Source organism: Eublepharis macularius, chromosome 1 (genome assembly GCF_028583425.1).
Source record: "Eublepharis macularius isolate TG4126 chromosome 1, MPM_Emac_v1.0, whole genome shotgun sequence".
Classification (NCBI taxonomy): Eukaryota; Metazoa; Chordata; class Lepidosauria; order Squamata; family Eublepharidae; genus Eublepharis; species Eublepharis macularius.
In genome coordinates this window covers 232,049,886-232,606,518 of record NC_072790.1, presented here as the reverse complement: position 1 = coordinate 232,606,518, position 556,633 = coordinate 232,049,886, and the positions used below count along the sequence as shown (strand labels likewise).

At 46.9% G+C, this 556,633-nt stretch overlaps 5 protein-coding genes, 1 long non-coding RNA gene and 3 other non-coding genes across 11 annotated transcripts; 6 read left to right on the top strand and 3 right to left on the bottom strand.

The window, feature by feature from the left end:
- Window positions 1–8,111: 8,111 nt before the first annotated feature.
- On the top strand, window positions 8,112–76,414 carry AHNAK (AHNAK nucleoprotein). Its single transcript, XM_054992575.1, has 5 exons — window positions 8,112–8,254; window positions 54,455–54,548; window positions 54,816–54,972; window positions 56,910–57,097; window positions 57,758–76,414. Exons 3-5 carry the CDS (start codon window positions 54,816–54,818, stop codon window positions 75,185–75,187), a joined length of 17,775 nt encoding a protein of 5,924 aa, XP_054848550.1. The 5' UTR covers window positions 8,112–8,254; window positions 54,455–54,548; the 3' UTR covers window positions 75,188–76,414.
- A 13,506-nt stretch (window positions 76,415–89,920) lies between these two features.
- LOC129345785 (U2 spliceosomal RNA) lies at window positions 89,921–90,111 on the top strand. Its single transcript, XR_008598614.1, has one exon. It is a non-coding gene; the product is annotated as a U2 spliceosomal RNA (small nuclear RNA).
- A 6,723-nt stretch (window positions 90,112–96,834) lies between these two features.
- LOC129334267 (uncharacterized) lies at window positions 96,835–99,330 on the bottom strand. Its single transcript, XR_008597501.1, has 2 exons — window positions 99,282–99,330; window positions 96,835–97,973 (listed from the first exon to the last, which is right to left on the bottom strand). It is a non-coding gene; the product is annotated as an uncharacterized LOC129334267 (long non-coding RNA).
- Window positions 98,140–98,278, bottom strand: LOC129345976 (small nucleolar RNA SNORA57). Its single transcript, XR_008598668.1, has one exon. It is a non-coding gene; the product is annotated as a small nucleolar RNA SNORA57 (small nucleolar RNA).
- A 172-nt stretch (window positions 99,331–99,502) lies between the features above and the next one.
- C1H11orf98 (chromosome 1 C11orf98 homolog) lies at window positions 99,503–106,089 on the top strand. The gene is made up of 4 exons (XM_054982661.1): window positions 99,503–99,612; window positions 100,831–100,955; window positions 102,756–102,853; window positions 105,264–106,089. Exons 1-4 carry the CDS (start codon window positions 99,574–99,576, stop codon window positions 105,386–105,388), a joined length of 387 nt encoding a protein of 128 aa, XP_054838636.1. The 5' UTR covers window positions 99,503–99,573; the 3' UTR covers window positions 105,389–106,089.
- A 9,004-nt stretch (window positions 106,090–115,093) lies between these two features.
- Window positions 115,094–115,284, top strand: LOC129345778 (U2 spliceosomal RNA). Its single transcript, XR_008598612.1, has one exon. It is a non-coding gene; the product is annotated as a U2 spliceosomal RNA (small nuclear RNA).
- A 25,179-nt stretch (window positions 115,285–140,463) lies between these two features.
- Window positions 140,464–508,068, top strand: PC (pyruvate carboxylase). 3 transcript variants are annotated; one of them, XM_054992437.1, is made up of 23 exons: window positions 140,464–140,527; window positions 153,989–154,097; window positions 220,663–220,798; window positions 230,239–230,423; window positions 235,087–235,252; window positions 236,240–236,385; window positions 241,686–241,803; window positions 242,463–242,614; window positions 269,198–269,316; window positions 299,267–299,429; window positions 396,398–396,580; window positions 472,476–472,620; window positions 472,714–472,803; window positions 484,653–484,874; window positions 494,383–494,539; window positions 496,195–496,435; window positions 497,464–497,713; window positions 498,328–498,572; window positions 499,296–499,475; window positions 500,802–501,050; window positions 503,758–503,898; window positions 505,232–505,335; window positions 506,180–506,296. In XM_054992437.1, the coding sequence occupies exons 3-23, from the start codon at window positions 220,663–220,665 to the stop codon at window positions 506,205–506,207; spliced, it is 3,420 nt and encodes a 1,139-aa protein (XP_054848412.1). In that variant the 5' UTR covers window positions 140,464–140,527; window positions 153,989–154,097; the 3' UTR covers window positions 506,208–506,296. The 3 variants fall into 3 exon arrangements, with proteins under 3 accessions (XP_054848412.1, XP_054848394.1, XP_054848404.1); XM_054992419.1 differs by lacking the exon at window positions 505,232–505,335 and having other exon boundaries at window positions 506,180–508,068; XM_054992429.1 differs by lacking the exons at window positions 140,464–140,527; window positions 153,989–154,097; window positions 505,232–505,335 and adding an exon at window positions 200,280–200,360 and having other exon boundaries at window positions 506,180–508,068.
- On the bottom strand, window positions 437,672–456,201 carry LRFN4 (leucine rich repeat and fibronectin type III domain containing 4). Its single transcript, XM_054992450.1, has 3 exons — window positions 456,142–456,201; window positions 448,204–449,599; window positions 437,672–439,120 (listed from the first exon to the last, which is right to left on the bottom strand). The coding sequence occupies exons 2-3, from the start codon at window positions 449,577–449,579 to the stop codon at window positions 438,421–438,423; spliced, it is 2,076 nt and encodes a 691-aa protein (XP_054848425.1). The 5' UTR covers window positions 449,580–449,599; window positions 456,142–456,201; the 3' UTR covers window positions 437,672–438,420.
- Window positions 508,069–522,661: 14,593 nt separating the features above from the next.
- On the top strand, window positions 522,662–552,223 carry LOC129343971 (galectin-12-like). The gene is made up of 9 exons (XM_055000415.1): window positions 522,662–522,969; window positions 532,618–532,706; window positions 533,749–533,959; window positions 536,750–536,869; window positions 540,848–540,886; window positions 542,186–542,212; window positions 542,300–542,388; window positions 543,928–544,081; window positions 549,263–552,223. The coding sequence occupies exons 1-9, from the start codon at window positions 522,892–522,894 to the stop codon at window positions 549,407–549,409; spliced, it is 954 nt and encodes a 317-aa protein (XP_054856390.1). The 5' UTR covers window positions 522,662–522,891; the 3' UTR covers window positions 549,410–552,223.
- Window positions 552,224–556,633: the final 4,410 nt, after the last annotated feature.

Genomic DNA, 556,633 nt, shown 5'->3' with positions numbered 1-556,633 from the left:
GTATTTTGTGTCCCCCTATTTTCATCTGTAAAATCCTGCAGGATACCTCCTGGTCATGCTTGTCTGAATTATCCTATCATGCTATATTACGGAGTGCACAGGATGGGTCTGGTGTCCTTGGGTCTAACAACATATGTGAGTTGTTGTTTCTCTTTAATTTCTGCATGTGCACTGTGCAGTTAGGATCCGGACTGCAGCATACAAAGAAAAGGGGCTCCAGGCTTTCCACCCTGAAGATTTTTCCTCCACCTGACACAATCTGGGGGAACTATTTGGGGAAACTCACTTGTTCCTGGGGATACAAGTGGGTTTCCCCAACTAGCCCAGTAGTCCCTTCTCCCCAAACTTTTTCAAGCTGGGAAAGTGGTCCAAGTGGAGACTGAAGCCATTCCAGTAAACGCTTCATGATCTCGATCCTAATTGGGCACCACACATGCAGGAATTGAGGAGAACCCGCAGCTCGCATGTGATTCTGTTCGTCTGGGTAATGTGTGAAGACCGACTGTGAAACAGCTTGCACCTATGGACACATCATGCTCCAAGGTTTTGGGGCACCCATTTCAAAAGTGAACTCACTACCATAAGCAGCAAGGTGTAGGATAGCCTTTGGCCACGTCTCCATAGAAAGCTGGATCCTTCCAAACAAGTAAATAAATAAAAGCTCTAATCGTGATTTTCAGGCACTATGTCCCAAGGCTTCTTAGCCTCCTTGCAGTCTTCAAGGGGCTTTACCGATGATGTCAGCCTCCTGCAAACCAGGTAATAATTAGAAGAGCCAGCTCCACTTTCTGGCGCCTCTCTTCCGGGGTTCCTGAAGTGCTTTGTAAACACTAATTAATTGCGCCATACACCCTCCTGTGGGTTAGACCATTAGCAGGGGTTGCCCAGGAAATTGCTTAAAAGGGAAGGCTTGGGGGAGGTTAAAGGATCAGGGAAGGTGTGGCTCATTGGGAGAGTGTAAGCCTTCCATGCAGAAGGTCCCAGGTTTGATCCTTAATAGCCACCATTAAGAAGAGTACAGGGGCTTAAATGCCAGGCCCTTTCTGCCTGGAGAGTTGCTGCCAGTCAGAGGAGATACTTCTGAGACATGCCAAGGAGCCAGTATATAGTTGCTTCATACCTTCCTGTGACTAGTAACCAGCTGTGATCTTGAAACTGGGTGGTGTTGAGAGGGGAATGCCTGCACGAAATGGCAAACGCCAGCTTTCAATAATCCTGTCCCACATACACACACAGTATTATGAGGTTCTATAGAATGACACCAGAGAATAAGCAAGCAACATATTTTCCTCCAAGGGTTGCACTGTATACCAATTCATTTCAGCTCCAGAAAACTTCCTGATGAATTTCATCTCCATGTTAATTAGTAGGAGAACGGATGCTATTTAGGTTTTCCGTCTTCGATCAGTCCAGCCCTGGATAATTGAGGACGGGAGAGGTGTGGTTTTGCTCTTTTGAGTGCATGGCTGATTTGTGTGTAGCACGCTTTCTCCATTGCACCAAATGATCTCCGAGCAAAGCTTTTTTCTTGGAAGTTCTTGAGAAAATGGATTCAATTTGATTTTTTAAGAAAGAAACACTGGCAGAGGGCAGAGTGGCATTAGGGGTGGAGCCAAGTTGGAATCGACAGCTTGAGGAAGGTGCCAGTTTAATGCTACTAGGAAGCCCACAAGCAAGGAAGAGGCAACTGCTTTCCCCTTGCTGTTTGTCTTCATTACTTGGTATTCAGGAGACTGCTTCTGCCCATGGAAGTTTCATTCAGCTAACACAGCAAATAGCCCCTGATACGCCCATCCTCTTCCATCAACTTGTCTAATCCTCTTTTTAAAAAGTTACCAAAGGCCATCGCCACATATTGTGATATTCCATAGGTTAATTGTACGGCCATTGCCATATATTGCGACAGTGAGTTCCATAGGTTAATTGTGCCTCATGTAAAGATTTTTTTTTGCAGTTGCCTCTGCTGCTTCTTTGTTACCTCAGCTATCCAGAATCTCTGGCGCTGACTGAAGAACCAGCTCATCTGACGGATTTTGGTTTGTATGTTTGTTTGTGCTTATGAAAGTAATCCTTTTCGTCCAAACATGATGATTAACATCTTCTTGCTATTCCCCCCCCCCCGCCCCCCATCAAGTCATAGTCTGTCTACTTTGAGCTATGTGTGAGGCGATGTCTGTTCAGGTTTCCCACTCGGCAAAGGCCCGGACTTCAATCCGTCTTTCTGTTATGGCTACAGAGTGAGGACCCAGTTGTAATTAAAGGCTCCATGATTGATGTGGGCTTCACTTATGTAGCTCAAGCTGCTCAGAAACAGAATTGTGATTATGGGTTGCAAAATGTTGGGGGGGGGGGTGAGGTACAATTGCCAACCTCCAAGTGGGGCCTGGGCGGGGGGTTCTCCTGGAATTATAATTGATCTCCAGGCTACAGAGATCAGTTCTCTTGGAGAAATGGCTATTTTGGAGGGTGAACTCTATGTAGGGTTGCCAACTCCAGCTTGGGAAATTCCTCGAAACTTGGGAGTAGAGCCTGGGGACGATGGAGTGCAGGGAGTGGGGAGACTTTAGTGGGGTATAATGCCATAGAGTCCACATTTCAAAGCAGCCAATTTCTCCAAGGGAACTGATCTCTGTAGCCTGGAGATCAGTTGTAACTTTGGGAGAGCTCCCAGTTCCACCTGGAGATTGGCAACCATACCTCTATGGCATTATACCTGGCTGAGGTCCCTCCCTTCCCCAAATCCTGCCCTTCTCAGGCTCCACCCCGAAATCTCCAGGAATTTCCCAACCCGCAGCTGGCAGCCCTAGTGGGAAGGAATTTTCCCTTTTTTCATCAAACTAGGTTTGTGGGTGAGAGACAGGTAGAGAGTGAAGCTGACTGAAGGCAGCTTCACACACAGTTAGCTTGTGGAACTTAACGCCACAAGGTGTAGTTATCAGGCTCATGGCTTAGATTTCTTTTTTAAAGGACTGGGCGATGGTGTAGAAGAGACAAAGCCACAGAAATGCGGAATTTAAAAATCCCTAGCTTGCAAGAGTGAGAGGCAATCACTTCTAAACAAAGGGATGGCAGCAGGGCTAGGTTTGAGGTATTTTGGCACTCCAAGCATGGTACACCCATCCCCTCCTGGGCCCACACTACTGTTGTCCATGCCCAAACCAAGCCTCTGCATCAGTGCCCAGAGAGAAGTGGCACAGGTACAAGAGGGAATGCCAGTCACCTCCCACGCAGCTGATGGCCAAGAGTGAACTGAATGCCCATGGTGCAGTGGCACCCAAAGCAGCACTTAGGTGGCTTGGCTGGAGAATCGGCCCTGGGCAACTGGATGGGCAGCACCTGAGCAACAGCCGAGGGGTCTGCATCGTTGAACAGGAGCAGTTTTTGTGATATTTATAACATATAAACAAGTTGGGTATTTATAGCAAGTAAACATAGCAGGTGTTTGGGAGGGAGGTGTTATTGCCGTGGCCCACAGAAGGTGGTGAGTTTTCGTAGTACATGGGCAACCCACAGGAAGTTAATGGCCCTCCCTTCCCCAGCCTCTACACTTCCGACTGTTACACTCCATCCCCCATTGCTAACCCTGCAGACGCTTCTCATCAAGGGATCGGAGTTCCACTCAAGAATCGGAGGTGAGAGAAATCATTTGAATTTCACAAGAATTTTCTGTCTGCAGCCTTGCTGCTCCCCTGCCTCAATTATTATTTTTTTTAAATGTAAAATCATCTGAACCTTGTGGCTGCATCTTGTGGCAGTGAGTTCCTTGAGAAAATTTTGCATTGAGTGAAGAAGTATCTATATAGTTATGAATAGAAAGAATCTCCTATCCTTTCTCGTATAAGAACTTAGGATCACTAGTAAAAATTGATTTATAGTGGAGCTCAAGATAGATAAAAGAACAACCACTTATAAATTACCTTTCTACTATAGAATCACAAAATACATTAACGACGTATCAAAAATTTCTGAAATTAGAACTTTGAAAAATTAAAAAAACTATATCAAAGAAACATAAAGCCTCATTCAGACTTAAACTACTCTTGACTTATAATGTTTAAAACATATATATATATATATATATATATATATATATATATATATATATATATATATATATATATATATATATATATATATATATATATATATATATATATATATATATATATATATATATATGAAAAAATGAATGATATAAGAATGTACAATACATAATGAAAACTGATTATTGTGAGTTGAATAAGGTGTAATTGTGTTTCATGGCTGATGTTGTATTTAATTGATTGTTCGTTAATGTTCTATTTTTTCATGATTTACAATAAAACTTGATTATTAAAAAAAAAGATAGACAAAAGAAAATAGGATTTAAGTCCAGTGGCACCTTAGAGCCCAACAAGATTTTCAGAGTATAAGTTTTGGAGAGTCAGGGTTCCCTTCTTCAGATACAAAGCTCCCTTCTTCAGATTCCTGTATCTGAAAAAGGGAGCTCTGACTCTCAAAAGCTTATACCCTGAAAATCTTGATGGCTTTAAGGTGCCCCTGAATGCAAATTCTATTGTTCTATTGCAGACCAACATGGCTACCCACCTAAAACAAAAGAAAGTACTTCATTGGGGTCATAATTAGCTTAGAAAATTCTCTGCCTTGAGATGTAGTAAGCTGCTTGTTTACAGAGCTTTTAAAAAATCAGATTAGATGAATTCACAAAAGAAGATAGGACGGTGCATAGCTATGATAGTTAATGGAACCTCCCCGCTCAAAGGCAGTCTACTTCAGAATACCAGATGCAGATAATAACAAGAGATGCCCATTCCCTGCAGGTGAACTTCTGAGAGGCATCTAGCTGGTTGTTGTTGGGAATGGGGTGCTGGATTAGATAGGTCTTGCAGGGCTATGCTTATATTCTTATGTCATTTGAGAGATCTTTGCAGGAGCAGTGCTGGATTTGATCTGACCCAGGCAGGGCTCTTCTTATGCCTGCTCTCATATTGCTCTGTAAAGCTTCCAATATTCCCCTGGCTACAAAATATGGTTATTTCCAATACTCAGGAAATGCAATGCTTCCCACAGGCGATGCACAACAAAGGACAGGGGTGGGGCCACAACTGGGTGGCACATCATACGCTTTGCATGTAGAAGGTCCTGGGGTTCAGCCCTTATTTCCAGGTAAAAGAGTACAGGTAGCAGTTGTTAGGAAACACCTTTGGCAGCCTCAGATGCCGCCAATCAGCAACACTGAGCCAGACAGACCAATGGTCTGACTTGGTATAAGGCAGCTTTGTACGCCCATATATGACAACCTGGCACACGAATGTGATATTGGAGTGGGGCAAGGCCCAGAGACTGTTGAGTCATTTCCATTCCTCTTCAGTTATCATGAATTTCTGAAGCACCATCGAGTTTTACAGAACGGCAGTAGGGGGAAAAAAAGACCACTGCCATGACATGAGGAATGTACAAGTCAACCTGTTAATAGTGTAGCATAAGCTTTCAAGAACCACAGCTCTCTTTGTCAGATGCATGCATCTGACGAAGACAGCTGTGGTTCTCGAAAGCTTATGCTACAATCAAGTCGGTCAGTCTTAAAGGTGCTACTGGACTCTTTGCTATTTTGCAACTACAGACTAACACGGCTGACTCCTCTGGATCTATGCTGATAGTGTGGATATGAAAAAGGCGGAGTGGAAAGATGAGACCGAACTGTGCCTTTCAAACCTGAGATTCCTCAGAAGCTTATAGCGAGTTGCATAATGGTGTGCAAGCTTCCCCAGAAGAGAATACTACTGACTTAATCTTCCAATGTGCAGCCTGTCACTGGTGATTGGTCTGTTATAGGGTGCACATTTAACACAGAGTAAGGCCTTATAAAGCAGCATGTTAGGCTGCTCCCACACAGCAATGATTCTCCAATGTTATTGGGGCAAAAGCTTTCAGGAACCACAGCTCTCTTCGTCAGATGAAGAGAACTGTGGTTCTCGAAAGCTTATGCCCCAATAAAGTTGGTTAGTCTTAAAGGTGCTACTGGACTTTTTTACTATTTTGCAACTACAGACTAACACGGCTAACTCCTCTGGATCTATGATTCTCCAAGTATCTCATGTTTTCACTACACATGCAGAGGCATTCTTAGTGGCCGCGGACCGTCCAAACGGCAGTTTCCCCTGCATTTTCCTTACTTGCATAGAAATGTAGAAACATAAAAACACAACGCTAGAAGATGTCCGAAGGGTCATCTAGTCCAACCCCCTGCACAATACAGGAAATTCGCAGTCCCCCCCCCCCACTTACCTTCCCCAGTTACCTCCGCTCAATGCCCAAAGAAAGGGGGAAAACCTCCAGGATCCCCATCCTGACCCAAAGTGGAGATCGGCAGTATCCTGGGTATGTAAGAAAGGGTCATTAGAGCCTACCACCAGCTCATCCCTTTATACCCTCCCTCTCCCTAGCCTTGTTGTAATGTTATAGAAATGTAGCAATTACCAATTATTTGGGAAAGCCTGAAAAAGATCTCTTGGTGGTGTGACGGCGGGGAGGGGGATATGGCAGTTGCAGGGTCCTGACACAAGGGAAAAGGTGCTGGTGTGGACACGGCATTATAAAATTGCTACCCATATGGCACGCCCTGACCCAGATAGCCCAGGTGAGCCTGATTTCGTCAGATCTCAGAAGCAAAGCAAGGTTGGCTTTGGTTAGTAATTGGATGGATGGGAGCAGGGGTCATTTCGTAGAAAAAGAGCTGGAGGAACTCGTTAGCATAACTCATTAGCACAACTTATTAGCATATGCCATGCCCCTTGACAGCACCAGAAACATGTCATTAGCACAACTGATTGGCATATGCCACACCTCCTGACATCACCTATCCTGGCTGTTTCGGACCCAATCCTGGCCACTCAGAGCCAAAACTGGGCCCAAAATGTCAAAAATGGGGCTGAAAATGGCCAAAAAGGGGCCCAAAATGGTCAGGATCGGGCCGCTGCTGAGCGGGAGAGTGATCCAGCACCCATCAGAGGCCCAATCTGGGCTGTTTCGGCCCCAATCCAGGCCAAAACAGGCCCAAAATGGCCGAGAGTCCAGTGGGCGGGGCCACCTGACATGTGACCTCTTTGGGGAACTGCTGGAACTGCGTTCCTGCACGTCCCCCCTCGAAATGAGCCCTGGATCGGAGACCTCCAACAAAGACCAGGGCTGCAGAGGCAGGCAATGGCAAACCGCCATTAGTTAGTCTCTTGCCATGTTAGTCTCTTGCCATGAGAACCCCACCAGGGGTTGCTATAAGTCAGCTATGGCTTGAGGGCACTCTCCACCACCACCCACATGGCATGCAAAGACACCTGGACGGCAATCTTTTCACAAGGATAGTATCAAACCTGGTTTGGCAAAGATCACAGCAAAGCAGGGGGAAGTCAGGAAGTGCGAGAATGGATAACATCATCATGTGGATGCTCCCCAAAAAGACCGCTGCCGTTTGGGAACCAAGGTGGTGCTAAACAGCCGTGTGCAAGCAAACTGAGTGGCCCAGCCTTGTCCCCTAGCATGCTTCCAGAATCCTCCACAGTTCACAGATCTTTCCTGGCAAGCTTGGTGTGGTTTAGGCCTTGCCCTTGCCCTGGACGGACCGAGAGTGTGCCCTGAACATCAACCACAGTCCCTTCCAGATATGCATCACAGAGGAATGTATCTCACGATGGACAAGCTGGTTTCATCAGCAAAGCCCATTCTCCACAACTTCTGGTTCCCGATAAGCATCCAAAGAACCCCGACATCCTCTGGAATCCCTGTTCTAGGGTATCTTTCCAAGGGGCTCCTTGACAAACGTTGAGTAGAATGTTCTCTGTTGTGAGAAACTTTAACCACCAGCAGGCTAGAGAGAGTGTGAAGGGGTAGCCCGTGTGCAGCCAGGGCCCTCTTCCCCGGCATTGGCCAGCTAGAGATAGAGGCATGCGGGAGCTCGCTGGAGAAGCTGGGTGTTCGCTCAGGGCTGGCTCTCTGTCTGCTTCGCTTGGTCCCTCCCTCCTTGGCTCTGGGAAGGGGAGAGAGTCACACCCATCCCAGGCAGAGTTACAAGAGCCCAACCCAGTGCTGCGAGCTGCCCACTCTGTGCGCTCGCTCCTGCAGCAGGGATACCACAGGAGCCTGCTTGCCAGGGCTCAGCTACCGCCTCCAGGAATCTAGGACCAGATCGGGGTCTGGGCAGCACCGGGACATCGTCTAGCATGGCAGTGCCGGGCAGCTGAAGGCCTCTGACCCACAGGTACCAGCTTATGGGCAAGGGAGGGAGGTTGGCAGCCTGGCAGAAGAAATGTGATCAGTGCCACACATTGGGTGGACAAAGGATCTGTCATGGGGAGGGGGGATCCTTCTTTTTTAGAGGAAACGGATAGCAGGACAGTTTTACGAAGGCTGGGTGGGAGGGAAACTCTACTTAAGCCCCCCTCTGTCCAAAATCTTATGCTGTAAATATGTACGCTTCTCTTATGCTTTTTGCAAGGGGTCTGCCAAATCATCCAGTCTCCAAGTGCTATATATTTATATTAAAAGCTTTCCTTTGCACGATGGGGTTGCTCTGCGCCCTCTATTTGCTGAGCCCCCTTGGCATCTGTGGACAACGCCCTTGGCACACGAGGCGGGGCGCTGGTGGGGTTGACAGAACTTCTGCAGTCTCGAGACTTTTTCTGCAGCGTTGATGGAAAGTTTGGGAGCTGGGTGGCCGGCGGGCCGGCTGGGTGTCAGAGCTAGGGGGCGTTGGCAAAAGGCTGTGGCCCCCCTCCTCACATTTTTCAGAGGCTGTTCCCTAGATGCGTTATGAAAGAGGTTGCTTTAAATGCCACTCACTGATTGTGAGTTTTCTCTAGGGCAAGAGCTGGGTGTGACCCCACACGCACACTTCTTAAGGCTGGCATTAGGACAGTGGGGTGCACACAGTGTGTGGAAGGGGGAGATAACTCCTGGTAGAGTGGTACCCTTGGCATAGTGGAGATCTGCCTGCAGGTCAGCGCCTGTATTTGGAGTGCATGCATGGGCACCAGGGGCATGTATATATGTTAGGGGAGTTGTCTATTTTGGAGGGCTGTGGATGTGACGGTGTGTGTCTGCGTGGTGGGCACTCACATGTCACTGTGCAGATGTGCGCTAGGCACTGGCTTATTCCGAAGTGACTCCCTTTCAGAAAACCGGAATGGTAACAAGTTTGCAAAGCCCAGAAAGCATGAATTGAGAAAAGACCAGAGCTGATGTTTGTGTGGACTTCGCGGTGCTGTGGACCCCTCCCCATCTCTTCTGTGTGGTTTTTGTTGTGGTGGTGGTGGTATTACTCTGGGGCAAAAGGCAGCTAGGTTTTCAGCCTGCGAGGAAATGTGGTGAGCGTCTAGGTGGCTGGCGCTTCCCAAGACCCTCCCCTTGCTTTTCGGTTCGGTTACTTCGGAGCGACTCCTTAGAAGGAGCCTGGACGTTTTGCAGCCGAGGGGAGAAATTGTGCGTGTACGGCCGGGAGGCGGGTAGGGCAGACAGGCATTCGCCTCCCCCCCCCCCGCCTTTTCTTTAATTCGGATTCAGGCAGAAATAGATCAAGATGGGTCACCGTGTTAGTCTGTCCTTAGCAGCAGAAAAGCGCAAGAGTCCAGTAGCACCTCTAAGACTGACACAGTTTGTGGTAGGGTATGAACTTACACGAAAGAGCAGAAATAGGAGTGGCATCTTTTCGCTCTTCTTCCTTTGCTTAAACTTTGTACTCCTTTTTTTTCTTCTTTCCTTTGCCCAGCTTGGGCTGGAAGTCTCCGAAGCCGACTTGCTGTGGGCCCGGCCCTCTGGGTGGGGAAGCTCCACCCCCTCCCCGACTCCCCCCCTCCCCAGTTGGCCCCCTTCCAGCTGCCTCTGGAATGCGGTGGTTGGAAAGACTGACTAATACGAAGCAGACTTTTTCGCTGGCAAATGGCAGCCGCGCTGGGCGGGCGGCCTGGCCGGCAGGGAGGAGCGCGGGAGGGCCTGAGCCTGCTCCAAATGTGGATCGGCTTGGGGAGAAATAACGCCCACCGCAACGGCATGCCTTGCAGGAGGGGAGTGCTAGAACTGCACAGGCTCTCTAGGGAGCAGGAAAGAGCAAGAGTCCAGTGGCACCTATAAAACTAACCAAACTTGTGGTAGGGTGTGAGTTTTCGTGAGCCACAGCTCACTTCTTCAAAAGGGGAGTGGGCCCAGGTGCCTGTTGGGAAAGCCCTATGGCGTAGTGTAGCTCTTTGGACCTGTGGGAACGTGTGGGGCAGACTAGGAGGTAGAGGGATTTGTGCAACTATGTGGTGCCTCTGCTCCTGGCCATCGGAGGGTAGAGGAGATCTAGCAATGCGTGCTTTTATGGACTTTAGGGGGCTTTGAGACGGTGGGGTGTGCCACAGGGAGAGATTTAGTTGCGTTTTCCGCCCTCCTCTGAAGCAAGGTGGCCAATGTTTTCTCTGCAAACAAAGATTTATGGAGTCTTGAAGAGGGTCTGGTCCAGGATATGTGAAGAACTTGGAAAAGTTATGAATGTCTGTAAAGCTCCGGAGAAACCTGTTCCATGAGAATGTGGCACTTTCTTAGGGCTGGCAGCCTTCAGGTGTGGCTGGAGATCTCCTGGAATTACATTGATCTCCAGGCCACAGAGATCGGTTCCCCTGGAGAAAATGGCTGTTTTGGACCATTTTACACCACTGAGGTCCCTCGCTTCCCCAAACTCCAGTGTCCCCCAGAGTGCAGCCCTAAGAGATCTCCAGGAATTTCACAACCTGGAGCTGGCAATCCTATGCTTTCTAGGTTTGCTTTTTCTAAAAGCAAGATGGGCGTGCATTTCTCTGTGTTTGTTTCTGGGCCTGGGGTACCATGTGAGCCTCATTCAATTTCCTCTGTTGTATGGTGCTTCAGTGCCTTGAAATGAGACCCTCTCAGCCAGGTGGGCTCTGCATCTCTCTATGACCCTCAGTGGATGAGGCTCCTCAGCGTAAATGCCTGATTGAGAATGGGATTGGGACAGAACCCTTCTCTGGAAGTCTCCTATCTTGGGGGAGAAAGCCCGCTAAGAGATTAATTCCACCCTATTTGTTGGGAGCCCTTCCAACAAGATGCTCTCCGGGGCCACTGAGGAGATCTCAATCGCTTTTCTTCCCCAAATGCTTCTAATTCCCATCCATTTGCTGGGAAAGAAAGGAATTCAGTACAGAGGAGAGAGGGTGGTGGCCTCTTTCAGGTAGGGCAGGCCAGAGCATACTGGTTTTGTAGCTTTCAGGAGTTGATTCCACCCTTGCTTGGTTGCAGTTCCTCTTGCGGTCATGGGGGTTTTTTGGGTGTGGCACCTCCGTCTCTCTTCGGGAAGCAGCAAGAGGACTTAGCCTGGCGAGGCACCGGCTCCCGTTTGCTTTCTGAAGCCCTCACCCTCTTTCTTAGGCAAGGGAACTCGTTCAGGGCTCTGAGGACAGCCACAAAAGTTTATTTGAATTTAGTTGACACCGAACATCAACTCCCTCCCCTGTTTTTTGGCTGTGGCAGGCGGCCCAGGCTGGCCGGCACATAAGTTGCTGGGCTTTTTGCTGAAGTCGCCTTTGGAATTGATGGAGTTGAAAGGGGGATTTGGAAGGCTGTGGAAACACTTCTTTTCAAAATAGTTGCTTTGCGCTTGAGGTGGCTGGCCCGTTGGCTTGGAGGAGACCCGCAGACCAACAAACTGAGTTGTCGGGGGTTGCAAAAGAACATTGAACAAAGCAGCAAAGAGTGACAAAAGGAGAGAGAAGTTTGTGTCCTCTGTTTTAAGATGGCCGGCCTGGTGGTTGGCGCCAGGTGGTCGGCCACATGGGCCTGGACTCAGAGACCATGGGGACCGAGAGGCTCATGTAGACTAGCAAAAGGAGGGGTGTTTAACTTTGCAGACATAGAACCCTTTCCTTGCACACGTTTTTAAGTTGGCAGATTTAGTTTTCACAAACGGTGCACCCATTTTCAGACCACATTCGGCGGGGGGGGAGGGCCTTGTATGATTGCATGCTCCTCTGTATAAAAGATTCCCTACCTAACCTACCTCTTTTCTTAGAAGTGCATTTTCTGCATGTGAGGTTTTTTTTAAATGGAAATTTATTCCATTATTTTGTGCCTTACACATTTGACATGGGTACAGCCTAGAGATAGTTTCATCCACTCAATGAGAACTAGGCCCTTGAAGCAGAACTTGAGAGGGAGGAGGCAATCAGAAGGACAAAACTGGAGGCCTCCAAACGATCATTTACCACAAAAGCCTGAAGTTGGGCCTGGCTGAGCCCTCATCCATGCCGTTTCCCTCCATGACGTCCCCTGCCCCACCTGAAAGAAGGCAATTTTCTCCTTTCCCTCTCTTGCCTGTGTCACCTTGGCCTGCAGGGCTCCTGTTGAGTTGCTTGAAGTGTGTTCTTTCAGATCGGCCTGTCCCAGGTCTGTTCTCCAAAGCACATTGTGTTAATTTGCCTTTCAGCTGTTTCCCCCTTAGCTGCCTGTCCCTTTGCAATGAGAGTTTGTTGAGGACAAAAATGAAGTGACAGGGAGAGGTTTGTGGTCAAATAAGAAGGCCTTTTCCTCAAGTGTTTCCAGGAACCTGAGGTGAAATGATTTCAGAACCAGTGTACATTTTGGGAATGTGTATGTCCGGTTCCGAGACTTCTTGTTCAGAACTCTGGGCTTCCATTTTTTTGGGAAGTGTGTTGGCAGATAAAACCCTGAATGTCACAATTTGGAGATTTTCTCTGTATCTTCTGGAGGTCTTTGGATTGCTGTTGATGAAAACCTGCAGGTTGAGGTCCTTTGATTCGACTGATGCCTGCGCTCTATTCTGAAAGGAAAGCACGAGGTTGGCACACGTGAGACGGGAGTTGCTTTGCGTTCTTGAAGGAAATGTGCTTCAGAAAACATTGAAGAGCCTTAATTCTTCCAGAGGAGTTAGCCGTGTTAGTCTGTAGTAGCAAAATAAAAAAGAGTCCAGTAGCACCTTTAAGACTAACCAATTTTATTGTAGCATAAGCTTTCGAGAATCACGTTCTGTTTGTCAGATGCATGGACCAGTTTCCTTCCGCCCTCCATGCATCTGACGAAGAGAACGTGATTCTCGAAAGCTTATGCTACAATAAAATTGGTTAGTCTTAAAGGTGCTACAGAACTCTTTTTTATTTTAATTCTTCCAGGCTTTCTGGTCCAGAATTCCTCTGGTTGCTGTTTTGGAGAGGGTTTCATTGCTTGCCACATTGCATTATGGTTGAAAATAAATGGGGATAGTTTTGAATGAGAGCAGAGGGTGCTGAAGATACTTCTGTAGGAGAGAACTATCCGATAGATGGTTGAAAGACGGGAGGGGAACTTAAGGAGAAGGCCAGAACTTGGGAGAGCCAATGTGGTGAGCACTCACTGCTAAACAAATTAAAAATCTGCGCCATGGAAAGTGGAATTCTGTGACTTGTATTAACTATGCAAATCTGCTCAATTTGCAGACATTCTCATTTGCATACTTCTACCTTTTCTTCTCTTGCTTTTATCATTCTGGTTTTGCTGGTTGTGAGTGGACAGGGAGTGTAAGAACGCTGAACCCTCACAGGAAATCCTATTTAGCAACCCCTCAGGCTTCTGAGTTTTTATGGGTGAACCAGTTTCACACCTATCTACAGCCATAAGAACTAGGAACTTGATTTTGGTTAAACTTTGGAAGCAGAGTCTCTCTGGACGCTGAATTCTGTGGTCACAACCATGCCCTGTGCAAAATTGCAGCATACATCCAACTTGGCCTCCTCTCAAGTCTATGCTGCGCGCATTTCAGCCTCCCCCCCTTCACCTCCATAATTAGAGGTGGCAGCCTTCTCTTTGTGGATCTGTAACAGCTTGTGTATTTGTTAAGGGTGTGAAGAGACCTGTGAACCTCACATTCTGTGCCTGTATGTGTACATGCACCAAGGTGACAAAGAAGTAGCTTAATAGAATTCATAATCTTTCTGTAAGCAGACTTTTCTGTGTCTCATTTGCAGGCTAACAGCCCTAACATTTTTGCCATTCTTAGGGAAAGGGGCTGTGGCTCAGTGGGAAAGCATCTGCTTGGCATGTAGATGGTCCCTGGTTCAATCCCCAGCATCTCTGGTTAACAGGAAGTGATAGGAAAGATCTCCACCTGAGAACCTGGGGAGCTGGTGCCAAACTAGACAATACTGACCATGATAGATCAATGGTCTGACCAGGGCTTTTTTTCAGGGGGAGCGCGGGCATTTTCTCTGAGGGCAACCCACTGAGTTCCACCACCCTCTTTTCTTCATGTGTTCGCATGTTCCTTGCCAGTGTGGTAAGTTGGTAGGAAAAGCAAGCTTTCTCAGTTTTTTCGTCTATCTGGATCTTGGCTGTACCATTTCAGACTGCAGGTGTAGTCATCATATGATGAAATACTCCTCCACACCCTGCACATAGAAAGCTAGCATGTCAGGGACAAGAGTTCTAGCCAGGTTTTTTTTTCTGGGAAAAGAGGTGGCGGAACTCTCAAGAGGAAAATGAGGAAGAAACACATGGGATTCTTTGAAATCATATTATTTTCAAGCGCTATTGCCGAGTTTTTTCAAGAGATGTCGGAACTCCGTTCCCCCTGAAAAAAAGCCCTCGTTGTCGCCAAGTTTTGCTCTGCATGGTGCTTTGTAGAGTACGAGAAGATTGATTCCTGCCCCAAGGAGCATACAATCTACAACACTGTACAGAGGGAAGGGAGGATGGAGGTGAGAGAAGATAGGGAAAGAACATGTGTTCAGTTTACTTACATAAACTTAAAGTAAGAAGATTAGGGCATCAAGGCCAAGGCTTTAAAATTCATCATAGGAGCACCCCGCATTACAGCTCAGGAACAAGCTTATCACCTCAGTGAGAACTAAACCTGACACCAAATTTGGTTGTGTGCATGGCTTCTGCCTTGTCTATAAGTCTTGTAGGAATTGCAAAAGCATCATCGGACCTCTGCAAACTTTGGGCGTCTGTGTGGAAAGGCATAGGATGCTGAATTAAGTTACTGGGAAATCTCAGCTTTCAATTATTTTTTAAAAGAAGGTTTCTAGTCCTCGTGGTTGCAAATATGTGTTTGAAAGTGTTGAGGCAATACCATTTGAAACAAAGCTCAGAGGGGTTCCTGAATAGGATGACCATGGTTGGGGCATGGGTGCCCTTCCCTGTAACAAAGCAGAATTATGAGAGAATACACAAAATCTGCACAATTGATGCAAGATGCAGAATACACGAGTCTCTCCCCCCCACCCCTGACTGGAGTTTTAATTCAGATGCAGAGTATACACAGCCCTGAGGGTCCTTGGCTGAGTGGTAGAGAGCTCGCTATGCATGCCGAAGGTCCCGGATCTGATCCCTGAGATTTTAGGATTGGGAAAGACTCTTCCTCGCTTGCAATCCTGGGGAGCTGCTAGCAGCCAGTAATAAACCGTACTGAGCAAGATAAATGGACCAACAGCCTGAAATTGGGTATCCAGCTGCTTCGTATAGTTGGTGTATAAGGACTGAACCTGCAGCCTCCAGCTGGCCTTGCTTCCTGTACCAAGTACAATAGTTATATTCATTAAAGCTGCCTTATTCTAAATCAGACCATTAGTCCATCAAGGTCAGACTTGTCTACTCAGAGTGACAGTGGCTCTCCAGAGTCTCAAGTGGAGATCTTTCACATTACCTACTATGTGTTTCTTTTAACTGGGTATAGTGGGGATTGAACCTGGAACCTTCTGCATGCCAAACAGATGCTCTGCTACTGAGCCACAGCCTGACTGTTTGCAACCCCCCCCCCCACTTCTTTCATCAGGTTTTTCTGCCTCTCTCTTGCATCCCTGCTCTTTAAAATTTTAAATTTGGCATGTGAAAACATTGCACTGTTGATGCAAAAGAAGTTGGTTGTGGGCACACTGATCAGATGTCCCAGTAAAATCTTGTGCTTTCATTTAACAAGTTTCTAGTTCTTATGAATTTGGAGAGGGAGGATATTCCAAAAGCTTCAGAGCTCTGCCTGATTCCACCCTTCTCTTCATTACTAGTAGGCTCTGAATAAATAAGGTAATATCAGAACAGTATTTGCTTAATTTAGGCAGGAGTTTGCAAAGAGCAAAGTTTAGATACATGCAGCTGTGCGTCTGGAAAGAGACCTTGGTGCTACTGCATTATGAACACTGCTTAGCACATTAGGATTAAGTAGATGCTCAGGGCTCTCACTGTATCAGTGTGTTGCAGACTTCTAGCAGCCAAGGCAAGCTTTTTCAATTATTTCCCCCCTGACTTAAATTTGAAGACACATTCCACTCTTTTACAGCGGGGAAAGGTATACTTTCAGAGTGTGTAAGAGAATACCCATGCCAAAAGGAGAACCCACCATCTGTGCTTCCACATATTTTGAGTGTGCTTCCCGATTGCAAGAATGCAAGCCTAGCACAGTGACACATTCAGAGTTGCAATGGGCAAATTCCTCTGAGGGTGGGCAATCTTGTTGAATTTTTGTATCAAGAGCAATCACGTGACCCACTCATACTTGGAAGAGAAATACAGGTAGAGGGTGATGGGAAGGAGATAAGGCCAGAATTGCAAATCACGCAGATATGCAGCAGGCACCCTCCTCTGTGGGTAGGCCTGCATGATTCTGTCATTATTAATCCTATTTCTCAGTGCAGACTAGATATCCTCTCATGGCACATGCTTAGAGGGCTTGCTGCTTTGTAATTTCCATATCTTTGGGTTCCTGCCCTGCGGATAGGGGAGGTTTGTTCCCATGTGACAGAGCAGGGACTCCCATCTCCCTGGCTGTTTCTCTGGCCTTGTTCCATTCCTCTCTGCCCCTTGCACTCTGTTTTGGGGCACTGTTGCCATTGTGTGAGATGGTTTATCACAGAACGCTGATGATGGCGGATCTCCTCCCAGCACTGAAGACACAGTGGTGCCATAGCTCTTCGTTTTTGCAGGTGAAATAGCAAAATTCTCTCCTTTTGCGATAAAGAAGAGACTTCCCCTCTGTTGAGCCAGACTGACAACTCTCCAGTTCTGAAAAAGGATCAGCTTTTGCACTGTGGGAGCCTTGTGGGTGTGTTTCTAGAGGAATTCTGCAGTTTGACACGTTGCAAGCTGTGTGGGTAGAATTTGCTGGCATTTCATTTCACGCGTTGAGCTTGACTGCTGCATGAGGAACCCCTTGAAGACTGCCTGACAGCTGAAGCTTGAGCCAAACAATCGGTCCTTAATGAATTAATTCCCCCCCCCTTGGATTATTGTTGGTGTTCCTGAAATCCAAATTTCGACAATGACAACAGAGGGAGGGAGGTCTCCTCCAGAGGGAAAGGGCATAGCAGAAAAAAGCTTAGCAAGGGACAGGTCCAAGGCCAGCTCAATGCAAAGCACAGAGAATGGGACAAGACACTGTGTTGGCTGTGAGTGAAAGTGATATGAGGAGAGGGGACCCAGAGAATCCTGGTGAAGGAACACAGCAGGGTTGGGCTCCGCCGGGATGTTGAATCATCAACATCCAGGTGCTCTAACAGCAGTAGGTGCTGTCTTCCCTGGCTGGTATCCTTTTTTTGAATTGCCCTGATCTCCTTGGCTCTTCTTCAGGCCTGCCTCAGCGCTGTGGATGTGAAGAGCTGGAGGGAGGTGCCAAACCTTCCCCCCTCCACTTCCATGCCCCGCTCTTGAGGTGGTTCTACTGGCTCATTCACCCAGCACCTGCAAGCAGACAAAGGGAGATCAGTAAAGGGCCTGTTCCTGCCCTGGAGAGCTCTCAGCAGCCTCGGTAGGAAACAAGCTGGGACAAGTGATTCACTTCTAACAAAGACGCTGGGGATTTGGCTGGCTGGGCTCTTGTGTAGGCAGCTATCATAAAGGGTGCCTGCATACACACTGTGAGTGTGTGCTCCTCTTGTGTCTGTGGATCAAACAGGATGTGTGATGTGTGGGTGCATGAAATGATGTTATATGTGTGTGTATTCTATAAGGCTGGGGTGGGCTGACTTCAGTCTATGTACTGTGCTAACATCCCTCATTTTGCTTTATAAATTTGATTGTATACCTAGGCTCTCTTAATAGTTAAAGGGAAACTGATAGGTCTTAAGTGATCCTCTTCCTCTACACTGAACCATTGCACCTCCCCATAAATGGAGCAGATTCCTATTTCATAGTCCTTTGCAAAAGCCTTAGTGTGAGACATCTGACACATGAAGAACATGTATTGGGAGATGCAATGGTAGCTGGGAAGGGTAGTTTAAAAAGACAGAGCCAGCAGCAGGGCGGAGGCTTTGTTATACACTGGAGCTGTGTAAAGGGGCTGTGAAATGCCAAAAGGGAAACTTCAGCTCATTATAACCACTCCAGGTCCAAGCCTGGCTCTGGAAGGCAGCTCCAGCCCATTTCCATTCCTCGCTGCCCTCTTGTTGCAATCCCACACAGCTTTAGACTGGAGAGGTGAGATTGACAGAGCCTTGGGGAGGCGAAGATGAAATTAACAAACCCTCTGAGGAGCGATCTCCACCTTTGTCTTTTTAAACTATGTTTCTTAACTAACATTGCTTATCTCTACACCTGACGAACACACGCCGAAGTGTCTTGTGTCAAGAGACACTAAGTCATGAGTATGTAAGTAGCAGTCATTAGGGCAGTTTACCAGAATTTACTCAGCGGTAGACCACAAATCTACTGTTTTCCTGCTCTTGTTCTTGACCAAGGGTAGGTTGAATTCAATCTTGCTTGGTCCCTTTTTTCTCCTGGAATCCAACCTGTTGTTTTTTCAAAACTTCTTTTATTTAGAACATTTGTACAACACAGTCAGGAGCCAAGGCTAATAGCAACAATAAATAAAGTGCAAAAGTATTTTATCCCATTAATTAAAACACATAATTAAAAGCATGTAATTTTAATACATAATTAATACAGTTGAGCCAGAGCCCATTCAGGCTGCCCCATAAGCTCTTTTGAACAATTCTGTCTTACAAGCCTTGCCGGAAGGCCCAAATGGTCTCACTCCATCCAGGAGGCTGTTCCATAACGGGGGCAGTAACAGAAAAGACTCAAACCCAGGCCATCACAGACTGCATCTTCAAGACCCTGTTGCAAGAGTGCATATTTGGCATCTCTTAAAGCATAATTTATCTGTTACCCTCCTGCACATAGGAAATGCCTGCCTGGGCCAGACCAAAGTTCACCTGCTCCAGAGCATTAGTTGCAATCAGCAGGTGCCGCAGTGATAGGGGGAAAAGTTTAGTCACGCACAGCTGGAATTTCATGCCTTTAAAGTGGCAGCTGCCACTGGACATCTGTGGGGAGCGATTGGCATTGCTTTGGCATCTCTGCAGTGAGAGCCCTTTTATACTTTCCGTTGCAAACTGAAGCAGCAAACCAATTCAGTTGAATGTTGGAACTACTGAGTGCATTTTTTTATTCCTTCCCTCCGGGGGAGGGAATATGCTTGGAAATAGGGGAGGGAATATGCTCAGGATAGCATATTTCCTTCCCTATTTTATCCTCACAACAACCCTGTGGAGCAAACAAAGTTAAGGGAGAATGACCTTTCCCAGGTCATCCAGTGAGTTTTCATGGCAGTTTTGAATCCAAGGCTCTTAGATCATGTTCTGACACTGTAGCCGCTAAGACTAAGGCTATCATACTTTGGTCACATCATGAGAAGACAAGAGTCTCTGGAAAAGTCAATAATGCTAGGAAAAGTGGAAGGCAGCAGGAAAAGAGGAAGACCTAAAACAAGATGGCTTGACTCAATCAAAGAAGCCACGTCCTCCAGTTTGCAGGATCTGAGCAAGTCTGTTAAAGATAGGATGTTTGGGAGGTCTTTCATTCATAGGATCAGCACAGGTTGGAGGGGACTTGCCAGCACATAACACACACACAGCCACTTTACTCTGGCTCTATGGTGGGGCTGTATCCTCTTGGGCGAGCCCTCAGCGATTCATGCATAATTGGTCAATAGTCCGCCAGTGGTGAGTGGACAAGCTTCTACCCCCGCATGGTGTAGGAAGAGGTAGAATCCAGACAGGGGCATGATTCCTGGCTTCAAGGGGACAAGATTTCAGTGTTAAGGCAGAGAAGGTTGACAGCTGTCTTGTTGCACAGAATTTTGTGCAACAGACACACTCAGGTTTCAACTGTAAAAAGCTGCCCTCCCCTAGGTACTTAGTAAGCAATTTGAACTGGAGTTGACTGAGGATGAAATGGATTTGACTGAGGTTTTGCTTTCCGCTGCCTATGCGCGCACACAGATTTTGCCACACTGTAGTCTCTGGCCAAACAGGTTTTACAGGGAACAGTATGAAAACTCGCAAGACCCACAAATGTCACTTGTGCATTTAAAACACTATTTTTTCCTTAGCAGAAATGCATGGAATTGGTGTCCAGTCATTTCAAAGTTGATGTTTCTGCGCAGTTTTGTCAAGGAAAAGTTATAGATCCCCTTCTTGTGATCCTGCATTTCCTCCCCCCCGCCCCCCCCCCCCCGCCCCGTGATGTGGTGGTTGATGTGTTGGGCTATGATCTGGAAGACACAGGTTCATATCCTCATTCTGCCATGAAGTTCACTGGGTGACTCTAGGCCAATCCTGTTCTCCACCTAGCCTCCCTTACAGGATTGTTATACAGATAAAATGGAGGAGGGGAGAATAAATGTGTGCCGCCCTGGGCTCCTTGGAGGAAAGGTGGAATAAAAATGTACTAAATAAATAGTCTGCCTCTTGCCACATACTCAGCTGAAAAGAAGCTAAAGTACACATAGCTGTATTTGCTTGTATTAATCCCTTGCTATGCTGCCCTACCCTAAGCATTATCTCTCTATTTATTACTTCTCTTTTTCCGTTTTCCCACAGATTATAAAGAGAAGATAGTGTTTGTGGGGTCCCCCTCACAGTACAATGAGGGAAGTTTGAAAGGCAGTCTCTGTTGGTGGTGTGCATACTCAGCTCATTTTTTCTTTTGGTCAACAGGTTTGGCAGGTTTTGTCTCAAAAACCTACTACATGTGTTTGACAACAGTGGGATGAAAGAGAAAAGCGTGTACATAGCCGGTGGGAAGAGAAGCCTCTTTTCATCCACTTCTAACTCTCTTTAAAATGGTGGTCTGTTAGATGATAATCTTCGTAGGGCCAGGCCTCTTTTTTTTTGTTTTGCTTATAAAGTGCTTTGTGGCGACTTAAAGTACTTGGGAATCTGTACACTGAAGTACAAAAAAGGTTATTGTAATCCTCAGTCCTTAAGATGTCTGCGGCAGTTGGGGAATGATTCACACCCACTCTGAGGGGATTGTTTATTCTTTTTGACTGGATTGTGTTTTCATTTGCTTACTACTCAGTGATGTAGCGTGCTTGACTTTTGGATTGCTATGCTAAGCCTTTTGGCCTCACTTTGGAATAACATTCTCCCACCGCACACATACTCGTGTGGAGTCTCTGGCTCATGAAAGCATCTACTGCAAGAATTGTGTTAGACAGGAAGGTGCCGCAAGTCCCTTATGTTGGTTTGGCTGCAACAAACTGACAGGGCTCCTCCTGGAGCGCTAAGATGGCGGCCAGATGCAACACACACAAACACACATATGTTGTCACAGAATCATTCTTCCTATCTGGGCCCCCTTGTGCCCTGAACATTCAACCACATTCCTTCTGTTGTTTCTTCTTCTTTCTGGTTGGCTTGTGACCCCAAAGCCAACGCGCTTGGCAAGATCTTGGGTCCCTGTAATTGCATTTTCAAAGACTCTCATATGACTTTATGGCTTGCTGTTGTTCGGCTTTGCCAGGAGAACAAAGATACAGTTTTTTTGCTGTACAATCCACCCCTTTCAATTCTTGCCCTGCTGGGAGAAATGCGGCTTGTCATACGGGAGAAAGAAACAGGGTGTTGCTTGTTGAAGGAGGTCGGCCCGAATACGGAACACTGGCCTGGCTTCAGAAGCGGCCCTCCTGGCCTGCATTTTTCTCAGCCATGGGCCTTATTGGACAACCCAAGGCGGATGTGTGAAAAATTTAAGGACGCAAGACCTTCTTGAGAGCTTGCTGGTAAACAGAGAATCTCTGGTGTGATTTAGATTTCTGGAATCTAGAGAATCTTATTTTCTTTTAAAAATTACAATATATGCTTGTTTTTCCTCTGGCTTTGAAGAGAAAGGAATGAAGTTTCATGGGGCATGCCGCTCGGGTGGTCTTTCAGTGAAGTCCAACCATACTTAGTAGCTCATCAAAAGAGGTTAGTAGTCCAAACTGCCCCCTATAGGTTGGGAAGAAGGCAGTGGCTCAGTGGAAAAGCATTTGCTTTGCATGCAGAAGGTTTTAAGTTCAAGTCTTCATGAGCTGGAGGCCTTTTCTGTTCTTAAAGAGCATAAGGAACCAGATGAATCAATAATTGGCTTTGGTATCAGGCAGTTTCTAATCACCTATGTCACATTGACAGGTACAAGTAGAGAAAGGGTTGGGGGGAGAATCTGTTCTCATCTGGTTTACAAAAATGTCTCCTATCTTTTTGGCTTTGACCGTAGATGACTCGTTATTTTAATACGTTTATGATAGGAACTGTGAAACCAAGAGGCAGGGCTTGGGGCTTTATCATCCCTCAGACCCAACCTGTTGGCCTGAGTTCCCTAAACAACTGCTTGTGGACAATATCTCTTATTTCCCCCTCCCCTTTCTCCTCTCTCCCATCTCAAAACTGGATACCCAATTGCAACTTAGAAGTTGCCTCTAATTTTTTTGTCCTGAGTTTACACATTTTCTTCAAATGGCTTTTTATGTGGTTCTTGGGCATTTGCTCAAATGTAGAGTGTGTGTGGGAGGCCCCCCCCCCCAATTTTCTACAGTTTATCTACAAAGAAATGTTTTGTGGCCCAAATCTCTTAAAACTGCACCAAGTCAATGGCAGTTAGAGCTATTTGGGTATGAAGGAGAAACACACCAGGATTGTATAATGTGTGAATGCTGCATAAGGAAGTCGTTAAATGCCGGTTAGTTTATATTCCAAGACTTACTACATAAACAAGCAGTGTTGTGAGAGCAACAATATTTCTAGAAGTACCAGCAACAATCTAGAGCTTTCTGCCACTGGGTGTGATCAGAGAGGTAGAGCCCAAAGAATCCCTTGCACAGTTGCAAAAATTTTTGGGACCCAATTCTCATACTGAGTTCAGCTGCAGAGGATCTGAGATCTGAAACCCAGGATCTTCTGCAACATACAAGGGATCTACTATGCATCTGGAAACAAAATGTGATATCCAAGCACGTTCTCAAGTTACAGAGTGAACCTTGATCTTAACTCAGCAGTTTCTGCTCCAATATTCAGGCTCTGGACTTTCAATGAGTCCGTGACAATATCAAAGAAATGCAGTTGTTTTGTATCTGGAGCAGCAATCTGTTTAAACCTGGGCCTGCCCCAATCATATACATTGTCTGCCCGATATTTAAGAGCTACTTGCGAGCCAGCATGGTGTAGTGGTTAGAATGCTAGAGTAGCCCAGTCACACACGCTCAGCCTAACCTGTCTTACAAAGTAGTGGTAAAATGGAGGGAGAAAGGAATGCAAGGGAGATGAGGAGGGTAACTTCCCTCACCCATAGACTTTTGCTCTTAATATCACTTCATATGTGAACCGACCAGGCACCATAGTGGCAATTTAAATATTGCTGCTTTCGTCTTATTAAGAAACTAAGTTTCTAGTTCTTGTGGCTTTTTAAAATCACGCTGGAATCACATAGGGTTACCAGGTCTGGGTTTGGAAATTCCTGGAGATTTGGGGGGTGGATCCTGGAAAGGGCGGGGTTTTGGGAGGGGAGGGCCTCAGAATGGTATAATGTCCACCCTCCAAAGAAGCCATTTTCTCCAGGGGAACTGATCTCTGCCACCAGGAGATCAATTGTAATTCCGGGAGATCTCCAGCCACCACCTGGAGACTGGCAAACCTACGCTGGAGTGATGTTTTGGGAACCAGAGCATGGCTATGTGGGGAAGGTAATAAAATGTGTATGTGAATCTTCCTAGTTCTTTCTTTACAGCTGGCAGAAATAGAAGTATGTAAAGTGATAATCATGTATATGCATGCTTGTTGCTGCATAATTCTATTGATGGGATGTGACTAATACAGAACTGAAATTTCTCTGTGTTCAGGCATTTTGTGCACAGAGAGCATGGAACCCTACCTCTTCTGACAATATTTGGCTTAGATTCTTTGAGACTCTGCAGTTAAGGTAGCACCTTGTCATTTCTCCCCACCTCACCCTGATCTGCTTGAATTTCTTCACTGGAGAAGCTAGGCTTTGAATTCTCCATCACGGTTGGATGGAGAGAAAATTTAGTTGGAGATCAGGGTTAAAGCAAAAAAGACTGAACTGACTGAAATCAGTATGGATTTCAGTATGGACTGAAATCCATACTGAGATTTCAGTATGGACTGAAATCTCCATAACTCAGAAATTCCCAGAATTCTGCAATCTGGGGCCCTAACTTGAAGTTCTGAAACTGTCGAAAATGGACTCTCAACAGCAAAATTCAGGGCTTTGCAACCATTTGGAGCTATTTCTGACTTGGGTGGTAGTGGTAGCAAGAAACTAATGAATGTATGAAAGAGTAGGGAGAAAAGACAGGCAAGGGAGAAGAGGAAAAGGGAACTGTGTAGGATGTTAACATGACACCTCTTTTTTTCTGCTGAAAAGTTCCACATTGACAGCCTCCCATTTCACTTGAGCAGGTTCTTCCTGTGGGCTTGGTGTATTTAAAGTCATGAGACTAGAAACTTGGCTTATTAAAAGCAGTAATAAAAATGCAGGGGTCATCTCTGCATTCCCACCGGCTCCTGCAATGGATAAGTCTTAGCTGTGCAACGCACGAGTCTTGCTCTTCTAAAATTTCAGGCTTCCTTCTAACTACAGCATGCAAGTTCAAAATGGATTGTTAACTTGGCAAACAGCCTTAACAAGGAACATGTGAAGCCAATAAAAACCGGTATATTGCACAACAAATGACCATCAGCAATAAATAATAACAGTCAAGAAGGTCTGAAAAAACAGTTTCACAGGTGAGATCTTCAGACATATTTATACCTTCTAACATTCCACAGGCAGAAAAACAGAGATCTATCTGTGTTTTTGTTATCATCCTCAACACAACATCTTCCCTCTGTAGTTCTTTTGGTTAAAGATACATTTTTTAAAAAATCATAGCTTCCCCCTAATATTGTTAGGCTTTCCCCAGAGCCTGGAGCAATGAGAAGGCAGCATGAGAAAGATTAATTAGTTGGAGGAAGCACCTTGAAGACTGATGACGTCTCCATAATATTTGTTTTATTTACATATATACAAGCGAAGCATATTGGAAGCAACAGGCACATATAAGCAGAGAACACACCCATAACCCTGCATCGAAAACAGCAGCTGTAGCCCAAAGGTGCTTTACTTTTTAGCCAGCTTGCACCTCCAAATTTTCTCTCTACCATATTCAAATTGTAAAATCTGATTTCAGATTGTTTCTCTGCTCGCCCACTTAAATCCAAGGGATATCATCTGCCCAAAATTCTTGAGAGGTATTACATTCCAGACGCTTGAAGGAGATTCCCAGCGATCAAAGAACATTTAACATCTTTTGTTAAATCCCTGAATCCTACCCCTCATCAGTCAATGCTTGAGGCAAAGCCATAGTGGACACTTTCATAGTAATTGAGATTATGTTCTCAGTTGCTGGGTGTGGAATGGCAGGCTGCTCGCTGCATGGTACCTTCATGTGCGTGCATTCTCATGCATGTGCACGGACAAGATGTATCTAGTCCCCCACAGACATCCCCAGGAGAGAGCTGAACTCTGAAGGATGTCAACACTAGCAATTCACACTAACAAAATTTGAACAAGGCATTCCCCCAAGACAGAATAGAAGCTGATAGAAGAAGGTGACTTACCATGGGCAGGGACCGGAGAACAGAGACTGCTCCTGATAAATGGGTACTATTGGATCACCTGTGTATCATTTTGTTCTGACATCAGAAGTTGTTATTGGAAGCCAAAACTTTCTCTACTTTTTAAAGCTTGGACTCCTTCCCTTCCCCCGTTCCTGGCATCTTTTCAGTAGGACACACATTTGCTCTCTCCAAGTCTGTTTAGCCACTACCAGAGGCCCTGCCACTGAAGGTTCACAGCCAAAGGGGTCTGTATCTTTGGTGAGCACTGAGGTCCAAAGCAGGAATTTCTGCCTAAATGCATGATATCCATGTGGAAATATTTACTATGTTACTGGCTTAGTTACTGGCTGCCCCCATTATTTGGCTGTATAGATCGTGCCTGCCAGCCAGTGAGTTCTCCATCTCTCTATTCAGTCACACACAGTGGAGTGAGTGGGACGCTGCCAAGTATCTGCTTCATATTCCACGAACAGAGAAATTTTTCTCTTGCGGCGGAACACTGGCCTGTGTTTACTGCCACATACAATTATTCTGACGGAAAACAGAACAGCCTCCAGTGTGCCATAAGGTCGGAGCAGAGTGTGCTCTTAAGACCTGCTGTGCGCAGGAAGGAACAGACTGTCCTTGCATTCCCAAGCTTTTTAAACTGCAGTCCTGAGGGCTAGAAGCTTGTTTGTGTGTTTCATTTGGAAATCTGCGAATCTCTGCTGTCTTTTCATAGAGGCATTCATGTGGTGGTGTGGTCAGTTTCCACACAAAGAGCAGTCATGACTGGAAGCCATACTTTCAGAGTTGGGAATCTTGGCCCCTAAATCCATGAGCTAAATTTGCCAGCTTGGCCTGGAAATCTCCTGGAATTACCACTGATTAAATACAAGACTAAAGAGACAAATTCCCCTGGAGAAAATGGCTCCCCTGGAGAAAACTAACCCCACTGAGGTTTCTACCCCCAACTTCCAGAGATTTCCCAACCCAGAGTTGGCAACACTAGCCCAGGAGGGTCTGTATTAACTCCAGGAAGAGGGAGAATTGCATTCCCTGCATGCCCAGATGCAATACATTACCACTTAATATATTCTAGGGCTGAGACCTAAAATTGGGCAAGTGAGTATAGGGTTAACCTCACAGAGTTCTGCGGCTAAGGCCTAAAATTGGGCAAACAAGTGTAGGACTAACCCCAAAAGGTTCTGTGGCTCGGGCCTGGCCTCCTTAATTGAGTGGTGCAGCCAGGATTGCAATATGTATGCGCTCATATTTACTGTCTGTGCCTGTTTGGTGTTGCTTTGATGAAGGGAAGGTCCACGGTATAACAGGCCCGGAAAATCTGAACTCTTATCTCCTCATCTCCTAGTCTTGCCAGGGTGTAAGGAGTTTGGGGCGGAGGAGGAATCTGCCTCAGCAGGTTCCACAGACAAACTGGAGCACTCTGAAAACTTTGCTTGTGCCTCAGCTGAGTCCCTCTGACTGTGACGTGGTAAAACTGTGTGTGCGGCCCTTGGCAGGGATTCCTGGGAGGACACCAGGGGCTGTGGGATTCTGTGGCAGAGTGTTTGGTGGTTCCTGGTTGGCCCAAGGGTATCTTTATACCATAATTCAGGGATGGGGCCCTGTCGGGGAGAACCAGCTAGTGGGGTGTGGGTGTAAGGATACCAATTGCTCTTTTTTCCCTTGCTGCACTCTTGAGTTGTGTAACAAGGCTAAATGCTTGGGGGATGGCAGGGAAGCAGGCATCTGGGATGTTCTGTATTGCAAGTTCTCTTCCTAGCACCTCAGAGAGCCAAAAGACCTCTCCAATCAGGTATACTGTAGGTCCATATATAAACACAAGAGTTCTGTTGAATCATATGTCTGAAAGGTCCCGCACCACCTGGCAAAGATTCTTAGATTTTCCTATCTCAGAATATTGGAGGAAACCTTTGCAAATTTTGTGAGTCCTAACTTTCCCCTGCCTTTTCGTTCCTGCTCCCTGGCCCACACCTCCCTCCCTTTCTTCTACCAAGGCTAGCCATGGCTAAAATCTGTTAAACCAAACAGGTTGCAATCAAAATAAATGCCAAGTATTCATTTCTTGCGTTTATTCCATGTGCAGATCTTAACAGTGCACTTATGTCAGGATATGAAACTCTAGCTGTAACTATGGGCCAAGCTACAAGTGACAAATGACACAGGTTGGACACTTGTCTGCTTCCCTCAAGTTTTGATGGGAAATGTTGGCAGCTTGGCGGAATGTTGGACAAGTGACAGTTGAAAAATCCATTGGACAGCCGTCGGAGAGCCAAGCTGCAAGACCAGGATGCCTACATGTCCCATCAAAACTTGAGGGAAGCTGACAAGTGTCCAACCAGTGTCATTTGTCACTTGTAGCTTGGCCCTATGCTACAACTACAAGTATATTATGGAAAAGGTTTTCAAGTTCTCTTTGAGGGAACAGAAATATGATTAGTTAAGGGGTTGACATTCTTGGAGGGTAAGTCAAGGAAACACTCAGTCATGGGTGTATTACACAAGTGCCAAGAGGCAACTGTATTTTCATGGGAGCGTGGCCATTGTCTTTCATCCATAGGGCTGAATCCTTTCTAGTCAAGTGGCTCAGAAGCTGGAATGAACACACAGACATGCGTGCACATGTACGCGCAAGTCTGCACTCATTGTTCAGCCCCTTAGAAGCTATGTGGCATCTCTCTTAGCATAAAAGGGGAGGCAGAGGAGAGACACCACACTGTGTTGCCATGGGAACATATGTTGCTTCCAGGCTAACATGGCTGACAGGCCCAGCCTAGGTGAAAGCCCATCCTGGTAATCATATGGTTGGCCTGAAGGCTATGAGGTCTATTACTTTTCATTTCTAGGGGTGTTTTTTCAGCATTCCCAATTTCTTTTACCCTTTAAAACTACCTGTATGGTCAGATACACCATTTCTATCTGTTCTTTCTGGCATATCTTTATCTTGCCCTTGCTTCTTCCTCATTTTATCCTTACAACAACCCTGTGAGGTGAGTTAGGCTGAGAGAGAGTGATGGACCCAAGGTCCCCTATAGAGATTCAAGGTCAAGTGGGGATTTGAGCCCAGGGTCCTAGTCTAGCACACTAACCACTATGCAACACTTCACCATCTCTGGAGTGAGCAGGAGGAAGGGTGTGTAAACATAGCATCGGCCTTGTAAATAAGCACTCGTTTGGTCACTTGTCATGTCTCCTGTTGACCAGGGAAGCTTTTCCTCAGAGAAGCAAAAAGTCTTTAATGTGTAGGTATTGTGGACTTTTTGGAACTGCTGGCCAACTCAGGTTTTCCCCAAAGAGGCATATACCTCGAGCTCGATCCTTGTACTTTTGAGTGTGTCCCTTGTCACAGCTGGCATAGTAGGGAGGGGATTAGGTGACCCAACAGCCTTTGCTTTGCTCAACAGATTTTTTATCTTCTGTCCTTTCTAGAGCAATTGCATTAGTCTGTCACTCCTGTGTATGCAGCAGCCATTTTAAAAGTCTGACTGGGATGAAGGGATTACCTCTGCTGTTCAACAGGGTGCCCAGGGCTTGTGGTGCACACTCAGACATACCACCAGATTAGAGGCTCTTTATCAGCTCACAGGGACTGGAGTTTTGCACGAATCACAAAACTCTATTGAGAAACAGTGCAATCCTAAAAGGAGTTACTCCAGTCTAAGACAATTGATTTCAATGGGCTTAGACTGGCATAACTCCTCTTAGGATTGCACTGTTTATAACTTCAGATTGAAACAGACCGCCTGATTTAGCGTTTTGCACTGTTGCATTGACATAATAACCCCCCCCCCCCGCGCGCGTGTAGCCTTAACATCCACATTTCTTTCTGTGCTTCTGGGTCTGAGCCTGGATGAAATTAAGTCCTGTGTGTGATATTTAAGGATACAATTTATGGATCTGTATGCACATAGGAACAGCCCTGCTGGATTATATCAAATATTCATCTAGGTCAGCATCCGTTTTCCAATAGTAGGTAGCCAGGTGCTTCCAGCACACTCTCAAGCAGGGGCTGAAAGGTAACTGCTCCTTCCTGTTGTTTGTCCCTAGAGTCTGGTGTTCTGGCTATTTATATACTATTATTTGGATTTACCTTCCATGAATTTGATGGAATCATTTTTAAAGCCATCATTACCTCCTGTGGCAGTGAGTTCCACCGGTCAATTATCTGTTGTGTGAAGAATTTTGTGTGTTTTTTTCCTGTCCTAAAACCACTGCCTATCAGTATCCTTTGGTGATGCCGTCCTATTATGGGACAGGGAGAGAAGATTCTTCTATCTGTGGTCTTCACGCTATTGACAGTTCTGTAAATCCCTATTGTATTTCCCCCTAGTTAGCTGTCTGTTTTTTCTAAACTAAAAAGCTTCAGATACTTTGGACTCTCCTTGTAGGGAAGCTGCTACTCCACGGGATGATTTGGGCTATCCCTTTTACGCTCCTTTTCCAGCTCTCTGATGCCCTTTTTGAGATACAGCGACCAGGAGTGTGCGCTGTGTCTCAAGTGGTCGCACTATTCATTTGTATGAGAAGGTAACTCGACACGGGCTGTTTTTAATTTCTTTCCTAATAATCCATAATGTAGAATTTGAGTATAATAGACAGACGCCTGTCCCCAGGAGGATGTTGGTGAAGGAAGATAGCAGGTGGTTTCCATCCCTGTTTTGTTTGTTTTAGCAGTCAGCAAGAAAACCCTGAAGGGGAGATTAGCAGTTGTGGTACCAGGCATTTTGCAAATATAACATCCGAGCCATGTAGTTAGATTGCCTCCTGATTGGTTGGAACAGGGGACTGTCAATCATCTAAGGTTTGGAACCACTAATATTGTACAGAGTGTTGTGTGTGGAAAAGAAAACAGAGATCCCATCTCCCAAAATGTTCAAGTTTTGCAACAACAAGAGCAAGAGCCGGGTCTAATAGCACCTTCGGAAATCTAGTTGGTCTTTAAGGTGCTATAGGACCTGGATCTTGCTGTTCTACTGCAGACCAGTGCAGCTACCCACCTGAAACTTGCAACAAGAAGAAAACCAGAACAGGCAGGTGTAAAATCCAGCCAAAACAATGAAGTTTCTTATGTCCCTGAAAAACTCCCAGATTTACTGGAGCTTTTAGAGTCTGTGAAAGAATTTTTTTTACTGCAATAAGTCAGTCTGTCTTTCAAGTGCCAAGACTGTTTTGCAAGCAGAGGTCTAGCGTTTACAGATCCGTTCCTTTAATGGTGGCGCCTTCCCTGACACAAAAGTCGCCTTTGCACTGGGGAAAGTTACCACCATTACCAGACTGGAATTAGAAATCAGAACAGAAATGCCTACTCGTGTATTCCAAAGTAGTCTTTCTGCGTTCATGCAAAGGTAGTTTCTTTCCCAGTGGAGACCATTCTGTCTTTCAAATACCTCTGCATCACCCACCTACCACCTTTTCTGTGAAGCCTTTGACTTAACCCCTCTGTCCTCATCCCCTGCCGAAATTAAGCCTCTAAGGACCGGTGCTTGCATTTGCTCCCAGGCAGCCTTTGGAAACCGCTTCTTTCCCACATGCTGTCAAAATTAAGAGTCCAGGTACCTGAGCTGCCAGAGACACATAACTGGGTTTCCTGCTATAAGGTTTAAAAGACAGCTGCATGGGAGAAGGAGGGGATTTAACGCTTTCCCCGTGAAGGTTTCCCAACAGAAATCCCTCCAAGCTGTTGTTAGCCCCAGAAGGAGCGAAGGAAAATGAGGACTAGCCCCTATTCCCCAATAACAACTTTAGGGAGAGGCTCAGTTTTTACTTGGAAAAGTGGCATGGCAGGAAGGATTAAACCTTCCTCCCTGCTGCAGCCCCCAAACCCCTCCCTCCCTGGCTGCTTTTTATTTGGGGGTGGACCCGGGAGAGGGCAGGGTTTGGGGAAGAAGCTTAGCAGGGAAGAAATTCCGTAAAGTCTACCCTCCAAAACAGCCATTTTCTCCAGGGAAATTGATCTCTGCAGACTGGGGATCAGTTGTAATTCGTGGAGCTCTCTAGGCCCCATGGGGAGGTTGGCAACCCTATGTGGTCAGTGATCTACCTTTTTACTTCTCAACCTCTTTAAAGCACCCTGTTGATACATCATTCTGTTAATTTTCTGCTGGTCAGAAATGGGCAGGGAGCAAGAAGCTTGAAAGGAAGCCAAGAGGAACTGGCGGAGAGGTGGATTTCAAACAAAGGTAGGCAAATTATAGTGTAGAGGCCACCACCTCTGGCCTGCAGGAGTTTTTAATCCTGCCTCCGAACTGTTTCAACAATTTGTCGGGATTATTGGCCCACTGGACTGCAACAGCAGCTAGCTGGATACACATGAAAAATTGTTAAAGCAGCTCAAGGGTTGTTAAGAGCCATTAAGAGCTTTTTCATAGTAGGCAAGAAAGACTCATCTGGGTCACTGCCGGGTTTTGAGTGGCGCTGGAAGCAGGAAGAGCCGGCAGTGTCCAACTCAAGAGTCCTAAAAAAATGTGTGGATATTCAGATGAGGCCCTCGGGGCAAAAATTTCCCCACCCACGATTTCGAAGATGCTGCTGACTCCGTTCAAGCTGCCGGGCTCCGGGTAATGAATGATTCTTTTAGGAAAAGAATCTCGTCCTCTGACATAAGGCTGTGGAAATCAGTATATTTGTTTAACGTTTAATGGACAAGAGGTTCAGTGAACCACGAGCCAAATGCTTGAGCCTCCTCCTAGGACGAGAGACATGCTTTGGCAAAGAAATGGCTCAACTGTTAACTTCAATGCAGGCATTTTTGCATGTAAAATACATTTTTACTCTTATTTTTCAAAGAAAAAAATTACTGTTGCTAAACATCTAGAGGCTAACCAGAGCCAGCTTTTAGCTTGACCTTGAGAATAGTTTTTAAAGTAATTTACAAGAGAGGCTTTTTTTCTGCTTTTCAGGTCTAAAATTTCTCATAGTGGTTTATGATAAAGAACATTATAATCACTATCAAAACAATAAAAAATTATAAAACTCGATTACAGTTATATGACTGGGAATTCATCAGATAAAAGTCATAGATTTGTTGTGAATAACTCATTTGGGTTTAGGTTAGACATTTTAAAATGATAACAAAATATATTTTTTTAAAATTATAAAACCAGTTCCTAAAAAAAAGTGCAAAGGACTTGCTTCCTGGGTGGTCTCTCTCTGGACTTATTGTGGAAATCAAGCCCTTCCCCCCAACCCTAGGCTCCATCCTAGCACATGTGATCTGATAATACAGAATTGTTCCTTCTTTGAACATGTGCAGAGTGCTTTCTGCTTAGGAGAACTCTTCTGTCAGGTATCTTGGATTAGGTGGATGCGCTACTACGTCATGGGGCATGATTTCCCAGCTTGACTTCAGAAAAATTGGCCCAAGACACCCTCCTCACTTATTAATGTGGCCACAAAATTATTAGTTTGCCTTAGGCAGGCCACTTTGTCTCAGCCTGAGCCTTGTCCTGTGGGCTGGGCTGGCTCAGATTGAGAGGCTCAGGAAGTGGAGCCTGGGAAGGAAAGGATGGTGTGGGGCAGGTCTGGGTTGGAGCTTTGTAGGATGGGGGCAGAACCTGTTTGTGCCTGGCCAATTGGGGAAGAGCCTCGCTGTGCCTTGGGTCACAGGGTTGGCCTCTGATGAGCATATAGGCAGAGCTATTAGCAAATGGTCTTAAGCAGTACATAAGCCTAAGGTTCTACCCCCTCACCTTGAGACCTGGAGATCCTGAGAAGATCCTATATATAAGTCCTATTGCACCTCAAGTGGATTGTATCCCACTGCTAAGATCAGCCCATTACCTGCTCTGCCACCTTTCTCGGTGCCCCAAGTCCACTGCCCAGGACAAGCAGTTCCCATTTTTTCCTCGCAGAGCCTGTGTCCCTGCCCCCTTTGACTCTTGAAACGAAGCACTGTTTTGGACACTCCATACCTCCAGCCGTACACAGCTGGCGAACTTCTGTCTTCCTTGACATCGAGGGAACGTTATGCTGTGTTTTGCCATCTCTTGCTGCTGCCCCTTTTCCAGTAATAACCTGGATATCCCAAGAAAGCCTAAACAGCTCGTAGCATGCGAGGCAAAGCAGATGATTCTAAAAATACAGAGAATGCAAACACGAGGCTGGCCTGAGAATAGAAGCAAGTGGCGTGGGCCATCGTGGTTGGCATATTCCCTCCGATAGCTGGTTTCCTCTTTCAAAGCTGGGGACAGACAGGCATTCACTGGGATCCTTCCTCACATTCGATGGCCTTGCCTTCTGCCAAGGCCTTGGAGCAGCTGACACTAAGCTCAGGGTCTCCGAGTGAGGAGGAAGGCAGGCACCTGGACAGAGGCAGTTAGGAGCGTTATGTGACTAGAAGTCCCTTGCTGAAGGTATAGGGCCGCTGGCGTATGTTTGACATGTGTTCAAAGCCTTGAGTTGGCTTTGCACATTGCTGTTCACAGGCGTGCGCGGATGACTCTTGATGAGGCTCTCCAAAAGATCCTACACTCTGAAATGCCTGCTATCAGCCATGCGTTTTGGGGAGGTTCGTGCAGAAGAGAACTGGAATCGGCTAAGGTTCCTTTCTGCATTTACACACAATAGTAAACAGGCATGTTAAACTCGTGGAAATCTGTAGCAGAGCCTCAGCAGAAGAATCCAGTTTCTCAGGGACAAGCTAGAAGTGACAAATTACCGCACAGTGAACAGGGAGGAATACAAGGGTAATTCGGCACTTCTAGTTTGGCCCTTAGATCTGCAGTGTGTGGACGTTCCAAGAATTGTTGGTTTGAGAGAAGGACCGTATTATCCAAAGTCATGTCTAGGCAAGTTAAATCTACAGTGGTCATCACTCATTCATTCATCCATCCATCCATTTGTCACTCATTGCCTGTCACTGGTGAGGGTTATGTTACTTGCTTATATAAGGTGCGGTTTGTTGACCATAGGCTGGGTGTTTGGCGGGTGGGTGGCTGAAAGCTCATTCCTGCTGTTCAGATTTTTAGTTGCTATCCAATGACTGCGTTTGTCAGATCAAGTTCTGTTGGCATCTAGGAGCATGCAGGTTTCTGAGTTAACATAGAACTCTTCATTCTGCAAACTGTTCAGCTTAAACCATCTCAGGCATTCCCAGTCTAAGTGCCAGGGAAGTGCTGGGAGAGAGCGGCTGTTGGGCAACGAGACACAAAGTACCATCCCTCCCCATGTGTCTCCCTGCACCAGCTGTGGTCTTCAGCTTGCTAGTTTCTGGGTTCTCCCTTGCAACCGCTGGCATTTCTGGTATTGATGAGGACCTGTGCTTTCTTGGTGCTGGCTTTGTGGAACAGAGGTGACAGGGACTCTGTGCAAAAGTTGAAACATTTTAGGAAGCACAATGAGGGTATTTTGGGCAGTTGGGTGGCATAGTACAGCTCGATCTTGTCGGAAGCTTAGCAAGATTAGTACTTGGATGAGAGACCTCCATGGAAGACCCTGCAGCAGAAGGCAATGGCAAACAACCTCTGCTTCTCACTTGCCTTGAAATTCCCTTGCTGTGCTTGCCATAAGTCAGTTGTGGCTTGACGGCACACACAAATATAAGGGTGTTTTATTCACCGGAGCTCTTAATGGGGTGTAAATTACAGGCATTTTAAGGGAGCAGGGGAAATTGGGCTTTTAATTGAATTATGTATTGTAAGCTACTTTAAGCAATCAGAAAAGGCAGGATATGTTTTAATAACTAAAATAATAAATACATAAAGTCGACAACATAAGGTTTCTTTGAAGCACGGAATGCTCATCCACGGAGGAAGATGCCTGCCGTATCCCTGCATTCTCTAGCTCTCTCTCCTTCCAAACAGCCTCTGCTTACTGCTGTCTCTCTGTCTCAGGTTTGACTGAGTTAGTCTGCATCACCTCCACTGCAGAGATTAACTGCTCTTAGCAGAGGCTGACCACTGCATCTCTGCAAGAGTCTGTGCTCCTGAAGCAGAGCAATGACATGCAGAAACATAAGAGTGCAAGCGTGAAGCATGCTTCCAGACACTCAGTGGCTCTATGAGGCTGTCTCATACCAACTCTACTTCAGGCCTTTCTTAATACCAGCTCCTTGAAATCTCCCTTTAACTGAAGATGTGTGGGACCTTCTGCATGCTCTATAAAGCTACTTGTGAAGCGGCTTCATACCGCATCAAACTATTGGGCCACCTAGGTTTGCATTGTCTACTTCTGGCACCACCTTTCAGATACTCCAGCAGAGAATCTTTTAACTGGAGATGCCAGGGACGGAATCTGAGACCCCCTGTATGCAAAGCAGGTGGTCTGCCATAGAGTTTGGACCCTTCTAAAATGTCCTTGCTGGTCAGACATTTATTTGGCCCTCACTGCTTTTTACCTGGAATTCTTAGTGCCGATCCTGTCTCCTTCGACCTAGTTGTCTCGGGTTCCATTTCTGATCATCCCATTCCCTTGCAAAGGGCCTGTTGTCTGCTTCCTTACTTTGTGGTTGCTAAAATGTCGGTGCAAGTTGGCTGCTGCAAGACTCTGCAAAGCTGCACAGCCTCTCCCTTTATTCAGATCCAGTCTCTGTGTGTATGTGTATTGTGAGTCATCCTTTTCGGCAATCACGCCCAGCCCGCAGGCTCCTGTCCAGAGGAACAAACCAGGGTGTGGTTCCTTTGTCTCCCTTTTTCCCAAGCAAGCAGAACAGTCCTAGCTTGTGGGTCCTGTCTGTACTGAGAAGTAGGGTGTTGTATCAGTTTTTGGGGGGGGGCGGGGAAGGGAGATGTGGATTGGGGGTGGAAAATAAGAGGTGGGGTAAAATCTCTTGGTTCACTTGCTGCCATACCATGAAGTCTTCCTGCTGCATAACAAATATACGTCTTTGCCAGTTTCAGATGGCAGAGGATGGGGGGCCTGAGGCGGTGAGGGGCTGTGGCTCTGTGGCAAAGTTCCTGCTTTGCATACAGAAAGTTGCAGGTTCAATCCCTGGATCCTGAGTCTTGGATCTTTTGGGGAGAGCTCCTGCCAGTCAGAACGAACAATACTGAGCAAGATGTAAGACAGCTTTAGTCTGGGCATTTGTGGGATGAAGGGTAAATTGGTTTTCTTTTTCTGGCTTAATGCTGTGTCATGATGGATTGGCTGAGTGAGGCAGATACCATAAACTTTGGGAAGGGGTGCGTAGCTCGGGGTTGCCAACTTTGGGTTGGGAAATTCCTGGAGATTTGGGGGTGGAGCCTGTGGAGGGTGGAGTTTGAGGAGGGGAATGGCCACAGCGGGGTATCATGCCTTACCCCACCCCCATCCCAGGCCACCATTTTCTTCAGGGGAACTGATCTCTGCCATCTGGAGATCAATTGCAATTCCAGGAGATCCAGTTCCAAGGATTAGATAGCTGGTGATGTGGAAGAACTCTGCTTGAGACCCTGGAGAGCTGGTGCAGGCCAGAGGAGACGAGATTTATCCTGATAGACCCATGAGCTTGAATCAGGACAAGACACATTGTGTTTGTTAGCCAAGAATACAAGCATATGTTTTGGAGGGCCGAGCCTGTGTTTTGCATGTCGAAGCTCGCTGTGTGTCATCCCTTACAACATCGAGTCTTTCTGTTGTCTTCTCCAGAGCTAGTATTTTTTGTTTGCAAGCCCCCAAGAGCTTTCTTTGGGTAAGGCCGATCGCAACCTTGGGCTCAGGTAGCAATTTTCCCGGGCCTGTTGTCTAGGGATCCTGATGGAGTTTTGCCATCTTCTGGGCATGGAGTAAGGGTCACTGTGTGTATGGGGGGGAGCGAGGTATTTGGGAATTTCCTACATTGTGCAGGGGGTTGGACTAGATGACCCTAGAGGTCCCTTCCAACACTGTGATTCTATGATTATTCTGCTTATGCAGCCATGTAAAAGGCACCACAGGCTGTACTAAGCATTTAGTGATGCTAGTAAAAAGTCTCAAGTTCAGTCCTGGCATCTCCCCTTCAAAAGTTCTTGGGTAGCTTGAAAATCTCTGCCTGAGGCCTTGGAGGGGCTGTAGGTCAGTGGCAGAGTACACTGAAGGTTCATTCATTCTCCAGCATTCCCTGCTGAAAAGAATGGGCTCCGGTACCAGCCGAGGGCCCCTGTCTGAGGATCTGGAGAACTGTTGCTCCTGTAGAGACCACCGGGTGGGAGGGACTGACACCCATAACAGGACAAGGCAGCCTCACTTGGATTCTGAAACTTTGGGAGTGGCTGTAGTGCAGTAGCTAAGCACATACTTTTAACACAGGAAGCCACAGTGAAAGAATTGCAGGGTAAAAAGAGATGCCTGCTTAAAGGTTCTAGAGAATCCCACATGAGTAGGGTTGCCAACACCCAGGCAGGGCCTGGAGTTCTGCCAGAATTACAGTTGGTCTCCAGACTAGACCTTCAAATCAGTTCCTCTAGAGAAAAGGGTTGCTTTGGAGAGGGTGGACTCGATGGTTTCACATCCCAGCTGAAGCCCCCCCCCCCACACACACACACCCTGCCCTTCCCAGACTCCACTCTTAAATCTCCAGGAATTTCCCAACCTGGACTTAGCAACCCTACTTGTAAATTCGGGACCAAATTAAAGACTACTTCTCTTTTTTTTTGCAAAAAGGATGTGTTGAATTTTCCCCAGCGTGACTCCTATTTGACTCATTCGGATGGCAGCTGCTGGGTGCTGAGCACTGAGTTTTCAAGCACGGCAGAGGCCTGATTCAGATCAGGACCACAGTGCAGGGGGAGGAAGTTCTTCAGCTTTCCCCCTCCACTGTTTTCCTGAACCGAAACAGCTCTGGCATGGGGCATTCTTTACCCCGTTGGTGGAGGCTGCTTGTGCACTGAATATGGCACCAGTATTCACACAATAAGCAGACTTTTTACGTGCCATAAAGTCGCCGATTCAATTCCCAGCAGCTCCAAGTTAGCCCCATGCACCTCGATGGATGACTTTGGTGTAAGGCAGCCTCTCTTGATGCTGAGAAGATGGTACAGAAGTGCATCTCAAATGTTTTGAGCCTGCCCACCCGTTAACTTGCTTTACTTTCTGCCTCCCTCGCCTCTCAATTCAGCACCAGCCACCTGCTGAGCAAAAGAGCACAGAACGATCTTTGCTTGCAGGGTGTGTGTTTGCATCCTGCTGCCTTGCATACATATCTGTGGATCACTCTGTGATCGAGTGGAGTGCAAGTGGAGCGCAAGTGAACAGGGAGGAATACATGTGAGTCTGTTCACTTGCCATTTAAGTGTAATTCATCACTACTAGCTTGGCCCTGAGATACACGTCCAACCTTAGGAAGAGGAAGAGAGCAGCACACACCTGGGAACATCTCTCTTAAACAAATACAGCCCATCTTGCCAAATCAGATTAGGATGCTGGGCAGTCCACCCCCCACCCTGCATTCATTGTGAATCTATGAAGATGCTTTGCTAGAGGATCTTGAATATTTCAGCTGCCACACAGCACAACCCTAGGTATGTCTAGTCAGACATAAGCTCCACTTTATTTGGTGGGCCTTATTTCCAAGTAAGCATGCATAGGTAGGCTGCTATTCAACCCTCGAGCTTTGCCCCTGCTGTTCATGTGTGCCAGTCCTCCCAAGAACACACGTGATCCTACAGAAGCAGAAACTGAATAAGGCAAGTGGATCAGGATCAGAGAGGATCAGAGGGCCGTGGCTCAGTGGTAGAGCATCTACTTGGCATGCAGAAAGTCGCAGGTTCTGTCTCTAGCATCGCCAGTTAAAAAGATCAGGTGCAGCTGGACAGAGTAGACGCTAAACTGACCTTGAAAGACCAACGCTCTGACTCGGTATAAGGCAGCCTCATGTATTCCTGTATGTCTCTGTGTTAAGGGGTCTCCAAGCATGGAGAGAGAGCAGGAATTTCCTGTGATGGACTGTACTTGAAAGCAGGTTTTCTAAGTGCAGCGATCAGAGAGCTGGGAAGGAAAGAGTTAACCTGCTTTCGAGTGCAGTCCCTCACACTCCCATATGGGGAATTGGGAGCCATGGGGCATTGTTGGGAAGGAAGGGCCGAGCATCTTTAGCTCCCCATTTATCTTGCTCATACATAAAGAAATGAATGACACAAATGACTCAGCCACAGGGAAGTTCCGCAGAAACAAGTTCCCCCTCCCAGTGAGGAAATTTTGCCATCATTGGAAATTTCTCAAATGTTTTCTCAAAGTAATGCTTATGTATATATACATATATAATTTGGAGCAGAACTCTTGCAGTAGCCAAATAGGGGGTTTCTTCTTTCCAGATGTAAAAACATAATTGATGTGTGATGTGTGACATTTTGCAGCCCTTCTTAAAGAGAGAGAGAGAGAGAGAGAGAGAGAGCCTTCTTCCCTTGTGCATTTTCTGCTGTTTGGAGAATTGGGTTACATTTTAAAATGGCACATTTGTGGAATTAACATTCCCTGTAAAATTCACCTATAGGATTAACATCCTTAACATCCTTCTGCCAGCCGATGTAGTGATGGCCAGGAGTATAGAGGTCTTTAAGAGGGAATTGGACAGATTTGTGGAAAAGCGGTCCATTAATGGCTGCTAGCCGTGAGGACCAAAGGGAACCTCCATGGTCAGAAGCAGCAGACCTGCCTACCAAGGCTTGGAGGCAACCTTAGGGGAAAGCCTTGGCTTGTATGCCCTGTTCGTTGGCCCTCCAGGGCAACCAGTTTGGCCACTGTATGATGCAGGATGTTGGACTGGATGGACCGCTGGTCTGACCCAGCAGGCTTCTTCGTACTCTCTTTTGTAACATCCCTGCTTGCAAAGAGGTGGTAATTCAGGGCGAATCGTCCTATAAAGCGGTAGTCCAGTGGCGCCTTAAAGACTAACCGCATTTATTTCAATATGAGCGTTGGTGAGTCACTGCTCACTTTTTGAGGGCAGGTTATGCGGGAGGGAAGCTAAGGCAGAGGGTTACCTTCAAGTGTAGATTCACTATGCTGGTGGGGTAGAGAGTATATCAAAGGTATATTCGCCTCAAGAGTTAAATGGAACTTCCATATTCAGAAGCAGTATACCTCTGAATACTAGTCCTTGGAGACATACACTGAGGGGTGGTTATCATCACCTTCAAGATCTGGCTGGTCAGTCAGTGCTGGAAACAAGATGTTGGATTAGATTATTTATTTATTTTATGTCATTTGTAGTCCATTCTCACTGAGACTCAAGGCAGATTACATAAAGTGAGGTTAGCACAGTCAATATCAAGGACATTCCAATAAACAGACTGTCCAGAGTTACCAGCCTCCTGGTAGGGCCTGGAGTTCTCATAGAGTTAAAACTGACGTCTAGACTACAGGGATCAGTTCCCCTGGAGGAAATGGTAGCTTCTGAAGACAAATCTATGGCACTGAATCTCTGTTGAGCTCCCTCCCCTCCCCTTCTCCAAACTCCACCCTCCTGAAGCACAGCCCCAGGAATTTCCTAAATCAGAATTGGTAAGCCTAGCTCTGTCTGGTCCAGCAGTGTTCTTTTTATTTTGTGTAAATCTAAATGGATTCCAAATGTACTGGAAACGCGCGGTCAAAGAACTGACTAGTAAGTTCAAAAGCAAAGCATTAATATTAGCCCTCCTCCCTGCTTCTCGGCCCTGGTGAGTTCTCTCTGCCTCTCACATTTGGCCTTTGATACCTTCTTTCTCTTGGGGAATCTTCACAGTCCTGAGCCTGTCCCACAAAGCTGGAGCCATCATTCTGACAACTTTATCCTTCCCTCACAGAAGCGGGATTGCAAACTTTCCAACAAGCATTGTCCTTTGAATAACTGGAATGTTAGTGAACATTCCATGTTGTATCCTCTGCCGACTGGAGTCAAGGGCTTCACTGCCACAGAAGTGTGGCATATACAGCTCTGATTGTGCTACAGAAAGTCAGGAATGACTATACAATAATTCTGCAGGGTTGTGTCCTACCTAATGTGGTCATGGGAACAAACTGGCTAGCTGCTATCTTCCGGGATGGAGGTTTGCTGTCAATTGTGAATCAGGAGTTACTCAGTACTTGAGAGGAGAAGGGTGGGGTAGAAGAAAAGGGGAGGGGAGACATTTTAAAAAGATGCAGAGAAGTTAGCCGTGTTAGTCTGTGGTAGCAAAATCAAAAAGAGTCCAGTAGCACCTTTAAGACTAACCAATTTTATTTTAGCATAAGCTTTCGAGAATCAAGTTCTCTTCGTCAGATGCCTGATACAGAGACAGATTTTAAAAAGAGACACTATCAAACCAGCGCTCTCCTCTTGTCTAGACAAGCCTCTAAGCTAACTGGATGCAGCAAAGAACCACCAAGCGGCGGCTTCAACTTTTGGCTCCCCGTTTTACCGTTTGTGGTTCGCTGGGAGGGAGCAGAGCAGGAAGTATTCACTGCAGGGGTCCGGACAATCCGCATTTCTCTGGCTTGGATTTTAGAGAATTTGTGTTTTGAAAGAAGGCACCATTGTGTGTGTGCAGTTCTTCGCCCCTCCCCGCAGCAGTTAGGAAGCTCCAAGGGCAGCTGCCACCACATCTGTTTCCTAGTGAGGGGAGTGCACGGGGTTTGGGTGATTAGGCAGCAGGAGAACCTCTCTGGACGGAGACGGCTGGTCTCTGCGGCATCTGATTCCCTTGGAAAAAACACACGTGCACACATACACCCTCCTCCGCCGCCTCCCCTCAACCAGCTGCAAAGCTTAGACCGACATCTCCTTTGCTGTCCTGCTATAACCCACCCTGGCCCTTCAGCCCCCACGTGATTATGTCTCAGCCCCTAGCCCTCATTGACAAGAGATTTCCTAGCCGTCCAAGCGTCTTCAGCACTGGAATGGAGAATGCTGTCAAGTCATAGCTGACTTATCGCGACCCCTGGTGGGGTTTTCATGGCAAGAGACTTAACAGTTTGCCAATGGTTTGCCATTGCCTGCCTCTGCAACCCTGGTCTTCGTTGGAGATCTCCCATCAGATTACTAACCCAAGCCCCACCCTGCTTAGCTTCCAAGATCTGATGAGATCGGGCTTACGTGGACTATCTTCAGCACTACTTGATAAGTATCCACTGACCCTCAGTGCTCACAGGAACAGTACACAAAATACCATCATCTCTGTCCTGATAACAGCCAAGATCCTGCAGCGAATGTGTGTCAGAATCCTGTTGTGCCATTCTGTGTGCCTTTTGGGTTGCCAGATACCACAAGAGCCACTGCGATGTCGTATAGTCTACAGTCCCTATCCGAAGCCTCCCACTGGTCCGCCTTAGCTTTTCTTAAAAGCACCCGTATTCCTGATCCACTGATGGAGACGTCCCCCAGTCCCAGCACTCGCTGGGAGCGATCCCATACAATGCCAGTGTGAAAGCAGTCTGGAACAGGATGGGCTTGAAGTCGGACTAGCAGATCTCGGGGAGCTGCTGTAAAGGCTGTAAAAGTGATGGGCGCCCAAGCCCAGCTGGTGTGCATGTGGCAAACCCTCACTTAGAGCCAAGCTACAAGTGACACCTGACACAGGTTGGACACTTGTCAGCTTCCCTCAAGTTTTGATGGGAAATGTAGGCATCCTGGTCTTGCAGCTGTAATGGAGAGCCAAGCTGTAAAACCAGGACGCCTACATTTCCCATCAAAACTTGAGGGAAGCTGACAAGTGTCCAACCTATGTAAGGCATCACTTGTAGCTTGGCTCTAAGTGTGGCCTCCCTGGCATAGACCAGAGCCCAGGCCTTCTCCATTGTGGCTCCTACTCTGTGGAATGGGCTACCTGGAAAGGGGAGGGGAGGGCCTGCTTCCATGTTGGAGATCTTTAGGAAGTCCTATGAGGCTCCCTTGCTTGCCAGGGCTTTTGAGGGGTTGTGAATGGCAAGCATCTTTTAAGAGGGGAGGGAAATATTTTTTGGGGGGGAGGTGTTACTTGGTTTTAATCTGGAATGTTTTAACTCTGATTTGTAAACTGCTAAGCCAAGAAGAAAGGCAAGGTATGGATTGCCATGAAAACTTTGAGCTGAATGAATAGATACGACACTGAGGGGGAACAAGAAGTCATTACTAGCACCTCTGGACCTTGTTGCTGGACTTTTTAAATAGATGATGTTGTGATGGAGGGGATTTTTAAAAATCGGATCTTACTGTAGTTGATGCTGGATGTCATAAACCATCCTGCAGGCTTTCAGTTGAAATGTTGTGTATAAATAGCTCGAACAAATAAAAGGTTCTTCCCCTGTAGTAAGGTCAGAATTGACTGTGTTCTGAACAATACTCTTTTTCTTGTGAGCTTTATGAGGGCGTAACTTGAGATTTCACACTTTGGGTGGCGGAGGAAAGTTATTTCTCCTGACAGTGAATTCCCCCACATAAATTCTGAGGGGGGAAAGTCTATCTTGCACTAAAAACAAGATTGTTGAATCTAGCTTTTAGTTTTAGAAGGGTCATGAGATGTGTATATCTCCCAACAACCTTGTGAAAGAGGTTGTAGTGGTTCCACTTTTATTTGTTCCCTTTAGGGTTTGATACAATATCACCTTTTTTGAATTAAAAATCATGGTGCTGTAGACATCAAGGAACCATTGCAGCTGATGTCCAGAAAGAGCTGAGGAGACTCACAGTGGGTTTCTTAATATGTTTACTCGCAAGTAAGACCCATTGAGTTCTATGAATTTTACTTCCTGGTAAGGGAAGCCAAAACATACATTAAGTTTTTTGGTTGATCGAGTGTGGAAGGATATTATTATATTGGGTTATAGAAGTATGTACTTTTCTGGGAACTCCCATAGTGTGGTGATTAGAAGAAGGAGCCAGGATCAGGAAGTCACTGGTTCAAATCCAACCACTGCAACAAACTCACAGAGTAGCACAAGGCAAGCCGCTCTGTCCCTTGGCTCCCCATCTGCTATATGGAAATAATAATAATAGCTTAATTTACAGGCCTGTCTAATGCTTCCAGCAAGATAATAAGTGTCATTATTACTCTTCAACAGGGCTGAGCTCTCTGAAAACCAGTTTTGTCACATGGCAGCGGTAGCAGGATTTGGCACAGCACAGATTGGCTAGCGGCTATAATGTTACAAACCCCTCATATTTTCAACTTGGTATTCTTGTTTAAAAAATAGATAAAGCAACAAATGAAGGATTACAAGAATAAGGTAGATGACACACCTGAAGCATAGGGGAAGAGAAAATAGACAACTCAACCAATGTCCGAACCGCTGGCAGATATGTCTGTCTGACCCGTGTGAATGCTAGGAGAAGCTGGGCTTACACTGTGGTAGGGGGGGAAAACTCAACAAGCTCTGTTTAAACGTATTTTATATATGTCCCAGGGCCTAGTTAACCTGTATTTAGGCTATACCTAAATTCAGACTGAGAGTGAAATGGTATTCTCTACAGTTTGGCACAATGCTCTTCCTTTGTGTGATTCCCTGCCCCTAGAAAACTGACATGTCAAGAGAGGAGAGTTCCAGGCTAGACTTCTCCCTGAAATGCTTGTTTTCTATGTCCAGGGTTTTTTTTTTCATGGAGGAATGTCCAGCCGCTGTCTGAACTGGTACAGTCCGGATACAGGCTGAGAACGAGTCCCTTAGTATATTGCTTGCTTGCCCAAAGATGTCCAAATGGCTCTATTACCAAAGAAACTTCTAATACAGGGATTACCCCAAAGAGTCTTTTGGACTGCCCTGGCTGGTTGTGCTGTCCTAAATGTACTTGCAGGAGAACCTTTCCATCCCTGAATGCGCAGAAGATGGTGCGCTGTATTGCTTGGCAACTGGGCCATCTGTAGAAAATGCTGCAGCCAGGAATTTCATAACTTAGAGGGGAGTTTCCAGAGCTGAAAGGCATGTGTGCTAGGTGCGTTCTTTCAGCCACAGCCACTTCTTGAGGCTTTAGAGACAGCCAACTGGCCTTTTGGCTTTTTAGTGCCAGAAGTGAAATATTTTAAATTGCTTCCCTGCCCCACCCTTCACTGCCTCCTGCAGCTTTGGAGTGGGTGACCTCTTCCCTGATTGTACTGGCTTAAGATCACCCAATTTAAGGTGCTGCAAGCGAAGTCCACTTGGGACGGTGCCATTGCCAGCCAGGTCCCAGTTAAGGAGGTGATACCAGTCCCATCCTGTGCTGCTGACGACTGGAGCCATTTCAGCCCCTGCAGTGTATTGGCACCCTCCTCATTTTGCCGCTCCAAGGAACGCCTTGCCCAGGGGATTTGCCCTGAGATCCCCATAGATTCACCACTTCATTGCAATGAATGAATGAAGAATGAATATCAAGCAAGACAGAGCATAGAGACATAAAGCTGGATTGCACAGCAATGTTTCGGCAGTGTTCCGAACCTCATGTAATACCCATGAATGATTCGGGCAGTTGTGTATAGGAGTCCAGTTTGCCCAACATGCAGCGGTTGGGTGCGTCATAACTTCTGCCCCATGTGCTGAATTGGGTCTACCTGACACAGTCCCCAGATGCATCAGGACTAGCAATGGAACTCCTCCTTACTCTGCATCTTTGCCAGGACTCAGCCCGGGCATTGCAAGTGAGTGGTGGAGCCAGGGTCGCCAGGTTCCCAGAGCTTCAGGCCCCGAGATTCACGGAGAGGAGCCTGGCAGACTGGTAATGGGTGGTGGGCACGGACCAGAAGCTTGGCTGCACCTGACAGGTGACACTTGATGGACACGTGGTTGTAGCCAAATGGCCAAAGCTCTCCTCAAGCTGATCAGAAAACCACCAGCCCCCTTGATTCCGGCCTCTCACTCTGAGATTTCATGGCTTCTCCTGGATATCTCTAGGAGGATGCTGGAGCCCTGTTCACAGCTAGCTTGAATTTAGCCAGAAGAACTTCCAACTCACTTCCCCATATGCACTATTTATTTATTTATACATCACCTTTCTCCCCAGCGGGGACCCAAAGCACCTCACATTGTTCTCTCCTTTTTATCCTTACAACAACCCTGTGAAGTACGCTAGGCCGAGGGTGTATGATTTGCCCAAGGTCACCTAGCATGCTTCCATGGCAGAGTGGGGATTCGAACCTGAGCCTCCCAGATCCCATGGCCAACCCTCTAACCACTAAGCCACGCTGGCTGTCATAGCGAAAACAGCAGCCAGTTGTCCTCTGCAGTGGTTCCTGGTCACGTGTTCACTGGACTTGTTGCTCACTTACTTATGAAATGGCCTTATACTGATATAACATTGATCTATCTAATCTGACTGACGACAATTCTCTGGAGTCCAGGGGGATGTCTTTGAAACTGGAGGCCCTGGGGATTGAACCTGGGACCCATAGGCAAAGCAGAGGCTCTACCCCTGAGTCACTGCTCCTCCTCGCAATGCCATTGGCAGGGCTGGGCTTGCACTGGTAATAAATTCAGGAGTCCTAAGCACGTCATCTGGGATGTGTGACCCATGCAGCATCCTGGGCCATGCCGTTCCTAAAGAATTACTGGTGGAGTTGCCCGGTGACAACCCAGACACCCCCCTTAATAAATCCACTGCTAAATTTAGAAACAAGAAAGCTGAGACTTCTCTCATCCACTCCCCCTCTTGCAGCAGTGAACAAGACTCCAGGTGTGTTGTGGAGCAGAATGGTGCGTGTGTGTATTTGCGCACGTGCATATTGGCAGGAGTCAGCAGTGGGACAAAGTGGTGGAAAGCCAAAGCCACTTCATGTTCCAATTGAGTAGCCAAAGAGCTGCCTTCTGCTCCAGTCCAATGGTGGATTAAACAGTATAAGAGGGAAACCTCGAGGTTTGCAACCATGATTTCTGCTCAAGCATTTGGCTGCTTTTTTCAAGTTATGGGATTTTAAAATTATCGATGCTCAACATTGTGATTGGATGGCTGGTTTTTGTGCAGCACCTTCTCTACTTTAAAAAAAAAACCCATTAACCATTTTATATATACAGAGAGGACTCTAATCCTGCGCACTGAAGTGGCACTTGGGAGGGGAACAAAACCTTTTCATTTGCTGGAAAAGCAAAAATCCTGCAAGGCATCCATCCAAAAATGGCTGGACCTTGCAATGTTTTGCTGTCATGAAGATTTCCCCACAAATTCTTTATTTCATTGCCAATTTAATTGGGGTGGGGGAGGAATCCAGTTTAAATGAGCCACATCCCCACATGCCTGCATCTGCAGATCTTGTTTTCTAGGGTGTAGCTCCTATTCAGCAACCCCCAGATTGTATCAATTTAACTAGACTGCTGGGTGAAGTTTGCAAAAATCTCAGGCTTGACTTAAATGGATCAAAATAACTTCTGATTGATAGTCTTTTCCCTAGGACCAATCCTGCAGTTTCTGTGGCTCTAGGCCTTCTCTTCCCCTTCTCAGTTTTTTAAACAAATATTTCATAGGGGGCGAACAGAGGCTGGCTAAACAACAAGGTAAACTAGGCGGCTTCCTTGCTCCGCCCACATTCAGAGAATATTTCCCCCTTGTGGAATGTAAGGTGTTGCCACGTTCCAAAGGGGTGGAGCATTCCCATGAAACCAGGGGACTAGGAATGCAACGGGGGATACTGCCATGAACAGCTACAGCGGCAGCCTGCAATTCAACAGGCGCAGCTGTCGCTTGGCATGAAAATGCAGTATGGGGGGGAGTGGTCAATCAGTAGAAGCAGAGAACAAGGAGAAGCAGCTAACACAACTGGCATTTTCAAAATACAATATACAGCTAGCTTTAGGTTTTTGCAAAGCACGTTTGCCTTTTAGAAGTCATGAATTTGTATAGTGCGATATATATGGCGCCTAAATAGATTTTTTTGTGTGGGGGGGGGATCTGTTCCATTACATTCCTTCAGTGTTGTGAAATCTAGTTCCCTAAGCCGGTAAAAATACACACAGACAAGTAACCCCTTCGCCTGGAAGCTGCAGTCTCAGACAGGCACTCTTCTTCTGTATGCTTTGATTTTGGCCCTTTTTGCCTTTAAGCAGAGGTGTGGATTTCTTGTCCTGCTCACCAACACGTGAAGGTGAGGGGAAAACAATACAGCTAAAACAGATGAGCTGAAAGCACGTTTGGCACCTTGTCCATGTACTCCATTTGAGCACTCTGACTGCAGAATTCCAGGTGTTTCGAAAAGGGCTGACGGATGGTGTAGAGAGAGGGAGGTGGTGGGTGCAGAAGAGGCCAAGTCTAGAGCCAAAGCCTAAGGTGTCCTCTCGGAGGTATTTTCAGATACTGTTCACAGCCTTACAAAAAATGTGTGTGCAACCATAGGGGCTAGTATCTTGATTTCTTTGTTAACATGAGATTGCCATTTCTGCCCTTGCCGATTATGCTTAGCCCTGAGGTACAAGCAGAGCCCTGCTGGATCAGCCCCAAGGGTTCATTTAGTCTGGAATTCTGCTTCCAACAGTGGCCGGACAGATGTCTCTCAGACAATCTTCTATTTTTCTCACTAGTATTGAGGTAGATTACCTCTGAAATGGAGGTTCCATTTGACATGGCTATCAATAGATTTATCCTCCATGCTTTGAATTCTCCATGAATTAGAGACCCAGTTTTCTAGTCTGTCTTTCCTGTTTCGCCTTTTGGTGAGCTTTTGTGGGAGGCCTTTTGTGAATTGCTGGCATTGAGCAGTCAGTGAGATGCAGCAGCAAAAAAGGCAAACACAGTCTTGGGGTGTATCAACAAAGGCATAACATTCAAATCACAGGATGTCATTGTCCCAGTATATACAGCGTTGGTCAGGCCTCACCAGGAGTATTGTGTGACGGTCTGGAGGACTCATTTCAAAAAGCATGAGGACAAACTGGAACGGGTGCAGAGGAAAGCAACCAGGATGATCAGGGGTCTGGAAAAATTGAGGGAATTGGGAATGTTCAGTCTAGAGAAGAGAAGATTGCTCTCTTTAAGTATTTAAAAAGCTGTCACTTAGAGGAGGGAAGGGAGCTGTTCCTGTTGGCAACAGAGGATAGGAATCAAAACAATGGGTTTAAACTACAGGAGGGAGGGATGTTCACATTAAGGGTAATTCAGCCCTGTCACATATTCTTTAGGCTGTTCCTGCATTGGGCGGGGGATTGGACTAGATGGTCTCTAAGGCCCCTTCCAACTCTGTGATTCTGAGTCATTGTTTCTCCCCTGCATTTCTAAAAGTTATAGGTAGGTGGCTACCTCTTATTTCTAGCACTTGTCTGAGTCGACCTGCACATGGATGCTAAGGTACCATGCAAGGCACAGCCTGCCATTTTACGCCCTGCCTCCATAGAGGCATATTCTGAACTTCTGCCAACATCTTATGATTGTTGGTTCTCCTAACTGAACATTACCAAAATGTGCTTAGTAATGTACACTCGTCTTTTAAAAGTGCAGGCAGGGACACTGCAAAGTAAAATGAATAGGTGGAAAAGAGTCTGCAGCAACACGTGGTGGGGAAGTTTGGCAGTGATTCTTCAGTGTGACACTCTAGTGGTGCTGGAAGCATTTCCTTTAAGGCTAAAACTGGACTGAGGCCATAGTGCTGTGATACATTGGGGGGGGGTCTTTAAATCCTGCCCTGTGCAGCCATTTCCCCCTTTACAGCTTTCTCTGCTCCCTGCTGCAATGGGTTGGGAGATTTCCTTTGGAGAAATGGGGGTTTAAATCCAGCGCACTGTTCCTGTTTTGCCTTTTGGTGAGATTTTGCAGGATTTACTACTAGCAATTCACAGCTAGCATTAATCAGCCTTTTTGTAGTTTATGGACTAACTTTCTCTGGCCTGTATTCTTCCTTTCTTCCTCATATTCTCAGTTACTACTTAAGACTTACAGGTCAGAAGAGCAGAGTAAGAAAGAAAGAAAGAAAATTGCTGGCAGTGTCTCCCCCTCCCCTGCATTCTAGAAGCTGTATGTTCGAGAGGGAACTGCAGCCACGATCCAGTTCACCTCCACCCCTGCCAGTGCTGCTTACAGAAAACATGGGGAGAGATCCGATCACACATCGCCCCTGTAACATGTGGGCTGGGTATCACAAGAGCCCCTCGAGGAAGGATGCTGGGCAGTCGGCAGCCCGCTCCAAGGGGCCCGTCCCTGTTAACGTTCCCAGGGCCAGTGGTTCCCTAAACCGGGCCAGCGGTTGATGTCCGTGGGAGCCCTTTGCTAGCATTCCCTCCTCCCTCCTCCTCAGGGCTCGGGCCTGATCAGGTTTCCTGCATGACCTGAGCGTGCATGTCTGGAGCTGTTTGGAAAATGGAAAACTTTTCTTCGTGCACCGTCCATAGTTGGCACAGCGGGGAGGGCGGGGCGGCAGGCAGCTGGCGGTCCGGTGGGAGAGCCACACTGCCCTCTGGTGGCCGCAGGAAACATGCCTGAAGATGACGCAACTAGCCAGTTTTCCTACCAACCTCGCTTGGGCTGCATCGCGAGGGAATTAACGCCTTCCCTCCCTGGCACCAAGGTTGCCAACCTCTGGGTAGGACCTGGAGATCTCCTGGAATGACAACTGATCTTCATCCTAAAGAGATCAGTTCCTCTGGAGGAAATGGCTGCTTTGCAGGGTGGACTGCGTTATACCCTCATCTCTCTAAACTGCTTTCTTCCGATTCCATCCCCAAATCTCCAGGAATTTCCCAGCCTGAAGTTGGCAACCTTGCCTTGAAGCGAGTGAACAATGCTTCAATCATGAGGTCCATGCATGTAAAAAACTAGCATGTCAGGGAGAAGAGCTTTGCTTTGCAATGGAATATATTGTTGAGAAGTGGCATTCAGTCACCTGTAGTCTGAAGCAATTCAGGCCCAGACGTGGCTTTACCATTTCACTGCAGATTCAGTCAGAAAGAGTCTGTCTATTAGAGTTTCTCTACACAAGCCATCTTCACAGGGACACTCAAGTGAAAGATCTTATACTTGTTCTCAGGGGTCATTTCATAGAAAAAGAGTTGCAGGAACTCATTAGAATAACTAATTAGCACAACTCATTTGCCTATGCCATGCCCCCTTGCCAGCACTGGAAGTGTCATTAGCATAACTGATTTGCATATGCCACACCCCCTGACATTACCTATCCTGGTTGTTTTGGACCCAATCCTGGCCATTCAGGGCTGAAATTGGGCCCAAAATGGCAAAAGGGCTGAAAAGGGGCCCAAAATGGTCAGGATTGGGCCACTGCTGAGCCTGAGAGTGATCCACCTCCTGTCAGAGGCACAATCCTGGCCATTTCGGGACCAATCCGGGGTGTTTTGGGCCTGATCCTGCCCATTTTGGACCCAAATTGGCCAAATTGGGTCCAAAATGGCTGAAAATCAGGTGGGCGGGGGCACCTGATGTGAGCTTTTTGGAGAACTACCAAATGAGCCCCGCTTGTTCTCCCATTGTGGATACACATGCATTGCTAGGGAGACAGAGTACACCTGAATATAAGACCACACAGAAAGCAAGTCACTTGAGCATCCCCGTGTAAGATGTCTTATGGAGAGAGACTGTAAGCCATGCTGTTAATAAGGAATGAATGAGCATCACTCACTACCAGTCGAGGCAGTGATGGCCTCCAGCTGAGATAGCTTTAGAAAGATATGTGGAGGAGAAAGGATCTCTCAAGAGCTAACTAAAAGCCCCTCTCAGCTGCAGTTCTGTTTCCAGCGGTGGCTGACTTAATGCCTTCAGGAAGCCCTAGAACAACCAGGGTGTGACCATGGCCGATTCCAGACGGCTCTCCCCATCGCGAAACGTCGTGCGACGTCGTGCAAAACTCGTGTGAGAAAACGCGATATTTCGCTTTTTCTGTGCGACGACGCGCGACGTTTCGCGATGGGGAGGGCCGTCTGGAATCGGCCCTTGTTTGTGTCCACACAGATAGACTGTGCCTGAATGAGGAGGGTCCATTTTTAGTTCTCCTGGCTAATAGCAAGTAGATGTTTACTTCTCCCTCCACCACCTTTGATAGATAAGACCAGCGTCCGATCCCTCTGGGCTCAGAAGCAGGGTGCGAAGCCAGACTGCCTTCGAAAGTGGAAGTTCTGTTTTTAACGTTTCCCTGCTAGTAGCTGTCACTTAACCCGCCATCTCTGCCTCAGCTGTGTTTTCAGGGAATTATGAACTTAATTGCATTGTTCGGGGAAACCCCAGTGGTGAGGAAAACAGCATTCTGCGTATACTCAGAGGAAATATAATCTCTGCTGTTATTTCATGTATTCTAGTGCTGTGCTTTAGAAACTGGCTTTATGGGATGAGCTCTGGCGGAAGCGTAAACCCTACAGCTAGTTTGACGTTCTGTGTTGTTTTCCTGCATGTCAAGGGATTGTCCCCCCTGGTCATTCCTCATTTTAGAGGACAGGGAGAAGGGAAGTACGTCTTCACATTCCTGCTGGCGTGTGTACCATACTTGGCATGCTCATGCTTTGGGTGCGGCCAGCTGGCATGAGCCGTGCTTGGCCTGTGCAGAAAACAAGAGTGTGTAGGCCAGGGCCAGGGAATGGGGCTGAGTTAATTGCCGTCCGTTCTCTTTCCAACACAATTTGTGCGTGCGTGTGTTTAAGGGGCATCGTCGTTCTAGCCTTGTTTATGCTTGGATTGCCCCATTTCAAAGAAGAACTGGAAAGGGTGCCACTTAAAGGGCCAAGCGGTCTCTATAAGAGGAAGAGAACAAAGTCTGGGGCTTTGTAGTTCAGAAAATGCCCTGACCTGAATGGCCCAGGCTAGCCTTGTCTACATACAATTCAGAAAACAAGATGACTGTGGGATTGAGGGGAGGTGGGTAGAGAGATTATCAAGTTATGAATGGTCAGGAGAAATAAGACAGGACATTTTTTGCCCTCTGTTGTAATACTAAAGCTGCAAATAGAATAAATTGGCTGGAGGTCTGGGACAGATGAAAGAAATTCCTTCTCCACACAATACATCATTGACTAGAATCCTAGAGTTGAAAGTGACCCTCAGGGTCATCTAGTCCAACCCTCGTTGGACTAGTTGAAACGATGTCTTTAAAAACCTAGACAAAATCAAGGTGATATGCTAAATAAAGCCTTCAGGTTCAGCAGTTTATCTTTGAATATTATATACTGGAGACGAACGAAAGGGAGAGCAGGGGCCTTTGTGTTGGCCTGGTGGACTTCCCAGAAGCATCTGGCTAATTTACTGCAGGAAATAGGATGCTGAACTAGATGGACTCTTGGTCTGATTCAGAAAGGCAGTTCTGATTGGGGACAGTCATATGGATATCCCCAGGCTTCCGTATGGAGGAACGTGAGCTCACTTGGAACCTTTCCTGGTATAGGATGGCAAACAGAGCATCATCTTTTATGGAGCCAGCTGGTATCTAGCATAGGAATGTGCAAGCTCTCAAGCCATGCAGAACAAGTTATTAAGCCAAATGATGAGGAAACGACAGGTGTATTCCTAATAAATCTCCTTTTTAAAATGCACCTGATTTTCACAATTCTCCCTAGTTCTGCTCTGGACTTGAGAAATTTCACCCCATGTTGCCGACACACTTGAATGCCTGCCTTGGCATCCCTGAGGGCTAGAAACTTTATTTTTTAAAAAAAGAAAAAAAGGTGAAAATGTACGTTCTCAGGACTATAAATTCTGCAGCCAACAGAATACTGATGGGTCCCCCCCCTCCCCGCTTGTGCTTGTATGATCGCAGAAAACACACACTTGGGACACGATTGGGTACCACAGAAGCCAGTTTACGTTTACCAACCAGTGACAAACTTTTCTCTTCTAGGCTGGGAAGTCGGAACCAAAATTACCAAAGGATTGGCAAGTGACAAGAAGGGAATTCCTGGGGCGGTTCCTACCTGGACCAAAGTCCCAGAAAGGTAGGTGACTGGAAATTGGTTCTACCAGTTCTTGTTTTCGCTTTAATTTGGCAACAAAACCACCTCCCTCTTGTTGATTCATTTATTAGCTGTCGGTCCCGGTTTTCCGCCATGATTTGCAGAGTCCAGCATTTCTGTGCATGGAATACCTGTGACCTCTATGCAGAATGTATGCCCCTCCCCCATTTTAGGGTAAAGTACTCAAAACCCAGTTTTTAAATTATGCTTCCACTTTTCAATTTGCGTGCTTTATCTTTTTTTTAAAAGATGGAGAAGGAGGAAGAAGACACTCGGGAGGTTTTGCTCCCCGACTGGCAAGGCAGCGGCTCCCACGCCCTCACCATCGACCAGACAGAGGAGGGTGTGTTTGTTAAACAGGTGAAGGAGGATTTGCCAGCTGCCAAAGCAGGAGTCGTGAAAGAAGGTCAGTGGAGGGGGGGGGGCTGGGGGGGAGGGGGAGGGAGCTTGCTGTGTCCAGAGCATCGGCTTCAGCCCAGGAGGCCCCTTGAAGACTGGCATTTGTCATTGCATATACAGTCAGCAGAAGTGCCAAGGGGTCATAGCAGTCTGTTTTTTGAACAAAAGTAGAGAAAAGGGCAAGGGGAACCACACCCTGTCCCCTTTACCATAACAACAATAATAATAACATTCGATTTATATACCACCCTTCAGGACAACTTCATGCCTACTCAGAGCAGTTTACAGTGTGTCATTATTATCCTCACGACAATCACCCTGTGAGGTGGGTGGGGCTGAGAGAGCTCTAAGAGAGCTGTGACTGACCCAAGGTCACCCAGCTGGCTTCAAGCGGAGGAGTGGGGGAATCAAACCTGGCTCTCCAGATTAGAGTCCTGCTGCTCTTAACCACTATACTAAAAGTGGAAGGCAGTAGGAAAAGAGGAAGACCTAAAACGAGATGGCTTGACTCAATAAAAGAAGCCACGTCCTCCAGTTTGCAGGATCCGAGCAAGTCTACAGTTGGGTGGCCGCTGATGATACAAGATGCTGAACTAAATGGACTACTTTCTGCTTTCGATAAAATGGAGGAAGGGAGATCTACTGTGCCTGAGCTCTGTAAGGAAGGGCAGGATAAAAAAAAATACGAATAAACGGCCTGTAGGACACTACTTCACACCCAGTTTGGCCCTCAGTTATGCCTGATTAGTTTATGGAATTTGTTGCCGCAAGATACGGCGTTAGAAACCGGCTCCAGTCTACTGAAGCGGATGCAGGAATACAATTTTGTCGGTTTTCATGGTGCCGCTCTGCTCCTGAATATCCCCACGAGTTTAGATGGTTTTAAAAGGGAATTAGGTACTTCCTGGAGGACGGAATCTGTTTTGATAGGGTGTCTTTATCAACCCCGTATCGGAAGTTGCTCTTGCCAAAATTCCCTCTACTGTACAACTGTAGAAGCAGGAGAAAAATGGGCATCGACAATGAAACAAAACAGATTAGGATTAAAAGTGAGCCTTCGATCTGGAAAGGTTAAATACTTACAGTGTGTGCACAGTCCTGCCACAAGAACTGTGCAAGATCAGACTAGAGGACCGTCTAGCACCCAGCAGTAGTCAACCCATGCGTGAGATGCCTTAAAAAAGGGAAAATAGACAAGGAGGCGGGATTGGATTGCGAATTTCTGCAGTTGTGCACTGCAGCCTTGAAATCTCTGAATGCTCACTACTGCCTCCTCCCCTCTTTACTACTCCTCCCAAAAAATCAGGCCAAGGTTGAAAAGCAGAGGACATATCTAAGAAGAATTAGGAACACTGCCTCCTTTGTACTGATCTCTCTCACACACACCCATCTCAGAAGGACGGTGTAGATGTGAGAAAGGTGCAAATAAAAGTGATGAAAATGCTCAAGCGACTGGAGGTTTGTCTCTAGAAGGAAAGGCTGAAGAGCTGGTGGGGGGGGGGTCAGTTTAGGAAACAATGACTTGGGATGGGGAGAACGGCATGATAAAGAGGTTTGTCAAAGCATGCATGGTGGGAATAAAAAAAGAATGTCTCCTACAAGACTAGAACTTGGGAATCCCCCAATGACACTGATGGCTTAAAAAAGGAATTATGCATATTCATGGGAAGAAGGTCCATCAGTGTTACTAGCAGTCATCACGAAGTAGTCCTTCCATGTTCAGAGATTGTGTACCTGAGTGCCAGTAGCTGGAAGCAAACAGCCAGGAATTTTGTCCTTGTGCCTGGTTTGTGGGCTTCTTGGAAGTGGCTGGCTGGCCGCTGTCGGAAACAGAATGTTGAACTAGACGGACCTTTGGTGTATTCTACCTGGGGTCTTCTTATGTCCAGTTCGAAGCACCTGAACATCTTCTCTTTTTGTGTGTGTACTTTTCTTCCCCCCCAGGGGATCAGATAATGAGTGCTACAATCTACTTTGACAACCTGCAGTCTGGAGAAGTCACAGAGATCCTAAAAAACGTGGGCCACCACACCGTAGGCCTTCGGCTGCAAAGGAAAGGAGACCGGTCTCCATTGCCGGGACAGACTTGGTCACACGACGTGTTTACCTCGAGGAGTCCAGAGGTTGTTCTGGTGAGTAAATGGCATAGAGGAGATTAAGGGAGGAAGCACCGGGTGTGTATACTAAAGAACCTTAGGCACTTGAGCCTGGATTGTTCCTTCAATTCTTGGTGTTTTGGATGTTCTGGATATCAGAGTCAGTGAGAATATATCGCTCTTCTTAAGATTTCAATTGGTGGTCCTTATGGTACTTAAGAGGTTTACCTATATGATTTAAATATGTTCTATGTATTCTGTTGATACCTGAAAGACTTTTGCGGTTGGTAGTTATTATTTTTGTGTGCATTTTGGAATAATTAACTATAAATGACAATTCAAAAATGATTGTAATGATTCTTTATTGTTATTATATCACAGTTTAGTCTGTTATTTGAGTAAGTTGATCATGGCACATTTTCCCCTTGGCTATTGCTTTCCATGATTCTCTCTTCTTTGCTTCCACTAGTTGACTCCAAGGCAGCTTCATATGTTCATAAAATAAATATTCATTTTTTGTCACAAGTTATACAGTATAACTATTTTCAAATAGGTATATATATCTAAAGATAGATTTAGAGTTAGAGGTATAGATCCTCTACCATAAGTTTACAATAAGTAAACCTCTACCATGGTATAGATACCATAAGTTTACAATAAGTTTGACATCACCAAATCATTTCCTTTCTTTTCCAGAGCGGGGACGATGAAGAGTACCGACGGATTTACACAACAAAAATTAAGCCACGCCTTAAATCAGAAGATGGTATGGAAGTTGAGCACACGGGAACCCAAAGCAGAACCATCACAGTCACCAAGAGAGTTACCGCATACACCGTTGACGTAACAGGGCGTGAAGGCGCCAAAGACATTGACATCACCAGCCCCGAATTCAAAATTAAGATTCCAAAACATGAACTCACCCACGTATCCAAAGCAGAGATTGAAACAGAGCCTGGAAAAACTGTGATCAAGATCCCACATGGAGATCTGTCAGGGAGAACCGTATTTACGCATTCTGGACCAGCAACAGAATCACCCTCTAGGAAGTTGGACATCGGAGTTCCTGATATCCGCATGGAAAAACCCACAGTGGGGACAACTGATATTCGCATCTCTGGGCCTCATGTCGTAGGGATGGATCTGAGAACCCAGACGGACTTTAGGCCATTAGAAGGCTCGGAAGCTGGTTTTCATATCACAGCCCCTGAAATAAATGGGAAAGGCCCCCGAATTCATGGTGGACTCACAGGCCCAAAAGTTGATATTCCTGTGTCAAGCATTGAAGGCAGCATTACAGCTCCTGATCTCAGTGGTGAGAGCAAAGACAAAATAACATTTCCTGCAATGAAAATGCCTAAATTTGGCATATCATCGCCGGCTTCTTACTTTGAGGCTCCTCAACTTGATGTAACGGCCCCATCAATGACACTCAAAGGCCCAGAGGGTTCTCTGAAAGGGCCCACATGTACAGTGGGAGGACCTGGACTTGTACAGCCAAAGGTGGATGTGGGCCTAAAAGGACCGGACTTGAAGGGTGGAGTGAAAGTTTCCCCTCCATCTTTGGCAGGCCCCAAGGTTGATATCAAAGGGCCCAAGGTGGATCTTGGGGCTCCGGACACCGGACTTGAAGTGGGTGGAGGAAACATTAAAATACCCCACATGAAACTACCTAAATTTTCTTCGTCAGACCCCACAGTGGCTGTGACTGTTCCTAAAGGGGGAATTGATATCTCAGGACCCAAAGTGGATATTCAGTCTCCAAATGTCAGTATTGATGCACACGTGAAAGGACCCAAGTTCGGCAAGCCTGAAATGGTCGGTCAGATACCCAGAATCTCTATGGCCGATGTTGACTTGAACCTCAAGGGCCCCAAAGTGAAAGGAGCCATGGATATTTCAGGGCCAAAATTGGAAGGAGGCTTGAAAGGGCCTGGCATGGATGTTAAGGGTCCCAAGCTAGATATCAAAGTTCCAGATGTTGACCTCGGGGGTAGCTTAAAAGGTCCCAAAGTCTCTATGCCATCCTTGAAAACATCACCAGTAAAAACAGCTTTGCCAGATGTGGACTTGAATTTGAAAGGGTCAAAACTAACTGGAGATGTGGATGTTTCCATGCCAAAGATAAAAGGTGACATCAAGGGGCCCCAGGTTGATATCAAAGGGCCCAAAATGGACATAGATGCTCCTGCCATTGGCATCAAAGGCCCCGGTGGACAACTGAAAGGTCCACACATCAAAATGCCAGAAATGTACGTCAAAACTCCTCAAATATCCATGCCAGACATCGACCTGAACTTGAAAGGTTCTAAAATCAGGGGGGATGTGGAAGGAGAACTGAAAGGCCCAGCTGTCGCTATCAAAGGCCCCAGATTGGACATCGGTGCACCAGATGTTGAACTTCAAGGACCAGAACTCAAAATGCCTAAAATGAAACTGCCTAAATTTGGTGTGAAAGGTGAAGTCCCCACTGTTGATGTCACTCTTCCAAAGGGAAATGTAGGTGTTTCAGACCCTGGAATAAAAATAGAAGCTCCTAGTTTGGACATCAAAGGCCCTGGAGGACAACTGAAAGGTCCCCATGTCAAGATGCCAGAAATGCATGTCAAAACTCCTCAGCTATCTATGCCAGACATCGATTTGAACCTGAAAGCTCCCAAAATCAAAGGGGATGTTGATGTTTCCATTCCAAAAGTGGAAGGAGAATTGAAAGGCCCAGCTGTCAATATCAAAGGGCCCAAACTAGATGCCAGTGCACCAGATGTTGAGCTCCAAGGATCAGAACTCAAAATGCCCAAACTCAAAATGCCCAAATTTGGCATGCCAGGCTTCAAAGCAGAGGCCCCTGATGTAGATGTCAGTCTTCCAAAGAGTGGCCTTGAAATTTCAGGTCCCAAGGTGGGCATAGATGCTCCGAGCTTGGACATTGAAGGACCTGAAGGCAAAATTAAAGGTCCGAAATTCAAGATGCCTGGTCTAAATATTCAGGCACCAGAGATCTCAGTACCAGATGTGGACTTGAATTTGAAAGGGCCCAACGTAAAGGGTGATGTGGAACTTTCCATGCCAAAGATAAAAGGGGACATCAAGGGGCCCCAGGTTGATATCAAAGGGCCCAAAATGGACATAGATGCTCCTGCCATTGGCATCAAAGGCCCCGGTGGACAACTGAAAGGTCCACACATCAAAATGCCAGAAATGCACGTCAAGACCCCTCAGATATCCATCCCAGACATTGACTTGAACTTGAAAGGCTCAAAAATCAAGGGGGGTATGTCCATTCCAACGGTAGAAGGAGAAATGAAAGGCCCAGCTGTTGATATCAAAGGGCCCAAACTGGATGTGGGCATGCCAGTAGTTGAACTTCAGGGACCGGAACTCAAAATGCCTAAAATGAAACTGCCTAAATTTGGTGTGAAAGGTGAAGTCCCCACTGTTGATGTCACTCTTCCAAAGGGAAATGTAGGTGTTTCAGACCCTGGAATACAAATAGAAGCTCCTAGTTTGGACATCAAAGGCCCTGGAGGACAACTGAAAGGTCCCCATGTCAAGATGCCAGAAATGCATGTCAAAACTCCTCAGATATCTATGCCAGACATCAATTTGAACCTGAAAGCCCCCAAAATCAAAGGGGATGTCGATGTTTCCATTCCAAAGGTGGAAGGAGAATTGAAAGGCCCAGCTGTCGATATCAAAGGGCCCAAACTAGATGCCAGTGCACCAGATGTTGAGCTCCAAGGACCAGAACTCAAAATGCCTAAACTCAAAATGCCCAAATTTGGCATGCCAGGCTTCAAAGCAGAGGCCCCTGATTTAGATGTCAGTCTTCCAAAGGGTGGCCTTGAAATTTCAGGTCCCAAGGTGGGCATAGATGCTCCAAGCTTGGACATTGAAGGACCTGAAGGCAAAATTAAAGGTCCCAAACTCAAGATGCCAGAAATGAATATTAAAACTCCTAAGATCTCTATGCCAGACATTGATTTGAACCTGAAAGGGCCAAAAGTGAAAGGGGATCTGGATATCACTATGCCAAAAGTGGAAGGTGAATTGAAAGGTCCTGGAATTGATATCAAGGGGCCCAAAGTTGATGTTGATATGCCAGATGTCGATCTTCAGGGTCCTGAAGGAAAGCTGAAGATGCCTAAGTTGAAAATGCCGAAATTTGGCATGCCTGGCTTCAAAGCAGACCTTCCTGATGTAGATGTCAGTCTTCCAAAGGGTAAAATTGATGTTTCTGGTCCCAGAGTAGACATTGAAGGCCCTGACTTGGATGTTGAAGGCCCAGAAGGGAAAATTAAAGCCCCCAAATTCAAGATGCCAGAAATGAATATCAAAGCTCCTAAAGTATCTGTGCCAGACATTGACCTGAATTTAAAAGGCCCCAAGCTCAAAGGAGATGTAGATATTTCTGTTCCAAAGTTAGAAGGTGACATCAAAGGTCCTGAAATTGACATCAAAGGACCTAAAATGGATATAAATGTCCCAGATGTTGATCTTCATGGGCCTGAAGGGAAGCTGAAAATGCCGAAATTCAAAATGCCAAAATTTGGAATGCCTGGTTTCAAAGCAGAAGGCCCAGATGTAAAACTTCCAAAGGCAGACGTTGGTATTTCTGCACCTAAGCTAGACATCGAAGCTCCTGAGTTAGACATTGAAGGACCTGAAGGGAAAGTTAAAGGTTCCAAGTTTAAGATGCCTGACCTAAATATACATGCACCCAAGCTCTCTATGCCTGATGTAGATTTGAATTTGAAAGGCCCTAAACTGAAAGGGGATATGGATATTTCTGGGCTGAAGATAGAAGGTGAACTGAAAGGGCCTCATGTCGACATTGAGGGTCCTAACGTGGATGTCGACATACCTGATGTGGACCTGGAGTACCCCGAAGGGAAAATCAAAGGTTCCAAATTTAAGATGCCAAAACTAAATATTAAGGCTCCTAAAATCTCTATGCCTGACATAGATCTGAATCTCAAGGCCCCCAAAATGAAAGGTGAAATGGATGTGACTGTTCCAAAGATTGAGGGTGAACTGAAAGGAACCAGCATTGATGTCAAAGGCCCACAGCTGGATGTTGATCTCCCAGACATTGATCTTGAAGGTCCAGAGGCCAAGCTGAAGATGCCAAAGATGAAACTACCCAAATTTGGCATGCCTGGGTGGAAAGGGGAAGGTCCGGATGTTGATGTGAGCCTTCCTAAAGGAGGCTTAGACATTTCGGGACCAAACGTGGAAATTGGTGCTCCTGATGTTGAGATGGAAGGCCCTGAAGGAAAAATAAAAGGACCCAAATTTAAAATGCCTGAAATGCATTTCAAAACACCGAAAATCTCCATGCCAGATATTGACTTGAATTTGAAAGGCCCTAAATTTAAGGGAGACTATGATGTTTCTGTGCCCAAACTGGAAGGAGAACTGAAGGGTCCTGCCCTTGATATCCATGGACCCACAGTTGACATAAGTGGTCCAGATGTTGATCTGCAAAGTGGGGGAAAATTGAAAATGCCAAAATTAAAGATGCCCCATTTTAGCATGTCAGGCCCCAAGCTTGAAGGCCCTGATCTAGATGTGAGTTTGCCGAAAGGAGAAGTCGACATTACAGGTCCGAAAATAGATGTGCAAGCTCCTGAATTAGATATTGAAGGCCCTGAAGGGAAGCTGAAAGGTCCCAAATTTAAGATGCCAAAACTCAATCTCAAAGCGCCTAAAATCTCCATGCCAGATGTAGACTTGAACCTCAAGGCACCAGGAGGAAAAGGGGAGATGGATGTCACTCTTCCAGATATTGAAGGCAATCTGAAAGGACCCCAAGTTGACATCAAGGGTCCCACGCTGGATGTCGAAGCACCTGACTTTGATTTACAGGGCCCTGAAGGAAAACTGAAAGGACCTAAATTTAAGATGCCAGATATGAACATCAAGGCTCCCAAAATCTCTATGCCAGATATTGATTTAAATCTGAAAGGGCCTAAATTCAAGGGTGATGTAGATATTTCAGCACCCAAGCTAGAAGGTGAATTGAAAGGTCCTGCGATTGACATCAAAGCCCCCAAACTGGACATCTACACACCAGATGTTGAGCTACAGGGGCCTGAAGGGAAACTGAAAATGCCCAAATTAAAAATGCCCAAATTTGGAGTTCCTGGTTTCAAAGGCGAAGCCCCAGATGTGGATGTCAGCTTTCCAAAAGCAGATATTGAAATTTCTGGTCCCAAGGTTGACATTGAAGCACCAAGTGTGGACATTGAAGGCCCAGAAGGAAAAGTGAAAGGGCCAAAGTTTAAGATGCCCGAGATGCATTTTAAAGCTCCCAAACTCTCCATGCCAGATGTTGACTGGAATTTGAAAGGTCCTAAATTTAAGGGAGACTATGATGTTTCAGTGCCAAAGCTTGAAGGTGACCTGAAAGGACCAGAAATTGACATCAAGGGTCCCAAGCTGGATATTGAAGCACCAGATGTTGACCTTCATGGGCCTGAAGGGAAATTGAAGATGCCGAAATTTAAAATGCCCAAGTTTGGAATGCCAGGTTTTAAAGCTGAAGGGCCAGATGTGGACGTGAGCCTTCCCAAAGCAGACCTTGATGTTTCTGTTCCTAAAGTTGACATTGAAGCACCAAGCGTGGACATTGAAGGACCAGAAGGAAATCTGAAAGGGCCAAAGTTTAAGATGCCAGGAATGCACATCAAGGCCCCAAAAATCTCTATGCCAGACATTGATTTGAACCTAAAAGGACCTAAAATCAAGGGTGATGTGGATGTTTCAACCCCCAAACTAGAAGGTGATTTGAAGGGACCAGAAATTGACATCAGGGGTCCCAAGCTGGATATCGAAGTACCAGACGTTGACCTTCATGGCCCTGAAGGGAAGCTGAAGATGCCTAAATTCAAAATGCCTAAATTTGGAATGCCTGGATTCAAAGCAGAAGGCCCAGATGTGGACGTAAGCCTTCCCAAAGCTGACCTTGATATTTCTGCACCAAAAGTTGACATTGAAGCACCAAGTTTGGACATTGAAGGCCCAGAAGGAAAAGTGAAAGGGCCAAAGTTTAAGATGCCTGATATGCATTTTAAAGCCCCTAAACTCTCCATGCCGGATGTTGATCTTAATTTGAAAGGCCCCAAGTTGAAAGGAGAATTTGATGTTTCTGCTCCAAAACTGGAAGGTGACTTGAAAGGTCCAGATGTAGATATCAAGGGCCCCAGACTAGACATTGATGCTCCTGACGTTGAGATTGGAGGCCCTGAAGGAAAGTGGAAAACTCCTAAATTCAAGATGCCAGAAATGCACTTCAAGACACCCAAAATCTCCATGCCAGATTTTGATTTGAAAGGTCCTAAAGTGAAAGGAGATGTGGATGTGTCTGTACCAAAGGTGGAAGGAGATCTGAAAGGCCCTGATGTTGATATCAAAGGGCCAAAATTGGACATTGATGCTCCTGACATTAACATTGAAGGGCCAGAAGGAAAATGGAAAAGTCCTAAGTTTAAGATGCCAGAAATGCATATCAAGGCTCCTAAGATTTCTATGCCAGATATTGATTTAAGTCTCCGAGGCCCTAAGGTCAAGGGTGATATGGATGTGTCTGTACCAAAGCTGGAAGGTGAGCTGAAGGCCCCAGAAGTGGATATCAAAGGACCCAGCTTGGGTGTTGATCTTCCTGATGTTGACCTAGAAGGGCCTGAAGGGAAACTGAAAGGTCCAAAATTTAAGATGCCTGAGATGCATTTTAAAGCTCCCAAAATTTCCATGCCAGATTTTGACCTAGGCTTCAAGGGTCCTAAAGTGAAAGGGGATATAGATGTTTCTCTACCAAAGGTAGAAGGGGATCTAAAAGGACCAGAAGTTGATATCAAGGGTCCTAAAGTTGATGTGGATATTCCTGATGTTGACATTGAAGGACCAGAAGGAAAACTGAAAGGTCCCAAATTTAAGATGCCTGAAATGCATTTTAATGTTCCTAAAATTTCCATGCCAGACATTGATTTGAATTGGAGAGGCCCTAAAGTTAAAGGGGAAGCCGATATTTCTGTACCTAAACTTGAGGGTGACTTGAAAGGCCCTGATGTTGATATCAAGGGTCCTAAGCTGGATGTTAATGTTCCTGATGTTGAAATTGAAGGTCCTGAAGGGAAATGGAAAAGCCCCAAATTTAAGATGCCTGAAATGCACATCAAAGCACCCAAAATATCTATGCCAGATTTTGACTTGAACCTCAAGGGCCCCAAACTGAAGGGGGATGCAGATGTTTCTTTGCCAAACTTAGAGGGAGAACTGAAAGGAACAGATGTTGATATCACAGGCCCCAAGTTAGACATTGATGCTCCTGATGTTAATTTAGAAGGTCCAGGGGGAAAGGTTAAAGGCCCCAAATTTAAGATGCCAGAGATGCACATCAAAGCCCCCAAAATTTCAATGCCAGACATCAAAGCCCCCAAACTCTCAATGCCAGATGTTGATTTGAATTTGAAAGGCCCTAAACTGAAGGGAGATGTTGACATTTCAATCCCAAAACTAGAAGGTGATCTGAAAGGCCCAGAAGTGGATGTCAAGGGGCCAAAACTGGACATTGATGCTCCTGGGGTTGAGATTGAAGGCCCTGAAGGAAAATGGAAAGGTCCTAAGTTTAAGATGCCTGAAATGCACATTAAAGCACCCAAAATCTCTATGCCAGATTTTGATCTGAATCTGAAAGGTCCCAAATTGAAAGGTGATGTGGATTTTCCAAAACTAGAAGGTGATCTGAAAGGCCCAGACATTGATATTAAAGGTCCTAAGTTGGATGCAGATGTTCCTAGCATGGACATTGAAGGTCCAGAAGGCAAACTGAAAGGTCCAAAATTCAAGATGCCTGAAATGAATATCAAAGCCCCCAAGATCTCCATGCCAGATATTGATCTGAATTTGAAAGGACCCAAGTGGAAAGGAGATGTGGATGTTTCACTACCAAAGGTGGAAGGTGAATGGAAAGGACCTGACATTGACTTAAAAGGACCCAAGTTGGACATTGATGCACCCGATGTTGACCTTCATGGCCCAGAGGGCAAACTGAAGATGCCAAAGTTCAAAATGCCCAAATTTGGAATGCCCAGTTTCAAAGCGGAAGGTCCTGAAGTTGATCTAAATCTCCCAAAAGGAGACATTGACATATCTGCTCCGAAGGTGGACATAGAAGGCCCTGAATTGGACATTGAAGGTCCGGAAGGCAAAGTTAAAGGCCCTAAATTTAAGATGCCAGAAATGCACATCAAAGCACCCAAAATCTCCATGCCAGATTTTGATCTCAATTTAAAAGGTCCAAAACTCAAGGGGGATGTGGATGTTTCTGTTCCCAAGTTGGAAGGAGACTTAAAATGTCCTGATGTTGACATCAAAGCCCCCAAACTGGACATTGATGCACCAGATGTTGAATTACATGGACCGGAAGGGAAACTGAAGATGCCAAAATTCAAAATGCCCAAATTTGGAATGCCCAGCTTCAAAGGGGAAGGTCCTGAAGTTGATGTAAATCTCCCGAAAGAAGACATTGATATTGCTGCTCCAAAGGTGGACATTGAAGGCCCTGAGTTGGACATTGAAGGTCCAGAAGGCAAAATTAAAGGTCCCAGATTTAAGATGCCAGAAATGCACATCAAGGCACCCAAAATCTCTATGCCAGATGTTGACTTGAATTTGAAGGGGCCAAAATTGAAAGGAGATGTGGATGTTTCACTACCAAAGGTTGAAGGTGAATGGAAAGGACCTGACATTGACATCAAAGGACCCAAGATGGACATTGATGCACCCGATGTTGACCTTCATGGCCCAGAGGGCAAACTGAAGATGCCAAAATTCAAAATGCCCAAATTTGGAATGCCCAGCTTCAAAGGGGAAGGTCCTGAAGTTGATGTAAATCTCCCGAAAGGAGACATTGATATTGCTGCTCCAAAGGTGGACATTGAAGGCCCCGAATTGGACATTGAAGGTCCAGAAGGCAAACTGAAAGGTCCAAAATTCAAGATGCCTGAAATGAATATCAAAGCCCCCAAAATCTCAATGCCAGATATTGATCTGAATTTGAAAGGACCCAAGTTGAAAGGAGATGTGGATGTTTCTCTACCAAAAGCAGAAGGTGAATGGAAAGGACCTGACATAGACATCAAAGGACCCAAGCTGGACATTGATGCACCCGATGTTGACCTTCATGGCCCAGAGGGCAAACTGAAGATGCCAAAGTTCAAAATGCCCAAATTTGGAATGCCCAGCTTCAAAGGGGAAGGTCCTGAAGTTGATGTAAATCTCCCGAAAGGAGACATTGATATTGCTGCTCCAAAGGTGGACATTGAAGGCCCTGAATTGGACATTGAAGGTCCAGAAGGAAAAATTAAAGGTCCCAGATTTAAGATGCCAGAAATGCACATCAAGGCACCCAAAATCTCTATGCCAGATGTTGACTTGAAGGGGCCAAAATTGAAAGGAGATGTGGATGTTTCACTACCAAAGGTTGAAGGTGAATGGAAAGGACCTGACATTGACATCAAAGGACCCAAGTTGGACATTGATGCACCAGATGTTGACCTTCATGGCCCAGAAGGCAAGCTCAAAATGCCCAAATTTAAAATGCCCAAATTTGGAATGCCCAGCTTCAAAGGGGAAGGTCCTGAAGTTGATGTAAATCTCCCGAAAGGAGACATTGATATTGCTGCTCCAAAGGTGGACATAGAAGGCCCCGAATTAGACATTGAAGGCCTGGAAGGCAAAGTTAAAGGCCCCAAATTTAAGATGCCAGAAATGCACATCAAGGCACCCAAAATCTCTATGCCAGATGTTGACTTGAACTTGAAGGGGCCAAAATTGAAAGGAGATGTGGATGTTTCACTACCAAAGGTTGAAGGTGAATGGAGAGGACCTGACATTGATATGAAAGGACCAAAGTTGGACATTGATGCACCTGATGTTGACCTTCAGGGCCCAGAAGCCAAATTGAAAATGCCAAAATTCAAAATGCCTAAATTCAGCATGCCAGGTTTCAAAGGGGAAGGCCCTTCAGTGGATGTGAGTCTTCCCAAAGGGGAATTGGAAGTATCTGGCCCCAAAGTAGACATTGAAACACCTGATTTAGAAATTGAAGGCCCTGAAGGGAAAATCAAGGGTCCAAAGTTTAAGAAACCTGAAATGCACTTTAATGTTCCAAAAATCTCAATGCCAGATATTGACTTGAATTTGAAAGGCCCAAAACTGAAGGGAGATCTAGAAGGTGATATTAAAGGTCCAAGCGTTGAATTGAAAGGGCCTGACATTGACTTGGAGACTCCAAAAATTGAAATTGAAGGAAAGCCAAAGAAATCAAGATTCAAGCTTCCCAAGTTTAGCTTTTCAAGCTCTAAAGGTCACACCCCAGAGGTTGATGTAAAGCTTAAAAAACCAGATGTTGATATATCAGGACCCAAAGTCGATGTTCAAGCTCCAGATGTTGATGTCCATGGGAAAGCAAAAGGTCCTAAATTTAAAATGCCTTCCTTGAACATTTCTTCACCTAAAGTTTCAATGCCTGATGTGGAATTAAATTTAAAAGGGCCTAAATTAAAAGGCGACTTGGATGTTTCTGTACCAAGCCTGGAAGGAGATTTGAAAGGTCCTGATCTTGACATCAAAGGCCCCAAGGTGGACATTGATGCACCAGATGTTGATCTCCATGGACCAGAGGGCAAACTTAAAATGCCCAAATTTAGAATGCCCAAATTTGGTATGCCTGGCTTCAAAGGAGAAGGTCCTGAGGTGGATGTAAATCTTCCCAAAGCAAACATTGATGTTTCTGGTCCCAAACTGGATGTTGAAGCTCCTGACTTAGATATAGAAGGGCCGGAGGGGAAGATCAAAGGCCCCAAATTGAAGATGCCAGAAATGCATTTCAATGTTCCCAAGATTTCTATGCCAGACATAGATTTGAACTTGAAGGGACCCAAGCTGAAAGGAGATATCGATGTTTCAGCACCAAAGTTGGAAGGGGACTTAAAAGGCCCTGATGTTGACATCAAGGGCCCGAAACTGGACATTGACCTACCTGAGGCTGACATTGAAGGCCCAGAAGGAAAACTCAGAGGGCCCAAGTTTAAAATGCCCGACATGCATTTTAAAACACCTAAAATCTCCATGCCAGATTTCGACTTGAATCTGAAAGGCCCCAAAGTAAAGGGAGATGTGAATGTTTCAATTCCAAAACTGGAGGGTGACCTCAAAGGGCCGGAAGTAGATATCAAAGGTCCCAAAATGGATGTTGATGTTCCTGATGTTGATATCGAAGGGCCTGATGGAAAGCTAAAGGGACCCAAATTTAAGATGCCTGATATGCATTTTAAAGCTCCCAAAATCTCCATGCCAGATTTCGATTTGAATCTGAAAGGCCCTAAAGTAAAGGGAGATGTGGACATATCTGTGCCAAAGTTGGAAGGTGATTTGAAAGGCCCTGATGTTGATATCAAAGGACCGAAGTTGGATGTGGAGATGCCTGATGTTGACATCGAAGGTCCAGAAGGAAAATGGAAAAGTCCTAAATTTAAAATGCCAGAAATGAACATAAAAGCCCCTAAAATCTCTATGCCTGATGTGGATTTCAATCTGAAAGGCCCCAAGCTGAAAGGAGACCTAGATGTTTCAGCACCTAAACTGGAAGGGGATTTGAAAGGACCAGAAATCGACATCAAGGGTCCCAAGCTGGATATTGAAGCACCAGACGTTGACCTTCATGGTCCTGAAGGGAAGCTGAAGATGCCGAAATTCAAAATGCCCAAATTCGGAATGCCTGGTTTCAAAGCAGAAGGCCCAGATGTGGACGTGAGCCTTCCCAAAGCAGACCTTGATGTTTCTATTCCTAAAGTTGACATTGAAGCACCGAGTTTGGACATTGAAGGCCCAGAAGGAAAAGTGAAGGGGCCGAAGTTTAAGATGCCTGATATGCATTTTAAAGCCCCCAAATTCTCTATGCCAGACTTTGACTTGAATCTGAAAGGCCCTAAAGTGAAAGGAGATGTGGACGTGTCTGTGCCAACACTGGAAGGTGACCTGAAAGGTCCAGATATAGATATCAAGGGCCCCAAACTAGACTTTGATGCTCCTGATGTTGACATCGAAGGTCCAGAAGGAAAATGGAAAAGTCCTAAATTTAAAATGCCAGAAATGAACATAAAAGCCCCTAAAATCTCTATGCCTGATGTGGATTTCAATCTGAAAGGCCCCAAGCTGAAAGGAGACCTAGATGTTTCAGCGCCTAAACTGGAAGGGGATTTGAAAGGACCAGAAATCGACATCAAGGGTCCCAAGCTGGATATTGAAGCACCAGACGTTGACCTTCATGGCCCTGAGGGAAAATTGAAGATGCCAAAATTCAAAATGCCCAAGTTTGGAATGCCTGGTTTCAAAGCTGAAGGGCCAGATGTGGACGTGAGCCTTCCCAAAGCAGACCTTGATGTTTCTATTCCTAAAGTTGACATTGAAGCACCGAGTTTGGACATTGAAGGCCCAGAAGGAAAAGTGAAAGGGCCGAAGTTTAAGATGCCTGATATGCATTTTAAAGCCCCCAAATTCTCTATGCCAGACTTTGACTTGAATCTGAAAGGCCCCAAAGTGAAGGGAGATGTAGACGTGTCTGTGCCAAAGTTGGAAGGTGACTTGAAAGGCCCTGATGTTGATATCAAGGGACCGAAGCTGGATGTGGAGATGCCCGACGTAGACATTGAAGGTCCAGAAGGAAAATGGAAAAGTCCTAAATTTAAGATGCCAGAAATGAACATTAAAGCACCTAATATCTCCATGCCTGATGTGGATTTCAATCTGAAAGGCCCCAAGCTGAAAGGAGACCTAGATGTTTCAGCGCCTAAACTGGAAGGGGATTTGAAAGGACCAGAAATCGACATCAAGGGTCCCAAGCTGGATATTGAAGCACCAGACGTTGACCTTCATGGCCCTGAGGGAAAATTGAAGATGCCAAAATTCAAAATGCCCAAATTCGGAATGCCTGGTTTCAAAGCAGAAGGCCCAGATGTGGACGTAAGCCTTCCCAAAGCTGACCTTGATGTTTCTATTCCTAAAGTTGACATTGAAGCGCCGTGTTTGGACATTGAAGGCCCAGAAGGAAAAGTGAAGGGGCCGAAGTTTAAGATGCCTGATATGCATTTTAAAGCCCCCAAATTCTCTATGCCAGACTTTGACTTGAATCTGAAAGGCCCTAAAGTGAAAGGAGATGTGGATGTGTCTGTGCCAACACTGGAAGGTGACCTGAAAGGTCCAGATATAGATATCAAGGGCCCCAAACTAGACATTGATGCTCCTGATGTTGACATTGAAGGTCCAGAAGGAAAATGGAAAAGTCCTAAATTTAAAATGCCAGAAATGCACTTTAAGGCACCAAAAATCTCTATGCCAGATATGAACTTAAACCTGAAAGGCCCTAAAGTAAAAGGAGATGTGGATGTTTCTGTCCCAAAGATCGAAGGAGATTTAAAAGGTCCTGAGATTGACATCAAAGGACCTCAGATTGGTGCTCCTGATATTGATATTGAAGGACCAGATGGGAAACTGAAAGGTCCTAAATTTAAAATGCCTGAAATGAATATCAAAGCTCCAAAAATCTCCATGCCGGATGTAGACTTCAACCTGAAAGGCCCAAAATTGAAAGGGGACATGGACTTGGACGTTTCACTCCCAAAGATGGGAGGTGACTTGAAGGGACCGGATGTTGATATAAAAGGGCCAAAATTGGATGTTCAGGTACCTGATGTTGAGCTGGAATGTCCTGAAGGAAAGCTGAAAGGTCCGAAATTTAAGATGCCTGAAATGCATTTTAAAACACCGAAAATCTCCATGCCAGATTTTGACTTGAATTTGAAAGGTCCCAAAATGAAGGGAGACCTAGATGTGTCTGTGCCACAGGTTGAAGGTGGTTTGGAAGGACCAGATGTCAATATTAAAGGGCCAAAACTGGACATTGACACTCCTGATTTTGACCTCAAGGGTCCAGAAGGGAAACTGAAAGGCCCCAAGCTTAAGATGCCTGAAATGCACATTAAAGCTCCCCAGATCTCCATGCCTGATATAGATCTCAACCTGAAAGGACCTCAGATGAAAGGGGATTTAAAAGGTCCAGAAATTGACCTCAAAGGCCCTAAAGTTGACATTGGTACTCCTGATGTTGATATTCATGGCCCAGAAGGAAAAGTAAAGTTTCCCAAAATGAAGCTCCCCAAATTTGGCATGCCTGGGTTCAAAGGAGAAGGACCTGATATGGATGTGAATCTGCCTAAAGGAGAATATGGAATGTCAGGTCCCAAAGTCAACATTGAAGGTCCCAGCTTGGATATTGAAGGACCAGAAGGACAACTCAAAGGCCCCAAATTCAAAATGCCTGAAATGCATTTCAAGACGCCCCAAATCTCTATGCCAGAGATCGACTTAAATCTGAAAGGACACAAGGTGAAAGGTGATATGGATATTCCCAAGATTGAGGGCAATTTAAAAGGTCCGGGGATTGATATTCAAGGCCCAGGAATTGAGGCAAAAGGTCCAGAAATTGACCTGGAGTGTCCTGATGTAAATATTGAAGGGCCAGAAGGAAATGTTAAACTCCCCAAATTTAAAATGCCAAAATTTGGGTTTGGAGCAAAAAGCCCCAAAGCAGACGTAAAATCTCCCACTGTGGACATCTCTCTTCCAGAAGGCGAATTGAATGTTGAGTCTCCTGATATCAACCTATCTGGCAAAGGGAAGAAAAGCAAATTCAAGATGCCCAAAATACATATGAGTGGGCCTAAGATTAAAGGCAAAAAGGCTGGCTTTGATGTGAGTGAAGAGATGAGTGCAGGTGTGAAATCACCCGATTTAGAAGGAAGTCTCTCTGCCCCAGATGCATCACTAAAAGGGGACATTAACATTAAGTCGCCCAAGGGAAAGAAACCTATGTTTGGGAAACTCTCTTTCCCCGATGTCGAATTTGATATAAAGTCACCCATGTTTAAGGCCGATGCTTCTTTGCCAAAGGTGGAAGGAGAAATTGGGACACCAGGAATAGACGTTTCATTACCATCTGTAAAATCACCAGGTCTTGACGTTACTGTTCCAAGCGCAAGTGCCAATCTCCCCGATGTTAATATTGGAGGTCCTGATATCAATCTTAAGAAACCGAAGTTCAAACTCTCAAGTGGGCATGTAGACCTGGCTGGCCCCAAACTGGAAGGAGACATCAGAGTGCCAAGTATCGATGCAAATGTTGCTGCTCCGGACATCAGTCTGAAAGGTCCTTCAGTGAACCTACCGTCCGTGGACATTTCTGCCCCTACTGTCTCAGCTCCTGATCTTGATTTTAATTTGAAAGGACCAAAGCTAAAAGGTGATGTTGAACTCCCCAAAGGAGAACTGCACGGCCCAGAAGGGAAACTGAAGCTCCCCAAGTTTGGTTTGCCAAAGATCGGAAAACCAGGAGTGAAATTAGAAGGGTCGGAGGTGGATCTACAAGGACAACTGCCCTCGGCAAACATTGATGTTTCAGCCCCAAGTATCAAAGATGTGAAAGTTCCTGCAGTTGATGTAAACTTGAAAGGACCAAAATTAGGAGGAGACCTGGGTCTTTCGGGTGATGTGAAAGGCCCAACAATTGGAATTGGGATGCCAGATGCTGACATCGGTGGTTTTGAAGGGAAGTTTAAAATGCCAAAGTCCCAAGGTCTAGATGTCAGCTTGAATGCTCCAGACCTAGATGTGAAAGGACCGTCAATGAAAGTGACTTCTGGAGGCGGCATTTCTGCACCTGATCTTGATGTGAATTTGAAAGGACCAAAGATCAAAGGAGATCTTGGCATTTCTGGTGACATTAAGTCTCCTAAAGTGGCTGTTGAGGTGCCCAGCGTTAACTTGGAAGGGTCTGGCAGTGGAATTAAACTTCCTTCTCTTAAGCTTCCCCAGTTTGGCATCTCCAGCTCTCGTGGTGAAGGTTCAAACCTTGATGTGAATATTGCAGGACCACAAATCAAAGGGCCTGAAGTAGAATTCAAAGGGCCTAACATTTCTGTTCCAGCGGTTTCCACCTCAGACGTTGACTTGAACTTGAAAGGACCAAGCTTCAAAGGCGATGTTAATATTTCTGGTGACATGAAAGGTCCAAAAATTGAAGTACCGGGTGTGAAAGTTTCTGGCATGGACTGGGATGCTGGTATTCCTGATGTCAGTTTGAGAGGACCCTCACTCAATGTGTCAGCTCCCAAAGTTTCCGGACCAGACTTTGACATAAATTTGAAAGGGCCTAAGGTCAAAGGAGATCTTGATGTTTCTAGAGATGTCAAAACTCCAGAGCTAAGTTTCGGCATGCAAGGGGCAGGAGGCTTTCAGGTTTCTGGACCAAAAGGGGGTGGTGATCTGAAAGGTCCCAGATTAGAACTCAAGGGTCCTTCTGTTGGGGTGAAGGTTCCACAAGGCCATTTCGAAAGCCCATCTGGAAAAGTGTCGTTCCCTAAGATGAAAATACCAAAGTTTGTGGTAACAGGGCAGGAGTTGACAGGAAGGGAGGTTGGGGTGGACGTTGATTTCCCACAGGCACCAGAAGCAAGTCTTCCTGCTGGGACAATGAATGTTGAACTAGAAGAGCCTGACATTAAGCTTAAGAAATCCAAAATTAAAATGCCAAAGTTTGCTTTCTCCAAACCGAAGGTCAAAGGCAGCGTTGGGTCCCCAGAAGTCTCTGTTTCAGGGGGTGAGGGAGAGCTAAAGGCTAGTTTGGGTTCTTTGGAGGGTGACTTGGAAGTAGGTGAAGCAACTGCCTCTCCCAAAGGGAAATTCTCCTTTTTTAAGACCAAAAAGTCACGTCACCGGTCATCGTCCTTCAGCGACGAGCATTCCTCACATTCGACGCCAACCGGTACTCTGGAGCACGAGAGCAAGCATGCCAAACTGAAATTTGGTACCTTTGGGGGGATAGGGTCAAAATCTAAAGGTTCTTATGAGGTAACAGGAAGTGACGATGAGGGAAAGACGCAGGGGAGTGGAGTGTCGCTAGCGTCCAAGAAGTCTCGGCTGTCTTCCTCCTCGAGTAACGACAGCGGGACAAAGGCTGGATTTCGAATGCCAGCAGTAGAGTTGACTGTGGCAAAGAAGAAAGAATAAAATCAGGGGCGGGGAATCTCATGTACATATTGTCTGTGTATATATATCTCTTTACCTTCTGTGTGTGTATATAAATTTTACTAGCTTGAAATACTCAGCAATAAAATAGGTGATGCCCAGTGAAATAGTAGGCCTTAACCGAAAAACGACTACTGTTTTACTGTGATCAGGGAGGTCTCCACCAACACGTTTCTATCTTCCATAGATATATATCTGACAGAAACTGGTACAGCTGCTCTTTTGGTTAAGTCCTAAATGGCGGTATGGCAGTTGAAAGCCCAATCAATTTCTAAGAATGCACTACTCCACTTTCCCACAATGCACTGCGCCCACAAGAAAACCGTGCCAAATCAAACAGCAGAAAGACAAAGACTGCTTGGTGAATCAGCTGTAGCTATTTAAATTAATCAGTATAATTTGTGTCAAGGCTAATTCTGAATGACTTACCCATTAAAGAGGAAGGGCCAGGATCTTATATGATATTTAAAGCTGGGCCTTGAGGAAGATGGATGTACAGTTCCTCAGATGTATTTTGGAAGTTTTCTCTTGTGTTCAGAATTAGGGTTTGCGCTTTGTATGCTGAGAGCTTTACGTTTACTTTAGCAAGCTTTTTTAAAAAAATATATTTTTTTCATTTTGGTGAATATCTTCAGTGTTGATCTGCTATGGAAAGATTTCCATTTAATGACGTTGTTGGCTTTCATTTGCGGGGGGGGCTGAAATTTCTATCGTTAAAAATGGATGTAATGAAAGGAAAACACTGTAAAAGTATATAGATGCAACTGAGATGTGTCAAATTTGAATCTCACAAGATTTGTATTGTCTCAAAATGTTTTTATTAGCTGGGAAAGGGGCAGAAAAATGTCAGACACCCATGGTTTAATTTAATTTAAGTTTTGCTGGGTAAAAGAATATTTTGCTAAAATAATTGAAAGCTAACTGTGTACATTCTGACATCATCTTAGTTGTTTCCGTATATTTGACATTCTTTGTATTATAAGGCAGAACTTTCTTTTAGTTGTGGTGCAAAGATTCTATTTGCTACTCTAGTCCCTTCCACCCTACAGATATTTGTCATCTGTTTGTTAACAAATGTATCTCAATTTAAAACACAAAACAAAACAAGAAAAGGAAAGGAAAAATCTTTCAGCACTTTAAGGCAAATTAGTTGAGAATGTAAGGAGACTGGTCTTGTAAAATGCAAATAAACTGTTCATTAACCTTTGACTTCCTGCGGCTTTTCTTTCCCAAGGTTCCAGACCTCTCTGTTCTTAAAAGCAATTTTCATTCCTGGGAAAAAGCTGGGAGAACCTTAATGGAACTCCAGTATTCAAAGGCAGTCTGCTATGTTGGATATACTAGCAATAAGTATCCTGGGACGGCCATCGCCTTCACATCCTGTTTGTAATGTCAGGAACTACAGACTGAATTGTGTTCAGGCTGTCATGCATTGAATGTAACCTAACAAATCACTGGACCCTGGACTAAGCTGCTTCGAGACACTATGTAAAGGGATAAACAGTCAAGACCAATAGGTAAGATGGGTAGCTGTGTTGGTCTGCAGTAGAACAGCAGGATTTGAGTCCAGTGGCACCTTAGAGACCAACAAGATTTTCAGATGGCAAACCAACATTGCTCTACAAGATAAACTTAAATATTAGGAAAATATATTAGGAAAACCTTCAACAATCCACATAAGTTTGGGGTTCCCAGATGGTTTCAACAAAAATACTGGGATGTGAAATTCACCCGAATACTCTACATCTGTGTAGGAACAACTGGAGGACTGCTTTGCAGTTGTCTGATTCTGCGTTGAACATCATGATGACTAACAACTGTTTTTTGGGATTCTTGAGTCTGGTGATAAGAATTCCTGAGCAGCAAGTGGGGCTGCCAACGCTAGCTTGAGAAATTCCTGGAGATTTGGGGGTAGGGCCCAAGGAATTTGGGGAGGGGAAGGAATTCCACATGGAAATGATATTACGTCCTGTGTGAAAAGAGCTCCTCCAACTCCACCCCTTCCTGTACGGTCACTTCCTACCACCAGAATTCAAATTTTTAATTTGATTTCAATTTTCCACCTCGTTCTCAAGGCCTGCCTTAACATTCGTATAATTCCCCTCTGCCTTTTTCTCCCACCTTACATCATTTGTAGGCTTCCATATGCATATTTTGTATGCCGTATATTCTTTTTGATATTCAACATTTGTGCTGGTATAACTGACTGCTATCCACCGTGTTCCGCTCAACTTTAAAAACGGCCAAAAATTCTCTTCAGGTTTTTCTCAGTGCTGAGAAGAAAAATCCACTCAACTCATAGGAAAGTATCAGTCAATAGTTGTTCCGTCCCTCTATCGAACCCCAACTGGCCTCTGTTTTTACAGTCAGAAATTACTAATCAGTTTCTTCTAGTCTTAATGGTATCCCACAGTGTGTGTATACTGTACTTTAGAAGAAGCACAAGTCCTAGAGCGTCCACCCTGGTTGCTTTTTCAGTTTCTCCTAGCTTCTACCCTCCAAATAGCATTACCAGGTCCCTCTGCAACCATGGGGCGGGGGGGGGGGGCAGAGAAGGTGTGGATATTTAGCATACCCAGGGCTTTTTTTCTGGGAAAAGAGGTGGTGGAACTCCGTGGGTTGCTCTTGGAGAAAATAGTCACATGGCCGGTGGCCCCGCCCCCTGATCTCCAGACAGAGGGGAGTTGAGATTGCCCTCCGCGCTACAGCGCGGAGGGCAATCTAAACTCTCCTCTGCCTGGAGATCAGGGGGTGGGGCCACTGGCCATGTGACCATTTTCAAGAGGTTCCGGAACTCTGTTCCACCACATTCCTGCTGAAAAAAAGCCCTGAGCATACCTCTGCTTCTCTCTCACACACTGCGCCCTGTGCGATTGACATTGCTTCTGGTTATGCCAGAAGCGATCTCATCATGTCATGGCTGATTCTTTAAGAATTGGCCCAAAGCATTGCATTTTGGGCTGATTCTTAAAAAATTGGCCCTGGCAGGATGCTGTCGCTATTAGTGTAAATAGAAGTGAGGACATCGAGCAGGCCACAGGAGCGTACATGCCAATGTTGGGCAATCTCCAGGTGGCCTGCCTCCTCCTGCCAATAACCAGCGATTGGCAGGCAATCTCTAGGTAATTTTGTCTGTTGTCCTGTTGCTGCTCCAAGCAGCCGCAAGAGAAAAACCAATAATGTGATTATTCTGGGAAACCTGCATTTCATTTTCTAGACCCACATCTGCTCCTAGTCCTTTGATTTCCCTGACAAAGCCAAAAGCAGGAATAGTTCTCCAGCTCCACAGCTGTGAATCATTTCTCCTAAAGGCTTTACATACAGGTTAAATAACATGGGGGATAAGACTGAGGTTTGTGGAACCCTGCTAGACAATTCCCACAGTGAAGAATGATCGAGATGGGTAGCCATGTTAGTCTGCCTGTAGCAGGAAAGAAGAGCAAGAGTCCAGTAGCATCTACAGGGGTCATTTCGTGGAAAAAGAGCTGGAGGGACTCATTAGCATAACTCATTAGCATATGTCACACCCCCTGACATCACCGGAAGTGTCATTAGCATAACTGATTTGCATATGCCACACCCCCTGACATCACCTATCCTGCCTGTTTTGGACCCAATCCTGGCCATTCAGGGCCGAAATTGGGCCCAAAATGGCAAAAGGGCTGAAAATGGCTGAAGAGGCCCAAAATGGTCAGGATCGGGCCGCTACTGAGTGGGAGAGGGATCTACCACCCATCAGAGGCCCGATCCAGGCCATTTTGGCCCCAATCCAGGCTGAAACGGGCCCAAAATGGCTGACAGTTGGGTGGGTGGGGCCACCTGCCATGTGACCTCTTCGGGGAACTGCCGGAACTGTGTTCCGGCACGTTCCCCCTCGAAATGAGCCTTGAGCATCTATAAGACTAACAAAATTTGTGGTCCAGTATGAGCTTTCGTGACAGTCACAGCTCACTTCAGCGACGTCAACCATGTGAGTCCATTCCATGAGGATAGGGTTGCCAGGTCCAGGTTTGGAAATTCCTGGAGATTTGGGGGGTGGAGAGGGTGGAATTTGGGGAGAGGAGGGCCCTCAAAATGGAATCATGCCATAGAGTTCACCATCCAAAGCAGCCATTTTCTCCAGGGGAACTGATCTCTGTCATGTGGAGATCAGTTGTAATTTTGGGAAATCTCCCCTACATGAAGAACAAGTTAAATCAGCCAAGGCACAACCCCATACCTGGTTCTTCCTCCAAATGCCTTACATGTATTTGATAGAATAAAATAGGGACATACTTTAATACCTAATTCTCATTCCAAAGGCTTAGTTCTATGCATGGAGTTATTCTCTGAGCCAAGCTATAAGTGATGAATTACACTTGCCTGGCAAGTGAACAGACTCACCTGTATTCCTCCCTGTTCACTTGCCATTCACTTGCACTTGATCCAGTGGAGCGCAAGTGAATGGCAAGTGAACAGGGAGGAATACACGGGAGTCTTTTCACTCACCAGGCAAGTGTAATTGGTCACTTGTAGCTTGGCTCTCAGTCTCTCCATTGATTCTTATTCATGTCCATTTACGCCCCGCCTTTCTCCCCAATGGTGACCCCAAAGCAGCGTTCATCATTCTCCTTTCCTTTGTCCTCACAACAATCCTGTGAGGTAGGATAGGCTGTGTGTGTGTGTGTGACAGGCCTAGCAAGCTCCCCTGGTGGTGGTGGTGGGGGATTTGAATCTAGGTCGCCCCGATCGTAGCGTAACACTACACAATACTATCCCAGTGCATTGGACGTGATAATAAAGATGCACTTAGAGATTTAACTTCCAAATGCCCTGCGAAGGAAACTGAGCCCGAGAGTGGCAGCGCTTGCACCAAAAGGCAAAAATGGGGGCAGTTCTTTCAAATAAATATGCGCCACGAAAAAAAAAATCTGTCCTTGATCCACGGAGACAGCGAGATCGCATATATGAGGCCCATAACAATGCTGTAGTGGCAGCTGCAACTGCAGCCTTACAGAGCCCCTCCCCTCCCCTCCCGCCCGGCCGCCAGAGCCCCGTTCGGCCAACCCTTCCCCCGCTCCCACCCACCCGGCAGAAGCACGCACGGAAAGCGGCTCCGCGGCGGCTGCTCCGCCTTATTTATAGCCCAGGCGGCGCCTCTCGGACGCCACCGCGTGGCAATCCCAGGAAGGGAGGAAATAGAACGGGGAACTGCTCAACTCCGCTCCGGCTAGTCCAGAGCCTATCGGCCAATCGGAGAAGAGCAGAGGTATCGTCACCGTAACAGGGGCCGTTCATTGGTAGAAGGTCACAGGGCGCAGCTGCCGTCTGGAAGCTCTGGAGCGAATTTAGAAAAGGATCAGCTGGACGATCTCTGGGACCCCTGGAGGGAAGGTGAACCGCTCGCGGATTGCAGTGCCCCCCCCCCCGGTTCTGAATCCCCTTCTCATTGTCTAGCAATAAGGTTTATTCTTTATGAAGGATTTTCCCCATTACACCATTCCTGTAAGGTAGGCCAGAGTTGGAGCTTCATGTGCAGGCAACGCCTCCCTCGTTGTTTTTCTGGTTTAGAACAACGTGGCCTCCCCTCTTCACCTTCTTTCATGATTTCTTTCCCCTTTTCTGTGCAATGACTGACACTGCAAAGCAGCGTTTAGGTTCAACCAGATGATCCAAATTTAAATACAAAGTATCTTGCAGATGGCGAGAACTTATGGTGCATCTGACCACCCACCTACTGCCAACCCCTTCGGCCACTTTTGCTCGTCCCTCTTTCGTCCGTCCACCACAACGCAGCCAGACCAAGGCTGCCCATGCATGCCCGTGGATGGCTCCTTTCGCTAGCTGATCCACTTCGGTTCTGATTTTTGAATTTCCCGCTTCCTTGTTCCTTCTCCCCGCTCAGAAGCCGCTGCGGATCGTAGTTTCTTTGGAGCACACGGGGAATCGAAGCAGATTTGCACAGGGCGCACATGCGGCTTCTAGACTGCAGGGTCTGGGGTCCTTCCGGTTCTGGGTCCCCCTGCGCCAGGCTCTTCTGGGGGGAGCCGGATCACGCAAGCCTTCCACATTTCACAGAAGACAGTAGGATCTTACTTACAATACAGTAAAAAAAAAGTGTGTGGGGGGGGGGAACCCTGCAAATTTTCGAGTTCAACAGAATTCTTCTTCATACTGAGTTGATCAAAAAGACAGAAAGGAAGCAAGATATTTTTCTCAACTTGATGGAAATCCTTGTCGGAAAGCTGTCCAGGAAGTTCCTCCTCCTCTCTTTGCAGGAGTTCTGGTGAGATGGAAAGATTACATATTATTTTGTGATGGGACAAGGGAGAGAAAAGACAGCTTACTAAGGCTGCAATCCGAATGCACTGATAAGGGAGTCAGTCGACATTCAGCTCAATGGGACTTACTTCTCAGTAAACATTCTTAAGGCTTGTGCTGTGTGTTGGCCCACAAGCTGCCCTTTACCTATCAAAGAGACAAGTGTGGCTCAAAACACAGTTTGACCACCTGGGCACAAAAGCAGTTTGGATTAAGGATTCAGCCACACCGGCTGCATTTTCACTATATCTATTTCCAAAGCATGCCATCCAGGATACGACTGATAGAGCTGCAAAATGGAGCTAGAAAGCTTCAATGGGCCACCTTCTCCTGAAATAGATGGGGGGGGGGTGGAATGTGTGTGCAAGCTGAGAATTTCCTCACGCTGCGTCTGATCTTTCTGCAAAATGGGTTTAGTGGTCTTTGGGGGGCAGCAGGCCCTTTGCCTGCCTTGGAGTCCCGGGGCAGAAAGAGAGAGGGACGATCTGTGCTGACCGACAAACCGGAGCCAGAGAGCAGTAAGCGCCCCACCCCTCCGCAGTAAAAAAGGTAAGCAGAAAACGAGGATATATAATTAAGTGTATCCCTACAGCTGACACTTTAATGGATTGCATTGCACAATATCAAATGCAGTGCAGCAGAACTGAAAGCCAACTGAAAATCATAATCACACACATCATAAAAGTTATAAGGGCGACATCTGCACATTAAGGAAATCTGCCAGGAAAATATGTCCATTGTAACAATACATTCTGCAAATGGTCTGACAACCTAACTGCTTTACACAGCATAACTCGGTGGGAGGCTGGTTCCACTCGCTCATTGCATGGCAACTAATCCTGGGGCGACTGGTTGGGCTTTCTCTACAAACCTGAAAAAAGTCCCGGGGCTGCAGAAAAATCTGAAATCTTAAAAAAACACCAAAACATTGGGGGTAGGGACGCCATCCTCTTGCCAGGGGTGAAGGATCCCCAACTGCTGCCCCCCGGGCTCATCACCTGGCTGGGAGTGAAGGCACCCTGGGGTTGGGGGTGGGGAAGGCACGTACACAGAGCATGTGCGTGCTTTTGCATCATGCCAGGAAATGATGTCATTTTCCAATGCGATGCAGAAGTTATGGTCCTGTCGGAGGTGATTTATTTATTTATAGTCCGCCTTTCTCACTGAGATCTAAGGCTGCTTACACACTGCAAGTGAATAAAACATAATAGCTAATATAGTCAGTGAGCAAAATACGATATGATCAACAGTTAGTACATTTAAATTCAATAGGGTTTGGTTTTGAAAATAAACATAAAGCTGAACACAGATGAAACCTTCTGAAATAAAGGATAATTAATTAACATGACATTTTTAGCAATGCTGAACTACTCGGTAGGAAAGGAGCAAGAGTCCAGTAGCACTTATAAGACTGACAAAATTAGTGGTATGGTATGGACTCTTGCTCTTTTCCGCTCTGCAGACAGACTAACGGTTACCCATCTTGATCTACTCAGTAGGAACTTATCTACATCAGCAGATCGTACCCAGTAGCACAAGCTATACTCCCTGTCCCTTGGTGATGGAGAATGCACTCATGTCAGAGTTGACTTATGGCGACCCCTGGTGGGGTTTTCATGGCAGGAAACAAACAGAGGTGGTTTGCCTTTGCCTGCTTTTGCATCCCTAGTCTTCGTTGGAGGTCTCCCATCCAATTACCAAGCCCAACCCTGATTAGCTTCTGAGATCTGACGAGATCAGGCTCACCTGGGCTATCCAGGTCAGGGCGGTCTTGTTCCATACCAAGGTTTATAAAATCTCACCCCTCCTATGTGTCCTGTAGCTTCGGCATTGCACTGAAAAATGACATTTCCAGTGCGATGGGTAAGCACCAGAGGGATAAGTGTCCACTGCCCCCAACCCCCTTCCCCCAGTTTGGCCCTCGGAGGGCCTGGCACCTCTTAATTGGAGGATTAACATTCCCCAAAATAACAAAAACAATGCCTGTAGTTTTAAGAAAAGAACTCTCAGAGTAAGCTTAGTTGCAAGGCAACCACAATATTCCAGTGCCTTCCAAGCCTTGGTTTCTGTAAATAAAGCTGGGAGGGGGGAGCAGCAATGGTCTGCAAGGCTGAAACAACCTAGAAATCCCCCCCCCCCCACCAGCACTGTGCAATGCAGCTTAACCTGTCCCAGCCCAGCTTTTTTTGTCTTGGGCGTTGCTACCACATACGGAAAAGGGATCCTTTTTAAAATTACATCTCTAGCGCAGTTTGGTGGCCCATTTTAGCCATGCTATCTGGAGTCAAGGGGAGGGAAAGCAGCATGGCATAGCTGATCTTGTCAGATCTCAGAAGCGAAGCAGAGTCGGTACTTGGATGGGGGAATCACCAAGGAAGGCTCTGCAGAGGAGTGCCTTGAAAGCCCCTTGTAAGGGTTGCCATAAGTCGATTGTGACTTGACAGCTCATGCAGATCTAGAGCTGAAGACCATTCATACATGATTTTTAATGCACTGACAATTGATGCCAACATCCTGAATGGAACTGGAAGCAGATGGGTGGGTGATGTAGCTGCCACAACATAGACTGAATATTATCCTGTTTCCCCATGCTGATTAAAATCTGAGCAGCCATATTTTGGCAATGGTTGGATTGTTCAAGGGCATCCCCATAAACAGTGCATTGCAGTAGTCAAGCTTGGAGGTGCCTGATGCCTGGATCAGCATGGCATGTTCAGCTCAAGGGGAAGGAATATGTCTTTTTCTTATTTTGCTTTTTAAAAAATTCTTTCCCCCTCTTCCACTAGTATGGTGTAGTAGCTAGAGTGACGAACTAGGATCTGGGAGACTCAGAGCCAAGCTACAAGTGACGCCTGACACAGGTGGGACACTTCTCAGCTTCCCTCAAGTCTTGATGGGAAATGTAGGTGTCCTGGTCTTGCAGCTGTAATGGGAGAGCCAAGCTGCAAGATCAGGACGCCTACATTTCCCATCAAAACTTGAGGGAAGCTGACAAGTGTCCAACCTGTGTCAGGTGTCACTTGTAGCTTGGCCCTCAGGTTCAACTCCCCACTCTACCACGGAAGCTCACTGGGTGACCTTGGGCTGGTCCCAAACTCTTAGCCTAACCTACCTCACAGGGTTGTTGTGAGGGGGAAATGGAGGAGAGGAGACTGGGGAAAGCTGCTTTGGGTCCCCAATGGGAAGAAATGGGGGGGGGGATGAAGTAAAATAAATAAATATATCTCCACAAGAACAAGCCTCTGAGATGGATTACATTGAGAGAGTGCGATGGGCCCAGGGTTACCCTGAGCTTTGATGGCAGTTAGTGATTTGAATCCAGTTGTCCCAGATCCTAGTCTGATGCTTTAACTACTACACCACGCTGCCTTTCAGCCTGAGGATTACAAAACCCTCTTTATATAAATACATACATACCAGCTGCACCATTTAAAAGATGACCAGTTCTTCCAAAAGTGCTGACTTTCCTACCAGCATCTTCTCTGTCTTGCCTCGATGAAACTGTTCCTAGTCGATTTATCCACATCCTACGAAATCATTTTGCTCATTCTTTGCCATACTTCTTTTTGTGAATGTCTTTCCAAGCCCATTTACTTCTACCCAGGCCAGTCACAGAGCAACTCAAATGTCAAGGCACATGAGGGGGATTTTCCTTAACAGTTTTATTTCGCTTTGTAGGTTTTTAAAAATAAATTGAAAAAGTGATTGAATGATCCTGAATGAAAGCATCCTGGATGAAGGCAGCTTTGACTCTTGAAAGCTCATATGCTGAAAATCCAGTTGGCCTCTGAACTGGGAGGAGCCACTGTTCATGTCTGGCTCCTGGTTTTATTAGTGTTTATGCATTAATTTTAGGTACTTTTCCTGCTCAGTTTCTTTATGACAGTTCGTTGCTGTGTGAGTAATATATTGTGAATGTGTGTGTGTTGACACTGGTTAATACACATTTGGAAGGGCCACAAAGGACGGTTCCTTAGGCTGGAGAAGGGCTTCGAGCATTTCTCAGTGGCCTGGAAGCACACAGGGCAACCGTTCATAATCTGCTACTGGCAGGCTGTGAGTAAGGAGCCAGGCAGTCTTACTTATTTGTCCTTCACAAACAGAGCAAGGGCCACTGGCAAGAGGGCCCTGGCGCCTTTCTGGTTCTTCTGCCCACTGGCCCTGAAATCTTGTTTGCCTTCGATTCTTCCTGTGTCTTTTATGATCTTTGGAGGTGAAGCGTTCTTCTTCGGTGTTGCTGAGTGGGCATCAAGCGGTGATCCATACGCCTTCTCATAGGGGTAGCGGTGCTACTGTGCAATCCCATGCAGAGTTACTCCAGCCTAAGTCCATTTAAACCGGATCATTCAGACTGGAGTGTGAGTCTGCTGCAGCCCAAACAACAGGGAGTCGTCTTGTGGCACCTGAAAGACTGAGGAAGTGGCAGCTTTGTCATATGCAGATTTGACACTGTCAGAATTGGTCTTAAGAGGGACTTGGGGGAGGGTTTGCTCAATACAAAAGGTAATTTTCTTTCCTTTTACGTAGAGTTTAGGTAACTTATTCAGATTCATCCTCCTTCGCCCATTCACCAGCAGCTAGGAACAGCCACACCCTCACTCCAGGTGGATCCATTATTTTTCTGATTGGACCACGTGATAAACTCTTTTTAGCAAATTAAGGGCACAGCTTGTCCTCAGAAATGGGGCCTTCTCCTTCAGTTGAAAGCTGGAAAGCCCGAATGTGGGATCATTTCATCATGCAGAAAATTACTGAACAAATAGCACAGAGGGAAAATCCAAATTACAAATCTTATTTCCTAGAACAGTGGCTTCCACTTTTGGAATACTTGACTAAAGAGGAAAAATGGACAAATAATAAGGTGAAACATGACCTCTACTTTTCTATGGCCTATCTTTAATTGTTATATACTTGTTTCTTAATATGAAGATACCTGGATATCAGAATTGAGAGATGTGACAATTCTGTTTCCCCTTTTGATTTTTGTCTTTTTCGGTTTTTGTTTTACACAGAAAAAGTTCACAAGTTTTATTGAATGTTTGTTGTTGTATTTTATACCCTGTTTGCATAGTTATACTTACAATAAAATATAATTTCAAAAAAAAAAAAAAAGAAAAGAAATGGGGCCTTCTGGGCTGTCTTTGTATCATCCTGGCCCATTTTTTTTTTTTTGTAAGAGGCACTTCAGAACAGGAGGAGCCCTGTAGGGTTGGACCAAAGGGGCATCTGCTCAGTTTCTTCTCCCCAGCAATGCCAGCTTGATCCCTCCCGGACACCCGCAAGCAGGGCATGAAGAAAACAGCCTTCCTGCAACAGGTAGACTGCCTCTGAGCCTGAAGGTGCCATTACTGATGTCTGGCTCCAGCTTTATGAGCTCTGATGCGCTCTTTGTTTTGAGATTTGTTTCCCCCATTAAGTGCTGCTGGGGTTTGGGTGTCCTGCTGGTTTTATTCAGGCTGATGTGCCTTTTTAATGATGATGCTATTGGGCGGGATCCAGATTAAATTTTTGAAAAGCAGAATATGAATGTTTCTGCCTCTCCCCTCCAACTGCACTCCGGGGATCTCCACAAAATATTGATCTTGGGGGGTTCAGGGGACCACGAGGAATAGCATGCAGGATCTAGAGTGGGAAGGGGGAATGAGTGGAAGTTGCCAGTTTAGTCTGGAACCAACCCCTTGTGCGTTGCCTCCCGTGTTTTGTTTTGTTTATGGAGAATGAGGATTATAAAGATACTCAGGGCTGTACTTCACTCTCTGCATACCCCACCGCTCACTGTGGAGATAGGAATACACTCAGGCTGTACTTGTAGACCTCCTTATTTGATTTGGGGTGACTTTGGACTGTGGCCGTCTTGTGCAGTTCCTAACCCTTTCCCTCAGGATAATTTATTTACAAAGAGCTCCTTCCTTGCTGGTCTCTCTTCCTCAGGCTCCTTCCAGAGAACCATGCCCATTCCCTGAGAGTGCAGTTTTTCTGTCAGCTTCACATTCTGCATTTTATTATGGGCAAGAATTCTGTGAGGGCAAAGCTGGGTCCTTCTCACATCACAGGGCCTATCCCAACAGTAGCAGCCCCAGTGGGAAACGTCTAGTCTGGATCCAAGCCAGACCCTGATTTAGAGGCCCTCGTTTCCCAAGGCATTTTCTGGCTCTTGTTACATTGTGCTGTGCTTGAATTTCACTGCTGTTGATCCTCTGCTCTTTGGGCTGCTCTTCAGAAATGGTTTTAAAGGATTGCTTTTCACTTATTTCATATTAATGGTACAAAATGCGATCAGTAATACACTTCTTTCCCTATTTGCTTGGAATTCTCTATACAAACCCAGTCTATGTAATGTTTTTAACCCACTTCTTAGCCAAAACTTAACTGCCCGGGTGAGCTGCTGGCAACCAGGACCCAGCTGAGGCCCAGCAGGGCAGGCAGCTGCTCCTGGGGTTGATTGCCTGGAGCCCAGCCAGCAGCGCTGACCCAGGAGTGTAGGCCTTCCTATTACTGGCCAAATCTGAGAACTGCACATTTTAGGGCTGCCCACTCCGGGTTAGAAAATTCCTGGATATTTGGAGGGAGCCTGGGGAGGGCAGGGTTTGGGGAGGAGAGAGACATCAGTTGGATATAATCCACCCTGCAAAGCAGCCATTTTCTCCAGGGGAACTGACCTCCGTAGCCTGGAGACCATTTCTAATTCCAGGAGATCTCCAGGCTGTGCCTGGCGATTAGAGAAACAACAAACCGGGACTCCACAGTATTATAAGCCAAAATGTAATCTAATTTTCTGTATTATAAAGTGCAAAGGTGCTATAAATATAGACATAAATACAGAACAAGTTGTACAAAATCATCTAGAAGTGCAACAATACAGAGTCCAAACATTTACAAATGTATCACAATACTTTTGCTGTCCGGAATAATCAAAAAAAATTTTCTTTAAAGTGCCAGTTGCCAATATTTTGCATAGAGCCGGTAGGTAGGGAGTTGTGCACAGTTAATGATATTTGCCTGCAAACCCCCGTCGGCGTCCGTTTAACTACATCCAATTTCATGGACTGTGAATAAATAGCACTGTGCACAACTCCCTACCTACCAGCTCTATGCAAAATATTGGCAACTGGCACTTTAAAGAAATTTTTTTTTTATTATTCCGGACAGCAAAAGTATTGTGATACATTTGTAAATGTTTGGACTCTGTATTGTTGCACTTCTAGATGATTTTGTACAACTTGTTCTGTAATTATGTCTATATTTATAGCACCTTTGCACTTTATAATACAGAAAATTAGATTACATTTTGGCTTATAATACTGTGGAGTCTCGGTTTGTTGTTTCTCTAATTTGGTACCGGGGCCGCCCTTTGTTGTTTCCTGTGCCTGGCGATTGGCAACACTACGTAGCCATGTAAGTCAGTTGTAGCAAAATAAAAGTCCGGTGGCACCTTAAAGACAAACAACATTTATTCTGACATGGTGATTTACGAAAGTGCATATCGAAATAAAAGTTCTTAGGTCACTGGGTGGTTGTTTTATTCAGCGCTGAGGGGACATTCGGTCCCACTTCCTCCTGGGCTGTTTAGTAGCCCAGCCCAGCCCTGGCAGCCTCCGGTTCCTCTGGTGGCAGTTGGAAGTTGGACGGGGGTGCTTTCAGCTGGGTCTGGGTCAAGGTACCCTTGCAGGGGCTGATTACGGGCTATCATTTCCTAGGGAACATTGCTGGCAATTTTACTTTACCTCATTGATCTGCTTTTTAAAAAAGGTCTACTTGATTCCTTGTTGGGAAATCTGTGACTGCTCTAGATCAGTTGAGAAGCATCAGATTTTGATTGTGGAAAGCGACGGACGGCCAGTGCAAGAGAAAGCAAGGAGGAAATGAAAGGAAGAGGAGGCAGCTTGATGTGTGTTCGATCACAGAACAGATCTCTTTCTTTAGGAAAGGTATGAATATGGGAACTCGTGATGCTCTTTTCCTTTTGCAGTTTCTCCTTAATCCTTTCCTGATAGTCCGGAATGTTCCTGTCCTTTCAGAAATTGTTTTAGGAGCTGGAAAACAGAGCACAAGAATGCCGGAAGGGAAACGTCTGGACAGCAGGCATGAAGCGAAAGGGTCAACGGAACCACGGGGCATCATGGGAAAGGAGGCGGGAGTATGCAGATCACCAGCCAATGACTATCCCAGCCCTGGTAGTCAGAATCATGAAATTGACAAAGCAAAGGAAATTTACAAATTATGTCATCAAACTATCTGGCTGGAGGCTGATTATCTGAAAGGTAGAAAGAGTAGCAATTTCAGAATGTCATGGGCGGTCTTGTGCCCCCAGGTGTCCTGGCTGAGGGGTTGGGAACCTCTGGCTGTTGCGTTGCTCTCAGAGCCCTTGAAGCAAATTCAGATGGTACGAAATGTTAGTTTCTGGAGCATTTCTTTATCGCTTCTCGGCCTTTTGGCTAAGATCAAGTGTAGTATCTGTTCTTATCAGTTTAATATCTGATACGTCCTCTATCTGAGGACTATATATTAAATGGATTTTTGGAACTGGGAGATGGAATAGGGGCTTGCTCCGTCCACTCCACGCATCGACCTGGTATTGCAGTACCTCCAGGAACGGTGCACCTCCCCCTGGGGAGAATATCACTGGTTGAAAAATAGATTGAAAATAATGATGGTTGTTGGGGGTTTTCCGGGCTGTATTGCCGTGGTCTTGGCATTGTAGTTCCTGACGTTTCGCCAGCAGCTGTGGCTGGCATCTTCAGAGGTGTAGCACCAAAAGACAGAGATCTCTCAGTGTCACAGTGTGGAAAAGATGTAGGTCATTTGTATCTACTCAGGAGGGGTGGGGTTGAGCTGAGTCATTCTGTAAGAGTTTCCCAGGGTGTGGAATGCTAATGGCGGGAGGCTTCACTGAGTCATTCTGTAAGAGTTTCCCAGGGTGTGGAATGCTAATGGCGGGAGGCTTCACTGTATCCTGAGGAGGTTCTTTTGCATATGGATTGGTGCTTGATGTGCTAATCTTCTCTGCAGGGCTATTGTCGGGTGTGGAGTGTTTTGTTGGTCTGGTGTTTTTCAGAACTGGAGCCCATGCTCTGTTCATTCTTAAGGTTTCTTCTTTCCTGTTGAAGTTTTGCTTATGCTTGTGAATTTCAATGGCTTCCCTGTGCAGTCTGACAAAGTAGTTGGAAGTGTTGTCCAGTATTTTGGTGTCCTGGAATAAGATACTGTGCCCTGTTTGAGTTAGGCTATGTTCAGCCACTGCTGATTTTTCAGGCTGTCCAAGTCTGCAGTGTCTTTCATGTTCTTTTATTCTTGTCTGGATGCTACGCTTTGTGGTCCCGATGTAAACTTGTCCACAGCTGCAGGGTATACGGTATACTCCTGCAGAGGTGAGGGGGTCTCTGCTGTCTTTTGCTGATCGTAGCATCTGTTGTATTTTTCGGGTGGGTCTGAATACTGCTTGAAGGTTATGCTTTTTCATAAGCTTTCCCATCTGATCAGTAATTCCTTTGATATATGGCAAAAACACTTTTCCTGTAGGTGACTGTTTTTCCTTGGTTGTTTGATTCATCCTGGGTTTGATTGCTCTTCGGATTTCATTTCTGGAGTAGCCATTTGCCTGAAGTGCGTGGTTTAGATGATTAATTTCCTCATTGAGAAAGCGCGGCTCACATATCCGTCTTGCACGATCCACTAATGTTTTCATTATGCCTCTTTTCTGTCGGGGGTGGTGATTGGAGTTTTTGTGTAAGTACCGATGAGTGTGAGTTGGTTTCCTGTAGACCTTGTGACCTAACTGAGAGTTTGCTTTGCGGATGACCAAGGTATCCAGGAATGAGAGTTTTCCCTCACTTTCTTTCTCCATTGTGAATTGTATGTTCAGGTGGATGTTGTTGAGATGATTCAAAAACTCCATCAATTCTTCCTCCCCATGGCTCCAAATGATGAATGTATCATCCACAAACCGGAACCATACACTGGGTTTGTGGGGTGCTGATTCTAGAGCTGTTTTTTCAAAATGTTCCATGTAGAAGTTTGCTATAACTGGGCTGAGTGGGCTCCCCATGGCCACCCCATCCCCATGGCCACCCCAAACTCCAATCACCACCCCCGACAGAAAAGAGGCATAATGAAAACATTAGTGGATCGTGCAAGACGGATATGTGAGCCGCGCTTTCTCAATGAGAAATTAATCATCTAAACCACGCACTTCAGGCAAATGGCTACTCCAGAAATGAAATCCGAAGAGCAATCAAACCCAGGATGAATCAAACAACCAAGGAAAAACAGTCACCTACAGGAAAAGTGTTTTTGCCATATATCAAAGGAATTACTGATCAGATGGGAAAGCTTATGAAAAAGCATAACCTTCAAGCAGTATTCAGACCCACCCGAAAAATACAACAGATGCTACGATCAGCAAAAGACAGCAGAGACCCCCTCACCTCTGCAGGAGTATACCGTATACCCTGCAGCTGTGGACAAGTTTACATCGGGACCACAAAGCGTAGCATCCAGACAAGAATAAAAGAACATGAAAGACACTGCAGACTTGGACAGCCTGAAAAATCAGCAGTGGCTGAACATAGCCTAACTCAAACAGGGCACAGTATCTTATTCCAGGACACCAAAATACTGGACAACACTTCCAACTACTTTGTCAGACTGCACAGGGAAGCCATTGAAATTCACAAGCATAAGCAAAACTTCAACAGGAAAGAAGAAACCTTAAGAATGAACAGAGCATGGGCTCCAGTTCTGAAAAACACCAGGCCAACAAAACACTCCACACCCGACAATAGCCCTGCAGAGAAGATTAGCACATCAAGCACCAATCCATATGCAAAAGAACCTCCTCAGGATACAGTGAAGCCTCCCGCCATTAGCATTCCACACCCTGGGAAACTCTTACAGAATGACTCAGTGAAGCCTCCCGCCATTAGCATTCCACACCCTGGGAAACTCTTACAGAATGACTCAGCTCAACCCCACCCCTCCTGAGTAGATACAAATGACCTACATCTTTTCCACACTGTGACACTGAGAGATCTCTGTCTTTTGGTGCTACACCTCTGAAGATGCCAGCCACAGCTGCTGGCGAAACGTCAGGAACTACAATGCCAAGACCACGGCAATACAGCCCGGAAAACCCCCAACAACCATCGTTCTCCGGCCGTGAAAGCCTTCGACAATAGATTGAAAATATTTCTTTTCTCTGGTTGCCGATGCCTCGCTAATGGCCCGAAAACGCCTCAGGAGGGACCCCTCCAGGGAGGACATGGCCACCTACCTCAGCGGGTCCCTGGAGGGCTGAACAAACGAATCGGCTCGTAAACCCACCAGAACTGACCCTGATCCCTGCTGGACAATCCTTGGAGCACTTCTTGAAGGACACAATCCATGAGAAATACGAGAGCGACCTCCAAAAGAAGCCAGACCAGGGTAAGGTGTTTGAGGTCACCTCCCAGTGGGACGCCAGCAACCACTTCATGGCCCAGGGAGACCACCCACTTTGCCGGCTGGCGCTTCATCCACCGCGCCAGACAACTCTCTTCCCCTCAACAGAGCTGTAAAGTTCGGGAACAGTGACAAGCGCTGCTGGCGCTGTGGGCACCCCAACGAGACGCTGCCCCACGTGCTCTGTGGCTGCCACCCTCGCTCTACCGCCTGGGAACTTTGCCATGACGCCGTGGTGGAGAGACTGGCCAAGGCCATCCCTCCCTCCAAGGGCACCGTCTCCCTGAACCGAGCGGTGCCAGAAATAGGGAGCCAGCTGAGGCCAGACATCATCACCCGCGATGAGGCGAAGAGAAAGATCACTATGGTCAACATCACCATCCTCTTTGAGAACCAGAATGCGGCCACGGATGAAGCGAGGGAGCGCAAGCACCAGAAATATGCTCCCCTGGCAGACGCCCTGCAACAGAAAGGCTATGAGTCGTCTGTCCACGCCCTCCTGGTTGGGGCCCTAGGCAGCTGGGACCCAAAGAATGAGCCCGTACTGGGAGCCTGTGGCGTTGGAAGCTGATACGCCAAACTGATGTGCAGGCTTATGGTGTCTGACACCATGTGTTGGTCCCGAGATGTCTACATGGAGCACATCTCGGGACACCGCCAGTGTGAGGAACCAGCTTGCCCCTCCAGCGCCTGTGGGTGGGGGGGAGCCACAACCAGACCGCTCTCCTAATCCCAGAGGAGAGGGGCCTACACATGCTGCGTAACCAGTCTTGCCCTCTGACCCCAGCAGCAGGGAGCCCCTGTTGGCCTGTTCCCCTAAGCCCCAGAGGGGAGAGGCCTCCTTCCCAGCTCGTCCTCCAACTCCAGTGGAGGGGAGCCGCCAAAAACACGGGCTCACCCTGCTACGGCCGCAAGGGTTGAGCCCAAGCTGTGCCCCCTCCTGCCCTTGAGGAAGGGACCCAGCCACCTGATCCCCTTCCTCTCGAGGAGGGGGGCCAAGGGTGGCTTTCAGTAGCGGACAAGCCGAGAGAGACGAAAGGCGAGACCGGGCTCCGGCCCGCTCTCCTACTTTGATGCCATGTCATCATCCCTCTTGGCCTCCCTGAACCCAGCTAGAATCTGGCCGGAAGAGCCAACGACCTCACCAGGACCACCCGAGGAGGACCCCCTGAGATCGGAGAAGAGCTCCCCGATGCCAGGACCAGTGCCCGACGGCTGCAAGTAGTGAGGAAGTCTGGCCACCCACCGCCGGCCACCCAAACAGAAGGCCAGGGCTCCACCCTGAGCCCAACCAGTTGGACTATTTCCTTAGAGACTCTCAACAGACTCACCCCAACCGGATTTGGACTGCATGTTGCAATATTTCTCTGCAAAGCTCCCATAAACCCAGTGACTGTTATGCTGTTAATAACAATAACAACAACATTCGATTTATATACCGCCCTTCAGGACAACTTAATGCCCACTCAGACCGTTTTACACACACAACAAAACACCCTGTGAGGTGGGTGGGGCTGAGAGAGCTCCAGAGAGCTGTGACTAGCCCAAGGTCTCCCAGCTGGCTTCAAGTGAAAGAGTGGGGAATCAAACCCGGTTCTCCAGATTAGAGTCCCACGCTCTTAACCACTACACCAAACGGGCTCTCAGTTCCTAGTGCTGGGAATGGCTCTCTCCTCCTTTGTAACCTCTGGCCCTGGACCCAGGGTGTCTTAAGACCCACCTAATCCTGTAGCGGTAAAGAAGAGCAGGAGTCCAGGCCATCTTTAAAAGGGACAAAATTGATTCCAGCATAAACTTTTGAGAATCAGGGCTCCCTTCATCAGGTGCATGAAGTGTACATCCCTTAGGCAAATGTATTCATTCTGAAAGCTACAAACAGCTTTCCGAGTGGGGAAGGCCCATCCCCAACTGTTTACAAAGCAGCAAAGTAGGGTTAACAAAAGCCAGATCTAATCTAGGAAAGTGATAAGGGGATCCAGTTAGAAAAGTATAATGGTATAGCTGAATATGCCTTTGAAGAGTGGGGAAGCGAAGAGTAGCTCCTAGAGGGAGTGAGAAATTGGCTAATTCAGCTTTTGCAGGAGGGATGCTCTCTTGGAGGTTGTACTGTTCCAGCAGCAAGCTGAAGATATTACTCAGTTAATCAATATGTACTGGACTAGAATGCATGCCTATAGTTTTAAGAGAAGTGCATCTTGGGAGTTGTAGTGCCTTACCCTACAGGGTCACTTCCTGGTGCATTCAGAGCCTGCCAGAACTTGTTAGGGCCATTGCCTCCCTTATTCGGCCACACCTCGGCAGGGAGAGGAGCAAGTCATCTATTCTTTTTTTTTTTTAAATTTTAAACTTTATTAACAGTAAGGCATAACAACATCAACTGTAAGAATATATATCATAAAACAATACACAAAACGATTTCCATATTACAACTGGAACATAAGAAGAAGTTTCCAGTACATATACCTTAGGTGGCATACTTTAACTAGTCTGCAAACATACAATAAAAGACATTTGTTGAACTATATTTCACGGGCAAGATAGCATAACTATTCCAGTACCACAATGGCTCCTTGACCATTCACACTTCTTGGTTTATGATCGCTTGAAAGGGCAGCTGAGATGATAAGAACTCATTTTTGGTGAGGTGGTCCAAGAAGGGGAACCACTTGGCAGCAAAGTCAGAGGGTTTCAATGGGTTTGTAGAAAGTCGCAATCTGTCAGATATTTTTTCCATTATAAGGTGGTCCCACACCATCCTATACCACATGTGCAGATTTGGGGGGACTGGTGACTTCCATTTGGTTGCAATCGCATTCTTGGCAGCGATCAGGAGTGTGCGAATTAGGTCCCTCCTTTGGTGAGGTATAGTGGAATCAGTCCAGATATCCAGAAAGATTAACTCAGGGCTAGGAGGGATAACTTGGGAAGTTATGATTTTGATCTCGTTGAGAACCAAGTGCCAAAATCCTTGTATGGATTGGCATCTCCACCATACATGAATAAACGTCCCCTGCTCACCGCACCCTTTCCAGCAAAGAGGGGACCTTTTGGGGTCTATTCTAGCCAACTGATGTGGGGTAAGATACCACCTGTGGAGGATTTTGTAATTTTGCAGTTTGGAATTGATGACCGGGGTGTTTAACAATTTGGAGGACCAAACCCGCTCCCAGTCAGACCGTGAGATATCGACCTCGCAATCTTGTTGCCATTTGTCTTTTAGTGTCATATTCTGTTTAGTATGGGAGTTTATCAGCATGGTGTAGATTTTGGACAAGAGTCCTTTGCGGGAGAGAGAGTCGGATTCAAGAATCCGCTCAAATTCCGTCATAGGTTTTGATAAGACCTAAGTTGTGAAACGGGCACTTCATGATTCTGAAATTGCCAAGAAAATGGCAACTGGATGCACAAAGACGCATCTACGGTTGTTAACAATGTTTTCTGTCCTTTCTCAATAGAGCTGCTTTCAATTGCCATAGATACACCTGCAAGGGGAAATCTCCTCAAGTCCCAATTTTGGAGTCCCTTGCTAACACTATGGCTCTCAAATAATTTAAGGCAAACGACTGGCAATTAAAGGAAGTTTGAGACACACAAAATAAAACTGACACTCTCTGAACAAGGTTGCACGCACAACAAAGTGCTCACGTCTATACATTCCTATAGACATGGTAAAGAAAACAATATTGTTTACAACAGTAGAGTAATTTACAAAGACAAACAATGGACAGCAATGAAATTTTGAAGGTTTATAATCCATTTAGAAGAGCGACAGGCCAATCATGAAAAGTAACAGGTCATATAAACAAAAGACTGAGAACCAACAATTGTTTGGCTCCTCTTGTTATCAACCTGAGGGGTACATTCAAAGCTGAGAGAAGAGACTCAAACACCCCTTCATTTGTCAATGTCCTTTATTTACAAAATGCGATAGAACAACACAGTACAGTATAATAATTGTTTTGAGAATTACGCCAGGCAGGACCAACTTAGAAATTCATGCCTTTATAGAAATTACAAGTATATAGGCAAGACTCTTTTCCTTAAAATCCCTTAACAACATCTAACAAAGGAAACCACTATATCTTGCCTAGAGCTACATATTATTTCACCACTCAAGGACTATATAAAAATACGTTTGAAAATTCACTCTCCCTAAAAAGATCAATTATGTCGTGTGTTGAAACAAAAAAGGACTATCATGACTTAGGTTTCAGCATAGATGCTTCAGTGAATTATGGTACTAACCATTCACTTTTTCAAAAGCTAGCAGAGTAGAAGAATGAACATATCACAGTTCACTTTATTAATTACATTTTGCGCAACTGTGCCAAATAGGATTTGAAAATTCTATCTTTGGCATTATGGAATACTATTTTTGATCAGGAAGAGGAGGCCTAGGTTTGGCTTCTTCAGTTACTTGGCTGTGTGTTCTCCAGTAAGTGTAGTGCTTGCAATCACTGCCGCCTCTGCTATTAGGTTTGCTAGGTTCTTTTAACCTGGCAGGGGGCGGGAGAGACCCAGCACTCACCTCCAGTTTCACACTCCCGGGGGAGTGACATCCTTGTACAGGCTCCTTCCTCCCAGGCTTCCTGCTGGCCGATTTGGGCCCCTAAATGAGTTGAATTGGCCTAATGCAAAGCCTGGGAGCATGCCTAGGGTCTGCAATGATGCAACTCCAGGAAGTGACATCATCACACCACACCAAGAGTGCACCCTGGGAGGTCCATTCCTATGTCTCTTCTGCCCCTGGCCAGGGGATGGAAGCTGTGAGCAGGGGATTCCCTGCCTCGACCAGGGGAACAGCAACCCTATCTGCTATTGATCCTTTCCCTCTCTGCAGACATGACATGGTGTCAGAATTTGGCACACATTTTTAGGTCCTATAGCCACAGCACAGTGAATATTCAACAAAATAAATTCTAAGTGAAAGTCCGGCAGCTTTGCTAGAAAATCGCTTCTTTAGATTTCTGATGGTGCGACATTCCTTGTGACTCGAGAGCCTGTTTCCAGAATCCTGGGCCTGACCAAGAACCTGTGAGGAAAAGAGACTTGTGAGATGCAGGGTATCTCAGGCACTCTCCCCCAAACCCATCAGCTTCATTCTTTTGTGCAGCTCAAGCCGTTCCCCTGCTTGCAAGCAGAGCCTCGTTGCAACTCCAGCTCCTACACCCTCTCCCTACGCAGGGGCCACGCAGCCCTTTTGTGCCAGTGCTTGAGGATAGAACCAGCAGATGGAAACGCCGCTGGCACCGAAGACAGAACACTGAGGGGCTTTCTTTACCTCCGCACATAACAGAACCGGGCACGGAGCCACCCGGGCCTGCCAAGAAAAGGAGGCCCTTCTCACAGGGATTGGGAAGTCATCTTTGCAAGGCTGGGAGTTCAAAAACCCCATAGCTGCTCTCAGACATCACACTGGACAGAAACGGGGCTGCAGGCCAGGCTAAAAGATCTCGGGGCTGCACACAGGATCTAACGGAGTGTGGCCAAAGGCCTATCCAGTCCAGCACCAAAGCAGCAGCAGCTCAGGGAACAGACGCCATAATTCTCAGGTTAATAGTTCTCTAATGCAGGATAATGTACAAGTTAATCACTTTGAATGTTATGGTTGTATGATAGATCTTTTGTTAATATGTATTTCTTTGTTGAAATAAAATTTAAAAATTTAATTTAAAAAATGGCTCCTTTGGAAGCCAGACTCTCTGGCATTATACCCCGCTGAACGACCTTCCCTCCTAAAAATCTCCTCAGGCTCTGCCCCCAAATCGCCAGGAATTTCCCAACCCAGATCCGGCATCCCTGACCAGCATGTTAACACAGAAGTCCGTTTTTTCTGAGCAGAAGACCCACCCCCAAATCTACGTCTTGCGACCCTTACTCCACAAAACACTCCTTGCCTTTTAGGAGATTATTTTGCCAAAGGAAGCACGCTGATTCCCAGCAAGGCCTGCTGCACAACCCCCTCTGCTGCCCAGCGGACTTCCCTTCCAGCCACTTCTCACCCGTATCGCAAGCCTTTGCAGAGTTAAGCGTCCCCCGAACAACTCGAATCAGCATGATTCAGACGTGGTTAAGGAGTCACAGGACGGGGATTGAAAATGCCTCCGCGTGGAGCAGGGCAAGGCAGCGCCTATACGGGCACCCCGGCGGTCCTTCAAAAGTCACCGGGAAGAGAAAAGGCCCTTCCTAAGGCCGCGATGCTCGCACGCGTCTGCAGCCCCAGCCAAGGACGCCGGCTCAGGTCGGCGTCCCGCTAGAGGCAGAGCCCCGCCAAAGCCCCTCCGCGCCCTCCCTCCAGGCCATCAAGGCCCCGCACGGCCAGCCCTTCCCCAGCGCTCACCCGTAGAGCAGAAGCACGAACGGAAAAGGACTGCACAGCGGCCGCTCCGCCTCATTTATAGCCCAGGCGGCGCCTCTTGGGCGCCACCGCGTGGCAATCTCAGGAAGGGAGAATGGGGAGCGGCTCAACTCCGCGCCGAGTGATCCAGAGCCTTTCTGCCAATTGGAGGAAGGCAGTGGTGTCGTCACCGCAAGAGCGACCGTTCATTGGCAGAAGGTCATAGGGCGCAGGTGCCGCCTGGACGTTCTGGAGCAGAGTCCGGAAGTGGGAGCTGCCTCCACGTGGGTGCAGCATGGGGGCTCCTGGAGGGAAGGTCAACCGGCCGCGGACGGTAATCAGGAAGGGGCTTCCTCGTGTTCCTTTTTCGCATTTTCTGTATCCCGCTCCCATTTTCTAATGATAAGTTTTAACATTTGTGCAGGGGTTTTAAAATGGCCGCGGGGCTTTTCCTGCTGTTTTCTGGCAGTTCTTAGGTAAGCCCTGTGAGGTAGGTAGGATTGCCAAGGGGGGGCCTGGAGATCTCCCGGGATCACAACAGATCTCCGGTCGACCCAGATCCGTTTCCCTGGAGGAAAGGGCGGCTTTGGAGGGTGGACGCCTCGGCATTATACCTGGCTGAGGTCCCTCCCTAGGCCCCACCCCCAACGCGCCAGGATTTTCCGGATCCGGAGTTAGCATCCATAAAATTCCTCCTCTAAAGCAGCCATTTAGAATATGTCAGCCCTAGAATTACTTAATGTTCTGTGTCAGCATTTCTTCAACTCTGTATTGGATTCTAATGTAAATTTTTGTAAAAAATTGTGTTCATTTACCCTATGACATTGTTTATGGAGACATTCTTGAAACTGATTGAACTAATTTCACACTGTGTAATCCGCCTGGATTCTCAGTGAGAAAGGCAGACTATAAATGACGTAAACAAATAAAAAAATAGTGGAAATGATCTCTATTGGCTGGAGATTTATTGTAATTATGGGAGATAGCCCATAATTGGGTTGGCAACCCTAGGTATTATGGGGGCTGCTTCTTTAGGACTACTGGACCAAGTGTGTAGGCTGTGGAGCCTGAAGAGCTCCAAAGCTCTTCATTGCTTGAAGAGTTGGCAGTCATACAGTCTATTTAAGCTTTTTTTTCCCACAAAAGAGAATGATGAGAATTTATGGGCAGTAAACTGCAGACAGACAGACACACACACCCAGCACAGTGTGACTTCTTGTACTCATTGTCAAAGGACGTGGAGAAGATCACCTTAAATGGCTTTAGAGCGGGAATCTGAACTTGTTTAATCAATATTTATTAGCCATGATCGTTAAATACTTTCATGTATCCCTAGTGGAAATTCATATTGGATGCAAAATTTGAAGCAGGTATGCATGTGTGCTGCTTTGCATTTTTGCACTCTCAAAGTCACTCTGTGAAGACCCCTAAATCCTGATTTAGGCCCCCTCTTTGCAAGAAGCAGCGATTGTTTTAGAACCCAGCCCACCAGTCCGGCTTTGTGGTACTGCTTGAAAGACACTGTGTGTGATATTGATGTGGTCTGTCATAGGAGCTGCAGAAGAAGCTTTTCAAAAGACGCCGTGTTTTGAGCAAGCAGAAGAGAAGGAAACATCGGATTGTGGGCGCCGTGGTGGACGCGGGGCTCATCACTGTCCACCACTTGAAGAAACGCTCGTGAGTTGTGCCTAGCCCAGTTTCCCGATTCTGTGGAAGTTCACTGCCAGGAAGCTTGGAGATGAGTGATGATCACGTTGCAACAGATAAAAATAAGCAGGGGCCACCCCACCCCTGGGTCTCCAGTCTTCTGACACGTGAAAGAAACTGATTTGAGTTTCCTGGAAATATATCCACCAAACTGAGCAATAGTCTCAGCTGAGTTAGGAGCAGAGAGGCTTGTTTCTGGCCGTGCAAACCTTTAGTTCTTGGAGAGAAAAACAACAGCTCAGCATTTTCCAGAAATTGAGAAAGAAACTTGAAGGACGTAGCATTTATTTGTGGAAATTATATGATGTGGGTTCTGTTGAGGTCAGTGTCACAGTGTAATGTAGTGGTTAGTGTCAGACTAGGGTTCCCTGGGCAACCTTGGGTCAGTCGCACACTTACCTTAGCCTCTCTGGAGGGGAGGAGGCAGTGTAAGCAGCTTTGGATCTCCATTGGGGTGAAAGGCAAAGATATAAATGAAGTCAACAAAATCCAGTGTTTCTCATCATTTCAAGTTTTCTCTCTTGGATGCAGGGAGTGGGGGTGGGGGGACAGCTTTCCCCATGACTTGACCATTTTTGGAAATCTTTAAATCTCTATGATCCCATGCTTGAAGTGGGAGTGGGGGAATCAGTAAATAGGAGGCAGAGTTGGGATTGCGGCCTCAATCCTTAAAAAAGCACCCCCTGAACCTAATGATGATTATGCACGCTTATTGCCCTACTGAAATGTTGCAACCTATTGAGGATCAGTTGAAGGGAAAAATCTAGAGGGAAGGAATATAGAGTAAGTGCAGCATGCTTGTTATGTTTGCTGCTGTAGCACAGGGGTTAAGTGGTTCAGCTGTGAATCAGCACTCTATTGTTTCAAATCCCACTACTGCCATGAGCTCTGCAGCTGGCTAAGCCATTCCTCTCAGCCCCAGCTCCCCAGCTGTTTTCTGGAAATAATAATAACACTAACAATCACCTATCTGAGTGGGGCATTAATCTGTTTAGAAGAGTGGTATATAAGCACAGTTGTTGTTGTTGTTGTTACTATTATTTATGTTGGACTAGGACCAGAGAGATCATGGTTTGAATTCCCATTTTGACCTGAATTCATTGACTGACTTAGGCCAGTCAGTCTCTTGCTTGCTAGGTCTAACCTAGCTCACAGGGTTGTTGGAAACAAAAGGAAGAACCCTCGGGAAGGGAGAAATATCAAATAAGTACAAGTGTCCAGCTGAAGCTCATAATACCTTTGTCTCTCCAGTTCTCCCATCTTGCTTCCTGACCAGGTAGGGAGAGGTAAAATACCCTCCCTCTATTGCCGACTTTAGCTGCCCATCAAGCTCTTGAGTTCAGTGAACTCATTCTCTCGCATGGGTGGCAAGGAGAGTTCTCCATATTTCAGCCTGACCTACCTTATAGGGATGTTGTGAAGCTTCAATGCCTCTCTGAGCTCCATGCCCTGGAAGAAGGAGAGGGGGAGATAGGAACTGAAACAAATGATGATTCTGAGAGTGTCTAGACCTGGGGATTGGCCTTTGAGCCTTGCTGGGTTGTTTCTGGAAGGGGAGGGGGTGGGTTCTGGGTTAGAACAAGGAGAGGCTCTGCTCCTCTCCCCTCCCTCAAGAAGGGAATCCAGTCAGAGCTGTGGGACCAGGCAGGGCGGCCACAGCTTTGACTGTGTGCCTAGCCCTGTCGGTGTTTGGAGCAGGGTGAGGCCTGGGTTTTCGTTGCCTTCTCTTACTGGTTTCCTTGTGGATCGTCTTCCTTGCCTCTCTTTCAGCTCCAGCTCTCGAGCAAATATTACCCTGTCAGGGAAGAAGAGGAGGAAACTGCTGAAGCAAATCCGCCATACCTCTAAGGAGGCGGCTACCATGCAAAGTAAGCGTTACTCTCTGGAGAAGGGCCTGGGAACCCCCCATCCATCCCTTCATTATAGTAATTTTGCTGGTTCTGGGGAGGGAAAGCTTGGGCTGTGAGGTCCAAATTGACTATTAAGGATGGTGAAACTTACACAGGAGGGACCAGTCTGCGCATCCAGCAGATATTTCAAGCTCTAAGCCTTGCTTTGATCTCTGCACTTTCAGCTGTGATGTCCCCCCCACACACACAGAATAGGAAGTTGGCATATCGGGCGAGAGGTTAAGCTGACCTCTGGACATGCTCATTTTCTACATTGAATGTCCCAACTGTTGTTGTTTTTTTACGTAGAAATTTTTATTTTATTAATCGAGTTAAAAGCCCAATAAAAAGGGCAAAGAAATAAAAGGAAGAAATAATGAAAGCATACAAAAAAGAAAAAGACAGAAATTAGAAATAGCAGAAAACAATAGTACGTTTCATTTACCATTTTTCTCTACAACACCTATCATATTTTAACAAACAACATACTTTAAATTTTAATCTCTCCCAAACTTCCTTTTCCAGTACTGCCTCTCTTCTATTTATTTTTTCCCAAATTTATCTTCTCAAAAATCAAAATCATTTTTCCTTGTTTCACGCAGAAAGTTCATAAGGGGTTTCCAGTTAGCCATAAAAATAGACAATGTTTTATCTCTGATCAAAGCTGTAATTTTAGCCACCTCCGCTAACTCCATCATTTTCACGTCACAACTATTGATCGTATTGTATTCGCTTGCAGTATGTAATTCACCTTGGATCTTGGTGAGAAAGGTGGAATATAAATAAACAATAATAATTTGGGAAACTTGTGGGCAGAGAGAGCGATTCAACCTCTGGTTCTTCATCTGTGCCCAGTTGGTGCAATACAGGCTACAAGCGGAGCTTCAACCATGATTCTTCTGAATTGTATACTTTGGATTAGTCAGATTAACCATGAATGCTTGACTCATCCTTATCCCATTGGGCTGCCCTGCCCTTAATATCTACCCTAACTGGCACTGGCTTTCTGGGGACGCAGGAAGAGCAGGGCTTTTTTTCAGCGGGAACGCGGTGGAATGGAGTTCCGGAACCTCTTGAAAATGGTCACAAGGCTGGTGGCCCCACCCCCTGATCTCCAGACAGAGGGGAGTTGAGATTAGAGCGGTGTGGAGGGCAATTTAAACTCTGGAGATCAGGGGGCGGGGCCACCAGCCATGTGACCATTTTCGCTGAGGGTGATTTAAACTTTTAAAAACTCTCCCCCTTGTTCCAGCTTACCCAAAGTGACGTTTATTGGCCACGGGAGCATGCGTGCACTTTGCGCGCGCACATGTGGTACCAGGGGCACCACCTCCCGCCAAGGGTTGCCCCCTGTGCTGGCAACCCGCTGAGTTCCACTGCCTCTTTTCCCAGAAAAAAAGCCCTGAGGAAGAGAAACGAGTTTGCTGGCCAAGCGACCCAGGATCTTTTGGATTGTAGGCGCCAGGGATTTTACTTGGGCCTTTCCGTAGGCAAAGATAAGAAAATAATTTCCTGTGATAAACTAGTCCTTACCTGACTGCATTTTGTAACCTTTGTTTAGCATTTACCTTGTGTTACATGTAAGAACTTGGGCAGGGCTGTTAAGGCAGCAGTGCAAAGAGAGCTAAACTGAGGGTGGGAAGATCGGATAGAGACTCCACATCCTGTTGTGATGGGAAGGGAAGCGGTGTGATGGACTACCAAAACTTGAAGATGGCCACTGGGTCGACTAGGGAAAGTTCCCAAAGCAGCAGGGCTGCCAGTTTCAGAATTTCAAGAAAAATGGAAAGTATTTTTTGATCATATAGTTGAAAATTTAGAATGATTATTAGATACGAAGACAGATGTAAAGATACTTAAATAGCAGTGAAAATTAAGAATGTATATAAGCAAGTTCTATATAGATAAATTATTTAATTTGTTACACTGTTTTACATGATAGTAGTTTATTCATTTTTTTAAAAAAATATATGATGTTGATGATGTATTTAGGTTTTAAATGTATGATTTAGATGATTATTCATGATTATAGTAGTGGATGTTCGTAAAGGTATGAGAAGATTGTAGCTTATGTCCTATACGGCTCAGTTTATTAATTGAAATAATTTTTTTAAAACAAATTTTTAAAAGCAGCAGGGGTGCATTAATTAGCCTTTATTAAGAGCAACAAAATGGCATTAAGTAGCGAGCAAGTTTCCAAGTTCCGCAGAACTCTTCTTTAGAAAGAATTCTGTGGAACTTTGAAGCCTAAAGGATTTTAGCAGAATTGCGCTTCTGCAGTGTGGTGAAATTGAGAGGACGCCTGGTCTGGGCTTGAAGGGGTGGCTCAGCATCGAGAAACAGGGAAGACATGGCCGTTTCTCATTCCTTTTCTCCCTCTTCATTGCAGTCGATGCTTCTCCAGGTTCAAGGAAAACCACCCAGAGCAAGAAGGGGAAGAAAGAGAGGCAGGAAAATCTCTCAGCCCACCCAGATGTGGAGATGGCAGAAATGGAGCCGGGCTCAGAGAGCTGAGATCTCCCTCCGAAGTCTGGCTGTTAGTTTCCATGGATCCCTTCTCGTGGCTGCTGCTGTTGGCAGGAATCTGTGGGGCCCCAGAAACTGCCAACCAGGTGGACATGGATTGTGGCTCAGTTCAGCACCAGAAACTTCAATGTAACCCTGTCCCTTTATGGAGACCAGTTTTCCCATTGGAAAGGCTTGCTGCTCTGTCTGCCTGAGATCATCTGAGAGGAGACGAGGGACGCCTGCCATGCCCGCCGTCAACACCCCCATGGTAACCTCTGTTGATTTGGCGCCCCAAGCGACCCCTCAGGTGGCGCTCTTGTCCTGCTCCCTCCTTCGTGTTGTCTTGGGGAAACGCCTGTGGGTTCCTTGCATTTTGAAGCAGCACATATTGGAATCTTAGGGACCAGCGTAGTCCTTGGTACAGAGAGAGTGCATGAAACTGAATCACTTTGGAAGAATAACCAGCCTTGCCCTGTGCTCAAGAAAGTCTGGTATACAGAGCGTGCAACCCCAGGAACGTTGGTGCCTAAGATCAGGCTGCGGACAGACTGGGGGCGCTTCAAAACCTGACTCAACTGGCAGTGGGACCCATCTTGTCTCTTCACCCAATAAACACCAAGCTTTCCTGTTTTCATACCTCCGCCTGTACATCCTCAAGACCCTGGATGCTATCCCAATAAAATGGGCGGAATCCCTTTGGCTGTTGACTTCTGTTCATCTTTGATAGTAGCAAAGAAAAAGGAGGCTTGGGGTGTTGGGAGGGAGTGGAGAAGGTGGGGCTGGTTTGGAGTTCAAAAGAAAAGGGGGTCTGAAACCAGAAATTCCTGCAAGGGGTGTTGTTAAGAGAAGGGACAGCAGAGTGATTCTTTGAAGTTGGGTTGGGACCTTGGAAACCCAGGTTCATGTTATAGTGAGGGTTGCCAGCTGCCTGGAGGGGAAAAAAATTGTCATGCTCCTTTAATAGAGATGTACTGGGATGTTATTTACTTCCCTGCCATGAGAAACCTCAGGTGCCTATTTCCACACATTATGCCTCTATTAAAGGGGCAGGCAGCTACAGACTAACACGGCTAACTCCTCTGGATCTATGACCTTGTTCATCACTGTAGAGCAAAGTGATATTAAAGGGACAACTCTATGCAAGAGGCTTGTACAGCTTTTCCTTTGGAATAAAAATATTCTGACGGTGGTATGGAGAACTGGCCTGCTGACAGTTCAGGCATGGGTGCAAATGGTTCCCCCCGCCCCCGGCATGTGCAATCTATCCACACAGGGTAGATCTTGGATTGAGGGAGGGCAGAGGGGGAAGTCGTTTGCAGTTCTTTAATTTGGAACTGCAGCCAGAGCCAATGGCTTAGTTGGAGTTGCAGCCTTGGAGAGAGCAGCGTTGCTCTGGGGGAGCTTTATCTGGGGCAGGATTTGTAGATGTGCAGTCTGTTTATGAGAGTATGGCTTCCAGTAGTGCTCTGCTTCTAAATAAGACAAATGTTATAAAGGAAATCAATAATAATAATATATATAATAATAATAAAGCAGGATCAAACTCCTAGAGCAAATTTAGTTTGCAGATATACTGCACTTATATAGATTGAATCGACAGGGGACAAAATAATCTGTTTTGTGGGATCTGTTATCTTTACTATTCTAGCTGCTGCTTAGAGCAAAAATCCAACCTAGTAAGATTCATGTAAGTGACAGCAGCACACAGCTTTGAGACTTCACAGTGCAAGACAGACGGAGGATCTCTCCCATTAGCTTGGCTCCAGCTCATTTGGTAGAGAAAGAGAATCCATATCATCTGCAGGTTCCATTCATGCCTCATATGCCCTCTGATTGCGAAGGACAACAATACTATACCACGGTGCTGCTTCAGGAAGAAAACAAGTTGGGGGACTTACCCTAGCGAATGAAGATTTTAAGCCTGCTAGTGCTGCCCATGGAACTCCTGGCCACATTGAAAAGCCAAAAGCACACGACGTGGGAGGATCCAATGTGCCTTTTTGCTTCTTGTGTATACTTGTGAATAATGCGAATACCACAAAGGCATTGTTAGATCTCTCCCATCCAAGCTAAATCAAGACTCCAATATTTGGTTCTTTACTCAGCCGCATCTGGCCTAGAGACATGTGGGGGACCCTGGGTAGTGACGAAGATGCCAAGGGTTAGTCACAGCCGTGGAGGAATTCTGTCTGCTTTGGAGCGACCTCACCTGATCATCCAGTGCCTCTTGTGTGTGCAAAGGGGGATGGAATACACATGTCCTTCGCAAAGGCAGCAAAAAAAAAAGGCAGCTGCATGACCCAACGGAGCGTCCTGACCGAGTGTCCTGACCGTTCAGCTAAAGACCACTGATGTAAGCCAACAGCTACATTGTGCAATTTAAATTAAGACAACGGTTTGTCAACAGAACGATTGCTACAATAACCTCATGTGCTCACATCCATAACTTAATTACACTTCGTGTGAAGAAGGACTTTGATTTTTTCCCCTCGTCTGAACAGAATCCATTAGGAAAATTCGACTTCGGATGGCACAGTCTCTTCAGATGGCCTTACGGCAGCTGTTTTTGTCTACCCCCAAATCTGAGGATATGAATACTAAGTATTATTATAATTATTCTTCCCTGCTTAATACACAGATGTGCCAAGATATTTTGGTGGCTCTGGCTAAAAATCAAAATGGTGCTGACCCCACCTGTGGTAAAAATAGGGTATAAAACGCAATGATTTAAAGCTTGCCATCCTTGAACGGTAAAACTGGTGGCCTGAGGGAAGCCTCCTCTCCACAGAACTGTAGCTTTCCTTAAGGTGAGTCTCTGTCACTTCGGTTTCCTGGTCTGTAATAGTTGTGTTAACATAGGCAGGGTACATAATTATCACAAGAAGAAACAGGACAATGGATGTAAGAAGCTGGTTTCCTGTCAGGCTAGGAGACCTGGGCCAAATACCAGCTAAACCACGAAGCTGACTTACTGGATGACCCTGGGCCAGTAACCTGTCAGTAACCCGCCTCCCAGGGCTGTTGTGAGGGTAAGAACAAGGACCATTCTTGTTCACTGCCCTGAGCGCTCTGAATGGACAGGATAAAAATACATTTCTTTGTTCCATTAGGACACCAAATAATAAAATTATTCACATTTTCTAGATTATGTAGCTGCTTTGGGATGTCGTGGGTATCTAACCCCGCCACCCATCCAGGAGGAGCTTCTGGGGAAACAGCTGCAGTTCTTAAGACGCAATATTCCCACCCAGGCTAGTCTGAGCCTCAGTGGCAGAGCCTCGATTTGGTGTGCGGAAGGTCCCTGGCATATCCCCTGAAAGGATTCGGCAGCAGGAAAGACCTCTGCATAAGGCCCTGAAGAGCTGTCAGTCTGAGGAGACAATCCTGAGCTTGATGGATCAAGAGCTCAATTTGGTATAAAGCCCCTTCACATGTCCACCAACCTCTTTTTTTGGGTCTAGAAAAATATGGCCTCACCTCATCTCTCTCCTTCACGGTTTCTTTCCCTTTTTCTAAGTAGTCACTAGGGTTGCCAGGTCCAGGTTGGGAAATTCCTGGAGATTTTTGGGATGGAGCCTTAAAAGAGTGGAGTTTGGGAGGGGAGGGGCCTCGGGGGTATAATGCCATAGAGTCCACCTTCCAGAGCAGCCATTTTCTCCAGGGGGACTGAGCTCTCTGGCCTGGAGATCAGTTGTAATTCCGGGAGATCTCCAGCCACCACCTGGAGGCTGGCAACCCTACTAATCACTAACATAGTAAAGCAGTGTTTGAGTTCAACCAGAAGATTTGCATTTAAATAATTTTGCAAAGACCCCTGCATAAGGCCCTAGGGGAGCAGCTGCCAGTCTGAAGTCTGATTTGGTATAAGTCAGCTTCCTATTTTGGAGTCTAGAAGAACGTGGCCTGCTCTCATCCCTTTCTTTCCAGGCACCTTCCTTCTGCTGCTGTAGCATGGTGGTTAAGGGGCTGGGCTCTGAGCCAGCACTCTGCCGGTTTGATTCCCACTACTGCTCTGAACTCTGCAGGTGGCCTTGGGCAAGCCCCTCCTGAGGGGATAACAACACTGTCTTTGTTCACAGCTCTGAGTGGGGCATTAATCTGTCTAGAAGAACAATGTTTTGTTGTTATACTGATGTGTAGGTATTGCCACAGCGAAGCAGCGTTTGAATTCAACCAGGAGACCCATATTTAAATGCAACCTCTTGCAGGCGGCAAGAACTATGGCGCAGCTGAACGCATTCCGGAAGAGGGGCGCCTCGTTCCCGGGACTGCTCTGACTCCCCACCCACCCGGCACTTCTGCCCGTCCCCCCGTCATCGCCGCCTTCTCTCAGCCTGACTGAGGCGGCCCGTGCAAGCCCGTGGGTGGCTCCTTCGCCACCTTCGGATCTGATTTTTGAATTTCCCGCTCCCTCGTTTCCCCGCTCAGAAGCGCTGGGGAATCTCAGTGGGAATCGAGGCGCGCGTAACAGCAGATCGGCGCCCAGGGCGCGCCCGCGTCTTGTGGACTTGGGGGGTGAGTGGGTGGGTCAGTGGGTGAGCGAAGGAGAAGCGGGCCCTGCCGGCTCTGGGTCCCCCTGCGCCAGACTCCTCTGGGGGGAGCCGGATCACGCAAGCCTCTCAGTTTTCATAGATTTGTTCGTCAGGCAGAACGTGAAAGGTAGCAGGATATTGGGTATAGTTAAGCAATGCGGGCGCCCTGGGAAAACCGTAGACAGAATCAAGTAAAAAGGGGATGAAAATACCCTGCAAATTTTCGAGTTCAGTATAACTTTTCTGAATACAGAGCTGTTTCTCGGCGTGATGGAAATTCTTGTTGGAAAGTTCTCCAGAAACTTCTTCCCCTTCTCTTTGCGGGAAGGGGGTTAAAACGTCTTGCCTGAAGAAGAGTTCAGGTGAGCTGGAAAGCTTACACGTTATTTTGTGACGGGACAAGGGAGAGAAAAGGCAGCTACCTAAGGCTGTAATCAGAAGTACACTTACAAGGGAGTAAATTCCATTGAGTTCAATGGGACTTCTCAGTAAACATTCTTAGGGCTTGTGCTGTGCGTTGGCCCACAAGCTGCCTTTTAAGTCAAAGAGACAAGTGTGACTTGACACAGACCATCTGGACGCAAAACATGCTTCCTCCAGCAATTTGGAGTAAGACCACAGCCACACTGGCTGCATTTTCACTGTATAGCAATCTATCACCCCTGACCAGCCCATGCTAGCCTGATCTCAGAAGCTAAGCAGAGTCAGCCTTGGTTAGTAATTGGATGGGAGACCTCTAACGAAGATTAGGGTTGCAGATGCAGGCAATGGCAAGTTACCTCTGTTAGTCTCTTGCCATGAAAAATCTGCCAAGGGTTGCCATAAGTCGGCTGTGACTTGAGGGTACCTCCACCACATCAATATATTTCCATGCCATCCAGGATATGTTTGATAAAGCTGCAAAGTGGAGCTAGAAACAGACAGGAGAGGGTCTCTACAAACTTCAAGAAAGTCCAGGATTGCAGAAAAATCAGAAATCTTTAAAAAATACATTGGGGTAGAGATGCCATTCCCTGGGGGAATCCCCTGCCCTTCTGTTTCCACTCACCTGGCTGGCGGGCGGGTGGGCCGGGGGGGGGGAGGCAACTGGGATGTGCCATTGTTAATGTCTGGCTCCTGGTGTTATTAGTTTTTATACATTATTTATTTTTAGGTACTTTTCCTGCTCTGTTTCTTTAGGGTTTTGTTGCTGTGTGAGTAGTTTATTTTTCCTCTGTGTGTGTGTGCTTGATTCTGGTTAATATTCATTTTTAATGATGTGAGTTGCTGCAAGTGTTTTTTTTAATGTGGAAAGGTGAGGTAAAAATGCATAAATAAACAATGGGAAAATGAGGACTGTAAAGGTTATGAAGATTCTTCAGCCTGTAGTTCGGTGCACGCTTGCCTGAAAGCAAGGCCCGTTGGATACTGTGCCAAGGAAACAGACTCAGCCTGTGTGTCCCTTTTTTGGTTTGTTTGAGGCCAGATATAATTATATACTTTTGTGGGTGTCCTGTGCGACCGTCCTCTTGAAATGACGTATTTGCAAAGGTCACCCTTCCTTTCTCTCAAGTGGGACCCCAAACAGCTTATGTTGTTCTCCCCTCCTCCATTTAATTCTCACAACGCCCCTGTGAGGTAGGTTAGATGGAGAGTGTGAGTGGCCCAAGGTCACCCAGCAAACTTCCATGGCAAAGTAGGGATGCGAACCTGGCTATCCCAGATCCCATGTCCAGCACTCTAACCACTACACAACACTTCCACACAGATTTGTCATCCCAGGGGAACTTTTTAATGCCTTGGTACCCCAATATTTCTATCCCATTCTATTAAACTGAGAATTGCGAGAGCACAACTCTTTTGGTTGTAGCACCCAACCTTGGAGGTCCTGGAAACATTGAGATTATAATCTTCTTGGGGCACGGGTGGTGGTGGAGATTGCCCTCAAGTCATAGCTGATTTATGGTGACCCCTGATGGGGTTTTCATGGCAAGAGAGACTAACAGAGGTGGTTTGCTATTGCCTGCCTCTGCAATCAAGTCTTCATTGGAGGTCACCAAGGCCAACCCTGCTTAGCTTCTGAGATCTGTCAAAATCAGGCTCACCTGGCCTATCCAGGTTAGAGCCATGGAGCAGAGACCTGTCCTTTTTTAAACATTACTTTGAACATCCATGGTACCCTATAGATGCTGGGCAGTGCTGGAGCAATGATGGAAGAGCCACAAAGGAAGTCTCCTTAAGCAATGGGAGCACATAGGCCAACAGTTAATAATAAAGCTACTGACTGGCTGTGAATAGCCAGTATTCCTTCTTTGCAATCAGAGTTGAGCCCACAGGCAACAGGGCCCAGGTGCCTTTCACGTTCTTCTGCCCACCGCCCCTGAAATTTTGTTGGCCTTTGGTTCTTCTTCACCCCTTCTTCTGTGTTCCTGAATGGGCATCAGCGGCGCTCCGGACTCTTGCTCAGAGGGGCTGTGGATGGTGCTCCTGTGCAATCCTAGGCAGAGTCACTCCAGTCTTAGTCCATTCCAACTACTGGGTAGCTCTGCACAGGAATGCAGTGTGAGCCTGCCGAAACAACCAGGAGCCTTGTGGCACCTGAAAGACTAAGGAAGTGGCAGGTGGACATGGATGGATTTGCTCTGAAGAGGGACTTGGGGGAGGGCTTGCTCAATACGAAAAGTAATTGTCCTTCCTTTTATGTAGAGTAGAGGCACCCTATTCATATTCATCCTCGTTTGCCCATTCAGCAGCAGCCAGAGCGGGGCGGATCCTTTACTCTTCTGATTGGATCACGGGATAATCCCTTTCCAGCACAGTCATGACGTCTCCCTTGCACACCTGGCCCTGGGAAAGGATGCCTTCCAGGCGGTCTTAGTAATATCTCCCCTGCCCTTCAAGAGTTCAGGGCCTTCCTCTAATTTGCAGGAGGCACTTCAGGACAGGAGGGGCTCTGCAGGACTGGGCCAAAGGGGCATCTGCCCAGTTTCCTGTTTCCAGCAATGTCAGCTAGACCCCTTCAGGACCCCCACAAACAAGGCATGAAGAAAACAGCCCTCCCGCAACTGGTAGACTGCCTCCGAACTTGAAGGTACCGTTATCCGTGTCTGCCCTGGCTTTATAAGTGTTCAAATGCATTCTTTGTTTTTAGATTTTTCCCCCTGTTCTGTTTCTTTATGACAGAGTGTTGCTGCTTGTTCTCCTGTTTTTATTTAGGCCGATGTGCTTTTTTTTTTTACTCTTGGGCTGTAAGAGACCCTGAGGAATGACATACAGGGTCTGCAGTAAGAAGGGGAAATTGTTGGAAATTGCCCTTGTGAGTTGCCTCCTGTGTTTTGTTTTTTTTAATGGAGAGTTAAGATTATAAAGATACGCAAAGCTGTAATTCACTGTCTGCAGGGCTTTTTTTCAGCTGGAACGCGGTGGAACGGAGTTCCGGAACCTCTTGAAAATGGTCACATGGCTGGTGGCCCCACCCCCTGATCTCCAGACAGAGGGGAGTTTAGATTGCCCTCCGCACCGCCGAGCGCAATCTAACCTCCCCTCTGTCTGGAGATCAGGGGGGCGGGGCCACCAGCCATGTGACCATTTTCTCCGAGGGCAACCCACTGAGTTCCACCACCTCTTTTCCCAGAAAAAAAGCCCTGACTGTATGCGTACCCCACTGCGCAGATATGCATACACTTGTAGACATCTTTATTTGGTTTGGGGTGACTGATTGTGAGCGTCTTGAGGAGTTCCTAAGACTCTTTCATCCAGAATAATTTACTTGAAAAGAGCAACTTCCTAGCTTCCCAGCTCAATTTTTCTATCGGCTTCATAGTCCACATTTTATCATGGGCAGAATTGTGCCAGGGCAATGCTGGGTCCTTCTAACGCCAAAGGACTGATCTCAACACCAGCCCTGGTGGGAATGGTCTAATCTGAATCCAACCCAAATACCAACGTAGAGATCCTTATTTTCTAAGGGGAGGAGAAGGACCTCAGCTGGGTATAGTGCCATAGAGTCCACCCTCTAAAGTAGCCATTTTCTCCAGGGAACTGATCTCTGTGGCCCGGTGATCAGTTGCAATTCGGGAAGATCTCTAGGCTCCACCTGGCATTTGGCAGCTTTAGGTAACTGTGTTGGTTGCTGCAAGATAAAACAAAAGTCTGGTGGCACCTTAAAGACTAACAACATTTCATTTATTTCAACACGGTGATTCTCAAAAGTGCATATTGAAATAGAAGTTGTTAGTCTACTGGTTTGTTTTATTCAGCGCTGAGGGGACATTTGGTCCCATTTCCTCCTGGGCTGTTTTAGCAGCCCAGCCCAGCCCTGGCAGCCTCCGGTTCCTCTGGTGGCAGTTGGAAGGGTTGGGGGCGGGTGTGCTTTCAAAGGAGACTGGATCCAGGTACCCATGAGGGGCTGGTTATGGGCTATCGTTTCCTAGGGAATATTTCTGGCAGTTTTACCTTACCTCATTGCTTTGCCTTTAAAAAAACTGTCAATTTGATTCCTTGTTGGACAGCTGGTGCTAGAGAAAGCAACAAGAAAATAAAAGGAAGAGGTGGAAAATACCTCTGCTTTTAAAAAATGGTCAGTTTGATTCCTTGTTGGACAGCTGGTGCTAGAGAAAGCAACAAGTAAATAAAAGGAAGAGGAGGAAAACAGGAGTCCGGAGGAGGCTTGATACGTGTTCAGCCACAGAACAGATTTCATTCATTACGAAAAGTATGAATACAGTAGCTCATGATGCTCTTTCTCTTTTGCCTTTTCTCTCTAATCCTTCCTGATAGCCTGGAATGTTCCCCTCCTTCCAGAGATTGCTTTAGGGTCTGGAAAACAGGACAGAAGAATGCGGGAAGGGAAACATCTTGGCATCAGCCGTGAAGCTGAAGGGTTAATAGAACCACAAGGCATCATGGGAAAGGAGGAGGGCATATGCAGATCACCGGCCAATGTCTATCTCAGTCCTGGCAGTCAAACTCATAAAATTGACAAAGCGAAGGGAATCTACAAATTATGTCATCAAACTATCTGGCTGGAGGCTGATTATCTGGAAGGAAGAAAGAGTAGCACTTTCAGAATGTCATGGGTGGTCTTATGCCCCCAGGTGTCCTGGCTGTGAGGCTGGGCACCTCAGGCTGTTGCGTTGCTCTCGGAGCCCTTGAAGCAAATTCGGATGGTACGAAATGCTAGTTTCTGGAGCATTTCTTTATCGCTTCTCGGCCTTTTGGCTAAGATCAAGTGTAGTATCTGTTCTTATCAGTTTAATATCTGATACGTCCTCTATCTGAGGACTATATATTAAATGGATTTTTGGAACTGGGAGATGGAATAGGGGCTTGCTCCGTCCACTCCACGCATCGACCTGGTATTGCAGTACCTCCAGGAACGGTGCACCTCCCCTCGGGGAGAATATCACTGGTTGAAAAATAGATTGGAAATTTTCTTTCTCTTTCTTCTCTCATTGCTAGGTTCCTTCCATTATTTCCTTTATCTTACTTTTTTTCTATACTTTTTTTCTCAAATGGGTTTAAGTACTACAAAAACACTTAAGCCCTGAATTTTCAAAAAAGGCACAAAGTGTGGTAAAATGCTGAGAGGTTTCTAGCTGATGCATTACTTTGGGTGGAGTGATATGGAATATTTTTTATTTTTTAACCCTGCACTTTTAACCTTGCAGGGACTTAAGACTGGCATACATAGTGCTATTTCCCCCTTTTATCGTCACAACAACCCTGTGGTTTAGCTAAGATAGAGAGAGTGACTAGTGCTTTTTATATTTGGCAGACTGCTGGTAGTGCAGTTTTTTGTAGACTTAGGGGCCACTTCACGAGATGCATGAAGTGTTATCCTCTATTATTAGATGAATACACACACACAGAGAGAGAGAACAAAATTGTACTCTAGCAGGGCCAAAGAACCATAAAATGTGATGTTTCTTTGCATTTCTATGCACAGCTCCCATAAATGCAGTGACCGTTGTGCTGAGAATGGCTCACTCCTCCTTTGTAACCTATGGCCTTGAACGGCCCTGGACCCGGGATATCTTAAGGCCCACCTGATCCCATAGGAAGTGCCTGGTCTTTGAGGTTTTCATCAGAAGCCCCGCACTGTGAGCCCCTCCCTTCAGAGCAGAGTACTGCTCCAGCTGAGGCACCCGGTTGACTGTGTGCGGTGGCACAGAAAGGAGGGCACGGCAGTACTGCAGGAGCTCGGTTAGCTCCTAGCCAGTTGACATGGCCTCCTGGACCTGCTTGACCACTGGCAGACCTCTCTGGCAATGCCACGGGGGTGTGGCTCAGACCCAGCTGGCTACGATGCAGGAGAAAGTGGCGGGTGGACCTTGGGGCAACTGATGATTTATGTCCTTTATAAGATGGGTAGCTGTGTTTGTCTGTAGAAAAGGGCAAGAGTCCCGTAGCACCTATAAGACTAACAAAATTTGTGATAGGGTGTGACCTTTTGTGAGTTACAGCTCACTTCAGATACAGCTAGAAGCGAGACCATCACATTGGACACATTCTAACTGTGACTCACAAATGCTCACAACCTGCCACAAATCTTGTTAGTCTTCTAGGTGCTACTGCACTCTTTTCTGCTATGTCATTTAGAGTCCACTATATATTCACACTGCAGAGCCTTACCCTTACCATGCGCACGACTGAACATTTGGAACCCTCCATTGGCTTAGCATGCTTGAGGTACTGAGTTCAAGGCCAAATTAGTTACGATCAGCTAATAAGCAGTTGCTGATGGTCTCTGGCCCCAGGGAGGTCCGTCTGGCCTCTACCAGAGCCAGGGCCTTTTTGGTCCTGGCTCCAACCTGGTGGAACTCTCTGTCTGAGGAAACTAGGGCCTGGCGGGATTTGTTATCTTTTTGCCAGGCCTGCAAGATGGAGATGTTCCGCCAGGCATTTGGTGGGGGCTAGGCTGTCCTCTCGCTGGCCATACCACTGAAGACTGTCCACCACCCATGCAGGAGCTCATGAGTGTGGCGCAGGACATGATGTAAGAGCCAAGCCCTGTGCCTAAAATGCTGTTTTTTGATATTTATATCCACCAATTGAGAAATTTTATTGTATATGGAATAGTGATTTAATGTTTATTTATAATATTTTTATTGTTTTTAAACTGTATGTTACAAATTGTATGCTGTTACACTGCCCTGAGCACGTCTGACAGGGAGGGCGGTCTAGAAATGCAATAAATAATAAATACTAGTGAGGCTTTGGAGGAGTCCTGGGCCCATTTGAGATTTGGGGGTGGCCCTTCCCGTGTTGACTTGCAGCTTTTCCTTAGCATCCCCCTCCCCCCTGCTGGATTCAGCTGTCTGTCAAATGGCTTGCCATGGTGCAAGAGCCATACTGGAACGAGAGAGCTGGCAACTCACAGCAGGGCAACTGCTGTTATTCTTCTCTACAATCCTTGTGGTGTGTCTGCACAGCCTTTAGCCTACCTTATTTCCTCTTGGGCCCCCAAGTGGCTTAGAAAAGTAAAAACAGGGAAAGCAAAGAAGATAACATACAAGAAAGGGCTACGTGCTATTCCCAGACAGCCTACCAGATCACCTCACAAATATAATTATGTCCCTTCAAACACCCTTCTAAAAAGTCCAGTTCGGCGCTTCTTCCAAAAACTGGAGAGAGTTAGAACCTTCCTCAGTGATTCTGGCATGGCAGTCCATACCATAGAGGCAGCTACTGAAAAAGCCCATGTTCAGACATGGTCCCTGCCTCCTTGTAGGAAGGGACACACAATGAATCGTATTGCAAAGATTAAAACTCCTCTGATGGGCTCATATAGGGAGAGATTGTTATGTAGACATGAGAGTCCCTGATAATGGAATGAATTAAAGGTCAGAGTGGTCTTTGCCCACAAACGTGGTTGCAGGGTGGATTTGATTTAAATGGAATCGATTTAAATCATGATTTAAATCACTAGTCAGTAAGGCTAGATTTAAATCATGGTTTTCTACGTAAAGACTTTCTTTTCTGCATAAAGACTCCTCACATTTAGCTTCTTGGGCAGATTTATTCTACTCTCAACAATCTTCTGTTCACTGAATTTTTTGAAACTTAGCACTTAAGAGGTAATGGGGTTGGTTCTGTGTACAAAGATTTGCAAAAGAACAATGGGATTAATGTCTTTTCTCAACTGTGTATGTTTATTTTAGAACCTTTTTGCTGTGAAGAAGAGAGATCTCTGCAGACACAAATTCACAGTTTTGAGAACTGTAAAACCAAGCATCTGTGATAATACCTTCTAGATAGAAAAACTGCCCAATAATCTTACAGAAACCTCTGGAAGAGCATGACGTTGTGAATGGATTAATGGAATATGTTTACCAAAAAATTTAAACATTGCATGAATATACAGTCCCGTACTACATAATTAAAAACTAATCCTTATTTCATGATGATAACCTTTGCACTATAATGTATCTTAAATAAAAAACTATCATTAGGTAGATTTTTCTGCAAAAACTATTTAAAAAATCTGATTTAAATTTTTTAAAATCCAATTTAAATTTTTTTAAAAAATAAATCATTGATTTTTATCCGCCCTGCGTGGTTGTGTTCTCGCCCCCCCCCCCCAAACTGTAGGAAGGGTTGCAACAGCATAAAGTCACAATGATGATATGCCAGCATATCTTCCTTTCTGTACCGTGCATGAAGGTTTCAGGGTGGACCCATGTTACCAAAATGACATGTTTGGCTGTTTGTTCTTCTTGGTTGTGTGTGCAGAGTACCTGTTCTCTAGCATACATATGCTGCAGAGGTGCTGTGGCTCAAGAATAGACTTTGCTGATCCTCCATGGACCTTCTTCTTGAGATTGGTAAATATCACCCGATCCCAATTACTCTCTCCCATTTTCCTCGCTGTTTTCTTAGTTAGTTCTGGGTGTATGCTGTATGTGTGCTTGCCTTTTTGTTGTTCTGTTAATAAAGAAACCCTTCCTTTAGAACATCTGCCTGTTTATTTAAGAGTTTCTCTAAGGGAACAATCCTGGTATACGTTGGTGGAGATCCCTAGTTATCCCCTCTTGCTACATTTCCTTGAATGCTAATAATGCTAAACACCAAGATGTTCATCTTTCCTCAGAGGAGAAGGACCCTTCACGGTAAATGTCCAAAGGTCCGTACCCTTAACTGGCAAGGAGACCACCCATTAGGGTAACGTTCCCTGGATTTTATATAGTACTTGGGGAGCTGTGATTGGGTGTGGATTTAGTTGGTATCCTAAATAGTGCCGTGGTTGGGACGAGGTTTGGGAGAGACTGGGTTTTTTACTCCCAATGAGTTCAATGGGTTTGTTTATACTTACGCCACCGTTTTCACTGAACAGAGTCTCGTGCAGATTCCAGCCTGCACATGGGCAAAATCAACAGCAGCCTGTACACGGGCTTTCTCTGTGGTGGCCCCTACCCTGTGGAATGGCCTGCCTGCGGTTGTCAGGAGAGCCCCCACTCTCCTGGCTTTCCACAAACGATGCAAAACCGAATTATTCAAAAAGCCTTTTTTACTCAGATAGAAGGACTGTATTGTAGGGTAGGGAGGGGGTCTCAGATGCTTCGCTAATGAGTTAGGTACCATAGACTTCACTATGTTGCCTTATGTATTTTGTGGCTTTAAATATGTGCTCCTATGTGCTACGTGTGCTTCATGTTGTCTAACATCAGTCCTAGAATTGCTTATGCTCTGTTTCTGCATTTCTTCCGACTCCTTATTGGATTCTTGCTAATGTTATGTCTTTGTAAACTTGCATTTATTTACCCTATGTCGTTGTTTATGGAAATGTCCTTGATATTGACTGTATTAATCTCACATTGTGTAATTTGCCTTGAGTCTCAGTGAGAAAGGCAGGCTATAAATGACATAAATAAAAAATAAAAATAACCTTACACCAGCGTCAGGGGATAGTCAAACCTGAGCTGAGAGGGCTTAAAAAAATAAACTTAGAATTGAAAGAAAGTAGAAAATCAAGGTGATGAATTGTGATAGTATTATTGTACTATAGCGCAATAGCGACTGATTTTTTTATAAAAATTGAAAAAAGCCCTCTGGTGGTGCAGTGAGGAAAACATGCAGGGACTACGGTGGCTGACAGAGGAAAGCCCTCACAAAACGATGGTGTGGATGCTACCAGGGCTGGTGCATCCATTGAGGCGGGTCTTGCAGCTGCCTCGAGCACTGAGGGGGCGCTGGTGGCGAGGTCACGTGCTGTGGAGCTGGTGGCGGCAGCGCTGGTGGCGGCAGCGCTGGTGGCTGAGCGGAAGGGCTGGGAAGCCGCCCGCGCATTGCCCCAGTCTCCTGCTGCGCCTGGCCCACAGCTGCTGCGCCCAGCCGGGAGCACGTGCTGGTGGCAGTCTGAGTGGGCAGCCTCCCAGCCCTTCTGCTCAATTGCCCCGTGCTGCTGCTGCCACCTGCATGCAGTTGCGGGCCAGGCACAGCAGGTGGACAGGGTGGCATGGGGCAACTGAGCAGGAGGGCTGGCTGGCTAGCCGTGCGCCGTCCCAGCTGCAATGGGGTCGGCTCGCAGCGGCATGCTGTGTGATGATGTCACACGCAGTGACATCACGCAGTCCGGGTGTGAGCGTGTATGCGCTTTGTGCACACGCATGGGGGCAGCAACAGCCCTGCAGCTGCCCCCGGCCTCAGGTGCCAGAAACTCTGGCACCGGCCCTGGATGCTACATTGCCAGTCTGAATGCTTCTGTATTCATAAGGCAGCAACAAAACACAATTTCCCGTGCAATAACAATGTCTCCCTATTTTATTTACAGTAATTGCATAATTTAACAGAACTATACCACATGTAACCAGTTCTAGGAAAAATTATTTTGCAGGCGTCATATATGCTCCAAAGTCCATACATAAAGTGTCCAGTGCTTCAAGTGCTCTATTAATATTGCAACAGGTATTAAAGTGCAAATGCTTCCTAGCACCATGTACACATTAATTATTTCATACAAGCTCGCCTTATATTCCAACTGGAGTTGGGTATAGTCCAAGATTTGGTTCCAATAAACTGTGTAGTTCACAGATCACAAGTAGACCTTTGCGTGTATTCTTTAGGTGTACATTGATAATTCTGTGACATCAATTTGCAATCCATTAATGGTGAAAATTGGAAAACTGATGACTAATATGGAGTGGTAGCTGCATGAAACTTTGAGTGAGTACATGTGATATTGATTGTATATGCAATAATTATTGCTGTATTGTAAATGTAAATTATTGTAAGATGGTGTTTAATATGTGTTATTGCATGTTTTTCCAGCAACTGTGTTCTTTGAGAAAGAGTTTGGAAACGGATACAATGGTGATCTGGACCTTCCGTTAGAATAATGATGTCACAGAATTATCAATGTACACCTAAAGAATACACGCAAAGGTCTACTTGTGATCTGTGAACTACACAGTTTATTGGAACCAAATCTTGGACTATACCCAACTCCAGTTGGAATATAAGGCGAGCTTGTATGAAATAATTAATGTGTACATGGTGCTAGGAAGCATTTGCACTTTAATACCTGTTGCAATATTAATAGAGCACTTGAAGCACTGGACACTTTATGTATGGACTTTGGAGCATATATGACGCCTGCAAAATAATTTTTCCTAGAACTGGTTACATGTGGTATAGTTCTGTTAAATTATGCAATTACTGTAAATAAAATAGGGAGACATTGTTATTGCACGGGAAATTGTGTTTTGTTGCTGCCATACTTACCGTGTTGCGCCATATTTTGTGCTAATTCTGTATTCATAAGGGCAGTGACAGTGAAATTGAGAATCCTTGCCACTTGAATGCAGCCTGTAAAAGCTCAGTGAAGGAATCGTGGAAATTCCAGAATAAGCGGTTAGTTGTTTTGTTTTTTTTAAGGGGAAGTGGAAATCATAGTAAAGGTTTTCATGAATGGTAGGTATGGAGTCAGCACAATCCTAAGGAGAGTTACTCCCGTCTAAGCCCATTGATTTCAATGGGCTTAGACTGGAGTAACTCTCCTTAGGATAAAAATAGTAAAGAGTCCAGTAGCACCTTTAAGACTAAGCAGCTTTATTGTAGCATAAGCTTTCGAGAGTCACCGCTCTCTTTGTCAGATGCATGTGGCTGTGGCTCTCGAAAGCTTATGCTACAATAAAGTTGGTTAGTCTTAAAGGTGCTACTGGACTCTTTACTATTTTGCTACTACAGACTAATACGGCTAGCTCCTCTGTATCTATCGCCTTAGGATTGCACTACTTGAGTAAGGCAGACTATAAACGAAGTAGGTAAATAAATACTTTACTCTGCTTAGCAGAGGGATATTAGATACATGTTGGCCCGGTGATACCCAGAGCAGATGATATGCGAATGGTGTAGGAATTCCACGAATATTGGAAAGAAATGGCAGAAGAGTGTTGGGCCTGTAACTCCTTTTAGATATCTCTACCCTGCGGATGATCTAGTGCATAAAGAGCATTGAGAAATGATGACTACCATAATTAAAACACCCTGAATTGAGAGGGAATCCAAACAAAAAATTAGGGCCCACCACGGGGAGATTAAATTCTTACGTTCCACATCCCATCCTCATTTACATCCATCCTAAGTTGGACACACAAAGCAAACCCACACAAGTTATAGACACAAAATGAACCCACAGAAGCCAGGAATGTTTCTCAGGATTAGGGGTCTGGGTTTATTGGCACAACAACACTTCTGGTCACACATCATGTTCATATCCAGATGTGTTTCTTTTCCCCCCTGCAAACCCTTCACTCCCCGAGACGCAAACGTTGTTGCCATCAGCCCTGAGAGTCTACTAATGCAGTGAGCAGAGGACAGGTATGTACATGTCAGGTGAGCCCTTGGCATGGGGAAGGTGAGTTGAAGGAAGGAGGGAACCAATCCATGCCTATCTGACCACACCCATCTACCTGGAGGAAGGGAAACAACAAGGAGGAAGAAGGCTATAAGACATTAGGTCTTTGTTGGGACTTGAGGAAGAAGATCAGGGAATTGCTGCCAGAGTAGAAGCTAGGGCCCACCCTTAGGAGAAAGAACAGCAACTGGTGCCAAGGGAAGAATTCTTTAATTATAAAGTAACCCCTACGCATTTCGCATCAGCTTCGTCAGGGGGATCTTCAAAATTCCTTTTAGTGTCGATCCCATATGTGCACTTATTGCAGAATAGATGCAGAGGAGTTAGCCGTGTTAGCCTGTTGTTGCAAGATAGTAAAGAGTCCAGTAGCACCTTTAAGACTAACCAGCTTTATTGTAGCATAAGCTTTCGAGAACCACAGCTCTCTTCATGCATCCGATGAAGAGAGCTGTGATTCTTGAAAGCTTATGCTACAATAAAGGTGGTTAGACTTAAAGGTGCTACGGGACTCTACCGTTATTGCAGAATGCAGCTGATGTGAAATGTGTAGGGGGTTACTTTATAATTAAAGAAGTCTTCCCTTGGCACCAGTTGCTTCGTTATGCCTTGGCGCGCCCCCCCCCCCTCCTTCACTGATTGCTGCCACCCTTAGGAGGCCACCAGATTCCTCCATCCAGCATCCACAACAGACTCGGCTTATAGACTGTGGGAGTACTCTACTTGCTCCCCCTACCTACTTCCAACTCTCCTCGCCGTAGGAAGAAGCACGGTGGGAGAAGTCTGAAGGAAGCAAGTTGCCAGTTGCCATTGCACTCTTTGTTCCCAAGGTCTGTATGGAGTACGGTGTGGGTTTCACAAAGCCACACAATTTTCAACATAAAGTTTTTTGCCCTGGCTTTCTGGAAGGATCCCCGTTCCCACCTACTCACAGCTGGCCCCACTCTTCCCTCTAGCTGAGAATCACTCCAAGGGCTCCGAAGGAAAATTATTTCCAGGTGTGCCCTGCTTTCATCGAGAGCTCAGAGGTGAAAAGACACTCGGCCCCGGCTCGAGAGCCAGCGCCAGGCATTTGTACACCAGTGGGGGAAAGACCGACGCAGATGCAACAAAGGAGGTCCGAGTGATCGATGTCACAGCACCGTTTGTCAGTTCTGCTTGTGGCAGAGGTGAGTCCAGGTTCACGATTTGTTCTTGGGCTCGTTATTGAGCTCCCGGAGGCTGTGATGAACGTGTGGTGTGGCTGCTTGTTGGGTGGCTCAGCGTTAAGCTGTACAGGTTGTTGACGAAGGTCTCCCAGCCTTCACGAAACGCCCGGTTTACCTGCTGGAGGGCATACAGGACTGATTCAGTGATGGTATGTGCAGGATATAGAATCAAGTTCATCACACAACACGCAGTAAAGCTATGGGATTCCTGCCACAAAATGTGCGCATTGGACACTGGCCTAGAGTTCTTTAATAGGGAATTAGAGGAAGAGACATCTATTAATGGGTCATCACCTGCTGTTATTTAACAGTAAACTGACTGGCTCCTGTGTGGATGATGAAACCAGTAAAACCAGGATGCAAGCAGACAAGTTGGGGGGGGGGGTGTCTCTCTACATATTTGGGGGATTCCCCAGGCATGCAGAAAAATACAGCTTTAAATTTTAAGCAGGGTTTGTGTCTGATGAGGCCTTAATATGCCCTAGAAAGGATGGAATGTTGGGAACTGACGATGAGGAAAAAATGATGAGTTTCAGCCTTGATGAACAGGTGTTAGAAGGAGCAATGCCAAAAAGAGAGCAAAATTTCCTGTATATACGAGACTCGTCTTTTTTTCTAGCAGCATTCCCGCATCTCCTATTTGCTAAGTGACAAAATGTAATAGGAAAATATTTTTCTGTATCTCTTTTTATAAGAGCTTGACCTGCTGAATTTCTGCTTGCGACACTACTGATTAAAGGCACAGGGTTAGTGTTGGGTCTTAATGCATCACTTCATCAGGTGCAAGAAATGGCATCTCCAGTTCATAGGGATGGGGGAAATTACTGGACACATTGGGGCCAAAAACCCTGAAAGGCAAGAAGGTAGCTGTCGGGGTATGACATTTCTGCAAAGAGCTCAAGTGTATTTGAGAAATGTTCCACGTTTGCATAGAAATATCTCAGAACTATTGCTACCCTATGCATTTCGCAACTTTTCAGCACCACCATTTTCCACTTCCTCAATAAACGTTGCACAGTGAGGGTTGCCAACCTCCAGGCAGAGCCTGTGGATTTCCTGGAATTACAGCTGATCTCCAGACTACAAAGATCAGTTCCCTAGGAGAAAATGTCTCGTTTGGAGGGTGAAATCTATGGCATTATACACCACAGAGGTCCCTCCCCTCCTCAAATCTTGCCCTCCCTAGGCATAACCCCTGAATTTTCAGGAATTTCTCACCCCAGTGTTGTCAGCCGTGTTAATGAGAGAAGCAAACAGTTCCGGGGCTAATGAGCACTGTATACTTGTGTTAACTTTGTAATATTAGATTTGGGGTAACTGCGATATTGACTTTATTTACAAGTATATAAATAGAACATAGGCAGAGGAAAAATGCAGACCCAAGAGTCCAGAGAATGGCTGCCCCTTGTGGAACGACCTACCTGAAGATGTCAGGAAAGCACCCCCTCCCCTGGCTTTCCGCAAATGATGCAAAGCTGAATAATTCAAGAGGGCTTTTTTACTCGGATAGGAGGGTTGTTCAGTAAGAAGCAGTTTTGGAGGGATGGATCCGTAAAGGGACAGGAACTGTAGACTTTACTATTGCGTACTACTGTGTGCTATCTGTTGCTTTGGGTATGATCCTACTGGGTAGTTCTTTGCTGTTTAATATATCAGTCTTAGAATTGCTTATGCTCTGTTTCAGTATTTCTTCAGTTCTGTATTATATTTTTGCTGGCTTTAAATCCTTGCAAATTTGCATTCATTGCATTGTTTATTGATATGTCCTTGAAATTGTATTCACTATGTAATCCTCCTTGGGTCTCGGTGAGAAAGGCTGGCTATAAATAAAATAAATAAATACCCCATGTCAGATCTCCAGAAAGCAAGCCAGCGTCTCTCTCTTTCTCTCTCCTTCCCCCCAAATCCCCACACCGCTATTTGTCTCACACCTTGTCTCTGGCCCCACCTCTGCAGTTGAGGCGAGCTGCCCATTCTGGAAATATCCACAGTCATTAAGAACCATTAACTTTGTCTCACTATGAAGTTATCACTTTCAGGCAGGGCCAAAACATATTCTGAGTAACTGCTGTTATCTGAGGAAAGGACAACTGACTGGCTCCCACAGAGGTCTACCTGACAGAATATTTATCAGAGGCCACTCTGATTATTCTTTTATGTGCCACTCTCCTCAGAGGTGAGGTGTGTGTGTGCGCGCCATGGCTACTAAAAGCAGGATTTTAAAAAATTTACGCCTTTAGAATGTCCTTTCCACAGCTCTCTGTCTAGTGCCGAATTTGACAGTCTTTTGATTCCCAGCTAAACCTTTACTTTCCCCCCTGGCATTTGTGAACTGCTGACACCCTTTGTGTGTGTGTGGGGGGGTATGCATGGGCGCATTTATTCTTTTCCTGTCTTTCTCACTGCAGATGTCAATAATTTTTAAGATAATTTTTAAATCAATTATTTCTTCTGCCTTCATATGTTTTAAGCCTGCTTTGGCTCCTGACTGTGAGGGGAAAGGCACCTTATAAAAAATGTAAATAAACGGTAGTTTTATTGAATTTTAATTACTCTGTGTCTGTTTATCTCAGTTATATTGCTGCTGTTTTACTTTGGATGGAAATGGTTTTATTGGACTGTAAGGGCTTTGTTGGGATTTATTGATGGTGGGAACCGTATCAAACTTCTGATGTCGTATAACAATATATTCAACAAATAAAATAATACATCTGATGAAGCCCATGAAAACTAATCTTCCAGTCAATCCGCTGGGTATCTTGAGGCTTTCTGTTGGTGCCTTATCCAGTGGAACAGTAGAAAACGTGAAATGGACTAGCCTGAAGTTAGGCATTCTGGTTAGTATCAAAGAATGGATGCATTGTAAATGCTGTAGCTAAAAATAAAGTTAGCAACCCCAGTGGCGTGGCTAGGGGGACAGTGGCCAGCTTTTGTAGCACCTAAAGTATGTCGAGATACCACTCTAGCACACTCTCTACAATATGCGTGCTGTACCAATAAGGCCACTGATTGCCACCTTCCACCATGCCTTTGGGGGTGTTTTTGCCTCCAGTCCACTGCTGAGCAGGGCTGCAGCACAACACAGGAGAGGGTGGGCAAGAATGGAGACTGAACTCCATGCTGTAGTCAGGATCATGCACAGGGCTTTTTTTCAGCAGGAACGCGGTGGAACGGAGTTCCGGAACCTCTTGAAAATGGTCACATGGCTGGTGGCCCCGCCCCCTGATCTCCAGACAGAGGGGAGTTGAGATTGCCCTCCGCACCGCTGAGCGCAATCTAAACTCCCCTCTGTCTGGAGATCAGGGGGCGGGGCCACCAGCCATGTGACCATTTTCTCCGAGGGCAATCCACTGAGTTCCACCACCTCTTTTCCCAGAAAAAAAGCCCTGATCATGCATAACCTCTCTTTTTTAAAAAACTACTTTATCTTCATTTATTATAACATTAACGTTAACAACAGCATGACCGATAAGAGTTTGACCAAAGTCAACAATTAAGTAATTATAACAGTATTCCGATTTAGAGTCTACAAACAGGATAAAGTGCTGCATCATAAACAAGCTGTACCCTCATGTTTCCTACTGCTTGTGTTAGAGTATGATTTCAGACCATTATGATTGTAAGTCAATCTGTTTCAGAGAATAGCAATAAAGCTGCATTTGAGTGGGTCAGTTATACTGGATTGATCATTGCTGGAAATATATACTATAAAGGGAAAACGTTTCCATAAATGAAGACTGATAATTACAGTTTTCCATATGTTTTAATTGATCTGCTATCTTTTCCATAATATCATACCTCTCTTTCAACATCCCAGTTCCCGTCAAACCAACGTAACACCAATTCCAGCCTCTTCTGCAGAGGCACCTGTACTGTTGCCCAAATTTGGGGTTGGATGGGTTGCCCTTTCCAGGTAGGGAAATTCCTGAAGATTTTGAGGGTGGAGCCTCGGGAGGCTGGGTTTTGGGAAGGGGGCACCTGGATATAATGCCAAAGAGTCCACCTTCTAAGGCAGCCCCTTTCTCCAGGGAAAGTGATCTCTGTCATCTGGAGATCTGTTGTAATTCTGGGAGATCTCCAGCTACCTCTTGGAGGCTGGAAACCCTAGCCTGAAGTATCAGGGTTTTAGCTTCCTTCTCGGCATCTCTGGGAAAGAAAGAAGAGAATCTTGGGATGAGGGGGCAGCTATTTCTTGTTTGGTATGAGAACTTTTTCAAACTGGTTCTACTCATCCTCAACCACCAGTCAAAGCCAGGATCTGTGTCCTGATGCCGCCCTCACTGTGCCATCCCCTGCTGGGCATGGCTGGGACCCACTCCCGGACCCTTTGGGCTATGCACTTACCCCAGCTCTTTTCCATGAGTCTCACAGTTTCAAGAGATCTTCCAGTCCTAGCAGCCAGTATTGGCCACATACATGTATTTTCAAACTACATAAATCATTTTTCTCCCAAGGAGCAATTGTATCTTTAGCCAGCTGAGCTTATTGATTCTCCATGGTGAATGACTATTATGGGTCTACACTCGTAACTGCATACTGAAGGCACAAATTCCCTTTTTAAAAAAAAGGTACGTATACACATATGCAAGAATGACACTTTATCCTAAGTCGATAACATTATTCTGGTTGTTGGGACCCACAAGACTTCCTTGTTTGCCAGGGCTTTTGATGGGATGTGACATCTTTTAAGGGGGGGGTGGGCAGAATCTGGTGTTTTAAATTTTCTTTACTTTTTAAACTTGTAATACTTTAATTAGTTTGTAAGCCACCTTGAGCCTTGCACATGAGCAAACTCAATAGCTGTCCATTCACGTGTGTTCTTTGTGGCGGCCCCCAGTTTATGGAATGGTCTGCCTGAAGAGGTTAGGTAAGCCACCTCTCTCCTGTCTTTCCACAAATGGTGCAAAACTGAACTATTCAAAAGGGCTTTTTACTCAGACAAAAAGGCTGTACTGTAAGGAAGTGTTCTCAAAAGAGATGTGTTAAGTAAGGGATAGGAACTATATATTTAACTACTGTGTACTATATGTTGCTGTAAATACGATCCTACTGGATAATTTCTTTGTTGTTTAATACATAAAGTCCTAGAATCGCTCATGCTCTGTTTTAGCATTTCTTCAACTCTGTATTGGATTCTTGTTAGTTTTAAATCTTTGCACATTTGCATTTCTGTATCCTATTACATTTTTAATTGAAATATGTTTGAAACTGACCGTACTGACTCACACAGTAATAATCTGCCTCGAGTCTCAGTGAGAAAGGCGGCATATAAATAATGTAAATATATAAATAAAACAAATAAATATAAACATAATGCTACAAGCTGTCCTCTTAAAATGGGCTGCTTTCTTATGTTTTAATCTTCTGTGGATTGTAGAGTGGGCCTGTAAACATGGAGGTTTTCCGCACGGGATTTTTCCATTGGTTCTGGCCTTCAATTTATCACCTGATTTCCACACACACTTTTTTGCCTTTATTTTTTGCTTTGGGATTTTTGGTTCCCTCGCAGTTTTTTTCCAGTTCTTTTGAGACCACTTTTACCCTGATCTTTTTCTGGAAGCCAATTTTGAGTCAATTTTTTCCTTGCATGTAATGTTCCTTTTGGTTTTGTTGGTCTCGCCCGCTCCCACCCACCTCCAACTCACATTTTGATGATTCACCATCATCATTGGACCACTCCCCCCCCTTTTCTTGGTTTTCTTTTCTTTTTTAAAAATCATTTTCATAGTGTTATATCAACCTCGCATTGTAACAGTACATGCTGCAGATACTCTGAATTCCCAGCAAAAACGCGCAAGTCTCTAGCCCGCTCCATTGTGGAGATAGACCTTTTTTTCTTATATCTCTGCAATGGAAGGGGATAGAGACTTTTTAAAAATGAACGCTGGGAATTCAGAGAATCTGCTGCATGTATTGTTGCAATGGGAGGTCAATATAACAGTATGAAAATGATGATTAATTTTTTTTTTTTTTTGCAAAAGCCCTAGTGGCCTGGGGGAAAGAGGTGGCCACTTTTGGTGCCAGAAAAAGCAGTGCAGTTTGAAAAGCACATAGCTGCTGCTGCTGCTGCTCCAGGCTCCATCCCAACAGAGATTGGTTTGCCCCGCCAGTCCTGGCCTCCACCTCCTGGTTCTGTGTCAGCCCAGGCAGGGCTCTCCCATTTGGATGGGAGAAGATAGGTATGGGAGGTGCTCCCTTTTTAGGCTTCCCCATGCAAAGATTTCCCCATGTGTTTTTATTTAATCTTTTCTTTAAAATGCAGCCCTTATATGGATATAATGTTATAAGCATGCACAAAAAATAAAAAGGGAGGGGACTGTGACATTGCTGATGATGCCACCGGTCACAATAGCGCCCTTGCTTGAAAATCTTGATTATTTAAGGCATGTGCAGAACAAAATAAACCAACCCCACATCTGTACAAATGCAGGTGTGCAGAAGAACCATACCCAGGCGGACTCCAGAGCTCGGGATCGACTGCGAAGAAAATCAGAAATAAGTAGAATGTGAAAAAGAGCCCTGAGAGTCTTCCTCCCCTCTCATTTCTAAAACTGCACATCTGTGTCCCCTGCCATGCCAGCTTCAGGACAGCTTGGCAGAAGCAAGAACTGGAGTGCTGCTCTTGCTCGCCCCTGAGTCGCTGCCAAGACCTTAATGTGCAGACATCAGCAAGGTGGTAATGGTAATCTCCGTTTGTTGCTTTCTGCAGATAAAGCTGCCGGGGGCAGCAAAAAGCAGGCCACACTGTTTCAGTCCACAACCCCCAAACAAGTCCTAATTTGGGGGGCTGCTCTCCTCTTTATCTTACCTGTTTATATTTCTTCATTTTGCTCCCGGCCTTTCCGTGGGCCTCCCCGATGAGTAGCTGTCCGTCATCGGGGCCCAAAGAGTGGGCCGCCTCTCCCATGGATGTGGCTTCTTCGCCTCTGGCCCTTTGGACCCGCAGACTGGTAGCCCTCCGCCAGTTCCCTTTGCTCTGGGCAGAGAGTTTTTGGGACTCTTCCTTGCCAGGGATCAGGCTGCTTTGCCTGGCAGCTGCACCCCCAGGTCCCTTGGTGAGATCTGCCTCTTCCAGGTGGTCATAAAAGCTTCCCGATGCATAGTCCAAGAGACTGGGGGACTTGGCCACCCGCAGGGAGCAGGACCTCCGGAACCTCCTGCTGTTGGTCATGGCTGTGTCCGCAAGCCTCGGATTTCACAGCGGCTGGGTGCAATCTGGCACAGCTGGTGCTGACAGAGTTCCCGGGGCGTGTGGCTTTTCCTTCCCCTTTTGCAGGGTGATTCACCCTCAGGCGAGGAGGAGGAGTTCTTTGTTAGGGACCTGAACCCATCCCTTTGGACTTTCTGAGCAGCTCTGTTATCTGATTGCTGATCCAACCAGAAAAAAAAAACCCTCCCTCTTCATTTCTGTGCCTGAGCAAAGGTCAGTCTGTGCCTGTGATACATGGCACAGGGCAAAGAGCAAAGGGAAAGTTTGCCAGCATCAACAGCTGAGGGGGGAAAGAGGTCACTTGGAGCCAAGCATTCCCCACCCCCCTGCTGCCCCATCCACCAGCTAAACCTTATCTGCTTTGGCAAGGTCATAGGGCTCTAGCCCCTAGAACAGAAACCAAGGCTGAAGATTAACTGCCTGTATTTGACATACAGTTAATGTTCTAAAAAAGCTCAGGCCTTGAGGTGCAGCAGTATCAGGCTTAAAAGGGAGATGCTGGGGAACTGGTTCCAGAAGGAGGGGGCTCCTAGGAGGAGGGGAAGAGAAGAGGATGTGTATATTCTGAGCTGGTGTGGAAGTGAGGGGAAGGGTCAGCCACAGAATGTTGAGGAAAATCATGATTTTTTTTTCCGACGAAGCATAAGACTTAGGTTGGAAGAGGAAGCATCTGTGCCTCCATTTCAAAATTATCTTTCTTCTTGGTCAGCAACTATTTTTGACGGAGAGGACACTTTGACACAATGGGAGGTACAGGGTCAAGCTCCTGATGGCTCTCTGTTATGCCATCATGAAAGATGCTGTGGTTCTCCACCCCTCTTTTACATCTAGAGTTGACAATTGAGGCAAACAGCTTAGGCCACTCATAAGACCAGATTTGTCTCAGGGGACAGCCAGTTTCTGACTTCTTAACTACAGGAACTTCTTATCTGCACCCCATCTTGCTGCATTTTTTCTCTCTAGTCACATGTTCCAAACACCATATGCCAGTGTAGTATAGTGAATGAGCTGGAAGAGTTCAAATCTCCTCTCAGTGAAAAAACTCACTTGGTGGTGTAACCCTCAGCTAGTTGGTTTAGCCCAATATGGGTGGAGTGCGTGTCTGGAAGGGGCTGGATGCTGGGGAGTTTGATAAAATTATCTGGGCTCTTATCACCTTGTATAAGGTAACTGGAAAAACTGGAGAAACTTTAGCAAAATGGGTGTGTGTTAAATGTAATTTGACTGGTATTATTGGAATCAGTTTGGTGTAGTGGTTAAGAGCGGCAGGACTCTAATCTGGAGAACCGGGTTTGATTCCCCAATCCTCCGCCTGAAGCCAGCTGGGTGGCCCTGGGTCAGTCACAACTTCTCCGAGCTCCCTCAGACCCACCCTCCTCACAGGGTGATTGTTGTGGGGTAATAATAACACATTTTGTAAACCACTCTGAGTGGGTGTTAAGTTGTCCTGAAGGGCTGTATATAAACTGAATGTTGTTGTTGTTGTTGTTTATTACAGGGTTGTGAGATTCAAGTTGAAGACAGAAGGCTGGTTTCCAGTTTGTTCCTTTAGTCATTGAAAGATTCTGGCACTTGGTGGACCGGAAAGGTGGGAGTTTACTCACTCCCAAGTGAGAGACTGAATTCTAAGCCATCCTTTGAATGTTTTTTTTTTTACACTTATGTGTTTCGTTATACAAATCTTTGTTTTGAATATTAGAGGTTTTAACTTCAAAGCGTTTATTAACTGACATTTGTTTTGCAAGTTTGGTTCTGAATTCAGCCCCGTAGAACCCACAGAGAAAGAGGATAATGTGGCATTTGACAGGCTATTCTGTCTCAGCTGCCCCCGCCTGCAATACAGTACTAATAATACTGAGCTCTCTCAGCTCCATGGAGCTCTCTCAGCTCCACCCACCTCACAGGGTGATTGTTGTGGGGGTAATAATAACACTTTGTAAACCACTCTGAGTGGGCATTGTCCTGAAGGGTGGTATATAAATCGAATGTTATTATTATTATTATGTTACTGACCTACCTTACATGGCTGTTGTAAGAATGACTCTCCCATAACACCAGAACTCGGTGGCACCAGTGAAGTTGGTGGGTAATAGGTACAGGACAGGCAAAAAGAGATATTTCTTCACCCAACGAGTAATTAAATTCTGGAATTCACTGCCGGGGATGACTATGAGCATAGATGGCTTTAAAAAGGAGTTAGATTGATTCATGGAGATCCATCAGTGGTTACTATCCATGGTGAGTAAAGGGAATCTCCATCTTTAGAGGCAGTAGGAGGCAACTTCAAGGGAGGGCCTCAGGCTTTATGCCCTAGTGTGTTGGTCCTCCAGACCAGCTGGTTGGCCACTGTCCGAAACAGAACGCTGGCCTAGATGAACCACTGGTCTGATTTAGCAGAGCTCTTCTGATGACTGTGAATGACACAAAGAACTCTGAATATTGAACGTGCTATATAAATGCTAAGTATTTTTGAATAAATTACCTTTCTGTGACCCAAAATATTTTTAAAAAAGGAATCGTGAGAGCAGATGGCAAAAGGGACTAGGCACCACTGCCCTCCTAAAATGGGTTCTCAATAGCCAGTCCACCTCGGTATGAGGGGAGAGGCCTGTCAAGCGATTCATCCCTCACGTTGCTTCTCTTTGCCTCAGCAGGGCCTGCCAGGCACCGGCAGTGGATGAGCTGCCTTGTACTTTCGGCCTAGAGGAAGGAACTGGTTGCGACATAGCCTGAGTCAAAGTCACAAGGAGTTGATATATGGAAGGACTTGTGTGATATGAGGGTCCTTGTGAACAGTGCCGACTGTGGGTCACACACATGCCAGATGACTGGGTCTTCATGGGACACTGGCTCACTTGCAGTCACCAGAATGGTGTTGTCACCAAACCCCTTTCTTTTGGGAAGACAGAGAGCTATTTTGGACATGTTGAGGGAGCACGAGTGTAGCTTGGGGGCTTCCTCTCCTCTTCCCAGGTCTTAGCTGAAGGGTTAGGGGTTAGAGTTGCCAACCTCCAGGTGGGGCCTGAAGATCTCTCAGAATTTCAACTATCTCAAGTAGGCAGAGATCAGTTCCCCTGGAGAAAATGGCTGTTTTGATGGCATTTTATTCTGCTGGTGTCCCAACATAAGACATCCAGTAAAGAATGCAGTCACACTAGGATTACAGAACTGGAAAACGTTGAAGAAAGAAGATTTTCTAAGGCATGATATACCATAATGCAGAAAGTGGATTACAAAAGTGGAAGATAATGCCATCAAAGCAAGGTGATGCATACAGTAAACATTGCAATAGATGACAATCCGGTTCCCTTATAAAAGAAATCCCCTGAGCTGTTCCATTATACTACACTTCTAATTCCTTTATAAAAATGCCTTCCTGGGTATTGCCATTTTACTAGGCTGAAGTTGGTTCCTGGATCCTAGTTCCATATTCACCCCTCAATTGCAAAACCAGGAAGAGAAGTAGTCACACCTCTGGGGCCACCCTGAATCTTTAGCTTCTGTGAATCATACATTGTTCTTTTTTGATATCTCAGCATTTTCTCTGGCCTAAATCGTTGTGAGTCCTGAACCGGATGGTCCAGACAAACCTGGTATCAGATTTCAGAAGCTAAGTAGGGTCGGCCCTGGTTAATTCTTTGTTGGGAGACCACCAAGGAAGACAAGAATTGCTATGCAAAGGCCACCTCTGTTTGACTCTTGCCTTGAAAACCCTATGGGGGTCACTATAAGATGGCTGCGATGTGACAGCACTTAATACACACAAATCTTTGTGATGTTCCAGGCCAACACTTGGAAATAGAGACAGGCACACACCGAAATATGAACCAAAGTTCGCGAACCAGCGGTTTGTCAGAGCCCATTTTTGACGAACCGCCACAAACTTTGTTTTTCAGTTTGTTACTGCAGACAGCCTGGTGCCGATCAATCAGTTTCCTAGGCAATGGTGGGAGAGGGCTTTCTGCAAACCTCCTGCTGACCCAGAAGTGATGTTTTCACAAACTGAACAAACCGGTTCGCGAACCAGGACAAGTTCGTGAAAGTTTGTTGTTCGTGAACCACAGTTCGTTTTCCTCCCAGTTCATCTCTACTTGAGAATGAGGAACGGAAATGTTCGTGTGTGCATTCCAAACTAGCACAAAGATGTTTTGATGGAGACTGCTGCTATTTCTGATGTTTGAAAAGTTCTGCGGAATGGGCATGAATTGACTGCTGGTATTACAAAAGGACTAGAATGACGTACATGCTTTTGCATGTTCCTTTCCCATCTGTATGTTCTGATGAATGTACAGCTTTGTTGCTAGAGACAAATCTTCTGCCAGCTAAGCATAAGAACATAAGCAAAGCCATGTTGGATCAGGCCAGTGGCCCATCCAGTCCAACATTCTGTCACACACAGTGGCTAGAAATCCAGTGCCATCTAAAGGACTGTCAGTGAGGCCAGGACACCAGAAGCCCTCCCACTGCCTTCCTTCCAGCACCAAGACAACAGAGCACCACCTCCCCACAAAGAGAATACCATCTATCTCCTGTGGCTAATAGCCACTGATGGACCTCTGCTCCATATATTTGTCCAGTCCCCTCTTGAAGCTGGCAATGCTTGTAGCTGCCACCACCTCCTGTGGCAACGAATTCCATGTGTTTATCACCTTTTGTGTAAAGTAGTATTTTCTTCTATCTGTTCTAACCCGACTGCTCAATAATTTCATAGAGTGCCCACGAGTTCTTGTATTGTGAGAAAGGGAGAAAAACACATCTTTCTCTACCTTCTCTAACCCGTGCATTATCTTGTAAACCTCTATCATGTCTCCCCTCAGTCGTCTTTTCTCCAGGCTAAAGAGCCCCAAGCGCCTCAATCTTTCCTCATAGGGAAAGTGTTCCAACCCTTTAATCATTTTAGTTGCCCTTCTCTGTACTTTTTCCAGTGCTATGATATCTTTTTTAAGGTGTGGCGACCAGAACTGTACACAGTACTCCAAATGAGGCCTCACCATCGATTTATACAGAGGCATTATGATACCGGCTGATTTGTTTTCAATCCCTTTCCTAATAACCCCTAGCATAGCATTAGCTTTTTTTATGGCAGTCGCACACTGTGCTGACGTTTTTAGTGAGTTATCTATCATGACTCCAAGATCTCTCTCTTAGTCAGTCTCCGCCAGTTCAGACCCCATCAACTTGTATTTATATTTTGGATTTTTGGTTCCAATGTGCATTACTTTGCACTTGGCTACATTGAACCTCATTTGCCACATGGATGCCCACTCTTCTAGCCTCGACAGATCCCTTTGGAGTGCCTCACAATCCTCTCTGGCTTTCACCACCCTGAACAATTTCGTGTCATCTGCAAATTTAGCCACTTCACTGCTTAATCCCAATTCCAAATCATTAATAAACAAGTTAAAAAGCATTGGACCCAATACCGACCCCTGTGGCACCCCACTGCTCACCACCCTCCACTGTGAGAAGTGCCCGTTTATACTCACTCTCTGTTTCCTATTAATTAGCCAGTTTTCGATCCACAAGAGGACTTGGCCCTTTATCCCATAGCTACTGAGCTTACTTAGGAGCCTTTGATGAGGAACTTTGTCAAAAGCTTTCTGGAAGTCAAGATAAACAATATCTATCGGGTCTCCCTTGTCCACTTGTTTGTTCACTCCCTCAAAGAACTCTAACAGATTGGTGAGACAAGATCTTCCCTTACAGAACCCATGCTGAGTTTTCCTCATCAGCTTTTGGTCATCAATGTGCCCACTAATTTTATTTTTGATAATAGTTTCCACCAACTTACCCGGTATTGACGTCAGGCTGACTGGCCTGTAATTTCCCGGATCTCCCCTGGAACCTTTTTTAAAGATGGGGACAACATTAGCTACCTTCCAGTCCTCAGGAACAGATGCAGAGTTTAATGACAGATTACATATTTTTGTGAGGAGATCTACAAGTTCACACTTGAGTTCTTTCAGAACTCTTGGATGTATGCCATCTGGGCCCGGTGATTTATCAGTTTTTAAATTATCTAGCAGTCGCATAACCTCCTCTCTCGTCACCTCAATGTGACTCAGGTCTTTCAAAACCCCTCCCAAAGTCAGTGCTTCCGGAGTGGGCATGCACTTCTTATCTTCCACAGTGAAGACAGAAGCAAAGAACGCATTCAGCTTCTCGGCCATTTCCCTATCACCCTTTAGTAATCCTTTTACGCCTTGGTCATCCAAGGGCCCCACTGCCTCCCTAGCTGGTTTCCTACTTCTAATATATTTAAAGAATTGTTTATTGTTTTTCTTTATGTTCTTTGCAATATGCTCCTCATATTCCCTTTTTGCCTGTCTGATCACAGACTTGCACTTTTTTTGCCACAGCTTATGCTCCTTTTTATCAACCTCACTCCGACTAGTTTTCCACTGCCTAAAAGAATCCTTTTTACCTTTTACAGCTTCTATTACATTGCTTGTTAACCATGCTGGCCTTTTCCTAAACCTATTTGTGCCTTTCCTAACCAGCGGTATATATTTAATTTGAGCTTCCAGGATTGTAGTTTTAAATAGTCTCCAAGATTCCCCAAGTGTTTTGACCTTTTTTACTTTCCCTTTCAGTTTCTTCTTCACGTACCCCCTCATCTCAGAAAAGTTACCCCTTTTGAAGTTAAACATGGCTGTGTTGGTCTTATTTGGCAATTTCCTATTTATACATATGTTGTACTCAATAACATTATGGTCACTGTTCCCAAGTGGTGCAATCACATTTACATCTCTCACCAGGTCTTCAGCATTACTGAGGACCAAATCCAGGATCACCTCTCCCCTAGTAGGTTCTGTAACCATCTGTTCCATAGCACAGTCATTGAGACAGTCTAGAAACTCACTTTCTCTCCCCCGATTCGAACACCCATTGGCCCAGTCAATGTGTGGGTAGTTAAAATCACCCATTACAACACAGTTTTTTTGTTTAGCAGTCATCTTTAATCCTGTCATCATTTTATAATCCTCCTCTATTTTCTGATCTGGAGGGCGATAACAAACTCCCACAGTTAAGTTTCCATTTGGGCCCGTAATTTCAACCCATAGCATTTCCAGAAGCGAATCTAATTCAGTTACCTTCTCAATCTTACTGGAATGTATACCTTCTCTGACATATAGAGCCACCCCACCACCAACCCTTCCCTCCCTATCCTTCCGATATAATTTATATCCAGGAATCACCGTGTCCCACTGATTTTCCTCATCCCACCAAGTTTCTGATATGCCCACAATGTCTATGGATTCGCCCAACACTAAACATTCCAGCTCCCCAATTTTACCTCGGACACTTCTAGCATTTGTATATAAACACCTGTAACTTCCCCGGCACACTTTGCCTCGAGACGTAGTTAGGTCATCTGCACTGTTTGTCTCCATCTCAGTTGACAACTCTAATCTATCTCCCTGTAGAAGTGTTATACCTAGCCCTTCATCTCTCTGAGATGAACCATCCTGAACCAGAGACACTTTATCTCTTGTCGGCTTTCCCCTAGCTGGAATGAAAAAGAAATTAAGCTGCAGCTGCAGAATCATCTCCCTCTCTAGAATTTTGGCCCATGTGGGAAGATTGTCCTAGAGTTTGCAAAGTACTGCTCTAATTACTTCCAAGATTATGGGGAAAGAACGTGCAACGCGTAGCTCTGGCTCCATCCAGTGGTGAATGCTGGGTTTTACTCTGCAGCGGGTTGAAATTCCTGGGAAACTAGCAAAAGGGAACACTGAAGAAAGTGTTGATGCAGAGAACATGGGAGGGTGCACAGCACATGCATGTGTTCCCATGTGCCTACACATACTCCCTCCCCCCAAATGGAAAAGATGCTGGTTGGGAAGGTTGAGGACAGGCTTCCCACTTTCAGTGGAGTTCCGGTGACCCTTACAAGCTTTGCTAAGAGCCTAGGAGTTATACTGGATCCGTCATTATTAGAGAAGTAAGTCAATGCAGCTGCAAAAAGGGCTCTTCCAACTCACTCTTGCCTGGAGGATGGCCCCATACCTTGACATGACTGATCTGGGCACCTGGATCCACGACACACTAACATCGAGGCTAGACTATTGTAATGCACTCAACACAGGTTTTCCCTTGAAGTCAACTTGGAGACTCCGAATGCTGCAGCTCAGATATTGTATTTTACTTTATGCCCTGCCTTTCTTGCCAATAGGAACCCAACACCTCTCACATCATTCTCCTTCTCCATTTTATCTTCACAACAACCCAGTGAGGTAGGTTAGGCTGAGATTATGCAACTGGCCCAAGTTCACCAGCAAGTTTCCATGGTAGAGCAGGGAATCAAACCAGGGTTGCCTAGATCCCAGCCTGTCACTCTAGCCACTACACCACACTGGCTCTCATTATCAGGATCTAGAAAGGGCATGAATGTTACTTTCATTCTACAGTCAATCCTTTAGCTTCCCATCAGTTACCAGTTTCTTTGCCCCTTTTATTGGGGTTTTAATCTTACTAATAAATAATAATAAAATAAAAATTTCTCTCTCAAAAAACAGTTTGTTGCTCAGTAAACCTATTTTTATTTTAAAATACTTTAAAAATATTTTATATTTTATAAAAATATTTTTAATTAGAAAAACACAGTAAGTTTACAGAACCACCAAATTACTCAATTATAACGGTCCAGCTGAATTGGACATTGAGCACTTACGTCGCCCATTTGATGAATGAATCAACTGGGATGGCACGCCCCCTCCCTAAGTAGCACACTGACAGCCAATCAGCGTTAAGAGATTGAGTCAACCTCTGCACATGACAATACATTACTCTCCCTTCCATCCCGCCTTTGTCTTGGAGGGGGTAGAGTAACGCAGCATCGTACCCGTGAGCCAGTTAGGAATGATACGGGGAGCTGGCACAACGAGCAGCCAATCGGAAGCCTCGGACCAACAGGGTGGGCCGGAATCGCGGTGTAGTTGACCGGCGTAGCGAAGACCCAGTTAGGAGCGAGGGAGAGGAGGCAGCAACCAATGGAGAGCGCAAGATAGGCGATGAGGGTGGGCCGTGCTGCAACGAAGACCGGCGTTTCGATCGGCCAGTGGAAGCCGAGCAATAAGAGGCACATTTACCTATGATAAGACGAGAATTACCAGAAGGGGCGGGACGTGAGGCGCGAAGGCGCCAGGCTTGAACTGCGGGTGAGTGACAGGAGGGCGGGCCCAAAATGAGGGCTGAACGGAGGCGTCTCCTGCAGTAACCAATGAAAAGGCGGAGACGGGCTGCGGCGGCCAATCAGAAGCCGCGTGGGCGCGTCCGCGGCCGGCTGGGTGAGGAAGCACCAGGCGGGAGCGGAGGCAGGAGGTACCTGGCAGGCAGCACGGAGCGGAGAGAGCGGCGGCGGTGAGTAGCCTGCGAAGCGGCGCGAGGTAGAACTACGGACATGTGACGTTCGGCAGGGCCACCTTGACGTCAGGACGCCGTGGCGTCACACCTACGCTGTGTCGGCATGGAAACCTTCTTGGTGGGGGGATTCAAACAGGCCGGCCTGAGGCGCCTGTGCGGGAGCCCCCCTCAGTTGTGGCATTGCGACCCTCCTTGCGTCCCGCGCAGTGCAGTCCTAAGAAGAATTGCTCCCGTCTGAGCCCCATTGAAATCAGTGGGGCTTCGACGGGAGCAACTCTTCTTAGGATTGCCCCGAGGGTCGATTTGACGCGCCAGAGGTCCTTCTCGCCTCTTCCTCCTTCCTTGGCTCTTCTGTGGCCAGGAGTCCCCTTCTCAGCCCGCCCCTCGTTTGCAGCTCCGGCCCCTCCTCCTCCTCCATTCCTTCACATGCTCCTTTTGCCTTCCTTCCATTTCTGCTGCCCTCTGCACCCCGCCCCTTCTCTTTCCCCTCAGGCGTTACTCACTCCTCTCTTTTCTCCCTTCCTTGCAAATGCCACCGTATGGACTGCCCTCGCTGGTCATGTTGGTTGCAATCGTTATATTGCCAAATGCTGCCCCTCTCTTCTGTTGGGCCGCATCTCCCCAACCCCGCACTTGGAGGGGCTCAGTGGGAACGCCACATGCGGTGCGTGTAGAAGGCCCGGATTCCGTTTCCAGTGAAAAGACATCTTTGGAAACGAGGCGACGAACCTCTTCTCTGGGCTTGAGCTTCTGGAGAGATGTTAAGGCAGACAGTGTGGTGCTACATAGGCTGATCTGGTGCCAGGCGGCTTCAGCTGTTTGGCTGATATGTTCAAGATTTCTCTTTATCATCCTAGAGCAAGAGCCCTCCTCTTGCCGGTGCCTTTCCCACCCTTCCTGCTTTCTAATGTGTCCTCCCTTCTCTCCTTGTAACAGATCTCCTGCTAACAATAATTTGCATATATAGCATAGCAGTTATAATGCTGGATTAGGATCCACCAGGCACAGGTTCAAATCCTCACTGTGGAAGCTTGCTGGTTGACCTTGGGCCAGTCATACGCTCAGCCCTGACCAACCTCACAGGTTTGTGAGCATAAAATGGAGGAGAAAAGAATCATGTAAGATGCTTTGGACCCCCATTGGGAAGAAAGGCAGGGTATAAATGAAGAGAATAAATCCCTTACTTCATTTATTAACTGTTTGTCTTCCAGTCCTGTTTCTGTATTGGCGTTAGCTGCGGCTTTTTATTTGAACAGTACTTTCAATGTGTGTGCACTTGCAGAGTAACATAAACAACCCTCTGAAACATCCCTGTCAGGCTTCTCGCCCCAGGGAGCATACAGTCCCAAATCTTTATGTGGCCTTAATAGGGTGTCAGAGATCCATCAGTGGCAGTTAGCCCTCAAGGCTAAATTAAACCTCTGTTGTCAGCGGCTGTGTACTTTTGGATATCAATTGTTGGGAGCAACAGTGTACTCTGTATGTAGGCCTTCTGGAGCCTTCATGCGGGCCATTTTTGGACATGGGATGCAGGACTGGATGGCCCATTGGCTTGGTTCAGTTCTTTTTGTCAGATTCTCAGTCCGAGGTCCAGCCTATCCATTATTGCCTTCCCCAGTGGGCTGCGGCTTCGTGGGCCCTGATCGGAGGTTTGTTGTTGACCGGTGTTCAGAGATGCCAGGGCCTGAACCAGGGACATCTTGTGCACAAAGACAGTTCTGTCCTGGAGCCTGTTTGAATGTGACACCAGTAATGAAGCACGTTACCGACAGTGCCACTTAAAAATTCTGTTATGCTTTGCTAATGTGCATTTGCTTGTTTGCTTAGAGTCTTTGTACCTGGCTGCTGTTGCTGTTGGTTGTTTTTTGTACTTTGCACTGCAGCGAGCTTTTGGTGAAGAGTGACTTTTCCAATCCTGGTGAATCTCTGGGAGTGATCGTCCATTGTTTGCACCTTGCTGCTTGGCAGAGGTGTCCATTTTGCATTGGCACTGCTTTCTTGGCTTGAGGCAAGCAAATTCTCTGTTGCCGTGTATTCAATAGGGGCAGAGTGCAACTGATGGCCTACCGGGCCAACTATGTTATGGTTCATGGAGAGCTCTACAAACCTGTGACTTCAGAAGTGGGAGGAAGGTGGGATTGCTAGGCAGTTTGCAGGCCATGGTGGGGTGCTTTAGATTTGGTGAGTTGCATGTCTTCATACTTGGGAGGATGTGAGCTCTCATCCACAAAAACTCTGCTATGAGACTTAAATGTCTACTCTGTTCTTATTTGCTGTGGACAACTCTGTATTTGTGCATAGTTTTGTCCCTGGAAGCAGAAAGCTTTGGTTGCTTTAAATGACTGCATTTGTTTTTTAGCTTGAATCTTCTTATTGTGTTTGGCACAGCTTCAAACTTGCGCATATGCACACACAAACGTGGGATAAAAATGTCTGAAGTAAGTAAATGCCAGTCCCACCATGCAGGAGCTGTAGCTCAGTGGTAGAGTGCATGCTTTGTATATAGAAGATCCCAAGTTTAGTTCCTGGACTCTCCCGTTAAAAAAGATATCCATTCAAAAGCAGTTTTATTTAAAAGGCCTCTTTCTGTGGAAGTCCCTGGAGAGCGAATCTGAGTTGACTATGCTGATTTGGTACATGGTGGGTTTGTGTCTGAGCCTGCATCTCCGGCATAGCATTATCTGGCTTTGTTAAAGCTACTCAATTATTTGTACATGTCCGCTGCTTCATTTTTAGCCCAACCCACTTTAAAGCCACTTCACCTTTTCCTGCTGTTTGCCTGGAACACAGCTAACGTTTTTCAGTCAAGAGCTGGCCCAGGCAGGCTTTCTTCAAGTCAGGGCATGGCCCCAGCAGTAACTGTTTTCAGAGGTTCCTTATTGTCTTGCAGGCCAAAGCTTGTGATGAAATGCTGCCTCTGGGATACATGTTGGAATGTGTGCATGTCATCTCTGATTGCATCTCACCATAAGTGAGAGGAGGCCTCCAGTGTGCATCCCAAACTTGATGCGATGTCTGGAATTCTACTTTTAGAATTCTACTTCTATAGATTTCTAATCTATAGGGTATGTCCAGAAATTCATGGGAAGAGTTTGAAGAAGAAAAGATGATAGTAGTGATGGGGAGAAAAATTTACCAGGACCAGCTTGGAAAGACCAAAGAAATGCTTGAAGAGAGCCTTTCAGAAACCATCTTCAGCTGTCCCATTTCCTTCATGGGCCACATTCCTATTGCCAAACTATCTATTTAGATATTTATACTGTGCTTTCCCACTTCAATAAGGACTCAAAGCTACTTACAATGTTGTTCCCTCCTGCTCCATTTTTATCCTCATAAGAAGGCCATGTGGTAGGTCAGGCCAAGAGTGACTGGCCCAAGGTCACCTAGTGAGCTTCTATGGCAGAGATTGGATTCAAACCTGATGGTCTCAGATCTTGCTGCAAGACTCTTAATTATGATACCATGCTGTTCCTTCTCCCAGTCATACCTGGTAAATTCTCTATCTAGGAGCCCCAAGCCATCCTTAACTATCAAAGGAAACACGCTCTGCTTATTAATACCCATTTGAGAAAACTTCTTTAACTTTAACTAACAGAAGCCTCGAGGAAAGGTTATCTCCTTAGTGCCAAATGCTCGTTTACAAGGCTGCCTGAAGCTCGTTCTCTGTCCTTTCTGAATAGCGTCTTTTGTGCGTGGGGATGGCTCCTTGGCTCCTAATCTCATTGTCTGCATGGCTGGCCATGGAGAGCTGTGAAGGGCCTTTGCCAGAGAGCTGACATAAAGAGATGTTTCCAGTCTATATGTCTGCCCCTGGAGGTTCCATGCCTAGCTGGAAAGCCCAGAGCAATTGGTAGCAGATGGATAATAGCTGTGTGATCATGCCAGGTGATGTGCTCGAGGGGCTTCCTGGAGGTGAGATGATTGCCTTAGTTTAGATGCTGCTTGGCTCGAAAGGCCCCAAGTCTGGGAAAGACCCCAGCTTGTGTATGTGAGAGCGCAGCCACCACCTCGGTACTTCGCTTGCAAGCTCTTCGGAGCGACTGTGTGACATTTGCTGGAAACTGAAAGCAGAGCTAGATAGACCTTTGCTCTAATCCAGCAGGGGAATTTTACACAAGGATTCTAGGCTTGGAGCTTCCTTCTGCTACCCCCTAAGCCTTCACATAGCTCCGCCACCCATCTTTTGCCATGAAACTTCTGGCTTTATTTATGTACCGACTACTTCCTCCAAGGAACTCAGTGCCCCCCCCTCTCACTAACCAAGTTTGAAGGGTTATGGTGAATGAGGACAATTGGCTCCGGGTCACCCAGTAAGCTTCTATGGCAAAAGGGTTTTTTTGAACGTGGGCCTCCCTGTCTAGTCTGACAAACGGCTCAAGCACCCTGGCTTAATTCTCTCCTCAAACAGAAGCTAGGCTGAAACATCCATAATTCCATTTGTGCATATTCTCCCTCTTCTATCGGTCTTTTCCACTACAACCATTAAGATTGTAAGCTTCTTGGGGCAGAGCCCTGCTTGTTTCGCTTATGTACCTTGCCACTGGTTGACACTATAGAAATTGGCACATTTTAAGGCAAGGTCATACATTAGACAAGCAACAACCCTGAGGAATTTAAATCTTCGCTCCGCGACCTTGTTTGGCTTATGTTTTCAAATATTTTGTTTGTAGCTTGCCTCCCCCGCCTACAATCTTGCATGCTTAAAGGGGGAATCCTCTGGGTGTCCCCCATCCATGGCTGCAACAGCCCCCCCCCCCATCACTCAATTGTGCAGTTTTTCTAGAGAGAGGGAGAAATTGTCTCTCGGATCCTGCTGGCTAACGCTTGCCAAGACTGGAATCTCTCCCACTTTGGAAGGAAGCACATGAAAGCAGTTCAACAGCATTGCTTTTTAAATATTGTTTTTGCTGCAAAACCATGCAAGGGGTCAGGCCTGTAGCTCTGGAGAAAGCAGGGGCGGGCAGAGGGAGAGCAGTGTCACAATGTGCCATTGTTGCCAGCCAAGGTTCAGCTCCAGTCGGCTGAGGAATGTTTGGAAAAGGGGTCAGGGTCGGAAGGGTATGTGAAGATAACTTAATCCAACCCCTAAATTAAACATCAAAGAACTAAGTGTACGTTTATTCCGCCTACTCTGTTCCAAGGTGTAAGAAGCCGTGCCCTGATTCTTGGTGTGGATTATTCTTTTGGTGGCCTTGCTGCAAGAATTACTTTGCTGTGTGGGACCAAAGGCGCATATAGGCCAGTTGTTACTTGGAAGCTTTCAAGTTGCATGAAGGCAGCAACTGTCTTTGGTTGCTGGTCTCTGACATATGGTGTTCAGAAGTATACTGCCTCTGGGCACAGAGGTTTTGTTTGAATGGCAGGAAAATATCATCATCATCATCATCATCATCATCATCATCATCATCATCATGCCTTTCTCACTGATACCCTAGGCGGATTACACAGTGCAAGTTAATATGATCAACAGCTAGAACATTCAGTGAACAAATTCAATAGGATATGGGTGACAGAAATTTGAAAACAAGCATAAATCGAGACACACAGATGAAAACGTTGCTGAAACAAAGCATAAGGAATTAAAAGTGACATCTTTAATGACACAGAAACTACCCAGTAGGAGCATAACTACCTCAACAGACAGTACCCAGTAGAACAGACTACAGTCCCTGTCCCTTTACCAAGGCATCTCTCTGAGCCATTTCTTACAGCACAGCCCTAATTACCTGAGTAAAAAAGGTCTCCTGAATAATTCAGTTTTGCAAGCCAAGAGAGTGGGAGCTTTCCTGACCTCCTCAGGCAGGCTATTCTATAAGGTGGGGGCTACCACAGAGAAAGTGCGTGCAAGCAGTTGTTGGTTTAGCCCAACTGCAGGGTGGTATCTGCAGAAGATGATGGATTTTGCCTTAAGTTTTAAAGCTGGTAGCCCACTGCAGCAAATTTTGCAAGTTTAATTAAGCAACGTGTAATGAATGGTTTCCATTTGCCGGTCCGTTTCATCGGCTGTGCTTGTCCCAGAATTCTAATATTATGAGAAAGGCAGAAAAAATTGTCCTCGATTCATAATTTTAGGAATTTCTGTTGTGGTTCCTCTCCCCAATCTATTCCCCCCCCCCACCGCCCCCTGTAAACCGTTGAGTCAGCTCTCTCTTGCTGTCCAACCTGCTTGCTCAGCACCAGGAAATCTGCTCTGAACACGTGCTGATTTTGTTCTCCTGTCCGTCAGGCCTCGTCCCTTGCCTGGAGCGGCCTCCTTTACTCTCAGCAGCACCACTGTGGAGCAGTCTTTCTGGGCTGCCTGTGACCCTGCCTTGATATATCTGCTCATGTCAGTTGGTCCCAATGATGCCAAAAATCTGGAAGGGCCTGTATTGTGGCATCTTTCTAAAGTATTCACTTGTGCATCTTATAAAAGTAACTGCTGGCTATATTTAGAGCCAAGCTACAAGTGACACCTGACACAGGTTGGACACTTGTCAGCTTCCCTCAAGTTTTGATGGGAAATGTAGGCGTCCTGGTCTTGCAGCTTGGCTCTCCATTTAATTGAAGTTTACAGAGCGGCAGTCTAGGGGAGGGAGAACATGTGGTTGGGAGGGGATTGCAGGCATTGAGCTGTCACCGGGCACCCCCCTTCCCCTCCGCTGTGTGTGTGGGTTTCTGTACAATTAAATGGAGAGCCAAGCTATAAGACCAGGATGCCTACATTTCCCATCAAAACTTGAGGGAAGCTGACAAATGTCCCTGTGTCAGGCGTCACTCGTAGCTTGGTTCTCAGTTAGAACCCTTGTTTTTGTCTTTTTTTAAAAAAAAACCCTCTCTTACTTATGGGGGTAACATTAGCAAACTGCTGAAATACTTATGGGGGTAACATTACCAAACTGTAGATTTGTGGCTGACTCTGCTGCTAAAGATAAAGCTTACTAAGAGGTTGGTTGTCACTTGAAAGTCAAGTACTTGGAAGCAATAAGTAACTTTAGCAGTTTTGATACTTGATTAAACATACATAACGTTGGGCTCTGCAGTGGAAGGTGAACTGTGCAAGAGGTTGATTGCTACAAAAGGTTTAGAATCACCAAAAGTGTATGTTATTCCACAGTGATAAAACACTTCATTGTTGCTCCCCCCCCCACACACACACTTACCTTGATGAGGAATGACACAAATTCTAATACTATGAGGCCAAGGCCTTAACATATAATTTCCGTGGTTTTTAAAATGCAGGAGTGGATTTGTAGAAGCCTTAATTCCTCTTTGAAACTGAAGGGGTTTCCATCCTAGAATCAAGTCTGCCACTTGTATATCTACTGGGAATGCTTCCAGCAAGATTCCACGATACCAGGCTGTTGAGCTGTGGTCTCTTCCTGTTGTTCCTCTCGTAGGCTTCCAAAGTAGGCTTCTGGGACGTACAGGCGACTTCTCAATGTGTTCTCCTTGGCTGTGTCTGCCAAGCTGTTTGGCTGAGAGACAAGGCTCGAAATCCTTTGGAAAACAGCACCTATCAGTTCTGGCTGTTCAGTCTGTAAAACAGAAAGGAGCGTGATTCATGCCAGCATTCGGAGACACGTGGGTGACAGACACCAAGCGCACTGCTCATAGCACCAGGCGAGCCGAGCAAAGTAAAAAAAGGATATGCTGCAATCCATGACATGTACTTTACACGTGGAGTTCATTTCTAGCTGAAGGAGCAAAATTCACAAGTTTATTTTTGTCTGTAAGCCGGGATAGCTAAATGGGGCTTCCTTGTTCGGAAGCAGTATACCACTGTATACCAGATGCTGGTGTCAGACAACAGGGAGCCACTGTGCTTGTGCAAAATAGCAAAAAGTCCAGTAGCACCTTTAAGACTAACCAACTTTATTGTAGCATAAGCTTTTGAGAGTCACAGCTCTCTTCGTCAGATGCATCCACTGTGCTTGTGGACGTCCATAAGCATTTTTGGATAGTTGCTGTTGGCAACAGACCTCGTTTCCGAGCTATACAAAGGACTGCTGACAGCTGGGGTTGCTCCATACCAAAACTTTCCTACATGTGGAAAAATTAGCATATTGTAAGCAAGCTCAGCTAAAACTGGGAGCTAGATTGGTGTAGTGGTTAGAGTGTCAAACTAGGATCTGGGAGAACCAGGTTCGAATCCCCACTCTGCCACGGAAGCTTGCTGGTTGGCCTTGGGCCAGTCACATCTGTTCAGCCTAACCTACCTCACAGGGTTGTTGTGAGGATAAAATAGAGGACAATTATGTAAGCTACCTTGGTTCCTCACTGGCAGGAAAGGTGGGGTATAAATGACGTAAATAAATAAAACTCTGTTCCTGATGTGCCAGTTTTCTGTGTACAAGGAAACTATGCAAAAGAAATCCTTTGCAATGGGAAAGGTCGCATGTCAAGAGAGGAGGGTTCCCATCTAGCCCTTTGCTTGATAGGCTAGTTTTCTCATTAGGGTGGGGGGATGTTAAAAAATATGTAGGAGCATCTGCTCATGTGATTCCACCACCTGCACTCTGAAATGATGCAGCGGCTTGACTGCCCAGGTGAGAATGAGGCCAGAGCGCTGTTACTCTGCAGCTAGTAACCTGAACGTAATAAGGGTGGAGAGGCTGTAACAAGACTGAGATGGAAAGGAAAAGCACATTCGCTTGCCTCTCGTGAAGGAAGGGAAGCATGGTGTGTTTTGCATGACTGAGGGGAGGAGGAGAGCTGAGCAAAAGCGAAAGGAGGGACGATTCCACCTGGCCGATGGGTGGTGGAGGAAAGGAAACTGTGGGAAAATTGGCCCGTCAAACAGGAACGAATTTAGAAAAGTGCCATTCAACAATACTTATGGGAACTGGCTTCCAGTTTCTGGCTTCCGTAGACGATCCAGCTTCACTTGTTCCAAAGGCACCCAAATACTGCTTGCTTTGTATTTGATCGCTGAAAGTTTTACGATCTACTTCTTGTTTAGCTGGTTACGTTCCTTTCCATTTCCTCCTGTACAGAAACTTCTGTGATGGTGATTGGTTTGATCCGCTAGGTAAATTATGACTCAGGAGATAATCATGTCTTTTCCTTGTTATTTTTGCTTGTCTCTTCTGTTGGGTCAGCTTTTGCCTTGTGTTTTGTATTGATCTGTTGTTTTAAATGTGTGATAAACAAAGCTCGATTATCATCAAAAGGAGCAGTGAGACCCTGGCTGGCACTGTGCGCTGTAGAGTCAATGCCTCTCCAAGGCTGCCTTTTGGGAGCTGGGGTGTCCATCTTTCTATACCAAAGGCCATTTCTGTACGGCCATTGAAGCTGGCTTCTGAACGAACGTTGCTGTTCCTGGCTGGTGCTGGCTAGCAGGCCCAAGTTGCTCCTTGTCATGCCCTACCTTGTTTTTGGGACCTCAGCAGATTCTTGGTACTGCCAAGGCATTTCCTAAACCATTCTGTGCCGAAAACATGGCAAGGAAAAGTAGTTTTTTTAAAAAAGCTGTGATTGTGTATATGAACCATTTGCTTGGTTGGTTAAGGAACTAGAATGCTGTTTCTTGTATGGGATTTATGCAAATTCTGTATATTATTATTCTGTATAATATGCCTTATTTGCACCCTCAAGTTCTTGCCTTTTTTGCATAGCTTACTGTGCTAGTTGTGGGATGGGACAGCAGGTAAGCAAGGCGGAGAAGCGCCAACATCTGATCACTGGGGGTCCCAAACTCCCAACACAGCAAACTTTCTGGCTTCTGAAACGTCCATAAAGTTAGAAGCCCGGTTTTTCTTTTAAGCCAGAAGCTGATGCCTGCAGAAATATGGTTTCTACACACCATGTGGCATTCTGCAGGAAATAAGAACCCTGTTATATCGCACCCACAACCCATCTCATGCAGCATTGTGCTTCCATGGTGGCCAGCCATGTTCCGCTGGGAGATTCACAACCAGAACACATGAAGCTGCCTGACACCGAGTCAAACCCTTGGCCTATCACGGTCCGTGTTACCTACTCTGAATGACAGTGGGTCTCCAAGGTCTTTCCTATCACCTACTTCCTGAACTTTTCCCGGGAAATGCTGAGGATCAAATCCAGGACTGTCTGCATGCTAAACAGAAGCTTTACCACTGAGCCACTGCCTCCCCCTGTTGTTTGGCCCCTGCATCTGATAGTCAGAGATACTCTGCCTGCAAACATGGAGGTTCCCTTTACTTGTCACAGCTTCCTCATTCTCCTTCATGAATTACTCTAATTCTATTTCAAAGTAATCTAAGCTAGCGGCCACCCTCCTATTTTAAGACAATGGATTCCATAGTGTCTTGAGTCAGCCTCAGCCTTGACTAACCACCTTACCTCTTGCCCCAGAGTCCTTCTCAGAAGACGAGCAGGAAGAGCCAGCAGAGGCTACTCTAGAGCTAGAGCCAGCCATGGAAGAGCCAGCAGGGTCTACTCTGGAGCCAGTGCCAGCTGCTGCTCCAGAGGAAACTCAGCAGGAGCAGCCAGAAACCTCTGCGCAGGCTGGAGGAAACAAAGACTCCCCCAGAGCAAAAGAGAAACCTGAGCCCCCGGGCCAGCAGAGAAGAGGAAGAATAAAGCAAAGGCAGCTCTGTGGGAGCAGAGAAGGAGTGCTCATTTGCAGGCTCAACACCGGCTGGAGCTGTCAGGCAGAGACAACACCTGCTCCTCGTTAGGACAGTATAAGAGAGAGAAAGCCAAGCGTGGAATCAAGTTTGCTCACCACTCCCTACAACCAGAGCCCTGTGCCTGGTAGCTCCTTGGACCTTGCCCTGCTGAATGACTTACCGGACTCTGATCTTGGCCTGCCTCCTAGGCTCTCCCTGCTCCTCTGTCTGACTGACTCCTTGACTCTGACCCCTGGCTTGTTTGTTGGACTCCTGCCTGTCTGCCCCTCTGCTGGACTGACACCTTGGCTCTGACCCCTGGCTTGTCTGTTGGACTCCTGCCTGTCTGCTTCTCTGCTGGACTGACACCTTGGCTCTGACCCTCGGCTTGCTGTGACTACTCGCCTGCCTGTTCCTCAGTTGGACTGCTGCCTCTGGCTAGGTTGCGACACATAGGTTAATTGAGCATTCTTTGTATGTGCATGGAATTGTGGTGTGCACATACAGAGTTTACCATTAGGCAGTGTCTGCACACTGAACTTTGAGGATGAAGCTCTGGACTGGCAACCTAGGAGGCAGGCAGATTTAGAGGTCTTACTGATTTAAAAATGGCACCTTGATGTGTATTGGAGAGTGCCAGCAAGGTGGGCCAAGTTAGCCTAAGCTAAGCAACCTAGCTCCCTGGACAGTGTTGAGTTAACTGGCCCAAGATATCCAGGAGTTGGGCTGAGCATTCCCAGAAGAACAGAGGCCCTGGAAGCTGCTCAGTGGATGGTCTTTCCCTCCCTCTGTATGCCTCTCATGGCTTTGTATGATGGAACCAGTGAAGCTCTGTTTGTATCTACCAAAACATTTCAGCTGGGAGGAGAGAGCATCTCACGGCTCTCAGAATAGGCTTGAGCTGATGTGGAGTTTGATCTGGCTCGTCAGTCTTGGCCCGGTTCCTTCAAGCTCGGAAATCTCCTTTTCTGGGATGACAGCACGTCTTCTCTGGCAGATGCTAACCTCCTCTGGTTCAGTGCCTCGTATCCATCCTGTGCTTACGGAGGGGGAAGAGAGGCTGATGTAGCAGAGCTTGGAAACCTGTCTTTTTGCTGTCCCTGACAGATGGTGGGGAAAATAACAGTCTCGGAACCTGCGTATCCAAGAGTTTAAAAAATGAAACCTTGGTGCGGAGAATTTCTGTATTCTTCTTGGCACCAAGAAGGTTGGTCAGTTGATTCAGGGCTGGCTCCAAGTTTTGTGGAGCTCTGTGCCAGATGTGCTCGAGTGTGTGCACTGCCCCCCTCCCCGTCAACATGCCGCCTGCTCGTGCACTTATCCTTCTGAAGGGGGGAGCAGAGTATGAGTCTTTCACACTCCTTTAAGCCTTGTCAGTAGCGGCAGGGCTAAAAGAGGCGCAGAAGACCCCCTACTTGAAATGAAACGGGAGCCTGTCCCAGAGGCTTCTGTGATGGCACTGTTTGTTGGTGGGAGGGCTGGCATTGGCATACCCTCCACGGGGGCACCTGACCGGACCCAACCCCTACCAGCACACCTCCCTCTGCCGCCGGTCTGCACACCCTTCCTTTGCACACTTGTTTGCGAGTGCTTCGCCTCCTGGGCTGCTCAGTACGACCAGGGACGAGTGTGCAGGTGGTGACGGTCACAGTAGTGGCTCTCCCAGCCACACGCACTGCCCAATGGCATTGAGGAAAGGGAATGCAGGGGCACCTGGGCAGGAGGAGGGGTTGAGAGGGGGCATGGGGAGGGTGCCAGGGAGGTGGGGGCATGTGGGCGGTGACTGGGGTTCCTGGTGTTGGGCAGTGAAGGAGGAGCGCGTTCTGCCCAGGGCCTATCAAAACCTAGAACCAGCCCTGGTTATTAGGTCCTCTGCCAGGCTGTGGGGCTCAAATGCTCCTCTCCATGCCAGCCCTTGACCTTTGCTCCCGAATTGATCACTTGCTTGCTGAAGGAGGGTGTTTGGAGTGTTAATACTACAGAATTCTAAGGCAAAGGTTGTTACAAAACCTGGGCATCTTTGTACGTTGTTTTCCATGGGGTTTACTGTCAAGTAAGAGTGCCTAGAACTGCGGCTTACATGGTGAGGGTTGCTCTCCGGTCCTGTTTTGTGGCCAAGCCGACAACAAATTTGCCAGTATGTAATTGCAAAATTGCCTTTTGCCTTTCCTCGCACATGTCGCAAATATTTCTTGGAGCCTGAGGCATTCTCTCTGCAGGAGAGAGGCTCGTCTGGTTTTAGATGGGATCTGTAAACTTCATTTGGCGTTTGATACAATCTCTGGTCTAAATAATAAACACAATTTATTAGAGCTGTATTAGCGCTAAGGTTGCCCAGAGGCAGCAGCGGAACGTCTAAAGCTTCTTTCTACTGAATCAGCCTCCTGGTCCGCCTATCCCAGTATTCTCTCCTCTGGCGCTTGCTTTTCTCTCTCATGCATTTTTATTTTGCTTCTCCTCTGAGGCACCTCCATATCTTTGCAACAACCTTCAGGCTAGATCCAGTGAACTTCAGGGCAGAGCAGAGATTCAAACCTGGGTCTTTCTAGCCTGATGCTACTGAGACTGTCCTCCGTTCTGTTTCTTGAGATCCTTTTAACCGGAGACTGAAGCCGGGCCCTTGTGCATGCGGAGCAAGTGCTCTGGCTCTGAGTTTAAAGCCCTTGCTTTCGTTATTGGAGGAGGCTGTATTTTTAAAAAGTAGGTTACTGCTACCCTTTGGTGACCTCAAGCCTTGGTCTTGCCAATTTTGTCTGAATGTCTTGCTGGGAGAATTGCAAAGGCCTGAGGGCTCTTACTAAATGCTTCAGGGGAATTTCTGTGCAAGGATTTTTTGTGTGTCTTCGCCAGTTTGCTCAGTGTAACTTGCCTTTCTTTGTCTCTGCAGGATACTCTCTTGGCTCCTTTGGAACTGAAAAGCCTGGCTGGAGGGCGAGGGGCTGCAGGAATCGGACAATTGAGACCAAATGTACTAGTGGAGACCAGTAGCCTTCAAGGTAGACCTTCTGTTCTGCTAAGACTAATAAATAAATGCGAGTGCGTGGCTGTGCTTTTAACCTTACAGACTCTGCCTGAAGCTGTTTTGGTGGTTCCAAACTCTAGTATCCATTTCTTTTCTACTGCTGGAAGGCCTGGAAGCTGGAGAAATAAATTTCCTCCTTGAAGTTATAAATCTGCTTAAGTACAAATAGAATCAGGGCTTTTGCACTTAAAAATATGAATACCTTGATGAAGCTTATATGGATAGGGTTTAAACTATTGTGTGTGCTTGGAATGGAATGGTTGTGTTAACTGCCGTGTGCGCTACGAAGACCTCCCTTTTGTTCAGAAACTGCCTAGTTCAGAATGCCAGGTTAATTAGGGCTTGCTCCTTTGGCCCTAGCACTCCAGTGCATAAAGGTACATTGGCTTGCAAAGGTTATCTTCTAAGCTAGTCCTAAATGGTTGAGGTAAAGGACAGCCCTCTCCTGCGTAAACCTTCCTATTTAGTGAGGACACCTCTGAGCTAAGACTCTTCTGTGGGTGCCCTTCGCCTTTGGCAGATGGGCAGGGACTGCTAGGGGCAGGGCTTTCTCAGTGGTGTCACCAGGATAGAGTATCTTAGAAGAATACACTATCTTATATCTTAACTCTCCTAAACCAGGGTGGTGTAGTGGTTAGAGTGTTGGGTTAGGATCTGGGAGGCCCAGGTTCGAATTCTCACTCTGCCATGGAAACTTGCTGGATGACCTTGGGTCAGTCACATTCTCTCAGTGCAACCTACCTCGCAGAGTTGTTGTGGATGAAAAAATGGAAGAGAGGAGAACGACGTAAGCCAGGCTCAGAATGAGATATATTGATTACATCTTAAAAACCACAGTAAGAAGCTAGACCAGTAGTAAAGACTGCATTTGCTGCCTTTAACCATCCTGACATCCCCTTCAAAACAATGCAGTTTTTACATACTTTCCTGAAGGACATAAGAGTAGATGCTTTCCTCACCTCTTTTGGTGGAGTGTTGTACGACAGTGGAGGTATTAGTCTAAACACCTGCGACCAGGCAGTAGCTCATCTTATATCCCTACAGGAGGGAACAGGGATTGCTGAGGTATTAGAGTGGCTATACAGGTTCCTATGAGGAGGAACAGTCCTTCAAGTTTGTGGGTCCCATGTTACGAAGGTGAGAATAAGCACCTTGAAATGAATCTGGAGACAGAAGGGATTTCAAAATGGGAGCGATATGAACAAAGCTGTGAGTTCCAGATAGTAACTTAGCTGCCAGTTGATATTTCCAAGTTGTCTTCAAGGGCAGTCCCACATTACAGTAGTCTACCTTCACCTTTACAGTAGTGTGAAGGAGTGTGGCTCGGTGAGCTGACTCCACAAGCAGAGGTAATTAATGCACTAAATGCAATTGAGGGCAACAAAACATTTCTAGCCACCATATCAACCTGCATTTCTGACAATAAACTGGGGTCTAACAGCCCTTCCTCCCAAGCTTTTTACAGAGTCTGCCATACTGTCCTTTCTAGCACATCCACCTGGCCAACCAGCAGGGTCTTGTCTGGATTCAAGTTATTGTCTGTACATGTGGATCACAGCATCCAGGCACCATCCAGGTGCCTGGATGCTGGTGCCTTCTGGAGGCCTGTTCAGTCACGAGCACACAGAAGACGCCGGTCAGTCTAATTCCCTGTTCTTGCACAGATTTCTGGGGAACCATGTGTGACAAATCTTAGACTGCCGACTGAGCATTCCCTATCATTCCGTTTGGAGTATGGCCAGACGGATGACATCCTGGTTTCTAACAACACGTCTTAGGGACATTGGGCGGAGTGGAGAGTTATGACTAAAGTATCAGAATTGGACCAGTGAGGCCCGGTTTCAAATCCCTGCTCAGCAACCAAACTCACGGGTGACTCTGTCTAGGCCTAACTTGCCTCACAGGGTCATTGCAAAGGTCGAAGGGAGGCAGGGAAGAGCTGTGCATGTTGCCCTGGGCTCCTTGGAAGAAGAGCAGGCTAAAAATGTGATGGATGAAAAAGATCCATAAAAAGTCTCCTAGGCAGTGCTCCTGATGCCACTCCTGTATAGTTGACTAGCAAGAGTCCTTCTCCGGGGATTTCTTGCTGGTACACCAGGCTCAGCCTACAGTTGCCACTTATTTTTTTAAAAAATCAATTAAAGCAGAAATTTATCAGAATTAAGAGCAGCTGTTGAAAAAAAGTCTCTGGAGATGCCTGAAATTGTCACAGGTGACCACTAGGGGAAGCGTTGCTGTGTTGCTTAGCACTGCCTCCAGCTGCTGCGGGGTTGTGGGGGGGGGGCAGCAGCCCTCATTCCTGGCCTTACTAACACCTGGCCTGATGAACTTGAAAGCTAGCGCATTGTTACAGGTCGGTGAGCTGGCCCTAATAAAAGGTATTACATGGATGATGTCCGTGCTAACGCAGGACACCACCAGGAAAAAAGGCAATGTCAAGTGGCATTCATTGGCCGTGGAATATCCTGCTGTGGTCCAGTGCTATGTAGAATTGACTGTGTCTGATGGGTCAGTTGCCTGCCATGCCCTGGTCTCTGTTCATTGGGGCACCAAATTAAAGCTGTGTTTGTGGGGAAGCTTCCAAAGTCCTGTAGCTCAAGGGGTTTGCCAGGTCGTACGTTGGTTAGCTGTTTGTTTAGGTTATGGCAATGTGACTCTTGTGTTTAATTTTGTTATTAACAATCTGAGTTATGTTTTATATACGCATTAGCGGCCTTGCCTACTCTAGAGGTGGAAGGTAAGGTGCAAATATTGTAAATAAAAATGAGATTAACGGAGGATGCATCCTGGAGTTCAAGAGAGCAGTCTGGAAGATCGCAATGAACTCCAGTTCGAGGAGCTGCCTGATTGCCGCAGGCTTGTGAAAGGCACTCTGACCTGGTGGATTGGGAGTGGCAGGCAGCCGTTATGCAACATCCTTCAACAGTTCAGGTCGCAGACAATGCCAAGCCCTTAGTCTAGACCCAGTGCTGGCATCTGCATGGCTCCTCCATGTGTGTGTGTTATGTGCCGTCAAGTCGTTTTCGACATATGGTGACCCTGTGAATGGAAGACGTCCAAAACGTTCTATCTCTAACAGACCTACTCAGATCCTGCAAACTGGAGGACGTGGCTTCTTTTATTGAGTCAAGCCACCTCGTTTTAGGTCTTCCTCTTTTCCTGCTGCCTTCCAATTTTCCTAGCATTATTGACTTTTCCAAAGAATCTTGTCTTCTCAGGATGTGACCAAAGTACGATAGCTTTAGTCTTGTCATTTTAGCTTCTAAGGAGAATTCTGGCTTGATTTGATCTAGTACCCACTTATTTGTCTTTTTGGCTGTCCATGGTATCTGCAAAACGCTCCTCCAGCACCACATTTCAAATGAATCCATTTTTTTCCTGTCAGCTTTCTTTACCGTCCAACTTTCACATCCATACATGGCAATGGGGAATACCATAGTTTGGATTATCTTGATCTTGGTTCCCAGAGAGACATCCTTATCCTTTAAGGATCTTCTCTAGCTCCCTCACAGCTGCTCTTCCAAGTCTCAATCTTCTTCTGAGTTCTTCATTGCAGTCTCCCTGTTGGTTGATGTTTGAGCCAAGGAATAGAAAATCTTGAACAACTGCAATTTCCTCATTGTCAACTTTAAAATTGTGTAGTTCCTCGGTAGTCATTACTTTTGTCTTCTTGATGTTCAGTTATAATCCTGCTTTGGCACTTTCCCCTTTAACCTTCATCAGTAGTCGTTTCAAGTCTTCACTATTTTCTGCTAGTAATGTGGTGTCATCTGCATATCTCAAATTGTTAATGTTCAAAACAATTGAAGGCTCCTCCATAAATCCAAGCAAATGTAAATCCTCAAGGCCTGTTCATTCCTTGCCAGTTGTGACAGACAGGAGCATGCCTGCTAAAGTGTGCAAGGAGCTGGCATTCCGCCTCCTTCCCAGAAACGGCCTTTCTCATGAGGCAAGGGGCATCGCTGCTTAACCTTGGGCACCGTTAAGGACAGTGGAGGCCTGGCCTACTCAAGCAGTAAAATAAAGTGGCAGGTTCCTGTAAAGAGATAATGGGCTATACAATTGTTGGTCGCTGGGGGGATGCCATTTTTAAAGTTTCCGTACGCGCGCGCACACAAAAAAACCTTACAAATAAGCTAGCACATTAGGGCAGGAGTTTCTACCCCAGCCTGCTTCTTGCGTTGCTAGTTTTCGCTTTAGGCTGTGGGTCCCCAACCATTTTGAACATGTGGGTGCTTTGGAATGTTATCGGGTAGTGGTGAGTGCCATCCCAAAATGTCTTCTGCAGGAGTTTGAGCCAAACACAATACCACCCTCATTTTGCAAAAGATGGCAGAAACAGAATAAAAAGAAATGAAGGAAATCCTGGGGTGAGGGGAGAGATTGGGGAATAAAAAGAAGGAAAGCCTGTGGGGAGGAGAGAGGAGAAAGAAGGGGGGGAGTAAAAAGGAAAAAAAGCTTAAAGACAGAATGGAACCACAAATCCAGGTACTTAAATTCCTCCTTGTCCTCCAGTGGCTGTGACTGCTACTTTCATTTGAATAGAGGCATCCAGTAACAAGCTTTGTCTTACAATGGCCTTGCTCCTTCCTGAAAAGTGCCAGGAGAAGTAGCGGGGTACCATGGCACCCACAGGCATCACGTTGGAAAACCCTGGTTTAAGGAAACTTTCTTTTAAAAAAAAATGCAGGGCAGCATTCAAACAAGTGACTGTCTTCCCCCCTCCCCTCCCCAAGCACACTGAAGTGGTACAGTCCATGTTATTGCGAGGATTATTGTTGTTGTTATTATTATTACTATTATTTACATTTCTAACTCGCCCTTCCCGCAAGTGGGCTCAGGGCAAGGTACAACAGTTATACAAATACAATAAAACATTATACAACAATTCATAAAACAACAGTTCAACTTATAAAATCAACAAACAGGTACCACCTCTACCACCTCATTCTGCGGCATAGGTAGACTAGGCTGGAATGGGAAGTCGTTCTGAGCCTGAAGAAAAGAGCTGATTTCTGTAGCTCTGACAGCTGAATGTCCTTTCTGTCACTTGATGCTCTTGCTAAATGTTCCACCTCTTTGGTAAGCCAATTAATTTTTCAGGCACCTGGGGGGAAAATGCACTCCTGGTGGTGTTCCCTCCCTCTTCCTGCCGTGCGGGTCATGCAGTTCATTCGTGTTTTCTCTCTTCGTGCTGCCCCGTTATCGTTCCCCTGCAGATTACAAACCTGGATCTTAAATATTAGATGGAGGTTGCTGGCATTCAGGTTTGTACAAGATAAGGGGCCTGCTTTGATAAGCCTGCGAGTGCCCTCTTACCAAGCTTGAGGCGCCTTCACTGGCAACGCCTGCCTTGTGACCTTCAAAACAAAAAAGGCATCGGTTTAGAGTGGTCTGGATTTGATGAGATCAGTGGGAGCTGTGGCACTAGGCCAGGGCAATCTGGTTTACCCCTCGGAAAGGATGCTGCCTGTAGAGGGGGCTGTGGGATGCTTGTGCAAATTTGAATACAGAGCTTAAAAGTATAGTTTGAGCTTCCAGACCAGAGCTTAACGTATCACTGCCTGAATCAGCCTGAGCCAGGTCTGTTGAAGCCTGGCTCAGGCTGATCAGAAGGGCCACTTGTCTAGGAGAGTAGCAGTAAAAGGGGGTTAGAGGTCGATTCATGGAGGAGAGGGGCTGTCACAGCCGGCCAGGAACCAGGGAAAGCTCTCTGTAGGCTGCCACCACTCTGGTGCAGGTCTCCTTAGGAGGGCCCAGAGCACCCACCCGACCCCTTTTATTTCCCCAGTATGTTTTACTGTATATGTGACCGAATGAGGCATGAGGACTCAGGCAGAATAACAAACAACTTTATTTAAGTGGGTAAAAAATAACTGGTGTTCAAAATGTTGTTGCTTAAAGAGAACAGTGAAGGTTGGTGAACAAACAAAATAAAACACCCGAATGCGTCCTAGTTGTATCTTGGTGACTGGCTTGAAACTGTCTCAACCCTACTGGGTGAGGGATCCCTCTGTGTGCAGCAGCCTCTCCTCAGCTCTGCTCCCTAGGAGTGAACCCACTCCCACTGTGGGTGAGGCCTTTTATCCTTTCTCTCAGGCACCATTTCCTCTACTTCTCTATTGGTGCAATTTCCCCCTCCAAATCCCCTGTTAACCAATCAGAGGGTCCAAAGGGGACCTGGGAAATGTAGGCTCTGTAGTCATTCTAGTACAGGCTTCCCTGGAGCCACTAGGCCTCACTACAAAAGCCCAGTCTCATAATAGGGGTTATTAATGGCTACTAGTCCTGGTGACTGAAGGGAGCCTCTGTACACAGAGGCAGCAAACCTCCAAATACCAGCACTATGAGGCAGCAGCGGCAGCAGCAGGGGAAGGCCCTGTTACCAGGATTGGTCTCCTTGTGAGTAAGTGGGGGAACTAGTGGCAAGGGAGACAGCTATACGAAAGGCAGTAACAACGAGATCTCCACCAGTAATTTACGGGGTCCGTTCCAAAAGATGCACACGGAGCCAGTGTTCTTAATTAAAGGGTAATTTTATTCAATGGGCAAAACTCATACACACACATACAAGACTGCATACAAACACACAAGAGGCCTAGGAAAAGCAGTGGTGAAGGTGGAATAGATTTGAGGGTTTGCAAGGCGATAATTACCTATCTGGAGAGCAGGGAAGTCTGCTGAGGGAGAGCTTCAAATGCCAGGAGAGCAAGAGGCTCAGGGTAACCTCAAGGGAGCAGCACTTCGGATCCAATAAGTGTGCACGATTTGAATGAGGAAAGGGCACTACTCTTATAGGGTAAAATGTACCCTGAGGTGAGAGAGTCCGCCCAGCCGTTGAAACAAAGACTTCAGCAGTCAGTTGCTGGGAATAACAAAGGTTTGATTACCTTGATTGCTAGCTGCTGAGGTGTGTAAAAGAGAATGCAAAGTCTCTCCTGGACCTGCACAAAAGGGGCAGTTTGTTAATGGAATCCACTGGAGCTAAGTTGATGAATTTAGTTGTGGAATGTACCTTTCCCAGGAATTAATTATAAGAGCTTATGGATGCTAATTGATGTCTCCTCAATCAGGGGCAGGAGATCTCATCATGGAAGGAGGCAAAGGAATGTACTAAGTGGGAAGACACCGCGAGACCTTTGTTGCTCTGGATTCCATTTGGAGCTGAGAGGAATGTAAACTAATCACCGCTGGTCACTCTGCATTTACATGTGGCATTCCATTCATGACTAGGTCTCCCGGACGGGATTCAGCAACTGTTAGCTGGAATTCCTCTGTTTGCAAGCCAAACAACTTTTACTCCAGGGGTCTTGTGATTTTATATCACCAGTAGCTATATTAAATAGCTATTAAAGATGGCGGAGGCTGGGCCAACAGCTTACAACCCCAGCCTCTATGCTGTGTTGGCTGGTCCTGAAGGACAACTGGCTGACTACTGTGTGAATGGTATGCCAGACAAGATGGACCACCAGTCTGATACATAGGCTTACCAGGTGCCTGCCGGTGGCAGACAAACTCCCAAGGATTTGCCCCCTTGTCTGTCTATCACCCAGCGATCGGCGGGAGAGACCTGCTCCCAGAGGTTTCCCGCCACAGGCAGGCATCTCAGGAGCACGAGCTGCGTGCGCACTCCCAACCAGCGTAGCGATGTCACTTCTGGAAGTGATGTCATCACACTGCCCGTGGGAGCATTTCTGCGCTTCATTCAGGGCTAATTTGGGCCTCAAACGGGCCAAATCGGACCCATGCAGAGCGTAGGAGCACTTCTGCTGCCGGCGTGGTGATGTCACTTCCAGAAGTGACATCATCATGCCGGCTCCTGGATGCACACGCATGCAAATGAAGACCTTGTGCTCTGCACGAAGTAAGTGCCAAGTACTCCACCCTCCTGATGGGAGGTGAGAAGTACCTGGCAACCCTACTGATGCAGCAGTCTCTTCTTATCAGAATTAGACTCAGAAGAGAAAGAAATCAGAAGCATTACTGTTCCCTTATTTGAGACATTAACTCAGTTCAGATGTTGCACCCAACTATGGTTTGCCCTGATCATAGCTTGAGCTTCCAGCTGTGCAATGCTCAAGCTGTAGCTTAGAGCGGCTTTTATTTTCCATCCCCTCATACACTGGGTTCCGGAGTTTGTGCCCTTCTCCATGGTGTAGCAAATCCCAGGAGCAGAGCAGTTCTGGTGTGAGCTGGCTACAAGCCATGGTTTGCAAACCCACTTCAAGCCAAGGTTTTTAGAGTCCCCTTTGTTGGCCAATTGTAAACTGTGGTTTGTTAATTCAGATGTTGTCTAAAACGGTAGTTAAATTTGCTTAACTGTAACTGACCAAGAAAGAGCTATTGTGGTGGTAGTTGAAAACAAAACAGCCAGTATCATTATGCCCCGGTATAAATCTGTAGCTTAAAAGGGTTGTGCCAGTGGTTCTTAACTTTTAATCCACTCCCGCCACCAAGTATTCAACGTTATTGTGGAATGCCTCCCGAGTCACAAGTAAAACCTTTTACGACATAAAAACAGCACTCCAAACAAGGCAACTTTATACAGGCATCTTTATGATTTGTGCATACAGTATTCAAATCTCAGGCATGCCTTCAGGGAGACCTTAGTGCTGGGATGGCCACTGGCGAGCTACAGAGTGTTTGATTCCTCTTTGCTGTGTGCTGCTTTGTTAAGGGCCTGGGAGAGTAATCTGGGATTTTATCCTCTCTCTTTCACTGGCCGTCAGAAGCTATGGAAAGCAAGAAGAAGGGGCTACCTAAAATCTCAGGTGTCCTGTCCCAAACTTCCCCAGTCATGTGTGATCTTTAAAAGCTTAGTCAGTTTCATGTGGTAACTATGCCCCATCTAGATTCTCGGGTCCCTCCACTGCCACAGAGAGGAACCCAAATAAATAGGACTGTATCGTGCAGATCTGTTCTCGTAGCAGCGCCTTCTCCTTGCAAATGCATCTTTTCCTATGTGTGAGCAACCCAGCAGCAAAAAAAATTGAAATTCAATAAAGATACTGTGCATTTGACATAGTTTAAATTGTGGCATGTTGTTGATTTTGTTAGAGTACTCTTACTGCATTATTTATATGGTTGTAATCTGCCTGAAGTCTCAATGAGAAATGTGGACTATAAATGATCTAAGTAAATAATAATTTAAAGAATAGTTGTGATTTAGGGATTAGAGTGTCAGAATAAGTCTCTGGAGCCAGGTGCTGAAACCCCTGCTGAGCTGTGAAGCCCACTGGGGGACCACGGGCCAGTTCCTTTCCCAGCCGTACCTAATTCACAGGATCGGGGTAAAATGAAAGAGGGCGGAATAGTGTCTGCCACCTTGAGCTCCTTAGGAATCTTCAGAGATAAAAATATCAGACTTTTTTAAAAAAATGGGTTTTGCGGTTCAACTGGCCAGTTCCAGCTCCATCTCCTCCAGATGAAAACTCCCCCCCCCCCCTTTTGCCTGGCTTATGTTGGAACATCTGTTTTGGAAGCGTGAAATAATGTTGCTTGTGGAGGCGGTGGGAAAAGCAACTTTGATTTTAATCTTCAGATCCATTCCAGGGCATAAGCAGAGAAGCCTTTTTAAATGGGGAGGGGGGGGGGACTTGTTAACGAGCATGGAGTGAAGAGTATTGCTGAGTGGAGCGAAGGCTGCTCTGGGGGACAGGTGGAGATGCCAAGTTGCAGCAAAAGGAACCCCTTTAATAATCACAGAACTCTGTAGAAAGGCCTTGATTTGCTGAGACAGTTGGAAATCGGAGCTGCCAGTTGGCGTCTGTCTCCCCTAGGCTTGACGTTTTTGGGATTCCTCTTGACTATTAAATGGCAGTGTGTGTGTGTGTGTGTGTACATACACGCACACAGTTTTTTCCTAGATGTACAAACTCATGGATGGTCCCGCTGTACAGCTCTCGTCAATGGGTGGTGCTTTTTCTCCCCTCCTGACTGATGCTCTGCTGCCTTGCTAGAACTTGATGCCTTGCCATCTCTGCAGCAGCCAAGTGCGAGACCTGGCTGTTGGCGTGGGTGCGTTGGCTGCTTCTCAGTTTTAATCTAGGAGGGGGGAAAAGGATTCTAGCCCTCATGATTTTGGGGAGTAAATGAGTGTCACTGCAGCTTCACAGTGCTGTGAGCTGTACAGAAGGCTCAAAATTTGCAAGGGGGGGGGGTCCGTCTCCTTTCCACTTGTCATGCTAAGTACAATCACTGTTGTAAAGTATGCAAATTCGCTTAATCCCCTCCCATTGTTACCTTTACCTGTTCAGTTGGTTTGTTCTCAGTTCTTCAAATGCACCTCCCTGGGGAGACTAGGCTTCTCATTGTATTGTACTTGGGGCGAGGACTGGTGGGAACGGGCTTTATTTTTGACCGTAAAATGCTGTGCAGTTGACTGACTGATTCGATTCCTCCTCTGTCTTTCAATCCCCATCGACATGTGAAGCTGCCTTGTACTGAGTTCGAGTCGCAACATCAGTCCCTCTTGTTCAGTACCCTCCGCTCTGACTGGCATTCATTCCCCCCCAGGCTTGAGCCGTGAAGGAGCTGGCACTGCTTGTCGTGGGCTACAGCAGCGACCACGCAGCTTGCCCCCTCTAACGGAGGCAGTGCCCCCTCCCTAAAGAGCGAGCTTGGCCATGCATGCCATCACATTCAGAAGAATCCAAGTTCAGTCCCCGATGTCCTCTGCTCAAAGGTTTTGCCCCCCCCCCCGTTTCTATAGTGGGTGGCAGTGGCTCTTCTTCTTCCCCTTCTCAGGCAGGTAGGAGGAGGGCAGGTGAAGACTGAAGCTGTCTGCTGCTGTTCTGCTTACCATCGATCCGCAGCCCCACCTTGGAACCTTTGATCGCATCAAGCTGCCTTCTGCTGAATCCGCGCTGGGGTCCCCGACGTGGAGCTTGTGGGCACCGTGGCGCTGTAACGGAATGCTTACCCACGTCTCATTAAGGCGTCCAACGGTTCAGATTAAAGATTTTGTCTTATATTCCGAGCAGCGTTCAGACCTTGAAATGAGACCTGAAAATGGCTTTTGCTCCTTTTAGAGAAACTGTTTGTCAGCACAAAATAATTTATAGGGTTCTTCTTGCAGCACTCTTCCTCCAAGACACAAAGATTCCTCTTAAGAGTTTAATGATTTCTTTTATTAAAATATACTCTAGTCCTTTTAATAAAGCAAGATATCAAAATATAAATGCTTATTAAGATAAAACTTAGAAAGGTGGAACAGATAAAGGCGACAAGAATTAAGGCTCCTAACATTTCTCAATTAAATCTAAGTTTAAATCAATCAGATTTGCTATGAAATGCATTGAAGTTCTCATAACCCACATTACAAAAGTAAGTTTCTCACCTAGATCTTCATGAGATTTCTTTCAGACAAAACTTTGATTTGCTATCTGGGCTAGCACTTATATGTTATCTTATGCAGAAATCTTAAGATCTTTTTCATGTGGTAACTTAGGTAAACTATGATTGGTTTGAGATTTCATTAATTATTCATTTTTTTCAATCATGTGACATTCTATCTAGCCAGAAAGTTACATTATGTCCAGCTATGAGATAAGGAATTCTTCTGACTGGCCATTTGCCATTCAGTTGGCTGTTCAGACTTTTTAAAAAGTTGGTTCGGCAGCAACTCAAGAATCTTCACTGTGTGTGTGAAGGTCTCCTGTGGCAGCCATTGCATGGCTGGCTCAGTTTGCTGTGACAACCAGGGCTTTTTTTCAGTGGGAACGCGGTGGAACGGAGTTCCGGCACCTCTTAAAAATGGTCACATGGCTGGTGGCCCCGCCCCCTGATCTCCAGACAGAGGGGAGTTTAGATTGCCCTCCGCACCACTGAGTGGCGCGGAGGGCAATCTAAACTCCCCTCTGTCTGGAGATCAGGGGGTGGGGCCACCGGCCATGTGACCATTTTCGCGAAGGGCAATTTAAACTTTAAAAAACTACCCCCCCTTGTTCCAGCTGACCCAAAGTGATGTCATTGTACAGTCTTGAGTTCCACCACCTCTTTTCCCAGAAAAAAAGCCCTTGTGACAACCATTTTGCGGCAGTGCCTGCCACACTGTATCAGAATTCCAAAGGTGCCCACAGGCTCAAAAAGTTTGGGTGTCCCTGGTAACTAATGCTGCGTGATCTGACGACTGGTAATGCTTCTAAGCTCACGGGCGCCAGTCCACAAAAACTAATGCTAGAATCCAAACTAGTTAGTTAGATGCCAGAAGATTCCTGTTTATTTTTGCAGGACCTGACCTCTGTTGCAATTTTCGTTCTGCTTTGCAATTTGTGGCTCAGTGGCAGAGCCTCTGCTTTGCATGCGGATGGTCCCTGGTTCAATCCCTGGCATCTCCAATTAAAAAAGGACCAGGAAGTAGGCGATGTCAAAGACCTCTGCATGAGACCCTGGAAACTCTGCTGCTGGTCTAAGTAGCCAATACTGACCTTGATGGTCCGATGGTCTGTTTCAGTATAAGGTAACTTCATATGTTCAGGCATATTACAGATATGTCCGTGTGAGTTACCCGCCCAGATAAAACCTGTTTTCAGTAGCCTATTGGCCTGCACGGTTAGCCTTTTTAAAAATGTTGCTCCCTGGCTTGCTGCAGTCTCTTCTGTACTCCCTGTGTGCTGCCAGGCAAGTGACTCTCTGCAAGCTTCTTTGTGTTAGCCAAGAGATATAGCCCCATTTCCCTTCTGTTGTTCCGCTGACTGCAGTAGAGGCCTCCTGGCCTCTTTTGAATTGCTGCCTCCTTCTGTTTTGCTTTCCGCTTGCTCTTCCTTCTCTCCCTCGCTCCTTCTTCCATTCTTCTCAGCCTGCCTTAGCAGCTCCCGATTTGTTTAATCCTCTTTGGCAAAGCGGCAGGTGTGTCGTGTACCTGTGGCGTGTACTATCCCCAGCTTTTGACGGTGGCTTTCTCGCTCACCTCCCCCCCCTTCCCCTCCTCTGATTTCCCCCCCCTTCATTTGGGGTTTGAATGGGCACTGCGGGAATTCCTGTTTGTGCTTGGCAGATCTGAATGTTCTTCTTTCAGATCCTTGGAGATCTTTCTTTTTTTTAAAAAAAAAAATCTTTGGCAATAATAGATCTGGCTTTGTGCTCTGGGTTTTAAGTGCTTGCCCTCTGCTGCGAGAAACATTTTGTACTACCGGCAGGCACAAAAAAAATGCCTTTGCCTCTCTTTGTCTTCTGCTCCTCCCCTGGCTACAACATACCCACAATTAGAACCTGCTTGGAGTGGTGCAGTTACTAAACAGCAGCCCGTCTCCTGTTTGGTAGCATATTCTGTTTCCTGCAAGGGGTTGTGCATGTTCTAAGATTGCACGGTGTCATGGTAGAATCTGGTACTGAGCATCCTGAGAATCTTAGCCTTCAAAAAACAAAACAAAACAAAAAGTTTCTAGCCCTTGTGCTTGTGAAGATAGCCTTGAAAGCTTGTGAGGGTCTGTCGATATTCACTAGCCATGGAACCTGCATATTCAGAGGCAGTGTACCTTAGTAGCTGTTGGGCAAACAGCAGTGGGTTTCCTGGAGGCTATGGGCTGGTCAACAGGGGCAATAGGGTACAGCGAGGGTCCCGGACATGGTGCCCGGGAGTACCATTGGGCCTGCTGGCACCTTTCCTGGTGCCTGCCAAGTCTTTTTAGAAAGTGGGAGGGGCTAGATGGGGCTTTTGCCTAGCAGGACTTCTGTTTGGCTATTGGAGATCTGATTGGCTATGCAGATTTTCAAAAATATGGCTTTGGCAGAAGCTGCTTCCATAACACAAGGATTTTCAATATGTGACTAAACGTAAGATGTTGAAGCCATTTTGTGGCTGCGCCCACCACACTGTGCCAGAATTACAAATGTGCCCACGGGCTCAAAAAGGATGGGGACCTCTTGGGTACAGAATGCTCTGGCGTCACCCTACAAGCATGTTTTTTATGAGGAATGGCTGTTCAGCTCAGAATCCATGAAAATGCTAAATAGTAAAGAGTCCAGTAGCACCTTAAAGACTAACCAACTTTATTGTAGCATAAGCTTTCGAGAACCACAGCTCTCTCCATCAGATGCATCTGACGAAGAGAGCTGTGGTTCTCGAAAGCTTATGCTACAATAAGGCTGGCTGGTCTTAAAGGTGCTACTGGACTCTTTACTATTTTGCAACTACAGATGAACACGGCTAACTCCTCTGCATCTAAATGCTTTTATCCCACTTCCTTGAAGGAGCGCAGGGCAGCGTACCTCTCACTCTACTTCCCTATTTTATCCCCACAATGACCCTGCAAGGTAGGTGAGTGCGTGAGTGAGTGAGTGTCTGGTTCAAGGTCATGCAGTGAACTTCACAGCTGAGCATGGATTCGAACCGGGGTCTCTTCGATCCTCTGCCAACATTTTCCTGATCTAATCTGGTATTCCTGAAACTGCAGTTGACTCATTTGTGTTCTCATCAATTGAGTTAAAGGTTGACAACAGAAATGTTGGGGAGTCCACAGATCCTCCAGGTCTTGTGTGTTTGAGTCCTTATTTGGCTGTTTCTTTGGCTTCACTTCATTGTTCCTGCCAGGCACGGCCCCCCAAGTTTCAAACTCATCTATGCAGCATAAGGCCAAGAGATTTGACTCTCTTCCCCTCAAAAAATCAAGAACACTGAGACTTCTGGGAAACTGAATCCCGTGGCTGATGCCACGTTCTGTGGCTTCTGTGGAATGTTGATGTGAAAAGCTCAGTAGTGCTTTAGCAAACTGTGTGTGTAGATTGTGTGTGTGTGTGTGTGAGGTGGAGGTAACCAGGATGAGCTGAAATCCTGGGTGTGTGGAAACTACACTGGAGGGAGAGAGCTGGGGCCTCACGAATGCTTGTTCCTACCTAGTAGCAAAACAGGTTTCCCTTCCCTTGCAGCCAAATGGAAGGTCCAGCTTATTAACCAAGCGATACCTTCTAGTCTTTCCTCCCCCCGCCGCCCAGGTGCCCCCCTCAGGGCACTCCTGCTTTTAGCCTTCCAGAAGAGCCCTGGAATCTTGGCAGCACTCCACCCGAAGATCGTGTTTTGTGCCGTTGGCATTTTTAAACCAAATAGTGAAAGGTCAACTGCAAACCCCTCTCACTGTGGCAGAGAGGAGGAGGCAGATGAGAGAGAAGCACCCCCTTTCTCTCTCATCTTGAAAGGCAGATATGAGAGACGTGCCCCCACCCCACATGCATTTCTTAGGATTGTCAGTTTCCAGGGGGTGGCTGGAGATCTCCCGGAATTACAACTGATCTCCAAGCCATAGAGATCAGTTCTCCTGGACAGAATAGCTGCTTTGTAGGCTCTGTGGCATTATATCCTGCTAAGGACCCTCCCCTTCGCTCCCCAAACCCCTCTCTCTCCAGGCTTCCACCCCCCCCCCCAAATCTCCAGGAATTTCTCAACCTGCAGTTGGCAACCCTACAGTGTCATGTGGGTGGGTGTTACAAACTCCAAGGAATTTATTTTCGGAGGTGCTGTTCCATCCATATTTGGGAGCAGCAACAGCACAGTCCCCCCTCCCCTCCTAGTCCCCGTAAGTAAGGACCAGACTGGATGTTGGGATTTCAGCCACAGGGTCTCCAGACTGTCTTTTGTTCACTTAAAACAGGTGTGTGCGTGCAGGCAAGGAAAGCACTGTGTTGGATCACAACCACAGAGCCAAGGGAGAGGGTGTCTCAACTCCTCTCTCTCTCTTTGCGGTTTTGTGAATTTAATTCCACCTTCTCTGCCCCGGAAGTTGTTAGACCCATGGAGAAAAAGGGATCTTTCCTCCGGCATAGCCGCTTGGAATACATTCTCTCTTCCTGCCCTGGGGTGGCATCTTTTAATTAAAAAAATAAAAACCGGTCTGCCGCGTAATCTGTCCGTAAGAGAGAAGATTTCCTTCTCTGTCCAGGAGGGTGCAGTTGGTTTCCTAAAGGAGGAGGAGAATCAAGTGTACAAGACTGTGCTCTGAGCTTTGAGCTGCCTTGGGCATATCAAATGGACCCGAAGTTTGGTTTTTAAGCCCATGTAGCTCAACAAGCTGGTGAAAAGGCAGGAAGGGCTTGCACACTGCCCGGCAACTAGGGTGTCAGGCCCCAGCCTGGAGAAAACCTCATTTTGAAACCCCATTGTGAAGTTTTCTGAGTATTATGTTGAGTGATTCATTTGAAATGTAGAGCTGAAGGAGAGTTTTGCAGATACCATGGATGTCCAAAAACACAAATAAGTGTGTGCTATATCAAATCAAATCTGAATTCTCCCTACATACTAAAATGGCAAAACTGAGGCTATTGTACTTTGGTCACATCATGAGAAGACAAGATTCTCTGGAAAAGTCAATAATGCTAGGAAAAGTGGCAGGCAGTCGGAAAAGAGGAAGACCTAAAATGAGATGGCTTGACTGAATAAAAGAAGCCACGTCCTCCAGTTTGTAAGATCTGAGCAAGGCTGTTAATGGTAGAATGTTTTGGAGGTCTTTCATTCATAGATGCACCAAAGGTCGGAGGAGACCTGTTGGCACATAACACACACATGATGATCAGGGTTGTTGGTGACCATAATATGTTTTTGTAAAACATGATACCTTGCCAAAATCCTTCCAATTTCGTTGGCAACCTAATAATAATACTTAAGTGTTTCTGTTGTGCTTTTTAGAAGTGTTCAAAATCGTCCTTAACAATTACCCTGTAAGGTAGACCAATATTATGATGACTCTTACTGTAACTCTTCCCCCTGAATTTGCTCGGTGATCTTATTCCATTATTTCCAGTAAGGCAGGTCTATTATTCCCTCTGCTTTAGCCTCTCCTTTCTATACCATGAAGGCTTCCTAGTGGTCCACTTTACAGGAGTGTTCTAAAGATCTCCAATAAAGCCTGCGAAAATGAGCTTTGAGCTTTGAAAAGCACTCCATGAATGGCAGGTTGTTGCTGCTTAATCCTCAGAAGTGTACTTAATTTTCTGAGTCAGATATCGGGAAAGAGTGCTTGACAAAGGGGGCCCAGTTTCTTGGTGCCAAATCAGACTTCCAGATATCTCCAAGGCGACATCTCAACCAGCAATCCACAGGCTGTATGCTGTGCTAGAGCAGCCCTGAGCAATGCATTAATTAATTATCTGAGAGCTCCTCTGAGTCCAAAGAATCCATCTGCAGAAGAGGGTGCCCACTCTCTGACTGTGTTACTTGTCGTTCTGCTCTCGTCTCTGCTGGTGTATGTGCGGGGAGTGGAGGCAGATAATCTCTCCAAGTCTCTGCCCTGGGAGTGATTGAATGATCTAACCATTCCTGATGCAGAGACACAGATGCTCTGCCCGTGGCTTCTCTGCACGAGTCCCTGTTTTGTGCTGGCTTCTTCCCAAAGACAAGGCATATCCAGATCAGTGGGGGATGTAGAAACTCAAGAGAGGAGGGTTATCGGGAAGCGAGGAAACGCTGGTGGAAGTGGTTATTAAAAAAGGCTAGAAAATCTCCAGGAATTTTTAGGCTCCTAAACCGTGTGGAACCTCTAGAGGGCAGCAGAGAGCCATGCTGAATTTGTTTGTTCAGGGAAAAAAACGGTTTCACAGAACAGGTATGTTGGTTGGAAGGCAAGACTACATTTAAATATACAGAGAGGCAAATGTTGTCATCTGTTCGTTTTCTAGGGGAAAAGATGTCTAGAAAATGGGCGAGGTTTTCTGGATTGGGGCAGCAGAGCCCAGGATTCTCTTTAAGAAACTGAGGAAGGGAAATGTTAGCACACAGCTGTAGATATGCCAACTGCTGGCCAGACACGATTGAAAACAAACTGTGTATTTATCTATGCAGAGGGGAGAGACATGTCTCCACCACTGAGGTTTCCTGCAAGATTCTTTCTCCCATGGTTGTTGTGGGTTTTCCGGACTGTATTGCCGTGGTCTTGGCATTGTAGTTCCTGACGTTTCGTCAGCAGCTGTGGCTGGCATCTTCAGAGGTGTAGCACCAAAAGCTGGTGCTACACCTCTGAAGATGCCAGCCACAGCTGCTGGCGAAACGTCAGGAACTACAATGCCAAGACCACGGCAATACAGCCCGGAAAACCCACAACAACCATCGTTCTCCGGCCGTGAAAGCCTTTGACAATACATTCTTTCCCCCGCTTTCATGTTGCTTCTTCTTGTCTACAGGGGTGTGTGTGTTTCCCTTTCTCCTATAAAATCCATACCAGGGAGTCGTTTCTGAAATGGAAGTAGCCACCAGCTTTGTAAGGAAGGCAGCACCATGAATTGTTGGGGCAGGGGCTAAATACTTGATGGTGTACTACTTATTTTGCATGTGGAAAGTCCCCCCGCTTCTCCTCTTAAAAGGTTTTTTGTTGGGGAAAGACCATTCTCTGCCCAAGGACCCTGGAGAGCAGCCGGCAGTCGCAGTAGAACTAATACTTACAATTGTTTGTTACTTTTCCAGAGATCCTGTAAGATAGGTTACTATTATGTCCATATTGTAGGTGGCAAGGCTGAGACTTAGCCACGGACTTGCTTGAGGCTAACTAGTAGGTTCAGTGATGATACCTGAATCCATAACCTCTGGATTAATAACGGTCTGTACTGCACCAGTTTCCCAGAGAAGAGTGGGCAAGAGCGAATAGCAGTCTCAGCACAAAGCAACTTCATGTGTGGCTGTAACTTGTGGTTTTGCTTGCGTAGGGCTCCAAGCAATGTTCCCAGCATCACCAGTTAAAGGATCTCTGGTAATGGGTGTCAGGAATCTCCCATTACCATTGTCCTTCTCTGTGCTGGTCAGAATAGCAGACAGCACCAAGCTTGTTGGACCCATGCTCTGTCTCGGTATAAGGAAGCTTAATTCATTGCTAAGGAGACTCCACAGCTCAGTGGTTGAATTAATGTGGTTTCTATGGTCAGTCCTCGTTGTGAAAGATCTGCAGTTAGCAGGACTTTTGAATAAAAGGGAGAGTTTGGCATGTCCTTCTTTGTTATATTGGAGCTCTATTGCCAGTCGGAGTAGGTGGTACCAAACTAGGCAGACCAATGGCTGCTTCAGATGTTTTTATTCGTGCCCCTTAAAATAGAGCGTGAGTCTTTTGGGACCCCTGCAGGGGAAGAATGATGACTCCTGGACAGAGAAGGTTGGCAGATTGGAGCGGCTGCACCAAAGATGTTGTTGAATTTTGCAAGCTCAAGTTGCTGGGTACAGCTTCAAGTTCTTGTTGCAATGGTTTGTGTCCCATTTGGCCCAAGAATGCCAGTGCTTCCAGATGGCCCTGAAGCAGCACAGGACCAGTTCCACTGCAGAGAGACTGTGATACTCGAGTGCTAGTTGACCCCAGCTGGGCTCCTTCGGCCTGCTTGCCAGGTTAATCTTGCCGGAGTGTATCTTAAATGGCATGCGCCTGGGAAATGTGAGCAAACCTGTTGTACTCCTTCCATTCCCTTGTGAGGGGATTACCTGGGAGTGGTAAACTGAGAAAGGGGGTGAGGCCTAAGGGGTGCTGGCTGGTTGGTGTCTCTCTGCCGAGAAGGGGTGAGCTTGGCTTGTGAAGTTTCAGCACAGGTATGATGCACCCTTGCTTATTCTGCTGCTGGTGTTCTTGTGGTTTTCATGTCAGTCTCTATCCCTGAGTTTGCTTTGCTGGAGGTCTTGTTAACATTTTGTGGATGTGAGTTGCTAGTTTTGTTAAGGTGTGTAGGAATTGCGTCTCTGAGCAAGTAATAGGTAAATTTTGACTCTTATAGGAGACACACACGTGCGAATGCTGAGGCACAGTGTAATGTGCAGCCTGCCATTTCAGGTGACCGCTTGGAAATCCTTGCTGGATCACATGAGCACAGGAAGGAACGACTTAATCCAGCATCCTGTTTATCGGAATTGTCAGCCAAGACACCTGTAAGAAATCCAAAAGCAGGAGATGAAGAATGTTGCCTTCCCTGCTGTTTTATCTTGGCAACTGGTACACTTCCTCTGAACTTGGAGGTTCCATTTAGATGTCATGGTTAATAGCCACCGATAGATCTGCATTCCATGAATCGGTCTGATTTTTTAAAAATCCCTCTAAGATAGTACGTGCCTTTATATCTTGTGGCATTAAATTCTTTAAGTTAATTGCTTGAAGAACATGCTTTCTTCGGTTTCTGAGGTTTGTTGGATGTTGTTGATCAATCTGTTGTAGGTTATTCCTGTTTTTTGAGTACATCTGTTTTTCAAGTACAGCTTTAACAAAATTGCCCGTGTGGCTTTTAAACCAGAGGAGGACAGGCCATTTGCAGAGTAAATGAAGGGAGCAAGTAGAGAAGATTTTCAGTATTATGGGTGGAAGCCGGCCTCGGGCAGTGATCTCTACTCTGAGAATTGGGGTGTTACCAGTGTTTCTGTATTTTCATTTGAGAAATGTTGGAAGGCGTGGAAATATTTAAAAATATGGAGTCTGAAAGCAATACATCCAGACGTCTTCACCTGGAAAAGCCTTGTGTTGCTTTCTGGCTTTTAACAGCACTGGCTTTAACATGCTGGGATATGCATAAATAGCATAAGACCATAAGAAGAGCCCTACTGGGTCAGATTGTGTTCCATTTAGACCAGTATCCTGTTTCACTCGCAGCCAGCCGGTTGCTCTGGAAGGCCAAGCAACGAGGCCCAGAGGCCGAGGCCTTCCCCAAGCCCCAGTTTGTGAATTGGTTTGCAAAATACCTGGGAACAACAACAACATTCGATTTATATACCGCCCTTCAGGATGACCTAACACCCAGTCAGAGCGGTTTACAAAGTATGTTATTATTATCCCCACAACAAAACACCCTGTGAGGTGGGTGGGACTGAGAGAGCTCTGAGAGAGCTGTGCTTGATCTAGGGTCACCCAGCTGGCTTCACACGGAGGAGTGGGGAATCAAACCCGGCTCTCCAGATTGGAGTCCTGCGCTCTTAACTGCTACACCAAATGGGCTCTCAACACCCACATGAGTACAGATGACTCCATTTTTCTTCTGTAAACATGGAAGTAACAATTGGGAGAGGGGTGGATTGGTCCTTTGTGACTGCGTTCCATGCAAGTTGGGGGTGAACCTGGCTCTGTTGATGCACAATCACAGTCACTGGCGCATAGGGTTGCCAGGTCTCTACCCTGTGGATGGGAGGTGGGAGACCTGGCACGCACCTTTGTGATGTCCTCACGCATGCGCTTCTGCACTACGTGATGAGGTCACTTCCGGAAAGTGATGTCATTGCACAGGCCATGTGCTGCCCCTGGGAGCGCTCCTGTGCTTAGCAGTGGGCCGATTTAGGCCCATTTCGGACCAAATCGGGCCTGTTTTGGACCAAATTGCCCTGCTGTAGAGTGCAGGAGCACTGCTGGGGTGGCACAACGGGCCCTGGAATGCCCCTGCACTTTGCAGCAGGCCAATTTAGACCCCAAACAGGGTTGATTGGGCTGCTTTGGGGCCCAAATCAGCTCACTGCGGTGTGCAGGAGCATGTTGCGTCGCCCGGGAGTGCACCCTGGGAAGTGCGTTCCCCTGCCTTTTCCCCTGCCAGCCGATAAGTGGGGGTGGGGAGTGGAGGGTGGGAGTGGGGGCTGGGCACAGCTGAGATCCTGCAGGGACATGTGGCTTAAGCCTGGGAGGGGGAGACTGCCAGAGTTGAGAGCGCCTCCCCCCCCCCTCCTGATAACCAAGTGGAACTGCTGCCACGTGATTTTTTACCCTCCACGTAGAGAGCAGTGTGCCCCAGAATATAATGGGAAGCTTGTGCCTGCTGGAAGCAGGTCTGAGGAGGCTTTCCCCTTTGAGACGGATCAAAGGATCTGGCAGGAGAGAACCATTCATGTGCCTGCTGGGGAGGGAGCAGAGCTTAGTTCCTCCTGCAAAAGTTGGGAGCCAAACTTCTTGCCCTTGAACAGGCGCTCATCCCCTTTCCTCGATCAGCTGCAGTGTAGCTTTGTGCCATGACTCAGTGTGTGTGTGTAGGGGGGGGGGTTTCCGGGCTGTGGGAAGGCTCTGGTGGTTGCTTGTGGGTGGGCCTGGAGATCTCGCAGAATTACAACTCATCTCTAGGCTACAGAGATCACTTTTCCTGGACGCCGCTTCGGAGAGTGGACTCCACAGCATTAGGCCCTGCTGAGGTCCCTCTGCAAACTCCACCCTCCCCAGGCTCCACCCCCAAATATCCAGGAACTACTCAACCTGGAGTTGGCAACCCTATTAAATTATGGGCTGAACAGACGTACCATAAGTAGAGGAGGAGGGTGGGTTTGGTGGCAATGGCAGCAAGGAGTTACACGGACAAGGTGTGTGGAGGCTTTTCCTACCACTTGCTGCTGCTGCTGCTGCTGCCACAAAGGGGGCACATTTTTGCACTCCTGTGTAAAAGCACCTTCTGGTAGCAAAATGGAGCCTCCATGTTCAGGGGCAGTATGCCTCTGAATAACTGATGCTGGGGAAATAAAGGGCTGGTTGTAACCCATTCTGCTTTGCTTCCCTGGTGGTGTCTGGCTGGCCTCAGAGTTGTCAAATAAACAGTGTTGAAGTCTGGCATCTCTTCTACAGCAAGCGAGCGCTGTTGCTTGCCTCTGTCAGGCTTTTCCCCCTGAATCCGCTCATCTGTTGGCTTCAGTGCTTAATTATCATGTATAAAACACAAGCAGTGATCCTAAGTGCATCAGGTCAGGCGACTGGATTTCAATGACGGTGTCAGTTTTGTAAATATTTGCCTCCCTGTGTGCCAGCCATTGCCAGCCTTGACCCCTCTCTGGGGCACTGGGCTCTCTGCTTAATTTGTAACTGGGCCTTGACTGTGCAAACAGCTCAGTGGATAATTAACCGAAGCTGCCTCAAAAGGGAATCTCCAGGGAGAAAATGTTAAAGTCCAGTTACGGTATTAAAAACTCCCTCGACTTCTGCAAGTAAAATTCTTATTTCAGGGGCCAGTAGAGAACAGCGTGTGCTGGGGGAGCAGAAGGGTGTGCATGCACACATGTATGCAATGCGCATGTGTCCATTTGTGGGGCACTTCCCAGAATTCCCTGTTTTGTCAACCTTCAGAATCCGTTTCCTCCAAGCCCCCTTTCGGTTTAAGAGCAGTCAATTAATATCGTATTGATTTGGTTTTATCCTGTCCATTCTCCAAGAAACTCAGGACACTGTACATAGTCCTTCTCTCCCTCCATTTTATTCTCAGAAACAACTTTGTGAGGTATGGTAGGCTCAGAGAGAGAGAGAATGGCTAAAAGTCACCAAGTAGCCTTCTCATGGAAGAGTGGATATTTGAGCCTTGGTTTTACCCAGTCAAAGTCTGACACTCTTACGTTTCACACTGGCGTATATAACGTGTGTATTGTAGTAGCTGTTGATATGCTGGCTACGTATGGTTACCTACAGGATGTGTCTGAAGTGTTCGTAACGTAGCCCTCTCTGGCTATGCATTTTTCCATTTTTCTGAGCAGTGTGGCTGTTTTCTTTATTTTTAGTCCACCTTTCTTGCTGAGGCTGATGGTAGATGACAGAATATAAAACAATGCAAACAAACTATCTAAAGTAAGGTACACTATGAACCAGGTGTCCCCTGGTTTTTAAGCCTGTGGTCACCTTTGAAATTCTGACATAGATTGGTGGATGGAACTGCAAAATGGATTCTGTGGGTGGCAGAGCCAACTATAAAATGGCTGCTGTGGGACACAGCTATGGGGGTGCACGCGCACGCACGCACGCACGCATGGGCTGGCAGATCCCTACATCCTCCCGGCAGGACGTGGGGGGACCTAGCACTTATCTCATGCCTTCTGCATATTCATTTTCACATGCGCACTTCCAGCGCTTGTATGATAATGTCGCGTCTGAGAAGTGGCATCATCACGCCAGCCACAGGCATGCTCCTGCGCTTTGCACGGGGCTAATTTTGGCCCATTTGGGGCCAAATTGGCCCCAATGAAGTGTGGGAGCATGCCCGTGGCCGGCGTGATGATATCACTTCAGGAAATGACATCGTCGCGCTCCACCAGGAGCGTGCCCGGTGCATGCTTTCCCAGGTTGCCTGTCAATGGCAGGTGATCTCCGGGAGGCTTGCCACCTTTGGCCGGGCAATGGGGCAAATCCTTAGGAGATGGGAAACCTAACATGCACACAGAGGAAGTCCAAGTGCAGGGGAGAAGAGGGGTAATTTTAAAAATACACCTGGGAAAGAGGCGCGAGAGAATAAAACCGATATTGTGGTGACAGCTGCTGTTGAAGCAGTGTTATTTTACTCTGCACAGCCAATCAGAAGCCGTGCTGGGGACCGTCCCACCCACTTTCTGATGCTCATGGGCCCTACTATGCTGAGACCCCTGATACAGAGTGGGAGCTGATGTAGGAGGGGGGATCTCAGCCTTTCCAGGTGGGTTGTGACAGGGAGAAAACCAAAAGCACATAGTCTCAAGATTGGAGGGGCAGCGGCGGAGGCAAGAATCAACCATCAAAATCCTGAGCAAACAAGACCGATTTTGCCTGGTGCCTACAAGATGGCGGCAGGCAGAGAGTTCCATAGAGAGGGTCCAACCCTGGGAGAACTCTCCTTTGTCCTCTGTTGGAGGCAGCCTGAAGTCTCTCTACTCAGGGCTCAGTAAATACAGGATGGCAACGTTTCTGTCTTCCTCCCCTCCCTTCACCAGCTCTGTCTCTTCTACCTTCCAACTGGAAATCCTCTCTGTGAGGCCTCATCTGCCCTTTTAGAAATCTATTCTTTCAGCTCCGGCATTTCAAACTCCATCTTTTGTCATCTTCTAATCTTCCTATTTTATCTGTTTCTTTCTGCAAGGCATGCTCGATATCTCTACTAAGCCACTCTTCCCAGCAGCTGCTCCTCTTATCTAGCCAGGTGATAGAAAGTAAGAGGCACTAGAAGGGTTTGGATTGCTGCCATGCCGATCTTGGGATGCACAAAGAGTGTGTGCGTGTGTGTGGGGGGGGGGGCAAATCGCTGGTGCAGTGGGAGGTTTTCTTGGGAGTCAGAGGCAGGAATCGGCACTGCCCTTATCTGCTTTGGCTAAAATCTATCAACAGATAGATTATTTATAATTGATCGATTCGTTCTGTCTCTCTCCGGCTTTGGGTACATTGATTTTAAATTTAAATACGTTTTCTTCTTGAAAGACATCAGAAAAAAAGGTGACTTTTAAAGGATCTTGGGAGATGGAAGGAACAGTTCCCATTACATGTGAATACAATTAAACCCTGGAATGATCAAAGCACCTTCCCAGTTGGAAAAGGCGAAGGTGGTTTGGATTTTATTCAGTTCAGAGGGAAAAAAAGACAGGTAAGGAGGGAACATCATAAAAGCTTTTAAAAATTATGTACAGTGGGGAGAGATTGGATAGTGGGGAGAGATTGGATAGGCAGGGTTCCCCCCCCCGCCCTCTCCCACAGTACTAGAACTAATGAAGTTGGCTGTAGATTTAGGATTGACCAAAGAAAGACCTCCTTCACACAATGCATAATTAACTTGTGGAATTCACTGCCTCATTTGTGATAGCTGCTCACTTAATGGCCTATCAGTGTTATTGATCATGATAGGTGAATGGAACCTCCATGTACAGAGGCAGTGTACCTCTGAATGTTGGATGCTGGGGACAAGGAATAGGGATAGACTGTTCTTCCATGCCCTTGCTTGTGGGTTTCCTGCTGGCATCTAGCTGCCTGCCGATTTACTCCACAGGGTTGTTTTGGTGTTCTTCTGTTTGGTAGACATAATAACGTATCAACTGAACCTATCTGCAGAGACTTTCTCCGTTACTCTGAAGATTAAAACAAACGGAAAGAGCCAGGATTAGAGTTTCTGATCTGTTCCTGGAGCCTGTGTCATGGAGACCTTGCCCGTTATCTGGCTAGTCCCAGACATCTGGGCATCTCTTAGAGAAGATTTTGGCTGCATTGCTTCTCATCTGCCATAATGGCTGGGACTTGATCTATCACAAGGTGACAGGCAATAGTGGCAAAACTGCTCTGCTCCTCTGTGGAGGAACTGTTTCCCTGGGACTTCTGCCAGAACACTTCTACCTGTCATATATGCCTGTCTGCACATCTGCCATGAGTGTATTCTGTATTATGTACTGGTCCTCTGAGGGCATGAGAAGTTTCTTATTGATGTTAAAGCAGTGGGTTATCTCACAAGTATTTACTTTCTCTTTCCCCGCTGCCTCCAGAAGTGTCCTTGAAAGCTAGCTGCAGCCAGCTCGAAATGTATCTTTCTTGGGAACTGAGATGATTTCATTCTTTGTTCTGTCTAGTCTAAACCTAGCTCTTCCCTGACAACTCCCCTGGCTCTTTTGCGCCCCAAAACTTTAGCAGCCTTTATTCTGATGGTGGGAACGTTCCCTATAACTAACATCACCAACCCCAGTTACGTCGCTTCTGCCAATGTCTGAGCACCTTGAACTTGCTGAATCTCTAATAAAGTTACTTCAACCAATACACCTGTGTGTTTGCTGTGGAGAACTGAGGGATTCTACCTGCCAAGGACTGACACCACCTGTCTCTGCCCTGCTGCCCTCCTTAATGCTCCATCTGAGCATTAATGCCTTCTTCAAAGGCAGCTTCTGAGAGTCCTCCAGATAAGCAGATCAAGAATCAGTGACTTTTTGGGGGTGGGGTGGGGTAATTGTATGTGATGGTGGTGGTATTAGGAATGTGTTCTAGATGGCGGGCCTTTGGAGAAAACGACAGATGTAACAGGAGCAAAGGACCAGCAATAAAGGGGGGGGGGAATACACACTTTTTAAATTGTGCCCCTCTTCCAAGGAGGCCAGGTTTGCCTACATGGTTCTCGCTCTGTTGGAGCCTCACAACAATCCTGTAGGTTAAGGCTGCAAGCCCAAGAGTTGGCCCAAGGACACCGTTCTAACGCGAGGAGGGAATCCCAACCCTTTGTCGTCAAGTGTCAAAGCACACGCACGGGTTACAAACTTAAATGTTTTTTATTCAACTTCTTCATACATTTAAGGACAATCTACTCACAGCTCTTCTAAATAGCGGAAGGAGAGAGTGCATCTTTCATGCATAAAGGCGCATGGTGGAGCTTTGTAGACCCAGCGAATGTGGTGAAAAAAAAGAGATGACTTGCTCCTCTCCGAGCCGAGGTGTGGCCGAATAAGGGAGGAAATGGCCCTAACAAGTTCTGGAGGGCTCTGAATGCCCCAGGAACTGACCCTGTGGGGTAAGGCACTACAACTCCCAAGATGCACTTCTCTTAAAACTATAGGCATGCATTCTAGTCTAGTACATACCGATTAACTGAGTAATATATTCAGCTTGCTGCTGGAACAGCACAGACACCTAGCATCATCCATCAAACCATCTATTTTGCTTTCCTGTCCATTTCCTTTTGGGCATGTGAGATAGCTGTCTCCGAACCCTTCTTGTGAGCTGCCCTGTGTTTGGGCCCTGGCAGCAGCCTTGCAGGAGATCTCTTCATCTATGAATAGGCATCCTTGCTTAATCTGTGTGTCTGGCATGCTGCTCTCCATGGCGTAGAGGAACGGTGGATTTTTGTGTGGGTGTTGGAGAGGCTGTAACTAATTCCAGGGCCTCGGCGTGAACCTTTCTCTCTCTGTCTCAGGGCTTGTTTGTCTCTTCCTAGCCCCTGGAGAGTTTCTGATGAGTTTGTCCTGCTTTTCGTTCGCCATCAATTCCAGCCAAAGCGGCGAGGCTCTGGCAATTGCTTATAATAAAACATGTCTCCAGGCCCGGAATGAGCGATGACGCCCCTGCGTGTGCTGCAGTGCTCCGTGGATGAGGGCTTCTGCAAACATAGCGGGATCTCTGCTCTGCTCCAGCATGGTGGTTATACAACTGTAGTGGGATAGATAAGCCACTGTCTCTGAGACATCTGTGGCTGCGCTGGGCGGGGTTGTGTTGGCCCTTGGGGTTCTTTGGAGCAAGGGGGGTGGTCCAAGAGTGCCCCTTGGGCTAAATCCCTTGCCTCTCCCCCTCCTGGTGGCCCTGCCAAATTTTAATCCAGGCATGAGGGAAAATACGGAGGCCGTAACTTTGCTGGTAAGCAAACACAAGGGTAGAAATGCGTTGGTTTGAAGCGGTTCTGCTTTTATTCTTTTTTACAAAATGTATGCGGTGGCTCATCTTTGCTTGCTCGTCCGAGCTTCATCACACTGACATAAAGTCTGACCGGTCATGAGAGCCAGTGTGGTGTAGTGGTCGGAGTATCAAACTAGGATCTGGGCGACCCAGATTTGATTCCCTGCTCTGGCATGGAAGCTTGCTGGGTGCCCTTGGGCCTAGCCTACCTAACTCATTGTTGTGAGGAAAATGGTGGAGTGGAGAATGATGTAGGCCACTATAGGTCCCCGTTGAGGAGAAAGGCGGGGTATAAATGAAGTAAAAAAATAATAAAACTTGTGTACCTTCCCCCAAGTCTCTGGCAGAAGGTAGCTATGAAAATATCCATCTGGTACATTTTTATCCCATCTTCGAAGGAGCTCCGGGTGATGTACGCTGTTCTCCACTTTATCCCCACAGCAGCAAATACATGAGGTAGGTCTGGCTGAGGAAGTGCCTGGCAATGTGGGGCTTTGAACCTAATAGTGGTTAAGTGGCTGGGCTGCAAATCAGCACTCTGCTAGTTCAACTCCCACTACTGCCATGAGCTCTGCAGGGGACCTTGGGTAAGCCACTCCTCTCAGCCTCAGCTGTATTGTGGGGATAATAACAACACTGACTTTATTCCTTACTCTGATTGGGGCACTAATCTGTCTAGAAGGGTTGTATATAAGCACAGTTGTTGTTTTTCTTGTTGTTATTATTCTCTCAGATCTTAGACTTCAACTATGACACCACACTGTGGCTCAACGTGGATAAACATATCAAGCTCACATTGCTCATCTATGTAGATCTGACCGGTCCCTCAAAGTAGCTGATTTTGGCTCAGGAATAGATATGCTTTATAGCAAAGTATCTAGTGTTGAATTGTCTGCTCTGACTGGCAGTGGTTCTCCAGGGCCTCCAGCAGAGAAAGGCCTTTCCCAGCACCTGCTATTTGAGATCCTGTAATTGGAGATGTCAGGGATTGCATTTGGGACCTTCTGCCTGCCAAACGGGTGCTTCTGCCATCGAGCCGCAACCCTTCACTGCTGCTCTGGAAGGAAAGCTGTCCGTTTATGCTTTGTACATTTCTCTTTTAAATGCTGTTGCTTTGAGATATTGCCGAGTGCCTTGGGCAATTTCTGCCTCTGGTTCTACTCAGTCCCTCCCTTCTTCTGCTGCAGCCCAGAGGAACAATCGCTGAATCTTAGCGTTTTAATTAGATTTCTTTAGCAGCCGCAATACAGAGAAAACAGCCGCTGTCCCCACCCCAAGGGCCCACAATATAGACAGCTAATGAACAAGCAAAGGGCCTAGCTGGGAGTTAGCTTGAGGGTGCTTGCATGGAACAGTAGAGGAGGGAATTTGCTAGAGCAATGCTGTTTCCTTTGTGGGCTGCATGGTCCCAGGGAATGTATGACTCTTTCCACTTGAGATGGTTCTATTTTGTGTCTTCTTTGGGTGAATGACTTCTTGATACAAGCGTGTGTTGTTGGGTTGGCCTGACAGAAATCCTGCTCATCCCCTCCTCTCCTCTTCACTTAGCTTTCTGGCTTCTGACTAGACTAGGCCTGATATCTTCGTGCTCTGTCAAGCATGAGTCGACAGCAATTTTGTTGTGCCTCAGGGCCTTTTCAGAATTTTGTGGAAAAGGAGAAGGCGGCCATTTTGTGGCGGTGCTATGGGGGCCTGTTGCGAAATGCTGGGAAGTCTCAAGCCAAGCATCATTGAATGATTGAGGCATCTGTTTCTGAATAGATGTTCCCTGCAGACTCAAAGGTCCGGCCTTCAGGAATTCTTCTGAAGCACCTCCTGCTCCAGTAAAGTGGCTTTTACAGCCTTGAGGATTAGATGCTTAAAAGAAGAATGAAGGCTGGATGTGCCTGGTTAAAAAACATCATACTCATGGAGTTTATTGTTTAAAATTACAACAATTGCCTTGCCATATTGTGCTGATATCCATCTAGCCCAGTGCTCTCCCTTTAACAGTATCCAGCCAGCTGACATGGAACTGTGAAGGAGGACATGAAGATGATGGATCTCACTTTATTTATTTTTTTTTGGAGTGTGCGGTTTCTGTGTATGGAGGTTCCATTTAACCACTTTGGCCAATAACCATTGAGCAGTTTGGAGGTAAAAGTGGCCTCTTACGTTCTGTGTTTCTCTTTTCAACAGTGTTAGCTGAGATATTGCGTGTGTTTTGGACAGTTTCCCTTCTCTATAAATTTAATTTTTTTTAAAAATCCAAGCAAGTGGCTTTTCTTACATGTTGGCAAACCAGATAGACTTTGGGATGTTCACAAAGGAGGGATGACTATAACAGCTCTTTCCTGTTTCGTTTTCTCTTAGTATCTGGCATTCAAGTTGTCATGATCTGGCTGTGTCAGGAAGGCCTAGCAAGGCCTCAGAAGCCTGTTAGCAGTGGGAGTAGGCCTGCCTACAATTCCTAGGAGCCCCTGGGCCATTTTGGTGCCCTTTTGGGGCCAATCAGAACACAGGGGGCTGGTGCTATATAAGTCTGAGAGGGAAAAAGGCTGTTCTTTCTCCCAGGGAGCAGGCCAGAGGAGGTTTCTGCTAGGGGGAGAGGGCCTCATCCAGGTAGGGTGAGAAGACAGGCCTGGCAGACAGAGGGACAGTGAGTTCAGTCGCGCTAGGGCCTTTTGTTTATTTTGCATTCACCCATCTATTGTTGCTAAAACACTTTGCTTCTTGTTTGTTTGTTTGATTGATATTAACTGACCTCCTTGTAAATAAATCCTTTTGTTTGTTGTTACTCTGCTGGGTCCTCACGCCTATTTATTGGCCAAGCTACGGAGGTCAGAAGGGTTGGGAGGGTACTCTGGGCCTTCCCAAGGGACCCTAAATCCCAGAGTGGTGGCAGCGTAAGGTGGCTCACCCTACCTGAGGCATGACACAAGTATGCTGCCTTTGCACGTGGAGACTTCATTTTGCTGCCATGGGCAGAATTGTCTGTGAGTGCAGAATACCAAAGCCTGTCCTTGTGTGTGATACAGCTGCAGAATGTACTTCTTTTTCTTAAATTTAGATTTTCCTGCTTCTATGTTTGATTTACTGCAACCCAGTGAATTTCCTGTCTTTCCAGCTTTAGCACCCCATTGGCTTTTGAGGGATTTTTTTTCTTGCGCAGCATTGTCCTTCACTGCGCTCTGGGATTGGCTCGATCATGCCACCCCGTCTTGTATCAACTCAGCAGAATAAAGCGCTCTCCCAATTGCTGGTGAGGCCAGGCAGGTCTTCTGCAGCATGTGTTTTTCCACATCTAGTCAATCGCGCATCCCAGCCTTTTTGACAGACAGGACGATTCTATATTCTTTTCTAAATAGCAAGTGAATTTTGGAGTGAGCAAATTATTAAAATATCATAAAGCTGGAGTTTAATTGCCTTGGTTACTGCCTGGCATGCCATCGCTGACTGTGTCATAAAAACGCGGGGGGGGGGGGGGAGGAATTCCCTGTCTCAGAATAGGCTGCAATTTGCTTTCCTAATTGTAGCATCTTTGTGAGCACTAATGAATTGATGGGCACAGCCAGGGCAGGGTTGGAATGGCAGTGTGCTGGTGGGGTGGCCGTGGCAGCTGCTTGTGCTACAGCGTTGGGGCAACGCTGGCCGTAACGAGGGCTGGCTGCTTTGGTCAGTGGTTTCATACATGCAGAGTGGACCCGCCTTTCAACCAAGCCCATTTTGATCAATGAACAAAAGGGTCTGTGAGCCTTTTCCCCAGAGGCAGAGCACGCCGGAGCCACTTAAACTTGGCTCCTTTCCCCATCATCCAGTGGGTTTTATTCCTTGCTGCCGAAACCTGCTCAGCCCCTTTTCTCTTGCCGCCCTGCCTCCCCTGGGTCTGGAACTCCATAAATGGATGTGGTGCCATTTCTCTCTTGGATCCCCCTCTAAAACCCACTCTGTCCATGAAATTGTCATCTTAACCCATACGCTGAACTGAAACTAAACTTAACCACCAATAACTGCATTTGTGCCTCTCTTTCCCCTCTGTTACACCTCCGCGCGCCCCCCCCATTGTCTTTCCTCATTGTGGAAATGAAGACTATGAGCTCCTTGGGGCAGAGTCTTGTCCTTTTCCTGTAAAAAGCACTTGTGTGTTGCTATTGAGAAGCACCTCCATGGCTCCTCTAGGGTGTTGTGGCATAACCCACTTTTCTAGATGCCAGAAGTGCTGCCAGGAAGGGGGTGAGGGCTATTAAAAAAGGCCCAGCCACTCAAGGCAGAGGTCTGTTTCATGCTACATTTACATGACACAGCACAGATAAAAATATGATTTAGTTAAAAGAATCAGTGATCCTATCAGAGTGGATGTGATTCATACTCATCAGTTGATGAATTGGCGCCAGGGGATTATTAGAGGGACAAATGGGTTTCTGTAGTGAACTTGCCACTTCTCGTCCTTATTGAGTCCAAGCTTGATAGCATCAAATATACCTATGAATTCAACTCCCCTGCTGAACTGTGATATGGGGGAAAGGATGGGCTCCTTTCTCTCTCCCATGCTGTTTTCCTAAGCTGAAATTGCGCTGGGAGACATTATTTGCTCCTTCTGGGGGCCACACATGCAACTGTTCAATTTACGTGTTCCCATTTTGAACGTCTGGTTTGTGTCCATTTCATCTCTTGAGTGGAGACAGTCCAGTTTGGCTTGAGTAAATGTCAGAAGGCCTTACCAGCACAAGAGTGTAAAAACTTTCCTCTGATTAATATTACATAACAGTGTATAATTAGAAGATGGGCGGTGAAAAAACCCAACTGGTGATTAAAGTGAGGTACACCTCTAAAGAGAGGCCATTACTTTCTGTAGTGAGCTATCCACTCGTAGTTGCTATTGGGCCCAAGCTTGACAGCATCAAATTTATTTTACATATGAATTCTAGCTCAGCGTCTTTGGCTGCTGAATCCTTTTACGATCTATGTGTTCATCTTTAAGGTGTCTCAAGGCTCTGCTGTTTCGGCTGCAGCAGACTAGCACAGCTTTCCTCTCTGGAATAATATTTTTCTATTGCTTCCTGAACTAGCTGATATCCCTTGGTTTGGCTTCTCTGATAATGCTTGCTGAGTGCCAAGGTGGCGACTTCTGCGTGTTGTTAATGAAAAGCAAACTGATGAGGAAGGTTCCATTTTGGATTTTCTGTCTCGGGGGTCCAAACAAATCTGACAGGCTTATTGCCTGAGGTGAGTGAGAATTGCCTCAAAGTGACAAGGCATGGAAACTTCAAGACACGTAAATAACCTCTGGCAGCGGTGGAGTTAAATTTTTTTGTGAGCTGCACCAAAACAGACCTTGACTGAATAGGAAGTATTTGGGAGATGTCCCTTCTTGGGTTACCTGTTTCTTTTATAGATGCAGACAGAGAATCAGCTTGTGAAGCTTTTCTTCTTGCTGTATGTCCAGGCTGGGAAAAGCATCACCGGTTGATTCTCGGCCTGCTTTGCGACTGAAAAAGGACACTCCAATGAGCTACAAAGGACTTTAGCAAAGAGGCAGAGCTGCTGCTACCCCAAATCCTGCAGCAGAGCAACCTGAATTCTGCTCTCTGAAAAGAAGCCATACGCAACCCAAATAAAGATGGCCCGTGATGCATATCTGCATACCTGCTTTATGAGGCAGAATTGATGGTGCGGACTGCGGAGGCATCCTGAATCCCTTCGCAGGGCTGAAGCTGCCCTACGAAGTTGGGCTGCTGTTTATTGTGAATTGTACCAGAATGCTGTGAAGCATACAGCTTTGAATGAAACGCAGGATTGTCAGAGAGTGAAGGGCATCTTTTTAGGAGCTGGTGTAGCATAGTGGCGAAAACAATGATTCCGAATCTTAGTTTCTGCTGTAAACTTGCTAAGTGGCCATAGGCAAGCTGTACCCTCCAGCTTCTGCAATATGGGGATGATGAAGAAGATGGCAGGTCTCTGAAGTGCTTTGGAATCACTGTCTGAGAATGCAGTACTGTTTAGCCACTGACTGGGATGGAGCAGTAGAAATGTGCTGGGGTAATTCCCATCCCTGCCCCTGAAATTTCCTCCTGTTTGCCAAGAGCAAATAAGCAGAATACATTCTGATCATGGCACAGGAGAACATAAAAGGCTGCTGGCTGCTTATCGGAAGAGCAGTGGAGGAAAACAAAACAAAACAGAAGTTTGAAATCTGAATGCCAAATCCTGCAACCTGGATGGATTTGTGCAAATTCTTTGTGCTTTCTGCTGGCCCATGGGAATGAGAAGGTGCTCCAATGAGCACACTAGAGCATGCTCTTCCACAAATGGTGCTAAGACCCACCCTCCCTCTAGCTAATCCTCCTTCCCAACTTCCTTCCCCAAACCCCTTTAGACCGAACATGGCAAGGTGTGATTACAATGTGTGATTAGAATGTGGCATTCACTGCCACCGACGGTAGCGATGGCCTCAGGCATAGACAGCATTATTTTATATTTTATATTTCAATTTATAATTAAAAGGAGATTAGACAGATTCATGGAGGATAGGTCTATCAGTGGCTACTAGCCACTCCCTCCACATTCAGAAGTAGTAAACCTCTGAATGCTAGTGTCTCTATTCCCTGCTTGTTGGTCCTCCAGAGTAATTGGTTGGCCCCTGTGTGAGACAAGATGCTGGTCTAGATGGACCACTGGTCTGATCCAGCAGGGTTCTTATGTTTGTTTGTTTTATGTTTATGTTTTATTTGATTGATATCCCGCCCTCCCTGTGAATGGGCTCAGGGCGGGTTACAGCAAGCATAAATTACAATTTAAAATCAACATTAAAAACATACAATCATAAAATTACAGAGCGGAGTCGCCGGGGTGGCAGAGAGGAAAGGAGGGGAAATGGATGGAAGGGCAGGCTCAAGTTTGTTTATATAGAGGCCATGATGACATTATGGCCCCCTCTTGACAGTTATGTTGCTCCAGTTCCCAGGTGGGAGTGGAAACAGCTGATGAGGTAGAGGCAGAGAATGCAGCTGTGGAGAGGGGACGGGTGGTTACCTTTCTCTGAAACTCACTGCTTCAGTGGTAGAGCCAGTTTAGTGTAGTAGTTAAGAGCGGCAGGACTCTAATTAGAGCACTGGTTTTGATTCCCCACTCCTTTGCTTGAAGCCAGTTGGCTCAGCCCCACCTACCTCACAGGGTGATGGTTGTGGGGATAATAATAAAACACTTTATAAACCACTCTGAGTGGGCATTAAGTTGTCCTGAAGGGTGGTACATTAATCGAATGTTGTTATTATTATTAGGGCTGATCCTCCCCTCAAGTCCACTCCGTCAAGCCTAGGGGCGCCATTCCCCTGCCCGGGGCGGGAGATCCCCTGCTCCCACCCTCCCCCCGCCCCTACAGCGGCCAAATTTGGGCCCAATTCTGCCCTCAGCAGGTCCAATTCAGGCCAAATCGCGCCCTGCAGTGGGCCAATTCAGCCCCCTGGTAAGCGCGGGCACACTTCCATGTCACCTTTTGACCCATGCGATAATGTCACTTCCCAGAAGTGATGTCATTGTGCAAGCTTGGGAGTGTGTGCGTGAAAACAAAAACAGGGACACTGCTAAGTAGGTGCCAGGCTCCTAATCTCCTGCCGAGGGTGTCAGGGGAACTGGCAACCCTAGTCAAGGCCCATCTTCTGTGTCTTTCAGTTTCCTCAGGAAACCCTCTTTTTTTGGCCTTATTTTATAAGGATTTCTGAGAGAAGTCGTGGCCTTGTTTGATTTATGTTGCTCCGACTTTGAATCTGCTTCTTGGTCACACGAAGGTGTGTTGGAATATTGTGCCCATGTTGATAAGTACTCCTTTGTTGTTTCTTTAGATACCACTTTCCAGCCTCTTTAACGGATGTTAAATTGGCTCACGATCGCAATGAAGCAACAATTAAAAATAATAACAATTAAAGCAGGAATTAATTTAAAATCACAATGAGCAATTACAAAAAAACAAAGCAAAACTGCGAAGGCAACTTTAGCATCGGTTAGAACAGCAATTAATTAAAAAACCTTGGCGAGCAATTAGAAAGAGGAAGCTAAGCAGCTGAGATGGCGCAACCTCTGAGCTACAAAATTGTCAGGTAAAATCAGTTGGAAAAGACACAAGGAGATAAATAGACTCTTCTGAGAGGGCTTGTGTGCCTGCCAGCATATCCTTGGAGGAATGTCTCTGCTTATGCTAACGTTCAGGTGCACTGTAGCATGGCCAGAAGAACAGAGCCCTTGGCCAGGCGATGGGGAAGAGGGGAGGTTATCCAGTGGGAGAAGTCCTGATCCTTAATGGGTGGGGTCATCTGGGGCAGGGAGCCACTTTATCCCCCATCCTGATAATGGCCCTTTGTGGTCTTCACTAAAAAGTAAATTGCTGCTAATTCATTCATGGTGGGAAGATGCAAAACTAAATTATTCAGGAGGGCCTTTTACTCAGGTAATAGGGCTGTGCTGTAAGGAACTGGTGTCTGTTGACGTAGGTAGTTTCCACATTGTTTAATATGTCATGTCAAATTACTGAAGTTTTGTTTCATTAGGGTTTCGCCTCTGTGTTTGAATTTATGCTTCTTCTCAAATTTCGGCAACGCATACCCAGTTTGTTGAATGTCCCCACACTTGATTGTATTGACTTACACTGTGTGTAATACGCCTTGAGTCTCGGCAAGAAAGATGGACAATAAATAAATAAATAAAGTGACCTTTCAGATAGCGAGTGACCCAGCCCACCCTTGCCAGAAGTTGTGTGTGGTGGTGGTGGTGGTAGGGGCTTCTTCTTTGGGTTCTGTGGCTTCAGGCAGTTGGAATGGGATTCAGGCTCTTTACCATGTCCTGTGATTATATACAGCCAAAACGCCAATACATACTACATCTCTTTTTATGGTGATTTGGTTTTTTTTACTTTAAAGAATTGCTTGCTTGTTAGATATTTTTTCAGATCTTGTTTTCGTGTCAAAGTCATTAAAGTGGCCTCGCAGCAGTTTAAAAAACAGTCTTCATTTCTTCCATCAACATTGTCTCCCCCCCCCCCTCCGCCCAACTCCTAATATATTATCCCTCTAATGCTATGCCTCTGGAGTTACTCGGCTGGTAACTTAAGCTGATAAGTTCCACTTTTACACGAGGTTCTGACTAGGAGAGCCAGTGTGGTATAGCAGATAGAGTGATGAACTAGGATCTGGGTAACCCAGTTTCAATTCCCTGCTCTACCGTGGAAGCTTGCTGGATGAACTTGGGCCAGTCACATGCTCTTAGCCTAACCTACCTCACACGGTTGTTCTGGGGATAAAATATGGGAATGGTGTAAGCCATTTTGGGTCTCTGTTGAGAAAGAAAGGTATAAATGAAGTAAAATAAAATGAACAGTTGCCCATGGAGCGTTTTGCTGCAACATCAGGTGCTCCTGGGACTCTTCTTTGTGCCCTCAGTTTCTTTTCAAGTATGGTTTACACAACAGCCTCAATGATATCTCCACACTTCAGTTAACCGGTCTAGTTTGCTGGTGATAGTTTTGCATTTGCTGCCCGTACCTTTTGAAGCTTATCCAACAGCCCTTATAAGAATAGCCCTGCTGGCTCAGACTGTGGGAGCTGGTGCGGTGAATCACAGAGTTGGAAGGGGCCATACCGACCTTCTAGTCCAACCCCCTGCCCAATGCAGGATGAGCCTAAAGCATCCCTGACAAATATTCATCCAGCCTCTTCTTGAAAACTGCCAGTGAAGGGGAGCTCACCACCACCTCCCTAGGCAGCTGAGTCCACCTTTGAACTATTCTGACCGTGAAAAAGTTTTTCCTAATATCCAGCCGGTACCTTTCTGCATGTAATTTAAGCCTGTTGCTTCGAGTTCTATCCTCTGCTGCCAACTGGAACAGCTCCTCGCCCTCCTCCAAATGACAGCCTTTCAAATATTTAAAGAGAGCCATCATGTCCCCCCTCAATCAGTTTAGAGTGTCTAATTACAGACCCTGGTTTAGATCTTCACACTACTGTATAGTCATTGAGTGACCTTGGATTGGGCACTTTGTTTCCAGTGTAGCCTACTTCTCAGGGTTGTTGTGATGATAAAATGCAGGAAGGGAAAACCACGTATGCCACCCTTGAGTTCTTTGAAGGAAGGGTGGGATGAAAATGCAGGGATGAGCTGGTCTCTGGAGAGGTGGCCTGTAAATTTTCTAACTACATAATTTGTAGATTGACCAGTGGTCTGTCTAGTCCAGCATCTATCTACATGTAGTGACCAATCAGCAGGCCTACAAGTATGGAGTCAAGGCCAAAGCTTACCCAATGCACTCTTGTTGCCCTTCAAGAGGGTTACTGCCTCTGAACATGGAGGTTCCATTTAGTTGTCATGGTCAATAACCTGTTGAGGATCAGAAGTCCATCTAATTCTTTTCAAAAGTCAAGTAGACATCCTGTAGTGGTGAATTCCACAAGTTAATTCTTTGAGTGAATACATCCTTTTGTCTGTCCTGACTGTACTGCCCATTGGTTTCATTGGATGTCCCTGAGTGCTAACATTAGGGGTAGGAGAGTTCTTTCTATCCATGCCCTTGATAATTGTGCTGCTCAAATCTGTACTTTTTCCAGAGCTGTGGAACCCCTTTTGAGATATGGCAACCCATGAGGACTGGAAACTGGTCTTTACAGGAAGGAGCTGGAATATCAAGTGCTGTGTCTCTAGAGAAGAGTAAGATGCCCCAGTGAGCAGTGAAGTGCCCCTCACCCCAGGAATTCCTTTTACATAGCCTTTTCTGCAATATGAAATATGACCTCCACTTCCACTATTTTGGCTCTTCTGGTTACATCAGGCAGAGCTAGTGTGTTTTGAAACTTGGGGAGCCATAAGGACTAGAAACTTGTCTAAGCAAACATGAAAGCTGGATACTAAAGATATTGAGTGTGATTTGGATTCAATGCAGAGTAGTGGTTAGAGTGCTAGACTAGGATTTGGGAGACCCAGGTCGAATCCCCGCTCTGCCATGAAAGCTTGTTGGACGATTTGGGGCCAGGCCCATACTCTCAGCCTAATTTACCTCACAGGATTGTTGTGAGGAGAAAATGGAGGAGAAGAGAAAGTAGGGTATAAATGATGTAAAAAGATAAAAATAAAATTCCCCTTGGGTCAATGCATATGAATCTTTTATTCCTCTCCCTCTCTCCCATCCACACTGAAATATCAAACATTTTAAGATGTATATGTATATGTATATGTATATGTATATGTATATGTATATGTATATGTATATGTATATGTATATGTATATGTATATGTATATGTATATGTAATGAAGAAGAGAGGGAGAAGCAAGTTTTTCTTTAAATTTTTAATTATTGCCTTTGTTGGGGCACAGAAGATTTGTAGACAGGTCACAGCTGCAGGTTCTCTTGCTTTTCCCTCCCTCCCCTTTTATCTCCCAGTTTCCCACAACCGTGACCTAGATTTTGTTTTTCTATCAGAAACACCTAGGTGGATCAAAATGAGGCAGGAGGGAAGACGCTGCCAGCATCCCTCTGATCGGATTGTCCCAAAGGGAGCGGAACGTGCAAGGAATGCTTACCCCGGCCTGGTTTAATTACTTCCCCATCTAGTCGTAAGTGGCACAGTAATTAAAGCGCCACTGTAGAGAGCAATGTCCTGGGGACTGTCTAGACAGAAAATCGCAACAGTTTAAAGGTGGGGGGCTGCCTTACTGTGGAAACTTGGCAAGGTACAATCCCCCCCACCCCTCTGCCATGAAACCTATTGAAGTCTAATTTTACCTGGTTAGAAGGAAGAGGGCCCTTTAGGAAGAATTTCCCCCTCCCCAAACTCTCTGTTATGGGCCTGGCCCTACATAGTGAGGCCTAGTGGTGCCAGGGAAGCCTGTACTAGAGTGACTGAAGGGCCTTGTTTTGCCTTAGAGTTGCCAGGGACCTGGAGTCCCTCAGTGGGAGATCCCCAGGTCCCTGGACTCTCCCAGTGGGGAATGGGAGCTGGCACTTACCCTGTGCTTACTTCTTCGTGTGCGCCTGATGACGTCACTTCTGGGAGTGACATCACACGGGGGGGGGGTCAAAGGGTGCCCCCTGGTCAAAGGGGCCCTTGTCCTCGCTGGCGTGGGCTGCTTTCACTGTGGCTGCGGCCTGCTCTCGCCGCCGCTGGTGCGGCCCGCTCTCATTTGGCGCAAACGGGCTGTGGCGGCAGTGAGAGCAGGCGGTGGTGCAGAAGTGGCCTGCTCTTGCCACTGCTGCCACCTGCTCTCGCGGTGCAGGAGCAAGCCCTCACTGGCCAAGTAAGTGGGCGCGGGGAGGGAAAGGGTGGGAACGGGGGATCCCCCGCCCCGGGCAGGGGAATGGGAACCCTATTTTGGCTTTTTCTGTGCTCCCTGCTAAGATGGTATACCAATAGTAAAATGGCAAGGGACCAAGAGCCAGAAGTAACTGGCTGGCTTTAGAAAAGCTGGGACTGTTCACAAGCAATGAAAAACAGTGGAATTTTATATTGGTCTCAAAGCCAGTCTGGTGAAAGCCCCTGCTTTGATTTTTTGAGCACGTTTCTAGTCCTTACAGTTGAGAGAGGCTTGAATTTGTTTGCAGGTGTTGAGAATTGTGTGGTACTGGGTATAGAATTCAGCTTCCTGAGAATCTTGGAGCTCACTTTTCCCCTTGGGATAGCAATGGTAAGTTGAAAGGCTGTGAGCGGTGCCTGCTGAAATCTGCACCAAATTAGTTTTCTGCTGGTCTGGGAACAGGGCTTTAGTGGCCTCCATAGTGCCTCCCTGGGGCTAGTGAAACAAAATTTAATGATCCGAAGTACTAAAAAAAATAGAATAAATTATGATTAATCTCATGACTGTGTTTTTATATTTAGCACATTCAATGTGCTTGATGCTTTGCAGAGCGCAGGAAACAGGATTCTGCCCCAAGGAGCCATAAAGGAGACAGAGATAGGAGGAGAGGGAAGCGCAGGTGGGGAGAAATGAGCAGAGAAGGAAGGACTTCATTTCCGTTATACGTGCCTAGAGAGAGACTTGATTTCAGTGTAAGGCTGGCGAGGAGAAAGGGACCCACCCGTGGGAATTAGGGTGTGCACAGGGCCTTGTTGAAACTGAGTTGCTTCCTGAGCAAAGCAGCAAAAGTGCTTCATTGGGGAGGGCAGAGGATGCAGAATGTGGTGGTGGTGGTGTGTGCGTGTACCAAATGCTTGATGGAGAAGGTGGGTTTTGAGGAAGGGATTGGAGGAAGTTAGAGAGGGGACGCATTACGCAAGAATTTTGGGAAGGAGTTCCAGGCAAAGCGAGGGGTGGGGAGGAAGGTGGAGGGTTTTGGACTGTTGAAGCTGGTACAGCTTGTGGGGGGGGGTAAAGATCAGGAGCCTGTTGAGATATGAGGACCTGGAGGAGGCATGGCAGAGCCCTGGAGAAAATGCCTAGGAGTTTGTGCTAGAGCCAGGAGAAGTCAGGGAGCCACTGCAGGTATATCAGGCGCATGCATATTCTGACAAATTTTCGTAATAATTGTACTCAGCATTTGCTACGCACTGTCAGTGGTTCAAAGTCCTTCGCGTTACTGTGTTGTCATTCATACAGCAACCCCTATAAGGTAGGCCGGTATCGTTATCTTCATCCGTTAGATGAGACAGAGAGAGATGGAGAGACTTGCTTAAGGCTGCAGCAGAGGCTGGATTTTGCTGGAGATTTTCTGGTCTGCAGCTCAGTTGCTGCCCGATACCAATGCTCTGGTGTGCAAATCTACACAGTGTGCCCAATTTATGCCCATTGCAGAATCCAGCTTTTCCTAGTATAGTACATAGAAAACATTAATTTTATTCCTAGCATAGCGTACATATTCCTGAGAGAATATTTGATTGATTAGAAGGCTAAGTAGATGCTCTAGAAGATTTGGCCAGACAGGGTTCTATTCAGGGCTGTGCCATGCCCCGTAGCTTGGCACTGTTGCTTCCCATAGCCATGGTCTTAACAGCTTCTGTGCTTCTCTCTCTGTGCGCATATACCAATTTCCAGCATTCCATCACACCTGAGCGTGACCAACAGATAGTATACCACTGATGGGACTATGGCGATTAAGGCAGGCTTGATTCTGAATGTCTGGCAGTTGCTAGGGAGTAAGGTTAGCCTCTTTCTAAGTGTGAGAGAACCAGTTTGATCCTGAGTTTAGAGTGATCGACTAATACTGGGAAGTTTACCGGGTAACTTCAAGTCAGTCATTTAACTCTTGGCCCAGTTCACCTTACAAAAATGTTGCAAGGGGTAAAGAGGGTTGAGGTTAGCAGCCCTTGGAGGAAGAGTAGGATTTCTTTCTTTATTTAATTGATGCATAAGCTGCCACTCCAGAGTCCGGATTGAGGTGGCTCCCAAAAGTAAAAAATAAAATCATAAAAAGCAGCAACATAAGAATTGACAATAATATAAGCAAGCCATAAAACATCATATGTGTGCTGTCAAGTTGCCACTGACTTATGATGGCCCCAGCTAGGGGCTTTCAAAGCAAGTGAGATGCGGAAGTGGTTTGCCTTTGCCTTCCTCTACAAGATCTTCCTTGGTGGCCCCTCTACCCGAGTACCAACTCTGCTTAGCTCTTGAGATCTGACGAGGTTGGGCTGTACCATACTATTCCACATCCCAAAACATTAACCATCTGAAAATGAAGTTTATAAAACAGCCTCCAGGCTAGAAACAAAAAACCCTAGGGGGGGGGGAAATCCTATCAAAAGCAGCAGCATCCTTCAAGTGCTCTTCCTGAGAGCCAGCTTGATGTAGTGGTTAAGAGCGGCGGGACTTTATTCTGGAGAACCGAGTTTGATTCCCCACTCCTCCACTTGAAGCCAGCTGGGTGACCTTGAGTCAGTCACAGCTTCTCAGAGCTCTCTCAGCCCCACTCACCTCACAGGGTGTTTTGTTGTGGGGATAATAATAACATACTTTGTAAACCGCTCTGAGTGGGTGTTAAGTCATCCTGAAGGGCGGTATATAAATCGAATGTTGTTTTGTTGATGTTGTTGTTACTCCTCTGGGGGAAGATGTTTGGGATGCAGCATTGCTTTGAAGATGAAAGATGCCTTTTCCTTCTGGCGCAGGGAGGCCCCACAGAGAGAGTGTGGGCAGTGTGGACTATGGAGACCTGTTGTGCAGAGATCTTTGTACAGTGCTGAGGCCTGCTGCACTGCCCCACGGAAAGGCCTTTGTGATATGTAAGCCCTTTTTCCGTACCTCTTCCCACTCACCACCTACGATGGACATTGTGCTGGTCAATAAAGCACCGGCTCCTCGTTGTCCCTGCAGTCTCCTCTCCTGTCTCTCCTAACAAGCTGCACGCGCCGGTTGAGCCAGCGAATGTGTTCCGAGGCCAATTGAATTCTGCCGACGCTAATGTGTGTTTAAACCAACCTAACAAGGCAACCGAGCGTGGTTTTTATTGTTGCGTTTTTATAGTGTCTGCAGCCTAGATTACGGTTGCTCTTTCGGGGAAGTTTGCATGCGTAGGGACCCGTGTTCCTGATATATCTGGCTGTGCAATGCAAGGGAATTTTTAAAAATGTGTGTGTGCATGTGTGTTTGGCAAGCTTCTTCTTGTGTGTCGAGCCACCGTTCCTTCCTCCTCACAGCCAATGCGTCCGTTAATGTTGTTCCTTGGGATTTGATCCATAATTCACTCATTAGAGCTTGCTGCTTGCTGCCATGGGCCTCTGTAGGAATGGCACCTCTTAGCACCGAGAGTCATTTTTCTGGGCTGGTGGATTTAATAAATTGCTTGCAAGGGAGATTTGAATATTTCTCTTCCCCCTCTCCTGTCCCCCCTATGTCTTGACAAGTGCTTTGTTATTCCGCTTGGTTTCCACATCTCGCTGTTTAATTTTGCAGGGGTGTGTGGGGGGAGATACAGCGTTTTTCTGGTTTATTTTTCTTCCCTCGGATGCTGACAGCTGTGTTGGAGCCATGGCAGATGGAAAGGAGCCAATGGGATTATTAGAGCTATTTATTTGTATTTCTGTGGCACCCAGCGGAAATCAAAGCCCCCGTCGCTCCCCGAGATGTAGAGGGGAGTGACAGAGGCTGCGCAGCTTCTTTGGTCTGGACTGGAGCCACCAAAATGCCTCTGCTGTGAGATTACCTTGCTGCTTCCTGGCCCGCTGCTGGTTTTTGCAACCTGGAGCACATTTCTGTGTGTTTTGTTTTTGTACATACTCAGTTGGGTGACGGGACCAGGATGTGCAAAACATTTGCCAAGCCCCATTTCCCCCTCCCTGAAGTTGTGAGATTCTGTGAAGTTGCCTGATACAATCTACTCTGATTGACAGCAGCTTGGGTGGGGTGGGTGGTGGGTGGGATGAACTTGGTGGTCCTTTTAACTGGAGTCCTGTGGCCTGAGCATGGGAGCTTGGTGCATGCTAAGTGTCCCCTCCTTTCCCCACAACGGCCAAGAAGAGGCTTCTGAGAATAGTCCTCTATCAAGCTCCTCTACGTGTTTGTCTAGTGCCCCTTTAGGGCCATACAAGGTAGGGAGCTGTTGCTATCCTTTGTGGCAGCAAATTCTGTACCTTTAATGACATGCTGCCGGGCAGAGGGTCCATTGTGCCAAGCACGGGGGAGCAGCCTTGCTGGGGCAGAGAGGGGAAAAGGAGAAAGAATGTTCAGTTTATCATTTGTACCTCCTCCAGATGAATGGGGTTCACGAAGGGGGCCTTAGCCAGGGGCCCACAAAGTCTTTGAACCACCGCTGTCCGTCAATAGCTACCATGCACCAGTGCTGTGTTAAAGCCTTGGGAAAGCAGGCTCCGTTTCAGTTCAGGGCTCAGCTCCTAGACACTATTTCTGTGCCCAAACTCCTCCCTGGATCACACGGGAGCCTAATGGTTGGTAGCAGACGTGTGCAGACTTCTTGCCCCCAATCAGTCACACCCCCTTGCACATCTGGATTGAGGGTAGCCTGCGTCATTGCTTCCAGGCACAGTTGTGTTTCTGCACCCTCTTCCTTAATCTCTGAGCTGATTTTTTTTTTGTGTGTAGCACAAAAAACCTCAAACCCTTTAGATTTACTCTGATACTTTGGCGGTGGTAATTTTTTAAAAAGCTATCAATTGCATTAAATAACAAAACATTCTTGAGGGTGTGATTGAGTTTCAGGTGATAAATGTTGCTTTGCTGTTGAAGCCCCATGGGCAACTTGGATGTTCCTTATCCAAAGCCACCTTGGCAAGCACATTTTGAGTCGAATCCATCCGTAAGGCAGGAAGGGACTGAAACTGGACTAAAGTACCTGAGCTCCTGAAAGTGTGCGCATGCAAATAAGAACTCCACAGGTTTGTCTCTGCCTTAGATTACTAGGGTGTTGTGCTGAAGCCGTCATAAGCTAGCATGTCCTGCTTTTGTGCTTGTTTCTGTGCTCCCATAATGGCAGTTCGATTACCCAATAAACCAGTTGTTACAATGATGTCACAAGCTGTCTGCCCGGCTTTTCTGTTAGAAGAAGAGTTGCTTAAGTTGGAAGAAGCTCCCTTAGGTTTGAGGAAGACTTCAATCTTTGCAGTGATAAGCTACAGGCCCATAAACGGTCCAGTGTTGTCCCATATAAAGACTGTCTTGAATTTCCCAAAGTTTGCAGGTGTGGTTGAAATTGAGATAAAGGTTGCAAGAGCCCCATGCCGCAGAGTGGTAAGCAGCAGTACTGCAGCCCAAGCTCTGCTCACGACCTGAGTTCGATCCTGGAGGAAGCTGGGTTCAGGTAGCCGGCTCAAGGTTGACTCAGCCTTCCATCCTTCCAAGGTCGGTAAAATGAGTACCCAGTTTCCTGGGGGTAAAGTATAGATGACAGGGGAAGGCAATGGCAAACCACCCTGTAAAAAGTCTGCCAAGAAAATGTCGTGATGCCATGTCCCACCATGGGTCAGTAATGACTCAGTACTTGCACAGGGTTTGGTTGAAATTGAGATAGCTGCATCTAAGACAAAAACCCTCTAAGACCCTCCCCCTTAATTCATCCCCAGCTATGAATTTCTTCTAGATTGCTTTCCCCCTGGACTAGGTAGTTGTGGCCCACCTCCTGTAGATTCGGTGTATTTACTTATTGGCTAATTGGTGCCAAAGTTCAGATATCTCTGTAGGCCTTCTTGGCTTCAGGATGCTGCCTAGCATCTAGTGGTGTTGACTGTGGGTGGGGAGAAAGAGAGAGACGCTCACAGGACAGAAGCATCAGCCCAAAGACGAGATTTTCATTGAGAGAGACCCACGTGCGTTTTTCTTCCTTTTTACAAGGCATCTCAGGGTATGTAGACTTTGTGATTCTTTGGACTGAGAAAAGAATTTAAGAATTGCCTTGCTGGATCAAACAAATTAGTCCAGCATTCTCGTTCTATCAATGGTCAGACAGATGCAACTGGGAAACTTGTAAGCTTTGTCCCCAATTCACTATAGTCTGAGGTATACGGCCTCCGCCTATGGGTACTCTGTTTAGTTACAGCTGTGAATTTATCCAAAGCTACTTTTATGTTGTGGTGTACACAAACGGTTATTTATTTGGTTAGTTTGTAGACTTTCTTTTGGCTCTTTCAGCGGCCTCCGTTGTGGCTTGCAGCAACTTTAAAACTACTAAAAAAAAGTCAGAGCCGCAAGAAACATCAGACTCCCTGGGGTAAGAGAATTCCCCTCCCTGGATGTGGCAACTGAAAAGGCTCACTTAAGAATCTCTGCCAGTATTACCTTTGCCAAGGCAGATTCCCCAGAGGACATTCCTGTTCATTGATCTTTGTGTTTGATATGGGATAATCCTTTAAATATTGGACCTTGAATTGGACCCAGAAATGAACCGGCAACCAGTTTTAGCAAATGTGGTGCGTTATCTTCATTGTAGCAGGTTCCAGTAGGACTTGAGCTGCTGTTTTTTGAACTAGGTGAGGCTTCTGAGCAGTCTCCATGCACAGCCCTCACACAGAGGGCATTGCAGCAGTCTAATCTGCGTGTTACTAGAGCAAGTGTGACTGTGACCAGATCAGCTTTTTACACAGAGCTATGATGATGGAAGTTGACAATTAAAGATGCATTGCACAGTGGAGTACATTTTTTCATCTATCTGGAATCAGCTTTGTTGGATGATTTCACTTATTGGGGAGAACCATTTTTCTCTTAATTCTCTGTCCAGGTTGCTAATCATGTTATGTACATCAAGCACATCCACGTCCACAGTTATTATACTTCGTAAAGCCATTTGTTCCAGTGGCCGTCGCTGCATCTTGGGGCAGTGAATTCCAAAAGCTGATTATGAGATGCATGAAGAAATGCTAAACCCAGGGTCTGCTGCCAATCATTGGGTTAACCTGAATTTTAGTGAATGGAGTGAATCATTTCTCTCTTTGTTCTCTGCATAATTCATAATCTTTGATAAAAATTTAAAGCCACTGCATAGAATGTTCCAAATGCATCCAACTTCTGTTCCGTAGGAGCAGGACAAAAAAAGAATTGGAATGGCTTTTTCTGTCAGCCGAGCAGAGGTGTCCCTAACCACAAGAGGTCATGCTTTCTTCATGCTGGTTGTCTGCCAATTTAATTACTGCTAGGAGAAATAACTTTGTCTGAGGTCCTTAAGGTAACTTGCAATTAAAATCCAGCTGAGAAATTCAGGCATCCTTCAGACAGAACGACAAACCGGGGGGTTTGTTGAAATGTGCACAAGCCTGAAGGGGATTTCTTGGGTTCATGTGCCTCCTCCTTTTGCCCACGGTGAGATAATTAAAGATTTTGTTCTATTAAATGATGCCTTTGCCTTGCTCTCTCCCTGCCAACCAGGATTACATTAGAATTTGAACTTTGGTTTATAGAGAAGAGAATTTAGCTTGTGGTTTTGGACATAATGGCAAACCATAGTTTGTCATGAACGTGGGAGTCTTGGTCTCACACCTGAGGAGGAGTGCAAGACCAAGAATCCCCCAGGAATGCTCATGTAATTGGCCAGCCACAAGTTATGCCTCAGTTGTCTGAGGCTACCCAAAACTCCTCTCAAGTCTCTTGTGTCCTTAACAACTTCCTTGTTGGACACTACTAAGGGTCTGTCTAACCAAGCAAGAATCCCATTTCCAAGAACGGACGGCTAGATTCTTCTGGGAAATCCCTCATGAAGAAGGGATCCTCCTTTCTCTTGTTTGCACCCTGAAACTGTTATTCTGGTGTAGACTGCTCCCAAATGTGAAGTTTCGGGTTCAGCTATCTTAGTAATATTTGTTGGTAGTTCAGTTCTCCATCTATCTGCCTAGCCCTTCATCATCTCGTCCAGCTGCTGGTTCCCTTCAATGGACTGCCAGGGGCTGCTGTGAAGATAGCAAGCAGAACATGAATGCAGGGGCCCTTCCGCAGTGTCTGAAAGGTTGGTTGGCACTGAAGATGGAGTATTATGACTAATAATTATTGCTCTGTGAGAAACTAAGTATACAGTGTTGAATCAGGCCACAGGCTCATCTGGCATCCCTTTCCCAAAAACTGGTGAACCAGATGCCCCTGGCAAGTGCATCAGCAGGACAAAGAAAGCAGCAGCTCTCCCCCTCCCACCCCAGTTGGTTTGTCCCTGGCATCTTATTCTTGAAGGTAAAGTGCCTTTGGACATGGAAGTTCCATTTAGCGATCATGAAAGTAAGTGCGAAGACATATCCTTCTGGTCCAATATTGGATGAAGCCCTTGGAGTTATGCTGTCTCTAGGGAGAAAAATAAGTTCCTTGTGTGTTTGTGATATTACCCTCTAAATTTGCCTGCTTTTCCAGACAGCAACCAGCTTGTCATTTTTAAGTTTAAATGTGCCAAAGGTGTGTGGGGAAGAGGCTGAGAGGGAAGATTGTCTGCCTGCAGAGAGACTTAGATTGGGGTGGGGGGGGGGGAAGGCAGATGCTGTTAAGTGACTTTGCACTTAACCTGAGTAATTGTTTGTTTGGAGCTTTAAATAGCTCTCTTTGGGCGTTGATCAGAAAAGGTGTCGAAGCGTCTGGAACGCTCTCTGGGGCAATGGTAACGGCATGCTGCTTTTTGGAACATTCCCTGGGCTAGAGAAGGAACTGTGCCTATGTGCGTTTGGATGTATTCATGTCAGGGCCCAAGGCCCCACCATCCAATCCAAGGATCCCCAGGGCAGTTTACAAACAACTAAAATACAGGGCTGGTTTCCAATTTGTGGGAGCTTTTTGAAGCCTGGGAGAGCGTTCAAGATGGAATTTTCCTTACTGGCAGCCTGAAGTGATGCAGTCCATTCTGCAACAGTTCTTATCATTCCACCCACTCCTTTTGTGCACGGCTGGCAGCACTGATGGCATCTATGAAGGATCAAGTCAATGCTGTTCGTTTTTTTATCATTTTTATAGGGGCTGCTTTCAGCGGTTCCAGGGTTTGAAAGCTAGGCTTGGTTGGGCCAAGGGAACAAGGGTTTTTTTGCTACTGTCTTGGGCGTTTTGTTCTTTCACTTTAACTTAAATAATTAAGTTGCTGATAGATTTGATGTTACTGTTTTATTCTCTTTGTAAGACACCCTGAGTGCTTTTAAGTAGAAGGTCAGAATATAAATCTTAAGAAATAGGCCAACGCAAGCGGAACCCTCTGCTGTCATCCGAACATGCAAACTTTTTAGCAAAGTCGGTTCAAGGATGCACAGCTGAGCCTATGAGAGATGAGACATTTTTGGAGGGGGAGAGGGTGTTGCATCAAAAATGTGAAAGCATTCTTCAACCTCCAAGAACGAGCACAATGCTGTTTTGTTTACGCTCAACAACATCAGCACATTGCCAGCTCTGAATCTATATCATTGTCATGCCATTAATATAAAAGAACTGATAACTTATAGGTTGGTATCACAACCATGGGGCTTGAACATTATATAAATAGAAAAGAGCAAGAGTCCAGTAGCTCCTATAAGACTAACAAAACGTGTGGTGGGGCATGAGCTTTCGTGAGTCACAGCTCACTTCTTCAGATACAGTAGAAAAGAGAATCCAGTAGCACCTCTAAGACTAACAAAATTTGTGATAGTCTTATAGGTGCTAATCTCAGGGCTTTTTTTCAGTGGGAATGCAGTGGAACGGAGTTCCGGCACCTCTTAAAAATGGTCACACGGCTGGTGGCCCCACCCCCTGATCTTCAGGCAGAGGGGGGTTTAGGGGAACTCCCCTCTTTTTGGAGATCGGGGTGGGGCCCACCAGCCATGTGACCATTTTCGCCGAGGGCAATTTAAACTTTAAAAAACTCACCCCTTTTCCAGCTGACCCAAAGTGATGTCATTGTGCGGTCTTGAGTTCCACCACCTCTTTTCCCAGAAAAAAAGCCCTGGCTAATCTTATAGGTGCTAGTCTTATAGGGCTGCTAGACTCTTGCTCTGTTCTACTGCTGCAGACAAACATGGTTCCCCATCTTTCAGCTCAAGCAGACGAACACGACTACCCATCTCATTATACAGTTTTTAAAATTACTCCAATCTGTCTAATACATGCTTATCCTTCCCTTCCTCCAATGAGTTCAGAACTGTGTACATGGTTCTCCCCCTCTCATCTTATGCTCTCAACAACATTCCTATGAGGAAGGCCGGGGGGTAACTGGGCCAAGGTGATCCAAACAGCTTCCATAGCAAAATAGGGGTTAGGACAGAATAATTAGAATGTGGGATGAATCCCTGTCAGAACATATTTTCCCTGCTGGGACTATTCTTCACTTTCTCTTTACACTTTTACTGACGTTGGTTAACTTTTTAGTATTCTTAATAGTTGATGTGTGATTGTGGGGGGCGGGGGGGGGGCTGGTTTCCCAAAATTAACACTACTTGACTCAGTGAAGAAAACATAACCGTGCTTTTGCCAGCTTTTTGTTCTGAGCAGACAACGTGCCTGTGGAGAAGCTGACCCAGTTCTGGAGTTTTGCTCATGAAGACCGCAAAGGTGTACCTTCCACTAAACACAAACACACACACACACATGCACAGACACGCACACACACCGTTTCCCCCTCCCTTTTAATCCAGATGTCTGGGGCAAGCCGTGACCCTTTCCCGGAGGTGCTGTATTTGCCCAGGGGCCTTCCCCCTTGGTGACCTGTTGGTTAAGCTAACACAGGTAGCTCCTCATTAACACAGAAGGTTAACAAGAGTGATACAGTTCACTGGTTTCCTGTTCTGCGTCCAACTAGAGGAAAGGGCAGTTTTGAGTCATGGGGCTATGCGGGCATCAGTGCAGGGAAGGGGGAGAGAGACGGCTTTTGAATGATCTGATTCAGGAGGTTGAAATCTGGTTCTTTAAGCAGCGCTTGGAATGGGGGGAAAGGTGAGGTCCCCTTAATGAAACCCGCAATCTCCCCACCCCACCCTTGAGCTCTATTAATTCGCCTGCTTTCTCTTCCCATTTTAGCTTTCTTTAAAAAAAAGTAGTTAAGGAGCGTGAACCGTTGTTGTTGCTCTGGCTTACAGCAGCTGTACCAATGCAACCATTATGGTGCAAAAGCAGTCATCTTAGGCAGCAGCAATCCATCTCTTTGTCGCTGTTGGCTCAGCTAGATAACAGGCAAGGTCTCCGTGACAAAGGGGCTACAAGCTAGGAAGCCCTAACAGGTGGAGACGATATCACAGTGTTCCATAACAGTCCTTTCTGGAACCTACCCAAATTAGGACACGGATTGTAAAACTGCCCATGACAAGCTGGCTGCTGTTGCTGGCAGAAGGTCAGCTTTGCTGTTGCTGCAAAGGCCCAGAAGTGTTTTGTGTCCATCCATCGTGGCTGCATTGATCCTCTTGAGGGTTTGGAAGTTATAAGCACCTCCAGGCTTAGTTCTGCTGTCCCTCTGATGGAGAATCCCTGGAAGACTGTGGCCTGTTTGATTCTTGATATTGCTGTGAACTGTTTTCAGTAGGTCTGGCTCTTAAATGGACAACTGGTAACAGTGACCTATGTGGGGTTAATAAGCACTCCACTCCCACTTATTTGGTAATAGGGTACTAAAAAGGGGGGTAGGCCCTCTCTGCCCCCTGTGATTTATGTGCTGTATATAAGTCAGAAGGTTGATTTTTCTCACTTGGGTTGCATACAATGTTGGACAGGTTTTTTTAATTTAAAACATTCTCACCTTTCTTTGCTGCTATTGATCCTCCGAGGCAGCTTGTGAACCATAAACCCATCTAACAACAGAATCCAAATAACTCTTAAAAATACAAAAAGATATAAAAGGGAAATAAAGAAAAAGAATAGAATAGCATCAACAGACAACCTGCAGTGAACAAAACAAACAGTGATCCATTAAATGTTTGGGAAAATCAAGCCATTTGAACCTGACAGGTAAAATATGACAGAGCTGGCAATGAATAAATATTTCTGGGGAGGCCTTGACAGAACAGTTGCTTTGAACATGATTATAGGTAGCTGGCACTGAAAATAAATTTTAAAGAATTCTGTACTCTGGAATCTTCGCCTTATATAAATACTGTGTTCTTCGCTGATCTGAAAGATCACAGTGGGCTCTAACTTCCAGAGCAGGGTTTTCAGACTTTTGTGTCTTCTCTCACTTTATCAACAAACCCGAGTCCTACCATGATTAAAACAAAAGCCCACTTTTTCTGAGAAGGACATTTATATGTTTACAAACGTTCTGTTGCTACAGCTAGCATGCCAAAAGGTCACAAATAGATAATCCATAATTGGTAGAGTCAGCAGGAGATGGTACCTCTCACTTTCTTGCAGGCATGGGAATCGAGGGAGAGTGAATTCATAGTAATTGTTACGAAAGCCCCATATCCCACTTGGATTTCTTCTAGTGGTATGCGCACCTCTGGTTGAGAATCACTTTTCTAGAGCACTGTACAAGTTAATGATTTAGGAGTGGGGGACAGCTGGTTACTCAAATGCAAAGGAGAGAATTTTGCCAGGTGTTATTTCTTATAAAAGGGGGAGGCGTTTCCTCTTCAACTCAGCCGTCAATAGTTCAAGCGACTTGCCACTATCTACGCTGCAGCTTTCCTGAATCACTATTTCTGTGGGTCGTCTTCTGCACGGGAAGAACAAATAGACACGTGGGAGGTCCGGGCTAGTCAGGAACGATGTAAGCGGGCTGATGTCATGACGATGCATGGCCGGCCCCAGCCAACTGGGAATCTCGTAGTCAGTGGGGGATGCCATGATACATAGCCAACTGGAGGTAAGCGTGAGATGACATGTCCGTGGGTGAATGAAGCAGTAGAACATTCTCATTCAGTGGGTGAACCCACTCTGCCCTCCTTCTTGACCAGGTGTCCAAAATGGCTGAAAGGAAGGCAGGGTTTTGGGGTTTTGTTGCTGTTGCAGAAAATGTTTGGGGATACTTCCCCCCTCCCAAATCAGTAATCTCAAATTCTTTCTCTTCCAATCCATCCATTTTGCTACCGGTAAGAGACTCAGTTCTACCACCTGAATAGGACTTCCCTAGATAGCTACCTATGTGCATCTCACACAGTCCCAGGAGAGACATTCGGTTTCTACCACTAACTGTCCATCGCGTTGGCCCACTTGAAAAGATTTAAAGCGACAATCAGTTTGCTAATCCTGGTTATTAGGAAGCTTCTGGAGCCCAAATTTTGTGGGCTGGAGCACCTGCTCGGCTCTATTGTAGGCTCTTCGGCCGACACGCTCCTTTGAGCTCACAGGTTGCCTTTATGGCTTAGCGCCACGGCTTCTCGGAGCAGCAGCTGTCATTTGCAAGCACTCTGCTGATTTTCTGGAAAGCGACGGGTATTTAAATATGTCAGGATGGTTAATTTGGAAACTGTATGAGGAGATGGGGGAGGGGTGACGTCCAGCCAGTCTTCCAGTCAGCACTGGGGAATAATTGAGATGCTGACTGACCCATGGCTGGCCCAAGTCCCTGTCTTCTCGCCCTCTTTTCCACAGTCAAGTGGCTCTCAGCATCGGAGCAGCACTTCGTTGCCAACGCTCCCCTAATGAGAGGCCTTCACTTGTCTATAATCGGATCATCCCTTTGTACAGATGAGCTCCCCAAAAACTAAGGGGTGGGACAACAGGCTGCAAAGAGGGTACTTTCTTCTAAGTGGTAAAACAAAAGCTGTATTCTGCTCAATTATGCGTATATAAGCTGACGGGCTTTATGGGATGGCAGACGGCATGTTAGGAGCAGAGCGGAAAGCGCTGCTGTCATTTTGACTACAAGGAGATAGGTCCCTCGGTCTTGAAACGGCATATTAGACACGCAGCTTGCGGTATGAAAGCAAAGAGGGACTGTGATGGCGGGGGGGGGGGAGATTGTGTTGTTTTTGTTTAAAAGCCCAGCAGCCGGCTAGTTGTAAATTTGGTTCAAATTAATAAATCAAGTTAAACAAGCTCATCTACATAGGTTTTTTTTTTTTACTTGTTTATTTTGCTGCTCCCCCCCCCTTCGGTTAATCCTTTATAAGTATGAAAACCAGCTGTGCAGTAATGGGGCCTGAACTTTGCCACTGGAATACATCGCGCAACCTAAACATTTTTTATTTGGGATGCATTTACCCGACTTTGCAGTAAACAAATCAGAAGCAGCAATTAAAATCCATCGAAGGCATTAAAAACCAACCAGCAGAATCAGCAGAGGGACAATAAGCAGAACAACATGAACCGATTTAAAAAAAAAAAAGTCCAGCCCTGTAGAGGTAAACATAAACCAGCTTCAGCTGAATCAGAAGGAATGAATTGCCTCCATGGAATACAAGGGGCAAATTGAGACAACTCTCCCCCTCCCCCCTGTGATGATGTCATCGAGAAGGCCCTGAGCTATGCAGAGCTCTACACCTTTGATGCCTGAGGTTCATGTGAGTGAGGGTAGTCCCTGGCCCCAAGCCTTTGAGGGCTTTAAAGGCTGAAGCCTCCATTTCCAGCTGAGCTTGAAAGCAAACCTCAGTGTTGTAGTATCAAAAGTTGGTGTTCTTCCAAGGGCTGACCCAATGATGATATCTTGCCCCTTATTAACCAAACAACCATGATCTGAGTCAGTTGTAGTTTCCAGGAATGTACTGAAAAATAAAAAAATCACCTGTGGTGGCATACAAGTTTAAACCAGTAAAAATCAGCATCTTGGATTAAACAGACCCAGCAAAACCTTCTTTGGAGGTTTTTAAGCAGAGGCTAGAGGTCTATCTGACAGTAATACTTATTCTGTGAACCTAGGCAGATCATGAGAGGGAGGGCAGGAAGGGTTACGTCAGTGCTTAGTTCTCATGCCCCCCTTCTTACATGCCCAGGGTAAGGCCGATCGCCACCTTGGTGTCAGATAGCAATTTTCCCCAGGCCAGTTTGGCTAGGGATCCTGATGGTGTTTTGCCATCTTCTGTGCATGGAGTAAAGGTCATTGGGTGTGTGTTTGGGAGGGGGGAGGTATTTGCGAATTTCCTGCATTGTGCAGAGGGTTGGACTAGATGACCCTAGTGGTTCCTTCCAACCCTATGATTAAAAATGGTCAGAATGAGTTATATTTTCAATTGATGCATGTGTTGTTAAAAGTGCAGATGTACACGACGGACTTCACCTGTGTCCTGAAAGAAGGTGAAATAGGGATTGGGCATCCGTCTCCCCTCAGAAAGAGGGGCACATGGAGAAGGTCCTCTAATGTGGATCCTTGAAGATGGGTTGAGAATTCCTGCTATCTGTAGGAGGGCCGACCCAGTGTGTTTTTCATTCCGTCCCTCCATGGAGCTCTCAGCGAGGTCTGTGGTTCCCCCTCCGTCCATTCTACACCAGTCCTGTCAAATAGGATAGGCTAAAAGGGAGTGACTGGCCCAAGGTTAGTAAGCTTCATGGCTAAGTGGGGATTTGTTCCTAGGTCTCCTGGAGCATCGTGTGACACTCCAATCAGGGTTCTGCAGAACTTGGAGGTTCCCTAGAATATTATCAGGAGTTCGGCAAGAAATTGCAGAATAAATCAATATTTGAAAGACTGTGAAAAGTTCCAAATATCCCTTGAAATACCAAAGTTATTAAGGTTATGTAAGAGGGAGAGAGAGAAGCTCTTTACAAATACATTTTCTTGACAATAATTTAGCAGTCATTGAATTGCACTCCCATCTACCAATTTTTTCTCGTCTGTAAATGTTTTCATAGGTAAGGGTTACACAAGATTTGAAAAATTAATTTACGGGTTCCTCCATGGAGAGAGAGACCTCCTTCTTCATAGTATTAGAACTTCAGGGGCACACATTGAAATAGATGGGCAGTACATGTCCAGGTGAACATACGGGAAGGGCTTTTTCATCCATGGTATAATTTATAGAACCTTCTACCTGAAGATAAGATGGTGGCTTCTAAGATTGTGATAGCGTTCATTCATTCTATTTATAGGATGCCTTTCTTGCTGAGACCCAAGGTAGATTACACAGTGTGAGTCAATATAATCAGCTAGAACATTCGTTGAACAAAAATACAATATGATCAACAACTAGGACATTCAACGAACAAATCCAACAGGGTACAGGTTGCAGAAATCGGCAAAGCAAGCATAAATCCGAACACAGTGAAGAAACATTTCTGAAATAAATTCAGAGGCACGGTTGATCAATGGCTATTTGTTCACTTATTGATTTGGGCTATTTCTCTGATGCCTCTTCAGAGGCCTGCTGGAGGCAGCTTACGCTTAAAACCACGTCACAGTGTTCAAAACTGTTGTGTTAACTAAGCGGATCCTCCATGTTCAGAGGCAGCATGCAACAGTGTGGTGGGAGGGCTCCCCGAAGACTTCGGATGGGCCACGTTGGGAAACAGGATGAGAGACTAGGTGGGGCCTCTGATCCAAGCTGAATTTGTCTGCCCAAGCCCTCTGCTCTGATCACTGGCACCTCATTGGTTCTTGCACAGCTGGGGTAAGGGTTCCTGAGAAAGGGAGCGTGTCCCACATGTTGTATCAAGTATTCATGGAACAAACGGAATCACGCACTATATATTATTATTATTATTTGTGATAATATTATGGCTGGAAATGTAAAACGTTGAGACTTTCCCAGCCTGTTCTGTTATGTCCGCCTTCTACCTACAGTCTTCCCTAATGAACAAGTTCATTGATTCCCCCTTGTCTGATCCTGATTGCTGGCTACATGGGAGGGATGCTCAGCTCTTCCTTCTCACCCGAAAGCAAATGGAGGAAGGCAACTTCAGCAGTGTCTAGACTGTGACAAATTCTCCAGATTGCGGTATCCCCCCCCTCCCCAAGAAGGGGAATCTTGTTAGCAAGGACAGGTTTTCAAAAAAGCTGTACTCTAATCCTCCCCCCCCCCTTCCAAACAAGGCTAGTGTAAATGGTGCAGAGCGCTTCCTTTTTAATCTCTGGCACTTAATTAGGAGAGAGAATGGCACCTCTGTATATTTCTGGGTGTTTTTGCCGCAAGGAGAACAGAACGATCTAACAAATTGCTTCCATTGTACTTGGCTCTTCCTGCATGCGATGGAATGAGGGGGTGGTGGAGAAATGAAGGTGGGGAGCGGGTCCTTCAATTTTAACGTACGAGGTGCTTGCTGGAGCTTACCATTTACTTTGGTATCTGGTTTCTGTTAGTGGCCCGCCAGATGTGTCCAGTGAAAACACCGACAGGGAATGAAAGTAACGGTCCTCTGCCATTATTTTCTCCCTTCATCAGATCCAGAGGAGTTAGTTGTGTTCGACTGTAGTTGCAAAATAGTAAAGAGTCCTGTAGCACCTTTAAGACTAACCAATTTTATTGTAGCATAAGCTTTCAAGAATCACAGTTCTCTTCATTAGATGCATCTGGCGAAAGATACTACTGGACTCGTTACTATTTTCTCTTCATCAGAAAGATACCCTGTCGAATATGGAGCAGCTGCGGCTTATACTGGTTGCTTTACTATGGAGAGCGCATCTACCACTTGTTCTCCTACTGGGTTAGAGCAAAGTTCGTCTGCCTGGCATCTGATTGCTTGCAGCCATCAGCCACATGCTCACTCCAAAGAGCTGGTGCACTTAAGAGACCAAGGTGCAAATCAGGAAGTATGCAGTTCAAATCTTGTCTGTGCTGTGAACTCGCTAGGTGGTCTTAGCCCCCCCCCCCCAATCTCAGCTCTCCATTTGCAACTTGCGGATAATACTAGCTGACCTGATGGGGAGGTTGTGGGGATTACAAAACAATAAAGTATCTAAAGCAATTTCGATCCTTGAAAGTGCAATAAAAATCTTCAGTATTATTAAGTTTTGTTGCTTTACTGCTCTTTGGGCAACAGCAATATGCCGCCGCCAGTTTGACATGGGAGGATCTCTTGGGAAACACATTTGTTCTTCAGGACTTCCCAAATGGATGACCTTTGTACCTGTAGGCGTCCGCCTCATACGGGTAAAGTCCTTGCTGATGGCTGGTTCCAACTTTATTGTTCATTCTATGAAGGAGCTTGAGAGTTCCAGCACCCAGACTGGTGTTTAGGGAGCATTGTCCACCTTGAGAATACTAGTTAGTTCTCTCATACGTTCTGGCTTCCCAGTGTATCAGGGACGAACCAGCCTTCTTGTTCCTGGTAAATGTATCCCTGTGTTCTCTCTGTGTTGTCCTTTTGGAGATGCCTGAGAACATTGCTAGGGTATTCATATGCACACTACAAACAAAAAAGGAATTCTTGTAGAAGCCTTAACTCTCTCGTGTGAGGTTGTGGTTAGGCTGTGAGACCAGGGGTTCAAATCCTCCCACTGCCATGAAGCTTTTTTTTTTTTTTTTTAATAAATTTTTTTATTTTTCATAACTACAAAACACTACACCGGACTATCACAAGGAAAGGGAAGAGGGAAGGGACAAAGGGGAGTGGAAAAAGAAAAAGGGGGGGGAATGAACTACAAACACTAAACACTACACTTCAATGTTTCCCTTCATACTGTCATAATACAAAAATAGCTCCATAGAATAATGATGGAGTGGTTAATCATACAGAGAATAAACATTTCAAATTCTGATTAAACTTTCCTCCCCCTTCTGGGTCCCGGACGCAATTCTCTCTGTGCAACTGCTGTTGCAATGCTCTCCTCTTCCCCCCCCCCTCCGGCTCCTCCTTTTCTTCGTTCTTGGTGCAGCAGAATTCTGGGTTTTTATTCTCAAAATCCTTTAGTTGATCTTCTGATAATATCTTATAGGCCTGATCTTTATATCTGAACCATATTCCTTCCGGGAATAACCATTTGTACTTTATTCCATGGTCCCTCAGAAGAGCTGCAAACTTTTTATATTTAAAACGCCGTTTCCGGACTAGAAATGGAACGTCCTTCAAAATCTTGACTTTCAAACCCATAAAGTCCAAATCCGCATTGTATGAGTTATATAGGATGGTGTCCCGAATCTTTTTAGTTGAAAAGTCAATAATGATCTCACGAGGCAACTGTCGCTTTGTTGCATATTTTGAAGAAGCCCGACGGACCTCCAAAATGGCGCTTTTAACCTCTTCTTTAGTCGTCCTCGCGGGTGTCGCCAGTAGTTCCGAGACCAAATCCCACAGATCCTCATTTTCCTCCTCTTTCACGTTTTGGAGACGCAAAATTGTCTGCGTTCGTTCCACTTGTAGCCCGATCAGTTGGTTCTCCACCAACTTCAACTCCTTTTTTGTAGCCTTCACAAGTGACGCACTTTCCAGAGCAGACTTTTCTGCCCCCCCCCCCGCTGCTGCCTTAATGGTTTTCACCTCGCTTTCAATTAAGCCCACCCTTTGATCAGTTTCGTTCAGCTTGTCAACAAAGGGTTTTATAGCTTCCACCACCGCCCTGCGCACCAATTCTTCGAGCGACTCCCCTTTCTGCAAGGTGGCCGAGATTGACTTACCGAGAGCGGGACTTTGCTTCTTTGCTGCCATTTTGGGGGGGGGGGGCGCCAACAAAATTCTGGAACTCCACGAAGGGGAAGAGCGAGTCTTCTTCAGATCAACCTCTCCTTCACAAACGCTTGTAGAACAGAAGGGATTCGCTTGTTTACAGGCTTCCGCCTGTTTCTTTTACTTGCCGTTTCTCGTTGCCCGGCGGCACTCGAGGCGCCGCGCACATCTGCCGGCCTCCATAGGGACAAACGGGCAATTCCCTCCCCGCATTGATTTCGGGGAGTTCTTCCCGCCGCGTCCCGGACCCTGGCTCCCTCCCTGGGAGTCCTGGGGGCTAATCCTTGCAGATCAGCCGCCCGGTCAGGGTGCCCGGTCGTTTCCTCCCGGACCAGCCGAGAGGAGCGTCCGGCATGGCTGAGAAAACGAAACCGACTCCCTCCCACTGCCATGAAGCTTGTTGGGTGTATTTGAACCTGTGGCACCAGTTAAAGGTCCTCAGTTAGCCGGTGTGGAGAGAGAACTTGCTCAACCAGAGACCCTGGAGGACAGCTGCCCGTTAGACTCGACAACCCTGAGTATTGTCCAGTGGTCCAACACAGCCAACAGCTGCTTCATATGTTCAGTCAAGTCTGCGCCGGAGGCAGTTCCAGGTGAGATCCAAGAGCACAACAGGGCAAGTGAGCCTGAAGGCCACCATGAACATCAGCAAGAGAGATGTGACCAGTGTTTCCTTCTGAAAGTGAGAGCTCATGGAAGCCTCAGCTCCTTAACTTCGCCACATACGGAGTCAGGTTATAGCTGTTCAAGGACATGTGAAAGGCAGTGCAGACTCTTAAAGGCTGGGATGTGGTATCCTCCTCCAGAATCTTTCATAGACAGGGACAGTTATATACAGCACACTGTTTTCACATCCCGGACCACTGATCAAGCACAAGCATACATGCATTACACAGACCATTAGTGAAGGCAGCTCTGTGCTCGCTGCATGTGATATTCATTCAGCATGTACCAAGCTCTGCCTGCATTAGATTCCGAAGCAGGATATACAAAAACTGCAGGCAGCGATGCTGGTCCACGGAAGGCATCCAAACACAGCAAGATAATCTTATTTTTATTAGATTTCCCCCCCCCACTTGTTCTCCAAAGAATTTCCTCCCTGTTTTATCTTCACCACAACTTTGCAAGTAGTTCAGCTAAGAGATGGTCACTGTAAGCGGTTGGCCCGGCCTCCGCCATTTTAATAGCAGTTTTATATATGGCTGCTTGTAATATTAAAAATGTTCAGGCCTCTGGAGTTAAAATGGCTGCTGTTTGGCCACCAGAGGACCTTCAGCAGTTGCTGAATCCCACCCGGGAGAACCTGGCGTGTATGGAATGCCGCACAGGAATGCGGAGTGATTGAGAAGCGATTGGATTTACTATCTCTCTGGCCCCGCCAGTGCCCAGTGCAACAAAGGTCTCGCAGAGTCATCCCCACTTAGCACATTCCCTTTTTCCGTGATGAGATCTCTTGTCCTTGATTGAGGAGCTAATCAAATGACATTCATAAGTATAGACAGTCGTTCCTGGGAGAGAACAGTCCCTCCCTAAAAGTCTTTAACTTAGCTCTGGTAGACTTCATCAGCAAACTGTCCTTTTTGTGCAGTGCCAAAACTAGTTTTACATTTGTATTCACACACCCCGACAGCTGCCAATCAAGGTACTCGAGCCTTTTGTCTAACCCAGGAACTAACCGTTGTTTGTTCTAATGGTTAGGTGGGCTCTTCCACCTCAGGGCACATTTTACCTATAAAGGTAGAGCTCTGGCCCCATTCAAATCGTTCACGCTTCCGGATCCATAAGCGTTGTTCCCTTGAGGTTTGCCCAAACCTCTTGCTCCCTTGGCCAAGGATGCTGGCGTTCGAAGCTACCCTCTTCTCCGTGGACTGGACCTCCTCTCCAGGATAGGTAGATATAATTACTCCCTCTCTCTAGTCCCAATCTCTGGCTACATTTCCTAGGACTTTGTGCGTAATTATTTTCCCCAGTAATGTGTGTGTATGTGCATGAAGTTCTTGTGTTCAATAAAAGTTATTGTTTGACCTTAAGAACCAGCCTCGTTTGCTACTTCAGAAGGGACCTGGTATACACTGGTGATAGATCCCAGTTACCTCCTCTCGTATAGCCATCTTCCTTGCTTGCTAATCCTACCCCTCACAAATCATATTTATTGCAAGGAGACCACTTCCGGTAACAGTAACCACCCAGGTAGCTTCCTGGCTAAAGAATTATTTGAACTCAGGCCTCCCTACCCATAGTCCAAGACTCTAACTACTACACCACATCAGCTCTTTAACTAAAGACACCTGGGACTGAACCTGGGTAGGGTTGCCAACCTCTAGGTGGTGCCTGGAGATCTCCCAAAATTCCAATTGATCTCCAGATAACAGAGATCAGTTCCCTGGGAGAAAATGGCTGCTTTGCAGAGTGGACTCTTATTGTCATGACCCCTTCTGACCAGACAAGTGACTTACACGTGGAGGGCTCAGAGGAAGAACCTGGGGGCCAGCAGGTTCAGGACGGGCCTGGGCTACAGAGACACCAGCTGACCATGCATCGGTAGTGCCAGGGACCACTCTCCCAGAGCCTGCAAGCAAGGCACTGGCCAATCATACCCCACTCCCACCCCACCAGAGCCCGCAAGCAAGTCCTCGTTGCCTGCCTCAGAGATCACCCTTGGCCCCATGCCAGGCAGGATTGGTCCAGAACGCGGCAGCACATGTCCTTACGCGGGTGCTGTATAGGTCACATATAACACTTGTTTTGTGCCAGCTGCTGCACTGGCTTCCAGTGGAATTCCAGATCAGGTTCAAGGTTTTGGTTTTAACCCATAAAGCCCTTAATGGACTGGGACCAACATACCTGCAGGACTGCCTCTCACCATACGTTCCCCAGAGGGCGCTCCGATTGGATGATAAACAGCTAATGGTGGTCCCTGGCCCCAAAGATGTTCTTCTGGCCTCAACTCGGCAACTTTTTGGCTCTGACACCAACCTGGTAAGACTCGCTTGTCTGTTGAAACCAGGGCCCAGCGGGATCTGTTACTATTCTGTCGGGCCTGTAAGGCAGAGATGTTCTGCTGGGCATATGGTTGTGGTTGAATTTTCCAACCAAGAGCTGGCAACCCTAAACCTGGGGCCTTCTGCATGCAAAGCACACCTCTTGTTACACCTCTGGTTTTGCCCTTGTCCCTCCCATGCCTGTTTTCCACAGAGAACACGGTCCTCTTCCTTATCTCATCATCATTATTTTGTGGTGTATTATTCTGAATCTTTCACCCTTGCTTTTAAGAGTTCTTGATCATGAAAGAGCCAGTGACTTACAGTAACTAAATCTTTGTGCTGGCTACCCAAATTGCTCGCATCTCCTCCATCAGTCGAGGTACGGCTGATGAAGGCATCGGGCCTGACAGATATTGATGGATACAGTTCGTGGACAGAATGGGCTGCGTGTTGGTTAACTGGAGTGAAAAATGGATTCCCTGGACCAGACAAAAGCACTCTGATTATCAAGATGTTAAGTTAGGAAGACACATTTTTTCTGTATAAGATGTGAACTGAAAAACAGTGATAAAAACAAAAAATCTCTCCAAGTCTCATGAGGGCCAGTAACTTGAGCTATGCTGTACCAAGCTGCTGTTATAGTTAGCTGCAGATGGGAATGGGCAATCCAATTCATTTGGATGAATCATGGAAGAGAGGTCTGTCAGTGGCTATTACCCACGGCAATCAGAGCCACTAAACCTCTAAGTGCTGGTGATAGAAGGCAATCTCAGTGCCGTGTTTGTTGGCCCTCTAGGGTAATTGGTTGATAGGGTTGCCTAGTCCCCTTACCCTCCGTGTGGGAGATGGGAGAGCTGGCACTCGCCTGTTTAGATGTCACCTGTTTAGACCTGGAACTCACCTGTTTAGACACCGTCACTTCTGGGAAGTGACATCATCATGCAGGCCTTGTGCTGCCCCTGGGAGCGCTCCCTTGCTCCACAGTGGGCCAATTTTGGCCCCAAATGGGCCAGATTCGGCCCACTGTGGAGCATGGGAGCACCCTGGCAAGCTCTTACGCTTTACAGCGGGTGAATTTAGGCCCCAAATGGGCCCAATTCGGCCTGTTTGGGGCCCAAATTGGCCCACTGCAGAGCATGGAAGTGCACTGCGCCACCCAGGAGGTGTGTTCCCCCCGCCGGACAGGTAAGCAAGGGAGAGGGATGGAGGGTGGGAGCAGGGGATCCCCCGCCTCTAACGGGGGACTGGCAACCCTATAGGTTGACCATTCTGTGAAACAGGATTTTGGACTACATCAACCACTCGTGTGATCCAGCAAGGCCCCTCTTGTGTTCTTATGTTTGATAAACCATTCTGCTTCTGAAGACGAAAGACAGGCAGCATCCGACAGTCTCTCTCCCTCCCTCCACCGCCCCCCCCCCCAGCGAGAGTGGCTGCTGTCAACCTCTCATTGCTGTTCCCCTTCCAAGGACTCTGGGCAGAGGACGGGCAGCTGCCGTTGCCTGCATGTTAATTTTGGGTCTTCTGCTTGGGAGAAGCTATTGATTTCGGGGTGGTATAAAAATAAATCTACTGTTAAACTGCTGATGTCTTTACTGCATCCTCGTTTAGCTTCTGTAGCTTGGCGGAGTAACAGACAAAGTCCCCGAGGCTGTCTTGGGAAGTAAGAGCCTATTTTAAAGTCATTAGACTGTTTCCGTGCTGGGGGAGAGGAGCAGAGGAGAGAGGGAACCGTTCTCCAGCGTCGGAACCCCCCTCTTCAAAAACAAGTTCCCGACATCCCGAGAGGCTGAGCTGTCTCTATAGGGACAGCCGAGTTGGAGTATCCAAGGGCAGAAGGGGCTTTTGGAAATTATGGGATGCCATACTCCAGAAAAATGTTACTTCTCTGGGAATGATTTAAAAAACTCTCCTTGGAGGTTACACTGATCTTGAATCGATATCCCCTCGCCCCTGAGCATTTTGTTTGTTTTTGCATGAGCTTCCTGTACTATCACCACCAGTAAGGACAAACAACCATTCAATGTAGGCTAGTTAGAATGGGCCATGGACGACTTTATCTGGCTCTCTGTGGCCCGCTGAATTTTCAAAATCAAGGCCTGGCTGAAGAATTTGACAGCAGACACTCAGCTGAGAGTGGCCAGCCCAGTATTTCACAGGGAGGCTGTGCACCACTCTGCAGGTGAAGGGGAATGGAGCAAAGCCTCCACCAAGGGCTGTAATTGGCAGAGAGGTCCATAGAGGAGACTTTCTTTTGTGCTTTGCAAAGTGCTGAGAAGACCTCAGTTCCCTTTTTGTAGCCTGCAAAAGGAGAGCAGAAGGCTTGCTCCAGTGTAAAAGACACTTTGCTCAGCGCAATTTGAGTCTAGGGGCACCTGAGAGACCAACAGGATTTACTTATTTATTGGTTTGTTTGTTTTATTCGATTTATATTCCGCCCTCCTCGCACCAGCAGGCTCAGGGAAAGCTCCCTTCTTCAGCTATCAGGTATGAAATTCAAGAATCAGGTATGAGCTTTCAAGAGCTTTAACTCTTGCAAGCTCATACCCTGAAAATCTTGTTGGTCTCTGTGAAGTAGGTAGAGAATGCTCTCAAGTCACAGCGGACTTATAGCGACCCCTGGCGGGGTGTTCATGGCAAGAGACTAACAGAGGCAGTTTGCCATTGCCTACATCTGTAACCCTGGTCTTCACTGGAGATCTCCCATCCAATTACTAACCAAGGCTGACCCTGCTTAGCTTCTGAGATCTGACAAGATCAGGCTCACCTGGGCTATCCAGGTCAGGATGATCTGTATGGTGCCACTGAATTTAAACCCTGCTATTCTACTACAGACCAAGAGGTCTAACCACCTGAAATTTTGCTCTGCACCTCTCTCTTCTCTTGCAACTCTTATTAAGGCCCCTTTTGGCCATCGCTTTAATTCTTCTTTCCATCGACCTGCTTTGTCCACATTGTCAAAAGTAATTTAGAGTATGATGAATAGCGCCCGAGTGTTTTAGAGTACCTTGCATATTCCCCCCACGCTGTGTCTTTAAGCTGTCATCTGGAAGTACAATTACATTATTTTAACTTTTCTGGAAACCATGATCTAGTTAACATAAAATATCCCCCCCAGGGGTTGGCTGAAATGGTGGGGAAATGCTTTCTCAGGGGTGGGGGCTGCACAGGCACTCGGGTGTGCCAGTTGGTCAGTTTTCTCCCTCCATATAGAGTCTTGCTCTTTTAATGCCTCGTGCTTCTTCCAGAATTTGTGTGTGTCAAAAAACAGGAGTCCAGTGGCACCTTAAAGACGAATAAACTTCATTTGTGCATTTGTGCATAAGTGTTCCTGAGATGGAGCTCCCTTCATAAGATGCCCCTTAAAAATAAAGAAATTTATTCTAGGGTTATCAACAGAAAGGAGGTGGAGATAATATAAAGAGAGGCCAAAATCTGATCAAAAGAGTACAGGACTGCTCTCCATTGTGGATAGATAGGCAAAGTGAGATTGACATAAAATCAGATCTAATCCAGGAAAAAGTACAAGACAAAAGATGAGATGATAAGCAGATCTAGTTAGGAAGTACAGGTCGAAACACGATAAACAGATTCAATTGCAAAAAGCAGAGACACCACGTAAGTGTGTATGTGTATTCACTATTTTTAAAAAGCAAATGTGTAGTTCATTGTTTTATTCTAATGTAGCCTTTGTGCCTATCTGTCCAAGGTGATTTATTTTTTTGACAAGACCTGGTACCAAGGATGCTAACTTTCCCTTTCTGTCCACAGATGTTACAGCTGCATTTTGCCAAGGGCAGGTTGGCTTTCCTGGTCCTCAGGCGCCCCATAATATGCCCTGCTGCTTTCCAGAGCACCCAGCATGTGGAATACAAGCCCATCAAGAAGGTGATGGTGGCAAACAGAGGTGAGATGGAACAGGAAGGAGATTTGGGGGCCTCTTATCAGTAGAGCCTATTAGCTAAGCAGATTTGTGCACCACTGTTCAATACCCAGAATCAACTTTGGAAGTTGATTTTGTAAACTCCTTGGGGCAGGGCCCACTCTAACTTTTGCCAGTGTTAAGCACCATGTATGCTCTGGGCCTGGGACAAACAATTGTTAGTGGAACGTTTTTCATATCCTGCAGCATTCATGCTCTGAAATAGATGCTTTAAAAGCCTGTCCCGCTTCTTGGAAAGGTTGTATAAAGGCAGTCGGAAGACAATTCAGTTTATCCTCCTTTCTTTTTTCAGGCTTTATTGTTTCTGAGATCATTATAAGAGTTGGGGGTGAACAGGACTAGGCTTTGGGGCCAGCTCTGGGAAAAAAAATGCAGCATCTGCCCGTGAAGATATTGGTGTGACAACAAACTAATTTTGGGTTAGGAGACAGATAGGGGCTGAACTTGGCTAGACACGCTTGGAGCAAGCCAAGCCCCACTGGTGCTGCCAGCGCCTCAGAGGTATGTCTTGGATTCAGCAGGTGGCTTTGCAGGCCTAGAAAGTGGTGAGGGTATAAACCATACCTGTTGCCTTCCTTCACAGTGGTGGCTTCAGCAGTGCTCCTGGTGCCTTGGTTACCGAGGATTTGCCTGGGTACCAAGGGACAGTGTAAGAATAACACTGTGACAAGTAAGCAACCTGTTTTTGTTTGGGCAGAGATCTGGGTCTACAGGTTGAGCAAAAAGATCTGGCATGTTGCTCTCAGCATGCATACTGGGGGTTGCCCACTTCAGGCCTAGAAACTTCTGACTGGAAAAAAAAATCCCACCCCACAGCATGGAAGGGTTCCTCCCTTCATTCATGGGAGGAAGAGTTGCAGAAGGCATGGGGTACGTGCTGCAACTCTTCCTCCGCACTGTCAAAACTTGTCTGCTCTCCCTCATGGATGACAGAGTCAGTGACTTTCTCCTCTACTTGTACATTTGCTCATCCTCTGAGGGAAGAAGTGGGCAGTGATAGCGCGGAAGAGGACCATTGGCAAAGGGCTGCAATTGGCTTGTGGGCTTCTGATCTGAAAGTGCTGGCTGCTGATGCTGGCCTTGAATTTCTGATCGATGGGGCTGATCATTCACAGCCCATGCTCAGAAGCTCTCTTCTTTTAGTTTTGCATTTCTCATGTTCATCTTCGTTCTTCTGTGCCTCCACACATGGGGGACTGCGCAGGCGCAGGCCAGCCGCCGGAGAATTTTCCATAGCTTCTATAGCTCCGAAGGGGCCGTTTGTCGCGCGCCTCAGCGACCGTTTTCCCGCCCAAACGGTCACGTGCTCCTCCAGCGACCAACGGCCCCTTCCCTCAGTTCTCTTCTTGCCGCCGCTGGGAGAGAACGTTAGCTTCGTTGCTCTGCGCTTATTGCTTGTGATTGATCTTCTGGTTTATTTGGACATCGGTTTGGACTTCGGACTTCGCTTTTGGATACTGATTTGGACGGTAATTAACGGACGGTTTCTGACTCGGACTGGTTGACCTCTCTTATTTGCGCGCCCCTGAAGATGGCCTCAAAGGCGCTCTTCAAGCGTTGCCTGAAGTGCCATACTAAAATGGCACAGACCGATGGCCACGACCAGTGCCTTTTTTGTCTGGGGGAGACCCACAATGTGACCGCCTGCAAGATCTGTCAGGGGTTCACGAATAAGGCCCGTCAGGATCGGCAGGCCCGGCTGAATTCCTCCCTCTGGAAAGCGGTCATGTCAACGGCAACACCGCTGCCCTCCCCCAAGGCTGGCCCAAGCCCCTCTGTCGGAGGGCGCTCGAGGGCGGGTTCTGTGTCCTCCGCTCGGTCTGCACGCCCCGCAAGTGCCGCAGCGTCGAAGACAACCTCTCCAGCGCAGGGTTCGGCGCGGCCGCCCCGAAGCGCTTCTTCCACCGCGTCGGATCCGAGAGCTGCCGCCTCGGGACCGAAGATCGTGGTTCCGAGCCCTCGGTCGGAACCGACGGCTGGGTCGATTCTGGTGGCTAAGCCGCGCTCGTCGTCATCCAGAGCTACGTCGGTACCGAGATCTTCTTCAGAGCCACCTGCAAAGAAGAAAAAGACCAAGCACCGTCATCGCTCTCCACGCTCGGTTCCGACGGAGGAGGTCATCCTGATTCCGCGCACACCGTCTCCTCACCTGGGCTCTCCGGTTCCGGAGGATGTGCCGGACCCGGGCGCGTTCGAGGTTGTACCATCGGCACCTTCCCCAGTAGCTGATCCAGGCCCGCCTCCGAGTCGGCGGGATCGGTCTTCTTCTGGTCACCGCTCACCAGCAGCTGCTTCCAGTCGTGAGCGACGTCGGTCCGAGGAGGGGAGTGTCGGTTCCGTGCGCTCGTTGGCCTCCCGTCATCGTCAAGCTTCGGATCTGCCTCCCGCTTTCCATTGCCAATGGGAAGGGGCTCCTGGTTTCGCATACTCGGAACCGAGGCCCTCGACCTCTAGGCAGGCATGGTTCCCTCCGCCGGCCCGGGGAGAGGAATCGCACAGTTCCGAAGGGGAGGACGTCGGCAGCGTCGGAGATTACGGTTCCGAGTCCTGTTCCGAACCTTCGCCAGACGACAACGTGGCGCCGAGCAGTAGTTCTCCATATGAAGATTTGAGAATCTACGCAGATCAGATGGCTCGGATGGCTCAAGCTTTAGAAATGGATATCTCCTCAGCTGTTCCCCAAACCAAGGACAAGCTGCTCAGGAGGGTCTATGCGGACAATCCTGCAACCGTTGGCTTCCCTATGCTTGAGGGGATAGAGGAAATTGTCGAGAAGGTGTGGAAGGTGCCCTGTGACCAACCTGCCACCTCGAGGAGGATTGAGCAGCTTTATAAGATTAAACAGGGCACCTGGCCATCATTGTTGAAGCACCCTCCGCCTTCATCGCTCGTCACGGAGGAGTTCCAGTCTCGCCGCTCTGGAGCACCCTCAGCGCCACCTGACAAGGAGGGGAGGAAGCTAGATGCCCTAGGTAGACGGCAGTATTCCATCGCGTCCCTAGGGCTGAGGATTGCCAACTACCAGACGATTATGGCTGGGTACCAACTCTACCTCTGGGAAAAGTTGGCATCCTATGTTGGCATCCTCCCCCCTGAACAGAAGGCAGTGGTGTCGCTCCTGCAGACAGAAGCTGTCCGCCTGTCGAAACAACAGCTAAATGCAGGGAGCCATGCGGCCGACACGGCAGCTCGTGGGATGACTTCCGCCATCGTCCTCCGACGCCATTCATGGCTGCGGTCTACGGCACTTTCCCAGGAAGTGAGGTCCCGGGTGGAAGGCCTTCCTTTCGAAGGGGAATCACTATTCTCCGCGTCCACCGATGAGGCCTTAAAGAAAAAGAAGGAGGACAGACAGACGGCACGGTCCTTGGGCCTAGCTCCCACTGACAAACCCGCCTACAAGCCACGATACACTCCCAGGTACGGCCCTTACCACTACCAGGGCAGGTACCAGCAGCAGCGGCCGAGTTACCAACCGTTCCCGGCTTATCAACAGCGGCACTACCCTCCTCAGCAACAGCCCAAGAGGCGTAGGCCGTTCAAACCTCGTTCCTCGCAGCCTCCGTCCCAACAGAAGGAGCAGCAGGGCCCGGGGAGGCAGTACTGACGGGTCAACCCAGCCGTACCACCGAACTTCTCGGACAGACTGAGGCCATTCCTCTCGGAGTGGGAGTCAATAACATCTGACTCATGGGTCTTAACTATTGTTGAGAAGGGGTACGGGCTGGAATTCATTGAACTGCCGAGATGCTGTTCACCGCTGACCGCTGTCAATAACACTATGGCCGAGCTGGACACTGAAATAACATCGCTCTTGGCCAAGGGAGCTATAGAGGAGGTGCCCTATGAAGGCTCTGTGAAGGGGTTCTTCTCCAGGTTCTTCCTAGTCCCCAAAAAGGACGGGGGGTTGCGTCCCATTCTGGACTTGCGAGGCCTTAATGCCTATTTGAGGGTGACTAAATTTAAAATGGTAACGTTGGCAACTGTGCTTGCCCTGCTCAGGAAGGGGGACTGGTTTGCGGTCCTGGATTTGAAGGACGCATATTTTCATGTGGGGATACGTGAGGAACATAGGAAATACCTGAGTTTTGTCTACCGGCAAAGGGTTTTTCGATACAAGGTGCTCCCCTTTGGCCTGTCCACTGCCCCACGGGTGTTCACTAAGTGTGTTGCTCCTGTGGTCTCCTTCCTTCGGGAGCAGGGTTGTTCAATTTTTCCGTACCTTGATGACTGGCTCATCGTGGCTGAGTCTGAGCACAGATTAGCCCAGGACCTTGATCTGGTGCTTACCACATGCGACCGATTGGGCCTCGTGGTTAATCTAGAAAAATCTAAATTGGTTCCCAGTCGTACGGTCTCCTACATTGGTGCACTTCTGGACTCTGTGAAGGGTAAGGCTCTGCTCCCCCAGGAGAGGGCTAGGTCCCTAAAGGGTCTTGTGTCCATGTTTAAGAGGAACCGTTTTCAACCGGTACGCACTATCCAGTGCTTGCTGGGCCATATGGCTGCTGCTACTTCTGTAATCCCCCTCGCCAGGCTGCATTTGCGGCCTCTCCAGAACTGGTTTGTACGAAGGTATGATGCTTTTCAGCACCCTCCGTCCCTCAAGCTCTCCGTTCCTAGGAGCATACTGTCCTCGTTGGATTGGTGGTTGTCTGAGGGCAATTTATTTGGAGGTTTCCCTTTCGGTTATCAACATCCTGACATCACGGTGACCACTGATGCCTCTCTGGTGGGATGGGGGGCTTACTGTGGGGATGTCTGTGTCCAGGACGTCTGGACTGAAGGTGAAAAGGCGCTCCATATCAATGTTTTGGAACTAAGAGCCATTCGTTTTGCGCTTGTGTCCCTTACAGCTCTGCTGCGAAATCGTCACGTGTTGGTACAGACAGACAACACCACTGCCATGTACTACGTGAACCAGCAAGGGGGCACAGCGTCCATGACTCTCTGCCGGGAAGCCACGCTCACCTGGCAGTGGGCAGTCAAGAATGGCGTCACTCTGCGAGCCATACATGTGGCTGGGTCAGACAACGCTCGGGCGGACACCCTGAGCAGGGTTCTGTTGTTAGACCACGAATGGGAGCTCAACGACGGGTGCAGTGGGCTGATCTTCCAGATGTGGGGACACCCGGTTATAGATGTGTTCGCTACGGCGGCGAACGCCAAAGCCCAGACGTTCTGTTCCCGAGCAGGGAGCGACCCGCTCTCTATTGGGGATGCCTTCCTGTTTACGTGGAACCAGGGATTGCATTACATGTTTCCGCCCTTCCCCTTGATAGCCAAGGTCCTGTGCAAAATAGAGGAGGACAGGACAGACTGCATCTTAGTGGCTCCTTTTTGGCCGAGGCAAGTCTGGTTCCCAAGGCTCCTGCAGCTATCTCAGCGGACCTATGTGAGGCTGCCCCCTTGGCAGGATCTTTTGAGGAACGGGGACATTCTTCACCACGACCCCGGGAAGCTGCATCTGGCAGCTTGGCGGATCGTCCCTCCTCATTGAATTTTTCTACGCAGGTGGAACGGGTCCTCTTGAATGCCCACAAGCCATCTACCCGGCGCTCTTACGAGGCCAAGTGGCGGAGGTTTGAGACCTGGGCACGTGAGAAAGGGGTGGTGCCTACGGATAGCTCCCTAGGGCTGATTTTTGACTATTTGTGCCTCCTGAGGGACCAGGGATTAAGGGTTACCTCCCTCAAGGTTCACCTGGCAGCTATCTCTGCTACCCACTCTCGTGTTGATGGTAGCACGGTTTTTTCCCACCCAAAGTCCCGCCAGTTCCTTAAGGGAATGTTCAACCTCTACCCACCAGTGTCGCCTCCTGTACCACAATGGTCACTGTCTTTGGTGCTGGCACGGCTAATGTTGCCTCCCTTCGAGCCTTTGGCGACCTGCCCCTTGGACCTGCTGTCGTACAAGGTGGCATTCCTAGTGGCTATAACCTCTGCCAGGAGGGTCAGTGAGCTCTCTGCGCTACGGTCTGACCCCCCCTTCCTTTTATTCCATCCCAATAGGGTGGTATTGCGTCCCTGCCTGGGCTTCCTACCTAAGGTAGTGTCCACTTTTCATCTGTCGCAGGAGATATCGCTTCCTGCATTCTTTCCTCACCCCTCTTCCAAGGGGGAAAAGGCGCTGCACACTCTGGATTTGAAGAGGGCGCTAGCTTTCTATCTGGACAGGACAAAGGGCTTCAGAAAGTGTCCTCACCTGTTCGTGTGTTTTGGGGCCAAGGACAAGGGCAATAGGGCTTCCTCGCAGACTCTGTCCAGGTGGATTGTGACGGCCATTAGTAAGGCCTATTCCCTGGCTAGGGCGAGTTGCCCGCTGCAGGTTAGGGCCCATTCCACGCGGTCCCAGGCTGCCTCTTCGGCTCTCCTCCGGGGGGTTCCGTTGGCTAGCATCTGTAGGGCAGCCACCTGGTCCACGGCTGACACCTTTGTCAGGCATTATGCTGTAGATGTGGATACAGGGCGAGATGTGGCTGTGGCCAGGGCTGTATTGCATTCCCTTTTTTCCTAAGGGGTTCTGGGATGCTACGCTATCATGCTACAATTTTGTAGTGTATGTTTTATATGTATATATGCTTATATATATTTATTGAATATATCCTTATACAAGTGTGTATATATGGGAGTATGTTGTATATATGTATATTTGTGTATAGTTATATGTTGTTTACACTTGTTGATGGTTCTTGTGTGATACAATAAAATTGTGTTGGACTTCACCCCACCTTCCTTATTGTGTGAAGCTTGGTACACTCCCATGTGTGGAGGCACAGAAGAACGAAGATGAAAACAGGGTTGACATACCTGTAACTTATGTTCATCGAGTTCTTCTGTGCTGACACACAACCCTCCCTCCTACCCCGCTGTGAATTCCAATGCACAATGCTGTGTGGGCTATAACAAATATTGATGTCTATGCAGGTTGTGGCTATGTGTATTGGTTAAGCGGCGGCAAGGAGAACTGAGGGAAGGGGCCGTTGGTCGCTGGAGGAGCACGTGACCGTTTGGGCGGGAAAACGGTCGCTGAGGCGCGCGACAAACGGCCCCTTCGGAGCTATAGAAGCTATGGAAAATTCTCCGGCGGCTGGCCTGCGCCTGCGCAGTCCCCCATGTGTGTCAGCACAGAAGAACTCGATGAACATAAGTTACAGGTATGTCAACCCTGTTTTGCGTATATTGAAGACTAGCTTGATACCCATGCTTTGCTACAGTATTTAACTACTTGCCAGGCCTCACAGGGAGATTGGCAACCCTAACTTTTAGGGGAAGTCTGGGATGTGCATTTTACCTCAGGAAACATTCAATGACTCCCAATAGCAACTGCATACTGTTTAGAATATGGGGGGGGGGGGAGGCCCAATCAGGTTGCATATGCAAATGACCTCTGTGTTCCAACTGTCTTGGGGGAGGGGAATGAGGTGTGGAATGTTGTGAGCCCCAATCAGCCCATATATGCAAATGACCTTGAAAGGCTGGCCCAATCAGGGAAGAGTGGCTGAGCTGGCAGTGGGCGGGGGCTCAGTCAAGCAGCAGCCTGCCAGCCACACAGGGAAAAGGCAACAACCTATCGAAGGGACAAAATAATATTACTATTTCTAAATAGTATATTTCTATAATATTTCTAAATAGAAATAGTAATTTCTAAATAGTAATAGTAAGCTGTATCCCTTTGGGAAAACACGTTACCTCTTTTTTACTCCCTTATGGAGTGAATTTCTTAAAATCCCTTCTTAGTGGGTGTTTACATCATGAAAGGAATGTTCTCCCCAAATTTCATGTTTCTAGGTCCAGGGGTATGGGCTGGGCGTTGATGAGTCAATCAGGACACTTGTCTTTATATATATAGATATATATAGATCTTGTCTTTATATATATATATCTATCTATATATATATATATAGATAGATATATATAGATAGATATATATAGATATAGATATAGATAGATATAGATAGATATAGATAGATATAGATAGATATAGATATAGATAGATCTGAGACCCAGATGGTCCAGGCTAGCCCAGTCTCATCAGATCATGAAAGCTAAGCAGGGTCATCCCAGGTTAGTACTTGGATGGGAGACCACCAAAAATGTCCAGGGTTGCTACATAGAGGCAGGGAATGGCAAACCACTTCTGAACTTGTCTTGCCTTGAAAACCCTGTGGAGTTGCCATGAGTTGGCTGCAACTTAACAGCACTTTATGTAGACATGTTCAAGATGGAATTTAGCATTGCAAACTGGTTCCAGAGCTGCACTCTGTGTAAGAGTAAGCCCTGAGGAGAAATCTATCCAGGGGTTTGGGTGGTGGAGGAAGAGGAAGGGACATGTGTTTTCTTGCTCTGTAATTGTGTGAAGACTATCTTTCTTGTCTGGGAGTAAATTTGGGATAACCGGAGTGATTCCTCCCGTGCAGTGCTAGGATTCCGGATTTCCCAACAAAATTGATGGGCACTCAATTCAAGGCAAACAAAAGGAATAATACAATAATAATAATAACATTCGATTTATATACCGCCCTTCAGGATGACTTAACACCCACTTAGAGTGGTTCACAAAGTATGTTATTATTATTCCCACAACAACAATCACCCTGTGAGGTGGGAGGGGCTGAGAGAGCTAGAAGCTGTGACTGACCCAAGGTCACCCAGCTGGCTTCAAGTGGAGGAGTGGGGAATCAAACCCGGTTCTCCAAATTAGAGTCCTGTGCTCTTAACCACTACACCAAACTGGCTCTGGAAGAACTTCTTCACACAATGCATAGCTAACTTATGAAATGAACTGTCATGAGGTATAGACAAATTCACAGAGATGAGACCTCTCAATGGTTATTAGTCAGAATAGCTAAATGGAACCTCTGTGTTTGAAGTCAGTGCTCCTTTTAATATCTGTTGCTGGGAGGGCAAAACTGGGTTGCGGGGGCTGTTGCCCTTTAGATCTTTCTTATGGGCTTCCTGGAGGCACTTGGTTGTTAGAAAAGGGATCATGAGGCAGCTGGACTCTTCTTCTCTGCTTCTTCATCTTCATCAGGGCTGGTGCCAGGGTTTCTGGCGCCTGAGGCGCGATACCTACTTGAGCCCCTTGCCCCATGCACAATGACGTCACCTGAGGCGGGCAGCAACGGTGAAGGGGTAGGGAGGTGGCCTCCTTCCTCGCTCGCTTCCCTGCTCTCTGCCGTGCTGCCTGAGTGCCCGGCTCATCAAGAGCTGAGCCGAGGCAGGCGGCAGCAGCGAAGGGGCGGAGAGGCGAGCGGGGATCCAGCCCGCTTCCGGATCGGTGGGGAGGTTGTCAGGGGCCGGCACGGCGCCTTCTTCACAGTTCAGCACTCAAGGCAGCTGCCGGCACCGCCTCCATGGACGCGCTGGGCCTATTCTTCATATGATTCATTTTTCACCTTCTAGGAGAAATTGCAATCCGGGTATTCCGAGCATGCACCGAGCTAGGTATCAGGACGGTGGCTGTATACTCCGAGCAAGACACTGGCCAGATGCACAGGCAGAAAGCAGACGAGGCCTATCTCATTGGCCGGGGGCTTCCCCCAGTCCAAGCATACTTGCACATTCCGGACATCATTAAAGTTGCCAAGGTAAGGAGGAAATGCAGTCCGTATCTGGATGGTCTGAACTCGGCTTAGCCAGCGCTTAGGAAACTCCTGTTGGGCCACAGTATTGGGGTCTTCCAGACAGCAGAAGTGACAAAAACATCTGCCCACCCTCACGAAAGCTGCCAAGTTCAACCCCAGAACAACGCTGACATGGAGCTTTTCGATACTGCTTCCCAACGTTCTAAGCACTTTACATGAAGCTGCTTTATGGAGAAATAGTCCATTGGTCTACTGAGGTCAGTGTTTTCTACTCTGGCTGGTGGCAGCTCTCCAGGGTCTTTTAACATCGGCTGCTCCCTCATTCTTTTGACCGGAGATGCCCGGGATTGAACCTGGGACCCTCGACATGCAGAGCTCATGCTGTACCAGTGAACCATGCCCACTCCCCAAGACTTCATATCCCGTATCTCAGTAATCCTTACAGCAACCCTTTAAAGTAGGACACAGTTATCAACCCCTTAGGACAGATGAGAGGCTGAGAGCTTGCAGAGTTGTTTCATTCGTGGCAAAGGTGGATGAACCAGGGGACGCTAAGATTTGTGGCTGAGTTCCTTATTCACGATGCTTCAGCATGTCAGTCTTTTGCAACTAGCAAAACATTCATAATTTTGTCATTTTATCAATGTACGTTTAGCAGAGCTCCACCTTTCCATTTATGGTTGCCAACCTCCAGGTGGTGCCGGGAGAACTCCCAGAATTACCACAGCTCTCCAGTCTACAGAGATTAGGGAATGGCTGCTTCAGAGGCTGGACTCTATAGCCTTACACAAATCTCACCTTCCCCAGGCTCTGTCTCCAAATCTCCAGGAATTTCCCAACCTGCCTTCTCCTCTTGATCTTTTAGCTTAGATGGAACGGAAAAACATCAGCAAGGCTGCCAGTCTCCAGCCTCACTTGCACGCGAGGCCTGTCTTCTAGAATCTCAGCAGTTGAGCCTCATTGGCTCTTTGGGGGTGGGGGGTGGGGGGGAAGGTGGCTGTTGGAAGCTTATAGAACTCATTTCCAGCAAGACTTACGAGCCCTTCCAATGAGCAGAAATCGTCTCCTGTTCTGCTGCAATCCCTTTATTAGCCTCTTTGGCTTCCCACATGGGTAGCCCAGAGTTGCTGATTAATGCATGATGTCTGCTGATCTGCCTTGGCTCTTGGCTAAACTGTTGGAATTATGGGATGTTCTTAAACATCTTGGAATGCTGAGAGCAAAGAATTTGTTGCAGAATGTTGAGGATTCAGTAGTGCAGCTGCTGTGAGAGGTGGAAGGCTCCCCCCAGAAGTCTTGTTGGGATTGGAAGAGAGAAGCAAATTTGGAAGCTTGAGGACAAGGGAAGGGCATAGCAGGCTGGCACGGCAGTGGGGAAGTGAGTAGCAAAAGCATAAAGATGGAGGGGTTGTGTCCCGTAGGCTGCAAGTGCTACGGGCAGGAGAGAATAGCTGAACTTCCTGCGTGTGTGCATCTTGATTCCTTAGCTGCTTGTCACCTTTTTTTTTCCCATTTCTCTGATGTATGGTGCATGTTCCAGTGCCAATTGATCGCCATCCTTATTGATAAAAACTGCCTCCCAATCATTGTTATAGATAGTGCCAGGGCCCCCGTCAAACGCTGTGCAAAGAACAGCCCTCCTTGCTGATTTTCACAAGCTGTTCATTAAATCAGTTGGAGGCTGCCGGATCGGAAGCGAAACTCTGAATTAGCTGCCGAGCCGTGGCCTGCTTTGTTCTCTTGCTTTTCATGTTCTCGATAAAGCCAGCGGGGAAGCGATCCACTAACAAGGAGCCAGCTTTGCGGGCCTGGAATCCTCTCTGTCTGATAGCGGTGTGGGCGGAGCGCAGCCTCATTAATTATGAAATAGCGCGAAGATTCATTTGCTAGGCAGCGAGGGTGGAAAGAGCCTCGCCGCAACCCCCTCTGGTTCTGCAGGTCAACTTCTTGGTTCTCCGGGCATGTAGAAATGAAGGATTGTCTGCTATTCTGTTGGGGGAGGCTTTTGTGTTGTTGGAAAATGAAAACTTGGCTTGAATTTGTAGTTCTGCAACCTGGATACATCACAGGCAGATCAAGATAGTACGTTTTTATCCAGATCTTCTTCCAGGGAACTCAGGGTGACACGTGTCATTCTGTCTTCTTTTTATCTTCTCAACAACCCTGTAAGGTAGGTTAGGTTGGAAGAGTGCGTGCCTTGCCTCAAGTTTTCCAGTGCGCTTTCATGGCAGCGTAGGAGTTCAAACCTGGGTTTCCTACATCCTAGTCTAACACTCTGACCCTTACACCACAATGGTACACTGTTCATGTTTTCTTTAGGTCTGTCAACCAATAGCATAATTCATAATTATGCCTAACATTTATATCTTGAGCGTTCAAATAACTTCACATATATTATTTTAATAATCTGTGAACAGCCCAGATAAGTAGGCCAGTATTGTTCTCCCCATATTGCAGAGAGAGAGTGGATTGGTTAAGGCTGTCCGGTGACTTTGTGGGGTAGGCAAGATTTGAACCTCAGGCAACCTGAATCGGTACTCAGTCTCTTAACCGCAATGCCACACAGTCTCTTGATCAGTTTGTAGCTGATTGATCATCAGCCTGTTTAGCCAATTGATTGAGCTTAAACCAATGCCTGTATTCCCAAGCCCTCAATATAGCTATGTTTTTGAGATATTGAAAGGAAGTGGAACAGACTTTGCAATCTAGTAAGCTGAAGAAGGCTGTTTGCTAACAACTTTTTGTTTCTCTCAGTTCCTCTTGTAGTAGGACATTAGGACCAAAATAGCCTGAAATGCTAAACTGTCATGCTCTGAACTCTCAACCCCCTGTGAATCATCCAGAGCTCTAGATGACTGGAGCGTTTGACATTTTTTCTCCAAGAGCTCAGGGTCACAGGCGCGATCACTTTTGTTTTCCCAGCTACCCTGCAAAGGAAGTTAAGCCGAGAGGTAGGGGTTCCAATTGCCATAATGTCACAACGCTTGGTACCACTGGAGGGATTGCAAGCCAGGCTGCCCCTTCTTTAATTCCAGAACTTTGCTCACTGCAGTGCGCTGTGGAGGTGATGGATGCACCACGCTGACATTTGCACAGTTAATTTGTTTCCCAGGGCTTCCAAATACATCTCTGTGTGGTGGCAGCTGGAATCTGCCCTATCAAGAAGGCAGTCCTCGGTGCCATGGCTGGAGTTTGCTGTGATGTTATTAGCTGAACCTCAAAAGGGCTTTGGGCTTGCTTCCGTGAGAGCCCCCCTTGCACTCCTCACTTTCACTAAGGGAGGCATCAGAAGTACATTGCAGGATCAGACCATAGCAGCATGATGTAGTGGTTAAGAGCGCCCAAAAAGGGTCTGGGAAACCCAGGTTCAAATTCCTGCTCTGCCACGGAAGCTCACTGGGTGACCTTGGGGTGCCTGGCCTACCTCACAGGGTGCTCACTCTGCCTGGCCTACCTCACAGGATGGTGGTTGTGAGACAGAGTGGAGGAGAGGAGAACGAGGAGTGGGAGGCAACATTTGGGGAAGGCCTCACCTTCTGTGCCGTGTTTGTTGACCCTCCATAATTACTGGTCAGCCACTGTATGAAACAGGATACTGGTCTAGAGGCACTGTTGGTCTGATCCTGCAGGGCTCTTCAGATGTTATGTTCTTATACATCTAGAAAGCTCCACAAGCAGGGTAGGAAGGCAACCACCTACCTTTCTTGTTGCTCCTGAGCAGATGTCATTTAGACTTGTCGAGCCTCTGTGCGTGGAGATCTCATTTATCCACCTTTGCTAATAGCCTCTGATATACTTTTCCTCCTTTGTGAATTTACCTAATCCCTCCTTAAAGCCATCCTGGCTTGAGTCCAGAGCCATGTCCTGTGGCAGTGAGTTCCATGCATGAATGCCTTGTGTGAAATGCATCTACTGCACGCTAGCTTCATTGGTTGTTCCTGATTTTACTAATATAGGAGGAGAAGGAGAAAAAGGTCTCGCTACCCCCTCTCTCCCTGTCATGCATAGCTTAGAAACCCTCAGGTTTCCTCATTAGTCTAGAGTCAGTTTGATATAGTGGTTAAGAGCGGCAGGACTCTAATCTGGAGAACCAGGTTTGATTCCGGACTCCTCCACTTGAAGCCAGCTGGGTGACCTTGGGGCAGTCACAGCTTTCTCTGAGCTCTCTCAGCCTCACCCACCTCACAGGGTGATTGTCATGAGGATATTAATAACACACTTTGTAAACCACTCTGAGTGTGGGCGTTAAGTTGTCCTGAAGGGTGGTATATAAATCGAATGTTGTTGTTTTTATTATTTAAAATTGGTATGGTAAGAAACCTTACGGAGAGCCAGGGGGGTGTATTGGTGAAAATACTGTAACTGGACTAGGAAGACCTGCGTTCAGGTTGCTGCTTGGGTCACTGTCGTTTCCTCTCAGTTTAACCTACCTTACAAGGTTGTTATGGGCGGGGGGGGGGGAAGCCTTATATGTGCACAGCCCCGAGCTCCTTGGAGACAGGGTGAGATAGCAATGTGACTGACGGATGCCTTTGTCCAGTACTGGAAAGGACTGTGGGAAGTGGGACATATACATACAAGTTGCCAATAACTGGCAGGGCTTCCTGTTGCTTCCCAATTTCCCCTTTGGTTTCCTTCTCTAATGTACAACCTCTGCTTTCTTCAGGAGAACGAAGTGGATGCCGTCCACCCCGGCTATGGTTTCCTCTCCGAACGCTCGGATTTTGCTCAGGCCTGCATCGAGGCTGGTGTGCGATTCATCGGGCCCAGCCCTGAGGTGGTGCGCAAAATGGGTGACAAGGTTGAAGCCCGCGCCATTGCCATCAGTGCAGGTAAAGGTTGCATCTCGATGGAATGGGGCTGTGCCTCATTGGTAGCTGGGACAGGGCGCCTTGGCCAATCACGAGGCAAGATTCACACGAGGAAAGAGTAGAACAGCCGGATTTGAGACCAGTGGCACCTTAGAGACCAACAAGGTTTTCAGAGTGTAAGCTTTCAAGAATCAGAGCTTCAGACACCGGGGAAGGAGTAATCTCATTAGGGTGGGCCACTTGGCAGTTCAGGGGCTGAGAGGACTTTGCTAATGAGCAAGTACGATCATAGCCCAGTGCTGAGTTTGGCTTCAAAAAGACAAGGGCAGGGCATCAGGCCCTGATCTTTCATCTAAATGTACAGGGATAGATTTAATTGCTTAGTGCTGGATGAGAGGCCTTCTGGATATACTTGGAAGTTTCTTGTAATATGAAATGCCTTCACATCTGTTTCTTAATAAATGGGGCATGGCCAAAGGTGGGTGGTTAAAGTAAGAGAGATAGGGACCAAGACCACCAAATGCCTTCAAAAGGTATGTTTTACTTTGGCATGAGGTACTGAGGGAGGGGATCCTCACATTGGGGTCTCTGGCTCCTTCCTTTCTGTACAGGACAGTTTGAAAGTTGAGACAACTGCTGGTTGGCTCTTCAGCGCCACCATTTTGGATGTCTGGAGGGTGTATTGCAGTTTTTAGCCCAGCAGGGGTCAGGCAGCCTGAGAACAGGGTCCCATCTGAGTGTTTATAATTGCTGGTTGTGGCTTGACTCTTCAGTCAGAATAGTTTGTTGCACTGTACAGGAAGTGCCTGAACACCTTCTTGCCTGCCACCCCTGGCATACAACTGGGTAACACACATGCTTGCTTGATAGGCACTGTAGAAACTGAGAGCGAGTGTGACCAAAAGATGTAACCCGCAGCGATAAAGAATGAAGGGGGAGACAAGCAGGTCCCTGGGAGGGCAAGCAGTTGAACAAGGAGCTCCACAGCTGTGTTTCTCCCTTCTCCAGGGGTGCCTGTAGTTCCCGGGACAGATGCCCCGATTTCCTCTCTCAGCGAAGCTCAAGAGTTCTCCAACACGTACGGCTTTCCCATCATCTTTAAAGCTGCCTACGGCGGAGGAGGTCGGGGGATGAGAGTTGTGCGTAGCTATGAGGTATGGTTGGGTCTTTATTTATTTCATTTATAGTCTGCTGTCACGTAAGAAGAGCCCTGCTAGATCAGGCCAGTGGTCCATCTAGTCCGGCATCCTGTCTCACACAGCAGCCACCCAGTTGCTATGGAGGGCCAACAGCAGGGCATAAAGGCTGAGGCCTTCCCCTGGTGAGGGTTGCTTCTTGGCACTGGCATTATATCAGATGGCGCCCCCCCTCCAATTTCCCCAATCTGAACATAAACCAAGAGGAGTGGGCGGGGACCATAGTTTGATAATATTCTGGTGACAGCACTTACGGGGGGCAGATGACTTTGTCGCCGCCCTGGTGGGAGACCAGTAGGGAGGCTCCTAAGCAATCAGAAAGTCAAAGACTGGCCTCAACCATATGCCTAGTGGAACAACTCCATCTTACAGGCCTGCTGAAAAGACATAAGGTCTTGGCAGGGTCGGGGGTCCTCCGACAGAGGGTCCCACCAGGTTGGGGCCAGGACTGAAAAAGCCCTGGCCCTGGCTGAGGCCAGCTGGGCCTCCCTGGGGCTGGGGACCACCAGCAAGTTCTTATTTGCAGATCTTAATGCTCTCCGGGGTACGTATGAGGAGAGATGGTCCCGCAGGTATGCTGGTCCCAGTCCATTTAGGGCTTTAAAGGTTAAAACCAAAACCTTGAACCTAATCCAAAACTCCACGGAGAGCCAGTGCAGCTGCTGCAAGATGGGAGTAATATGTGCCCTGTATGGTGTGCCCATCAGGACACATGCAGCAGCGTTCTGGATCCGCTGTAGTTTCCGGGTTAAGCCCAAGGGAAGCCCTGTATAGAGCGAGTTACAGTAGTCTGTTCTGGAGGTGACCGTTGCATGGATCACTGTAGTTAGGTTGTGGGTTGACAGATACGGCACAAGCTGCCTGGCCTGTCGAAGATGGAAAAATGCAGACTGGGCAACTGCCGTGACCTGGCCCTCCATCGATAAGGAGGAATCCCGTATCACTCCAAGGCTCCGGACCGATGAGGCAGGCACTAACGGTGCCCCATCAAAGGTCGGGAGCTGGATTCCCAAATCTAGCAATCCCTGGCCCAAGTACAGGACCTCTGTCTTTACCGGGTTCAGCTTCTGCCAGCTCTGCTTTATCCATCCAGCCACAGCCTCCAAGGCTCTCATTAGGACATCAGGGGCAGAGGCATGCCAGCCGTCCATCAATAGATACAACTGGGTGTCATCCACATATTGGTGACAACCCAGTCTGAAACTTTGCACCAGCTGGGCAAGGGGGCACATATACAGGTTGAATAGCAAAGGGGAGAGTATTGCCCCTTGTGGGATGTGTCACACCAAAGGCTAGCGTGTGGATAAGCTCTCCCCAAGCACCACCCTCTGTCCCCGACTGTGGAGAAAAGAGACAAACCACTGCAAGGCAGTCCCTCGGATCCCCACTTTGGCAATGCAGTGGGTCAACAGTTCCTAGTCGACAGTGTCGAATGTTGCTGAAAGTTCCAACAAAATCAGCAGCGCTGACACGCCTCAGTCCAGATGTCTGCAAAGCTCGTCCGTGAGGGCGACCAGTACTGTCTCCATCCCGTGTCCTGGACGGAAGCCGGACTGGAATGGGTCCAGGACGGAAGAATCCTTCAGGAAGACCTGCAGCTGTTCTGCCATCGCCCGCTCAATCACCTTCCCCAGAAATGGGAGGTTTGAGACTGGTCGGAAATTGGATGGATTGGTAGGGTTCAAAGATGGTTTTTTCAGGAGACGCCTCACCACGGCTTCCTTCAGTGCTCCAGGGAAAACCCCGAAACTCAGTCATTGATTAATAATAACCTCCAATTGAACTCCTAACCCGTCCGTGCTGGTCTTCACTAGCCACGACGGGCAAGGGTCTAGGGAGCACGTAGTGGGCCTCACCCCCGCAGGATCCTGTCAACTTCCTCCTGAGAGACCAGACTGAAGTGATCTAAATAAGTGCCAAAAGACGGCCAAGGGGCCTCCAGTATCAACTGTATTACTGTATCAACTGTGGCTGGCAGGTCGCGGCGGAGAGACAAAATTTTATCTGCAAAAAAGCTCCCAAAAGCCTCGCAGCGAACAGACGAATTATTAATTTGACGGTCTCCCTGAGTAAGGGAGACCAAGGATCGAACCACCTGAAACAATTTTGCCAGGTGTGAGCTTGCAGACACTATGGAGGCAGCATAGAAATCCTTCTTTTCTGCCTTCAAAGCCACCTCATAGGCTTTCATAAACGCTCTATAAGGTGATCTTGTCCCTTCCCCTCAATTCCACCGCCACACTCACTCAAGCCGTCTCAGTTCCCACTTCATCTGATGTAGCTCCTCCATATACCAGGGAGCCAGTCTGATACGGGAATGGAGAGGGCAATGGGGAGCGATTTTGTCGATGGCTTCAGAGAGACGGTCATACCAGTCCCCCATACCAGTCCCTAATTCTCTCGCCACCGATGCGGAGGCGGGGGGGGGAGACGGACTCCCAAACAAGCCTTCAGGACAAAGGGTCCAACCATGGCACCGCTTCCACGGCATCAAGGTCCACCTGAATCCCTGCCCCAAAGATCAAATCTAGCATGTGGCCTGTTTGACGCATAGGAACTGAAACAACTTGGGAGAGTCCCAGCGCTGCCATGGATGACACCAGGTCCGAAGCCTGTGCAGAGGCGGCATCATCAACGTGGACGTTGAAGTCACCCAGGACCAATAACCTGGAGTGCTCCAAGGCCCAACCCGCCATCACATCCAACAGGCTCGACAGGGTAGCTGCTGGTGCGCTAGGCGGTCGGTACACCAGACAGTTAGCCAAGCTCTGCTCAGTATCCCACGTCAGGCCAACACAATCAATGCCAGTAATCTTTGGTGTGGGGAGTGGCCTGAAGGAGAAACACTCTTGAAATGAGTATTGCCACCCCTCCCCCCCGACCATCCATGCGGGACATGGTGAAGGACCGAGACCCCCGGGGTGGGGTGGGGGGCAATTCTTTCAAGGCGACTGTTTTGCCATCCCTCACCCAGGTCTCAGTCACCAGATCCACATTTTTTGCTGCAATATAATCTTGTAGTATTTTGGTCTTGTTATTTATGGACCTGGCATTACACAACAACAGTGCCGGAGGGAGGCATTTCATCCTCCTAGCCCTACAACCAGCATGCCTCGGGATGGGTTGCAGGTTGGAAGGACACAGAGCCCTACCATGTCTCTGTGGCCTTCTTTTCCAGCCCCAAACCTCGCCACCATACCTCCCTCAACCCTGGAGTATTCGGAGGTTCACTGCCTCTGAATGTGGAGGTTCTCTTTAGTCACCATGTCTAGTAACCTGTGATAGACCTGTCCTCCATGACTGTCTAATCCACTGTTAAAGCTGTCTGTGCCTGTGGTCACCGCTATATCCTCTGGCATCCCTTGCTGATACTCCAGGTGGATCGCAGCATATAAAACATTAGAGATCTCCAATTAATAGTGCAGTACAGTTAGGATTAGAGAACTGGACAACAATGCAAACAAAAAGAAAACGGATTAAGGCATATCCCACCGTAATACAGAAAGCGGGAAACAAAGGTAGACAACAGTGTAGCAAAAGGAAGGCTGTGCTTACAAAAGACATTGCAACAGACTACAAAACTGTTTGTTAGGAAGTGACCTTTCCCTTTTGCTTTGGTCTTCTGTGGTGCAGGATTGTTCCCCTGGCTTCTGGGAGGGGACCTCAGTGTTGGCGGCTCTCAGTCTGCACTCTTGTTGTTTTGTAAATGTTGCTTCTTTGTCCTCACCTTGGATACAGTGGGAGTTTTAAGTGTTTAAAAACCTTGAAATTTGTCATCATTTCAAAACAGTTATACCCTGCTTCCCAGGAATTACAGTTCAAAAGAGCTCACCGCGTGTAAAAGACTGTTAAAATCCGCCACCTTAGTAGACCAGGATTAAAGAAGCCACGTGACAACACTCGGCAGAGCGGATAAGGCAACAGTGGTCCAAAAGCTTCCCAAAAGCAAGCTGAACTCAACTGGTCGTCGCCTGGCACCCAAACGCCAGGCTGACCTCTTGAGGAAGGGAGAGAGTTCCAAAATGTGGTGGCCTTGTCAAAAAAAAAAGAGACCCTATCCTTAGAAGAAAAAGGGACAACTTTTTCTCATTCTCCTATAATACTAGAACTCCTGGGCATCCATTGATGCTATGTGAGACATCCAGTGACGTTCATGGGCAATAGAATACTTCGAAAGGAGTATTTTGGGGCATGAGCTTAGATGGCTTGAGAAGGGAATTAGACAGTTTCGTGGAGGAGAGATGTATCAGTGGCTACTAGTCGTGGTTAATAAAGGGAACCTTTGTGGCCAGAGGCAGTAAGCTCCTGAGTACCAGTGCCAGGAGTGGAAAGCCTTGGTCTCCAGGGCAATTGTGTGAAACAGGATGCTGGACTAGATAGACTGATGGTACGATCCAGCCAAGCACCTCTTACGTTGTCTGCTATGCAGGACGCAGATTGTTTAGAATCCTAGAATCATAGGGTTGGAAGGGATCTCCAGGGTCATCTAGTCCAACCCCCTGCACAATGCAGGAAATTCACAACTATCTCCCTGCTCACACACCCCCAGAGACCATTGCTCCATGCCAAGAAGATGGCAAAAGGGTTTAGATCTTTACAGGTCTATATCTCCATGAAAAAATCAGAAGCTGACATGGGTCTTGCGATAAACGAAGTAACTGGAGGAACTGTCATTGTGGGTGAGTGGGGGTGTCAAGGTTTACACCACCTTCCTATGGTCTACAGATGTTGAGATGGGATTCATACTGGGGTGCCAGTGGGGCAACCGGGGTCTGAATCAAAGGGTGATTGTAGGGATAGAATATGCCAACGGCGAAGATGGTGAGTGGCTGGCTTGTCCAAGCAACCAACTCTAGAAGAGAGGAATAGAAGGCAGCCAAGAGGCATAGACCCTATCCCTCATCAGAAGAAAAAGGGAGAGTTTTTTTCTCCCTCTCCCATAATGCTAGAACCCATGGGCACTCAATCAAATTGATAGGCAATAGAATCATAGGATTGGAATGGACCTCCAGGGTCATCTAGTCCAACCCCCTATAGATTCAAAATGGGCAAAAGGAAAATACTCTCACTCAGTGTGGATGTATTGACAGCCATTAGCTTTCAAAGGGAATTAGACAGATTCATGGAGGAATCAGTGCCTACTAGCCATGGTAAGTAAAGGTAGCCTAGCCTCCATGTCCAGAGGCAATAAGCAGAGTCCCCCCCTCCCACCCACCCATGCCATTATAGACAAGATGACACCTGTCTTCTCCCTGCAGGAGCTGGAGGAGAACTACACCCGGGCATACTCTGAGGCCCTCTCTGCTTTTGGAAATGGAGCTCTCTTTGTGGAGAAGTTTGTTGAGAAGCCGAGACACATTGAAGTCCAGATTCTGGGTAGGTGTGGTGTGTGTGTGTGTGTGTGTTTTTTCCTCGTTTACCACTGGGGAAAAACAAAAGAGGTGGATATGAAGCTGGCTGGACATAGCGGAGGCGTGCTGACTGCTGGGATCAAGGGTCAATTCACAGGGCTGCTATGGCCACACGGCCAGTTCTCCCCTCCCCCTCTCCTTTTGTTAGTCCCAGATAGAATTCAGCTTGCAGCAAACCTATTGTCAGACCCTTTTGTTGAAAAAAAGTGCTGTCAATTAGGTGTACCGCTGCTTAACTCCCGGTATTTATTTTGCTATGTAACCTTTTTTGTTCCTGGTGTTCAAGGCAAGTGCAAACATCTTAAAAACACAATGAAACCGGGAAAATGAATGTTTGTGTGTGTGAGAGCGAGCGAGCTTGTGTTTGATATTGCATCAGAAACAGAAAATAACCCCACGCAATGAATGCTGTGTAAAAACAGATAATTTATTCTGTGCCTGGAGAACTCCCAGCAGTATAAAGCAATCCAAAGAAAGGCGGTTGCAAAGCACTTGTAGGAAAGGCTCAGCTACTCTTGCAAAGTTTTCTCGACCTCTCCTGGGGATGTGCTGGGTGCTGCACGAAGCGCAGGTGTGCTCTCCCCTCTGAGGGCTTGCCAAACGTCATCTCTTGCTTCTTGGCAGGTGATGCGTATGGAAACGTGGTGCACCTGTATGAGAGAGATTGCTCCATCCAGAGGCGGCACCAGAAGGTTGTGGAGATCGCACCCGCTGCCCACCTGGATTCCCAGCTGCGCTCCAAGCTCACCAATGATGCTGTCAAACTAGCCAAACAGGTGAGAGGTTAAGAGCGCTGCAGTCTTGGCGAGCTCTTTGTGTCTGGTGTGTGTGTGTGTGTGTGTAGAACTCTGTGGGTCATCATGGCCCAGTGGTGGGAGTGCATGGGCCTAGCAGGAACTTCCTGAAATCTCTGTCGAGAAACAACAACTGTCCTCCTCCTTCAGGCCATCATCTGCAAGGTTTTATTGACAAGCGGTAGCAGTAGCCGGGACAGTGGCTAACTCCTAGCAAGGGCTAGATGCAAGATCTTTGCCTCTAGCAGGAAACTCCAGCACTGCTCTGGAATCAGTGGTGGGCTTTTACAGGTCTTGCCAGGAAGGCATGTGTCCTAGTCGTGCCTCTCTGGATGGAGGTACTTAGGTGTTAAAAGGTCTCCATCCTGTTCTGGAGGTGTGCGGCCTGTTGGGGATGGATGCCTTCCTGTTTCTCCTGGAATTGGCAGGGTGCTGGTGGAAGGCCTCCTTGAGGTTTAGGTAGTTCTGGGAATTGATTCTCTGAAATCAGGGAAGAAATCTGGGCTCAAACTCTTCAAGGGAAAAGGTGAAGGAACCTCACTGTTCCAGTGGGCTCCTTCTCTTGAGGTTCAGGCACCATCCTCTGTGTCTTCTGACTGCATCACTGACGACAGAGGGTCAGGGTGCTGGAACATGACGTGTTCCCCTGGGAAATGAGATAGGAGGATTTCAGTCAAGGTTTAAATTAGGAGGGAAGCCTTATGAGGGTGGGGGCTTCAATTAAATTCCCATTCCTGATCCAGAGCAATTTGGCATCCCTGTAGTTTTCTAAAAACTGTATCTAAAGGTGCATCTCCAAAGTGAAACATCGGAGCTTGCAAACACCCTCTCTCAGAGTGCGGCCTTCAGTCGTTGGGCCCTCTGATTTCTTGCCTTCAGGGTGAACTGTTGACAAATCCTACAATCTGTAACGTTATGGTCTTCACCTAAACACATAAGGCAGAGCTCGTGCTCATCGGTGTGGGTCATTTTCATACTGCACTGTGAGCGGTTTTTGAAGACAGCTCTGTGGGCCATCCTGAGGGGAAATTACCTCAGATTGTAGTCAGACAAGCCAGGTCAGATACACACCAGAATCTAAAAGTCTAAATCAGGAACCATAAATGAAGTCAAAGTTGTCAGTCCAAGGTCATTCAGAAGCCAAAAGAGACAATCAGAAGTAAAAGTAAGCTTGCAAGCAAAGTTATTCTCCTCATAGCAGCTCAGAAGAACTGAGGAAAGGGGGATTGCTTCTCCCAGGAAGTCACTTGCCCATTTAGGCGGGAAAACGGGTCTCTACATGACTTGGGAGAAGCGGACCCTTACAGAGTTTTAAAGAAGCGCTGAAGATTTTCTCCAGTTGGTAGGCCTCTACATGCGCTGTTCCATGTGTGCCTGCACAAAAGAATTCAATGAACAATAGTTACAAGTATGTACAACACTGTTTACAGGTGCTTCTCCAAAGGGGGTGATGGGCTGGTCTCATTCTGTTCCAAACATCAATTCCTGCCTCAGGGAAGCCTTGCCCTCATCTTTTTAGGAAACTTGATAGAAGCTTAAATATTATAAAAGGGTTGGAGCTTAAATATTATAAAAGGGTTGGAGAAAGTGAATGGGGAAGGGGGAGGTATTAGAATTTGGACTAATGGATTCGTATTAGATTTTGAACCAATAAAATCAATAAGCGGTAGAATCCGAATGTAGAAAAGGAAGCTCAATTTCTTCACCAAATGCATCACCATCATAAGGAATGAGGAGACAGTTCTCCCCTTCACTTTAGTTGGCTTTAAAAATGGAAGAGACAGATGTATGGAAGAGAAAATGTATCAATATTTGTTAGCTGTGAGAGCTAAATGGAATCTCCAAATTCAAGGGCTGGTCTAACTGAATACAGTTGCCAAGAGACATAATAGGAAAGGGCTACTGGTGGACATACCAGAAGCGTCTGACTGGTGCTGTTGGAAGGCAGATGATGGACTAGCTGGACTGATCTGATCCAGTAAGGTTGTTCGCACATTCTCATGCGTGCAGAACGCCCCCCAATTTAACCCCCAGCATTTCCAGTTAATAGGATCAGGGCTGAGGAAGGGCTTTCCCTGAAGCTCTGTGTCACTGCTGCTGCTCTGAAGAGGCAGAGCTGAGTCAGGTTGACTAATATTTTGACGGAAGACATAAAGGAGCTTCAATACGGTATTGGGGGGAAGGTGCTGTGTCTCCGTGGTAGAGCAGCCGCTTTGCTCGTGCTTAGTCCCAGGTTACTTCCCTGGCATCTCCAGTGAATAAGAACCTCAGGTGGCTGGGCTGGGAACCGTCTTAGAGAGCTGCTGTCAGAGTACACAGAACTGGGCCCTATGGGTCCATAGTATAAGGCAGTTTCATGTGTTCTTAGAGGGGGTCTGTGGTCAGCTGCTTGCATAAGATCCGTGGTCCCAAGTCCAATTAAAGGAGCTCAGGGAGCGTGGGGTGGAAAGAAGGACCCCTGCCTGAGCCCTTGGGGAGTTCCTGCCATTCAGAGCAGACAGAATGGGCGCGTGGATTGATAGCCAGAATCAGTATCAGGCAGCTTCATATGGTTATTTGACTTGTGCGGGGGCAGAGGGGTGTGCCGTGGGAGTGAGGGGCTTTGCATCCTGTTTCCCCAAGCGCTTGCGCTCTCTGTCCCTCTCCCTTGTTCTATCCAATGCTCCCCTGCCAGTGCTGGCATTTACAAACAATGACAAAGTGGTTTTTTGGCCGCATGCCACCTCAGCGCCAGGCAGGATCTCGCAGTTAAACCTTCCCTCTGTTTGCCTGCTTATCCCGGGAAGGGATGGGGCGGGGAGGTGCTGGTGGAGTGCTGCTGTGCTGGATTCACTCTGCTGCAATCCAAAGCTGACTGTATTAATTGCAGGGCCTGCAGCTTGAGAATGTGACAGCAGCTTCCGGAAGAATTCTGAGGTTTTGGGGGGGAGGGGGCGACAGAAGAGACAGCGGAGGTTGGCTTCCTGATTCTTTAGGCTCTCTGGCTTTTTTCTGATGGGGGGATTGAGTGCCTCTGTGTTAGATTGTTGACCCCTGGCTTGCTGTGAAAAAGACGGGGCCATACACTTGATCCCTGGGTTGATGAGAACATTGCGCAAGCCATATTTTTCTGGGAGCGCAGGAAAAGTACCTCCTGGCCCACGATGCAATGCGCTGGCAGGGCTGAGATTTGAACTCTGGAGACTAAGGGTCCCAGTGTGTGTGCGTGCCTGCATTTCAGGCTCTGAGATCACAGATAATCTGTTCTGAGGAACTCTTCTTTTGCCCCATTGGTGAAACCAGGGACCACTGCTTCTACCATAGTCCTGTCTCCCAAGAGCGGAGAAAAGAGCCTATGAATTCTAGCTCCCAGTTTCCTTGTTCTCCTCTCTTAAGAACCTGGTCTTCCCTTCTAACAACTGAATCGTTTTGAAGCTTATACATACTGCTATCAGGACTAAAAAATCCCTTTTAAAAAAAGATGTAATGGTGGAGTGCTAAATTCCAGCTATCAACTTCCCTCCTCCAGCATAAAATATGAATCTTTCCCCCTCCTGTAGTTCTTGTACTTTTATCAGGCAAACCCCACACATCTTGAAGCTTATGCACATAGCCATGAGGACTAGAAAGCTGCCTTAACATTGTAAGCCAAGGCTGTTGTGGTATTTATATCCACTAGAATAGACTACGCTGGCAGTATGTGCTAAAATTTTAATTGAGAGGAAGGACAGGCTTTACAATTTTGGGGCCTATTTGCAGCCTAACAGGTATTTATTTCATTTATGATGTTATTTATTCTCTGCCTTCCTCACTCGGACTAAAGTTGGATTACACAAAGTCAATGCAGTTAACAGAACTGGAGCATGCATTAAACAATGCAATAGAAATTTGGGGCCAACCAGAAATCTGAGAAAAGAACCGAAGAACAGCATAAGTATTAACATGATGCATTAAAACAATACAAAAACTACACAGTAGGATCCTACTTACGGCAATAGACAGTACGAGCTGTACACAGTAGTATATCCCATAGTCTCTAAACTTTTACCCAAGTAGCTTTCTAAACCATTTTGTACAGTACAACCCTGTGACCTCTGTAGAAAGACCCTCCTGAATAATCCCATTTGACCTAGTTTGCAGAAAACCAGGAGTGTGGGAACTTTCCTGACCTTATCGGTCAGGGGCTGTTCCATAATGTGGGGACCACTCCAGAAAATGTGTGTGTACAGGCAGCTGCTGATTTTGCCCAGATGTGGAGTGGCGCCTGCAGGAGGCCCTGTTCAAATGAGCAAAACTGTTGTGGTGAAACGCAGGAGGAGAGGCAGGACTGCAGAGATGACAGGCCAAGGCTCTTGAATGGGCTTTGCATGTGATAGATTCGCAGAAGAGGGAGAATCCCTGGTTTTGCTGCCTGCTTTCTCTAAGGCAGGAAACCTCTCTGTTATTGGAAGGCTGATCAGTGGAGTAGGTGATCCTGCCTCTCAACATTGATTTGGATGGGGAGAAGCGGGGGTGGGGGGAGTCTTACAACTTCATCGCCATTCACATAGGGAAACGGCGTAGGAGAGAGGAAAGATGACTGTACAGATTAGAAACAAGACCCCAGTTCTGGCTGCATGGATCAGCCCCCTGCCCGTGGGGCCCAGTGGCTTTTGAATGTCACCCAGTGCCTGCAAGAGAGATTTAGAAACATCTCCTGGAGTGGAGCGGAAGGAGGCCTGAGAACAGCAGGAGCTGCCGAGCTCTCCATCAAAGCAACGGCTCCAGCCCCAGGGGGGCCGTTTTCCCGGCACAGGCCAGGCAGGCCTGCTTCGTGCAGTCCTCCCCCTGCCAGCAAACTAGGAAGCTGTCACTGTAGAGAATGGAGACTAGCAGCTTGTGCGGGTCTTGCAAAACACGGGATGCTCATCCCCAGCCTAACCCTGCATCCTCTTGTGGCTCCGTTGAGGCTTCGTATTTGTTTGCCCGAATGCTTTGGTCCCACCTTTCTGCCAAATTTAGGTCTCCAAGCGCAGTTGTAAACAAATAATTGCAAAGCAACTAAATGCTGTAAACCCCAAACAAGCAAAACCAGGTACGTTGACCCAGCGCTGCCAAATGCTTCGGCAAAGCGGAGTTTTTAACATTGGTGCTTGAAAGGTAACGATGCAGGCGCCTGAGGAATATTGCTTGTTTGAGGGAGGAGGGGTGTGGGGTCCCATGATGGCAGCAAAGTCCCCGTCTCTCATAGCGACTGGGCTCGCCTTCAAGGGATGGAAGTCTTCGAGTCTTCCTGCACAGCAGAGGTGGAGGCAGGAATCTATTTAGTGTGTATCCTGCCTTTCCTTCAAGAAGCTCGGGACAACAGTCTTGGCTCTGTCTTCTAACAGCAACCTTATGAAGTATGGTAGGATGAGAGAAAATGGGTCTGTCTGGCTCCGTGGTCACCCTGTAAGCTTCAAGCCTGAGAGCGGGACCACAAGTGACGCCTGACACAGGTTGGACACTTGTCCGCTTCCCTCAAGTTTTGATGGGAAATGTAGGCGTCCTGGTCTTGCAGCTTCGCTCTCTGACTGCTGTCCAATGGACATTTCAACTGTCACTTGTCCAACATTCCGCCAAGCTGCCTACATTTCCCGCCAAAACTTGAGGGAAGCTGACAAGCGTCCAACCTGTGTCAGGCGTCACTTGTGGTCCCGCTCTGAGTGTGGATCCGAACCCAGGTCTCCACTACCGTAGCCCAGCTGTCTGACCATTACACTACTCCACATTTCCCACCCACTCAGCTGTCAATTGCACGTACCTATTTGTACCATGGATTTTCCTAAGCCCTCCCTCTTCCCTTTTTTCTTCAGTTTCTGAACAGCTTGTTCATTCAGGCTGGATTTTCCAGTTTGTTCCCCGACTGGATTCAAGATGCTGATTCTCACGTCCTTTGCTTCAAGTGGCACCTCTCTTCCCTCACATGTGGCTGGGTTTCCCAGGTCCCTATACCTTCCTGGTGGGGCGGGGGGAGGACCTGACACTTGTGGATACTTGCTTTTGCACATGCGCATAGCATGTGTGCTCGCTCCTGGTGGCTGAGTGAGGATATCATTTCCAGGAAGTGATGCCATTACACCAGCCACCTGCGTGCTACCACACTTTGCACAGGGCTAATTCTGGCCTGTTTGGGGCCAAAAATGGCCCCAGTGAAGCACGGGAGCATGCCCATGGCCTATGTCACAGCGTCACTTCAGGAAGTGATGTTGCCGTGCCCCACTGGGAGTGTGCCCAGTGCAAGCTTTCCTGGGTTGCCTGCTAATGGCAGGTGATCTCTTGGAGGGCTTACCACCTCCCACCAATCTCCAGCGATTGGTTGGCAACAGGGCAAACCCCTGGGAGATTACCCACCACTGGCAGACAACTGGGAAGCCTACATACGACCATCCCTAATGAGAACTTGCCTATTTATGGTGGTAGCTCCTACACTGTAGAACAACTTCCCAGAGGAAGTTCATGGGGCACTCTCGTTTTCGGCCTTCCACTCACTCTGCAAGGCTGGTCTTGTTTCAGAGGTCTTTCCCGGCTTTGTTCTGTGCCTCTGAATCCATTCCTGAAGTCGATTGCAGGGTTAGGCAGCGCCGTACTTTGCTTCTTGGATGCTTATAGGTGCGGTTTGCTTTGTTGCTGGTCTTTGGTCCTCTTTTGCATTGCCTTTGAACTTTTTTATCACTAGCTGCTTTAAACAAAGTAGAAAAGCAGGATGTAAAATTTTTATGTAAATAAAAATCACAGATCCAGGTGATCCTGCAGTAATGCCATTTAGTAGTTTAGCTACGGAAAGGCATGTACAAGCCCGGCTTACCTCCCTCTTTGAGTCAAACTGGAAATAACTCGCCAGACTTGATTTTGTAAACCCTGATTCCAGCAGCTCCAGAATCCAAAAAGGAACTTGCCTTCCCCCAAGAGGGTGCAGCTGCTTCGACTGGTCCTCGGGATTGCTTTCGAGAGACTGTCCCATTGCTCAGTGCTTGCAAATATCTGCTCTGGAACAGAAGAGCTACCTTTGCCGGCACCCAAATGTCAGCACCAGTTGATGTCTTTCTACCTGGTTTATGGCTTTTGAAACTGATTTTTGTTGCTGAGGGGGCCGTGAACAGAGAATTTTTGTTGCTGTGAACAGAGAATGCAGCCAGCAGGTTTGGCAGACAGATTGGCCAACACCCGGAATAAGGGCCGAACAAGGTACAACAGTAATGTACCCCTTCAAACTTTCAAATATTTATAAAGCCGGTATTGGGGAAATGCTTTGGGGAGGGGTCGAGTTTCTTTTGCATCCCGGGTAGGTTGGGATGCAGGATTTGTGTGAGTGGGGGTTGTGTGACACCTTCCAAGTGTGTCTCGCTGCTTTGAATCAGGTCATATGTCTGTGCAACAGGAACAGAGTCTGATGTTTGCATGTGCTAAGAAAATAAGAAGAGCTGTGATTCATCTAGTCCCGCATCCCATTTCCTACAGGGTCTGGGCAGATGCCTCTGGGAAACCCACAAGCTGGCTGTGGAAACCAAGCCTTTCTCCCTGCTCTTCTCCCCCACTCCAGCGATTAGATGTACACTGCCTCTGCACATGGAGGTTTCCTTTAGCTGTCACGACTGACAGCCATTGATTGGCCTGTTTGCCACAAATTCGTTAATCCTCTTTTGAAAGACACTCCTGATAACGTTGGAACTCATAATGGCTGTGCCGGTATTCGTAGCTGCTTTGAGTGGAGGACTGCAAAATGGAAGGTTTGTTTGTGCGCGGCCTTGACATGTTCCTGACCGGCAGCTAGATGCGTGTTTCAGGATTAATTCTTAGCCTCTTTTGTGGTGTGTGTGGAAGGCGGGGGAGGGAAAATAACATTTAGTACAGAGAGCTGAGCGTGAGGTACACGTCAAGGATCTCTGTGTGTGAGAGAGAGGGAAAGAAATCTTGTTTCCTCTTCGTTTCTTTATCAAATTGAAACTGGTGTGAAGCCTTCTGCATTGAGAATGCCGCACCAGAGTCAAAATGTTAGCAGAGTTGGGAAATGACAGTTAAGAAACCAATTAATAAATCACATTTAATAAACCGGTTGAAGCTGCCATGTGCTGAATCAGACTGTGGGTCTGTCTCACATGGTGTCATGTGCTAAGAAGAGCAGTGGATCTCTGATCAGGTCATCTGATGTTTTCTGTCCTATTACAAAGCAGTCGGGAGAAGGGAGAGTGTGGATCATGGCCAGAGCGCAAGGGAAGCAGAGTTGCCGGGGGAGACATAGCCCTTTCCTTCCCTACCATTTCCCTGTTGGAAACTGCCCCCGCCCAGTGCTGCGGTTAGCCACAGTACTAGGGACATTATGGTTGTACAATATAGATTTCTCTCTTCCCCCTCTCCTGTGGTGACTAAAAGGAGCTCCACGTGTTTGTGGTTTCTGTTGGGGAACTGGAATGGAAAAACAGGGTCCATGTTCTACCCATGATTTCCCCGGAGCAATGGCAACTCATGGCAGGGATAGCTGTGATTTTAAGGAACTCTTGTAGGACGTTGTGGCCCATGGGCAAAAGCCTTTCTCAACACCCAACACATTGGAGCTCCAAGATGGCGTCCTGAGCAGACACACCAGCGCGTTGCTCCTGCTTTTATCCGGCTTTAAGATAAGTGTCTGTGCTGAGCTTTGTACTTTGATAAAGTTACAGTTAGTTTGGATTTCACACTTCCAAGGATGCTTTCTCCATGAACTTTAGTGCATCTTTTATCTCCCTTGGGCTGTTTTCCCTTCCCCCTGGCAATTGGTGCCGAGAGCCCACGGCTGGCGAGTCAGATGGAATAAATCAGGGAGATACCGTCTGGTCTCCTAAATGAGGAACACCCAACACCTGCTACATGTATGTGTGTGTAAAGTGCCATTAAGTCACACCCGACTTATGGCAACCTGTCAGGTTTTCAAGGCAAGAGACGAACAGAGGGGGTTTGCCGTTGCCAGCCTCTGCGTAGAGCCCTTGCACTTCCTTGATGGTCTCCCATCTGAGAACTAACCAGAGCTGTCCCTGCTTAGCTTCCGAGAGTTGATGAGCTCGGGCTAGCCAGGGCCATCCAGGTCACAGCACCTGCTACTTGAGCCTCCTTAAATGGAGACGCGGGGGATTGAACCTGGGACCATGCCCATGCAAGGCATCTGCTTCACAATGGAGCCATGGCCCCTCCCTGTAACTTCTTTACAGCAAGCTGCCTTATACCATTGGTCTCTCCAGTACAAAATTGTCTGCTCCGTTCTAGGATCTCAAATAGAGAAAACCTCCCCCCCACAACGCCTGCTACCTGAGATCCTTCACCTGAAGATGCCAAGGTACTTTCAGCAGGCAAAGCAGATGTTCTCCCATTGTTTTGTGCTCCTCCTCCTGATATTTAGCATTTATAATGCATTTTTAGAAAAAGTTCGAAGTGCTTCACATGCATTTAACTTGTCATAATTCTTACAACAGCGCTCTAAAGGAGGGCAGTTTTTAGGGTACTGATATTAACACTTCATTGGACTGAATTCATGAACTAGAGACCTCTCCGTTGCAATTAGCCATCATAGCCGAATGTCAAGAATGGGGTTTACACATGCAGGAGACGTGGGTTGCAAATTCCTCTTTCTTTCTCATTACCAACCAACCCTGCCCCCCCCCCCATGCAGAGCACTGGTCGCTAGAGGGCAGTGTTTACTCTGGAGATGGTCGAGGCTCCCTCCCTTGCCTTAAATGCTCGCTCTGTTCTCCTCCAGCAGGCAGATCCACCACCACCCCCATCCACCTTTGCCTATTATCCTTGGCCAAATCTTCTTAAATGGCAGACACAAAGAACCAGCAGATCTGGAGGCTTGGCTTTTGGGCAAACTGTCCTCCCCCCGCCCCTTCCCAGCCTGGAGCAAAAGCTCTCGACCTTGACTCTATTAATAAACTTCTGCCATTATTGCTGGGATAAGCTGACAGAACAGAGTGGTGAGGGGCTTAAGGGCAGGGAGTTAGTTGTTGAAACTCTAGGCGTTCAGCAGTGCACAATCTCTCTTTGTGTGTGTGCCGGGTCCTTGAATGGAGATGGATTTGGAGGGGGGAAATTTGAGACATAACTGGGCCAGTTGGACAGAGGAGCCAGGATTGGCCCAGAAACTCGGGGATGAGATTCCAACCAGGGAGGGGCATAGGTTTGAACCTGGAAGCTAAGCAGGGTCGGACACAGTACTTGGATGGGAGACCACCAAGGAAGACGGGGGCTGCTGTGGTGAGAAGGCAATGGCAAACCACCCCTGCTCGTCTCTTGCCTGGAACATCCTGTGGATGGGGTCGCTGTGAGTTGCTTGTGACTCGATGCCATCTTCTTCAGCCAAGGGATTCACTAGGGCTTCAATCCTTAGCACACGTACTAGTGTGTAAGTTCAATTGAACTCAGCGGAATTGACTTCTGAGTATACCTGCATAGGATTGCATCATGGGTGACTTTGAGCTTCGCTGTCCAAGGAAGGAGGGATGATTTATAAAATTATGCAGCAAATTGCTGGAACATATTCTTCTTCTCCCTTGATATAAGACCTCTGAGATACTCAAAGTAAATGAATGGCGGTTGACTTGGGACAGGCCGAAGAAAGCACTTCATTGCTCAGTTTTGGGATTTGTTGCCACAAGGTGCAGTGGGTGGCTTAGATGGTTTTTCCCCAATTATTTTATTTTTATCAATGAGTATAAAGAAAAGTTTCAGCAGCTCTTGTGACTCTTCTCATACATCCTCCCCAGCAACTGGTGCATCACCTCTGTTGGTGTTGCGGGTATAGATCATCTGGGCTCTATGCTTGGACACCAGCTTGGTTAGATCTTTGTTGAGCAGCTCTTGGAGCACTGCTTGGGCCAGAGAGCCGTGGCTCTTGAGCCTCTTGGAGACAATGGCCAGCGTGATGAGCTTGTAGTTGGGCACCTCCTTGCATAGCTTGTTGTACGTGGCTTTGTTGAAGAGCATGAGGTTGTTGAGCTTGTCCCTCACCTTCCCCTTCGATGACGACGACTTCTTGGCTTTGCCGCTGGACATGTTGATGGGGTCCTTGTCCTTCTTGGCTGACTTGCCCGGCACGGTGGCTGCTTCGTTTAGATGGATTTTGATGAGGGGAAAGACAAATTCATGGAGGTGATTCAAGCCATCAACAGCTTGTTGTCATGATGATTAAACAGAAACCTCTCTTTACAGAGGCAGTGTACCTGCCAGAACAAGGTATGGGCATTGGCCTGTGTGTCTTCCTAACTGGCCCCTGGGAGGGGGCATTGCTACAAGAGGACTCTTTCTGTGCTCTCATTGCTCTTGCTCAACCTCTCCCGCTTCATAGCTTCTGATGATAACATGGGAGAATTTCTTCCCCATCCTTCTCCCTCCTCCCCATGTGTACATCCTTTGGGGAGGAAGAGCAAGGTACACACATTATAAGTAATAACTGAATAATTCAGACCTTGGTATTGTTGCCTCGAGTTAATTTTGCAGGTGACAATTAATGATGTTTGTACTAGCCTCGCTGGCTGGAGTTCTTGCTGCTGTAAATAATCATTTTATTTACACAGCTCCATCGGTCTACATGCACAGAGGTTTTCATTGTGTTGGGCTATTGGTTTCTCTATCCCAGAATTCCCAGCCCAGCTCACTAGGACGCTAAGGGCTCTGCTGCTGAACTGTGAACAGAATAGATGGAGCTGACTTAAACTGGATCGGACCATTGGCCTGTCTAAGCACAGTATGGTTTCTGCACGTGGTGTGCTTTCTTGGTCTTTTCTGGCCCTTCTAGCCCAAATCCTTTTGAACCGGAAATGTTGGGGATTTGAGCTTCCTGCCTGCCAATCATATGCTCTATCCCATGAAGCTACAAATGGAGAAATGCCTTATGTCAAGTCAGGCAGTTGGTCCATCTAGCTCCAAACTGGAGTCTCCGACAGAGAAAGGTCTTCCCCGGTGCCTGCAGCCTGAGATTTTTAATTGGAGATGCTGAGAATTGAACCTGAGACCTTCTGCACGCAAAGCAAATACTTTGCAACTGAGCAGGCAGAATAGGCTCGAGCTCTGTTGGATGTCTGGTTCACCCGTAGCTGAGCAATGTCTGCTCTGGCAGCAGCTCTTTCCCAGCTCTGCTCTCCTTTTAAACTTGTCTGTGTTGTGGAGTTATTCCCGTGATCATTCACCAGGTTGTTGTGATAATGATGTGTTATCGCAACAAATGTATGAAATGGTTAGGCTGTGTGAAGGTCTTGCACGGGGTCTTCTGTAAAGCATACACTCTGCCACTTTGTTATGATCTCTACCACCTTCCCCACACCTAGTGTGCTAGATGAAGGTAAGTTATCTGACAGACCCATTTGGTTCATCTAGCTCAGTATTGTTTACTTTGGCAGTGCCTTTCCCAGGTCTCAGGCAGAGAAGGGTCTTCCCCCAACACCTGATATTCTTTCATTGGAGATACACAAGACTTTCTGCATGCAAACTATGTGCTTGACTCCTGAACTATGGGTCCTCGCCAGTGACATACGTAGAGTCAGATGGTTTGGAGGGGCTTTGGCTCAGTGGTAGAACATCGGCGTTGCACGCTGAAAGTCCCTGCACCTACAGTTAAAAGGACCAGGCAGTAAGATATGTGGAAGACCCCTACCTGAGAGTCCCTGCTAGCTAAAGGATTGGAGGAGGCCATGAATCAGTCGAAGGTGGCTTCACACGTCTGTCTACCCCATCCTACATACTCTGACAGGAAGCATTTCCCCAAGATCTGTCTTCCAGTCCTGCTGCTTGAAATTGCTATAACCTCTTGCATGGAAACTAAGACACCTCCATGGGAACTTCTCTTTAAATCCTTGGTCGCCTATGAGTTTCGTGGCCGAGCAAGGTTTGGTTTGTTTTCTTTGTTTGCTGTCTTTTATTGTCCTGGATTCCCAAAGCAGCTTACAGCCATTTTCTAATACAGGTATAAATAAAATAAAATAATAGGTGCTTGGGAGAAGGTAATAGGTGTTTGGGGAAGTGGGTCGAGATGGTTCCGCACACGTTGGATAATGCACTTTCAGTGCACTTTAGCAATCATTTAGAAGTGGATTTTTTGTTTCACACACACAAAATTCAGTTCTAAATGATCTCTGAAGAGGATTGGAAGTGCATTATCCAACGTGTGCGGAATCAGCCTTGATGGAGGATGCCTGGCTGCTGTTCTCCCCTCTGGCCTCGCTTATGGCTGCCATCAGCTGGGAAGGGGAAGGTCTCCTGTGCAGCTGAATCCAGGCACGATTGGGTGGGGGGTGCTTGGCATTTAAAGCAGAGGAGACCTTGGTCCAAGTCGGACACACTTGGGTCTAGCTGCTACATCACTCATAATGCTTTGTAGAGTTTCCGAAGCGAACCAAAAATGGGAGTGTCCTGCCCCAAGGAGCATCCAAAGTCTACCTGTGAATAGTGGGCAAAAACAACAGGGGAAGTTTAAGAATGGTGAGGAAGGAACACAAGCACAGGCATGAGGATGCACTTTAATTGGAGATGAGGACCAAGCGGGCATCGTGGTTAGTGGGCCGGGGTAGGGCTGTATAGTGGTTGGAGTGTCAGACAAGGATTTGGGAGCCCCAGGTTCAAATCCCCACTCGCCATGGAACTCTCTGGGTGACCTTGGGTCATTTGCTGTCTGTCTCAGCCTAACCTGCCTCACAGGGTTGTTGTTGCGCGGGTAAGGTAGAGGGACGGAGGAAGTCATGTGTGACTCGCTGAGCTCCTAGGAGGAAGGGTGAGGTTAAAATAAAAAGGCGGATCAGATTTACAGCTTGGTGATCTCCTGTTTTTCCCCCCTTTAAAATATCCCCCTTTCAGACCTGAAGAGCTTTCTGAGTGATACTTTTGAAAACACCCCGGCTTGGGTAGCTCGCCGGGTGGGAAGCAGAAGGCACGTGGCCTGCGAGCCCTCTTCACTATAATCAGCTGTGAACAGCAGTTCTTTGCTAATTGGGTTTTTTCCTTTGATTAAAGTTGCTCTGATGAATCTCTATTTACCCTAATTCTTCTCCTCCCCCGGCCGTCATCTGCAATCTGTTTTCGTCCCCCTTCACCCCTCCTTCCTTTAGCCTCTGGTTCCTTTCCCTTGTTTTGCCTTCAGTCTCCAATCCATTCCCAGTCCCTGGAGTCTTCTTGCCACAGCTGCCAAGAGCTGCCTCTCTCCTCTCCTCTCATTTGGTCGCTGCCAACATTTCAGTATCCCAGAGAGAGAAATTGAGGCAGTTGAGACATGGACACCTGCTTGGGACTGCACACATAACAGCAGCCCTGCTGGATCAGACCCACGGTCCCCATCTTGTCTAATCCCCAACAGATGCTGCAGAGAAGCCCCCTAAACAGGGTCTTCTTGCGACAGTCCTCACTGGGTGACCGTCTTCCAGCACCCCACAATCAGACGCCTCTTGCCTCTAAACCCGGAAGTCTCAATCAGGTATCATGGCTTAGAGCCAGAGGTAGACCTGTCCTCCATAAATTGTCCATCTCCTTTTTCAATCTGTCCAAGCCACTGGCTGTTTCCCCATCTTAAGAACATAGGAAGAGCCCTGCTGGATCAGACCAGTGGTCAGTGGTCAATCTAATCTGGCATCCTGTTGCATGCAGCAACAAACCAGTTGCCCTGAAGTGCCCACAGGAAAGGACATAGAGACCAAGGCCTTTCTCTGATGCCTCCTAGTAGCCACTGGACCTCTCTTCCATGAGCCTCTAATCTCCTTTATAAAGCCATCTTTGCCTGTGACCATGAGTGATTCCGCACACGTTGGATAATGCACTTCCAATCCTCTTTATAGATCATTTGAAACGGATTTTTTTGTGCGTGGAACAAAAAATCCACCTCAAACGATTGATAAAGTGAATTGAAAGTGCATTATCCAAGGTGTGCGGAATCAGCCCATCTTTACTTCTGCTCATGGCGAAGTTTCCTTTTGTCCTTATAGAAACTATTGCCCACTGACTTAATTGGGTGCCCCTGAGTCTTATTATTTTGGGAGAAGTAGCTTGTGGCAAGGAGTTCCCCACGTGCACTGACTCACTGCATGTTGATTCCTCCTGTTTGGAAGGCTTCTTTTCCTTTGCATGTTCAGGTTTCAAGGTTCAGTGGCATCTGCTGTTCAAAGGATTTCATGTAGCCGGACTAGCAATATGCCCGCGTTAGGCTTTGGAGAGTCACAGCCATCCGAATGGACAACTTTATCACATTTTTATACTGCCATTCTCTAAGGGTCTCAGGGCAGTGTACATGGTTTCCTCTCCAACCACCCTGTGAGGAAGTTTTAACTGGCTCAGCTGCCAGCACGCTTCAGGATTCAAGCCTGGGTCTGTCAGGTTTTAGTCCCCTATTCCCTGTAGCACAAAACAGACAATACTAGTAAGATGAACCGATGATCTGACTCAGTAATATTTTATATTTTACACCCACTGGAAATGCAGTAGAGGAGTTAGCCGTGTTAGTCTGTAGTAGCAAAATCAAAAAGAGTCCAGTAGCACCTTTAAGACTAACCAACTTTATTGTAGCCTAAGCTTTCGGAAAGCAGTGGCAGTGGTGACTATGAGTGCCTATCACGAGTGCCTGTCACCACCTTCAACTGGTGAGCCTACTGCGGCCTTTCCTGGGTAAAAAATGTCTTAGCACTGTGGTACATCATGCGTCACTCATATCTAGCTTAGACTACTGCAATGTGCTGTCCGTGGGGCTGCCCTTGAAGAGCCTCCAGAAACAATACTAGGTGAAGTGTGGTTCATAGGGACCATATCATTCCAGTCTTGTTCCACCTACACTGGCTCCCACTTTGCTTCCAGGTCCAAGCCGAGGCCTTAAGGACCAGCTACTTCCAACCACTATAGTCATCTTTGGAGGTTTTGGTTCAGGTGCCCCTGCCACCTGGGTTGGATGGTTGGCAACTGGACCAATGGAGAAAGGGCCTTCTCAGTTGTGGTGCCAAAGCTTTTGAATTTCCTCCTCGGGACGATCTGTCTGTTCTTTTCTATCACTGTCTTCTGTATTGTTTGGCATCCTCTCATGACCTTTGTTCCCATTCATGTGTCTGTGTGTTTGTTTTAATTAGGGGTTGCCAACTCTGGGTTGGGAAATTCCTGGAGATTTGTGGTGGTGAACCAGTGTGGCATAATGGCTAATGTGATGGACTTGGATCTGGGCAACCCAACTTTGATTCCCTCCTCTACCATGAAAGCCTACTGGGTGACCTTGGGCCAGTCACATACTCTCAGCTTAACCTACCTAACAGGGTTGTTGTGATGAGAGAATAATGTGAGTGATTGTGGATCCCCATTGAGGAGAAAGGCAGGGTATAAATGAAGTAAAATAAATCAAGTATAATACCACAGAGTCCGCTCTCCAGAGGAGCCATTTTCTGCGGGGAAACTCATCACTATAGTTGGGTGATCTTTGGGCACCAGCTGGAGGTTGGCAATTCCAATTTAAATTTGTTTTATATGTTTGTATGTATTTAACTTGTTTTATTGTTTTTATTGTTCGGGAATCCTAAGTTGAGGGCTGACGTGGCTTAAAAACGTTCTTAAAGAAGTATTTTTGGATAGGCCCATAGCTTATGGAGAGAACATCCATTGAGGGGCAGCCTAATATGCCGCCCCTGGCATCTCCAGAGGAAAGGCGCTCAGGCTGTTCTCTGCCTGAGACCCTGGAGGGCTTTTATCAGCCAGTCGGAGTGGACAGTACTGAGCTAGATGGGTTGGTGTTTCTCTCGGCAAGGACCCATGGCTTGTTCTCTGGTTGTGGATCCAGTGCCTGGATAGCAAGTCTGGGAACGACCCATGAAGCTGTCTTCTTCTGAGTCACACCAGACCATTGGTCTGCTGAGATCAGCATTGGCTGCTCTGACTGGTAGTGCCTCTCCAGGGTCTCAGGCAGATGTCTTTCCCCTCACCTACTCCCTTTAAATTGGAGATGCCAATTGGACGTGCAGGGGGGAAACAGGGAATGAGTTCAGGCCTACTACAGGAGAAGATGACCTGGAAGCTCAGAGCAGAGGTCAGAAACGAGGATGGAACAGGAAATGAGGTCAGGGGATGTTAGGGGTGGTGTGAGGTCACGGAAAGGCAAAGCCTTGAGGGGGAGGAGACAGGAAGCTTGTGAAGAGTTAGTAATATAGGCAAACATTTTGATAGGGGTAAACTCCCCCCCCCCCATAAAGGTTGGATCCGCTGACATGCTGCATGCGCATTTGCTGATGATGCAGGAGCTGGTGAGCCGCGCGGTGCTCCTTGGCATCCATTCTTTCCCATCTGCCTCGGTTTACAAATAGGCTCGCGCTCCATTTGATCCTCCTTTTTAAAACCCCTCGCGTCGTAATTTGATTTAGGTTAATGATTAAAATGATATTTGATTACGCCGCTTTGGTTTTTCGTTTTTGCTTCATCAGGGTTTTCTTTTCTCCCCCTCCCTTCTTAAATAGATAATTAAGGGATTTTTTTCCCTACCCTCAAATTCATTACAGGTAATTTTTAAACCACAGGGAAATGAATTCGGCTGCCATGGAACTCTGCGTCTGTCACGTACAGGCTGCGGCGGCTTTCAGAACTCTTGCTGGTGCAGACCCTGTTGCTTTGAGTTGCGAGTAAAGAAAAGGCATCCTGGTTTTGGGTGCTTTTGCAGCCTTGGAAAATCAGAGAAGGTGTCTTTCTGTTTCTGGGTCACTGGGCTGTGTTCGTTTCTCAGGTGAGCGGTTTCTTGACACTCCAACCTGGAGTCTGATTCCCCCCCCCCACCTCCCCACAGAGCTGCATCAGCAGTTCCAAGAGGAGCAAAAGAACATCTGTAGTGAAATGTGACGAAAGTCACCCATGGAACAGATTAAGGTGCTATTTTTACAGCCCTTGATGCACCATGTTTCTAAATCCCCGGGGGTGGAAATTGAGTTTTGCGGCTCAGCGGAGTGGGAATAGGCTAGTTCGGCGCCATCCTGGGGCAGTGGGTTGTAACCCCAAGCAATCTTTTCCTACTCGGTGTCTCTGCAAATAAAAAAAAAAGTTGGGGCAAGGAGAAGAACTTGGGTTTTGCAGGTCTCGAGTTGTGAAAGGAGTTGGGATACCTTTGGTGGGAGGCTGCTCAAGTTAGCACGGTGTGTGCAGTTCTTCCTGTTTTGCATTTCTAGGAAGTAATTCGTATCACTGGCACGGCACTGCTTTCTTTTGCCAAGGTGGGGCGGGGGGCGGAAATCAGCCGGTGTTTAAAAGTCAAGTTCCTGGTTCTCATTGCTTCAGGGTTTTGGAAAATGCGTGATCCTTGATGGTTTGATGCTCGAAAGCCTTATGCGAGGTGGCCAGAATGCACCTTTTTACATATCCTTTGGAACTGTGGGATAGTCTGTGCTCAAGGGGAAAATATCAACATTCTGCATGAAGGGAATCCGGTTTCTGTGCTGAGAGTTAGCTGAATTCTGCCACCCGCATGCATTATGAAAATCACGGGAGAAAACTGCAGGTTCGTATCTGTGCTGAGTAGTTTAGAGTTCTGCTCTCCCTGAGAGCAAAGCGGGGTATGGAAGTCCAGCAAAATCTCCAGGAATCTGAAATTTCCCCAGCTGCTGCCTGGAAATGTTCAGCCTGCCCAAGCATCCATTAAAGTTGGGAACGTGCTGTTTTCAAGGCAAAACTGAGGTCCAAAAAACGTCGAGTGCCGTACCTCTGTATCGGTTCCTGTAGGAGAATACAAACAGGCTGGGCTGTATTCCCCCCTCCTCGCTGCTGCGCATGGATTCCTTCTTCCTCCACCTACGGCTTCCCCCGCCCTTCCTCTTGTTTCTTCCCCCAGGTGCTTTCTGCGGCTGTTAAAATTCAGGAGCCGCCGGTTGCTCCTTGGCTAAAACATCAGTAATGACTTCCCCGCTTCATTATCCTCTTTATGGTTGTCTGGCTAGGCGTCCTGGCTCTCCGGCTGAGATTTAAATGCACAGTTAATCCATATTCTCCCTCTCTTCTGCTTTTAATTCTGATCCAGAAATCGAATGCTCCTGGAAGAAGATTACAGAAACCTCTGAGCCCCCTCCTGCCACCTGATCTCCAGGCCTGGTTGTTGGTCTTCTCTGCTCTCCTTTCAACTCCTAGACACATGACCTCCCTCCCTCCCTCCTTCTCTCTCTCTGTCTCAATTAAGGATCTCGAGATCAGGCCAGCAGTGAAATTCCCTGTGGTTTGGGAAAGGCCACGCTGATGTTAGAGCTTCAAGAGTCTTTCATCGTTTGTTTTTTTTCCCTTGACTCCTTCTCTGTCCTCTCCAAAGCTGCCTTTTCAAGGTCATCTCAGTATTACATCTCCAGGAAGACGCCCTGGGGTGAGAGTTTCTTGTTAGAGGAGATTTTCACCTACCCAGGTTTTAGTCATTCTGACTTCTGGTCACAGGCTATTAGCGCTGTGGGTGCACAAACCGTCTCCACTTATTTTCTGCCTTCCTAAGATCTGTATTGTTTATTTGGGATATTCGCCCGAAAAAGTGAGGAGGGAGTTTCCTGTACCACTACCACTGTGGCAGTCTCCCAATGGTGGTTGTGCTTTTGCGCTGTGCATGAGATGGTTGTCTGTATTGCCCATCATTTCCAGTTCGAAAGCACAGGCCTCTCATCAGACAGAATCACTGCGGCACGTTTGGTTCAAATGCACAGTTCTGCGCAACAAGGCATCCGGTTTCTTTTTTCCCATCTTCTGTTGGGTCTGCAAAAGTTAGCTTGTTCAGAGCGCTTGCCCTTAACATCAAATTTTTTGCTTTGAGACAATGGTCCCCGTGAGTTTCATGGTGAAAAGCAGGAGCTATGAGCAGACGTCTTCTGCTTCAAATTTCAACTCAATCAAGAACTCTGGGATGGAGGAGGCCATTTTCAACCTCGGCTCTCTGCCTGCCCCCAAATCCTTGAACTGTGGTGCTAAATAGGCTAGCCTGCCTTACAGGGGTGTCATAAGAGTGGCAGAGATGAATTGCTTTGTGCAGCTTTAGAATAAGACTACGTAAATACTAATTATGGCTTTTTAAGGCTCTGTTTCAGCCAGTACGTGGGCAGCCCCGCTGCTCAGCCTCCTCATTTTAATACCCTTCCTCTCCCACAGATGCATGTATGGATTCTGTGCGCGTCTTCCGAGGCTTTCTGCTAAATATTTGATCTGACGGCAGATGTCTTTGGTCTGTGGATTTAATGGCGCATAGCCCTGCACCTCTGTGTTTACCAAGGGGACTGGGCTAGAGCGGGAGGGGCAGAGGGACCGTGCACAGAGCTTTCTGCTTCTTGGCAGCCCCCCCTCCCCCAAATTGATGTGGGGCTTTTATCAAGGAATTATCCTTTCCTCTCCATCCCCTGGTTGCCGGACCACTTTAACGGCTATTACCTCGCCATTGTCGCCATCCCTGCATTCAATTACGGGCTTGCCAGGGGAGAGCAATCTCTGCACGGGATGAAGAGCCTTGAATCTTTAATTATTTCCCCCACCCACACAGGAGAAATTGGATGGCTGTTGCTTAACAGCTGGGCTTTGCTTCTCCGGGATATGTTCATTCCAGTGCAAAGGGCCAAGGTGCAGGATGTCGGCAGGTCTTGGGTCCCTGCTGTTCCGGGCCAATGGCTTTCAGACTGCCCACTCTCTCCATCTTCATTTATCTGCCCAAGAACCTGAGCATGGAGCAAAGGGTCTGGGAGCCCTTGAGAAGCATGCTCAGTTTATCCAGGGCACTGGCTAGGCCCATTGAACCTCACTATATAGGGTTGCCATCCTCCAGGTGAGGCTTGACAATCTCCCAGAATTACAACTGACCTCCAGGCTACAGAGGTCAGTTTCCCTGGAGAAAATGGCTGCTTTGGAGGGTAGTTTCAAGTAGGTTACCATGCTGGTCTGCAGCAGAACAGCAGAATTTGAGTCCAGTAACACCTGAAAGCACAACAAGATTTTCAAGGTATAAGCTTTCGAGAGTGAAAGCTCCCTTCTTCATATACAAAAGTCCCTTCTTGAATCTGAAGAAGGGAGCTCTGACTCTCGAACATTTATACCCTGAAAATATTGTTGGTCTCTAAGGTGTCACTGGACTCTAATTCTGCTTTGGAGGGTAGTCTCTATGGCATTATACTTGAGTTGCCAACTCTAAGTTGGAAAATTCCTGGAGATTTGGAGGAGGGGGAGCTTGGGGAGGATGGAGTTTGGGGAAAGCGGGAGCTCAACAGGGTTGTGATACCACAGAATCCACCCACCAAAGCTGCCATTTCCTGTAGGGGAACTGATCTCTGTCACCTGGAATCAGTCGTAATTCCAGGAGAACTCTCTCCCCAACCTGAAGTTTGGCAGCCCTACATTATAGCCTGCTGAGGTCCCTCCCTTCTCCAGACCCCACTCCAGATCTCCAGGAATATCCAACCCAGAGTTGGCAATCATATTGGTGCAAGGAGAGCCCTGCTGCGGTCCATATAATCTAGTCTTCTCTTTCCCAACCAGATGCATTCAAGGAGCCTGCAAACATGAAAGGATGTCAGCAGCCTTCCCTAAGTGCTCGCTTTCCCCCTGCCCCAACAGCTGGTTTTCAGAGGCATGCTTCCTATGCGAAGGGAGGTCCCGCTTAGGCACCACCTATGATAGATCTGCCCTCTATGGTTGGAAGCTTGGGTCTCCTCATGCAGCACTGTGGAATGGTAGAGTCCAGAGGTGGTGGACTGGGCTGTACCACGTTGACTGCAGGAAGACATTCTACTTTTGATTGCTTCCCTGTGCAAAAAAAATTTAAGCAACAGCCCCATAGATGCATGAAGCTGCCTTAGACCACTAGTTGGACTCAACATATCAAGGTCAGTATTGTCCAAGCAATCCTCAGTGTGGTGTCCATGGGTGCTGTGGCAACGGCTGATGGGGTTTCTGGTGACCTCATACGTCTTCCCTAACGATTATTTTCCTTAAAGCAAAAGGGCAATCCTGGACTACCTCCACCTCATTGGAGCAGAAGGTGCTTCAGAAGAATCCAGGAGAAATCTCTAGGGCTTTTAGGGGCCCCGGGGGCCAACGTGAGGGGGCTGGGGTTGGGGAACAGCAGGCTACCCACTTCCCATGCTTGCCCGTAATACTCGCATGATCCCACCAGAAAATGACATCATTTTCTTGTGCACTGAAGCCAAATGCTGTGAAAACTACCACTCCGGAGGTGATTTTCGCTGAGCTCCATTTCAGTATACACCACGATTCCTCCATCATATTGGGAAATGAGTGCAGTGGAGGAGTCATGGTGTGTTCTAAAATGGAGCTCAATAAAACCTGCCTCCAGAGGGGTGGTTTCCATGGCCCTCTGCTTCAGCATGCACCATGCTTCCTTCCTCACTGCTTCTCCCCACCCTCATGCCTTCCCCTCCAACCAGGGAGAGAGCAAGCCTAGGCATTTCCTCTGTGTCTGCAGGAAATACCTATTCAGAACTATTTCTAATAGTAGGGAGATGCTTAGGTTGCAACTGTCCAGCATTTGTGATTGGCTGGCCCTAGCACGACTGTGGCAGCCATTTTGTGATTGGCTTCAGCTCTGATGGCAGCCATTTTGCACCTGTTCTCAAAATACCAAAATTGCCCACAAGCTCAACAAAATTGGGAACTTCCAATCTACTCTGATTGGTAATGCCTCTTCATGGTGTCTGGTCAAGGTCTTTTACATTACTGCTACCTGAAACTGCCAGGGATTGAACCTGGGACCTTCAGCTTGCTGCTGTAGGATTGTGGTTGGGCTACAAATTAGCACTCTGCTGGTTTGAATCCCACTACTGCCATGAGCTCAGCCCGTGGCCTTGGGTCAGCCACTCCTCTCAGCCCCAGCTCCCCAGCTGCATTGTGGGGATAATAATAACACTGACTTTGTTCACCACTCTGAGTGGGGCACTCATCTGTCTAGAAAGGCGAAATATAAGTGCAGCAAGTCTCTCGTGCCACTCTTTGACTAGTTTTCTGTTTGCAAAGTTTTTAATATAGGGGACAGTTCAGAAATATTCATTATCCATTATGCAACAAAGCCCGTTGCGTGAAAAAATGCAACGGGCTCTAGCAAACGGTTGGGAGGGATGCGCCGTGCCTTGCCGTCCTGCAGTATTGCAATGCTCTTCTGCAGCATTATGGTGCAGCCACATTTGGAATGCTGTGCACAGTTCTAGTTGCTGTATCTCACAAAAGTCGTCGTCGTGCTGGAATGGGTGCCAAAAATCATCCAGAATTATCAAGAGATTGGAGCACTTTTCCCAAGAGGAAAGGCTAAGGAGATTAGCAGTGCAATCCTAAACAATTCCACCCTTCTAAGTCCACTGAAGTCTATGGGCTTAGAAAGGCACGACTCTCTTTAGGATGGTACTATAGTTTTGCTAGGCTGAGTATGCATGCCCATTGCGCCAATTTATCAGCGGCTCCATTCATATTCAGGTTCAATTCAAGTTCTTTATAGGTAATAAGTCCTTCGTCGTCTAGGACTCATGGCTGCAACAGTTTCACTCATCTCAGCAAAGCCTTCTGCAAGGACCACCCTGCAACTGGATTAGAGCAACAACTTCCCCTACCTGAGCATTCTCTGATGTGGCTCTCACTCACCTGAGGGAATGGCCTGCCCGAGGAGCTAAGGAGGGCTTGCAACCTCAAAGGCTCCTCTTCTCCACCGGACTTGCTCTGTCATCTAAGGCAGGTTGTCAACCTCCAGGCAGTGGAGGTCTGGAATGACAACTGATCTCCAGGCCACCGACATCAGTTCCCCTGAAGGAAATGGCTGCTTAGGAGAGAGGACTCTATGATATTATATTTAACTGAGGTCCCTTCCTTCCTTGAACTCCACCTGAAGTTGACAACCCTACTTCCCAACCTCCAGCTGGTGGCTGGAGATCTGGAGTTACAACTGATCTCCAGCTGGCAGAGATCCCTTCCGCTCGAGGATAGGGCTGTTTTGGACGGTGGCCTCTATGGCATTATACCCTGCTGAGGCCCCCAAAGCCCACCATTTCCAGGCTTCACCCCCCTTCCCCAAGAATTTCCCCGCCTGGAGCTGGCAACCCAAAAGCTTGCCTCCTGCCATCTTTTGAACCCCTGCTGGGGCGGGGGGAAGCGCAGCCTCGGGGGACCCCAGCTGAGCTCTCCTTCACCACAACTTGGTTGGCTGGCCGTCTCCGGCACAGGTGGAGCCCCAGCACTGGGAGGGTTGACGGAACAGCCCCTACCCACCCGCCCACCCTGTCCTTTGGCAGGCCAGGCTCCACACACGCTCCACGGGGCTCTGCCAGGGGGAGCCAGCGCACAGCTGGTGCTCACATGTAAGGGTGAGTGGGGCATAGGAGGTTGATGCTCCCGCTGAGGCAGAGGGAGAGCTGGGCAGGGAGGATGAAGCCGGCTGCTGCCACGGAGGAAGAAGAAGCAACTGGTGCCCACCTGCCTTGCGCAGCTGGGAGGTAGTGGAGTGAGCCGAGTGCCTGCCTGCCTGCCCGCCTGCCTGGCATCTAAAATACAGCAGCACGGCTTCTCTGTCTGCCTTCAGGGCCGCCTCGGAGCACTTCTCAGTGCGCTTTGGAGCCCCTGAGTGGGTGACTTCCTCTGCACCAAGCCACTGAGGGGGCACCTGGCTCCGGCTGCAGCCGTTGAGGGGGAGTTGGTGCCAGGTGTTCTGAAGGCTCCTGCACCCAACATTGCTCCCTCCATTGGCGCCGGGTCCGGCTGGGCAGTGAGCCCAGCCAGGAGCGACTCCTCTCTTATTCCGCTAGGGGCGCACTAACGCTCCTGCACTCTGGAATACGGGGTGAGTCGTCTGGAATACGCTTACTGAATTATGTAGTAAGATTGGGAAAAGCAGGAGGGTTTAGAAATAGTCCGTGCTGCCGCTTCAGGACTCCACCATCTTGTTCTGCTTCCACATATAGGCTGGGCTTGATGCTCTCCTGCAGCAGTATGTTGAAGGAGGTGAGTAATGGCAGACCAGATGTCTTTCAGCTCAGCTAATGATCTTCTCATTGAAAAAGCCCTGATGGGCTTCCGAGGATCCTCAGCATTCCCCGCAGCACAGTTTGCAAAACAACTGTTCTCTGTGAGAAGAGCCATGGCCCTTCTACAATTTCTCCCTATCCTTTGGCTATATCGCATGGCTGTTTGAGGAACGCCCCATATAATTTGAGCAATTGCATCTGTGGGGAGGGGTGGATTGCAACCTAATTGTCTGCTAAGCTTCCCTAGATATAAGCATCAAAGGGAAGAGATCTGTCGCGTCGTCTCGCCAACAGCACCGGGCGTTGGAGGCTATTTATATCTGTTCTGTGAACTAGAGTTTTGCTACGGCCGGTGGCTCAAACAAGGCTCAGCAATCTTTTGCTTCCCGATGTAGTGCCAAGAAAATGCAAATAATGCTTGGGGAGGGGAGGGAGAAAGATGCAGGTCAATAAAATTATGCTCTTTTAATAGCCTGCTCCATTTGTACGCTTCATTGCAATCTGGTGGCGTTTGTTAAACTCTGCGGCAGCAGTTAACATTCGTAGTGGATGATTATCTTCTGAGTTCCCAAAATCCCCAAGTTCTCCATACCATCTCCAAAACGGATTGTGGGTCACCGTATTTACTTTTTAGTGTTTTGCATGTTTAACCAGTTGACTTGGTGCTGTAACAAAATAAAGATTATACCTGAGATTAAGGGGCATCTTTCTGGATTGCCAGTTGTGCTTTCTAGACAGCGAGCGAGCAGCTGGCAGGATTAGTAGAATACCAGCATACAGAGCAGTGAAAGTAACGACAGACCCATGGGTTACGTGTTCTCCAGCTGAACAAAAGCAGCTCTGCAGGGGGTGTTTCCCGGCCCTGCAGTCTTGATATCCTTTCAGTCAACAAGGACACAGATTGCGCTTGGGACCTTTTGTGCCAAAAGGAAGTGCTCCATCACTGGGCTCTGGGTCTGTCTGTGATGCCGTTTGAAGTTTCCTTGTACTACGTCCGTCCGTAAGTGTGGCCTCAGTAGTGTAAGCTTACACTACTGTGATTGGCCCACCCGCCATATTATGCCATCAGTGAGAAGACCAAGTGGGGATTCGACGGGTTAACCAAACTGGAAGTCAAAGGGCATGTGTTATCCTGGGAGTGCTATCTCTTTTCTCGTTCGCGCACTCTGCGCCCAAATCCTGCCCTGAACCACTAAGCCATCTTTTGGGTAGTAGCCAAGTTAGTAAGTAGGTACAGACAACGGCAGCTCCTCCAAAGGAACTACAACGCTCTGTATGGGTTTTTTCTGAGAGGTGGGGACACCGTGCAGCGGGAAACTTTTTATACCTTACAACCATGTTAAGCAGTTATCCTGTGCCCGAGTGTCCCAATAAGCAGTCACTCAGTTGCCTGGGAGCCTGCGAAGGATGTCACAATCACCAGGCAGAGAAACGCTCTAAATTGAAAAGGGCTACATTTCTTTCCTCTCCCCCCCCCACTTATCAGTAACAAATATCGGAATATTTATCACTCACTGCCACCCATGTTCATCTACCGCCACCTGCTCCCGCTTAACTTGACGACCGGAGTTTTTGCTAGTCTCCACCATCCTTCTGGGCTTCTGCAAACACTCAAGCGGCTGCCTTCCTTTTGCAGGTTGGGTACGAGAATGCTGGAACAGTGGAGTTCCTTGTGGACAAACACGGCAAGCATTTCTTCATTGAGGTCAACTCTCGGCTCCAAGTGGAGCACACGGTGACAGAAGAAATCACAGAGTAAGTGACAGCTGCGGCACTCCTGCTAGGCGAGTGCGGTGTTAAATCAGAATGTGTGTGTAAAAGCCGGGTAAGAACCTAAAAAAAGGCTTGCAGGATTAGGCCAAAGTGGGTTCATCTAGCTGGGCATCCCGTTTTCCCCTGCGGCCAACTCAGGACTACCAAGCAGACCAGTGTCTGATAATATTTATTATATTCATATTTATTAATCGCATTTATCGTGTTTATAATATTTACAATTGGCTTTGCACTGCTGAGCACTTTGAGCACTTTAACATTTTAAAAAATATATAAAATGAATTAGCCTGAAGACTATTTAGACTTTTTAATCCTCCGTCGGGCAGCTGCCTCCTTTTTGTATTTGGACTAGTCTTGGAGGATCCCCTTGTTTTGTTTGCATTCAGTGTCTTTCCCTGGCTGTTGGCTCCCAGTGGCTGCTATTCGACGGTACACTGCCTCTGAGCATGGTAAGTTGGTCACCTACCCAGAAACAAAATGAAGAGCAAGGCTATGGAGACAAGGGGGCCAGGCCACAAGGATAGGAGCAGATTTGGTTCCCAGGAGTCAAGTTCACCAGGTGATGGGGAGTCAGTTTAGATTTCACTCAGTTACTTTCTCCAGTAGAAAAGAGCAAGAGTCCAGTAGCACCTATGAGACTAATAAAAATTTGTGGTAGAGTATGAGCTTTTGTGAGTCACAGGTATCTGAAGAAGTAAGCTCATGCCCTACCACAAATTTTGTTAGTCTCATAGGTGCTACTGGACTCTTGCTCTTTTCTATTGCTACAGATAGACCAACATCTCTACTTTCTCCAGGCTGTGATATGGGTGTGTGTTATTGTCCGGAGTGGGTGGGTTGGGTGGAATTAAATGTTGCACTCCCCCCCCCCACCTACTGGGAGATCTTCTTCCAACCCTGATTCTTGCATGTCTAACCCTCAATGGCTATTATCTGGAGTGCGGAGGGTGGCGAAGAGAGCCATGTGTCTGCTTAAGGACAGAGGAGAGGAAAGAAAGGATGAGGAGAATTTGAAATGCGGAAGAGCTTGGCAGGAGGGGGAAAAGTGGTTAAGAAAAGCACGATAGAAGAGGTGAGTTTTAAGCTGCCTTTTGTGAAAGGAGAGATGAGTCAGTGTAGAGACGTGCGGGGGAATGGCAATTCTGTTCGTTCCAGAATGAATGTTTAGTGCCGCCTGATACCTAGTCAAACCATTTCTGTGTCTAGCCAGCTGGGTGTAGCAGGTAGAGCATCTGAGCAGGACTCAGAGATCCAGGTTCAACTTCCATCCCCACAGTGACACTCACCTTGGGCCAGCTGATCTACCTCGCAGGGTGGTTGTGGCAGTTGAGGCAGTTGAAGGTGGCAGTTGAAAGATGGCAGTTGAAGAGTCAGGTATGCTGCCCTGCCCTCAGCGGAAGGACGGGATGAAAATGTGATAGGTGGCTGTCAGCCCAAGGGGGTCTGTTGAGTGGCAGCCCCGCCCCCCTCCAAGAGAGGCATTTCCCATTCCCTTTAGCAGGAGATCCAGTGTGGGGCAGAGATCTGAGTTTTAGACTAGCATCTGGGAAGCCCCAGTTCAAATCCCCACTCTGTCACGGAAGCTTGCTAGGTGACTTTGTGCCAGTCACACATGCTCAACTTAACCTACTTCACCGGATTGTTTTAGGGCTCAGATGGGTATGGGAGAACCGGGTGTGCAGCCTTGAGCTTTTGGAGAATGAGTAGGGGGGAAACTGCTTGCGACAGAGCGCGCAGCGTGAGCCTATGCTCTCTGCCCTTTTGCGCCTGGCTAATGATGTCCGAATCTGCCCCATACCAAGTCCTTTTAGCCCATTATTCCCCTCTCCCCACTCGTGACAATTTCAGGCCGAGGTATTTTCTGATCCTGCTTCCTCAGGAGTTTTTTTAACTGGAGCTCCCAGGAATTGGACCCTGGCTGTCCTGTATCTACAGAATGTGCTATATTTACCCTCCTCTGCTCTTATACCATAATAACAGAAATAGAGCCCTGGGTAAAGGCTGGAACGTATTCCAGCAAGGCATTTTCTATGGGCTGCTGTGCATCACCTATTTTTATTTTTTCTTTCTGGAATTTTTTTTTGCGGGGGGTGAGGTGGGGGTGGGATTCCTAGAATCTGCTGATAGGAGGTGGGGAGGTTGCATTTTTTTGTCCGGGTAGCAGGCTTCCAGAATATCTGATCCTGAACACTCGTGTGCATATTAGCACGCTTTACAGCCTTCTCATGCTGGGCTTAGTAATAATAAATGCTAAGTCGTTATCGCTGTCATTATCAGTTAAGCACGTCCTGGAGTAAGGCAGGGGACGCAAGTGACAGTTTGTTTCCAGTGGAGTTAATGACGCGGCGGAATTTTATCAGTGCTGGACACGTGTGGCAAATATGAAATATGGTTCAGTTTTAGTGAGATGTGGCACTCAGCTTTATTCTAGGGGACCTGACTGGCTTGGGGATGGTCCCAGAATCCTTTGCTGCCTGAGGCCAAACTATTCTTTGGCCATCACTAAAAGGGAGATTGGGAGGCCTGGGTGTCAGGACCTTAAGGTGAGGAACCAAGATTCTCCAGCGTGCTACCCCCTGAGCCCTCTTTGTCAGTAGGGCCGTGTGTATTTTGCGGTCCCACACCAATTCCACAGACCACTGGAATGTAGTCTTGAGCATACAGTCCAACCCTCCAAGAAACTCCTCTTCCACTTACAATGTACCAGTAAGCTTCTAGTCCTCAGGAGAGTGAACCTGTACTTAAAAGCATGCAAGGAACAGTTGCTGAAATCTCAGAAGGGTGGCTGACTAAGGCCTAGCTCCATTTTGCAGTGGTATTTCCATGGACATCTTAGTATGAACTGGAATGATAGAACGCACCTGTCAGTCTGTGGAATTCAAGTTACTCTGATTTCATCTCCCACCCCTTGCTGCAAGAACTCCAAGGTCTCTTGAGTCAAAAGGGTCTTTATTGAAAGATTATATTCAAAGTACAGGTGTCCATAATCAATCCAAAGGCAAGGAAGCTTCTGGCTGAACACAAAGCTTTGTTGAGAATGACATGTTAGTTACATGTTGCAATATATCACACCCTCCTTTCCAAGTCGTCCCCCCCCCCCCGCTAGTCTAGAGAAAGCAAAGGCTTGGGAATGCGAAAGTACGACTCCTCCAAGGTCTGTGGCTAGCTGCGTTAGATGGGAACACAGATGGTTCAGTAGCTCTCTGTGAACCTGCAGACAAATAACACTAGAAAAAAAGCAGTTAATAATACTCAGAAACAATATGGCAGTACTGTGGATAGCAGGCCTGACAGCACCCCCTTACAGACACTTCTCTGCACACAGAAAAGCATGTCAGAGTTGTGTACAATCCTTTCTTCTTGTCGTCTACATTTCTGTGTGCAGGGATGGGGTGGCGGGGTGGTGAAGCTGCCTCCCGTTACCTCTGCAGACTCAGGTGGCAGAGTCTAGACACAGGGCTCTCCAGGAAGAACTAGACCTTGAACTGCTTCTGAGGAACTACGCCAAATGCTTTTCTGTGGTTGGGAGGGAGGCATTGCAGTACCTTTGCCTTCCCCACGACTAGCAGAACTATCCAAGAATTATTTAAAAACAAAAGTGGGGCGGAATAAATTATACAAATGAATCCAGTTAATCAGTTTTCAACATTTGAATATTCTGGGTGTAGGATTTTATTTTTCTTTTAGTGATGCACTCCCAGCCCTGCCTGGAAGCTCAAAGCCACCTCCCTCCCCCAAGGACATTCAGCAGTGCTGGACAAATGGCTTCAAGGGGTTGGAGTCTATGGGAGGGTCAGGAACCCATGGACAGTGTCGCAGGTGGTGAGACATCCTGGCGATGTCTTGGCTTGTCCTGAAGCTCAACAGGGGGACTTTGGGCTGGTTTTTCTTTTTCACCCTTGCCTACTTCACAGGGTTGTTGTGAGAATACATGGCAGAGGGGAGAGAATCGTGAGCTCCTTGGAGGAAGGACAGAGTAAAAAGGTGCTTTTAAAAACCTGGAACGTTTCCTGAGCAGAGGAGGGTTTTAAGGTTCCGGCGCAAACCTGGCCATCCAGCCGGACTATTGGCAGGGGAATAGAAAGATTGGGCTTGGCCTGGGCATCAAGAGCAGGCCCTGTATCTGGTTCCAAGCTCTGGCTTGGCTGCTGCCGGTGGCCCAGCGTTGCCCCCAGAGTTCTGTGCTGCATTAAATTCACGGCTCGCCTTTTTGGCTGTCCTGCTGTGCAAGTGACTGGCTTGGTTCAAATATTTGCAATTAGTCAAAGAGATGCCTGAGCTTCCCAGGTCTGCAATTCAGATTTCAGCGGTGGCATTATGAATACCAATTTCCCCCTCATCGCAATTAGCAAATTTGAATGCCAGTAAGACCGAACTACATTTTATAATGGAAGAGCCGCTGCTTAGCTCCCGGTCCTCCTTCCCCTTCCGGAAGCGAAGGGTTCCTAATTTGATCAGGAAGGCAGCCTGCAAATTGTCCCACACTGCTGTCTACTCCATAGGGGAGAAAAAACTGCGGGGATCTGTATCATGCCTGCACCTCATCCTTCTCCACACAGCAAGCAAATAGCAGATGGGGGGGGGGGCTGATTTAAAACAAATGAACCACGTGAAAGTTAAATGCTCCCCCAAAGCCTTTTTGTTCACTTCAAGGCCCCCCCCCCCGCCCCCCGCAGTGCATTTTGTTTAAAACCAGCAAAACAAATCAACACATCAGTCATGAATCTCTTAATGTTGCATTTAATCTGGCTGGTAGATGGGATGGTTCCATATTTGGATACTGGATTTCATGCTCAGACTTTTAGGCAATGCATGCTTTAAAATATTTCAATGTAGTGTCCGCGCTCTGCTTCTGGGCCAGTGTGTATACTCTGTGGGCCCCCATCAGGCCTCCTCACCAGCCTGGAAATGCTTCTGAGAGATTTCACCAGGTGTGGCCCCTGCACTCGCGAACAGGTTTGGGTTACAACTAAAAGGGCTGGAAACCTGCTTGAAAAAAGGCAGCGGGGAGCGTGCTGAAGTTCTCAGGAAGCAGATCCTGTGCCAGGTACTGCTTCTGCAGTCGTGGCATGTATGCGCTCCTTCCTTTCTAATGCTGTTTGCATCGCAGGTGGGTTTGCACCTGTACTGTCGGGTCAGGTGTGTATCCGATGCACACACCCCTCTCATTACCCTGTTGCCAAAAAAGCCATGGAACAAAGGCCTCTCGAAGCAGACTGGGATGTGGGGGTGCGTGTCTTTCCTTGTCTAGTTCTCCGAGGCAGTGACTGTTTCACATTCTGAACTTGCACAAGGCTCCGCATAACCGAACCTCTTGGGGGCGAGGAGACGTTACACCTAATTAGAAAATATTAAGTCACTTTCCGTCTGCAGGCTGACTGGGATGCGCCGAACATATGCTCCCACATTGGTATCTTAGCCGCCGTGGTTTGTTGAGGAAATCCATCTAAGATGAACATCTGTATGTATCTTCCGCCACCCCCGGCTTTGCCTTGGGGAGGGAAAGAGGGACCAAGATCAGGGCATGGAGGCGGCCAGCTTTAGAGCTCTGCTTTCAGGCTAGTGGCTTGAGCAGGATACCCTTGTATTGTGTAACGCAGGGCTTTTTTTCTGGGAAAAGAGGTGGTGGAACTCAGTGGTGGAACTCAGGACCGCACAATGACATCTCTTTGGGTCAGCTAGAACAAGGGGGGAGTTTTTTAAAGTTTAAATTGCCCTCGGTGAAAATGGTCACATGGCTGGTGGCCCCGCCCCCTGATCTCCAGACAGAGGGGAGTTTAGATTGCCCTCCGCGCCAGTGGTGCGGAGGGCAATCTAAGCTCCCCTCTGTCTGGAGATCAGGGGGCGGGGCCACCAGCCATGTGACCATTTTCAAGAGGTGCCGGAACTCTGTCCCACTGCGTTCCAGCTGAAAAAAAGCCCTGGTTGTGTTCTCAAAGAGGCAGTCGTGGTCGTGGTGCGCGAAAGTGCATTTGCCACAGCGTGCTGAGCAGGGAGCAACAGGGGCTGGTTATTTATCAACTATTGACAGCCAAGTTTTGTTTTGTTTCATTCCTTGTCAGTTTCTGCCGCATTGCTTCTCCTCCAATCTAGGTGATGACAGCTGTCGTAGTCAGTCGCAATCAAAATGATTCATATTTTTATTAGTGGGGCTACAGCTGACGTTACCTGTTGGAAGAGGGAGAAACAAGCAATACACTGTTGAGGAACTGCAAGGGATAATTAATCCCTTAACAATAGTCTCCTCCTCCAGGCGGATTAGTTTAGTTCAGTCAATCAATTAATCAATAAATTATTATGATCTTTGAGTTGCCTTTGTCTGTTTTGCAATTTCCCTTTTCGCTCACTCTCAGCTGCTCTCAGTGCTCTAAGGGTAATGAGCCTGCTCAGCCTTCCTTAATTTTGTATATGAACATACACAGCTGCCTTGTACCAAGTCATATCATTGGACTACCTACTCGTTTATACCCCGCATCTCTCCCCAATGAGAACCCGAAGCAGCTTACAACTTTCCCGTCTTCCATTTTATCGTCACAACAACAACAACCCTGGAAGGTAGGTTAAGCCAAGAGAAAGAGACTCTCACCCAGTCAGCTTCCACCTCAGAGTGGGGATTCAAACCCGTGTCTCCCAGATCCTAGCCTGGCACCGCACCACGCTGGTTCTATTCAGACTGGCAGTAGCTCTCTATCGTGTCAGCAAGATAGAAGTCTTTCGCAGCCCTGCTACCAAGAGCCTTGTACGTGGAAACTGACCCTGGTTCAAGCAAAGGAAAGACAGTGCACCATTGAGCACTAGTGGGATGTAGTGGTTAGAGTGTTGCGCTAAGACCGGGGGGGCCTGGGTTCCAGTCCCCACTTGCCACGAAGCTCATTGGCTGAGCTCGGCCCGGTCATTCTCTCACAGTCAAGCTTAATTCCTAGAGTGGGTGTGAGAATCTCCAGGAGGAGAGGAGAGCCATGTGCACGGCCCTGAGCTCTCTGGAGGAAAGACGGGATGAAAAAGAGAAGCAGATACATGCAAAACACACAACCCACCTCTGAGCTGTGGCTCTTCTCTAAGACACTGCTTTTCTGCTACGTGGGGATGATGATCCTGGCCTGCCATCCACACTTGCCGTGAGGATCATAGATACGGTGCGTGTGAAGATTTCAGAGACTCAAATGGGCAACACAGCACTGATTGTACAACCAGCTTTCCCCTCCCCTCTTCTTTTTACAGCGGCTCTGCCGCTACCACCCCTCCCGGCTCATCCCAGGAAAGAACACACGAACAACCCCGTGACATTAGTTCTTCAGGTCACAATTTGGGGAGTAATGAGTAATGTAACGAGAAATCATGTCCCTTAATTTCCTGCTGAGTAAGAGTCGAGAGAAAGGGTCACGGCCCCGAGAGCTCAGAGAGCACGCAGGGCTCCACGGTGAAGACTGTCTTAGTCTGCTGCGCTGCAGCTCTGGGCCTTGAGGTTCATGAGTGGTTAACAGGAGTTCGGAAGTCTCTGGCAAGGCGCGCTGCTAATGGCCTTTGAAGTTCGGAGCCGCCTGTCCTCCTGCAGGACCTGAGCTGCATATAAATAGCTTTGCCTGCTTTTTGCAGGGGACATTGGAGTGAGGGCAGCTTTAATATTTCACAGCTCGAGTAACTTTGGGGAGTGGAGAGAGGAGACTTGGTGAGCCAAGGGAAAGTATGGCAGGCCTTGATGGAGAGAGAGGGTTGTGCCGAGCATCTGAAGAAGCGGTGTTTTTGCACACAGGAACCTGGGGCAGGGGTAACGCCAGCTGCGTGTGCCAGATCTGTGGTTGTGCCTATCTTGCCATCTTCCTAGGCTCCTCGTGGGGCTCGGCTGCTTCTGCAAGAGTTCTCTGTGTGGCACACTTGTCATTAGTCAGCCTTCCTCATTAAATGGGGCTATCCTGTTTCCCGGGACAGCTTCAAAGAAATGAATGAGTATCGGTGCTATCCTCATAAACGACAAACTTCCCTAACCTGCAGTTGAGCCCGACCACCTCAGTCTGTTTTAGTGTCTGGGAAGTCAAAAACATTTGAAGCCGAGTAAGAGAAGTTATTTCAATACTCTAGTTATTAAAATAGTCCAACCTGTGGGCGTTTTTGGAATTCTGATACAGGACGGTAGGCACGACTACGAAAAGCTGCCCTAGGAGGTGAAGCGTATTTGCTGAGGAAGCTAGTGCAGGGTAGAAGAGGGGTAATTTTAAAAATATACCGGGAAAGAGGAGTGATGGAGAATAAAACCAACATTGCGATGGTAGCGGTCACTGAAACGTTATTTTCATCTGCACAGCCAGGTGGATCTCCAGTGGTCAATCGAAAGGTGCCCACAGACACCACCACGTCGGGGACGCCTGAAAACTCAATTTGTTCCGATGAGCGCTCATTATAAATAGGGGAAAGTGTCTCTGAATTTAAATAAGTAACGAGTTCCTGAGGTTCTTATCCCTTGTTGCACTTCGCCACGTTCACAGTGACAGCAGCAAAGATCATGATGGCAGCAATGAAAAATCCATCCTCCGTCCCCAGGGGGCGGATCTTGGCATACCAGCGGGGGGGGGGGGGGTGCATCTGAAGGTGCCTTTCACGGAGCCAGAGCGTGGATCCATTGAATTCAGTACTGTCGTGTCTGACCAGCAGCAACTCTCCAGGGTCCCAAGTAGAGAAAGGCCTTTCCAAACCCCTACAATATGAGATCCTTGGAAGTGGAGAGGCCGGGGGTTGAACCCTGGGACGGTGTGCCTGCAAAGCATGCTCTTTGGCACTGCTCTGGAACACAGCGGCTTATCAAGGGGGCGCGTGATTGGTTCGTCCCCTCAGGTTTGCTATCTGGGGCAATGGTACGAGGGGGAGTCTTCTCCCAGCTCTTTGTGCTTCACTGATCACATCCCCATTTGAAAACGGGACCTCGTGCATGTTAAAAAATGCCCACGTTCTTTGGAATTCTGAACACTGCTGCTTTTGGGGTGAGGAAAGGCAGCACACTGGCCACCCTCATGGTGTGGCGATGAATGAATGCCAGATTATGCTCTGGGAGAGCCGAGTTCACATTCTACCACGAAATTTACCTGGATGAGCTTGGGATAGTCAGACTTTCTCAGCCTGGCATACCTCACAAGGCTGTTGTGAGATTGTAACAGAGAACCTTGTATACTGGACTGAACACCTCTGGAGAAATGCAGGATAAGGTTCTCTCTCTCTCTCTCTCTCTCTCTCTCTCTCTCTCTCTCACGTGAAACACTTCTGATATCTGCCCCCCCACAAATGCTTAGGCTGGACTCACCAGTGTCTCAGGTGGGACAGTGCTCCCGTTGACCCTGCTCCAACGATTGCTTTACCTGTAACATGCACAGTCTGTCTCACCAGTGCAGTCTTCCAGGTTGTGTGCCCTAGACGTTTTATTCCTGGACCTGAGCAGGTTCCAAATTCTGCAGTCACGTCTTCTAGCAACACTGTCTCAGAATGAATTATGGAAATGGGGCACATTTGCATGTATTAAACTTGGAGGGTGTGAACTCCACCAGCCTTTGTGATTCAGGTTTTCAAAGGAACTTGGGGAAAAAATTAACATCGGGATGGCAGAAAACTGCAGTGGGCGGGGGAGAAAAGGCTCTGGGGATCAAAGAAGGGGGCCAAATTGATCCAGAAGTCAGGGGTGAGCGAGAACCCAGAGTTGGGGCTGCCCTGGTAAAGATCCAGTCTGCCCCAGAAGCCTGTTTGTGTTCCAGTGACCAGCTTGGGTTACTTCAGAGCCTTGGACCACTTCCCTGCCCCAAGAGTAGTCTGACTTGTATCTGTGGCGGCTCTCCCCGTACAACAGATCGGAGGACAGTTCCATAGATTTCTGGTTCCTAATTTGAGATCTTCTCATTTGGGATTCTCCCAGCATTTCCCCACACACTTCAAAGCATATCTTTGCAGCCATGAGGAACAGAAACCCGATCATGTATAACGATGAAAGCCAAGATTCTTGGACCCAGGCCTAAGCTCTGTCTTTTCCCAGCATTTCCTGTTTGTTTAAAATCTAAACTCCATTCAGGAGGCACAGGGTGACATGAAAAGAGCCCTGCTGGATCGGACTGAGTGTTCATAGGGTCCAGCGTCCTTTGCCCACTAGCAGCCAACCAGTTGCTTTGAGCAGGTCCACAAGAAAGGTTCGAAGGCAACAATCCTCTCCTGCCGTTGCCGCCTCCCCAGCCACAGCAACTGGTATTCCAAAGCAGATTTCCTCTGAACATGGAGGTTTCATTTGGCTAATTGCTACCCTCCATGAACTTACCTAGTCCCTTTGTAAAGCTACGTAAGCCGGCTGTGATCTATCGGAGAATGGATGGGTGTGAACGTGGCTTCCAGTTGGCTATTTTGGCGTTACACCCCTGGATGCCAGAAAATGTACTGCCCCCTGCTGGACAGAGTTGTGTTAGCATTGCTCTTATACATGCAAGAGGCTGGGGTGTGTGTGAACCCACTGCCCCCTACTGGCTGGAACTGAGACCTCACTCCTCACCCCCGCCCCCCTCTCCTTCGCTTCCTCCTCCTCGATAAGTATGCTCACGTCTTGTCAGATTTTCATTACCCCTTCGTTTCCCTTCTTTCTCCAGCTGTGCTCTTGGAATGAATCCATCTGCTCTTTTTTTTTTAAAAAAAATTCTCCAGCAGTGGCTGGCAATGGGCGGGGGGGGGGGGGAGAGCCAGAGGAAGCGTCTTGCTAATCTCTCTCCTTAACAATGAAGGTCGCTCAAGCTTGTCCACTTCCTGCCAAGGCTCCGGGCAGGCCAAGCAACTCTAGTGTTCATTACCTGGTCCAGCCATCCAGAGCGGCAGCCAGCGGGGCCACGGCCGCTGTTCTGCAGGGCTGGGCGATGTCTCACTCGCCCTCATCTTATCAGGAGGTTTTGATCCCTGTAAATCTGGACTCAATGAGACCTGCTTGGATTGAAAATGAGGACGAGCTGCCAGAAGCGTGAGAGTTCGGCTGCTGCCTCATCGGTAGCTTCCAAGTGTAGAGAAAGACAGGCTTCTGTCTTGGAGGGTCACTGCCGTCGAGCTGCACAGCCCTCGATACGGGCCGAGCTTCTCTGGTGCAGATTCTTACAGAATTCAACTCGACAAATCAAATTGCAGTCATATATGAAACCATAGGTATCTGGTTGGGGTTTGTTTAGAACTTAAAGGTTCAGAGGTGTTCCTTTCCGGACAGGTGATTCTCCTGGGTCCTCAGTGCAGCAGCCTGACAAAATTACCTGCTCTGAGTAGAGGCGGATTAGAAAGAGACACGGTCTTGATCAGTTAATCGTGCAGAGGCACAGCAGACAGCCTCTTCTGTGCATGGATGTTCTGTGCTTACAGGACATGTACATTTTTATATGAATATATTTTTTCTACATACAGTTAAAAGGGGGGGGTCTAGATATGCAAATTCTATATTTTTTTGTTCCTGTGCATATTGGTGCGAAGTATATATCAGGTCTTCCTTTTGCAAGTCCTTTGGCCAGTCTGTCCAACAGTTTCTTTTGTCAGACCCTCAGAGATCGTCTATTTAGATCATGAAAGCATCCTTTAAGAGGGACCCGGTTAAACAAGGTTTTCATTTTAGTGCAGAGCAGAGGTTTCCATGCCCCTCTACAAGTCAGTGAAAAGGTCACGTCTTATTACCCCAACAACACATTTTGGTTCAAAGCCTTACAGTTAATTGTAAAAAAAAATTAAAAGGTGGGGTGCGCGCTGTAATTTTCGCTAAGCAGCGAAGCAGTTGTTTCTATCTCAAGTCAAACCTATGTCAGCAATGTGGGAAGGGCCGAAGGCAGAAACTGGGGCAAGTGAGGACCAACCAAAATTCTTATAGAAGCAGGAGAGTATATACATGAATATATTGAGGCAATATTGAAAGCTGCTTCCGGCTTAACAGGGAAATCTTTGAACCATTTGGCTTAGACCCCCTAGCTTCAAAGTTGCCACCTCCCGGACTCCTTCAGATCGGTAGAAGTCAATAAAGCATTTTAAAACTTGGATTAATTCTAATTGTTGCTGCTCAGTAAACCCCAGAGAGGCTAACCAAAGCCATGAGCCCAGCATCTTGTTGTCTGAACCCTTCCTCCCTGGTTGCAGTTCAGAGGAAGAAATTGCAGACTATTTGAGCTGGGACAGTCCCCCCAAAGCCCATCATCCTCCTGGCCTGGGAAGCCAGGTGCCATCAGACAGCCAATCCAGTGACCCTGGTTAATAACATTATAGTAATAATAACATTCGATTTATATACTGGCCTTCAGGACAACTTAATGCTCACTCAGAGCTTTTACAAATTATGCTATTATAATCCTTACAGAAAAAAAGAAAACGCAGGGACCACGACAACCAAATCCAGCTTTTATGTTCCAAATTGTAGAACTGAAATATACAATGCACTGGAGCTTAATATATATAAATATCGAGTCAAAAAATACCACCAAACCTCCCGGCGGGAGATGGCAACGGGCTTGCCGGCTTGCAATTTTCCCGTTTCACAAGAGTTATGCTTCTTCCAAAGCCACAGCTTTTCAATACACTTGCAAAATAAACCTTCAATCCTTTCTTTTTTCTGAAGTCAATCTGTTCTGAACCCTGTGAGGTGGGTGGGGCTGAGAGAGCTAGGAGAGAGCTGTGACTGACCCAAGGTCACCCAGCTGGCTTCAAGTGGAGGAGTGGGGAATCAAACCCGGTTCTCCAGATTAGAGTCCTGCCGCTCTGAACCACTACACCAAACTGGCTGTCACATTCCCAGATCTGTTTGTGTTCCTGCATAACTTTTCTGTGAGAGATGCTGCCCTGCCGTTCTCCTGTGCTAGCCTTCTGCTACCCCAGGCACTCGCCTCCCTCAGGCACAAACGTCCATGTTTAGAGGCTGCAGAAAACATCTTGAAGTCCTAAGAGCTCACTTGGCTTTTAAAAGAACAAACCAAGCTATCAAAGATGCTTGTGCTCTGCTCAGCGGCTGATTGAACCCTGGAGGCAGCTACATGCAAGAGAAGAGCCAGTGGAGGTTTGGCGGAAAAGCTGGATTGCAAATCAGCTCGATACCAAGATCTGCAGGACCTTGGACAGCTCCCCCCCCCCCCGCCCGCGCCCCCCCCGACAGCTGGCAAATGGATCCTATGCACCCTTTCTAGCTCTGCAGGTGAATCGCACACCAAGCTGCACCGCTTCAGTGAGACTGAACAGCCAAGTGACACACAACGGTGTGCAAACTTTTGAGTTCTCCAGAACTTTTCATGAGGCCAGATGTTGCACAAGTAATGGGGTTGGGGGAGAGCCGTTGTCTCAGGTCATGGTCTTAAGACCTTGTCTCGGCAGCCTCCTCGGTAAAGTGCAGAGTAGGCATGCGGCTTTAAAATGGCGCCGATGTTGAATTACGTCGCTGGCATTCTGGGAGCAAGAAAGGAAGAAAGGATCCCTCCCCCTGGAGGAATGCCGAGAGACCTTTTGCTTTGGACGTTGATCTCTTAATCAAAGAGCCAGAGCCAGCACCTTAATGTTCAGTGGGCATCTCAGGCCACCAGAACAAGGTGGAAGAGTAGGCTGAACTATTAGTCTCAGGAAGGGAGGGTTGCATTTTTAATGCCCCCCTATGTTTAAAACTTCCTGTAGATTAAAAAAATATAGGGAGAAAATTCTAGCCTAGCCTTTTGCATGCTGTGCTAGTTTCTCATTCAAAGGGAATAATTAATGTCGGGAAACTTTGAAGAGTTGTAACCCCTCTCTTGCTGCCTGAAGGGGTACAGCCCATCTTACCGCCTCGTTTCCCTGTCCTCCTGCTGTGTATGTTGACCAGGCCTCAGGCAAGCGGAAGAAATGGAGATTTGGGTGATTTACGGGTTGGCTCCTTGGCTCGGGCTGCCCATTCTTGCGGTCTGAGCTGCTGGTTCCTTGCACATGGACTTCTTTTGCTCTGGGGTCTGTCATTTGTGGGTGGGGCTTCAAGTCTGACCTTATGCCCTTTAAGTTTCCCTGTCTGGATCTCTCAGGCCTTTCCTCAGAGTTGGTGGCTGGGTTGCTAGATAAGACCATGCACTTGGTTGCCAAATTCTGTGCCTCTGCCGCTGTAGAAACGTGCAGTACTTGAGAATCCTGATTGTACCATTTTTATTTATTCTGTTCACCTTCCAGGGTGTGAACCTTAGCAATGTGCAGAAGTGTTGGGCCCCCAACTTCAAGCCAAGCCCTGGCGCTGACCTGCAGCGTAACAAAACAATCTGGGGGGCATACCTTGAATGAGCATAACTGAAAGTCAATCTTCCTTGGCAGCGGATGGGCTTTCTCACACATTGGTAGAGGCCAGCCCTTTCCCTATCTTGTGCAATTTTCATGTTTTGTCATACGGTCCAGAGATGCTTCTCCCGTCCTTTGTTTAGCCAGTGTCGCCTCCAATCTCTGTGATTGCATCTGATGTGACAGTGGGAATGGTGCTCCTCATACAATAAGCGCCTTGCTTCGACCTCCCCTCTCCGTGCCTTTTCAGCAGAGGGTGAAATTTCTGGTTTTTACTTTTATCCCTCCAAGAAAAAGCTTGCATCCAGGGCAACGGCATTACGGTCTTTGAAAAGGCAGGACCAAAGTCAAGTTTGCCATTTGGAGAAGGGGGGGGGGAAAGATTCCTTTCTTCCTGCTCATACGTGTCTTGTATGGAAAACCTGTGGGTTTGAGTGGATGAAATGGGATGGCGGTTTGCCGTTCATGTTCCTTTTGTAAAATGTATGGGTTTTGAAAAGCCTCGGGTCAGAATATCTGAAAGATAACGTGCACTCCTGCCGCTCCGAAGAGCTATAGCTGGCTTTGCAGGATGAGGCTTTTCATTGTGCGGAGACCTGGGAACTCCCTTCTTGTTGGCACCAGGCAAACATGGACAGCCTTGGACGGTGAAGTGTTTTCCACTGGGCCTTGTTTTCTTGTTGGCTCCCGTCCCCCTCTGTGGCTTTTATTAGTTTGGAGGCTGCTGCTGTTCTGTCTTCTTTCTTTCTTGTTCGGGTTTTAATTGTTTTAATTGAATTTGTTTTAATTGATGGTTGTTGACCGCTTAAGGGCTTGTACAAAACCAAAAGTGGTATAAATATTGGATTAAATGATGGATCAAAATTAGAAGCAATTTTTAAAATCCCAATTGTTTTTGCTTTTTGTTAAAAGAAAATCTTGCTAGCTGGTCCTTCTCCTCCAGTGCCGCTCTCGATGCTTCCTACCTTTAGCCTTCTCCTCTCTGTTGGACTCTGACCCTTTTTCTCAGCTTCTATCATCTTGCAGTTTTTAAACTTCACCCGCCCGTCTGGTTCTCCTCCCCTTCTCCAGACAGCTTCCTCCCAATTCCCTGAAGGTAATGATTGCAAACTGCTTTTGGCGCAGGGGCATGCTATGGATTTATGAAGTGGTATTAAGTTACTTTTCTCTATATTATCCTCTCTATCCCTTCCCTGAGAGCTCCCAGCTTCCTTGACAGCTGCCACACATTGTGCTGCTGCCGGGTTTTCATTTCCATTCTCTCTGCATTCTCTGTTCTGGACGAGGAGAGCGTGGCAAGAGCGCACAGCCCATGGGGTGATTTCTTTCCAGGGCACGAGGAGGCGTGATGGGATGTGAGGAGTGCACAGACGCTTCTCTTGCACAAGTTTCTCTCTTCTTGGTTTTCACCAGTAAGGTGTCTTTCAAGGTTCCTGCTTTCAGGGGACCTTTTCCCAAACTGATCTGAATGCCAAGGAACTCCTGTGCAGAGCCAGCCTCTGATGTTGGCATGGTTAGGCACCTGTCAGCGCCCTGGCATGGGGTCCATTGTGGCCCAGAGCTGGGCAAATCAGCGGTGTGTCTGTGTGCCTGCCTGCTCGGTTGCAGACTCATTCTGGCCCGGAGGGTGTGAGTGTGAGTGTGAAGGAGGAGGTGGACACCCTGATCTTGCAGCCAGCGCTGCCATGCCCTGTATATGGGCTGAGAGACCCCCCCCCCCTGTGCTGCAAAGCAGTCTGAGTTTATTTTAGGGAATTTTCAAGAAGCGTACTGGTGGGGTGTTGCTGGGCCTCATACATGCTGATAGGGTGCCTGACGTTTTTGCTGCGGCTACTCCGGTTGCAGGGGATGATCACGATTGGTCAGGCAAGCTGTCTTTCAGGAAATCTTGTCTTGCTGTTACTGATTATTTTTCCCTTGAAGACCCTCCCCCTTGCAATGACCTTTCAAGGAGCCCGCAGGGGGGTATCCTAGAATGCAGTTTGAAAAGCAAAGTATTGGGAAATCACAATGTTGCCGGATCCTGGCTTCAGAAGGCGGGTCAAATCAGGATGGCAGGAGGCGTGGCTTGCATGTGGAAGGTTCCAGGGCCAGGGCTCAGCAGATCCAGCTGAAAAAGAAAGGCTCAGATCGGAAGGCCAGGAAGAAAGAACCCTTTACCGGCAGCCTTTGAAGTGACTGCATATCAGAAGAGGCTAAATGGAACGTTGGGTCTGATAGAAAACAAGGCGGTTTTGTATGCCGCTTTGTACAAAGCTTCTGTTTTGTATGCAGGAGATCCCAAGCTCAATCTGGGCCACCTAGAGCAGACAAAAGGCCAAGCTGGGAAAGGCCTCGACTGCAGAGAACCATTCAGAGTAGACCATGTGAGGCTAAATGAATCCGTGGCCTGACTCTGTTTTATTTATTTGTTTTTATGTCATTTATAGTCCGCCTTTCTCAGACTCAAGGCGGATTACATAGTGTGAGATTAGTACTGTCAATATCAAGGACGTTTCCATAAGCAATGCCATAGGGTAAATAAATGCAAGACGTAACATTGGCAAAAATCTAATACAGAGCTATAGAAATGCTGAAACAGAATAAGCAATTCTAGGATTGATATTAGGCAACATAGAACTACCCAGTAGGGTCATACTTAAAGCAAGAGGTAGTACATAGGAGCACATACTTAAAGCAACATAGTGGTGAAGTCTGTGGTCCCTAACTCCTTAGTGAAGTACCTCTTACAAGATCGATTCATGTTCTGAGATCAACATGTCATTTGCATGTTTATTGTTTCTGTTAATGATTTTTTTATACCACCCTTTCTCAGAGGAGCAATTTCCTTACTTTTCTTCTCGCAAGTGGTTTTTGAGGTTGGCGAGGTCAAGAGAGGCTGACGAGCCCAAACTGACCCGACCGCTTCATGCTTGAGTGGCGAGGGTGAGAGCCAGGCACTCCACCTGCTCCTAGTCTGAGATTCCATCGTGCACGCCATAGTGGTTCACTCTGATTCACAAGTGATTTCATCTCTGTCTTCCCAGCCACTGCTCAGAAACCTGCATTGGGAAGCTTAGAGGCTGCCTTTTGTGGTCCTTTCTTTCCAAAATCAGCGATATCCAACCCGTGGGTGCCACGGCAATCACCAGTGTGTTTCTTGGCACCCACTCGGTTCTTCCTCAAAACAAGGAGCCATCTCTGGCTTGTGTCCACTTCTCTGTTCTAACAGTGTCTGGCATCACCTTTGTCTTCTGCAGGGGACACGAGTTCAGAAGCAGCTGCTCCCATCACAGGGGTGGGAATGCTGTAGAAGCCCCCAAATTTTGTGATTGAACCAAGCCCTCATGGCAGCCGTTTTGTGATTGGTCCTGACTCACCCATCACAGCCATTCTGTTACGATCTTAAAATTCCAGAAGTATCCACAGGTTCAATAAGGTTGCGGACCCCTAATTTAAATATTTTTATCTCACTTGTCTCTCATTCTGGGAGCTCAAAGTGGTTGTGAAGTTCAATACATCTAATACAATACAAGTGGAAACAAAAAAAATACTAGCCAAACCACCTGCAGTTTTTTCCAGACAAATATGTGATGTAAGACACCAGTATTTGCAGTAGCAGTTACACAAATGCAAGAGTTATTTATTAGATTTTTATCCCTCCCTTCAAGATGGCTGCTGTCCCTTTGGGGAGACTAGCCAACTAGAAATGTTTTAAGTGAATAAATTCATGCATCCTGTTTTATTCCATGTGACATCCCTGTGGAGTAGATTAGGCTAAGCAGGGTTTTGAATCCAGGATTTCTTCGTCTTAGGCTGATAAACTAATCGCTATAACATACTGTGTCTCTCTTTGTGATTTACTGCTTTTTAGTAGAACAGTGAAATGGGTCTACTTGTAGACAAGGTAGAGGGTTCTCTTTACAAAGCATACTTCCGAGATATGCAGAAAGACATGACATTGTAAATTAAGCCCGAAGAAGAAGAAGAAATGAAGTGATGAGAACTGAGTGGGTTTATGGGACATGGGAGATTAGTGATGAGAACTGAGTGGGTTTATGGGACATGGGAGATTAAAGCATATTGATCATCTGTTCGCTCCTTTTGGGGGGAAAGGTGGGATATAAATGAAGTGAGTGAATGAATGAATGAATGAATAGTTGTTCTTTAGAGAACGGAAAATGGAGCACCAAGGAGAAACTGGCCAGCTGAAACGTGTCCAACCATGGTGGAGGAGTTTTGAATGGAGGGGGGTCCCAATTGTGTGCCCCCCATCCACGATTCCTCACTACCCTTCAATTTGTGTATAGTCTGTTGCTGCACCAATTTGGGGTAATCGCTTTCCCTGTATGCCAAATTTGAACCCTTCTGTTGCGATTGCTGATGTTGCTATCATTGCCCCCCCTTTTTTTACGTTGCACGTTTTCATACCGCCTCCTGCTGACCTTTTTGGTTTGAAGCAAAGAACTGCAAGTGTTATCCTAACGATTAGCAATGACTATTAGTCAAGGGCCAAGCCCCGCTACGACTAGTATACGCTGCCTGTTTGTTGCATTCCCTCCCTGCCCTGCTTGTGATTCATCAGGAAAGGTTGGGCACGCTTTCTAATTGTGAAAGGTTACCAAGCAAATCTGCAAATAGATTATGCTTGAAGAGCGGAGCCCATCAAGGCGGGCAGGCCAGGCGCTTTCCGTCAATCCATCAGAAGAGCATACCAGTAAATAAACACACGCACGCACACCATTACACATTCTCTTCCTTTCTTTGTTTCTTAACTGGTTCTGCTGAAGAGCCTTGAACTGAGGGCTGGAACGAGCAGCAGCTTTCACACAAGGGAGAGGGGAAGCGGGAGAGCAAAACCCCGCCCACTGTTTATTGGGTGGTGTGTTAACCAGTTGCGCCTCAAGCAGCACTTGCCCTGCCCTGCTTTAACAAATAGCATAGATGCCGGTGACGTTTTGATAATGTGCCAAAAATGCAGGGACTCGTAGTCCGTGTTTGCTGTACCATCGGTGTGCAAGGCATCTTTTACTGAGTAATGCTCCCTGAATAATGTTCCCTGCCCCAAGGAGCTTGCAGTCTATTTTGAGTGGTAGTGGGGGAATGACAAGGGGAAAGGAATAACACAGTGAGAGGAAAACCATAGACAAACATGTGAAGTGGCCTTATGTGGAATCTCATTTAGCTCCGTGTTTGTCTCCTCTCAGCAAGGTCTCTGGCAGGGAAGGGGTGTCCCAATACCTGAGGACCTTTACCCTGGAGATGCCAGGAATTGAACCAGCGAGCTTCTGCACACAAAGCTGGAGTTACTCCTAAACTGGAGCACACCTCCTCTGACACAAGAGACGTGTGGACAAAAGCAGCTGTTCTTTGGTTTTGTTTCACTTTGAGGTGTGGATTATTTTATTTACTTCATTTACACCTCCTGTTTTCTCCCCAGTGGAAATCTGAAGCAGCTTGCTTCATTCTTTTCTATTTTATCTTCACAACAGCCCTGTGAGGTTAGGCCGAGAGTGTGTGACTGGTCCTAGAGTCTACGGCAGAGTAGGGATTTCCACCTGGGTCTCCCAGATCATAATCTGACGTTGTACCACGCTGGATCTGCTCAAAGGTGAGACCTCTTCCCCTCCTGTTGCCCCCAACAATTAATATTTAGAGGTAGACGGCATCTGAACTAGCAGGTTCCATTTCCGTTTCCCACCTGATATCTTGTCAAATCCTCCATGGGTTTGTCCAGCCCCTTATCTGAAGTCTTTTAAACGTCTACTCCCCATCGGCTTCATTGAGTAGCCCCAGAGTCTAAATCTCACCATGTTCGTCTTGTCATGGCTGGTTCAAGGTATTTTGCCACTTCAGCAGCATTGCAGTGACTTGTCTCGGGGATCAATCAGTGGTAGTGCGTGTCTGGAGGCCATGACAGGCCGAACGGCCCCCTTGATCATTGGACTTTCCCTCTTTGGGACTGTTTCCAAGACTGTGCCATTTTTCTTGAGCGTGGGGGGGGATTGTATAGTTTCCCGAAAGATAGCGTACATCTAAGCATGTACAGAGAGTCATTTTGAAAGAAACCAAAGTTACCTCCATGTGTGGAAGGCAGGGCCCTTGGATAAGAGTGGCAAATTTCTGCCATGACTGTTGCTGGAGAATCGGGTTGTGGGCTCTCATGGTCTCTCGCTTCCAGGATGCTCCAAGCCCCTTTGCAGAATGTTCAGTTTTCATTTCAGATTTTAAAAAATACCTTGAGCTCTTGTTCATGTTCTCTTGGCCTGCGAAGAGCGTCTTCTGGAAGGTTCTAGAGCTACACTAGGAAAAAAAATTCGTGATTGGCTCCACCCACCTCGAGACACAGAAAGCTAGAGAGAGAGCCAGCTAGGTGTAGTGGTTAAGAGTGTCGGGACTCTCATCTGGAGAGTCGGGTTTGATTCCCCACTCCTCCACTTGAAGCCAGCTGGGTGACCTTGAGTCAGTCAGTTCTTCTAGAGCTCGCAGCCCCATTCACCTTTCAGGGTGATTGTTGTGAGGATAATAATAACATACTTTGTAAACTGCTCTGAGTGGTTGTTAAGTTGTCCTGAAGGGCAGTATATAAATCGAATTGTTGTTGTTGTCGTTATACTGTCCAGTCCAGTTCTTTTGACCTCCCACAGCATCTGTATCCGCCTTCTGCTCCAGATTTTTTCCTTTTCTAGTCTTTGCAGTCTTTTCCAGTTCACCCTTTAAGAAGCATCTTCTCTGTGTCAGCAACTCACCCAACCCTGGAGAGCATGGCTGTTACCTCCTTTGCCTGAGAGAAGGGCATAACTTTGAATCCTGTGTACACTACCTGTGGATTACAGTGCAGACTTGCCATAATCATTGCCAGGTGTTTCAGGGCAATGTTGAGGAGGAATGCCCTATCATTTCAGATTGCATGGTTCAGACTCCATCTGATCTGGTACTGAGCAAGTCAACTCCATCTTGGCATCATCACGGTTGTTGTTCACACCTGAGCCCTCCAGAACTGAGGCCTTGGTGCCCAGATCACTGTGATAGCAGAGCCAGGAGACCAAGCTCTTGAAGACCGGACATTACAGTTTCTCACCAGAATCATAGAGGAACAGAATCCCATTTGGAAGTGGCTGCTTCTTCTCAGGAATCGCTATCCCAGTCTTAATTGCTCTGAAACCACAGGCCACCTCAGCATCATCCAGCTTGGTCGCTTCTGAACCTTTTCTACCTTGAGTGCCGGAGAGGTTTCAGAAGGTTCTTTCCATCCTGGGGGCTCGCTCTCTGAAACACCTCTTCCCAGATATTTAGCCTGTGGACTCCATTTCAAAAGGCGTTTGATATCGTTTTGAGATCTATCAGGTCTCATCACCCCAGCCATTAGCTATCCCGGATGTCCCCCACAAAGGAGAAGTTTCTTATTTGAGGCATGAGAAGTTTCTTATTGATGTTAAGGCAGTAGGTTATCTCACAAGTATTTACTTTCTCTTTCCCTGCCAGCAAGTGTCCTTGGAGGCTGGCTGCAGCCAGCTCGAAATGTATCTTTCTTGGGAACTGAGATGGTTCCATTCTTTGTTCTGTCTAGCCTAAGCCTAGCTTCTCCCTTTCACCCCCCCCCCCGCCCCCGGCTCCTTCACACCCAAAACTTTAACGGTCCCTATCCTGATGGTGGGAACCTTCCCTATAACTAACACTACCAAACCCATCTACGTCATTTCTGCCAATTCAGTTGTCTGAGCACCTTGAACTTGATGGATCTCCAATAAAGTTACTTCAGCCAATACAACTATGTGTCTGCTGTGGAGAACTTGGGAATTCTACCTGCCAAGGACTGACAATAGTGTGTGCTTAACAGATATCCGTGTGAAAAAGTCCATTGATTAATTGGTCCAACTTCACTCTGGGGAAGCCAAGTGCAAGAGAGAGACTTCTCTCCCTTTGCCTCTCTTCTGCCTCCCTTCCCTGTTCTAAAGGATCTACGAGTTCATGGTTTTAACATTAGCATGTACAAAAGGAGGGCACACACACACACAATTCTAGGGGTCAAAGCTCTTAGGCAAGGTAGACTAGATCACTCAGATGCAGAATGTTGGAAAGCTGAGATGGTGTATTTGAGCAGGATATAAAATACACTTGTGCAGTCAGAATTATGACAAACACACGTATCGTACTGGACACTGGAAGGCCTGCAATAAGTGCAAATGCTCAGATGCCCACGCATAGTCATCCAGTGAATAAACTCACCAGGAATGTATTGGATGGCAAGGAGAAACCGGGAGATGTTATTGCCTGTGCTGAATGGGAGTTTGCATTGGGCAGCTGATGGTTTTCAGATCTGCACAAACCGGAAGGTTTGGAGCAGAAGGTCGTAGGTTCAATCCTTGGCATCGCCAGTTAAAAACCGTGGGTCATATGAAAGACCTCAGCCCGAGAGCCTGGAGACCCACTGTCAGCCCGAGTAGACAAGATTGACCTTGATGGACCAATGGCCTGATTCAGCATAAGGCGGCTTGATGTGTGTTCACGTCTAAGTAGCTAGATGAGAACTTGCCCAGCGGCCCGGCGAGAAAGTGAGTCAGAGTTCCAGTAACGTTGGAGGGCAAAGATGCAAGGGAGTGGGCCGTGCAAGGAGCACTGAACTCAGCGTGGAGCTAAGGGTCAGGATACACAACCCGGTAGCAACACCTCAAGATCCAATTACTGAACTCAGGAACCATCTGATTTTCCTGGGCTTGGAGTGAGGCAGAAATTCAGGTGAACTCAGCAGACAGCAACCTAATTGGCTGGTATGGGTGTTTGGGGGGGGGGCATTCTGACCTGGGGGAACTTCTGAATAGGGAAAGGAAGGGAAGGTGTGTTAGAGGCGGTCTAAGTTACATAACCAGGAATTAACCAGATGTAACGGGCACAAGCAAAGCATAGTACTTTATTGGTTAAAGGCTGATGGCAGTGAGACCTCTTTTGTTAGAAAGTGATGGGGCCAGAGGAGAGAGCGCTGTGCTTAAGGGCACCTGGATCTGTCATATCCCAAAGCTGGGATCCCCTGAGGTGCCCCATGCCTTCGATTCTGGACCGTCTCTTCCTTCTTCGATCCCATCTCAGCCTTACAATATACAGTTTGGAAACTGCTTGCCTAAGAAGATCAGGGAAGTCAAAATACTGTGGGGCAGCCATTGTCCAGCTTGTCTCGTGCCACTTTCCCGTTTTCTTTGCTCTCTCCTGTCTGTCTTCTGGGCACGCTGGCCCTGTGCCCAGTTTTGCAAACTGCCACAATCTTGTTAAGTGACAGCTAAGCCGTGGCAATTCAGGAATGAAACATGATTTGCCGGCTTTCTTAAACCACAGAGCCGCTTCTCACGGGCCTGCTGGCAGTGATGATACAGCCGAAGTGTTCCATGGCTCCACCAGTGTTAATCCCTCCAGCAAAGCTGGAAGAGATTGACGGATGCAGGCTGGGCTTTGGCAACCTGAATTGCTGTGGCTCAGGCCCAGGGGGAGCCCAGAGTTTTGGGCCTCTATTTGTTTCTTGGGCAAAATGGAAAATGTGGGAAGGTGAGAACTGGATCAAAAGTCCCCGGGAACTGGACTTCTGGGTTCTAGTCCCAGCCATGGAGAAAAGAAAAGGGCTCCTTGGTCATTTCCAAAAGTTTTTACCTGTGCGCCATAAGGGCTAGAAGCTTGACAACTGTGATTTTTGTTTGTTTCTTTAGTGTGCTTTTTATTGCTTTAATTTTTAAGGCTGAGAGTTCTGTATTCAGTTCCAAACTGTGTTTATGCAGAATGTGCACCGTCCTAACTTGAGCTTTCAAAATGATGGCACTTGGATGTTCTGAATGAGGAAAGAAGCCCCCCCCCCCCCAAACCCGTGGTGCTTTATTTTATTTTGAAAAAAACGTGATTTTGGAAGATATGGTGGGAGTGCGGTTCTGAGTGAGAAAGGGCACAGCGCTGCCTCCCCCAAGACATGATGCCTGCCTGATGCCTTTGTGTATGCGGCACAAGAGAGCAAGCCTGCCTATTCCCCGTGGGCTGCACGCAGCTGTCTTTTGTATCAATCCGTCCCTGGCAGGGGCTTTGGGAGCTGCCTTTGGAGAGAGAGTGAGTGTGCATGGGTGGGGAAGATGCGGAGGACAGTGAATGCGACACGGAAACAATGCAGAGATGGGAGGCTGATAGGAGAGAGAGCACGGTTGGATGCTGCCAGGTCCGCCTCTACAGCCAGAAGCCAGAACAGCTTTGGCCCTGGAAGCATCCCCCATGTCAGCCCATGGGGGTGCTGCAGCTCCGGGAGGGGACATGTGGGCTGCTGGAGGGCAGGGGTCTCTTTCCAGATCTGGGACCTGAAATTCAGGTTGCCTTCTGTGGGAAACTCCCCCCACCCTTCTCTCATTCTCATGCTGTGGTTGTGAATCTGGCCTCCTTTCCTCTTGCTCTTTGCCCGTTTTAGCATCAAGGTTAGATCTTTGTGTTCAAAAGGGCTCTCCACTTCTTTCTGTCCTTGCCCCCTGCCTAGATCTCTCCTCTCCCCTGGTGCTTCTTTCAATCCATACATGCAGCAATGTGGTCGGCCCTCTTTCCTGCCACCTCCTGCCTCTCCCTTGCTTTCGGCTGCAGTGCAGCTGCTTCTGGGATGTACTGATTTTTTTTTTTTGGTCCAGCTAAATAAATGGTTTTTTAACTGTGTTCTTTGGGGAGGGGTCTTCAAACGTTTCCTGGGGTCCTCAGTCAGAAGACTGGCCTTGGTGGATGAGCTTCCTAAGAATATATCAAGTGCTTCCTGGTAGCTTTGCTTTTCACGGCAAGGTCGGTAGCGGTAGGCAGACTGTGCCGAGGTTCACAGGGGGTAGCATTTTGGCAAGCGCCCCATGTGAAGTGTGTGTGTGCCTGTAAGCCAGGTTCCTTTGCAATGCTCTGGGATCCTGCGCCAGGCATGCAGAGGTTCCTTTGGTATCTTTGATGTGAAACACTTCCCTCCAGGTATAAAGATTCAAAGCCACTGCGTTAGCACCATCTCCAAGGGTCTAGTTTTGCCATTCGTTATCCTTGGATAAAGTTACCTGTAACTCCCTTCAGTCTCTGATCCACTTGCAGTGCAGGGGATGAGTTGGAAATTTATATGAGTCAAAAGGCATTGTCAGTCTATGGAGGACAGGATACGTGGAAGGTGACTCCCAACCCTTGCAGCAAGAAATCCAAGCTCTCTTGAGTAAATGGGTCTTTATTGAGATACCAGAGGCTTCTCGATACATATGTCCATAGGTTATACAGAAGCAATGAAAGGCGTCTGGCTGTACTCAGGTCTCTTGTTAAGAATGACGCATTGAGTACAGGATACATTATATCAACCCGTTCGCATGTTCCCCCACCCCTCCGGCTCTCCCAGCCGAACACAATCAGTAGCGGGACGGAGCTGTCCCAAGGCCGCTGCGGCGAGCCATCCGAGATAAGGGCTCAACCATCCTGGAATCTGGAAGGCAATAAGGGAAGCAGGTGCAAGAGGCTATTGCAACATATCATACGTTGGGCAACAATATGGAGGGACAGTGGGCAACAGACCTGACAGGCATAGAACTTGTCTCACTGGTTCAGGCCAGGAGTCCACCCCAGCCCAAAGTTCTCTTTCCACCTGTGGTCTAGCTACTCACAAGCTGCACATGAAGATAAGTGGCTTCCTTTTCGCATCTATTACTCAGGTGTACTGCTTCTGTCCATGGGTGCTCTGGTTGGCTACTGTAAGAGCATAAGAATTGTCTTGTTAGGGCAGACTGACAGCTCCCCTAGCCAGTTTGGTGTAGTGGTTAAGAACGGCAGGACTCTAATCTGGAGAACCAAGTTTGATTCCCCACTCCTCTGCTTGAAGCCAGCTGGGTGACCTTGGGTCAGTCACAGCTCTTCCAGAGCTCTCTCAGCCCCAGCCACCTCACAAGGTGATTGTTGTGGGGATAATAATAACATATGGTTATTGTGGATTTTCCGGGCTGAAAATGAACAACTCTCAGTGTCTCTCAGTGTCACTGAGAGATCTCTGTCTTTTGGTGCTACACCTCTGAAGATGCCAGCCACAGCTGCTGGCGAAACGTCAGGAACTACAACGCCAAGACCACGGCTATACAGCCCAGAAAATCCACAACAACCATCGTTCTCCGGCCGTGAAAGCCTTCGACAATATAATAATAACATACTTTGCAAACCGCTCTGAGTGGATGTTAAGTTGTCCTGAAGGGCGGTATATAAATCAAATGTTATTATTATGTTACTATAGCCAGCATAGTGTTACTAAAAATCTCTAGCCAGATGCCTATGAGTTTTATTTTGCTTTCAGGTGACACTTTAGCCCATTTCCCTGCTACCTGGCTCCAAAGTTGGATTCCCTTCCCTGTGAAGACAGGCCGAGGAGTCTGCAGCTTTTTAGTTTAGGGAAAAAAGATAATTCAGTGGGGATTCTATAAGTTTATAGAATTATTCATGGGACAGAGACAGTGAAGTCAGGACTTTCCCTCCCTCTCCCACCATGCTAGAACGGGGAGGTTGTATGCAGTAGAACCAGGACAGGTGGGAAGAAGCCCTTTTTGCTGTGATGAGTGGCTAACGTAAGGCGTTTGCTGCCATGAGATTGTAATGATTGCCACTAGCAGCGACGGCTTTAAGGGGTGACTTCAACTAATCTACTGAGGAGTCGCGTGTTAATGGCTATTAGCCATTACGACTGTTTGGTACCTCCACGATCAGAGGCAGTGTGGCTCTGAAACTGTTCGCTGAGTGGGGAAATGCTGCCGTGGTGGCTTTCAGGCCCTGCTTGGTGGCTTCTCAGGGACGTCAGGCAGGCCTTTGTGGGAAAACGAGATATACACACGGAGCAGCCTTTTACTGATCAGTCCATCAGGGTCAGTATTGTCCACGCTGACTGGAAGCAGCGCTCTGGGGTCTCAGGGAGGTTGTTCGCATCCCCTTGCTTCCTGATCCTTTTAGCTGCAAATGCTGGACGTTAAACTTTGGCCCTTCTGTGTGCAAAGCAGAGGCTCTACTGCTGAGCCACAGCCTCTCCTCGGATGGTCTTGTTTCTGTCTACAGTGTCAGCTCAAGAGGAAGGCACGGGGGCCGCAGCCCTCCCTCACTGCTTGCCCCACCTCTCTTACGCAGAGGTACATTGCCTCTGCATATGGCAGTTCGGCTGACAATAGGCCCATTCTCCATAAATGTGTTTAATTTGTTCTAAAAATTAGACGCTCTCAGTGCATCTTGTGCAAGCCAATTCCATAGGTTAAGGGCGTTCATTACCCCAGCCCCCCAGTGGGGTACACAGGCTTGGATTTCTCCATTGCCAGCAGTCCCTCCACCCCAGCTTGGCGTGCAAGGGATTGGGTGCCAGCAAAAAGGGCCGTTCGGCGTGCTTCCTGTCCACGTGACCGCTGCTTTAATAGCAATGTTGAAATGACAAATGAAATTGCATGAAAATCAATCGGTGGATAAATGCTTTAATATACTTTGGAGGGGGGGGGGGGAGTTGCAGGCCTGTTTTTAAGGGGATCGATCCCCCCCCCACCTATGATTCATGAACTCTGTAATCCAAGCCTCCTCCTTCAACTGCAGTGCCCTGTGTGGCAGTTGTGTGTGAATACGCGCTGGCTGGCTGCCGATCCTCCCCGGTTTGCTGGGGGCCGGCGCTTCCATTTGCCAGAGACAGATTGAGGCCACTTGGAGAGAGAGGGCGAGATCGAGAGGTTGAGAGAAAGGGCACGTAAAGTTGAGAGGCCTGAATTGCCTTTCTGGATCATCCTCCTGCGGGGAGCAGAAGAGGGGAAGTTGATTGGAAGACGGGCAAACAACTCAAGCTGACTTGTTCTGAGCCGGAGCTGTACAGGGTCCTGTCTTCTGTTTTATCCTCACAACAGCCCCCCCCACACACACACAGGGAAGTTAGAGGCGGAGAGAATGACCGGTCCAAAATCGTGGTGGAAGAGTGGGGATTTGAACTTGGGAACAGCTGGTCAGAGTCCAGTACTCAAACCAGGACACTACTCTGGCTCTCCTCTAACTGGCAGCATCTCTCCAGGGTCTTTCCTACCCCTGCTGTCATTTAACTGGAGATGCTGGAGGGCTAAAGGTGGGACCTTCTGCATGTCAGGCAGGTGCTCCATCACAGACTTGTGGTTCCTGTCCAGGGATACAGGAAGCTGCCTTACACTGAGTCAGACTGATTGGTCCAGCGAGGCCAATTGTGACCATCTCGCCAAGGTCTCAGGCAAAACAACCTGTTTTCCCCAGCGTTAAACTGGAGATGCTGGAAGTGGCATTAAAATACCACACTGAGGGGCAGGAGCAGGGAGCGCTTCTTTCCCCCATGCTGCTCTTCCCACAAAATGCTTCTTCTTCCCCGTTAGAATTAAGCAGGTGGCCACTGTGGCCAGGAGAGCCTTTTACCAACCAACTGGTTAGCCAGCTGTGGCCCTTTCTGGGCAGAAAAGATCTGGCCGCTGTGCTGCATGCCCCAATTACCTCTTAATTAGATTACTGCAATGTACTGTCCAGGGGGCTGCCCTTGAACAGCATTCAGAACTTCAGTTGGTACAAAATGCTGCAGCCAGGACGTTGACTGGAGTCAATTGTGGGGACCATATCACAGTCTAGTCTTGCCCCATCTGTTCCGGCTCCCAGTCTGTTTCCGGGTACAATTTGAAGTGGTGGTGCTGACCTTTAAAACGTTACGTGGCTTGGAATCTACTCCCTTACGAACCTACCCGACCACTGTGATCATCATCAGAGACCCTGCTTTAGATGCCCCCACTTCCGGGGATTAGGTGGGTGGCAACCTAGGAAAGGGCCTCCTCTGTTGCAGCACCGAAAATTCTAGATCTCTCTCCCCAAAGAGACTTGCCTGTCCCCTTCTGTTGTCATCTCCCATCATCAAGTGAAGACTTTGTTTTGCTTTGTCTGCTGTTCCCTTAGTGATCCTTCCTTCTTGCGTTGTATTTTTTTATACGTGTATTTTATTGTATTGTATATCTATTCCAGCTTGGTTTTAATCATTTGAATGATGGTGTTTTTGTTTGGTTTTAAATGGTCTTTAAAAGGTGTGTTTTTATGATCATAGAATCATAGGGTTGGAAGGTACCTCCAGGGTCATCTAGTCCAACCCCCTGCACAATGCAGGAAAATCACAACTACTTCCCCCCCCTGCCCCCATGCCCCCTGCTCCATGCCTAGAAGATGGCAAAACACCGTCAGGATCCCTAGCCAAACTGGCCTGGGGAAAATTGCTACCTGACCCCAAGTTTATCTGTTTTTAATCTGTTAGCCTCCTTAGTGGCCCTGATGAGGGCAGAAAAGCAAGGTATAAATTTTGTAAACGGTAAATAACAATCATAATAATGAATATTTTTCATCTTGGGTTGCGGGTTTTAGTGTCGATCATGAAGTTACTGGGAGGAACTATCTGGGAAGAGGGGCGTCCTCTGTCCACCCATGCTTTGCTTTGAATATTCCAGCAGATTCTGGAACATAGATCCTGATTAGCTTTGCCAAGAGAATATTCATTGGCTGCAAGGAGAAGTTCCCAAAAGTTTCTTGGTGCGTGGGGTCATCGTACGGAGCCTTAAAGAAGCTCAAATAGCAGTCAGACACCTTTACTTTCTGAGCCTCCAAGGATCAGTGTGAGGTTGGGGAGATCAAACTATGGTGTCAAGCTGTTCTCCTTCTTTCTCTTCCCTGTCTCCAGTGTCGACCTTGTCCATGCCCAAATCCACATCTCTGAGGGGAAGAGCCTTCCCGAGCTGGGCCTCAAGCAAGACAACGTGCGGATCAACGGTTGTGCCATACAATGTCGGGTCACCACCGAGGATCCTTCTCGTGGATTCCAGCCTGACACAGGCCGAATCGAGGTAGGGTGGGCCACCCTCTTTCCTCCCTTTCTGGATTTTTTTGCTTCCAGAGCATTTCCTCCTGCTGCCGCAGTTTTATAGGCCTGTGGGGATATTGCTGATGGCTTCCCCATTCGTTCTGCACTGCGTTCTGTCTTGAGATTTTGTGGGGTTTTGGTCTGCACAAATCCATTTGTGCTCTGAGACAATGTCTTTGGGGAGTTATTTGTTTAATTTCAGTGAGTCCTTTCGGAGAAATACCTTGGTAAAGTTTAAGTTTTAAAACAAAATTATGTATAATGACCACAGGGGAAATCACATGAAGATTACAATAAACATAAAATTACATTTATTGGGTATCAGACGGACCGTATTAGGAATCTTGATATAATTTTTAAAAAGGCAACCGAATTAATAAGAGGGGCTGAGGTTACTTGCCCCCCTTTCAGTTCGCAGGGATAAGTTAACTTTTCTTCCACCTGTGGCTGGGCTTGGATTCTAAGCAGCATGCATAGAGTTGTGCTAGAGGAAAGCAATTTTCCCAGCCTTCTGTGCCCCCTGAAATTGTGCTCCTACGGGTCAATAGATCCAAAGGAACAGTGTGGGGGAGCAAATCAAAAGTCTGCCGCAGGAGGGGGGAATCATTCCCCCAAACTCCCTTCCCTTCTCCGCAGTCAAGAAAGTTGGTGCAAGCCACTATAGGAAAATATTATACCCGTATAGCTGCAGCCAGAATAAATGAGGCAGAACCGAAGCATTTAGCTTGGTCAGTGCGTTGCTCTGCTGCCCATATAGAGCAAAGCTTCCTGTTTTCCTTTATCTGGCTGTTGCTTGTTTGGCTACCATGACAAGATACTGCGACCTTTTATTCAACAATATTGAGCAAATACAGTTCTGCATTGGAATATTCTGTAGCGGTCAAATTTTGGGCCCGCAGAGTGAAGCTGAGACTCTAGGTAGCGCAGGGGTGGCAGGCTGTCCACTGAAAACACCGATCCTGCACCATCTCTTTTATCTTCCCAACCCTGCCCCTCCCCATGTAACATCTAAGAAATTAGATCAGATGACTGCAATGCAGATTAGATGGCTGCAAAGTGTGGGTTGTGGGGCTGTTTGGAAACTTTGGTTCATTCAGCTTGGGCGTTGACTGTGAATTGCTGAAGATATTTTAACAGCTTTTTAAAAAGTCCTTTCACTAGTTTCCAGATGCGGGTCAAAGCGCTGGTCTTGAATGGTTTGGGACCGGTATACCTAGAGGATCTGCCTGTGCAGAGGTTCTGATTGGGAGGCCTTTGGAAGTTAGGTGGGTGGTTACTGGAGAAATGGCTTTTTCCAGGGTGGGGCCCCTGTTGCAGCAGGCCTTCCCTGGGGACACTTGCCTGGCACCCACCTTACCACGTTTTGGATGCCAGGCTAAGACCTTTCACTTCTCCTGGGTGTTTATATCAGCGTTCCTTCTGGCCCTGGCCCAGCCCACTGCTTTTCCTGTCGTTATCTTCATTTTATCGTCGCTTCTGCTATTTATATGGTTTGTTTCTATAGCTGATCCCTCCACACCCCCTTTTTGCAAACTGCCTGGAAGAATTTCGATGTAGAAAAGCGTGACAGATGTTATAGCCTAAATATTACACAGAAACGTGAGTCGTGACCGTGTCAGCACATTGGGAGCTTCCCTGCCTCCTTCTCGGTTTTGCTGCCTGCTGTTTGCAGGGGAAGGCGGGGGAAGCTGGCAACATGCTGACGTCACCTCTGACATTTCAGCTTTGTAATGTATTTGCAGCATTTTTAGCCCACCTTTCCCCTTCTAGGGACTCGAGGAAGTTACAGTGACACTTAAAAATCAGTCTTGATACAGCAGAGAATCATCAGCAAATCAGCTGCAAGATACTATGGTAGACTGAGGGAGAGAGAAGAGACACAGGGCTGCTGTTTTCAGCAGCAGCCATGTGTACTTTTGTATCTACTTTCAGCCTTTGCTTTGGATGTCACAGGATGTGCATGGTAATATTATTACCCCCGTGCTGCAGATGGGAGGGAGGCTGAGAGAATGGCTTGATGTCTGGCTATCTAATGTATTCAGGGCTGAGGTGGAGAGGGGTTACCCCTAAGTCACGTTGCTTACCATCTGTATCCTAAGAAAGCAGAACTGCATATTTTTAATAACAGTGCTAGCTCTTTGTCTCCCGGAGAAACTTACTCCCCCCCCCCCAAAAGTTGTTTGAGCCAAAAGAGAAACAGCACCTCCACATTTAGCAGTAGTAACCCAATATCTTTGAGGGTGCAAAGCCACAGAAACTGTCCCGGCCCCTTCCTCCTGCCAGGAATCCTGCCCAACTCATTAGCGGAGGCAGCCACAGAAGCGAGGAATTAGATCGAAACTTCATTAATGTGTTGGAAAGGAGCAGGGGGAGGGAAATTGCAAACTTGCCTCTGTTTCAAGATTTTTCCCCTTGAATTATCTACATTTAATGTACTCAGAGATAAAAGGGGGGGGGGAAACCAACCACCCCTCCATTCCCCTCTTCAGGTACCTGGGTTGGATGAGAGTACATGGAATATGTCATAAGTTTTCTTCCTACTGCACCCCCGTGGCACTTGGGATGCTTTAGAGTGAAGCCATTCAAACGTTTTTAAAATGGGAAAATGGTCGAGAAGGAAGAAAGGATGCCGAGGGGAGCCAAGAAGCAGCTCCTGTAAAGGCACCCGAGGGAACCCAGGAGACTAGATTTGTTTTTTAAAGAGGAGGAACGAGGAGCAGAGCTTGCCATCTATATACAGATCTGGGTTTTGTATCGGCTTGTCGGGTTTTTGTAACATAAAGTTGGCCTCTTTTTGACGTATCCTTAGATTGGCATAAGCACACACGAAGAGCCCTGCTGGATCAGACAGATGGTCCATGTAGTCCGGCATCCTATTTCACGCAATGACTATGACCAACCAGTTGCCCTGGAGGGCCAACAAACCAGGCGTAGAATTCCACAGTTGAATTATTTGACGAGAAGTACTTCCTTGGCTAGAGATGTTGCTGAGGTTTGCAGTTGATCTGTTCAGAATCTGAATGAGTCTTACAATATTTCGGCTTGTTGCTTCTAGAACTGGAGTCTCTGGAGAAATGACTGCCCCTGTTCGTACAGCTCAGATCTCTGTGTGCCATCCCTTACAGAGGAAAGTAGGTGAATACCCGGGGCCAGGACCTCCTCTGTAGTGGCACCTTGCCTTCCCTCCCTAAACATGGTTTCCTGGCACACAGTTTCTTAATTTTTAGGTGCCAGCGGAAAGACCTTGTTTTATTGTTATTCTGTTGCTGTTACTTGCTTTTAGTATTTGTTTTCTTCCTGTGTTTCCTTCTAGGGTGTGTATAATAACAGCTCTTTTTTATTACAACTGTTCATCTTCCGCTGTAACTTTTTACTGTTCATTTCATTGGAATGGCTGGGCTGGCGGTTTGTGTTTTTGATTTGACTTTCAGTACTTATCAGTGTTGTCTTTGTTTTTTGGGGGGAGGGGGGGTTGTTTTTACTGTTGTAACTTGGTCTTGATTGAAATGACAAACCCCCTCTGTTCATCTCTCGCCTTGCTCGAAGTCCACTGCAACTTGGTGGCAATTTCCAAGGCACCTTTCTGACCTCTGGTTAAGAATGCAAGAAGGAAGTAAATGCCTGAAATAAATAGATAAAATCTGTGGTTCAGAATATGGAACGCTGCACTGGCCACTCCAATCGGGTCGCTTTGTAGGTTCATGAGCCACAGCGGACTGGATCCACAGATCTGCTAGGCTAATAGTGGTGCTTTCTTCTGGTGCAAGAGAGGATGGCGCCTTGTGTCAGAGGAAAGCACTACCAGTAGCAGAACAGATCTGCGAGATCCCACCCAGTATGGTCATTGAACAGTTAAGGAAATCCCACAGCAATAAGGACTGTTCCCATGCTTTTAGTTCCAAGTCCTGGCTGCAGAGATGCTTTGGAGCTTCCCTCATTTGGCTCTGGGATTCTAGTCGCTCAGGGGCTGCATTTTTCCCAAGGGCTTTTGCTCAGTCAGTGGGGCGGGGGGAGTCTTTGAGGTCCAGGGCTTGGGCTAGACCCAAGGAAGGACATTGGAGGGTCTATGGCAAATAATAAGACAATATGCTTTTATTTTATTGCACATGTGACACTTTCGTCCTGCCCTTCTTCCATCCTCCCCTGTTTTAGCCCACAACAACCCTGTGATGTAGGCTAGGCTGTGAGTGAGTGAGTGACCCAAAATGATGCAGCAAGCTTCGTGGCTGGGTGTAGATTTGAACCTAGACCTCCCTGGTTGTAGTATGACCCGCTGGCTTCTAGATCAACACGATAAGCTGTAGCCAATGTTACAAGTTATGAGAAAAACACACAAAGGTGGCACTCTTCTTCGTCCTGTTCTTTGCTGAGATCTCATGGGGAAGTTACGCAAATCATCTGGCCAATCCCCTCCCACCTGCGTCTCCTTCCTTCATCCTAGCAGCAGCACTGCTGCCGATTGGACTGTTACCTTTTGACTCTCTCTCAACTTCCCACTTTGGCACCTCCTGGATCCCCCACTTAAGCCTTCCCTGTCCTGCATCTTGCGGCTTCCTCGTATCTCAGGCGGGTGGCAGAAGTGTAGCAACCCATGTGCTGCACACCCTAGGACATAGAAAACAAAGAGGTCAGGCGGAAAGCTCAGTGGGAACCCTTCTGCCTCATGTGCTCACTTTCTACCAGCAGGGACTGTTTCTGTAGGGGAGTTTCCAGCGTATGAGCCCCCACCTGAAGGTGGAATCCCCCCAGACCCAGGGGTGACCACTAAAACTGCTACCCATGACAACCAGTTCTTGGTTCTGTTTTTTAATGTGCTGCTTCGAGGAGTTAATTGATTCTTAGCGGTTGCTGTAACGTGACTGGGGTGTGTGTCTATGCAGACCACCTGCCTCTATTTCAGTGCAGCCTGTTTAGCTTCTTCAGCTTCAAATCCTCTGGGGTGCCTGTGGTTAAAGAGGCATGTGTGTGTGTGTGTATTTTATTTTCCTGTTCTATTTGCCTGTCAGGATATTCATCTCGAGCACCCAGCATGTGTGTGCCGTCTTCAGGATTTCATGTTCCCATTCCTTAATGCCGCAAACAGCTCTTGCCAATCAATTCTAACCACCGGAGATCTGGGGTGTGTGAGGGTCTTGCTAAGAAGCCTTGTAGCGGGTAACGTCGCCCAGCTAGCCAAGCAACGGGAGGGGAGGATGGAACTGTCAAACGAGAGATTGATTTGGAGTGGGAAGATGGCTCCCTCCGAAGCAGCCCTTTATCAAATGCTGTCGGTTAAGGGCCTCGGCACATTTTTGTCGGCCTGCACAGATGTGTCGAGAGCTACACAGCACGCGTGTCAGCACGAGCGTGTTCCTCCCAGCATGAATGCTCCCCGGTTGACCTTTCTGTTGCTGTCCTGAACGGAAGCCTGCCTGTTACCTTTATTAAGGCTTCCTGAAGAATTTGAAACCCATCAGAGCTTTGCCAATGAAGAACCGACTGTGGACACTCAGCCAGCCGGCTTCAAAACAACAAAAAAGGACATTTGGAGCAGGGCTGCCTAGAAGGGGAGATGCAGAGGAGTTAGCCGTGTTAGTCTGTGGTAGCAAAATCAAAAAGAGTCCAGTAGCACCTTTAAGACTAACCAATTTTATTGTAGCATAAGCTTTCGAGAATCACAGTTCTCTTCATCAGATGCCTGATACAGAGACTGGTCAGATACAGAAGAGGAGGGGAGAGAAGAGGCAATTAGGGGGGGAGGGGGAGGGAGCAATCAAAACATTCCTTTGCTAGTATATGTAAACATCTCCTTTTGGTGTGTGTATCAGTTGGCTTCAAAGGAGTTTGCCCTGTTAGTTTGTAGAAGCCAAACAGCTAGACCATCCAATTCCAATGCAGTATGGGCCTTCGATAACCACAGCTCTCCCTGCCAGATGCATCTGACAAAGAGATCTGTGGTTCCCGAAAGCCCACGCCAGGTGCCACTGAGCTCCCTCAGACCCCACCTCAGACCGCCAGGAGCTCAGTGGCACCTGGCGTGGGCTTTCGGGAACCACAGATCTCTTTGTCAGATGCATCTGGCAGGCATCTGGCAGGCATCTGACGAAGAGAACTTGATTCTCGAAAGCTTATGCTACAATAAAATTGGTTAGTCTTAAAAGTGCTACTGGACTCTTTTAGAAGGGGAGAGTAAGAGTACAAAATTCCGAGGGCCCAGTCAGTGTGGGGATCCAGGCAAATCCCATTGGTGCATGGTGACAGCATACCGGTTGCCATTAATCATCGTCTGTGTCCTCTTTTTCTGAATGAGGAGGGTCAAATCTGGTGTGATGGGAAGGCCGAAGGGAATCTTTGTTTGAGGGGTGCTCTTAGTGGCTCTCAGCAGCCTTGTGTGGAAGAGCCAGAGAAGGTTCCGAAACAGGCAACTAAATGAGCAAGCGCTTGGGGTCTCTCCCCACAGAGGAATGTCCAATGCATTTGAGACAGTTCAGTGTAGGGGGAAAAAACAACCTGGAATTATCACTATTTATAAAATTACACTAGAGAAAGTAAATCAAGAGAACTCTTACCCCCCCCCCCACTGGATGATGCATTTGCATTTATTATTTATATCTCACTCTTCTCTCAAGTTGGGAACTCAAAACGACTTAGAAGATTGTTCTCCCCTCCTCTGTTTTCTCACAACCACAACCCTGTGAGGCAGGCCAGGTGGAGAGTTTGTGGCAGGCCCGACATCCGGGGAGCTTCCAGGCAGCTTCCAGGGTAGAAGTGGGAAGTTGAACCCGGGTCTCTCTAGATCCCAATCCACCTCTCAATCATCATCATCATCATCATCATCACCACCACCACCACTGTGCTTATATACCTTCTAGACAGATTAGTGCCCCACCCAGAGCAGTGAACAAGTTAGTGTTATTATTATCCCCACAATGCAGCTGGGGAGCTGGGGCTGAGAGGAGTGGCTTACCCAAGGCTGAGCTCATAGCAGTAGTGGGATTCGAACCAGTGGAGTGCTGATTTGCAGCCAAACCACTTAATCACTGTGCTACTATGCCATGCTGGCTCTTGGAACATGAGGGTCACACAATGAAACTGATGTCTGATGAGTGGTAGATTCTGGACAGATGCAAACAAAGAACATCGTCAGCCAATGTGTCAGTGAAGGCAGCAGGCGGGAGAACATCTGCTTGGGACGTAGAAGGTCCCAGGTTCAATCCCCAGCACCTCCAGTTTAAATGGATTAGGTCATTGGTGATGTAAAAGTACTTGACTTGAGACTCTGGAAAGCTGCTGCCAGTCAGAGGATTCAGTCATGACCTTGCCTGAATAAGAGTCTGACTCTTGAAGCAGGCAGCATTTGCTGTCTTCTGATGGACATTTGCTTAGACAGCTTGTAAAGGTAACTAGGCGTATGCACCAGACCAGAGAATTGGTCATGATGGCTAAGCAGAGCTTCCATGTCCAAAGGCAGTTTAAAAAAGCCCTGGAAAGCAGCCCACCCCGTTACTGTTTGTTGACACCTCAGTGATGGAGAAGCTGTGTCTCTATTTTATTTTCTGCATTTATACCCCACCTCTCTCCCCAATAAATAGGTGGCTTACATAAGTCTCTTTTCCATTTTATCCTCACAACAGTTCTGTGAGGTAGGTTGTGCTGAGTGTGTGATTGGTCCAAGTTCCCTCAGCAAGCTTCCATGGCAAAACTGGGATTCGAACCTGGTTCTTCCAGATCCTAGTCTGACACTCTAACCACTACACACCACTGGCTTTCATGTGTGCATGCTTAGCGTGCGTGTGTCGAGAGGGGGGTATGTGGGATGGCATCTTGTCAGGACCCTCTGATACCACTATCCAACCATGGCAAGAATGCCGGAAGATTCTTGTTTTATAAGACTGGAGAGCAATTCCTAGCTGGCAGCAGCTGTTTCTACAGTATAGCCCACGTGGGCATAAAATTTTATTGGAATGCAAGGTAGAAACCCTTGGTGGACTAGTGGGAAGTGATTCGCAGCACCGGATGCGATCATAAGCCTAGTTTGCGACGCGAGAAGAATCTTAGCTGAAAGGTTGTCTCGTTCGCCATGGATGTCAGTCAAAATAAGCTGTTTGTTGTTTCCGGTTCAAGACAGAGGTTGACATGCCGGCGAGAGCTCCATGGAGGGCTTCAAAGTGAATAAAGGCCAAGACGATGGATCAAAAGAGGACAGATGGAGGAAACTGTGCCTGGGCAGCCAAGAGAGATCTTCATTATTTATTAGAAACATACGCCTCACCTTTCTGTAGTTCAAGGTAGAGGATAACGAATTAGAATTAAAAGAATGAGTTGATGAACAGAGAGGAACACACAGAGTGGGGCTTTCCCAATGCCGCCTCTACTGCTGCGTCCCGAGGCCCTGGATATTCCGTTCCTAAGAGCACGAGAGGCGCCTTGCTGGACTGGACCAGTATTCCAGCGAGCCTTAGCATCCCTTTTCAAACAGCAGCCAACCAGCTGCCCTGAAGCCTTGCATGTGCGGGATCCCCTTAGCTACCACGGCTGGTAGTCACTGTTGGATCTCTCCTCTCACCTGAATTATGGTTATCTCTAATTGTGGCCATAAGCACCTCCACTGGCGCCAAATCCCACAATTTTCACTGTGTTGCTGAGTAAAGCATTTCCTGTTTTCTGGCCATCGACTTCTTTGGGTGCTACTGAGTTCTTCTGTTATGGGGAGAAGGAGGGAAAGCGCTCTCTGTCTACTTTCTTCACCCCATTCTGTAAACCTCTAGCGTATCTCCCTTTTCCCGTCTTTTTCTAGACTGAAAAGTCCCAGACACTTTGGCCTTTCCTCATAGGAAAGGCAGTCCAAACTTTAATCATCTTGAGTCCCCCTTCTGCATTTTCCCCAGTTCCACTATATCCTTTTTTCTGGTATAGTGACCAGAACCCTACACAGTATTCCAAAGGCGGCTGCAGTACAGATCAATCTATTCAAGGATACCGTGGATGGCCAAAAAGACAAATAAGTGGGTTCTAGATCAAATCAAGCCTGAATTTTCCCTAGAAGCTAAAATGACAAACCTGAGGCTATCGTACTTTGGTCATATCATGAGAAGACAAGACTCTCTGGAAAAGTCAATAATGCTGGGGAAAGTGAAAGGCAGTAGGAAAAGAGGAAGACCTAAAATGAGATGGCTGGACTCAATAAAAGAAGCCACGTCGTCCAGTTTGCAGGATCTGAGCAAGTCTATTAATGATAGACTTTTGGAGGTCTTTAATTCATAGGGTCACCATAGGCCAGCAGCGACTTAACGGCACATAAAAACATAATATTCAAGGATAATACAGTATTGGCCATTTCATTTTCAGTCCCTTTCCTAATAAATCCCTCTTGTTATTTTCTGCGTTCTCTTTGCCTGCTCATTCTCTTAAAAAACAAGACAGTCAAATGCTGGATCAACTTCCTTTGGGAATCTCTTGTTGCCAGAAATCATTAGAGGATTTATTGTGTCCGTCAGCAGGACGCTCTTTGGCAACTCATCCCTATTGGACCAGTGAGAGAAAGATCTAAACTTGGTTGCTCTCCAGGATGTATAGAAATAGCTTTGGCATGAAACACCCTTGAAACTGAACTGTGCGACATTGAAAGAAAAATTGTCTAAAAATTATGTTTCGGCAGTATTTAGCACCATATAAATTGTGAAAAAAATGTGTAAATTAGATTATGCGAGCTGTTGGAGACAAAATAGAGAGCACCCAGCAGGTTTTGCGCCTGTATGGCAGCACGGCAAGAAGATTCAGATTTATTGGTGAAAAGGCAGAGAATTAATTAGAGTTATTAGGATGTCAGTAGTTCAGGGATCCAACAGGTTTGTCTTCTGAATTATGTGAAGGGCAGATGGGAAACGGGTAATTTGGAATTTGTGGCATGTGCTGCCCGAATTTGCTTAGCAGCAGAATGGAATCACTCACTATGGCTCAGTTCAGACATAACAAGAAACCATGGTTGATTTGAACTGCGGTTAGTTTGCGAAACCAGGATTCGGCTTGTGGACAATTACTGAAATCCTGCCTTGCCTTGACAAAGCAGGATTCTGTAGCCCCGTAGTCCTTTCTGTAACCAGGGAAGCTGTCATGGCCCAGTCTGAGAGTGAGGTCTCCTCTGGAGGAGAGGAGCCTCGTGTAGCCAGCCAGGACTCCTCAGGAGAAGAGGAGCCCTGTGTAGCCAGCCCTAGCCCTGATTCAGCAGAAGCCAGCAATCAGGAGCAACAGCTGCTGGCTGATCAGAGCTTACGGCCAGCAGCTGAGGCACCAGCACCCTCTAGCTCCAATACTACAGAGGAAGCTCAGCCAGGGACTTCTACAGGTGCAGCGCAGCCAAGAGCCTCCACCCCCCCAGGTTCACCCATGCCCAAGGAACGCCGCAGGCAGCGCCAGAGACTGGAACTGCAGGAGAGACGGCGCAGTGCTCGCCTCTTAAGCCAACGCCAGCTGCTGGAGAGTGATGATGAGTAGTGGCAGGATAGAGCCCCAGCAGCTGGCTGAAAACCACGCCTGGCTATAAGAGCCAGTTTGGAGGAACTGCTGGGCGTGGAAGCAACGTGTCTACTGCCTGCAACCACTCCGTGTTTCGTGAACCTTGCCCGTGCCTGCTTTTGGACCTGACACTATCGGTGACTGACCTTGGACTGTGCCTGACCTTGCTTTTGGACTCTGGACTCACTCTTGGCTTTATCTCGTGCTCTGACCACCGGTTTGACTTGGCTTTTGCTCTTGGAACTCCCCTTTGACTTTGGCCTTAAGGTTTGGACTTGAACCACCCTGCTTGGGCTGGCCCAGCCCATGACAGAAGCCATTGTCAAAGAACAAGCTGGGATTAAGCCTGCATGCAATCAGTTTGTTAAGGCTAACTGATTAATAAAGAGTTTCAGATCCTGGTTAGATGGACTCTAACCAATCATAGTTAGGGGAGGGGCCTCCTAGGCTTCCCATTCCTCTGCCGTTTTGGGCTGAATCAGCCCCGCAGGGGGGCGATTCAGCCCTTTGCCGAGCATGGGAGTGCTCCCCGGCCGCCCTTTGACCCACGTGATGACGTCACTTCCTGGAAGTGACGTCATCACACGTACAAGGGAAAACACAGCAGCCTCCAAGAGGTAAGTTCCAGGCTCCCTACCAGGAGACTCAAAGGACCTGGCAAACCTAGGGCCTCCATTCAGACAGTTACACCAACTGTAGTTAGTTTAATCAAACCATGGTTTTGTGCAACACCTATGAATAATTCTTTTAAAAAATATATAGTTAGAAGAAATAGGTTGACTGCCTAGTTATCATTGAGAAGGGGGCCAGCTTACAGTATGGGCTGTGCCACTGCCATTTGCAAGATGGGGCTTGCATAACTGGAGGATCTTCCATTTAAAAATATACCCTGCATGTTGAAAACTAGTCTGACAGGGAGAAGGCTAGACTTGGAGCCACTTTTCCTGAGATGCTAAGTTTATTTTTGGGTTGGCAGGGACTGCTTTTGTATGGAGGCACAGTTGCGTTCCCTTTATGCAGAATATTGGCATCTCCGAAATAAGCATTCCAGCCTAGCTACTTTTCTAGCGGGGTGGACCGGCCATTATAGCCACCAGGAAAAGTGATTGCCTGGGGCGGGGGACACCTCTCCTGAGGCTTCCTGTGCCTAGCTGGCCTGGTGGTGGTGGGGGGGGACAAGGAGGCTGCAGCATGCCTGACCAGCCCAGTGTTGATGCCACAGGCATGTTTTGTGCTGGAGCCTCCCTTCGCCTGGCGATGGCTTGTGCTTGGTCTGGCTAGTGTTTTTTCCCTGCCACTGCCTCTGGGCTGATTGGGATGGAGACAGGCCAGTGGGCAGGTGAAGGGCATGCCATCGCCTGGGCAAAGGGAGGCTACGGCACCCAGCTTCTCCCTGCCAGCCTGACCCATTATGTGTAGCAAGGAGGGAGGGAGCGCTCAACTTCACCGACGAGGAGCACCTCCTTCCCTCCAGCCTGCTCTTCCTTCCTCCATTGGGAGGGCGTAGAGAGGAGGAGTGTAGTGGTGGGGAGCAGGGCACTTTCCAGGCCAGTCCTCCCTTCCACCTGCCTCTGCTTTCTACATTCATGGATTTTATTTCGTTTTGTATCGAAGAGCCTTCAGCTAAGCAAGTCTCCTGCATTGCAATGTGTAATAGCCCAGGTGTAGACCTGCCTGCCTGAGAACTTGGCCTGTTTTAGATTGAGAAATGAACTGCGACAGGAAGACAAATTCCTTGAAAACCAGGTAATGTTTAGTCGATATTAGTGCTACAAGCATAATGAGTCAGTTCAATCTTTCACTCCGTTCTCTTTATTTTGAAGAGTGAGGGCTTGTTTATTGAAACTTGCGTTTTGTTTTTCAATAAAATATTTCTTAAAAAATACTTTTGCTTGTACACAACACTTTTTTGGCTGGAGTCCAAACTACTACTCTAAGCCAAGGTCTTGAGGTATGTCCAGTGGAATTTTAAAAGGAAGTTGGTGTGGCGGCAAATTGCCCAGCTGCAACGCGTGTGACTACTGCCTGAACAACGGGGATCAGGCTGGTTGCCAACACTTTCCAAGACAGGCTTGCCTGAGCAGCTCTGTTCACCTTGGAGTTACTTTGTGAGAGCATGTTTTGCTGCCTTCAGGCTTCATGGCTCAGCTCTTGACGGACTTGGTACCAAACAAACAAATCTGCTTGGTGTTGGCGCTGCCTCTGCTGCCCATCCTTGAGTCTTCCAGCATCGCGGCTCCAGACAGCAAGGACCGCAGCAAGACTTCAGTCAGTCAATTTATTTGGTCAAAGACCATCACAAATCCGAACAATATGGAATACAGAAAATGCCAACCAGAATTCCATTGTACAAAAATATAGTAATAACAATAACAACAACAACATTCGATTTATATACCGCCCTTCAGGATGACTTAACACTCATTCAGAGCAGTTTACAAAGTATGTTATTATTATCCCCACAACAAAACACCCTGTGAGGTGGGTGGGGCTGAGAGAGATCTGGAGAGCTGTGACTGACCCAAGGTCACCCAGCTGGCTTCAAGTGGAGGAGTGAGGAATCAAACCGGGTTCTCCAGATTAGAGTCCCGTGCTCTTAACCACTACACCAGACTCATAGATGCAGAGGAGTTAGCCGTGTTAGTCTGTGGTAGCAAAATCAAAAAGAGTCCAGTAGCACCTTTAAGACTAACCAATTTTATTGTAGCATAAGCTTTCGAGAATCAAGTTCTCTTCGTCAGATGCATGATACACAAATACTGAAACAGATACACCAAACTGGCTTTCCATATGCAACCAACAGCACGGCAGCAAAACATCAGAGGTCCTGTTACCCAAATAGGAGATCTCCTTAATTAGTTGGTATTAAGGAGGCAGTGAGAGGATTCTCCACTCATGTATACCAGGATTATTCCCTTAGAGAACTCTCAAATAACCAGGCAGATGTTCAATTGGAAAGGCTTCTTTTATTGAAGAGGAATGAAAAGCAATCAAGCAAACACAAAGCGCATACAGCACACATACAAGGCTAGCTAGGAAAACAGAGAGGAAAATGGGAGTCATTGGTATAGGGTGATATTTACCAGTCCTGAAGAAGGGGGAAGGTCTGTGGGGGCAGCAGCAAAATGACCAGTGTTTCACGGTGAGAAGAGAGGGCTCAAGCAAACTTGAGGGTGGGTGTATGGATCCAGAACATACACACAGAGCACATGGCTGGGAAGTCTAGTTATAGATCAGAATATGTCTTGGGGCAAAACTGATGTCTTTGCCTCATAGTCAATGGCTATGGCTTGTCCGGAGGTTGGGACAATATGTTTAGGAGACGCTCAATGGCTTTACCTGCAGCAGACTAAAGGAGTGAATGGGGCTTAGTGGCCCAGCAATTGCCAGACATCAGGTTTGCTGAATAGCTCTGATTAGGGCAGGTGGGTCAAGGAAGAGATGCGGGACCTTGACAAGATTAGCCAGGTGTTCTTGGGAGACCTCATTGTTCTTAGGTATGTGTCACTCTCCAGGGTGTGGAGGGCATCAGCCAGCCAGCCGCCTATGACTCACGTTCTGGTAATGTTTCATCTGCAGCCAGGCTGGCATCTGCTCTGCCTTGCTGGGCCAGGTCCTGGGCTTATGGCGTATGAGGAAGGGGTTTATGATATTCCATATCCATAAACTGCCCTTTTCAGCATGAGGAAGGGGTCCGACTGCTCACAGTCCAGCCATCATGATTGCCTCTGTCAGAGCTAAAACCAAAGGAAGTGAAGGAAACATCAACCAGAGTGATGATTAAAAGAGTCTGCTGCTTTTTGAGAGCCACCTATTTGGTCCTTGGTAGCCCAGCACTGGCTGCCGTCTTTGCACTGTCTAGCGTGATTGTGCTACTCTTGGGACCCCCCTCCACAGCCTGAAGAAGCTTCAGAAGGCTGTATTGATCCTGAGGACTCCTGGGCTGGATTGCAGCATCTCCCCAGGGATCCCAATTTGTGGACTTCATCTCAGAAGGACAATTAGCGGATGCCTCTTGAGAGGTGTCCCCGTCACCCACCAGGTCATCAACCATCCCAGAACCTGCTCTCCATGAGGCCACTGTCTGCGGGCTGGATTATCTGGAAGCTGGCATCAAAAGAGCGACTTCAGTCACAGCCAAGGCATCTGGGGGAATTTTTTGCTTCTTCCCTTTGAATGGCAGATCTTTGTGCCTTAACTCAAAATTCCCTTCCATTTGAAAAGAAATTTCTTGTGTGGAATGAGAAGAGGTGGCTACTGTTTCAGGAGCACCAGTCCAAACTCCGCGAGGGTTATGGAACTAGTGGTGTTTTGTTTTTTTTAGCTTGAATTTTGAGCATTGAAAGTCTGTGATTGAAGCCCAAAGTTTGTACCTGAAGAATGAGGTCTCCTGCTGGCTCTCTGTGAGAGTTACTGCTCTGGTCTCTCTGCCCCCTAGACAGCTAGTACTTGAGGCAGGTAATTTTGTAGCAGCTCTGTGTTAGGAATAACTGAAGCATACAGTCAGTGCAGCAAGACAGCAGAAATACTCATAGGAGGTTGTTTGTTGCAACTCTGGTTCATTCATCTGACCTTGCTTCTTTCCGAACATCCTCTGCTCGGACTGGGTAGCCCTGCTGCATTTTTGCCGCATGAATAATGGAAGTCATCTATCACTGCCAGAGCGGAGATACTGAAGAAATCCCTGCTCACAGAGGAGTCTGCCAATCATATCTCTGCATGAGTTACTGCTCTGCCCTTGCCTTCTTCCCAGTCAGCCTCATATGGAAGCAGAAAATCGTACTGTGCCTCTGAATTGGGAATTATTGGGGCATTCAACTGCTGATGCCAAGATGCAACACCATTATCTGCCTAGAACAGTGACTCATTCAGATACAGAAGAACTGGGCTCCTCTAATGGCTAGAGGCATCTATAAACTAGTAGTGATGGTCCTATATGATTTAAAAATAAATGGTTTGGGGGATAGAAATGAAACGTGCCTCGGCTTAAGTTCAAGGGGAGGGAAGTTTCTCTTGATTATGAGCAGTTTGGGAGAAAGCTGCCCATGCTCTTGATTGCTGTTTCCTTTCTAGATCTGGGCGTCTAACAAGAAAGTTGCAGCCACCAGCCTCTCTTGCTATAAAGCTCCCTTACCTGGCTGCAACCTCATTTCATTTAGTTGCTATAATATGTATTTTTTCCCCCAGAGCCCCAATGTCTGGCTCCTGGACACTCGTTCTCAGCACTGCTGCCATCCTCGGCAGCTCCAAAGCCACTGAGCAGATGTCTTACCGTGTGCTTCATGCCACCACAGTGAGCATTTGAGACAAAAGGCAGGGATTTTTCAATTATAGCCACGCTCTCAAAAGGGCATCGGAGCAGCAGTGTCTATTACAGAGCGGTTCCCCCGTTGCATCTGCTTCCTGAACTTGAAATAAGGAGATAGCCAAGGGAATCTCTTCCAACTTGGCATCTGTTAGGACAAGACTGCCTGGTGAGATGAAGGGTGAATTAGGGGTTTATTAGAGAGCAAACACACACAATCTGGCAAGACGTGCTGTTCCTCCAAAGAAGAACTCAAGGAGAGACTGGCTAGACCCAACTGAGGAGCTGTCTAATTCAGAACTGCATGCCCAGCAGCAGCCAGTTAAATGCACTCCAGGAAGCCCAGAATCAGGGCATGAATAGGCAGTGGCTCCAGGATGGGCAAACAAAAGCACTTCTTCATGAAATACCCAGTTAACTTATGGAATTCCCCACTATAAAGTGCAGAATAGAGGATTAGACAAATTAATGAAGGAGAGTTGGTGCAGCTGTTAGCCAAGATGGCTAAACAGAACCTCCATATATAGAGGCAGTATACTTCTGAATGCCAGCTTCTGGGAAAGAGGCCTTTGTATCCTGCTGGAGAGCTCCCTGGAGGCATCTGGCCAGCTGCAATTGGAGACAGGATGCCGGAATAGATGCCAGACATTTGGTCCGATCTAGCAAGGTTGCTCTAACATTACTACCCCGGCATCTGGTGTTCATATGTATATACTGCCTCTAGATATTGGTTTGTTTATTTATATCTTGGCTTTCTGTCCCATGGGGCCTCAACACAGCTTACATCGTTTTCCTCTCCCCCTTTTTATCTCCACCATAACCCTGCAAGGTAAGTTAGGCTGAGAGGGTATGACTGGCCCAAGGTCAGCAAGCTTCCGTGGCGGAAGTTCCATTTCATTATCCTACTTTTGTAGCCATTGATAGTTCTGTCCTGCCTAATCTTGCTGTCAAGCCATCTTAAGCTGTTGGCCATCACTACATCTTCAAATAGCAAAGGAGTTTCCTCATGTCCTTGGGTGGGACAGATTAGATATCAGAAGGTTGTGATTATTTCCTTTAAGAACTTATGTCTGATAGATGCTTTTGGAGAGGTAATAGCCCTCATTGTTAGTCCCTGGCTTGGATGGCCCAGTCTATCTCAATCACATCCAATCTCAGAAGATAAACAGGGTAGGCCCTGGTTAGCGCTTGGCTGGGAGACTACCAAGAAAGTCAAGGGTTGCTATGCACAGACAGGCAATGGCGAAACCACCTCTGTTCATCTCTTGCCTTGAAAACACTGTGGGGTTACTTTAAGTCGGCTGCAACTTGATGGCACTTTCCACCCCCATTGTTAGTGACCCAGTCATTCTAAGGTAGACTGCCTCCAAACATGGAAGCGCCACTTAACTATCAGCAGTTAATAAATCGAACCTCAATAAGAACCTGAGTACTGCCTTGCTGGATGAAAGCTAAGCTCCACTGCCTTTAACCTTTAAAAATAAATAAATAGGAAATCCTGATTTCAGATCTTCTATGCAATGTATGATTTGGGCCCCCAGAACAGCACAAGAGACTCCTGCTTTCTTACCATCTTGAAACCACAGTGTGTTTGAGCCCCAAGGAGGGGATGTGAACAAAATCCAGGACTTCGGGGCAGAGAGTTGGGATGGCAGTTCGCTTCCAGGAGAACTTCCTTGGCTTTCCAAAACACAAAACATTCCTTTTCTTTATTATTACACTCTTCTGACCAAAGGTTTCGAGCAAAACAATACAGTTACAAATGCAAAATACAAGGCAACAAGCATTAAAACGAAACGTTGCAAGTTAAAACCTATTAACGGCTTAAAGAAACCACATGAAGTGCTAAGAACTCGGGAACAGAGCGCGTTATTTCTGGGTTAATGACTGTCAGCAGAAAAGGAATCACCTGAGATTCAAGAGGCAGCTGATATTTACTCAGGATCGGGCTCTGAGGGGCCTCCATCAGTCACAGAACATGATGTGACAATCTAGGGACTCTGTTACTCCAAACGTGCAGCAGCGATCGCGATCAGAATATGAAGTCTTAATAAAGCGGGCCCTAAGTTCTTCCGCTGTCACAACATTCCGTCTACCTAGCATAAAAACCAGCCTATGGCCAGGAGCTGTAAGGAGGCTTAAATAGGAGGGAAAGGGCAAAAACGCAAAGCGCTGGTGATCCCACCGAGCGCCCAGTCTGACAAACACGCATGAGAACAGATTTTATTTTTAAATGGAAATGAAATGTGATGTGATTTTTAGACACGCACGAGGCGTTAACTTGGCAGTCCTGCTCTTCTTGATTAGCTTTTGAGCCTGGTAAAGCATGAAATGCTGGAAGTTCACAGATTTATTTTAAAAAGCATCACCCTTTTACCTCCTCCATGTGCCTTCCAAATGTTCATGTGTTCCCTAAGACAACCTGAAGAAAAGTGACTATCGGGGTTGTCGACAGGAATATGACCGACTCAGAAAAGCCCCCGCCCGGGGATGGGGGCAGAAAGAGATGAATTTTACAAGGCGATGCTTTTTATGAAATGAAATTAGGGTTGGAGTGTCAGGCTGGAAAAGGAAAAGTGGGTTCCAAGTGGAGGAAAATGTATTCCGCCTTGACAAAGGCATTGCCACGGTGTACGCTGTATGTGTGTGTAAACTGCCATCAAGTCACAACTGACTTACGGTGACCCTAGCAAGGGGCAAAGGAGAAGCAAAGGTGGTTTGCCTTTGCTTTCCTCAGCAGAATCTTCCTTGGTAGTCTCCCATCCAAGTACTGACTCTGCTTAGCTTCCGAGATCTGATGGGATCAGGCTATACCATGCCACCTTCCCTCCCTCCATGGTGTACCATGGGAAATTAAATATTGGGCTTGCATATAATTGAGAGCCAGTGTGGTATAGTGGCTGGCTATGACTGGGAGAGACTTGGGTTCCAATCCTCGCTTCCTTCCTGTTTTTCCACATAACCCACCCTACAAGCTTGTTGTGAAAGTAAAATGGAGGATGAGCCCCGTTGGGCACCCCGAGGTCCTTTGCAGAAAGTTGGGATAAAAATGAAATTGGTAAATGCATACTTTGGCATGTTTACTCCATTTACATGGTTCTGTATTTGCTCATGGCGGGGAGGTGGGAATGCAAGGGTTTTAATCCACTGAGAAATACGAGCTATATCATGCCCTCTGTCAGATGCTTGACAATTTACTGCCCCCTGCCCCCTGCAGTCTCAAACAGGCAGGCGGAGTCAGAACATGGCACAGCAAGGGAGATCCACGAATGGATCCTGTGTTTTTTTTAAACTTTCCATTACAGCTCTGCAGGACCTCGGTTGGGATGAGGGCCGTAGGTGTGTGTGTTAAAACTTTATATGAAAGACAGCAGGATAGTTACTGCCTTGCATTTCTTCACTGTTAACTGAGCTGGGACCGTCGCTGTCTTCAGGCCTCATAAGCACACAGATCCAAAACAACCTTTGTTTTCTCTAAAAATGGGGGCATTCTTTTGTTTTGTTTTCTTAATGAGTTTTTAAGAGGACACTGACCTTATTTTCATTAGTTCTGCCTTTGCGCAGCCCCTAGCACAAAAGAACCCGGGGCCTGCAAATGTTCCTCTTTGGCCTTGCTTTAATTAATACAAATGTTCTCAGGTTTCAGTTCTTCCATTGCATTGGTTCTCTTCCCCCCACCCCTATCAATTTCGTTGCTCAGCTAAGCATAAATCGCCCCCGCCAATCTCTCCTGACTAATTGATGCCTTCTGCAATTAAGGACTCTTTTAAACGACAGAGGTTGTTTCTTCACTTTATCTTTTGAAGCTGGATTGTCTTAAGGGCCTTCAGTCAATTCCGTTTTGTTCTCGTCAATTTCCCTTTCCAATTTCTCAAGCCTCGGAGAAGATTGGGGTAAAGGAAGGGAAAGCAAGGGTAGGTATCTCTGGGCATTATATGTGCTAAGAGTTTTCATTTCTTTAGGAAAATAAGCGTTCTATCTGCTGGGAAATTACTTTGCAACAAATCCTCATAGTTTCAACTTAATCTTGGGCTGTGATCAAATGAGAACTTAATATTTACACCGTCCCTGATTTCTGGAGATGTGTCTGCAGTCCCTCAGGAAAGCCCTTCTTGCTGAGGTTGCTCTACAAGCAATGAGACATCTTTAAAAGGTTATTAGAAATGAATAGAGGAGAATGAAACTGTCAACAGCAGTTAGCCGTGGTAGCTAAATAGAACCTCCAAGGTCAGAAGCAGTGTAAATCTGCATAACAGTGGCTCAAGGGACATACAATATTGATGAGAATTCTGCCTTTTGTGCCCTGTTTTGGGGCTTATCAGCTACAGAGATTGGTAGGATATAAGATACCCAAGGGCCATTTTCACACTACTAACCTACTTCCATAACGTTGCAAAACATTGCGCAAAAAACATGGAAGATAGCGTCTTCTCACGAGAGTTTTGCGTGATGTCGTGCAAAACTCTCATGAGAAGACACTATCTTCCGCAGTTTTTGCATGACGTTTCGCAACGTTACGGAAGCAGGTTAGTCGTGTGAAAACGGCCAAGGTTAAGAACCTGGCTTAGAAGAACCAGCCAGATACTTATGGGAAGCCCACACTGCAGTGTTCTTAGTTGTTGTGTGTCTCCAGCAGCAGATACTCAGGGGTATACTGCCTCTGAACATGGAGGGTCCATCTTATGTGTCATGTTATTGATAGCTCCTTCCTCTACAAACCTCCTATCAACCTTTTTGTAAGAGGTTTGCTGATCAGGTGAAGGGTCCATCTCTGTAACTGATGAGCCCCAAAACAGGGCACAAAGGCAGCATCCTCATCAACACTGTGTGTCCCCTGAGCAACTGGTATGCAGACTTACATCTTTCTACACGAGACGAATTCCACGAGGGCACTCAAGTGAAGGGATGCAATGTTAACCGGGAAGCTGAGTTTTAAAAGATAGAGCGGAAGGCTCTGTCAGTTTCACCTGTACCACCTGTGCTCCATGTTGTCTAATGTTAGTTCTAGAACTGATTAAGTTCTGCTTCAGTGTTTTTTCTACTCTGCATTGGGTTCTTGATGTGTCTTTTAAACTTGTATCTATTTACCCTATGGCGTTGTTTATGGAAATGTCCTTGATACTGTATTGAAATGTACTTGATACTGATTGTACTAAATAAATAAAATCTAGAGCTGGCAAAGATGGCTCCTCAGATGGTTTGTTTATTTCATCTTTGCCTCCTTGAAGGCTCTGTCAATTATGAAATAAACCCTCTTTGCCTGCTCTAGAGAGGTGAAACCAACAGAGTCTTCCGATCTGTCTTTTAAAACTCGGCTTCCCGGCTAACATTGCGTGTCCCTTCACTTGACCGTCCTTGTGTAATTCGTCTCATGTAGAGCGACTCTGAGGCTAAGAGAGAGGGGGGTTTCTGGAAGGCCACTGAGTTTATGGTAGACAAAGCAACCATCTTCCTTGTGAGCGGTAGCCCAGTTTCTCACTGGTTTGTTTTGCGGGTGATGTGCTGTTGGCACCTTTCAGTGACGAAACTCCCCCCCCCCCACACACACACATTACAATGAACTCCAAATCTGGCTGCAGCTTTTTGCCTCAGGCTGTGTGATGCTGCCCCATCATTCCCTTGCTGTTCCTTTGGGCTACAGGAAAGGTCAGGCCTTACTGAAGAAAAGGCTTTTCATTTCAGGGGTTTCTGAAGGAGGAAGTGAAGAGCAGAAAGGAGAGACCTATTCTCCCAGTGCTGAGCTTTGTGGACTCGAGTCTGCCTTTGGGCTGGGCCAAGCACCTTTTAAGGCCTCTTTGCTTTGGGATGGAGAGGTGTCTGCTTTCTTTTACCTCAGTTACTGGGGTTTTTTAATAGGAGAAAAGATGTTGCACGTTAGGCTGACTGTGGGAGGTGACTTTGCTATTCTGTGGCATCAAGAGGGCAATCAAGATGACTGGGGGTTGGAGCACCTTTCCTATGTGGAAAGGCTGAAGAGTCTGGGACTTTCCAGCTTAGAAAAAAGACGATAAAAGGTGGGGGACATGATCAAGGTGTATAAAATTATGCACAGGGTAGAGGGACTAGATGGGGAGAACTTCTTCTCCTTCTTCCCAAATAATAGAACTCAAGGGCATTCAATGAAGCTGATCAGCAATAACTTCAGAATGGACAAAAGGAAGTATTTCTTTATACAACACGTGATTGGGACATGGAATTTGCTGCCAGAGGATGTAGTGATGGCTATAGGCGTAGACAGCTTTAAAAGAGGATTAAACAGATTCATGAAGGGCAGGTCTATCTGTGGCTGATAGGGTTTGGGTCTTTCTTCGTAGTGTTCCTCTGTGTATATACATTTGTGCCCATGGAGTGGGCTAGCTGCAGGTTTTTGTGGGTCTTCTTGGAAATAGGATGTCAACGGGCCCTCCGTTGCAGCCCATTGAGAATCAGTGTGGTGCCACAGTTAAGGCGTTGGACTAACAGTGCAATCCTATGAAGACTTACTCCAGTCTAAGCCCATTGACTTCATTGGGCTTAGACTGGAGTAACTCACCATAGGATTAGCACTGTAAGATCTGGGAGTGGTGGTGGTGGAGAGAGCCCTCAAATCAGAGTTGACTTATGGCAAACCCTGGTGGGGTTTTCATGGCAAGAGACTAACAGAGGTGGTTTGCCATTGCCTGCCTCTGTAACCCTGGTCTTGGTTGGAGGTTTCCCATCCAATTACTAACCAAGGCCAGCCCTGCTTAGCTTCTGAGATCTGACAAGATCAGGCTCACTTGGGCTATCCTGGTCAGGGAAGTTCTGGGAGACCCAGGTTCAAATCCCAACACTACCATGAAGCTTGCTGGGAGGCCTCAGCTTAGTCACCTGCTGTCAGATTAACCTGCTTCATAGAGTTGTTGAGAAGGTGAAACGAGGAAGAGAGGAACATGTGCACTGCAAGAATCTCTGGGCGAGGACTGCGTGGCGGAAGGGGAAGAGTGTGATTCTCTTCAGCTGGGTGTCCTCTGCTGCCTTCAGGTAGTCTTTCTATTGGACTCAAGGTCTCCCATCAGGTCTGGGCCCTCAGCCAGGTTGTGGGCCTCCGCAGGTACCCAGCTGTGTCAGCCCCAGCTCCACCCTGAGAATAACCCTTTGCAATGACAAACCAAGCCGTGGCTCTCCAAAGCTTCTGCCATAGTAAATTAGTCTGTAAGGTGGCAGGAGGAGGCTGTTGTTCGGCTCCAGCAGACTTGCATGGCTGCCCCTCTGGAATTTGATTTTCTTTGCGCTTCTCAAGGACTGTTGTTATACTTGTGCTTTGCAAGGTCACAGTCCACATCCTTGACAGATGTGAAGTGTTAGATAGAAGTGGGGACAGGCCCTCCCCCCCTTGCTGTTCCATAATTCAGTTCTTCAGTCTACATTTCTTCTTTTCCTAACAAAAAGAAAAAAATAATTTGATTTTTCATGAATATATAATATTAAAATCTGCTGATAACATGCCTCAGAAACAATTGTTCAACTCTTCATATTGGTTTGCAGTAATCTAAATGTGTACAAGAAGTTCTAAACGTATCCAGAATATATTCATCAACTCGTCTCCTGATACTCAGAAATGATTTGTACCCAAATGTTAAGCTTTTTGATCAGTAGAATAATTCCCAAACTTTTACATTTTTTTCCAGCCAATCTATCCTTTCTTTAGTCTTATGTTCCCCTTTCTGTAATTTGCAAATGTTGTTCTTCCTGCCATGAATGTATAAAATGAAGATTCTTAACATATTTATACTGGAGACGCTGTTCATGAAATTAAGAAAGAGTAATGGAGGATCTTCATTGTATTCCGTGCTGGGATTATTACCCACACGTGGGAACAGAGATTCAGCCGGCACTATTTGCCTTGCAGTTCCCATAGCATTATGGAAGCTACTGCTGTACGTGTTTCCTTTTCACTATGCCCTGATTCTCATATGTGGATGTATTTACACAGCTTAATGCATTCAGAGGCTCTAGGGAGGGGCCAAAGCCCATGTAGCAGGGATTGGGAAAGACGATCTGTGCTTGGGGTCCCAGAGAGCTGCTACCTGCTGGAAGAGGCTGAGCTAAATTGACCAGGGGTATCAGGCAGCATCCCCCTTTCTCATGGAGGCTCAAGGTGGATTGTACAGTGTAAATCAAGTAGAATTAACAGAGGGAGACATCCAATAAGCCATGTAATAGTATTAGGATTGCAGAAATCTAAAAACAAAGCATAAGTATTAACACGACATGTAAAATTAGCAGGATAATACATACAGCAGCAGATAGTGCATGTTATATACAGTAGTATCATCTGCAATCCGTTTCTCTTTATTACAGCAGCTTTCTGAAGTATTTTGTTACAGTGCAGCCCTGTTACTTATATAAAAAGCCATCCTGAATAATTCAGTTTTGCCTAGTTTGCAGAATGCCAAGAGATTGGGAGCGTTCCTGACCTCATCAGGCAGGCCGTTCCATAAGGTAATGGCCACAACAGAGAACGCACATATATGGGCAGTTGTTGATCTTGCCCATTGCAGGGTGGCATCTCAGATGCATCTGACGAAGAGAGCTGTGGCTCTCGAAAGCTTATGCTTCAATAACGTTGGTTAGTCTTAAAAGGTGCTACTGGACTCTTTGCTATTTTGCTAGTGTAGACTAACACAGCTAACTCCTCTGGATCTCAGAGCAGTGAAGCTGTTAAGCTGGAGCCTAGGGGGAAAGGCAGTCCTGCAGATGTGAGTGTCCAAGTCCATGGGGGACTTTGTGTAGGATATCAAATACCTTGAACTGAATCCGGTAACTGATGGGCTGCAAAATGAATGGGAGTGATATGCATGCTCCACCTGATTCCTGATAATAACTGAGCAGTGGCATTCAGCACCAACTTGGGTCTCTGAGTTGACCTAGAAGGGAAACCTATGTAGAGTGCCTTACAGTAGTCTAGTCTTGATGTTAACCAAGGCATGGATCCAAGCAGCCAGATGGCTGAGTCAAGGTAGGGAGCTGTCTTTCGGGCTAAAATTAGTAGGAAGAAAGTGTTTTTTGCAGCTTTATTCACTTGCTTCCCCAGTAGTAGTGATGGAGCCAGTATAACCCCCCGGCACTTAACCGAGTCAGCAACGGTCAGCTGAACCCCACTGAAGGTGGGAAGCACAAGGTGGTCTTCAAGATCTTTACCTTCCCAACCTGCCTGACTTGTCAGGATTTAGTTTCAGTTTGTTCACATAGTCATTTAACCACAGCAGATAGCCAGTGATTCAAGATCTCTACCACATCACCAGAAGATATGGATAAGGAGATACAGAGCTGGGCGTTGTCAGCATATTGAGGACAGCCAACCTCAAAACTATAAATTTATATGTCCTAAGGGCATTACATAGAGGTTGATTATCTTGGGGATAGGATTGCACCCTGTGGAACCTCACAGGTCTCTGATGGCAACCCTTTGATCTGAGAGGAGTGATCTGAACATGCAAAGCACATCATGTGTTCAGAGATTCTAGGGATGGGACCTGGCCAAATGGAAGAGCATGCGCTTTGTGTGCGCAGGGTCCCAGCTTCAAGCACAGACATCCCCAGTTAAAGGATAGCAGGTGCTGAGAAACACCTTTCTCTGTCTAAGAGAGTGGCTTCCAATCAAAGGAGATGATACTGAGCTGAACGGACCAATAGTCTGACTTGGTATAAGGCAGCTTTGTGTATTAACGGAGGCAAGAGAAGAGTTGCCTCTGTCAGATCTGTGGCTAAATAATAGTTGTATCCAGACTACCTTCTGCAATCAGACAAGAGTCCGTTGTTTTCAAAAGATTTACTGAAAAATGCAACCATTTACTGAAAAATGCAACCATCCACTGGCCCAGATGCAATATCTGAGCTGGTACACGTGTATTGTTACGAATGAGAGACAAAGAATAAGGTACAAAGTATCAAGACTCAGCAGGCCCAACCTCCCCCCATAGTTCTCAAAACAATCCCTTTGAAGTTGGGAAAGTGAAAGTTTCCCAGGGCTGGAAAAGCTGTAGTCAAAACATTCCTCTTCTGAGAGATAGCTGCTAGGGAACATCTTGGCACCTGTGAAGAAAGCACTCAGAACACTGAAAGAATTAAAATGGAGTCTCTTTAGTTACAACATACAGAGAAGCATTCTGAACCTGACAGCCTCTTTAGTTGATCTCTTTTTGCTGTGGCTTCTGGCTTTGCTCATTCTCAACATTTAAGTTGTGGGGAAAGAAGGTCTGGGGTGGGGATTGAGGCAAATGTTCACTTTTTCACAGTTAACTCTGAGAAGATAGTATCTTCCATGCCCAACAATCTGTGTGACAATATGACATGGGCTCCGTCCGACAACTAACCCACTTCTTGTCCGATCAAGTAACACAGACAAGATGTGTTTCTATAAATTAATTACTGATCAGAGCACTCTGATGTGGTTGTGATCCAGCAAGGCCATTCTTCTGTATGCCAATGGGTGTTTCTGGGTTATTCTGGGATCTTGTGAATATGGAGCCCAGCAATGAGTGTCCCGGTTGGAGTCCCCAGTAGCTAAGATATCTTCAGGCCTCCTTCTAGCACTACTGAATTACTGAGTATCTCTAGGAAAGCATTAGAGATGAAGACTTGGAAGTGATAGTTCAGAGTTCCATTGTGGCCACCATATTCTGACTGCAACCGTGATTCTTTTGGGTCATGGTGGGGCTCCAGCCTGCCTTTGCAACTCTGCAATCAGAGCATTAGATGATACACACCAGCTACAAAAGGGGGAGTGGTAGATGGGAAGAGGAGAAGCCAACTGAAAACTTAATTTCTAGTGATCTTTCTCTCCCCCACCCGCTCTAAGCGCTTCTGTTAACAGACAAGCGTCAGCTCCCGCTGCAGTGTGAAAATAATTTAGCACAAGTAGGCAGGCAGCACTTCTTTCTTTCTCCATCTAAATTAGATAGTTCCTTTGCGAGAAGGAAGCCTGCCTAAGTAAGGCAAAGGGTGTAAGGTGACGGGTGGGGGAATGTGGACTTGTCTCTGTAGTTTTGTCCTGATAGGGCTGCAAGTCTGTGCCAAGCCAAAGTTGGCTCTCAAAAAACTAAACTCAGCAGTCATCACCAAAGAGAAACCAAATCCTCTGGATGCAAAGGAAGCTGCCTGGATTGTTTATTTTAATTTTGCTGTTTATACCTCACTTTCCCCCAATGGGGACCCCAAAGGGGCTTACAACAATGCTCTACTGTGAGGTAGGCTAAGCTAAGAGAGTATGTATGACTGGCCCAAATTCCCCCACCAAGCTTCCATGACGAAGTGGGGATTTGAACCCGGGTGTCTGTGATTGTACTCTGATACTCTCACCACTGCACTGTAAGCATTCCATTCTAGCTCACTAAGATCTGCCCTGACCATGATCTAAGGCACAGGGAGGTTATTTCAGACACCTGCTACTTGTATTCCTTTAACAGGAGATGCCAAGGACTAACACTGGGGTCTTGTGTGTGTGTGTGTGTGTGTGTGTGTGTGTGTGTGTGTGAGAGAGAGAGAGAGAGAGAGAGAGAGAGAGAGAGAGAGAAGCAGGTAGTCTACCTGTAGAGAAGGGTTGCCAATTCCAGGTTGGGAAATTCCTAGAGATTTTTGGATTGGAGCCAGGGGAGGATGCAGTTTGGGGTGGAGAAAGACTTCAGTAGGTATAATGCCATAGAATCAACCCTCCAAAGCAGTCATTTTCTCAAGGGGAAATCTCTGTTTTCTGGAGATCAATTGTAATGCTGAGAGATTATAGAATCATAGAGCTGGAAGGGGCCTTACAGGCCATTTAGTCCAACCTCCTGCCCAGTGCAGGAACAGCCTAAAACATCCTCGACAAGTATTTGTCAAGCTGCTCCTTGAAGACCGCCAGTGAGGGGGAACCCACCATATCCGTAGGCAGCCGATTCCACTGCTGAATTACCCTTTAATAACCCTTTTGAAAAACAAAATAATAATAAAAAGTGATACAAAAAGAAAAAGAATTATATAACATAGATGTCTAAATCAGAGATATTTATATATAACAGAATATATAAACCACAAAGTATTTCTCCCCATCACCCCCTTACTTAAATTAAAATACATTCTATTCAACACTCCAAATTACTAATTTAATAACTAATCCATTATACCGATAATTGTTCTTAGGTTTTATTAATTTTCAGCTACATAATTTAAAAAAACTTTCCATCTTTTCTAAAATTCTAGGATTTGCCTATTATCTATATAAGATGATAATTTTGCCATTGACGCATATTCATATAGTTTATTCATCCATTCTGTTAAATCCGTACAGGATTCTGCCTTCTATTTTGCTGCATATACTACTGTTGCCACTGTCACTGTATATTTAAATAGTTTGCTATGTATTTTTATAATATTATTTGGTAAGATATTTAATAACATATTTTTAGAATTCAATACAAAGTGAAACTTTTTAGTATCTTTTTCATCCCTTCATGAATTTCTATTCAATATTTCCTTGCTTTCTTGCATGCCCATCACATGTGACAGAACGTTGCATCCATGTGTTGACATTTCCAGCATTTCCCGCTGTAATCCTTATTAGCTTTTGTAATGTCCTTAGGAATAATGTACAATCTAAAGAACATTTTATACCAGTTCTCTCTTAATATTTGACCATTTGTAAATTAGATCTCTTTCATCCATAAATGTTCCCACTGGCTCATAAATATATTTTCTCCAGTCATAGATCCAGAGGAGTTAGCCATGTTAGACCGTAGTTGCAAAATAGTAAAAAGTCCAGTAGCACTTTTAAGACTAAGCAACTTTATTGAGGCATAAGCTTTCGAGAACCACAGCTCTCTTCATCAGATGCATCTGATGAAGAGAGCTGTGTTTCTTGAAAGTTTATGCCTCAATAAAGTTGACTAGTCTTAAGGGTGCTACTGGACTTTTCACTATTTTCTCCAAATGTTTGCATCCATTTTATCATACAGTTTTTTACTTGTTCTGATTCTGTGGCATATTGCAATAAGATTTTATATACTTTTCTTAATTGGCTACCTTCTTTGGATAGTTGTTCTTCAGGTTTAAACACCATTCGATAATACATCAGCCATGCAATGTTTTTTCCTTGAGCTTGAATTTCTTGCCATGTTTTTATTTTTCCTTGTTTATCCAATCCTATATTTATAATTTACATAATCAGTTTTATTTCTTGTAATAATATCATAATAGGCATGTATTGGTGACGACAGTAGCAAAGCTGGCAGACTTAATCTGTTTCTACATTGAAACCATATTCTTAATAGTCCATCCCTCAAAATATGAGTGCCATCTTGTCTTTGAATAGTTTTTAATGATTTCCTGATCTATAAATAATGATGAATTCCTCCTTTGGTGTCAATTATCTCCTGTTTTATATTTCTTCTGTTTGGATTTATAATCCATCCTGATATCCAAACTAGTGCAGCTGCTTGACAGTACATTTTAATATTTGGTACTGCTAACCCACCTCGGGTCCCCCCCCCAATCTTATAATATTTTAAATCTTATTCTTGGTTTCTTCTCATTCCATAGAAAATCATTTACCCTTTTTGGCTATTTTTAAAAAATCTTCTAATCTATATGGATTGGCAACATTTGGAACAGAAAGTTCAATTTTGGTAATATATTCATTTTAACAGCAGAGATTCTTCCACTGCTGGATAACTCTTAACATGAAGAAGTTTTTCTTAATGTCCAGCCGGTACATTTCCTCCTGTAGTTTAAACCTCGAGGTTGGCAACCCTACAGACCTCGCCAAGAACATAACGAAGCTGCCATGTATCAAGTCAGGCCTTGGGTCCATTATCTGTTCCAGTGGTCATCCACTTTTGCAGACCGGAGACCCAGCTTAAACTCCTTCTGAGTCCAAAGGAATAGTTTCCACCACAGAGTGGTCTCACCTAGCAATTCTGCTGCTTCTCTACAGTGCATGCACAAAGAGGAGCAGGAGGGCATGATGAATGCCCACAAGAAATAAGGCCTTCCCAAGGGGGGTGCTCGCCACACAGCGGGTGGGGCTCCAAGATTTACCCGAGATTCCCGACCTACGGCATGAAGACCACCGGCTTGTTCTGACTTGTTGCAGCAGCTCCGCAACTTCTCAGGGTGGACAAGAGAGAGAGGGGCCTTCCTCACCATTTGGTCATGTCCTATGGCTCCTCCTTTCTTGCACTAGGAGGGAAAAGTTGGTCCTTTTTCTTTCTTTGTAAAGTTCTTAGGTCAAAGAAAACTGTGTTGCTCCAGGAAATAAAATATAAATTGGACCAACAGATAATGCACCTGGAAAGTGAATAAAAAGAGGATGGGAAAGCACATCAACGGAGAAAATGAGGCATAGGCCCGAAGATTACTGCAGCATATTTCATGCCCAAAAATGAATAAATAAGGCCCGGCGTTCCGTGAGCCGATTATCTGGCTGACGGCTTTCCCGAGTTCCTCAGTAATTGGTCAATTTTGTCACTTCGGCTGTCTGCCAGATTGTTTCCAAACATCTTAAAGCTTTAGGTGCGGATGCTGCTTTGGGGTTTGTTTGTTTCCTAGTTAGCTGGTAAGTTTATCTTGCCGGTGCATCGAAGATTGATAATAAGTTCCAGGTCGCATGTCTCTCTGCCTTTCCAGCCTATTGTGAAAAGAACAGCGAGCGGGTCCAAGGAGCCCTGGTAATTCACAGTGGTCATGTAACGAATTGTAACTTGCCTGCATGTTTTTATGAAAGGATCACCACCATGTTGGCGTTTTTTAAAAATTAACTGGAGAAAAACCGCATCCCTGGCAGTTAGCCAAGTCCATTTTGAGATATTAAAGGCTGTCAGGTACCATTGATGTGATCTTTTATAAAGATTTTTCTTTCAGGTTTATACAAAATAGCTTCAAAGTTATGTTCCCAGTACGTTAGCATGTATTTTCTTTGTTTGTGTCGATTTATTATAGGATTTACTTGTCATTTTTAAGATGATGCCCTCAGGAAGCCCAGCAGGCAATATCCTTCTCCCACAACTGTTATTCAGAGGTAGACTGCCTTTGAACCTGGAGATCCCGTTTAGGCAACTGGTTATCACATACAAAGCTCTTCACGGCCTTGGTCCGGCATACCTATGGGACTACTTCCCTTTGTATGTTGCTCCACGGCAGCTTCGCTCTTTTGAACAGGGTGTCATGTCTGTGCCCTATCCATGCCATACTTAATGCTGACCTAATGTTTCTGAACCAATGTTTCATGCTATAACTTGATGTCATATTGCCAGTGCCATAACCGTTTCCTTTCACAGGCTTATTGAAGCTCCAGGTACCTTCTCTAACGGGCTGTAGAAACTTTCAGTGCTTCTGACCGCGTATCCTGCTCACTCCCATGCACTGCTATGCCTCAACTTTGATCTCTTGCTTTCTCAGTATCTAGACTCGATAGTACAAATATGTGAGACGTTTTCAGGAGGAGTTCGCGCCAAAAGTCCTGTTTTACTGTTGGGAGGGGGAAGGAGCAAACGTGTGTGTTAAGAGGAAGGATTTTCCCACAGGTTCCTGTCAACCTGTTCTCAGTGCTTAGATGCTTACCTTACTTCTGAGAGGACATATCTGTGGAAATGATCTGATTTCTGCATAAAGCCATTTAACCAAGAGTTTGGATTTCTTGTTGCAATGGTACAGGGATCTATCTGCCATAGCCTGTCATCCATAGCCTGACACAGGGTCTCCTGCAGGTGCCACCCTGCACATTGGTGAAATCAACAGCAGCCCGTGCACGGGCTTTCTCTATGGTGGCCCCTACCCTGTGGAATGGCTTGCCTGAGGAGGTCAGGAGAGCCCCCACTCTCCTGGCTTTCCGCAAACGATGCAAAACCAAACTATTCAAAAAGGCTTTTTACTCAGATAGGAGGGCTGTATTGAAGGGAGGGGTCTCAGATGCTTTGGTAATGAGTTAGGGACCATAGACTTCACCACTACGTTGCCTTATGTACTACCCATCTACTTTAAATATGTGCTCCTATATGCTACATGTGCTTCATGTTGTCTAATGTCAGCCCTATAACTGCTTCTGTTATATTTCAGCATTTCTCCGACACTGTATTGGATTCTTGCTAATACTATGTCTTTGTAAACTTCTATTTATTTACCCTATGACATTGTTTATGGAAATGATACTGATACTGTACTAATCTCACACTGTGTAATCCGCCTTGAGTCTCAGTGAGAAAGGCAGACTATAAATAAATAAATAGATGGAATCTGCATGGATGTTTAAACGGATACAATAATATTTCTATTGGGTGCGGGGAGAGCATCCCAACTTATATAGAGCAGACACATAAGGAATAGAGCCCTGTCTCTTCTAACGGAGAGCAGAACTCCTCCAGAGAGTCAGAAAGCTTGTTCCCTTCTTGGATCTTTCACGCCTCTGCTAAACCTTTCCTCCTCTGTGAATGTCTCTAATCCCTTTTGAAAACTGTCCGAGGCAGTGGCTGTTATTTAATGGCAGCTAATGCCGTGCACTTAAGGTTTCACATTGTGGTTAGCACTAAACCACTGGCAAGCATTAGGCCTGCACCGGGCCCCTGTGTATCTCCTTGCCAAGCTAAAAGCATCTTGGGCAGACTTTTTCTTGGTTCCTCGTAAGAACAATTTCTGGTGTGGAAGAGCTGATGGAGCGAACAAGGGTGGCCGGCTTTACTAGATGTGGCTGGAGCAGAACTGGCCTCCCAAAGAGTGGCAGCAACTGGCCAGGAAGCTCAGTGGGTGGCTTTGTGCCACACACACTCTTATCAGCCTAACCAGCCTCACAAGGTTGTTGTACGGGTTAAATAGGGAAAGGAGAATCATGTGCTCTGCCCCCCCCCTTCTTGGAGGAGAGATAAAAACATACTCGAGAAATCTCCCTTCATCAGTCTTGAGGCAGGTATCCACGGAACTCCTTCCCGCTTGGGAAGGCAAGAGTGTGAAATGGGTTAGATGCCGTCCTCTTTCTGGCACCTCAGCAAGCCTGACGTGAGACCTCTTCAGAGGAGCATGCTTTTAAAAACTGGCTTAGCAAAGCAGCCTATGCAAAAAGCCTCTTTCGCCCTTCAAATTCTCTTTTTCCTCAGGGGGTGAAGGCTGTCAGCTTTCCCATATAAATGCACTTTGGGCGGGAGGGATGGCGGATCAGGGGCAGAACATCCGCTTTGTATGCATAAGGTCCCGGGTTCAATCTCCGGCAATTCCTGTTAAAAGATCAGGAAGCGGGTGACGCGGAGGACCTCCGCTGAGACCCTGGAGAGCAGCTGCCCATCAGAGGGGAGAAGATTGACCTTGAGAGACCTTGAGACCCGTCTGACTCAGTACAAGGCGGCTTTGTGTGTTCAAGTGAGGAAAAAGCAGAGCTCTGAGAAGCAGAGGGGGAGGCTGTACAAATTCTGGTCCCCCCCCCTCTTAAATTTCAGCAGATGTGCTATAAAACAAACTCTTCTTATGAAGCTGGGGGGCGGGTAACAACCCGTCTGCTTTGGAACTTAGCAGGGAAAAAACTATTTTAGTATAATTCTAATGTTTTGTTTTTTTAAAAAAGCGAAGCTTATGTCTGCTCAATTGCATCCAGGGGAAGGAGGGGGGAGATGCATCGAGTTTGCTCACGGCGCTGCCACGCTCTCGCTTCTTTATTCCAGAGGTCTTGTCTGACAGCAGCACACCTTTAAGAGGCTCCGCGAGTTGGTTTTATTGTCTTCCCGCTTGTGGCGAAGACAAAGCTAATTAGGGAAGTGCCGTACGCTGCCTGTGCGCCTCTGCAAGGGGGGGGGGGAGAAAGGGCTGGCAGTGAGAGAGGCGGGAGGAGTTGAGGCTGGTTGACAGGGGAGCCGACGACCTTCTCTCCCCTCTGCTGAAAAATGAGAGATATGTGGGGCCAAAAAGGATCGGGCAGATTGCTTTTGCAAAGGCAGCTTTGAAAAGGACACTTCTCTGAAGAGGCTTTGCGTCGAGTTGGCTGAGACCCGTGAAAGAGATGGCTGCCCGTTCCCTGGCGGGAGGACGTTCCAGGGATAACTCCACAGCGAAAGTGAGGGGCCACTTAATAAAGCATCCGCTGTCCCGCCTGGGTTCAGTTCCCATTATTTCCAGTGGAAAAGACTTCCAGGATGGGAACGGCCACCTGCCTGAAGCTGTGGAGAGCTGCTGCCCGTCAGAACAAATAGGTTTAAGACGGTGGCTTTCTATAAAAACAGCTTCTGGTTGTAGGAGAAACTGCTTTCTGTGCAGAAAGTCACAGGTTCTCTCTAGGGTTGCCCTTACCCTCTGGGCGGGAGGTGGCAGACCTGGCACTGACCTCAGTTCTGTCCTTGTGTGTGCACAAAGCACGTGCGCGCACCCAGCCTGCATAATGACATCACTTCCACAAAGTGACATCATCGTGCAGGCCACGTGCTGCCCCTGGGTGCGCTCCAGACTCCGCAGCAGCTGAAACAGGCCCAATTTGGCCTGAATCGGGCTGCTGTGGTGCATGAGAGTGTTGCTGGGGTGGCACCACGAGCCCTGGAGTGCTCCTGCACTCCTCAGCGGGCAGAATTGGGCCCATTTCGGGCCAAAATTGGTGTGCTGTGGTGCGCGCGAGTGTGGCCCGGGAGGTCCATTCCCCTGCCTCCCCCCCCACCGGCCTGGTAAGTGGGGGTGGAGGGAGGGATCGTCCACCCCCAGCAGGGGACTGGCAACCCTGTTTCCATCCCTGGCATGCCCACTTAGTAGAAAAAAAGTCCCATTAGTTTCATTTGGAAACATTTATCCCTTCCTGAGGCCTTGGCCAGCCACTGCCAGGTGGAAGAGACAGGTTTTGGCTAGCAGGGTCAGTAGTTCCATTCTGCATAAAGCAGATTACTATTTTCATTCGCCGTTGCCACAATCTATGGTGATGAGCTTTTGCTGAGATGGCTGTCAAGAGGAAATAGACAAGTGTCATCTTGGAGGGAGTAGAAGTCTCTCTCTGGCTATTGGCCAGGAGAGTTAAATGGAACCTCCATATTCAGATGGAGTGTACCTCTGAATACCAGATGCTTGTGACAAACAACGGAGGGAGGCAACCCCCTTCATGTGAGCTTCTCTGAAGCACTTGGCTGGCCCCAGTTCGAACAAAATGCTGCACTTTGTGGACCTTCGGGGATGATTCAGGAAGTTGTTTCCTACATTCCTGAGTTTTACAGATAAAGCAGGCAGAGCAAGTGGAAATCAAGCAAGTGCACAGATTGGCCATGCTGGTCTTGAAACAGCATCAGATCCCAGAAGCAACAGTGTGCCGTAGCAGCCGTTTTGCTAGCCAACTCCAAAACTCAGAGGGAATGTGGAAGCTCAGATGAGTGGAGGGGTCAAAGCCCCAAATCTCATTTCTCTGGGCCTGGTACAGCAACACACACACACACTCCCCCCCCCCGCCCCCTGAATCCCATCTCATCCCAGATTGTGGTAACAGGGTTAAAACTGAGGCACCTCGTAAACGTAAAATGGCACCCTTGTTATTTATTTAAAATGTTTCTATGCTGCCTTTCTACCCAGTTTATGGTCCCCAAGGTTGCCTTTACTTCGTTGAAAGCCTGTGGAATTGACTCACACCTGCTGTCCAATGGCTGCAAGGGAGTGTCCCGCACCACTGCCTGCTCCCAGAGTTTGTGGCTGCTCCGGTGTTACAGAATAGCTTCCTGGAGGAAATGAGAAGGCTCTCTCTTGCAGTTTCAGAGGGCTTGTAAAGTGGAACTGGAGGAGGCTCCTCGAGATGAATGCTTTGTGGGTGCCACGGATTTTAAAGATTTTGTTTCTGATGGTTGTTCGGCTTTGTCATTTTTAGAATTATGGTGCGTGCGTGTGTGTTACTCGCTTTGGTGAGCTTGTAAAGGTTTGTAATAACTCAATAACCAGAGCTGCAGCCTTCAGAAGCTGGCCAGGTGGATGGCTCCTGTCCTGGAGAGATGGTCTGCAATGCCCCTGTTATGCGACTCCCTCCCTATTTAGACCCCAGGCAAAGTCTGTCCTGTAAGCCCGAGCATTTGATGCTTTGGTTTGCTTGCACTGGTAAATATGCCTGTGTTTGCAGCTGCTTGGATAGGGATCAAATAATGATTTTTCCCGTGGAGGGCTGATTGACAGTGACAACTTTTTGATGTGCCAGTAATATTTTTATGTTGCGTTGTTCTTTGTGCTTGGTTTGCTTGCTCGTGGTTGTGTAAGGCCATGGCCCAGCAGAAAGATGGAGCATAAGGTTTGAGAGAGAGAGAGAGAGAGAGAGAGAGAGAGAGAGAGAGAGAGAGAGAGAGAGAGAGAGAGAGAGAGAGATGGGTCTGGATTTGTTTTGACTCTGAGGACTGAGCCACCTGTGATGTCAGAGATCTGTGATGTGCAAGTTGAAAAAAGCAGCTGTTTGGGGGTGGGGGAGACACAGATCAGGGATGCTGCTTTAGGCAAAAGTGCCTAAAAATCAGAAATGTGCCTTAAAATCAGAAATGCCTCCCTGCACTGCTTTCTCCCATCCTGGTGACAGAGAGTGCCGTCAAGTCATAGCTGACTTATGGCAACCCTTGGTGGGGTTTTCATGGCAAGAGACTAACAGAGGTGGTGTGCCATTGCCTGCCTCTGCATCCCTGGTCTTTGTTGGAGGCCTCCCATCCAATTACTAACCAAGGCCAACCCTGCTTAGCTTCTGAGATCTGATGAGATCAGGCTCACCTAGGCTGTCAAGGGCCGTTTCCAGATGGCTTACCTTCTGCCGCTCCATGCCGCACGCGCGAGTTTTGTGCGACATTGTGCAAAACTCGCACGAGAAAACGCGATATTTCGCGTTTTCCCCGGCACGAGCCGCGACGTTGTGGCATGGAGCGGCAGAAGGTAAGCCATCTGGAAACGGCCTCGGTCAGGGCCTTCCCCATTCTATACAGTTGCTTTTTGCAGCTCGGTCATGCATCTGGATATTCAAGCACAAATCTCCAGCATCCCATGTGGCTTGGCCCTTCAGTGAGAAGGTGGCAAGGACTGGCCACCTTGAATGCTGTAAAGTGGAAAGGCAGCTAATAAATGTTTTAAACAGATAAAATAAATATGGGCCAAGGAGCATTGGGTGCAGAGTCCCCCCCCAGTGCTTTCATGTGAGAGCTCTGCAGTTGTGATGAGCTAGAGAAAAGACATGTAGCAGCCAAGCACGGTGTGTTCTTGATGCTGTTGTGGTTTATATATCTATATTTAAAAAACATTATCGACAGTTCCTTGAGCGCAGCCACCTTCCTTCCCTTCAGGGGCAGAGCTGAAAATGAGGTGCAACCTGTCGCTTCTCCCTCTTTCCCCCTCTCACGCTCTCTCTTTCTGCAAAATTGGGTTGTCATGGAGATCTGACCACCTACCAGTGGAACAAGACAACGGGCTTGTGCCCCCCCCCCTTCACTAACACTTGGGAGCCTTAAGAGAACATTTCGTGATGAATTTTTGGCTCCTCGCAAACCAAAAAAACAGAAGCGGCTTCATTCCGCCCAGGGGCTGCATTGCTCTTTTGAAAAACCATCCTCCGCTGCTCAGCGGTTGCTTGGCATCCTTTTGCATATACCCCTTAACCTTTGTTCTCTCTAGTCTGGGCGTACCTCACCCTCCGAGAGTGGAACACTTCCTCTTGACTTTGTGGACTGGCTGAGCTTTGGCCAAAGGTACCTCTGGGGTGGTGTTGGGTGTCTGCCTCAGTTTAGGGAGAGGAGGCAGGGATGCTGAAATGAAAACATTATCACTGTTGTTATCTGCCAAATGTTTGTACCCAGGGCCATATTATTCATAAGGCTGACTAGGCCGAAGCCTAGGGGCCCTGCAGGGACAAGGGCCCATCATTATTTTTTGCTGAGGTACACCCCCACATAAATTACAATTAATTGATTCTCTTATATAACCTCTATTAATAAGATAATTTTAAAAAGGTAAAGGGCAAGCACCAAGTCATTACTGACCCATGGGGGACGTCACATCACGGCATTTTCTTGGTGGACTTTTTGTTACGGGGTGGTTTGCCATGGCCTTCCCCAGTCATCTACACTTTACTCCCAGGAAACTGGGTACTCATTTTACCGACCTCGGAAGGATAGAAGGCTGAGTCAACCTTGAGCCGGCTTCCACCGGGATCGAACTCAGGTCCTGAGCAGAGCTTGGGCTGTGAGCAGAGCTTGGGCTGCAGTACTGCAGCTTACCACTCTGCACCACAGGGCTCCTAATAAGATAATTAACTGCTTCCTTATTGAAGGGAAACAAATTGTCTCTCATATTAAAACAATTATCCATAAATTATATATTTTTGATAAATAATAAAAAACATTCACTTAAAAATATTACAATATTGAACAATTATACCTCCCAAATGTGCTTTCCTGAAGAGTTAATAACAATAATAACAATAACATTCAATTTATATACTGCCCTTCAGGATGACTTAACGCCTACTCAGAGCAGTTTACAAAGTATGTCATTATTATCCCCACAACAAAACACCCTGTGAGGTGGGTGGGGCTGAGAGAGCTCCTAGAAGCTGTGACTGATGCAAGGTCACCCAGCTGGCTTCAAGTGGAGGAGTGGGGAATCAAACCCAGTTCTCCAGATTAGAGTCCCACACTCTTAACCACTACACCAAACTGGTGTACTGTTCTACTCGTGCAATAAAAATATTTAAAAAATTGTGACTGGAATTCTTCAGGTGACCCTCAAAATGGCTATAGGGCTATGTTCTGTGGTCTAGTACCTCCCAGAATCAGGCTGTCAGCTGTAGTGGGGTGAAAGACTGAAGTGACAAAGAGGGCACGAAATACCTGAAAGCCTAGGGGCCCAGCCATGGGTTAATAATGGCCCTGTTTATACCACCATTCAGCGCAGCCCTGTTGCATCAAACCAGTGGTACACCTAGTCCAGCCTTCAGCATCCAACAGCAGCAAGTTAAATACCATGAGGGAAGCCCACAACCAAAGCCCAACGGCAACAGTCCTTGCATGCTGACCCCCACCCAGGCATCTGACAACCAGAGGCCATCTGCCTATCTGCCCATTTAGCTAGCTAGCCGGCAATAGACCGATCCTCCAGAAATCTGTCCATTCCCCTTTTCAAGGCTGATTTAATCCCCCTTTTCAAGGGATTTGTATCCAGATACCTTTTAAAAACCCATCTAAGCCAGCGTCCATCACCACATCTTGTGGCAGGGAGTTCCTGCAGTCAGTTACACCTCTGTCTTAAACGTACTGGCATTTGCTTTCCAAAGCCGTTAACCAAGTAGAACCAGGGATATTTCAATAACATCTGTGAGCAACAGCTTCCAATACCCAAACGCTAAATATGAAGGCAGCATAAAAAATATTTCCTTAATTAACTCAAGCGATATCACAGAAAGCCTAACAGAGTAGAAAATTCATCACCCGCTTCCTGTAGACAGGCAGATCCGCAGAGGGTGGAATTCCGAGCATAAATCCAACTAGAGATCCTGGTAAAGTTCTGGACTAGGACTCAGGAGTTTGGGTTCAAATCTCTGTACAATCATGTATCATGGAATCATAGGGTTGTAAGGAACCTCCAAGGTCATCTAATCCAACCCCCTGCACAATGCAGGAAATTCACAGCTACCACCTCTACCCCACACCCCCAGTGACCCCTGCTCCATGAAGTTCTTTGGGTGACCTGGGGCTAGTCATTCTCTTTCGGCCTACTTTGCAGGGCTGTTGTGAAAATAAAAAGGGCTGCATATATTGCTCTAAGCTCCTTGAGGGAAGGATTGACATAAAAATATTGTAGGCAGGGCCATGTTCCCAGAAGATACCAGTTTTTCATTCCCCATGATGGGTATTTTAATCAGGACCACCATGGTAGATCTGGAGATGTTCCAGGGACTGGATCTTGCCCTTAAGCTACTCTGGGCCCCGATCATTTGTGGCTTTAAAGGTCAAAACCCTCAAACCTATCCTGGAAATAAAGCAGAAGGCAGTGAAATTACTGCAGCACAGGTGTGGAATAGGCTTCCTTCCCCTTCCTACAAAAGATAGGTGGCATCAGTCTAAATTAACTGAATTTTCTAAAGACGCCTTCAAGAGCAGCCCCATACAGAGCCCATAACAGTGGTCTAGTCTGGATGTCAGCGAGGCATGAATAACAGCAGGGATGCCTTTGTGTTCCAGCAGCATGCAAACCATTCACAGCTGATTGGATGTCAGAGTTTTCGAAATCCCTTAAAATTAACCTGTAGACTGAATAATGTTTTCTTCTGGGGATGAGATAATCTGTGTTTTGTTTCACGGCGGTAGACGGAAAGCCCAAGTGGCAGCTTGCGGAGAGGTTCATTGTAGGCAGAATATTACGGCTGCCGTTTCTTGCTGGCTTTTGGCCTGCAGCCGAACACAGCAAAGCACATTTGAACCAACGGGACGCTGTTGTTGGAGGAAGAGTGCCTGTTGCCTGGAGCAAGGGAGGCGGCATTGGGAGAGCGTTGGGAGCGGCCTGTTGCCTTCAGGACTATGGGCTTCCTTGGAGGCACCTGGTTACCTAGCCTGGTATATTCCAGCAGGGCTTTTCTGGCTGCCGTAGCATGTTTAGACGAAGAATACCTTTGAATGCTAATTGCTAGAGGAAGGCAGCGGCTGTTGCCTCCATGCCCCTGTTTGTGGGCTCCTGGGAGACATTTGCTTGGCCACTGCGGTCAATCGGATGCTGGATAAGACTGTGGTGAGGTCTACTCATGTGTTCTTAGGGCTTTGGCCAGCCTGCAGAGTAGCGTTCTGGTGCCACAGCTTCCGAGTGTCTTTCTGTAGAGCTTCATGCAGCAGGAGCAGTCTGTCTGAGTAATAAAGAATTTGAAATCTCATTAGATGATGTTGATGCGCATTTTCCCATAGTTCATCTTGCATTTTACCAATCACAGCAGGCCCCCCACAGAGATGACTTTATCTCGCAGGTATGTTGAGTGGCTGGTGCCCTGCCAGATTAGACCAAAAGTCCATCTAGTCCAATATCCTGTTTCCCACTGTGCCGAACCAGATGCTTGCAGAAAACTTACAGCAAGGCACAGAAGCAAAGCCTACCCTGGTGTTGCCCACCCCACTCCCCGCCCCACAAGTAGCATTTAGTATACTGACTCTGAACCATTTTTATTTCATTTAGGCCTCAAGGCTAATAGCCTCTGATAGACCTATCCTCCATGAAAGGTTTAACCCCTTTGCCAAGCTATCTGAACTGCAAACCAACAAAAGGAACCCCCTGGCTATACCGACAACACAAGTACAACAACCAGGGTCACAAAAATTAATCATGCAAGGTTGATATAAATTTTTGTATTAAATCCAAAGTGCAACAGTGCAGAGGTGCAATATATATCAAACAAGATTTAAAGTGCATATATATACAAGAAGAGGTAGTCTATCGGGTAAACAATAAATATATTTCTATATACAATGAATATTCTGGTGGTGGGAGAGTGTAGACAGATGGTAACTATCGGTGTACTTGGAACTGCAATGGTGTGTGGAGTGAGGGGAGATGCCAGTGGACATCCATAGAGTCTAGCCCAGGATGAAGAAAGACCGAAACGGGAATTGGAAATAGCAAGCTGTAGCCCGTCGGCTAGGTGTCTCTGGACACGTCCTTTTTCCACTCTTGAACATATGGACATTTCCTGTGTGCATTCTTCCATCTGTCTACACTCTCCCACCACCAGAATATTCATTGTATATAGAAATATATTTATTGTTTACCCGATAGACTACCTCTTCTTGTATATATATGCACTTTAAATCTTGTTTGATATATATTGCACCTCTGCACTGTTGCACTTTGGATTTAATACAAAAATTTATATCAACCTTGCATGATTAAGCTATCTGAACTAGCAGCAGTCACTACATCTTGTGGCAGTGAGTTCCACAAATGTATCATTGTTGCAGGCTTGAATTGCTGTACAGTTGTCGCGAGATGCTGGATAACCTAGATGTAAATTCATCGCAGTTCTATTCCTGGGATTGGTGGGCTCCCTCTTTAGGGTCTTTTTTGATGTTCTGTGGACCCCTGATTCACTTTTCTTTAGATGTAGTTGTGCTCTGTGTGTGCATCATATTTTGTTTGGGGTAATGGCATGGGGGAGGAAGTGTGTAATGCTTCCACCCATGCCACTTTCTTATTCTAATTCTCCCCTCCCCCATGATACAAGCACCTGCCTTTTTTTTTTTTTTACTTTGTGGGTCTAATAGCAGCTTTGAGAATGGGAGACTGTAGATTAAGGAAACGGTGTGTGGGCAGGAAAGTATTAAACACACACACACAACCCAGTCTCTGAGCAAATTGTCCAGCCTCCCTCCCATGCTGCTGAATCAAAGTAAAACAAGAGAGGAGATTCGATCTCAGACCTCCTGCCTGATGTCTCTTTCAGCCTTGAGATGAACCACTGCAAGGACTCCATCTCCTTCCAGAGATACTGGCTTTTGATTAGAACGCCCCTCCGGAGCGGCTCATCCAGGGACCTCCATAAATCAGTAGCCCTGGGCAGCCGTGGCAGGAGGGTGCTTGCCGGGGACACAAGACAACATTTGCGAGTCTTGACACGTTGTTCATCGTGATCAGATTAGCAGGGAGAGCCACAGGTTGGCCGGCTGCCCTTGTTATCTGCACACTGCACATTGCCCTCTGTCCCACGTGTTGTCCTCAAGAACCAGGTTGGGGAAACAGGTTTCAAAACTGCCTTTTCTTTGCCTGTTGTTTGTCTGCGATGCTCTGATTTTTGCAGATATCTGTCTGACTGCCGCAGCTTGGGATGCGGGTGTCAGATCTACCCAGAATATAATTTGATCTCTGTGGAGTTCTGGATGCAGGTGTCTGGTTTTGGGTACCCAAGTCTTCTCACACCATCACAAATGTGCTAATGGGTGTCTTTCTGCATTCTTGCAGATCTGCCTCTGAGCCTAAGCAGAGTTGACCTTCCCTTGCTGTGCCTTAGTGGCTCCTAAGCTTTAAGAAGCAACATCTTTTCCAGTCTGCTACTTCTTTGGGCCCTACATTGCCTTGTCCCCTGGCTGCTGTAGGTAACAGATGTTTGAAACAGAAGAAAATCTAAAGCGGCTTTTCCTTTGTCTTTTGAAGCTGGCACGTTCCGATTTCAGAAAAAAAGATGAATGGGGGGTTTATGATAGAGGTTTATAAAATTATGCATGGTGTGGAAGTGGCTGCAAATGAAATTCCTGTAATACTAGAACCTGCGGCTCCCTGTGAAGTGGATGGATAACAGATTCAAGACAGGCAAAAGGAAGTATTTCTTTGCTCAATGAATAATTAAATGACAGAATTCACAGCCAGGGGATGTAGTGATGGCCGCAAGCACATATGGCTTTAAAAGGAGATTGGACACCGTCTTAGAGGAGAAGTCCATCAGTGGCTACTAGCCAAGATGACTAAAGGGGACCTCCATAGTTAGAGACAGAAGGGCTTTGAGCTGGCGCAGAGCTGCAGTTCAGAAACTCCTTGAGAGAAATTATGAGACCCCCCCCCCCCAATGAATCACCATCATTGAACATGGTTTTGCTGGGAGCAGAAACTATATCATGTATTCCTGTTCTTAAATAATGAGGGCTAGCAGAACAGATGTGCACACTGTCACAGCCCATCCTGTAGCACCGAACGTTCCTCATGGATGCTCACGCAAACACATCCTAGTCCACCCTTTTTGCTGGCAAGCAAATAAACATTGTGTCAGTCTCCCTGGTGCTACGGACCAGTGGTGTTTCTTAGCATATGAAAAAGGACGGCGCTTGGAACGTGCCCTATGCCAAAGCATGCAATTTTCTTCATGCTGATATGTGGAAAGCAGAAGCCAGCTTAAGCATCACTTGAGCACGGGGGCCTGACAGGTGTTAAGGGCATGGAAGGCGCTAACGGCTCTTTGCATGAGATGTCCCTTTACTTCATGGTTCAAGACTGTTTGGAGGGAGGCTAAGAAGACAGCCATATCTCTTCAGCCCTGCTGAGTCCGGGAGATCTCTCCTGCTCGGTGCCAAACCCAGTACCAATTACTGCCAGTCAGGGGGGGGTGGATTGGATTATTGGGGAGGGGGATACAAAGCTCGCAGGCAGCTTTGTTGAAATAGAGGAACAGCTCGAATGCAGCAGGGGAAATCACTCGGAGGTTTGCTTTTGACCCTTCCTGATTGCTGTATTTTGCATCAGGAGACAGCTTTTCCTCCTGGGTCTGTCAACCGTTTATTGTTTTTAAGAGGACTGGAAGTGGTTGGAGGGATGCTTTGCTTTCCCTGTTGTACACACACGTTCTCTTTGTTCTACTGCTGCTTCCGGTCAAATGGATTTGGCAGATTTGGGGGAAAAGAAATGTAAAAACCTGCATAGCTTGTGGGACCAGAGGTGAGCGTGGGAGAATGATATACACCAGCAGCCGTGAAAGTGACCCTCTTTCAAGTCACTTTCAGCTTTCTGTCTCCATTCGGAATGGGGTGGACTCTACCCCTGTCCTACCACTCCGCTAAGCAAAGTTTGAAGCTGTTCTATAGCCTAAGAAGACTTCCTTCAATGGAAGATAGATCCGGAGGAGTTAGCCCTGTTAGTCTGTAGTAGCAAAATATAAAAGACCCTTGCTCTTTGCACCCTCCCTCCCCTCTCCTCACCACCTATATATCTCTGGTCAGTTTCTTCATACCCTCCATGCATCTGATGAAAAGAGCTTATTGTAGCTTATGCTGCAATAAAGTTGGTTAGCCTTAATGGTGCTACTGGACTCTTCAATGGAAGAGCTGCTTAAGTTGGAGGAAGATTCCTTGGAGGATGGCTGGATCTACCCAGGCACCCCCTGCCTGATTCTTCTGCAGCTATCTGGAGCAGACTGGAGAACCTAAGAAGAGATCAGGCCAAGAGTCCTCTAGTATTGCTTGAAGTCAGTAGCCCGTCCCCACTGTTGCCCCTTCACAGAGTGTGGCTGCGAGGTAAACGGCTGCTCAAAAAGGAGGTTCCTTTTAGCCACAATGTCTCCTAGCCATTGAAGGACGTCTCATCCGTGCCTTCATTGAATCCCCCCTTTAAAGCCCTCTAAGCTAACGACTGACCGTCACAACGTCTTGGGGCAGTGCGTTCCATAATTTAAGCCCATATCTGTCCTGAATCTACTGCCCATCGATTTGTTTAGTTGATGTTGAATTCTAGTAGGGTTTTTGTATAAGGGATTAAGTGTTTTGGTCCATCCATGACCCATGTAATTTTAGATCCAGAGGAGTTAGCCGTGTTAGTCTGTAGTAGCAAAATCAAAAAGAGTCCAGTAGCACCTTTAAGACTAACCAATTTTATTGTAGCATAAGCTTTCGAGAATCACATTCTCTTCATCAGATGCCCTCCATGCATCTGACGAAGAGAACGTGATTCTCGAAAGCTTATGCTACAATAAAATTGGTTAGTCTTAAAGGTGCTACTGGACTCTTTTTGATTTTGCTACCACGTAATTTTACAAACCCTTGTCATGGTCTCCGCTTGGTTGTTCCCCCACCCCCCTGAAATTACAAAGCCCTGAATGCTTTCACCTTTATTTTTAGGAGAGAATCTCCGATCCTTGATGATTAGAGCTGCCCCTTTCTTAGTAGCCCCTTTCCCCTAACACTAAGATAACCTTTTCTTGCAATAAAGCAACCAGAACCTAAAGTAGTTTTCCAAAAGCAGCCACGCCATGGATTTAGGTGAAGCCACTGCCATTTGTTTCTGTTTTCTTTTAACAGCCGTATTCTGTGCCGGCAACATTTGGATCAGGGCAGGAGTCTTAATAGCTGGCTGTACGATTGGTGTCTATGTGTCAACCCATCCATCCGTCCCCCCCAGCCAGTCTTAAGTACTTTTAAAAAGCATTTGGTGCCGTAGTCATGTATCAGCTCGTGTTGGAGGGTGTTGATTCATTGGCCATGCAATCTGGGCCTGTCTCCCAAGGAGATATTGGGGACTAATGATCTTTACACGGCTTCCGCCCAGCTTTGCACAATGAAGTGTGCGCGTGCTGATTCTTATTTCTGTCATCAGAAGCATGGTCGCCCAGAAGCAAATTGTATGTCAGATTCCTTAGATGTTCATGAACCTCAGGGCTCCGAGTGCCGCTATCTGTCTACCTATCAAAGATTAATTATCTCACCTTTCCTCGGGGCTCTTCTGTCCTCTGCTTATCGTCAGAGCACCCCTGTGAAGAAGGGTAGGCTGAGGGCCACACTAAACGAGACTATTTTTTAATGTGTTTTTGTTTATTTGTTTAGGATATTTTCCCCCGCAGTGCTCCACTCATTGCGAACTCAAGAGTGGCTTACAGTATGAGAAAAACATCCATTACCCATCAAACACCTTGACCTGACTTTGACTCAGATATTCATATATCAGTTGCAAGGGAATTCATTTCTCAAGAATGCAGGGCCTCAATTTGTATCAAGACAATGGAGCGGTGGGAGGAGGACTTCAGCCTTTCTGCCGGTGCCGTTTTATTGATCCAAAATGTCCCGGTACATGTAAACCCCCACTGGGGCAAATAACCCCTCCCCTCAGCCCGTTTTGGGTCAGGAAAACGGCTGTCGGGGGGAAGGCTGTTGACCTTTCTTCCCTGCCCCGTGATCCCAAGCTGAATCAGGGCCCACTCATTTGAGGAATGAGTTCCCAGCATGCAATGGGTGGCTGACCGTCTCCAAGTCAGGACAAGGAACCCAAACTCAACCTGTGAGATCTTGTCTCATCTAGTTTGGCCCTGAGAGAAAACAACTGGCCCAAGGTCACCTGGTGAGCTTCATGGCTATATGGGGGTTGGAATCCAGGTCTCCCCCTTGCTCCAGGCCAAGAGTCCATGAGGGCTAAACAGAACCCCCAAGAGAGTCTGCCTCTGGATGCCGGTTGCTGAGAGAGCAAGTAGCTGGGGGAGGTGCAGGACCATAGCCCGACTTCTTTATTAGGTTGGGGCTGCCGCATTCCCAGGGGACGCTTCCGAGAAATGAAATCTCATCCTTGATTCATAACCTGCAGAAACTTCAAAAACTCAAGCCCAAGCGCCGATGTATATTTCAAAGTCTACGAAGTGTTAGCATCAGAAATAAGAAAATACATCTTTTACCTTCAGAAGCTTTTACCTTCTTACGGCAAACACCTTCCTTAATCTTAAGTTACCCCAAGGCGGGGGCTGAAATATGGGGAATGAAGGAGGGAGCAGGAAGCAAAATGGTATTTTGAAATGTTATAAACCACACCGAGGACCTGATGGTTGAATAAATATAAATCTGGAGATTTCCGGAGGCAGGTGTGTGACACTCTTCAGTATATCTTGTGGCCACAAGGGCTAGAAACTTGCTTTGTCCAAAAAAGAAAAAAAAGAAAGAAAATACAATTCCGTCTTACTATTTTGTCTGAACAGCAGGATTTGGGTCCGGTGGCACCTTAGAGACCAACAAGATTTTCAAGGTATAAGCTTTCAAGAGTCAAGGCTCCCTCCGATTCTCAAAAGCTTATACCCTGAAAATCTTGCTGACCTCTAAGGTGCCACTGCACTCAAATCCTGCTGTTCTGCTGCAGACCAGCACGGAAACGACTTTGTTTGAATGTACTATGATTGATCTGTGTCCCTGGTCATCAAATATTTTGAATTGTATGAAGGACGGAGAGCCAGCAACATTGTCTTCGCTGTACTTGTGCTGACTCCCTGTTTGCACAAGCTAGGCCTCTAATCCTTTCCTTCTCCAGGTGAACAGGGACTTTGGGACAACTCTGCTCAGGTTGGATCTCCGCACCCTGCAGAATCAGAAGGGGGGATCACTGAAGTAGCAGACATACCACTTAAGATGCCATTTGGGAGTGTCACTTCCCCTTTTTAAAAGAATAATAGCCGCCCCTTTGGCTGCTTTGCTGGTTTTCCGTTTGTGTGGCGTATTTATCATGGAGGACAATTTGAAATGTGATCTTCCACCGGGGGTATAGTCCTGTCTACCACCTCAGGACTTTGCTTCCTCATTCCACTGTATGTATTAGACTGATCTCGGGAGGATATCAGTGGCAAAGTGGCTGATGAACAGTTGTGATGCCGGTATAGCGTAGTCGCTAGAGTGTCAGATTAGGATGTGGGAGACCCAGGTTCCTATCTCCACACTGCCGTTGAAATTCACTGGGTGATCTTGAGCCCGTCATTCTCTCTTAGCCTAGCCTTTCTCACAGGATGTTAGAACAAAATGGGAGGGGGGAAAGAACCTCTGCCTTGAGCTCCTTGGATAAAAAGGTATGCTTAGATGCTGTCGAAGAGTTCATTGGAACAGTGCAGGAAATGGTGCATATTTTGTGTGTCCCTGCACAGCAGCACCATTGGAATTAGGGTCTTTTGTGTAGTGCCAGTAGTTGGAGTAGCAAATGATGTTCCGGGAGGTCAGGGTTCAAGTCCTCCTTCTGCCATGAAGATCCTTGGTTAACCTTGGGTCAGCCTAACCTACATTCCAGGGTTGTTGTGTGGACAGAATAAGGAGAAGATGATGTATGTCACCCTAAGCTCCTTGGAGAATTGTCGGGAAAAAGGTCTAATAAATAGATATATTATCAGCCAACTGAAGCCCTGCACTTCCAATTGCTTAACCTTGGCCTATATACAGTAGTTCACATATATAAAATACATCATGGATTTCCCTGAAACAAGGACACGAAGTCCTGGCTCTGCTTCAGTGAGGCCAGGGGCTAACAGTAGCTTAGTAAAGGAAGGGGTTAGAGGAACTAACAAGGGTTGTTGGCCTCTCTTGTGATTATCTTGCACGGGCACTTCCATGTTACTAACTCTCATCCAAAAACCCATCCCTTCCTTTCTGATCTCTTCCCCCTCCCCAAAGCACTTTGCGTCTCTGTCTTTCAGCATAACAGTGCTAATACAATTCCCGCTGGAAGACCATAGCTCCATGCTTCCACTCTATAAAATCAATTAATTTCTTTAAAAAATATATAAATGCAGGGGAATTGCTCTTCAGAAACCGTTAGCCCATTAGCCAGGCAGAGGATGCATAATTAATCAAAGGGCTAATTAGGAGCTTGAATAGAAGTAGATTAGCCACGCAGGTTCTTAGTAATAATATTAAAAAAAAACCCCAACTTTAATTTAATTGAGTCAGCTCATCCGACTCAGCTCCTCTAGGAGAGGTGTCATGGAGGCCTTGAAGAGCTGTGGGATTTTAATCTCGCATTTGGAGTCATAGGGAAAATGTTGTGTTTGCTAAGCAGACGCTGTTTGGCTGAACCGTTTAAGTCAAAATTAGTCATGAATGTGGAAGATCAGACTGAGGGCCCCTCTAGTTCCGCATCTTGTTTCCTACGGTGGCTGGTGGGATAATTCCAGGAAGTTCACAAGGACGATGTCCTCCCATACCTTCAGACATACACTGCCTCTGAATACGGAGGTCATGTTTTGCTATCATGCCTAAATAGCCATCGATGGACCTCCATGAGTTTGTCTAATCCATTTTTGAAGCCATTTAAGTCGGTGGCCATTACTGCAGTTCTGTACCAGTGTATTTTACAAGTCAGTTATGCATGGCGTGAAGTTCTTTCCGAATCTGTTGCTTGTCAATTTCATTGGGCGGCTTTGAGTTCTAGTGTTATAGGAAAAGTGGAAAATGTACCTCTGGCTATTTCTGTATTTCTCTCTCTCCCTTTGTTTTAAACAATGACTATGGGAAGACCCTGCACTGATCCACTTACCAGAAAAAATGCGCCCCAAAAGGTTACAACAAAAGAAGGCTATAAAATATGCTATAATATATGAAAACTAATAAAATAATAAAATGTTATCAATAAAAACAAATAAATGTAGAATGAAACAGTGGTATAAAGCCACATTAAAACCAATCAATTCAGCCATTGGTCAGGCAATAAAATTAGCGGAGTCAATTTAGCAGCATCACCCAGGCAGCAATTAAAACCATGCAGTAACAATCAATAAAATGATCTAAATACAAAGACAAGAAACCAAATATGAAAACGTAACCTACAAGAATGCCTGGCCAAATAAAAATGCTGTTTCACCTGGCAGCTGAAAGGTGAGACGCAGACGAGAGAGCATTTCATAGACAAGGCATCATCACAGAGAAGTCCTTGCTTCTGGTTGCCACTTGCCGTGTTCCAGAAGGTAATATAATATACAAAGAGAGAATCACGATAAAAAACTAAAAACAAGGAGATATATCCACCGTGACTACTAACTAAGACTTATTCATTTCTGTTGTATGTAATTTGTAAGAAGTTGTTTATAACAACAACAACATTCAATTTATATACTGCCCTTCAGGACAACTTAACACCCACTCAGAGCGGTTTACAAAGTATGTCATTATTATATTATTATTATAATCACCTTGTGAGGTGGGTGGGGCTGAGAGAGCTCCTAGAAGTTGTGACTGACCCAAGGTCACCCAGCTGGTTTCAAGCGGAGGAGTGGGGAATCAAACCTGGTTCTCTAGATTAGAGTCCCGCGCTCTTAACCACTACACCAAACTGGCTTGTATACATATGAACTGATTGCATATAACGTGGTTATGAAATACTTGTCTAAGACTTTGCTTGGATAATTTTTATACTGAATTTAGCTACATTCTGTGATAACGCTTGTTATTCAGTTAGTAGTCACGGTGGATATATCTCCTTTTTGTTTGTTTGTTTCAGAAGGTGGCATCAGGCAGAGAGGGCCTCGAATGCCCATTGAAAGTGGCAGGCAGATTCATAAGGGAGATAGCAGCTTCAAGGACCTGTATCCCAAACCCTTTAGGGCAGAGGTCCCTAACCTTGTTGAACCTATGGGCACTTTGGGAAGTTTAAGAGCAGGTAGCATGCACCGCAACAAAATGGCCCCCTCCCCATGGCAGCCAATCACAAAACACAGGATGGATCAACAGAATGTTAAGAAGTTCTAAGCCAAGCATCCTCTTGCGATGGGGGCAGCTGTTTCTGAAAGGGTGCTCCCTGCAGACCCAAAGGCAGTACCTCCCAGGCTCTTCTGAAGCATCCTTCTGTACTCCAGAGGAAGAAAGCCAGGATTGGCTCTTTTCTTTGGGTAAGAGGCTTGTGGGCATTAGGAAAGACAGTGGGCAAGAATCCCTGCTGAAGGCTTTAAAGGTAAGAACCAGCATTTTGAATTATGCCCAGATATGAACTGGAAGCTAGGGGAAGTTCTTTAAACTGGTAGATTGTGTTCCGTGCAGTTTTGTCTGCAGTCTTGCTGCTGCAGTCTGCTCCAGTTGACTGTTTCCAGTCTTCCAAGGCAGCTCCTTATATAGTCCCGCCCCCTGCCACCCAGCATTGCAGTGTTCTAACTTGGGCTTGATCAGAGAATGGATAACTATGGCCAACTTGTGCTTCTTAGGGAAAGCTCACAATTGGCACACCACTAAATTCTGGTGAAATAATGCTACTATTGTGATTTCTACGTGGGTTATCATTGCTGTTGGGAAATGTTTTTTTTCCCCTGCTTCCCCACAGCATTATGGTGCAGCTTTTCTCCAATCTTTCTCACACCTGCTTTGCTCTCAAGTTTTGTGAAAGATGGCAGTAAAGTTGGGAAGGCTTCTGTATGGGTGAGAATGTTGAGATTTTCCTGGCTCTTTGGTAGACTTTTTTTCCTGGGATTGTCCCCATGGTGCCCATTTTTGCCCGCCAGGACTGGGGGCTTTTTCTAAGAAGTCCCAGCTTGCATTTTTTAAAATGAGTCTCTAGATCCTTCCATTGTAGAGATTTAAGAGGAAAGGCATATTTCCTAACAAATGGGCTAGATATGAAATGGGTGGTTTTAAAAAACAAACTGAAAAGCCCCAGTAGTCCAGAGGAAAGGGTATGGCCACTGCTGGGGGAACGGGGCAAGGAAACTCCAGGGAAATCTGCCTTGTGCAAACTCCATTGCTGCTGCATTCTACTGGCAGCTGCACTAGCAACAGGGAAATCACATGAGCACATTCCCATGTTGTAACCCCACCAATGCCGCAGAAAAGATCTGCGCTTCCTTCTGCAGGTACAGATTTATTAGTACCCCAAAGCTGCAATTGCCAACCTTCGCCTTTAGAGGGAGCGTAACCCTATTCAGAGCAGGCTCATTCCTTAACCCCCGTTTGGCTACGTAACCAAATATAACTTGGTCTTATCTGGGTTGAGCTTCAGTTTATCAGGCTTGATAGAGCCCGTGACCACCACCAGGCACTCATCTAGGCAATCTACTGACTCCCCTGTGTCCGATGACAAAGAAAAACTGAGTTGAGGGTCTGATAACCCCTTGCTCCAAATCCCCAGATGAGAAGTCCTCCTACAGTTTCATGCAGATCAGTGGGTCTTAACCTTTAATCAGCTGCTACCGACCAAACACACAACGTTATCATTGAATACCTCTCAAACCCTAAATAAAAAATCAGGACATAAAACCAGCACTTCAGACAAGGCGACTATTTGTGTAGGTATATTTATGATCTGCAGTACGCAGTTCTCAGGCACGCAGTTGATGGTTGGCCTTCAGCCAATTCCTTAATGCTTGAATCCCTGTCAGCTTTGTGCCACATTTTTAAGGACCTGGGGGAGACATCTGGGATTTTATTCTCCAAGTAGGATGAACAGTATCAAATAGCTATCCTCTGCTTGCAGTCAGAAGCCATTATAAGTGTAGAGAAGGGGTGGCTTAAAAAACCAAATGCCCTTCCCCATTCCCTCCCCCCAAAACTCATCAAGTGTCCCCCAACATTGCTTTCTGGAATGAGCAAGCCATCTAGGAAAGGAACCAATGATCCCCAAAGATGCCGCTGATACCTGTGCTGTGGCCAGTAATGTGGACCGCCTCTGGAAGGTGCAGGAGACTCACCAGGGTTTCCTTCCTCCTGACTCTATTGCAGCAAAGTTCCTTCATCTGGAGTGAATGAGGCTGTTTCAGACTTGAAGCCAGGAGAAAATAACAAAAAGATGGAGAAGTACACTCAGGGCCGGCGCATCCATTGAGGCGGTGCCGGCAGCCGCCTTGAGCGCTGACTGGGGGCGGGGGCGCGCTGTGGGGTTGGTGGCTGCAGCGCTGGCAGCTGAACAGGAGGGCTGGGAAGCCACTCCTGTGTGCCACCTGCTGCGCCTGGCCCGCAGGTGCCCAGCCAGGAGCGTGTGCTGGCGGCGGCAGCATGGGGCAACTGAGCAGGCAGCCTCCCAGCCCTCCCACTCAGTTGCCCCGTGCTGCTGCCACTGCCACCACCGCCAACACACAGCTGCGGGCCAGCCAGGCGCGGCAGGCGGCCAGGGCAGTGCGGGGCAACTGAGTGGGAGGGTGGGAGTCCACCTGCGCGCCGTCCCAGCTGTCTGCCTCGCCAATGGGGTGGCCAGCTCGCAGCGGCACACCCTGCATGATGATGTCACGTGTAGTGACGTCATCACACAGTCTGGGTGTGTGCATGTGCATGTGCAAGCAGCAACATCCCTGAAGCTGCCCCTGGGTGCAGGTACGTGGCCTCACGCACCAGAAAACCTGGCACCGGCCCTGGGTACACTGAAGAATTATACAGAAGAGGTGAAAGGATGACAGATTCCTTCAAGGAAGGAAGAATCTTTGGATGAAAAGCTTACAGTTTTCGAAAGTGAAATAGAAGTGGCACTCAAAGCAAAGAGTGCCTGGAGTAAAGGGAATATCAACAGAGCTATTTCAGGTTACAGAAACTGAGTCCATAAAAATCTTACGAATATGTCAGCAAATATGGAGAATTAACCAATGGCCCTCAGACCGGAAGCACTCGATCTACATTTCCATCCCCCAAAAAAGGAGATTCCAAAGACTGCAGCAATTGTCAGACCAGCGCATTAATTTCCCACACAAGCAAACTGATGCTCAAAATTCTACAACAAAGACTCTCGCCATATGTAGAATGAGAAATGTCAGATGTTCAAGATGGATTCTGAAAAAGAAAAGACACTAAAGATCATATTGCAAATTTACAGTGGTTAATGGAACACACCAGAGAATTTCAGAAGAAAATCAGTCTTGTGTTTTATAAATTACAATAAAGCTTTTGAGTATGTGGATCATGAAAAGCTATGGATGGTGTTAAAAGAAATGGGGGTGCTATAACTTCTGATTGTGTTGATGCGCAACCTGTAATCTGGACAAGAGGCTACTGTTAGGACAGAATATGGGGAAACAGACAGATTTCCAGTTGACAAAGGTGTCCGACAAGCAGGGCTCATTTTGAGGGGTAACGCACAGGAACGCAGTTCTGGTAGTTCTCCAAAACGGTCACATGTCAGGTGGCCCCACCCACCTATTTTAGGCCATTTTGGGCCCATTTTGGCCTGGATTGGGCCCAACATGGCCAGGATCGGGCCTAAAACAGCTAGGATTGGTCCCAAAATGGCCAGGATCAGGCCTCTGATGGGTGGTGGATCACCCTCCTGCTCAGTAGCAGCCCAATTCTGACCATTTTGGGCCCCTTTTCAGCCATTTTCAGCCCCCTTTTGCCATTTCGGGCCCAATTTTGGCCCTGAATGGCCAGGATTGGGTCCAAAACAGCCAGGATAGGTGAGGTCAGGGGGTGTGACATATGCAAATCAGTTATGCTAATGACAGACTTCTGGTGATGTCAGGGGGCGTGGCACATGCTAATGAGTTATGCTAATGAGTTCCTGCAGCTCTTTTTCTACGAAATGACCCCTGCCGACAAGGATGTATATTATCTGTTCAACCTATATGCAAAACATATAATAAGGAAAGCTGGATTAGATTTAAATAAAGGTGGAGTGAAAAGTGATGGAAGGAACATTAACAGTTTGGGATATGCAGCTGAGGCCACATTACTGGCAGAAAATAGTGAAGATTTGAAATGATTACTGATGAAGGTTAAGGGAGAAAGTATCAAAGTAGGATTACAGCTGAACATCAAGAAGTAATGACTACCAAGGAATTACACGATTTTAAGGCTGACAAAGAAATTGAAATTGTTATCAATCTTCTATTTCTTGGCTCAGTCATCAAGCAAAAAAGGAGACTGTAACCCAGAAATCAGAAGGAGACTGAGGCTTGGAAGAGCAGCCATGAAGGAACTAGAAAAGATCTTTAAGGATAAAGATGTGTTGTTGGGGTCCAAGATCAAGATAATTTATACTCTGGTATTCCCCATTACTATGTATGGATATGAAAGTTGGACAATGAAGAAAGCAGAGAGGAAGAAAGTTGATTCATTTGAAATGTGGCGCTGGAGGAGAGTTCTGAGGATACCACAGACAGCCAAAAAGACAAATATGTGGGTTCTAGATCAAATCAAGCCTGAATTCTCCCTAGAAGCTAAAATGATGAATCTGAAGCTATCATACTTTGTTCACATCATGATAAGACTTCCTGAAAAAGACAATAATACTAGGAAAAGTAGAAGGCAGTAGGAAAAGAGGAAGACCCAAAATGAGATGGCTAGATTCAATAAAGGAAGCCATGTCCTCCAGTTTGCAAGATCTGAGCGAGGCTGTTAATGAGCCAGAAGCAACTTGACAACATATCACAGAAAGAGAGAGAGAGAGAGAGAGAGAGAGAGCATGTACTTTTAACATTCAGTGTGCTTCATGTACTTTATCTCATTGTAAATAAAGACATTTGAGGCCTGTTTGCAAGTTTATCATCTAAAAAATAAACCTTCCAAGAATCGGGGAGGGGGGGCACGTAATCACAGGCACCTGATATCTCCTCGTCTCCTGTGTTTGCTCCTTGGGGACAGGGACCTCTTTTCCTTCTGCTGTCTGTGAAGTGCCTTGGAGCCTAATGGCTCTACATCAAGAATGATCGTAATCGTAAATGGAGACAGGAGACAATCAGCAGCAACTTTGCTGTGCCCTTTTGGGTGTCTTTTGAGCAACAGATTCTTTATGTGTCGCTTGGCATTCTGCCCACTCTTCCACACGCCCCCCCAGCTCTGACATTTTCATTCTACAACACGTAAAAGAAGGAGTCAAAAGGTATGGAAATGCAGATCAGGGCTTGGAAGGGCAGGGAGGAGAGATGGGTAAAATGGCTGGTGATATTTTAGAGGTGCCAAATGCAGCAGGTGGAATAAAACGCATGGGTGTCTCGAAGCCTGACGGGCTTCCTGTTAAATCCAGTGGTTGGGGCTAGGGGTGGGCCCATTGCTTAAAATGAAGTGAACCTTCTCTGCCACAGAGACGGCAACTTTCCAGTGCCATGAGATGCTCACCGAGGCTGCTCCCACAAGGAGCTTTTGCTCTGTGCTACCCCCCCCCACACACACACACTTCAGCAGGAAGGTTTAGGGGGATTCCACATGACATCATCATCAGTTCTTTTACATTCTGGACTTCCCAAGGCTCTGCTACAGAATTTCCTAAACCTGCTTTGGTACAATCTTTCCTGAAAGATTTGGGATCTGTATGGGTGGGAGAGTGCGAGTTTACAGGTCATTTCTTCCACATTTCCCGTTGAACCTGCCATTTACTTCCCCCAGTTTCAGCAGCAAGCTATGGTATATCGCTATAGCAATATACTCACTACTGGATCAGTGAAGGGGGGAAACAGTGGGCAAGAGTGGAAAATGTAAAGAAAATATCCCCGTGTGAAAATTCCACTGCAGCTAATGCCTTTGCATTCTCACTGGCAGTGGGGGTAAAAGTGGGAATCATCTAGAAGGGGAAGAACCCCAAAGTCCTCATTGTTTTCAGAGTTCTTATAGCAATTTGCAATCTGTCGCCTTCAAAAGGGGTGTGGCGGGGGGATGCTGAAGCATTAAAAATTTCATTTGTGGTCCTACCTGCATTATACCAAAATCCAGCTAAGGCTGCAATAAAATCAATTTAAAATAACAAAATCAAAGTAAGGTACCTATCTGTAGGAAAGATCTCATCTCAATAATGCGAACACAAGCTAAGATGACTATAGCTCAAGAATGGAAAAGAGACTGTATACCAACCATCAGACAATGGATATCAAAGGTCTGGGACCTTTTGATTTCTGATAAAATAACAGAACAAATAGCTTCTTCTGAGAATCCTAATTACCATTCGTTCTTTATGGAAAGATGGCTTCCGTTCTTAAACTATATCATGGAGCATCCTATCGAAGATTATGCTGTACCTAAGAAATACATAGACATTTGTCTTTACTGATTGTTAACAGCCGTAAAACGTTCTTTACTTGACTCATCCACCTAGTTTAAAATGTTTGGAATCTTGTTACCATTGTATTATTGTTATGTTATTGTTATACAAACAATTCAGAAATAAAAAGTTTGATTCATTATAAGGCAACTTTATATGTTCATGTGGAACGTTCTAGATATAAGCTGTTGGCCACCTCACGGAGACTGGGAGCCACCACAGGAGGCTGTTGGGTGCTGTACCTCAGACTGTGGAGATATCAACAGAATGGGATTTCTGTCTGATTCAAACAGTGGGTAGTGTTATGGGGCACTAGACATTCCTTTAGCTAATCAAGGCCAAGACCACATATGGCTTTAAAAGTCCAAAAACAACCTTGTGTTTAAACATTTATGCCTCACACCCTCCCTTAAAAATGCCTTGGGGCGGCTCACGACATCATCATTTAAACAGGAATCGATTGGAAGAAAACACTATTAAAACATAAACACTCAAGAGTAACTCCCTGTGTTCTAAAACAGGGGGAACTATCTAAATACAGAGTGCATTAAAATCTAATAAAACCTGGAGTCAAAATATAGCAAATATATAGTAGAATAGCAAACATGAAAGTAGCAATTGAATCATAATGCTAATATAAGAACAGCAATTTGAACAAGGGAAGAGCGAAACAAATGCACCCCCAGTTCAACAAAAATGCTTTGCAGAATGTCTGCATGAACTTGGTGCCCTGTAAACCACGTTGGGCATGGAATTTGAAGGTCGAGGTACCACGACCTGTCTTGGTCCACTTGGAAGGTGAGCAGACACAAAGCAGAAACTGTGTAAAAGATCTTACCAGCTGAGTGTTCTGGGAACCTACTGGTCACCATTGCAATGCTTTGAGAGCAGCTGTTATATATTCCATTTGCTATATGTTCCATGAATCATGCTCAGTGCCTGGGACCAGTTATCGGTTCTGAATGATCTCCAGAGGCAGTCCCATGTGGAGCACACTGCAGTGGTCCTCTAAAGAAATTATTTATTGGTCAGATTCTCCATTGGTGGGAATTTTGAATGAGCATCTCATTTTCTCATTGCTCTCCAAAGCAAATCCCTTCTCTTGAGGAGCCTCTTGAAATGCCAGGCAAACAGGAGCAAGCTTTTTGCCAAGCCTGATGCCTGCTGAGGGAAAGGAGATCCTGATAAATAAATCGTTATATTGGCCCCAGAAACCTAATTAAAGGATTCCATGTTTGGGCCGTTAGCAGAGTCTATCGTTTGGCATAGGAAGCATGATTATAGGTGGTTGTGAGCTGGTTCTGCTGGCTGGTGTGTGTGCAGGAATGAAAATAACAAAAGCATACACTTGGATTATATTTGGAAAAGAAATAAGAGTTCTTTGTTGCAGGAACTCCATACTCTGATAGGAAAGGAGGAGAGACAGATCCTAACTACCTATCTAGTCGAAAGATGGACGTGGATGGCAGGACAAGGCCTGCATCCATGCTGCCAAGATGGACGGAGGAGAAGGAGAGAGGTGTTGCCTGGAACAAAGCTAGGAAGAGAAGGAGTGAGAGGGAGGAAGTCTGGAGGAGGAAATCCTGAGAATAGCAATCTGCATATTAAAGGACAGTCAGAGCAGTAAACAATAGTAAACAGTAAACAGAGTGATGTATTGTCGAAGGCTTTCACGGCCGGAGAACGATGGTTGTTGGGGGTTTTCCGGGCTGTATTGCCGTGGTCTTGGCATTGTAGTTCCTGACGTTTCGCCAGCTGCTGTGGCTGGCATCTTCAGAGGTGTAGCACCAAAAGACAGAGATCTCTCAGTGTCACAGTGTGGAAAAGATGTAGGTCATTTGTATCTACTCAGGAGGGGTGGGGTTGAGCTGAGTCATTCTGTAAGAGTTTCCCAGGGTGTGGAATGCTAATGGTGGGAGGCTTCACTGTAACCTGAGGAGGTTCTTTTGCATATGGATTGGTGCTTGATGTGCTAATCTTCTCTGCAGGGCTATTGTCGGGTGTGGAGTGTTTTGTTGGCCTGGTGTTTTTCAGAACTGGAGCCCATGCTCTGTTCATTCTTAAGGTTTCTTCTTTCCTGTTGAAGTTTTGCTTATGCTTGTGAATTTCAATGGCTTCCCTGTGCAGTCTGACAAAGTAGTTGGAAGTGTTGTCCAGTATTTTGGTGTCCTGGAATAAGATACTGTGCCCTGTTTGAGTTAGGCTATGTTCAGCCACTGCTGATTTTTCAGGCTGTCCAAGTCTGCAGTGTCTTTCATGTTCTTTTATTCTTGTCTGGATGCTACGCTTTGTGGTCCCGATGTAAACTTGTCCACAGCTGCAGGGTATACCCCATGGGGAGGAAGAATTGAGGGAGTTTTTGAATCATCTCAACAACATCCACCTGAACATACAATTCACAATGGAGAAAGAAAGTGAGGGAAAACTCTCATTCCTGGATACCTTGGTCATCCGCAAAGCAAACTTTCAGTTAGGTCACAAGGTCTACAGGAAACCAACTCACACTGATCGGTATTTACACAAAAACTCCAATCACCACCCCCGACAGAAAAGAGGCATAATGAAAACATTAGTGGATCGTGCAAGACGGATATGTGAGCCGCGCTTTCTCAATGAGGAAATTAATCATCTAAACCACGCACTTCAGGCAAATGGCTACTCCAGAAATGAAATCCGAAGAGCAATCAAACCCAGGATGAATCAAACAACCAAGGAAAAACAGTCACCTACAGGAAAAGTGTTTTTGCCATATATCAAAGGAATTACTGATCAGATGGGAAAGCTTATGGAAAAGCATAACCTTCAAGCAGTATTCAGACCCACCCGAAAAATACAACAGATGCTATGATCAGCAAAAGACAGCAGAGACCCCCTCACCTCTGCAGGAGTATACCGTATACCCTGCAGCTGTGGACAAGTTTACATCGGGACCACAAAGCGTAGCATCCAGACAAGAATAAAAGAACATGAAAGACACTGCAGACTTGGACAGCCTGAAAAATCAGCAGTGGCTGAACATAGCCTAACTCAAACAGGGCACAGTATCTTATTCCAGGACACCAAAATACTGGACAACACTTCAACTACTTTGTCAGACTGCACAGGGAAGCCATTGAAATTCACAAGCATAAGCAAAACTTCAACAGGAAAGAAGAAACCTTAAGAATGAACAGAGCATGGGCTCCAGTTCTGAAAAACACCAGGCCAACAAAACACTCCACACCCGACAATAGCCCTGCAGAGAAGATTAGCACATCAAGCACCAATCCATATGCAAAAGAACCTCCTCAGGTTACAGTGAAGCCTCCCGCCATTAGCATTCCACACCCTGGGAAACTCTTACAGAATGACTCAGCTCAACCCCACCCCTCCTGAGTAGATACAAATGACCTACATCTTTTCCACACTGTGACACTGAGAGATCTCTGTCTTTTGGTGCTACACCTCTGAAGATGCCAGCCACAGCAGCTGGCGAAACGTCAGGAACTACAATGCCAAGACCACGGCAATACAGCCCGGAAAACCCCCAACAGTAAACAGAGTGCCCTGACCTCTCTATCTTTCTAACTCTTTTGTTTGTCCCCCTCTGAAACCTGAGGAGAGAACCAGCGCTGGATCCTGCTCTTCCAATAGATCCATCTCCAAGGAAAGCTAAGGCCTTTCCCTGATGTTACCTTCTGGGACTGATACTCAGAGGTTTACTGCCTCTGAATGTGGAGTTTCCCTTCAGGCACCATGGCTAGTAGCCACTGACAGACTTACTGTTGGGGGGAAACTGAGCAGCCAATTTAGATTCCCCTGTTTTCAGGTCTGAGAAACTTTCCAAGGCAACAAACCATGGTGATTAGAAAAGAATAAAATTTATATTGATAAATAAACTTGAGGCACACATTCTTACAGCTGAGTGCATGCCAATAAGTTGTCAGTATTTGCGTTTATCCCTTTCCAGCAATACAAGACAATATTGTTTACAGTACAGAGGATCTCATACAGCTCTATAAACAAACAGCCGTTTCTTCAAATAATCAAATCCAAGTTACAAGATTTCCTCAATGTGATGGATTGACAGGTCGTGACTAGCATTTAGAAAGGTCACTGTAATAAAAACATTCTGCATGGCACCCATAGTTTCATAACGTAACATGGAAAAGACATGCCAAGGCCGGGGCTAAAAGTTGTAGACATAAACAATTATAACCTTTGGTGTGCAATGAAAATTAACTTGCGGTGCTTACTGTGCTTTTCGAGGCTTTCACATTGTTGTTGTTAATTGTAGGAACAAGAATATTAAACAGAAAAGGGTGCAGAAAGGATTCATTCACAAGCATTAAAGAACTCGGGTGCTACCAGAGCGATGTGTGCGGCGACTTGGCATCATAAAGAACAGAAGTCTGCAACAAGTATTAATACTGGCCTGACCTGTAAGGTTGCTGAAAAGATTCCAAAGTTATAATGTTATAGCACTTTGCCCACTGAAAGCACAATATCGATTCCTACTTATGGTTATTAACGGTAATATTTGTGCAACTGAAGCCAATAAAAAGATTCTCAGGCAGCCAGGTTCTTCCCTTTTTCCTGGCACCCCCTTGCCTTAACTGTCTTACCTCTTTCACCTCTCCAGGCATTGCGGGTCAGGCTAGAAGCTCCTCGCTTCCCCCAGCACTGCCTTGGAAGAGGACTGCAAAGCAGCAAGCGATGGAAAAAAGCCCCCAGCTCTTGGCTGACCTCTCCATGTCGATCAGCCTGAGTTTTTGCTAATTGCATTATTTACCAGCTGGAGGGGGTTTTCCATCAGTGAATCTGGGGAAGGGAAGAGAGCCATGTCCCTTAGCGGGATGCGCTGCCTCAGCACAGCCAGTGTTAATTAGGGCCAACATGCAAACTCCTGGCTCCGGCTTGCTCGGTGAGGGGAGAGAGATGCTAACGGGCTGGATCACATTCTGGATCTGTGGACAACAGTGGGATTCAGCATTTTCGTATGAGCCTGTCATCTTTGATGCTTTCAGTACTGGGGAGGGGTACTGGCTCAACGGTAGAGCGTCCACTTGGCCTGCAGAAGGTCCCAAGTTCAATCTAAGGCATCTCCACTTAAAAGGTGATGTAGTAGGTGATATGAAAGATCTCTACTGGAAATCCTGGAGAGCCACTACCAGTCTGAGTAAACAATCCTCATCTTGAAGTAATAATGGTCTGATTCAGTATAAGGCAGCTTCAGGTGTTCAGACATGGGGCCATCTTGGGACCTACTTTAAATGTTTTATCCACTTCTCTTTCTTCCTCCTTCCCTTACTTTTGCTCACAGCACATCTAAATTGCAAATGTACTGGATAACTCCTCCTTTCTAGAGAACTGGGAATTTTAATTCCAGAGGGGTAGCCGTGTTGCGTCTGTCGCAGCCAAAATGAACGGGACTCTTGTGGCACCTTAAAAGACTAACAAAATTTTATTCCAGCATAAACTTTCATGGACTAGAGCCCACGCCTTCAGATGCAATGCCTAGATTCTCGCTTTGCAGACGTATTATGTAGGAGGTGTGGAAAGAAAATAACAAACATCAGGATCAAGGGGCCATGAAATACAGGAAGTATAGTGTGAAAAGTAATTATGTGAAATTCAAATTGAGCTGGCTTGCGCCAATCAAAAGACGAGTCACCATGTTTTGTATCCATTGAAGCTTCGGAGCTGTCTTTAAGGGCTGTCTCACGTAGAGCACATTAACAGCAGTCAAGTTTCGAGGTTTAGAGTTGCATGGATTGGCATGACGAGATAGGTTGAGGCTAGAAGTGAATCCCTGTGCTAGATTTAGCTGAAAGAAAGCACTCTTAGCTCCCATTCTAATCTGCTTTTCCAAAACAACGTTGCATCAAAAAGCATTCCTAAGGGATTTGCAAAATCTTCAAGGAAAAGAGCTGCCCCTATCCGGATTGGGTAAGACATCAGAGTTCACCAACTACTATCACTCTGTCTCGCCTGCATTCTGGTTTTGCTTGCTTTCTCTTAATTACAAGTACAGCATCCAGAGAGTGACCTGGGACTGAGACAGCTGCATCTGGAGGCTTATTTAGAGAGAGAGAGAGAGAGAGAGAGAGAGAGAGAGAGAGAGAGAGAGAGAGAGAGAGAGAGAGAGAGAGAGAGAGAGAGGACTGAGTATTATAAGATAGCAATGACATTTAGGCTCCAAGCAATGGAGAATTCCTTGAGTGGCCAGAAGAAGATGCTAAAAAGCATTGGGAGCAGCACAGATCCCTGTGATACTCCCCAGGTTAAGTCCCAAATACCTTGTTGAGTTTGGTCACTTAAGACCAAAACCATTTAAGCTCCATTCCAAGCACACCTTCCCTATCAGCTCAATAAGACAGAGCTGTCCACAGTATTACAGGCTGTTAACAAATCAAGAACAGCTAAAACAGAAGGATTCCCCCATACCCATTGGTAAATTGAGATAAACTACTAGAGGCAGCGATCCTCAACAAGGTGTGCAGGGCTGCCATGATCCTCAACAAGGTGCGCAGGGGTGCCATGGCACAGACCAATGTGTTTCCTGGCACCCAGTTTCTTCTCCGAAGCACAGAACCAGTCCATGTTCCTGAGGAGTTCTGGAGGCATCCCCTTTTGCATCTGCAAGGAGTGCCCCTTTGGAAATAACTCCTCCCCCCTCAATCATAGGAGGATCCTTGGTTTGGAACCTCCCAATATCCAGGGACTAGTCCCGCCTCCCACTGTAATCATTTTGTGGTGATGCCTAGGTTGCCAGCCTTATGACTGATATCCAGGCTATAGAGATCACTTCCCCACCGTGCAGTGTGTGAACTATGGCATTGGCACCCTGCTGAGGTCCTTCTCCTCCCCAAACTCCACCCTCCCCAGGCTCTGCCCCCAAATCTCCAGGAATTTCCCAACCCAGAGTTGGCAACCCTCTGCTGAGCATCCTTCCTCAAAATTCCCGAAGTGCTTACAGGTGTGACATGTTTGAGGTTCTCTGTACTTGAGCAACTAAAACTGCTTCTGCCCCACGGCTGAAGTCCCTTGGCTTTAGAGGGCAGCCTTGTTCATAAGCAGGGTCAGCAGTGCTTTGAACGGTGACAGATTTGTTTTTCCTACATGGGGGAGAAATCTCGATTTTCTAAACTCAGCTTTGGGCCCCAGTTTAAAAAAAAATCATGATAAATGGCCAGTGAGTCATTTCTAAAAGATGAGCCTTTCGGGCCAGTCTGGATCCTGCAGCCTCTGGTTTGGAATGCCACACGTCCTAGTCCCAGAAATCTCTGCAGGAGCATGCTATAATGAGTGGTGCGAGAAAAGACTCTGCACATGCCCATAAGTACCCCTCTGTCACTTGTCAAGTTCAAGGCTAAGCCTCTTGGTCTTGAGTCTTGTTTTCTCTGAGGCCTTGAATGGTGCAAAGGGGTTGATAAGGTTCTCTCTTGTGATATCACGGCCAAGCTCAGCTATAACAATTAACAATTAATTTAATGATGATAGACCTAATAAAAGCAGTGATTTCTTACGTGTTTGCTATAAGCAATACACAATTGCTTAGTTACTCTGAGAAGCTGTGTTTCGTTACATTGAGTACCGAAGGCAAGATAACAGTATAGGCTAGCGTGTGTTTGCCAGATACGTTCAGGCAGGCAGGAATTCTTAAAAGGTAACATACTCACATACTCAGACAATGGCTTATTCTGTAGGGTCACCCATGCGCAGATGTCACGTGAGCTGACTTTGCACTAAAGAAGGTGACATGTGTACTAAAATTTCTAATTGCGACCTAACTATGAATCAATCATATTGTAATTAGGTACAATGATGTTCTGATGTCATAATTGCTGTAAAAACTGCTGCTCAAGGGAGGAGCCAGACAGAACCATTTTTGGTATTTTGTTCTCTCTCCTATAATTGCAATTAAAGTTCTGTAGACCACTCACTTCACTCCAGCTCTTTGTGTCTAACTGGGAGGGCTGCAGAGAGTTAGCTATTTTCAAGCATAACATTTGCTTGGGCAAATTGATTGTGGTGATCCAGTAATACAAATCACACTTGTCTGCTAGGTTGTGGGCCTGAACTCTAGGTTTGTCTCTCTGTATTTGTGCACCTGCACAGAGAACTGGAGAGAAACGGTTTGGGTTTTAATTTAGCTAGCCGAAGCACTTGGGGTGGGGGGAGACTCTGGGGTGCCAGTCTGTTTAGAACTTGCCCCCCCAACCCGTCCATCTGCTTTTTTCTGCACCCCTGAAAAGCTTGCTTAACTTGTACATTTGTACAGAAAGCCATTTCAAGAAACGCAAAACCAATATTTAACCATTTGTCCAAATATTCTTCCTCCTGTCTGTGAAGTATAGCATTATTTCTAGACTCTTTTGTCTCCTAAGCAGCTTGGGACCTATCTCAACGCTGGTGGGAGGGGGAACTCATTAGGAAATTAGCCTACCTTTAATTAATCCTGGGCTTGTGTCATGCCATGCAGCCTTTCTGGAGATGAGCTTCATTTTAAAATCTTTCTGTTATTAGATTTCTTCCTCATGCAGCCGCCACAGGTTTGCATTGATATCCCCCAAATGGCAGTTGTTGGCAGGCAAGAATTAGTGCAGGATTTTTAGGGAAGGAACCGTCAGTATTGTCATTATTGCTATTTTAATTATTATAATTGATGTGCTGACTAATGAAATTTTCTAGGGTCGATGAACTATTGGACTTTTGCTTACTTGCTTAAATTAGGTAGGTAGAGGACACATTTACAGAGGGGAAATGGGGAGTGGAAGATTCCTTTACTGGGATATTTACCACTCACAAATGGGTATTTGCTGCAGTTGAAAAACAGTGATTGCGCAAAACCATGGTTTGTGCTAACCGTGGTTTAGAGTTCACATCATGGCTTTTGCTTTCAGCTGTGCAACTGGCAAACGATAGCTGGAAGCTCGTGCCTTCTTTCATGTCCTCTTTGTTCAGCCGTCTAATATCTAAGTGCACATGCCTCCCATGGAGAGCAATATCTATGGCTCACTTGTAGTACATCCACACACTGCCCCAAACCACAGTTTGCACGTCTCACATTTCCAATCTTTCCACAACAAACTGTGGCTGCCATAACTCACAGTTTGCAAACTTTTTTCAAGCCAAGGATTCTAGTTTGCCAAATTGCAAATGGGGGAATGCTCAGTTGTCAATTTCACACAGTAACATTAAGCCGTGGTTTGGTGCGATGTCTGAGCTGAGCTACTAATTAAAGTTTGGCGACAGGACCCCACAACCCTAGTAACCGTTTTTGCGTGCAGCCTGTGCTACAAAAATTAAAACTCTGAACTTGCATAAGATCTTAAAGTTAGCAAATGAGTAGCTTTTTTAAAAAAAGTAATGTTGCATCATTGTGGTTTTGCTACTTACGGGGCAGGGCACTGTTCCCACCCGCTGGAAATCCTACGCAGCTGCCTCGAGGGCTTCTGAGATTCCTTCTTGATTGTTTCCAGTATGTTCAAGTATCTTATTGCAGTGGTAAGGGCCAGAAACTTACTTCCTTGGACAAACGAGCAGTTGGAACATCTGGATTCTGTGCCCAGTATTCCATTATGTGCTTCTTCTGCACTTTGACAGAATCACGGCATTCTATGTGCACAGCACCTGCTCAGTTCCGGCTGCCTCTAGCTCCCTACCCTCCCTCCCTGTTTGCAAATACTGAATTACAGTCTTGCCATTCCCAGCTTTCCCGCAATTATAAGCAGATCTTCCCAGAATGCCAGGCTGCATCTCTCTTACGAGGAGCGTTCTCTTCCGCGGACCATCCTCGTGCAGTTCATTTATTACTGTGTTGTGAAAACCCAGAGCGAAGTTTATGAAAACAGTTGGTACCAGCCAGGAAAGAGTTTTTTTTTAAAAAAAAATCCTTAATCTGCATCCATTCCTCTTAAACAAGCAGCTAGCCGCATCGGCTTTCTGGGGTAAAGCAAATTTTACAAAAATGTCTCTGCATTGCGCTGTGGTGGAAATAAAACTGCTTACGTCTATGAACTAGAGCAATCTCGAGAGAGAAAGAGGCAGGTCGGTTTTTTTCTTTAAAAATGCAGCCATGATGCTTGGAATGCAGGAAAGAAGGAAGAGAATATGAGTTCTACTGGGTTGGGCTAGAGGTCTATTGAATCAAACATCCTTTTAGGCTGGGAATCCCACAAATGAACGCAACATCCCCCATGCCTTTCACCCTTTGTTTGTCCTTAACATATAGTATTTACTGGCGTATTCCTCCTGAACTTGGTGGTTCCATTTATCTATTGTGGATAGCAACCACTGATCTGCCCTCAAGAAGAACGTGAATATTACCTTGGTGGTCAACGGTCCAGATAGACCTGCATCCTGTTCCTAACGGTGACCACCCTGATGTTTCCAAGCAGGTATGAAGGCAGCACCTCCCCATGCCGTTTTCTGCTATCCGGTGGTATACTGCCTCTGAACATGGAGGTTCCATTAAGCTCCCATGGCTAACAGCTATTGATAGACTCTTCTTCAAATTTGCCCAATCCCCTTTTAAAGCCATGCAAGTCTGTGGCCACTAGAGGGAGCAATCTGGGCATCACCTGAATGCACAAGCCCCTTCATTCAACACTGAGCCCCGTTTTTTAGGCTTAGACCCAGGACGTATGAAGGAAAGGATACTAAGGCATTTCCTGCTAATGCATCTAAGTTGTCTTCCTTGAGATCTCCTGCTAAGGAAGGGCACCCATCCGTGCTTATGCTTTCCCCTTCAAATAGGCTACTCCCTACCTCACCGCCAAGTGTGCTGAAATGAGAGCCAAGCTACAAGTGACGCCTTACACAGGTTGGACACTTGTCAGCTTACCTCAAGTTTTGATGGGAAATGTAGGTGTCCGGGTTTTACAGCTTGGCTCTCCATTACAGCTGCAAGACCAGGATGCCTACATTTCCCATCAAAACTTGAGGGAAGCTGACAAGTGTCCAACCTGTGTCAGGCGTCGCTTGTAGCTTGGCTCTCAGTTTGTTTTTCAGAAGCACCTTGCATGCCAACAGTTGAATTCCGTAGGTAACGATTGAATCCATGTTGTTAACTGTGTGTGTGCATAAGCAAACACAATACTGATAGGCAGATTTCCTTTGAACATGAAGGTTCCGTTTAGCCCATCACTGTTGACGGATCATCCCCATCTCATTCATTTTACAACCAAAAGTGACTTTGGCCATATCTTGTGGCAGCGGGTTCCAAAAGCTAATCATGTCTTTAAATGGAGTGTTTTTGATTTTGTCGGCCTGAATCTCCTTTATTAGGGTGAGTTGTTATGAAATAGAGGGGGGAAGGTCTCTTCTCTAGCTCATGTTTTCTTCCACATAAAGTTTTGCAATTGCCTTGCTTTTTTGAGGGCTCATTATTGTGAGGCCATGTTGAGAGGGCTGGTCTTCGCTTTAAGATCTGGAACTGGACCAGTACTCACTAAAGAACCAGCCGAGCAAATGTCCCTTTCCAGCCCGAGGTTATAAATAACTTGTCTTGGGCTTAGCGCTTTAATTACCCAGCAGGCTCTGCTTCCCCCCTCTTGCCAATGATTTCTTCCACACATCTAACTTAATTAGCCGCATCCCATTTCTTGGCGGATGGCTCATAAATAATGAGTCTTTGTCAGCTCCCCTCAGATTGGGGTGTGTGTGTGCTCATGGCAGGAGCCTCGAAGAAGATTTCTTGCATTGTTTACGCAAATACATTCCCATTCCCATCCTGGATAACTTTTGACCTTCAAATAGAATCAGGAAAGTTCTCCATCAAGTCCGAGATTGTGAAAGGACAGGAAAACCATATGGATTTTGTCTCCTCGCCTCCCCCTGTTGCCATGGTGCAGTGTTCGAAATTTAACTGATCAATAAGAAGAACCATGGCGGATTCGAGCAAGGGGCCATTGAGTATTCTGTTTTCATTGGTGGGAAGCCCAGGAGGTGTGATGAAGGCAACAGCTCTCTGCTTGCTTGTCCGTAGCGCTGGGTTTTCCCAAGTAAACTGCCTCCAAACCTGGAAGTTCCATCTAGCTATCATCAAGCCCTATGTGGTTTGCCAGGATATCCAAAAGACCATCTTCTCCCATACATTCCTGCCCAGGAGTTAAGATCACAGGAAGAGGCCCTCCTGACTGTCCCATCAACCATAGAAGTTCAGTTGCTGAGTGCAGAAGAGAGGGGCTTTTTGGTGGTAGCCCCATGATTATGGAACAATCTCCCCAATGAAGTACGCCTGGCTCCCTCACTCTCGATTTTTCAGGAGGCAGCAGAAGACTGTCATATTTAAGATGGCATTTGTTTAGGCATCTTCTTAATGCATTGGTGGTTTCAGATTAGGATTTTAAACTGTGCTTTTGATATATTTTTATGTGGACAAAATCGAGAGGGTGCAGAGGAGAGCGACGAGAATGATCAGGGTTCGGAGACTGAGCCCTACGAGGAAAAGCTGATAGCCTTGGGAATGTTTAGTTTGGAGAAAAGAAGATTGAGGGGGACATGATTGCTCTCTAAATATTTGAAAGGCTGTCATTTGGAGGAGAGCAAGGAGCTGTTCCAGTTGGCAGCAGAGGGTAGGACCCGAAGCAACGGGCTTAAATTACATGCAGAAAGGTACTGGCTGGATATTAGGAAAAACTTTTTCACGGTCAGAATAGTTCAAAGGCGGAATCAGCTGCCTAGGGAGGTGGTGGTGAGCTCCCCTTCACTGGCAGTTTTCCAGAAGAGGCTGGATGAATATTTGTCAGGGATCCTTTAGGCTCATCCTGCATTGGGCAGGGGGTTGGACTAGAAGGTCTGTATGGCCCCTTCCAACTCTATGATTCTGGGGCATCTCTCTTGACTTGAGAGAGAACCCAGCTCTCTTCCTTGGCCTTGGAAATCACAACCCAAGAACCACTGGCTGCCCCAGTCCCCTATCCTTGTCTGCTACGGGGAGTCCCAAGAGGGTAGGAAGCATCCTAGCCCTGTCAGCCCCTGCCTCTGCAGTGAAAGGTCGCCCCTTTCATTTCCAGCAATCCCTTCTGGAGAAACGGGGCTTGAAACATGCACCTCCCTGCAGCACAGTCAGGCAGTCCTTACTGGAACTTCACTCTCCACTCCCTCCTTGCCTGTATCCCACCCAAATGCTCCTGCCAGGGCACTGCCTATTTGTGCAAATTCTTGGATTCCTTCCTATCTTTCAGTCTAGCTAGTATATTTTTTATCCCGCCCTGCCTCTAGAGGGCTCAGAGTGGCCTTTGTGATTCTCCCTTGATCCTCTCAACAGCTTTATGAGGTTAGTTAGGCTGAAAGCCTGTGACTGGCTCAGGTCGCCCAGTGATCTTCTTGGGTGGGGTTTGAACTCTGGTTCCCTAAATCCTGACATTCTAGCCACGAGAACACTCTGCTTTGTTTTGTCTCACTGGTCCAACTCATGGACTTCCGCTGAGGCTGGGGTGCCCCCCCTTGCTGTTTAGCCCCAGCAGCTTCATGTACTGTAGGTGCTCCACCAGTTGGGGGACTCTGCCAGTTACTGATGTTAATGTTCCTAGATATTGTCCGCAGAAGACAACCCTGGCCCTTCCTTTTGGTGCTAATCTGCAAAGCCTTGTTTCTGGCCAGCTCCTCCGATCCCTTGGTTTTTCTTCTCTCCCTTCAGTGGCTTCACCCACCACTGCTCTGTAAGCAAAGGGAACGTGGCGACCTTTCCCCTTTCCTGTGTCATCGCTGCCACAGGCACCACGATGTCTGTTCAGATCAATCGCCCGTCCCCCGTAACAGCATCCCACAGCCGAATGCAGCTCCCGCTCTGGACTGCCTCATCTAGCGGCCTCCTGTGCCAGACAGACTTTGCCCCCGAGGTTATCAAGATGGGTTTTCTTCCAGGTTAGCAGGAAGGAAAATGTCAGCAGTTCCTGTGATCTGCTTGTACCCCTGGCCTTGCAGGGATACAGCCTGCTTTCAACAGCTTAAGGTCTGTTACTTTGGCTGGGAAGGACGCCGAGCCAGGCAGAGGGCATAGGAGGACTGCACCGAAGAGTTGATGAATGGCACTGGTGAGCAGCGAGAGGGATTGTACTGCCTCACCAAGGTTATATTCTCTGCAGGCTTGTGCAAAACAGCATCTTGAAGCCCGCAGTGCTTAATACTCTACGAACAATAAACCGGACACTAGTGATCAGAAGTTGTGTCCTGGCAGCCGTAATGCCTCATGCCTTGGGATTGGTAATGGTCGCTCAGTTGCGAAGCAAAGAATGTAAATAAACACTACTGGATCAGACTAAAGACCCTCCTAGTCCGGCTTCCAGTTTCCCAGAAGATAGTTTCAGGTAGGTAGTCATATCGGTCTGCAGTTGAACTGCAGGATATGAATCCAAAAGCACCACAGAGACCAACAAGATTTCCAGGGTATAAACTTTCAATGGGAAGCTTTGTACAGGTGGCTGTGTTAGACTGTCTGTAGCAGTAGAAAAGAGCAAAGAGTCCAGTAGCACCTATAAGACTAACAAAATTTGTGGGAGGGTATGAGCATTCTTGAGTCACAGCACAAGTGAGCTGTGTTCCCTGGCAGCTCAAGTGAGCTGTGACTCAAGAAAGCTCATACCCTACCACAAATTCTGTCAGTCATATAGGTGCTACTGGACTCTTGCTCTCTTTTCTACTGCTAAAGGGAAGCTTTGATTCTCAAAAGCTTATACCCTGAAAAACTTGTTGATTTCTGAGGTGCCCTTGGACTCAAATCCTGCAGTTTCCTAGAGTGGTCAACCCGACTAAGAAGTAGATTGCCTCTAAACTTGGAAGCTCCATTCAGCTTGGTCTTCCATGGCTCCATTTATTTATTTATTTGATTTCTAGCCCATCCTCCCTGCAAGCAGGCTCAGGGCAGGTTACAACAAGATATACAATACATTTAAAACCAGAATAAAACCACATCATCATCAAAATCATACATTATAATAAAATACAGTTCTTGAGATAGCGGCCCATACCATCCACCCAGGGCCGGCACCACCATTGGGGCAGTGAGGCAGGTGCTGTGGGCGCAGGGGCGCCAGAGGGGGTGCCGGGGGCAGAGGCGCATGCCATGGAGCTGACGTGCCTGGCCCGCAGCTGCTGCAGCCGGCCAGCCCTGCACTATTGTCGCCACACGCCCCCAGCCGGGCGCAGCAACCGCGGGCCAGGCACGGCAGGCATCCAGGGTGGCGTGCGGAGTGCAGGCAGTCTCCACGCCACCCGCTGCCAGCCACCCACTGGCCAATGGGGTTGGCTTTGCTGCGTGATGATGTCATCACGCGGTGACGTCATCACGCAGTCCAGGGGTGCGGGTCCGCACGTAGGGGCAGCCGCGGGTGCCAGAAACCCTGGCGCTGCCCCTGCATCCATCCCTGAAAACTAAGAACATAAGACCCCTGTTGTATCCATCCAGTTTCCTGTTTCCCATAGCAGCCAACCAGGTTCCCCCATGAAGTTCGTGACCAGAGCATGAAGACAACAGCCGAGCCATTCCCTGCGATTTGTTCCCTAGCAGCTGGCCTGGCATGCTGCCTCAGATTTTAAAGGGATCAATCTGTAAGCATCTGAAGGACCGCTCAGTGATCCGGGGAAGTCAGCATGGTTTTGTTCCTAACAGATCTTGCCAGACCAACCTGGTTTCCTTCTTAGATCGAGTGACCAGCTTACTGGATCGGAGGAATTCTGTTTACGTGATTTATCTGGATTTAAGTAAAGCTTTTGATAAGGTCCCCCAGAGCGACGAGAATGATCAGGGGTCTGGAGACTGAGCCCTACGAGGAAAGGCTGAGGGCCTTGGGAATGTTTAGTTTGGAGAAGAGGAGGTTGAGGGGGGACATGATTGCTCTCTTTAAATATTTGAAAGGCTGTCATTTGGAGGAGGGCAAGGAGCTGGTCCAGTTGGCAGCAGAGGGTAGGACCCGAAGCAATGGGCTAAAACTGAATGCACAAAGGTACCGGCTGGATATTAGGAAAAACTTTTTCACTGTCAGAGTAGTTCAAAAGTGGAATCGGCTGCCTAGGTTGGTGGTGAGCTCCCCCTCACTGGCAGTTTTCCAGAAGAGGCTGGATGAATACTTGTCAGAGATGCTTTAGGCTGATCCTGCACTGGGCAGGGGGTTGGACTAGATGCTCTGTATGGCCCCTTCCAACTCTATGATTCTATGATCATGCAGGTTCCATTGAGCTACCATGGCTAATTGCCATTGATAGATTGACTAGCCTCCACTTTGCACATGTTCAGAAAGCTCTTTTTAGATCCCTTCAATTTTTTTTCTACAGAACCCTTTACTAATTTTCAAAGCACATCGCAATTTCTGTCGCTGTGTCCCCAGCTGCTTAGATGCTTTCCCTCATTTTAGATTTCAGTTCGCCGTGCTCCAGGACAGAGCGCTGCTATTAAAAACACGTCCTGGGGCTTGTGCCCCAGTGAACCATGGCTCAGATTGAGCCTCCAATAGCTGCCAGATGGCGTAACGGCGAGGGGTCCTTGTCTGCTATTGCTCACGTGGAATGAGGGAGTGCTGGTGCTGCATTTAAAACTGCAGATTCTTTCGGCTCAGAAAACCTACATTTTCTGCTCAGGAGCATGCAAATTAGGCAGATTTACATATATATGCTTTGTATAATTTTTGCTTCTGCAATTTCAAGGGTTTTTTTCTTTCTTTCTTGCATGGGAACAGGCAAGAAAGGAGGAGGGGAAAGGAAAGAGACTTCCGTAGCATGCCCTTGGGATTTGTTTTCTGCAGTTTAGAATGGAGACTGTGTCGCTTCTGTCTGCCTTTCCTCCATTCCCATGTACATCCAGCTGGCATGTTCTCTGGTTTACAAGACAATTTTCCCTTCCCCACCCCTCAAGCATAGTCAAAATATTATTCATTATTTTTTTAAAAATTGGAAATATACGCTCGTTCAGCCAGACACGGGGCCTTGGAGACTTGGCTTGTATCCAGTCACATCCACTGGTGGAGCAGCTCTCATGGGATGAAACTTCCTTGCTTCCCCCTCCCACTGTAGCCCTCTGAGCCCCTCCGAATTTTGTTAAAGGGGGGGATCAGCAAACCCTCAGTACGGGCGTAAGGGGGAAAGTGGAGATCTGCTGTGGGAGCGAGGAACTCAACAGAAATCACCATGCTTTTTTCAAAGCAGAAATATACGGCTGGATATAAGCCCTTGAGTTCCAAATCCACTGCTGCTACAGACTTGCTACATTTCCTTGGACAAGTTGCTGGGCATAACTACATTGCTGAGATCCTTTGAATATGCATTTTTTTCTCTGCTGAGTGGAGCCCTGCAATAAAGACTAGGAACCCTAACAGAATCCGGAGCACTTTTGCAAGACTGCATTTTGCAGGATTCTCTGGGCGGGGTGGGTGGGATCCGTAACGGTATCGTTGGGTGGGTATTAAACTGGTGTAGAAATCTCCACCGTCTTTCTGGCTTAATTCATACATCACACTCATCCATGGTGAAGGTAAACTTAACTGTGGTTTGGTGCAGTTTCTAAATTGACACACACTAGGGTTGGCCAGGAAAGTGAAATTGGAGACTATGGTTGCAGGTGATTTTATGGCTCGTGATGATCACCAGTAAGCTGGCTTGTTTGTTATATATTCATGAATATACAAAGCTGCCTTGTATTAGGTCGGACCACGGGTCCATCTAGCTAGCTGCTGTAGCTTAGTGGTTAAGTAGTTTGGTTGCAAATCAGCACTCTGCTGGTTCAAATTCCACTCCTGCCATGAGCTCTTCATGTGGCCCTGGGTCAGCCACTCCTCTCAGCCCCAGGTATATTGTGGGGATAATAACAACACTGACTTTGTTCACTGCTCTGAGTGGGGCACTAATCTGTCTAGAAGAGCGGTATATAAGTGCAGTTATTATTATTATATTGTGTGTTTTTCCCAGCACCGGTTCACTTGATATACCATGGACTGAATCATGCCTGTACATTCTGCTTGCAAAGTAGGTGCTCTGCCGTTGAGTCCTAGCTTCTGCAGCTCTTGGGTTTGAAGCTGCAGTTACTGCGAACTGGTTCAGTGTGATATCTTTCTACACCACCCACCTATAAAATGGAGGTTGAGGTGGCCTGCTTTGTGGGGTTGTTGTGAAGAAGGGCATTTGTGCTGGGATTTTTCTTCCTCATCCGCTTGCTTTGTGGCTCATGTAGGTGGGTGTCGTCGTCCAGCCTTCTGAGGCTTTTGCATACTTCTTGCCAGAAGTATTTCTAAGCACTTAAGTGTGTTCACATTATGTCATTTAGGCTGCTGTTGTCCCAAGGGGAAAGGGAGGGGAGGTTGCTGGGCAGCCCCCCTTCCTAACTGCAGAACCTTTTAGCGACGTGTCATTGCGTTAGAGACGCATATCTCCTAATGTCTTTTATTTATTTAAATTGCCAGCAAAGAAGCCATTTAGTTGTGTACACCCTTGGCATAACTTCAGAAGGCATCAGCCAACGGCCCCTAAGTATAGGAGCAGAACAGAATGCATTTCAAGATGAGACGTTTATAATTCATGGGGTGTGAGGGTCAGTCGGACAAAGCTGAAGACAGAGCTCCGGAATCGCAACAGTTCCATTTATTCCGGCCGCTCACCAGACCCCTCCTAAATCTCAGGACGAGTAACTCAATAAAAAAGTGCCCTGTAAAAATGTCCCATTAAAACAATCCTAAATAAAACACTGTGTCCTTTGTCCTCAAGCAACCACAGTTGTTTCTAGGTTCTCCCCCTGTGTGACCATTTTTCACACTCAAGTGAAGCTGGAAAACTGTGTCTAGGGTGAGGCAGCGCAAACTGATATAGGCACCGAAGGGTAGTGGGACAACTCTGTGTGATCTCATATAGGAGGTCCCAAGTTCTGTGCCAGGTAGTTCCCGTTCATTGGGTCCGAGAAGGGAAAGGCCCTTCCCCAAAAGCCACTGCCAGAGTCCAGAGCTAGATAGTCCAAAGGGTTGACACCGTAAGTAGAAATCTGATATATGTGGGCCGAGGAGAGGCTATGATTCAGAAGCACTTGTTTTTGTGTGCAGAAGGTCCTAGGTTTGAACCCTCCTCTGCCTCTTGGAAGTGACTGACTTGGTGCAAGGTGAGGCTCTCCTATTCGTTCAGTTCTCTGGGGTGCAGTCTGAGATTCAGCTGGGGAGAAAACTCTCTCCCCTGGCTTGTGGTCACCTGCAGACATTCGGCAGGAACGTTGCTCCTTCCCATCCTTTTCTCCAGATCAGACCGAAGATCCCATCTAGTTTAGTATTTCCTACCTAGGCTGGTCAAATGCGGCTCACGGTCCTTCATGGCTTTCTGCCATCCGTCTGCAGAAGAACAGGGAGGGGGTGGTGCTGTTTAGGCAAGCAGAGAAGACCCTGACCCCAGTTGCACCGTCAGTCCGCTTATGGCTTCCTTTCATTTGGATTATATGGGTAATGGTTCTGCCTACAAACCTCTTCCATTCCCTTTCCAGGCCTACGGTTGTGTGAAATTATAGGTGCCACCTGTTCCAAAAGGAAGACAAGAAAACACATGCATATTTAAAACCTCCTGTTGGCTTGCATTGTGGCCGAACTGCAAATTAAAAACGAGGGAGGAGGAGAACTGAAACAAAAGTAGGCCAGTTGTTTTAAAGCCAGGGAGGGTCTCCGTCTAAAGGTCCCTCTCCAAAGTAAGTATCTAGGCTGGAACATCTGCCTGCCCTGTGGGGTCCTTTGCCTGCAGTTGTGGGATGCAGAGTGACATTTGGCTGGTGGAATGGCTGCAGTGCCTTTCTGACTACCCACGTCAGCAGGCAGAACTGCATGAGGATCTGGCCTCTTGCGTGAGCGTTTGGGTGTCTATCTCCTGCTAAAAAGCCGAGAGTCTCCCAGCTCCTTCCCATAGCAGAGCTTCTGTTCTCTGAGGATTATAAAGCCTTTTGAACTGTGACTATTCGCCAGCACCAGGTTTCAGAATCTGATTTGGCAACTCACGTCAGAGCCAGGGTCACAAATGTCACAGGTTTCCTGCTGCCGTTAAGCTTGGTACTCTTGGACCAGTTGTCTGTCAGTACAGCTCAGGGGTTTATGTTGTGGAGGGTGCACATAGGAACAGAGGGGCTGAGCTCTGATCGAGACACACACACACACCCTTCCCATCTGAAGCTCCCGCTGCAAACGTACTAGGTGGCCTTGATTCAGGATAATTCTATGCTCAGGAGCACTCGAGGCAGCTTACTCCAGTGGAAACAAATACAGTCAACATTAAACCGTAAAACGTAAATACACAGTGAAGATCGGTGATCTTTAATACAAATACAAGCGTGTAGCAAAGAAATGGCATGAAGCGATTAATAGAATCTGATTTGGAAATGGACGTCAGAGCCAGAGACGGAAATGTCATGGGTTTGCGGCTGCGGTTAAGCTCTGTGCGCTTGGCCCGGCTGCCTGTCGTAAACCTCAGTGCAGTGGATAAAAATCTGTTTTCAAAAGCCCTTTGGAATAAGCATGCTTTTAAATTTCTGACTCTGGGAAGCAAAGCAGAGACGGGCTCATTGCATGTCCAGGGGCAGAAATGCCGCAACTCGCTATAAGCAAACCATTGTCTTGACTTCTGCCTCCTTTGCCATTTGTGCAACAATGATACAGGCCTACTTTTCAGAGTTGCTGTAAGATTTGCAACAACGTTCTATAAATTCTATATAATTATAACTATGTATCAATAAAATTTCTCTTATTTTTAACTCTAGTGTGACACTCTTCAGAGCCAAATTGGCTGTATGAACAGTATAATTAAAGTAGAGCAACAAAACTGCGTAAAGGGTGGCTCCCCTCAGATTATACATGGGCATCGGTTGGAATCCCCAGTACTGAGAAACAGCAGGGACTTGTGACCTTTAAGTGTTTTGGAGAACCAGCTTGGTGCATTAGATAGAGTGCCAGACTTGGGCTGGAACACCTGGGATTTGAACTCCTGGGTTCAAATCCCAGCTAACAGGATGCTTTTGGTCCAGTTGTGCCTTGGAGTTGAAGTTTAAGGTTGGGGCGGGGGGTTCTACTGCTGATCTAATGGGTGTGATGGGTGGAGAAGCAAGTGCGGTATTAAGACTGTACTAAGACCTCTGCTTGGAGCTGGTTCCCCCCTGTCCTTTTTTCTCAGGCTTCTAGCAGCTCATAAGATCTGTAAAGAAGCAAAGTCTGCTGAAGCGAACACGCCTCAGGGAAACAGCTGCCAGTGGGATGCAGGCTAACGGCTCCCCTTCTTCCCCGGATGCCGGCAAATTGCTTCCCTTAAATGACACCTTCATTGCGGGAACCTACGGCAGTTAAACATGCAGCGGATTAGTCATTTCAGTTTGCCTCTGGAGGACGAGGCAGCTCCGGACTGAGATACAAGGGTGCATAAAGAAGAGATGGACTTTGTGAGCTTAGCTGAGAGAAGGAACCCCTCCATCCCCATCCTGGTTCCAGATCCTTTGGGCAACTCAATTGGGTTTGGTTTCCATCACCGCTTTTCTGGCTGTACTGGAACTAACGCTGTCTGGCAGCCCTGCTACCCAGTCCTGTAATTCTGTAGCTGGATCTCACGTGCCCATCCAAGGCAAACTGGAGGAGCAAGACCTTCCCTATGTTTTTCAAAGCATTGCTGGAACATCCCTTTTTCTGTCTTAAGGCCTTTGACTATAATCGTTTACACGCAACTGTGAAAGAACTCTTAGTTTTTGTTAGTGAAGCCCTTTGCCTCTCCGGGGTTTGAGTCCAATAACTCCTTAAAGACCAACCAGTTTTCAAGAGTATACGCTTCTTTGCATCCTGACTCTCTTGTTTGCAACATGTCCCCCACCTTCTGGCTGGGATATAAGGGCTCAGAGATCTCCATTCCTATTTGTATCTGATGAAGGAAACTTGAGTCTTGAAAGCTCATACCCTAGGAAATTTTGTTGGTCTTTAAGGTGCTGCTGAACTTGGATCTTACTGTTCTACTGCAGACCAACATGGCTACCTGAAATGTTGCCTCTCCCTTTTTTCCCAGCTCCCTGGTTTCTCCCTGCACACTACACCCCTTCCTGTGCCCCCTAGGCACTCCTGTAGCCATGTGAAACTGGCATGTACCCAGCCATCTGCGGGCTTTATGGAATGCAACTTCCCACTCCCCTACCCTTCTGCAACCCACTGAGTCCCCCCGATTTTATTACTGATGGTCATTGGGCTATTTATGGGTGCCCTGGGAGTAGGGAACCAGTGGAAATTTCAGCCCCCCTCTTCTGTAAATTGAAATGCCAGTCCATCATAGGAACTGTGTAGTTGAAGGTACGCCTCTGAATTAGACGGCTGGTCTGTCTAGCTCAGCATGGTCCACTCTTGGCACTCTTTAGTGTCTCAAGCAGAGGAAAGACTTCTTCAAAACCTGAGCTTGAAGCTGCATGCAAAACTAGTGCCCTTCATCTGAGCCTGAGGACTGGAGGAATCTGGCCAGTATTAGAAATGGTATTCCACTCAAGACAGATCCTTAGTCTGGGCCTGGCATGGTCTGAGCCAACCATGCAAGGCCTTGGCTCTTACGGAGGATAGATCTATTCATTGCAAGTAGACATGACAGCTACATTAGCCAGCCATGTTCAGGTGCCATAAAACTGAACAGATGCTAGGGATAGACAGTGTGTGTGTGTGGGGGGGGAGGTCTGTAACCTTCCTTGCCTGCTTTGAGCTTTCTGGAGGCATCTGCCCTACACAGGCTGAATCCACACGTCCCGGCATAGTGCTAAGCTGTCGGAATGATAGCATCTTCCTGGCTCGATTTCTGACGTCATTGCACCATGATTCCGTTCTCGTGGCACAATAACGTCAGAAATCGCACCAGGAAGATGCTATTATTCCGACAGTTTAGCACTATGCCGGGGCGTGTGGATTCAGCCATAGTCTGGGACTGGGGTACCTGAAGGAATTTCTCCCTTACAAACCTTTCCACTGGTTGAGACCATCACCAGAGGCCCTGCTCTGTGCCCTCTCACCTTCAGAAGCTAGATGGCTGAGCACCAGGGACAGGGCCCACTCAGTGTTGGCACCTAAAGTGTGTTGCCTTGCGTACTCCCTGTGGTCTTAAATATGTTCTCCTATGAGCTACTTGTGCTTCATGTGATCTAATGTCAGCCCTAGAACTGCTTATGTTCCGTTTCAGCATTTCTTCAACTCTGTATTGGATTCTTACTAATGTTATGTCTTTGTAAAATTGTGTTTATTTTCCCTATGGCAATGTCCTTGTATTGACTGTACTAATTTCGCACTGTGTAATCTGTCTTGAGTCTCTGTGAGAAAGGCGGACTATAAATGACATAAATAAATTTAAAAAATAAATTTAAAAAACATATTGGTGAAATGTATGGTCCCTCTCTCTTCAATGCAGCATCTCTTTGAGACCCCCTTCCCTACTATACAGCCCTCCTATCTTGAGTAAAAAAATTTCCTGTTGTCTGTCCTGTACCCATTGCCCATCATCTTTATGGTATTCTAGTATTATGGGAGAAGATTTGCCAAGTGCTGTGAATTTACAGCATTTTAGACACCAGGCAAATACATCTTTATTCAACCCACTTTTTCAGAAATCCCTTCCTCTCGTTATCAGGGACCCTGTTCTGTGCCATTGTTGTTTAAAGACGGCTGTCCTCCTGGATTTTGATAATACGTTATGTTTATGCTGACCCGCTTTAAAGTTTTAAAATCAGTATTCAGATTTTATTCTGCTGCTGTTTTAATCTTCCATGAATGTTTATATTTGTGTCTCTGCCATTTTATCAAACAGCGACGTTTTATTGTTTTATGGCTTCACTGTGATTTGCCCGTTGTAAGCCACCTCGGAGATATCTATATGGGAAAGAGGAATTTAAGTTATTTGAATAAAATGTTAGAGAAACAATAAATCTGGCTGCCCGCTAAGAGAAAGAGAGGAGGTTGGACTCTATGGACTTTTGCTGCAATGCAGTGGGTCGCTGCTTCTTTCCAAACCATTAGAACTGGAGGGAGCACAATTTTCTGGCCCCAGCATTAAGGAAAGGGGAGCTAGAAGCTGTCTTTCTTTGCCCTGCTTGCTAGCGGTCCATTGTCCGCACGTACCTCGGTGTCTCCTCTCCTTGTGAGCCAGCCAGGGCTCTCCTCACGTCCTTTGTGTATAGCACAGAGATATACGACGGGGTCTGACATTTATCCTCGCCTGGCAGGCAAGTGTCGTTTGTTCACCGTGCAGGAATTATCGGCTGCCTTGTAAGTGTTCCCAGACAAAGCGAACTCTCTGCAAAGAGAGCCCAAGGAGTTCTCCTCCTCCTAACCCTGTCTGCGCAGAGTTCAGCAGGGCTCTGGATTTGCTGGCTGGATCCGACGCTGAGCAAAAGGCCATGGCCCAATTTTAAAGGATGCTCCAGAGCCTGAGAAAGCTGCAGGAAAAGAGGGAAACTCAGGTGATCTGGCGACTGGCGCCAGAGGCTATAAGAAGAGGTTAGAAATTTTGGGTTAAGAAAACTAACAGCTAACATACCTATGAATGGTATGGGGAAAGTGGAAAGAGAGACCATTTTCTCCTTCTCCCCAAACACAAGAGTTCAGGATCACCCAGAGAAAATGATGAACAGTAGGTTCAAGACAGATGCAGGAATACCCAAACACAGAATTTCGCAGTGGCCAGTGGCTTTAAGAGGGCCAGAGGAATCCATGGAGGTTAGATCTACCCCCGGTTACTAGTTATTATAAGTAAATGAATTATTATAGGTAAATTGAGCCTCCACACACAGGGGCAATGTATCTTAGAGTACCATAGGCTAAGGACAAAACCAGGTAGGACTGTTGCTATTCAGGGCCCTGCTTATTGGCTTCCTAAAGGATTCTGGCTGGCTGCAATAGAGAAATGGGATTCTGGCTTTGATGAACCTTTGATATTATTATTATTATTTATTATTTATTCAATTTATATACCGCCCATCCCAGGGGCTCTGGGCGGTGAACAGTTAAAATTGATAAAAACAAAAACTAAAATCAATATACAAATAATAAAACAAATTAACAAAGTGCAGTGGTGGGGAGAACCTTCCCCACCCCAAAGGTGGGAGGCCGACATGGCACCGCCCCCTTCAATCACCAAACGCCTGGCGGAACAGCTCTGTCTTACAGGCCCGGCGGAACGATAATATGTCCCGCTGGGCCCGGGTTTCCATTGACAGAGCGTTCCACCAGGCTGGGGCCAGGACTGAAAAAGCCCTGGCCCTGGTTGAAGCGAGGCGGGCTTCCTTAGGGCCGGGGACCACAAGTAAATATTTATTCGCTGATCGGAGCGATCTCCGGGGAACGTACAGGGAGAGGCGGTCCCGAAGATATGCCGGTCCCAACCCACTCAGGGCTTTAAAGGTAAGAACCAACACTTTGAACCTGATTCGGAATTCAACTGGAAGCCAGTGCAGCTGGCGCAGGACAGGTGTGATGTGTGACTGGTAAGGTATACCAGTCAGGACCCGTGCCGCCGCATTCTGGACCAGTTGTAGTTTCCGGATCAGGCCCAGGGGTAGCCCAGCGTAGAGTGAGTTACAGTAATCTAGCCTGGAGGTGACCGTTGCATGGATCACTGTAGCCAGGTCCTGGGGCGTCAGGTAGGGGGCAAGTTGCCTGATCTGACGAAGATGGAAAAATGCAGACTTGACAACCGCCGTGACCTGGGCCTCCATCGATAGGGAGGCATCCAGGAACACACCCAGACTCTTTACCACTGGCAAAGTTGCCAGTGGTGTTCCATCCAGGGCAGGGAGCTGGATCCCAACATCTGGCAGCCCCCGTCCCAGCTGCAGGACCTCCGTCTTCACTGGGTTCAATTTCAGCCTGCTCTGTTTCAACCATGCCGTCACAGCCTCCAAAGCTCTGGCCAGATTGTCTGGGGCCGTGTCTGGCCGGCCGTCCATCAACAGAAAAAGTTGGGTGTCATCCGCGTATTGATGACAACCCAGCCCAAACCTCCGCACCAACTGGGCGAGGGGGCGCATATAGATGTTAAATAACATTGGGGAGAGTATCGCCCCTTGGGGAACCCCGCACACCAAAGGGTGACGGGCCGATAGATCTCCCCCGAGCGCCACCCTCTGTCCCCGACCCTGGAGAAAGGAGACCAGCCACTGTAAGACTGTCCCCCTAATCCCCACGTCGGCAAGGCGGCTGGCCAACAAATCATAGTCAACCGTGTCAAACGCTGCTGTGAGATCAAGTAACACAAGCAGCGCTGACCCGCCTCGATCCAGATGCCTGCGAAGGTCGTCTGTGAGGGCAACCAAGGCTGTCTCCGTCCCATGGCCAGGACGGAAGCCAGACTGGAATGGGTCCAGGACTAGAGCATCATTCAGGAATTCCTGCAGTTGTACCACCACCGCCCGCTCAATATGATCTCTCAATATGATCTCTCAGAGCTCTTATGTTCTTATGCAAGGATTTAAAATGCTTTTGTGGTTTAATCATCTACCTTTTAACTGGTGCTCTCTCCATTTCCCCTTTCCCATGATGGGGATGGTTCTGTACCGAAGCAGTATAAGTAAAAGGTTATAAGGGTGCATGACCGTGGTACAGCCTCAACAGTGGCACTAATCTGGGTATGAAAGATCACACAATATATTGGCAGTTATTAAAGCAGTGTTGGGTTATGTAAGGTCTTATTTTCACTATTGGAATAATTATGCATGTTTTCAGAGGCAGTGGACGGGGAAAACTGGATTGTTGTTGGCTTGCTCAGAGGCTTAGTTAGAACAGCAGACAAGATGGAAAGGCGCAGCTTCTGCAAAAGTTGTTCTTGTCTACAGTCGTTCTTAATTTTTCCATATGATTGTTCCAGGAAGGGAAGGGCATGCAGCATTTGGAACCTTCAACCCGTATGTGGCAGTGACTCACGGCTCTGGATCCTGGGGCTCCTGTATGGGGTACAGAGATCATAGGGGCGCAGAGCCTAGCAACAGGACTGTTCCTTTCTAGAACTAACAGCGGGAAACCATGGGGCTCTGGCATGCCATCCCCTCTCCAGGCAATGAGGCCAGCCTCCCTCCCTTGAGCCCCAGTGTCCCTTTAAGACCTGGGAACGGAGCCACCTCCTAATGGACGACATTCCCTAAAAGCTTCTGTAGCTCTCATAATGCAGAGCATGCTTTGAGCATTGGAAGGTCTTCGCATCTCCGGAGTCATCATTAATTTAGCGGACAACTAGGGTCCGCTGTGCTTCTGTTTGCTTTTCACATTAAAAAACGTACTGTGTAAACTTCCGCCTGAGCGGCGTTGCTTTGCTTGGATTATGGGGTAGCATGGAGGGTGGGAAGCCACTGCAGAGGGGGACTCTCTAAGACAAAGAGGGGACACCATGGAAGATTTCTGATCCATCACATGCAATCAGAGGGAAAGGGGGTGGGGTACGATGGCACTATCCAAACAGGCACATAAAGAGGTGGCCTATTGTGGGAGTGGGCTTGAGAAGGTAAGGGTGATTTTGGTTTTGCTGAGCTGGAGGGGGCTTTAAGGGGGGCAACTCTCATAGAATCATAGGGTTGTAAGGAACCTCCAAGGTCATCTAGTCCAACCCCCTGCACAATGCAGGAAATTCACAACTACCTCCCCTGCCCCACACCCCCCAGTGACCCCTGCTCCATGCCCAGAAGATGGCAAAACACCATCAGGATCCCTAGCCAAACTGGCCTGGGGAAAATTGCTACCTGACCCCAAGGTGGCGATCAGCATTTCCCTGGGCATGTAAGAAGGAGCCACGAGAACTAAGCACATAGCTGAGACCTGAGCACACCACTGAGCTTTATAGGAAGTACCAAGAGGGTGAAGATTTTATGTTGTCTCATGTTGCTGGAGAGATTCTTACCCCTCCCTCTCTTTTCCATCATGATAGTTTCCAGTGAGTAGCCATATTAGTCTGCATGGAAAGAGCAAGTTGTGAGTCCAGTAGCACCTTAAGGACCAACAACATTTCCAGGGTGTGAGCTTTCGAGAATCAAAGCTCCCTTTGTCAGATCCTCTAGGAATCTTGTTGGTCTTTAGGGTGCTACTGGACTTGCATCTTGCTTTTCTATCAAATGACCGTCATGGCAATTTACAAATTCCACAAAAATGGCATTTTAGCAATAGAGGCTGTACATGCGCGACTACAGACGTTGGTATATGGGAAGTTGTCAACCTCCCCCTGTCGTTGATGCTATGGCTCCTGCTCAGCCCGTGGTGGTCACAGGGCTACCCTTTTATACTCAGTGCTCTGTTTCTATGGGGGCCACTATTGAAAAGAGGACTGGATGGCTCTGTGGTCTGATCCAGCTAGAGTGCTCTGTTGTGCAGACATGTGCAGATTCTCTGCTGCCCTCTACAGCTCAGTGGAGGTAGAATTTTTCATTCTGAGATAGTTTGGGTCTGCAGGCAAAGAACAAGACCTGAGTCCAACTGCACCTTAATGACCAGCTAGATTTCCACAATAATGATGGGAGCTTTGATTCTCGAAAGTTCATACCTTGGAAATGCTGCTTTTGGAGCCAATCTTGCTCTTCGTTCTGAGAATATCAGTTTACTTTTAAACCCAAGTTAGTTTCTGGTCCTTTCACTTGGGCCCATTGGCTTGCAACTTGTACAGGCAGTGCCTGCCGAAGCTTCAGGAGTGATTGGCAGAGCTAATTAAGACTCACAGCAATCAGGAGGCAAAACTTCAGTTTCTCGAGTACTAATTTGTCCCTCCTACGGCTGGATAGAAATGAGTGCCTAATTTTTAATTATCTTAGTTGTGTAGCCTTTGATGGTTTTGATAGCAAATATTTATGACTTTGGCACTACAGGGAGAGAAAGAGGCAGACAATGTTGTGTAATGGTTAGGATGCCTTATTAGGACTAGGGACTAGATCCAGGTTTAAATCCATATTCAGTCATGAAACTAGTGGGTGGGTGACTTTGGGCCACTCGCTGTCCCTTTCTCTCTGTCTCTCTTGCTCTGCCAAACCTACCTTATAGATCAAGATGGGTAGCTGTGTTAATCTGTCTGTAGCAGTAGAAAAAAGAGTCCAGGAGCACCTATAAAACTAGCAAAATTTGTGGTCAGGTACGAGCTTTTGTGAGTCACAGCTCACTTCTTTCGATACGCCTGGATGGCTCCTGGACTCTTGCTCTTATCTACCTTATAAAGTTGTTGTGAAAGTATAATGGGGGGGGGCAATCTGTAAGCCACCTCCCTGAGCTCTTTGGAGAAAGGGCAGAATAAGACCCATATTGTTTTTATTGGTTTCCCCCTTTTTTAAAAGCCACAGATGTATGACACCAATCTATTTTGTGCCTTCCTTTATGTAACCAAATCACAGTCGTGCTCCTTCCTTCTGTCACAGTGTCACAATGAGGGGTAGGGGTGGGAAGAGGACGGGCATGAAAAGAGCAGGTAGTGAGGAAGAAGGACGCTAGGCGGATGCTGTCGGGTTCTGGAAGCTCCCTTGGAAGAGCAGACCTGTATGGACAGGGCTGCTTGTAACAGGCAACAATAAACTCAGGATTCTCTCCTTGACAGCAGGCAGCCTGCTGGTCTACGGGGGCCCTCGGTCTGATTCATCAGGGCTAAGGGGGTGTTCAGAACTGTACAGATGGAGATCCCTTGACAAACACACCAGTGGGTCGTAGGGAGATGATCAGTAAAAACAGACTGCTTAATTTTGACAGGAGGGCCTGGGCTCGCATCCTCCTATCCCCACAAAGCTTTCTGGCTGACCTTGGACCAGTGGCTCTTTCTCTGTTTAATTTATCTCACAGAGGCATTGTGAGGATGCATTGGAGAGGGGGGAGTTCTAGGGGCATAACCCAAAGCACCACAGTGGAAGGGCGAGATTAAAAATGTGATCGATGGAGCAGAATTTTGCACCATGAAAGGCCGGGTCTGTGCAAATCATCTGAACCGCTCGTTGGCACCGTTTCGATTACCTCGCGTGATTTATTCTGCCATTTTTACTGTTTTGCATAATTTATTCTGAATTTGCTAGTCTTAAATGGATATTGGAGCTATGCTGGGCATTGGAGTGCACCTCTCCCCAACCTGAAAAACTTACTCAGCCACCCCTCCAGAGTTCGACAGATGTTGCCCGCAGTGTTTCAAGCTTGGTTTTTGCCGTCATAACAGCCATAAACTTATTTATTTTCTTTATAAAATACTGAGATTCCCAGTAAGCCGAATAAACAGCCCTACTTCTATAACCCTGCCTTCCTGAGCTACTCCACCCCTCGTTTCACTAACACCACGTGCAAAGATACAAAAGCGCCTTCCACTGACGCAGACTGTGTGTTTGTGTTGCTTTCTTCTGTTATTCCATTTTGTCCAGCAGTGGCTCTCCAAGCACCGAGGCAGGAGCTCTCCTAGCACAGGTCCCTAAGATTCTTCTTTGACTGGAAGAGCAGTCAAACGGACTGGGACCAGCATACCTAGGGGCTGCCTCTCCCCATATGTATCCCGGAGAGCATTAAGATCAGCAGATAAGAACTTAGTGGTAGTCCCTGGCCCCAGGGAGACCCTGCTGGCCTCGACCAGGGACAAGGCCTTCTCAGTTCTGGCCCCAATCTGGTGGAACTCTCTGTCGGAGGACATATGGGCCCGCCAAGATCTTATATCTTTTCGGCAGGCATATAAGACAGAGATGTTCCGCCAGGCATATGGTTGAGGCCAGTCTTTCTTTGTTTTAGGAGCCTCTGCCTTTGTCTCCCACCAGGGGGGCTATGAAATCACCTGCCCCCCTACAAGCGCAGTCACTGGAGCATTATTAACTGTGCCCCCCTCCCTCTGTTTACATTATGATTGGGGAAACTGGAATGGGCCACCATCTGAGATTGTTGTCCTCTTATGTATTGTGGTCTCTGGATTTTTAAAAATGTATTTAAATGTTTTAATGTGTACTAAGCATTTTATTGTACCCCTCCCTGATCCTATTCACGGGGAGGGAGAGCTAAAAATTGAATGAATGAATGCATAAATAAATAAGATTTGAGTCCAGTAGCATTAAGGGCCAACGAGATTTTCAGGGCATAAGCTTTTGAGAGTCTGGCGAGAGACAACTCTCAGCCTAACCTCCTCCACAGGGCTGGTGACAGGATAAAATGGATAGATTAGGTGGGTGGTCTACAGTCGAACAGTAGGATTTGAGTCCAGCGGCACCTTAGAAACCAAACAAGATTGTCAGAGTGTAAGCTTTGGAGAGTCAGAACTCACTTCTTCAGACACAAGTAGGAATGGTGATCCCTGCGCCTTTATATCCCAGCCAAAAGACTCAGGGATCTCCATTCCTAATCACGTCTGAAGAAGAGAGCTCTGACTCTTGAAAGCTTACACTGAAAATCTTGTTGGTCTCTAAGGTGCCACTGGACTCAAATTCAGGATAAAATGGAGTAGGGGAGAACGATGTAAGCCTCTTTGGATTCCTATTGGAGAGAGTGGAGGGTTATAAATGAAGTGAATAAATGAATATAGTGGTTCTGGCTGAGTGACGGCCTCTGGGCTCCCTCCCTACCACTTATTCTTGCAACATGGCTCGTTCAGTCTGGTGGGAACCTGTCAGCACGTCTGTTTTCCTGGTTCTTTGCTACACAGTGGCTCACGTTAGTTTTGGGTGAGCTCTTTCTGCGTCCTGCCAGATGTCTCTTTCTTTCCTTGTTATCCCACAGCCCTGATGCATGGTCAAGCTGTTTTTTTTGCTCTTTTCCACGCTGGAATGGTGAGCAATTTGCTGCCAATTGCCTTTTCTCTCCACCCCAGCTTTTTCTAATCTGCTGCTCCATATTTTTACACCGAGCCAAGAGTGCTGGGGAAAATTGACTTGGCTTTTTATTGTCGCCCCAAAGATGAAAAACGGGACTGAGGCTTGACAGGCAGGCAGGCGCCGTTCATCGACCCAGTCGAGCTGCTGCGTGTGAATCGCGGGGAGACGAACAAATCAGCATGCAGGAGGCATTTGCTCTTTTAATTTTCATAGGAGACAACATCTGCCCCCCCTCCCACCCGCACGTAAAGCAATTGGAGGGCCTGTCCCCCTTCCAACTTCAAAGCGCACAGCTGTTTTTTAAGTATTTTTGGCTACCAAGCCTTTGAAATACTGCATCCCACCCACCCGGGCCCTAAATTTTGCACCACGAAAACTCAATTGCTGAATCCAAATTAAATCCTGGACAGAATCAAGCATGTATTTGCTTATTTTCTACAGTACTACTGAATTGGCACATCGTGTTCAGAATTTCGGCTGGACTGAAGTTCCAGCGGGGTGAGAAAGGGGCAGGTTCAAGGTTGAGCACCTGTTTTGCACCTCTGAAGTCCCATGTTAGTCGCTGACATCTCCAGTACCAGTGCTGGGAAGGAACCCAGTCTGTGGCCTCAAAGAGTGGCAGCTACATTGTGCAATGGTTCATAAGCGTGGATTGGATTCCCAGGTAAAAAGACAGCCAACCTGGAATCTCGAGCAGCAGAATGGTGATGGGCCAAATCAGCCCCCCGCTCACACCATTGGAATAAGTCTCCACTGCCACAAGAGTGAGGGGGTGGGGGGGATTTCCACCTGACATCCCTTCTTCCTATAGCCCTCTGTGCCACGTGGCATTTTGTTCAGAAGGATACCTTTACCATTAGCAGAGGTTTTTCAGGCATGCAGGGAATTTCTAGGGGAAGAGGAAGAGGACCCTTTTATGTAAACTTTGCCTTTTCATCCATAGTAGGAAGGCTAATCTACTATTGTATTTCTTTCCATTTATGTCCCACCTTTCTCCCATCCTGCACTTCAAGGTGGCACGGATGCAGTTCCCAGGAAGTCTTCTTCCAGGAACTGACCAGGTCCATCCCTGCTTAGCTTCAAGAAGGTTTCTGTATCATGTGCTTTCAGACCATAGCATGCAATGGTCTAAAATGTTAGCCGGGAAGGGTAGTTTAAAAAGCCAGAGCTGGCTGCAGGGCAAAGGCTTTGCTATACACTGGAGCTGTGTAAAGGGGCTGTGAAATGCCAGAAGGGAAACTTCATCCCACTATAACCTCTCCAGGTCCAAGCCCAGCTCTGGAAGGCAGCTCCAGCCCATTTCCATTCCTCGCTGCCCTCTGGTTGGGATCCCATACAGTTTTAGACTGGAGATATGAAATTGACAGAGCCTTCCCGGAAGCGAAGATGAAATTAACAAACCCTCTGAGGAGCGATCTCCGCTGGCTCTGTCTTTTAAAACTATGCTTCCCTGCCAACATTGCATCTCCCTACACTTGACAAACACATGCCAAGGCATCTCGTGTAGAGAGAGTCTATGTTGCACTGGCTCTCAGCATTGCTGGTTTCAGCTTCATAGAGACTAGAGGGTAGTTTTGCCTGTTACTGCATACAGCAGAAGCCAGATAGGCTTTGTATTCCCAGATTTCCTTATACATGGAACACATCCCGGAGGAGGGTAGTCAGCTACTGAGGTATGAGATTGCATGGGGTGGCCTTGTCTGAACCGTTTCCCTGCTCCCTCACTACCTGCCCAAACCTCTCACATTAGAACAGTGAAAAGCTCCCCATCTTCTTTCATCAGAGAGGATAAGCATTTTTAATCCTAATATGCCACAGAGCCCCATTAAAGAGCATTTGTAAGCAAAACCTGGGTCTTGCCCCATTTGTGCAACTGATTTATTGGCTTCATTAGTAGGAAGGGAACGGTGGAAGTTGGGGGCGTGATTTATTCTGGCTGCCGGTGATGCCTCTCACTGGCCTCCCAGTTTCTTCTGGTAGCAAATTCTTCCTTCTGTTTAAATAAGCAAAGCAGAGAGATCCACGGACGTGTTTCCGTCTCCGTGTGACTCCCAGAGAACCATAATTCTTCCCTGATCCTTATGCAATTCTTGGGCTGAATCTTAATCAGAACGTCGAGGTGACTCAAAATTCAGTTCCCTGAACCTGCCAAGGACTTTGGAAGGGGAGGAGTGTTCAGAGCTGATTCCATTTTGTCAGCCAGTAGCGTGAGCAGAGTATTATTTGTGTTTTATACGTTAAGGCCAATTAGGTACCGGGGGAGATATAAGTTACTCTTATGAACGCTAATGGTGTGCTTTCTACTTTATTGGTAAGCTAGTCTGATGTAGGGCTGTGGGTTTTAAACTGGCTAAGCCTCAGGGAGGGGCATGTGGGGGTGACAAAAAGATCTTTCAGGATACCCTTGCCAGATCAGATCCTAGCAGCCATCAGTCAGTACTGCGGGGAGCCAGGAACCAGTAGGGCTTGATGTTGGCTGTAGTACCTTGGACAGCTCCATGACTGACATGTTGCTCCAATAAACGTCAGCAGCAGGGCTAAACTAGACAGAAGGCTGGGAGATCCATGAACGTATATCTCAGGTTTTGGATTGGACGGGTTTTCCCAACATCCAGTGCACTCTGGGCATTGATATCCACCATGGTGGAGCAAATTACAGTTTAAGGGGTGTTCTCTGAGGTCAGGAAAATGTCACAGTGGAAGAGGACTAAAAACCTCTTCCCTATGCTGCATCCCATGGCAAATTGCCACCTTCCCCCAGTGGATGCTTTTTATCAATTAAAAACACTCAGAATACCTACTCACAGATCTTCCAGCATCTTGTCTATTTTGCCCCCTACCTCCCAAGACTGAGTCCTTATATGCAGGGCCAGGGCTCCTGCTCCCCAGGATATGGAATGTCTCCTTGAAGGACCCTCACAGTACATGCGCCTTTGCTCACCTGCCGCACTCGACAGCCTCTCAGTAGCTCCATCAGCATCTTTCTTCAGCAGGACAGAGTGGCTGTGACCTGTAGGGCTGGATGATCTGGTTGTCCCTCATGGGGGTGTGGCTGCTAGCTGTGGGATTTTGCTGTTTTCCTTCCCCCTAGATTGATTCACTGGTATGCCTGGGCTGTGTCAGTCCTTTACAGCAGCCTGCTTCTCATACTTAGGTCTGTATTCAGACCCAGATGTGGGATGCCCCCCTCTTTGGAGACTATCTCTGCTCTCTGAGTGGGCCAACAGCACTGCCAGAGACCACCAAGGTGACCTGGAAGCTTATAGATTGCTCATTGAGAAGACCAATAATGGCAGGCAAGCTTCCCTGAAAGAAGCTTAGACAGACTGTGGAGAAATGTCCTCTCCATAGAAGTCACCGCAATAATTCAACCATTGGGACTGCACTGCGTCTATGAGTTGGAACCCAGCTGCAAACTCATAGCTAGCAGAAAGGGGAGGCTGGAGGATGAGGCCTCAAGCCCCAAGCACGGAGTACTTCAGTGCTTATAGATGCAAATGGCACCAGCCAAAGTAAGAATGAAAGGTTTACCATCTCCCATTGACAACAATGTCACACCCAAAGGGACAGAGACTTGGACAGTCAGGAGGCTAAGTATTAATTTCTTCCTCTTAATGCAAGAAGACCAAGACTGACCCTGGGCTGGGGGGAGATTACAAAATCTCAAGACACAAGAAGGAAGCTCTCTTCTCCTTGTTCATCTTCCTTGGAAGGGCTCAAGCCATGAAAGTCTAAACCTTTACCTAGGGACTCCCATCTTGATCACATGTCATTGGACAGTAATTCAAGCTGCAGCTTGAAGAGTTACTATTCTATCCTAATTGCACGTTGTGTAAGATAAGTATAGGCTTGACGGTGTAGAGGATTGCGTATTTTCACCTTTTTTTTTGTATCCTTGCTCAGCCTGATCTTTAAACAGACTGTGTATTCTTTTTATTTTTATTACATTTTGAAATATTTTGAATGCTTGGAGTCTGAACTCTGTAAGCACACCATGCCGGTCTTGCTATCAAAAGAACAGTAGAGAGGAGGGACAATAGGTAAGCTCACCACCCCTTGAGAGCAAGAGCTCGTAAATGCAGAGGTGCAGTGGAGCCTCCCTGTGCTATCTAGTACAAGTGAAGCAGGAGATGCATCAGCTAAGTGGAGCCTCTAAATGGCCACACAGAGTGCTAGATGTGCAAATCCATCCAGCAGGGGATACTGTCAGATTTGCTGGTGGAAGCAGTTACTACCCAAAGAGAAATTTGTTCTCTCCCCTTCACCCTCCGGGAGTAAGGAAAGGGGCAGCTGCAGGGTCTTTCTAACCTCCTGGGTCCTGAGGGGATGGGGCTTGTGACTCTGTTCCTTGTGTAATTAGGCATGGGTTCAAATGGGTTTGACAGATGATCACTTCACCTCCAAGATGACCCCGGGACAGCTGTTTCCTGATGTAACATTCCACAAAGGGTTGTCCAGATGCTCTGCCCAGAACTCTTTAAATTGAGTGAGCTTGGGCTAATTATACACAGAGCCTGATCTACCTTATAGGGTTGTCGCAAAGGTTAAAAGGGTAGGGGTAACCTTATAATATTCTATCCTGTACATCTGCTGTACATCACCCTCCGTTCCATGGGGAGAATACTTGGGGAGAAATAACTTCATCATGTGATCTTGGAAAAAATGCACAGCTGTTCCTAGCTGTTGCCCCCCCACCATTGACTGGTATTCAGAGCTACACTGCCTCTGAGCAGTCCATTCCACACACACACCCGCCCCCCCAGTGCATAATTTTATGAATCTCCTTGGGGCTTTTTTTTGTTCAGGAAGATAGCTGGCTGGACACTTTCACCTGGTGAGCCACATTTGCAATGACCCTCGGCCCAAAGGCCCCCATTTACTTCCATTTCTAGCATGGAGTCTGCAAGGAGACTCATAAGTTATTCATTCCCCCAGTGGTGGCTGTTTCAAGGTGGGAACTAGCAAATATTTACAAGCCCCATCTGGCAAGGGCCCTCCCTGAAACATGGGGGCTGGTGCCACATCGGGGAATGGTACTCTGAAAAGCCACAGGTGGCATGTAGCTCCCAGTATCACTGCTTTAAGCCTTTCCTTTTAGGAAGGTAGCCCACCCCCGTAACCATTTTGGTTTCCTTTTTCTACCTGCTTTCCATCTGTGCAATATCCAACAACGATAGTTCTTGACATGGGAGGTTCACATGACTTAATGTTCCTCCGTGCAAAGTAATCCCTTCCACATTGAAAACGAGGTGTTAGGAGGACATTTCCTAGCCTTGCCTTCACTGTGGCCTGTTAGCTTTCTATGTGCAGAGGATTTTTTTAAATGCAAGATCACCTGCTGTCTGAAGTGGTATAGTCCACACACAGATTGAACCCTCTCCTTACAATGACTCAGCCAGAGTCAGGTCAAAATACCCCCTGAGTGGAAACCCGCTGCTTATCAAGACATTAGCAGATAGAGCCAATGTCCCAGGCGTTCCAATGTCCCAGGAGCTGCAGTTTCAGTACCATGGACAGATCTCAATCTTTTGCTAATGACCCTGTATCATAAGGCACTATTTCTCAGACCTTCTGAACTCTCTCTCACACACACACACATGTGCACGCACGCACGCACGCATGCGCACACACACACACACACACTCAGAGCCCATTTCTGCATTTATTCAGCTTGCTGTCTCCAACTCCATTCAGGACTAACCGTCTGTTCCATAGGAAAGCATGCAGAAATCCTTTCATGCAATCGTAAACTACTGCTACATGCATGGAAAGCTCTGAAGACTATGAAGCTGAGGATATCTGGGCTTTAGAGGGATTTGATGTCATTACTGCAACACGAACAGCAACCATAATAATTTATTGCTGTTGTTTACTCCAATAAGTGTATCCCGTCATTCTTCTAAGGAATCCAGAGCAGCAGGGATTGCCCCGTTTTATCCTCACGGTATCACTTTGAGATAGGTTAGACATTGGGGCCGAGTGAGAATTTGAATCCTGGTCCACTACAGGATTATATCCACGCAGGAGGTCGGATCTGTGTCCAAGAGTGGACTTCAAGATTTTCCAATCTTCGGGATCACTTTTAGCACCAGTCAGCAATGTGGGTTCCTCTTTTTGAATATGTAACCCATGGAGGTGGAAAGCACCATCAAGTTGCAGCCAACTTCTGGTGATCTCATCGGATTATTAAGGGAAGAGACGTTCAGAGATGGTTTGCCATTTTTTTCTCTTTCCAGTGTGACCATATGGAAAGGAGAGCCAAGATCCAGTGGTACAAGAGAAGGAATTTTGACAAGTGTAGGTTGTTATGTAGGGATAAGAGAAGTGGAAGTTTCGTCTCCTGCACAGTTGTTAAAGATACTGAAACCTTGCTACCTCACTTCTGCATCGGTCACTGCTTGCCCCATCCCCTCACCTCCTGCTACAGATCTGCCCCCTGCCATGAGCTTCCAAACATGAGACTTTGCTTTTAAAATAGTAAAGCATCCAGTAGCACCTATAAGACAAACCAACTTTACGATGAAGAGAGCTGTGGTTCTCGAAAGCTTATGTCACAATAAAGTTGGTTAGTCTTAAAATTGCTACTGGACTCTTCACTATTTTGCTGCTACAGACTAAGACGGCTAACTCCTCTGGATCTATGCTTTTAAAATGGCGCTAAATTTCTTCAGGACTAGCAATCTGTTTTTTAAACAAAACAAAAATGCAAGGCTCTTAAAACATCCAGAACTTGCGTATTGCATGAGCACAGGCAAGGAGGAAGCCAGTGTCCTGGTTTGTGTGTGAGTGAGAGGGTCTGATCTTTAAAAGCCCAGTGATTTTACACAATCTGGCAAGTTGCAGGGCTGCGCCGCATGCCTCCAAAGGGGCCTTGTCTCTTCAGTTTACCAAAGCGAAGCAGGACTTTTATGAAAGGCAGAGCTCTCCTCCTCTTGAAGTGTCTGTTTGTAAGTCTACAAGTGAGTTGTGCTCCCTCTGCCCCTGCTCTTCTGCTACGACTGGCGCTGCATCTGACCATTGTTCTCCTCCAGGGCCTCTTCCAGAAACTACTTGGCCGCTTGTACTCCCAGGAGGGGGCAGCATCAGAGAGGACAGAAATGAAACAGACTAGAAATACCAATTGAAACTGACCACAGCAGTGCAGCTGCCCAGGGTTGAGCAAAGGGGAGTGGGTGAGAGAGCCAGCAAATAGTGACAAGAGAAGGAAATAAATACGATGTGTGATGGGGGGGGGGTGGTGAAAAAATCATTTGGGTGTTCTGCCTTCTATTCTGGAAATATTGGGCTCTTCAGATGCTGTGGGAATTTTTGGAGTAGGGTCTGTAAAAGGGATAAAAGGATTGGTCACAGGGTTTTGGCTGACCAGTGGTCCATCTGGTGCTCTGAAGGGGATTCTGAGACAGAGATTCTTCCCCAGCTCTGCTGCTTGAGGTGTCAAAGATTTAAGACCCAATACATGAAGCTGCCTTAGGAGCAGGGCTCATTTTGAGGGGGAACACACAGGAACGCAGTTCCGGCAGTTCCCCAAAGAGGTCACATGTCAGGTGGCCACGTCCACCTGACCCTCGGCCATTTTGGGCCCGTTTCAGCCTGGATTGGGGCCGAAATGGCCCAGATCAGGCCTCTGACAGGTGGTGGATCACTCTCCCACTTAGCGGCGGCCCAATCCTGACCATTTTGGGCCCCTTTTTGGCCATTTTCAGCCCCTTTTTGCCATTTTGGTGCCAATTTCAGCCCTGAATGGCCAGGATTGGGTCCAAAACAGCCAGGATAGGTGATGTCAGGGGGTGTGCCACATGCAAATCAGTTATGCTAATGACACACTTCCGGTGATGGCAAGGACGTAGCATATGCTAATGAGTTATGCTAATGAGTTCCTCCAGCTCTTTTTCTACGAAATGACCCCTGCTTAGGAGCGAGTCAGGCCTTTGCCCCGCTTGGTTGAATGTTGTCCACTCTGACTGGCAGTGGCTCACCTAGATCTCAAGCAGAGGAAGGTCTTTCCAGCCACTGCCTTCCTGAGCTACCAGAGACTGAACCGCAGTGGCTACTAGTCATGATGAGTAAAGGGAACCTCCACATTCAGAAGTAGTAAACCTCTGAATACCAGTGCCAGGAGGTAACATCAGGATCTCTATGCCCTGTTGTTGGCTCTCCATAGTAACTGGTTGGCCACTGTATGAGACAGAATGCTGGAGTAGATGGACAACTGGTCTCTTCTTATTTCTTCTATCCTTCTATCCTTCATTCAAAACGCAATCGTTGGGCACCTCAAAGCACATAATCTCCCCACCGAAGCATTGTCCGTGGCATTCTGTGAAAATCTTTCACCTCCTGGTTTTCTTCTTCCTCCTCCCAGGTATTTCGGAGCGGCGAGGGCATGGGGATCCGACTGGACAGCGCCTCGGCCTTTCAGGGAGCGGTCATCTCCCCGCACTATGACTCCCTGCTGGTGAAAGTCATTGCGCATGGCAAAGACCACACCACGGCAGCTTCTAAGATGAGCCGGGCTTTGGCAGAGTTCCGGATCCGTGGTGTCAAGGTAGGAATCAGCTCACGGGCTCCCAGGCTTCTGTAGTTTTGGATTTGCATTTTCCACCGGGAGATGGCATACTTTGGTATTCCTTTTGCTTGAGGGAACGGGTCCGTTTGTGTTTTTTCCCTTCCTAATGTATTTGCTTATTTATTTATTCGTTCATTTATTTGAATTTCTAGCCTCTTCGACCCCAGAGGCTCCGAGCAGGTTATAATTTATTTATTTTAATATTTTTAATGGGATTTATACCCCGCCAGCATGGCTCACAAGGGGGCAGCTTATACCATTAGCTCAATAATAAAACACCATGCATTAAAACCAGAAGAATGTACGTGAAAACCTATCCCTGTAAAAGTCAGCAAAATACAGCCGCACTGGCAAAATTCTCCCTTCCTCAAAGGAGCTGCAGGCAGTACTCCTGGAGGGGGCTGTCTTAGACCAAGTCAGACCAATCTCTCTCAGGCTCAGTATTATCTACTCCACCCTGACTTGGATGGCCCAGGCTAGCTGGTCTGGTCAAATCTCGGAAGCTAAGTAGGGTCAGTACTTGGGTGGGAAACCTCCAGGAAGTCAAGGGTCTCTAGGCAGAGGCAGGCGACAGCCAATTACCTTTGTTCATCTCTCGCCTTGAACCCCCACAAGATCACCATATGTCAGCTATGACTTGCTGGCACTTTATACACATTTTCTACTCCAGTGGTCTCTGGTGGAAACTTGTATCAGCTCAGCAAGGCCAATCAATGATAACTTGCAATCTTTATTTATTATTGATTGTGCTGCGTGTAATTCGAACAACAACAACATTTTATTTATATACGGCCCTTCAGGACAACTTATCACCCGCTCACAGTGGTTTACAAAGTATGTTGTTGTTATTCCCACAACAGACACCCTGGGAGGTGGGTGGGGCTGAGAGAGCTCCTAGAAGTTGTGACTGACCCAAGGTCACCCAGCTGGCTTCAAGTGGGGAATCAAACCCAGTTCTCCAGATTAGAGTCTCATGCTCTTAACCACTACACCAAACTGGCTCTCCTGGTTGGCCTCAGAGTTCTCCCTAGAGGGTTGCGAGCTCCCCCAGAGATGACCTTTCTTGCTGCTTTCTGGAAGGACCTGCTGCTATTGCACTTGCAGAGAGAGAAAGGACTTGTGCTAGGATGAGTAGCAGGAGACTGAAGCAAGATCACTTCGTGGTAGAGAAGGGCCCTTTTCACACTGCTTACCTGCTGCTGCAACGTCGCGAAATATCGTGCAAAAAACGCAGAAGATAGCATCTTCTCGTGAGAGTTTTGCACAATGTTGGAGATTTGATCCCTTGGCTTCTTCTATGGTATATCTTCTCCTGGTGCTTGGCTTATATTTCCTGTCCCTGGCTTGCTTGCTCACTCTGCTGCATTGGGCTGCTTTCACACATGATGGATAATTCACTTTCAGTGCAGTTGAATGCAGAAATCCAATTGCAAATGATTGCTAAACTGCACTGAAAATGCTTTGTCCAACATGTGTGAAAGCATTCCTAACCTCAACATTGGTAAAGTCATTCATAATTCTGGCTTTCTCTCTTCCTGTCATGTGACTGTGATTTCACACACTCGCAGCTCATTATATCCTGTGTTGCAGCCTTGGGGATTGAAGTCCAAGCTATAGCAGGGTTGAAGTCCATTGGCCTACTCAGACTGGCAACTGCTCTCCAAGCTCTTAAGGAGAGGTCTAGCAAAACAGATTCTCTGCCATTGGGCCGCAGCCCTTCCCCCTCTGTGCTTTCTGTGCTTTCTAAGCCCACCTTATCTGAGATAAGGGTTGTAGGCTCTCTAGACACCCCCTCTAGGAAATTGATTTTCTGATCTACTTCAAAATAGGGATGTTATCAAATTTCGCAAGCTTGCTGGTTGAGTTTGAAGATCCTGTTTCAGTTTTGCTTCTCCCCCGAGTGAACCAAACCGATGAATCCTTTTTCTGTTTCCCTGAGGCTGAGTTTTTTTGCATTTTCACATTATTTGAGCGTCCACAAAAAATCAAACATATCTATAAATAGCGAACATTGTACGTATAAATTGTGTAGAAAATGCACACAAAAAAAATGAAAAAACACCGTCAACTAAAATGGGCAGCCTGAAGCTTGCCCACGATGACAACTTTAGGAAAACAAAAGAAGCGATGAAGGGCTTATTGTTCCCTCCCAAGAGCATCTCTGGTAGGCTTTTTTTATTTTTAGTTTAATATATTTTATTAATACAAACTCATTGTATATAACAAACAGGTAACAGTAACTATACATTAACTGTATATAGACGCTTATAAAATCTCTGGTAGGCTTGATGCTGCTTCCTGAAGCAAGATTCCAAATTTGAGTTAAAATTACAGGAACAGAATCACAGTCCTGATCAGGGAATAAAATATCAGACATGTTTATCCTGAGACAAGGAACAACATTCCCAGTTTCCCCGGAGTCTGATTCCCATGTTGTTGCAGAAATCTGCCCTTCAGCTGGGAAGGGGATCGCCTGGCAGCTCTGCCCCATCAAGTCCCAGAATTTCGCCCTCTCCAGATCCTACCTTGTTTGCTCCCTGTCTCTTCTCCCCTTCCCCTCCAGCTCCTTTTTCTTCCATCTTCAACGGTACCTCTGTGAATGTGCAGAGCGCACCCTCCTCATCACCAAGTCACTAGCCCTGCAGCTAACCAACCCGCTTATGTCCGTAATCCTATTCAATCACAAGGCAAAGTATTTGTATCGTTCTTTTCGTACTCGGAACACTGCACGTACACTGCCTGAGGGTAATCTTTGCAACAGTCCTGTAAGGGAGGGTGGTATTGCGATCCCCATGTTGCAGATGGGATGCTGTGTCTTGACAAAGGCCCCCTAATTTGAACTGGGGAAGCAGCGGTACACCTCCTGGATCATATATCACCTTCTTAGCCACTGCGCTGCACCGGCTCGTTTAACAGACAGGTCACCAAAACAGATGCATACAGAAAGGAAAGCAACTTCTTCAAGGGGCACCCAGCTTAGGCAGGATTTGAACCCAGGCCTACCCTATCCAAGCTTAGCACAGTGTTCCACACAGGTTAAGCACTGCTTGGCACACACCACACAATCTGTCACCTCCAGACCAATTTGGTGCAGCGACAAGCTTGCAGAGACCTGATCCATCCATGCCGTCAGGAGGTTAGTTCTCTTGCAAGCAAGACCTGCCCCCGTGACCTGCTTTCTTCCACAGGACTGGAGAAGCCAGATGGTCACCTCCTTCCGGCTGGTATCGGATGGCATCAGCAGGGTTTGTTCTGTTATAACACCATATGGTGCCGTTGTGCCAGGGGAGGACCGCCCGCTTGCCATATGTTCATCTTTGCTGGGAGGAGCTGTTGCTGGCTGGCACAGGCAGGGCTGTCAGGGCATCTGCTTCCCCGGGCTGTGCCTTGTATCCTGGGAAACGTGTGGTATGTTTCCCTCCAGCCTGCAGGGAAGGAGAATCAGTATGGTCCTGATCCTGAGTTGCCATTGGCCAACAGCTCAGGATTTCTGGGGGAGATGATGACATAGCAAAGAAGCAAAAACATGTTTGCTTGATGGTCTCGTTTACTCCAAGATTGCGGGCAGTCTCTGGTAGGGAACCCTCAATGGGCCACCTTCTCCTGAAATAGATGGGGAGGGGGGGCGGGAATGTGTGTGCAAGCTGAGAATTTCCTCGTGCTGCCTCTGATCTTTCTACAAAATGGGTTTAGTGGTCTTTGGGGGGCAGCAGGCCCTTTGCCTGCCTTGGAGTCCCGGGGCAGGAAGAGAGAGGGACGATCTGTGCTGACCGACAAACAGGAGCCAGAGAGCAGTAAGAGCCCCACCCCTCCGCAGTAAAAAAGGTAAGCAGAAAACGAGGATATATAATTAAGTGTATCCCTACAGCTGACACTTTAATGGATTGCATTGCACAATATCAAATGCAGTGTAGCAGAACTGAAAGCCAACTGAAAATCATAATCACACACGTCATAAAAGTTATAAGGGCGACATCTGCACATTAATGAAATCTGCCAGGAAAATATGTCCATTGTAACAATACATTCCGCAAATGGTCTGACAACCTAACTGCTTTATACAGCATAACTCAGTGGGAGGCTGGTTCCACTCGCCCATTGCATGGCAACTTAATCCCAGGTCTTGGCCACGCTGCCTTCTGGATCAGGGCCTCTGGCAAAGTTCCTGATCACGCCACCCTCACTGTGCCACTTTCCTTACAGTCTAGCTAGCCCTCTCTTTTTCCCCACCTCCAAACGTGAAAATGAAACTGGACCCACTGCCAGGTGGCTGGGTTCTGGATGCCTGATTCACCGGGCAGTGGCTTCATGAAACTGCAGAAGTTTGGTGTGATGCTGGGGGTTGGGGAGCCAAGTTTCCAGCAGTTAGAGGCTGGGGTGGGGGACTTCTGCACCCACTTAGACTAGCTCAGGAAAAGGATAACCAGGAGGACAAAATGCAAGTTGGCGGGCAAACAGCTTAGAGAATGTTGCTTACGTACGGCCTTCCTAAAAGCATCTGGCTGAATGGAGCTTTTGGGTCTGATCCAGTAGAGCTTTTCTTAAGTTCTTATGTAAGACTAAAAATATAAACACGTCATAGAACTACAACGTTTAATAGTATTGTTATTGCCGCTTGCAAGGAATTGCAAGGGAATTTCTTCTGACCCAAACAGCTATTCACTTCTATTCTCCCCTACCCCATTTTCCTCTTTCCCTTTATTTTCTTTAGTGAATGCTTAATTTCACTCAACATGCCTCTGAAAGAACTAGAAGTATGCTCAGCCTCATCAGGCCACATTCAAAGGATTTCCCACCCCACTCCACCATTCTTGATCTGCAAAATTATATATGCAACTGAAGAACCGCCCCCCCCCCAATCTACAGAAAATGCTTCCTTTTCTGTGGGTGCCCTCAACTGGCTGTCATCTTCTTGCTTTATTTATATACTTTATGGATTAGTTGAAAACAATGTGATTAGAGTCCCCCACCCCAGCCTCTAACTGCTGGAAACTTGGCTCCCCAACCCCCAGCATCACACCAAACTTCTGCAGCTTCGTGAAGCCACTGCCCGGTGAATCTAACAAAGCAATAAAACAGGATAACAAAATTAGACAGAAGTACACTAATAGCATGCTAACCATGTGTGAGTAAAGTGCCCTCAAGCTCCAACTGAGCTATGGTGACCCCAGCAAGGAACTTTCAAGGCAAGTGAGAAGCAGAAGTGGTTTTCCATCACCTTCCTCTGCAGAGTCTTCCTCAGCCCCCCCCCCCTTCAAGTACCGACTCTGCTTAGCTTTTGAGTTCCTACAAGATCGGGCTACCATACCACCTTCCCTCCCATGCTAACAATAAAACAGTATAATATGTATGACAAAACTGCGTTACAAAGTTACAAAACTGGGTTACAAAAAAACCCAGTCCAGTGTATTATATTATATAGTGTATAATGCACACAACAAACAAAACAATGAAAACTCCTTAAAATTTCACAGGCACTAACTCTGATCCTGTTTCACGACATTTGTTATTTGGAGTGATTATTCTTATTGAACTGGATCCTTCTGGCCACCAGGTAGGAATTTTGTTCCCATGATGCAGATTGCAAGACTAGACCAACCCGGTATGGAGTCGCTTCTCTCATTCCAACCCAGGCAGTTCGAGTTGGTCGAGAAGATTTAAGCCCTGGAGTTCTTTTCCTGAATCCTTTCCTTTTTCCCTTCAGCTATTGCAGTGCCCTGGAGGAAAACTCACTTGAGACAAGCTTGGCTTTGCATCCTAATTTTAAAAAAAACAAATCTGTGAGGCAACTAAATTTGCCTGAGGCTTTGAAAGGCATGAAAATGTCACACAGTTCCTCCCACGCCGCCCCCCCCCCCCAATCGATCAAGGGCACCAGTCACTCCTTTCCATTGACAGGGCTGCTCTTTCCCTCCTTCGCCCAGCTGACTTGCTGTGCTGTTGCTTCTCTCCTCTGCTTGCAGACGCCCTGTCAGCTGCTCAGCTGCCAGCGGGCCAAGGAGAAAGGAGCCGATAAAGGCTTTCTGGCAGAAAGTAGCCAGGCTCCTCAGTTCCTGACAGAGAGCATTACAGGAAGCGGGGCGGGTTGGCACTGCTGAGCCGAGCTCTTCTTGCGTCAGCTGAAGGACTCCAGGCAGGAAAAGGCATTTGAGTTTCCTTCTCGCTGGGGCTGGAAAAAAGAGGACCAAGAGCCATCGTCTGATTTCTTTTCATGCGTCTTTTTCTTAGTGTCAGGCAGCCTCTCCTTGGCTTGATTCAGAGTCAGGTTGTTATTTATGATCTTTCTTGGGAAAAAAATCAGAGATTGGGAAGAAACTTGGCATGGAGTATTCTCTGCATTGTTCCATACTCAGTCGTCACTTTTGTATTTTCCACATGCGCCTTTAGAGCAGGTTGGTCTTCCATACAGGCACAGGTGCATGATCTTGTTTGACATTCAGGTGGTCACTGGGGTCTCTGTACCACTTTGGTCTGCAAAGGGAGGGGGTTCACGTGACCTCCATCCTACAAGTAAAAATACATCCTTGCATACGCCCAAACTAAGAACTCAGATGGAAGGCCCCTGACCTAACCTTTCTCCTGATGTCCTAGGGAGGTTCTTTTCAGGCTGGATCATTCAGTCTTGCAGCCCCTCCACCCTACCCTACAACCGGAAGCCCAGACAGAGATGAAAATGTAAGAACCCTGCTAGATCAGACCAGCAGTCCTTCTAGTCCAGCATCTTGTTCCCCATGGTAGCCAACCGCTTGCCCTAGAGGGCCAGAGAAACTGAGCATGGAGGCCAGCGACTTCTCCTAATACTGCCTCTGGCATTCAGAAGTTTACTGCATCTACATATGGATGTTCTCTTTAGGCGCTGCGGCTAGTAGCCATGGAGGGTCCTCTCCTCCACGAATCTGTGAAACCTCTATTTAAACCCATCTGTGCCGGTGGCCACCATAGCATCCAAGTGGCATCGCATAATGCCGATAGATGAAGATGTAACTTCCTTTTGTCTGCTCTGAATATGTTGCCTATCAACCTTGTTGGGTGCCCCAGGATTCTAGCAATATGGGATCAGGAGAAAAAGTTCCCTCTGCCCTCTTTCTCCACCCATGCTTAAGTCCAGGGCTTTTTTTCTGGGAAAGGAGGTGGTGGAACTCAGTGGGTTGCCCTAGGAGAAAATGGTCACATGGCTGGTGGCCCCGCCCCCTGATCTCCAGACAGAGGGGAGTTGAGATGGCCCTCCTCGCCACTGAGCAGCACGGAGGGCCATCTCAACTCCCCTCTGTCTGGAGATCAGGGGGCGGGGCCACCAGCCATGTGACCATTTTCAAGAGGTTCCGGAACTCCGTTCCCCTGCGTTCCTGCTGAAAAAAAGCCCTGCTTAAGTCTATAAACCTCACTACAAACTAGGCCTCTCTCAACAGCTTGCGGAGTGGACCTCCCTCCTTCATCTGTTGCCTCAGGTATCGGAAGCTACTTTCTCATTACACTGCGGCATCTGGCCGCTTTCCTCGAGAATGGAGAGATTTCAGTTGATAGGAGCTCATCGGTTAATAAGTCATCTCTGGGTTTTCTTCGTAAATGAGTTCCAAATACACACCTCCGACGCCTAGTATTCTTGTGGAAAGCAGGGGGGTGGTGGTCAACAAGGAATGGATTTAAAACTGATTATTCGCTGTAGTCTTTAACCAAGAAGAGAGACAGATAAATGAGAGAGAATCACTGCCGCAAGGATGCCAGATAAATAAAAATGAATGTCTCCGTCGGGATCTGCTGCTAGCCGCTGTTTGATGAGGGCTGTTTCATTAGAACATGAAAGACAGGTGGAATTTCAGCCTGTCCTTTCTTAATGGATACCAGAGAGCAGAGGGCATTGATAAGGGAAATGGGGATTCTTCAGTGGGTTGGTGGAGCTTCTTATTTTGAAAAGCCTTTTCTAAATTCTTCCCTTTTTCTACCTTTATCACAAGTTTACTTCTGGCAGTGTTTTATTGCGGCTGATTTTCCGCTCACTTAGATATCCACCATCACCACTATCCCACCAGGTTTGTTTTACCAAATTGCCTTCAAGATGATAAAATAGAAGTGCCTGTTAAGCAAGAGGCCTGGCCACTGTCATGTCTTTTAAAAAAACATTAATTTTATTTATTAAAAGATTTATATTTCACTGTTTGGTTTGGTAAAATCCCCAAAGTTGCCAAATGGCAGTCCATTAAAAGGGCCCCCAGATAATTATAATCCTAGCAAACCCAAAGAACTGTAGGCATAAAAACTTAAATGGCCCACAGGGAGGAAGAGAAGCCAACAACAAACTCAAAAACACCCAAAGAGGAGGAGGAAATATTTATCTGTCAAAGACTCTCCTGAAAAGCTCTGCCTTTGCCTGGCACGGCAATAATCAGAGAGAGAGAGAGAGATAATTCCACCGGGCGGGAGGTCCAGCTTCTTGGCACCATTGCTGAGAAGACCCTCTCCCACATAGCCACAAAGGTGGGGACCTCGTAGAAGACTTTCTGAGATCTTAATGTGTCAGTACGTTCATATGGAAGTAGGGAGTCCTTTCCTCTCGAGATCAGGTCCAAGACCATTCAATGCTTTAATGCATGGCTCATGTCCAAGGTACCTGAGGAATCTCTTCCTCCCCCTTGTGCCTCCCCAGTCTCTGAGGTCATCCAGGGAGGTCCTCCTGTGGGGACCTCTAATGGCAGAATTGTGCCTGGTGGAGACTCCCAAGTGAACCTTCTTGGTAGCTATCTTTGGTACTTCCTGCCCAATGAGTTGCATCTGGCCCCACTCTGCAGGCTTCCAAGACACTTACAAACATTTGTTTTCATAGCAGGAAGCCTTTTAAAATGGATTCCTACCCTCGTTTCACATTATGGATTTATCCCTTTTGATTTTTTAATCTATTGCTTTTATGATTTTTACATTTGTAATTTATACTGTACTTTTCATGGATTGCCTCGGGCAGTCCGTGAACGGGAAAGGCAGCCTATGAAATCAAATCCCTTTTATTAGGACCAACCAAACGGACACAAAACATTGTGCAAGTTTCCAAGCTGCCCGGAACTCTTCATCAGGCTGGATCAGGCACCTTAAAAAAGGTGCAAAGGTGGAAAACAGATTCTTCAGGCTATGATGTTCAGGTCAGTTAGCTTAATTGTAGGTTAAGCAGACGATTTGCTGAACTTCATTGCTGGTGTCACTGTACAGCACATTTTGTGGGAAAGCGATATTCAGTCAGTGTCCTTCATTCTTTGTGCTTTCACAGCAATACAGAAACAACCCCAAGTCCATCCAAAACTTCCCAAACACCAAGGTGAGACCACGCCAGGTAATTGCCTCTGAGTTCAGCTCCCCATGGCCTTAAGAACCTGCTTTCAGTCCTTCTCTCTTTTTCAATGTTTGTGTCAATTTAGTCCTAATAAAAGGGTATCACGTGGATTTCCTGTTCCTTTCCTTGGATTTCCCATGGCTGTATGATATGGCTGTACGACTTTCTTGGGCCAAACTAAATGCTGCAGTAGACACAGGTCTGACAGATGGCTGCCAATGCCATTTCACAGGAGAATTTTGCTGCTTAAAAATTGCCCCCACAACTGTTTTAGCACTTAAAAAGGCACCCTGGCAGGGACTTACCTAACCGATAACTTCCTTTCTCAAATGGTGAAGGAAGTGAAGAAAAGCTCAGCCATACTGGACTTGATATTAACCAACAAGAAAGAGTTGGTTGATGAGGTAAAGGTGGTGGGAACCTTAGGGGGAAGTGATCGTGTCCTTCTAGAGTTCTTTTTGCTGTGCGGTACCAAGGGAGTTTGTAGCCAAACTCGCAAGTTAGATTTTAGTAGGGCAAACTTTAATAAACTTAGAGATACAATGAAAGTTATTCCATGGACATGAATGCTGGAGGGGAAAGGATTGAGTGAAGGGTGGGCTCTCCTAAAAGACAAGCTCTTGAGGACTCAAGCTATCACCATTCCAACAAGACGGAAATGCGGTAGAAGATCTAAGAAGCCAAAATTGATGAACAGGGAGCTCTGTGATAAGCTAAGGAGGGAAAAGGAGACATTCAAGAAACGGAGGGAAGGAAATGCATCTAAAGAAGAGTATCTGGGGTGGGGGGTAGCTAGGCACTGTAGGGCAGTCTTCAGAGAGGCCAAAGCTCAGAATGAGCTGAGACTGGCCAGCGGTGGGGCTTGCCACAACAAAAAGACGTTCTTCAGATATATGAGGAAGAAACGGAAGGTGAAGTGGGCAATACCCCAATTGCTGGGTGAAAATGGAGAAACTCTGACGGAGGATAGTGCAAAGGCAGAAAGGCTCAGTGCCTACTTTGCCTCAGTTTGCCTCAGTTTTCACATTCCGGTAGATCTGAAAAGAGGTCACGTGGGTTTTGGCCCTGCCCATGTGATTCCTATTCCTCCGAGTGCAAGCCGAGTGGGGCTGGGCTCCAAAGGAATGTAAGCTGCTTGGATTCATTCTGCTCTGCTGCTTTACTTTCATTTGTGACGAGTGAGAGAGAGAGAGTGAGTGCGTGGGTGCAAGCAGGGCTGACTCTCTAGAGGAGGGTAAGCTGCTTTGAGTTCATTCTGCTTTAAGGAAATACCTGGAGATTTTTGCGGAAAGGGGCCTGAGGGGTGGATGTTGCCTTCTGACACACTTCCGGTGATGTCAGGGGGTGTGGCATATGCTAATGAGATATGCTAATGAGTTCCTGCAGTTCTTTTTCTAGGAAATTACCCCTGGGTAAATCCCTATCCCACCACACACAAAGAAAATTCAAGCTCCAGTGCACTCTATCAAAATGCCAACAGCAACTGTCTCTCCACTGTCTGCAAAGTCAGAGCTGGGAGCCCCCCCTCCCCCTTGGTCTTTACCCCCTTGTTGTAACAAATTTGGAGCTCCACACTTGAAAGGAAGACCTGCCTATCAAGCTAAATTGGGCTTAGATTGGGGTTTCCAGGGCAACAGCAGGCGTTCAGACAGAGTTCAGATAATCCCTGCCTAAATTGCCAAGATCCAGAGGAGTTAGCCGTGTTCGTCTGTAGTAGCAAAATAGAAGAGTCCTGTAGCACCTTTAAGACTAACCAACTTTACTGTATGCTACAGTAAAGTTGGTCAGTCTTAAAGGTGCTACTGGACTCTTTTCTATTAAGTTGCCAAGGGAATTGATTGCAGGTGCCAGACTGTCTGTCTTGACAAACAGCAACAAATGAGGCTTGCAACGACCACCTGTTCGTTTAGAATGGGGCCTCACGAACAACCTGTTTGTGGACAGCAGATTGGGCTGTTCGTGGCTTTTTTTTGTTCATATTGCTGTTTGTGCCCATCTCTAGTCATTATCCCACTATATACTGCATTGGTCAAGCCTCACCTGGATTATTGTGTGCAGTTTTGGAGGCCTCATTTCAAAAAGGATGTGGACAAACTGGAATGGGTGCAGAGGAGAGCAACCAGGATGATCAGGGGCCTGGAGACCAAGCCCTACGAGGAAAGACTGAGGGAATTGGGAATGTTCAGTCTAGAGAAGAGAAGATTGAGAGGAGACACAATTGCTCTCTAAGTATTTAAAAGACTGTCTCTTAGAGGAGGGAAGGGAGCTGTTCCTGTTGGCAACAGAGGATAGGACTCACAATAATGGCTTTAAGATACAGGAGGGGAGGTACCAGCTGGATAGGAAAAGCTTCTTAATGTTAAGACTAGTTCAGCCGTGGATTCGGCTGCCTAGGGATATGGTGGGTTCCGCATCATTGGAAGGAGTGGCTGGACAAATACTTGTCAGGGATGCTTTAGGCTGTTCCTGTGTTGGGCAGGGGGTTGGACCAGATGGTCTGTAAAGCCCCTTCCAACTGTATGATTCTATGACAAGATCTCATGGTGATGGCATGCCACAGGCCCGATCAGGATTGGGCCAATTTTTAAATGGCTAAATTCTCCTGTAAAATGGTATCAGCTGTCACAGGTTGGAAATGTGTCCACCGCTACATCTAGTTTGGCACTCAGCTTACAAGTAAACTAAATGAAACTGAACCTGGAAATGGAGCGGTGGCCAATGCAGATGTCATTGTAATACAATCCATTCAGCTGGCTCCATTCAGTGAACATTCTGGCTGCCACAGGGCTGTATCTGTTGCCATTCCTGGACTTTTTTTTTTAAAAGGAAGCTCCTCATAAAGCATGTTACAGACATCCAGTCTGGATGTGACTAACGCATGAAGGACTCTGGTTTGTTCTTCTCCCAAAAGCAGTGTGGCTGGCAAACCAATCAAGGCTGGTAAAATGTATTCTGGGCTGCCACCATGACTGGGACATCCAAGTGCAGTGCCAGACCCAAATGTGCACCCAAGCTGTTGGCTTGCATCTTGGATCAGACCTCACCCCAAATCCTTCCATCCTGTCTCAGTTAAGCTTCAGTCTGTTCACCCACATCAAGCCCATCAAGACACTGGCTACCCACACACCCACCTTGGGCATAACTCCAGTGCCGTTTCATCTCCAGTGGCTTCTGATTTGTTTCCAGGCCATGCCCAAAGTGCCAGCGATGACCTTTCGCTCCCCAAATGGTTTGTTGGATCGGAAAGACTGCCTCATCTCCTACGAACCTGTTCTGGACCTTAGGTTTGCAGCCGGAGTCCTGATCTATGAAACCTGTTGGCTCTAGTGAGGTGGGTGAGCATGCTGGGAGGAAGCTTTCCCAGCAGCTGCCACCAGGCTCTAGAATTCTCTTCCCCAAGCAGGTTCGCCTCCCGGTGTCACCCTCTACCATCCAGCAGTGGTTGAAACAGTTTTTGTTCCAGGAGGCATTTGGGAACAGAACTCTTTGCTCCTGTGCTATGTTTATAGGAGAATATGTCTTTGTATGTTTGAGGATATTTTACCTATTGTTGATTTTGTTGCAGTTGTATTATATTATTTTAGCACGTCACCTGTAACCACCCAGACCTGGATGGCCCTGGCTAGCCCAGTGTCATCAGATCTTGGAAACTAAGCAGGGTCAGCCCTGGTTAGTATTCAGATGGAAGACCAGGAAAGTCCAGGGTCGCTACACAGAGGCAGATAATGGCAAACCACCTTTGTTAGAGCTAAACTACACAAGACGCCTGACTCGTGTCGGGTTCCTGGGAGTTTACCTGGGAAGTGTAGTCAGGCCCTGCCCCCAAGCTCCCAAAGGAAAACCCAAGCAGAGTGGGTTTTGGCAAGTGTCTCTTGCAAAAATCTACTCTGCTGGGGTTTTCCTCCAGGAGCTCAGGGACAGGAGTGCATATCAGAGCAGCAGCAGGGCCAGAAGGGAAGGGCTGCCACCATCGCCACTGCAGCTGCTAGATTCGACCATCCCTTCCCACAGAGCTCCGAGCTCGGGAGGCTCAAGTCTCCTTTCCCTCTCTGTGAGAAGGAACAGTTGAGTCTAGTAGCTGCAGCGGCGGCAGCCTCAGCAGCTCCTTTTGCTGCTGCTGGCCACCTGTCAGCTTTGGGCTCAGCTCTCTTCGGGCTCCCCCCACGGACTCTTTTCCTCCCGTCCTTCTGGCCCCGCTGCTGCCACTCTGACATGCCCCTCCCTGCCCCTGGTGCAGAACAGACTTTTGCAAAACATACTCTTGCAAAAATCTGCTCCACTCGGGTTTTCCTCCGGGAGCTTGGGGGTGGGGCCTGACTACACTTCCCGGGTAAACTTGAAGGAATCCAGCACATGTCAAGCGTCTTGTGTAGTTTAGCTCTTAGTCTCTTGCCTGGAAAACCTTATGGGGTCATTTAAGTTGGCTGCTACTTGTTGGCACTTAACACACATGCCAGGAACTGCAGTCTCAGGTGGAGCAATTGTAGCCTCCCTAACCAGCAATCTTGTCCTTTCCACTTAACTTCCCAACCCTTCCCGCCCATTGACATGAGACTGGGATGTGCAGAAGAACCAGACACCCCAGAATATTATTGACAAACAAGTTTACTTTCTACCAATTTGGCGTGGTTTCTCATTCCTTGTCGCAGCCCCGGCCAGCAGCGTGTTATTGATGGCTCTCGGTACTTGCAGGTTTTGGAATTGATGTCGTGTGAGTGTGTGTGTGTGTGAGAGAGAGAAGAGATACCCTTAACGTATCATCAGTTGATAAAAATTGATTTTTTTTTTTGTTTCACTTCTTCTCTTTAATACCGTTCTGGAGCTCATCTCAAGCTAGTTACAGAGCATCGTCATTGACCTGTCAATGCTCACGAGAGGAGGGAAAACAATTTGCCTCCTGCGCTAGGTGGGAAAGAGTGTGAAGGCTGCAGGGCAATCTTGCAAGCTGACACTTGCTTGTTTCTAACAGTCCATGAGAGTGGGTCTCCCCTCCCCTACTTTTAAAAACCTAACCTCGAGGGGACCTCACAACTGAACCCACAATGCCAGCCGCAAAGAAGCCCATCGTTAATTATTTCACACTTGTAAATAGCAACAGTGCTGGTCACCTCTGATAAGTAAAGAATCACCTCAAGGCGAATGTGATGATTGGCGATGTGAGCTTTCCAACAGCTGCTGCTCTCTCAAGTCCTGAGGGAGCAATTGGTGGAAATCAGTGGAACCTTATATATGAGTATCAGCACTTTTTAAAAAAATGAAAACAAGTGATGGCAAGATCACTTAAGAAGGGTGCAGTCTTCAGCTGCTTAGAATCGTCTTGTTGGCAGTGAAACCATTCCAAAGCAAGGCAAATTTGGGGGAGTGGGCTCAGAATCCCCACCACCCATGATTATGCTTTGGGAGAAGTTCACTGCTCGGTTTGAAAGTGCAGCAAAATGTGCTTAAAGAACACTATCGAGTAATTTATCCAGGATGGGATCTGGAGCAGGATCTCAAGTGAGGCCTTCTTCCAGCTGTGCAAGTGCGGCGTTTATACCAGGTTCTGAAAGCAACAACGCAGGTTGCAATATGGCCCCTGCCAGCCCAGTGCCTGTTCCAGATGCCATAAGTCAGCCAGTTCCTCCACTGCAGCGGCTATCAATGCAACACGCCTTCTGCGCCAAGACCATTTATTTAATTGGGAGGCATTGACAGAGGGCACAGAAAGGTGGCAGGCACTACGATCGCTTTTCCTTCCCCCTTTCCGATACAATCATTTTCACCAAAGGCGCGACGCTGAGGCACTCGTGCTGAATATTCAACAGCCCGACCGTGAGGCGGCTGAATTGGAAAGTGGACGGGACCCAACACGAGGGGAAAGATAAGCGGCCTTGTCAGGCCTGCATAGTTCAATGCAAAGGAATGCCATTAAGCATCGAGAAGCGGGATCTTGTTGGCAAATCACATTGCCAGTCCATGAGCCAAACTCCTCCCTCCAACCTCCAAGAATGGGTAAGCTGCAGGTGGGTGACAGTCTCTCTCATGATCAGTGTCAGAAAAGGGTTCTGAGAAGTCCAACTAGGCTGGACAAACGCACTGGCGGTAGAGTTGGACGTAGCAGGAGCCAATATCCGGGAATTTGGAATTCAAGAGTTTGAGGTCCCCCCCAGAGGAAGAATTACTTGACGCTGCTTCAATCTGAGTCAGACCATTAATCCATCTAGTTTAGTCCCCATGGGCTTTTCAGGGGCTCAGGCAGAGGAAGGTCTTTTGACCAAAGCCTGCTGCGCCAGATCTCGTAACCAGAAACACCAGGGATTGAGCCTGGGACCTTTGTGCATGCAAAGCAGGTGCTCCACCACGGCTCCTTGCCAAGTGAGTGGGTCTGTAATAGCGAGCATGTGGCTTTTTATTTTGTAACAAAGAGCACCACCTTCTAACCTGGAAGCACCATCTTGCCTTATGCCCCATTGTTGGCATTTGTCCACCCAAGAATTTGTGGAACTTTCAAACAAGCCCAGAGTACTTCACTCTCAAAATTTCGCCTTTTAATATTGGGGGCATATTCTGCAATTTGGGACACGGTTTGAATATTTGCAAGTGTTCACAATGTGGGGGGCTTTTTAATTATATCTCAGGGTGGGGCATGCTGTGGCAAAAGTGTTGAGGGCCTTGAAGTTTTGAGACAGCCTGAAGAAATCTCTTCGTTGACTCAGTGACTCTTCCTCTAGCCTTTGGGTCTCCATGAGGACTGGAAACAAGCCATGGAGTGTTGCTGAGTGCAAGCTACTTACATGTAACTGCAGGACATCAAATCTTTTTTTTTAACAAGAAATATTTTTACCTGGGCAATGCCCACACACCTCTGTACCACCTTTACTGAGAACCAAATTAAACATAACAGTAAGGAATGCCTGATTGGTTTCCCCATGCTGTTCTAAAATGCTAATACCATTGGGAGCACACTTGTATATTTTTCTCCATGTATCAGTTAGCCATTCCAGAGGTACAATTAAAATTGTATACCAGTTCCCCAGAGGGTAAATGACAACAGGTAGAGGGGCTGCAATTTGCACTGGGAAAGCGGCACTGGAGAAAAGGTTAATAACTCTCCCCTCACATCAGCTAGTTTGGTGTAGTGGTTAAGAGCGGCAGAACTCTAACCTGGAGAACCGGGTTTGATTCCCCACTCCTCCACTTGAAGCTAGCTGGGTAACCTTGGGTCAGTCACAGCTCTTCCAGAGCTCTCTCGGCCCCGCCCGCCTCACAGGGTGATTGTTGTTGTGGGGATAATAATAACATACTTGGTAAACCACTCTGAGCAGGTGTTAATTGAGTGGGTTCCATCTCCCGGGCTCAATTCCCTCACTTGCAGATGGCTAGCTCCAGCCCATCCACCTGGGACGAGCATTTTCCCATGTGTTTGCTTGCCCCAACTCCTTTCTCTCCTTCTCAAACTACAGGCCTGCAGCTAGCTGAGCATCCAAGCACGGTTTGGCCCTCCCACGTGTAAATAGTTTTCCTCTCCCTGTCTGAGCTGCTGCAGTGCCAGAGACTTCCCCGGTGCTGGCAGCCGCCCAAGCAGCATCCAGCGTCGATAATCCTGGCTGGACTCCGAAGCCTTCCAGGCAGAAAGGGAAAAGTGTCGCTTGAAATTTACACTCTCTCGCTCCTGCCTTACCCAGTTGATATAAAAAGAGATAAAACCAGAGAATTATTTTTGAAGGGGGCGGACAGAAGGGTTGCCAAGGAGACGCTGGTAACACCAGTGTGTGTGTGTGTGCATGTGTGCACACATGTGTGTGTGCGTGCGCAAATGTGTTGTTCACAGATTGGAATAGGTGGGAAGAGTATGGAGGGCCTTCTCCAGAATTAAATCCCTAGGCTGGTGACCTATTTCTGTGTTTGAACAACCTCCTCCCTCCTTGACACCGTTGCTCGGGCTGGGTTCAAATTCCTCTTCATCCAGGAAGCTCTCTAGGTGATGATCTTGGGACCAGCCTTACACATTGTCTGGTTTACCTACCTGACAGGGCTGTTGTGATGATAAAAATAGAGGAATTGAGGACTGTCTCCCCCACTTTGGTTCCACCCTCTGGGTTCGGCCGAAAGTGCGCCTGCTCAGGAGAGCGAGAGCCACGGCAGAAGGAATGGCAGCTCCTTGCTAGAGGGGACGGTTAGGAAAAGAACCCCTCCAGGCACCCGTGAAAACTTGGAGGAAGTAAAAATGGTATAAAGTAGCTGTGACACAGAGGATTTGGATCAGGGCCACAGGCCAAGGTGGTCTATGCACGTGCCAGCCTTTCCCCTGTGCTATTCCCGCCCCCCCCATAGAAATCCTCTCTCCCAATAGATCCAGAGGAGTTAGCCGTGTTAGTCTGTAGTAGCAAAATCAAAAAGAGTCCAGTAGCACCTTTAAGACTAACCAATTTTATTTTATTGTAGCTTATAAAATAAAATTGGTTAGTCTTAAAGGTGCTACTGGACTCTTTTTGATTTCTCTCCCAATACTATTTCTCCTTTTCCCTGCTAAGTATAATAGCAGCTTAGGGGAGACCAGTGTCTTTGGGAACAAAAATCGCATGAAAGGAGGATGCTTTGCCATCCTAATCCATGTCACGAGGTCTGTTTCTGTTTGCGGATCCCCATCATAATGTGGCCCTGTAAAGACAACTCCACCTAGATGAAAACTGCCTTCCAGTGTATCTGAAAGAGGCCTAAATCAGTGGCCCTTTGGGACAGCACCTTACTTAACTTGGGTGGGGGGGAGTGAGGGACCAGACTCCAAAGTCCCAAGCGTGGGGGAACAGATACTCACCCCGTTACCGTGATGTGGGTGGAGAAATGTTACAAACGGGTTCCAGGCCCAGAGTAAGGGTGCCTTTTTGATATCCGATCCCTCCGCCAGGAGACAGGCCCTCCTGCATCAGCCAAGCTTTTAGAGGGTCACATACCTTCCCCCCCATCACTGCGAATTACAAGGATCTAGGTGGTGGAACGGGGGGTGGGGGGGCTTTGCTTGTCATTACAAATGAAAACCCTTTAAGGGAAAGAAAAAATCTAAAAGGGAAGAAGCTCTTTAACGAGAAAGACGGGACAAAATATTCCTTTTGATTTTAATCTACTCGGGCACAGCTGCTTTGGGTTAGTCTGTTGTTCTGTCTGCAGCATGGAGTGCGTCTCTCTCTCTCTCTCTCTCTCTCTCTCTGTCTCTCTCTGTTCCCCCACCCTATCAGGTGTTCATGCCAATGGTTGGCAGATCTCCCTCCCCCAATCAGAGGGAAGGCCGCCTCAAGGCTGTTGCCACAGCGTTTTGCTTCTAATGCTTCTAACGCGATTAGGGGGACGTTTATCACACGGATGTCTGATCTCTTTCCCCCTTTTTTCTAAGGAGCCTTAAAGGAGAGATTGTCTGGGCTTAAATGAGAGAGGAGAAGCAGCCCCTCCCTCCTCCCCCCTGAAACCCATCAAATAGCAACCAACCTGACCTGTAATTTCCAGGGCCTTTAATTCCCTATCTTGGTATTTTTTATTCTTAATGAATGAAGATTTACAAAGGTGGGAAGGGCTGGACTTTACGACATAGAAAATGTCTTGTAGGTAGGTGCCCATGTCCAGATAGTACCTTTATGATCATAAAGTGGCCATGGTTATTCAGAAGCTTGCATCTGGGTGGTCCCCCCCCCCACACACACATTGCAGACAGTCTCCAAATCCCAGTAATCCCCTTCTGCAATGGAGGAGGTTTATTGTTCCATTTACCCGCACTCAGAATTTTCTCCTGAAGCCAATAACTTCCAGACCAGCTCCCAACTCTCACTGCTGTGCCGTTCCATCCAAATATCCAAGCAAATAAGCGGATGGGTTAAGCAGCAGTCTAATGAATCCTTAGACCGAATGTGCCTTATTGTTTTATACCTCCATCCCTTTTGAAAGGCTCAAGGGCAGATTATAAAGTGAGAACGTACAACATTAAACGTAAGTTTCAGTATGTAAAAACACAATGGATGAGCAATGTGGAGATGCTGGAATCGCAGTGCTCTTTTCTCAGTGGCCAAGAGTCGCTGCTGCTGAAATGCGGCAGGAATGAGCTGATGGTTTTTTTGAACCTGCACCTTCAGAGGCAGCGTACCTCTCTAAGTACCAGATGGATTTCTCAGTCAGATTCCCCCCCCCCCCGCCCCAGCAATTCTTGTATGCTTCGAAAAGGGTTGAAGACATTTACGATATGCTTGTAGATCAGCATAGATGAACTACGAGAGTGAACAGTGGCACCTCCATGCACAAAAGCAGTATACCTCTAAATATCAGATTCTGGGAGCAGAATCAGATTCTGGGATTCTGGGAGCCTCCGTCTTGCTCTCCTTGCAAGTTTCATCTGCTTGGCTGTTGCCAGAATCAAAATGCTAGGCTATCTGATCCAGCCAGGCGATGCTTTATTGCTTGATTCAGAGCATTTGCACAGGGAATCTTTTGGGGTGGATAGTGCCCTGGGAGAAGTATCTTGTCTGTCTCACTTTCTACCGCCCCTTAATGGTGTCCCAAATCCACTGCGCGAGAATTGCATTTACCTTGCTTCAAGACAAAGGGTGCCTCTAATCTTTCCCCGTCTTTGATCCGCTCTCCGCTGTGTATTGTAAAACCTATTTATCTGGGATGGTTTTCAGACCATCTGGATGACAGTAAGAGAGCAAGGCTGGATTTTAAGTACTTTCTATCCTTGTTCGAAGTGATCAACACTGTGGAGCTGACAGCCAGGGCCAAGCTGTGGTGAGGGTTATGGGCCAGGATCTCCAATGAAACAAGAGGAATCTGCTCCCATCCTACCTCACTTAATCACCGCACTTTAGTCCTGGCAGTCTGAACCGCAGGAGAAGAGGCTGGGTTCTCCCTGGGACAAAGGGAAAGTGAGCACAGCTGTCAAGATGGGACGACGATGACGAATGGTTGGATACATGGGATGGGATGCCCCAGATATGAAAACATATTGACATACCAGGAAACGGTAATGTAGCACTAATCGGCCAGACGGTCCCAGCCAAGCGCATCTCGATGATGATCGATGGTGGCTCGTTAGCATAAAGTAGGATGAGCAAACAACGTAGCTGGCAGGACGTGCCTGCCACATCCGCAACACAAGGAAAGGTGATGTTGGTGGAGAATGGGAAAGTGAGGAGGGCTGTGACGGGTGGCCACCTTTTTAACTGGCCCCGCTCCTGGTGCCATTAGCCTGGCATGAAGAAATTTGCCAGCCATTCCCTTCAAGCCTGGAAAAAGGCATTGTGTGCTATATTTCTGGAAAGACACAGGTGCAGGGACAAAAATGGCAAAAAAAATGGCAAAACGAAACCAGAATTTTTTCAAAACTTCTACATCAGAAGACCCTATCAGGTCTGCCCTGGAGTGCTGCATATTTAGGAATATATTTCAGGGCATGCACGCACTTCTATGATGTGCCGGCTGGGGCGATTAAATCTCACTGTTGCCCAATTTGTAACCGGAACATGTGCTGTATTCTACAGGCTGTGCATTGCAGGGAACTTCGAGTAACAGGCAGGCAAGCTATCATCAACTCATCCATCATTACTGATCTGCTGGCTGATGGCTGGTAACTCAGGCTTTTTAAAAAGAGATTGCCTACTGACAAATGGAACCTCCATGTTCAGAGGCAGCCAGTCTCTGAATACCAAAGACTGGCCCCAAATAAAGGCTGAAAACTTACATCAGTTTCTGCTTGTGAGCCCCCCCCCCGGCCCCGTGGATGAGAGCCGACTGCTGGGTGAACATTTTGTCTGATCTGCCAATGCAGCGCTTTATGTTCTTTGTATGAACACTTCCTATGCCTCCATTTCCCTTCCCGTCTCTAATCTAAGTGCCCTCTTAGTCAAGGAGACCCACTCCCCGTATTGCGTTCAGACCCACTGCTTCCCTCCCCCTCCCCCTGACCCACAGTGCTAGTCATCATGTACCTAAGGGAACCTGCTGCCACGGTGATGGTGAACTTGCGGGAAATGTGATGTGGCTGATCAATTTTATAGAAATGTCTGTTTTCCAAATGGCTGCCTTTGATGAAACTCTGGTCCCCCGGCAGATATTCTCCCCACTGCTTCACCCTCTGGGGTGTTTACAGAAAGCAGGCAGGGCCCAAATCCCCTCTCTTCCAAGGGACATCAGTACCTTGTTGCCGAGTCACGGCTGCAAGCGATGCCTTGCGTGTGATTCTTGTCGCATGGTTATTGTTGGCCATGCGGCAGTGCATCGAGGCTGCTTGATATCAGGTTCTGCTCATGGAGACAGCCACAGAATGCAGACCACAAAGAAAATAATTGCCACAGATTTATGAACAGCAAGGGGAAAAAAGAAACGTTTCAAGCTCCCCGCCAAGGAAGCTGAAGATCTGCCTTCAAATTAAATTATACAAATGAAGTGAAGTTGTTTCAGGCAAACAAGCCCTGCCTGCAAGGACTTGGCTACTTCATCATTATCACTGGAAATAGAGTCTAGGGGGTTGAGCAGAGGTGTGTTTGAGGGAGGATTTCGGGTCCTCTTGGCAGATTGGAGAGGACGCAGGGAGTGGTGTGTAATGGTCATTGAGAAGCTGAGACAGGACAGGAATATATGTTGACCAATTGCAAGAGGGGAAGGGGCTCCTGTACTTTCAGTGAATGGACAGAAAATGGAAAGGTGGTAGATCTGAGTGGTAGATCTGAGTGGTAGATCTTCTGCTCTGTGTAGAGAAGAGCCCTGATCTGATCTCTGGCATCTCTCATTTAAAAGACCTTGAGTGGAAGGGCTGAGAGAGAGAAACAGGACAGGATTAGATAGACTAGTGGTTGGGCTTAATATAAGACAGCTTCATATGTCACTGAAGAGGGAGGCAGATCCCACGCCTTGCTCGAGAAGCAGGGTGGAAAAGGGCCCCTACTGAATCTTGGGAGCTGCTACCAGACAGAATAGACCACACGGGGCTGGATGGCCCAAAGCTTTGGACATGTGTAATGCAGCTTTATAGTGTACCCTGGATGCATTGTATAAATAATCAGAATTTTAGCCAGAACAGAAAGTGTGAGCACTGTTGGCTGTGGGTTGGCAGTGTTCATTCAGCTGCAGAGCACCTGTTAAGTGCGTGGAAGGTCCCTAGTTCAGTCTCCAGCGAAAAGGATATCATGCAGGTGAAGCTGGGAAAGACTTATTCTCTGCCTGAGACCCTGGAGAGTTGCCACTGATTGGGAGAGACTAAATGTACCCGTGGTTGGGCTTGATATAAAACAGCTTCCAAGGTTCATAGCTCAGTGGGAGTCTCTGATTCAGTTCCCTGGATAAAGGCTCTCAAGTAGCGGCATTAGTGAGAAGCCCTCCCTTGGCTGGAGAGTGACTGCACGGCTAGATGGATCTGTGGTTTGACTTGAGAGAGTTTTGCTGCTTCTGCTGTTATGTGAGTTTTGGGTCTGTACTGCTCAGCTGACTTGCACCCGCCCAAAGTCTCTGTTCTCTGCAGTGGAAGAAGGCCAGCTACTCTTTTTATAGGGTTGCCGATCTCTAGATGGGGCCGGGAGATCTGCCAGAAGTACAGTTGATCTCTAGACGACAGAGATCAGTTCTCTTGGAGAAAATGGTACAGTCGGAGGGTGGATTCTATGGTATTATACCCTGATGAGGTCCCTCCCCTCCGCAAACCCTGTCTTCCCCAGGCTCTACCCCCAAACCGTCAGGAGTTTCCCAGTCTGGAGCCGGCAACCCTATCTCCTTTGCATCTTGGTCACCCTAGACAGAATAGCACCGACTGGATACCACCCCCCACTGATCAAGGCACTGGAGCAATCCTTTTGTTTTTATTTGCAGTAGAGTCCCAACCGGTGCCTTTTTCTGGCCACCCTTTCCAGTGATCTGTCCTGCCCTCTCAAGAAGCCACTCTGCACATCCTCTTCTTTGCACAGCACCGTTAATACCAAACCCTTTTGATTCTCTGAGCTTAATTTCCAATCATGTCCTCCTATTGTCTCTGTGCAGTGTTTGCATTAGGAAGGAGGCGGGAGGGGCTGACTCATGGTGGGAAGGAGGGAGGGACACAGAAAATCAGGAGGAGAGACTCTCCTTGCTGTGTTCAGTCTGCTAATGAAAAATTCCCACCGCTGCCACCTGCACCCGTTTTAATGTAATCACTCAATCCCCCACCCAAAGCAGATGTTTGCCACTAAGCCAGACGTTATTAGTGTATTGTTTATTTCTCACACTGACTTCCATTTCTCCAAGCAACCTGGGGTAACAGACAAGGAGGTTACCCTCATTTTATCCTCACAACAATATGAAGTAAGGTTAGGCTGTAGACAGTAACTGTTTGTGGCAAAGAGGGAATTTTTTTCGAGTCTCAGTCTAGCACTCTTACCACGGCACATCCTGGCTCATGTCTTTCTATCCCTGCTCTTGTTTCTTTACGAGCAGCCCAAGGCATTTAAATCTAGCAAGTGATATCTCTTAGCAAAGGAGATAAAGTGAGTTGAATTTTGCAGGGGGTAGGGTGTATAAGGAAAGGGTGGAAGGGTAAAAAGGGATATGATTTCCATAGCGTTGTTGTTGTTGTTGTTGTTGTTAACAACAACAACAACATTCGATTTATATACTGCCCTTCAGAACAACTTAATGCCACATTCAGAGCAGTTTACAAAGTGTGTTATTATTATCCTCATGACAATCACCCTGTGAGGTGGGTGGGGCTGAGAGAGCTCTTAGAAGCTGTGGCTGACCCAAGGTCACCCAGCTGGCTTCAAGCAGAGGAGTGGGGAATCAAACCTGGCTCTCCAGATTAGAGTCCTGCCGCTCTTAACCACCACACCAAACTGGCTCTCTTTAAAAAGTGAAGACCCCCTCAAAGATGATGATGTGTAGCAGTTAAGAAACTGAGCGTCAAGTCAGGGAGTCCCTGCTTCGAATCTTTCCTTGGTCACAAGCTCATGAGGCAACCTTCATTATTTCTTAGGGTCACCCCCCCCCCCAACATCTGCTATATGGGGACCTGCTCTGCAGGATTATTGTAAAGGTTATCACAAATAAATGAGCACTTTGAACACTCTACAAACACTGAATGTTTGATTTTATCTGTCCTTGTCATAACCCTTTTGAGCACATAAAGATGCCTTCTGAGTCAGTGCCTTGGTCAATCACTCTCCATATTGCCAACCCAGACTACTGGCAGCTCTCCGTGGCCTTTTGCATAACATACTACCTGAACCTTTTAACTGGAGATGCCGGGGATTGAACTGGGACCTTCTGCACGCCAAGCAGATACTCCACCACTGAGCCACCACCCAATCCACTTCTTGCGTTTCTGCTTTCTCCATTTTGCAGAATTGGAGGGAGCAGCTGAAGTGGGGCAGGGAGGGGCACAAGACTTGCTCTGAATTGTTTGGTGGATTTGTGGCTTATGGGCAATTTGAGCCCCTGGCTTCCCAGGTTCAGAAGTATTCCCTGGGGACTACGTTCATTCTTGCGGGTGCAAGCCAGTTGTGTTGCAGCCCACACTGTGCCTTCAGAAGCTCCAACTGAATGGAGGGGAGACTCTGACCAATTTCCCCCCTCCATTGCTTTGAAATTCCTAAAGAAGAGCCAAATGACGTCCTTGGCTAATGTTCATCTGTGGTAGGGAGTTATTGTCTTCGAGTGATAATTGTGTGGGAGGAACAAGGCAGGACTTGCCTCTGCTTGAAGCTGCCTCTCACTGCCGGTCCTTGGCCAGCTTATACATGCTGCAGAGTTAAGTGGCAAAGCTTTTTCTCTCTCTCAATCTGACCAAATTTGAATTGGAAGCTCCTTGGGGAAAGGGCGCGTGCACATGCACAGACACACACTTACAGAAATGCTGTGAAGATGCAGGCAATTTATGGTGACCCTACTAGGTTTTCAAGGCAAACGACGGTCAGAGGTAGTTTGGTATTGCCTGTCTCTGTGAAGTGACCTTGGACTTTCTTAGTGGTCTCCATCCAAGTAATAATTGGTGCTGACCCTGCATTTGTTTATACCTCGCCTTTCTCTCCATTGGGGACTCAAAGTGGCTCATCTCAGAGCAACCCTATAAGTCACCCAATAGGGTTGCCAGCTCCAGGTTGGGGAATTCCTGGAGATTTGGGGGGTGGAAGCTGAAGAATCTGGGTTTGGTTGAGGGAGGTACTTCAGCAGGGTATATTTCCATAGAGTCCAACCTCCAAAGAAGCGACATTCTTCAGGGGAACTAATCTCTATGGCCTTAAGATCAGATGTAATTCCAGGAGATCTCCAGCCATCGCCTGGAGGCTGGCAACCCTATCACCCAGCAAGTTTCCATGGCAGAGAGGGGATTCAAACCTGGGTCTCCCAGATCCTAGTCTGACACTGTAAGCTGTACACCACAGTGGCTCTCAGAAGCTCATTGTTATTGCTATAGATAGAAGGTTTATTGTATACAGCCATAGGCCATTACAAGTCACAAACAACAAACAGAACAGAAACACAAGTTTGAATAAAATTGATGTGACATGGTCAAAAGCATTTAAAACTAGATACATGGTCAAATCATTAAAATTTAAAACTAGATACAGCCATTAAACCATTTCCAGTTGTCAAGTTCATATAGGGCAATAAAAGTATACATAGTTAAAACAGTAAAGACAATAAAAATCCCCAATGTACAATATTAAGTTATTGCTACATAACAGGGGTTGCCAAACTGCAGCTCGGGAGCCGCATGCGGCTCTTCTAGACATCTTGTGCAGCTCCCTGAGGTCTCTGAGCATCGCCATGGCTGTACAGTTTTTTTATAGTTTAGTTTATTTCCTTCCCTCCCTTCTCTTCTTTCCTTCTTTCTTTCCATGTCTTTCCCTCCCTTTCCTTCTTTCTTTCCATTCTTTAATATTTTCAATAAAAATGTTGAAGTTGCCAGCTCCGACTCGGAAAATACCTGGGGACTTTGGGGGTAAAGCCTGTCAAGGATTTAATATCACTTTCGTCAAAGGTCAGGTGATGGCTCTTCCCAAGCGCCACCCCATCCGATTATGTCACTTCCAGCATACTGCTCCAAAACCCCACCCCTTCCTGTGATGTCACTTTCATGGCACTCCCCCCCCAAACCCGCCTCTTCCTCTGAAGTCACTTCAATGCTTACTATCTTGCAGCTCTCAAACATCTGACGTTTATTCTATGTGGCTCTTACATTAAACAAGTTTGGCCACCCCTGCTATATAACAATAAAACCAGTGGCTTGTGCAGTTACAAAAAAGCAAAATGAAACTACCCACTGACTAGCTAGAGGTCACTGTTTACTCAGGGGATGTTCCATGTATGCAAAACAATTTACAAAGTAAATTCACCAAAAGAGAAAGAAAAAAAATTCCCAAAAAACCCTGCTAAGGACTGAGCGTGCTTCAAGAGGTGTGGAATTCTGAGAGCAGTTGAGAACCGAGTTGAGTAAAGGTGATAAAAACCTGAGGAGTAATTGGCTTACTCAGACCCCTTAGAAGTATACAATCGTAGAGTGTGTTTGTCCACTCTCCCCACAATTTTTCACAGAATCTCTGCTTGTTACCTCAAATAGCAAAGTTGACAACTGAGTGCCCATCAGTGGAGGAGTGAAATGGAGCCAGCCACAGACAAAGCAGCGGTTTTGCAATTCTCCAAGTATGCAGTAAATATTTTGCTTTGCAATACTTTTTTTAAAAAAAGGAAAAATACAAGAACCCCTAAAATTGGAATCTAAGTGTGTTCATTGTCCTCAAGAACTTCCAAAATGGGGTTAATTGAGCATCAGTTAAAGAGGGGACAGGAAAACAGAGGGATGAGGTTGAGAAACTGACCTGGGCCGATTCCAGACGACTAACCTTAAGTCGCCTCATGCCGCCCTCTTCCGGATCGCGAAGGGGAAAATGCGAAATATCGCGTTTCCTCGCGCAAGTTTTGCGCGACGACGCGCAGAACTCGCGCGAGGAAACGCGATATTTCGCATTTTCCCCTTCGCGATCCGGAAGAGGGCGGCATGAGGCGACTTAAGGTTAGTCATCTGGAATCGGCCCTGCTTAGTTCTCTAAATGCTTTCTGATGGGGGAAGTTTGAACTGGAGAAATACTATCCAATCATAGAATTATAGAGTTGGAAGGAGCCATACAGACCATCTAGTCCAACCCCCTGCCCAGTGCAGGATCAGCCTAAAGCATCTCTGACAAGTATTCATCCAGCCTCTTCTTGAAAACTGCCAGTGAAGGGGAGCTCACCTCCTCCCTAGGCAGCTGATTCTACCTTTGAACTACTCTGACCGTGAAAAAGTTTTTCCTAATATCCAGCTGGTACCTTTGTGCATGTAATTTAAGCCCATTGCTTCGGGTCCTACCCTCTGCTGCCAACTGGAACAGCTCCTTGCCCTCCTCCAAATGACAGCCTTTCAATATTTAAAGAGAGTAATCATGTCCCCCCCCCCCCTCAACCTCCTCTTCTCCAAACTAATCATTCATCTCCCCTATAGTTCCTTACAGGCCTGCATGTTGGTGGTTTGTTTAACTACCTTTATCACACTTCTTAATTGAAATTTTCCAAACCAGCTGGCAACATCCTGTTAAAATAATAATTATTAAAACAATAGAGAGATCAAAACCAATGAGTTAAAATCTCAGCAGTTGAGCTCCTTCAGCAGACAGAAAAGGGGGAAAGCGCAGCTATGCTACCAACACTTGGCCTTGCAAGTGAAGGATCGCATGTCTGAATCGCTCCCCGCTTCGGAGGGAGGATGGCACTGCATGCAAAGAGTTAGCATGCCAAGGAGAAGGCTAGGCTGCCTCCTTCCCTCTACATGCAGTTTTCTTTGTGCAGGACATTTAATGTGCAAGGAAATTGTTGTACTGAGTAGTTTGTTTCGGGACATGGGTCCATCTGGGTTTGCTGGATCTCCCCCCAAGATCCTCAAGTTCTGAGACAAAACATGTTTCCAAAGCAACATCTTAGAGCCAAGCTACAAGTGACGCCTGACACAGGTTGGACACTTGTCCGCTTCCCTCAAGTTTTGATGGGAAATGTAGGCCTCCTGGTCTTGCAGCTGTAATGGAGAGCCAAGCTGTAAAACCAGGATGCCTACATTTCCCATCAAAACCTGAGGGAAGCTGACAAGTGTCCAACCTGTGTCAGGCGTCACTTGTAGCTTGGCTCTAAGTAGTATGTATTTTGACCAGCTTCACATGGCTGTTTTCCTCCACCCTCCAAGGCCCAGCTTCCTACAATTAGAGAATCTCTGTATCACAGTCTAAAGGGAACAGCTAAAACTACCCGTCTATCCGAACTGGCTTCTCTGGTTGTCAGTGACCTCTTGATGTACCCCAGCCACAGGCAGAAAAGCAAAGAGTGTTTATTAAAAGATGATTGTTCCTCTCCAAAAGGCAAAGGATGGGGGGGGGGAGCAGTGCTAGAGCTACAGAAAGGCATCAAGAGTATTGCACATTTAAGAAAGGGAGGGCTTCCCAGAAGAGGGGGGAAGCGAAGCTTGAGCCATGTGCAGAGATGTTGTCCTTGTTTGTGTCAATCCAGGGATCTCAGGGCTTTGGGGAAGGAATGGCTGGCTCCCTCCAGGATGGAACTCACAGTCTTGACCAGCAGTATCCTAGGAAGAACCACCAAAGCGGGGAACCAGTGGAGGTCATGTCTGTTTAGGGAGAGAAGTTCAGCTTACGCCAGCCTCTTCCAGCTTTTGGATGTCAAAGCACACTGGAGGCTCCTACGTCCCTCTTACCCCGAAAGAAATTTACTATTTGGCCCAAACCAGAAGTAACAATGGAAGTCCAAAATTACAAATCTTCAATGGAATGGAAGGGGGACAAACATCCATCTAGGCCAGCCTCCTGTTTCCCTACAGTGGCCACACAGATGACTCAAGGAAGCTTCCTTACATGCTGCAAGTGATAGCTAGAGGTGCACTGTCTCTGAACATGGAGGCTCCATTTAGCTATCATAGCTGATAGTCACTGATAGACCGATTCTCCATGTATCCCCTTTTAAAATCATCTCAATGCCACTCCCTCAACAGCCCCTACCGGGCCAGTCCAAGCTTGGGAGTGGTGGTGGTGGTTTGAATCTGGGAAATAGCTAAGCATTCCATCACCTGCCCCAATCTTCAAAACAGGCATCTGGAGCTTGTAATTTTTTATTTTTTAAATAACCAGTTGTTCTTCTCTGACCCAGCAGAGCTCTTCTGCTGGTGAGAGAGCAGCCTTTCCTAGCTCTTCCAGTTTTGTTTTGTTTTGAAGCATACCAGTCACTGGTGTATACTTGCTAGTACCCAATAGCTGGAGCGTAACTGGAACAAAAGGCAATATAGTGCATGATCGAGGGGGTGCCTCAGAAGCTCGTGTGGTGGTGGGAAGGCTCAGTTTTTGCAATGGGCTCTATTTCTCAGCACTGAGAGAGGAACTTACCTTTTCTTCAAAGAATCAGCCAGCAATCTTTCTCCCCAAACGGGCTGGGGGATTTCTGCAGCAGGGGGAGCCACAGGTTCCTCAGCATGTTTCCTTCTGGCCCGACCCCTTTATCAGTTGCTCGCAAGGAAAGGAAATACCTTTCTGCCCTTTGGGACTTGAGGGTCTCTGAAAAGCATAAACCCCTTTGAAGCTGGAGAAGGAGAGGGGAGAGTGGGGCTGGAGGACATCCATTTAGATAGACCTCTCTGCAGATAAAAGTCTGTCTGCTTGAGCACCAAAGCGGGATCACCGCGTTGAGGAGTAGCTGATTTACTCATAGTCAGGCCGCCCCTCCCCATTGAGCAGCAGTTCTCCATGTCCTGGGCAGAAGGTACAGGACAAAGGGTGCCTCAGTTATCAGGATAGACTTGCAGCCATAATGTGAATGCGCTGGAAGATGTGCTCGCACGCGCACACACACAGTCAGTCCTATCATTGCTCCATTTAGGAAATAAACAGCTCTGCAGCCCTGGCCTCTCTTTCTTTCTTTTTCCCCTTCTTACCACCACCCCCCACCCACCTCCAAATTGTCAAAATGCATATTGTAATCTGCGTGGAGGAGGAGCTGTCTTTTTGGTTTATGTAAGCAGTGCCCGAGGGTCCTTCCAGTTCAGCATCTTCCACCCCCCCCTCGCAGTGACCAGCCAGACACCTCCAGGAAGCCCCCGAGCAAGGCTTGAAGGAAACAGCCCTCTGTGTGCCCTCCAGCAATTGGTATGCAGAGGTAAGACTGCTTCTGCACCTGGGGGTTCTATTTAATTATCATGGCCAATAGGAGCATAAGAAGAAGCATGCTGGGCCAGACCAAAGGTCCGTCTTGTCGACATTCTGAGTCACATAGCAATCAACTAGATCAGGACTCTGGTAGTTTGCTGGCTACCCATGCATCCCCAGGAAAAGATGACAAGAGGGAGTGCTCTTGTGAAACTCAAAGGATCTGGCAGGGCTCAGTTAGGTATGGCGGGCTACCAGGTCACCCCCTTGGGAGCAAGCAAGTCACATTTTTGGTGATGTTACTCTTTTCACAAGACCACTGCTCTAAGGTACTACTGGACTGAAATCTTGCTCTGCTATCAGAACTCTCTCTCTCCACTTTCAGTGTACTTTTGCAGTGGTCTTTATTTGAGATTTGGCGTTGGTTTTATCGTGGTATTTATGTTTTCCTTTCTCTAGGACAGAACAAAATGTGCTAACGTGCGAGGATGGGGGGAAGCATATTTTATTTTTAAAATATGCATGTTTGGGATGTTTTTCATTGCTGAGAAGTAGCTCTCACTAAAAAGTTTGGTGACCACCATCAGCTCATGAAGATAACCTGTCTCCGTCTATTGGTATTGACAGAGAGACTGCCTCTGAAAAGGGAGGTTCTATTTAGCTGCAAAGGCTAAAATAGCTGCCAACAGGCCAGTCCTCTATTTCTTTCTTTAACCCTTTTTCTAAGTGAGTGGCCATGACAGTGAATTCCACAAGTAAATCATGTGTTATGTGAAGGAGCGCTTTCTTTGGTCTCTCCTGAATTTACTGCCCATTAGTTTTGTTGGTCAGAAGTAGCTGTCATTCTAGAAAAGGTTGTATGAGAGAGGAACAGGATCTCGTGTAGAATTTCACTAACCTCTTTTTTGTAAAGGAGCAAATTCGTAGCTTGGAGTTTGACCAGGTAGAGGCTTAGGACTGCTCTGCGGCACAAGGCACCATTTTGGCAACTTCAGACAGCAAACCAGCTATGGGCATTCCTGGCTATATAGGGTGTGGCCTCTATGCTCTGAGTGCATCCCAAATAGATTACTGCAATGCGCTCTGTGTGGGGCTGCTTTTGAAGATTGTTCAGAAGGCTTGCTTGGTTTGGCATGTAGCTGCTGGAGTGCTCGGCGGCTGCAGATTACAGGGAACGTATCTTCTCAGAACACAGAGGGAGATGCCAGCTACCAATTAGTTTCCAGAAGTGCAAAGACTTGTCCTGGCGCCAGGACTTTTGAGGTATGCAAAAGAACCTCCTCAGGATACAGTGAAGCCTCCCGCCATTAGCATTCCACACCCTGGGAAACTCTTACAGGATGACTCAGCCCAACCCCAACCCTCCTGAGTAGATATAAATGACCTGCCAACATCTTTTCCACACTGTGACACTGAGAGATCTCTGTCTTTTGGTGCTACACCTCTGAAGACGCCAGCCACAGCTGCTGGCGAAACGTCAGGAACTACAATGCCAAGACCACGGCAATACAGCCCGGAAAACCCACAACAACCATTATCTTAAGGACCGCCTGCTCCCGTGTGAACCTGCCAAAGGCCAGCGATCGTCTCTGGATGCCAAAGCGGAGTGGCTGGCTGGCAGGAAAGGGCCCTTTCCAATGGGGACAACCCCCATATCTCCACCCCTCTGTGCCCGATGAGTTTGAAGCAGCAGGTTGAAGTATGCTGGTTTTTCCAGGCATTTGTGGATTGCGGATGGTCTTGCTGCTTTGATTTGTTCATGCTCCAAATTGGGAGATGCCAATTGGGAAATGCCATTTTGCACTGGTTTGAATCCATGCTGATGGCTTTTATTGCTCACTTAGGTAGCACTGTAAGTCTGCTGCAGCCAAAACCTGAGAGCGAGTTGTGGCTCCTTAAACACTAACAAATGCGTTGTCTCAGAAGTGTTCCCCGCCTTGTGTTAATGGAGCTTTCTCTGCCACCCCCTCCCCCCACTTTGTTCCTGTGGGTACAGGATGTGTGTCAAGGCCTGGCTGAGTATAGCTACCCTTGCCCCCCTGTTTCCCCTCCAGTGCAACAGGCTGCCTCCATCTGGCCCATTGAGGCAAAGCTGATCCGACAGCAATCGGTAACCGTCAGGCCAGCATTGCTGATGGCATCCATGGTAGCAATTGACTGTCCAGAACAGTTACAGTCAAATGGGGTGGGGAATTGGGGGCGGGGGGGGGTAGAGAAGAAGGGAGAGGATTTGCTCCACTCCAGATGCATCAAAGCAAGGAAGGAAGAAGGTGGGCTATCCTATCCTTCCCTCTTGTACCTCTCTCCCGGGCTTTGCCCCAGGCAAAGATTCTGCAAGCACCCACAGGCAGAAGTCGAAGGGCACCTCAGTTTCACCCATCAGGCCTTGGGCAGCAGCCATAGAAGTGCTGCCGGAATGCATCACCATCCTGGCGTGCAGCTGGAATGTGGCAAGTGGGGAGGGCCTGATCGTTCCTCTCCCTCCACAAAGTCAGAGAGGAAGTTATTTTCAAGCATCTGCTTAGAACATTTGGGCCATTTGGATGAGGTGTGTGGAGTGGGGGGGGGGGGGCGTCAGGCTGTGCCTCCTGCAGAGAGCTTTTGTGTCTGTTGTGGCCTGATCTTTAGGGAGGGGGGGATAGTGCCTGGATCTTGTATTCAGCAAGGAGGAGGGATGGGGCTGAGGTGAACTGGAGGTCTTGGGATGATCAGGAGAGCAGAACCAGGGGGGCTGTTAATGACCTTATCCATTGAGCAGACCCTGAAAAGAGGCCAGTTTCATATGTTATATGGCAGCAAAGCACCGTTAAGTCAGTGTTCACCTAAGCCTGAAGATGCAGTTAGTTAGTTAGTTAGTTAGTTAGTTAGTTAGTTAGTTAGTTAGTTAGTTAGTTTATGCCTCACCTTTCCATCATTCTCCTCCCTCCTCCCTTTTTATCTTCTCAACAACCCTGTAAAGTAGATTTAGGCTGAGAGAGTGTGACTGGCCCAAGGTCACCCAGCAAGCTTCCATGGCAGAATCATTATTCGAATCGAGCCTCCCAGATCCTAGTCAGACATGCTAATCTCTACACCACATTGGCTGTCTGCATAACATGAAATATCTGTGGCAGGGTTGCCAACCTCCACATGGTGACTGGAGATCTCCCAGAATTACTACTGATCTCCAGGCCCTGGAGATCAATTTGTCTGGAAAAAATGGCTGTTTGGGAGGGTGGACTCTGTAGCATGTTACCCTGCAGAGATTTCTCCCCTCAACAAACTCTGTCCTCTCCAGGCTCGACCCCCAAAATTTCCAGGAATTTCCCAACCTAGAGCTGATAGCCCTAATGTGTGGTCAGATCTCCTAGCATGTTCTTTTTCAGTGAAATGGAATGAGCAGGGGACTGCCAAGTAAATACCTCTGTATTTTCCCCTGTGGAGCAAACAATAGCTGGGAGGGAAAGTTGATCAAGAAACAGGACAGAAGGAGAGAATTAAACATCTCCAATCACCTCAGCTGGGGTCAAACAGGCAGAACCCCTCTTGGCAGATTTCCATTAAAAGAGATCAGAAACACCAAGAGATCAGACCCTGGATTTCTCCACCGTGTTTCGTTTGGCCCTTGAGAGTTGCGGCCAGTCCAGTCCTTTGATGTGCATGTATCTGTTGTATGTTTTCAATAGTGTAGTGTAGTGGTTAGAGTGGCCCAAGTTTGAACCTCTGCTCTGCCAGGGAAGCTTGCTTGGGTGACTTCCTTCTCCTCTCCTTCATTTTATCCTCACAACAAACTTTAGGATGGGCCCGTCTCACACTCTTGACCTAACCTAAAGTTTGTTGTGAGGATAAAATGAAGGAGAGGAGTATGACGTAAACCACTTTGGGACCCCCACTGGGGAGAAAGGAGGGGTATGAATGAAGTAAATTAATAAATAATAAGTGTTTAGGGTTTTTTTTTCTTTTCAGACTTTCTGGATCTTACTCTCAAGACTTTTCTGAGAGTCTACCAGGCAGAAATGTGGTAAATATAGCATTTTCCATGCCAGCCCTGCTGATTTTCTGCTCTTCAGGCCTGCTCTTAGAGGCGTGGGGCTAGTCAAAACGAAGGGCGGCAACCATAATGTCTGAGGTCAGTAGAAAATAGGTCTCATTTGGGACAGGGGACATCACCAAGTGCAAGCATTAAATAGCTCCTGGTGGAATTCAAGAACCAGCCGGGGAAGTCAAGGGCAGTTTCCCCAGGAGAATTGCTTCTACCGCCTTGGGGTGGTCTGTCTTTTTTAAATCCCCGCCTCTAATTGGAAGAACTTGCATGTTAAACAAAGGATTCTAAAACAGCCTTCTAATAATTTTATCATTGTTTTATCTGCCCAGTAGGCAGAACTCAGATTCTGGAGAGGGGGGCAGGGGAGGGAGAAGCTAATTGGGATTTTATTGGGCTCAAGGAGAAGATCTATTGCTTTTATTAATTATTCAGGGGCAGCCTTGCTTTTCCCTGCATACTACGCAGGCTGCTTAAAATAGATTGCCGGGGCTGTTAGAGGAGCAGGCCAGAGGGACTTGGGGTGGGAGTGGGAACCCGGGGGATTGCAAGCCCATCCAATCAGAGCCAGCAATTCGCTCTAGTGAATCCAACGCCCCCCTTGCCAGCCAAGACTGAGAATTCCCCCCCCTTCTTCTTAAATTAATAAGGGTCTGTATGTGTTAGAGAATTTATGATGTGGATCTTGACAGTCAGGACTCCTGGGTTCTCCCCTCCTCTCGCCCTTCTAGCAGTAGAGTAGCATACTAGGCCTGGTGTGAAAGTGTGGGCAATGCTGCTTAGATAGAAGGTGAGGGAGTTTAAAGCAGGTAGGAAAAGAGTGCCAAACCCCACCCCACCCCGGTGCCCCAGCTTCAAGACCAGACATTAACTGGACAGGGAGAAATGCCACTATTTGGGGAATAATAACACTTATATACTGCCCTTCTAGACAGATAAAGAGCCTGTGGCGCAGAGTGGTAAGCTGCAGTACTGCAATCGAAGCTCTGCTCACGACCTGAGTTCGATCCTGATGGAAGCCGGGTTCAGGTAGTCGGCTCAAGGTTGACTCAGCCTTCCATCCTTCCGAGGTCGGTAAAATGAGCACCCAGTTTCCTGGGGGTAAAGTGTAGATGACTGCGGAAGGCAATGGCAAACCACCCCGTAAAAAGTCTGCCAAGAAAACGTCATGATGCGACGTCCCCCCATGGGTCAGTAATGACTCAGTGCTTGCACAGGGGACTACCTTTACCTTTTTACTAGAAAGATTAGTGCCCACTCAGAGAGGTGAACAAAATCAATGTTGTTATTATTGCCACAATATAGATGGGGAACTGGGGCTGAGAAGAGTGTCTGACCCAAGGCCACCTGCAGAGCTCACGGCAGTAGTGAGAGTCGAACCACCAGAGTGCTGACTCGCAACCCAACCACTTAACCACTGTGCTCCAGCAGCTCTCTTCGAATGGGGGCGGGGCAGTGAATGGAGGAAAGGTTCAGCACCACCTCTCACCTCCTCCCCTATAATTTTACAGCTGTTTATCCTGACATTTATTCAATAACACAGAGAGCTGGGAAGGTAGGGAGGGAGAGTCTGGAGGCCAGGATTCCTTCTACAGCAGACATTTTGGTGCCTGCAGCAGAAAATTGAATGCTACCCTATCCCCATACATGGTTGTTACCTTATGGCATGAATAGTATAAGAACCACCATGGCACAATGGTTTAAAGTGTTGGGCTAGAGATGGAGAGAGCTGGGTTCGAGTTTTTACTCAGCCAGGAAGCTGACTTGAGTGACCTTGGGCCAGCCAGCATTCTCTCAGCCTACCTCACAGGGTGGTTGTTGTGAGAATAAAATGAGGGGACAGCAGGACCATGAAAGCTGCTGTGAGGTTCTTGGTGGCAGAGCAGGATTAAAGCGTCAGGACAGAAGTGATCCTGTACAAGCATTTGAAATGAACGGGAACTGCACAAATGCATGGTTGTGCCTCATAGGGCAGATCTCGCTATCTCCCACATGTAACGCCCCTCCCCGCCCCCAAATATCTTGTTCTGTCAGACAGCTCCAGAAGCAGTGCAGGAATATAGGCTTAAAGGAGAGGCAAGTGGGGGTCCAGGATTCAGGGCTCTGGGTTGGCACAGGGGTTTCTCCAGGAGTCCCCCTGAAGCAGATGATGGTGATGAGAATTTACTTCATTTATACCTTGCCTTGACCTACATCATTCTCCTCTCCTCCCGTTCATCGTCACAACAATCCTGCGGGGTAGGTTAAGCTGAGAGCATGTGACTGAGGCAAGGTCATCCAGCAATCTTCCATGGCAGAGTGGGGATTCGAAGCTGGGTCTCCCAGATCCTAGTCCAACAATAACCATTGCACAACACTGGCCACCACACTGATTTAAGGGCAAGGAAACTCACTGGATCCCAGGCACAGAGCTGGGTCAGGTCTATAAACGTTCTCTTGCAATGTCCATTCAAGTTGCTTTGGTCTAGCTCTTTGGGGTGAGAAAATGGTGCCCCCCCCCGCAAATGATTGTGGTAGCACCTATCCTTCCTTTGGATTTGTTGGATTGTTCCAAGTAAAATCAGGTTTGTGGGTAGCATGGACCTTATCCCTTCCCTCCATCCAATTTCCTTTTTAAAGTTTTGACTTTCCCCCTGCGGTGCTTACAACCTATCCGATCACCTTTCCCAGGGTGCAGGGGGAATGTAACTACAGCTTATGTTGCCCAGCTAGACTTCCAAGGGGTTTCCCCCTCTACTCCTTGGGAGCATGCGGCCTGGCTCTCTTACATGAGTCATCTGGAGTTTCTGAAACGTGGCGTGTACTGTTGACTTGGATTGCACAGGACTGTGGGGTGGAGTGGGGTGAGCCTGCCTTTGGGGCTGGGGAAGGAGGTTGATTCTACCCTCCAGCTCTGGGATCCTAGAATCCAGCAACCACCACCCAAATTTGTACTTCCCATTTTGGGAAGGAGAGCTTGAGTGAAGAAGGGAGAAGCCAAAGTTTTCTGCCTTGTCATATAATATCAGAATCTATTTTCTAATGTGCACATTAAAGCTGGGCTAGGCTAGGCTGCCTGCAGCCGTCTTCTGCTGCGGCCATAACCCCAGCCTCATTCTCTTTCCCAGGCTCCTCCGTGTTCCCGGAGGAATGATGTTTTCTCACTGTGTTGATTTGGATCTCAGGCTGGGTGAAGCAGATATCCAGGCAGGCGGGAGCTGGCCTCTGCTGTAGAAACTGGCTGGCCGAAAGCTCCAGTTTTGCTGAACTCCCAAGTAACAAGAACCCATTCGCTAGCAGCCTCTATGTCCTTTCCCTCCCCAATCCCCAAATGTACAGTTTTCATTTTGCGGAGATTATGGTGAATTCAGTGTGGCTGCATTTAGGATGGACACAAGAGGCAGAAATTCAAGAGCTACGGGCCTATCAGGCCAGAGAGGACTTAGAAAGGCCAAAGAGGACTTAGAAATCTCCTTCATCTCCACCCTCCCAACACTAGGAGATAAGCCTTAACCCCTTACTCCTCGTTGTCAAGGAACCCGGTTAAAATTTGTTTCCCTAAATGTTTTTTTGTTCCTTTCCTGCCCTGTTATCTCTCGCCAGTGTCAATTTTTGTTACTGTGAGCTCTTATTTATTTTTGCTTATGAACACTTTAAAGCACCCCATACTTTCATGGCACTGTGGGAATAATAACCGTATTTTGAAAAGTGCAAGTTATGTATGGTCAAGCAAATACTGCCAATTATCTTCCTACGGCAAGCCGAAATGTTAATGTGTGACCATTTTCTGTATTCTGCCTAGCCCGACATGCTTCTTTGCATGTGTTTGCAGGCAAGCTGTGTTTGGGCCTATGGTCTCTCCTTCCCTCCGTTTCCTAAGAACATAAAAGAACCTCACTGAATCAAAATCAAAGTCCAGAATCCTGTTCCCAGCGAAGACTAGCTCAGAGGTTTCAGGCAGGCATAAAACCAACATCCATCCATGCTGTTGTCCCCCAACAATTGGTATTCTCAGGTACACAGCCACTGATCATGGAGGTTCTTGGAAGTTTATTATGTGTTGTGACAAAATCTCCTTTTTTGGCTTCCTCGAGCCTCTGCTCATCAGTTTCACCGATACATTTTTTCTGAGCTGAAAAAGCCCTCTCAAAACCAGCCTCTTTTCAGACTTTTCTCCCCACAGGAAGACTGTACCTTTCCCCCTTTCCCCTTCCTCCATTCTCCACAACTCCACCCCATGTGTCGTGACTAAGGAACCGTAAGCCATTCATGTTTCCCCCAGCTCACCATCGCAGACACCTCAGAGGTGTGTGTGGGGGGCTCTTCTCCGGCAACTAGCTCCTGCCTTTGAGCTTTTCCTTCTGGTTCAAAGACCCAGTTTGCCCTTCAGGAAAACTCCGCCAATGAGCTCGCATGCTCCACTGCGGTATTTTGCTAGCTTTAGAAAACCACTGAAGCACGGGGAAGGGAAGCCAAGGTCTCAGCTGCAGGAGGCTTGTGGTCATGACAGGATTTCAGCCTCCCTCTTTGTTTCTATTCTTCTTTTTAATGACAAAATATTTGCAGGCTGAAGTAGAGAAACCAGAGCTAGGTCACAGGTGTGGAGGCAACCATGGAGTGAAGAAAGGGGTAGGGCAACGGGACACCACCATGCAATCCTGGTGCTGGACTGAAGGCTGCCTGGCAGAGCCGCTCTGTGTCCCCCAGTCTCTATGGTACTGGGTCTTGTTTTGTTAACAGCGGTTGCCCCCATGCATGATGGCCCGTAATCTGTGACAGCTCTGGAACTCCATTGCCGTGTGACCTCCCTTGAGATTGCAGGGTCAAGCCTCCTGCGCTGGCAGTTCCAAATTTGGAACACCCTGATTCTTTGCTGGTGGTTCTCTTAGGCTCATTCACAGTCAGGTTTCCCTTCATCGGGCCCTAGCATTCTGAAATGTTTCACAAACACCTTGAAAAGTGCAATCCGCCAGGAAATTCTCCTGCACTGTGCTTTTGGGCAGCTGCCATTCTTTCCAGCAAGGCTGGCGTAGAGGCCTGTGTTGTCCCTGCTCTGCCATGGAAGCTTGCTGGCTGACCTTGGGCCACTCTCCCTGTCAGCTTAATCTACCTCACACGGTTGTTAGGACAGGATGGAGTGGGGTGGGGGGGGAGACGCTGTAAGCTGCTTTGGATCCCCCATGGGGGACAAAAGCAGAGTCATAAATATCTAAAAACCAGCGGTGGGGATGAGCTATTCTTTTAAACTTGTTGACTTGAGCTCCCAAATGTCTCGCTTGGAGTCTCATTTTTGTTTTTGCTCACGTTGTTTCTGACTCAGTAACCCCTTTGCCATCGTTTATGTTCTCAGTTGCATCTTTGCTGCCATAAGAATTAGAATAGCAACTGTATCTTTTGAGACATAACCCCGGGGCTCTGTCTGCCCTGCTTCCGACAACAGACCTAGCGAGAGCCAGATAGCTTTCTCACATAATCCTCACCTGGATTCCTCCATGAACATCAAGATGTACAAATGTAAGGGTCAGATCCAGTAGTTCCGCCTGCTAAGTTGATCCTAGGACTCTCTTCTGTTCAATCCAATTGAAATCCAGTGGCATCTTAAAGACTTAACAATATCTATTCCAGCGTGACTTCTGCCGAGTCTTTTTTTCGGGAGAGAAAGACTTCCTCCAGTAAAGAATGACATTTGCTGATGGCAAAAGGCTTCCTCTGATGGAGAAGTCTTTCTTTATTGAAGGAAATCTGTCTGTGTTGGAGGGGAGATGGTGGCAGGGAGTCAGAGGATCCAACCCTAAGACCTGTTGTACAGTGAATCATATCAGATGTTGTCAGGTAGGGAGCCCTGTGGCGCAGAGTGGTAAGCTGCAGGACTGCAACCCAAGCTCTGCTCACGACCTGAGTTTGATCCTGGCAAAAGCCAGGTTCAAGTAGCTGGCTCAAGGCTGACTCAGCCTTCCCTCCTTCCGAGGTTGGTAAAACGAGTACCCAGTTTCCTGGGGGTGTAGATGACTGGGGAAGGCAATGGCAAACCACCCCCAAGAAAACGTCGTGATGCACCATCCCCCCCATGGGTCAGTAATGACTCGGTGCTTGCACACGGGACTACCTTTACCTGTCAGGTAGCAATTTTCCCCAGGCCAGTTTGGCTAGAATCCTGACGGTGTTTTGCTGTCTTCTGGGCGTGGATTAAGGGTCATTGTGTGTGGGGGGGGGAGATATTTGTGAATTTCCTGCATTGTGCAGGGGGTTGGACTAGATGACTCTAGAGGTCCCTTCTATCCCCATGATTCTATGAGCTCCTTGCACTCGTGACTGAATGTCGTCTACCCTTATAAACACAGCAATTAATATTCAGTGCCGAATTCTCAGGCCCCACGGGGCTTCCAGTTTTCTTGAGGGAGGAGGGATTTTCTAGTCTTTATGGCTGGAAACGTCACCTTTTAAAATATCTGGAATATAAATCTCAGAAGCTAGGAGGATGAATGAACTAGGGGAGATTTGCATAGTCTTTCCCCCTGCTGAATCACTCAGCAGCAGCAGAATAAATTATACAAAAATCAAGAAATATATGCAAATGTGCACGGTTTATGCAGACAGTGGAATTCCAGCTTTCCTTGGTACAGAATTTGGGTTACCCTGATGTAGAATTCTGAGCCCCCCACCGCCCAGCCCCATTTTTAGTACAGATTATACACAACTCTGCCCACAGTACTTGCTTTTCCCGTTCCCATCTGTAGTAACATTGACAATTTGGGGTTATTTTATTAGTATTCTTTTCTCTCTTTTTTTGGCAAATGATTTTAAAAAGACACACCCCTTTCTGTCCACAACAAACAATTTCAGTGTTCATAACTTCGCTGTTTGGCTTCCTGTAGGCACATCCCTGCTCCCCACTCCAAAGGACCACTGGCACGGGCAAAAATGCTGAGAAACAGGGCAGCCCCTTGCCTCGGAGGCTGAGCCGAACAAAGTACATTCCTGATCTTCCGGTCAGAGCAGCTCTCCTTCCGTCACCCTTAAGCGTGCTTTCGCTCCCCAGGAGAATGTCCAGCACCCAGCCCGGCCTCTGTAGGCTTCATCGTGATTGGCACAGGTGCTTCCATGAAGCACCCTTGCTGCACCTACAGGCACAGTTGCTAGCCCGGATGGGGCTCTGTTGTACATCCAGTGCATCCTGTTGGAAGTCCCCTAGCTCTGCTGTATCTATTAGAGGACTCTCCTCTCGCCCCCTCTCCAACACCTTTGCTCATCCGTGGCTGATCCAGGTGTTAGCTGCAGTCCGACGTGCCCTCCTAGCTGTGTGGGGTGGAACACTCATTCCCACTTCCCCCCTCCAGGCTGTGGGCTATACCACGCTTTCTTCAAGTTCGTCTGCATTTAAGAAGGGCCCAAGCCTTTTGGCATCTCCCTCGGGGGCCGCCGCACATTGCACAAGCATCCCGTGCACAGACTGGCTGCGTTTGGTCCACATGAAGCTGAGGCGCTTGGCGTAGCTGTAACAAGCATTGGCCGAGATGTCGCCCATGTCCAGGGAGCTGCTGCGCTTTGTCTTGGCGGGGACAGGTGACCTCCAGGCCACTCCCCCCATCCCGTCCCCCGTCCTGTGCTCAGGCCCTTCTGACCGAGCAGCCTTGACTCGCACACGCCGGTGCTTGGGGCCCCGTTCCTTGGGGGGTGTCCGCTGGGGCAGCAGGCCATTTGGGTGCCCACCATTGGTCTGTGAGTAGACATTGGTGACCTTGGGCAGGCTACCATGGGCGCTACTACAGACCTTATACTTCACCATCATGACCACCGTGAAAACCAGCAAGGTGACCACAATGATACCACCCACAATCACCGTCAGTGTCCCGCCCAGGAAGTGGGCATGTAGTGAGTGGCAATCTGGGTAGGCCTCCCCTGTGGAAAACTGAGTGCAACCCAGCAAGTGTGTGGCTGCCAGGGACGTGGCCGTGTCATCAAAGATGGCCAAGACGCACAGGTCATAATCCGCACTGGGCACGAGGTGCTTCAGAACAAAATGGCGGCTGCTGGCGGGGATGATTCTGCCGGGAAAGAAAGATGGAATCAGTCGATACCTCTGTACCAACCAACCACACATTGCCACCCCTTCTTCCTTTTGAATTTGCATTTACTCTCTTCCCTCTGACAGGAGCAAATTCCCCCTCCACACCGTAACAAATTAAAACTTTCTCCTATAATCATGCATACATAGACACCAGCTCTCTTCTCTACATGACTGGGGAAGTTGTTTCTGAGATTTTGGGTGCCCAGATTGCCTCTATGTTTGAGCTGTCCTTGGGTAGGAAAACTTTGATATCTTTTGACAAAGCTTTCGAGAATCACAGTTCTCTTCGTCAGATGCGTCACACGTCTGACGAAGAGAACTGTGATTCTCAAAAGCTTATGCTACAGTAAAGTTGGTTAGTCTTAAAGGTGCTACTGGACTCTTCAATTCTGCTACTACTGACTAACAAGGCTAACTCCTCTGGATTTTTGACAAAGGATGTAGGAACTGTTTGGTTCCTCTGTTGGTGTTAAGCAAGCAAACCTTAACGTCCCACACCATACAAGCACGCATCTCCCGCAACACCAAATGTGATCATGTTCTGTATTCATTGACTCTGAACTTCTGAAGCTGTTTATCCTCCACCCTCCACTGGCTTCATATCCAAGACGTCCCTTTTGGTAGATGAGATACTAGAGAAATACAATTGCCCCTACATGTGTTATCAACAATACAAAATACACTTCAGCAGCTGCAGGGTGTGTGACATGCCAGCCTATATTCTGCATAGGACCTTAGTGTTTATGCGTGTGTGTTTACGTGGAAGTGCATGCTGCGTATACAGCAGGCATCCACCACCATCTCCTTCTCAGAGATTTCATGTTCAAAGTGTCAGTTTTCAATCTTTGGCAACCTGGAGGTCTCTATTTTCATATAATGTTTTTTGTAGGCCCGCATGCCCTCCCCATCTCTGGTACCTGCCATGTGCCAGCCAGCTCCCTGCATGTGCCCCGTGGAGACCTCTGGTATCCTCAAAACAGTACACATCAGCTTTGCTTTAAAAACAAGCATATATAAATGTTTGACTTGTCTGAACATGACCTACGAGGTCAGATCTGACAGGGTAGCTGATTCCAGAGGGCTGCAACTCTAAAAGCCCTGACTCGAGTCCTAATCAATTTCACCCCTGGATTGAAAGAGACTGAAGAAAGCAAGAAATAATTTAATTTCTAGCCAAAGGCCAGCTGAACAGAGGTGAAAGTAGGAAAATACAAGCATCAAACAAAATCTGAACTTTGGGTATTTAATTGAATACAGCCAGTGGCTATTATTGTCTGTGGCGAAATCCTTTGCTTTAGAAAATAGGATGAAAACCAGTTTCACTTTATGCTTGAAGTAACTGTGTTGACCGTGTTAGGACTGTACCTCTTTGGGGCTACTCAATCAATTAGAATTTCTAGCACTGAGCAATTGGATCCCAGCAGCCAATCAGCACATTTTCTGCAGCTACTTGACTGCAGTCATTAACAGCAAGATGATTTCCCACTTTTTGAAAGGGGGGAACATGCTTCTGCCGGCTTCCCTGGCGGTCAAGAGTCCCTGCCCCATTCCTAGAAAACTGAGCGGGCTCCTTTTCCACATTAGCCAGATGGGCATGAGAGGATCTCACTCTGTCTTGGCAAAGGACTTACGGGCTACCTGGAATACCCTTGTGGTCCCCAGATCACAAATCGAGAAACACAATCCTTCAGGGAGGGAGCTTAAGGAGAAAAAACAGGCAAAATAGTAGGGGTGCCATTCCCCCGCCTGGGGCGGGGATCCCCTGCTCCCACCCTTCCCCCCCGCACCCACTTACTTGGCTGTCAGGGGGCGTGCTCCCTGGGGCGCAATCCCTGGGTGACGCGGCACATTCCCAGGCAGCGCCACACACTCCCACACCCACCGCGGCCCAAGTTGTGCCCCACAGTGGGCCACTCAACCTCCCAGGGAGCGCCCTTTGACCCATGGGCCGCCCTTTGGCCCGTGTGATGATGTCACTTTCCAGAAGTGACATCATCATGCAAGCCAGGAGCTCGTGCACATTATGCACGTGCGCAAAGAAACAACCCAAGGAACCAAGAAAAGTACATGCCAAGCTCCCTATCTCCCGGTGGAGGACTCAAGGGATCTGGTAACCCTACAAAATAGGGATAGCAATTTAGGCAGGTGCTGGGATAAAAAAAATAGGGACTCTCCCAGGTCAGTAGCAGCAGCTGAAGTCCAGCAATGCAGGATAACTACTGACCTCAGGAGTGGAGAACATCTGCCTGGGCCTGTAGCCTCTAGTCTGGCCCTGGTGGAGTTTAAGCTGTCCTGGGGAAGCACTGTGAGAGCGGCATGGGAAAGGCCTTACATGGTCTCAAGAGGTGTAAGGATGTTTTAGGTTAGCACCTACAGTTGCCATCCTCCAGGCTAGCAGGGCTTAGAGACCCTCCAGAATTACAGCTGATCTCCAGATGACAGAGATCAGTTCCCCTGGAGAAAATGGCTGCTTTGGAAGGTAGACTCCATGGCATTGCACCCAGCTGACACCACTCCCTTCCCCAAGCCCCACCCTCTCCAGGCTCCACCCCCCAAAATTTCCAGGGATTTCCTAACCCACAGTTGGCATCCTGACCTCATTGGGGTGCACGACAAGAGGATGATAACACTGACCTCATCTCTCCCCTCCATGTGTGTGCATGCACATATACCCTCCTCCGAAATGCACTGTAGCAGTTCTAGGCTGTGAGTCTCAGAGGGAAGGGTCCAGCTGTCAGGGCTCCAAGGCCCAGCTGCTGTCCCAACTGCTGCCAAAATCCAGGGAAAGAAGGGCGCAGGAGAGATTGCAGGAGGGACTTTGGGAAGAGAGCACAAAGCTGTTCCTCCGCTGAGAAAGGAACCCATGAGAGATACTGACTATTCAGGTTCTGGCTTGTTGCAAGTCTGTGCGTTATCCTCGTTGTTTTATCTTTTTGCACCTCGGTTTCTGTATCTAGGAGAGTGTTCAGTGGAGAATGTGCAGGCAGCCCGCTTCCAAGTGGATAGAGGGTATTAATCCGAATACTACTTCTGCTGAGACGTTGGCCAGAGCTGGTATCCGGCCCTGCCAATCCCCGATGCTGGCTCTGTTGCAGCCCCCAACAGGACACACCCCATCGTCTAGGATACTTAGCAGCAGCATGCTTGGGAAGCAGAACAAGAGGGGGTCTCCTTAGGGAGATTTGGAGTTGTCTCGCTAATGGTTCAGCCCCAATTTATATTTTTATTCCAAGGAGTCGTTCACTCCTGTATCTTTACATTAATTGAAACTCTACTGGCCTCTTGTACACTGGACAAAGACAGAAATGCCTCTGAGTCTGTGCAGAGTGTCTTTGTCTCACTACTGAATGAGTGCATCCAGTCTCTCAGTACACCTAAGGCAGGATTCTCTTTAAATTACACTGCCTGTTGTCAACTTCCTATTATGGACTGAGTGCCTGCTCAGAAGGTGGAAGAAATTCTGTTTTGTGCCTGCTGGGCTCCCGTTCAGCACTGGGAGAAAAGATGGGAGGGACTGAGGAAAAGGGAATTGGGACATGGGGAAGCGAAAATTACTCATAAAAAGGAAATGAACACAACATATACATTAAATAAAGAGTTTAGATGGTTTAAAGGGGAATTAGGCAAATTCGTGGGGGGAATGTACAACCCTCCATGTTCAAGGGCAGCATACATCTAAATACTAGGAACAAACAATGGAGGAGGTCTGAACAATATTTACATGAATAATAATAATAACATTCAATTTATATACCGCCCTTCCGGACAACTTAACACCCACTCAGGGCAGTTTACAAAGTATGTTATTATTATCCCCACAACAAGCACCCTGTAGAGGTGGGAGGGGCTGAGAGAGCTCTGAGAGAGCTGTGACTGACCCAAGGTCACCCAGCTGGCTTCAAGTGGAAGAGTGGGGAATCAAACCCAGTTCTCCAGATTAGAGTCTTGCGCTCTTAACCACTACACCAAACTGGCTCTCACCAAACACAAGAAGATGCCTTATAGCGAGTCCAGCCATTGCTGTATCCAGGTCGGTATTGCCTAACCTGACTGGCAGCTACTCTCTAAGGTCTCTGGTGAAGGTTTTTCACCTGGCCACCTTCCTGATGCTTTTCACTCAAAAGGCCAGAGACTGGACCTGGGACCTTCTGCAAGCAAAACTGGCTCTGCCTCTGGGACCAAGGCTTCAGCCCTGTTGCCTTGCTTTTGGACTTCCAGAAACATCTCTTTGGCCACTGGGGCTAGACAGATACTTGCCTTGCAGCTGCACATCTCCCCTTAGTAGAGCAGCTACAATCCGGGGCAAGTTTTGTTCCACCACAGGCAGGGCCGGTGCGCCCATTGAGGCAGGTCCAGCCCCCACCTTGAGCACTGAGGCGCCAAAAGGGGGTGCCCGGGGCGGGGGGCGCATGCTGCGGAGGGATGGGAAGCCGCTTGTGCACCACCCCAGCCGCCTGCCATGCCTGGCCCACATCTGCTGCAGCCTGCCAGCCCTCCCGTCCTGCTCTGCCGTCGCCACCAACACACGCCCCTGGCTGGGTGCAGCAGCCGTGGGCCAGGCAAAGCAGGCGTCCAGGGCAGCGTGCAGAACCTCCCCAGCTACCCGCCGTGCCCGACTGGGAGCGCGGGCAGCCTCCGCACGCCGTCCTAGCCACCCGCCGGCCAATGGGTCCAGCTTGCTACGTGATGACATCACATGCAGTGACATCATCATGCAGTCTGGGGCTCACGCACATAGGGACAGCCTTGGGCGCCAGAAACCCTGGCGCCGCCCCTGACCACAGGGCACCTGTGTGTAAGGGAAGGGGAGATTCTATTCCAGGTGGTTGTGAATGCGGGACCAGGGGAAGTGGTCACTCTGGAATAATTGAGGGATATTCCAGTCAGTGAATAGAATAAAGTGATGTACCTTCTTGGAACTGTACTGTTTCATACTACTGGTGGTGGGTTCTTCTGTGTGTAGGGGGAGCCTCTCTGCATGTAGAAAGTTCACATCAGGGAGGGTGGTTAAGCCTAACCTTCTCCCTGCAGCAGAATGAGTGTGGTGTAATGTTTAAAGTACTGGATTAAGACTGGTAATACCTGGCTTCAAATTCTCAGTTGGATTTGAAAGCCAGCTAGGTGACCTTGAGCCTGTTGATTATTTTCAGTCTGATCTACCTTGCAGGGTTCCTGTAAAAATGCAACAGAGCAGGAAAGAACCATGTACGCTGCTCACAGAAAAGTAGAATACAAACATTAATGTGGAGATAAATAAGGCTGGTTGATTTTAAATCAAGGAAGTGTCCAACATTTCAATCACCAAGAAAAAGGGTTGACTTTTAAATCAGTGATTGAAATCGCATTCCCCATTTTGAAAATGCATCCGTTTCCTTGACCCTACTACTTGCATAAAATGGTGACTGCAGAGTGCTAATTCCAGAGGAGTCGCCGTGTTAAGTCTCTCGCCGCAAAAATAAGCAGGAGTCTTGTGGCTCTTTAAAGATTAGCTGCCCTTTTATTCTAGCATAAACTTGTGGTATAGCCTGTTTTATCTAGTCCACCAACGCTTATGCTAGAATTTGAAAACGTCGTTTGCCTTTAAGAGTTTATTTTCTGTCTCCACACCCTAATACGGTACAGGCCATGGCTCAGTGGAAGAGAGCGTGCTTGATAGCAGGTCTCAGGTTCTATGCCTGACATCTCGTGTTAAAAGTGCTCAGGTCGCCCGTCTTGGAAAAGACAAAGACCTCTCTCTGCTCACATAGACAATGAGGGCTTATGTCAACCTTGATACATGGCAGTGGCACGATTCCTGAAAAAGCATGCTTGTTATGACCCAAATCTATAATGGAATAAAGCCTTTATGGAGCCTAGGAGCATAATCCCAAACCTTCTGGTCATGGAAGTCTGCATATTCTGCAGGATTGGAGAGACAGATTTCTGGTTTTGCTATCAAAGAGTACGTACAAGGATGCAAAACTAGGGGTTGCATCCAAAATATGACTGGATGGTGGTGGTGGAGCATGTCCTTAAGTCATAGCTGACTTATGGCAACCCCTGGTGGAGTTGGTGGTTTGCCATTGCCTGCCTCTGCAACCCTGGTCTTCGTTGGAGGTCTCCCATCCAATTACTAACCAAGGCTGATCCTGCTTAGCTTCTGAGATCTGACAAGATCAGGCTCACCTGGGCTATCCAGTTCAGGGTAGATGACTGGATATTGCACTATTATTGTGCTCTAGCAATCATTCACAGTTGGATTCTTCTATATGGACAAGACAGTTGCAAATGATTGCTACAGGATGCCAAGAGCACGCTATCCAACAACATGCCAATGCAATCTAAAGCTGCGAGACTCTACATACTTAACCAGAAATAAGCCCCATTGAACAAAAAGTCATGTTCTCTGTAAGGAAACATGCATTGGCCAGGGTTTGGAAATGTCTGGAAAGATCCACAATGAAGGCAAACTTGCACCTGCTCAGGAAATGGAAAGTAATTTCCACGTTGTCTGGCTGATTGGGCTATTAAAGTCCATAGTTTGGGACTTAGTTTGCAGAGCTAGGATAGTTGAAGGTCATAAAACAAGGCAGTATTATCCATACAGTCTTGCTGGCAAGGGACCGAATAGTCTGTCCTGAATCCCAAGCACCTTGCTAGTATCTGTGTCCAGCAGGAAGCTTAAGATAATGAACACAATACATGATTTGTGCCATCTATTGTGCTTAGTCTCGGAAGTCAGACATTTTATCCTATCCTATCGGGTTTCCCTCTTTGCAGATAAAAGCAAACTTACTCAGTGCGTTTGATTGAGGGTTATGATTCAGTTTTAAGAAATCATAAGGGTAGATTAAATCCAGATTTCTTTTTAAAATCAAGGTGTTTTTTAAAAGAGAAACTAAACTACAATTAACTTTTTAAAAACCACCTATTTCTATCCAACCTGTTTGCCTGACATGCAGGGAGATGTGAGCATTATCCCATAGGGAAGCATCAAAATAAGCAGCTGCCCTTCCCTTATACCGGGGCGTTTTAGAAGATGGAAACTATCAGACCCTTCTGAATATAGATACTGGCTTTTGCAAGTATATAGTAGTAGTAGTAGTAGTAGTAGTAGTAAAATTAATAACATACAGATTTCCATGGAGAGGAATATTTATATGTCCCTTATAGTGCAACAATTGGTGTTCCAAGCACTTCATGTGCACAAGCATGTACCCAACCACCTATGCATGGAAGGCACATAGATTTTCCTGTGTTCCTCTCTGTTCCTACAGTCCCTTCTCACTCTTGGAATTAGGGTTGCCAGCCTCCAGGTAGTGGCTGCAGATGTCCTGGAATTACAACTAGTCTCCAGGCCACGGAGATCAGTTCACCTGGAGAAAATGGCTACTTTGGGGGGTGGACTCTATGGAGTTATGCCATGCCAAGGTCCTTTCCCTCTCTAAAACCCACTTTCTCCAGGTTTCACCCCCCAGATCTCCAGGAATTTCCCAACTTGGAGCTGGCAACCCAACTTGGAATGAATGGAAGTGCAAGACCCATACAGGGGAATAGCTGCATGGGTTGTGGGGAGGGATATGAAAACACAAGAGGAAGAAATTGCCTCCTCCCCTCAACACAGCTGTGTTTGTGGAAGAGGAAAGAGCAGCAACTTCATCCCCTTCACTCCAGACCCTCCCCTCCCCAACCTTTTTAGCTGTTCCTTCATGCAGGTCCCATAACTCTAGAAGCAACCTTTCTGGAGGTCAGAAGGGGCTGCAGGAGCAGTAGTCAGAGGGTGCAAGAAAACTCCACCTTCTGTGGTTGTATGTAGGCCATGTGCTTGTGGCCATCATAACAGCAACTCTTGGGTAGGCCGGTATTATTATTATTTGTATTGCATGGGGGTGGGGGGGGAGCTGTGTCTTGTAGTGATGAGTTTGCCTTAGGCCACCTACTGACTCCATTATAGAAGTGAGATTCGAACTTTGGACCTTCTTATATGGAGCCCAGTCTTATGGCTGTAGTGACTTTGGCATACAGGAACACCTATCTTCCAGCCATCAGGTGGGTAGCTGACCCACCTGCCATGCACCTAAGCCAGACAATTGGCAGACTGCAAACAGAGCCATTTGGGGCCAGAATATATTCTGTGCTGCCAGCAGCCACCCAGCTCATTCCTTCTCTCCAGACTCCAATTTTTGGCTCTGCATTTACAGTGCTTCTTGAGCGGCATCCTTGCCCCAAATTCTCTGCTTCCTTAACCATGAAAGGGTGGCTTGCACAAAAAAATACTGTCAGGAGTAGGGGGTGGGGTGAACTCATGGCCGAGGTGCTAGAGTGAATCAAATCAGTTGAGTTTGGAAATCACGCAACCTCTTGGGTAGTTTTTTTTTTTAATCAGGTAGTAATTAGAGCCTGGAGGACTCTTCCAGATTCATACCTGGAGACTGGTTGGTATATGAAATGGGATAGGGAAAGATCTGTGTATATACTCTATGCATTAAAAACAAAAAAGAAGACAATGGGAATTCTGAATGAAGAAATCTTAATTCTGTAAATGAAGCTGATCTGCATACACCTGTCTTGCATAATTGTACTTCCTGCTGAGAAGAGCGACATTCAAAGCACACCCAAACACACACATACACACCATGAAAATTCAGCTTAGCTAGTGCCCCCTCTCCTGGAAACTTGAGATTTTCCTGTTCATTGCTTTCCAGTTCAGTCTTTGCAGCCTCAAAGAACTCGAACCTTGGTTTGACAAAGAGGGCTTGAAGGGCAAGGCATTTTGACTCTCTTCATTGAATAACTCTTACCCCTGGCAAAGGGCTCTTGCATCCCTTCCTTCCTAAGTGCAGCCAGTAGAACTTAGGTTGGAGTCTCCCCTTAACACAATTCTGTTGTTCATACGGGGTTAAAGAGCAAGTAGCTGGGGCGCATCCTAAGGGGAGGCCTCTGCCAGAGCATCATTTCTTTGTTCCCACTGGGGAGAAGAGGGTTAAAGAGCCCTTGGCCCATCTCTCAGAGCAAGCCACTCAGGTGCATAATGAGAGGGGGCCAGATGCAGAAGCGACCCACCCCCGGGGAACTCTTTACCTGTAAATGAGAGTTTCATCCACCGTGCTGTTGTATTGGATCTGATACATCCATGCGTAGGCTGACTTGTCGGCCCCCCAGCGCACCAGTGCGGAGGTGGCTGTCACGTCGGATACTTCCACTTTCCTCTCAGAACCCCCCTCGGTGGCGTTGGCCGATGTCTTGGCCGATGTGGCAATGTCAGAGGACCCCGGGTCCTGTTGCAGCACAGTGATGCTGCCATTCCCCCGATGGGGTAAAGGAATGATTTTGAGATCCACGACAGCCGTGGACTCCCCTGCAGCATTGATGGCAATGCAAGTATAGGCCCCGTCATCCCGAATAGTAGTCACCAGGATGTCTAGTGTGCCGTTGCGGAACGACACAGTCCGGGAAGAATTGGAGATGATCTTGTCATCAGGGGAGACCCAGTGGATGACTGGTTCAGGGTCTCCGATGGCCCGACACCTCAGGGTGGCTCTTTGGCCTTCCAAGATCCAGAGCTTGTGGGTGTGGCGGGTAATGAGTGGGGGCTCGCAGGTGAACTCGTCCTCAGGCACGGACCAAAAATATCGGCCGGCTACCTGCGGAGGAGAGGCACAGGTCTCCATGTCGTCCTCCCGGGCCAAACGCCGCAGCCACAACAGCTCGCAATTGCAGTGCAAGGGATTCCCACCAAAACTTAGCACAAGGGTGGAGGTGTATGGAGTCGGACTGACAACCCCGATTTGCGAGCGGGCAAAGACCGGGTCGGGGGGCAGCGTGTAAAGACGATTAGAGGTCATATCCAACCGGGAGAGTTTGTACAGCTCAGCAAAGGTACCTTCCATGATGAAGTCGATAAGGTTGTGGTCCAAGTTGAGCGTGTGTAGGAAGAGCATCCCTTGTATCCCTTCCCAGGGGACAGTGTGCAGGTTGTTATAGGACAAATCCAGGTCCTCTATGGTCAACAAGAAGTCATCAAAGGCAGCCACCGAGATGTCCACCAGCTGGTTGTTGTTAAGGATGAGGTGCTGAAGGTTCAGCATTCCTCTCAAGGCCTCTTCGCCGATTTCAGTCAACCGGTTGCCATCCAGGTGGAGCGAGCGGAGACTTTCCAGGTCCCCAAAGGCAAAGGGGCGGATGGTGTCAATAGTGTTCCGAGACAGGGTCAGATCCACCAGGCCCGACATGTTCAGAAAGTCTGGCGACTCCACCACCCGGATGAAGTTGTCAGCCAGACGCAGCTCCACTGTCCGGCGGTCAATGTTGGGGGGAATGAAGAGCAAACCCTTGTTGGCGCAGAGTGTGCTGAGTGACTCAGAGAGGTTTTGGCACACACAGTGGAAGGGGCAGGCCTCGATCTGAGCGAGCGTGCTCCCCACCATTAGCAGCTGGACCAGCAGCAGCCTTTCCATGGTAGACGGCTTTTCAGGCCCTGGAAAAGTCAGAAAGGAAATACAACTTGCAGTTAATGCAACACTAGACTTGGGAGCCAACAGTTAAAAGCATAAACAGGACTGTGTGTCAAAAAGAGAATGCCAAATCAAACAAAAAAGTGTTCACACACTGGTGGAAGAGAATGTTAGAAGGGGAAAAGACAAATCTCCTTGCGGAGGGAATGCCACTGTCCTGGTGCCACCACCGAGAAGGCCTTTTATTGGGTCGCCCCGTGTCTAGTCTCACGTGACAGGGGCACCTGAAGCAAGGCCTCCAAAGATGGCTTTAATGGTGAGGTAGGTTTATAGGGTAATAGGAGGTCCCCTGGCCCATCATAATGGCAGGCAGTTTGCTAGTATGTAATAGTGGTGGGTCACTTCAAGTTTGCTCCTGTTAAGCCTCCGAATTGATTCTGAACCCTGAAGAAATTACACAGAGCACATAACTTTGCCAGTTTTTCTCAATAGCCTATTCTGTCAACCTACAACACAGAGATAATCATGCCAGTCTACCATACAGGGCTGTTGTAACGGTTACTAAAAACGTACGTGAAGCATCATGAACCCTTAAAATGAGGCGTATAGATTATTAAATCGGCAATCCAGGCTGAAGTGAGTGGAGACAGCCGAGCAAAACCCCATAGAATGGCCGGTAATCTTCCAGGAAGGATTAGTTTATTTCAGGGCTCACCAGGCTTAGCCTGATAGCCTGAGTTCTGTGGACTAACAACAAAGAGGTGCCTCTGAGTTTGTCTAGTGTGTCCTTTCCCCGCCACTGACCATCACAGTTGGTTAGTTTGATGTGGGAGAACAGATTCTAGGACAGAAGGTATGTGTTTCCATAGCAGGTTCTCCTAAAAATTAAATACTGAATCCTTCGTTGCAGTATAATGAACTTGCCCTTTTCTTCTCTCAAGCAACTTCCTTTTTATTTCTGCACTCAAGTCTGTCTACTGGTGGAAGATACTGCTTTAACATGCAGCTAGTCCTTTGGGGTCTCACTGCTTATAGTATGGAAACTAATAGGTAATACTTTGCAATGCCCATTAAAGCGATCTGGTCTTTGGGGGGGGGGGTCTCTCCACGTATGGTATAGAGAAAAACTTTGAAAGGCTATTGCAGCTAACTAGTCTTTGGGGGGGGGGGGTTCCTCCTGGTTATGATATGGAAACTAGCTGGTAATACTTGACCAGACCCACTGAAACTATCTAGGCTGTGGAGGTATCCCTGCTTACAGTGTGGAAACCGGCAGGTAATACTTTTTGAAACCACTTGGCTTTTGGTTCCAGTGTGATTGCTGTAAGGGTAATGGTGTGATTGCTGATGGGTTATACTTTACAGAGGAGAGGGATGAATAGAGGGAACATCTATTGATGTGTACCGGACTGATTATCCTTCTAGGGCGCAGGTGGCAGTGGGGCTGAGCATGGAGAAAGGTCCTGCTCTGAAGCAGTTTGGGAATAATTGCGAAGGGGATTAAAGGTCTGCGTTGTCTCGGTGACCAGATGCTTAAAGGTGGCTGTGCTATTTATACCAAAAAGAGAGAGAGAGAGAGAGAGAGAGAGAGAGAGAGAGAGAGAGAGAGAGAGAGAAAGCATTTGCTTGCTGAGTGCAGCCTCCCCACCCCAGTGCAGCCTCTCTATCACTCATCCGTCCCTCCCGTTTTATCTCTTGATGGCTGATGTTTCAAGCGATAGCCAGAGATAAGTAAAAAGCAGCCTTGAGGCAAGTCAAATAGCAATCAAGGAAGTCTCTGAGCAGGTGAAGAGTTCCCTCCCCCCATACTCCAGTGCTTTAACAAACAGACAGAAATTCAGCAGGTATAGGGACGAGAGGAGAAATGAGCTCTAATTTACCAGTCCCATTTGCTCAATCCTACGCATGTCCTCGGTGTTCAACAACACCTCCCCCCCTTGGCTGTGGACTTCATAGACAGCCTTAGCTGGGTCACCATTCTCAAATGCAATGGGATAAATGCAAATTCTCAAATGCAGAGGGATAAAAATACCAGCTTACTTTACAAGGCCGAGGTACAAATTACCAAGATAATGTATATGACACGCTTTGAACCTTTGAAATGGGCTATATAAATGGTCAAGTATTAATTTTATTGTTGTAATGGGCAACTTGCCAGGATGGGGAAAAAAATACTGTTGGTAAAAAGAACTTCTTGGCAGGGAGTCAGATTACTCGATTGGGTTTCTTTGATCTCTCTTCTCTGCCCCATCCAGGGGAAGGGGGTTCAAGATAGCTTTGTTAGCCTGGCTGCCCTGTGCCTGGTCCTTTTGTTTCAAGGCTGCATTTCCCACCCACCACACAAGGCTTTGCCTTAAAGAGGCTCAAGATCTGGGATGGCCCCAACTGTGCCAGGAACGGAAGCCAAGGAGGGGATACCTGAGTGGGGCTTAGATTACCCGAGTGACGCACCGCTAGCCATTAACTTGTGAGCTCCAAGGGCAGAGCGCCAGCTCCTTTCCCCATGCTGGCAAGCCCCAAAGGAATGCTGGCGAGAAACCTCTCTTATTTCTGCGCTCTGGCACTGCGAGCGGGAGGGAATCGCCCCTGCCCATGCAGGAATCTTAAAAGGCAGCAGAAAAGCAGAGGGGTCTGCTAGGAATCTGCAGTAAAACCCATTAAAGGATTCTGGTGGGTTAATTGTTTATACCGCATTTCTCAAGAGAGGCAGTATGATACAGGAACAGAGTGTCAGGCTTGGATTGGTAAGGTCTGTGTTCAAATCCCTGCTCATCAGTGAAACATTCAGGGTGACCTTGGGCCAGTTGCTCTCTCTCATCCTCCTTTATATTGCAGAGCTGTTGAGCACCCTGTGTTCCTGAGCAGAGCTGAACAACCATATATTTATTTATTTCCCTCTCTGTCCCTTACATTGTCTTCCTTACTGTCTCCCCCCGTACATGCATCTTTTACCTGTCCAGTTCTATTTACAACAGCATATGCACTGCTGGTTTGAGTCAAATATTTTTAATAAACAATCAAATGTATTCAATAAGTTCTTTACAGTCCTGACTGCGACAATTCTGAAGGTATCAGTCTTCCCCCCCCGCCCCCGCCCCATCCATTTTGCAGATAGGTAACTCAAGCCAAGAGATAAATGACATTTGCTGAAGGCCGTGTCTTCAAGAGGAGTTAAAGACATGCCAGTTTAACCTCTGCACCAACTTGCTCCTTGGCATTGTTTTCGTTGGAAGTGGCCAACCTGTGTCTGGGTTGTACCACTAGACTATAAAATCCATAGGACTGAATGTTCCTCCTCCAAAAAACAAGATATCTTTGCACATAGGCAGCTAGCATATCAAGGAGAAATGGTCTCCCTGACATGCTAGCTTTCTGTATTTTTAAAACCAGAGGACCATTCTGTAACACACACACACAAACGTCCTTTGCAGTCTGAAGCAGCACAGTCCAGGTGCAGGATGATCCCCTAGCCAGAGAGAAAAAGGCCCTGAATTCTGTGGCATCATGGGAACACGGGTCTGTCTCGTATTCTGAAGTTTAGTGGGTGGAAGATTACAAAACCTGCCTCCCTGGAATTTGTCCCCAGCTGAATGACAGAGAAGAGGAAAGAAGACAGCCAATGTGGTGTAGCATAGTGGTTAAGAATGTTGGACTAGGATCTGGGAAATATGGACTCAGATCCCACCCCCTCCCATGATATTCACTATCTGATCTTGGGCCTGTCACTCATTCTCAGCCTAACCTACCCCACAGGGTTGTTGTGAGCATAAAATGGGGATGTGAGAATTTTGTACTCCACTCTGAGGTCAAAGGTGTGTGTGGGGGGGGCGGAGGGATGACACATTCTAGCAAGCTCCTGCGGAAGGGATCACAATTAGGGCATGGCATCTCCCTGTACCAGCCTCCGTTGGCACCCAGGTCCTTTGAGCAACACAGAGCTCCATGTTGCCATCCTCTTTGCCAATGAAAATGTCATCCTACCTCCAAATCTTACATGCTCACAATAAAAGAGATCCCCAGGGCCCCCTTTTATTTCCAGGCTTTGCCTGGTGTGGTTCTCCCAGATGGGGGAACTATGCGTTCAGCATCTGGCCTTCCTGCTCTCACAGGCTGCAAAGAAAAAGTGAGAGAGGCTGTTCTGGTGCTTGACCTGCCAGTGCACTCGTAAGTGTCTGTTCTTGTGAGCATTTGCATTTGATGTGTGCCTGTTGTGTGCATAAAGGAAGATGCATTTGTCTATCTAATGTGCACGCTAGCAAATGTGTACGTTTGGTCTGGCTCTCTGTGCTTGTCGGTCTGTCCTCAGCCACCCAGCTTCACATCTGTAGGACTTGGAATTTCTCCTCCCAGAATGTGCATGCTAATATATGTCCCTTTATACTGGCTGGGCAGAGACCCATGTACAACTTGCTGCCTCACATGCAGAAGGTCCCAGGTTCAGCCCACCACTTTTCTAATTGAAAGGATCTCCAGCGTACATGAAGCTGCCTTGCCTAAGCCAGACCCCTGGTCTCTCCAAGTCAGTCTTGTCTGTAGTAGCAGCTTTCCAGGGACTCAGGTGAAGGTCCTTCGCATCACCTGGTTCCTGATCTTTTAACTGGAGAAGCTGAGGATCGAACCTGGGACCTTCTGTGCCAAAACAAGTGCTCTATCTCTGAGCACCAAACCCTCCTCCACCTCATCCCTTGGAGAGCTGCTCTCAATATTGGTCTAGATGGACTAGTGGTCCCGCTCAGTGTAAAGGAGCTATGCGTGTTACTGAGTGGGGCCCACAGCTCAGTGGTAGTGCAAATGCTTGCATGCACAGAGGCCTAAGTTTAATCCCAGGCATCACTAGTAAAAAGGATCTTGGAGAGATCTCTGTTTGGGAACTTTGGCAATAGTGGGCTGACTGGAACGGACTCATATGCTACTGGACAGAGGGTCCACAGAGAGCTTTGCATGCCAAGGGTTCTGGGTTCACTGCCCAACTTATAAGGATCGAACTGGCATCAATTGGGAAAGGCTTCTCTGCACCCACACCCTTGTGGGGCTGCTGCCAGGCAGGCTGCCCTGGGCTCCACAGCTCCGTGGTCTGGTTCTGGAGAAAGCAGGTTCCTCGGTGTGCATGTTTTCCCCCAGCTGTGAAGATGGGAATAGAATCTAGGCAGGAAACAGAGGGCAGGAGCGGCTCAAGGAGAACGGAGGGCTCTCTGAGTGCTGAGTAATTCATAAACTTCCTTGGAAGCAATTGGTGAAGGGGGAGGGAGGAGCACGGAGGTGGTGGAAAGGCCCTTTCAGTCCGGGGCTGGGAGGCCCAGGACTCTCACCCCGCCCCCCCCCCCCACTGAAGGAAAGGAGGTCTATTTCAGAAACCTTTCCAAGGAGCTAGGACTCTTGGCCTTTGTTCCCAGCTGAGGGGAGCAAAGTGGACAGCAAAGCAAACACAGTTTGTGGTGTCAGAGGGATCGGGAACTGAGAGGCATCGAGATTAATTGGAGCAACATTGGAGGGGGTTTCCACTAGGCCTTCCGGCTTCTCAGCTCTGGAGGGGAATGTGGTCTGGTGGTTAAAGAGACGGGGTGACCACAGAGGCGCCGTGGGATTTGGGGAAGAGAGTTGGGATCAAATAGGAAGAGCAGGGGGGATGAGGCTATGAGCTACTAGAACTTCTGGGTCCAGCAGGTAGCTGGACCCCAACCAGTAAAGCTCAGAAGCCTAAATGGGGATCCAAAGCCACATCTAGAGAGTTGCTTACCAAAGCTCCCCCTCTGCAGTGTGTCGCTCTCCAGAGTCTATACTATTTTTTTCTCACCCATCTCCTGACACCCCCAGCCCTCTTTCCCCTCCGGGCGCTCCCTTCTCCATTCCAAGCTGAAGCGCCTGGCGCTGTGGGGCACGGCGAGGCCCCCTGGCGGTGGAAACATTGGCAGCTGTTCTCTGCGCTGCTGCAGGCAAAAGGTTGCAGTTGGGGCGGGGGGGGGGGTGCATTAGTGGTGCCAGGCATTAAACCAGCTTGAGGCGGGGTGGGGGGAGAAGGGGGGATGGCTGGGGACGTGACTGCGATCCAGGTGGGAGGAATAATTTGCACTTGCCTGATTTCTCCCCCTACCCTTCCCCACAACAAGAATCTGCTTCCAGTCCCTAAAGGGGACCCCTAGAGGATTTGAAGCAAAGCTCGAAGAGGGAATGACAAAGGTCAGAGGAGGAGAAGGGAGGAGAGAAAGAGCCCCCCCACACACACACACACCACCACCGTCTCCTTCAAATGCAACTTTCCTTGCTGTGCTTTACTCGGGATTGAGGGTTGGATAAGCAAGGGGGGGTGCGACGACGCTGTCCCATCCTGAAACCCATCCTGGATTTTTAGCACATGCAGAGAGAGCTGAAGGGGGGCGCTTTCTTCTCACCCCCCTGCTCCCCATCTTGCATTTGCTGCTTGCTTGCTTATGACCCCCGGACACCCCCTTCTGCAGCACATTAGTCCTCCCCGAAAGCCCCCCCCCGTTGTGCAATCCAACTTCCCCCCCCTTCGACCACTTCCTCCTCCCCACCGACCCCCCCCCCCCATCGGCGGCTTCTTTACCTTCCGCTCAGTCTCTCAGGGCCACCGACAGCAGCCGCCGCCGCCGTCCTCCATCGCCCCTCCGCCCAGCCCAGCGCCTCCGTGCCGCTTGCTCAGGCTCGCCTCGGCGGCTCTTGGCCCCGGGGCCGCCGCCGCCTGCCCGCTGGGCCCGCCTCGCTCTCCGGCTCCTCCGGACGCCATGGAGGGGGGCGCCCGGCTGCCTCCTCGCCCCGCTCCCGGCACTGGCGACGCGAGGGAAAGTTGCTCGTGGCTGGAGGGGGCATCAGCTCCGCGGGCAGCGGCGCGTCCTTTCGCTTAACCCCCCTCCTCTCCAAAAAAAAAAGGCAAAGGACGCGGGCTCGGGAAAGGCTGCGGCGCAGAAGCGGGGAGGGCAGCTGTTGCCCCCCTGCTCAGGGCACCATCCGCCGGGCCCCTCTCTCTAGCCCTGCTCCGACAGATCCTCCGCTGGCGGAGACGCGCCCGCGTTGCCCCTCCGAGCTCCCGGGTTCCGATCCATAGGGGCTTCGTCCTCCGCCTCTCGGGAACTCCGCTTCCAGGTCTTTGGAAGGCGGGGGACGATCTGCAGCCCAGCCCCTCCGACTACGGAGTCCCGAGTGAGCCCCCGGCCCCCTTCACCCTTCGGGGCTTCTGGGATCCATCTCATGTAGGTGTGGCCCTCTGGGGAGTCCTAGGGCTTTGCTTTTCTGCGCTGCCGAGTTCGAGGTCCTCCTACAGCCAGTTCCTGGTTATTGCCTTGCTGCAGCCTGGTCCGATCTCTGCTGTTTTTCTGGATTCCTCTGGATCGCCAGCTATGGAGGCATGCAGTCATCTAGTCCCCCCGCCCCAGTCCCGTTGTGTTCCTGGCTTCTTGGCTCTCCAAGCCTAGTCCCCCCATTCCCTGAAAGCAGGCGAGGGTTTTGTTTCCCCCTCCCAGATCCCTGCTTCGTCTGCTCGGGGCCATGCCCGGGTTCTAGGCTGTCTGGAGACGGGGGCTGTCAAGCGTCCTCTCCGCTGCTGGAGTCCTGGGGCGGCGAGACCGTCGGGGGCTGGGCTGCGTGCACACCGCAGGGGCGTTGGGGCCGGGATTTCTGCCCCCTTCCTCCGGGCCCGGGAGCTTCTCCGCCTGGCCTCTCCTGGGGTTGAATTCGCGCGGAGAGCCCCTCGGCGCGCTCCTCTCCTCCCCCGAAGCCCCCGATCCGGTTTCCTCCCGCAGCTCCCCGCCCTTCTCTTCCTCCCGGACGCCTGGGTCCCGCCGAAGCTCTTTGTCTCCGTCCGCCTTTCCGCAGCCTCAGGAAGGTGGGGCTGGCTGGGGCTTCAGCAGCCGTCGCAATCCCTCCAGCCCGGCTCCCTCCCGAACCTCTGCCCTTTCTCTGGGCCGGGGCTGCCTGGCCGGCCGGAGCAGGCAGCTGCCGGGCTTGGCTCCTCCTCTTCCAGCGGCCCGGCCTCCGCGTCCCCCAGCGCCTCCTTCCCAGGCTCGAACTGGGGCTGGTGCGCAGCGGAGCTGTCCCGGGGCTTCTCTGCAGCTTCCCCGTCTGGGATCCGCGGGGTGCCCAAGGACCCGATTTTGCGGCTGTCCTTCCTCGCTCTCCCCTTGGGGGGAGATCGAGGCTCCGACGAGCCCCCGAGGCTGCCTTAGGAAAGCAGACTCTCCCGTCCCGTTTAGCTCTTCTTTGTGTGCGGTCACTGTGCTTTACATGGGATGTGGGCGGATTTCCGATGTGTTGCTAAACATCTCCTCGCCTTTCTTTGCAGTCCTTGTTTGTTTCTGTATCGTTTTCTGCCTCCCTCCCCCCCCCCCCCCAGCAAGTATAACTCATCAGAAACTGCACTAATGGATGGGAAGGGAGCAAAGAGCAGCTGGTACCAAGTTGGTCCTCATCCCGTTGTCCTGGGAGACGGTTGCTAGGAGACAGAGTCGCCTTAGTGGGGCTGGGGATATTAGTGGAGGATGAGGATGGTCCATACCGGATAAAAGGAAGGGCCAGTTTGGGCACCAAAGGGAGGAATCCTGGCGACTGATCCCTGCAGAATAATATCGGAGGTGGGGGTGAGGGGAGAGGTGAAAAATATTGAAAGCTAACCTAAGAGCCTAAGATGACAAATATTTGTATATTTCATTTTTTAAAAAACAAAGAAGCTTGATAGCATAGAGGGAAAATACATATAAACAAACATGATCCTCATTATCTGTCATCAAAGCCTTAGAAAAATTATTTTAGTGTCCATTTCTGAGTAAAGGCATTTGTTACCCTGCATGCTTCCTCAAAATGTAAGTTAATTTAGGCAAAAGGGCAATTGGCCAAATCTTTTTGAAGCTATATGAAATGAAAGTTGCGTCCCATTTTTTCCCAGTAAGAAGCAATCTAAAATTTTCCTGCTGTGTGTTCGCTACTAATTCAATACGCTGTCACACCCAACCACTTTAAAATAACTTAATACAATGTTTGCTTCAAAAGGAATTATGGATCCAGTTATATCACTGATGAGCTTAAAGAATTCTTGTTTTGCTGTATACAAAAATGTTTTAATTGCAAAATATATTACAAAACATATTGAGGACTACTGCAGTAGTGGCTAAGAGAGAGAGCTACAAATTGTGAAGCCCTGTGTTCAAATCTTATTTCTGCTATGAACTCCCTAGGTTGCTGTAGGCAAGGCAACCTAGTCTTTCATTTGCAATGCAGGGATCATTATACTGGCCTACCTTACAGGAGTGTTTTAAAGATCACGATATGTATGTATGTATGATTGTATTTACTTCCTTCCCTTATACCCCACTTTTCTCTTCAGTGGGGACCCAAAATAGAATAAAATAATTTTCCATTCTCCATTTTATCCTCAAAATAACTCTGTGAAGTAAGTAGGTCAGCCTGAGAGTATGTGACTGACCCACCCACCAAGCTTCCATGGCAGAGTGGGGGGTCCAAATCTGAGTCTCCCAGATCCACTACACAACATTGTCTCTCATATGTGTATGCAACTCTTTTTATATTCCTAACATAGTATAAGTATTATAGGGCTGATTATCATTTTAAATTTTCTATTAGGAGAGAATGAAATACTAAAATAGCATGTTGTAGTAGTATGATAGTTATTGCGGTAGAACGGACCTCAGAAATAGGCATTATAAGATAATGACATTAAAAAGAGCATGAAAAAGTCACCCTCTTATGATGTATAACTTTACCTCCCAAGCACCACTGAATCGCCCTATCTACCAGGATCCCCAAAGAGGGTAGATTTAAAAAATGCAGATCCTCCTGGCCTGGCAAAGTATGCTTGTGAGCCAAGCAGGGTCAGTAGAACCAGGGGTCATAAGTAAATGCCAGTTAGTTCCAAGAGTTCTGGGATCAGATCCTAAGATCCAAGCGTTCTGCCAGACAGCTTGCTGGGTCACACGCACACAGCCTAACCCACATCATAGGGTTGTTGTGAGGATAAAATAAGGTGCCCAATGTGGTGTCCATGGGTGCCATGGCTCCCACCTACACCTTTCTTGGTACATGCCAGGTGCTTTCAGAAAGTGGCTGGGGCCAGGTGGGGCTTTTGCCCAGCAAGGCTTCTGATTGGCTGATTTTTTAAAACAATGTGTGGGCCGCAACTGGCACCATAGCGCAAGGATCTTCACCATGTGACTGAAGGTAAGCTGTGGCAACCATTTTGTGGCTGCCTCCATCTCCTGTGGCAACTATTTGGCCACACCCACCATGCGATGTCAAAATTCCAAAAGTGCCCGCAGGCTCAAAAAAGTTGGGGACCCCTGATTTAGAATATTTCTGTGCTGCTTCTTCAGAGACCTGTACTCTGTTTTGAGCTCCTTGGAGGAAGAGTCAAGATAAAAAAGTACTAGATAGATAGAAAACATCAGGCTAAAGGAGGGAAGAAGGGAGAATCCGACAGTATGTAAAACAAGCAAAGGGGCAAGACAGTACTATTGGACAGACTCAGTGTACATAGGGAGTCCACGAGGCACTGGTCCCTATCCTTACAAAATCAGTTTTTTTCCTTTCAAGAATGCCATTAAAATGTTGTGTGGATTGCTTCCTTTGTCATTCCCCCTATCTAGCTGCCTCCCCAGGGTCTCTAAAAAGTCCAGTTTCTTGTGAGTGCACTTTGTCATTAGGGCACATCCATGCCCATGTCAGCGCATGAATGCTGAGTGCCACACGGCACACAGCTTGCCATTTCACACAGCTGCAGCTGCTGAATTATATTTTGAGCTGTTGATAACAGATTGTAGGTCTCTCTCTCTCTCTCTCTCTCTTTCTCTTATGCATTAAAACAAACAGCCTCTTGGCTTTTAAATCTGTAGAGGCCAGGCCATTGCAAAGTAAACAAAGGCAACATAGATAGCTGATGGATTCTAGCGGTGTAATGATTGGAGGGGAGCCCCTTGGTATGAGAACTGGGGTACTACGTTGGTACCCCTCTAATGCTGGAAGGATGGAATGGAAAGTTCTGTTACAGAAGTGGGATTAGAATCCCTGTATAAAATACTGGGGGGAACCACCCTCCCCGCATCTTTTGTGGCCATCCCTTTAACTACAATTTTATAAGGCTGGTGTGGGGGGAGCAAAATCTAGCCGTGATCAAGTCTGTCTTTGTCCCTTCTCCTCCTACGTGAGCACTGGTTTTGAATCACCCAGCAAAGAAGAGCAGGAGACAAGTGAGGCTACTAGTCCTTATCTCAGCAGCTGCTGAGCAGATTTTTTTTTTTTTAACACGGAGAAAGAGTCAGGGCGGATAGGCTCAATATGGAGAGGGATTTGTTGAGTATTGGGGACAAGGAGGGGGGATTTGAGTTATAAGGAGCTTATTGTGTGTGTGATGATACAACAAGCCCCCTTTGCATGCTTGTGTGTGCTCACCCTCCCCTCCATCATCAGGGTGGGATTGGGAAAGAGCAAGATTCTAGGACTCCTGGGTTCTGATTATCCTCAGAATACCAGAATGTGGGCATTCCATCTCCTGGGTCCTAGCTTCACCTCTGCCGAATGATCAGGCTGGCTTTCAAGATGCCTGGGCTGTGTTCCCAGTTCTGGTGTGAAATCTAGTAGTTAGGGCAGATTAACTGAAATCTAGGACTCTGTGTATGTCGAGAAGGGAGGGGGGGTGTGTGTGTGCCAGATGCTCTCCACACTACAAGCAGAGAAGAAAGGTAGGGCTGGAAGTTTTCAACTGGTAGGTTAATCTAGATGTGTCCTTGGTTAGTAATTTGGCAGGGGGGCCGTTTTAGTTGGGAAGGGAAGGTTGCAGTTGGGAAGGGCTGCCTGCAGAGAGCACATTTAATTGGATGGAGACTGTTTTTGTTCTGCCGTGTTACTGTCATAAGAAAACAATATAGACAGCTTTGCATTGTCAGTAACTAGATTCCACTTCTGGCATATGCTGATGGATCACGTCCAGTTGTCGCTCCACCCAACTAATATCAATAATTTTGACGGATTGGTTTTCTTAAGTAATGTGCTTTCTGTTGCTTTGCAGTTCATGAACCTTAATTTGTTTTTGAGAATCTTTTTCTTTTCTTTTATGGCATTATTGATCTGATTTTTTTTGTCCCATTCTATTGTTAAGTGTTTCTGAAAAATATTTCTTGCAAATTAGTGCTTAAGTATTTTTTTTAGTGGTGAGTAAAAGAAATATGATTGTTGGGGGGAGAGTGTTTGCAATTATTCAAATGTATTTAATCTTAATTGTTACTGATGATCAGTTGTTAAAGGCATAGAATAATCTTGTGATTTTTAAAAAATTCAATTAAGAGATTAAACTTGGAGCTTCAGCAGCACAGTAGGTAAGAGACTAAGATGTGATTTGAAAAGCCACCAGTTCAAATCTTGCTGCTGCCACAAACTCACTAATGATTACTGGCTTACCATACAGCAATGTATGAATAGGATTAAAAGATACTGTGTGAACTGCTTTGAAACACTGGAAGTGCTGTACAAATGCTGATAATAAGTATAATAACAATAGTTATACACACACACACACACAATAACAACAGCTATTTCGCATGTGTGTTTTGTGTATAAAACAATAGTAGTTATAATATGAGGCAGGAAACAAAGCTGTAAAGAAATAAGCCTATTTTATTTTTAGAGAATGCATACTGCAGGCATTTTCTTAGAGCAAGCATCCACATGCATGTTCTTGAAGAGAGGGGAATGCCACTTCGGGGCTCTCTGGGGCTGACGCTAATCATCTGCAGTTTTTTTTATCCATTAAAAATAATTCAGAATTTTTAAAAACCTTCATTTGGATTAATGTCTTTTTTAAAAAGCCAATCAGAAATGTTTTTAACTGACTAATCAAACCCGATTAATCAGCTAAATGCCTTAGTCTTAATTAGCAATTGACTAATCAGTTAAAAGCCAGATGATGAATCAAGTGGAAATTCCTCCCTTGGCTTAAGGCCTGTAGAGAAAATTCTATTGATTAGAGAGGAGAAGAAGGGGGAAGAAGAGAAAATCTTGCATATTTCTTAGTCCTTGGAGTAACAAGGCATGCAAATGGCAAGGGAGCACAGGGCATTCTTTCCAAGTGAGCTAGACCAATCAACCTTACAGACACGTGGGAAGTGATACCTCCCTTTCTCAGGGATCTGCTCAAATAGGGAATATGCGTCTGCCCCCTTCTGGAGAAACTTGTGCATGTTGTGGAGTACATTCTCAGAGAAAGTGTGAAACCTATGTTTTACAGAAAAGTGTTGTTGTTTTTAATATATGATGTGATGGAGTGCACTTTTTAAAAGTTTAGGAGTGCTGTACAAACTGAAGGACTGTGAAGAGTTAATTCTTCACAGAAACAGAAAGCCTTAAGTGACAGCCTACTCCATGGAATCTGGAATCTGAGTAGCATGAGTTGAAAAGATGAAGACTTCTGAACTGGATGATGGGGAGAGGGGAGTCTGATTTCAGCCCTAGCTGAGAGGAGTTGAATACTGACAGTTTTGAGATTCAGCCCTGACTGAGAGCAGTTTAACACAGACAGGGAAAACAGGGGGGGAAATTGCAAGGAAGTTTGGGAAGTTGATGCAGACTTGCATTCGGACCAAAGGAAGGGGATAGATCTTCTAGTGAGAGGATAATTTCCCTAACCATTCAAACAGAGAGTTGTCTCTGAAGAATGAAGAGATCCCTGGTCTGGTGTGGTTAAATACTGCCTTTGGAGATCTTAAGGGTCAGTTAAAAACTCAAGACTAGTGTTTCAAGAGAAGGGGCTTGGGGACTGGAAAGAGGGTACCAGCCTTCTGGAAACCAAAAAGAGTAAGAGAATACTCAAAGAAAGTGTACTAGAGTGTTTGGGAAAACACTAGAACAAAAACCTCTCCACATAAAGATTTAAGTCACTGTGAAGCGCTTAAGAAACTCTCATGCGTTTGAAACATGAGAATTAAAGTCTGTGCCTGTACTGATTTTACTTCAGAGTTATCTATACTGAGTTACCTCAGAAATTTTCAACCTCTGATTTCACCTGAGCTTTCCCTTCTATGTTAAAGAAAATGTTTTGTTATTTTTGAATTTAAAGATGCCTCTAATTCCATTTAAGTTAAGTCAAACAAGGTGGGGGTGTCATACATGGTCTTGGATATTCACCAACATTGTCTGCAGGTATAAATTACATGCTCCACAGAATGCTGTCCACATGTATAGAGGCAGTCCTTTCCTTTCGACAGAATATGCGTATCTGTCCTCCAACCTCACACTCCCCCAGTTAGATTGTGTGAGCATTTGCCCACTCAGCCGCTGATGCTAATTTTCCCTGACAAAAATTAAATTGCAGAGAATTGAACAGATAAAAGGTGGGTTTGGGATAATTGTATGCACCAAACAAGCTACAGCATCAGCAGTGCAAAGACAAAACTGCCAGATTATCCTGGCGTCCCTAATTATACACATTTAAATGTATGCGAGTGTGTGTGTTTACCTCTTTGAATTAGCATAAACAGCTAAAGTTTACTGAAGGGTGGTTATTTTGCCTACACACACATCCCAATCATCTACGTAGAAGTATAGCTTTCTATGTTTCCATTTAGTTGGCTCCATCTTTTAACGCTATGAATCTCTGATATTTTTAAAGAAAATTATACCTTACTGCTCGGCCTAGTTAGGACTCTTGTTGATTTGTAACAGGAGGGAGTTTTTCTCTCTCCAAATGGCCTTTCCAGGGTTTGTGAAGCAGAGTCGACTCCAGAGAGTGTGCAAGCTGGGCATTTGCTTATTCCGAGACAGTCAGCCGAGATGAGAGACAGCACCACCTCTCTTTCAAATGCCCACATGAGCACTCTACCACATTTCATGCCCTACTCAGTGCATATTCAAATTTCTTCTCTCAGAGCTTCCTTGGATGACCAAATTTTACCAAAAGAGTCCTGCTGCCTCTTCCAGTGTTCCTGGAATTTGCCCTTTGCATGGAAAAGCCAGAGTGGTCAGAGACAATACCAGGCTTATGTGGAAGAGTGGGAATCAGATTTTACAACAAATTTATTATTATTTTTAAAAGCCCTGGGGGGGGGGCAGAATCTGGGCAGGAGTAAGAAGGTTTTAACTAGGGATCCCATTCTTCCACTTACCTGGCTGGCGGGGGAGGAAGGCACGGGAACAGGCCTTCTGGGCATGCTCCTGGGAGGTGCAACGATGTCGCTGACATCATCACACTGCCCCAGGAGCACTCCCGCTCTTTGCCGTGGGCCGATTTGGGCCCCAAATGGGCTAAATTGGACCCTTTTGAGGCACAAATCAGCCTGTTGTGAAGCGGGCGCACACCACTGCGCTTACGCGGTGATGTCACTGGAAGTGACGTCACCCCACAGCCATGGGGCCATGAACACTGTGTGCGCGAATAAGAAATAAAGAACAAAATATGAGCCATGTCTCCCCCCCGCTCCCACTGGGAGGGTAAGGGGACCTGGCAAGCCTAGTTTCAACACATGAAGCTACTTATACTGAGTCAGACCGTCGGTCTGTTGAGTTTGGTATTGTCTGCTCTGACTGGCTGCAGCTCTGCCGGGTCTTTTACACCACCTGTTTCCTCATCCTTTTAACTGGGTTCAAACCTCAAATCTTCTGTATGCAAAACAAGTGCTCCCCTACCATCCCACCCCAGAGTGTGAACCTTTTGCTTTCCCCTCAGTTGCTGTTTGCCCTAGTAGAGGAAAAGTTGGATATAATATGGACCAAGCTATAAGTGACGAATGACACAGGTTGGACACTTGTCAGCTTCCCTCAAGTTTTGATGGGAAATGTAGGCGTCCTGGTCTTGCAGTTTGGCTCTCCAACTGCTGTCCAATGGACTTTTCAACTGTCACTTGTCCAATATTCCGCCAAGCTGCCTACATTTCCCATCGAAACTTGAGAGAAGCTGACAAGTGTCCAACCTATGTCATTTGTCACTTGTAGTTTGGCCCTATGTTGCCCCATCCTCCGTTCATGGGACTAATGGCTGCTGGGGAATGCATTTCTGTTGGGGGAAATGGCATGAGAGGGAAGGGTTAAATTCACTCTCCCCCTGTGCTGTGGCTCCCATTCCAGTGCCTGTAACATCGCTGCCTGTGGTTGCAGTTTCCACTTAGAAAAGATATGTCAGGGTATAAGACTCCATAGCATACATCTACAGTTTTGCTGGATATGTTTGATCATCAAACAATGTCCAAACTAAGACTGGAGCTTATTTCATTGCTCTTGGTGGCTGCTACATTCCTAGTTGCAGCATTTTAGAAGAAAATAAAAATACCTACTTTTTTTAAAACGGTATGTTGATTTGGAATCTCTTGATCTTGGACAAAATTTCCTCTCAGCTTAAAATTTTTGACAGTCCATCTTACAGAACTAACTGCGCAAAGGGTTGACTATCTTTTTTTCAATACACTGAAAAATTTATGAAAGGCCCTCGAAGTACAGCTCCATCCTGGTTTATTAAGCAGTGAAATCTTAAGTATCTTAAATATTTCACCAGCCACCCAAATCCTGTATAAAGCATTTACAGAAATGCTCACTGATCCAAGTACGTTTGGTATGGTACACCAATGGTTACTGTTATGACTAAGGTTTTTTTTCATAATTAAATAACTGTTTTATTTCAGTTTTTCATATAATGTATTACTGTTACTGTTGTTATTACAATCCATAAATATTGTTATTAAATATTTTATTTATTTTATTTACATTATTTATAGTTCGCTTTTCTTATTGAGACTCAAAGTGGCTTACACAGAGTGAGTCAGTACAGCCAAAGACATCTCAATAAACAATGTAAGATGGTAGATAAATACAAATTTGCAAAGATTTTAAACTAGCAGAAATCAAATACAGAGTTGAAGAAATGCTGAAACAGACCATAAGCATTTCTAAGACTGGCATATTAAACAACATGGAAATTATCCAGTAGGATCATACTTACAGGCAGGGGTCATTTCGTAGAAATGAGCTGGAGGAACAAATTAGCATAACTAATTAGCATATGCCACACCTCTTGCCATCATCAGAAGTGTGTTATTAGTATAACTGATTTGCATATGCCACACCCACTGACATCACCTATTCTGGCTGTTTTGGACCCAGTCCTGGCCATTCAGGGCCGAAATTGAGCCCAAAATGGCAAAAAGGGGCTGAAAATGGCTGAAAAGGGGCCCAAAATGGTCAGGATCGGGCCACTGATAAGTGGGAGAGTGATCCACCACCCGTCAGGGGTCCAATCCAGGCCGTTTCGGCCCCCAAATGGCTGAGAGTCAGGTGGGCGGGGCCACCTGACATGACCTCTTTGGGGAACTGCCGGAACTGCATTCCTGTGCGTTCCCCCTCGAAATGAGCCCAGCTTACAGGAATAGATTATAGTCTATATAGTCTATATCCCTTTACTGACGCATTTCTTTGAGAACGCTTCCTTACAGTACAGCTCTCAGATCTGAATAGAAAGCCCTCTTGAATAATTCAGTTTTGCAGCATTTGCAGAAAGCCAGGAGAGTAGGGGATTTCCTGACCTCTTCAGGTAGGCCGTTCAATATGGTGGGGAACACCACAGAGAATGTACATGTATGGGCAGCTATTGATTTTGTCTATGTGCACAGTGGCGCCTGCAGAAGGCCTTGTTCAGATAAGTGCTGCTGCCATGGTGGAACATAGGGAGAGAGGCTGCCCCATAGATATGATGGGCCAAGGCTGTGATAGCCAGTACTTTGAACTGAGCCCAGTAACTGATAGGTAGCCAGTAGAGAAACTGCAGAATGGGATTAATATTCATGCTCGTCCTAGCTCCCGATAATAACTGAGCTGCAGTGTTCTGTACCTAGTAGAGCATCCGAGTTAAGTTAGAGGGAAGACCTATGCAGAGCGTGTAACAATAGTCTAGTCTCAATGTTACCATGGCACGGATCCACATGGCCAGATTGGCTGTGTGGGATAAGGTTTGATCTGAGAAAAATACATCAAGTGATCCAATCTTACATGCAATTTGACCGTGAGCTGACACACAGCATCTCCAATACGTAAAAGGGCACTCTTGTCTGTGCCTTGTAACTAAGGAATCCTACATTCTTGGGTGGAGGGCCACAGACAAGGGAATAGTTTCCTTATCTGAGAGAATGCCGGAGTGAAACTTCCCCAAGGCGAAGTGAAGGGCACCTTTTGGGGCTCCCTGCAGGGGGGACACCAATCCCCTCTGTCACCCATGACGTGCATGGGTCACAGCTGTAACACAAATACGCTGCTGGCGTTTAGGCCCACAGAGGGCTTCTGGGCCTTCTGCTCTTTCCTCAGGGAAGCAAGACATCCCAAGGGACTGCACAGCCAGCATACCTATTTCTGTTCCTGTAGTCCCTCTGAACTTCTCCGGCAGCTGGTGTCCCCCATGGGCCCCTCTTCAGCTCCCCTCTCTCCTTTCCCAGTCAGCTTTGCTCCCTCGGTATCTCATCTCTCCTGATTATGTCGAGGGGCAGGAATTGGTACAGCCATCCCCAAGGAGCAGCAAAATATGTCTTTACCTCATCTATTTGGATTCCAGTTCTGTCAGGGTCAGGATTGTCTCCTCTGACTGGCAGAGGCTTTTGGGGTCTGCAGCAGTGTTCTCAAATGTCATTATTCAGTCTTTTTAACTAGAAATGCCAAGGGTTGAACCTGAGAGTGGCAGGATGCCTCTGCGTTGTGCCTTCCCCCCCCCCAGCCCCGCCAAACAGGGGCTGTAGCTCACTGGTAGGGCACTTGGGTTTCAGGCAGAAGCTCACAGGTTCAGTCTCCAGCTCCAGGATTTCAGGTAGCAGAAAGATCTTTCTCTTCCTGAGGGCTTGGAAAGCCACCTTCAGTCAGCAGAGACAATATTGCCCAACCTGGACTAGCGGTCTGACTTGGTATAAAGCGACTTCACATGTTTCAATTTGGGTCCTGTATTTTTTTTTTGTTCTGGACATCCTGAGTCTCTCCTGTGTTGTTTTGCTTTGTTTTATTACCGCATAAGGACAATTCATAACCCACTGTTCAGGTTTTTTTATTACTGCATAAGGACAATTCATAACCCGCTGTTCAGTTTATAGAGAGAGAGCGACCATAGGATTTTCAAGGCAAGAGACAAACAGAGGTAGTTTGCCATTGCCTCGCTCTGTGTAACAACAACCCTGGACTTCCTTGGTGATCTTCCATCCAAATACTAACCAGGGCCAACACCTCTTAACTTCCAAGAGTTGATGAGATTGAGCTAGCCTGGGCCATCCAGGTCAGGGATTCAAATATCCATAAATATCCGGCAGAAAGCAGCCAAGCAGCCCTCCATCATGTCTGGACCCGTCCTCACCTAAAAGCCTCCCCTCTGTCCCTTCTGCTTCCATGCTGCCATCAATGGGACCATCAGGGATCGGCCGGAAGCAGCCTGGCCCCTGTGAGCTTTTTAAAGAGCCAATGCTGGATGGAGGGCGGGATTGAAATATAATTGATGAAGGGGATGATAAGAGCCTCCTTTGAACTCCTGTCTAGTGAATGATATTCCAAGGTAGATTGCCTTTGAACTTGGATGTTCCACAGGACTCTCAATTCTAAAAGACCTGTCTTCCTTCATCAATTTGTTCTTTCGTAAATTATACAATTTAAGCAAATGTACACCACTTCTTGGCTTATGCATAATAAATTAATGCAATTTTTGTTACTATGGTACATAATTTTAACCTGCTTCTGCTCGGCAGCAGTTCTGTAGAGTACTGAGTCCCATCCTTGGACCACCTCAAGACTTTGTCAGCCACTATTTTGCCTCCTGGGATTTCATTTTTTTGACTTGTATCTTTGCAATCATAAGGACAAGAAACCTGGTCTTTGTAATGGAAGCTGGTGCGCTCAGAACATGCAGTTCTTTGCCAGACGGGAGGGGTTCTGTCAGTCAGTCCTGGACCAATGGTCAGACACAGTGCAAGGTGGCTTCACATATGATTTTTGAGGGTCCCTAGGTCAGTGACAGAGTCCCTCCTTTCTATACAGAAAGGCCCAGGTTCAGCCCCTCCCATCTTTGCCTAAAAGGGATCTCAGGTAACTAAAGGTGCGTAGCCATGTTGCTCTGTAGTGGAAGAGCAAGGTATGAGTCCGGTAGCACCTTAAAAGCCAGCAAGATTTGCAAGGTCTAAGGGTTTGAGAGGCAACTCTTGAAAGCTTCTATCTTCTTGGACTTTAAGGTGAGTGGGATGGAGCAGGGGTCTGACTCCATACAAAGGCAGTTTGGTGTAGTGGTTAAGAGCGGCGGGACTCTAATCTGGAGAACCAGGTTTGATTCCCCACTCCTCCGCTTGAAGCCAGCTGGGTGACCTTGGGTCAGTCACAGCTTCTCAGAGCTCTCTCAGCCCCCTGCACCTCCCAGGGTGATTGTCGTGAGGATAATAATAACACACTTTGCAAACCATTCTGAGAGGGCATTAAGTTGTCCTGAAGGGTGGTATATACATCAAATGTTATTGTTATTTGTTCACAGGCAGTCCTGCCTTTGGGGAGGCCAAATTGCTGATCTGTACTATTAAACAAAGACAACGTCCCCGTATAACAAACTATGAAGAGTTTTTAACCATACTTCAAACAATTCAACAGCAGTTTGTTAAGACCTTCACAATCTGTATGCTGTGTATGTAGCTCCCTACAGAGAACTGGAGCTTACAAGCAGAAATTATATAAATAAATATAAATATAAATCTTAACAAACTGTTGTTGAATTGTTTGAAGTATGGTTAAAAACACTTCATAGTTTGTTAAACGGGGACGTTGTCTTTCTTTGTTTGTTACCTTACCCGTATCAGCCCTTTGTTGTTTTGCTGATCTGTACTATTAAGCAGGGCTTTTTTTCAGCTGGAACGTGGTGGAATGGAGTTCTGTTACCTCTTGAAAATGGTCACATGGCCAGTGGCCCCGCCCCCTGATCTCCAAACAGAGGGGAGTTTAGATTGCCCTCCGCACCTGAGTGGTGCGGAGGGCAATCTAAACTCCCCTCTGTCTGGAGATCGGGGTGGGGGGGGGAGGCAGGGCCACCGGCCATGTGACCATTTTCACCGAGGGCGATTTAAACTTTTAAAAACTCCCCCCTTGTTCCAGCTGAACCAAAGTGACATTGTTGTGCGGTCCGGAGTTCCACCACTGGGTTCCACCACCTCTTCTCCCAGAAAAAAAGCCCTGCTATTAAGTATAGTACAAGCCTAGCTTTCCCTCTTCCAGTCAGTTTCTCTGTTCCTAGTCAGTTTCCACCCATAAGCCTAAAGGGGCAGATACTTGCAGCAGCAGCATAGAGGGGGGCTCTGGGTGAGCTTGACACTCACAGCCTGGAGCTTCACAGCAGCAAACCTTTAGAAGTCTGTGGTTGCTGAAAATGTTCGTGGTTCTTTTCCTTAGGGCAATCACATCCATCCCAGGCAAAAATAGGACGGAGCCTCCTTCTCAGATTCTGGTTGCTTGAAGCGAGGAGTGGATGGACCCTGCTGTGAATGCCTTCTGAGGCTTCCTCTGAAAGTATCTGAGACTGCCTGATCACAGTGAAGTGGAGCCTGGCATTTCTTGCAGTGTGGGGGGAAGAATCAAGCCTGAGGCTTGTGAGAGCTCTTTCACAAATGACCTAGGCTTGTCAGGGAATATGGTGCAAATTGATCTTGGCTCCTAGCCCACCATCACCCAAGTGATACACATGTCAGCAAAAAAGTGGCTTGTCCCATTCACACGCTGCATTGGAATGCATACTCATAAAACAGCTTGTACGTATGCCAGGAGGAAAATCCTCTTAGACAGGCTTGGTTTAAACAATTGTATGAATAAAAGCAGGTTTGAGATTTCAGTGATGGAGAAACAGTAAGGAGTCCAGTAGCACCTTTATGACTTACCAACTTTATTGTCGCATAAGCTTTCAAGAACCACAGGTCTCTTCGTCAGATGCATGACGAGAACCACATTCTCCACAGTGGTGGAGAATACGCTTTATGTGTGGAGGGCTCTGACTTCAATCCTGGGCTTCAGTAAAAGGGTCCCAAGTGGCAAGAATGGAAAATATTTTTCTCTCCTCGAGATCCTGGAGATTGCTGTACCAATTGCTGATCAGTGCAGAACATATTAAGCTAGTTGGACCAATGTTTGGACTTGATATGAGGCAGTTTCATATTCCCATTGATCATGCCAGATGGGTGTAGTAATCTATATGAAGGTAGAGCTGGAAAAGGGCAGCCAAAATGCCCATGGGGTTAAAATATCTTCCCCATGAGACTGAAAAATTCAGGGGCTTTTTAGTTTAGAGAAAAGATGATTCATGGGGTGGGGGAGACAACATGATAGGAAAGTATGCATGGGTTGGAGAAATTGGATAGACACACACACACACTTTTTAAAAATTCAGCATCACCCAATGAAATTGATGGATTTGGAACAAAAGGAAGGATGTATTCAGGCAATACGTAATGCTCTATCAGATTTGCTTTGACAGCTTTAAACGGGGAGTAGATGCACTCATGCAGCTGTTACCCATGAAAGGTCGATGGAACCTTCAGATTCAGAAGCAATGTGCCTGTGATACCATTTGCCAGGTACAGACGAGCAAGAGGACAGAGCTGTTACTTCCATGCCCTGCTTGTGGGCTTGCCAGAAACATCTGGCTGGCTAGTGCTGGAGCAAGGGTGCTGGGCTAGATGGACTGTGGGTCTGATTCTGCAGGGCTCCTCTTACGTTCTTCTATTCTCAGAGTCTTGTGAACCGCTAAAGAAGTCTTAACTGATCTCTGTTGGAGACAGCGTGCTGAGTTGGCTGCACTTTCGGGCAGTTCTTATGAATTAGTGTGCATATTGATGTATATGTCTGGCTGCCCATAAAACTCCAATATGGGACGACATCTCAGCCTCACTCTTGGCTCCTTCTTTCTTTCAGACCAACATCCCCTTCCTGCAAAATGTGCTTGGCAATGACCAGTTTCTTCGGGGAACCGTGGACACCCAGTTCATTGACGAGAACCCTGATCTTTTCAACTTGCGACCCGGCCAGAACCGAGCCCAGAAGCTCCTCCACTACTTGGGTGCGTGGCTAAAGGGTGGAAGGCCTGCAGCAGTGGCAATTTGGTAACTTTTTCCATGCGCCAACTCATATTCTGGCTTTTCCTCTCCCTCAGGCCACATCATGGTAAACGGCCCCATCACACCCATCCCAGTGAACGCCCGGCCTTCACCCATTGATCCGGTTGTCCCTTCGGTTCCTTTGGGTAAGTTTGGGGATCGGGTAGAAATAGCAGGTGGTGGTTGTTTTTTAAAAAAGTTGTGCAACTTTTAGCCTATTGAGGTAAGTGAGAGTAATAAATAAATAATAATAATAACTGTGCTTATATATTGCTTTTCTAGACAGACTAGTGCTTCACCCAGAGCAGTGAACAAGTTAGTGTTATTATTATCCTCCCAATAGAGCCAGGGGAGCTGGGGCTGAGAGGAGTGGCTTACCCAAGGCCACCTACTGATCTCAGGGCAGTAGTGGGATTCGAACCAGTAGAGTGCTGATTCGCAGCCAAACTACTTAACCACTGTTCTACAAAAAGCACATACACAAAAACATGTATTTATATATCTGGAACTTCAAGTTGCCACTGCTGGAGAGTCCACGGCTCGGTAAAACTTTAGTTTAATAAAGAAAGGCAATTCAGGCCTCACATGGTGCTTGGGTTAGACCTACAGGGATCCCCAACCCTGCTGATCTTGTGGACACTTTTGGAATGTTGTAGCATGATCGTGGGCACCAGGGCCAGCCCACCCATTGAGGCCGGTGAGGCCACCGTCTCATGGTGCTAAGGCGCCAGAGGGGGCACCGGCCTGGGGGCAGGGGCATGCACCACAGAGCTGCCGCCACCGCCAGCCAGGAGCGCATGCTGGCAGCGGCAGTGTGGGGCAGCGGCAGTGTGGGGCAGCCTCCCATTCATTTGCTCTGTGGGCCAGGCGCAGCCGGCAGCCAGGGCAGCTGGGTGCACCTAGCCCACTGAGCAACTGAATGGGAGGGCTCGAAGGCCCCCCGCGTGCACACCAGCCCTGCGTGATGATGTCACATGCGGTGATGTCATCACGCAGCCCGGTGCACACACATGCTTGCACACACGCACAGAGGCAGCCATTAAGCTGCCGCAGGTACCGGCGATGCTGGAGCCGGCCCTGGTGAGCACCACCACAAAATGGCTACCATGGGATGTGAGAGAAGTCACGAAATGACTGCCATGGGAGGTGGGATGAATCACAAAATGGCTGCCATGAGGGAAGAGCAATGAATGAATCTTGGAAAGTTCCAAGCCAACAGTCCTGTGCTGGGAGCCGCTGTTTCCAAATGGGCACACCCTGCAGACTCAAAGCTGATGCCGCAAAGGTTCTTCTGAAGCCCCCGCTTCTCCAATGAGGTGGAAGAAAGGCAGGAGAAGAAGCAAGCAGGCGCCAGCAAACATCTCAGCAAGCGCCCAATAGTGTCATGTTTGGAGATTACAGGGTTGGGACTGTGACTGGAGAGACCTGAGTGTGAACCCCCCCCCCCCAAAAATCAGGAGTCCCACTGGGCAACCTTGAGTCAATTGTCTCTGTCTCACCTACCTTACCTGACTAATAGGATAATGTGGAATAACTCTATCCATGTTGGTCACTCAGAGCATATCTAAAGAAGGACATACAAATGCATTGTTGTTGATGTTGTTAATAATAACTCTCAGCAATAGGGACACAAAGCAGCTTATGATATCACTCCCCTTTCCTTCATTTTGTCCCAACAACAACCCTGAGAGGTAGCTTGGGCAAATAGATAGTGGGGCATATAATTGTTATGATTATAGAATTCTTGATTCTATTAAGTCACACCTTGTGTTGTTGAACAGCATAGCGCAGACACGGACATTGGGTCTGGGCTCATGCATATCGGCAACCCAAATCCATCTGGGAGTTGCGTCTTTTGTCCTCAGAGGTGTACTGTGTGATTCCAGATGTTGGGGTGAGCACACGGCATCTGGCATGCGGCACATAGCTGTTTTGCCGTGCATGTGCATTCTGGGAAGGACCACTCAGCCTCACCTGTCCGGTGTGTAGAAGCACTGCAAGGTGTGGTGGGAGAGGGGGACATTGTCAGTGGTGTGCATTTTATCTCCCCTCCCCCTTACATGGAAATTCTTTCTGCATGGTAATATCATGTTTGAAGCAATCCTGGAAACCTCTCCTTGCCACCCACCCCTAATTTGTACTTTCCCATTCAAATGAGGACAGTTGTGCACTGAGCCGGTTGAGTCACAAGGGATTATTGCAATTTTGTTTCCGGCTTTTTGGGGGGGGGAGCAGGGAGCAGTCTAGCAGGAGTGGGAGATGGAGAATTTGTTTTAAGAAGCTCTTGAAGCCCTTCTCTCCCGCCCTTCCCCAAATGTGCCAGAATCCAGCAGAGACCTCTTGGAATCAAAGGTGCCTCCTTCTACCACATCAGACTATCGGTCTGCTTAGGCAGAACATCTGCTCTGATTGGCAGCAGCTTTGAAAGATACAGCCAAAGAAGGATCTTTCCAAGCACCTGCCTGCTCTCTGGGATCCCTGAGTTGCAAACACCCGGGATTGACCCTCAGACTTTCTGTGTGCTAAGCAGATGTTTCCGCTGATCCAGTCTTGGGCCACTGGAAAAAGTCCCGATTTCAAGGACCGACTATGAAGTCACAAAGCTGTAAGCAAGCCTTCACGTACATCAGGACTCTTTATTAAACAGTATTGTGTAGTGGTTAGAGTCTTGGATTAAGGCGGGGGGAGATCTGGGCCATTTCCACACGGCTTACCTTGTTCCAGAACACAGTGAAATCTCACACGAAATCACACAAGAAGATGCTGTTATCGCATGAAATCATGAGAGAAGATGCTGTCATCGCGCAAGAAGACACGATAACAGTGGGCGATTCCAGACGGCCCTCTGCAATCCGAAACGTTGCGTGTCATCGCGCAGAAAACGCGAAATGTCGCGTTTTCTCGCACGAGTTTTGCATGACCTCGCGCAAAACTCGTGCGAGAAAACGCGATATTTAGCGTTTTCCACGCGATGACGCGCGACAACGCGCAACGTTTTGGATTGCAGAGGGCCGTCTGGAATCGGCCAGTGTCTTTTCGCATGATAACAGCGTCTTCTCGCGCAATTTCATGTGAGATGTTGCTGTTTTCTGGAACAAGGTAAGCCGTGTGGAAACGGCCCTGGTTCAGATCTCCACTCCATTACGGTCACTCACTGAGTGACCTTGGGCCAGTCATGTACTCTCAGCCTATCCTACCTCACAGAGTTGTTGTTACAAGGATAAAATGAATGGGAGAACATTGTTGGGGCATTAGTAAGGAGAAAATCAGGGCAAACGTATCCAAGTAAATAAAAATAAAATATTTATTTTTTTAAAAAAAAATCCCACATCAGGGAGAATTAAGGCTAAGTGGCTGAACATGATGAGAAAGTCTCGCCATCTGCAGTTGGTAACAGTCCTAAAATAGAATGGATGAGCCATTTTGCAGCTTTTAATTGGGTGAGACTGTGCTTGCTTCAGAACGATTGATTATTTAGTTGTTTAGTTATATATTGTATTTGTGTCTTCCTTTGCAGCCAAGTTTTGCTCTCAAAGTGGCCTGCAGTGACAATTCATCACAGAGATACAGTCAATAGGATATTAGGGCTACGTGGGCATGTGTGTGGCTCCTGGCGCTGGACGATCCGGCCTGGCGCTCTGGGCTTTTCTCTCCAGAGGGAGGGGCAGGTGGCGCTGCCTGATGAAAGAGGCCGAAAGAGGAAATGGCTGCCATCCCATTTGCAGAGGGAAACTCCAGCAATTTTTCAGATTGTCAGCAACGCTAACTAGAGCACTCAAGGCAGGAGATGTGCTGGTCTTTATTTGGGCAAAGCAGCTGATTAATTTCAGATAGTGCACTGGGCATACCATCAAGAGCAGGCAAACAGAGTAGTGCCCCTTGGCATGGGCAGAGAGGCTCCGTTAATGGAGCAAGAAAACGCCTGTTCTCATAGCCAAATGGGTTTGCTGTTTAGCAGGAAGGAGGGACTGGTAGAGCGCCTTTGTTGCATGCAGAAGGCCCTGACTTCAGTCCCTGCCGTGTCTACTGATGTGATCTCTGTTAGCAGGTGTTGGGAAGGACCTTTCTCTGCCAGAGACATGGGAGAGCCATTCTGGGCTCAGTGGAGCAGTATATACTTAGCACAGTTCTGCCTCCCCCTCTGCCAGCTCTCTGCGGTCCCTTAGGCACAGCAGGAGCCAAATTGCTGGTCTGATTAATGGCCTCCCAAATGCTGCTGATCGGAGTGTAGAGAGGGAATTGGCCCCCAAGGCTGATTTGAGCTGTGGGGGGACTCCTCGTCCTCCAGTAAGGCTTGGCCAGCTGTTTCTGGATCGTAACTACTCTTGCCTCTTGTTGAAGCCCCTTGGCCATCCCTGGGCGAGGGGCCAGCTGCTCATTTAGGGCCACCTGCTGAAATGGTCCATGAGCCATGTATCCCCATGTCATGCTGCATAATGTAAAGCACATCATTCCCTTGGAAGTGCAGAGTCCAATCTCAGGAGACATGGCAGAGGCCGGATACCGGAGTCTTTATTGCCTGGGTGCATGTTAACAGCAGGACACAGAAGCTAAACTGGCCTCACCAGTTTTTGTCTTACTTGAGCCAGTGCGACCTTGTGCCCTGCCAACCCAACACTGCTAATCTTCTCCGCACATGGGAAAATATCACGTGCCACTGCATGAAATCCGTTACTGCATGTGAGGAGCTGTGGCTTTGGGGTGCTAATTCCAGCACCAGCAGCACAAAAGGAGACATCCTTGATCTTCTCTGAAAATGAGCGCAGAAGGAGCAGCAGCTCTGCCCAAGGACTTCTTTCTGCCCAGTTGGGAGGATGGAGCAATGGAGGTTATGATTAGAAGCTGGAGGGGAATTACTATTTAAAGAGTGCCGTCAATGAGCGTGCTGCTTTACAGTATATAAGAAGACCCAGCCCCAAGGAACTTACAGTTCAAAATGTGATATGAGCGGCAGCAGAAGGGGGGGGGAAGAGGTGGAGGCACGGAAATATAAAGAGAAGCACAATATATTCATTCTGGTTACAGGGGTGTAGGCTTAGCTGCAATAAGGAGAAGGGACTAAGGAGCATCGAGGGAAAGGGTAGTTTAGAGGAAGGATGTGAAGGAAGCAAGAGAGGGTTTGGGGATATGGCCGTTCCTACATATCTAATGTAGATCCCTGCAGCCTTCTACATTCAGCCCACACAATGCTTAGCTTGAATGAGAGAGAGAGGTTCCACTTATCTCAGGAGCCATCCTACCCTGCCTCACAGAGTTTGAGAACCTCTGGCTGATGTTATGTCCAATCAAAGCTAGTATTTACCCCCAGCAGCAGTGCCCAGTGCTACAGCAACCGAGTGGCCTCTGTCTATCCTGTGACAAGTACCCATTGGATAGCGCCCGTGACGAGCGACGCACATCGCTCCGAGAGCTGTCTTCGGCCTTCGTGAATTATGCAAATGATCTAATTTGCATGCATATGCTCGCTTTTCATAATTGTGTTAGTCATGGGTTGAGGAGCTGCTGGGGTTTTTTTCCATGGGCGCCACTAGACCTGTGTTTCCATCTGCAGCTGGAAAAGAGAACCATGTTAAATGCTTAGCATTTTCAAAGCATTATCTCGGGGGGTCAAATGAGACAGAAGGCTGGAAGATCCATGGCTGGATCTCTCCCATTTTATTAAGTACTTAAAAGCAGTGGCGAAGAAGAGCCGATTCTAATCAGGGCTGCAGTGCTGGAGGTTAACCCTCCCCCTTCCCCATGCCATTTGCCTAATGCAAATGCTCCCTGCTCCCACGAAGGGCTCATTTGCCCTGGCATGGGGAGGAAGGGAAGGAGATTTGCATCAGGCAGATCTCAGGGGGAGTCAAAAGAGGGTTTTTTTTTAACTTCTATTGAAGTTGAACACTATGAAAACGGTGGTCCTGTACCTGGGCCATGGGTTGATGAGCTTGGGAATACGGCTCCTGGTCCTGGATGGGACACTGCTGGCGCCTAGGCCAACGGCGAGGAGCCTGGGTATGGACCTGGATGCCTCTTTTTCAGTGGAGGCCCAGGTCACAGTGGTTGACAGGTCTGCATTTTTGAGGGGGGTGTATTTTCCGTCAACATCAAGTGCTGCCTCTTTTATACTGATTTGTTTATTTTACTCTAATTGTTATTTTAATATTATTGTAATAATATTAATGTTGTGACCCACCCTGAGCCCACTTGCTGGGAGGGCGAGTAAGAAATTCAATTCAATTCAATTAAAAACTGCCTCCAGTGTCCACCCAAATGGCTGTTTTTGTTCTAAAACAGGGGGTAGTGGGATCCAGTCCCTGTTCTCTCTGCATCTCATCTAACTGGGCCCTCAGTATTCCTTAGAACAGCCCTGTTAGGTAGGCCAGTACTGCTTAGGTAGAGCTGTTGCTTGGGCAAGGTCACCTCAATCTCTTCGCTTCTGTCCTGTTTAGGGTTGCCATCTCCGGGTTAGGAAATTGGTGCAGTGCCCCAGTGCAGCTTTGGAGTATCCTCCAGAGCTGCCACTTTCTTCAGGGGAACTGATTGCTCTCATCTGGAGATCAGTTGCAATTCTGGGAGGTCTCCAAGCCACACCTGGAGGTTAGCAAGCCTACCGCCATTCTCCCCCTGGCCGAGTCTCCAGCCCTAGACATTGGTAAGGAAGTTTTCTGGGGTCCCGTAACTGAGACCCAGTGCCACTGTCTTGACTCTGACTTGATCCTGGGTGAGCACAAACTAGACCACATCTCTTAATGGTCCGGGTTCCTGCACCAACAGAGTCCAAGCCTCAGAGTCTCCTGCAGAAGTGCAAAGGATTCTGGGAGAGTGCCTCAATCAACATGTCCTGCACATCTCTACCTGTCTCCTGCCCAGGCATTGTGACCTTCCATCCTCAGGAACTGGCCAGGAACTGGCCCCATTCTCAAGCTTAGAATCTAAAAAGGGACAATGGAGAAAGAAGCAAACCTTAGGGAGAATGCCAAAGTAAACATGTTCCTTTTTTTTTTTTAAGTCCTGTGCCTGCAGATGTCTATATTGGGTTGCATACCAAAATGAAATATAAGAATGAAAATAAAACCAGCTTTCAAAGCCTAAAATGATAAGAGGAGTCCTGTTGGATCAGACCGAGGCTCTATCAAGTCCAGCAGCCTTCCTTTTTCCTGCAGAGGCCAGCCAGATACTTCCAGAAAGCCCACAAGCCAGGCAACAGCCCTTCCTTGTTGTTTGCCCTTTAGCAACTAGTATTCAGAACATCTGAACATGGAGGTTTTGTTGATACATGAATTTGTCCAAGCCCCTTTAAAACCCTCTCAGTTAGTGGCCGTCACTCCTTCTAGTGGCAATGAGTTCCTCAAGTTAATTTTGCATTGTGCTAGGAAAATCTTTTTGTCTATCCTGAATCGACTTCCCATCAGCTTTATTGGGTGATCAAGTTCTAGTATTATGGGAGAAGGAGGTGGGTGGGAGTTCTTTCTATCCACACCGTGCATGAATGTCTAGATCTCCATCCTGTCCCCCCACCCCCCGCAACACACGTACAGAATTACCCTTTCTCCAATGGGCCAATGGGCCAGCTTAGATTGATTCAGAATTAGGTCAATAATCAAAATATGAGCCAGTTTGGTGTAGTGGTTAAGAGCGGCAGGACTCTAATCTGACAGACCAAGTTTGATTCCCCCCCCCCTCCGCTTAAAGCCAGCTGGGTGACCTTGGGGCGGCCGTAGCTCTCTCAGAGCTGTCTTAGCCCCTCCTACTTCACACAGTGATTGTTGTGAGGATAACAATAACACACTTTGTAAACTGCTCTGAGTGGGCATTAAGTTGTCCTGAAAGGCAGTATATCAATCAAATATTATTATTAGTGTTATTTGATACATTTGATTTCCCCCCAAAGCACTGTAAATTGACTTTGTAAAAAAGAACATCTGTGCAAGATTAAAATATATTTTCACTTTAAATTTGTTGTTAACTCAAGTCAGAACACCACTGAATAAGAGTTAAGTATGTGCTCCCAAAAGGTTACTTTTTCAGACACCACAGAAGCTCTGTAATCTTTGAGCTTTTTGACCAAGCCCTGGGACATCAGAGCTGCCAAGGGTGATTATTGTAGACAGTGCCATCAAGTCATAGTGTACTTATGGCAACCCCTGCTAGAGTTTTCAAGACAAAAAGACTAACAGAGGTGGTTTATGTATTATTTGGTTGTTGTGGGTTTTCCGGGCTGTATTGCCGTGGTTTTGGCATTGTAGTTCCTGACGTTTCGCCAGCAGCTGTGGCTGGCATCTTCAGAGGTGTAGCACCAAAAGACAGAGATCTCTCAGTGTCACAGTGTGGAAAAGATGTTGGCAGGTCATTTGTATCTACTCAGGAGGGGTGGGGTTGAGCTGAGTCATCCTGTAAGAGTTTCCCAGGGTGTGGAATGCTAATGGCGGGAGGCTTCACTGTATCCTGAGGAGGTTCTTTTGCATATGGATTGGTGCTTGATGTGCTAATCTTCTCTGCAGGGCTATTGTCGAGTATAGAGTGTTTTGTTTGTGACACTGTGACACTGAGAGATCTGTCTTTTGGTGCTACACCTCTGAAGATGCCAGCCACAGCTGCTGGCGAAACGTCAGGCACTACAATGCCAAGACCACGGCAATACAGCCCGGAAAACCCACAACAACCATCGTTCACCGGCCGTGAAAGCCTTCGACAATATGTATTATTTATTTAAAACATTTATTAGCCACCTTTCTATCTTACAGGAACTTGCTATTGCCTGCCTCCATATAGCAACTCTGGTCTTTCTTGCTGGTCCCCAATCCAAGGCCAACCCTGCTTAGCTTCCAAGACCTGATGATATTGGGCTATCAGGGAGAAGGACAAAATTCCAAGGGTCTTGGTCACTTGGGGGGGATAGAGCTGAGTAATTCATGTGAAATGCTTTCTTTTGATATTTGGGTGATGTGGGGGTTAGAAGAGAGCTTTGTTTGGGAGTATAAAGCACCTCTCTGAAAAACTTCTCAATGCAACTCCAAAGAATGTCTTGGAGTTCCCACCACTCTTTATTTTAATGGTCTTTTTTGCTTATAGTGAGGAAATTAGAAAACAAAAACCTTCTCCCAGAAGTCTCTACAGTAAATGCATTTGCATCTGTTAAAGGCATCTGCATTTTTCTTTTTAATCCACATGAATCCACAAGGAGGCTCCCAGTAAGCTTAAAATCACAATGCATAATAAAAAAAATTGCAAGATTTAAAAAAGAAATCATGTATCAGCAATAGCCAGTAGAACTGGTAACGCTGGCTGCACTCTACTGTGAAGTTGCAATATTCAACTTAAAATATACATAGCCACTTAGCTCCAAAAGCCTTCTAGAACAAATCCTGTTCTGACTTGATGTCAAAAAACCAACAGCTCCTACTAACCTGTCCTGCCCCACTCTCTTTATAGGTGAAATAGTCCGATCCATAAATGAAATATTATAAAATATTCTATTAATACCTCCTCAAGGGCCATTAGCACAATTTGTTAGTGTTCGTGCCTTTATTCCAAGTGCATTACATTTAATTGAGCTGTTCTTAAGAGCATTGAAATGCATCGAGGAGCTTTATTTTAACTGTCAGCAGGAGAAGCTGGTGCTTTAATAGACCAATACGGTGGCAAAAAAAAAAAAGTAGGTATCCGCCTCTGCTGTAACCCACACATAGCATGCAGTTGATCCTGTCCTAGGTTTGCCTGGCCATTCTTTAGCCTAATCTTTCCAAAAACCTAATCCCAACCTAATCTAAAACAAGACTAATCTAGATTTTGGTGCATGAAACACAAGCCTTTGGCTACTTGCCCAGGGCTGAAAGATTGCCAGAATTTTCTCTTCCACCTCTGATCCAGTCCATGGGCATTGGATGCCGTGCCGGCTCTCCCCCCCACCCCCAACAAATACATGTGACTCACCAGAGGTGGTGGGGAGGGGGGGGGAGAGAATCTGCTTGTTCCTCGTTAACGCCTGCTAAATATTTTATGACCTTAATGAGCCAGCCTGGAAATCTCATCATAAAAGGGGGGGGGGGGAGTGAGGGCAGGTGGCTATAATAGGCGCCTGATTTACATGCCTCCTGCTCTTTATGATTGATACGTGAGGCTCAGTTTAATTATATCGGATTCCAGGCTTGTATCATTATTATGGCAGTTTATTTTCTTTGTCAGCGGCTAATCCCCAACCTAAGCCAAGCATTAAGAGAATGAAATAAGGATGTTTAAATCTTATTAAATTTCCCCCGAGCTGATGGTTAAATCCGTTTTTAAAATTTTTTAAAAAGATGTGCCGGAACCAAAAGAACTAGCCCTCAACGCCTTTATAAGCAGGAGGGATTAACGAATGGTACCGATAATGAGTGGGACCCCCTCTGGGGCCCGTTGGCCATCAAATAGCGGGGCATTGATTGAGACCACTTAGTGGAGTATTCTTTTGTATTGCCTTTTGTCCCTGGGTTCCTGGGGAGTCTGATGGGAACTGAGCGTTCCCCAGGAGGCACAGCATGTTGAAAGCAGGTGAAAAGGAAAAATGGGAATGGGGAAGAGACAAGGGGAGATGAACCTGTTCCAGCTCCTCTTACAGAACTCTGAAGGGAGATTTGGGGGGTGTATTTGTGTGGATTTCCAGATAATTAATCCGTTCCTTTCTCTGCAATTCCTTGTGGACCCAGCTTGTTATTACATAATTTGTATCTTTCCTTCCAGCCCATTCTCTGCATCCCAAAAAACCCAAACAGCAAGTGTAGAGGTCAAGCTGGTGATCAAATGGAGAATCATATTGTAAATATACATAACAGGTTTCATTACAAGATCAGAGCGCTCGAGGCAGCAATCTCATTGCTATGTGTGTTTTACATCTTTCCTGATCCCTATCGCAAATGGGTGCAGGGGTCAAGCTGGCATTCAAAATGGAGAATTGCACATCAGGCATGCACAAGGGTTTTCATTCCGACATCTCGATCCTCAAGACAATTACTGCATTACAATAGCCTTCGCATTTTTCCCATCTCACCCTCGAAAACAGGTTCAGGGGGTCAGGCTAGTGTTCAAGTATGCAATACAGGAATGTGATCAGATTATGCTTTCCAAATTTCGTTCCGATTCCTCTGCATTCGAGGGAGTTATCGTGTAACAAATAGAGAGAGCCAAACAAGGAGAGTTCAGCTGATGCCCTCGTTTTACTCTGCCAAAAATTCTCATTTTCAGGAAAACAGAGTTTGGAGGGTATTTGCTGGATCTTGATGCTTCTCTGTGGAATTCTGAGTAACTCTGAATTCTAGGGTAGACCTTGCTATTTTTGCATAATAAATGTCAACAAATATCACAAAGCTTGTTCATTCTAAATTGAACCCCATATCCTTGTCCTTCTTTTTCCAGTAGCACGGTTTAAATACTGAAAGTAGCACATCCATAAAAGGGCTACTGTCATGTACTTTAACACTGCCTCTGAACATGGAGGTTCCAGTTAACTATCAGGGCTAATTGCTGTTGATAGATCAGTTTCTCCATAAATTTGTCTAATTCCCGTTTTTAAAGCCTTGTCTACCCTGTATAGCATGATGAGATGGTGGAATGGGCTTACCCCACTTCAGATGCTACAGTTCAAAAAACTCCTGTAAAAAAAATTCCCTGCAAATGAAAAATAAGCCAATAAGCCTTTACTCTGTTGTGCTAGTTTTCTAATTGCAGAGGAGAGAATTCTAAGATTGGATATTTCTCTGTCTGCAAGTGTGAAATGATACCTTCATTTTTAACATACTAAGACTAAGCCAGTGGCCACCACCACATCTTCTGGCAGTGAGTTCCATAACATTGGCAGTGAGTTCCATACATTGTGTTAAAAATGTACTTCTTTTTGTCTCTCTTGAATTTACTGACCACCGATTTCATTGGGTGTCTTCAAGTTCCAGTATTTTGAGAGAGGAAGGAAGAAGTTCCCCTCTATCTACTTTCTTTACGTCATTTCACACACCTCTGTCATTTCTCTCTATAACAGGTGAGCCGCCATCTGGTTACCGGGACATCCTTCTGCGTGAGGGCCCCAGCGGCTTTGCCAAAGCCATTCGCCAACACAAGGGGCTGCTGCTGATGGACACCACCTTCCGAGATGCTCACCAGTCCCTGCTGGCCACCCGCGTCCGTACCCACGACCTGAAGAAGATCTCCCCCTTTGTGGCCCACAACTTCAACAACCTCTTCAGCATAGAAAACTGGGGAGGTAAGAAGGGGTCTGTTGAGTTGTAGCTGTCGGAGGTGCCGGGTTTAACTGTTAGATGTAGCTTGCTTGATGTTTTGAATTACTCCTCAAGTGGAAATGAGATCTGCAAGAAGCCGGCAGCCTTACATCAGATAATAATTAGGGAGGGGGTCTTTTTTGCCAGCATTTGGAAGTCCACAAAGGGTTCTCTGCAAACTTACTCAAATGTCAGTAAGGCCAAAGGAACTAGTTCATTTGTAAATGTGCATAGGATTGCAGCCTTCATAAAATAACCTTGGTTGTGCCTTACAACACTCCTTATGTGGTTTCATCAAGGTTTCAGACAGCCTAGCTTAGGGGGAGAACTTACCATCAGGGCTGATTCTTGGATCAAACCATCCAAGTGACTGCTTACTGCTGCCCAATGAAGAGGGCCCTGATGTATCACCGCGAATTGGAACAGGAGGGGGCTGGCATCTTCTCCTGGGTCCAAATCAACCAGCTGGTGGTATTACAGGCTCAGGAGGTGATGTGAGTACCTTGCTTGGAGTGACAAAATGCCTTCAGTCGGCCCTGGCTGCTATGTATCCACTCGGAACTTGAAAGTAATGAATGGAAAATTGGTGGTTTTTCTCATACCCAGCGGAAATGTCTACCACCATGTGAACAGGCCTGTGTTTGTACACTTTAGTGTCAATCTACTATTAACGTCAAAAATGTATAAATTTTAACAGAAGTCTCTTTTTTTTTAACCTCAGCAGTTTTTATCTACTTAGAATGAAAAATCAGTACTAATTTCCTTAAGTTCCTGGCTGTTTTGGATCCCCCTGCCAGCCTCACAGTTATAGTAGCAAAAGGAGAATTTTTTCAAGGTCATTGAAGTGTGATAAGGGTATGAATGCAAAACCCTGACTATTTTTTTATTTATTTACATTATTTATAGCCTGCCTTTCTCACTGGGGACTCAAAGCGAAGTACTAAGGCTGGCCAGCATCCTGTTGCCAATTGTGGCCAGCTAGATGCCTCTGGGAAGAAAGCATCTTTCCCCGTTTAGTATTTCATGTTCAGAGGTATACTGCCTCCGAACATGGTGGCTCTATGTAGCCATCATGGCTAATACCCATTGATAGACCTCTCTTCCTCTGTGGGTTTGTGGATCACTGTAACCAATGAAAATTCATTAGAGATCACCCAGACAAGTTGATGGGCAGGAAATCATTGAAAAAGATGTACTTCTTTATATGCCATTCAATTAACATGTGAAATTCACAAGATGTACTGATGGCCATTACCTTAGACATCTGTCAAAAGGGACTGGGCAAATTCATGGAGGAGGAGATGGCCTGAACTGAATAGCCCAAGTGAGCCCGATCTCGTCAGACCTCAGAAGCTAAGCAGGAACAGCCTTGGTTAGTAATTGGATGGGAGACCTCCAACAGACCAGGGTTGCAGAGGCAGGCAATAGCAAACCACCTCTGTGAGTCTCTTGCCATGAAAACCCCACCAGGGATTGCCGTAAGTCAGCTCTGACTTGAGGGCACTCTCCACCACATTAGCCTTGATGATTAAGTGAAACCTCCCTGTTCAGAGGTAGTGTGCCTGAGGGCTGGGGTGGGGGCTGGACAGAGGAGGTGGCTACCTGGGGGTTATGTGATTCACCACTGTTGGAAATGAGATGCTGGACGAGATGGACCATTGGTCCAGCAAGGCTCTTGTTAAAGATGGAGTGGTGTCCCATGTGTGTAAAGAAATGCCTGCTCATGATGAACAGTGCGTCATTTCACACACTGCAGCTACAGAAGAATATTTCAAACCCTTTCATCAAACTTTTTTTTACCCAAATATATTTTTACCCAGAACTCTTACCCTCTTGGCTTTTAACTCAACTGGAGAGAAGATCTTGTAGAATGCAGTCCTAATCAGAATTATACTCTTCTCAGCTCATTGACCTCAATGGTTTTAGAAGAATATAACTCTGTTTAGGATTGCACTGTTGAGGTGTTGCAAGCACATCCCTGTTTCCTGAGCTGCTGTAGCATAATGGTTAAGTGGTTGGGTTGCGAGTCAGGACTTGGCTGGTTCAACTCCCACTACTGCCATGAGCTCAGCAGATGGCCTTGGGTCAACCACTCCTCTCAGCCCCACTCCATTGTAGCCCCAGCTACATTGTGGGGATAATAATAACACTGACTTTGTTCACCACTTTGAGAGGGACACTGTGACTGATCCGTCTAGAAGAGCAGTATCTATAAGCACAGGTATTATTCTTACTCTGTTAAATGTTGATAGGTGAGTGTATCAGGCCCATGACATGATTGCCAGACTATCTTCAGCTCGGTGGCCTGAGATAGACGAGCCACCGGATCAAACCCAATTGTCTCAGACACTTGAGCTATGCAGGAAACTTGCTGAGAGCAGCAACAGTGGAGGTTTGATTATGCAAATACAGGCATAACAACTCCTTCCAGTCCTTGTTAAATTTTTCAAAAAACAAACACAGTTTCAAGTAGCAAAAAATTCTTCTCTGGGAGCAGCGCTCCAACCAAAAAGACAATAAAAAATAGATGGCATTACATGCTGTTCTCTCATGCCCAGGCTATCGTTTGTCTCCTGCAGGCAATCACGTAAGATGTTTGATGTTACAAACCATTATCACATTCCTAGGCTATAACAGCTGGGAAATAAAAATCCAGGGCCCATCAAAACAGAATGTAATGAAATTCTGCTTTGTTTCCCTCTGAGACTCTGTCTGAGGAAGAACTCTGTGCAACTGAAAAGCTTGCTTTAAAAAAATGGAACGGCTACTTGTCTATTTGTTGTTGTTATTACTCCATCAGTAATACTTAAAAATCCTGATTGGGCCACTGTCATGGGCTCTGCATGGGGCTGCCCTTGGGAAGGCAGTTCCTAAGTTTCAAGTGGTCCAGGATGCAGCAAGCTGAACAGTTTTTGGTGTTCCTGGCACTTATTCTCCTTGGCTGTTTGCTTGCAGACCTAATCTAAGGTGCTGCTGGTAGTTACCTTTAAAAGCAGTCATGATCTCAGACTGCAGTAATGGAGGGGGCATCTTCTCCCATCTGTATCTCTTTGTTCCTTCCTAGCACAAAAAGATCTTTTGGTGGTTCCATTATCCATTGGACTGGTGGCCACTATAGAGCAAACATTCACTGTAACAGAATCAACTGCCTGCCCAGCTTGACCCTTTTCAGCAAGCTGCAAAGTCATTTTTTAAAAAACAGCTTTATGTAATTAACATGCATTTCTTTTCATGGTAATGTTCTTTGGCTTCTTATAGTCTTCTGTTCAGTATGTCCTCTAATGATCTTTTGATGTTTTTGAATGGTGGCTTTACAGGTTGTACCCGGCCTTGAGAACCAGTGTGCTGAAAAAACAGTTGTTTTTGCGTTCATAAATAGAATACACACCTCACATCATGGAGCCGAATAACAAGCAAAAGGGAATAGGCTTTTGCTCTGAAATGTTGGGGAGAGGGGCAGGAAAGGCAAGGTTTGGACTCAGTTTATCAACAGAGGCTTTCCTTCTGCTGAAGCACTGGTTCTGATCTCTGTTTTTCCGTGGGACTGAAGTGCAAGCCGATGCTAATTGACTTCCTCTGCAGATTTTATAAGCCTTCAGTTTAGGGTTGCCAGCCTCCAGGTAGTGGCTGGAGATCTCCCGGAATTACAACTGGTCTCCAGGCCACAGAGATCAGTTCACCTGGAAAAAATGGCTACTTTGGGGGGTAGACTCTATGGAATTATGCCATGCCAAGGTCCTTTCTCTCCCCAAACCCCCGTTTCTCCAGGTTTCATGCCCCAGATCTCCAGGAATTTCCCAACTTGGAGCGGGCAACCCTACTTCAGTTTGATCCACGGATCCCCAACATTGTGCGTGCAGATATCATGGCATCCGCCAGTGCCCTTCTTGGAGCCCACCAAGTGTTTTTAGAAAGTGGGAGGGAGGGACTCTTATCCAGCAAGGCTTCCAACTGGCCACTGAAGGGTATGCAGATTAAAATAACTGTTTCACTGGTGGCTGCCACCACAATATTTAATTTATTTTTTTTGTCCCTCTTTCCCAGTGTATTTAATTATTGCTCTTCTCCCCTCTACTTGGACATCCTTGTGTGTGTGGCTGCCTCCTGTGGCAGCCATTTTGTTGTTCTCTCCACTTCCTGTGGCAGCCATTTTGTGACTGCAGCCACCACTCTGTGATAGAATTCCAGAGGTTCACACAAGGTCAAAAAGGCTGGGGACCCTGTAGATTTGTTGATTACTGAGAGCCAGCGTGGAGATTGGTGAGTGTGGGACTGGACCGGAGAGGGAACTGAGTTCAAATCCCTTCATAGCCAATCCCTAGCAGTTAGAAAGTATCTCAATTATAAGTGCTGGCAGAGGCTCTTGACTGAAGAAAACCACTGATTGTCAGAATAGACAACATCAGGCTAAATGGGACAAAATTCTGACTGGATATAAGGCAGCTTCATATGTGCAGAAGCTGTAGTTCAGTAGTAGAGTTTCTTCTTTGCTTGCAGGAGGCCCCAATCTCTATCCTAATTTCAAAAGATCTTTGGTACCAAGTAGGATTGCCAGCTCCAAGTTGGGAAATTCCTGGAGACCTGGAGGGTGAAACCTGGAGAAAGTGGGGTTTGAGGAGGGAAAAGACCATGGCATGGCATAATTCCATAGAGTCCACCCCCAAAAGTAGCCATTTCCTCCAGGTGAACTGATCTCTGTGGCCTGGAGACCAATTTAAATCCCGGAGATCTCCAGCCACTACCTGGAGTATGGCAACCCTAGTACCAAGATTGAGAGTTGCTGTCAGTCAGAACAGAGGATACTGAGCAAAATGTCCAGCAGGGTCTATCTTGTTGACTGCTTCCTTTTCAGTCTTTGTTGTTGTTGTGCATGCTGATTACGCTAACGGGGAATGAAAGGCAAAATCCTCACGCTGGCCTTTCCTTTAATCCTGAGTGGTGTTGCCTTGGGTTTTATTAAAGTGTAAGTCATCTCACACTTGGTTTAATATCTCAGCAAAGTGGTTGTGCTGAGTTTCTAAAAATATACACGTAACCAGGGAACTGCTTAAAAGGGCAGATGGATTAATTTTGTTTTTCGTTGGTTGGCAACCTTGATATCTAGGAAAGTGGAATGAATGCATACTTATCTTAAAAAGTAGAACCTAATTATGTCTGTGTGTTTTTCTTTCGCTATGGCCTAGGGTGGGAAGGTGTCTGTGCCATTGCTGGTCTTTAATCAGTGGGTTATGATCCAAAACGGGGCTGTGCACTAATCCTCCAGGGAGTCACAGAAAGAAAAAAACTACTGCTTCTTGTTATTGTTAGTTTACATAATTTAAGAGAAGGAAACAGACAGAGAAAGAGGAGAGAAACAGACAGGAAGGAAGAAAAAGATGGATGTATGCTAGAATAGGGTTGCCCTAAGTTGGAAGCAACTTGACGGCACATAACACACACACACACACACATTCTAAAATCAATTTTAAATGGGCCCCATTGCAGATCAGGGTTCAAGGTGAATCCAAGGTTCAAAGAGGTCTGGAGGCTAGCAATCTAGCTCCCGCATGAACAACTCCTTATGCATTTTCAAATATTGGCAACTAAGCCATCCATCCTCATCCGTGAATTGATTGTCTTTGTCTAGACTAGCTATGGGGCAACTAGCTATGCAGGCCATTTTTAGGGGATGATGTTAGAATCCCTGACTGGCAGCAAATTACCTGGCAACTGGCAGGAAGTCATGGGTGGATCACGATGGCTTGTGCACCACTGTGTCACATCCAGGGAAAACCTGTAAGTGATGTAAGGCAGCTTTAGGAAGCGCCAGAAACGTCAAGGTTTTTCCTGGAAGTTATGTACATTTCCCTGGAAGTTATGGCACATGATGCCAACTTTTTAAAAAATTCTCCCACCACTGCTTAGGGCAGTATCAGCAAAGAGAGCTGGCAGTGGGAGGCTTCCTGCCTGGGTTGGGAGAGCTGACAGCCTGATAGCAAATGAGGTGGAACGTTGTATTTTGATGTTCAGGTCATCCCAGTGTTTGGCTCACAAGTGTGCAGTTTATATATATTTGAAATATTATTAGCTCACCTTTCTCCATAAACATAGGTTCAATGCAGTTTGTAATACAAAAAATTACAGCAATATAGAAGCCCAGCAGGCAAAACAACCTTAAAACTATAAGTTATGATCTCCTCAGAGAAAAAAAATCAACCCAAGTCTCTTTGAAACAAACGAAGCTCTCTTAAAACCTAGAAGGTGGGAAAGAACTTGTTTCAGGGCATCAGGGCAACGGCCCACCGCCAGCTGGACCCTCCTGTGGGAGGAAACAATAAGGAACGCCTAATGTAATGACTTATAAGTTGATACAGGAAGAAGCAGTTCTTCAGATAGGTGCTTCCTGAATGTAATTGATAGAAAACACTTTTAGCACCAATACTAACTTACATCTCCTTCAGCAAGTACCTTCCAAGTTCTTCACTTAATTTACCGAAGAAAGGATTACTCCTTTCAGCACTGGCAATAACTCCAGGCTATCTACTTTACCAGCCAGCATGCCCTCTGCCTTTCCTGGATTTAGATTCAGCTTGCTGTGCCTTATTCACTTGACCAGAGCTCTAGAACAGAGACAGCTGCTTCTGGAGGCTTAATGAAGTATAGAGCTGAATTTCATCAGCATATTGATGACACCCAACCCCAGAACTATGAGCTAGCTCGTGTAGTGCCCTCAAACAGCTATTAGGTGAAAGCACAGAGCCCTGGGGCACTCTTCACGGTGGCCCTCAGACTCAGCTTCTACAATGGTAATGCTTTGAGTCAGAGCTAAACTACAAGAAATGAATTACACGAGGACGCTCACGTGAAGGGAGTCGCAATGTTAGCTGGGAAGCCAAGTTTTAAAAGACATATTGGAAGGCTTTGTTAATTTCCCCTCTCTACAGAGCAGCAAAGATGCCTCCTCAGAGGGTTTGTTCAGTTCCTCTTCACTTCCTAGAAGGGGAGGTGAAACTGACAGAGCCTTTGGGAGGTGAAAAGGAAATAAACAAGCCCTCTGAGGAGCAATCTTTGCTGGCTCTGTAGATAGGGGAAATTGACAAAGCCTTCCGATCTGTCTTTTAAAACTCGGCTTCCCAGCTAACATGACTCCCTTCATGTGAGCATCCTCGTGTAATTCGTTTCTTGTAGTTTAGCTCTCAGTTGAACTAAAAATGACAACCCGTTGGAGTACCACCTCTCCCACCTGCACCATTCTCTAAACAATTAAATAGAATAGAGTATCAGAGCCCACCAATGGATTCAGGCAGATCAGCAAGGAAGCATTGCCCTTGTCCACATGCAGATGATGCATCAAAGCAACCAATGTCTCAAAGTCAGGCCAGAAGCCAAAATCAAGGGCAGATGTGTTAATTGGGAGCTGCTCTGCCACCACCCACTCAATCACCCAAACTGACAAGTTTGAAACTGGCCTCTAGTTGGTTCAGATCTTCCTTAGGTAAGGTAGGCTTCTTATTTTTTTATGTTTTATCTCTATATTTTATTTGAAAAATAATAATTGTAAATAAAATATTTGACAAACATTTACAACAGTGAAAATAATGCAAAAATGGTTGATAATTTTGATATACAAAAGTCTTTCTGACTGTGGTGCTTAAACAAGGAGCATATCACAATACAGTATATAAGGAAAGGCATACACAGTAAGAAGTTACCACATGTTATCCTTCTGTCCCCCAAAAGTACATAATCTAGTTTCTGTACAATGGGACAAAATCATTTGATAGGACACTGCCAAACTGAGCATATCGACTATCCTTTGAGAATGATATTCTGAACCATTACCTAAGGCCATCAGTTACGGTACATTTCAGCTGAAGTTAGGTAAGTTCTGAAGTTTCTCCCACTGAAATCAATGTGGGCCAAACTACAAGTGACAAATGACACAGGTTGGACACTTGTCAGCTTCCCTCAAGTTTTGATGGGAAATGTAGGCAGCTTGGCAGAATGTGAACAAGTGACAGTTGAAAAGTCCATTGGACAGCAGTTGGAGAGCCAAGCTGCAAGACCAGGACGCCTACATTTCCCATCAAAACTTGAGGGAAGCTGACAAGCGTCCAACTTGTGTCATTCGTCACTTGTAGCTTGGCCCTGTGTTAACAGTGCTTAACATGGGTTGGATTGCACATGCGTAGTTAGCAGATTTCTTAACTCTTAATGTTTTCCCCCTTCTATGATTACATAGCTATCTTCAGTCTCAGTGGATCTGTTGCAGGAGTGAGAGAGACTTCTTGTTAATGGACTGATAGCTTCCTTCAGAGGGCCAGGAAAATGTCCTGGCCCTCTGAAGGATGTCAATTACAGATGATGGTGTTCAAGGCCCCAAGCATTCTGCCAGCATCCATTGGACTGATCAATCGGAATCTGTCCATAACAACTTGACAAGGTGGTGCTACCTACACCTCTGCGACCTGTTCTCTTCTTAAATTAGTGTCAAAGTCACCTTGGGTCAGAGTGATTGTAGCCACAAAGATTCTCGCAAAAAAGAATGTCACAGTTAATAGACAAATCACTATTTCCAACTGACTCCATCCTCATAGTCGTCAAGTTGTGAACAACCCTAAATAATTTAGTTGTACGGGATTCAGCAGATGCAGTTGGTAGCGGGGGCGGGGAGGAGCCTTCTTTTCAACTCTCAATCTCTACCTCTTAGGCTTTCGGATGAAATTTGTGGTGAGCTGTATATAATTCAGTCTGAGTCTTTCACCACCAACACTCAAGGTGTCTCTCAAATGGCATCAGTCCTTCAGCGCCTCAGTTAACCCCTGCAAACTAAGGTGCTATTCAAGGGTGTCGATGTCAGGGAGCAACTCTACTTAGATCCTGTTTGAACCTGTTGTTTCTTCTCACTAATGCTTCAGTAGAGCCGTTGCCTATATTCTGAATGGGTAATTTTGTGTCTGGCTCCAATTGATTGTTTTGGTTGGTCCCCAATCAAAGGTATTATATGGATTTTGTTTCTCCTCCCAATTGGTGGACCATGGGGTTGTAGCAATATACAAAGCCTGCAGTCTCCCCTTATTTTCTCTAGAGGTCTCTGCCTCCCAGCCCTAGCGTGTGCATTTCGTGCACTCTCTTCCAACTCTATGATTCTATGTTTTGAGCTGAAATGCACACACACCAAGACATAAGTCCCACCTGGCAGAATGAGGCTGGAAGGGTGTGGACCTTGGTGAAGATCAGCTGCTGATTTCTAAAAAGACATGCCAGACATCAAGCATTCCTGGCAGGGTTCACCTCTGACAAGACAACCCAGTTTGCTCATGCCAGATTTGCAGTATGATGGGGAAAGCACTCTGTATATATTCCGCCCTTGTGTAATATTAAGAGGGGCTTTGGCTCGGCATTCAGAATAGATTTGGGGGACTCAGTCCTAGCTCAAATTAACTCTCTCTGTGTAGCATTGGATTATGGATGCTCTTCCCCCATTCTCTCTTCCTTCCCATATACCCTCAGGTGCCACCTTTGATGTGGCAATGCGCTTCCTCTACGAATGCCCCTGGCGCCGGCTGCAGGAGTTGCGTGAGCTCATCCCCAACATCCCATTCCAGATGCTACTGCGAGGGGCCAACGCCGTAGGTTACACCAACTACCCAGACAACTCCGTCTTCAAGTAAGCACACAGCTGTTTGCGCACAATTCTGCAACCTGCGGTATACATTCTGCAAACAATGAGGAAATCAGGATAGATTTTACTTATCTAACTGTTTGATGGGTGTATGTGTGGTAGAGAACTGTGCCCTGAGGCTCATGGGGTGGAGGACAATCAAAATTCCTCCGTCTAATCCACCTTGCAAAAGGAAACCCTCTATCCAGATCTTGTTTGAAGAAGGATGAGCGGGGAAATGCTAAAAACATCTGATGTGGAGGACTGAATACTTTAACTAGAAGGTTTTCCTAGGTACCATCTCCCTCTCATCCACAGCTAGGGATTTCATCTGGTGTTCCTTTTTTCTCCCCTCAAAAATGCTGAGATCCTCAGAGAGTGTCAGGGTCTTGGCATCCCCTGCCATACTTCAGGGGCTTGACAACCCCCTGACCTGAAAGCATAAGAGACATCAAGCATGCCAAGGACTGGACTCTAATGAACATTGCGCTTTTATGTTAGAGGCAGCTGTGGCTGTCTCCTCTGTCTCTGTCCTGTGAAAGCGTACAGAGGAGGGGGCCCCTCCTGACCTCGTCTGCCTGTCTCCTAAGAAGAAGAACCCTTGTCGTGGATACATAACCTTGGAACTCCTGAACTTTCTAAAACATATTCTTTGCTCTCATCCTTAGTTGCTTTGCTTTGTTTTTGCTTACATGTACACCATAACTATTGGGGGATGGGAAGTGGGAACCTAGACTAGGCTGGCAGCTAAGGGGTGGGTGGGAACTGGGCTGTACAGTTCTATTTAGACTTGGCACAGAACTTCATTCCTGGCAGTGAACCCGTAGTGGATTGCTGAACTAGTAGATTATCAATAACGCTTTAACTCGTGCAGTTCCGAACTCATGCAGTGAAGTCATTGAGATCTACCTGGCAGAACCTTACAGGGAGTTGAATTGTTACCAGAATTCTGCAGTGTGCTAGCATGACAGCGTATGCATAGTCGAGGGCTTCTTCCTGAGAATCCTCGCCAACATTCCACAAGCCCACCGAGGGTCTTCTCCCACCCTTGCCCGTGAACCTGACCAGTCCATAACAAAGATCTCTGTCTGCCACACTGAACTTTCTGCAGTACCAGCTAAATGGGACGGAAGGGTTCTGTACTCAGACCTTCCATTTAAAGATGTAATGGGGGGAGGCGATCTAATTTGGGCCAGGGCTCTTGTTTGATCCCTTCCCACATGCCATTTTCCTGAGATAAATCACACAAACCCCACCGAACTGCTGTTAGTCCAGCAAAGGAACTAGAGAGGCACCATATGAGTATTTGGGTGTTTTGCTGCATGAGACAAATAGAAATTTGGAAGAGGAGCATACATTGAAAATGGATGAGGAAAGGGTCAAAAACAGCTGATGGACTGAAATCTGGAAAAAACAGCTTCTCTCCAATTTGTAAATTCTGTTCTCTGCATGGTCACCTGTAAGTGATTGCTCTTCACCATGGGTGATTAGGCAAGCATATGCTCAAATCCTTTATCTTTTCAGTAAGAGAGGCTTGCTGTGACACAGTTTAAGAATTTTTAACCTAGATGGGGTTTTTTTAGCCTGCAGGGCAGAGGTTGTAATTAATTCCTTGGTGCCTCCTTCTTGCTTGATTATGATGCTGCGTTTTACTTCCTCAGGTTTTGCCAAGTGGCCAAGGAGAACGGCATGGACATCTTCCGGGTCTTTGACTCCCTGAATTACCTGCCCAACATGCTGCTGGGGATGGAGGCAGCTGGGCAGGCTGGCGGCGTGGTGGAGGCCGCCATCTCTTACACAGGGGATGTGGCCGACCCCAGCCGGACCAAGTACACACTGGATTATTACGTCAATCTTGCCGAGGAGCTGGTCAAAGCTGGAACTCATATCTTGGGCATCAAGGTAAAAGGAGGAAGAGGCTCAGGGTGGGGGGAGGCTTCATCTGTAACCGTGGGGGTTTTGTAAGCCTTCCTGCATATCACATTTCTGTAGATGTGTCTCCTCTGCTCCAAATCTGCAAATAAAAGAATCCTCTGCTGTGTGGCTAGCTTTGGGCTAATTATTAGCCTAAGAGTTACTCCCCGCAAATAGGACTAGGATTACAGAATTAGAGAACAATGTGAACAACAAACGACCAAAGGCAGGTTAACTAGAAATAATACAGAAAATGGATTACAAGGTAAAGATAATGCTTTAAAAGCAGGAGACACCTACAATAATTATTGCAATGGACTATTCCATTGTAAAAGCGTCCTCCTGGGCTGTTCATTCTACTGCCGTTTTAATCTCTTTTAGAAATAGCCTCTTGAACACTACGGTTTTGCACATTCTGCTGAACGACTGAAGTGCAGAAGCCTTCCTTACCCTTTGACCAGGTTTTGGTGCAGCCCTGCTAGCCAGTTTTGGGGCTGGTGTTAACTTCACCCTCCCACCCCCGGCATAGTAATTCAGGCAGAGGTTTATGAACGGGATTTTTTTGGAACAGCATTTTTTCCATTGATACTGGCAGCCGGGGAAGAAGCGGGGAGCTACAAAGCAAAAATAAGGTCAGCATGAAGATCTTGGCTCTACTGCACAAGGACTAGAACAGCAAGAAGTCAAAGAGAGAAGATGGATAGAAAGAAAGAGAGGGGAGAGGGATGCCTAGGAAAAAAAATACATGAACTCATGTTTCAAGGTAGGGATCAGTGTGGAGCCCACGTAACTGAGAACTCCCTCCTGTACCCTGAACTCCCACAACTCCCTTTTGGCTTTGCTAAACTTACTCTCCTTGGCTCCTCCCACCATCCTTGTTTTGCCACTCCCCTTCACTAGCTCCTCCCTTAGCTCCTTTCCTCACACTGCTCCCCCCCCGCACATTCCTGGAACTAGCTCCTTCTCATTCCTGAGTGCCCCCACCCACCTCAGCCTCCCCCTGCTCTCTCTTGCAGGACATGGCCGGCGTCCTGAAGCCACGTGCTTCCTCCATGTTGGTTGGGGCACTGCGCGAGCACTTCCCCAACGTCCCCCTGCACATCCACACCCATGATACTTCAGGGGCTGGTGTGGCTTCCATGTTGGCTTGTGCGGCTGCAGGCGCTGACATTGTGGATGTGGCTGTGGATTCAATGTCTGGGATGACCTCCCAGCCAAGCATGGGAGCAATGGTGGCTTGCACCCGCGGAAGCGAGTATGACACAGGTGCGAAAGTCGGCACCCTCCAGCTGGCGGGTGTTTCCGTTTAGGGGATGGAGCAGGCTCCAGGGATTATTTTATTGATTTACTTCATTTATGCCCATCCCTTCTCCCCGGTGGGGACCCTAAGCTGTGTACATCATTGACCTCTCCTCCATTTTATCCTCACAACACTCCTGTGAGGTGGGTTAGGCTGAGAGCGTGTGACTGGCTCAAGTTTACCCAGCAAGCTTCCATAGCAGAATGCAGATATGAATCTGGTTCTTCCAGTTCCATCCAACACTCTAACCACTACACAGAATGGATCTGTAGGGTTCCATCCCGTGTTATGGGATTGAGGTCAAGTGGGATGAGGGTGGCAAATCTCAGCTTTAAGAAAAGGGAGCAGGTCTACCAGAGTGGCTAATTGACTGAGCTGCAAATCAGAATGCCTTGGGTTCAAATCTGCCATTTACTCACTTGGGTGCCTTAGGCAGGTCTATCAGCCTCACCTCCCATCTACAATATGGGGTAATAATACTGGGGGTGGGGTGTAGGGCTCCCAGTTCCTATCCAAATGTCTGGGGTTCACTGGGAGTGATCTCTGTTTCTCCTCTACCCCATCACCCACATTGAATCAGGCATCCAAATGGAGAAAGTTTTTGACTACAGCGAATACTGGGAGGTCGCACGGGGCCTCTATGCCTCCTTCGACTGCACAGCAACTATGAAATCTGGCAACGCCGATGTCTACGAGAATGAGATTCCTGGGGGACAGTACACCAACTTGCACTTCCAGGCACACAGCATGGGACTAGGGAACAAGTTCAAGGAGGTGAAGAAGGCCTACGTGGAAGCGAACAAACTACTTGGGGACCTCATCAAGGTGAGAATGCCTAACTCTGGCCCTTCGGCTCCTCTGCTTGTTTAGTCCTTTGGTCCACAAGAGGGAGGACAAAGTGAGGAGCAGCAGTATTTGTGACTTCACTCCTAAGGGTACCTTTGGAGGGTACCTTTTCTTTGAAGAGCTACAGGTAGAGTTGTCAAGCTCTACCTTCTGCAACCAGCAGAAGGGAACATGGGGTGTGTGTGATGTCAGTGACATCACTAGTGACATCACCACTGTGTCACTTTCAGGTACAATCCTTAGTGATATTGGGTAGTTCTAGGAATTGCTGGAGATTCTATGGTAAATAAAAGCTACTCCTTGCCACTTCTGCACTGTGCCTGGAAGTGATGTACCAGCCCAGAGGCCAGCAATGTTTTTTTTTCTTTTTTTCCCCCACACACCACCACTCAGAGCAGTGGTGGGCAACGGTCATGACTGGCAGGAGAATGCCCACCACAATCAATCCTAGTCAAAAGTGGTAGGTCAGAGATAACTCGATCACATTAAGGGATATCACTGCCAGTCATATCAGGATATATTTGTCAATCCTTGGCACAGTGACGTCTTCCTTGGCGCCATGTGTTCGTTTCATACGTAAATTAGCTTTGGTCCAATTAATCCATGGACTTTGCCTTCTATTTTTAAGGGTCTCATCAGGCCAGTTTCTGTTCTATCAGCTAAAGACCTCGCTGCTCACCTCTCCCTTCCTCCTCCATACAGGTGACCCCCTCATCAAAGATCGTGGGTGATTTGGCACAATTCATGGTTCAAAACAACCTGACACGACAGGATGTGGAAGCCCAGGCAGATGAGCTCTCCTTCCCGGTCTCCGTGGTAGAATTTCTACAGGGCTATATCGGCATCCCATACGGGGGCTTCCCAGAGCCCTTCCGATCCAAGGTAGGGTTCGTAGTGGCCAATGGAGAAGGGGCTATGAACTGCAATAGGTTCGTGTCTGTTGGGAGAGGTTCTGGAAATTTCTTCCAAAACGATGGGACTCCTGGTTTGCTTGAATCTATGCAAATGTTAGAGTACCTTTTTTTTAAAAAAACTCAAAACAACTCTCTTTTCATGCCAAACTCCATGGAACATAGCCTCACACAGATTACTTATCCTCATTGATTTCCACTGACTTTGTATTTCAGGCTTTCTGCCACATCCGCTAAATAAGTGTTGCAAAGTCTTAGAAGACAATATTTTTTAAAGTGATGTTTGCCAATAAGCAACTGTTGGAGGAAAATGCTAGATAAATGGCTCAATGTGTTGAAAAAGCGCTACAGATTCCCTGCTGCTTGCAGTCTTGGGCAAAAAATCCGTCTGAGCACTCTCAGACCAGTATCAAAATCCTGTGCTCTCCTCACCCACAAAAAAAGAGAGAAAGGAAACATTGCCTGAAGTAGTATGATCTTTGCTCCTTGGCAACTTAGAGTCTCTCTACAAGAGGCCTCTTACACAAGGAGGCTCAGGCGTAGGGAGGTGCAATGTTAGCTGGGAAGTGTAGTTTAAAAAGACAGAGCCAAAAGCTCTGTCAGTTTCACCTCTCTACAGGAGGATAGTTTAAAAAGACAGAGCTGACAGAGATCTCTCCTCAGAAGGTTTGTTAATTTCATCTTCACCTCTCCCAAGGCTCTGTCAATTTCACCTCTGCTTTGGGAGAGGTGAAACTACACTTTCTGGCTAACACTGTGTCTCCCTACACTTGAGCGTCTTCATTTAAGATGTCTAGTGTAGAGAAGACTCTTAGAGGAGGAGTTCTTTGGGTGTTCCCTGGCAAACTCTGTGGAGATTCCTGGAAGCTAGAGGACAGGATCTCTGTGGGGGTTTCCTAGTAACCAGGGGATGAATTGTATGACTTCCAGGTCAAACCAGAGGAAGATATTTGTGTCAGTCCACTAGCAAGTAAGGAAACCCCCATGTGATAACAAGGTGGGAGGTCGTAATTTTTGACCTCAAACGTCAGATATTTTTGCACCTGGTTCATTCTTTGATATAAAGTCATCATCAACATGACAGGTCATGGATTCATCTTTAATATAGGCTTTGATATAACCATTTTAAACAATAAATAAAATGTGATTAAAACTTTTAAAAAAACACGCACAATCCCAATTTCATCGTTCTTATCTTCCCTGGTTATCTTCCGGAGATTTCCTAGCTCCTCGGCGAGTTCTGTGGCCTCTCCTGCCACTTCCCCCTCACGCACTGACTTTTGTTGTGCTTCCCTAGGTGCTGAAAGACCTTCCCCGCGTTGAGGGTCGCCCAGGTGCCTCTTTGCCCCCTCTGGACTTCCAGAAGCTGGAGCAGGAGCTGTGTGAAAAGCACGAAGAAGAGATTACCACGGAGGACGTCCTCTCCGCCGCTATGTACCCCAAGGTCTTTGACGAGTTCAAGGACTTTACAGCCAACTTTGGGCCAGTCGAATGTCTCAACACCCGCCTGTTCCTGGAGGGACCCAAGATAGCAGAGGAGTTTGAGGTGACCATGGGAAGGTCTTTACTTTGGGGCGGGAGGGGAGTTTCCTGGGGAGCCCCCCCTGAGGAAGCGGAGGCCACCGCTCCTTACTTTGCCCTTAACTCATAAGAACATCAGAAGAGTCCTGCTGGGTCAGACCAGTAGCCCATCTAGTCCAGCATCCTGTCTCACACAGCAGCCAACCAGTTGCCCTGGAAAGTTAACAAAAGGCTTCTCCCCACACTTGAGCATCTTCATGTAAGCGTCTCCCCGATGTTGCCTCCCAGCTCCTAAGACACATTTTCTTTATTCTGTATGAATCATATTGAGGGGGAAATAATAATAATAATTTTGATTTATATACCGCCCTTCAGGACAACTTAATGCCCACTCAGAGTGGTGGTTTACAAATTGTGTTATTATTATCCCCACAGCAATCACCCAGTGAGTTGGATAGGGCTGAGAGAGCGCCAAGAGAGCTGTGAGTGACCCAAGGTCGCCCAGCTGGCTTCAAGCAGAGGAGGGGGGAATCAAACCCCGTTCTCCAGATTAGAGTTCTGCCACTCTTAACCACTACACCAAACTGGCTCTCAGCACCGCTCCTTGATTTCAAAATCAGAGCGGATGATAGAGTTTGGAGTCTCATTCCATCCAGAAGCATGTTTCAGAGGGAAGAGGCAAGCCACCTCTTGTCTGCTTTGTGACACCACATGTGAGAGAATGAAACAAACACAAATACAGAAGGAGAGGGGCATGACTCAGGGGTGGAGTTTGTGCTTTGCTTACAGAAAATCCCAAATTACTATTTCCAGGAAAAAGGATCTCAGGTAGCAGATGTTGGGGAACACCTCTCATGTGCTTGAGACACCGTGGGGCACAGCCAATCAGAGGACACAATACTGGCCTGAGGGACCAATAGTCTGGCTGAATAGCAGGCAGTATTGCAGGATTTGTTTCCTCAGGACCACCATAGGGTCATCCCCCCTGCCCCAGGGACAAAAGGGTGTCTTGTCTAAGACCTTTTTCTTTTTGCGTTGTTTTTCTAACTTTTGTAATCCTATTTTCAATCTTTTGTGATCCTACCCCCATTGTTTACTGGATATCTTATGATGTCAGGTTACCACGTTTTATATTGTGTGATTTTATTACTTTTTATTATTTATAGCCCACCCTGAGACTCAAAGCAGGTTACAAAATATGATCAGAACAATTGAATCAAGTAACCGGCAGGTTGCCAATTAGGATAAAATGACCTTTTATACTAGTTTCTGTTGTCTTTTTTTTGGTGAGAGAGATATACTTCAGCTTCCTAACCATACATATATTCCACCTAAAAATGGCTAGAAAACTTAAAACTGCAGATACTTGCAGTTCACAAAAGCTTCGACAACCCTTGTGCTGTTTGTAATTTCCCTTAGAGGCACAAGTGACAAACATTTGTTAAGTACAGAAGCTACACTAGTGACTCATTGAAATATATCATTATTGACACAGAAAGCAGACCTCACTGGACAAGTGAGCTATAAATAGAGGTAACAACAACAACAATAATAAAGGCAATAATACTCACTGCTGTCTACAAGAGGAAGCCACTGTGAATGGTCCTTTTTAGTCTAGAACTGTTGTCTTCAACCTTTCTAAACTCCAGGCCCCATTTTAATCCCTAGGGGGCAGCGTAGGACCCTCAAAGCTGCAAGCATGTGATCTTGCAGTCACATGACAGGAAGAAGGGGAACCAAAGTTATGATATCATAGAATCATAGAGCTGGAAGGGGCCATACAGACCATCTAGTCCAACCCCCTGCCCAGTGCAGGATCAGCCTAAAGCATCTCTGACAAGTATTCATCCAGCCTCTTCTTGAAAACTGCCAGTGAAGGGGAGTTCACCACCTCCCTAGGCAGCTGATTCCACTTTTGAACTACTCTGACGGTGAAAAGGTTTTTCCTAATATCCAGTTGGTACCTTTGTGCATGTAGTTTTAGCCCATTGCTTCGCGTCCTACCCTCTGCTGCCAACTGGAACAGCTCCTTGCCCTCCTCCAAATGATAGCCTTTCAAATATTTAAAGAGAACAATCCTGTCCCCCCTAAACCTCCTCTTCTCCAAACTAAACATTCCCAAGGCCCTCAGCCTTTCCTCGTAGGGCTCAGTCTCCAGACCCCTGATCATTCTCGTCACTCTCTTCTGCACCCTCTCAATTTTGTCCACATCCTTTTTGAAATGGGGCCTCCAGAACTGCACACAATACTCCAAGTGCGGCCTGACCAAGGCAGTATAGAGAGGGGCTATGACCTCCTGAGATTTCGACGCTAGCATCACCATCATCAAGGCCAGGAGAGTGGGCCGCAGAGGTATATAGCAGTGTAGAAGAAGGGTTACAGCCATAGAGAAATCTTCTCGTATGCTCAGTAGCTTAAATTCACAGTCCTGTTGCCCCTCTCAGCTCATATGCTATAAAGACGTAGGGGATGTGGCTCCCTTGCTGTCTACACATGCACACTAGCAGCAGGTCCTTCCAAAAAGAGGCACAAAAATTGGCATAGGTTCCAAATTCTCCATGACCCACTCAAGGATCCTGATGATGAGTTAAAGACTACTGATCTAGAACCCTCATACAATTCTTAGATTAGGGTTTGGTGCCTAACTCTTAAACTAAGATCTTGCTTAAGCTCCGATTGGGGATTACCTATGCTACCAGAGGGACTCACCGCTCACTGTCTCCCACTTTCAGGTAGAACTGGAACGTGGCAAGACCCTCCACATCAAAGCCTTAGCTCTGGGAGACTTAAACAGAGCCGGACAGCGAGAAGTATTTTTTGAGCTCAATGGGCAGCTGCGCTCCATTCTGGTCAAGGACACCAAAGCTATAAAGGTGAGAAAATAAATTGTTGCAATATAAATAGATTGTGGCGGGGAGGGGGAATGGCTACAGAACTAGACCCTGCTAGGAGTTAGATGGTTGTTTTTGGAGTTGGGTAGTGCAGCTCAGCTTTGTATCCCAGCAAGCTGTACGCTTGGATTTTTTAAAACTTCCATTATTGATAGAACATCATCAGAGCATAGAGTGCTTTACAGAACAACACCTGAGAAAACGGGACCTTGCCCCAAGGACCTTGCAATCTAAAAGAGGGGACGGGGGAAGTGGGAGGAGAATGAGGATGGAGGCAGGAGACTGGTTTTGTTGTTATCAGCTTTGTTTGAGTTGGGGACGGGGACTCGGGGTTGTACTCAAAGAAAAGGTGGGTTCCGAGGAGGGAGAGAATGGACATAATGCCAGTGTTATAGAAGGCAGTTGCCAGGTATAAGGAGCAGCGAGGGAAGAAACAAGCAGAGATCTCTATATGGCTGAGAGTGGTGGAGCTGGAGCGCCGATTAACAGACAGGGAGCGTACTGGGATTTATTGCATGTTTATGTGTGTTTGTTTGGTTTGAATAACCTTCCGGTAATTAAAAGGGCTCCATTTCCCTCTTCCAACCCACCCTACGCATATTATAAATAACTGGATTCATCAGCATTAGGGTTATAAAGCAGATAACAATCAGCTGCTGGGATGAAATTAGCGAGAGCTTTAAAACAACTCTTACTCATAATGGGTGATTAAATGATGAATAAGCATGGGCCGTTTCCTTCCCTCTGTTTAGGCTGATCTCTTGTTTCTGGCCGGGGGCTCACCAAGTCAGGGCTGAATTTCTCAAATCAGAGGTGCTGAGAGCCAAGCTACAAGTGACGCCTTACACAGGTTGAACACTTGTCAGCTTCCCTCAAGTTTTGATGGGAAATGTAGGCGTCCTGGTTTTACAGCTTGGCTCTCCATTACAGCTGCAAGACCAGGATGCCTACATTTCCCATCAAAACTTGAGGGAAGCTGACAAGTGTCCAACCTCTGTCAGGTGTCACTTGTAGCTTGGCTCTAAGATGGACTCTCAGCCGTCTAGCCCAGCCATCCTTGGCCTCAATCCTGGATACGCTGGGACTGGTTGGAGTTCCAGGGTTCGGCTCCTGTGAACCCCACCACTATGTATAATGCCTTGATATCTGGGAGGGAAGATATAGATAGCAACACAGAAGGAACATTCTGCACGTGCTCAGAAGCACTGTAGGGATTTTTTTGTTATTATTACTTCATGTGGCCCCCAGGTATCAAGGCCTTCCTGGCATGTTCCAAGCAGGGTATTGTCTAATCCAGAATCTGGTATCTTAACAGCAGCCTGCCCGGAAACAAGAGAACTTCACCAATCCACAGAAAAAGAGGAAACAAGAGGAAAACATCCGGAAGATTGATTTCGGTCTTGGGCATTCCTCAATGCTGTCTGTGTCTTTCCAAGGACAAATACAAATTTATGCATTAAAATGAAGTAACACGAGGGTTTTAGGGCCATGCATTTTCTAATGCAGCCATGTTACATATATTGGAAGTCTTGGGTTGGATCCTGTGGAGGTGTTCTGCTCACCGGGGTGCTGAAGAAGCTGTCCCATGATGCAAGAGGACAAGGTGGGCTCTTTGCTCCAGCCACTGTGAGCAGAACAGACCTTCAGGAATAATTGCTTCCTTGTAATGTATATGCTTGTATCCCTCCATTGTTTCTTGGAGGTATATTACCTCTGTACATGGAAGTTCCATTAGCTATCATGGCGAATAGCAGTCAACAGATCTCTCCTCATCTGTCCGTTCCCTTTTGTATGAGCTGAATCATATGTTCAAAAGAATGTAGTGATATGGTACCACTTCAGAATGCAGAGAGGAGAGACGCATGGCTGAATGTGTCCCCATTTATATAAACACCAGACTCCCTGCACATAGAAAGCTCATCAGGGAGAATATTTATAGCTGGCTGATTCTGCACACGTTGGATAATACACTTCCAATCCTCTTTATAGATCATTTGGAACGGATTTTTTCGTGTGCAGAACAAAAAATCCACTTCAAATGATTGATAAAGTGCATTGAAAGTGCATTATGCAACATGTGCGGAACCAGCCACTGATAGCTATTTTGTCTTTCTCTCTTTTCCTCTAGCCAGTTTCCTGCCATGTTTAAAAACAAAAAAAGATTCCCCACCCCCGCACATAGAAAGATAGTACATCGGTAAAGAAGACCTCTGGACTATGATGCTATCATTTCTTCTCTTTTTTTCCACTCCTCCCACTGCAGGAAATGCATTTCCACCCCAAAGCCCTGAAGGATGTTAAAGGCCAGATTGGGGCCCCCATGCCCGGAAAAGTGATAGACATCAAAGTGAAGGAGGGGGCCCCCATCGAAAAGGGGCAGCCACTCTGCGTCTTGAGCGCCATGAAGATGGAGACAGTGGTCAACTCTCCCTTGTCGGGCACCATCAAAAAAATCTACGTCAAACCAGATATGAGCTTGGAAGGGGACGATCTTATCCTAGAGATTGAATAGCCCCCACGTAACCACCTCCTCCCTCCCAAAAAAACCCGCTGCTTCTCTTTCTTGCTATACACCCAATGCTGCCTCCAAAAGAGTCAACTGCTGCCTCTTCCAGCTCTGGGTCTTAAGCGATTTTGCTCACTAGGAAGCATCAGGGCTGACGTTCTCCTCTTTCTTCCCCGTACTCTGAAGATTATGTGGGTCCCATGTCAGGGGCAGGGACACAGCGGCTGGGGTGAGGAGGATCACCGTTCCCCTCTTTTTCAGTGGCTGTTCAGAAGGCAGTACCCATTTTAAGAATCTTCTTCCACCTTAAGGAAGAAAGACAAAGGATTGGAGTAAAAGGACCCAGCAGAGCGGCGGGGGGTGGGGATGCCCCCATCATTGCACAGTAGGCCCTTTGCCACTCAGCTGCTCCTCAGCTGCTCCTCAGCTGTTCCCAGGACCAATTTGATTTGGCAAGAGAGGGAGGCTTTCTTTGGTCCTCTCCCACTGACGCCTCCTGTTGCCAAGCTCTCCTTTCCATGGCTTCTTCTCTCTCTAGGGTAGACGTCCTTTCTTAAGACTTGGGTTCCTCCACCAACCCCCTGTTTTGAGGAGCATTGGTATTGCCTTAGGGGCGTGGGGCAGGCATGGGGCATGTTTGGTTTCCTCTTTCCAAACGACACCCTTGCCCTCTTTCATAACTAGCTTCCTTTCCTTTTTTCCTCAAATTGCCAAATCTAAGGCCACATTACAAGTGGAAAGGGGAGGAGTCATTGCAACCGTATGCTGATTCTGAAATTAAAGACAACCCCCTCTCCTTGGATACTTGGCCACAGAGCCCTCTCCTGGGGCGGGGCAGCTGGGTTGCTTCTCTTTTTGTGATGTGCAAAACAAAGACAGCTGAGGGGGGAGGGAAAAAGGAACTGAGGCCAAGGATGGCCTGGGCTGAATGTTTACAAGGTTGTTTCACCGGGGTCAGGAGGGGGACAGGGCCACAGTCCCCCCTCCACCCACCCAAGGGTGAGGGAGCAAAATAGAATCACTGAGCATAACAGTTTTCCCGGCAAAGTTCTCCAGGAGCTGGATCCGGCTGAGAAGAATCAGTGTCTGAGAAATCACCGGATTCGGCTCCATGGCCGAAAGATGTAATGCGGGACTGCCGAAAATTTCGCCTAAAGCTGCGAGAAGAAAACAAAAAAATATATATGTATATGAACTCATAACACAGACTTGTACTTTGGTGTCCTTCATTATCCGGGCATGGCGCAGAGAGGTGGCAAGTTGAAACGGAGGGAAGCCGTGTCTTTTCCCAGCATTCCCTGCTGCAGCTCTTGAGTTTCCTTGATCTCCAGGCGCTCTTCACATGAGAGATTCCTTCTCATGTCGCAAGGTGGGGCCCTGCTCAGCCCCCTAAGGATCTTTAAGTTCCCTGTTCAGAGACACGCCCTACCCCTCCCCAGCCTAAGAAGCTGGCCCTGGATTCCATTTTGCCCCCGCCCAATTAGTACTGCCAACTTTTGATTTGCAGCCACGCGCGAAGTTTTTCCGTCAGCTCCAGGCCATGAAAAGTTTCAGCAGCTGAACCCTGCAGATCATACCTCTCTTAAGAACACAGGAGCAGCCCTGGATGGATTTTTGCCTAGTCAGTTGTTAACCTTATCCTACCCCTAGCTATACTAAGGCAGAGGAAACTGGAACAAATAAAGGTGCACCAGTGGTTGCCAACTTTGGGGGTTGTGGTTTAAATGGTTACCTGCTAGTGTACAAAACTCTAGCATGTGCAGTTTTTCCCCCAAACATAGATGGAAAGGAAGCTTCACTAGGCAGACATTAAAGGCCCAAGAACTCAGGCGAGGGGGGGGGGTTGGCGACCCTAGTTTCTAGACGAAATCCCTTCACCCCCTTCCCCTGCAACGTCTCTGCTCAAATCATTCTCCCACCTCTGCTTTCAACGGCTTCCCTTCCCCCACGCCGTCTCCGCTTCACCAAAACGGGCCAACGCTGTGTTTGAAGGCATCTTCTTATTAACACGTCAATTATTCTTAAGCTATTATTGTCATCTTCAAACTGAGAGTGAATTTTCAGGGAATTAAGTGATCCCTCCACGGGGGCTGGAGACACAGCTCAGGCGGCTGCTTCCCAGCTGCAGTTCTCTTCCTACGCAGTATGGGACGGTGCGGAGGGGTGGGGGGAGATTAGCACCCCAACCCCTTACCCAGCAGGTGTGGGCTGGAGGTCACGAACAAGACCGAACGACAGCTGTCTGGTTTCTGGGATCAATATTTGGGTTGTAATTCCCTGGGTTGCTGAAAAGGGGCTTCCACATGTGAATGTGTGGGGTATCAAAACTGGCCCAGGGTAAAGTTGGATGGATTCTTGAATAGCAAAGACTACAGGATTCGGGGGGGGGGGGGAAATGTTTTTTAAACATTGCTATGCATTGAGAGCTTCCCATGCATGCGTGTCTTTCCCTTTCTTATGGCAGCCAACCTTCAGGAGTGGCCTGAAGATCTCCCAGAATTATAACTAATCTCCAGACCACAGAGATTAGTTCTCCTGGAGGAAATGGCTGCTTTGGAGGGCGGGCTCTAAGGTGTTACACCCTGCTGAGGTGTAACCCCTCCCCAAACCCTGACCTCCCCAGGCTCCACCTTCAAATCTCCAGTAATTTCTCGGCCTGGAGTTGGCAACCCTATGCTGCCTCCAAGCTCATGCGTGTGCCAGGCAATGAACAAAAATTCCCTTCAATCAGGAGTCCAAAGAAGAAGGGGAAGGGAACTGAGCTCCTTTCCCGCATAGGGCCCTGTAAACCATGAAGGCAAATGACCACCTCAGAGACTAAAACATGGGGAAGGATTGGTCTGTGACCCCAAATCTCTCCCACTGGAGTTTCACCACAGTCTCTCTGCCTGCATATGTAACAACAATCCTTAGAGGGTAGTTTCATTAAATCCACATGTATTGCTCACTGGATCTGGAGCTGCAGGTGTCAGCACACATCCCAGGTGTGCAAGCAGTCTGCCTGCGCTGCATTATTCTTGGGCACACAACCAAATACACATCCCGTTGAAAGCAATGAGGCGCAGACAATAGCATTCGTGTTTGGATGTGCATCTGTTTTACATGTGGGGTTGTGATCCAACACAAGCAATACAGACTAAAAGCCTGTTTCTGCATTTGACATAGTTGTAAAGAGCATGAGCTGTGAGCCAGGGGTAGCTGGTTCGCATCACAACCACAAACTCGCCAGGAGCCTTTTGGCAAGCCCCTCCTCTATCTCAGTTCCCCCCCCCCCCATCTGCAACATGGAAAGAATAGTACAGGACACCTGTCAGAGTGTTTGTGAGCCCCGGCGTGTGAGATGATGGGGGCAAAGTATATTGAACACTGAAGGTGCACTTAGTATAAAGTGTTTTCATGATGGAATCTCCTTATTTGGATCAGAGCTAAGAAGTGTTGGGGAGGGAAATATGCCTGCTCTTTGCCTCCCCCCATGACATTTCTTCAGAAGTCCTGTGCAGTAGCAATCCCCTCCTCTAGGGAAAAAAGGTAAGAGCACAAGACATGCATTGGGAATACCTTCAAGAGTCTGTACCAATTACAGCAGTGGAGAAAGAAAGAATATGCAGCTCCTCCCCCCACCACACACACACACACACACACGATTCTCCAAGGCCGACTAAGCAGCTGATCTTAACATTCACACTGAAACAATAACCTCTTGAGTCCAACTTCCATTTGCAATTGCAAATATCCGCAAATGAGCCATTTTGCAAAAAAAAAAAATGCTAACTAAGCTTCAAATTTCAAAGCTCCAATCTTGCGTTAAATTTGATTGGATAAATACAGTTTTTTAAATATATAAAATTTAAACGTTTCATGCCGAATAGAATAACATTTAAAAATAACATGAATAATAACATGGGCAAAAGGAGACAAAGGGGAGACTGTTGTTTGAGGAATCTCTGTTGAACTATAATGAAATTTGGGGAGAGGCTGTAGCCTAGTGGGTAGAGCATCTGCATTACTTGCAGAGTCACCTACCCAGTTTAATAAGACCTCCACCTGGTTTGCAATGGCCTTTGGCCCAATGCAATAAATCCTGAACTAGAACTGTTGACCTCCACCTGAGACCTGGACAAGCCACTGCCAGGGTAAACAATACTGGATTTGATGGGCCAGTTCTGTAGAAGGAGGCTTCATGCATTCAACCCAAGCAGATACAGAAATACCATTTACAGACACCCCCACCCCAAAGGCCTGTCTAAGCAAAGCGTTGGTTTATTTTATTTTCCTCCATTGATACCCTAATGGGGACCCAAAGAGGCTTACGGCTCTCTTTTCCATTTTTCTTCACAAGGATCCAGTGATTTCCTCTCTCGTTTTGTGACCTTTTGATCCTTATCTTTTTCTTGTAGTTCCAATTGCAATTTATAGATCCAAAATTTATATTTTACATTTCAACTTCAGGATGAAAAAAAAAACAGCACCAGGGGGCCTACTTAGGCCAGCCAGCCTCTTCGGTTCTCAGCCTTTGAAAGGCCCTGCGTTGTTCCTTTTGGTGTCAGAGAGACATTTGATCCACCACTTTTTAAGGTTTCCCATCAGGGGCCGGCGGCTGCCGTTCTCCCCTCCTTTCCTGAAGTCCTAAGGTGCCTGCCTGAAATCTGCTCTGTCATCACCCCCTTATCTCTTCCAATCCTCTTGGCATTTTTATACACAATGTAGACAAGAGGCTTTAAGATCACAGCATGAAACATCTCCTCGCCCCCTTTTCCTGGTTCCAACAGCCAGCCTGATGAAAAGCTCTGCAGAACAAAAAAGACTGCCGACTGTTTTGCATTATATTGGTCCTAATGACACCTGAGAAGTCCTCCTTATCTGTGACCCTAACATCTGAAGGCCAACCTATTTATTATGTAGCACGAGTTTGCCCAATGGTCTGAAGAAGGGAGCTTTGACTGTCGAAAGCTCACACGCTGGAAATCTTGTCTCTAAGCAGCGACTGGACCCAAATCTTGAGTTTTTCCACTGTGTTGCCTGTGGGCGCCACAGTGTCAGCCAGGACTTCCCTTGCCGCCTGCCACACTTTTCAGAAAGTAGATGGAGCCATTGTAAGGCAGGGCTTGTTATTGGCTGCCCTATTTCAAATGAAAGCGTTTTCTATTGGAGGATGAGGAAGACTGGTAAATGTTTTGGGTTTTCCTTAGTCATTGTGTAGTTCTATTTCCCCCTCCAGATTTCCTTCTTCCCAGGAGATGTGAGATGGGAGGTATTCCATTCGGTTCTGTCTCCTGAGGCAGCCATTTGGTATTTGGCTCCATCTCCTGTGGCAGCCATTTTGGGGTGGTAGTCCCACCCCCTCTCAAAATTTATTTTACTTTATTTATGTTATTTATGTTCCGCCTTTCTCACTGAGACTCAAGGCGGATTACACAGTGTGAGATTAGTACAATTAGTGACAAGAACAAGGGCAGACATTTCCACGTAGTGTCAAGAACATTTCCATAAACAATGTAATGGGGTAAAAGAATATGTTTACAAAGATACAGTATTAGCAAGGATCCAGTATGGGGTTGAGGAATTGCTGAAATAAAACATAATCAATTCTAGGATTTACACTGAACAACACAAGGCACAGGTAGTATATAGGAGTACATATTTAAAGCAACAGATAATATGTAAGGCAACATAATGGTGAAATCTATGGTTTCTAACTCATTCGCGAAACATCTGGGATCCCTTTCCTACAATACCACCCTCTTAGCTGAGAAAAAGGCCTTTTTAAATAATTCAGTTTTGCATTGTTTGTGGAAAGCCAGGAGGGTGGGGGCTCTCCTGACCTCCACAGGCAGGCTGTTCCACAGGGTAGGGGCCACTACAGAGAAAGCCTGTGTACGGGCTGCTGTTGATTTCACCCACGTGCAGGCTGGCACCTGCAAGAGACCCTGTTCAGATGAACAAAGCTGCCATGGAGGGACATAGGGAGGGAAGCGGTCCCATAGGTATGCTGGGCCAAGGCCGTGAAGGGCTTTGTATGTAACAACCATTACCTTGAACTGAGCACGGTAACTGATAGGTAGCCCGTGGAGTGACTGTAGGATGGGAGTGATGTTCAAGCTCCTGCTCGCTCCTGATAATAGTCGAGCCACAGCATTTTGCACCAATTGGAGCCTCCTAGTTAACTTAGATGGGAGACCAATGTATAATGCATTACAATAGTCACATTTTGATGTTACCATAGCATGCATGGATCCTGGTGGCTAGGTCGGCCTGCAGGCTGAAAAAGGTTGGGGACCGGTGATGTTAACAGATCCATGATTTTTAACATTCAAAAACAGCTGTGGGGTGGGAGGTGATTTGAATCAGGGCTTGTAGCCATGGGTAGAGCTGCTTGTGCTTGACTACCACCACCCATGCCATTTCTCTAGTCGAAATCACAGCTGACCTGATGTTAGCCTTGATTGCCCAGGCTAGTCCAGTCTGATCAGATCTGGGAAGCTAAGCCCTGGTTAGTATTTGGATGGGAAACCACCAAGGAAGTCCAGGGTCTCTACACAGAGGCAGGCAATGGCCAACTACCACGTTGATCAGGCCCTACCTGGAGTATTCTGGAGGCCTCATTTCAAAAGGATGTGGACAAACTGGAACGGGTGCGGAGGAGAGCAGCCAGGATGTTCAGGGGCCTGGAGACCAAGCCCTGTGAGGAAAGACTGAGGGAGCTGGGAATGTTCAGTCTGAAGAAGAGCAGGATGAAGGGAGACGTGATTGTTCCCTTAAGTATTTAAAAGACTGTCTGTTAGAGGAGGGAAGGGAGCAGTTCCTGTTGGCAGCAGGTGATAAGACTCAATTAGGAATAGAGGTGAGCATGGACCAGAAAAACCCCACGGACCGACCGTGGTCCGTTGATTTTCATGGACCACAGACCACAAACTTTCCATGAACCAGCCCCATTCATGGACCAGTTCATCGATCCATGGTCCATCACTTCCAGCAGCTCTGGCTCTGTCCCCCTTCACACCCAGAGAGCCCAAACTTACAATCTTCAGCAGCCTCTCCTCCAGCCACTCTCCAAGTTTGGTCAAGATTGCATTTTGGACATCCGAGTTACAGACCTCCAAAGCAGCCACCGCCAGGAAACTTCCAGTAGATACTGGAGTCGCAAATGCCAATTGACTTGCATTGGTTAGCAGCACCAAAAAGTTGCAATGAGGCAAAATCAAACAGAAAAGAGGGGGGGAAGAGCCCCCTCACTCACCACACAGACACCTTCCCGACCCCTGCCTAGGGAATTTGTTCTTGCTCCTTGCTCGTATAGAGAAGAATTGTAGGTCTCTGGTTGGCAGGCAGAGCTGCCTATCTACGTTTTGAGGGCTAAGATTGGTGTTACCATGGCTGCAAAACGCCCACCCCTCCATTGCCTAGGGAATTCATTCTTGCTCCTTGCTCCATAGAGCAGAATGGGAGCTCTCTGGTTGGCAGGCAGAACTGCCTATCTACGTTTTGAGGGCTAAGATTGGCTGCAGAACGTCCACCCCTCCGTTGCCTAGGGAATTCATTCTTGCTCATTGCTCGCATAGAGCAGAATGGGAGCTCTCTGCTTGGCAGACAGAGCTGCCTATTAAGTTTTTAAGGGCTACAAAAGGTCTGCGGACGTCCTGTCCATTGATTAGGGAATTGATAGATCAGCGCTAGGATGCCTGGTCTCATAGACCACAGACCAATGGACCAGCCCAAATGGACCAAAATTCATGGAAAAGGTGGGTCCCATGAACTGTGTGTTCGCAAACCATGAACCAGGCTGGACCGTGCAAAATTTTGGTCCATTTTCCGGAACGTGCCCACCTCTAATTAAGAAAAACTTCACGTTAAGAGTAATTCAGCAGTGGAATCGGCTGCCTAGGGACGTGGTGGGTTCCCTCTCATTGACAGTCTTCAAGGAGCATCTGGACGAATACTTGTCAGGGATGCTTTAGGCTGTTCCTGCATTGAGCAGGGGGTTGGACTAGGTGGTCTGTAAGGCCCCTTCCAACACTACAACCCATTGGCCCCACCCTCCATGAATTTGCCTCGTCCTCCTTTTAAGAGCAATGTTATCCTGCGGCTATGTGGAAATGACCATTGCTGAGAACTTAGCAAATGTGCAGATGTGCAACTGAACTGAATTCAGACAAAGTGGTATGCCACTTTAGATTATTCTAAAGGACTTCATATCCACTTCCTCAGTCATCTTTACACCAGCCTTGCAAGGTAGGTATTATTACCTCCCTAATGCGCAGAGGGGGCTAAGGTTGCGGAGAGCTTGCCTAAGGCCCCTGCATGAGTCCATGGCAGAGGCAAGGTCTGAATTGTCGCCTTTACGGTTCCTACTTTTGCCTCTGCTGCTGGCCTTGAAGGTAACCTCCAGGCCTGCCTCAGATAAGCCTCTCCTGTCCATAGAGCATCCTCAAATTGAATTTATCAGGTAGCGGGATTCAAAGGCAAGGAGGCAATCGATGGCATTAACAATTCATGATTCATGCTGGGTTAATTATGAGGCTCCAGGGCCCAAGTTCTAGCAAGGTCGGTGCATTGACAGCTTTGTGGTCCAAGGACTTCCCCCACCCTAGTCAGAGCAGAACAATCCCCAGCCTGTATCCGTTGGAGGGAACTCCTGGGAACACACACACCTCCCGCTGAAAAAGGAAGGGCCAGTTAAGACGGCCTGCATGCTCCAGCAGTGAGCATTTCCCTAGAACTCACTCTACACTTGGGAGCATTGCCTATTTGCACGATCCCCTATGAGAAAGCAAACTCCATGCAGCCTAAAAACTAGATTGTCAGGGAGAAGGTTTGCCCTTGCTGGTATACAATTTAAAAAATGGCAGGGGAGGGGTTCCCATGCAGTGATAAGCGTAGCCAAAAAAACGCAACACCAAATGTGCCGGTTTCAAAGGACTGCCTTCTCCTGAGGCCAAGGATATAGCTGGCAGGTACATGAATCATGTAACATGATACAGCAGATCTGGGAAGTGCCTGGAATTGAAGACCCTGTGAGACCACTTTATATGCCACCTCAAATTTCATGATGGAAAAAGGGCTGGGTATAAATATAATATAATGGGCAGGGCTTTTTTTCAGCTGGAATGCGGTGGAACAGAGTTCCGGCACCTCTTGAAAATGGTCACGTGGCCAGTGGCCCTGCTCCCTGATCTCCAGACAGAGGGGAGTTTAGATTGCCCTCCACGCCACTAAACTCCCCTCTGTCTGGAGATCAGGGGGCAGGGCCACCGGCTATGTGACCATTTTCACTTAGGGCGATTTAAACTTTAAAAAACTCCCCCCTTGTTCCAGCTGACCCAAAGTGACATCATTGTGCAGTCCTGAGTTCCACCACTGAGTTCCACCGTCTCTTTTCCCAGAAAAAAAAGCCCCGATAATGGGTAGTGTGTGTTTTTGTTGGGGGGGGGGTCACATTTTGCGCCAAGTGGAACTCTGCATGTGATACAGACTCTTCCCAGAACTGGAAATTTGTCCTTTTCTTCCTTTTTGCTGTGGTGTGAAATTGACACAACCAGACGCTTGTGGGCCCAATCAGTTTCACCAATCCAACTGATAGGAGTAGAGCAGGATTTAGCAGTGAAAAAAATGGGGTGACCCGGCTTTCTTCAGCAGACCAAAGGTTGCCTCTATTATCCCAGATTTGGAAATGTACTATCATTGCTCTTTAGCAATGATTCACACGACTAGATTTGACTTGTTCATGCATGAAAATCCAGTTGCAAATAGGAGAAGAAAAATCCTATTTTTTAAACAGTGGTTTAATGAGCGGCTATTGACCAGGCCATGTTCTTTACCTCTGTGCCTTGAACAGTTTCCAGCTGCCCCATTTCCACACATTACGCCTCCCTTAATGGATCAGGACACTTTTCTCCAAGCTGTTTGGTAACCCCAATTGTGGATGGTTGCTCTAGGGCAACATGGATGCAGCCTTGGTGTGAGAACATGGATATGGCAAGGGTGTCCTTAATATCCAACAATGTGTCAATGCAGTCAAAGGAATGCTAGCTTCAAGCCTTCCTACCATTTGCTGAATTTCCACCCATTTGCTGTAGGCTGCATTTGTTTACGGGAGTAACTATGACTCTCTTAACATCTAACGCTCTGGTTATGGGGGCAGCCACTTGAATGATCACCACCTCCTCGTGGTCCTGCCGGGCAACGCTCGTACAGGTGACAGCTGGCGAGCGGCAAAGTGTAATCAGGTTGACTCGCTCCACCCCCAATGTGATGAACAGTAAAAAGTTTGGGTCGGCCATGCCCTAGCGCATGGGGGGGGGGTGCTCCCCAATCATGGGGCAGCTGTGAGATAGTTATTATGTTCCAAAGCTGAGTGTCACGGGAAAGCCAGAAATGTGTGCGTCCATACGAGTGGCCAGCCAAGGGCTTACTCTGCTACAGCAGTTGCAACTTGTTGGGTTCAAGCATAGCTTGGACAAATCTCCGGACTGACTTGTTGGATGCTTTGGCATCGTGAAGTGACATATTATGTTGTGGGAAGGAGCCGTTTACGATGGACTGGAACAGAAAGGAGTGCCGACCCCAGTAGAGTTGCGCTCCTGGGGACAGCGCGAAGTGTGTCGCCGAGGAAATGATGGCTCTACAGTAAGGAAAAATAGTAGTGAGAGAACTACCAGAACCTGCTGGAGTGAAAGTCTGCAGATTGCGGTTTATCACGTGAGAGACGATGCGTTCTCCGTATGGCGAGGAAGTGGTGCGTCTACACAAGACCCGGGAGGAGCGTCGTTGATGTCCACTCAGGGAGCGATGAAGGCAGGAGCGGAACATTGCATGGACTCCCAAGACCTGCAATGCGGCGGCGGCGAATGAACATATCTGGACTGACGCATCGTGTGTTCCCACCAGTTGGATATTTTCACCAGTCAGCACCCAGACTCACGTTGGATTTTAATCTGCTTTTAATCTCTCTACACCCTGCTCCCCAGCCTATTATATGTTTCATGGCTGTGGTATATCGCTGTACATAGCTGTGCACAATATTTTGTCTGACAAGTGGTGAGTCCATGATGATTACCTCCTTGGTCACGTTATAACATTCTGTGCGACCAAGTGCATGTTGCTGTCACTTGAAGACGACTCAGATGGACGAGCCACTGGGGACTTGTCACCCCCATTAACTTGGAACAGAGAGCTTCGGCTCTATCTAAATAACAGCTGCAATGCATGGAACAGCAGTTTGGACACAGCATCATGTTCAAACCTATGCAGGCACTATGGATACATCCATCCACCTTCCCACCCAGAGATTCACTCTGCTAACAACACTTGCACCATTTTACCAGGGATTCTCCTAAAAGCCAGATCAGGGACACCGATTTGCTAGGGCAGAGATCAGAAAACGAGGACTGCGCCTAGTAAACGGAGATGAATATGCATACAATAGTTACCAAGTTTGCAGTGGAAGAGCAAGATTCGAGTCTAGTAGCACCCAAAAGACCGACAAGATTTCCAGAGTATCTGACAAAGGGAACTTTGACTTTCAAAAGCTTATACCTGGAAATCTTGTTGACTTTTAAGGTGCTGGTGGGGAATGACCTCAAGTTATAGCTAACTTATGGCAACCCCTGGTGGGGTTTTCATGGCAAGAGACTAAGGGCCAAGCTAGAAGTGACGAATTATACTTGAATGGCAAGTGAACAGACTCACATGTATTCCTCCCTGTTCACTTGCACTCCACTTGATCACGTGATCAAGTGGAGTGCAAGAGAACAGGGAGGAATACATGTGAGTCTGTTCATTTGCCATTCAAGTGTAACTCATCACTTATAGCTTGGCCCTAACAGAGGTGGTTTGCCATTGCCTGCCTCTGCAACCCTGGTGTTTGTTGGAGGACTCCCATCCAATTCCTAACCATGGTCAACCCTGCTTAGCTTCTGAGATCTGATGAGATCAGGCTCACCTGGGCTGTAAAATGCTACTGGACTCAAATCTTGCTCTTCCATCCACTGCAGACTAGTTATCAAAGTTCCAATAGGCCTAGCAGCAGGCAGAGCTTCTTGTTAACACACTTGCAAAATTATCACACGTTATCAGCAGTTGTGTGAGCCTAAAGCAAGCTTGTTTGCAATAATCCTTGGGACGTGTCTTAAGTACCTTGTTGAGATCTCACTGCAGGCTCCTTTTCCCCACCTGCCTGATGAGTTCTGCACGCCACGCGACCTGGTGTGTTCTTAGCAACCATCTCGGTTCGCAGATGTCACCTTCCTTGTGTTGCTGTCTGTTATCGCAGGTTAGAGGTGTCCAGTTATCGCCTTACGAAGGCCAGGATGTGATCAGGTTGGGCTGGGGTTTCATGCAGCCCAGCAAGCATGTCCCAGTTGTTGTGCATCACATGCCACAAAGTGTACCTGCTATCGCTCAAAGGGTAAACAGCACTTCTGAGGGCTGACTCACAATCACACTACCAGTTTGGGGGGATTATTTTACAATTCTGTTAGCATTTCTCACTTTCAGAATGAATGTGAGTCTAGGCGGTGCTAACTTTCAAAGCAGCCCCTATAGCTATGCCTTTTACAGCTGCTTGCATCCCAATGAGCAGGTGATTCTTCTATCAACAACAACAACATTCAATTTATACTCTGCCCTTCAGGACAACTTAACGCCCACTCAGAGCTATTTACAAAGAGTGTTGTTATTATCCTCACGACAATCACCCTGTGAGGTGCGTGGGGCGGAGAGAGCTCTGGAGGAGCTGTGACTGGCCCAAGGTCACCCAGCTGGCTTCAAGTGGAGGAGTGGGGAATCAAACCCGGGGAATGGGGAATCAAATCCAGATTAGAGTTCTGCCGCTCTTAACCACTACACCAATCTGGTTCCCGACTGTTTTCTGCAAATCTGGTATAGTTGGGGAGGGGAGAACCTCCGCTTAATTTGCCTCTATGTCTCACCCTGCCCTCCACCCAGACAGCACCCCTTGAAATACAATCCTAGGCATGCCTCCTCAAATGAAAATCCCATTATGGTCTATGGGGCTACTTCTAGGAAAATATGCATAGGATTTCAGCTGTTGTTCGAGCAGGGCTATAGCCACAGCAGGAGCAATCTGATCCCATTTAAAGATTTAAGCCTGGGTGGTTGGATTTTTGAATCAGAGACTTGTATTGTCTCTGCCTACCCATTTGACCAGCTCATTCAAGGGTTGCCCTGGCTGACAGTGGATTTTTCAGCATCTCCCTCACCCTTCTCATAGTTAAATGATCCTAGAAAAAAGAAATTGCCCTCTTAAGCGTCTATTGCTATGAATGTGGCAGGACTGGGATACATTTCAAAGTAAAGGCTTGGAAATGGTCGTCCTTATTCAAAGATGATAATTCGTTGATATGAACAGGCATGTCCTAAACAGAGCGACACCTTCAAGTTAATTGTAGTCAGTGGGCTTAGAAGGGTTCATTCTCTGCCTAGGATGATACTGTAGGATACTCAGTTTAGGCTTGTGAGGGAATTCTAGAAGTTTCTTCAAGCAATCACAGAACATCCATTCATTTCTCTGAGAAACCCCATAAAAAATCTGACATCGTCTCTTAGAAAGGATGGCCAGCCATTACAGCCCTGGCTGGAAGCTTCATTATACGTCCCAAATCCAGATTTACTGGGCCGGGGCCAGCCATCTTGTGACCCTCCCTTTTCTGAACCCGATGGGTGTCAATGGCCTCCGATTATCAAACTCAAGTTTACTTTAGACAATGTCCCTGCTACCTGTGATGTGAAATTTGGGACAATGTTGCCCCCTAGTGGGCATATTGTTAATAAGCAAGAAAGGTAGATTTCACAAAAATAATTTAAAGCCTCCACTTCATACAAACTGGGGGGACTTTTATTGCTGCAGCTGTTTTGCCTTTACCAGAATAAACGATAATATATGAGAACACCAATGTAAGCACCATCTGCACGCAGTTCATAATGCATGCCTATATAGATATGCAGTTTTAACACCCAGAGCGTAGGCATGCTGACTCAAAAGAAAACACGACTGCATTCAATAGAGTTTATTCTCAGATAAAAGAGCGAAAAAGGATAGCTTTGCAACTTGGTCCTATGCACCTGTACTCAAAAATTTCTGCTTTGTTCAATGAAGCTTATTCCCAAGAAAGGATGCATAGGACTGCTTCTTAAAGTCGTTTCTTAAAGCGTGAAGCATAGTTTGAACACACACACAAGCAAGCCTGAATTCTCCCTAGAAGCTAAACTGACACGACTTTGGTCACATCATGAGAAGACAAGATTCTCTGGAAAAGTCAATAATGCTAGGAAAAGTGGAAGGCAGTAAGAAAAGAGGAAGACCTAAAATGAGATGGCTGGACTCAATAAAAGAGGCCACGGCCTCCAGTTTGCCAGATCTGAGCAAGTGTGTTAATGATAGGACGTTCTGGAAGTCTTTCATTCATAGGGTCGCCATAGGTTGGAGGCGACTTGACAGCATATAACACACACACACAAGCAATCGACAATGAGGCATTTACCAAAGTAGCCCTGGCTGCAGAGGAGATGGTCCAACTGCTTTCTTGGAGATGAAGCCATCAGTTGACTTTGGGTCAGTCCAATAAAACAGGAGTTCAGCAGCACCTCACTCGCCGCCTAACCTATCTCACAGGGTTGTTGTGAAGCTAAAAGGAGGCCATAAAGTCTATATGTCACCTGAGCTGAAGTATTTAATCCCTGATTTTTGCCAAGTAATAAAAAAGTTCTTCAACTTCCTCAGCATCAAAAATAGGAATTTTTTTTTGAAGAGCTGATCCTGGGAATGTAGTTCTTTCCAAAGTTCCCCATAGCCTTGGCCCTGATCCAAAAGCAGCCGAGCATGTGTGTGGCTCTCTCCGATAAGCTATAGCATGTCAATCAGGTGTGGTGAAGAACAGCCAAAAGGAATTAATCCGCACACACCCCAAAAAGTGGATCTGGGTGATTGTAGTTTCTTTTTCTGTGTATCAAAATTTTATCCTCCCCTCCTTCCAAAGAAATAAAGGTGGAATCCAGGGTGTCAAAAGGCCTGAATAAAACACCCCATCCATTTAATAGCAGCTTAATATATGAAAATGGACAGGTAAAACTTTTCCTAGCATGGAAATAAACAGCTTCTGCTGGCATTTGCTGAAAATCAAACTGACTGTAAAAGTAGAAAAGAGCAAGACTAAAACACCTATAAGACTAAAATTTATGGTAGGGTATGAGCTTCTTGAAGTGAGCTGTGATTCACGAAAGCTCATACCCTACCACAAATTTTGTTCATCTCTTGCTCTTTGACGGTCTCTTGCTCTTTTCTACTGCTACAAACATTGGCTACCCATCTTGACTGTAAAAGGTCAGTAAGAAGGACCAGTTGAAAAGCTGGCAAGCCTCGCACCAAATACACACAAGTGCGTATCACCCCAACAACAACCTTATGTCGTAGATTAGATTTAGAGATTGCAATGACTCTCATGGCTGAGCAAGGATTAGATCCCAAGTCTCTTTTGGGAGAATGAGTATTCAGTATGAGTTAGTGAGACAAACGGATTAAGAAAACTGTAGTTTATTTAGAAGCTGCTGTCACTGCATAGACTAAGAATAAGAGGGGTAAAAGCAGGGCTTTTTTTCAGCTGGAACGCGGCGGAATGGAGTTCCGGAACCTCGTGGTTGGTGGCCCCGCCCCTGATCTCCAGACAGAGGGGAGTTTAGATTGTCCTCCACGCCACTGAGCCCTGGGTAAAAGCATCTGACTCCATGCTCAGAGAATGTTTTTCAAGAAGCAACAGGTAACAATGGCATTCTGGGGACAAGAAAAGGGTCATATTGCCGTTGAACTAGATAGCTACAGGGACCAGTTCAAAAGCTGGCAACCTTCTTCCATCCTCCTCTAGAGATTTTTCTTGCAAGATGTCTTTCTTTTTAACATGGGGGACGATTTCAAAAAAAGGTATCCCAAACCAAGAACCTGAAGTTCTCTATAGCTCTTCAAAGTTCTCTCTCATGCTGTTGTACACTTAGACCGGGTAGCTTGGCCAGTTATGGGACCAGAGAGAATTCATGGAAGTGAAAGACTGAAAACAGCCTCCTGTTCGCCGCAGACTGTTTCAGAGGGCAGGCAGTTCCCAAATCTTTAACAGCAGCTGCCAAATTAAACAGATGACCTGACTCCCATAACTTAATCTCCAAGGCCGGACAACTTGCTATTAAGGGCACAGCCACACGGATCAGCTTTGCTTTTAACTAGAAGTTCTGCTTTGGAGTACTTGAGCTTCTGGTTTTCCTAGCTGGCTGTTTTCCAAAAGCCTCCAAAGACTTTTGGTAATGTTTTTGTCCTGGGAAGAACTGTGTTTTAAAAAGTTGGTTTCTTACTTTTCCCTGCTGTCTATTTCCCCCCACCCCTTGGGCCAGCTGTGTGACTCAGATCATGTGATTCCCTACGAGTTTAAACTTGTTGCAAACAATTGGTTAAGTAACTGTTAACTTTAATGCCTGCGTCCTTCTGCGTTATGGAGACTTCGCCTGACACAGCAGATTATATCCTTCAGGCTCCTGTTTTCCACCCGGTGAGTTTTATTACCCCTTCCTTGCCTGCCCTATGAAAAGTCCAAGGCGAGATACCCAGCTGCTGCAACTACTGAAAATTTCCCAACTGAGCCTGTAGCTTAAAAGGAAGAGAGGGAGCAAGCGCAAAAAGACACAGACTAGTTTCCACAGCTGTTATTCAAGGCTGAAGTCTATCCTGCTGTATTTTGCTGAATGTTGGCTTTGTAGACATTTACAAAGTTAGCAAAAATAGATTTCTTTGGGTTCTTGCCAGTTTTGTTATTATCATCTAAAGGAGCACAAAATAGCCTGGTTAGGTGGGTAGCTGTGTTGGTCTACAGCAGGATTTGAGTCCAGTGGTTCCTTAGAGACAATTTTTTTAGAGTGTAAGCTTTCAAGAGTCAAAGGTCCCCTCTTCAGATACCTAGTGGCCTAGTTTCTCTTCTTCCCCACCCCACCTAGGATCACCAACAGGCCTGGAGAATATGTCCTGTCCCTTTAATAGAGGGCTAATGGGTGGGAATGGGTTGCTGGAAGTATTTCATAGCCTGGAAGTAACTAACATCAGATTAAGTCTCTGTTAAAGGGACAGAGGTTCTTTTTTCTCTCTCCAGGCATTTAGTAACTCTAACCCCTCCTCAAAGCCAGAAATAAGACAAAGGGTTGTTCTTTTTTTACACATGCTAAATGTTGCCCTGGTATTTGAAGACAACACGTGTGTAAATAAATAGTTTAAATATCAGTTGTACTGTTCTTGCAACACATAGGGTTGCCACCTCTGGGCTGGGAAATTCCTGGAGATTTGTTGGTGGAGCCTAAAGAGAGCAGGGTTTGGGGAGGGGAGGGACCTCGGCAGGGTATAATACCATAGACTCCCTCCTCCAAAGCAGCCATTTCCTCCTGGGAAATGGATCTCTGGCTTGCAGATCAGTTTAATTCTGGGAGTTCTCCAGCCACCACCTGGAAGTTGGCAACCTTAAACAGAACATGTTATGTACAAAGTTCTCCTGAGCATGCACAGAAATACTTTTGTGACCCCTGAATACTCTGGATGCAGATGTGTCTAAATTGGATTACTGATGCCACCTGGCCAGGAAAAAAAATGGCCTGGCTGGCTTCCATGCATTTAAACAGAGTTGTATATGCAGAAATCGGTATGTGAAGCTTTTCCTGGCACAGAATTAATATGCTTCCCTCTGAACGATTGCCCTTGAAGGTATAGCTACTGGGCTGATTCCAAAGTTGCATACCCCGGTTGGGGGAAAGGGGCACATAAAAGGGTAGGATAGCCTCTTTTTTCCCCTGGTTCTGTTCCTGCATCGAACAACTGTCTGACTTGCTGAAAATGGGCACGCTCTTCTTGCCCCTGCATTCTCTCCCTGTAAAAACCTGCTAAGCTTGTTCAAATGTCTGCCTGGCACCTCTTAATGTCCTGCTGGGAAAAAGACACTCCCCCTAGAGAGATCTCGGTTGTTCACACTTGGAGAAATTTAGAAAGGGGAAGAGTGGGTTTCTACGAGTTATCTCCAGGAGGGAACAGAGAAAATATCAGTCGTTCTACTCTGGTATTTATTGATTTATTTAGTACTTTTCTCTACGGCTCTTTCTTCAAGGAGCTTGGGGAGGCATACGTGGCTCTCCCTATCTGTGTTTTGTCCTCATAGCGGCCCTGTGAGGTAGATTAGGCTGAAAGGGCCCAGCCCAGGACACCATGGGAAATGGGAATTTGAACCCAGAATTCACTGGTGCAAATATAACATTCTAGTCACTGTGATCATAGATGCAGAGGAGTTAGCCGTGTTAGTCTGTAGTAGCAAAATCAAAAAGAGTCCAGTAGCACCTTTAAGACTAACCAACTTTATTGTAGCATAAGCTTTCGAGAATCACAGTTCTCTTCGTCAGATGCATCTGACTAAGAGACCTGTGGTTCTCGAAAGCTTAAGCTACAATAAAGTTGGTTAGTCTTAAAGGTGCTACTGGACTCTTTTTGATAGTCACTGTGAAACACAGTTTCTCGTTATATTTAATCGTAACAATAAATTGTTTTGCAAGTAGTAAATTTAAGATGGCAATAACACATTCCATACATTTTCAGGAAGCTCAGAGTTCCATTTTATACCTTATTTCAAGAAAATGTGCATTTAAAAGACTGACTTTGGATTTAACAATGAACATTTTGAAAGGGAAGTCAACTTCTTTGAAAAATTGTACAACTGCAGTGGTAGACTACCATAAGAACCTGCTCAAGTATCGCAGAACAGTGTTATAAACCTAATTTTAAGATATTCTTATTCCCAGATTGCGCTCGTCTTCTTTTTTTCCTTCTGTGTTTTACCTGGCTTTAATGGAATAAGATCCCCAATAAATGCATAAAGTTTGATAGGAAAGTTTCCATCCTGTGGAACAACTGGCAAACAGAGATACATGTTCAGTAACTGAATAACTTTATTCCTCCAAGTGATCAAATTCCTTCCCAAACATCAAAATGACAACAGCCACCTGGCCGAATTCTTTACAATTTCCCCATATAAGAGTGTAGTCCTCATTACTGAAGTAAACAGCCACAGAAGATGTACCGCGCAATTCAGATTATCATTTTCCTGTTGCTGAGCCCCCATCTGTCCTCTTTCCAATGCATACAGCAGCCTGGTGAAACAGAACATCGGTATCTGCTTCCTCCTGCTGTTGGTTCGCGCACATGAAAAACAGAAGGGCCGTTTCAAATGTGCTTGGACCGATGGACCATCAGTCCACCTGTCAAATCCAGCAGGTGCCTTGCAACCTTTATATGTGGGACTGGTTCAGAGGTGTTCAATTCAGGGGTTTTTTTCTGGGAAAAGAGGTGGTGGAACTCAGTGGGTTGCCCTCAGAGAAAATGGTCACATGGCCGATGGCCCCGCCCCCTGATCTCCAGACAGAGGGGGGTTGAGATTGCCCTCCGCGCTGGCACGGAGGGCCATCTAAACTCCCCTCTGTCTGGAGATCAGGGGGCGGGGCCATCGGCCATGTGACCATTTTCAAGAGGTTCCGGAACTCTGTTCCACTGCGTTCCTGCTGAAAAAAAGCCCTCATTCAATCCAACATATGTTTTTAGCTCAGCTCCCAACATCTCCCCATAAAATATTTGCATTTGGGAGACAGTTCTGTTTGTTTTTTAGCTATTTTTTTAAAAAAATCTTGTTTCACTGAGATAGATTTTCATCCTTCTCTGCTGAAACTGGTAAGGCTTGCATAAAGCCTAACCAATCTCACTGATCCCTAATTCTTTTGCCATCTCTGGATTCTTCTCTTGAGGGAAATTCTGACAAGATTTCAGAGAAATTGGACTGTGCTGATTTCTTTCCATAGTCCTCCTTTGCCGTTCTTCGGTGAAACAGGCATCGTTTTCTCCAAATTCCAAGTTTCACTGGTGGTCTGGCGAAGGGAAGAGCAGAAATACACCCTAGAATGATCCCTGTGAGATTGAATCGAAGTCCAGTTCTGCATGGATGATTTTCTCAGGTTCTGGCCCCATGCCACTTTGGATTTCCTTCTGAATTTAGCATGCTTAACTCTTCCTTTAGATTTCAATACAGTGTTTCCAAGGTTTCTCTTCGAATTTTCTGCCTGCGCTTATTCCTTGATATTTTTCTCAATGGAGTTTTGAGTCGGCTTTTTCAATCATCCAGAATTTTCCTTTTGGTTCCCCCCGCCCCCGCCCTCTGTTCCACCCCATGCACCACAGGTCACTTCTCGCTGATTGGTCTCTCCGTCCTTCTCTCAGCTCCTCCCTTTTCCCTCCTCCTTCCCTTCATCCCCTTCCTTTCCCAAGACACACCTTCTTGTGTGAAGAAAACTTAATGATGTTATAACATCGTAACAACATAGTTATTGCACTGTGTTGGTTTGCCCCCCTGGTGCAGGGGCGGCGGGCCTATAGAGGCCAGGTAGGCGGTGGCCGCAGGCGCGGGGTGCCGGAGGGAGTGCTGGAGGAGGCTCGGCGGGCGGGAGCGCGCGCCAGAAAGCACCAGCCTCCTATCCCTCCCACCCCGCGCCGCTGCTGCCGCCAGCACAAGCCCCTGGCCAGGCGCAGCCACCGCGGGCAGGCATCTGCGGCGGCGCACGCAACCGAGCGGGAGAGCTCGGAGGCCGCCCGCCGCAGCAATCGGGCCGGCGGCGGCGCGTGCGCTCCCGTGATAACGTCATGCGTGACGTCATCACGCAGGCCGGTGTGCGCGTGCGCACGCGCGCGCGCGCGCGCGCTCGTGGGGGCACCTGGCCGGCCGGCCGGCCGCAAGCGAGGTAAACCCTTGCTCCGCCCCTGCCCTGGTGCTAGCCTCTGCCAAAACTCTTTGTTTTGGACTGTGTGAGGTGGCATCATAAATCCTAAACAAAATGTCTACTCAGAGCATGGCTGTGCATCAGGGTGAGCCTGATCTCATCAGATTGCAGAAGCTAAGCATGGTCAGCCTTGGTTAGTAATTCGATGGGAGACCTCCAATGAAGACCAGGGTTGCAGAGGCAAGCAATGGCAAACCACCTCTGTTAGTCTTTTGCCATGAAAACCCCACTAGGGGTCTCCATAAATCAGCTATAACTTGATGGCATGCTCCACCATCAGAATGACATTATAAGATTATCTGTAGTGAAAGAATATCCTCCTGAGTGGGGCTGTAGATCAGTGGTAGATCAGTGCTTGACATGCAGAAGGCCCTATGCTCAGTCTTTAGCATCTTCAGCTAAAATGATCAAGTAGGACAACAGTCCCCAACTTTCTATGAGTCTGCAGGCACTTTTAGAATTCTGGCAAAGAGCAGTGCGCCTGCTACAGGAGGTGGACCAAACCACAAAATGTCAAGAGTGAGGTCAGGCATAACTTTAATAGTAATTCTTCAACATTTCAGGCCAAAGCTCTGCTTACAAGGATGCCTTTTCAAATGAGCATATTATTTAAAAATATTTTCTTGCACGCACGCACGCACGCACACGCACACACACACACAGAGTTCGCCTTCAGTCATGTAGTGAAGATCTTTATCCTGTGGTGTCAGCTGCTGCCAAAGCGCCTTTTTAAATATCTTCCTGCCAATTCCATCTCCTATGGCCAATCAAAAGCCATGCTGGGCAAAGACCCCACCTTAACCCGCCCACTTTCTAAATTGTGTGAACCCAATTGGAAGGATTTGCCTCAAAAAGAGTTATGAATCAGCTTGGACCCTCTAAGAGACGATCATTAATTTACGAACATTTATGAACTTTTTTGAGTATATTTCTAATGGCATTGTATGAGATTTATTGTGAAAGATTTCTCTCTAAATTTTTCTAGAAATTTGTTTTATATAATTGATTGTATCTGATTATTTATTGTGCATTCTGTGAAGGACCAATAAGCACTGGCACGTTACTGATTGGAGATTCTTTCGATGTACATAAGAATTTTGAACACGTGGTCATCCGTCCTTTTCATATGGTTTTAAATTTTTCTAACCTGACCTTGTCATAGTTCAGATATACATATATGGTACACTAGCAGAATTAGTTGTCAAATAATCAATACGGCTTTACATTTATGCCTTAAATTGCTCTGGGTTAGTTAAAGTGTTGAGCTAGATTTCTTTAGATTGTTTTTTATTGGTTTTCTAGTTTGGTTTTTGTGCATTTTCCGGGCTGTATTGCCGTGGTCTTGGCATTGTAGTTCCCGACATTTCGCTAGCAGCTGTGGCTGGCATCTTCAGAGGTGTAGCACCAGAAGACAGAGATTTCTCAGTGTCACAGTGTGGAGAAGATGTTGGCAGGTAATTTATATCTACTCAGGAAAGTAGGTTTGGGCTGAGTCATCCTGTAGGAGTTTCCCAGGGTGTGGAATGCTAATAGAGGGAGGCGTCACTGTATCCTGAGGAGGTTCTTTTGCATATGGATTGGTGCTTGATATGCTAATCTTCTCTGCAGGGCTATTGTGTGATGTGGAGTATTTCGTTAGCCTGGTGTTTTGCAGGGCTGGAAGCCATGCGCTATTCATTCTTAAAGTCTCTTCTTTCCTATTGAAATTGTGTTTATGCTTATGAATTTCAATGGCTTCCCTGTGCAATCTGACAAAGTAGTTGGAAGTGTTGTCAAGTATTTTAGTGTCCTGGAATAGGATACTGTGTCCTGTTTGAGTTAGGCAATGTTCAGCCACTGCTGATTCTCCAAATTACAGCTGGTGTCCAGGTGACAAAAATCAGTTCCCCTGGATAAATGGCTTAACTTGGAAGCTGGATTCTATGGCATTATACCCACCAGCTGGGGTCCCTCCTTTCCCCAAACCTCCTTTCCCCAAACCCTGCCCTCCCCAGGCTCCACCCTCCAAATCTCCAGGAATTTCCCAGTCTGGAGCTGGCAACTCTAAGCCAGACTGGGTAGACAAGAGTGATCTTGATGGACCAGTGGCTTAATTCAGTATAAGGCAGGTTTGTGTGTTCATGTGATCTTCTCCCATGTCATCTGAAGAAGTCAGAGTGACACTGAAAGCAGGAATTGCCCAGTTTCTGGACTGCTGTCAAATGCATTAACTGAAGTAGGGGAAAGTTGCATGCCTGGACCAGGACACGTGCTCATCGATAGAATGCTGGACACAGGCATTTGGGGTAAGACAGGACTCCTGACACTCTCTCTGTCTCGTGTAATTTGTATCGTGTGGTCCGGCTCTAAATGGCAAGTGAACAGGGAGGAATACACATGAGTCTGTTCACTTGCCAGGCAAGTGTAATTCGTCACTTGTAGCTTGGCTGTCAGACTCAGATCTGGAAACTCCAGGTTCAAATCTCTACTCTACTAGGTGCCCCCCTGGCCACTCTCTCAGCCTGATCTGCCCCATGGGGTTATTGTGAGGACAAAATGGCGACAGGGAGAAGAATGTGAGCTGCCTTGAGCTCCTTGGAAAACAGGCAGAATAAAAAAAAGATACCCGATAAAACATGCAAAGGTTCGGCATGGTGCAGATCTGCCAAAATGTATCCAGAGTAGTAGACAGAAGCATTTCCTGCTTTGCTGAAAATTTTTTAAAATGCAGCCATGGCCAGGATTTGTTTTTTGTTTTTTTGCCTTTAATAGGCACACGGAACTGGGAGATTTGGAACAGGTACAGCTTTCCAGCATGACTTCATTTTAGTTCTTAAAAGACATGCAGCGTCTTGTTAAGAAAATAAATTGGCTTCCTGAATTCATGCAATTCACGCTTACTTTCTATTTCAGGAGTTTGTCTTCTAAAAGAACACTTTGCTATTTGCTTAGTTAAGTCGTTTAAAGCAATTTTCAATATATTTCTAAAATTCTGGCGGGAGCTCTAGTGGGAGGGGAAGGCTTTGATGCGTCTCGGGGTAGAAGAGTAGAAGGGATTGGCTGGCTAGATACTTTGCTCTCTGAACTGTGGGTCAGGTTGCCAACTTTCCTTGCACAACACAATCAAAAGCAGCAGCGTTTAATCCATTAGAGGAATTGATTTTTAAAACTTTTTGTTTCGCTAAAAAGGTGTTCTGGGTTAATCAGGAAACAGATTCGTTTAAAATAGATATAATGTTTGGTGCAAGAAGTTCCGATTGCCACTTTGAGGTCAAGAAGGGGCCAGTTTGATGTAGTGGTTAAGAGTGGAAGGACTCTGGGCCAAGCTATAAGTGACGAATTTTGAGTGGAACGCAAGTGGCGCGCAAGTGAACAGGGAAGAATACATATGAGTCTGTTCACTTGCCATTCAAGTGTAATTCGTCACTCCTCAAATCTGGAGACCCGGGTTTAATTCCCCACTCCTCCTTTCGAATCCTGCTGGGTGACCTTGGGTCAGTCGCAGCTCTCTCAGATCTCTCTCAGCCCTACCCACCTCACAAGGTGATAGTCATGAGGATAATAACAACACACTTTGTAAACTGCTCTGGGCAGGCATTAAGTTGTCCTGAAGGGTGGTATATAAATCAAATTAATTGGCCTTGCTAAGCTGATCTTCCACCGGAGATCTAAGTATCAACATATCGGCGTAATATGTATGCTGTTTCAAGTAGCACTGTCCTTTGCCGTTCTGTGGGTGTTATGTCAGAAAGCTGCAGTTTTTCCATATGAATTGCAAAGTTTTTCAAGATGGTTCCAAGTGCCCCGATGATAATGGAGACTACTGTTGCATTCTTCTTCCATAGTTGGGTGGTTTCTATTGCCATATCTCTATATTTAATCATTTTTTTATTGTTCTTTTTCTTCTACGCTGGCATCCCCAGGAATTGCAATGTCAATTATCCAGACTTTTTGATTTTCCATGAATGTTATGTCTGGTATATTATGTTCAAGGTGCTGATCAGTTTGAATTCTGAAATCCCACAAGGTCTTGACGATCATTTTTTAGAACCTTTTCCACCTGATGTTCCCATGAATTCTTTGATACTGGCAAGTTATACTTTTTACACAATGACCAATGAATCAGCTTTGCGACCCTGTCACGTCTAGCTTTGTAGTCCGTCTGTGCAATTTTGCTGCATTCCGAGGTAAGATGGGAACAGTTTCATCTTTTTCCTGGCAAAGTCAACATTTTGGATTTTCACTGATTTTCTGAATTTTGGCTTTCATAACATTCGTTTGCAATGCTTGTTCTTGTGCTGCGAAGATCAGACCTTCAGTTTGTTTCTTTGTCGTTGCTGTTGTTAACCCTTAATGTGATTTCTGTCTAAAACTTCTTTCTAGAGAGGCGCCAAAATTATGGAACTCTTAGCCAGATGAAGCTGGTCTTCGTCTGGCCACTTTCTGTTGTCTTTCCAATGCAAGGCTATGGCAACAGTATTCCCATCTGCTTTTATGGAGGATAAATGTAACTTCTATTGATTTGTCTGTGAGCAGTTCCTTAGGATTTCTCAGAGGGAAGGGCTTATATATGAAGTTTTAAATTGCTGGGGGCCATTTTTTGGACAAAAGGGAATGAAATGCTTAAAAACTTTCCAATAGTAAACACCGTCTGAAAAGAAGCAATCTCTCCCTCTCAAACCAGAGGGAACGCCTGTTGTATAGTTTGGTTATCACAGCACATTCATAAAGATAGCAAGCACTTCTGAGTTAATTTATTCTTTCCTCTTTCTTAACTCACAGAAGGATGCACGGGGTTCCCTGAAGGTCTCCCATTCAGGCATTGGCCGGACTGAGACCTGCTTTGCCTTGGCATCCTGTAGCTGTATCGTGCACCCTTGTGCCATGCAGCAAAAGAAGTGTTCCCCCTCCTTCTGGAAATGCCTCTTCTAAGGAGATGCTTGCAATGACAAATGCATGCATCTTTGAAAAGCAAAGAGATGATAGGATTTAGTCCTTTAAAGAATGAATGAATGAATGAATGAATGAATGAATGAATGAATGAATGAATGAATGAATGAATGAATGAATGAATGAATGAATGAATGAATGAATGAATCGGCTAAGATTTCTTTAACCGAGTGGTAGCAGCTCCAGCCTGGTCGGCTCGAACAGCAATTAAGATTTGCAAAAACCGAACGCTCATCATGGCATGGTGATAATAAGCTGTTCATGCCTGCTAATGTGTGCAGATCGAGCTCTTGTTAAAAGCACAAGAGCAGTGGGCCAATTAAAAGGGTTGACCACATTCCTGGCCAATCCCCCCCCCTTTTGCAGGATTTAACATCTGAACTGCCTTAATCTGAGCGGTGGTGGTGGTTCTATTTTAGGTCCTTCCCTACATCACCACGATTTTTGGCAGCCTGGCCCCTGGGCGAATGGTTCTGGTGCAGGGCACGGTCCTAATGGAGGCAGAAAGGTAAGTTATTGCAAAGAGGCAGGCACGGACAGTTCCCCCCCATAAATATCCCAAGAACTTAAGAACGGCCTTAAGAACTGGGTATCTGTCCATCTTCTCATCTGGCAGTCTGCTTGCAGCAGAGGCCACCTGGTTGCCTCTTGGGAGCTCCTGAGCAAAGCCTAAATGTGATTCCATTCCTCGTTATGTATCTCTGGCATCTGGTATGCTAACTCTATACATGGAGGCTCCATTTAACTATTGTGACTAGGCTAGAAGTTGTTGGTAGACCTACCCTACAGAGCAAATAATATTCTTTAACTGGTGGGGATTGAAATCCTTGATTCATCCAGATGTGTGTGCTGGAAGAGGGCCCAAAAGTCACTTTCAATGTGGCCAGGCTCTATGGCACCACTATGACCCTAGGTATTTCAGCAGCCCACTGAAACCTAAACCATTTGTGGTGATCAGGGCTCATTTCGAGGGGAAACGCGCAGGAACACAGTTCCAGCAGTTCCCCAAAGAGGCCACATGACAGGTGGCCCTGCCCACCTAACTCTTGGCCATTTGGGGCCCGTTTCGGCCTGGATTGGGGCCAAAATGGCCTGGATCGGGCCTCTGACAGGTGGTGGATCACTCTCCCACTCAGCAGTGGCCCGATCCTGACCATTTTGGGCCCCCTTTTGCCATTTTGGGCCCAATTTCAGCCCTGAATAGCCAGGGTTGGGTCCAAAACAGCCAGAATAGGTGAAGTCAGGGGGTGTAGCATATGCAAATCAGTTATACTAATGACACACTTCCGGTGATGGCAAGAGGCGTGGCATATGCGAATGAGTTATGCTAATGAGTTCCTCCAGCTCTTTTTCTACGAAATGACCCCTGGCGGTGATGAATATGTGATCCATTCTGAATTAGGCCAGGGTGCATCTGGCGAAGGTGCCCCTGAAAAATCCTGCTGTGCTCAGTTTGTTTGTGCAGTTTGTGCAGACACTGCGCATGCCTAATGCACTCCTGAAGAGTTCCTCTATTTGCTCACTCTTTCTACCCTCCGTCTTTGTTCCAGGTTCCAGGTTGACTTCCAGATTGGCTGCAGCCGGAGCCCGAGGGCTGATATTGGCATCCACTTTAATCCCCGGTTCCGCCCACGGCCTCATGTTATTTGCAACGCTTTGAACAACGGTCGCTGGATGGAGGAGATGAAGTTTCTTAACCTGCCCTTGAAAGGAGGAGACACTTTCCAGCTGTTGTTCCTCTTTGAGCCAGACTACGTGAAGGTGAGAATCTCGCACTCGCTTCCTATCACGTCATTCCTACTAAACAGGGAACTTGGCAGGATGAGGGCTGACTGTGTTGAGACCAAGAATTTGTTTGTTTGTTTATTTAATGTTATTTATAGTCCACCTTTCTCACTGAGACTCAAGGTGGATAACATACAGTGCAAACCTAAGAAGAGCTACTCCAGTCTAAACCCATTTAAATCAATGGACTTAGACTGGAATAACTCTGCTTAGAACTGCGTTGATAATATGTCAGTACAAGGAGACATGTAATAAACAGTGTACCAGGACTAGGACTGCAGAAATTTGAAATCGCTTAAGTATTAAACAGGACATCTTAAACAATGCAAGAAATGGTATTACATAAATATGAAGCAATAGCATAATGGAAGTTCTGAGGCCAGCCAATGAAAGCGCAGGTAGATTGGCCAACTGAACAGAAGAAAGCTAAGCAAAAGCCAGGGCTTTTTTTCCAGCTGGAACGCGGTGGAACGGAGTTCTGGAACCTCTTGAAAATGGTCACATGGCTGGTGGCCCCGCCCTCTGATCTCCAGACGGAGGGGAGTTTAGATTGCCCTCCGCGCCACAGCGCAGAGGGCAATCTAAACTCCCCTCTGTCTGGAGATCAGGGGACGGGGCCACCAGCCATGTGACCATTTTCTCCGAGGGCAACCCACTGAGTTCTACCACCTCTTTTCCCAAAAAAAAAGCCCTGGCAAAAGCCTATATCTTCATTTTAATTCTTTTTGTAGAATTTTATTTGTCATTTTGCAAAAATGATATTCTGTCTTTCTGCCTTCACAAGGGCCACCAAGGTAGCTAATGATTTAAAATATACATAATAAAACCATATATTAAACAAACCCAAAAGCATAGCACATCTGTAAAACAATGAAAACCACAATTAAAATACATACAAAGACATTAAAACGTTGGGCAAAAAGGAGCCAAAAGAGTCTTCACCTGGTTGTTGTGGGTTTTCCGCGCTGTATTGCCGTGGTCTTGGCATTGTAGTTCCTGACGTTTCGCCAGCAGCTGTGGCTGGCATCTTCAGAGGTGTAGCACAAAAAGACAGAGATCTGTCTTTTGACACTGACACTGAGAGATCTCTGTCTTTTGGTGCTACACCTCTGAAGATGCCAGCCACAGCTGCTGGCGAAACGTCAGGAACTACAATGCCAAGACCACGGCAATACAGCCCGGAAAACCCACAACAACCATTGTTCTCCAGCCATGAAAGCCTTCAACCATACAGTCTTCACCTGCTTATGGAAGACGGCAACAGATGGGGACAGGAGAATTTCCCTGGGGTGAGAGTTTCAGAGTTTTGGAGCCCAGACTGAGAAGGCCTTCTTCTTGTAGCCCTCTGCCGAATCTAAGAAGGTGGGGTCTCCTGAAACAGGGGCTCAGAGATGAGCGGAGCGGACAGGTGAGATCATATGGGAGAAGACAGTCCTCCAGGTATGTTGGTTCCAAGCCATACAGTGTTTTAGTGTTCATAGTTTGGTGTAGTGGTTAAGAGCGCGGGACTCTAATCAGGAGAGCCGGGTTTGATTCCCCACTCCTCCACCTGAAGCCAGCTGGGTGACCTTGGGCTAGTCACAGCTCTCTGGAGCTCTCTCAGCCCCACCCACCTCACAGGGTGTTTGTTGTGGGGATAATAATAACATACTTTGTAAACCGCTCTGAACGGGCATTATGTGGTCCTGAAGGGCAGTTTATAAATCGAATGTTGTTGTTATTACTACTACTACTACTACTACTACTACTACTACTACTACTATTACTATTGTCATCATCCTTGTTGTCCTCGTCATCGTCGTTGTCGTTATTATTATTATTATTATTATTATTATTATTATTATTATTATTATTATTATTATTAAAGGTCAAAGCCAGCACCTTGAATTTGGCCCAGAAACAGATTGGGAACCAATGTGGATGGGCCAAGACTGGAGTGATATGATCCCACCCAACATTTCCCGGAGCAAAATGGGACATTTTTGCAATGCTTCCAATTTCACTCCAAGGATCAGTACCCAAGAGCCTTTTGCATGACTTTTAATACATGGCTGAAAGCGTTTCTCTTCCTCGTTTACAGTGAAATCTGCCCCAACGGTGGGGCTACATCTGGAACAAAGTACTTCAGGGGAGGGGGAACAACTGCAGTTACAGTCTTTACCAAAAAATCAGATTGTAATACAAGATCTTTAAGTCTGGAGCAGAGGCTGAGGCTGAGCTGCCCCCAACTGGAGTGCCTCTTCTCAGCTTGCTCCTGGGCCCTCATCACTGTGAGGGATATTTGTTAGATAACGCAGCAAAGTTGCATGGTCAGGAAAACATGGAATCATGTGTGGTGAAACACTCTTCAAGCCAGTATATTGCAACAGATAAAATATCTATATATTGCAACAGATAAAATTTACCTTTATGGGGTTTTTTTTAGCAGAAACCTAATCTAAATAACACTATTCCCTGGTACAAGTGGCCATCTAATCTGGCTGCATGTAAGTGGGGATATGGGTGTGCTTCTCGCAAGCTTATCCAGGAGAGCTCTGTAGAACCATCTTGCTTCTTGCAAGACAGGCAGGAAAGAGAGAACAAAGGACAGAAAGATAAGGAAGAGTCAGATAGAAGCTTCTAGCCTCGCACAAAGAAAAACATCACACAAATACACAGTTTGCTTCCAATGTAAAGGGAAAAATAGCTCTCTTCTAGTGTCCACGCATGCCAAGTTGCTTCTGTTTCAACAATCACATTCCAACCTACTTCTGTCTGCTTTCCTAGGTGAGCGTGAATGGAGTCGATTTCCTCCAGTATCATTTCAATGTACCTCTGGCCCAGATGGACACGCTAGGAGTTTCTGGTGATGTCTTTGTGAAAACCATTGCCTTCCTGGCCAGCAATGTACGGTATTTAATTTGTTTTTAATCTTCTACTTTTCTCATTCATCAAAGCCAATATAAAAAGTTTTGTAAGGTTTTTTTTTTTTTAAAAAAAGATGTCTTTAAAGAGGTTCATAAAATTGCAAGCAATGAAAGAAAATTCTGGTTTCAGCCAACCTGGCTTTGGGTTCAGAAGATTTTTTTAATGTACTAATTGACTTGTGGAACTCACTGTTGCAGGATATTTATTTATTTAGGATTTTTCTATGCTGTGTATTCTGAGTCCTGCTCAAGGCAGCTTACAATTAAAATAATGTCACAATATAAAAACAAGCCATCAAACAAACAAAAGACAAACCATTAAAAAGCTGGTAAAATAAAAGCCCTAATTAAAAGCCTAGGTAAAAAGACCTGTTTTGACCTGGCACCTAAAAGAAAGTAAAGTAAGTACCAAGCAAACCTGGGGGGTTCATTATGTGGTATCTGAAACAGTGAAACTGTGATTTTGGCAGTGGAGCAACTTGCATTTGATATTTTAGTTGCTTATTTCTTTCTTTTTCATCCCCCTGTTCTTAGACCAAAGACTCAAACAATAAAATGGAAAAACTGAAGTAAAGCCCATATTTAAAACACTTCCCTTCAACACTTCTCTGCAGCCTCTAGAAATTGAGCAGCAAAATAAGTATATTTAGGATCAGCATCCTCTAAGAGGTATTGAACCTTTTGCTCTAATGTCGCTAGAGGAAGCATAATCCATTTATCAAAGCATGGCATAATCCATTTTAGTCTAAACTGAGACACATAAGGACATTGCAAGAGAATATGTGCAAGTCAACTGACTGGAGGGGGCAGGGGCATAACTGATCTGAAAAAAGGATCTGTAACAGGTGACCTAGCAATACCATTGAAAAGGGGCAGTTGATTTGTGAGTGCATAAAGGTTCTACATAACTTTAGGCAGGTGTCATTTCATAGAAAAAGAGCTGGAGGAACTCATTAGCATAACTCATTAGCATAACTCATTAGCATATGCCATGCCCCTTGACATTGCCAGAAGTGTGTCATTAGCATAACTGATTTGCATATGCCACACCCCTGACATCACCTATCCTGGCTGTTTTGGACCCAATCTGGGCCATTCAGGGACGAAATTGGACCCAAAATGGCAAAAGGGGGCTGAAAATGGCCACAAAGGGGCCCAAAAATGGTCAGGATTGGGCCACTGCTGAGTGGGAGAGTGATCCACCACCCGTCAGAGGCCCTATCCGGGCCGGTTCGGCCCCAATCCAGGCCGAAACAGGCCCAAAATGGCTGAGAGTCAGGTGGGTGGGGCCACTTGTCATGTGACCTCTTTGGGAATTGCGTTCCTGCGCGTTCCCCCTCAAAATGAGCCCTGACTTTAGTCTAAATAAGAGGAGAGTTTACCCTTAGACAGAAGGCCCGAGGCAAGCAGAGAGCATGTCCTCTGAGCATCAAAATGGGTATAACTCTTATAATCAGTTTGGCTACATGTTTTTTGCATTGAATTACAGAGGAAGAAGAGATATCTCCACCTTAAGATTGATAAAAGAGAACTTCTGTTCAGGAAGCCTTATGAAAGTCCCTGAGGGTTAAGCTCACCAAGCTACCCTCAGGGCCCACAAAAAATAGATGAAACCAAAAATTAAAGGTATGTACCCAAGCATAGGCTTCTATAGAGCTAATACCAAGGTCATAACGAAGGACCGATGACAAGATACTCTTAGGGACCCCCCCCCCCAGTTGCCTGAAGGAACAAGGACTTTACTCTGTTTAGGCTCATCTACCGCAGAGATCCATATAGGGACACCATACAGAAGTTGTGAAATCACCACTGAGTTAAAAACTCTAATAGCAGCTGGGATATAACGTGCCCCATTAAAATGAAAGAAACACAGAATTGCCTTCATACTGGCCATAGATTTCTGAATGACCAATTGTTTGTGATATCTCCAAGAGAAGGCAGACTGAAATAAAATGCTCAAATACCTAAAAGAGGAAACCTGTGAGATCTTCCACCCATTAACTATCCATATTTCTCTTTTGGTCAAAGAGCAAGGAGCAAACTTAACCATTTTAGTAAAATTAATAGATAGTCAATAAAAACAGAAACTTTCCAAAGCCCGAAGAGGACTGATCCAGGTACAAGAAAATAGAACTGAATCATCTGCATAAAGTAAAAGGGGGACTGAAATGTCCAATAATTTAGGCGAGTGCAGGAAGGGATCAGCAAAAAAGTCTGGCAAATCAGACAGATACAAGCTAAATAAAGATGGTGCTAGAAGACACACCTATCATATCCCTTGGCCAACGGGGAAGGGAGCAGTTAAATGACACACACTATTACACTTGGGCAGTAGAATCAGTATAAAGATTTTTAATTAACCACAACAGTCTGCTGTCAATTGTCTTTTGCTTTAACTTAGCCCATAGACAGCTTCTAGAAACAAATGCACAGGAAAGGTCTATGAAAGCTGCATATAAAAGGCTCTTCCTCGAAATGGCATACTTGCTAATCAAGTGGGATAACACATGACAGTGATCCAGCATAACATGTCCCTTACGAAATCCCACCTGTTCTGGCCAACGATCTTAGAATCAGCCATCCAAGACTGAAGTCTGCTCAACAGAAATGCTGCGTAGATCTTACCTAAACTGACAACAGACTAATAGGTTGCTAGTTCTTATCCCCAGCTTTATGGATTGGAACAATTATACCGGAGTGCCATTCAGGGGGGATCACACTCTAGTAAAAAGATTAGCCAAAAGAGGCACCCACCAGTCCATGTTATTAATGAATTCTGCTGGAATACCATCCAAGCCAGTGACCTTCCGAGTATAGAGTCCTTGAATAAGGTCCGCTATCTCTCAACGTAGGACTGGCTGCCATTCTGGCAGAACAAAAGACACTAACTTATCTAGATTGCCATCATTTTTTGTTATATAATACAATAATGAGAAATGTGATACCTACGTTTGAGCAGTAATAGCATGAGATAAATTGCCTCTAGTTTTTAAAGAGGAAGAAACAGTCAATCAAATTCTAGAGGACTCATTGTACTGGGTGGCCTTGATAAACTTCTGCCAGGATCTCTTTCTGGCAGCCGTTCCTTCACAATTTGCTTATAAGCACCCTTGCCAGCCAAAAGATCTTTCACCGAGCTGTCGGTCTGAAGCTGTCTCATAAGTCGCAATTTGTGGGATATCAAACATTTAGCATCCCATACTAAAGTGGAACCTTTTTTAGAATTCCTTTCTAAAAATGAGCTTTTGTTAACGAAATTGCCCTATCAAGATATCCTAAATATGGAAATATGGGGTTTGTGGTAGTCTTACCCAGACAAAGTTCTATTTAATACTGCTTTTGCTATAATAACATTTTACTTGTTAATTTAATGTAAGTTAATAACTCAAGATATGGTTACAACGAACTGTTTTAAACATCTGTTGAAGTTTGTTAATGTTATGTTTTGTGCATTATATGTTGTAAACTAATTGAAAATTAATAATAATAATAATAATTTAAAAAGTTTAGCATCCCTACAAACTCCATCAAACTAATTCTTTCTTGGAACTGCTTTGCAAACAAATGGCATAAGTAAAAATAGATTAAAAAAATGTCCATCGATCTAGAAAAAAACCCCAATTCCCTTCTCTTGGTCAGTGATACTCATTATCAATGTCTACAGACATTCTTTTGAGTCCAAGACTATTTCCTAAAAGTAACCTAAGGTTGAAGACCAGGGGACAGCTCATATTTGTTACGTAACTTTATAATCTGTCTTTCTTGCTGAGACTCAAGGCGGATTACACAATGTAAGTCAATGCAATCAATAGGATGAGACATCTAATATACGGAGAATTTGGGCCGGCCGGGGGGGACGGACATTTCCCAGCCTTTTGCAACTGTAAAACTAACATGGCCAGATCTCTGTTGCTTCTTGCAAGCTCTTAATTTGTAGTGTTCTCTTTCTACTTTGCAGCCCTTTAACACCAGCCAAACAGTTTACCCTCTTGCCCCGGTGAGTATCCAACTAAGAAAAGGGAAAATTATCAAGGTTGCTTCCAAAGCGCCTCCTTTTCCTGAATTTCTCCTAAATTTTGGATAATCAAATCCCTTGGTTTTGATTCTGAAACACATTCAGCGTCCTGTTTTGTCCTTTCAAACTTTCCACAAAACACTGCACAAGCCTGGCTGCCAAGAGTTTTTGGCTTCAGTACTTTTTGCATCTTGTGTTACTAGCACACCCAAAACGAACCAGTAAAACTGTGTGTGTGTTCCATTAACTTGAGATGTTCTCCTAATTAACTGGTGTTTGGGAGGACTTGGAGGCAGTGCACAGAGGGGCTTGTAAACAAGGAAGGAACAGTACGAGGCGGGGGAATCAGCTCATCCCTAGCACATAAGTTGTGGGGACATCCCTTGGTTCAGTTCATGCCTTGGCTGTGGGCCAAGTTACAAGTTACAAGTGACAAATGACACTGTCAGGTCCATTGCCCACAGTCCCTCCATACTGTTACACCATTTTAGATAGTATGTTGCAATAGCCTTGTGCACCTGTTCCCGTGTTGCTTTCCAGATTCCAGTACGGCGGAGCCCTTATCTCAGATGGCTCGCTGCAGTGGCCTTGGGACAGCTCCATCCGTCCTGCTACTGATTATGTTCTGCTGGGTGGGCTAAGAGGGTGGGGGACATGTAGAGGGGTAGTTATAGTGTATCATGTACTCAATGCGTCATTCTTAACAAGGAACCTGTGTTCAGCCAGACGCCTTTAATTGCTTCTGTGTATCCTATGGACATATGTATGGTGAAGCCTAGATCTCTCAATAAAACCCATTTACTCAAGAGCCTGGATTTCTTGCTGCAAGGGTTGGGAGTCAGCTTCCATGTATCCTGTTTTCCATAGACTGACAGACACAGGTTGGACACTTGTCAGCTTCCCTCAAGTTTTGATGGGAAATGTAGGCGTTCTGGTCTTGCAGCTTGGCTCTCCAACTGCTGTCCAATGGACTTTTCAACTGTCACTTGTCCAACATTCCCCCATGCTGCCTACATTTCCCATCAAAACTTGAGGGAAGCTGACAAGAGTCCAACCTGTGTCAGGCATCACTTGTAGTTTGGCCCTCATCAAACTCAAAAGAATACAGGAAGAACACATATTTGTTGGCCACATCATATGCAACAGAATGCAGAGGGTGTATAACCCCCTCCATCTGCCATATTCTCTCCTGTGCCCTCATATCAACCTTCTCCCTTTCCAAGCCAGCACTGGTGATTTTAATTCCACCCTTTTCTTTCTTCTCCCTTCCTCTTCCTATAGCATCTGTATATGAACAACCCTAAGCTGGTGAGTCTAAATACATCCATTACCTTTTCCTCCAGGTGCCAGGTTGTGGCTGCGGATAACTATCTTCTCTTCCTGTTTTCCCTTCAGGCTGTACCTCTGACCCACCAGCTCCCCCAGCCCCTCAAGCCAGGGGACGTGATCACAGTGCGAGGATTGGTGCATCAGGATCCAAAAGAGTACGTTCGTTCGCTTCCTTTCCTCTGGGGAAAGCATGTCGCTAGTAGCAGAGGGTTCGTGCAGGAGATTGATGGCTTGACATGATTATGTTGGGTGCTTGGCCCCGTGGAGACTACCCTGGGGCCCAGGCTGGTTGGCTGCTTTTGCAGGCATACACAGTTGCAGAAGCCCCCCCGAGCACCCAGGCTAGAGCTGTGCAGCTGCAGGAGGCTGGGTGCCTGGAGAAGCACGGAAGAAGGGATCTTTTTTAATGGAGAGTCCCCCAAAATACCAGACTGTCCAGGTGAATACTGGACACCTGGCAACTCTAGCTAGTTGTAGACTACAGTTTTCAGAATGCATTCATTCTGCATTCTGCATTCCCGTAGTGGAGGTATGGGTAGACAGATTTCTTTTTTTTGCCCTGTGTTCTTGGAGGAGATAATATTTTGTTTCCACCTTGCTGGCTATGTTACCCTAATTTGGAGGGGGGGGAGTTCTCCTTGTGAGTTGGGGAATTAGCATTCAAGGAGACACACCGAGAGGGGGTAACTGCAGGATCTCCACCAATATATCACGGATCGTGGCTGAGCTCGTGGTTTTATAGTGGTTTTACAGTAGTCTTTAAGAGGTGCCTATCTTTTAGCTGCCAAATTAGTTTTATATTTTTTATGATGTTTTAATTGTATATTTTCTAAGCTGCCCTGAGCCCATTTGTGGGGAAGGTGGGGTATAAGTTGAATAAAATAAATAAAAATAAATAAATTAAATAGAATATATACTAGGATCATTCCCTTAGAGAATTCTCAAGTAAACAGGCGGATATTCAACAAGAAAGGTTTCTTTATTAACAGAGCAGAGAACACACACCACATACGTACAGAGCAGAACCACAAGTGACAAAAGGCACAGATTGGACACTTGTCAGCTTCCCTCAAGTTTTGATGGGAAATGTAGGCAGCTTGGCGGAATGTTGGACAAGTGACAGTTGAAAAGTCCATTGGACAGCAGTCAGAGAGCGAAGCTGCGAGACCAGGATGCCTACATTTCCCATCAAAACTTGAGGGAAGCTGACAAGTGTCCAACCTGTGCCTTTTGTCACTTGTGGTTCTGCTCACAGACCTAACAGAATGCATACAGAGCTAACACACAGCATACATGCAGAGCACACAGACACAGCTAACAGGATTGCAGCCGTCTGCATGACCATGGAAAGTGCTGGATAAACGTTAGCGTATTCGTCTGTCCCCTTCTGTCACCATCTTCACCAGCAGCTGAAGACTTCTTCTGTTCGTGTATTTTCGCCTGGCATTCCCCAAAGATCCCTCCTTCCCGCTCTACATTTTAATTACTGCTCGATGTGCTTTTCATATGTATTTTAGTTTGGGTTTGAATTCATTTTTTCATAGTACGTTTTTATTACGCTTTGCATTAAGTGTTAGCTGCCTTGGGCGCCCTGATTGGGCAGAAATTTTGTAAATTGAGTAATCGGTCATATTAGACGATAATAATTAGATGAATCCTGATGCCCACTTCCAATGTCCTTGTGACCTAACTAGGTTCCACGTCCGCCTGAAGAAAGACCCCTCTTGTGCCATCTTGAGCTTTAGTGTTTGCTTCACAAACCAGACAGTGTTATGGCAGGACCGAGGACGAGACTCTGAGGAGAAACTGGTGGCCTGTTTTCCCTTCTACCCACAGCGATACTTTGAGGTAATGGACCCAGTTCTGCTACTCCCAACAATTCCCATGATGTGTGGCATTAATGTATTTTTATTTACTTCCCTCCTGTGTACCTGCCTTTCTCTACAATGGAACCAAAGCAGCTTACACCGTGCTCTAATCCTCCATTTTATTCTCAAAACCCCAACCCTGTAGGTTAGGTTGAGTGTGTGTGTGTGTGTGAGTGGCCCAGGGTTGCCTGGTCATCTTGCATAAGCTATTACAAACAGTGGTGAACACAGGAGTGGGTGGCAAACACAGTCAGAAAGACTGAAACAATTTCACAATAACGTGAAGTAATCACATATGAGTCACAATTATAAAGAACAAATCAAAGAAACAATGGAGTACAGGTGCATGTATCCACGCTCAGTCACCAGGTGAGTGCAATTGTAAAAATCAAAGTTCATATAACGAGGAGCCTTGTAGATTACAGGTGAAGAAAATACACGAGGCTGCATAAAGCAGAGTCACGACGCCCTACAAGCTTTATGCAGCCTCGTGTATTTTCTTCACCTGTAATCTACAAGGCTCCTCGTTATATGAACTTTGACTTTTACAATTGTACTTATCTGTACTTACCTGGTGACTGAGCATGGATACATGCACCTGTACTCCATTGTTTCTTTGATTTGTTCTTTATTATTGTGACTCATATGTGATTACTTCACGTTATTGTGAAATTGTTTCAGTCTTTCTGACTGTGTTTGCCACCCACTTCTGTGTTCACCACTGTTTGTAATAGCTTATGTTCCGAGTGGGTTCCTCTTTTCACATTTCATGTGGTCATCTTGCATGGCAGAATGGGGATTCGAACCTGGGTCTCCGAGATCCTAGTCTGGCACTCTGTCCACTACAGCAGTCTGTGACGGAACCAGTCATGTGCCACAAGTACATTCATTGCTGAAGGCTGATGCAGGCAGAGGAAGCTGCCGGACACAGCTTTGTATGAGTCAGCCTTTGATCGCCATCTGTCTTCAGATGTTCTGCCTTGTGTGTGGCTGGTTGCGGGAGACGACTAGAAACAGGGCCTTGCCTGCTGTGGCACCACGTCTCTGAAACTCTTTTGACACGCTCCTACTCTGATATTTGTCTAGATTTTTTTGCACATGCTGCAAAGTAATTGTCAGCCTTCCTCACGAAGAGCAACGGTTTTGGTTCCAGGTAGAATAGGAAATCCTATGAAAATCACTGAACCTTGTCGCCAAGCCAAAATGTCTGTGGGTGTTAATGTGTATGGCTGGTTACTCTCTCAGAGATATAAAAACATCAGAAATATATATTTTGAATAAAAACAGTCAGTTCAGCAATGGTACCTACCTAGCCTCTTGAATGTCACTGTGTTCACCATCCTAGCTGTTTCAGAGAGAGGGAGAGGGAGAGAGAGAGAGAGGGTTTCTAAGACTCTATGAAGCTGGATAAAATAATGATTTTAGAACAATCAGCCCCAACCTAGGAGGAATCACTGATGGGCAGGGGTAGCTGGAGTATGAATACAGTCGCCAATTCTACTTGGAATTCCTGGAGATTTAGGAGCAGTGCCCTGGGGAAGGCAGAGTTTGAGCAGCTGAAGGAGCTCAGCTGGGATGTAATTCCATAGAATCAGCCACCCAAAGCTGTCATTTTCTTCAGGGGAACTGATCTCTGTTGTTTGGAAATCAGATATAATTTCAGGAGGACTCCAGGCCCCACCTGGAGGTTGGCAACCCTACATAGGATGCGCTTGAGTGGGAGGGCAGCTGTTATCACTGGTTTCTTTTTAAAAAAAAACTTGGGGAATGCAAACCAAGGCCACAGCCACACCCGGACCAAAGGATTCACTTCCTTACTCAGAGCACTGATTCAGCCCAACTAAGATTTTTTTCCTAAATGAATGTTTCTGAATCTTTAACTGGATAATGTCTAATTTGTGGTACAATTTAGGTGGGGGCAAATCACTGATCCAGATATGGTGGAATGTCCACTGGCAGCATTCAGGCTGTGGCTCATTGATGACTATGCGTTCAGTTGTCCTGGCTGTTTTCACTTGGCGGCTGCTGACTTTCTCCCTGCTTTATTGTTTTTCTGAGTTTTTGTACTCTGTTGTTTATGCTTTTCTGCGGCAGTCTTTTTGTTTGTTTGCAATCTGATGTGGCTGTTCAATTGGGGACTTCTTATATTGCAGCTTTTGTTTTGTTGGCGTTTATATTTCTTTCATTGTTTGTGATGTTTTCATATGAATTGAAACAGCCTCGAGAGTTTGCAAAACATGGGACTGAAACATTATAAATTACAGCTGCATCTCTGCGTCTGATGTAATTGGTTAATTCTGCATCAGTGCCTTGGTACAGCAGAGCTTTCTGCTGTTGGGCGAGGCTGTTCGCTGCTTCTCTGCATGTCTTTGTTTCATTTCAATCCGTGCCTATAAGGAAGGGAAATAATTTTGCCACCTCTCTGCATGAGGAATAATTGGAGCATTCAATTATTCCTGTTACAGAGATGTAGACAAAAGGCCTGTCTACAAAGGAGGTTGCTCATTGCTTCTCTGCATGAGCTCTTGGTCTAGGGTAGCCTCATTCCCAGCTGGTGTAGCCACCTCTAAGGCATTTTTTCTCACTCCTTCAAAAATAAAATGTTTCCAGTGAAGTGATTTTTTAATTTAGAGGGGAAAGTTTTCTCTGAGCTACTAGGCAATGCCTCAGTATTTTTCCTGACCCCATGCCTGCAGCATATGCTTGTGGAGTGTAAAATCAGTCAATGCCACCAAGGGGCAGCCTGGGACAACTTTTGACCCACAACTCCTTTTTGGTTAAACTGCTGTAATTAAGAGTCTCTCTACACAAGACATCTTACACGGGGACGCTTAATTGTAGGGAGACGCAATGTTAGCCAGAAAGGTAGTTTTAAAAGATGGAGCCAGTGGAGATCGCTCCTCAGAGGATTTGTTAATTTCCTCTTTGCCTCCCTGAAGGAGAGGTGTAATTGACAGAGCCTTCCCAGGCTAAGATGAAATTAACGAACCCTCTGAGGAGCCATCTCCCCCTGCTGTCTTTTAAAAGGACTCTTGTGTAAAGAGGTGAAATTGGCAGAGCCATTGTCTCTGTCTTTTAAAACTACCTTTCCCGGCTAACATTGTATCTCCCTACACTTGAGTGTCCCTGTGTAAGATGTAGAGAGACTCTCAAACTTGGCAGTTTTTAAGATTCTTGACCCGGACTATTCTTGACCTGGCCCTAGGGCTAGCCCCATCTTTTCAAATCTCGGATGCTAAGCAGGGTCAGCCCTGGTCAATACTTGGATGGGAGAGTTCAGGGTGTCTGTGCAAAGGCAGGCAATGGCAAACCGCCTCTGTTTGTCTCTTGCCTTGAAAACCCTCTGAGACTGCCTTCAACTGGCTGCAACTTTATAGGCGCTTCACACACAGCCTTTAAGACTCTTGTTAGTTTTGTTTCAACACAGCCACCTCTCTGGAGCAGGAATGATTTAAAAATTCTCATCATTTCTGTTCCAGCACAAGGCCTAGTGTGACTCAAACCAGTGAGTCTTTGAGCCAAAACACACGTTAAGAAAAACCTAGGTTCAGCACGTGTTCTCTTACCTCAAGGTTTGCCGGGATCTGTAGGAGTCCTGGAAGCTTAAAGTAGGCGTCCTGGAAGCTTAAAGATCTGTAGGGGTCCTGGAAGCTTAAAGTCCTGGAAGCTTAAAGGATCTGTAAGCGTCCTGGAAGCTTAAAGGCGTCCTGGAAGCTTAAAGCTTAAAATACAGGCGCCTGTATTTCCCTTTCCCTTTTTGCTGCTCTGTAAATGCTAAACTTTAAGCTTCCAGGACGCCTACAGATCCCAGCAAACCTTGAGGTAAGAGAACACGTGCTGAACCTAGGTTTTTCTTAACGTGTGTTTTGGCTCTTTGTTTTCATGTTGCCGTCTGTTCACTTGCGCTGTATTTTTTTTTCTCTTGCAGATATAATTTGCAAATAAAAACCATTCAGTGTGTGTACACAATGCAAACCTAAACAGTTAAGGGTTTAAAATGATGAACGGCTGTTGTTGCCAACAAATCAGGAATGTTTGCACATCCCAGTTTGGAGTTTGTTGTACACTCAATTGCCACAGGAGAGGCGTTGTAGTTTGATGCCGGAGGAGATGTATGAATGGAACAAATGCATATAGACGGTTTAGGGTTCCTGTCTTTGGTTGTGTTTCCCTGTGTTGCCAGTGGCTTTATTCTGGACAGAGATCTGAGATTACCTGATTTCAGGCCAGACTTCTGGCCAATCTCCTTCTCAACGTTTGCTCCAACAGAGAAGAACTTTCCCAGTATCTGGGACCCGAAACAGATGTGATGAGTTACCTCAATTCAACCTGGGTTTCCTTGCCTCAAGGTTTGATGGGAAGTGTAGGCGTCCTTGCAGGTGCATTGCTGCATTTCTCCTTCCCCTGCTTGCGTGGCCCGGAGCTACATAGCCGCACGTGCTCTGCCTCTCCCCCCCCCCATCGCACTGAGCGTCACTTCATTCCCCCCCCCCTCATCTGGCCCAGTCCCCGCAGTTCTGGGCTGCGCGGCTTCTGGTGGGGGCTGGGCGAGTGAGGGGGAGATGCAGCATGCTCCAGGAGCCTTTCCTCCCGCTCTCCCGGTGCAGCCCAGTGTCGCTCTGTGGGGGCTGGGCCAGGCGAGGGGGGGGAGATGAAGTGACGTTCAGTGCGACTGGGGGGGGGAGGCAGAGCACGTGGGGCTATGTAGCTCTGGGCCACGCAAGCAGGGGAAGAAGAAATGCAGTGATGCACCTGCAAGGACGCCTACACTTCCCATCAAACCTTGAGGCAAGGAAACCCAGGTTGAATTGAGGTAACTCGTCACGTCTGTTTCAGCTCTGGTACCGGAGGTTCTTTTACTGGCAGTGCCAAGAATGGATTGAACCTGCAACTGTCTGCATGCAAAGCAGAAAAGGAAGCATTATTAGTCATTGCTGCAGAATTATAGACTAGTCGACCCTCCCCCTTTTGTCAGCCAGTAAATTCTGCTTATTAAATCTCCTCTCGCTCTTTCCAGCACAAGTAACTTCTTAGCATGTCTTCCCAGCTAACTCTGTTATAGAATCATAGAATCATAAGGTAGGAAGGGACCTCTGGGGTCATCTAGTCCAACCCTCTGCACCATGCAGGAAATTTACAACCTCCTTCTTCTCTTCTCCAGCTGCTCTTCCACTGCGAAAAGGACCATCTGAAACTGGCACTGAATGGGGCACCACTCGGACAGCAAAGCCTCCTTTTACCGCCCGCTGAGCCCATCACAGAGCTGGAACTCAAAGGAGATGTCACACTTTACAGCATCCTGTGTTGAACTTGCCCTGGTTGGGTCAGCTCCCTTGCCATTTTTCTGAGGAGGAAGTTGAGCTACATCCTGTGGGGTGGTTCTCTTGGTCCACTTTCGAAAGCAGCAGGAGAGAGCAGATAACAGGGTGCACCTGTGTGTGTGTATCAGATACCCTGTGCTTAGAAAGCTAGTGTGACAGGCAAAATGGTAGGCTGGAACCTTTATTCCTAGCTTTCCAGGGGAAGGGATGACTTGAGCATGGAGGAACCTTTTGATAGAATGATGCTCTTGCACTCTCTGTGAAAAAGGGAGAATGGGTAACTTCCCATGTGCCTTTTCGGAATATGCAGATCTGCTCTGCTCAGCTGTTTTAAAGGAACCTTGGATGTTCAGGCTGTAGAATTTGACGAGCTTCTGAGGAAAATGCATAACTTATTTGTAATGATTTGTAAGTTTGTGACTGTAAGCCATGGTCTTTCTCTTCCTAAGTATTAATAAAAGGACAGTGTATTTAACTCTGCCAGTATTGAGTGTCCTGCAGAGGAGACCTGTCCAACCAGGACATGGCAAAGACTTTGCTTGTACATAGAAAAAAAAGAGGCCTGACTTCTGAGCAGCATCTGAGAGGATTGGCTCTGTGATGTCCTTCTGATAACCTGGCAGCTGCTACCAGCTGGCATTATAAGGCTGGTTTAGGCCAGTCTCTTGGGAGGTGGAGTGGGATTTATGTTAGGTCAATAGAGACTCGAACAAAAACATTCAAATCTGGCTTTATATTCTCTCTCATCCATCTCCTGTCCTCACTCCCGGAAGCTCATTGAGGTCTACATTTTGACCATGTGAAGCGGCTGGTTCAGAGTTATCTCTTACAGTGGTTTCCAGACTTTTGAATATGTAGCCCACAAGTCCATATTTACAAGGTGTGGCAACCCACTTACTGGAGTATGCAAAAACAGATAAAACTGCAAACGCCTGGGATCCACTTTCACAGGCTTCGTGACCCACTTTGGGGTCAGGATCCACAGGTTGGGTAATGTTGATCTCTATGACTTTGCGGCTGAGGAAGGATTCGAACCCAGTTCTTGCCATTCCAAGAACAGCTCTTTATCTCCCCCGCTCACAGTAACGTTCCAAAGAAATGGTAGTTGGAAAATTTTTTGCAAGAGATTCCTTGGAGTTTTCCACTCCAGGATAATTTATGATTTCTTGTTGCTGCTTAAGGACACATCCGTAACAGGGCTTCCACATCCTGAGCTTTCCTCCACTCTATGGGCCAAGATACAAGTGACAAATGACGCTTGAACGGCAAGTGGATTGAGTGGAGGGGAAGTGAACAGGGAGAAATACACTTGCCGTTCAAGTGTCATTCGTCACTTGTAGCTTGGCCCTATGTATTTCCCCCACTGTTTCCCCTCTACATGACTCGGCAAAATCTCTGCATTTTCTCTCTAGGATGATTTCATAGTAAGTCACCATCCTTTTTCAAAAAATGCTTTCTGCTCATGCCCTAGATCCATTTATCAGGCTAGCATTGTTCCCGCGCTCACCTGGAGCTCTGCACATTCCAGCTTTGGGTCACTGGTGGTTTGAATTCCTGACCTTGGGGATTTGAATTGATTGGCTGAGTGGGGGGGATTCTGTCCCCGCATTTTAGAATCTTGAATCTGTTCCTATTACTTGAGGGATTCACCTTTGAGGCATGGATTGCAAAGATCACAGTGTCCCCTCTCATCATTCTGTCATGGCTCGTGATCAGGGCTTTTTTTCTGGGAAAAGAGATGGTGGAACTGCACAATGATGTAACTTTGGGTTAGCTGGAACAAGGGGGGGAGTTTTTTGAAGTTTAAATCACCCTTGGTGAAAATGGTCACATGGTCAGCCTCTGTCTGGAGATCAGGGGACAGGGCCACTGGCCATGTGACCATTTTCAAGAGGTGCTGGAACTCCGTTCCACTGCGTTCCCGCTGAAAAAAAGCCCTGCTTGTGATCAACATTGTGGTCAGTATCCCAGATCTCTGCGGCGTGTTTCTGTGTAGCATTTGCAGAATTTGCTGGGGGGGGGGGGACACAGCAAGAGAAGGATGGTTTGTCTCTCTCATAGGTCTTCCCAGAGGAGAAGAGTAAGGGTGTGCTCCGTGCCTTTGCTGAGGTCTCGATGCCCTACTTCCAGTGAGCGCATCCACACAGCATGGACTAGTGGGAGAAGTTTTTCATGCCAATCTGAGAGGATGAGCTGTGGCTCCAGAACTTCCAGCTGACCCATAGACCCTTCTATGAAATCAGGCCTCCTCTGGATCGCCAGTGAGGGCGGTGATTCTGGTGGAGAAGAAGGTGACAATGACTGTGTGGTACCTCACCAACCCGTTTTTACCACGTAATGTGAGAAAAGTTCAAGGTTGGCCTGCCCAGTATGGAGAAGATAGTACTGGGGGGATGCACCATCATGGATGTGGAGCTACGTTGCAAGATGGTGTGCCTCAGGAATCAGGTCAGAAAGGTATTACCGTTCCACTGGGCCTGCAAAATGGAGATGTTCCACCAGACCTATGAGAGTGGTTGAGGGGTGGCGAACTATCCTGCTGGACCTTGGCCTGGTCTGCTCCACTGCCAAAGCCTAATAGAGATCTGTCGGGCCTACCCACGCCGATATGTATTGAAGTTACCACTCTGCCACATCTTGGAGGTCCTTGTTGGACTGTGTTTTACTGTTTTGTATGGTTTTTAAATTGTATTTATATATTGCTGTAATTGCAGTTAATATCATGTTGTGACCTGCCCTGAGCCTGGTTGTGGGCAGGGTGGGATATAAATCCAATAAATAAAGAAATAAGTGCACCCATTTTTCTCCCACCCTTCCTTCAATGGTCTGTGTGGATATGAGTGATTTTCCTTTGTGCATACAATAGATCTAGACTAGATTAAACAAGAGTGACTGGCTCAGCGCCCCCCCCCCCAGTTCATTTCATAAGCAAGTTTTTGAAACCAATTGTTTCCCTCCTCTTACACTCTCTAACGAGGGTTGCCAGCCTCCAGGTCTCCTGGAATTACAACTGATCCAGGTCACAAAGATCAGTTCCCTTGGAGAAAATGACCGCTTTGGGAGGGTACGCTGTATGGCCCCACTGAGGCCCCTCCCCAAATCCTGCCTTCTCCAGGCTCCACCCAACCTGGGCCTGGCAACCCTATCTAACCCCTGGAGAGCACCAGCCAGCCCCCCAAATCAGATCACCAGCAAGCCACTGGGTACAGGAAATAGGTCAAGCTTTATTCTGTGTTGGACCCATTGCTGCCTGAGAGTTGAGACAGGCCTGTGGTTGTCAAGGCAGCCGTGAAGGCCTCAGTTTATCCTTCTTGGTTTGTATACTTTGTAAACCGCTCTGAGTGGGCATTAAGTTATCCTGAAGGGCGGTATATAAATTGAATGTTGTTGTTGTTGTTATTATTATTATTTAATATACAAGCTGGGGCTGCTTTGTCAGTCAGTCATCACTGGGGTTCTCAGCACCAAATCCAAGACAATCCAGCCGTGGACCGTGCTTGCAATCTAGGCTAGGAGGGACCCTATCCTGTCCCCGAGTCTCCTCTTTGTAACTTCGATCAATGTACGTGTTTAGTTGATGTTTGGGAAGTCGCCACTTTAAGTTTTTAAAAATTTACTTCATTTATAACCTGCTTTTCTTGATGAGACCCAAGGCAGAGTACAAAGAAATAAGCAAACGTCAGTTTAACAAGTCAAAGAGACATTCCAGCCTAGTTAGCAAAAATAAAGGAAATGATCTAGCAAAAGTTAAGCCACATGAAGGCCCATTATTTCAGTAGCCAAGTTTTAAGCATGGGAACAACACAACTAGAACCCAGTGACTAAGGAGTCAAAAATCAAAAAGCAACAACCATATCTTGTGAAATTTACTAAATAAGCAAAGTGCAAAATGCAAAATATAACAATGAACATGTAAATGAAGTGCAAATCATAAGTCAAAAATTCAAGAATGGAGTGAAGAACAGAAATACCCAATATTTCATATGCACAATGGCCGGGTCAACATAAAGTCTATTGCACAGTAGCCCAAGTGGAGATGACGTATTCCAGAGGTAATGAAAGATGACAAGCTGGGTTCCTCCACAGCCACCAAGCTGGGTCTCCTCCTCTGCTACGGGTTTCAGCCAGCAGAATTTTTTAAGTTTTAAGCATGGGCTTAACTCTCCCAGGCAGTTGGTCACGCCCCCCCTCCCCAGCTCATTCAGTTCATAAACCATCAAAATCAGAAATAAAAGGTAACAAAAACAAAGAATTGAGTTCAGCACAAAAATTCCACTTGCGCTACAGGTCTTGTGCAAGCAGAAGCTCAACAAAAAATCACAGGAGCTGTTTGCACAAAGTCAGACTTAGAGCCAAGCTACAAGTGACGCCTTACACAGGTTGGATACTTGCCAGCTTCCCTCAAGTTTTGATGGGAAATGTAGGCATCCTGGTTTTATAGCTTGGCTCTCCATTACAGCAGCAAGACCAGGGTGGAATCCACATTCACCCATTACCCGCATGTTTATCGGATATCTTCCGTTTGCCTCCAATCCGCGATTTTTTCCTCTTTGTTCACATTCCTGCTTCCAATCCGTCTTTCTCGCGCGTCCCTCCGGTCACGCGGCTGCTCGAAAACCGCTTTTTTGGGTGGGACCTTTTTTCCCCGCCCGTTTTTTAAAAAATTTTTGAGCGCACTTTTCCGTTATTTTGATCTTGCCTTATAAAGAAACATCATTGAAGATAATGGTGCCTCTCTTTCCCCCACTGACAGCACTGATGGCTCTCTCCCATTTCTTTTTTGAAAATTTGGAAGCATGTGGGAAGCTTTCGTGGGAATTTCCTATGCAGGACAGTTCAGTGCCTGAATTTTACTGAAGTTTCACTTCATTGGAGTGTCGTTATTTCGATATTTCGTAATTTCGATATTACAGTAATATAAAATAAAAAAAAATAAAAAACAGTTAAAAAGGAAGATGGTTGTTGTGGGTTTTCCGGGCTGTATTGCCGTGGTCTTGGCATTGTAGTTCCTGACGTTTCGCCAGCAGCTGTGGCTGGCATCTTCAGAGGTGTAGCACCAAAAGACAGAGATCTCTCAGTGTCAATGTGTGGAGAAGATGCAAGCAGGTAATTTATGTTTCCTCAGGAAGGTGGGTTTGGGCTGAGTCATCCTGTAAGAGTTTTCCAGAGTGTGGCATGCTGATCGGAGGAAGCTTCACTGTATCCTGAGGAGGTTCTTTTGCATATGGCTTGGTGGTTAATATGCTAATCTTATCTTATCAGTGAGAGATCTCTGTCTTTTGGTGCTACACCTCTGAAGATGCCAGCCACAGCTGCTGGCGAAACGTCAGGAACTACAATGCCAAGACCACGGCAATACAGCCCAGAAAACCCACAACAACCATCGTTCTCCGGCCGTGAAAGCCTTCGACAATACATCAGTTAAAAAGGAAGTTTCACGAGTCCGTTCTGAGGATGGATTCACCCCAAAATGATTTTTCAAACTACCAGATTTGATTCAGAAACAGCATAATCAATAAATCCAATGCTATGAAGTCAAAAACAGTCTTTTGCAGACTACGGAGCACTTGCACGTTGAATCAGCCAATAGGAACTCTCGGAACGGCCGGAGAGACAGGAAGGGGGGTGGTTTTTAAAAAAACCGCGTAAATTGTGCATTGGCCCGTTCACGGCCACCGTGAAACTCCCGTTGAAAACCTGTGACCACATATTGGGGAGAAATGCGAATGAAATGCGTCTGTTTAATGAGGTAACATGACCAGCACTCGGGATTGCGTGGGGAATGCGGGGAACATGCGACTTAGAATGAGTAATGTGGATTTGACCCAGGATGTCCACATTTCCCATCAAAACTTGAAGGAAGCTGACAAGTGTCCAACCTGTGTCAGGCGTCACTTGTAGCTTGGCTCTTAGTGTAGCCCCACTTGTGTTTCTACCTGCGTACAATCTTGTGCAACCAATTCCTGAGTAGTAGAATGTACAAGGAGGGAACCTCTCAGTGTTGCATGAGATCTTCTTGACCAAGTGGAACTGTGTGAAGTCGTGCATGTTATTTGCATATTGCTGGATCCATGCTGGAGAACAGTCTTTCAACAGGTCTCAGTGGTTTCAAAGGTGAAACATGCCCTATAAAACTTACTCCTCCTCCCATTTTCTACAGCATGGAACACCAAGGGGATTCCTGCCCAGTTAAGGAAACAAACCCAAGGACGCTTGCCAGTCTCCAGATATCCTTGGATTACAACTTATCTTTAGACTACAGAGATCAGTTCCCTAGATAAAAGGGCTCCTTTGGAGGGTGGACTCTATGGCATTGTAGCCTACTGGGGACCTTCCCTCCCCAGGCTCCAGCCCCTCAAATCTCCAGGAATTTCCCAACCCAGAGTTGTCTTTCAAGTTCTGCAAGGAGTGGCAAACAATGCTGTTCTGGATTTAAGCCTGTGAAGGGGACGTTCTTTGAGCCCATGGAGGCTGGGCAAGGGATCCCTCTGGCAAAAGGTGGGATGTCATCGCTGGGAGGATATGCAACATGCTCATAAGTAACCCTTCCCTCCCAATTGTTTGTGGAGCTTCCAGAGGCTTAGAGTATACAGAATTCTGAAGCTTTGCCAACTGCAGACTTCAGAGTTCAGAGCCACCATATGGCTCTTTCTGTCTGGGCCCTGCCTCCAGCCACATCCTGCATCTGCATGTTTTTGACCTGTAGCTTGCACATACTCCCTGTAAGGGAAAAGAGAATGTCATAGCCCGTGCTACCAAAAGCCTGTATTGCAGCTGAGAGTGTCACCTAGTTTGGTGTCGTGATTTCAACTAGGGTTGCCAGCTCTAAGTTGGAAAATTCCTGGAGATTTTGATCATGAAACCTGGAGAAGGCAGGATTTGGGGAGAAAAACACTCTCAGCATGGTATAATTCCATAGAGTCTACCCCCCCCCCCCAGGCAGCTATTTTTCCAGGGGAACTGGGCCGTTTCCAGACGGCTTACCTGCAGCCGCTCCATGCCGCAACGTCGCGGATCGTGCCGGGGAAAACGCGAAATATCGCGTTTTCTCACGCGAGTTTTGCGCAAAACTCGCGTGAGAAAACGCGATATTTCGCGTTTTCCCCGGCACGATCCGCGACGTTGCGGCATGGAGCGGCTGCAGGTAAGCCGTCTGGAAACGGCCCTGATCTCTGTGGCCTGGGCATCAGTTGTAATTCCTGGAGATCTCC

What these genes read in the sequence shown, in the direction of transcription:
- AHNAK (XM_054992575.1), top strand. Translation starts at nt 54,816, where the DNA reads ATGGAGAAGGAGGAAGAAGACACTCGGGAGGTTTTGCTCCCCGACTGG. An exon ending in AGCAGGAGTCGTGAAAGAAG is followed by an intron (nt 54,973 to 56,909) that starts GTCAGTGGAGGG and finishes CTTCCCCCCCAG; the next exon opens with GGGATCAGATAATGAGTGCT. An exon ending in GGAGTCCAGAGGTTGTTCTG is followed by an intron (nt 57,098 to 57,757) that starts GTGAGTAAATGG and finishes TTTCTTTTCCAG; the next exon opens with AGCGGGGACGATGAAGAGTA.
- C1H11orf98 (XM_054982661.1), top strand. Translation starts at nt 99,574, where the DNA reads ATGGGGGCTCCTGGAGGGAAGGTCAACCGGCCGCGGACG. An exon ending in CACCACTTGAAGAAACGCTC is followed by an intron (nt 100,956 to 102,755) that starts GTGAGTTGTGCC and finishes CCTCTCTTTCAG; the next exon opens with CTCCAGCTCTCGAGCAAATA. An exon ending in GGAGGCGGCTACCATGCAAA is followed by an intron (nt 102,854 to 105,263) that starts GTAAGCGTTACT and finishes TCTTCATTGCAG; the next exon opens with TCGATGCTTCTCCAGGTTCA.
- PC (XM_054992419.1), top strand. Translation starts at nt 220,663, where the DNA reads ATGTTACAGCTGCATTTTGCCAAGGGCAGGTTGGCTTTCCTGGTCCTC. An exon ending in CCAGACAACTCCGTCTTCAA is followed by an intron (nt 494,540 to 496,194) that starts GTAAGCACACAG and finishes TTACTTCCTCAG; the next exon opens with GTTTTGCCAAGTGGCCAAGG. An exon ending in CAGAGCCCTTCCGATCCAAG is followed by an intron (nt 499,476 to 500,801) that starts GTAGGGTTCGTA and finishes GTGCTTCCCTAG; the next exon opens with GTGCTGAAAGACCTTCCCCG.
- LRFN4 (XM_054992450.1), bottom strand. Translation starts at nt 449,579, where the DNA reads ATGGAAAGGCTGCTGCTGGTCCAGCTGCTAATGGTGGGGAGCACGCTC. An exon ending in GATGAAACTCTCATTTACAG is followed by an intron (nt 439,121 to 448,203) that starts GTAAAGAGTTCC and finishes CTTTCCCGGCAG; the next exon opens with AATCATCCCCGCCAGCAGCC.
- LOC129343971 (XM_055000415.1), top strand. Translation starts at nt 522,892, where the DNA reads ATGCCTGCGTCCTTCTGCGTTATGGAGACTTCGCCTGACACAGCAGAT. An exon ending in CAGTTTACCCTCTTGCCCCG is followed by an intron (nt 540,887 to 542,185) that starts GTGAGTATCCAA and finishes CTCTTCCTATAG; the next exon opens with CATCTGTATATGAACAACCC. An exon ending in GTGCATCAGGATCCAAAAGA is followed by an intron (nt 542,389 to 543,927) that starts GTACGTTCGTTC and finishes TGACCTAACTAG; the next exon opens with GTTCCACGTCCGCCTGAAGA.